The sequence below is a fragment of the Ceratotherium simum genome, chromosome 2 (assembly GCF_057802395.1).
Source record: "Ceratotherium simum simum isolate JZ-2026a chromosome 2, ASM5780239v1, whole genome shotgun sequence".
In the NCBI taxonomy this organism is placed as follows: Eukaryota; Metazoa; Chordata; class Mammalia; order Perissodactyla; family Rhinocerotidae; genus Ceratotherium; species Ceratotherium simum.
This window is the reverse complement of record NC_141901.1, coordinates 5,779,075-6,334,991: the sequence shown is the minus strand read 5'-3', so window position 1 is coordinate 6,334,991 and position 555,917 is coordinate 5,779,075. Positions and strand designations below refer to the sequence as shown.

At 39.0% G+C, this 555,917-nt stretch overlaps 7 protein-coding genes across 19 annotated transcripts; 5 read left to right on the top strand and 2 right to left on the bottom strand.

Annotated features, from left to right (window-relative positions):
- Window positions 1-21,433: 21,433 nt before the first annotated feature.
- Window positions 21,434-62,133, top strand: SELP (selectin P). Of its 2 annotated transcripts, XM_087437802.1 has the most exons (17): window positions 21,434-21,664; window positions 31,407-31,497; window positions 33,146-33,532; window positions 37,123-37,230; window positions 37,694-37,879; window positions 38,405-38,590; window positions 39,420-39,605; window positions 41,439-41,624; window positions 43,965-44,147; window positions 47,909-48,094; window positions 53,478-53,663; window positions 54,568-54,777; window positions 56,059-56,244; window positions 57,076-57,195; window positions 59,511-59,541; window positions 60,851-60,906; window positions 61,497-62,133. In XM_087437802.1, exons 1-16 carry the CDS (start codon window positions 21,662-21,664, stop codon window positions 60,903-60,905), a joined length of 2,490 nt encoding a protein of 829 aa, XP_087293928.1. In that variant the 5' UTR covers window positions 21,434-21,661; the 3' UTR covers window position 60,906; window positions 61,497-62,133. The 2 variants fall into 2 exon arrangements, with proteins under 2 accessions (XP_087293928.1, XP_087293931.1); XM_087437805.1 differs by lacking the exon at window positions 39,420-39,605.
- Window positions 62,134-64,441: 2,308 nt separating this feature from the next.
- On the top strand, window positions 64,442-137,358 carry F5 (coagulation factor V). 4 transcript variants are annotated; one of them, XM_087437798.1, is made up of 25 exons: window positions 64,442-64,665; window positions 67,713-67,804; window positions 74,961-75,083; window positions 88,108-88,320; window positions 89,511-89,654; window positions 92,364-92,585; window positions 93,878-94,043; window positions 103,137-103,314; window positions 105,409-105,508; window positions 106,906-107,117; window positions 108,237-108,387; window positions 110,284-110,496; window positions 111,697-114,280; window positions 117,095-117,269; window positions 118,375-118,611; window positions 119,494-119,704; window positions 122,199-122,378; window positions 124,258-124,374; window positions 125,239-125,310; window positions 126,263-126,366; window positions 126,805-126,960; window positions 129,886-130,030; window positions 132,027-132,178; window positions 134,915-135,097; window positions 137,060-137,358. In XM_087437798.1, the coding sequence occupies exons 1-25, from the start codon at window positions 64,508-64,510 to the stop codon at window positions 137,204-137,206; spliced, it is 6,435 nt and encodes a 2,144-aa protein (XP_087293924.1). In that variant the 5' UTR covers window positions 64,442-64,507; the 3' UTR covers window positions 137,207-137,358. The 4 variants fall into 4 exon arrangements, 3 of the variants coding, with proteins under 3 accessions (XP_087293924.1, XP_087293926.1, XP_087293927.1); XR_015553877.1 differs by lacking the exons at window positions 126,805-126,960; window positions 129,886-130,030; window positions 132,027-132,178; window positions 134,915-135,097; window positions 137,060-137,358 and adding an exon at window positions 125,969-126,114 and having other exon boundaries at window positions 126,263-126,344; XM_087437800.1 differs by lacking the exons at window positions 124,258-124,374; window positions 125,239-125,310; window positions 126,263-126,366; ... (3 more) ...; window positions 134,915-135,097; window positions 137,060-137,358 and adding an exon at window positions 123,473-124,251.
- A 30,685-nt stretch (window positions 137,359-168,043) lies between these two features.
- Window positions 168,044-189,697, top strand: SLC19A2 (solute carrier family 19 member 2). Its single transcript, XM_004425061.3, has 6 exons — window positions 168,044-168,404; window positions 175,211-175,813; window positions 183,402-183,624; window positions 184,784-184,976; window positions 185,350-185,491; window positions 187,440-189,697. Exons 1-6 carry the CDS (start codon window positions 168,207-168,209, stop codon window positions 187,566-187,568), a joined length of 1,488 nt encoding a protein of 495 aa, XP_004425118.1. The 5' UTR covers window positions 168,044-168,206; the 3' UTR covers window positions 187,569-189,697.
- Window positions 189,698-192,013: 2,316 nt separating this feature from the next.
- On the top strand, window positions 192,014-261,103 carry CCDC181 (coiled-coil domain containing 181). Of its 6 annotated transcripts, none has more exons than XM_087437743.1 (6): window positions 192,014-192,091; window positions 224,308-224,447; window positions 227,261-228,211; window positions 231,262-231,408; window positions 256,739-256,893; window positions 257,940-261,103. In XM_087437743.1, the coding sequence occupies exons 2-6, from the start codon at window positions 224,331-224,333 to the stop codon at window positions 258,100-258,102; spliced, it is 1,533 nt and encodes a 510-aa protein (XP_087293869.1). In that variant the 5' UTR covers window positions 192,014-192,091; window positions 224,308-224,330; the 3' UTR covers window positions 258,103-261,103. The 6 variants fall into 6 exon arrangements, with proteins under 6 accessions (XP_087293869.1, XP_087293849.1, XP_014638932.1 ...); XM_087437723.1 differs by lacking the exon at window positions 192,014-192,091 and adding an exon at window positions 218,883-218,986; XM_014783446.2 differs by lacking the exon at window positions 192,014-192,091 and adding an exon at window positions 218,883-219,306 and having other exon boundaries at window positions 256,742-256,893.
- A 2,750-nt stretch (window positions 261,104-263,853) lies between these two features.
- Window positions 263,854-286,779, bottom strand: BLZF1 (basic leucine zipper nuclear factor 1). 2 transcript variants are annotated; one of them, XM_087437769.1, is made up of 7 exons: window positions 286,616-286,779; window positions 285,307-285,381; window positions 280,163-280,602; window positions 278,597-278,796; window positions 276,451-276,579; window positions 274,555-274,774; window positions 263,854-264,172 (listed from the first exon to the last, which is right to left on the bottom strand). In XM_087437769.1, the coding sequence occupies exons 2-7, from the start codon at window positions 285,335-285,337 to the stop codon at window positions 263,987-263,989; spliced, it is 1,206 nt and encodes a 401-aa protein (XP_087293895.1). In that variant the 5' UTR covers window positions 285,338-285,381; window positions 286,616-286,779; the 3' UTR covers window positions 263,854-263,986. The 2 variants fall into 2 exon arrangements, with proteins under 2 accessions (XP_087293895.1, XP_004425122.1); XM_004425065.3 differs by lacking the exon at window positions 286,616-286,779 and adding an exon at window positions 286,447-286,584.
- NME7 (NME/NM23 family member 7) lies at window positions 286,588-503,062 on the top strand. Of its 3 annotated transcripts, none has more exons than XM_087437797.1 (12): window positions 286,588-286,651; window positions 334,008-334,115; window positions 334,867-335,033; window positions 346,424-346,534; window positions 351,175-351,225; window positions 353,374-353,581; window positions 362,269-362,374; window positions 391,354-391,418; window positions 393,924-393,992; window positions 401,240-401,341; window positions 459,775-459,882; window positions 502,776-503,062. In XM_087437797.1, exons 2-12 carry the CDS (start codon window positions 334,113-334,115, stop codon window positions 502,806-502,808), a joined length of 1,023 nt encoding a protein of 340 aa, XP_087293923.1. In that variant the 5' UTR covers window positions 286,588-286,651; window positions 334,008-334,112; the 3' UTR covers window positions 502,809-503,062. The 3 variants fall into 3 exon arrangements, with proteins under 3 accessions (XP_087293923.1, XP_004425125.2, XP_087293910.1); XM_004425068.3 differs by lacking the exon at window positions 286,588-286,651 and adding an exon at window positions 286,981-287,069; XM_087437784.1 differs by lacking the exon at window positions 286,588-286,651 and adding an exon at window positions 313,973-314,108.
- On the bottom strand, window positions 502,873-527,336 carry ATP1B1 (ATPase Na+/K+ transporting subunit beta 1). The gene is made up of 6 exons (XM_004425067.2): window positions 526,766-527,336; window positions 522,288-522,416; window positions 510,598-510,753; window positions 508,157-508,341; window positions 505,254-505,334; window positions 502,873-504,284 (listed from the first exon to the last, which is right to left on the bottom strand). Exons 1-6 carry the CDS (start codon window positions 526,860-526,862, stop codon window positions 504,021-504,023), a joined length of 912 nt encoding a protein of 303 aa, XP_004425124.1. The 5' UTR covers window positions 526,863-527,336; the 3' UTR covers window positions 502,873-504,020.
- Window positions 527,337-555,917: the final 28,581 nt, after the last annotated feature.

Genomic DNA, 555,917 nt, shown 5'->3' with positions numbered 1-555,917 from the left:
AAGTTGATTTTGTACCCTGCAACTTTGTTGTAGTTGTTGATTATTTCTAATAGATTTCCAATGGATTCTTTAGGGTTTTCTATATATAAGATCGTGTCACCTGCGAACAGTGAGAGTTTCACTTCTTTCTTGTCTATTTGTATTCCTTTTATTCCTTTTTCTTGCCTAGTTGCTCTGGCCAGAACCTCCAGTACTAAGTTGAATAAGAGTGGCGAGAGTGAGCACCCTTGTCTTGTCCCTGTTTTCAGAGGGATGGCTTTCAGTTTTTCCCCATTGAGTATGATGTTGGCTGTAGGTTTGTCACATATGGCCTTTATTATGTTGAGCTACTTTCCTTCGATACCCATTTTGTTGAGAGTTTTTATCATAAGCGGATGTTGTATCTTGTCAAATGCCTTCTCTGCATCTATTGAGATGATCATATGGTTTTTATTCCTTGTTCTGTTAATGTGGTATATCACATTGATTGATTTGCAGATGTTGAACCGTCCCTGTGTCCCTGGTATAAATCCCACTTGATTGTGTTGTATGATATTTTTAATGTATTGCTGTATTCGGTTTGCCAATATTTTGTTGAGGATTTTTGCATCTATGTTCATCAGAGATATTGGCCTGTAGTTTTCCTTCTTAGTACTGTCTTTGTCTGGCTTTGGTATCAGGGTGATGTTGGCCTCGTAGTATGTGTTGGGAAGTTTTCCATCTTCCTCTATTTTTTGGAATAGTTCGAGAAGGATAGGTATTAAATCTGCTTGAATGTTTGGTAAAATTCTCCAGAGAAGCCATCTGGTCCTGGACTTTTCTTTTTTGGGAGGTTTTTGACTACAGTTTCAATCTCTTTGCTTGTGATTTGTCTATTCAGGTTCTTTATTTCTTCTTGATTCAGTTTTGGGAGGTTGCATGAGTCTAAGAATTCATCTGTTTCTCCTAGATTGTCCAATTTGTTGGCATATAGTTCTTCATAGTATTCTCTTATAGTCTTTTGTATTTCTGTGGTATCCATTGTAATTTCTCTTTTTTCATTTCTAATTTTATTCATTTGAGCCTTCTCTCTTTTTTTCTTGGTGAGTCTGGCTGAGGGTTTGTCAATTTTTTTTTGTCTTCTCAAAGAACCAGCTCTTTGTTTCATTGATCCTTTCTACTTTTTTTTGTTTTGATTTCATTTATTTCTGCTCTGATTTTTATTATTTCCCTCCTTCTGCTGACTTTGGGCATTGTTTGTTCTTCTTTTTCTAATTCTGTTAGGTGTAGTTTGAAGTTGCTTATTTGGGCTTTTTCTTGTTTGTTAAGGTGGGCCTGTACTGCTATGAGTTTCCCTCTCAGGACCGCTTTTGCTGCAACCCATATGAGTTGGTACAGTGTATTTTCATTTTCATCTGTCTCCAGATGTGTTTCAATTTCTCCTTTAATTTCATCAATGATCCATTGGTCATTCAGTAGCATGTTGTTTAGTCTCCACATCTTCGTCACTTTCCCGGTTTTTTTCTTGTAGTTGATTTCTAGCTTCATGGCATTATGGTCAGAAAAGATGCTTGTTATGATTTCAATCTTCTTAAAATTATAGAGGCATGCTTTGTTTCCCAACATATGGTCTATTCTTGAGAATGTTCCATGTGTGCTTGAGATGAATATGCAATCTGCTGTGTTTGGATGGAGTGCTCTATATATATCTATTAAGTCCATCTCGTCAAATTTTTCATTTAAGTCCATTATTTCCTTATTGACTTTCTGTCTGGATGATCTAGCCATTGATGTAAGTGGGGTGTTAAGTTCCCCTACTATTATTGTGTTGTTGTTAATATCTCTTTTTAGGTTTGTTAACGGTTGTCTTATGTACTTTGCTGCTCCTGTGTTGGGTGCATATATATTTATAAGTGATATGTCTTCTTGGTGGAGTGTCCCTTTTCTCATTATATATTGCCCCTCTTTGTTTCTCATTACCTGTTTTATCTTGAAGTCAACTTTGTCTGATATAAGTATGACAACACCTGCTTTCTTTTGTTTGTCATTAGCTTGGAGTATTGTCTTCCATCCTTTTACTCTGAGCATGTGTTTGTCTTGAGAGCTGAGATGTCTTTCCTGGAGGCAGCATTCGTTTTTTAAACCATCCACAACTCTGTGTCTTTTGATTGGAGAGTTCAGTCCATTTACATTTAGGGTAATTATTGATATATGAGGGCTTATTGTTGCTGTTTTATTGCTCATTTTCCACTTCTTTTGCATTTCTTCTTTTTCTCATCCTGTGTGTTTTGGACTACCAATTCAGTTTGATCAGTTCTGTATGAAGGTTCTCTTAGTTTTCTCTTTATTTATCCTGTATGACTCTGTTCTGGTTAGTGGTTACCATTAGGTTTGTATAAAAAATCACGTGGATGTGATAGTCCATTTTTTAACGGCCTCTTATTCCCTTACACTAAGTCAATTTGACCCTTTTCCCCTTCCCCTTCTAAGTTCTTGTTGTCACAACTTATTCCATCTTGTCTTATGAGTTTGTGTTTAAAGTGATGAGGTTATATTTATTTTTGGTGTTTTCCTTGCCTTGATCTTTGATTTTATAGTTAAGTGTTTGCTAATCTATTCTGATAGAGAGCTGCTGGTTTTGTTGACCTATTTTCCTCTTTGTTCAAAACTTTGTATCCCCTTTCTCCTTTTGCCTCAGGCATGAGGACCTTCTTGAGCACTTCTTGTAGTGGGGGTCTTGTAGCAATGAACTCCCTTAGCTTTTGTTTATCAGGGATAGTTATTATTTCTCCATCATATCTGAAAGATATTCTTGCTGGATAGAGTATCCTTGGCTGAAAGTTTTTTTCTTTCAGAATTTTGAATATGTCGTTCCACTCTCTCCTAGCCTGTAAAGTTTCTGTCGAGAAGTCAGCTGAGAGCCTGGTAGGAATTCCTTTGTACATTATTTTTTTTTTTTTTTTGTCTAGCTGCCCTTAATATTGTTTCTTTGTCGTTGACTTTTGCCAGCTTTACTACTATATGGCTTGGAATGGGTCTTTTTGTGTTGATATATTTAGGAGATCTATTGATTTCATTCACTGGTATTTCTAGCTCCTTCTCCAGGTTTGGGAAGTTCTCAGCTGTTAGTTCTTTGAACAAGTTCTCTTCTCCTTTTTCCCTCTCTTTTCCCTCTGGTATACCTATAATCCTTATGTTTGATTTCCTAATTGAGTTGGATATTTCACGGAAAGTTTCTTCACTTCTTTTTAGTCTTAGTTGTTTCCTCCTCCATCTGGAGCATTTCTGCGTTGCTGTCCTCAATATTGCTGATTCTTTCCTCCATATTGTCAGCTCTGATGCTTAAGGCTTCCAGATTTGTCTTTATCTCCTCTATTGTATTTTTCATCTCTAAGATTTCTAATTGGTTTTTCTTTATAGTTTCAATCTCTTTTGCTAAGAAATTCCTGATTTCATTGAATTGTCTGTCTGTATTTTCTTGTATTTCATTGAGCTTTTTCATGATAGCTATTTTGAATTCTCTGTCATTGAGGTTATACGTTTCTGTGCTTTCAGGGTTGATTTCTGGGTGCTTGTCATTTTCCTTTTGGTCTGGAGATTTAATATATTTTTGCATAGTGCCTGTCAGTGTTGGCTTATTCTTCCTCATAGTGAAAATATCTGGTCTAAGTTTCCTCTTGCCGCCACTGGTTAGGGGTCAAGAGCTGTGTATTCTGTGCTGGCCTTGATCCGCGGGAGCTCTGGTCAGCCTGTGGCCGAGCTGGGGCACAGCTGAGCTGACGCATGGCTGAACTGAAGCACGGCTGAGCAGAGGCTGCTGGGGCTGAAGCGTGAGAACAGCTGGGACTGGAGCACAGCTAGGCCGAAGTAGCTGGGGCTTGGGTGCAGGTGGGCCAAGGAAGCCAGAGCTGAAGCACAGCTGAGCTTCAGCACAGTTGAGCAGAAGCAGCTGGAGCTGGAGCATGGGAATAGCTGGTGCTGGAGCCTGGCTGAGTGGACACAACTGGAGCTGAGTGGGGTTGGGTTGAAGCAGCTGTAGCTGAAGTGTGGATGGGTTGAAGAAGCTGGAGCTGGAGTGTGGCTGGGCCAAAGTAGCTGGCACCAAGTCAGCTGGAGCCTGAGTGCAGCCAAGCCAGAGGAGCTGGAGCTGGGGGGCAGTTGAGCCTAAGGAGCTAGGGGCAGGGTGTGATCAAGCCAATGCAGCTGTGGCCGGGGCATGGTCGAGCCGAAGGAGCTGTGGCCAGGGCACAGTCGAGCCGATGCAGTGTGGCTGGTGCACGGTCGAGCTGATGCAGCTGTGGCCGGTGCGTGGTTGAGCCAAGGCAGCTGGGGCCGTGATGCAGTTGAACCTGGGAAGCTGGGGCCATGGTGTGGTTGAGCCAGGGGCAGCTGGGGCCATGGCACGGTCTAACTGGGGCAGGCAGGGCTGTGGCGCACTTGAGCCAGGGCAGCTGGGGCTTGGTGTTGTCTGGCCTGAGCCACTAGTGCACTGCTGCCACTGGTGTGGGGCCTCCAGGGGGGCCGCCGCCTCTGGTGGGGCTGAGCGCTGGTGGTCACCACCACTGGGGCCTGGGTGTGGGCATGCCACCATCACTGTTGTCTGGGCGCCAGGGGGCTGCTGCCTCTGGGGCCGGAGCACGAGTGCACCACCACTGCTGGTGCTGGGATGTGGGCGTGCTGCCACTGATGCCAGGGCTCTGGGGAGCTGCTGCTGCTGGGAGCAGGGCTCTGGGGAGCCACTGCCTGGTGCCTGGGCACACCACCACAGCTAGTGGGGCCTGGGCACGGGCATGCCACTGCTGCTGTTGCCTGGACGCCAGGGGTTGCCGCCTCTGGGGCCGGAGTGCAGGTGCACCACCACTGCTGGTGCCGGAGTGTGGGAGCACTGCCGCCGCTGGTTCCAGGGCTCCGGGGAGCTGCCTCTGGGGGTGGGGCATGGGCACACCGCCACTGCCAGGCTGGGGCTGAGCTGCAACGCAGCTGAGCTAATGCTGCAGGGCCACTGTGCTGAAGCGCCGGGTGGGCAGGTGGGGGGTGGCGCTTACTCTAGCCTCCCTGACCCCAGAGGTTTCTCACTTCCCTCTTGCTCTCTGCTCTCCTAAAGGGCTAGCTGGTCAGAGGTACCCTCGCAACAATTCCACTCCCTCCACAGGGGCATTCCCCATGGGCTGTGAGGGGTCTTGGAGAGCGCCAGTTTTCCCACAGAGGACCACCCCTCTTCCTCCTCTGAGAGCCGCGTGGTCTCAGTCTCAGGGTCGCAGACCTCGAGGAAGGAAGGGAGCTCCTCTTCCTCCTTCCACTTCCTCTGGGGATTCTAGCACCTCAGACCTCGGGTGTACGGCTGCCCGGGTGCCTCTGATGTCCCCTGTGTTGTGTGAATAACTTATCTTGGGATATGAATGTCCTTTTTGTTGTGTCTTCCAGGGGGAGAGTTCAATGAGGGAAGCTCACTCTGCATGATGCTGACGTCACTCCCTCATTGGGTTTTAGAGAGTAGTGAACTTGGAATTTAAAAGGCTTGAGCTTAATCCCAGGTCCTGAGTTTATAGGTGTGTCTCATTTTCCATGACTTCAAAATGAGAATATCACCTGCAAAAGATCTCTGCAGCTAATATTAACCCCAAATTGCTCTCATAGACCCCAAATACCTCCAACCCTGAGAGACTCTGAGAAATGGCTACTTTGTAATTTTTATAGACTGCAAAGCACACTGTGGATATAGCCTCAGGGCTCCTTCATGTTGCATTCCACGTCAATGGTGCCCCCTTAGGTTATGCAAAGCAGTGGCTCTGGATACTATAATGTAATATTTGCACAGAAAAATAGCTACTGTTTATTGATAAACTAACACAATTTTGTCAAATCCGTATAACAACATTGCAAGAAGGAATTATCTCCATTTTATAGATGGGAAATCAGAGGCTCAGAAAAGTTCATTAAGTTGTCCCTCTGTTCCCCTAAAAAAGTCAATAGTTGAGGATGAGAAAATAAGGTTTTGAAATCTGCCTGACTCTAAAATTTGGGCTTTTCCCACTATTCTATCAATAGCAAATACCTTAGCGGGAAATGGGTATTCCTTCATCCATTCAACAGATATTTATTGAATACCATTAATAATAATAGTTAACAACTGCTGGACACACACTATATACCACGCTGAGGGATGCAATGTGGAACAAGACCAGCATCCTCCCTGCATGCATGGAACTTGGTGGAAGGAAAAACATTAGGGAAATAAGACAATAGCCAATACATTTGAGCTTAATATGTGACATTGTTCTACATATTTTATTTTATTTTATTTTTTTTGTGTGAGGAAGATCAGCCCTGAGCTAACATCCGTGCTAATCCTCCTCTTTTTGCTGAGGAAGACCAGCTCTGAGCTAACATCTATTGCCAATCCTCCTCCTTTTTTTCCCCAAAGCCCCAGTAGATAGTTGTATGTCACAGCTGTACATCCTTCTAGTTGCTGGATGTGGGACGCGGCCTCAGCATGGCCGGAGAAGCGGTGCGTCGGGTGCACGCCCGGGATCCGAACCCAGGCCGCCAGTAGCGGAGTGCGCGCACTCAACCGCCAAGCCATGGAGCCGGCCCCTACATATTTTATATACACTCATTTAATCCTCACACCAACCCTGTGAGGTAGATATGGTTTTTCTCTCTATTTTGCAGATGAAGAAGCTGAGGAACAAGAGTAGCTCATTCAGGATTATGTAGCTGGGCAGTGACAGATCTGGGATTAAAATCCAGGGAGTCTAGCTCCGGAGTCCGTGCACTCTACAGCAATAATAATGATCATGTCAATCATTATTTCATGACTGCGGGCATAAATGCTATAAAGTAAAGGCATAGTGTTAAAGCATCTAACATTGTATTTATTTTTATTCAAAGGGCGTTAATCCCTCAGTTTTTATTAAAATCTATATATGGATTTATATAGAGAAAGAAGTCTAGGAATATGTGTGTGTGTGCACACACGTATGTACTTATTTTATATCTAATTCTTAACCACTATTATCTCTGGATGGTAGGATTTTAAGCAATTATAAAAATTTATTTATGATTTTTTGTAATATCTAATTTTTAAAAAGAAGAATAATGTATTAATTTTATCACTATAAAAATGATAAAGCTATTTTCATTTTGGAAAAAATGCGTCATGCTATAAAAACTAAGTTTTGGTTAAAAGACTTATATTTTAGTGGGAGAGGAGGGGAGACGGGCGGGGAAAGCTGACATCCAAAGGGAAAAAATAATCACAGTGAATCTTTCCATGACTTACCTCTGTGGTGAAAATGCATGAAAATTGAGAACTACCTCCACTAAATTTCTCAACTAAACATTGAATAAGAGTCCTCTGGCTTCAGAAGATCTCATACTATACTCAAAGTTTTGATCCTTTAACAGTAAATCTCAAACATTTAAAATAGTTGCCTGACGAATCAAATAAGATAAACACCAGGAAAGGCTGCTCTTCATGGGAGGCGTGTTATAATGTGTAAAGGGTGAAGCCTTCCCAATCATTCGGAACTGGGTCCAAATCCTGCCTCTTCCACTTTCCAGTTAAATGACTTTGCTCCCGTTATTTAACCTCTCTGACGCTCAGTTTCCACATATGGACCTAAATTGGAGGCTACGTCAGTGCTGCAGGGTTGTATGAGAGTATAGTTCATTGTGAGATTAAACATCACATATGTAAGGTTCTGGGTTCTTTGCTCAACAAATGTAAATTTCTCTAATAAATTAAACCTTTTATTTTAATATGAATGCTCAGGTTTATACTACAAAGCCTTTCAAACCTTGTTTTTTGAGTGAAATGTGTTATAAACAACACTCAGTAGGTATTAAGAGAAAGAAGTCTAGGATGAGATATGTACATATACGTGTGTGAATGTGTGTGTGTGCATGTATGTACTTGTTTGTATATCAAATTCTTAACTACTCTTATCTCTGGGTGGTAGGATTTCAAGTGATTTATAGAAATGTTTTCTTGTTAAGGTGACTTCCGCGTGCACATCTTTGGGGAGCCCCCCGCCCCAGTCTGCTCTTGGCAGGGCTGGCTCTGAGGGTGAGGGATGAAGAAGCAGCAGCAGCTGGGACAGTCTCCAGGGACTTAGGGAACAGATCTCGAGAACAAAGAGAAGTCTGGAACTTCCATCCTATCTCATACATTTATTTATTTTCAGACCATTTTCCCCTGGCAAATTTTAAATATTTTCTACTGTCTCTGATAGGAAATAGAACCCCATTTCTCCCGCCAATACCATCTCCCTGTTTACCGAGTGTGGTTAAGTGTAGGTATCAGGTGTTATAGGCAGAGGTTGTCTTCTTAAAAGAAAAAGATGCTCTGACTCCTTAAGGGCTTGGTCAAGGAATAAACCCATGTTACTGTAATATGTGGAGTATAAACCTAATGACCCAATAAACCTAAATTCTGAAATTTTTGCTCCAATTTTCTCCCCAAATTTGCCCATTCTTAAAATGATTGATGGCCTCTTTTCTGGAAGGGTGAAACCATGATCAAAAAGCCAGAATGCTGAGGCTGAGTTTGTCTTTATTGCTAATTACCGTTTGAACTTTTTTGAAGTATAAAATACACACTAGAAAGGGTAAATGTGTGGAATGTACAGCTTGATGAATTTTCACGAACTGAACACATCTGGGTAGTCAGCACCCAGATAAGAAACAGATCCTTGCCACACCCCAGAAGCTTCCCTCGTTACCTCTTCCAGACATTAACTGCACCACCCCTCAGGGTAAGCCCGCTCCTGACTTCTAACAGCACAGAGAGGCCTCACCTCTTTTGGAACTTTATCTATAGAATCTTTCAGTATGTCCTCTTTTTCTGTCTGGTTTCTCTCACTCAGCATTTTATCTATGAGACTCACCATGTTGTATATGGATTGTTCACCATCTTTGCTTCCTAGCAACCTGTTGTATGTGTAAAAGTTTTTGATCAGATATTCGATTTCAACACATACAGTTAAAAATAGTGATGCACTGATATTAAGGCTTTCTTTTTCCAATTTCCTAACCCCCCAAAATGGAGTTTCCTAACTTTCATCAAGGAAACTTTTCACTGTAGAAAGGAAGATGTTGGATTCCCGTTAATTCTGGTTTGTTTAGATTTTTCCACAATGGGAGGTGTTAACAGGGGAAGCATAATGCCGCTGGGAAAGGCATCCACTGTTTATCATCTGTGTTTGCCGGGTCAGCGTAACTGACTTCCTGTGTAATTCCCTGGGTGGTTGAAGACAGGAAGAGACGCTATGTCTCACTGCCCTGCTGTGGTGCCCAAACCAGAGCTGGGGCCAGGCCCAGTTGTGACGGAGTTTAAACCGGTCTCTGGTGCCGCCCATTCTCCTTATCACCATCTGCCGTCTCCTACTGCTCATTAAGGAGCCTGTGATATGGCCTCTTCTTCATAGTAGGTACACACCACCTAGAAGTGATTGAACTCAGCAATTTGCGGTTGTTTCTCCATCACTTATCAACCCAGTTGGGATCTTCGAGATAGTATGAATAAAGTGATTTTCTTAGACCACGCTATGACCTTTTGTATGTAATTGTGCTTTATATATGAGATACTTGGAGATCAAGTATCCCCTAAGGAGAAGACTATGAGCTGACCAACCTAGAAAGATATAGGGAGCCCTAGTGAGAATATGAATCTTCTACAGGCCATGGAAAGCAATTTGTTGTTCCATCCTAAAGAGTGGGGTCTGCTGGTACCATCAGCATTCTTCTGGCTTAGTGAGGTCAGTCATGCTCATGGGAATGGGAGGAGCCCAAATCTGGTGCTTCCTTCTGTGTCTCCCTTGACGTGGTGTTTTCATGGTCACGCTGGGGAAACACATCTTACCTCATTCTTCAATGTTGGTCATCTCTTCCCCTTTCTCAGTTATGTAGTTCTTTTATAAAGCAGATGCTCAGCAATAACGATAATAATGTAAGGTCTACCTCTCCCAGGGATGTTGGCATTTTAACAGAGGATCCTGTGTGCCTAAATCCAAGAATTAAATGTCATTAATCCTCCTATTACCCTCATTTTATGAATGAAGCATAGAGCTCTAGTAAATTTCTCAAGGTCATACAGCTAAGTGGCAGAATTGTAATTCAATTAGAGCAAAATCTGTCTGACTCAAGAGCTAGGTTGTCAACCATGACAACATAGAGACTCTCTTTTGTATTGTGCATTTACTTTTCTGGAGTAACAATTCTGCTTTTTACTGTTCACAGCTGTTATTTTCTTTGCTCTATCACATATTTTATCGAGCTTGTTTTCTCTCATAGCTTTCCCTCATGCCACATCCCCTTTTATCTCTCTCAGCATAGCAAATAGACAGTTGTGTAAAATAGTCTTCTGATTTTTCAGATTCATGAAGTAAAACACTTTCTGGAGAAAGGCTTTTCTCAGCTCATGACTTGGCTCCTCCTTATTATGAAGCATTTCTTTTCCTTACTATTTAGTCTCCACGATTTTGACTTGTTGATGCTCATTGTCATTCACAAATCTGAATAGACAGTTTTAAGCCCTTGTGTTAAATTACTGATTGAAGCTTCCTAGGACAAGGACAAGGTAGCAGGCCATATGGAGCGGCAGCCTGGACTCCCGCCAGGTGGGCTACTAGGGTTTCATTAGCTAGGACTAGGGGTCTAGGTCTCTGGTCCCATTTCTGAGATATGGATGTGCATACATATTCCCTCCACAGTGCACACCGAGCTTAGGCATCTTCGAGGAGAAAGCCAGACTGTGCCCCACTCACTTATGGGGCAGGGTAGAGCCTTCGTGTCACTATTATTGTAGTTATTGAAAAAAAAATTATAGTAATGGCATTGGAGACAAGGAGGTTGCTGACATCTTCACTTATTCCACAGTCTTCCTAGAAATCCTGCAGCCTGAATCTCCAATTATGGAATTTTTCAGAAACTGAGACAGCCCAGGGAGGAGAGCTTCTAGAGCAGAAACATCGCTGAAATCACATCACAGCTGCTTCCAACTTTGCCTAAACACAGAGCCCGGTGGTGCTGGCATCCATGAACACCCAGCATGCACTTTACTGCTGATGCACCTCTTGACCAGGGCGGCTTTGTGCCCAGGTCATACGGACTTGTGGGTATTTCAGAAGTGTTCATGGCTCCATAGCGGCACACAGAGGAGCTTGTGTACATAGAGATATACAGGCTGAGCTTTGGCCAAATGGGGTCTTGGAAACCTGCATGGTGACATGGAAAGACTATGGGCTTTGAAGTCAGACTTCGCAGCCTCGGATTTAAGAAATGGATCTAATATTTACTGACTCTGTAGTGCTGGACAAGGCAACTCACTTGTTTAAGCTTCAATTTTATCATCTGTAAAATGTCGCTCACACAGCCTATAATCAGTGTATCATACGACTATTAACTGATTTTTAAGTCAGTTTCTCTCCCTAGACTAAGGTCCACGAGGATTAGAACTTCATGTCTTGTTCATTGCTCTATCCTATCATGCCTAGTACAGTGTCTGGAAAGGACTAGGTGCTCAATAAACATTTATTAAGTTAATAAGAAGCTCTATAATAAAAAACAAACTACTGGGATTTTTATTAGAATTGCATTAAATCTATAGATCAATTTTAGGAGTGTTTATATTTTTATGATTCATAAACATAATATACCTTTGTATTTAGGTTTTCTGTAATGTTTTCAATAAAGTTTCATAATTTTTTGCTATAAAGGCATTGCACATCTTTTGTTAGAGTCATCCCCAGGTATCTGAAATTTTTATAATATTGTGAAAACTTTTTTATAAGAATATCACATTTTCTAATTCTTTGTGTTGATGCTTAGAATTGCAACTTAACTTCATATATTGTTTCTTTATTGAGTCACGTTTTTAAGTTTTTTATTAGTACTAATAATTTATCTGTAGATTCATTGAGACAATCTGACAATCATATCCTTTGCAAGTAATTTTATTTCTCATTCTACAATTCTTACATCTATTTTTTTCTTTTATTCCTTACTGCCTTGTCTAAGACACCTAGCACAATATTGAATAGAAGTGGGACTAGTAGGATCCTCTCTTGTTACTGATCTTAAAGGGAATGTTTACACAGTCTCACCATTAAGTATAATGCTTATTATAGATTTTTCTTTACAGATACCATTTATCACACTATGGAAGTTCCCTAACATTCTAAATTTTTTAAATGAATGAATGTTGAATTTCATTGAACATTATTTTGTGTATTGAGAAGATTACATTTTTTTCTTCTTTAATCTGTTAATATGGAGAATTATATACCTGATCTTCTAATGTCAAACCAATTTTGAATTCCTGGGATAAATACCAATTAGTCGTGGTGCATTATGCAACTTCTTAGCTGTTTATAGAGGTCACACAGGGAAAATTAAATTTAGAGATGTTGAGCCACTTGCCCAAGGCCACATAGCCCAAGCACGTGTAAAAAGCAGATTATTGAAACCTTGAAGTTCTGACTGGAACAAATGGATTCAGCCTAAACGGTGTTTAGAGATTATCAGCAGACCACTTCCTTCAGAAAGAACCCTCTGCCCCTTGGGTAATGCACCTAGAACTAAACTTGCCTTGCAGCACTGCTCCCTGGAACCCCAAAATTCCATTTAGGGTCATGCAGGGTCCCCATTGCCTCTTAAGTAAATCCTTGGGGGCCTATTAAACCTCTGGGTAAGACAATTCCCTCTTATCAAGAGCCAGGATCATAGAATTATTTGAGGATCAAAAAAATCAGACTTGACTTTGTTGCTTCCAGCTAAATGACTTTATACCGTTGCTGTTTTTCCACTCCTCTCTTATATTATAATCTATTGTTTAATATCACAGTTGGAGTATAAATGTATTTGATTCAATGGCCCATTTTGATAACCAAGATATTTGGATGCCAAGTGTTGTTCCAAAGTACATTTGGGGTTGTTCACTATTCAGGCTCACATGTTCATCAGAATTCCCCTCTTCGAAATTAACGGGTTTTTAGCAGTGTGGTCTCCAGAGCACAGAGTAATAAACAACCTAATTTTCTAAAAATGAGCCAACTGACCAAACCTGCAGAAGGCAAGCAAGCAGAAGCTGAATGAGCACAGAAGCAGCAGCCACGGAGCGCGGGAGCAGTCCCCATCTGGGTCTTGGACATGCAGCTTTTCATTTATTTTTCACCTCTGTTGAGCCTGCCACCTTTCATGCCTCACTGCTAGTGACAACCCAAAGTCCCCAAGCTTGCGAAGTGGCAGGAGGTGACACTCATGGCATCTCTATGCAGCGTCCTCGTTTTCTGTGTTACTTCTCAAAACATTACGTATCGGGTAAGCGCCACAGTCATCAAAGTCATACAAATTAGAAAAATGAGATTTTTGTTGCTGTTGTCCCCCAGTTTGGCCAAGTTTCTTAAAGCTGACAAAGCTGAGTGTTGGAGCAGAAGTGGAGGAATGGGCACTCGCGTACACTGTTGTCAAGAGTTCAAGTCTATACTTCTATCTGGAGGATAATGAGTAACATCTGTCCACATTTTAAATGCACATACACTTTGCCCTAGTAAATCCACTTGTGATAATTTTCCTAGAGAAATTATAGGACAAATATAGGCAAAGATAAATATCCTAGGATGTTTTACAGTATTCTTTATGATAGCAAGAAATTATGAATAGCAAGGTTTTCATCAATATGGGGCATTTTAAATAAGTTACAGAGCACTATACAATGGAATATTTCACAGCCATTATAAAGGCTGATGTAACCTATATTTATTAATATGAAAAAAATGTCCTTGATATATGGTTTAGTTTTAAAAAATAAAATACAAAAATAAAACTTGAATCTATTTTTGTTGAAAATTTATTTGTGAACATATGAATTAAAAAATCCTCAAAGCCCATCATGTTACCAGTGGTCATCTTTGGGTGGGGTAATACAATGGGTGATTTTTACTTCTTCTTTTTGCCTTTCTGTATGGTATGGGTCTTTTAAAAGAGAATATATTACACATATTTTCATTTTAGCAAGACTATTTTCTTGTGGAAATTTGTTTTTGTTAATTACATTGACAGATAAGCTACAAAATTTTAGTTTTACAGTAATAACAAAGAGTGAAAAAACAAATGCCAGCTACAGAAAGAGAAGAACACTTATTAAGCACAGTTTAAGTACAAACAATTCACCCAAATGAAAATCTCAAATGACGCCTTTTCCCGTCTCTTCATTGTTAAAAGGAAAGCAAATCCCAAAGACATTGCTACACCTGCTGGTAAGACCCTTTTATCAGGAGCCAGGATCACAGAATTATGTGAGGATTAAAAATTTGGACTTGATTTGATTACTTCCAGCTAAGTGATTTTATACAGCTCCTACTTTTCTCATTCTTTATTTTATTATAATCTATTGTTTAATATCACAGCTGAAGTTTATATGTATTTCAATAAACTACTCATTTTGATAACATAGATACTTATAAGAAAAGAAAGCAATTTTTAAGCATGTATGTCAATTTTGAAACACAGTTCAAAATAACCTGTCCACTTGTAGGACTCACTCAGAGGTCCTCAGGCCAGTAGGAGGTGCAATTAAAGTTGTCTTTGTTCTATTCATGCCCAGGAATGTGCATTCTCTGTGTAGGAACCCATTTGGTCAAACTGCATGAGCAAACTATTCTTAGTCTCAACTTCAGAGCAGAGATACTGCTCAGAAAGGCATTTCAAAAAATACATCTCCAAATCTATCTGAAAAAATCTAGTATTTCTTCCATTCTATTATATTTTTATTCAAATGAAAAGTTGTGTAATGGGCACATGTGTGGTGGGAGAGGACATGGGTTCATGGCTTTGAATGCAAGGACTTTTTAAGGAACTATGGGCTAACAGGGGCCATGGAGAGGGTGCCGGTCTCACTAGGGCTGTGGAGAAGCAGTGATTGTGACAGGCAAGGAAAACATCCCTGCTCTGAATGGACTGCTTACCGAGAGAGAAAATATCTCCAATGCAGGGAATTTGTTGTGACTTGAATTGATTTTTAGTGAGTATACCAAGAGCCAGAGGATATAAAAACGACTAAGACCTGTTCCCTGCATTGCAGAAACTTACAGTCCACTGAGGGAGACAGGAGACCCAACCAGCAGAGACAATGGTTATGGGCGCACAGGGTACTTGGCACCCAGGTGAAAGGCCACAGCCTTGCTCTCCTCACAGGGCCTGTAGCTGCCTATACACGCCTTTACCCATGTGCCTGTCTCGTGTCAGCCATGTTGAGCTGCCCAGAAAATACAGTTCCTCTTCCACACGACAGTCCTTCAAGTACTTGAAGAGCAACTCCCACCCCATCCCCAACCCTTGGCTAAGTTTTCCTTTGAGAATGAAGTAGATGAGGTTTACCTTTTCTGACATGCATCCTACCCCTACTGTACATAAGCCAGGTTGACCAAGAAAAATGGTGGGCTCCTCTCTTGCATGCCAGCCCACCCACCCACTGTCCCTTGGCCTCCTCTCCCATTCAGAGCCCCTCTTTTGGCCTTGATGTTGTCTGTGGCCTCTGGGTTTTGGTTCTCAGATCTCCTTAAGGATTTGTGTCCGGACCTGCCCGTCTGTCTCTTTCCTCCTAGGGTCTCCCTCATTCAGTTCAGCCACTCAACTCTAAGCTTAAGCTGGCTCAACCCCTGCCCCTTAATAGGATTCAGACCCTCCCTGCCAGTACAAGGCAAGGGTCTCAAAGGAGGTCACACATTTTTGAGTCTGAATTTAGGAACCTATAGTAGGGGCAAACATTAAAGAAAAAGGAAAAATTTCAATATTTATCAGACTCTTAAGAAATTCATTACTCTTAAAATAATACTCTTTTTTTTTTAAAGGGTATATGCAATGTGTGTGTGTGTGTGTGTGTGTTGGGAGGAAGTGTAAAATGTATTTTTCCCTTCAATTCCTCTCTGCTTTATCTGAAGTTGTTCAATTTCTAAAATCTAAAAACTATTAGCATTTTAAGAAATAATAGAATTGGCAGTCTGGGAACATTCACAGCTGTATGGAAAGGTGATAGAGGCTGATCTCCCCTGGACCTGTGGGCTTGGGGCAGAAAGCACAACATGCACTTCCTATCCTGTATCCTCAATGCTTGACTAGCTTGCTCTCTCTCTGAACTCTAGGCACCCTCATTATCTGTATGAGCATGTGCTGTCTCATATAGTTATTTTTCTTTTCTTTGCATCTGGCCTATATCTCCAACTGGACTCAAATCCCCTAGAGGCAGCTTTCAATGGAGACTCAGCAAACTGAGTTTCATATCTTTGTGAAGTCCCAAGTCCTAGAACGAGGGCGTACCTATAACAGACATTCCATAAATCGCTGTTGATGGTGCTGTTACATAGACAGATGCTGGCCTGAGAGGTCTTATTGCATAAATTGCTTAATTCTCAATTAAACAAGAAGTTTAATTAACTGGAGGAGCACTTTTCTAACCAAAGGAGGTGTCTCTGAATGCTAAATTAGTATTTTAAATTCTATATCTTGTTTCCTTGCCTAGAACACTTTAGGGGAAACAGACCTAGAGAATGTGTGAGAAGAGACCCCTTGTTATGGGTCTCAGTAACAATTTGGATTATCAAATGAGCTCTACTGGATAAAATTTTTTAATGAAAAAAATGTTATGTATGTTTCTATAAGTTTGATATCTATTTGTAATTTCAGAGATGTGTCCTAAAGAAATGAATGACTGCAGAGAGCAGCCATAATTGCCATTAGAGGTAACATCCCCCGGTGTGCATCAAAAGAAAACAAATTATGTTATGCCAATATTAGCAGCTCTTTAATTTTTTATTACATTTGATGATGGGAAACAGCAGAACAAGTCAACTAGGAGAGTTTCAGGAAATTCTATAGAAACTCTGAACTACATGATCTTAGTCTAGATGATGGGATGGGGACTCAGAAATTAGCCCTTAATACTTTCCCCCTCAACCTTTTCTTTTTTCCTCTGAATTGGGGCATTTTCACGTTTGCCTCACATTTCCAGACAAAACATACGTTCCCCAGCAAACTGACCAAAACTTCCCTTTGTGATCAAGGCGATTTTAACCCAGCAGACTCAGTGACAGAAAACCTTGCCCTGAGATGTGACAACCATGTCCTGACAGGGATATGAGAAGTAGGTTGATTTAGTTTCACTCTTGATTCATCTTTAATTACCAGAGCTTTTGAGCATAAAATACCCACAGAAAACAAAGAGAACAGGGTTAGAAGGACCTCTTCTTCTCTTTCCAGAAAGCACTTTTTAATGAGTTCAATGGAAAAAACTCCAGATTTTAGCGTAGTATTGTTTCAGCTGGACTTGAATTTGAATCCCATTTTTTCCATTATCAGCTCTGTCATCTAGAGCAAGGCATTTAACCCTGCAAGCCTCAGTTTCCTTTTTAATAAAACGTGTATCATAATAATCTCTGAGTAGACAGACCAGCTATGCAGATAGAATCTACCTCATAAAGTTGTTGCAAGGATTAAATGAGAGATAGCTATTAAAATGCTTAGCATATGGTCCGGCCCAAGAATAAGTGCTCAGTAATGGTAGCTCATAATCGTAATATCTCTCCTTCACTTCCTCAGTGACTTTGAAATAGTCTACTCATGGTATTCATTTATAAATAGATCACCCACTTAATTGTGTTTCTAGTGTTCTGCTGTATGTGATAACCTTTCTGTGGTTATCATAGCTTTCTGGTAATCAAAGGGCCCTAGACACAATATGCTTTTGGAAGAGTAAAAATACTTTTAATGTGAAAAACCACTTCCTAATTCATCTGCTGAGTTTAGAGTATTTTCCGTATATGCCTGTCCAACCACTGAGCTTGCACAAAAGAATCTGACTTATTCCACCGAGCTGAGGTCATCTCCTCTGAGCACCCTTTCTGACCACCTCTCCACTGCATGATCAGACTGAGGTAGCCGTCCTCTTGTGGGGCTCGCACAAGAATGTGTGTATATACTCCCTCCTCCATATTGTTCGTAACTGTCTGTTTCTATGCCTGGCTCTCCCCTGGCCTTGAGCTCCTTCAGGCCAGGGACTGTGTTTATTCATTTCTGTGTCTCCAGAGCATAGCTTAGATGATAGCACAGAACAGGTCCTCACAAAAATGTGTAGATGAATGAATGAACTCCTGGATGGGGCTAAGTGGGCATAAATATGGTAACGTGGAGTGTGTCTTGAGAATTCGATTTCTATTTAAGGATATGTGAGTGGACAGTTTTGTGCAAGTTCATGTTTATTGTCTGATTGTCTGAGACCTTTGCCAAGATGATTTGTTTCTTTGCCTTTCCTTCCCTTTCAAAAACTGGAGAGCAAAGATAGAGAAAAGAAACACTTGAGTGGAATACCACAGACCAATTTCCACAGAATTTCAGCAGGAAGAGTGTGTGTAAGATATCACGAAACTTGTGTAAGATATTTTCTTAAAATTATACAGGGAGAGCTGACATCTTTGTCCATGACAGTGTCAGCCATCAGGGGAGGGACAGACACTTGGGAGTTTTTTTAGTTGTAACTAGAGCAGAAATATATTTTAAAATGTCAGGAAGGTTTATGATATACTATCAAATGAAAAGCATTGTATTGAATGTACCTGAATGCACAACGTGCTAACGGTTCCATTGGAGACAGTATTACGGGTGATTTTTTCCCTTCTCTGTGCTTTTCTGAATTTTCTTTTTCTTTTTTTAACAATGAACATGTATTATATTAAATGATAAGGAAAAAAAGCTATATGTTCTCTTTTTTAAATTCTGACTTGTCATCCTACAGCCTTTATGTAGAAAGTTCTCTACTCTTCTCTAAGTAGAGGGACCACCTGTGCAGCCGGCACTTCCCTGAGGAATTAACTGTCTTCTCTACGACCCCACGACAGACAGTGTACATGAAGACACAGCCCTAACATGGCCTGAAGACCCGGCGTGGTCTGGGTCCAGCCTCCTTTACCGCCCTGCAGCCACTGAGACTGTCTGAGGCTCCCAGGCTGCTCTGAGCCTTGACTGGCCTAGAATGAGCCCTCACCCAGTGTGGTCATGCTTACTCAAAATTTTTTTTTTACTGAAGTATAGTTGACATACAGTTTTATATTAGTTTCAGGTATACAACATAGTGATTCGACACTTACCTACATTACAAAATGATCACCACAGCAAGACTAGTAACTATGTCACCATACAAAGTTATTACAATATTATTGACTGTATTCCTTATTCTGTACATTACATCCTTGTGACTCATTTATTTTATAAGTGGAAGTTTGTACTCCTTATTCAAATGAAGACCTCAGCTCTAAAGTCGCTCTCCCCAGGGAACCTTCCTCAGGTCAAGTTCCCATCATACCCTTTCATTGAACCACACGTTTTTCCCCCTGCATTTATTTGTGTGACTTTTATTTAATATCTAATGCCTCCCCTACCTGCCCCCAAAAAAAGACAGCAACCATGAGCTCCGTGAGAGTTTTGCTAACACACTGCTAACACACTGCTGGGAGCCCAGAAGGGACTTAAATGTTTCTTGCGTATATAAATGCACTGCTGTACTAAGATAAATAGAATCCAGAGAGGAAGATGGGAGGGGGCACTTTCATTGTGTCTATCTAATCCCAGAGTTGTCAATCTAACTAATGAATCAACAAGTATTTGTTAAGTGTATATTTGCCTTCTGCTAGATACTCAAGGAGAAGCAAGACTAATATAAGAAAAGGTCCCTGCCTTCTAGGAATTTAGATTACAATATGAAGAGATGAGAAAACATATATGAGACAGATAAATAACACTACTAATTAAATTATATTGGAATTATATGATATTTTTAATGGCCGGATAATTAGAAACAACCTAAATTTTCTACATAGACTATATCCATATGAGCAAATGCTATTCAGCCTGAACAGCTTTTAAAGAAAGTCAAATGGTATTTTCCTCCCATTTCTATTCCTAGGAATACTTTTCTACTTCCCTCGTATTCCCTAAAATTTAGCATTATCCAACTTAAAACACATTATTAATAAGAGCCTATAGTCTACATAGCACCTTCCCTCAGACCTAAATTTCCCCGAGAAATTAAAAAAAAAAAAAGCTGAGGCAATGCCAAAAAGAGGTACTGGAGAGTGAAATAAGAACAGAAGGCAGTGGAGGTAAGTCTTATAAAAATAAAAGCTAAACTTACCGTGAAATTACAGTGTGCCAGCCATTGTTCTAAGCACTTCACATGTAAACCCTCTTAATTGTCCTAACACTTCTACGTGGTGATGCTTGGTGACTATTATCCTTACTGATTAATATAGCTGAGGGAACTAAGTCACAAGGAGGGTAGTCACTTGCCCAGGTCACACAGCTGGGAGGTGGCGGAGCCAGGCAGTCTGGCTCCAGGGCTGGGCGGGAACCACGGCATCATGCTGCCTCCCGGATCCCGATTCTCTCCTCTTTCTCTACATCCCTTGTTCCCCTCCTATCATTCTTCCGTCACCACCTCCTTCACCAGGCTTTCCTTTCTATTTCTACTCTGTAATTAATCCCTTCCTCTTGGTCCCAAATTCCTAAGGGCAAATGCAGTGCCAAGCTTCTTAAACCATCTTTACCTTTGGACTTCCTTCTAGATCTTTCCAATTTATTCTGTTTTTAATCTATCCACGAGATGCCTACTTACAAGCTGTAACAATCATGGAGTGAATGAAAAATAACACCCACCACCACACAACGAGAATTCCAAGAGGATAAACTGGAGTTGTGGTTTTCTGACTTCACACTAAACACTTGATACTTGATTTTGCTGTTTGAAATCTGAAAAGTAATAATAGTAGCTTACATTTGTCGAGTGCCAACTGTGCGCCAGATATTGTTTCAAGCACTCTCCATGTATTAACTCCTTTGATCGCACAACAACCCTGTAAGGTAAGTTGTGTTATTATCATTCTGTTTCAGTTGAAAAAACAGAGGCATAGAGAGTTCAAGTAATTTGCCTAGTGGAGAGCCATGCGTGGAGCCAAGATGGGTCTCAGGCAGTTTAATCTAAGCCCAAGTCAGTGCCACACAGCCTTTTACTCCCACACACTAACCGTCCCATCTTTATGATAGAAGGAACAGAAGTTCCTTTCTAATAAAGACTCATGTCTGTTTTATATTTCACTTCAAAATTGTTTCCAACAATCACCCCCAATTGCCAGAAAACCCTCAGTGGCTTTTTCCTTTCCTACCTAATTACTTTTTGTTACTATTTTTGCTCCTTTCCTTCAGAAGCCTGCTGGAATAGTAAATATTCACTGAGATTTCCCAATAACTGGAAAATTTACACTAGGACATTATGATTAAGACAAAGTGTGTTTTCCAAATACATGACCTTACATTGGGGTTCACATCATAATCAAAGGAAACCTGACCCCTGGAGGTGTGGGGGCTGTTCCTGCACAGCTCAGCCTCAACGTCCAGGAGTGACTCACACTTGTCCCTGCTCCAGACCATCCTCCATGGAAGAGGGCGACTCCTGCCCCCTCGGTGACTGCTGTTTCTATGCTGCCAGCATTGCTCCTGTATTATCAACGTTCTAACCGCGTGGGAAGGGCTATGGTGAATTTCTGGAAAGTGAATAGGAAGTTGCTTTTCTAAACAGCCTGACACTGACGGGAGGCAGCGAAACTATAAGAAGTCTGGGTTGGGCAGACAGCAGAAAGCCAGCGGAGTCGCAGAGGAGATGGTAAGTTCACTTCTCTTTCCTATGGGAAATGGATGAGCTGAAGTGATTTGTGGGTGAATCAGGCAGGTAAAGGTTCAGAAAGTGAGAAATAGCAACAGTTATGGAGCTTTGTGTTGAACAGCCCTTTGGAGTATACATTTCAAAACCTGCTGTCCACTTTGACCCTCCCCACATCCCTGTGAGTGGAGGTCGTTATTTCCATTTTACAGAAGAAGCCGCCGTGCCTCACAGAGGCTGGGTGCTTTACCTAAGGCTGCATTCGCTGTTGTCTGAACCCGGACTCCTGTCCTCTGGCTCCACAGTTGCTGTTTTTCCTATCAGGGCTTTTGGAGCAGATTTTGGTAAACCCTCGACCCTCTTCTTCAGGACTGCTCTGCTCTCTGAGTTGAATGCAAGGCTGAGCAAGTGCCCCGGGTCAAGGCGACAGTTGAATGGTTTCTCATCCCCCACGCTCCTGTTTCTTTCTCTGAGCCCTACGAGTTTGCTGAGACTGCTGTGCAGCAGCCACATGGTTCCCATTTCTGCCCTAAGTCTCAATCCTATTAGTGACTCAGTTTCCTCATCTGTAAAATGGAGATAATAATAGTATTTTACTTTGTAGTGTCATTGTGAGGATTAAATAAGATTACACTGAAAGGTACTTCAATCTGAGGCTGGCACATAGTAACTGATTAATAAATGCAAGCTATTCTTGTTATGAGAAAGAGAAAACTCTTGGGGTTTACTGGAGTTTGGGATCCAGGGAAGATCCAAGGAAAAAGGCATTCTTGAACTCATTAACATTATCCTAGATAAGACAAACACAGTTTTACCCCCAGCTTACCAGGAGTATCTCATACAGTTCCGGTGTCCAAAATCCTGCAGCCTGTAGCTAGAGAGGAATCAGACTGTCTCTGTTTTTGAGCCCCTTTCTATGGGATTCCAGAAGAAAGTAGCACTTACATTTGATTTATCCCACCTCTTGGGTTTACTGTGGTACACTTTTCAAACACCTGTAATGAGGATGTTCTGTGTCGGGGAGAATAGGGATGAGAGGGCGATGAAGAGAAGAGGAAGGGGTTTGAGTCTGTCGTAAGTCTGAACCCCAATGACGTAAGAATGTAGCTGACTTTTGTCTTCTCTTTTGCATATCATACTTCTGAATTGGTTAACTTAAATGAATGAGCAGTTATTCCCCTCTTCCTTCTCCTCTCTTTGGGATCCTCCTTTATTTCAGAGGTGTGTTAACATATTGGATCATAGAGTCCTTTGAGATTCTGGTGAAAGGTTCAACTCCTGTTCCCATATGAAAACACTAACATCCACATAAGCACCAAGCTTTGTGGACAACCGCAGGGGGTTCCCAGACCTCACGTGGGTCCCAGGTTAAGAACTGCCCTATTGCCTCCTATGCTTTGTGCTCAGAAGCTCCTCAATTGGCATCCTGAAATTAGACTGGAACTCCCTTGAAGTGCTAGGGACTCCAGCCCTGAAATTATTTTAAATATTCCAAAGACAAGACCCCCTCTTTTTCCCTTGAACACATTTAACTTTGGGGGTTCAGGAACCTCAAACTCTGTGTATAATTTGGCTTCAAGTTCAGAGAGTGGCTTCAATTGACCTCTAGGACCTGAGGAAAGAGGTTCAAGTTTATCTGGTGGGGTGTTTTCAATCAGGTAGCTCTCAGAGGGGGAGCTCTTGATTGGGAATTTACAGTTAAATTATGCCAATATTTGGCAAGGGGGCGAAGGAGCAGGTCTGGGTTCTCTTCCGTTTCTGCCTTTTAGCCATCTTAGGTCTGTGGCTTCTAGTTCTTACTCTTCCTTCCATTACCTGTTTTTCAAAATGCATCTAGATGATTCCCACTCTTCCCGCTCTGGAACGGGAAACGACAGCTCTTAGAATGCGCAACTTCAGAATTCTGTAAGTGGAAGCTTATTGTTAATCAAAATCCTCAAAAATCAAAATGACTTACGACACAATAGATAGCACTGAGAAAAGACCCTGGACCTAAGCCTAGAGAGTAGGCACACGCTGGTTTCACAAATGACATTCATTGCGTTGTCTTCTAGGTTTCTAACATCTCTGATCAAAAAGCAAAACAGAAATTTTATAAAGTTAAATACAAAACTAATCCTTTATATTTGTAGGAATATAGCTCTGCCATGGTCGAAAAGACTTAAAAAATTTAGGTATGCTACTTTATTTTTAGTGCTAATATTTCACTCTAAATATTGGCAATCAGTAGTCTACTTTACATATATGCTTTGATTCTTAGAGTTGCTGTCCTGGGCTCCTTCTTGCCTTTATTTCTAATTTGCTGTTTGATTAGAGATCTCTTTTTTCACTATGTTTCATTTTTTACCTTTAAGCAGGGGCTGCACCAATATCTGTAGCTATACCACCACCACCACCCAGAAACTTAAGGGAAATTGTCAGTCATAATGACTTGTAAAATCTATACTTTGCCACTAACAAGTTGTGTATTTCTGCTTCCTCAGCGACCCTCACATCTACCTCCCCCCTTTGCATTCCCATTGACCTCAGCCCAAGCCAGGCTCTCTATAACTCCCACTGGGACTATTACAGTAGCCTCCTCTTTTCACAGCTCAGTATCTTTGCTTCTAATTCATCAAACACACCATTGTTAGATGCACCTGTTCAGCATGCTTCTCTGTTCAGAACCCTGGAAATTGGATCCCTTCTGCTGACTGTCATTTCAGACCCACAAGATCTGGCCTCAACCTATCTTTTCAATTAAACTCTAGGACCTCCCAATTTTCAACATCAATCAGATTACATCACTACCTCTCTTAAAATTTCCCCTGCCCTTCTCGTTGCACTTAGAATACCTCCTCCCCTTGTTTTGGCTCCCAAAGCCAGGAGGGATCTGTCACCAGATCTTCATCCATACTCTCCTTCCCCCTGCTCACTCCATTCAGCCCACGCTGATATCTTCATGTTCTTTGGACTCTCCACACTTCACTTCCACCCTAAAGCCTTCGCATCAGCTTTTTCTTCTGTCTTTAACACTCTTCCTCCTGCTTCTTGCTGCCTGGTTTCTTCCGGTCATTCTGCTCATAGCTTAAATGTTACCTCCTTGAGAGGTCTGCCCTGACCTCCCTGTCTTACATAACCACCCAGTCACTCTATCACATCACCCTATTTTAATTCTCTACCTAGCACTCATCATTATCTTCTATTTTTCACATTTACTTGTTCCGTAGTGTTGTGTATTTACTGGTGTTGGTTTCATTGTCTGTCTCCCTCAATAGAATGTACATTCCGTGAAGATCGAAACTATATCTGTTTTTATCATTTTAATGTGAGTGCCTGGAACAGTGCCTGACACATTGTAGGCACTTAATAAATCAATAGTTATTGAAATAATAATGGGAAAGAACACAGGCAATAACAAAGGAGCACCTAACATGGTATGGGGAGGAGGGGATTGGTGATAGGGAAGGCTCCTCTGAGGAGGAGATTTTTGGACTTATAGAACTAGGCAAACAAGAAGGAAAGGGTGCCCTGGGCATAAGAAGAACATGGGGAACATGCAGTGCATTCAGGGAACTACAAGATGTTTGTTATAAATGTAGAATTGTATTTGTGTGGGGTTAATTGAGGGGTAAAGGCAAGAGACGAGACTAGACAAATAGGAAGAGGCCACATCTTGAAGGGTCTTGCATGTAGCATCTTGAAGAGATTATATGTCTTGCTCGGGGAGTAGGAACATCTGATGGACTTTAAGTAGTGAAGCAATACAATCAGATTTTTGTGTTTGGAATATCATTCAGACTGTATTATAGAGAAAGAACTGGAGATGGGTAATCTTGAGGAAAAGAGACCAATTAGAAGATGATTGCCCTGGTCCAGGAAAGCAATGATGATATCTGAACTGGTGCTGTAGCAGTAAAGTGGAAATTTGGAGAACAACCAGATGTCTATCTTGTCAGAAGGTAAAGTGAACAGGATCTGATGACAGATTGATGTGAAGGGTTTGGACAAGGGAGAGATCCTTGGTCTTTCCTCCCTGGTCCCACTTGATGGAGGACTTCAGGGTCTCCATAGGCAGGTGGCTTATGGGGCTTGGGTCAGTGATATTGTCTGTTAGTAAGAACATACATCCCTTATATGAGCCCCATTCAGTGCTAGAGCCTTTCAGAGAGTCACACCCACTCAGGAGGTTTAGATTGAAATTTGCTTTCACCTCCCACTTCTAAGAGCTGCTGCTATTCGATGCCCCTCCAGGCTTTCCTGAGACCCACCACCTATGGTAACAGTCCTTGATTCCCCCACTTCTCCTCCACTTATCCCTGTATTCCACCTGCATGGAGTGAAGACAGCGAGTCCTGCTCATTTCTTCTCTCCCATGGCATGTATGAGAGTGAGCCGTCATGCCCCTTGTTTCTCTCACACTCAAATAGAATGAGGCAAAGTGCCAACAACATGTTTTGTGCACAGCCCTCTTATGCTCTTCTACCTAATTATAACACACTTTTAAATTTGATACAATTGCTGCTGCCACCATATGTGCTTAGTTATAATTATCACATATTTTCCCAACATTCTCCTATTCCACACACTTCTATCTTACTTTTAATCATTTCCCTGTCGTTGTTCAATAATTTATTTATTCATCCACAAAGTATTTATTAAGCATTAAGCCTCCACTCTATACTATGACTGCTATTCAGACCTGATGAGTCAAAGCCCTCGCCCTTGAGAGGCCTCTGCCAGCAGCTCCCTCCAGCTGTATGCTCATATGTTTGCTTTGCATTTGGATTGCAGACCTCATGCTCAGGAGGGAAGTCAGGGATGGAGAGGCTGACTGGGGAGCATTGGATGATGACCATGAGGAGACCCCAGGAAAGCAGCAGAGTGATAAGACAAGAGGGTCATGAAAGCAAGAACCCAAGGGAATCTCTGTCTCTGCAAGTGAAGGCAGAGGTTTAGGTAAATTCAGAGGAAGACTCAGAAAAATTGCTCAATATGTCAGTGAAGAATCAAGAGAAGAACGAAGAGAAACATTTTAAGGAAAAGGAAGTAGTCAGTAGTATTTGTTACTGCAGAAATGTCAAGGAAGGTAAGGGTGGAAAGTCTTCACTGGGTTTGGCAGTTAGGATTTCGGTGATAAAGGTGACAAGAGCAGTTTTGTAGGCTGGTGGGGCAAGGGGCTGGCGAGTAAAGGGGAGGCAAGGAAGTAAAGAAAGCTGTACCACAGAGGAAGGAGAGAAATTGGGCACTCTCTAAGCGGAAGACCAAGGGTCTAGGGAAGGACATTGTTCAATTCTGCTTCTAAAGGTGCACAGCTGTGGTCTACAAAGTAAGCAGAAGGACAGAATCTCCTTTTCGTGGTACCATTCCTGTCAACTTTGTAAGCCACTTGGAGTACTGGCAGCTGTAGTCCTCCTACCGGCATCTAGTACCTCTTTCTATGCAAAGTGATGTTGAGGGAAAAATACTTGCTCCTTCCACTTTCTCTCTGCCCCCTCGTCATCCCACAATCACTTTTAGTTCTTTGGAAAAGTGAAATTAAAGGTAACCACAGTGCGAAGCAGCCTTAATGATGTCTTACTCAGGCACAGGATGTTATTCTAGTGACCCAGTCTCAGGCTCCTTCCCAGCAACTTCAGTTAGAATCAGGCTGCCAGAGAACATTCAAGATTAGCAGAGCACATGGCCACGTCTCCTAGAGAGGCATTTCCTCCTGTTTCAACACTTCACTTGCTTAGTAACACAAAGACCGAGTCCTTAACTCTTCAGTATCCCAGATCCAGCACCGTTCCTGAAGACCACAATGTAGAGCAGGAGCAGAAGTCAGAAGGCCTGCCCACCCCAAAGAAGTTTCAGAGGAAATTTATTACTCGAAGGAAGATTTTTAAGCATCAGCCATCCTTCATACCCACACACAAAACTCTTGTCAGTCGCCAGAGTCAGGGTACTGCCTTAGAGTTAACACAGAGATTTGAACTTGGGGTCCATTAAACATGGATCGACTTAGTGGGTCCGTGAACCTTCTGAAATTGTCTAAAAAATTGCAAGTGTGCATTTTTTGAAGAATTCTGACTATGGCTTTTATCAGACTTTCAAAGGAGTTCATATACCCTGTGAGAATAAGAATCACTGTTTTAACCTAACATACATTCAGGTGAGCAAGCTTGGGCAAGTCATCCAAACTCATGGAGTCTCAGGGATGGGGAGTGGTGGTGGCCCTATCTTGAGCATTCATGGTCCAAAAGACCTGCTGCAGAATGCTGGAGAAATGTTACATTGATTTGAATTAATCTTCACGGTCTCCTCCAGCTCTTAAATAGTCTATGAGAGGTGATTCTTGGTATTTGGTGATTTAAAAAAATGGAGAAGACTCTTAATTATTATGGGGCCTTGCCCCTGTATGTAAAAAACAGTGATGTGCCAAACAGAGAGAATCCAAAATATTGGTGTAGGTATTGAGAACTTGTCACACTATCATTTGATAGTGTGACCAATCCTATTCAAGTCCAGTGGTTTTTATTTCTCTCCTTTCATCAACTTTGAGGGAAGGCCCAATTAGGTTGTCAGATTAGATTGATACACAATGACTTGCATTTTCCTGTCTTAGATGTTATGCCTCCATCAGAAGCACGTACCAGTCCTCTAAAACCTTAAATGTTTAAAACCAGCTCCCTCTCTCTCTCAGTTTTGTTTACACCAAACCAAATTTAAAAGTTTAAACAAACAAGTTAAAATATGAAACGGCTCTGTTGGGATAGTGCATGGAGTTGGGCATGGGGATAGGGAATCAGGAGCCTGGCCTGGTCACCCTCCCCACACGCTTCCTGAGCTGGCCCCAAAGCCAGAGAAACCCCTAGAAATACTCTGTACAGGGAGAGAACCACTTCCTAAGGGCACAGGAAGGGCACCACTAGTTTAAAAACACTGCACTCCTCCTCCAATTTAGCTGAGAAGAAACCCAGCACAGGTTCAAAGGCAAATATGGAGGTTCCATTTGTGAAGGCTACATCACTATGCTCTTCAGCAGCAATATTTTTGCTCTTGTACCTCCAAAAAAATTCTGGAAAACTGTGTAACCTCTTGTACCTTTCTAAGTGGTGAGCTAAAATTTTTCATCCTAAGTTTTAAAGGTAATAAAAGATGGGATTTCCAGCACATTGTAAAGATTGGCATTTTATAATAAATAAATGTTACATCATTTCTTAAAGTTTATCCAATGGAATTAAGTACTGTAGTGATCTGAAGAAAACCACAAACAAGCTCCTAATAATAGAAAAATTTATATTATTCATTTTCTCTTCTTTAATACCTATTTCTATTCTACTTCCTCTATAGAATTTTAACTTAGAATACATTTTTAAGCTTAAAGTCTTTTCTTGATCACTATATCATATTTCTTCACAAAAATAAAAATATAATAAATCAGAATTTAAATGATTCAATTTTCTGAAACCATCAGTCTCTACTTGTTAAAAAATTTTTCTTTTTGATCGAGTTAGCATGACAGGAACTTTTAGTACACAATTAAATAAAATAGCATAAGCATACTACAAATTTTGATAAGTAACTTAAACTTTTATATTTAAAATGCTATTGAAGATGCATCTCTAAATGAGAAGAGGGCTTTTTCTCTATTTGTTCACATAACCATGAATGAATATTATTTATTGATACACTCAGACAAGTTCAGTATCAATCCTAGTCCTATGTTTTATTTTTAAGGATTTAAACATTGAGAAACTTTATTCACATGAACAAGTAAATGAAAATGGAAGTTTTGTTATAGCAATGTCTCTCAATCCTTTGAACTCCTTCCAAGTTATATTCCCAAAATTACATAGTGATTTATCATCAAAATCTAATCAATGGTTTAGACCAATCATCTAAATCTAATCTGACAATCTAATTGGGTCTTCCCTCAAAGTTGATGAAAGGAGAGAAATAAAAACCACTGGACTTGAATAGGATTGGTCACACTATCAAATGATAGTGTGACAAGTTCTCAATATCTACACCAATATTTTGGATTCTCTCTGTTTGGCACATCAGTGTTTTTTACATACTGGGGCAAGGCCCCATAATAATTAAGAGTCGGATTAATAAAAGGTGTGGTTTCTTTTGTAAAGTGGGAGAAAGACATGTTCTTAGGCAGATTGGCTTTAGGAAAGTGTACATGTGGAAGCTGGGAATCTGAACATAGATTTACTTATTCTCCTTGCTTGTGTACCCCTTGAGAAGTCAGCCTCATCCTGGTTTAAAGATTCCTGCTGTAGCACCTGGCGTGGTGCTTTTGGGATATTGAATAGAAATGTGGTACTAATAATAGCTGGTGAGACAATATGATCCAGAGAGAACTCAGTGTGATTACATCCCCACTAAGGGATTATCACCATACTTCCTGTGCAAATAAGCAGCACCATAAATCATAACATCGTGATACCCTCAGCGTTTGATCATACATCCTGCAGAGGCCGGTTGATTAGCGTCCTAGCTCATAAGAACACAAAATATGCCTACTTATCAAGGCCAATATTCAGAGACTCCTAATCAGGCTGTATTCAACAGTGCATGTGCATGTACACACACACACACACACACACACACACACAGACACCACCCCACCACCACCATTACCCCCCCCACACACACACCTTACATCATCCATCACTGGGACTTGGTCTGTGGCAATTCAGAATTTCTATATAGGAGGGGTTTTAGGTAGCGTTCTGGCTGAAAGAGCGATAAAGCTTCAATTGCAAAGCAAACATGCAGTTGTTATGTCGGTGGTTATGCTGGGCGGATTTGGAAGGGTACGGATGCAGCAGCTAGACTCTGTCATGTCACACATTGTGTCATCTATGACAACAAATGTAGTGTGGATTTGGAAGCTTGGAGGTTTATGAAGGCAAAAATGGAGAGTGGAAAAAGCTCTTGCTTCAAAGTCAGGCTCTGCTGCTGTCATTTTAAATATATTATTTTAGACTCTCCCACCTTCAGTATTTTTACGTGCAACATGAGGGAGTTGGATAAGACGAGCATTTCCAGAACTTATTTGTCTGAAAACATTTTAAAAATGTTAATAGATTTGATAAAATCCCAGCAGAAGGGAGATCATGAGAAATTATATTTGCTATAGATCCAAGGGGAATAAGCTTATTATATATATAAATAAATATTAAATATATATGTACACACACATGTATCTTAAACATTAAATAGTATTGTAGATATATGCCGAAATGGTCAAGCAAAAAGACAAAACATAGATCAACAATACAGATTAGAGGGCATAGCACAGCACAAATAGTTAGTTGATGCTCAGTGCAACAAAGTTTAGGTCAGACACTATCTGCATGCATCAGGGAGTTTTCATGTGACTTCCTATTATTCTCGGTATGGCATATTAGTTCTTAAAGGGAGATTATCACATAATAACAATGACAGTATTTTTCTTACATGCATATTACAAAATGTATCATAAAAGAAAAATATTAGTGGCACAAAGTAGTTAATAAATATTTGTTGAAATATTTGTTGAATGAAGAAATGAATTCTGTCCTCAGCCTTGGTACAGTGTCCAACTAGGGTAGGACTCAGAAGCAGAGCAAGTGAGACACAAGATGGGAGCAGAGGGCTTGTGCCACTCCCCTAATGGAAACAGGCAGGATTATGATTATAATTCAATATAATAACTATTAACTAGAATTTTTTTGGCCATGTTGATTGCACATGGATGCTAAAAGGAAGTTTTCTTTTCTTGTTTCAGGCCAGCTACCTAAAAGCCATCTGGAAGTGGAGATTTCAGAGAGTGGTCTTCAGAACTGCCCAACTCCTTTTCTTCAGTGTCCTGATCTCTGGTAACCTTTATGCTACCCCTTCGCCTGGCCCTGAGTAATTAGGGTGGGGTCCAGAGCCAAGTGGGAGAAGTTAAGGATGGTAGCCAGTCGTTGTGAGGCATGAGAACACTGTCCAAGCACAGATTCCTGGAAGAAAAATGCACTCAATACCATCAGATTGGTAGGAAAGTCTTCAGGAGGAACTTAGATATATCCAGGACTGGTTAATCCATTAGGCACAGGCCCACATTACTTTTAGGGACTCATAAAAATATTTTAATTTCTTTAAAAATCATTTTCTTCTAGGTCAAAGAAAATGTTTTAGTATATAATATTAATATATTCATCTTCATACTGCTGCAGTTGTAAAATATAGGTTTTAATATATTATTATGGAGGAAGGGGCTTACCAAGGCAAAATTACCTGGAGTCCATGAAAGTCATAATGCAGCCCTCATGATATCAGAATAAAGTCTTAAGGCAAACACTGCAATAGAGGCATCAGCGAGGGAGGGACAAACATAACCTACCCTCACACGGGCAGCAGGGCTGAATAGGAAGAAGACTTTATAAACAGGAAAGGAGCCATTTCCAGGCCTGATTGCTTGCAATGCAGACCTCTTCACATGGGACCTGGCCTCTTCTGGCCCGGGGGGCTCCCACTGCCTCGGATAACAATACCTTGCATCGTGGTGCCCTTTATACTTTTAAAGGGCACATTTTTCATCACAAACACTTGTAAAGAAGTGAGGAAGCCAAGATGAAGGGAGTAATTTATTGAGGAGAAACAGCTAAGAGCAGTGGAATGAGTGTAAGATTGCAAATCAGGAGATCTGATTGCTAACCTGCCTCTGCCACAAACTGCTGTGTTTCACTCAACAAGTATTTATTGAAGACCTGTTAAGTGCCAAGCTCTAAGACTGGTGTTAAGGATCCAGAGCTAACAAGACACCAGCATCAGGATTCACAGTCCAGCAGGTGTGGATCAAGTCGTATAAACAGACATTACAATCCATGGCCGTAAGGGAGGTGGAAGCAGAGACGAGGTGCAGTGAGAGCCTGGGGGAAGGAACACCCAACCTACCTGGGGAACTCATAGGAAACAGGGGGAAGAAGTTCACCAGGCATAAGATGGGAAGGCAGCCAGGACAGCCGGAAAGAGCATGTGCAAAGACAGGCAAGAGGGAGTTCTGTTTTGCTAAGAAAGTAAATTCTGGCAGGTAATGAGGCTGGGCCAGGAGGTAGGCTCTGGGTCATAAAGCATGTCATTTTCTATGTGAAAAGGTAAAACCTGTAGATACGAGGCAGCCATCAAGACATTTTATGTGTCATTTAATTTGGGCTTGGGAAAATTATCTACTATGCCTCCTGCATTGATAAAATGAGATTAGATGACCTCTAATGTCCCTTCCAACTCTGGGATCTTATGATTAATACCAAGGATTTTTAATACCAAAGATCTCAGAGGAGGATATTTTCCTATTCTGACTTCATGTGTACTTTTAAGTGAAAGATGGAAACCACTCTTTCCTTAAAACAGCTAGATTAGTCATGTTTTGGGTATTCGTCTTCTAGTCAGAAACTCATCTGACTTCACAGAAGTATACTTAGGCTCACAGCCTCCCTCTGGTTAGGAATACTAACCTGGCACTCACTCTCCTTTACTTAGAACTAATGAACCAGAGAGAAGCGGCAGCGTGGATCTATAATTACAGCAACAAAGCATACACATGGAACTCTTCCCGGGCATTCTGCCAGAAGCACTACACGGATCTAGTGGCCATCCAGAATAAAAATGAAATCGCTTACCTCAACGACGTCATACCTCCCTACAGCTCTTACTACTGGATTGGGATCCGAAAGATCGATAATAAATGGACCTGGGTGGGAACCAAAAAGCCTCTTACCGAGGAGGCCGAGAACTGGGCTGACAACGAGCCCAACAACAAGAGGAACAACCAGGACTGTGTGGAGATGTACATCAAGAGTCCGTCGGCCGCCGGCAAGTGGAATGATGAGCCCTGCTGGAAGAAAAAGCGGGCACTATGCTACACAGGTAGGGTCTTCTCTACTCTGAGGTGTGTCAGTTTAAAAAGATGCCTTCCCTGGTTCGTTAATATAATCACTGAGTCGATAACATGGAGTCACAAAGTTAGCGACATGAAAACAAAGAGTGAACTGTTAATCAATCAGCGTTATTGAGCACCTTGAAGAATATAAAATCAGGATTAGAGAAAACTGGCCTTTTGAAACTAGAAGGAAATTTTAATATCATCCAGCCCACCCTTCTCATTTTATAACTGATAAAATCGAGGCTCGGGAAGTTTTAGTCTCCTAAAATTATTGTCCAGAGCTCTTTTGTGCCACTATGTCCTAGTAGAAGACAGAGTGTAAGTTGAGTGGAAACTTAGCCCTGCCCCAAGGAGACACAGCTGTAACTAATACCTGTTGAACAGCAATATGTTCCAGGCATTGTTATTAGTTCATGTGTCGTTAGCCCATTTAGTGTTAGTTGCATTTAGTCCTCATGAGAACCTCATCAGTCAGCTCCCTCTGTTACTCTCATTTTGCTGATGAGGGAAAGGCTCAGAGCTATTAGGGATCTGCCCAAGGTTCTAAGCTGCTTAATGATGGAGCCAGTTTCAACCACTTGTTGACTCCAGAGCTGGTGCTTTTAGCCACATACGCTACCACACTGTTTGCTCTACATTCTCACGAGACAGCTTGAGAACATGACCAAGCATCACAAATGCTTTACAGATTTCCTTCAACAACAACAAATTTTCAGGTATGTTGGACTTTGGTGGGGGTTGGAGGGTGAGGAAAGGGAAGAGGTAACTGAAGGTGAGATCCTGTGAGTATGTTTGATTCTCAACTCTCCCAGTTCCAGAGAAAGCAGACGTGCATGGAAGCTCAGTCTTCCTGTGGTTCTGCACCTAGTGCCAGAGCTGACTCGATCTTTCTGATGTGGCTTCCCTCTAGAGGAGCCCCTCCTGCCCTGCGTAGCACAGGAGCACTGTGGCTAGGGAGAGTATTGACTGCCCTTGGAAGGGAGTCCTGAGTACCCTGAAGCTTCTTCTTTAAGAAATAATCTTACAGATGTCACACTCTGCTGTATATGTTCTAAATCCTTTAGATTATAAACACGTCTGCTCGGAAGCCCTCAACAATACAGAACAGAATAGAGTATTCCCTCTACTTTCTCTCTCTCCTCACCCAAGCCTCCTAGCTGAGGGAAAACATATCCATAAACACATTGTCGTGTAGTCAGACCTCATTTTATAAATAATTTATTATTAAATAAACAAATAAAATAACAACCTGTTCTTCGTAGACCAGGATGGACATTACCAGCATATTAGCTCATCCTACTGCTCTCCTGGTCAGCTCCCTACCCTTCCTGGGCAATGCCACCCTAGAACTGTCCCTATCAGATTATCTTGGCTGTCACTAGATGTTCCAATATGTCACTGCTCCCCCTGCACTCCTAACCTTCAAAATCTATGTCTGAAAAACAGTCCTCCCCAATAAAGCTTGTCAAAAATGAAAAGACAGAAAAGAGATTGAAAATTACTGGCATGAATGATGCCACTTCTCTAACCTGCAACAATGGCAGATGTCACTAATTCGTACAATTTCACCTGAACACAGTTGGCTTCCATCTCCACTAACGCAATACTCTAGGCAGCCACTCTCATTGATTGGCATTTTGCCATCCAAGATGTAAAGGGTGTAGGGAATCATTAATCCTCTGTGGGAGAGAGATGAGAAATAGACATGTATACTGCAACAAGAAATTAAGTTGGAATAATTCTCTACATGTCGGGATTTGTTAGACCTCAGAACAGGCTATCAAAAGATTTATTCATTGAATCATCATTATGTTCTTTTCTGGAGATCCAAAGGAATAGACAAGTTAGGAACCTGCCTGAAACCCTGAAATGGAGTTGAATACAGAACATTAGCTGTTTTTTCATTTCTAGAGTTCTGAGATCCTGAGGAAGCTACCATCAGAACAAAATTTGTATGCCACGAGAGCATAGAGCAGGCAGATGCTGCTACTGTAAGGTACCAGTGCAGTCAAGGTTAGGAGGCAAGGTGAATAGGATGGAAGATGAAGACCAAACCTCTATCTACCAGCTACCGCTGCCTCCTGCATCTTCTCTTTACTTGGAACCCTTCCCATTGCCTCAGGGCAGCTTCACCAAACTCACTGGCTGCCACGGAACTTCCTCCTGTAGAACCTTTTGCATGGCTTACAGAATTATAGCATCTCAGAGTTGAGAGGGAACATAGAGATCATCTAGTACAACTCTCTGTGCAACACATGGATTTCCTTTTGTAATAGATCCCAAAGTGGACCAACATGTGGCCAGGGTTTAGTACAGAGGAAACACAGCCAGAAAACAGTCTAGCCACTGACCTTGTCCCAGCTGTGAGCTCATCAATAAAAATGCCAATACTCAGTGCTTTCAAAGTATCAATTTTAATACTAACCATACTAACCCTCCACCAAGAGCGTAGTGCATACACCTGCAAAGTGTGTCTTGCAAGAGAGAAACCCTGACCCTTTTCTGCTCAGTCACCCTAGTGGCACAGACTTAGTGAAGAGGGCCTGGCAGGCCAGTCGTGCTCTGCACCATCTAAGCCTGGCACAGTTAGACCTGTGAAACATCTCCTCACAGATTGTTTGTCCTTCACCATCTGTGGGTCTAAAGCATCTCGTTTGGCTCCTCAGCCCCTCCACCATAGGGTATTGGGCATAGATTTGAAATGAACAAAAGGTGGAAGGGTTTTGGCCCTAACGTTGGGTAAGTTGGGCTCAGAGAAGCAACTTGCCTGAGATCACAAACTAGTAGGCAGCTGGGGCAGGCCCCGTGGCTTAGTGGTTGAGTGCGTGCGCTCCGCTACTGGCGGCCCAGGGTTGGGATCCCGCGCACGCACCGCCGCACCGCTTCTCCGGCCATGCTAAGGCCGCGTCCCACATACAGCAACTAGAAGGATGTGCAACTATGACATACAACTAACTACTGGGGCTTTGGGGAAAAAAAAAAAGGAGGAGGATTGGCAATAGATGTTAGCTCAGAGCCGGTCTTCCTCAGCAAAAAGAGAGGAGGATTAGCATGGATGTTAGCTCAGGGCTGATTTTCCTCACACAAAAAATAAATAAATAAATAAACAAACTAGTAGGCAGCAGAGCCAGGATTCTGATCACATATGAGTGACCCACCACGTCTGGTTCCTAACCTCCATGCTGTAACAGCTGTCAGAGGGGCTTCTGTAATAATACAGCTCTATGAATATCTTGGTTAAAAAACCACAACCTCTTTTGTACCACATAGAGTATTTTCTTTGCCTACACATGTATTGGTGGCTCCGTTTGTCCCTGTGTGCCCACACACAGCAATCCCTCCCTAGGAAACACTAAATGCAGCCTAATGTGGAAGGCGTGCAATGTTCCAGCAGACTCCTACAATGCCCTTCACGGGGAATGGGCTGGCTCTCCAGAGGACGCTGCGGTCTTCTGTTGTCTAGAAGCTCAATCTTACCCGAAAGGGGCTGAGTCTGAGGCTTGGAACAAGAATCCAGCTTTTCTTCACACCTCCTGGGAGTGCCCATGATTCTGACCCTTCTGTATCCATGCAGCCTCCTGCCAGGACATGTCGTGTAGCAAGCAAGGAGAGTGCATAGAGACCATTGGGAACTACACCTGCTCTTGCTACCCTGGATTCTATGGACCAGAATGTGAATATGGTAAGGCCCCTACTTTGTTGATGCTATTGTGTTCATTGGTCTTGTGCTAGAGGTGATGCCAGGAAGTAAATCATGTTGGAGACTCTCCAGTGAGCAAAAGCTACTCCTGGGCCCTCTCTATCATCTGTCGGTCTGCCCCACTGAAATTGTCCCTAGATACACACTCTGGGTAAAGCATTTTATTCTTAGAAAGAACATTTGCTCATAAAATCTGAAAAGGTAAAAGGGAAATGTAAAAGAAGCAAAACAAAGGCAAATTTTACTTGTCTGAAATAAAAACCAGTGAAAGAATGATTATTTCCCAAGATGGAGCCAATACAAAGGCACCAAGTAAAGATGATCAGGCTGCATTAGATGCCTAGAAAGATGGGGTTAAGAGGGTTATACAAATAGTTCCAGCTTTCATCAAATCTCACATTGTCTTTAAGCCTGCGATGAAAAAATCACTATTTTGTCCCCACAGTCAGAGAGTGTGGAGAATTTGACCTCCCTCAACATGTGCTCATGAACTGCAGCCACCCTATCGGAAACTTCTCTTTCAACTCAGAATGCAGCTTCCACTGCGCTGAAGGATACAAACTGAATGGACCCAGCAAGCTAGAATGTTTGGCTTCTGGAATGTGGACAAATAAGCCCCCACAGTGTGTAGGTATGTAGACCCTATTCTTTCTGTCCTCACTGACAACTAGAATTTCAGAGGGGAAATTAAGCTTTCTCCATCAAAAAATCATGAAAAATAATGAGGATCTACATTAGCTGAGAAATTCTGGTTATTACTGTTACCAATCAACCAGAGTAACACTAATTTTGATTTTCTTGATATTTTGTGTCTGTAGAGTGAGGTAGTCAGTTTAATTCCTGATTCTCCGGTAAAAGAATTACAAAGGGACCCCTCTCCCTTTGTTAATTGTGAAGAGAACAGAGCACAATAATGAGGACTTAGGGGTTGAGTGTTATTAATTTGATCATTTTACCTTGCTTCTTCAAAAAGTAAATGAAAACTAAGAGTACTTGATCTTTCCAAACAGCTACTGAAAGGACCAATTAACCAACCAAGTTCAGCACCTTGCCTGTCGCTTTGGGAAGGTTTAGACAGCTACTGCAGAGCCCCAAGGCTTCCAAGGTGCTGACATACCCCCAAAGACTCACGCCATTGCTCTCTGGTTGTTTTTAGCTGCGCAGTGCCCACCCCTGAAGACTCCTGAGCGAGGAAACATGACCTGTCTTCATGCTGCAGAAGCATCCCCGCACCAGTCCAGCTGCAGCTTCCATTGTGAAGAGGGGTTTGCACTGGTTGGGCCGGAGGTGGTGCAGTGCACAGCCTTGGGGGTGTGGACAGCCTCAGCCCCCGTGTGTAAAGGTGAGTTTCAGGCGTTGGGGATGTACAATGTCCACTGCACCCAGTCCTTCCTGGGAAAACAGATGAAAACTGGCCAGTTTCTCCATAAGAAGAACTGCCACCGCTTGACTCTCCTTCCATCTACCTCTCAGCTAGACGGGTGCATAGAGCTTCAGGCTCTAGAAAAACAGGAGGTTGATTTTACTACAAACAAAATTAAAAATTCCTCCCTTCCTCAAAACTCGTGGCCCTCAGCAGTTTCAGAGTAACCTCATTCATAAATTTCACACGAGTGGGGAAAGGATGGCATTTACATCAGAATGTAGACACTAGGGGGCTGACCCAGCGCCGCAGCAGTTAAGTGCACGCGTTCTGCTGCAGCGGCCCAGGGTTCGCAGGTTCGGATCCTGGGCGTGCACCGACGCACCGCTTGTCAAGCCATGCTGTGGCGGCGTCCAATGTAAAGTAGAGGAAGATGGGCATGGATCTTAGCCCAGGGCCAGTCTTCCTCAGCAAAAAGAGGAGGATTGGCATCAGATGTTAGCTCAGGACTGATCTTCCTCACAAAAAAAAAAAGAAAACAATGTAGACACTAGAAGACCTACCGAAACAGGTTTATAGAGGTAAAAGGAATGGAGGACCTTAGAAAAAGTTTGGAGAAGTCTGTGTTTTTAAGATCACCCTAAGGACTGGACTCACAGTCTGGACAAACATCGCTAGGGTCTCCTGATCCTACAGATGCCTAGCTCCACCTGCATTTCCACAGGCGGTTCCACCACTGCTCTCCAGCCGTGGGCATGGTTTTTCTCCTTCCTCAGTACCTCTCTCTGTCCTTGGTTGTTCTTTCCAGCTGTGCACTGTCAGCGCCTGGAAGCCCCCAGCAAAGGAACCATGGACTGTGTTCATCCCCTCGCTGCCTTTGCATATGGTTCCAGCTGCAAATTTGAGTGCGAACCTGGCTATCAAGTGAGAGGCTGGGACACACTTCGCTGTATTGGCCATGGCCAGTGGACGGGACCCTTGCCAGCCTGTGAGGGTAGGATTTTCCTTCAGCAGCCCCCAGTCCACCCAGGAAAGAGTCCTGGTGGGAAGTCCACGGCACAGTGGAAGGATCAAGGGCTGTTAATGTCCTCCTCTAGGCTTGACACTGGAGCAGGTTGTTTATCTTTCAGGAGGCATGATTTTCTCATCCATGGAATGAGCTAAGAATTAGAAGGTGCTACTGTGGGGATTAAGTACGTAAAAGTATAAAATTAAATAGCATGTATAAAGTATGTAGCATAGAGCTGGGCACTCAGTCAACCTTAGTTTCTGCCTATTTTTTTCCCTTCCTGCCTCACTGGTATATACAAGCTGTGGGACAATGTCCTATACTCGAGACAGAGTCAGCACAGTGGCTATTAGGATAAAGAGAGATTCCTCATTGCAGCCTTTGACAAAGAAGCAAAGGAACACTGCATTGAAAAAGAGTCTGTGATGCCATCCTAGGCAGTTACATAGGACCACAAAACTGAATTCTTTGCAATTGCTTCACATCTTCAGCTTATAAAACAGAAAAGGGGGAACAGGGTAGCAGGAAATTAAAGGTTGGATTAGTGAATTCCCAGGAGGCCTAGATTACAAGCCCAACTCTGCTACTGTCTAGATATGAGACCTGGGGGAAGTTACTTGAAATTTCTGAACCTCACTTTTCTCCTCTGTAAACTAAGAGAGAAGCACTAGGGGATCTTTGGTTCTTGTTTTTTTTTTTCTTTTTTTTTGTGAGGGAGATCAGCCCTGAGCTAACATCCGTGCTAATCCTCCTCTTTTTGCTGAGGAAGACCGGCTCTGAGCTAACATCTATTGCCAATCCTCCTTCTTTTTTGTTTTTTTCCCCCAAAGCCCCAGTAGATAGTTGTATGTCATAGTTGCACATCCTTCTAGTTGCTGTATGTGGGACGCGGCCTCAGCATGGCCGGAGAAGCGGTGCGTCGGTGCGCACCTGGGATCTGAACCCGGTCGCCAGTAGCGGAGCGCGGGCACTTAACCGCTAAGCCGCGGGGCCGGCCCGGGATCTTTGGTTCTTAAATACTCTGATTCTATAAAAACCAGAGATCTAAGGCCAGGGTTTAAGTTGGTCTCTACATTCTGAAAAACCCCAGTAATAGCCTAGAGATGAAATGCTTTGTCAAGCAAGAGCATGTGGAAACCAGTCTTTATCAGAACTGAGGTCACTCGGGACTTAATTGTGCTCAGGAACTCACCTGCACTCACTTGGCAGCCGAAGTCTGATTAGAATGACGTCCTGTGTTCCACAGCAAAGCCCACTTAGGTCACTTTACAAGCCTGCGAAATAGTGTCAACAGTAAGCTATGCTATTCCAGCTTTTTCCTTAAACATCTAGCCTGTTCTATATCCGCTCTTTCCAGATCCAATTCCACAAACAATGCGAATAGATATTTCAAGAGCACCTTTGGTGTACCATACACTGCCAGGCTCTGGGTACAACTGGGAATGACTGACCCCAGCCTCCAGGAGACTGTGGTCTAGGGGCGGAATTAAAATAGTGCATGAACATACACTTGGCGCAAGAACAGGAGCTGTGGGAGCACACTGGAGGAGTCCCTATCCCTGAGCTGGGGTGGGCAGGGAAGGCCTCTTAAGGAAAGTGAAGTCTAAGCTGAGACTTGACAGACAGGTGAGTGATCCAGGCAAAGAGGAGCATGGGAAGGGGTTCTAGGCAGTTTCCCTTTTGGAAAAGGGAGGGTTTAGGGTTCTGAACCTACTGACAATGTGGTTAGGGAAGATGTAGTATCTCTCGACAGACTCTTCTGAGAAAGAACTAAGTCCTTCCATTACCTAGTTTCAGACAATAACTTCTTCCATTTAGCCATTGAGTGTGAGCCACTGGAGAGTCCTGTCCACGGAAGCATGGATTGCTCCTCATCCTTGACAGCATTTCAGTACACCACCAGGTGTAGCTTCCATTGTGCTGAGGGTTTCATGCTGAGTGGAGCTGACATAGTTCAGTGCACTGAATTGGGACGGTGGACAGCGCCAGCCCCAGTCTGTCAAGGTACTGTGACATCGTAACATTCCTTCTGTGCCTCTCAGCTTATTAAAGCCTTCAGCATCTGCATTTAGCTCTGTCATTCATTCATTATTCAGACACTCACTAAGAACCTACTATGTGCCAGGCCCTTTGTGTTGGGCACTAGGGATGAAATGGTGAACAAAGCCAGTCTGAGGCACATGTTCATTACAGCAGATTGTAACTCAAGATGAGGGTTGCATTGATTGACATGTATGGGGTGGGGTGGGATATATTGGCATGAAGGAGATGGGGGTTGGGAGGAAGGAATGCTGCCCGAGCAACAGCATGGGCCAGTGGGAGAGTAATGGACATGACATTAAGTCTAGTTCGGTCACTTCCTGGCAACAAGCATTTGGTCTCTCTGAGGCTCGGTGTCTGCTGTAAAATCAGAGTAGTGTTATCTGCTTTACCTACCTGCCTCACCGGAGGTTGTAAATTAATATGTGTAAAAGCAATCTTAAAACTGCTATGAGCTTTACAAATGTAGGTAAAATAATGGTAATAACATTACCTTATTAATCATATGTCTGTCATCTGATTTTATAAAATGATCCTCTTTCAATAGTTCATGTTTTTAATATTTTGCTCTTATAGGGGAACTAAGGCGTGGGGAGGTCACTAGGATTATTTTTTTATAAGGGGTACCCCACACAGTAGTCATGTCCCAGAAGTGCAAAATTGGCATTTCATGTTGCCATTTACTGGGATCCCTGGGCAATCTATGTGAATCCCCTGGGTTGAAGTATACCTGATTTAAAAATTATGTGGTGGTTTGGAAGCAGAGTCTCGAAGAGAGCTTTGTACACTCATGTTCATAGCAGTATTATTCACAACAGTTAAAATGTGGTGGCAACCCAAGTGTCCATCAACAAGTGAACGGATAAGAAAAATGTGGCATATGCAGACAATGGAATATTATTCAACCTTAAATAGGAAGGAAATTCTGACGTGTGCTACAACATGGATGAACCTCAAGGACATGATGCTAAGTGAAATATGCCAGTCACAAAAAGACAAATACTATATGATTCCACTTATATGAAGTACTTAGAATAGTCAAAAAGTGGAATGGTGGTTGCCAGGGGCTGAAGGAGGAGGAATGAGTAGTTCCCATTTAGTGGGTATGGAGTTTCAGTTCCAGATGATGAAAAGTGTTCTGGAGGTGGATGGTGGTGATGGTTGCACAATAGTATGAAAGTACTTAACACCGCTGACCTGTACACTTAAAAATGGTCAAGTGGTAAATGGTAAATTTTATGCTATGTATATTTTACCACAATAAAAAAAATTAAAAACAAAAAAAGTGAGGCAGTGGAGGCATAAATGACCATGCACCATGATGGCGAAGCTTAGTGAGGGTAATGGGATGTATTGCAGACATCTGAGAAACAAAGACACAAAGAGCCCCTTGACATGCTCAAAAGGGAGGGATCTTAAGGGATCACTGGAGCTGTTCTTGTCTCCAGGCAGGTAAATGTCTAATCACCTAGAAGAAATGGTTGGATATTCTCTTAAGCATCCCGAGATGTGGTCTCAATAACTCCCTTGATAGGCCATCCTAGAGTTTTCCACTCTGACCGTCAGAGTCTGCATCTGACGCATAGCTTTAATGATATTGCTACTATCTACTACTACTGCCACTGCTGCTGCTACTACTAGTAACAGCGATAATATTTACTGAGCCCCTTAGCCTAACTCCATGAGGTGGTTACAATTATTGTTCCCATTTTAAAGATGAGAAAAGACTTACATATAGAATACATGTCTTCTATCCATATATGATCATCTATTTTATATGATTGAGATCATGGTGTATATATAACTTTTATTCTATTTTTTCACTTAACATCATACATTGAGACACTTCCCATATCTTTTCAAGGTGAAATATATAATTTTTGGTGACTTTTAATATTCCTTTCATGGATCCATCATAATTTATTTTCAGCATCTGATTAGTGGCATTTATGTTTGTTTTCAATATTCTGCCCTTACAAATAGTGTCTTGATTTTTAAAAATTGATTTTTTGATGTGCATCTCGATTACATACTTAGCATAGATTCTTGGGTCCAAAAGTATGATATTTTAAAAATTATTGATACACATTGCCAAAATGCTTAACCATGGCTTGGCATTTTCCTCACAAAATCCTTCACATGCCATTGTAATTAAGTGACACTTTTCTCATCCTCTGGGTTAAACATGCCCGATTCAGAAATCCCTGTTCTGTGCACTAGAAAGGATGAGGGGGTTGAAATCAATGAGCACGTGTGCATTACTGTTTCTTCACTGCCTTACCTCCTCACCTCCTCCCCCCTTAGCTTTGCAGTGCCAGCATCTGGCTCCAAACAAGGCCCAGGTGAACTGCTCCCACCCCTTTGGTGCCTTCAGGTACCGGTCAACATGCAGCCTGACCTGTGACGAGGGCTTCCTCCTGGTAGGAGCGAGCGAGCTGCAGTGCTTGGAGACTGGGAACTGGAGTTCTCCTCCTCCAGAATGCAGAGGTAAGAATTTTCCTTCCCAGCACCTTAGCAAGAGATTGTAAGCTGTATTTTACAAGGCTCTATTTTAGAAGTGGAAACTGTCTAGGGGCCCGAAACTTGAAATGGACTGGAAAATTAATAAACGCCTTTATCCCATAACCCAGGGATCCCGAATGCAGATGCCTCAGGGGCCTACACAGATAACACAAGTGGCAGGATATTTGGCAATAGGAGATAGGGAATGACCCCTGCCAACTCTTCCCCAGGACGTTTACCAGGACCTGAAGGCTCCTATCATGAACCAGGTGAACTGTTCTCACTTGGCTAAGGATAGTACAGGGGAAGAAGGCCAGAAGGAAAAAAAAGCTCCAGGATGGTTGTCCCAGGGCTGACCTGGCACTTTACTCCTAGGAATCATGGAAAATGTATAATGCGGGGGGAGGTGCAATCCATAGGTATATGAGTGGAATGGGAGAGGCAGAATTTACAGGTGCCTGGCTGCAAACATTCTCCAAGATCTGTGTAAGATTGAGAAATATACTTAGGATAAAGTGAAGAGTGATGAAAAGAGGAAGAAATAGATCTATAAACACCGGGTTACAGGATTCTCAGAAGAAAGAAAAGTGCATATTCACCATAAGCATGTATATCTGCATTGTACTTGATGTAAAATAAAGCTCGTGTATTCTGTTGATGTTGTTTGACATAGAACTGGGTCTAATCACCCATGTTTGGAAATTGAAGGACAGATGTATGCTTTTTATACTCCCCATTCCTTTTTCTACTCGATATATCCAATTCTTTAGTTATATTTATGGCAAATACTGCTTTTATTTTTTTTTTTTAAAGATTTTATTTATTTTATTTTTTCCCCCCAAAGCCCCAGTAGATAGTTGTATGTCATAGCTGCACATCCTTCTAGTTGCTGTATGTGGGACTCGGCCTCAGGATGGACGGAGAAGTGGTGCCTCGATGCGCACCCGGGATCCGAACCCGGGCCACCAGCATTGCAGCACGCGCACTTAACCACCAAACCACAGGGCCAGCCCAATACTGCTTTTAAAAAGCAAGATTTTCATTTATAAAAGCTACAGGGGCCAGCCCGGTGCAGTAGCGGTTAAGTTTGTGCACTCTGCTTCGGCAGCCTGGGTTCACCGGTTTGGATCCTGGGTGCGGACATACATACCGATCAACAAGCCATGCTGAGGCAGCGTCCCACATAGAGCAACTAGAGGGATGTACAACTATGACATACAACTATCTACTGAGGCTTTGGGGAGAAAAAGGGAAAAAAAGGAGGAAGATTGGCAATAGATGTTAGCTCAGGGCCAATCTTCCTCAAAAGAAAAAAAATTTTTTTCAATTAAAAAAAAAACTACGGAAAAATAAGAAAATAGAGAAACAAGCAAACAAAAATCCTCTTAAATACTCCCACTCTAAAATAGACACTGTTACCATTCTTATGTGAATTCTTCCAATATTTTCTCCATCCATTTTTCCCTTCATGCAAATAGTAATTTTATGATGCATAAACAATTTTAATAATAAAATTAAATAGATGAAATACTAGATAATTCTGCATTGTTTGCCTTTACCTTTCACTTTTTACAGACTTTCAACCTCGGAGTGAAATCAGGCAGATACATGTTTTTAATGAAGAGGAAACCACTTGTTATTCAGGTCACACACAAGTGCACACACGCGCACACACACACCCACACCACTGTTAAGTTATGTCAACAATAAATGAATGAATGAATGGAATTGGATGTCCTTCATCCCCAGGCACCAGAGAGCATGGCAAGCCACTGGAGCTGGGGTTGGGTACACTTTCTGAGCTGGGTCTAGAGAGACCAGGGTGAGACTGGTGACCTCGCCCCCCAGCTCTCAGCCTGGCTCATTGAAGCCTGGATAGATTACAGAATCCGCACAGCTTTGGGGAAGAACTGGGAGTCCCTGAGGAGGACATCACAGTGATCAGAACTCCTCCGGATGATCCTGGGCTGTGCAGGGCACAGATTACAGTTCATTGCCCCGTACTGTCCTGCCTATGGGTGTTTCACAGCAAGGAGGTTGAAGCCACTCACCACGGCTTCCTGTGATCTTCCAGTTCCCTTCTGCTTTTAGTTCTTTGTTTACTCTGACTGAACTTTCGCCTCTTGCTGCAAGGTGAGAACCAAGTGAAATACCCAGATGTGGGCTGGGCAGGAAGGTACCATGAGGCTTGCAATCCACTAGCTGTTGCAATACTTCTGAGAGAGTGTTATCAGACAATTTCCCTTCTCAGTGTCCCCCCTACCCCTGTATACCCAGCCCAGCTCTCTGAAGACAAGGCACATAAGAGCTGGAAATGGACTCCATGGCACCAAGATGCTCCCAATCTGTCCTTACAGTTCATAGTGTTCTTGATTTGCTTCCTCTCTCCTCCCCCACCACACACACACATCCACAATGAATACAGAAGGAATTTTCAGGTGGCAGAAAATACCTAGTTTATCAGATTGGGGGGAATGTAGCTAGAGAGGGGAAGGGATGAAGGGAAGGGAGGAGGAAGTATAGAAAATGCTCTCAAAACATCAAGCAGTTCAAGTCAGTCATTGAACAAAGGCCCTAGGTTCAGTCATACTGCCTCTGTCTCTGGTCTAAAGCCATACACTAGTCAATCAGGCCAAAAACTGAAGAAGAAACACCCTAAACCATGCATTCTGTTAGTCTTCAGTTTTTAATGCCAACATGTTTAATCTAGGCTTTATTGTTTCATTAATCGCAGAGAGGCATCTTGACAGTTATTAACATTTGCACACAGAGTGTTTTCACTTTTGATGCTGGTAAAAATCCTGGGAGCTAGTAATGCTATTCTCCGTATTTTAAAGGTGAAGATATTGAAGCTCAGAGAGGCTAAATGACTTGCCAAAAGTCACAGAGCATGGTTTCCAACCCAAGCAAGTCCCCTAGCACCTCTAATCTACATGTATATAGATCTCAAAGAACCAGAATCTAATTTCCCGTTTTTTGTAAGTGAATAAGCAGAGTCATTTGTGGCTGGTCACTGTAGGATGAGACTGGCGGGTAGAGCATCTGCAGGTGGCCAATTACCTTATGTGCCTACTTCGTGTCTGTGATTTTTCATATTTTTAGATTTAATTTTTATATATGATTTAATTAACTTGCTGTTTTTATATAACTAAGGATCCCTGCAAGGCAAGGATTATTATTTTTCCCATTTCGTAGATGCAGCAACTGAGGTTCAGAAAACTTATTGTCCACAGATACATTCTAGTAAGTAGCAGAGCCAGGATTTGGACCCAGATTCTTTCCCCCACTTGGTTGGGGAAAGGAGATTTGGAGGGGGAGAAAGTATTTTACTGCATTTTTCTATTTCCAATCATTTGTCATTGTTTTCTGGCAAGGTCATTGGGTCTGTCTCTGAAGAAGGTGTCAAGGCAGCAGCCGCTTCCACTCTTGTTCAGGGGCAACTGAAATGAGCTGCATCACAATCTTTCCAAACAAAGCACCAGCTCTCTTTTAAAATCACCTCTAAAGCTCTTTGTGGTGAGTGCTTCAGGATGCCAATCAACTGTACGCTGCTGCTATTTTGACTATAATGACTCTAGCTGGTGATACAGCGCCATGAAATTCAAACAATCATTTCTAAACAAATTCTGCCCTTGGGTGTTAGGAACACACACACACACACACACACACACACACACGCACGCTAATTTCAGGTTGCTGCGTGCTAAAACAATCTCCTCTCTCTTCCTCTGCCATGCCCACCATAGCCATTACCTGCACACCTCTGCCAAACCCTCAGAATGGAACAATGACCTGTGTCCAACCTCTTGGAGATTCCAGTTATAAGTCCGCATGCCAGTTCACCTGTGATGAGGGATTCTCTTTATCTGGACCAGAAAGATTGGATTGTACTCCATCTGGACACTGGACAGGTTACCCACCAACGTGTGAAGGTAGGATTCCTGGTCTGTCCTTTCTCATGGCTTCTCAGGTAACGTTACAGCACGGAGAATCACCAGGGATTCATGTAAAACTGTTCTTAAGCTACAGGAAACACACTCTCCACAAAGCATGGTAATCTAGACCAAAAGCTTTTCTCTCTCTCTCTGAATATTCTTATAATAATAACTTTAGTTAAACATTTCACAGTTTAATAAAGTGTTTTCATGTCATTATCACATTTGACGTTTACCACAATGCTGAAATAATGAGCAAAGGAAGTATCATCTCCATTTTAGAGATGAGGAAACAGAGGCTCAGAGAGGCTAGGTAACTTGTCAAAATTCACACTGTTGGTAAGTGATGAAGCTCAGCTATGACATCGGGACTTTTACTTCTTTATAAAGTATTTTTCTACTACAGTCGTCATTCACTCATTCTTACATTCACCTTCACTGAACACTACCAAGCCCCAGACCCCGAGCTTATTCAGGGATGGATGTGATTTCATCCCAGCCCCTCAAGGATCTCCTGGTCTAATATCTGTGTGCTTCTCTCCTCCTTCCACTTTTATGTGGATTATAAGCTCCTGGAGGGCAAGTATAGTGCCTCCTTCATCTTTGTATCCCTTACAGCAGCTAGACAGAGTAAACGTGGGTGTGTGGCAAATACCTGTTGAATTGAAGCTTATCATTTACTGGTTAAATTTACTCAAGCACAAGCCCTATCCATGGTGAATTAACGGATCCTCCAACACAGGGGCCAGATCTCATCTGTCTTGGATTCCCCCAAAACATCTGGCTGATGCATTACCAGCATATAATATGCTCTAAAATACAAGTTTACTGAGTTAATTAATTCATAGCTCATGTTTACTTTCAAAAGACACCATTGATCCAATTAATTGTTCAGTAATAATGAGACCAGTAATAATAGCTAATATTTATTGCTTGTGTAATAAGTACCAGCTATTTCACAGGCATTATCACATTCAATCCACACAACAATCTTTAACGTGGTTATTATTATCCCCATTTTAAAGATGAAGAAACAGGCTTTGGGAGGATAAATAGCCGGCAAAGGTCAAATAGCTAGGAAGTATGGAGCTAGGACTCAACCCCAGGTCTAGCCTGATTATAGGGCTAGTGTTTGTAACCACGAAACATACTGCCACCCAGCAATGTTTCTAAATCCCGAGTCAGTCACCTGTAAATTTACTCTTTTCCATGGCCCAGGTTGCAGCTATGACTGCTGAAGTGAACTTTAGAAATGGCAGTGCCTGGTGATCAGATGAGAGAATACGTTGACAGAAATCTGTTAGTATTATATGAAAAAAGCTAAAATCTTACTCCTTCTTGTGGAATGAGCACTGGATTAACACCCAAAGACCTGTACTGCTCTTCCCCAAAGTCATGTGCCATTTAGCAGGTCATGTCACACCCTTGGGCCTCAGTTTTCTCGATTCCAAAAGAAGAGGAGTGGACAAGATCACCTTTGAGGGCTCTTCCCTGGTCAAGAATTTTCTAGGTTAAAGGACATAAAATGCTACCATCTACTGTCAAAAAGACATACTACAAGCCACCTGAGGAATCTAGACCATTTGTGGGTGACAGCACTAGGGCTTGTGCTTCATCGCTTGTTTCGCCTCCACTCACTCATTTACCCCATCGACATTTATGATGAGCTCTGTTTTCCCATATTCTGTTTTAAGGCTAAAGAATAAAAAAATCCCTAAGAACGACCTTACTAAAGTTTTAAATCATATATGGATCCAACATTTGTTAAATCTGTAATGTCTGGAGCCCCTGTTTTCTTTCCAGCCCCCTTTTCTCCACAAGAGGAGGCATTTGCCTCCCACCCTGCGGGCCCAGCCCCACTCAGTGTCCAGAACCAACGCTGCCCGCGGACGGCAGCCTTAGCCAACCGTGGGCCTTAGCATCGTCAACCTTGCCTGAGCCTGAGCTTGAGCTCTGGTTTTTGTACCTGTGTTTCTACCTCATTCTCCAAACTTATTCTCTAGATTTAGGCAAATAGTTCCTCTTCTTTCCCATATGCCTGAGTCCGTGATTTTTAACCCTTCAGCACTGACCCCAGGACCCTGATTTTCACACGGTGTTTTACAGAGTCCTAGGTTATACCAGAGGGGACGTGGGGGTCACCACATCAGCAGGGGCCAGGCGGCAGGTGGAGCACTCAGTCTCCCACTCCAGATCAATACAAGATTTCATTTTTTGAGATATTTCCCTTTTAGTTAGAGCACCAGTCCCTGGACCTCTGGACTTGGGCTCTGCCTGTATTTCCCAGTCTCTTCCCTGCCTTTGCCCCGCAGGACCTGAAGTCCTTTCCCTGAACCCAGGGAATGCTGAATTGCTTGTATCCAATCTCTGTGTCCCCCATGTCCCTGCCTGCTGGACCACTATCCTGACACAGACTGCTGCTTTCCCAATCACTTTGTCATTGACCCTCTGGAGACCGTGTTTGCTGCTGGACCTGACTCCTAATGACTGGCTGCACCTTGGTGGGGAGGGGAGTGTCCTGGTTCCAAGTCCTAATTCTAGCTCTGCCCTCTGCCATGTCCCTGCTCATCCAGCTCCTGAAATAGAGCAAGCTGGTGCCCTCTAAGCTGTGGCCTGGCTCACATCCCTTTTTTTTTTTCAATTCCTCCAACATTTCTCTGACTCAATAGGGGGTTCCTATTCTTTATTTTTAAAGTTTGAGTTTAGAACAGCCAACTCATTTAAATTTGTTATTTATACTATATCTTTTTTTTTTTTTTTTTTTAATTTTTTGTTTATTGCAGTAACATTGGTTTATAACATTGTAAAAATTTCAGGTGTACATCATTGTACTTCTATTTCTGCATGGACTACATCATGTACTATATCTTCTTTTAAAAAACTTCTTGACAGAACTATATCCAACTCAAGTAAAAAAGAGATAATACAAAGAAACAGAGAAGAATTTACTAAATCTATTTAAAATAACATAAACCAATATGTTGTAAGTTGATGATAGAGTTCCGGTGAACCCAATAATCCATGAATTCACACATAATCGTGACTTACTTCACGGATTACAGAAAAACATCATTGAAGACCTTTATGGTAGACAGTACTGCCTTGGAAGTCCATGAAAATAGGGCATTAAGCATGTGAAAAAAGCAACACTTATCTGTCTTCTGTTCTTCTTGTAATTATTCAGTTTTTGATAAAATTTTACGGTAGGCTCATGAATATGACTACTTTTTAAAGGCAGCCACAGAGGTCATTCCTTGGTAAAAATCTCTTCCTCTACATCTGCACTAGGCCCCTCCTCTCCAACAGCTTCCTTGGTAACTCCACAAATTTAATTCAGTTCATGTGGCTGAGTGCCCACCATATGCCAGATCTGGGTTAGGCTTCCATGTACCTCATCAACGCTGCCCCTCAGACAGAAAAACATGCTTCCTTACACGATTCAAAGTCAAATCCTTAACATTATTTAGAGGCCTTTGGTTGGACAAAGTTAATTTTTGCATAAGAGGGTTCAGAGACTTTCATGGATACAAATGGCTTTATCTACAACTTTGACAGAATAAGACTGACAAAATTGAGACCAAAGCCATATCCCCCAAGTAGATTTAATACTGTAGTAATTCTCCTTGTATACTAGGGGTCACTTGAATCGATTTTTTAAAATAGTAACGCCTCTTGTTTCTTTTCAGAGCGGGTAAATACACTTGTTAGAATACATCCAAATTAAATTGTGCTCACTAACTTATTTGTTCATTTGACAAATATTTTTAGAACCCCTACTATGTGCCAGGTCCTGTTGCCTAGGATACAGTGTTGAAGAGCTGACGAGCCCCCTGCTCTCACGCAGTTGACATTATGCATTTTTGGGGGCTTAAATATGAAATCCTGGGAGATTCTGAAAAATTTATTTTAGTGAAAATGTTCACAGATTACTTAATGTCTATGACTTATACCAATAGATATATTTAATAAATGTTTGATAAATGGAAGTGATCTTCCAGACATGGATTTATTCGTTACTCAAAAATCTAAGAGTACTGAACTGAAATTTAGTATGTTACTTTGGCTATTTGAATGGATTCGGGCAATAAGGATCCACAATCCTTTGGTGAATAGCGTGTCACTGAAAAACATGTGGGCCAGTATGTAAAAGCCAATACATCACTTTTCCATGAGGCATTACATAGGACTTCAAGAGGTTTGTTTTTTTTTTAAAAAAAAAAAAAGCAAAATAGCTAAGCAAAATGGGCCTTACCTGACCAAGGCATTGCTTTCAGATAGCCTTGGATTTAAAGAAAGAATAGTCACTCAGTTTGTCAATAACCCAATATTTGCTGATAAATAGTAGTTTTATGTCAGAATTTAATGGGGAGGCAGGCGTGATGCTAAGAGAAATATGTAACTTCAATGACTTATAAAAACAATTTTTCAGAGAAATGGTTAGTAAATTAAAAATTCATTTACTCATCCGCTTGGCAAATAGTTGTTGAGCACCACCTCTTGAGATCCTGCGGTGTGAATTGTGGGACACATAGATTTATGGTTCTTGGGTTTTCAGAGCTTTCTATCCAGTAGAAAGTAGATATGTGATCTGTCTATCGCATGTGATATGACAGTGTATGAATTCAAACAAAACACTGATGTGTTCAGAAGGAAGACTTCAGGCTGCAGTGATCAGCAGTGGCTTTGGAGAGGCTGTGTTCAATTGGATCCTAGAGGATGGGTGGGATTTTAGTCAGTGAAAATAGAGAGAAATTCAGGGCAGTGTGAGCCAAGAACTAGAGGCAAAAACACATGAGATGAGTTCAGGGAATTCCCAGGCCCTTACCTAGCTTGACCAGGGAGTTTTGACCTTTCCTGTGCCGTGGAACTGTGGTATCAAGAGAACAACCTGGGGATCCAAATGGAGGAAGTAGTTTAGGGCAGAAGATGATTATTGCAGTTTTAGATGTGTTGAATTGAGGAGACAGCAGGATTTCTAAGAGGAAGGAGTTTAAGGCAGGAGGAAGGGCAGAAGTGAAATCCTGGACTGCACCCATACAGATAGGACAGTGAGAGCCATGGGAGGTGACAAGGTCTCTGAAGCAGAAGGTGTCGAGAGAAGAGAATGAAATCGTGAGTTCTTGAGCATAACTGCTCAAATCCTTGACTTCGTTTTCGTGACTTCTTCCTACACTCCTTTCTGCAAGCCCACCGTCTCTCCCCCCGCCTTCTGCAGTAATCACCTGTCACATTTGTTGTGGAACACCTGCTGCCTAGCAAAACACCTGACATAGTAGGTGTGCAATAAATATTTGTTGAATACATGAAGGAGTTAATTTGGTACAAAATAGAGCTTCTGAATAAACTTGAAGATTGTGACATTCTTGATTTGATTCTCCAGCCATCAAGTGCCCAGAATTATTTGCCCCAGAGCGGGGAAGCCTGGACTGTTCTGACACTCGTGGAGAATTCAGTGCTGGCTCCACCTGCCGTTTCTCCTGTAATGAGGGCTTTACGCTGGAGGGGTTCGACGACGTTGAATGCACAGCTTCTGGAAGGTGGACAGCACCGCCACCGACCTGCAAAAGTAAGATAGTATACGCTTGCTGAGACAGCTCTTCTGGAAATTTCTTCAACAAAAATAACAAACTCTTATACAAGCTCTCACTATGTGACAAGTACACATTATACTACTATTATTGTGAAAACGGTACTTCTCGTTATGAAATGGGTTATCTATTGGGGTCTAGGAAACACAGCCTTTGGATTAAAAAAGTTATAAGGAGTGAAAGGATTTTTTTCATAATTGTGAATAAAAGATATATTGATTCTTAAGCAGAAATCTCCTTTCATAATTTTGGCCTCTTTTTCTCAAAGAGCTTTATCAAATCGATTGAATGGTCTCCATTGCTTCACTGCCGGGAGGAGTACAAGGGGTAGAGCAACTGGTCCAACTTTTCAAATCGAGGGACAGAGGTGCAGAGAGGTCAATCATCATCCTTCTGCCACGTGGCAATTTGGCGACAAAGCCAGTGGCATCATTCACACCTCACATTTAATGCTGACTTTTGGCCAGAAAACAATCCTGTCTCCCAATAAAGCAGCAATGGACAGGCAACTGGCCTATGCATATTTCGCTTTCTACTGAATTTCTTGTATTTCTGCATCAACTCTTCTGGAGTTTTTTGTTTTGTTGTTCTTGTTTGTTTTTTTCTTAATATTGGTAACATTGACCACCCCACCCCCTCCCCCCCGCCCAGTTTCTTCTTCTGGCCAGAAGAATCATCTCTCCAAGGACGCTTTTAAATAATTTTTCTCACCTGGTTTTCCATACCTGAGATAAATAGTTTTCCTTAACTTCCTTAAGGAGCTATTGCTAAAGCCTCCCTTATCACGAAAGGAGTGGAAGGCAGTTATGCCATGTTAATCTTAACTCTGTTATGCTCTTTTTAATTGAGAGCTCTCTAAATTGAAACATTTTCTCACAACAGGTGTAGTATCAGCCTCTACTCCAGAGGTGCAATGCCCAGCCCTCATCGCTCCAGAGCAGGGAACAATGTCCTGTAGGCATCATCTGGGAACATTCGGTTTGAATACCACTTGTTACTTTGGATGCAAAGCTGGATTCACACTCATGGGAGACAGTGCTCTCGGATGCGGACCTTCAGGACAATGGACAGCAGTAGCTCCAGCGTGCAGAGGTAATGTGAAAAGGAGCAGGTGGTTCTTTTTTTTTTTTTTTTTTGGTGAGGAAGATCAGCCCTGAGCTAACATCCATACCAATCCTCCTCTCTTTGCTGAGGAAGACTGGCCCCGAGGTAACATCTGTGCCCATCTTACTCTACTTTATATGGGACGCCGCCACAGCATAGCCTGACAAGCGATGCATCAGTGCACGTCCCGGATCTGAACCCGGGCCGCCAGCAGCGGAGCGTGCACACTTAACTGCTACGCCACAGGGCCGGCCCCTAGCAGGTGGTTCTGATGCTATCTTCTAGCCAGCAGTCGAGCTAGTCATTGTACCTGCCTGTTGAAATCCCATCTAACCCAATGACAACTTCAAGGGTCAGCTCCTCCATGAAATCCACACGAATCCCAACCAGTAGTAATGTGCAACAGGCATATCACTTCTCCCCTTTCTTACGTCACAAGCTAATGCCCTGGTACTCAAAGACCTAAAGGAGGAAACATTTTAAAATGTCTAAAATGTGTTAGAACAATGAGCATGCTAAACGTGAAACCGCCTATATGAATTATGAAATACAAGCTGCAATTCTATTAATTATGTGACAGTGTAAACATTCCATATTTTCATAATTGGAACCTAAATAAAAAGATAAGCCATGTATGATACCTCTTGAAGAGCTGTCACCTTATACGTGAAGCACTATGTCTCTTTCATCTTGGTATTCCCCATGAAGCACAGCACAGTGCTTTGCAGATGTCACTATTGCTCAATAATGTTTACTTGAGTTAAATTTAATTTCCTGAGCTTTAGTTTCCTATCCACAAAGTAGAGGGAATAACTCGAAGTTCTCCAAAAAATAGTTTAAAGAGGGCGGCAGTCTCTACTTCTCTCAAACTTTCAGAGGCCAGCTATGCCTAACTCTCGTTAAGTATTTTAATAAACAAGTGGTGACATACCAGCTAATTGCCAATGGTATTAATAACAACATTTAAACAATTGTATTTTTGAGAAGCAAAATTTTGTAAATAGTATTTTTGTAGTTAAGATTGATCAATCCATTAGTGGGTATTTATTGAATGTGCCCATCCGCTCTTTGGTATCATTCTCTGAGTGCGTATTTTAGGATGTGTGATGTTGGAAGAACTAGTGTAAATGTTGGAAATGGCTCATCTCCTTTCTGATCTTTTGTAATCCACTTTTATAATCTACTAGCTAGCCAGGTTTCAAATGAAACCAAAATCTCTTTTACCTTCATTCTGTGTGTTTGTTTTTCCTGTGTTCTTTCTTCCTGTAGCTGTCAAGTGCTCCAAGCTGCACATTATTGAGCCAATAGTGATGAACTGCTCCAACCCCTGGGGAAATTTCAGCTATGGATCAACCTGCAGCTTCCATTGTCCAGAGGGTCAATTACTTAATGGCTCAGCGAGAACAGCGTGCCAAGAGAATGGCCAGTGGTCAACTACCATGCCAACCTGCCAAGGTATATTTTTCATGTGGGTGAGGAAGTCACTTGGAAAATAACAAAATCAGTGTTTCTTCTCTATATATTACTGACAGCAGTCTCGCTTTCCGTCACTGGGTTGCCCCTGCTTTCAGTAGATGTTTCACAATGAGTCAAGCAGAGTCTCCTTGGCTTATACAGAGCAGTGGGAATTAAATTCAGTGACTTGTGTAGACGATCACCACTCCTTGTTCAGAGCTCAGATTTGTGACATGAATCCTTTCATTCCTTTATAATCTGTGTGTAATACACCTTGAAATTTCAAAAAGTTTTAAACTGGAGGTTATTTCATGGCGATTCCTAATTTTTTATCTTTGTTTACCATCTACCTCCAAAAATACCATACATCTTCCTTAATTAAGTTCCATCTGTCTGTAAGGTTTCTTTCATCCCTCTCCCTTTTTCATTTTTTTCTCTAGCAGCTTGTTATAACTACTTTTTGTGGCATAACTGAATCTTTGACTGCCCCCCCCCCAAATTACCCACAGTTTATTTTATTTACCCGAACTTCCATTTCTTGTATCTACCATTTAATCGTTTAAGTCCTTTTATTGGGTCCTTACCCTGACTCCTTGGAAATTACTTTTGATATTTAAGCATTGGAATAAAATCAGGGCCTGCTTCCTCTTATGCTGCAGTGGTTTTGTGAATTCCAGATCCTCTCTCGTGCCAGGTTGTCAGCACTGCCAGGACCTTTGATGATCCTACTTGATCACACCTCTTAGAATTCTTGGGACCCTTCTGGGAGAATGAGGGTCTTCTGTGCAATACGCTTCTTATGTCTTGCGTGTGTTTGTGTTTGTTTTGCAGCAGAGCCACTGCCGATCCAGGAAGCCCTGACTTACATGGGTGGAGCTGTGGCTTCTGCAATAGGTTTGGTGATGGGTGGGACACTCCTGGTTCTGCTCAGAAGGCGTTTCAAACGAAAAGGTAAATAGGAAAAAATATTCTCCTTAGTTTCTTCTTTCATGTGATTTGAGATGGGGCAGTGAAACCACAGCTTCAGTAGTTCATCCTTGAGAACATTTGCATTAAAAGAAAACAAGGCCAAGATAAGTGATCTTGAGAACTGACTACCCATTAGAATTACCTTTATAAAAATACAGATCCTCATTTAGGGAGATCTGGACATGGGCCTGGAAATCTAAATTTTTCAAAAGCCTCCCCCCAAAATCCTGGAGAGGCCAGTTTACACATTGGCATTTGGGGGCCTCTGGTCTAGGTAACCTTAGTTTCACCAAAACTAACTGGAAAAATGTCATGCTTCCTTTCTTCACTCATTCTTTCATGCAATGGTCATTTATCGATCCATTGTGTTAGGTAGTGGGACACAGCACGATGACAGACAGGTGAAGTCAGGGCTAATACTGAAGTGTAGTAAGTGTGTTAGGACAAAAATACAACCTGAGTGTTACTAGAACAAAAAATAGAGGTGTCTCAACCAGACTGACAGGTCAGAAACGGCTCTTTTAAGCTTGGAAGAATAAGAGAGATTTTGCCAAGGAAAAAAAAATAGAAATAGAGTTCCAGCAAAAAGAATGGCGTGTGAAAAGACCTGAAAGGGTGAAACAGCTGGGAAAGTGCTATGTTGAGCAGTTCAGTGCATCTAAATCAAAAAAGGCTTGTGGAGGAAGTGGCGGATGAAGCTAGAGGCACAAGGAGCTGCTGCTTTATTAATGGCGTGGTATGCTAAGCTAAGAGATATGTACGTCCCATGGAAACTTGTGGAGCTAAAGCAGGCTTTAAGCAGGGAAATGACCAAAGTGGAAGAAGACCCTTTCATCCAAAAAGAACTCTGGTCTAGGAATAAAAGAAGGGAACCATCCTTTAAGGGTTAAAACATCCTTTTTCTATCTGCCCCAGACGCTTAGCCTGTCCGTCAGTTCAGAAACCTTGCACATCTAGCTTATAAGGCTACTGGGGCTCTTCTTCATCATTCCTCGTGGAAAGTAACTGGGGGCATCAGAGTGGTCGGGAATGTTCGAATCCAGATAACTGAACATGGCTGTTAAAAGTCCCTGACAGCATTCTCATGGAATTGAGGAGTTTCAACACCTATTCTTAACTGCTCAGGGGCAGACCTTGGGCCCTACTCTTACGCTCTCTCCTTTCACAAAGCCACCATTGCATTGAGGCTGTTTCTCTAAGGTGCCTTCATATACTCTCCTGTGAGTGGACGACTAGGACAATAGACAAAGAGTAGCGCTCGGCCTAAAGACCAGAGCTACAACCAATCCCTCCATGCAACATTTGTGCTTGCTTAACCAAACCCAGGAGGCAGAGGCAAGAGCTCCTAAGACCTGGATCCTAATCTCCATAATCGTGTGGGAATCACTAATTCCTGCATTTTCTTTTGTGTTGAGACCTTTCTAGGGTACTCTCTGAACCATGGAGAGGGACCAGCAGCCACTCATCCTCCAATATCTTTAATAATAAATAAATTCACTTGCTGGGGATGGGGAATTTTCATTTGACCAGTCCTGATATGATTTCAAACTTCCTAGGATTCTACGGTCAAATAACAGAAAAATTCCACATACTATGTCTCCCTCTCCTGCAAATTCAAAATGCACATTCATTATCACCTTGAAGGTTCAGTAATGCCCTGTAATAAATATATTTGCTCATTGTCATTTGACCTAAATTTTCTAAACTAATTTAGCCATTAGATGCTTTTTCCTTTTTATCTATCTATGGGATGACTGACAGGCCTACTACCATGTTTCAAGTTTCCACTATTAAAGTCTATTGTTTGGATTAAGACTGGAGGCCCCTGATTACATATGTTACTGGGAGGGAAAACACCCGCTGTTATGTTGGTATGGATTTTTTTTATGTGATTATCTTGCCCAGCTGATGGCTCAGGGAGTGTGACACAGGATGCAATGATAGGGGCCTTAAGAGCCAAAGAAATGGATTTTGAGAACCAATGATCTCAACAACAACAACCAAAAATAGCCAAGAGGCTGAAGTCAGACCAGAGATATGAAGAGAGGTTTTTACTGAAAGAGAAGAGGAGGAAGGCGAGAGGACTCTGGAGTTAAACATTGTCAAATGTTTAATTTAGCCTAAAACCAGTGCTACCTCTCAGGGGGAGATTGTTCCCAATGGGCCCTTTATAATGAGCTCATCTGGAAATCAGTCACCGACTTTCCCCAATAATTCCTGTCACAGAAAGGATGACTTTTCTCCTCACCTCATTTTTTCTTTTAAACTAATCATTTGTCTCTTCTTGCTTATTTCAGATGATGGGAAAAGTCCCTTGAACCCTCAAAGGTAAGATGGAAATGTTTTATGATTGAGTACACTTTTCTAGTTTGACTTTTTAATTCACAATATGTCAGAATTATTATACACAACACCCCCTTTTTGCAACAAACATTTTGCAATGCCACCTTGTCTATTGTGAGGTAAAATATACAGATAGTATATCCTAACTGCACATGTTTTAAAAATCAATAAATGCCCTAATTATAATAGAAAGGAGAAATAAAAGTGAAAATGATTTATAACAGAAATGACACGCTAAGGCTGGGGCACAACATCAGCAGAACTATGAGGTCATCAGAAGCTTCACCTTTGGGTAGAATCACTGAAGGCAACAGCCATAAAGACCAAAGGCAAGAATATGGTAGTAGCAACTCAAATGGCATCAGAGGTGGTGCCGACGCCAACGTGATTTTTTTTTTTTTGGTGAGGAAGATTAGCCCTGAGCTAACATCTATTGCCAATCTTCCTCTTTTTGCTGAGGAAGATTGGCCCTGAGCTAACATCTGTGCCAGTACTCCTCTATTTTGTATGTGGGACGCCGCCACAGCATGGCTTGATGAGCAGTATATAGGTCCACGTCCAGGATCCAAACCTTCAAACCCTGGGCCACTGAAGTGGAGTGTGCAAACTTAACCACTATGCCGCCGGGCTGGCCTCAGACCTGATTTCTTACAGTAAACGACTCTGGTAAAGAGTTGTAAAATCTGTTCTAATCTTCCCTCAATTCACACGGCAATTGCATTTTAAAAGATGCAAACAAATACTTAATATTTATATTTAAGGAGTTAAGTGCCAAGCTCAGACATTTTTCACCTGCATGGATATTGAGTAGATATTCTAAAGTTGTGGGGGATATAGGACAATTCTTTTGCATCCATGCCTGTTAGGATGTCCAGCACTGCTGGCCTCTACCCACTCAATGTCAGTAGAACTCTTGATCATTATGAAAATTTTAAAAAGTCTGTAGGGGGCAGTACTATCATTCTTTGCTAACTCACCAGATGACCAAGTATCAAGGCTGGGAACTCTGTAAGGATTTTCTCTCACCGGGAAGAAGCTGCAGCCCCTTAGGGGGCAGAGCAGGTATTCAGTACCTAAAGCATTAACAATAACGACGTGGTGTAAAATGCACTGCAAATTACCCAGAGCTGTTAAGTGGGATCTCATCTCTTTGGCATTTATTTTTCTCTCCCTTTCAAAGCAGAATTCCAGGGGTGGGATGGTAATCCATGGTCTCTGGAGAAAACTATGTGCTGGACTGTAGTCAAGGACTAAGCATCGTATGGCAGGTCATTCTTGTGTTTCTTTTTTTTAGCCACCTAGGAACATATGGAGTTTTTACAAATGCTGCATTTGACCCAAGCCCTTAAGGTAAGTTACCCATGAAGATATTTTTGAAGGAAATAGAATAGTAGAAGAAAGAGGAAGAATATAAACCTTGACTTTTCTTTATATAATTTTGAGTTAAATTTTAAGCATGTATTAAATTTCCAGACCATGAAGGAAATTGTGTTGGCAGTAGGGGACAGGTATGGCAGTGGAGTGACAATAGAACATGAATTCATATAAGGATGTCCATTTCCTCCAGGATAGACATGTTCTAATAAGACATAACATTTCAGGATGTATGACATTCCTATTAACGGCTGCTATGTGGTATTGACACTGTGGCCTTGCTTGGTAACCAGAAGTCATGACTGCTAGAAAAATTTTACAAACTTTTATGGAGCCAATCTCCTATGTGGCCTGCTGGAAAAACAAAAAAATAATCTGACATCTTCTTCCTCCCCAAAAGCTCAGTGAGTAGTTGAGTTTCCTAGGAAAAGTAGTCTAGATGGCAGAATATCTGGATTCTAGAAAGAGATTATATTGAGCCTCAGGGAATAGATATGATGAGAGCTAGCTTGCTTTCTTTCTTTAAGGAAAAAATAATAATTTTAATTTTTTTGTCTCATTTTCAGAGACTGTCCTTTTCTTGGTCACCTCAATCAACCTCCACAGGATTCTATTTTTAACTATCAGGTTTCCTGCTAGACTTGACTTTAACTGTAGTGTAATTGCTGCAGTTTTCTGTAAATACTTGTGAATAAAAGACATGGAATTTCCTTGAGATTAGCTCTGAACCAGAGCAGAAGGATTGTACCACAAGCCCAAGCTCTCCACCCACCCTTCCTGTTCCACCTCTCCCTTCCTCCAACACAAGCCTCAGGAGCCAGGATTGAACGTTCTACAGTGCTCTGTGGGCCTTGTCTGTGCTGTCACTTGAAATACCAATTAGCCAGAGACTGGAGCATCTGACTCACCAGAAGTCCAGACTGTGGAGCAATAAAAATGCCTCTGCTTTGTTGGAAGGCAGGCAGTGTCTCTGACTTGAAGAAATTCCTGTAAGAACTTCTGGGGTCTCCAGTGGTTGCTGTTTATGAAGCCTCTTAGACCTCTGCTGCAAGGCTTCCAGAGAAGCCTCTGGGTGGTACCAGAGGCTGCAGAAGATCAGGAATCAAGACAGGAAGGCACGCGTCACTGCAGACCTTCCCTATACTAGTCACTCTGCCCCTAAAGACTCAAAGACCAATATCCAAATGTGTAATTAAAAGGATTCCCCCCAAATGCCGTGTTCTTCTATTTGATATTTTGTTTAATAGGGTCTTTGTTTACCATCAACATAATGCACAATTACAGTTGTCTCAATTACAGCTCGACCCTCAGTCAGCAAATATATATCATACCACCCCCCCACACACAAGGAGAAAATCAGAGCAGAAAAACTCTTCATCACCTGAATGTTCTGTAGGGAAGCACAGATGTGTTTTGCATGTTCTTTAAATCACACATTTAATTAATAGGTTGTTGAAAGCTACACAGCAGTTATCTGGAACTGATGCAAAAATAGAGAGCCAAAAAATATAGTTGTTTTGTCTCCGTGAAATGTGAGGCAATGAACATGTCATGCAAACTGAATGACACATAAGTTAACATGCAAAATAAAATGGTAAAACAGTCTAACTAAAGGTTACAAGAATTTTGGTAGTAACCTTGGGATTTAGGGACACAGTGCTTTTAAAAAGTTTCTCTAGGGGGCTGGCCTGGTGGCATAGTGGTTGAGTTCGGCACACTCCACTTTGGCAGCGTGGGGTCCATGGGTTCGGATCCCGGGTGCAGACCTACACCACTCATCAAGCCGTGCTGTGGCAGTGACCCACACACAAAATAGAGGAAGATTGCCACAGATGTTAGCTCAGGGCCAGTCTTCCTCAAGCAAAAAAGAGGAGGATTGGCAACAGATGTTAGCTCAGGGCCAATCTTCCTCACCAAAAATAAAGAAATAAAGGAAAAGAAAAGAAAAGTTTCTCTAATATATTGTCAATAGCATCTCTGACTGCTTATTTTACGGCAGTCACTAGGCTCGACACTTTAGAACAATGGTTATCAGCCCTGTCTCCTGAGTCAGCATCTGCATTTTGTAAAAGCTCCCCAGGAAATTCTGATGGTTTTCCAGCTTTGGGAACCACTGATACTGTCGATACAGAGAAGTGTAAGGCACTGTTCCTGCTCTTGAATAGTTTATAATCTAGTTGGGGAGACAATAGACACCCACACAAAGTAATAGAGGGCAATCAAGATGAGTATATTATTTAGTGTTGTAGGAGTTCATAAAATGGAAAAGTCAATTTGAGCCCAGAATCAAGGAAACAGCTTGAACTCGGATAGCACTTTAAAGAGTGGACAGCAAAGAGGAAGAGAATGGGCATTCAAAGTTGATAGAATAATATCAGCAAAGGAGCAAAGACAGAAGATTGTGTGTAGGGGGAGTGACTATTGAGGAGCCCGACATCACTGATTCCTCATGTGAGGTGCTGGATTACAATTTATTGACTTTATCGAGACAAGTTACAAGACAGAAGCTTGGAGGTGTGCAGTTTCAGGGAACCCAGGACAAGTCACAATGATGCTTCAGACAATATAATTCTCAGATTGTCTGTAAGATCTGAAGGAAGTGTGCAACAGCCAGATCCTCCAAGAAATATAAGGGGCCCTGGAGGCAGGAAAAATATAACCATAGTAACGAACATATGCTACGTGCTTTCTATCTGCTGGGAATTTCACACTTTATGGTATTCTTCATCCTCCCAACAACCCTATCCAGGAAAACTACTATTACCATCCCCATTTTGCAGATGTCAAAACTGAGTACCAGAGAGGTCGAGTAACTTATCCAAGAGAACACAGCTAGTGAGCAGGACTGGAATCTGCTCCACTGATCCTCTCAGCCACGCTCTTTAAGCCCTTTGCTCTGCTGCTGCCTTAGCAGGCCCTTATCAAGACAGAACTGTGCGCAGGTAGACGTCAGTACAGCTGTCCAGGCCAGCAGGCCCTGTTCGTGTGCTCCTTCCCTTGCTTCCTCGCCACCTGAAAATACAATATTTCTGTGCCCAGTAACAGGGCATAATACCCTTTCCTTAGATCAGAAGGAGACTGATGAGGGTAAGAGTATTGGGTCCCATTGCACTGGGAATTGCAGAGCGTCTGGCAAGTGTGAACTTGGCGACATGCAGATCTTCCGGTGGGTGGTGAGGGGCTCCTGGCCTTCCAGCGGTGGAGGTGCGGGAGTACATGCCCTCGCCTCATGAATCCCTGGGCATTGTCCCGCCTGCTAGAGCTTCTGATCTCTGCCCTTTCTTCACCGTAGTACAACAGTCACTAATCTGGTTGCACTCCCTAATCCCTCTTGTCATTTGGGGCAGTGACCTAGCCAACCGCCAGCCTCCACCCAGGAGGTGGAGACAGCCCAAGGCTGCTGCCGCCGCCCTCAGCGCCTGCGGGAGCTGAAGGGAAGGAGGACACCGCCACCCGCAGCCTCCCGGGGCTCACTGCAGCGGGGACGGCGGACGAGCTCGCGGGCGCAACCTGCGGCGGAGGCGAGCCCTGCCCGGGTCCCGGGGTGCTGGCGGCGGGCGGGAGCAGGAGAGGAACCATGTTCCCGGGCTGCCCACGCCTCTGGGTCCTGGTGGTCCTGGGCACCAGCTGGGCAGGCTGGGGGAGCCCAGGGGCCGAAGCAGCGCGGCTAAGACAGTTCTACGTGGCTGCTCAGGGCATCAGCTGGAACTACCGCCCTGAGCCCACAATCCCGGAGTAAGGCGGGTGTGGTGTCCGGGTGGGCTTCTCTAGGGACGATAATCTATTTCCTTTAAAGAGCATTTCCTTTGCAATTCCATGGCTTTTTTTTTTTTAACTTAAGGTAAGTAAATATAATTAATAGGAGAGTATAATGAATGAAATAAAGTTGGTGGATGGTAATTTTACCTCCAGTAATACAGTTTATGGTTCTGAGGATATAGAAAATATTCGGTTTGATTGGCTGGATGTGGCTTTCAAGAGTTTGTTGTTAATACAGTTTTGTTAGCTTGATTGATTGTTAGTTTAAAAATTGATTGATTCAAAAGCTGTAGGCACTAACCCCTCATTAGGCCTTCCTGCAAATTCCTGTTTCAGATTTTTCTAGTATTTTTATGGAACTTCTAGTTACATATGATTTAATCCATTCTCTACACAGCTTCATTTTCTAAAACCAAAAATATACACCTTGTACTTTTTTATAAGCAGATTGTTTAATAACAATTGCCATAATTTTGCTGTTTGCTTATAAATGACTTTAAAACATCATCAGTCCATAAAAATGCAACGTTTTTGTTCTTTCACCTTTTTTCTGCTCCATATGACTCTTCATTTTTCTCCCATTCTGAATCACTCCCTGGGATAGCTCTCCTCTGTCTATTTTGGTTAGGGTCACTATTAAAAGGCATATGTAACTAAGCAGGGATTTAAATAATAAAACTTGATGTTTGAGTTGCAAACTATTTTTCCTAATTGAAAGATTAAAAATAAGACTTCCTGGAAATTAAACAAATGATAGGATCTACCCAGTATTTCCAGTTAGTTATATTTTTATTTGTTTTAATGGGAAACCTCTTAGCATGACTCAATTTTTTTTTTTGCTTAACATCACAGTTTAAATGATTGTGAAAGATGTGTTCCTCTTTTACAATTACAAAATCAAAACGGTCAGCCAAGAAACGATATAATATTTTAAGAGTCTTTTAGTGAATAATATTAACCCTTTAAAAAATTTCTTTGCAACTCGGTTATTTTGGAAGGCATTACATACTATCTTGGTCTTGTAATCATGAGAAATCCCTCTTTTTAAAAAAAATCATTTTAAATATTGCATTTCAACGTGACCATGTAGGTCATACTCATACCCTTAGGGAACTGCCATTCACTAAAACCCCAAAGAAAACAGCAGTCTTTCCGATAGTACTTTGTCCTGCTCGAGAGTAGAACACTAACGTGGTTGCCGTCTTCCCTGTGGCGCACTGTGCTTGTGCCTGGGAGTTTGTTTTTTCTTCTGTAGTTAATGCTGAAAATAACAAGCAGAATACTGGAGGCAGAACCACACAGGGCAAAAGACTGGTTCACATGGCAAGTCCATAGGGAGCCGTGACTGGTCATCCCATCCTCTCACTCTGTGGCTGAGTTTCCAGAATTCTGGGGAGAGTCCATCCTCTAGCATCAATTATTGAGTCAAAACTGTAAAATGATAATCCAGACCAACGGTCAATATTTTCGAGCCTCACATCACGTCATTTCTCTCTAGTACTTTCGTGTCAAAAACTTAACCTGTATATCTGGCTGTTTAAACTAAGAACTTGTTCTAAATTGTTCTACACCTAGAGCTGAATGATACTCTAAGGAAATCAACATTATAACTCCATCCTTGGCCAAAGTGTATTTTAGCACAAAGAAGAAATCTTTCCATTTCTTCATCAATATTAGCAGGACAATGCCTTTTAGAAGTAAAATATATCTATTATTCTTGCTCCAGGTCTGAGATGATGTTTCTGAAAATTTCCCTAAGGAAACTTATTCAATCACTTGTATGTATGTAGTAACAGATATTGAAAAAAGTACATATATATCTTCCCTCCAGGGTTCTAGCTTTATACGATTTTTTATTATGAATAAATCATCTTTAAACAGTCCTCATAAATGGAAAATTAATCATGCGTATTGTTTGAATTCATATTATCTTTAACTTTCTCTTCAGATTGTTTTTCAATAACAATTCAATTGTTCAATTCAAAATAGATATGCTCAGTATTTACATACAATATACACTAGTGAAACATGGCAGGTAACACACCTCTGTTAAAATCACTCCACGTAACACACTGACTTTTCTTAGTAAAGATTTTACACCATCATGCATATTCCATCTGTATTTAAAGACCCAGGATAAAGGAAGGGAGTTACTTTTCAATTGTACTAAAAAAAAAAAAAGTAAATAAAAATGGACTTCCACATTACGGACAAACTGATATATAGAATTCTAGGATTCTTGAGCTCTAAGAACTTTAAGTCATTTAATTCATTTTCAACTTCCATGTTTTAACTTCCTACTTTTCCCCACACTCTAAGCACCAATACCCCTACCAAGTGGTTGTCTACTTTCTACTTGAATGCTTCCAGTGACTGAGAACTCACTATCTTCAATAGCTAGCCATTCCAAAAATACTTCCTCATGCCTCCTTTAATTCTGCCCACAAATATTACTACAGTTCTTGTAGCCCGCATTTTTAAAAGTTAAGAGAATTACTACAATTACAGATTTTTCTACTTGCTGGGAAAACCTGATGGCTAAAAACCAACTCTTATTACAGTTTTAAAATATTACTAGCTAACATGCCTTGAATGTTTATAATGTGCCAGCTCTAAGTCCTTTGCAGGTTTCGACATTTAGTATTTGTAACAATTCTGTGTGGGAGATTCAACTCTTATTCTCATTTCACAATTGTACAAACAGGCACAAATAGATTAAGTAAACTTTTCAAAGCTATGATCTTGGGTTCTTTTTTACAATATTGATTCTGAGTCATAGGATTAAGGCAGCCTAAATTTGTGAAAGAATGGTTATCACAATAGAATATTCTTGAAGAGACCAATAATTATTTTATTAACTTCACTTGTTGTCCATATTTATAAAACCTTGACTTTCTGAAATGCAGTCAGAAATACTTTATTCCTACTACAACTCTGAGCACACGAGAGATCTCTTTTTTCTGTAATGTGAGAAGTGGGTGTCATGTATGTCTTTCAAATGAGTTTCTGTGTTTTATTTCCAGTTTGAATTCTTTTGCAAATTCCTTTAACAAAATTGTCTACAGAGAGTATGAAGCATATTTTAAGAAAGAAAAACCACAAGCTAGAACTTCAGGTAAGCCTAAAATATATTTATTAATTTTAAAGATAAATCTCTATAAATAATTTTACATTCATATGTATCTAAAATATCCATTTAGTGACATTTTATAGAAATGCATGTTTTTGTTGTTTTTAAGTAGCACAGGCTACATAATTTGCGAGGCCCCTTATTCACATTACTGAGGATTTCAAAACAGTGGCAGCAAAGCATTAAGCTGAGCAGGGGGCCCTCCTGAGCACGGGGCCCTGTGCAATTGCCTGTGTCACATGCTCAGGAAGCTGGCTGTTTTTAACCTTGGTCAAAAAGCTAAACAAAACTTTTAAGTGTTTAAATCTTTGTTCATTCATCTAACAAGCTATTCATGAGCACCTGCTATGGGCTGGGCATTGAACTGGGTGGTCTAGATGCCACAGTGGACAAAACAGACTCGTACCCTGTCTCCATGGAGCTTATGGTCTAGTTTAATGAGTGCAGCTGAGCCTTAGCAAATGATCTTCTGCTTCCGTCTGGCTCCCTAGACTCATTCAAAGGAACTGCGTATGGCCGATTCCTTTGCATCTATCTTTCCCATCTCTTCTGTTTTATTTAGTGTGATGTACACAATAGCTCTCATTTTTGAAGGAAATCTCTTCTTTTTTCCTTATCTCTTCTTTAATCCAGGAAAGTAAGTTGAATGGGCTTCTGGGATCTTACTATATTTCACAAGAATGATAGAGGCCATTAAGATAGAACTTCCTCCAGTTGGGTCCCCTGGTCAGTAATTCACTCATCCTTCCCCCCAAACCAGGTGAAGACTTGTTGTCTTTCCTAAACTCATCCTTCTACCTCTGGTTCATCCTGTTCTGTCCTGCCTCCTCTGATCTCCCTCTATCTTTAATCTTTCCTTGACAGCAGCCTTTCCTTCAGTCAAAAATCATCAACATAAAACAAAACAAAACCATGTTCAGGTTAACCCCCATCTAGAAAAAAAATCTCCCCTTTACACTGTCTGCCTTTCCCTTTTTTCTCTTTTCCATCACTACCAATTTCCTATATGAGTAGTCCATTTCGTTCTCTACTATATCATTTCCTTTCCCTACAGTCCCTCCCCAATCCACTAAAATTACTCTCAAAAGGGGCTGGCCCCGTGGTGCAGTGGTTAAGTTCACGTGCTCCACTCCAGCAGCCTGGGGTTCGCAGGTTCAGATCCCGGACATGGACCTATGCACCGCTTGTCAAGCCATGCTGTGGCAGGCGTCCCACATACAAAGTAGAAGAAGATGGGCATGGATGTTTCTCAGCAAAAAGAGGAGGATTGGCAACAGATGTTAGCTCAGGGCTAATCTTCCTCACCAAAAAAGAAAAAGGGCACCCAGGATCTCTGAGATGCCAGAGCCAATGGTTTCTTTCCAGTTCTTTCCCACTTGACATTACTAGGACATTTAATGCTCCTCCTTCTTGAAACTCTCTCTTTGCCCGGTTTCCCTCGTGCCACTAACCCTGGTGAATGGAAGTGGAATGAAAGTGAGTGAAAGATGAGTAATGGAAGCAGGAGAACTTAGAGATAACTCTTTCCTGAAACTTGGCTCCAAATGGGAGGAAAGACAGGCTAGTCCCGGAAGAGAATGAGAGGTTTAAGAATATTTCGGAGTTTTATAGAAAAGGAATACAGTGACTTAAAAATATCTAAGTGCTCAAGGGAAGACTCCACTAGAAAACGAGAGGATAAAGACATCTGAGAGAGAATAACTGATGGAGCCAGACTCAGAAAAAAACAGGAAGTGATGGATTCAAAGCTGGGGCTGGATCAGCCTGAGGTGGAAGAGACAGTACCTTCATTGGGGCTTGGGCCAGGCAACAGGGCAGTCAGGTTACTAATAAAATTAAGTTTGTAGTTGTGGGCAGGAAGTTAAAGGATCTCCTGTCCTCTGTCACAGAGTCTATTCATTTTCATAGCTCCAGCTCCAAGCTTAGTACCTGCAATAGATACTTAAGAACTACTTAATTAAATTGTAAGTGGGTCAAGCAAAAATGAGCTAGGAAACATTCATTAGACCTGGGAAAAGAGGAATTGGGCACGTAGTTAGAGCCCTACCTTTTGTGGCTTTTGCCTGGTTAATTGAATTTGAATGTCTGTGCTGCATAAGCCATTGTGCTGAGTGCCATAAGTCATGGAAAGGACCAGTGACAGGCCGGAGACTGTCTTTTAAGCAATAAGGAGGCATTGCTAGTTTTTCAAGAGTAGAGTACTATGATCAGAATCCTTTAAGATGATTAACTTTTGGAGTGATTTCCTGATTCAACCTCATTAATTAGAAGCAACTTTGATAGTGGGTTTATGTTTAAGCCCTACGAGCTTAAAACATCAGCTTTCTGTTAAACCCTGTGTATCTCATAACATGTCTGTTTTATGTTGACTCTGAGGCATGTCAGCATCTGTTTTTATGCAGCCTCTTCCTGAACTCCCAAAGCTGCTTAACCATGAACCCCTGGAGGGCCAGGGTGGTATCTTATTCATCCTTGTGTCCTTATAGTAGTTGATACCAGGAGGCAAACCTGGTGTAAAAGAGAAGCCTCCGATTTTGAATGAGAAGATCTGGGTTTGAACACTGCCCTCGACTATGTGACCCTCCCCATCGCCAGCCTAGTTCTGTGTCATTTGTACCTTTCCTCTACTTCCTGCTCCATCCATCTGGTGCGGATGATTCTAGCTGAGCCCCGAACAAGTCACGTGCCCCACTTCTGCAGCATGAGCCCAGAAGTTGCTGTAACTGCATGTGGAGGCTGGGCTGCAGGACTGGAGGTCTGAAGACGGCTGTCCAGTGAGGGTTGTGGACCTGTGGACAGGTGGAGGGGCCGGGCTCATTGTCTTGGACTTTAGAATGGCTAGTTTTGAGTCTCTGCATCCCTTCAAGGAAGATTATGAAATGTTTGTCCCTGAAGAGGTTTTAAAATAGCTGCCACAGGGGCTGCCTTGTGTTCTGTAATGCCTTATTTTCCTGAGAGCAGGGGATTGGATTAGCTGATCTCCTGCAGTCTTTTTCAACTCCAAAACTGCAGGAAATTGGGTACGTGCTGTGCTACCTTTCTGGGACCCCAAGATAGGCCACTCCCTCCCCCAATTCGGCTTTGGGCAATGAGGAGAGGGTGGGAAAGGTCGCAGGCCACCTGGCTGACGGAGGAGCTAAACAGCCGCTCCAACAACTTTCAGCCGTGTGTTTGCCTCCATGCACAAAGGTATTCGGTTTGCATTTACGAAACCATCCCTTTGCTCTGCCTTAATTCTGAAGAAGCAAAAGGGAGGCTAAAGAAACACTCCAACCATTCGTTGCAGTAAGAGGTCTTGTTAGGTTAAATAACTTAGAAGTCTTATTCTGGGCATCTGGCATTTGCAGCCATGTGATGCCAACAAACAAATCAACTGAGCTAGGCAACCATGGCAACAAAATGCAGTGCACAATGTGACAGCATAGTCAGCCCCCTACTGGGCTCATGGGCATCCGGGCAGGTGCAAGTAGCTAGCCAGTGGGGGCTTCCGTCAGGGAGCTAGGACTGAGGGCAGCAGTCAAAAGAGAGGGTTCAGCCAGTGGAGTCAGATGTGGTCAGGAGTCAAAAATGGTGTAGACACTGGTACGATTCCAGGAAAGTGGGTGTTCTGAATCGGCCCTGCAGAAGGTGGTGGTGAAAGCTTTGGTTCAGGAGTCCAGAGACCTGAGTTCTAGCCCCAGCAGTGCCACCCAATCTCTGACTGACCCGGGGCAGGCCACCCTGCCTGCCCCACTTCCCAGGCTTTGTAACCACCTCTAAAATGAGGATTGAAGTATGTGACCTCCAGGGTCCTGTGCAGAGCCAACATAAAAACAAACAAAAACCTGCAGGCACACGTCAGTATAGACTCGAGGCCTGGGAATTCAGTGAACTAGAAATAGGACACCAGTGAGTGGAAAGACAGGAGTCGGGGAAGATAGGACCTCTGTCTCAGAGATCTATATTCCCATTGCTAACAGGAAATTCATTTCCTATTGCCATGGTAACAAATTACCACAAACTTGGCAGCTTAAAACAACACACATTTATTATTTTATAGTTCTTGAAGTCACAAGTCCAAAATGAGTTTCACTGGGTTAAAATCAAGGTGTTGACAGAGCTCTGTTCCTTCTGAAGCTCTAGGGGAGAATCATTTCTGTATCTTTTTCAGTTTCTAGAAGCCACCGGCATTCATGGGCTCATGGCCCCTTCCTCCATCTTCAAAGCCAACAGAGTAGCATCCTCCACTAACTCAGAGTCTCCTACATCCCTTTAATAAGGACCCTTGTGATTACATTGGGCCCACCTGGATAATCCAGGAAACTCAATATCCTTAACCCAATCACACCTGCAGAGTCCCTTTTGTCATATAAGGTAGCATATTCATAGGTCCCAAGGCTTAGGGACATGGACCTCTCTGGGGGGCCATCATGCTGCCTACCACACCTATCAAACAAAACCCTCCCACAGTGTGCTTTATTTCAGAGAATGGTACCCTCACCCACCCAGTCCCCCAAGCCAGAACCTCACCTGCCATCCATGGCAACTTGATCTCCCTCACCTTCCACCCCATATCCAATCCATCAAGTCCTGACAATTCGATCTCCTAAATAGCTCTCTAATATGTTCTCTCCTCAGCATCTCCACTGCCATAACCTTAAACTAAGTCACCACCATCTCTCTTCTGGAGCCTTCTATCTGTCCTCTCAGCATCTACTCTGGTTTTGCCCCAAGATCATCCTCCACATATGCAGCCAGAGATTTAAAAACTAAAATCTGGTCCATGTCACACCCTTGCTAAAAACTCTTTAATGGTTTCCAGATACTCTTAGGTTAAAGGCAAAACTCTAAGAGGCCTACAAGACCCTGCATGACTGGGCCTCTGATCATGCCTTCGGCTTCACTTCCCCATGGCCGTCTGTCAGATCTCTGAATAGGCCAAGTTTTCTGGCACCTCAGGGCCTTTCCACATGCTAATCCCTATCCCTGGAATTCCCTTGCCCTTCCTTTTGCCTCTTTGCCTTTGGACTTCAGTTAAAGCATCACTTCCTCAGGGAAGCATTTCCCAATCCTGATCCCCTCCCTGCCTCCAAGATTAGACTAGATCTTTCTGTCAAATGCTCTTCTGAGTATCCCATACTTTTCTTTCATAACACAACAGTTTGTAATTAAATATTTGTGGGATCATTTGTTAAAATCTGTCTTTCTACTATTTTATAAGCAGGGAGTACATCTAATTATTATACTCATTATTGCAATTCTGACACTTAGGATAATGGGGGCACACAATTAACATTTGGTGAATGAATGAATTAATACAAGGTGGGGGGGCTCAATACAAAGAAGTGGTTAAAAGCACAGTATCTAGAGTCGGACAGATTTAAGTTTAAATCATGGCTCTGCCTCTAATTAGCTATATAATTTTGGGCAAGACATTTAAACTCTCTGAGGCTCAGTTTCCTTATGTGTAAAATGAGGATCTTAATATCTACCTTAAAGATTTGTTGGGAGGATTAACGTAAGGACTTACAGTGCTCAGATATATTGAGGGGGACAATGAGTGGAAGTCCTATGTTAATTGTGAGCAAACGAATGCCAGTGGAACTCCATGACCTCTGCAACTTCCTTCTCCTGCTCCTGTGATTCCTAGTGGGCAGAAGCCAACCCTACGAGAGCTTACGTGTGGCTTGGAAGTGAGAACAGTCAATTCCTGTCACTTGTCTGAAAAAGGGCTTTTGGTGACAGGTTCTCAAGCTTTAAAGGACACCAGAATCACTCAGGAACACGTGTTAAAAATGCAGATTCCCAAACTCCGCCTGCAGAGACTCGAATTCTTTGGAGCTGAGATGGTACTTGGAAATCTGCCTTCTAGTGGGACCCCGGGTGATTCTGATGCAGAGAATGCAAGGACTACACTTTGGGAAATTCTAGTTTGTGATTCTTCAAATGTCTGACTCAGACATCAACTCTTGCTCCTGCTCCCCAGACAGAATTAGTCCTTCCTCCTCTCTGCTCCTGTAGCACGTTGCCCATATCTCAGCAGCAGCTCCTACCATATGTCTCTCTCCAGACTAGCTTGTGAGCGCCTGAGGACAGGAACTGTGACTTCTTCATCCATGTGGCCCCAGGACCTCGCACAGTGCCTGGCCTGTAGTGAGTGAAAGCTCGCTCTTGATTTCTGCACCCTAACCAGCTGTCCTTGCTGTGTTCCCCATCGAAGTGACAGAACATTATTTACCCACATCAAGTCATCCTTGACTTCTCTCTCTCACGTGCCACGTCCAACCTGTCAGCAAATCCTCCTGGCTCTACCTTCAAAATGTCCAGAAGCCACCTTCTTCTCACCACTCCACTGCTGCACACCCTGGCCCAATATACTGTTGTCTCTTGTCTATACCACCTGGTCTCCTGCTTCCACCCTTATCACTCCAGAGACTATTCTCTACACAGCAGCTAGGAGGAAATTTTTATCTTTTTGGTTTTTTTAAGGATGAACTTTTAAAACACGTCAGACCATGTCTCTCTGTTGCGCAGAGCTCCCGTGATTTCCCATTTCACTCAGAAGAAAATCCAAAGTCCTTACCATGGCCCATAGGGCCTTAAGCGATCTGCCCTCCGCCCCCATCTGCCTCACTCTGCCCACACAGTTTTTCTTACTGTTCTTTGGATGCATCAAACTCACTCCTGCCTCAGGGACTCTGAACTTGCGTCAGGGCCAGAGAACTGTGTGATTTGCTTCCTTGCTTCATTTAGGTCTCTGAGGTCTCCCACCATGGAGAGATCTAAGTAGCCGATCACCCTCCCTCACATCACCCTGTATAATTGCAAATGCATATCTTTCTTTTCTTGACCGAAAACAGCAGTCTCTAAGGAATGACAGTGGATCAGCATGGGGTGGACACGGTCAGAACTATTTCTCCCACTCTCTTGACTTGCTTTGGGCCCAAGCCAAGCGTTTCTACCTTCCTGTCCTTATGTGACGGTGCGTGACGTAGAGTTGATGAGCTGGCAAAGCCTTCTAGATTGAAGACCAGCAGGTCAACCTCAGGACCAGGAGGAATGTCAGCAATCACTCGTGGGTTTTTCTGCATGTTTCTATTGCTTAGCAGCTCTGTCTTTGGTAATGCTGAACACAGATGTATTTTAAATCCTTGTTCCGTAGGACTTCTTGGACCTACTTTATATGCTGAAGTTGGAGACGTCATGAAAGTCCACTTTAAGAATAAGGCAGATGTGCCCTTAAGCATCCATCCTCAAGGAATTAAGTACAGTAAATCCTCAGAAGGTAAGAGGAACTTAATATCCCTCTGACAAGGGAAAATGACGACTCTTTAACACCAGTGTCAGACATTTACAACCATACTGTTAACCACATATTAGAGAACGCTCCTTTCCTGCAACTGATAATAAAAGTTTTTGCCTTTGTAAGTTTTAGAGACAAAAATTAAAAGGTTCTGGAGTCATCTAGAGCTCACTTTTTCACTACATTCTCATTCTTTAATAGTTGAATGGACATGTTACCTAATCTTCCTGAATTCTGATATGTTTATATGTAAAATGAAAACAATGACACATACATTGCAAGATGGTTTAAGGCAGGGGTCAGCAAACTCTTCTGTGAAGGGCCAGAGAGTAAATATTTTTCCCTTGTGGGCCATGATATCTCTGTTGCAACTACTCAACTCTACCTTTTAGTACAAAAGCAGCCATAGACAATATGTAAATGAATGAGCATGCGTGTGTCTCAATAAAACTTTATTTACAAAAACAGGCAGCTGGCTGGATTTGGCTCAGGAGCCATAGTTTGACATAGTGACATAGGACTAGCCTGACATAGGGCTAGCCTGGCACATAGATAGGACTTAATAAGTGGTATGTGGTGGTGGTGGTGGCAGTAGAAGTAGTATTAAGATACTGGACATAGTGAAGTGATTAAGGACGTAAGCTTTGAAGGCAGTCTTAGGTTCAAATTCCAGCTGTATCGTTTCTGGTTTTATGACCTTAGCATCTCTGAGCCTCAGTTTTCTCATCTGTAAAATGGAAATGGTTATACCTCCTCCATAAGATTGCTTGAGGATTAAATGAGATCAGTTAGGCACTGTGCTCAACATGGTTCCTGGAACCTGGTAAGCCCTCAATAAATGATGACAGCAGTGATGATGATAACGATGCAGTGATGGTGAAGATCATGAAGATGATGGTGATAAAAGTGACCACATCAGCCGCAGCATAGTAAGTACCTGTTGTTGCTATTCTTCTGATTATTTCCATTATGCTGATGTTCAGCCCACAATAAGCAGAGGCGAGTTCTGTTAGGAACTTATATAAGAAAATTGTGTCCATATTGTAATGGATGTTAGTATAACAACATTTAAAAATAACTTCAGACCTTTCACAATGTCACAAATCTTCTTTCTTCCATTTGTTGCAGCCATCATAGCTTTGAAGAGAGGAATTGAGTAAGAGAGTGGTTTACAGTGCAGCTTCTGGAACTAGACTGCCTGGTGCAAATCCTGGCCCAGACACTAAGTAGCTGTGTGACTTCTGGAAAGTTACTTAACCTCCCCGTGCCTCATCTTTCTTATCTATAAAATAAGGATAATAACCATACCTACCTCATATAAGTTTGTTGTCAAGAAATCTTAGAACAATGCCTAGCATATAATAAGCACTTGATAAATCAGAGATGACGGTAAAGGTGATTCTTCAATCAAAATGTGTTCAAATCATAATGTTATGTCAATTATATCTCAATTAAAAATTTAAAAAATGTATTCAAATAATTTATTATTTATCTGACAATTTATAGATTAGAAAGTGACCTTTGCATTTATTGTTTCCTGTGTAAATTGTTGCCAAACTCTTTCCGATTAAGGTATAAGTGACTAATAGGTCAATGAACTGCCCTCCCCAGGAGTATTTGCCTTAACACTTAATCTTTGGCTTGAGGAAAAACAATGAAGCATTAACTGTGAAATTTCAGGCATCTTAAAGAGCCAATTTGGCAAGACTCTGGGTGAGGTAGCCTGCACAGGAGTCCTTCCTATGTTTCTAAAACCACGGAGTGACATAGTGAACAACCACTTCACCTACTTAGGAGGCTTCCAGAAGACTGCATAAGGAATCCAGCCCGTAATGCAGGAGGGGAGAGCCCTCCAAATGTCACATGCAGATTGCATTTCAAATGTGGGAGGAGTGGACTTTGTCCCCCAGCTGGGCTGTTTGCACAGGGAATGAACCTTGCAACATTATCCCCCTTCCTTTACTGTTTATTTGTCCTTACACTCCCCCACAGCCAGCAATCTTTTATGAGCAATTGTTTAAAATGCTCCCATCGCTTCCATTGGTCACCTGATTATTGCTCCTGGTCCCATGAATCTGAGAAACGTAAATATAGATTGGTGGGGAAAGTCAAATTTTATCTTGGAAATGAGATGCAAATGTAGTTAAGTAGATAAACAGTGTTCTTCATGGCAAAAGGCAAGCCTTCTGCTCATTTTATTGTGCCATCTGTGTTAAAATGAAACATCTCCTTCTCCATGTCTGACACTCACCCTAGCCCATAGCCTCCCTCTTTGGTTGGTGGTATTTTTTCAGGAGTGGAGATAAACTAACTACATGCTGAGTCAGCTACATGAGAATCCACATCTCAGAGAGCTGGATGGTGGGAGGTTGAGACAATATAATAAGCTTGAGAGAGGATTCAATCCTTGCTATGTGGCTGCTTGATCAAACTAGCGAATGATCCAACCTAGAGAGCAATCCTCCTTATCTGGGAATTAATCCTTGAGCCCCACCAAGGATTTGGAGACCTACTCTCAACAGCTAGAAGGAAGAGATAGCCATGGAAAGAATGCTGGCTTTCGAGCCAGAATGACCTGGGTTTGAACCCTAAGTAAACTTGGGCAATTTCCTTTACCGTTAACCCTCAGTTTTATCTATAAAATGGGGATAGCAATTCCTCCCATCGAAGGTTATTGCAAGGATTAGTCATAATATGTGTAAACTGCTTGGCACATAGTTGGCACTCAGTAATGATAACTGTTGCTGCTGTGGTTATTCCATGGTTATTTATAGTGCAGGTATCACATTTTATTTCCAGAAGCTTAGATTGAATGAAGGCCTTGGCCTTGGATAGTGCTGATTATTTTATTTCTACTTGAATGAATAAAATTCTCCTATAGGATTTAAACACCAAAATGAACTAAACTTGTGTGGAAAAGCTCGGCTATCTAGAGCACGTAAGGAACGAGTCATTTTGAATAATTACATTTTCCAGTGTGAGGTTTACTTCTCTAAGTGTCTAAGATATTTTCTTTCAATCACTTTGGATATAAATCTTTCTAAATGCTATACTTCCCCAGACCCTTTTAAAACAAGATCAGAAGTAAAATTCTAATCCCTTTCTAAATCATCACTTCTAATCTACTGTGAGATTTTACAAATATTTGCAAATGTTAGAATTGTGTGCAGTCTAAGAATAAACGACTCTGAATGAAGGCCTACGTTATCATCTATGGTATTGCCTACAGGTAAAGACCCTGAGCTTCCTTTCATGGATTTTGTAACATCTATTTTGGTTGCCAAAAAGCTTGCTGCTTTTTAAATTCTTAGCTATGCTTTAGTTAGGAGATGGTTGGAAATCTGAGTTCTGGTCCAGGAAGATGTTGTCGTCCTCAGTGTGGAAGTCTCACGGTGGCCTTTCAGCCATAAATTGGCAGCAGCTGACAGAAATGCCAACTTGTAGCTTGGTGTTTCCAAACTACTCCCCGTTGCACCCCCTCCCCACGTGTGCCTGAGAGAAATCTCAGCCGTACATACGACAAATCGCGATTTATAAAAATCCTTACAAGAGGATTTACTTTATACATGTATTTAATAGGAACATGTTTTTAAGCCAGCAACAAAATATGTGCAACTGGACCTAGTCATTTTAAAACTTTCTATCACTAAAAGAGTTTCACTTTGAAGCTAAAATTTCAGAAACTCTGTAGCTGGCGTGCGCTGCACTGTTTAATTGTAATGCTGCACCTTTCAGCAAATTTTGTTATTCAGTCAGATTTTGGAGCTGTTTTGGTCAATTACCTTTAAAAGTTTGTTTCATAGTGAATCTCTATATTATTCTTTGATTTATATTCTCACATTTTAAGTGTGTGAGTTGCATTGTGAGTACTAGACCACAAAATTAGTTCTATAATATTCAGCTGTCTGCTGGCCAGCCAACTCTCTGAATAAAAAATAAAAAAATAAAATTTCCACCAAAGATCGTTCTTTGCATCTAAGTGTTACAAAATTCTTTATGTGAAAACTTAGTGTTCAAATTAGAATGTTCTAAAACATTCTAATGCTTGACATGTAGATGCTTACATTTTTCACTTTTCCTCTGAATATTTTGGCCTTATATAGACACTTCTTTAAGTATATGATAAATACCTGAAACAAACTGTAATGGCTAATATAATAATTCTCATAAATCTCAAAAATGTAAACTCCCATTCAAAAGAGACTTGCATGCCCTGTGCAATGGAGCCAGGATCTTTATAAGACGTCAGCATTCTAATTTGCCCATTGCCTAAATTATCACTTCCAAATGAATGTTCTGAATCTTTGAACGCACACTGAAGCATTCACTAAGTTTATTAAATGGAGAGGAAAGGAGCTCTTCAAAAACATGAGTAACAAGGGAGGGTTTCATGAACGAGCACCCTAATGGGTGACCAGAGCAGCTCTTGATGTAACTTCACTTTCCCAAAGCTTGTACGCACCATTTCACATTTGAAAAAAAAAATACTGAGAGCCTTTTGGCAAATAATTAGTAGATCATGACAAGAGTAAACAAATCACAAAGCTGACTACGGATGGAGCAGAAAGTGAACAGAATGGAATGAATATAAAATAAAGAGCTACCCTGTATGAAGAATTTATTCCAGCGAGGAGCTGAACAAGGACGTTTTGTGCTGTAGCTCAATAGTCTTTCCTGTTCATTTCTCCTCTTTCCAGTTAAGAGTTTTAACTTTTTATTTTGATTACAAAGTCAAAATCAGATTCACCAAAAATGTGTTTCATAAATGCTTCCTCTAAATGGTTGTTTATATTTCACGTTCATGTTATGTAGGTTACAAAATCAAAGGTAGAATATGCCTATTTTATTCTAGACTATAGGTAAAACAAAATACTTTGAAATCAAAAGAATAGAAGCATTGATAAAATTATCCCCAAACTATCTCATTAGTAATCCTTACTCAGTATAATTATAGAATCTACGCTCATGTACAAATCTATATTGTTTTCTATTTATTTCAAGCTGCCCATAATTCACTTTTTAGTAGTATAGTAAACTCAATTAAAATCATTCATTCAATTATTTGAAATTTATCTTATATTTAACTAACATATGAATGTGAAATTCTCAGTAATTTACTTTGGTTAACTAGATAGATACTTAAAAACTACTATGTGTTCAAATAAACCTGGATTTGAAACCCTGACCATTTAAAAATAAGTTTAATATCGTTAGAAAATCATTCACACTGCTATATCTAGCACGTGTTACAGCCTCTTAGGTGATTCTCAGATATTTATATTAGTGGGTTCTCATTCCAGATGAACAATGTGTTCTAACTGTGGCTTCTCCACTGAAGTGGCCCTAGAAGAAATCTAGAGGTGAGGGGGGCCAGCCCGGTGGTGTAGCAGTTAAGTTCACGTGCTCCCCTTCAGCGGCCCAGGGTTCGCAGGTTCAGATCTGGGGGGTGGACCTACGCACTGCTCATCAAGCCACGCTGAGGTGGCGTCCCATATAGAGCAACTAGAAGGATGTACAACTATGACATACAACTATCTCCTGGGCCTTTGGGGATAAAAAAGGAAAAAAAGAGGAAGATTGGCAACAGATGTTAGCTTAGGGCCAACCTTCCTCAAAAAAAAAAGGAGTTAAAAAAAAAAAGAAATCTAGAGGTGAAATCCGTCACAACCAGGGCACCAGCATATACCCTACTGTTAACCAGGCTGTGAGCCCCTCAAGGTCTCAGGCTGTCTTCTTTACATTTGTGCCCAGGCACCCAGCACAGAACCTGGAACATAGATGATGGTGACAATGACGATGATGATGACGACAACTGAACTAAACTGAGAGACTGAGGACTGGATTAGAAAGTAAAGACTATGCATTATTTTCCTCTTACTTTGAAATTTATTAATTCTGCTAGTGATTGTGAGCAGTTACCTAATCTTATTACCAGTTTTTACCACCTTTAGAATAGACACATCGCCACCTTCAATGTTTCTCGCATGTGTTAAGAGAACTCAAGAACACTTAAGATACATCTTATCAGAAGTAAAACATAAAGGAAAGAGGCTGTATCAATTGTAAAATGGCTGAAAAGGAAATAACCAAATTACTAATGTGTATTACCACAAGCTGCCATAGCATTGGTTAGCTGCCAGGCATTCTACATATATTTTCCAGTCCTCATAACCCAACAAAAATAATAATATTATTGCTAGAAAAATGATTATATTATCTTATGAATGAGAAAATTGAGGCTAAAAGGAAAGTTAAGAAACTCCCAAATTCACAGTTAACAAGTGGTACAACCAAGAAATTTCAATTCTGGCCCCAAAATTCATGTACTTTCTCCTACAATCTGGCAGGAGAATTTATCATTAATCATATAATCTCACAAATATTTAATTATAAATTGTAATGAATGCTGTAATATATATATGATATATAATGCTGTGAGAGATACATATATCACAATTAGAGATCAGAGAATGAGTAAGCTGACATTCATGCTGATATCTGAAGGATGAGCACACATTTATCCAAAAAAAGACAGGAAGAACTTAAAACATTATCTCTTACCCTACAAAGAATATCATGTTTTGTCCTTTTAAGAGCTTGTGAAATCAATGGAAAGAATGTCATTTCTACTATAGGATTTCCCCATGATGTTTTAACAACTGAAACAGAAGCATCATGTCCAGAAACATTATAGGACCATAGGATCATAGTTACAAAACTTCATGAGGCCACAAAGCATGAAGCATTGAACAAGGGCCAGTATGCTTAATTCAAGATAGCTCTGGTCATCAACTTGCCAGGCAAGTTCCAGTCAATAGACAAGGTTTGACCTGAGAGGGCAACTCTCCTTATCAGTCTTGTTTGTGCTTTGCTACCAAAGCTATTTTGTAACTTTCCAGAGGTAATCAATTCTTTTTTCTTTTTGATTTAGAACGGAATAATATTATTTCTCACAGGAAGTTATTTCAGCTTTTATCATTTCTCAGCTCCTTATCATTTTAATACTCAAATACTTTTTATCAACAGAGTGAAAGTGCAGCCTGTAGTAAATATTATCAATGTCAAACTATCTTTTGGGTACAACAAGAAAAGATACAACAGAGTCCAATGTTAAGATTTTCACTAACAGAAGAGTCACAAAGTCAGATGCCTACAGCAGCCAGGAGGGTAACAATGAAAAAATGAAAAAATCACCAGTAAGGACTGGTGATCAAAGAGCCAGTGTCTTTTCTGAAGGGGGCAGTGAGGACTCAGATCCAGCCAAATTCTACACAGGAATTGAGTCCAGTGTCACCAGATCTCCAGGTTTTATTTATTTATTTTTTTAAGAGAAACTAGCAGTCCAGATTCTTATATAATATCTCCATATTGTTAATGTTGGCATTAAATTATTTTTTTTTATTTTTTTTTTTTTGGTGAGGAGATCAGCCCTGTGCTAACATCTGCCAATCTTCCTCTTTTTTTTTTTTGCTGAGCAAGACTGGCCCTGGGCTAACATCCGTGCCCATCTTCCTCCACTTTATATGGGACGCCGCCACAGCATGGCTTGCCAAGCGGTGCGTTGGTGCGCACCCGGGATCTGAACTGGCGAACCCTGGGCCACCACAGTGGAGTGCGCACACTTAACCGCTTGTGCCACCAGGCCAGCCCCTTAAATTTGTTTTAATACCCTGCAATCCTGACACACCCACGAGCTAAGACTTGATGACCTTGGTTCTAGGACCTTAAATATTAGGGGTTCAATAAACCTTCTTTGAACACCTTCTCTGTGCCAGGTACTATGAAAGTCACCAGAGATACTAAGACAAATACAATCTACTACCTGCCTTTGAGTTGCTCTCAATCTGGTGACAGAAATGTGCACGATGCAAAATTATGATCTACTAGGAAAAAGTGAAACATCATCTAATCTCACACATATTTAATTATAAATTGTGATGAGTGCTGTAAAAGAAAAAATACATAGCACAATGGAGATCAAGGAAGGAGTAAGTTCACATTTTGTTCACATCTGAAAAATGAGCACATATTTGTACAAAGGAAGAAAGGGAAGAAGAACATTCTAGGCAGAGGAAATAAATAGTATCTGCAAAGACCCTGAGGTAGGATGGAACATGGCATGCCTGGGGAATTAAAAGGGGCCCAAGTGACTGATACATAGTAGACAAGGGAAAAAGTCACACATGATGAGAATGGGGAGAGAAGTAGGAGTAGATAATACACGGACTTGTGGTCCATGATAAGGATTTTGTGAAATAAGAAGCCACTGTCAGGATTGTAAGCAGGAATATGGCAAAGTAAGATCTGGGGTTTTCAGGGATCATTCTTTCTACAGGGTGGGAAATGGATTGGGAGAGTACTCTTGTGCCAGAATCCCAGAGACCAGCTAAGAGGCTAATTCTGGAGTCTATACTTACCCTAGAATGATGGCAGTAGAGATACAGAGAAGAGTGTAAACTTGGGTTATATTTTGGAGGTATTAGGTTGCTTTTGGAGTACAAAATGTGCACAGCATAGAAGTATAGAGGAATATGACACTGGCTAGGTAGACTGGGCAAACTCCTGAACGACTTCAGCTGCCATGGTAACAAACTTGGACTTTATCATGGGTAAGACAAAGCTCTTTAAGGTTTTATGGAATGAGTTAACACAGTTGGATTTGTGTTGAGCTAATAGTAACCTGATTCAGTCTCCTGTCTTCAGTCAAGACTTTATGATCCAGCCATAACTAGTCTTCTTTTCCCTGTGCCACCAGCTTAATCACCAACAATAAATTGGTGGCTTCTGAGGGTATTAAAGTCCATCTTTGTTTCCTATCTGTAAGGCAAATGAAATGACTATAATATTATTTCAAGTTTTGCTGTATTCTCTCTCATCCATACAAAGATGATGCTCTGTTCTATGGATAATATCTCAGTAAATCTAGATATTCGTACTCAACTCTTCTATCTTTTATCTTATGGCTTCCATGCTCAAAACCTCATGTGATACAGTCATGCATGTTGCTGCAATGCCTAAATGCCCCACTGCTGCTTGGTGCATGTGCCTTGTTTCCCACTCCCATCTGGAGAGCCCAAACATATCTGATGCCGGGCATCAGTGTTTGTGAGTGGAATAGATTTTCCTGATAATGGGTAATTAGACAAGGATAGCTAACATTGCTCTAACATAAAATATTTCATATAGAACTTTAGCATCTCAGACTTTGGCTTCTGGACTTGAGGGATCAGCTTTACTCCTTTGCTTAGCAACTAGGTAGGCAGAAAAAATATATGAAACAACAGTTTTTAGACATTGAACAACAGACACTGCAAGAGAATAATCCCTGAGTGAAAAATAAGAAACAAGGTGGGCCCTATGAATATACATGCTCACTGCCTGGAGAAGATTTTCCAGGGCACCACACAATGAGGGTGAACCAAAACAGAGCTCAGCTGTCTCTTTGAGTTGAGGAAACAGAGTTTAGACTTTGGGTAGGCCAAAGTAGCTGATTTGTAGGGCAGAGTCCTGGAGAGGATGGTACAGCCACAAGGAAAGAGTGCTTGAGAAGCTACAGAGGGGTCCCGTCAAGTCTTCAACTAAGTACTGATTTGCATATGCACGTGAGGAAAGTATTGAGGATAAGGAAAATACCACCAGAAAGAAACAGACAGAACAATCCCTGGACCACACACAGGGCTGGGAATAGTTTATGTTCCCACCACCAAAAGTGGAAAGACCTCCTAATAAATGGGCATTAGGTAGAATCATCAGAAGGAACAGGAGTTGGATAAAATCAGTCTAGACTATAGGCTGCTCAGGAGGTAACAAAGCTTTAAAAACAAGTCTTGAAAGTATCAAATTGACTCCAAGTATCTTAACTGTGTGCCAGCATAAAATTCAATACTAGTTCAAGAATGCAACAAAATCCAGCAACCAACATGTAAAACTCACAATGTTAATAAAAATTAGCAAGCATCCAAAGAAGCAGGAAAAGTATTACCCACAGCCAGAAAAAACTCAATCAATAGAAACAGATTTAGAAATGAAAGAGATGATAGGACTAGCAGGCAAAGACATTAACACGGCTATTATAAATATTCTCCATATGTTCCAGAAAGTAGAGAAAAGCATGAGCATGATGAAGAGATGGAAGATATAAAAACACATAAGTGGAACTTCTGTAGATGAATATGAAAGCTGAAATGGAAAGTACACTGGATGAGATTAACAGCACTTTAGACACTGTGGAATAAAATATTAGAGAACATTAATACATAGCAATAGATACTATCCAAAATAAAACATGGAGGTAAAAAAGACTGAACAAAATGAACAGAGCATCAGTGAGCTATGTGACAATATCAAGTGGTCTAACATATGTGTAATTAGAATCCTAGAATCTACAGAAAAAATACTTGAAGAAATAGTGGCTGAAAACTTTCCAAATGTGATGAAAACTATAAACCTACAGATTCAAGAGACTTGACAAAACCAAGAAGAAGAAACATGAAGAAAATCACACCAAGGCCTATGATAATCAAGTTGCTGAAAACCAGTGTTAAAGAGAAAATGTGAAAAACAGTCAGAGGAAAAAAAGACACAGAGGAACAAAAATATGAGTGATACCAGACATCATTAGAAACAGTACAAGCCAGAGGACAATCAGGGACATCTTCAAACTATTGGGGGTGAGGGCGGGGGGGTAATCTATCCACTTAGTGTTCTATACCGAGCAAAAATATCCTTTTAAAATGAAGACAAAATAAAGACTGTTTTAGACACACAAAACAGAAATAATTTCTCACTAGCAGACCAGAAAAAATATAAAGGAAGTCCTTTAGGCACAAAAAAAATTATATCAGAGGGATATTTGGATCCACAAGAAGGAATGAAAAGTTCCAGAAATGTGTAAATATAGAGAAAATTTTTCCTCATTTTTAATGTCTTGAAAAGATAATTGATTATTTAAACTTTAAAGCAAAAATAATGACAATTTATTGTGGGGTATAGAAGTAAAATGTATGACAATAATAGCACAAACGCTGGGAGGGGGGAAATGGAAATATACTATTGCAAGCTTCTTATAAGTGAAATGGTATAATATCATTAGCAAGTAGACTGCGATAAGTTAAAGTTGTATATTGTAAACTGAAGAGTGCCACTAATAAAACAAAGCAAAGCTAATAAGCCAATAGTGGAGACAAAAAGGAATCATAAAAAAATACTCAATTGGTTCAAAAGAAAGCAGGAAAGAAGAAAAAAAGACCAGATGGACAAACAGAAAACAATAGCAGGATGGTAGATTTTAAACCCAGCCATATCAATAATTACATTAAAAGTGAATGAGAAGAACACTACAACTAAGAGACACATTGTAAGATTGTCTCAAAAGCAACATGCAACTTTATGCTGAGCTCAAGAAATCCACTTTAAAGACAAAGATAGGTAAAAAGTAGAGGATGGAAAAAGATATACCATACTAATTAACACTAATCAAACACGAGGGGATATATAATGTATTATTCCACTTATATGACATTATAGGAAAGCAAAATATAATGATAGAAAGCAGATCAGTGGTTGCCTGGGCCCAGAGGTTAGGGGAAGGTATTGACTACAAATGGCCCAAGGAAACTTTTTGGAGTGGTGGAACTGTTCTGTACCTTGATTGTGATTGCAGCTATGGAACTGTACACATTTGTCAAAACTCAGCAAATATTGTACTTAAAATTGGTGGATTTTATTCTATGCAATTTATACCTCAATAAAGATGATGAAAGGAATAGAGAGAGAAGGAGGGAGGGAAGAAGGGAAAAAGGGAGCAGAGAGGGAGAAATAAAGAGGAGAAGAAAAGGAACAGGGAAAGGGAAAGAAGGAAAGAAATTAACCATTTCTGTTTTCACAAAGTACAGTCACTTCAGTAAGAATAGTTTCCACTGGCTCTTTACCCCATCATGTAAAATGTTTTAGCCCTTTTTTCTGATCCTTCTCGTATGCCCACATCTACACTCTGATGGTCTCACCTCCGACCTCAAGGAATTTATCAAGCTGTTGTACCAAAGGCAACTGCATCCCAAAGAGAAATTCTGGCATCAGCTGATGATAGTGAAACTTTCACCTTTGTCTGAGGAATGCCTCAGACAAAGGAAACTGCCCTTCCCACTTAGCTGTCTATGACACTGACCTCTCTCCTTCCTGACCTCACTTGCTCCATCACTAGCCACATCTTCCTTTTGTTGTTGAAAGCCCCATCCAACCCTCTGCACTTCTTTTAATCTTCAGTGTCTTAGTTCCCTCTCTTCAATAAGTAAGAACAATTTCTACATCCTCCTCCTCTCTCCCCAGGAGGGAAAGTTGAGTATACATAAAAGTGTTAATGGTGGGTCTCTGGATACACAAAGAACTAAAATAAGACATCTGAACTTCAGAGGGTAGACACATTTCATACTCACAAGGACAGCTAGACTGCATATAGGAACTAGACTCTAAGACTCTGGGGAAAGGGTTGGGATAATCAGATGGTCGAGATGTGATAAAGCAATAAAATAGGGCTGAGGGTAGCAGCAGTTGGAAAGAACATATGAAACACTTACAGAGCAAAACAAAACAACATATAAACAGCTCTGAGTGTACTTACATCCCATGCTAACAGGCAGGTAAATATGAGTGTCTTGTCAAGTACCACAGAGAAAATATAACCCATTCTCACATTCTGAGATGAATTACTGATGAAAGGTGATTCAATTCTCTGATTATATTTAAATAATAATTATTTAGGTACTGTGCAAAATTAACTTGCTAAATCTTAATTAACGTACTAGTAACATTTCTTATTCATTTCAGATCACCATGGACTCAAGGCCTTTATAATTACATAGACATAGAAGTGGATATATGTGAATCTTTCCAAATAACGAAGGTCCACTATATCTCTATGGATATCTTATGTTCCCCAGATTTGAAAGTGATGAAAAAGTAGCCCTCAGAAACTGTCCAGATGTTTTCACTGCTTTAACTTCTCCAGGTGCTTCCTACCCTGACCACACATTCCCTGTGGAGAGGATGGATGATGCTGTAGCTCCAGGCCGAGAATATACCTATGAATGGCATATCACTGAGGACAGTGGGCCCACCCATGATGACCCTCCATGCCTCACACATATCTATTACTCCTATGAAAATCTGATACAGGACTTCAACTCTGGGCTGATTGGACCTCTGCTTATTTGTAAGAAAGGTAAAAAGAAAAAAAACAACAAAGATGGGGGGGGGTAAGGAGTACTATAATCGAATGGGGCTTGGGAGAGTCTTGGTACCTTTTTGTAAATCAAGCAAAGGGAGAAGTGTGCAGAAACCAGAACATTGTTTGACATTGACACTTTAGGGTTTGGAATCCTCCTCTCTTTCTTCCAATCCCTCCTCTTCTCAGTCCTGGGAGCCTCTCCCAAGTAAGTCCTGTTTAAGAGTACGTTCTGTTGCCGTACCTGTATGATCTGTAACATTTACATCAAGGCCAAGTCTTTTTGAAAGTGTGCAGCAGCCTATATTCTGCTGAGAGTACTTGGAAAGAACTTTGACTAACATATCTGAGGTTTGGGTTGGCAGCTGGTCTACAAACAAGCAAAACTCCCACTTCGGGTTGTAGGTTTCAAAGACGCTCACCTGACTTTATAAGAAATTTCATTGGCTGAGCTTCTTAGGAGCAAGCTTCGATTTTCATTTTACCCCGAAATAATTCAGCTCATCTTTCATTAGAACAAACAAGCACAATGAACTGCACGGTGGGAAATAATGTGATGGACTCACCATCTGTCTATACATACATGCATACCTACATACATACATTCCTAATTCATTTATTCACTACACAAATACATGTTTTCACTGCCTGGTATATAGAAGATACTGTGATGGCACTGAAAAAAATTAAAACTTATAAAAAGCTCTTCTTTCATTTTACTATCAGCTGCATTGTTTCCTCATGTGAGAATGGATTGATCTTGACCCTCTCAACCAATTGTCTAGTGCCCCATTAGATGGGACAAGGTGGCTGTATTAAAGTTGGAGGGTGTGCTTTTACCAACCAGCTATGGCAGCTAGGTATTGGCCTGTGGACACTGGAGGAAATGTATACTTTCACTAAAGTCTTGACAGTCACCAAGTGTTTTTTCTCTGTGCCAGATCAAATTTACCTTTAAAGCCACATTCCTCTAGGCTATGAGGTGTGAGAAAACACTTAATGTGGCACCAGGATTTTAATAAGAAATCATTATTGCTTGATAAAGATGCTATTTTTTAAAATAAGAACGTTTTAAAGTTGATATTATTATGATTGGTTGCTTGCCTTAAAGTCTTTGCTATCTAGGAATAGCTAATGAGAGTCTTCTATCTGGGATGCTATTGAAAACTATGTCTTTTTTTTTACAGGCACCCTAACTGATGATGGGATGCAGAAGATGTTTGACAAGCAACACGTGCTGATGTTTGCTGTGTTTGATGAAAGCAAGAGCTGGAACAAGTCATCATCCCTAATGTACACAGTCAATGGCTATGTGAATGGGACGATGCCAGGTAACATGTGGGCTGTGCACTATCCAACAACAGTAGAGTCATTAGTACCTTTGGTTCCTTTGTTTTCCTCAAGGCACCAGGGAAGTTGACCATACTCACTATTTTTCAACTCCTAATCAGAAAGGTAACGTAATCTAGTTAAGTGCTTCTCAAGATTTTATCATCTTTTTTTCTGTCAAACCAGCAAATACAACAGACAAATTGGAGGCTACCTAAGAGAAGGAGTGTGATGCGTTAGTAGATGTAGTGCTCTGAGCAGGTTTCACCTTGGCCTGCTCTCCAGGGAGACCTCCAGGATATAAGTTCAGTCTCCTTCAGTGAGTTCTGTGGTCCCTGCTGCATGGTGACCATGCCTTCTTCCACAGAGGAAGCCCTACAGGACAGAAGTTCAAGGTCAATCCCTAGTAGGAAGAATGCAATGAAGACAGTTAGAGTGAAGATGAACAAGAGATTAGGAAAAATACCCAACAAACAAAAATACTACTAACATTTTCAAAGGTGATGGAGGAGTCATATTCAATGGCATGTAGGATGTTTTCTCTTTCTATTTGCATGTAGACTCTTGTGAAAAAGCAAAATCATAGCAAGTGTTAAGAGAAAAACAAAAAACTGACTTCCATCTAGACCATTTCTACTTCTCTCTGATAGAAGTGACTTAGAACCAAAGATACTGAGGGAAAAAATGGAAAAATGAAAATATTACTTTATTAAATATTACATAAACCATACTTCAAAACACTAACCTTCTCAGAGGCCATTCTCTATATCTGAAAATCACAAATGGCTTCAGTTGCTAAAAACAAAACTTGTCAAGAGTTGAGGTCTGGACACTGCTTTTAAATTGTGTTCTATTTCATTTGACTCCACTTTCCTGTGTGGGTTGTTACCAACACACTCAGCTGACTCTGGGTTTTGATTCACAGTTCCAAAATTTAGTTAACTGATGTCTACCTTAGGAGATCTGAGTTCAAACCTTGCTTACTTCTCTGCCTTAGGGTGGTCCTTAGCAGTTAATTGTCTCAATGTGCTTACTTACAAAAATGCATTAACCATCTATCCTGGTGCAAAGGGTGTTTAAGAATTTTTTTACATATAAAATAGCATGTCCATGGGCCGGCCCCGTGGCGTAGCGGTTAAGTGCGCACGCTCCACTGCTGACAGCCCGGGTTCGGATCCTGGGCTCGCACTGAAGCACCGCTTGTCAGGCCATGCTGTGGCGGCATCCCGTATAAAGTGGAGGAAGATAGGCATGGATGTTAGCCTAGGGCCAGTTTTCCTCAGCAAAAAGAAAAGAGGAGGATTGGCATGGATGTTAGCTCAGGGCTGATCTTCCTCACAAAAAAAAAATAGCATGTCCAGTACTATGGGCCTTAGAGGGGAGTGGTCAAAAGAGAAATTGTATCTGTGTGCTGGCAGAGTGAATCATCTCTGTAAATAGATAGAAGTCCCCAAAAGCAAACCATATGCACAAAAATAAAAATTAATAACTTGATCAGGGCATAGAGTTTATAAATTTATAGTTGAAAAAGACAGAGTAGTTGGGGTTAAGAGAGGCAGGGTAGGGAAATGTCATTAGTAGAAACTGAGAAAAGTTAATACTTGTAGAACTGCCCTATGTAACAGTAGGAATTGAATAAACAGGACAAATGCTAAGACAAATGTATTAAATGCTCAACTCAATCTGAGCATTTCTTTGGGGTGGATAAATGGTTCCATCAAAGCCTCCTACCTTCTAGCTTCTTGTTCTCAGGTTCTAGCTCCTTGTTCTCACTTGAGATACCAGGAATCTCTGCCTTGTTACAACAGTCTGCTAAAAAAGACAAGCCCCTCAGCCCCTCTGTGGGTAAGGGACGGATTCTCAGCCCCAAGATCTAGTGTCTAGTGATTATGGATCTGAAATTTAAAACCCAAGCCAAGGATAGAAGCCAGGGTTGGAATCTCCCACAGAGCAAACTGGTGTGTTCCCAGTCACTGTGGGAGCAAAGAAGGAGCAAAATTCAGCTTTTGTACTCAGTTCTCATTACTCCATCCATGAAATGCTCCCAGTGGCCCAGCGTAATGAGGACATGTCCACTGCATTTTAAGGAAAGCCTATAACTCACAAAGTAATTCATTGCCTTGTCATTAAAATAATCAACAAGTAGGTAAAGAAGCAATATAAAATCCTTAACTCATCTTCACATCTTCTTCCCTTAGGCAGAGCTTTGACCTCTATCCAGCTGAGAGGATTAGGCCCTTGAACTGAGTTGCTATTGGAGGCTCTAGCGACTCCCTCCACCTAAGTCCAGATTGGTTCTAGAGTGACCAACTGCCCAGGCTTGCCCAGGACTCTCCCAGTTCTAACATTGAAAGACCTGCATCCTGGGAAACCCCTCAGTCTGGGTAAATCAGAATGGTTTGTCACCTATTTGGTTCCCTCCTTGGCCTAATCTCTTAGCAATCCCTGTGTTTTGGAAGTAATGTCCCCCATCTCTGGGCTCTATTCTTACCTCTGTAGTACACTTATTGCAATGAGTTGTGACTGCTTGTTTGTCCGTCACTCAGATGTCTGCTTTTCTAGGGCAGGAACCACGATTGGAGTGTCTATATCCCCAGAACGTTGCACAATGCCTGATACATAGCAAGTGCGCAGTATGTATCTGCTTAGTGAATATTTTATCACAGAGTGCTGACTGCCTGTTTTGGCCCCCATCTCTCCATCTCTCTCAGATATAACAGTTTGTGCCAATGACCACATCAGCTGGCATCTGATTGGAATGAGCTCTGGGCCAGAACTCTTCTCCATTCATTTCAACGGCCAGGTCCTGGAGCAGAACCATCATAAGATCTCAGCCATCAGCCTTGTCAGTGCCACGTCCACTACTGCCAACATGACTGTGAGCCCAGAGGGAAAGTGGATCATATCGTCTCTCATCCCAAAACATTTTCAAGGCAAGAAACTCTTCCAATAGTCTTGCTTATGAATGTAGGATCCTTTCTCCCCAGGCACTAACTCCCTCCTTCTCCTTTGTCCTTTCAAGCCACCCACACTCCAGAATACATGCCTTGGTCCCTGAGAACAGAATTTAGATACTCTGCTCTTAGACTTATAACCAGTTAGTTGGGGATTGAGGAAGTGGAGTCATTGACAAAGATTTTAAAACGTGAAACAAAACCTGAAGAAGTCTCTACTTCCTCGAAAGGAGAAGGGAGGAAGAAAACAAATGCATACATATTCTTTCTTGAGGTATTTAATATGTAGCTAAGGGAAAAGACCCAGATGCTAGAACAAGATAAACATCTGCAAATTTATAGAAGCACCAAGTTACAGAAAGTGTAAAGGTTGTAACATGAAAGAATTTCTTTTATAACAAGATGAGCACAAAGCCTGGCACAAAGAGGAACCCAATGGATGTGTGTTGAATGGATCAAACATAATATTTAAACAGATGAGGAGTGGGCTTTAAAGAACATCAGTGAATTCTGGTGAGAAAAAAAATTAGCTCAGGTTGTTAAGTGGTATTATGTAAATAAAATAGCTAATTGTTCTAATATACATTGTTGCTTTAAAACTATTGGAAGGAGGTTTGTGTAAACAGAGATTAAATCATAAGTAAATGATATCACTATAGGAAATCATTTTGTTACCAAAATAATGTGTATAAAAGCAAGATACATAGGAAGAGACACTTCATGGGATCATTTCGTTATCTTTCCACACTAAGCAGTCAAAATTATATTTGAAGTAATGAAATTGTCACAATATCCCTAGAAGACAGAGTCCCAAATAATGGTAAAATAACAACAACAAAACTAACATTATTGAGGTTAAATTTTTTTGTATTAACTTATTCAATTTTTAACAATTTTGTATAGCATGTACTAATATTATCTTCATTTTACAAATAAAGAGACAGATGATAGGCAAAATGAGAAATCAAAAAGACCTAAGTCATAAGGTTTTAAGGATCTGGAAATTACGAGAGATTTTCTTTCTCTGGAAGAAACACAGGAAATCTTTCCAAGTTTTTTCCCTAACCCATCCTCTCTTTCCCTTGCTTTTTATTCTTGCCCCCTTCCCTATTGTGCTGAAAAAGCTCCAAACCAAAATGTTCAAAAGTTGCCTGAGCATTACTGTCACTGCTATTGTTTAAAGCTTCCACAATTTATTTAAAAGATATGCATTTTCATCAGCCTTAATTTCCTCTCTCAAATTCTTTCACTGTCTTGACATCCTAACTCAGCTGAGATGAAGGCTTACATAGACATTAAAAACTGCGCAAAGAAAACCCGGAATCCTAAGAAACTAACTCGCGAGCAGAGGCGGCACATGAAGAGGTGGGAATACTTCATTGCTGCAGAGGAAGTCATTTGGGACTACGCACCTATGATACCAGCGAACATGGACAAGTGAGTTTTGGGGATTCTTATCATTGTGCAAAGATTCAAGACATAGTCCAGCGGGTCCTAGATGTGTGGGGTGAAATGTCATGAGTTGACAGCTCTCTAGTGAATACATGTATTGGATTCCATTCAGGTCTTCTTATTCAAATCAATCTGGAATTACCCCAAACTCACCAAGGGAACTCCGCATTATTATAATAGTAGTAGTAGTAGTCATCGTCGTCGTAGTAGCAGCAGCAGCAGCAGCAGCAGCAGCAGCAGCAGTAGTAGTAGTAGTAGTAGTAGTAGTAGTAGTAATAGTAGTAGTAGTAGTAGTAGTCATGGCAGCTGCCACTTGAATGCTTGCTATTCCAAGCACTATGTTAAACCCTTTCTTAAAGCTTCACTTTAACTCTACAAATTAGAAACAGCTCTTCTTTATTTTGTAGATTAGGCAATGGGTCAGGGAGATTAAGAAATTTGGAAATTCAAATAGCTCTTAAACACTTGAAAAATACTCAAGCTCACTCTCAATAAGAAAAATGCAAATTAAACTTCTCTGAAATACTATTTTTCACCTATCAGACTTACAATTCCAGATGACATAATCTGTCGGCAAGGCTACGGGAAACAAACACTATCATATATTGCTGGGGGAAGAGTAAATCAGAAAAGCTGTTCTAGAGGATAATTTGGCAATATGTATCAAAATTATAAATGTGTATACCCTTTGACCCAGCAATCCCACTCTGGGAATTTACTATATAGATATATTTGTTCACAGGGGAAATGATGTATGTACAGGATATTCACTGCTGCCCTGTTAGTAGTAGCAAAAAATTGGAAACAAGACCTGGTGGGAACCCTGCGAAGGACCAGAAGGGAGGCACACCCATCTACACACCCAGTAAAAATGTCCATCAATAGGAAATTAGTTTAATAAGTTATAGTACATCCATACAATGAAATACTATGCATCTGTTTAAAAAAAAGGATGCAAACACTCTCTGCGTACTAATATAAAAAGTTCTCTAAGATATATTGTTAAATTAAAAAGTCACTGGAGCAAGATAGCAGAATAGGAGGTCCCCTACTTGTATCCCCCAAAAACAACAGTAATTTGACAGCCATCTACAAGCAAAAGTGCCTTTGTGAGAGTTTTGGGATCAAGGGAGGAACTTGCAAAATCCCAGTGGAAGCCAAGACTAAGGAAGGCTGTTTTGAGAAGGCAAGTCCTTGCTCAGTTGGTAGGTTTGCTGACTATGGTCCCAGCTGCAAACCTGGAAACAGACTCATCTACTTCTGGACTCAGCCATAGCCCCACTTGGCCTTGGTCCTGCCACCAGCACCATTTGACAAGGGACCCAGGAGGAGTCTTACCTATCCATTATCCTGGAGGCTAGCTTACAGAACTCAGTCTGACTATGGATCTTGATGCAGCCCCGTAGCCAGCTCCAGCCTCTCCCAGCCATGGTCCAGGAGTAGTCCTGCCTGCTCAAGGACTCACTGGGAGTCACACCCATCCATGCCCTGGAGGCTGGCCTGCAGTCCCAGTGCAGATCTTAAAGCAGCCCTGTAACACAGGTCCAGCTGTCCCAGCTGCAGTTCAGGAGCAATCCTGCCCACCCAGGGACCCACCCAGTGAGCTGGTGGGAACCCTCCCAAGGACCAGATGGGAGCCACACTCATATACACACCTAGTAAAAGGCCCGCCATTTGTGAACCCAACTGCAGACCTTGAAGTGAACCATTGCCCCAGTACACCAGCTCTACTGACCAAGGTCCTGGAGGCAGTCCCATCTTCCCAGGGACCAGAGAGGATCCATACCCACCTGAGCCTCTGGTAAAAGGCCTGCCAACACAGACACTGCTGGAGGCCCAGTAGCAGCCACATGACCTGGTTCCAACCTCACCTGACTGTGATCCCAGAGGCAAGCCCATCAGCCCAGAGACCTGACAGGAGAAGGTCTTTACCTACCAAAATCAGTCTCCAAAGACTGGAAGAGGGTGTTTGCTCCTTCAAATGCACAGGCACCAACACAAGGCTATATGAATCAGAGAGAATCAGGAAAAATGACACCACATCAGGAAACTAATAAAACTCCAGTAACTGATGTGAAAGAAGCAGATCTACAAATTTCCTGACAAAGAATTCAAAATAATCATCTTGGGCCGGCCCAGTGGCTTAGCGGTTAAGTGCGTGCGCTCCGATGCTGGCGGCCCGGGTTCGGATCCCGGGTGTGCGCTGACGCACCGCTTCTCCGGCCATGCTGAGGCCGCGTCCCACATACAGCAACTAGAAGGATGTGCAGCTATGACATACAACTATCTACTGGGGCTTTGGGGGGAAAACAAATAAATAAATAAATAAAATCTTTAAAAAAAAAAAAAAAAAAACACAAAATAATCATCTTAAAAAAGCTCAATGAGAACATATGCAAGAGAACACAGACAGGCAACTAAACAAAATCAGGAAAACAATACATGAACAAAATGAGAAGTTTAATAAAGAAATAAAAGCTATAAAAAAATAATCAAACAGGCGCTGGCCCTGTGGCATAGCAGTTAAGTGCGCGCACTCCGCTGTGGCGGCCCGGGGTTCAGATCCCAGGTACACACCAATGCACCGCTTGTGACGGCACCCCATATAAAGTAGAGGAATGTGGGCATGGATGTTAGCCCAGGGCCAGTCTTCCTCAGCAAAAAGAGGAGGATTGGCATGGATGTTAGCTCAGGGCTGGTCCTCCTCACAAAAAAATAAAATAAAATAATCAAACAGAAATCCTGGAGCTGAAGAATACAATGACAGAATTGAAAAATTCAATAGAGAACTTCAATTAGCAGACTCAATCATGCATAAAAAAGATTTAGCAAACTTGAAGACAAGTAATTTGAAATTATCCAGTTACTGGAACAAAAGAAAAAGAGTGAAAAAAGCTCACAGGACCTATGGGATATCATCAAAAGGACTAATATATGCATCATGAGAGTTCCAGAAGGAGAAGAAAGAGGGAAAGGGGCAGAAAGCTTATTTAAAGATAATGGCTGAAAATTTCCTAAATCTTGTGAGATATATGGACATACAAATTCATGAAGATCAAAGGACCCCAAGCAAGATCTACCCAAAGAAGATTACTCTGAGACATATTATAATCAAATTGTCAAAAGTCAAAGATAAAGAGAAAATTCTGAAAGCAGCAAGAGATAAGCAACTTGTCATCTACAAGGGAACCCTCATAAGGCTATCAGCAGATTTCACAGCAGAAACCTTTAAGGCTAGGAGAGTGTGGGATGATATATTTAAGGTGCTGAAAGAAAAGAAATACTGCCAGCCAAGAATACTATACTACACCTAGCAAAGATTCCCTTCAGAAATGGAGAGATAGAGACATACCAGACAAAGAAAAGCTGAGAGAGTTCAACATCATTAGACCTGCCGTATAAGAAATGCTAAAAGGAGTTCTTCGAGGTGAAATGAAAGGATGCTAAGCAACAACATGAAAGACTAAAATTCTCTGGTAAAGGTAAATATATAGTCAAATTCAGAATATTCTAATACTGTAATGGTGGTGCATAAATCACTTTTAACTCTAGTGTAAAATTAAAGGTGAGAGTATTAAAATCACTAAAGCTACAACACTTTATAATGAATACACAATATAAAAAGAGGTAAAGAGTGACTTCAATAACATAAAATGTGGGGGGAGGTAGTAATAGTACAGTTTTTTATGTGATTGAATTTAAGTTGTTATCAGCTTAAAATAAACTGTTAGAACTATAAGATGTTTTATGTAAGCCTCATGGTAACCACAAAGCAAAAACCTCTACCTCTAGCAGATACACACAAGATAAAGAGAAAGGAATAAAAGCATACCACACAAAAAATCAAGTCACAAAGGAAAACAGCAAGAGAGAGAGAAAGGAACAAAAGAACTACAAAAAGTCAGAAAATAATTAACAAAATGGCAGTAGTAAGTCCTTTTCTATCAGTAATTGCTCTAAATGTAAGTGGACTAAATTCTCCAATCAAAAGACACAGAGTGGCTGAATGGATTAAACAAAAACAAAATCCAACAATATGCTACCTACAAGAGACTCACTTTAGTTTTAAGGACACACATAGGTTAAAAGTGAAGGGATAAAAAGATATTCCATGCAAATGGTAACCAAAGGAAAACAGGGCTATACTTATATAAGACAAAATAGACTTTAAGTCAAACTATCACAAGAGACAAGGACACTATGTAATGATAAAGGGGTTATAACAGTTGTAAATATATATGCACCCAACCTTGGAACATCTAAATGTATGAAGCAAATATTAACAGAATTGAAGGGAGAAATAGACAACAATACAATAATAGTAGGGGACTTCAATACCCCACTTTAAACAATAGATAGATCATCTAGACCTAAAATCAATAAGGAAACAGTGGAATTGAATAACACTATAGATCAAGTGGACCTAACAGATGTATAAAAAGCATTCCATCTAACAGCAGCAGTTCCAAGTGCACATCTCTAGGATGCATCATATGTTAGGCCACTGAGAAGATTGAAATCATACCAAGTATCTTTTCTGACCACAGTGGTATGAAACTAGAAATTAATAATGGAAGGAAAATTGGAAAATTCACAAATATGTGGAAATTAAACAACAGTATCCTGAATAACCAATGGGTCAAAAAAGAAATTAAATGGGAAATCAAAAAATATCTTGAGACAAATGAAAATGGAAACACAACATACTAAAACTTATGGTATACAGAAAAACTTATGGAATACAGCAAAACAGTTGTAAGAGGTAAGTTTATAGCAATAAATGCCTACATTTAAAAAAAAAAGAAAGTCTCAAATAAACAACCCAACTTTATACCACAAGGAACTAGAAAAAAAAAAAAGAGCAAACTAAGCCCAAAGTTACCAGAAGAGGGGAATAAAGATTAGAGAAGAAATAAATGAGGCAGAGACTAGAAAGATAATAGAAAAGATCAACATAACTAAGATTTGTTTTTTTGAAAAGATAAACAAAATTGACAAACTTTTAGCTAGACTAACCGAGGAAAAAAGAGAGAGGACTAAAATAAATAAAATTATAATTTTGAACAATTATATGCCAACAAATTGCATAACCTAGAAGAAATGAATAAACTCCTACAAATGTACACGCTACCAAGACTGAATCATGAGGAAACAGAAAATCAAAACAGACCAATAACAAGTAAGAAGACTGAATCAGTGATCAAAACACTCCAAACAAAGAAAAGCCCAAGACCAGATGGCTTCTTGGGTGAATTATACCAAACATTTAAAGAAGAATTAACAGTTATCCTCAAACTCTTCCAAAATATTAGAGGAGGGAACATTTCCAAACTTATTGTACCAGGCTGGCATTACCCTCACACCAAAAACAGATGAGGACACTACAAGAAAAGAAAATTATAGGCCAATATCCCTGATGAACATAGGTGCAAAAAATCCTCCACAAAATATTAGCAAGCTGAATCTAATAGCACATTAAAATGATCATACACGATGATCAAGTGAGATTTATCCCTAGGATACATGGATGGTTCACCATGCACAAATCAATAAATGTGATACACCACATTAATATAATGAAAGATAATCATATGATCATCTCAATAGAAGCAAAAAAAGCATTTGACAGAATTCAACACCGTTTCGTGATAAAAACTCTCAACAAGTTAGGTATAGAAGGAATGTACCTCAACATAATAAAGGCCATACATGACAAACTCAAAGCTAACATCCTACTCAATGGTGAAAAGCTGAAAGCTTTTCCTCTAAGGTTAAGAACAAGACAAGGGTGTCTACTCTCACCACTTTTCTTCAACATAGTACTGGAAAGCCTAGCCAAAGCAATCAAGCAAGGAAAAGAAATAAAAGCCATCCAAATCAGGAAGGAATAAGTAAAATTGTTTCTATTTGCAGATAACGTGATTTTATGTATAGAAAACCATTAAGACTCTGCCAAAAATCTAATAGAACTAATAAAAGAATTCAGTAAGTTGCAGGATACAAAGTCAGCATACAAAAATCAGTTGCATTTATGTACACTAACAATGAACTATCCAAAACAGAAACTAACAAAGCAATGTCATTTACAATAGAATAAAAAAAGAATAAAATACTTAGGAATAAATTTAACCAAGGAGGTGAAAGATCTATACACTGAAAACTATAAGACACTAATGAGAGAAATTGAAGAAGACACAATCAAATAGAAAGATGTCCCATGTTCATGGATTAGAAGAATTAATTTTCTTAAAATGTCCATACTACCCAAAGCAATCCACAGATTCAATGCAATCCCTGTCAAAATTCCAATGGCATTTTTCACAGAAATAGAAAAAACAATCCTGAAATCCACATGGAACCACAAAAGACCCTAAATAGTCAAAGCAATGTTGGGCAAGAAGAGCAAGGCTGGAGGCATCACACTTCCTGATTTCAAACTCTGTTACAAAGCTATAGTAATCAAACAGTATAATAATGGCATAAAAACAGATACTTAGACCAACAGAACAGAATCGAGAGCCCAGAAATAAACTCATGCATATATGGTAAACTAATCTTTGACAAGGGCACTAGGAATACACAATAAGGCAAAGATAATCTCTTCAATAAATGATGTTGGGAAAACTGGATATCCACATGCAAAAGAATGAAATTGGACCCTTTGCTTATAGTATACACAAAAATGAACTCAAAATGGATTAAAGACTTATGTGTAACTAGGAGAAAAACATAAGGAAGAAGCTCTTTGACACTGGTCTTTACAATGATTTTTTTGGATATAACAGCAAAAGCACCAGCAACAAAGCAAAAATAAACAAATGGGACTACATCAAACTAAAAAGCTACTGCATTGCAAAAGAAACAATTAACTAAATGAAAAGGTGACCTATGGAATGGGAGAAAATATTTTCAAGCCGTATATCTGATGATGGATTAATATCCAAAATATATAAGGAACTCATATAACTCAATGGCAAAAAAACAAACAACCTGATTAAAAATGGGCAAATGACCTAAATTGACATTTTTCCTAAGAAGACACACAAATGGCCAACAGGTATATAAAAAAAGTGTTCAACATCACTAATCATCAGGGAAATGCAAATCATATCCATGATGAGATACCACCTCATACCTGTGAGGATGGCTACTATGAAAGACAAGAGATAAGAAGTGTTAGTGAGGGTGTGGAGAAAATGGAATTGTTGTACACTGTTGGTGGGAATGTAACTTGGCACAGCCACTATGGAAAACAGTAGGGAGGTTCCTCAAAAAATTAAACCATATGACCCAGCAATCCTACTTCTGGGTATATATCCAAAGGAAAGGAAATAAGTATCTCAAAGAGATATCTGCACTCCCATGTTCATTGCGGCATTTTTCATGATAGCCAAGACGCGGAAACAACCTGAGTGTCTGTGGATGGATGAATGGATAAAGAAAATATGGTATGTGTGTATATATATGTGTGTATCTATATATACATATATATATATATAATGGAATATTATTGAGCCTTAGAAAAGAAGGAAGTCCTGCCATTTGCAATAACATGGCTGAATCTGCAGACGTTATGCTAAATGAAATTCCGGACACAGAATGACAAATATTGCATGATCTCACTTTTATGTGGAATCTAAAAAAGTCAAAATCACAGAAGCAGAGAATATAATGGTGGTTGCCAGAGGCTGGGGGTGAGGGGAATGGAGAGATGTTGATCAAAGTGTACAAACCTTCAGTTATAAGATGAACAAGTTCTGGAGACCTAATATACAGCATGGTGACTACAGGTAATAATACTGTATTGTATACTAGAAATTTGTTAAGACAGTAGATCTTAAGTGTTCTCACCACAAAAAAAGAACTAGTAACTAGGGGAGGTGATGGAAGTGTTAATTAGCTTCATTGTGGTAATTACATATATATATATGTATAATATATGTAATATATATATACATAATATATGTTATATATATATATATATAAATCATCGTGTTGTACACCTCAAATGTTTACAATTATTTGGCAATCATACCTCAATAAACCTGGAAAAAATGTCAAGCTGTAGCACAGAGTATATAAATAGCTGCCTTTTGTTAAAGGTGGTGAGAGGATAAGAATATTTATATTTGCAAGTCATATTTGCATAAAGATGCTCTGGAATTATGCACGTGAAATTATTGCAAGTGAATATTTAGAAAATGCAGGGAGGGTTAGGAAGATGGAGTTAAGGGGATATAGCATGTGAGTGAAAGTTTTTACTGTAATCAAAATCATTTAAATGTATTAGCTCTTCGAAAAATGTAACTGAGAAAAAGATCAAAAAAGGAACTTGCTCAAAATTATATAATAACTGACAGTACTGAGATACAATTCCAGGACTCTCTGGCAACAGTCAGTGCTTTTTATTGTACAAAATAAATGCATAAAATAGATAAACTCTATCGTGGAGCTTCTGCTTTTACAAACTAAGGCAATAAAGAGGACCAAGGGAAAAATTGGTTCATGTTGCTGCTCCCAGATCATTTATCGCAGTAGCTACAGAGGATGGGTGAAGGTGGCTGATTTTCAGTTGGCACCAGGATTGGGTAGATGGTAGAAGGGACAGCCCAACAGCACAGAACTACGTCTAATCAAGATAGTAAAAGCTTCCTAAAGTGGGAAAGTGCTTTTAGAGATTGAGAAATACCTTGGAAAGCCAATAGGGATACCATAAATTAAGTGATAAGGAAGACTTAAGAAAACTTCCTAGTGTATCCTATCCTTTCATCCAGGTAGATGCTTTCCCAGACATATCTGAGGTCTACTCTAGTAACCCAAGTGACAGGAAGATCCAAGTGGCTGCTTCTAACCTCAACTATGACTTTATCAATGGTGGAGGAGACAGATCAGAGGTTTCCAGTCTTCCAACTAGAAAGAAGATGTCAGGACTTTGCAAACCACATTAAGAATTTTTTAGAAAACTGGCTTTTTAGCTAATCCAAGAGCAGAATTTCTAAGCACAAGGATTTCCCCATCCTGCTGGGGTCTCTACTTGAGAAAATGGTTTAATTTTTTTTTATTTCATTTCACTTTAAGAAAATACAAATCTCTGTACTTGGATAATTTCTCAAACCGAATAGGAAAACACTATAAGAAGGTTGTCTACAAACAGTACCAAGATGAGTCCTTCACCAAACGCCTGGAGAACTTCAATATCAAAGAAGATGGGATCTTGGGCCCTATTATCAGAGCCCAGGTCAGGGACACACTCAAAGTAAGTAACAGAAATATAGAACCATGGAATAAGTTAAATAGTGAAAGACAGATTATAAGTACTTGTTACTTGTTTATTTTAGAAAGAAAAATGAGCCCATATAATTTTTAATTCAAATGCAGCTTTTAGTTGTTAGTATTTGCACTTATTTATAGCCTACTTCATAATACAAAGGATATGGGACAGTTTATCAAGTTATAGAGGAATAAAACAAAGAGTCGATGTAATTGGGGTGAAGGATAATATGGAGACAAAGAAAATAAAGCCACAGATAAGGTAAGTATAATGAAACACATACCAGCTGCTCCTATAATGTTGTCTGCGAATTTTATCTTAAGTTTTCTAGTGACCAAAGTAAACTGGGGAATATGTCAGGACAAGATTCACAGTAGTCATAAAAGAAGCACAGTTTCCCCTGATACTGAGACCCAGGAGGAATTTCTCCCACGGATCCTTAAAAAGAGGATGCTGTGTGATGCAGTGGATGGAATCCTTGATAAAATCCCTACAACTGGTACAATAAATAAAAAACTTGCATAGTTTTTAAAAATAATGTTTCTCGGGGGCCAGCCCAGTGGCGTAGTGGTTAAGTTCATGCGCTCCGCTTCAGTGGCCCAGGTTTCGCAGGTTCGGATCCCGGGCGCAGACCTGCACACCACTTGTCAAGCCATGCTGTGGCAGGCGTCCCACATATAACGTAGGAGGATGGGCACAGATGTTAGCCCAGGGCCAACCTTCCTCAGAAAAAGAGGAGGATTGGCAACAGATGTTAGCTCAGGACGAATCTTCCTCACCAAAAAATAATAATGATAATAATAATGTTTCTCATTATTTATTTATTATTTACTATGTTCTCAATGAGAACACAGTAAACGCAGCTGAGTAAAAACAATTCTTCAATGTGATCTAGGTATGTTGTTTTCTGAGGACTGGTCTCTGATGAAGATAAATTTAGATATATATCAGGAGCACTGAGAGTTCTTCAGACAGTTTTCCTTAAATGTTATGTCACATCATCAAGCTTTTGATAAGAACTGGGCAGCAGATAATTGAAGGTTGCAATCTTTGGCAAGATTCTAGAATGCAGATAACCTACAGATTAAAGATTGTATATTGGGGCCAGCCCAGTGGCGCAAGCAGTTAAGTGCACACGCTCCGCTGTGGTGGCCCAGGGTTTGCCGGTTCGGATCCCGGGCGCGCACCAATGCACTGCTTGTCGAGCCATGCTGTGGCGGCGTCTCATATAAAGCAGAGGAAGATGGGCACGGATGTTAGCTCAGGGCCAATCTTCCTCAGTAAAAAGAGTAGGATCAGCATCAGATGTTAACTCAGCTGATCCTCCTCACAAAAAAAAAAAAAAAAGATTGTATAAATGCTTCGGCCATCAACCACAGAGAAGATAAGGTTAAAGTTCTCTTGTGAAGACTAAGGAGCCTAACTAGGACTCCAGTGTGAATAATGCTCCTCCTTTTACCTCTTCGTGGGGTGAACTAAGAAAATATCTGTAGACAATGCCAATTCTGTTCGCTTAAGAATAACAAAAGGACAGAAAGCAGCCTTTCTCTGTTCCTATTTCTCTTTCCTCATTTCTGATCCCTTTCAGGTGCTCTTAGCAAGTGTAATTACCTCATTGGAAATTCAAGATCTTGCTATTTGTGATGCCCCTCAAGAAGGTGGCTTCAAGGACAGTGGTTCTAGGAGATCTAGCAGGCTGGAGAAGGGGATCATGATCTGGAAAGGAGAAGGAGCCTATTCAAAGACAGATGTGGTCCAGGCTGAAAAGAGAGGGGAAGGAGGATGGGGACCAGATTGGAGAGAGTGATATACTGTAAGGAAAATGTCACTTCCAAGGTCACACGGCTCTTTCCATTTTCTACCGTACTGTGTGAGTGAAACTCAAATGCTTCTGTCAGGTGATGGGGAAAGGTTGCTGCTCAGATAAACAGAACTAGTTTACATACACACACACACACACACACACACACACACACACACACACACACCATCCAAGTAAATATGCAAAGCTAGCATTCTATATTAATTCTCATAACCGACCTTAAATCCTGAAATAATGAATTTGAGTTAACTTTGTAGATTGTGTTCAAAAATATGGCCAGCCACACCTACAGCATTTACCCTCATGGAGTGACCTTCTCTCCTTATGAAGATGAAGTCAACTCTTCCTCCACCTCAGGTTTGAACCTTTCACTTCTACTGAATGAAACTGTTGGCCTCTGAGAGGCTGCCATATTTTTCTGCTGTCCTCCTTGCCCAGCAGTATAACTTGTGCAGTCAGGTGGTATCCATGTAGGGGTATCCTAAAAGTCAAAACAAACCCTACTCACTTCAGGGATTTTGTTTACCCTAGTGATTACAAAATACTGTGTCCTTTGTTAGTGCCATAGCAGCCTCTAGTGGAGTAATATCTAATGGCTACATGCTGTCCAGGGTTCTATCAAGTGGATCTTAATATAAAAAGAATATTCCTGACTTATTTCACTTAGCAGAATACCCTCAATTTCCATCCATATTGTTGCAAATGGCACAATTTCATCTTTTTATGGCTGAGTAGTATTCCATTGTGTATATATACCACATCTTCTTTAATCGTTCATCCAGTCAAAAAATGGGCAGAGGATATGAACAGACATTTTTCCGAAGAAGATACACAGATGGCCAACAGGCATATGAAAAGATGTTCCACTAATTTATAGGGAAATGAAAATCAAAACTACAATGAGATATCACCTCACACCCATCAGAGTGCCTATTATTAAAAAGATGAAAAATAACAAGTGTTGGAGAGGATGTGGATAAAAAGGAACCCTCATGCATTGCTTGTGGGATTGTAATTGGTGCAGCCCCTATGGAAAACAGTATGGAGATTTATCAAAATTTTAAAAATAGAACTCCCATATGACCCAGCAATTCCACTTCTGGGTATCCAAAGAACATGAAAACACTAATTTGAAAAGATATATGCACCCCTATGTTCATTGCAGCATTATTTACAATAGCCAAGACTTGGAAGCAACCTAAGTGCCCATCAATGGATGAATGGATAAAGAAGATGTGGTATATATATACATACACAATGGAATACTATGCAGCCATAAAAAAGATGAAACTGTGCCATTTGCTACAGCCTGGATGGACCTTGAGAATATTATGTTAAGCAAAATAAGTCAGATGGAGAAAGACAATTACCATATGATCTCACTCATATGTGGAAGATAAACAAACAAACAAAGGCGTAGATACAGAGAACAGATTGGTGGTTACCAGAGGGGAAGGGGGCGAGGGGAGGATAAAAGGGGTAAATGGGCACATGTGTATGGTGATGGATGGAAACTAGACTTTGGTGGTGAACACAGTGTAGTCTATACAGAAGTCAAAATATAATGATGTACACCTGAAATTTATATAATGTTGTGAACCAATGTGACCTCAATAAAATAAATTTAAAAACAGAATATTCCTTTCCCAATATTAATTGGTTCTAATGAGAGCTCAACTATTTATTTATTTACTTATTTATTTTCATTAAATAATTTCAAAAGTGAGAACAATTTTGACTGCATTTTCTTTCAGGCAATAACATCATGGTCAGAGCAGTCAAACCAGGGGAAACCTATACTTATAAGTGGAACATCCTCGAGTCTGATGAACCCACAGAACGTGATGCCCAGTGCTTAACCAGACCATACTACAGTAATGTGGACGTTACAAGGGACATTGCCTCTGGGCTGATAGGACTACTTCTAATTTGTAAGAGCAGATCCCTGGATAAGCGAGGCATACAGGTATTTTGTCCTTGAAGTAACCTTTCAGAAATTCCAGGAATTTCTTCTGCCTAGACCACATTTCTTCTGCCAAGTACACATTAGGTGTACTTGCTAAGTAATGAGGCTTTTCCTTCTAGAGAACAGAAATGATTAAGTAGTCCTCTTTAGCACGAATGTGATGATGTTTATTCCTTTGGTTACTTTTTTGTCTTGCCTCTTTTCACCTAGACTCTCGCTGCAGAAAGTATACTGTGTGATACTGTATTTTGTTCTAGTTTCAAATTCCAGGTCTGTTGGTATTGGCTATGTGATGAGCAAGTCTCTTAGCATCTCTTAATTTCTTCCTTTTATCAAGTGGGTAATACCCCTCCTAAAAATTTTACAGGGTTGTTTTGGGGCTCGGTGAAATACCACCTGGTAAAAGTGTAAAGCTCTGTACCAATCCTTGTTATTTTTAGACTCACACTAGGGAGAGATAAGAGAGATACATTTGGAGACAAATCTAGTAAAGTTGGACCTAGACGATCATCCATCTCTAGTGAGTTATACAGAAGAATGATAACAAACACATGGATGTTCTGCCTTTATCTTCGTTGAAGAATAATAGTCTCATATTATTAACATAAAATTCCTGGACAGTTAGGCTAAGCTATAATCAAAGAAGTCTCATCCCAGGGCATGCAAAATAAATAAATATATGCCTAGAAAAATCAGAAATGGGCATTTGGAAGACCCTAATTTATTGAGCTAGGAAAAGAAACAGGTAGGGGGAGGTATAAAGCTTTCCTATTACAACCTCTTGTTTTATCCTTTGCAACTATTTGGAGCACATCCAGTCAATCATTTAGGTTGAAAGGCGTTCAACTACAGAGATAAACAAAATTATAGTTGCAATGATGAAATGGAATTTTTCTATTAGGATATTTTAGTCTCTGAATTTCTGTTCTTCTCTCTTTGCTTTTGCACATTATCTTTGGCTCTAACAAGGGCTTTGTACACAATGGGCTCTCATAAATGCCTGCATCTGTGGCTTCAGTGGCCCCAAGAGCTGTGCCCCTTTGGTTTCTGAGAAGAACTCAGAGTTGTAGGTAATCAGCTGGAACATTAATCATTGAACACAGCCCCTTTACCCTCCAGAGGGCAGCAGACATTGAGCAGCAGGCTGTGTTTGCTGTGTTTGATGAGAACAAGAGCTGGTACATAGAGGACAACATCAACAAGTTTTGTGAAAGTCCTGATAAGGTGAAACGTGATGACCCCAAGTTTTATGAATCAAACATCATGAGCAGTAAGTTGGAGTACTGTTTTTGTCCATCAGTTTTTCACTCCTGTGTTGAAGCATGAGTGTGCCTAGAGTTGGAGACATGGATGAGAATCCACTCACCTCTTATCCTCACTTCCAGTCCACTGATTTGGTGGTGAAATTACTGGGTGATATTATAGCAATCTTTTTGAGGTCAAAAGCTTATTATCCTCAGAAGTCTTATTGGTCTCCTGCTCCAAATGTGTGCTTATGCTTGTGTGTGCATGGGCACATGCTCTGGGCAGAGAGGAACAGGGTAAGGGGCAGGATGGAGAGGGAAGGGGCTACGGGCCTTGGTCAGTGGTATCTGAGTGCCAGAGCAGAAACAAGGAAAGTAATACAAAGCTGGATTGTCAAATCAAACTAAGGCAAAATGCACATGAGGGGCCAAGAGTCTTGAAAGTCAATCCATGAAGAGGTTTGAAGTGTGTAGTAAAAAGTTCAGAACAGAAGGAATTCCCTGAGCCAAGGCGTTTGCTGCAGTTTTAAAGTTCAGTGCCCAAAGACACTGCTGTGGGAAGTTGGAGAAAAATTTCACTGAGCCAGCTGGATGCAAACTTCTCCACAACGGTCAGGATCCCCACCACTGTTGCTCAGAGCCGAGAGTCACTGTGATCACCTTCTCTGATAGGTAATCACAGATATGAGGGTGATTTCTCCATGGTCTGTCCGTATAGCCTCAGATGACTGACAACTTGGGATTATCAGAACTGGCAGGTGCCATGAGAATAACTCCAAACAGGGAGTTATTCTCAGCTTTCTTTGCATAATTTTATTTTGGCAGTGAATCTGTCATAGTTCTCGCCCTGTGCTGTCCATTAGAAATTATGTATGAGCCACTAACGTAATTTAAACTTTTCTAGTAGCCATATTAAAAATTAAAGACAAGTAGGTGAAATTAATTTTAATAATGTGTTTTATGTAATATAGCCTAAATATTATCATTTCCAGATATAATCAATTTAAAAATTAATGAGATTTACTTTATTTCTTACTAAATCTTTGAAATCTGGTGTATGTTGTACATTTACAGCACATCTCAACCCAGATGACCCACATTTCAAGTGCTCAATAGCCACTTGTAGCTAGTGGCTACTGTATTACACAGTGCAGCTATAGACCCTTTAGAGAAGCCTCGCAAAGGACCTACAAACTTAAAACATATTCATCACTTATTCAGTAAACTTTTAAGTGCTCACTAATGCCAAGCATTGTCCCAGGATTAGGGCTATAGTGGTAACCCAGGCCAACATGGGCCCTGCCCTCGTAGAAATCATACCTGTGATTTCATTACCATGCTTAGTACATAAGCAGGTGAAGATATTGGCTAAAGCTGAGTCCCTTTGAAAGAAAATGAAAATGTATGAACTTGATACTTGAATAAAAACTATAGATTATATAAATATGAAGAGGGAGCAATAAAAATTGTAAAATGTGTTAAATATGCTTGATTTTTAGGGACATCACTTCTTATTCAATAACTAATGTGTCAAGAAGGTGAATTTCTTATAATCACTTTTCCTCTAGGTAGAATTATTCTAGATAATATTCTAAGTTGATCTTCAGAATATCTTTAAAAGCAGAATGTGGAGCACAAAATATTTAATATACACTTGACAAATGAATGAATAAATCAATGTGAATGAAAAGCTTTGTCTTTATCCTGACATTTCTCCCTTGGCTAACTTAGGAGAAAAAGCTCTCATTTGGGAAGTCTGAGTTTGATCTTCTAGTCACATGTCAGACCTGGTTAAGCTTATCTCAGATAATCACTGCTTTGACGCAACCAAATTAGCATTGGGACGTTTATCTTAAGTATAGTTAGACACATGCCCTTTTGTTGGCATAGGCCTGGTGTTTTAACAGATTTTGCTTTCTCAGCTATCAATGGCTATGTGCCTGAGAGCATACCCACACTAAGATTCTGCTTTGATGACACTGTCCAGTGGCACTTCTGCAGTGTGGGAACCCTGGATGACATTTTGACCATTCATTTTACTGGGCACTCATTCATCTATGGAAAGAGGCACGAGGACACCTTGGCACTCTTCCCCATGCGTGGGGAGTCTGTGACCGTCACAATGGATAATGTTGGTAAGAGCCTGAACACTTAGAGGTATCTCTGGTCTATAAAGGTCTGCTGCAGCTCTCCAGACCACCACAGCTCCTGGGTTTATCTTTCTGATCTCTTGCAGGCTTTCCTTTCAATACTTTTCATGATTTCCATTTGAGAAGTTAATTACTTAAATGGGTCCAGTCCTTTAAAGTGGCTTCCATTTATCCTTCTCTGGGCCAAGAAATAAAGATACATAGCAGAAAGATAAGGCATAACTTTGAGGAGGAAGCATGATCATTCAGCCACAAGAGAGCATTTCTTTTATCAAAATGCCCTTTTCAGTGCTTAGGACAGCCATCGTGCCTAGGGTTGGTTACCATCAGATATAGTGCCTTAGAGGCTGGCCTCAGAGTCAGCACATGTCATGGAAAGCAGGTGGGCTTTGGAGTTCATCACATCCGGGTTCGAATCCTGCTCTGCCACTCAGTATTTGTGTAACCTTGGGCAAGTTACTCCACCTCGCTGAACCTCAGTTTATTCATGTGAAAAACACAATAACAACACCTCACAGAGCTGCTTTGACCACTAATTGTAGTATGTGTCAAGTTTCTAGCACTCAGCAGACATTCAACAAGTGGTAACTATTGGAGACTTCCCAGGAAATCTTCAGTGTGCCAGAAAATCATACCATTTCAGAGAGATCTAAAATTTCCCTGGGCCCACCTGAATTATTTATTAGTTAGGAATATCTAAATGTCTCTTATTTGTGTGGGTAAACATCATCATCTTCCCCTAACTCCAATTCTCAAGCAAGATATGCAGCTATAAGATATTTATGATATTTAAAGTCCATTTGATTCATCCCTTTTTAAATATACTCTAAAATATTGACTCTCAAACTATCTGTGCTAAAAGTTTTTTTCTCCCTAATCTCCACTGACCAATATTTTGGGTCTATATTCTGTTAAATCAGATAGGTGCACTGATTGCATGCTTGGAAGTCACAGCAATGTCAAATTGCTAAAAAGTTTCCTAAACACTTTACCCTCAATTTCTCTCCTTGTGTCACTGTGGAACAGTAATCAACAGTTCACAGATCAGCGGTGGTTCACAGACCGCACTTGAGTATCCTTGATTAAAGGTTGTGGGAAATTATCTGCTACAGTGGATCTTTCTTAGGGTTTTTATATCTTTTTCTGGACTTAGAGCTCTCTGTTCTCTTTGTCTCTCTTCTGTAGGAACTTGGATGTTAACTACCATGAATTCCAATCCAAGAAGCAAAAACCTAAGGCTGAAATTCAGTGATGTTAAGTGTATCCGGGAGGATTATGAAGACTCATATGAGATATTTGAACCTCCAGCGTCTACAGCCATGACTCCACGGAAAACACACGATTTTTCAGAAAACGATGAAGAGAATGATGCTGACTATGATTACCAGAACACGCTGGCTTCATCATTAGGACTTAGGTCATTCAGAAATTCATCATTGAATCAGGGGGAAGATGAGTTCAATCTTACTGCCCTAGCTCTGGACAACAACTCTGAATTCCTTCCTCCAAGTACCAATACAACTGTTGGATCAAATTCTTCTTCCCCAAGTAACGTTAGCAGACTCATTGCCAATAACTTTGCAAAACCTCAGAAAACTCTTTCTCATTTAGAAGCCACAACAGCTGGTCCCTCCCTGGGACACATTGGCTTAGACAAGAACTCAGTTCTCAACTCTTCCACAGCAGAGCATTCCAGCCTTTATTTTGAAGACCCTATAGAGGATCCTCTACAGTTGGATGTCACAGGGATAAGCCTACTCCCACTTGATGCAGAAGGATTCAGAAGTCAAGAACATGCTAAACATAAGGGATTCAAGGCAGGAAGAGACCAAGCAGCAAAGCATAGGTTCTCCCAGATGGAATTTCCAGCACATAAAACTGGGAGACATTTAAGCCAAGGCAACTCTTCTCCTTCCAGAATGAGGCCCTGGAAGGAACTTCCCAGTGATCTGCTACTTTTGAAACAAAAGAATCCATCTAAGATTTTGAATGGGAAATGGCATTTGGTTTCTGAGAAAGGTAGTTATGAAATAATCCGAGATGCTGATGAAGACATGGCTATTAATAAGCTGCTGAACAGCGCCCAGAATGCCTCCAGGACTTGGGGAGAAAGCATCCCTCTTACAAACAAGCATGGAAAGCAGAGTGACCACCCGAAGTTTTCTGGAATTAGACGTAAATCTCTACAAGTAAGACAGGATAGAGGAAATAGTGGATTGAAGAAAAGCACTTTTCTCATTAGAACACGAAAAAAGAAAAAGGAAAAGAAGCTTGCATACAATGTTCCTCTATCTCCACGGGGCTTTCACCCTCTAAGAGGAGAGGCCAACACCACATTTTCAGATGGGAGACTTGATCATTCATTGTTACTCCATAAGTCCAATGAAACATCTCTTCCCACAGACCTCAATCAGACATTCCTTTCTGTGAATCTTGGCCTGATAGCCTCACTTCCTGACCAGGATCAGAATCCTTCAAACAACACCAGTCAGACAAGCTCCTCTCCAGATCTTCATCAGACAATGCCCCCAGAGGAACACTATGAAATGTTCTCTGTTCAAGACTCTGATCAAATGCACTCTACTACAGACCCCAGTCACAGATCTTCTCCAGAGCCCAGCCAAATGCTCGACTATGACCTAAGAAACAAGTCTTTTCCTACTGACATTGGACAAATGTTCCCTCCCTTGGAAGCTGAAGTCTGGGAGTCAACCATCTCTCCAGACATCAGTCAACCATCCCTCTCTCCAGAACTTAGTGAGACAAACCTTTCCCCAGACCTTGGTCAGGTGCCCCTTTCCCCAGACCTCAGCCAGGAGACTGTCTCTCCAGACCTCAGCCATAAGACCCTCTCTCCAGACCTCAGCCAGATGCCTCTTTCTCCAGACCTCAGCCAGGAGACTCTCTCTCCAGACCTCAGCCCGGAGACTCTCTCTCCAGACCTCAGCCAGATGCCTCTTTCTCCAAACCTCAGCCAGGAGACTCTCTCTCCAGACCTCAGCCCGGAGACTCTCTCTCCAGACCTCAGCCAGATGCCTCTTTCTCCAGACCTCAGCCAGGAGACTCTCTCTCCAGACCTCAGCCTGGAGACTCTCTCTCCAGACTTCAGCCAGACAACCCTTTCCCCAGACCTTGGTCAGATGCCGCTTTCCCCACACCTCAGCCAGGAGACTGTCTCTCCAGACCTTAGCCAGACAACCCTTCCTCCAGACCTCAACCAGACAACCCATTCCCCAGAACTCAGTCAGATGCCCCTTTCCCCAGACCTCAGCCAGCCAACTCTCTCTCCAGACATCAGTCAGACAACCCTTCCTCCTGACCTCAGGAAGACATCACCTCCTCCAGACCTTGATCAGATATCCTATACTTCTGAATCTAGTCAGTTATTGCCTCTTCCAGAATTTGATCAGATTTTTCCTTATCCAGACCTCAGTCAAATGCCATCTCTTCCACCATCTTCTACACTAAATAACACTTTTATACCGAGGGAATTTAATCCACCGGTTGTAGTAGGCCTCAGTGGAGATGATGGAGATTACATTGAGATTATTCCAAGGCAGAAGAAAGAGAGCAGTGAAGAAGACTTGGCTAAATTTGATTACGTGACCTATGATGACCCTTACCAATCTGATATTAGGACAGACATCCACTCCTCCAGAAATCCTGACAACATTGCAGCATGGTACCTCCGCAGCACCAATGGAAACAGAAAATATTATTACATTGCTGCTGAAGAACTATCCTGGGATTATTCAAAATTTGCACAAAGGTTTGGCCAGGTTTCTCCTTTTATGTTCTTATTTTTCCACTACTGCTTAAAAAAAAGGAATTACAACAGTCCAAGGAGATAATTCTGGGCTAATCATACTAAGTATAATTTAGTTCCCCTATTGCAACTTGGCCTATACTATTTCCTTTGTCAATTCCAAGAATCAGCTTCTCTACTTTAGGTAACATGTGGACAATATAAGAACCATCACTATAAGAAGTCTGTGATATTCCATAGCTAAATAAGCCCCCACCTCTCTCTTCTTCTCTCACCACATGTTCCTACCCCCTCTTCTTGCTCCAATGCAGAGCCCAGACTATCCATAGCTATCTGCTTATCAATAGGATTTCATTGAAGTTGGCTTCAAATCCAAATTTGCTATGTAGAAATCTCCTTTTGCATTTGCTTGTTTACCAAAACATTTTAAATTGTTTTCTGATCAATGTAAAGTATGTAATATCTTGGTGAAGTTTAATTCACATCCCATGAGATTACAGTAGCAGAGGCCAAGGATATAAACTAGCTTAGAAACCAAAAGTAAGTTTATACCCTCAACTGAGGCAGTCATTAGATAATGATTTATCTCAATTTAAACTTGAGTTTTAACTTGGTTTATAGAATTTGCAATGAGTGCTCATTCTCTGCTAGGCATTGTGCTAAGTGCTGAGACTATAAAAGAGAAAATAAACACACATGACTCCTGCCCTTAGGGAACTTACGTCTAGTTGGGCAGGTAGATTTGAATCAAATGCTCACATAAATAAGTGTAAAATATAACCATAATAAAGACCAAGAAGGAAGGATATATATGGTGATATGAGAATTGGGGAATCTGACTCTGAAGAAGTGGCATCTGAGCTGAGATCCGAAGATGACTAGGAGTGACCTAGGCAGGAGGTGGAGAGGGGAGAGCATTCTTGACAAAGAGAACAGCATGATCAAGGCCCTGTGGAAGGAGGAAGCCCTGAAGCTGATGGCCTGGAGCTCAGGAAGAGGGTTGGTGGTGAGAAAGTATCTGGCAGCTCTGCAGAGACCAGATGCCACTAGGCTTTGTAGGCCATGGGAAGAATTCTGGGAAACACTTTAAAAGCTTTAAGCCATTCCTAGTTTACTGGAAGATGTCAGTTCCTTTCCTGGGTCTTGTTACTTTCATCTTTCAAATGAATGAGTTATACCAAATGGCCCCCAAGATCCTCTTCAGCTATAACATTTTAGGGTTTCAGCTACTCTTCAACCATTGAGTTGAAGGAGTTGATGCAATTTTGTCTAAGTGGCCTAACTTACAACAGAGAGTTTCTAAGGGATCCATATACATTTTTTAAAAATAATATTCAATTCAATTTTGCTTAAGGGTGGAAAGTCATATTAGGCTGGACTCTATATTCTGGAATGACAATATAGAGAAAGAAGAGAGAGAGGGACAGAGAGCAAGGCTTAGTCAACTAAAAATTCTGAGGGACATAGCGTGGTGACCATGCTTAAACTGTCTAAATGTAGCCCACGGCTTTTACAAAAGCTGTTACACTAATAAATTAAAAACCAAACTGTAATTAGAGTAAGCAAACACAGTGCATGATATAACTTACAGAAATTATTTCATTAATCTGATGCCTGACATTTCCATTTCTCTGTTAGTTTAAAATACTTTGTCCTATAACTTCCTATTTAAATGTAGCACCCATTACTATATGAGAATTACTAGTTTATCTGGGGATTTCTAAGCAAGGCCCTGAGGGTGTAAGATTTAGGGCCTTTCCAGAGTGAAAAGGGATAGAACTAGTTCCTTCAAAATCTTGTATCCTATTCTAGATATGCAACCCACATTTATGGCAAAGTTGTTTTGCTCATCCTCATGTGTTCTGTGAGACTGTACGCTATGCTTAGAGTCTGGAAGGATAAGGTTAGTAGGGTAAAAAGACTGGAAGGAAGGCAGAATGGGATTCTATGTCGATGGCTCATGGTGTATAACAATTACTGTGAGATTGATGGATGAGTTTTTGGCCTGTTTCCATAGGTTTGGGAAATTTAAGAGTCAGTAAGAAAATTTGATGTGCTCTAGGCCCAGACTGAGCTGGTGAACTACATGATGAATAATGGGATTTAGCAAAAGCAAATGCTAGAAGAGTGGCTACTTTCAGAGTATAAAACACCCATCCATCCAGTGGCCTTCACAGTGGCCTTCTAAGTCAGCTGACCATTGTCACCTAATAGTCCCAAGCCCTGACACTGTCCCATTGCATGGCTTTGTCTGCTTTTGATATTAAAATCTGCTGTTAATATATGATTGTATTTGTTTATTCATTAATGCATTAAACCAATATTTATTAAGTGCCTACTATGTGCCAAATAACTTGCTAGGCACTGGAAATAAAATCATGAGCGAACTAGTCACAATCCCTGAACTCATGGGCTTTCATTCTAGTGGCAGAGTCAGATAGTAATAGATAATCTCACAAATAAATGATATATAATTTACTATATATGCTACATAAATACTATAAGAATACTATAGGAATTTATTATACATACTATAGTAACACTACAGGAATATAAACGGATGTTATAGAAAGATTAGATCTAGTCTAAAGGAGCATAGGAGGACTTACCTAAGAAATGATATGTGAGCTGGGAGTTGAAGGGTATTTACTGGTTTGTGTTTTTAGTCATTTATATTTTTATTCATTTGTTCATCAAATATTTATTAAATATCTTCTCTATACTAGATACTATATTCAGAAACAGAGATAATTTCCTAAGTTCTTTGAATGATCTTTAATTTGTTCTTTTAAACAAACACTATTATTATCATTTCAGTGAAACGGATAATGGAGACACTGATGATGTTCGAGAAGACACCATATATAAGAAAGTAGTTTTTCGAAAGTACCTTGACAGCACTTTTACCAAACGTGATCCTCAGGGGGAGTATGAAGAGCATCTTGGCATTCTTGGTCCTGTTATTAGAGCTGAAGTGGATGATGTTATCCAAGTAAGTCATCTTTTGAGCATTGCTAAGATCATCAGAGGAATTTCCACAAGCACCAGAGGGTTGTAAAGGTAAAGGTGGCAAGAGAGCTATAGGTGATTTATTTATTTTCCAAAATTAACATATAAGTACATTTCTTTTCAAAGACTGTTTGCCAAGTAGTTTGAAAATCTTCAAAAAAATGATCTCATCATTTTCTTTCTCCCTCTGCTGAGCTCCTGTTCATTCTATAAGGGCCAATTCCATTTCCCCTAGGAAACTTGCTTTAATTCCCCCAACCTCTCCTTAAACATTCAACCAAATTGCTCCTCTTGGGCATTCCCATCCAATCCCATTCACACTTTGTTTACACACTTTTCGTCTCCAGATTTTTAATTTGAATTCACATGTGCATGTCTCTCTTCACCAGTAGGTTGAAAGCTTATTGTGAGCTTGGTTCAAGAACCAAGTCTCACTCATCTTCAAATCTGCAGCACCTCTCATTATCATTTCATTTGTAGATAATGTCAATACTTTTACTTTGAGCCTGAAAACAAACATGTTTTGGTGTTTCTGGCGTAAATTACTTGGGCCCTATCTCACAGGATGGTTGTAAAAATTAGATGAAATAATATACGTTACTTTGCAATCGTAAGCGTTCAGTATATCTTAGGTCTAATTTAATAACCATCCATTTTGGGGCCGGCCACGTGGCTTAGCAGTTAAGTGCACGTGCTCGGCTACTGGCGGCCCGGGTTCGGATCCCGGGCGCACACCCACGCACAGCTTCTCCCGCCATGCTGAGGCCGCGTCCCACATACAGCAACTAGAAGGATGTGCAACTTTGACATACAACTACCTCCTGGGGCTTTGGAGGGAAAAAAAAAAAAGGAGGAGGATTGGCAATAGATGTTAGCTCAGAGCCGGTCTTCCTCAGCAAAAAGAGGAGGATTAGCATGGATGTTAGCTCAGGGCTGATCTTCCTCACAAAAAAAAATAAATAAAAAATAAAAAAATAAAAAATAAAATAAAATAAATAATAACCATCCATTTTGGCCTGTAAGGCTGACATTTTTTGGTTTGGATTTTCATTAAGCTTAAGTACATTTGTGGATCATTCTTTTTCTAGGTTCGTTTTAAAAATTTAGCATCCAGACCGTACTCTCTTCATGCCCATGGGCTTTCCTATGAAAAATCATCAGAGGGAAAGACTTATGAAGATGACTCTCCTGAATGGTTTAAGGAGGATAATGCTGTCCAACCAAACAGCAGTTACACGTATGTGTGGCATGCCACCGAGCGATCGGGGCCAGAAAGTCCTGGCTCTGCCTGTCGCGCTTGGGCCTACTACTCAGCAGTGAACCCGGTAGGTGCATCCATCGAAAGTTTTTGTCATTCACCTAACCTTATAACCTGAGTCCACCAAAGGAAAGGTCAAGATTATTTCTTGTTAAATGTCTGTCTTGCTTTCCCCGAGGAATGTGTAAGGATTGTTGTCAATGGTCTACAGCTACTATGACCAGGGACTCTCCAAGCAGATCTTCAGATGACAGTGAGAGAGAAATGTTTGTTCAGTGGAGAGGAGTGAGGATTATTTAAATGGTCGGCCCCAGTTAGATTTAGAGTGACTGCCTTTACAGAGGAAGGTGTTTATTTGCAATTTCCTTGAACGAGTATTAGCTTTCTTCTGCTCTTTTTTTATGAAAGAACTGCAAAGTCATGACTCCTTCATTTCGGGCATCATAGAGAGAGCACAGACTTAGATTTCAGTTCCTATCCTGTCATTTACTGTGTGGCCTTAGGAAAGTTATTTGATCGCGCTTGGCCTCAGTTTCCAAAGTTAAAAATGAGATAACCGTACATGGCATATAGTATACACTTGGTAATATTTGTTTAACAAATGAATTTATTTTTGCCATGTAGGGTTTTTGTCAGAATTAAATAGGATACTGTAGGCAAAATATTTAATATAGTAGTAGATGCTCAATAAATAGCATTTATTATAGTATCAACATTATTATCATCATCATTATCATTACTACCACATTGAGATAAAGGATTAATCAGAGGAAAGGAATATGAGTACCACAGAATTAGATGATAAATATCCAGGCTTATTTAACTATTCATTTATAATCTTCAAATTCAAAGCTTCTAAGAAGGTTTCCTTTTCTATATGATCAGTGATTGTCAGAAAAGCAATCCTGAGAAGAGGGAATATGTGCAGTTTGCTCTTACTGTCTTCCAGGAGAAAGATATCCATTCGGGCTTGGTAGGTCCCCTTCTGATCTGCCAAAAAGGAACACTTCATAAGGAGAGCAACATGCCTGTGGACATGAGAGAATTTGTCTTACTTTTTATGGTCTTTGATGAAAAGAAGAGCTGGTACTATGAAAAGAAGCCCAAAAGGTCTTGGCGTCTCACATCCTCAGAAGTAAAAAACTCCCATATGTTTCATGGTATTTTCCTCTGACTTTGATCTAATCTCTGAACTAAATCACACTGGGTGACAGTGAATCCTGCCTCTAGGTCTTCACAAGATTAGACATGAGATGCTTCTGAGGAACCATGAGCTATGACTAAAACCGGGTCCTTAAATATCTCAGAGTGCTGATGTGACCTGGCAGGTGCTGGAGAGCAGAGAGTCTGAAAGATAGCACACGGAGGCCACTGCAAAACAAACCCAGACAAACCAACCAGCAAAAAAGCCACTGTGCCACAGTTGGTAACATAAATTGGCAGGGAATTAGCATTATTCCTCAATTTATATGGTTAATAAATCTATTTCTTGATCTCTAAAGGAACAATTATTTATACGGAAGTGATCACCCATGTGTACTTTCTCAAATAAGAGTGACTGTAACAGTTCTAGTTCTCAGCAGTTCCCAGGTAGCATCCAAAGCACATGAGAACAAAGTGAGATAGGAAACCGGCTAGTTAGGTAATGGGAGAAGAGTGGCAAGAGAGCATTTGGGTGGAAAAGTGGGACAAGCACACCTACTCTGAAATCCATTCAGGGATTTTGTCTGTAAATTATTGACTGAATTACAAACAGTTTAAGAGAAAGGCAGAATTTAGGATTTGGTGAACAACAAAGGAATGACTTGGGGATCAGAAAAAAAATAAAGACTAATAAGCCCTGTTTTCAGAGTTTGATGAATGGAGGTGATTTCTGATCAGGAAGGACCTGTGCTTTGGGTAATGGGTCAGTCCTTCAGTTAATAGGGAAGGAGAAAGTTGCTCTCGCTTAAGGAATAAAAAAAGGCTTACTGTATACAACATCCCATTCACTGCCATCTCCACCCCAGCCAGTCGTCAAGGCTAAATAGGTCTATTCTCCCTCCTCCAGGCCATTTACACACTCAGGCTACCCTTTTTTTTTTACCTTATTTTCCTCATTAAACTACTATTCATGTAGAATATAATCTGACCTTACCTGTAAAAAAAACTTTGGGATAGAGGAAGGCAAGCAATATGATTTATGATCTGCTCTAAAACCCCACCCTCTGGATTCTTGCTTATCACACCAGGTTAAAACGATTCTATTAAGCAGTCTAGAATCGAGTCTGTTGAGAGCTGACCAATAGACTCTGAGCAGAGCTTTATTTTCTCTTCTCCCACGATCTCTAGGATTTTCAGCTCAGGGAGCTTGGTCTCAGGAGTGGGAAGCACACCCTTCTGACAACCTCTCAATCTAGCAGGCTGCAGAATCAGATAGACCTGTCTCTTGACTATCCCCTTTACCTGCTGAGCACCCTTGACACACGGCTTCCTCCTTCCTCAAAGAAAGAGTAAAATGCATCCAGTATAGTTTTAGTTTTAAATGGATTGTAGTCTAAGTCTCTGTAATTTGGTAACCCCCATGGTATAGTATTTATCAGGGTATTTGATAAGCAGACCACCTGAGTCCCCAGCCTTCAGCTCAGTGCCAGTATGCAGTATGTGCTCAGCAAATATGTGTTGAATTAGTGAGTAAATGAGTGAATTCTATCACTCAGTGCAATTTATCAAATGTTTACTGAGCCAATGCTATGTTGAGACTCTTCACTTCCACATCCTGATGTAATGGTTTAGCAATGCTGACCTAATAACACTAGAGACCTTTTCACTTTTAAGAGATCTATTGCTTACACAGAAACTAGGATGGAGGGGGTAAGGGCTCAACTCCTCTCCTGGTTGCCTGGTTCCTGAAATTCCACAGCAGTTCCTTTAACTTGAGAAGGAAAAAAGCAACTTCCCTCACTTCAGTCTCAGTTAAATGCACGGCAGCACAAAGCTTTATCCTTAAAATTTTGTATTATTTTTTAAGGTGATCAAATTTACCAGGTGCTTTAAAAACACATACACATATTTAACTGAGGGGAGAGTGGATAAAGCCTGAGAACCCTAGACATTTAAGCTGAGAAGGGGGCAGAGGAGCTATCACATGAATGAGAGAATAAATATGAATCTCTATGGTGAGTGGGGACACCAAAGAGAAAGTCAGACTTCCTAATTTTGCCTGAAACTATCTCTGAATTTAGGGAGCCTTAGGGTGACATGTGCATATCCTCTTACTTACTCTCTTTCCTCTAACCACTGGAGCGTACTTATCTGGCTCATTTTAGTCTTTATCTTTTTGTAGAAAAGGAAAATTCGTACTACAAATGTAAAGGATAAATGGGTAAAGCACAGAGCAGAAGTGTAAAGTCTGGCGGAAGAGTGACAAACTGTTTGGAAAGGGAGCTCACCCACACTTCTGCTGTAGGCTGGTGTGAGAAGCAGCTGGTGGTTCTGTTTGAGCCTCTCACTGATATTATGACATATAGGGGGAACCTTACTATGCCCGGGTGGGCCTGGGCATGCAGAGTAATAAGGAAGACAGGTGGTGAGTGGGATTCCTTGTATTTCCTTACCAGCCTCTTTCCTGGTGTACACAGATTTTTAATTGATTGCAACTCTCTGTTATTTTAGCCATTAATGGGATGATCTACAACTTGCCTGGCCTAAGAATGTACGAGCAAGAGTGGGTGAGGTTGCATCTGCTGAACATGGGCGGCTCCCGAGACATTCACGTGGTTCACTTTCATGGCCAGACCTTGCTGGAAAATGGCACTCAACAGCACCAGTTAGGGGTCTGGCCCCTTCTCCCTGGTAAAGATTTGGGCAATAAAAAGAGGTCTCTGTTAAAAAATGGCAAGAGAAGGCAATCTTAGCATCTGTAACTCTCCCTCATTCTCTCCTTGTGCATTCATTGCCTAAGGGGTCAAGCTTGGATTCTGGCATAGATCCTAGGCAAAGCCTATTCCAAAACTGCATACAGAGTACAAAGAAGTCAGCTAATGTATGCACTGTTTGCAGCACCACACAGGCTAAATGTGCGGCCCAACTTGGTTCTACAGAGATGCTATTTCTAATGCAGGTTCTTCCAAGCCATTGTGTGTCACAAAGGCCAGGTCTTCAGCAGATTACGCAATGAATCCCACAGGCCTCAGGCAGCTAAAGCTTTCTGTTGGGAGAGAAATCAGAAATTTACCAGGGTTTCGGGATTCTTGAATTCTTGAATTCTATACCTCACTCTATCACTCTGATACGTCGGTCAAGTGACTATAGGACTCTTAATCTTAAACTGACTCATGAGGCTGTTTGGAGGAAAAAAATATATTTTTTAATGATTGTAAAAGCTAAAGAATAACAAAGGCATTTAGAGCTTTTCATGTACAAAATAATAATAAGATTTAAACAAACTACAATCATCACAGAGGATTTTTATGTGCCAATGAGTTGTTTGTAGGTGTATCTGTGTGTGTCATAGGTGTGTGAGTGGAGGTGTGAGTGCCCGATGCCATTGATTCTCAAACAGTAATGGGCATCATAAAAACCTAGGAGTCTGGTTAAAATGCAGATGCTAAGGCAGAGGTTTTGCTCCCAGAGACTTTGATCTGGTAGATCTAGGGCAGGGGCCCAGGAGTCTGCATTTTCAACAAGCAGCCTACCCTCCACAAATGCTATCTGAGAAGCTAGTGAAGGCTGTCCCTTGACAGGAATTTGGGTGGGGAAGTTGCTGTTGAGTCAGGCTCAGATGTAGGCACAGACGTCCCAATGGGCCTGGTTTGGTTAAGGGTAGGGGAAAAGAGGGTTCTTGTTCATTGTAAACATGCCAGTGACTCACTAAGTTATAAAGACCCATTCCATTAAGATCAGGGACAGAAGGAATTAGGTCAAACTCACTCCTTACTTTTCACCAGGTGTTGCCAGATCAGTCGTCCTTTCCATGAGCCTGCGAGAAGCACTGAGAAGCTGGGATTGGCTGTCGCATCTAAATCTTCAAACCTAAATATCTGCATTGGAAAGTGGAAGGCTGGAGATCATTTTTAGTGTGTTTGAGGAGGATGACCATCAGCTATTAAAATTTTTTACTCATAGTATGGGAAACAGTCACAAGTTATAGTCAGCAGAATTTAAGTATTAACTGGCAGTGAGTAACATTAAATACCGGAAGAGATAATCAGAGGTTTCAGAAATCTCATTTTTTCAGTGATTTTCTGAAACAACTTATGTACATCTCTATCCAAAGATGCAAAGTTCACAGAAAATTCAAAACACGGGAGACGGATGTTTTATTTTAATTTTCTTATATAAAAAAGAAAAACTAGTAAAATGAAGAGAAAGAAAGGAAATATGTACAATATTTTTGAGGCCCAGTGATGGGTCATTCAAGGTTGCTTTGATACTTAGGACTATGAAGCTATATTGTGTATGGGTTAACTTTTAACATTATATTTAATGAAAGTTCCTTTCTAATAAGGGGTGTTGGAGATTTTTTTAAGTCCTGGGGCAATTTATTTTTAGTCATGTGTGTGTGTTGTTGTTTTGATCTGTGTGTTACACCTCTAGTCCTGATTAAATAGAAATGGATAACTCTTAAGTTCTATTCTAAAGCCTCTTATTTTAGGATTCTTTGATAGCTGTCAACCAGTATTAACTTGTTAATCTTTGGGTCTGTAATGTTGTCCTTCACTCCCTATTTTAGGTTCATTTAAAACTCTTGAAATGAAGCCGTCAAAAGCTGGCTGGTGGCTCCTAGATACAGAGGTCGGAGAAAACCAGAGAGCAGGGATGCAAACGCCATTTCTCATCGTAGACAGAGGTATCATCCAAGCGCCACATGATATTTTTAGCAGGAGAGTGCCTGCTACTAGAACATGACCAACCTTTAGACTAGAAATATTCAACTCTGAGAACTCTGACATGACTGAGGCATAGTCTGTAGCAGTTATTGCTTTCATTGTGACCCATGGTCTGATTATATTGCAAACATCAGTCATCTAAACCAAATGGTTCAACCCAAAGACATTCCTCTCAATTGGGGAACTAAAATAAAGCATCATCTTTCATGATTTCTGATCCATGGGAAAATGTATGTAAGAAATTCTCCAGACTCCTATAGTAGAGGAAAGAAAAGATACTAGGAATTCAGCAATGACTGAGATAGTCACTGAACTTGGCATTTCACTATTGTAGAAACATATTTTCCATCTGTCCGTCCATCCATCCATCCAGCCAGCCAGCATTTATTAAGTACCTGTTGAGTACCAAGCACTGTGTCAACATCCAGATAGCTCCATGGCTGGTATTCCCTTCTGTGATCATGATGTAAATAACCCTATAACTTTCAGGTCAACTTTTGAGAACATAGTCTTTATGAGGGACAGTACTCAATGTTGTAAAATGCCTTATTTTAAGATATAAGCAGATGGAAATCAGTTTAAAAACTAATTGCATTTCAAGATTTCAGTTGTTTTCCTGTATGGTGGCACTATTTTTATTAAAGCACCAGTCTTGCTAGTGCATTTACCATTTTATGATCAGACATATTTAAGTCAGTGCCACACAAGGTGGGTGCAAATATCTAATTATTGACCTACAGACATATAATCTCTAGCCATGGAGCTTTTAATTTGTTACATGTATTTTCTAAGCAATAATTATTCATTGTTCTGTTTTTTTGTAGAATGTAAGATGCCAATGGGACTAAGCACTGGTATCGTAGCTGATTCACAGATCAAGGCTTCTGAGTACATGAGTAAGTAGTAGCATCATAGCCTGTGGAAGGCACCTCCTGTAATTGCGCAGTATACAGCCTGCAAAACCACACATGACTTCCTTGTCTATTGACTGTATGCGTCATTGCTCCCCTTCAGGCTTTTCTCCACCACAACACAGTAAGCAACTCCATTTGGGGCTTATCTGGTAGAGGAAGGAGCAGTATGGCAGGAACTAAAAGCCCATTGGCACTCCCTTATCACTGCCACCCCTTCTAGTGGATGATGTTCCCAAAGAGTCTTTCCCAGGGAAGACCAAGGGCTGGGGGTGCTTGGTTTCTCTACACAGGCAGTCCAACTTCTCAGCAGAGATTGGGCAAGGAATGAATGGCTTACTCTTATGACCCTGAGTCCCTTTCCAAAATTCTCCCCATTCATCTGCATTCTGAGTTTGATCACACATGTAATATTCCAGCCAGATTCACAGGGTCTTATTGGCCAGGCATTATAGTTCCCATTACTAGGGCCCTTTACTGCGTCAACCATTCATCTATTCAAGAAACTTTGTTGATCCCCTACCATGTGTCAGGAAATCCTCCTGAATTTCCTCATTCTGCCTCAAAGCCCTTCCCAAGATCAAGAGGTCAATTACAAGGCATCATGAGGATCCCATAAATCCCTCCCATGTCTTCCTGTTAGGCTGGCACACTCAGCAGCAACCACATCAACTTAACTGAGAAAAGATAAACATGACCTATATGCAAGAAAGGGCAGGGGTGGTGGTTGACAACTCACCAAGCACAGACCTGAAGCCAAGATTTCATCATCACGGACTGACTTAGTAGGTAAGGCCTAGGTCAACTGCCTCGTCTCCTAACTGCAACAGAAGGTCCTCCAGGGATCTTGTTTTCCACTGGGACTAAACTCACTTGAGAAACTACTTGTATGTTTTTTAAATATTCAGAATAAATTTTTTTCTTCCTTTGGATTTAGGTTATTGGGAGCCCAAATTAGCAAGATTAAACAATGGTGGATCATATAATGCTTGGATCTCAGAAAAACTTTCAACGAAATTTGACTCTAAACCTTGGATCCAGGTATGTCTTATTAACCTGATATTTACTGCTACTGTAATAATAAAAATGACAGTAATTTAATAATTTCTTCTTATTGTTCTTACAATATTGTTAGGAAAATAGCAATTACTAGGTGTTAGGCACTATTCTAAGTACATACTCAAAATGAACCCTATGAGGTTACTTCTAGTAATATCTCATTTTATAGATGAAAACACTAAAGCACAGAGGGATTAACTAACTTCCCAAAGCCACACACAGCTAGTTAGTGATGGAGCTTGGATTCAAGTCCGGATATTCTGTGCTCAAATATGGATTGCCTCTAGCCATTTTATTAGTTTCCTAAGGCCTTAGGTGCTGGCTCTTTAGTTCTAAAGAAAGCTGGTTGTACAATGAATTAAGGCAGTGTGTGACTTGTTGACAAGGACTGTTCTTTTTAATGGCTTTGCTATATTGCAGGTGGACATGCAAAGGGAAGTCCTATTCACAGGGATCCAGACCCAAGGCGCCAAACAATACCTGAAGTCCTACTACACCACTGAGTTCTACGTGGCCTACAGCTCTGACCAGACAAACTGGCAGATCTTCAAAGGGAACAGCACAAGGAATGTGATGGTCTGTGTGCATGTTTCTTTGCGAGTCCCAAGACTCAGCCTAAAGTTACCATGATTATGTCTTTTTTAAAAATACCTTTCTGAGGGGCCGGCCCCGTGGCTTAGCGGTTAAGTGCACGCGCTCTGCTACTGGCGGCCCGGGTTCGGATCCCGGGCGCGCACCAATGCACTGCTTCTCCGGCCATGCTGAGGCCACGTCCCACATACAGCAACTAGAAGGATGTGCAGCTATGACATACAACTATCTACTGGGGCTTTGGGGGAAAAATAAATAAATAAAAATTTAAAAAAATAAATAAAAAAAATAAAAATACCTTTCTGGGCCAGCCCCAGTGGCGTAGTGGTTAAGTATAGCACGCTCTGCTTTGGCGGCCTGGGTTCAGTTTCCTGGAGTGGACCTACACCACTTGTAGCCATACTAGGGTGGTGACCACATCCAAAATGGAGGAAGATTGGCAATAGATGTTAGCTCAGGGCGAATCTTCCTCAGCACACACACAAAAAATACCTTTCTGGGTGTTAGAAATATGAATGGCTTTCTTAGGGTCTTATGGAGAAATGTGGTAATATGATGCCTCTGTATATTACAAATTAAAGGGATAAGCCTGACTTCTGAAACTTCAAAACCTCACAAAACTTGAAAAAAATCACTTTATCATCAAACTAAATACCTAGACTTCTCAGATTGGCAGATGGTGCACAGAAGAGAAAAATACTTAGTCTTGTGCCTTAAAGAGCACAAAGTGGCCACCAAGAGTTTTCATTTTACAGGAGCCGGCCTGGTGGCACAAGTGGTTAAGTGCGCCTGCTCTGCTGCGGCTGCCTGGGGTTTCCCGGTTCGGATCCTGGGCACGCACCAACGCACTGCTTGTCAAGTCATACTGTGGCGGTGTCCCATATAAAGTGGAGGAAGATGGGCACGGATGTTAGCCCAGGGCCAGTCTTCCTCAGCAAAAAAAAAAGAGGAGGATTGGCAGATGTTAGCACAGGGCTGATCTTCCTCACACACACACAAAAAAACCAGTTTTCATTTTACTAACTTTTCCATTTTATTTCATTCTTTATTCCACTGTATCTGAAGGGAATAGTAATGTTAATGCCAGTAACGTTCTGAGGCAGTGTGATTTCAGACATTTTTTTGCTGCCGTGCCTGAGGAGTGACATTCGCCTGCTGGATCTTCCAAGGGCTCAGCCAGGCTTATAACCAATGACCCAACTGTATCAGCCCTAACTCTTTCCCTCCTCCCCTGTCCCCCTTTCCCAAGAAAGCTATCTGAATGCAAGGAGTCAGTCGGCATTATTATACTGGAATCTGTTTCATTTTTTCTGTAAATCGTTTACTATTTTTATATTATCACATTTAGCTATTGCTAGTAATAAATTATTGGCACTAGACCTTAGAACAGATCATGAAATCTTAAATTATGGTTCTTACTAATCAGTATTGGAGAGAGAACACAGATTACAGTTAGAGTCCATAGCTTAAAGATTTTTGCATCTATATTCATGAGGGATATTGGTGTGTAGTTTTATTTTCTTGTACTGTCTTTTTCTGGTTTTGATATCAGAGTAATACTAGCTTCATAAAATAAATTGGGAAGCATGCTCTTCTATTCTATTTTCTGGAATAGATTGTCTAGAATTGGTGTTAGTTCTTTAAACATTTGGTAAAATTCACCAGTGAAACCATGTGGGCCGGGAGATTTCTTTTCTGGGAATTTTAAAATTACAAATTCAATTTCTTTAATAGTTACAGGCTATTGAAATTATCTATTTCATATTGAGTGAGTTGGGACAGTCTGGGTTTTTCAAGAAATTGATCCATTTCTTCTAAGTTTTTAAATTTATGTGTATAGGATTGTTTGTAGTATTCCCTTATCATCCTTTTGATGTCTACAGAGTCTGTAGTGATATTGCCTATTTTATTTCTGATACTGGTAATTTGCATCTCTTCTCTTCTTGCTTTATCAGTCTTGCTAGAGATTTGCCAATTTTTTTTATCTTCTCAAAGAACTGGCTCTTTGTTTCATTGCTTTTATCTATTGCTTTTCTGTTTTCAATCTTACTGATGTCTGCTCTTATCTTCTGTTTTAGCTGGCTCTTTTGACGCTATTCTGGCAGGGAAAGTGGATGGGGCACAGCCTCATTACTGCCAGGTGGAGGTTTAAATCCAGGTTTCCCACTCAGCCTCTTCCATTGACACCTGACGGGGGATTGCTCCTCTTTGCTGCTGGATGGGGATGGGATAGTCTCCACTGACACTAAAGGGAGCCTTATTAGGAACTGGAGGGGATGAAAGTCCTAGGACTCTGTTTGGCCTTCTCTGACACAACCCCAGTGAGGGTGTGGGGGTTCCTTGTTAGAGTCGCATGAGCATGGAAGTCTAGGTCTCCCCCCTTGGCCTTTGCTGCTGTGGTGCAGGAGGGGCCACAGTGTTTTCTGTGGTGTTTGGCTTGAAGTAGAGCAATTATTGTCTAGAAGTTTTCTGTCTTGCTGGGCTGCCCTTGCCTGATCCTGAGGCTAGAGAAAGCAGGCTTTTGCTAGGGCTTTTTTTGTCTGTATCCATTGGTGTTTCTTGATTGCTGGCTCCTTCACTTCCAAGTCTGGGATATATGAGGTAAAAAGAAAACCCAGGAACCCACTACCATATTGTTCCTTGGGCCCCAAGAACCCTAGCAGCCTGCCTTCTTCTCTCCACCTTTCAGAGTCTTCTTATGTTTTCAGTTGTACTTAGCAAGCAGAATAGGGCAAAGTACATCTACTCCATCTTCCTGAAGCGCAAGTAGCCCCAATTATTTTTTAAGACCAAATTGATTTGGTTAAGACCACATGAAAACATATATAATATTAAATTAGACCAAAATTTTATTATAAAATCACTTTATAAAAAATTGTTACATAACTAAGCTTTCCTCTTTTCCTCTAGTATTTTGATGGCAATTCAGATGCCTCTACAATAAAAGAGAATCAGTTTGACCCACCTATTATGGCTAGATATATTAGGATCTCTCCAACTAGATCCTATAACAGACCTGCCCTTCGATTGGAGCTGCAAGGTTGTGAGGTTAACGGTAAGGAACAAAGATACATTATTTTCTCGCTGCCACTCAGAGAATCAAGATTTGGGAGGTATGGGAGAATGGATAGGATTTTTAGTTATCTTCAATCACTTAGGCTCCTAGAAAACCTTTTGTGAAGCAGAGGTTCCATTCAGGTAAACTCTCATTGTGACCTAGACCGAGACTGGTTCTACCAGCCAGAGAGCAGGCACCATCTCTCTGAACAGTGCCTGGATGATATGGACACTACCCTGACCCTCCAAGGAAGAGCCCTATCTTAGAATGACCTCCAACAGTCCATTTTCAGTAAGAACTGAGATTCAAACTAGGTCTGACTCTTCCAGAGTCCCCCAGGTCACTCAGACTTTGATGCAATGAAAGTATATAGCAACATTACTGGTGTATATTGGTTGCTAAATGAATGTTTTTGAAATATAAATCTGCTTCCCAACTTCCTGAAACCTTGATTGTACTGTATAGTCTGTTTCACACCCTATGTAGGTACCCAAGCCTTTTCTATGTAAGCTGCTATTTTTCAGGGGATGTAATGTGACTTGTAAATCCAGGTAACCATATATGGCCATAATAGAATTCTACTATATATAACAAGGATGTTTAAGGGCCTTATCAACTATTCTCCTTTTCTGACTCTTAAAGCAGTGCTTTACAAAATTTTTCACTTCAAAGCATGAACAGAAGACAACATGTGTCTAGCAGTCTGGGGTAAAAGAATGAAGCAATTGACCCAGGGTATGGCTGTTCCAGGCCCCACCCAGCTGTTCAAGGGCTGAGGTGGGAGAGAGAGCAATATATAGGCACACCTGCAAGTTGCCACGACTTGGGGATCCTTCTCTCAGGATGGAGGGAAGAAGCCATGGTTCACAGTGGAGAAAGTAGCTGGATTTTGGAATCAGTTTCTTATCAAAGTAAATAATGCTACAGTATACTCTTGATATTCATGTGGGATATGGATATGGGCATTTTGCCAATGCCCAGATAGCAGTGGTATGTAATATCTCTCGTATAAAATGCAAATTTTGTACAGGCGGGAGCACTCCTTGAAACAACTCCAAAAATCATTGCTTTTTCCTTTCATATAGTATATGATGTAAATGGCAGTGTGTTCAGATCATAGAGGCAAGGCACCCTAAAATGTGACATTCAACTCTGTTAATCTATTTAAAACATCTATTTTCTACACAAGAAGCATTCTTTTTTTAAAATCTCCTCACTTTATTGATATTTATGTAATTAGAATTAGCAGTAGGCTTTCTTCTTTTCAAGGCTTTTTTTTTCCTAATGAAGAAAGTAAGGTAACACTTCAAGAAAATGTCTACATGATTTCCTAGCAAGAACAAGTTTCACAGAGATGGTGATGGGCAGCCAGCTGGGCTCACTCACAAGGTGTGTTTCTTACACTCCCAGATCAGCCTTGCTGCCTATGACATTCAAATTCATGCCTTGGCAAAATTCTAAAGGGTGCATAACATGGATTGAAAATAAAGGGTTGAAAATAAAATATTAAATATGACTACCAATGGTCCACTATATTTTATTCTTTGTAGTTTTTGTTAGAAGAAGAAATAGAGTATGTTTTTATATACCTATATAGTTTAGGAGTATTGTCTACCTCAAAACAAAGACCAGAGGTTGCATTACTCTGAAGGAGGGAAATGGGTTAGATATTTAGAACATGGTATTTGGTGTCAGACTGCCTGGGCTCAAATTTAGTTTTTGATTCTTCTAGCCATATTACTTTAGGCCAGTTACTTTTTCTTGCTGTGCTTTTGTTTTCTTATTTGTAAAATGGAGATAATTAGGAGTATTAAATAATACATGTGAAGCCTGAAAAAGGGGTTGGCACTGGATTGATAACTGTTCATTGTTGTGATAGCTGTTTTTGTTGTTACTTGGTAGTAATATTATTTCTTGTCTCTTCTGCAGTACAAACTGACATACGGAGAATATTGGTGGTGCGTAATTAATCACATTACTTTTCTCTTGACAGGATGCTCCACACCGCTGGGTATGGAAAATGGAAAGATACAAAACAAGCAAATCACAGCTTCCTCATTTAAAAAATCTTGGTGGGGAGATTACTGGGAACCTTTCCGTGCCCGTCTTAATGCCCAGGGCCGTGTGAATGCCTGGCAAGCCAAGGTGAAATATCCCCTATGAATGGAGTTCCCTCAGCCTCCCAGAAGAAAACAAAGGTCCTCACTACAGGGAACATGGCAGGCCTGGGAAGCAAGAGTATCACCTCCTGTTTCTGCAGATTAAGATCCTAGGTCTGAGAATCTAGGATGTCTGTTAACTTGATAGCTTTAGCTCCAATTTGGCTCAGAGAGAAGTTATTTATCATCTCTGTGGTTCTTGGTCTAGCCTTGATTTAGACCAAGATGGGCAAAGTTTTTCTGCAAAGGGCCAAATCATAAATATTTTAGGCTTTGTGGGCCATACATTCTCTGTCAGAACTACTCAACTCAGCCATTGTAGCAGGAAAGGAGCCATAAACAATATGTAAACGAATGAGCATGGCTATGTTCCAATAAAACTTTATTTACAAACACAGGCAGTGGGCCAGATTTGGCCCTTGGGCTATAGTTTCCCAACTCCTGATTGAGACAACTTCCATTAGTGATAAATGATTTAGATTTGCAACATCTTGTCTTCTTCTCCCCCCGCCACAATTTAGTAATATTTTTCATTTTCTTCCGAGTGCCATTTAAATTTTTTTGTTCCCATTTTTCGAAAACTTTATGACATTCCCTTAGACAATTGGAGGCATGGTAAAATGCTGCAAGACCAGGGTTATAAATCAGTGATCTAAGTTTAGTAAACATCTTCCAGAGAGTTATATTGCCCCTGATATTAGCCCATTGAGTAATTCAGATGACTTAGTTTTAGGGTAACTGTTAATAATTGACTCATTTTTCTTTTACTCTTCAACTGACCTGAGAAATCAGAATGGCATTAGATATCAGAATGATCCTGTCAACCAACTCAATCCAAGTTCCCTATTTTCTATCCTCCCAACTTTCTCCCTTAAGATGTCTACACTCCAATTTCTTGGACTCTCTAGAATTCCATGTCCTATTCTTAAATTAGGCCACCAGAAAGGAAAAGGGAAGTGTGGTGCAAGTGGAGTAAATAGAAGAGTTTCGACCCCTTAAGGTAGTAGTGGGAAGTGATGTCTGTGCCCCATTTCTGGCCCATCAAAGAACTACAGAATGTTAGAATGGCAAGGATTTTACATAGCATCTGGCCCAGACTTTTCCCTTTAAGTCTAAACACAAAGGAGATTAAATAATTTTAGCTTAGTCTGGTGGCAGAATCAGGAATCCCATTCTCCCATGAACAGGTCAGTGCTCCTTCCGCCATTTGAAACAACCCAAACACCTCATTTTGCAGTTTTGCAGAGGGGGGAACTGAGACCCAAGGAAGTTAAAATAATAAAAGTAATAATGTTATATTAAATTATATTTATAAAATTTATGTAATATAAATAAAATAATAAAAAGTTAAAGAGAGAAAAGATGTCATCCAATTCTTTCCCAGCTGACCATTTAGACTTGTTCATGGAATAACCCTGTCACACCACCCTCCACTTTACAGCCTTTAAACAAAATTTGCTCTGTATATAATTTGCCCTTAGTCTTCGTGATGTAATAAAGGCTCCAAAGATGAAAGGCTAATTTTAATTTTTAATGCTGTCATTTTAAATCTGGAATTTTGGGTCAAAGCTATTTGTTTCACTTAACCTTCTATTAGTATGAAATGTCTTTATAGGGTCTCTTTAGAGAGGCTGAAAATCTAAGCCAGACATATGCAGGCACTTATGTAGACTGAGTGTCTCTACCTCTTTTGTGCCTACAAAACTCCTCTAGCCATCTATATTCTGTATCACTAGTACAATCTTGATTTGAAGACACACTAAGATACCACCAGATATCACTAGAGGGTGTTAGCAAATTAACAAAAAATTATCTAATACAATAATTTTAATCCAATTAATTTGCTTTAAATATGTATATAGCATGTGACTATATGCATATATATACACATACAGACATGCACATATGAATGTCGTTGAGGAAATATATCAATATTTGTTATTTCATATAGAATTGAATTAGACTATGGGGCATGATAAATCTCCCAAAGGTGACAATTCATCTCAGATTACTTCAAAACTCAATTAGTCCTTCTGATCCTCTTTCTCCAAGTGCATATCACCAAACATCTGATTAGGCATTTTGTTAGGCCAGAAACAGGATAATTACTACACCATACTAAGCCCTAGGCATAGCTTTATTCAGTCTCTCAAGTATTACATTTATTTGAAATATCAGAAAAGAAGAAATTGGACTATTTCTCCTATTTGACCTTAGCAATGGAAAGGAAAGTGGGGCTTTTCTAAAATAAGTTAAATAGAGAGAGGATACTATCCAACTCTGTCCCAGACAATCCTTCAGCAGTGTCATCATAGTATTTAACAAACTTGCTTAAGAGAATATTTCCAGATAATTTAGCAATTTAACATTTTTCTCAAGTAAAATTCATTTATTTATTCATTCATCAATATTTGTTGAACACCACCAACTGTGTGCATGCGTTGTGGCAAGTGCCTAGAAACAAAACTAAGTCAGTCCCTGCTCTCAAAAAGTGAGGGATACAAACAAGTAAACAACTAATTATTGTACAATATGTGAAATACTCCAGTAGAAGTTTATATATGTGCTGTGACAACAAAGAAGAAGGGACAGGGAAGGCTTCTAGGAGACAGGGAATCCTAAAGGATGACAGAGAAAAGAAATCCTTGTGAGCTCTGTGCATTTCTAAAAAAGCGAAAGTTTTAACATCTGTTTTATCCATGTGTTCTTATCATTTTTATAGGCAAACAACAACCAACAGTGGTTACAAATTGATCTGCTCAAAATCAAGAAGATAACTGCGATTGTAACACAGGGTTGCAAGTCTCTGTCCTCTGAAATGTATGTGAAGAGCTACAGCATCCACTACAGTGACCAGGGAGTGGAATGGAAACCTTACAGGCAGAAATCCTCAATGGTGGACAAGGTACAGGGTGGTATCTTGGCAAAAAGAAAGCAATTTGAAAACTCGGCTATAATGAGAATAGTACCTTGCATTTGCAAATAGCTCTTTGCATTTGACAAATATGCACTGACATGCACCATCTCTTTAAGTCTTCTAAATCCTGCCTCTGCAGTTACCTGCTCTTGGACAGGGACCATGCACATTATCTTTCTGCTTTGACTGAGCCACCTGTGAAACAGAACAAAACACCAGGGGATGGTGTGAGGCTTAATTAGCTCCAATTGAGAAAGATGGTGAAGGGGTTGTCTCAGTCTTCTTGGGCTGCTGTAACAAATGACCATAAGGCCAGCCCCGCGGCTTAGCGGTTAAGTGTTCACGCTCCGCTGCTGGCGGCCCGGGTTCAGATCCTGGGCGCACACCAACACACTGCTTCTCTGGCCATGCTGAGGCCACGTCCCACGTACAGCAACTAGAAGGATGTGCAGCTATAACATACAACTATCCACTGGGGCTTTGAGGGGGAAATAAATAAATAAAATCTTTAAAAAAAAAAACAAAAAACAAATGACCATAGACTGAGTGACTTAAACAATAAACATTTCTCACAATGCTGGAGGCTGGAGTCCTAGATCAGGGTACCAGCATAGTCGAGTTCTTGGCGAGGGCCCTCTTCCTGGCTATGTCCTCGTATGGCCTTCATAGTGCATGCACACACAAAGAGCGATGCCATGTCTCCTTCTCTTTTTGTAAGTGTATTAATCTCATCATGAGGGCCCTACCCGCATGACCTAATCTAATCCTAATTACCTCCCAAAGCCCCATCTCCTAATACCATCTCACTGGGGGTTAGGGTTTCAACAAATGAATTTTGGGAGCACACAAACATGCAGTCCGTAACAAGGGTCTAGAAAACCTTCCACCATATTAGCGTTGCCTTGGATATACTTGTTATTCATGACTGATCAAATACCCCTGGCCATAAAACTTTCAGTGTCATATTATTATTAAGCAGAAAACAATTGTTATCCTTACTGATGAGACTAATTTCCTGGAAGTTGAACTACTCCATTACACTCCTAAATTCCTAGTTATGTGTTTGTAAAATGCTACCACAGAGGCAACACTAAGGAGATGAGCCTAATATTCCAGGAATGGGAATAGGAATGAAGCCAGTGGGAAGGGCAACGCAGGAGAAGGGGATGGACATTTATTGAATCCTCATCGTGGGCTCAGCGCTTATCTCAGTTAATGAATTTGAACCTCTCTCTCTTTTTAAACCCCTGGGTTGGTTGTTTCTTTGGTCTGGTTTGTTTTATTTCTCACTGTACTAGGACGTCCTCAGAGCAGGGTAGGCATCATTGTTATAAACAAATAGTGATTTAGCTTCTGCTGTGTGTAAATCTTGGGGAACTTGCTGGGGATGAAAAAAAAAAAGGCATAAAACACAGTTTAGTTGATGATATAGGGCATATACCAAAAAGGGAAAACAAAAGTGCATGGTTGCATTTTATTTTAAATGTTAGTAATAGTTAACCATTTATTGGTGTCCACTATCTGGCACTTACTAAGCACTTGTCATATGTTTACAGACTTTTTTAACCTTTACGACAACTTCCATGAGGTAAAATTTTATTGTCCTTATTTTGCCAATGAGGAAATGGAGAATCAGAGAATATAAGTAACTTGCTCAAAGTCACACAGCTACAAAGGGGCAAAGGGCAGACTCGGTTTTGCAGCTGCTCCACAGCACCATGTCAGATTGCTTTATTTTTCCCTAATGCAACTCAGATCACTGGTGAGGTAAAATCCTTAAAGAGGTCTGTCTGGAGTGTGATTCCATAACTGATTGAAGATCATCTCTGTGATAATGTTGTATGTGTTCCTTGATGCCCTCAGTTTGAACTAAAAGGATAAAAAAATTATCTGTAAGATTTTCATACCCATTATACCATCATTAAAGATTTTCTCGTATTTTGCTTTCAGATTTTTGAAGGAAACAATAATATCAAAGGACACATGAAGAACTTTTTCAAGCCACCAATCATTTCCAGGTTTATCCGAATCATTCCTAAAACATGGAATCAAAGTATTGCACTTCGCCTGGAACTCTTTGGCTGTGATATTTACTAGAATTGAACATTCAAAAAGACAGAGGGACTCTTAAAGATATCAAACCATTTAGAGTGGGGGGCAATGTATTTTGTAGCTATTTTAAATATTAATAATTTTCCACTATTTCCCTTTTTTTGTATTAGAGAATAAAATCTTATATATGAAACTTTTATGATGTAACTGCTTGCTACTATTAAGCTAGATGATTATTATTTCTGCATTAATTTAAATATAAATGGGAAAATATCAAGAACCAACAAGAAAATGGCTTATCTTTCACAATGATTAAAAATGCTATATAGGGGCCAGCCCCACGGCTTAGCGGTTAAGTGCGCGCACTCTGCTACTGGCGGCCCGGGTTTGGATCCCGGGTGTGCACCGACACACAGCTTGTCCGGCCATGCTGAGGCGGCATCCCACATACAGCAACTAAGAAGGATGTGCAGCTATGACATACAACTATCTACTGGGGCTTTGGGGAGAAAAAGGAAAAAAAAAGAGGAGGATTGGCATGGATGTTCGCTCAGGGCTGATCTTCCTCACACACACAAAAAATGCTATATAAAGTAATATTTGTGCAGTTAACATGCTTCATTATAGTTCTTTTAAATCCTATACACATTAATAAGAGATATTACTTTTTTAAGCCATTTATAGACCTGGATAGCTTTCACTCCTACATTTTTCTTTAAAAGAGATATGATTTAATAGTCTATATTAATAGTCTATATTAATATAGGTTAATAAGGAAATAAACAAGATTTTTAAATCATTCATTTTTCTTGACATGGAGAAAAAAACAATCTTACCATATGAAATGACCAATGCTTAAAATACCCTGTCTTACCTACATGACAATGGTTTTTCTGACCCTTCATGAGTAAAGATACAATTAGCACATTTTCAGTAGTCCTGTTGGACTTGTGAATCTGGCTCGGTCTCCCTTGGAACTGATTGCACATATTGATGTTCAATGTTAGGGTCATTAGACATGCAACAGAACCAAAATAACCTTCGGAGAACTGAATGGGTAACCTTGGCTTCATTCTAGCTGACACCATATGGCGCACTGATTCAAAACATAGGTTCACCTAAGGGAAGGCTAATACCTGTAAAGCAGAGCATTGGAACTCTTGGCCCAAATGCAGCTGTTCCTGCTAGAACAGGCCCCTGGCCAAACTGGCAAGCAGTTGAAGTTCTCTTTCAGCGTCCTTCTCTCTATGGCCCCAAGCTCCTCCTCTCCGTTCCTCAGCAACTTCCCCTTTCAGCACTCCGTTCCCTGGAAACTTGGCATCCAGCGATCCTATAGACATTGTGAGTATAGGGAGTCTTCTGGCATCCTTTAAGTCACATGGAATAAACAGTCATTGGTGAGGCACTCTATTTTTGTGGAAAAAACCACCCCAAAACTTAGTGTTTAAAACAACAACAAATTTATTCTCTCTGGTGTTTCTGTGGGTTGACTGGTCTCAGCTGGGCGGTTTTACTGCTGGCTTCATTTGGGGTCTCTAGTGAGGTTACAGTCAAACAAAGGCTGTAGCCAGAGGCATCAAGAGGCTCAACTGAATGTTGGGACACCTGGGCCCCTCTCCCTCTCCAAGTAGTTGCAGGTTCTCTCCTCATTACATGGCTTCCAACGTGGTCTGTCCATTTTGGTGTCTCCAAAAGGGCAGCTGGATGTCTTGTAGGGTGGTTCAGGCTCCCAAAAGCAAGTATTCAGGAGGTAGGTAGCAGAAGCTACCAGTCCTTTTAAGGCTAGGCCCAGAACTGGCACAGTCAGTTCTGCTGTGTTCTATGGGTTAACACAAGTCACAGGCCAGCCTAGATTCCATGTAGGATGAAACTACACAAGAGTGTGCATAACAGGAGGCATAATTCATTGGGAGCATCTTTAGATACTAACTACCAGAGTTACCTCTTGCACCTATGGGTGGAGTGAGCCCTGTGAATGCATACAGGAGCTTCAAACATCCACAAAACATTGGTTTCCTTTTTTTTGTTTTAAATTTTTTCAGCTTTTTTGAGGTATAACTGAAAAATAAAATGGAAATATATTTAAAATGTACAACATGATGATTTGATATAGGTATACATTGTGAAAGGATTCCCACAATCAAGTTAATTAACACATCCAGCTCCTCACAGAGTTACCTTTTTTTTGGTGAGAACGCTTAAGATCTACACTCTCAGCAAATTTCATTTATACAATATTATCAACTTAGTCACCATGCTATACTAACAATCCTCATAACTTATTCATCTTATAACTGAAAGTTTGTACCCTTTATCAACCTCTCCCCATATCCCCTACCCACCAGCCCTAGGCAACCACTATTCTACTCTGTTTCTGAGTTTGACTTTTTTTTTTTTAAGATTCCATGCATAAGTAATACCATGCAGTACTTGTCTTTTTCTGTCTAGCTTATTTCACTTAGCATAATACCCTCCAGATTCATCCATGTTGTCACAAATAGCAGGATTTCTTTCTTTTTTAATGACGAATAATAGTCCACTGTATATATAGACCACATCTTCTTTATCCATTCATCCATCCACAGACACTTAGATTGTTTCCACATCTTGGCTATTGTGAATAATGCTGCAATGAACATGGGAGTGCAGATATCTCTTCTCCCTAGTGATTTCATTTCCTTTGGATACATATCCAGAAGTAGGACTGCTGGATCATATAGTAGTTCTATTTTTAATATTTGAGGAACCTGCGTACTGTTTTCCATAGTGGCTGTGCCAGTTTACATTCCAACCAACAGTGCACAAGTGTTCTTTTTACTCCGCATCTCACCAGCATTTGTTGTCTCTTGATAATAGCCATCCTAAAAGGTATTAAGGTGCTATTTCATTATGGTTTTGATATGCATTTCCCTGATGACTAGTGATATTGAGCATCTTTTCCTATACCTAATAGCCATTTATATATCTTCTGTGGAAAAATGTCTATTCCGGTCCTTTGCCCATTTTTTAATCGGGTTATTTGGGTTTTTTTTTTTTAAGTTTATTTTATTTTATTTTATTTACTTATTTTTTTGTGAGGAAGATCAGCCCTGAGCTAATATCCATGCCAATCCTCCTCCTTTTCTCCTCCAAAGCCCCAGTAGATAGTTGTACGTCATAGCTGCACATCCTTCTAGCTGCTGTATGTGGGACGCAGCCTCAGCATGGCCAGAGAAGCAGTGCGACAGTGCGCGCCTGGGATCCGAACCCGGGCCGCCAGTAGCGGAGCGCACGCACTCAACTGCTAAGCCACGGGGCCGGCCCATGGGGGTTTTTTTGTTTTGCTATAGAGTTTTATGAATTCCTTATATATTTTTTATATGAATCCCCTGTGGAATATGTAGTTTGCAAATATTTTCTCCCACTTCATATGTTGTTGCCTTTCCATTTTGTTGATGGTTCCCTTTGCTGTACAGAAGCTTTTAGTTTGACATAGTCCCTCTTGTTTGTTTTTACTTTTGTTGCCTGAGCTTTTGGTGTCATATCCAAAAAATCATTTTCAGGACCAATGTCAAGGAGCTATCCCATATGTTTTATTCTAGGGGTTTTATGATTTCAGATTTTACACTCAAGTCTTTAACACATTTTGAGTTGAATTTTGTGTATGGTATAAGATAGAAGTTCCAATTTCATTCTTTTGCTTGTAGGTACCGACTTTTCCCAACACCATTTATTGAAGAGACTATCCTTTCTCAATTGTGTATTTTTGGTGCCTTTGTCAAAAATTAATTGACCATATATGTATGGGCTTATTTCTGAGCTCTTGATTCTGTTCCATTGGTCTATGTGTCTGTTTTTATGCCAATACCATACTATTTTGATTACTATAGCTTTATAATATAGTTGAAATCAGGAAGTGTGATGCCTCCACCTTTGCTCTTCTTGTTCAAGATTGCTTTAGCTATTCTTTTGTGGTTCCACAGGAATTTTAGTATTGCTTTTTCTATTTCTGTGAAAAATGCTGTTGAAATTTTGATAGGGATTGCATTGACTCTGTAGATCATTTTGGGTAGTATGGACATTTTAACAATATAAATTCTTGCAATCCATGACACGAAATATCTTTTCATTTAATTGTGTCTTCAATTTCTTTCATTAATGTTTTATGGTTTCCAGTGTACAGATCTTTCACTTCCTTGGATGAATTTATTCCTAAGTATTTTATTCATTCTTTTTGATTCTGTTGTACACAGGATTGTTTTCTTACTTTCTCTTTCCAATAGTTCATTGTTAGTGTATAGAAACACAACTGATTTTTGTATATTGATTTTGTATCCTGCAACTTTACTGAATTAATTTATTAGTTCCAACAGTTTTTTTGGTTTGAGTCTTCAGAATTTTCTACATATCATCTTCAAATAATGACAATTTTACTTCTTTCTTTCTGATTTGGTGCCTTTTATTTCTTTTTCTTGCCTAATTTCTCTGGCTAGAACTTCCAGTACTATATTGAATAGAAGTAGTGAAAGTGGGCATTCTTTTCTTATTCTTGATCTTAGAGAAAAGCTCTCAGCTTTTCACCATCGAGTATGATGTTACTTGTGGGCTTGTCATATATAGTCAGTATTATGTTAAGGTACGTTCCATCTATACTTACCTTGTCGAGAGTTTTTATCATGAAAGAATATTGAATTTTGTCAAATGCTTTTTCTGCATCTATTGAGATGACCATATGATTTCTTATCATTCATTTTGTTATAGTGTATTACAGTTATTGATTTGCATATGTTGAACCATCCTTGAATCCCAGAGATAAATCCCACTTGATCATGGTGTATGATCCTTTTAATGTGCTGTTGAATTTGGTTTGCTAAAATTTTGGTATTTTTGCGTCTATGTTTACCAAAGATATTGGCTTGCAATTGTCTTTTCTTGTAGTGTCCTCAACTGGCTTTGGTATGAAAGCAATGCTGGCCTTCTAAAATGAGTTTGGGAATGTTCCCTCTTTATTTTTTGGAAGAGTTTGAGAAGGATTATTGGTCTTAATTCTTCCTTAAATATTTGGTAGAATCAACCATGAAGCCATCTGGTCCTGGGCTCTTCTTTGTTGGAACGTTTTTGACTACTACTTCAATCTCTGTACTCATTCTTGATCTGTTCAGATTTTCTATTTTTTCATGATTCAGTCTTGGTAGTTGTATATTTCTAGGAATTTACCCATTTCTTCTAGGTTACCCAATTTGTTGGTGTATAATTGTTCATAGTAGTTTCTTATAATTATTAGTGTATCTACATTATCAGTTGTAAGGTCTCCTCTTCCATTCATGATTTTTATCTGAATCTTCTTTCTGTTTTTGTTTTTTTTTGTTTAGTCTAGCTAAAGGTTTGTCAATTTTGTTTATCTTTTCAAAAATTCAGCTCTTAGTTTTGTTGATCTTTTCTATTGTCTTTCTAGTCTATATTTCATTTATTTCCACTCTGATCTGTGTTATTTCTTTCCTTCTACTAACTTTGGGCTTAGTTTGTCTTCTTTTTCTAGTTCCTTGAGGTATAAAGTTAGATTGTTTGAGACCTTTCTTTTTTCTTAATGTGTTTATCACTATAAACTTCCCTCTTAAAACTGCTTTTGCTGTATCCCATAAGTTTTTTAATACGTTATGTTTCCATTTTCATTTGTCTCAAGATATTTTTTGATTTCCCATTTGATTTCTTCTTTGACTCATTGGTTGTTCAGGAGTACATTGTTTAATCTCCACATATTGTGAATTTTCCCGTTTTATTCTTGTAATTGATTTCTAGTTTCATTACATTGTGGTTGGAAAAGTTACTTGATATGATTCCAATCTTTCAAAATTTTTGAAAACTTGTTTTGTGGCCTAACATGTGATCTATCCTGGAGAATGTTCCAGGTGCACTTTAAAAGAATGTGTATTCTGCTGCTATTGGATGGAATGATCTGTTAATGTCTGTTAGTTCCATCTGATCTAATGTGTAGTTTAAGTCTGTATTTCCTTATTGACTTTCTGTCTGGATGATCTATTTATTATTGAAAGTGGGGTATTGAAGTCCTCTACTATTATTGTATTGCTGTGTATTTCTCCCTTCAGATCCATTAATAATTGCTTTATATATTTAGGTGTTCTGAGGTTGGGTACATATATATTTACAATTGTTATATCCGCTTGATGAATTGACCCATTTATCACTATATAATGATCTTTTCCTCTTTATAGTTTTTAGCTTAATGTATATTTTGTCTGATATAAGTATAGTTACCCTCCTCTCTTTTAGTTTCCATTTGCATAGAATATTTTTCATCCCTTCACTTTCAGTCTATGTGTGTCCTTAAAGCTAAAGTGAGTCTCTTGTAGGCAGCATATAGTTGGGTCTTGTTTTTATATCCATTTAGTCACTCTATGTCTTTTGATTGGAGAATTTAGTCCATTTACATTTAAAGTAATTATTGATAGGTATGAATGTATTATTGACATTTTGCTCATTGTTTTATGGCTGTTTTGTAGTTCCTTTGTTTCTTCCTCTCTTACTCTCTTCCTTTGTGAGTTGATGATTTTCTGTAGTGGTACACTTTGATTCCTTTATCTTTTGTGTATCTAGTAGAGGTTTTTATTTTGTAGTTACCAAGAGGCTTACAAAAAAATCTTATAGTTAAGTCTATTTGAAGCTGAAAACAACTTAACTTCGAATGCATACAAAAGTTCTAAACATTTACACTCCCCCCTTTTATGTTACTGATGTCACAACTTACATCTTTTTATGTTGTGTATCCATTAGCAAATTATTGTAGCTGTAGTTATTCTAAAAGCTTTTTTCTTTTAAGCTTTATACTAGAGTTATATGTGATTTGCATGCTACCATTATAATATTAGTGTATTCTGAATTTAACAACATGTGTCATGTGTCACATAACAATGTTTCAGTCAACAACAGACTGCATACATGACAGTGGTCCCATAAGATTAGTACCATATAGCACAGGTGTGGAGTAGGCTATACCATCTAGGTTTGTGTAAGTACTGTAGAAGAGGAAGAATTTTTCCCTTTACCCTTCAAGTTCTTCTGGCTGGTCTAAGAATTAAATTGACGGGGGCTGGGCCTGTGGCATAGCAGCTAAGTGCACGCACTCCACTGCTGGTGGCCCAGGTTCGGATCCTGGGCACGCACCGACTCACTGCTTGTCAGGCCATGCTGTGGCGGCGTCCCACATAAAGTGGAGGAAGATGGGCACAGATGTTAGCTCAGGGCGAGTCTTCCTCGGCAAAAAGAGGAGGATTGGCATGCATGTTAGCTCAGGGCTGATCTTCCTCAAAAATAAATAAATAAATAAATGGTTAAGATGGTAATTTAAGGGGAAAAAAAAAGAATTAAATTGACATGAGATATTAACAGGAGAGAAACAAACAGAAGTTTAATAACACGTATACATGGGAGAAACCCAGGAAAACTGAGTAACTTACCAAAATGGCTGCAGCCCTCATCTTAAATACTATCCTAAGCTGAAGACAAAAGAAGATGTTGGGGGTGGGAAGAGTCAGGGAATTCAAAGGGAAGAAAGGCAATTCACAGGTAGGTGAAAAGGAGCAATCGTTTGGAAAACAAGTGTTTGTTTGGCCACACAGAATCAGAAGAACACAGAGGACAGTTCAACAAACAGGTTTTTCTAGGTTCCTCTCTGTATACTACCTAGTTCATGTTATGTTAAGGTGAAAGCTCACTTCCTGACAGAGGTTTTTTCATTTTAATTCTTTTAGGCAATTACAGGCGAGATAACAAGAAAAACTTTCTGAATCTTTTGTTTCTTAAAAATAATCAGCCTAAAATAATCTTCATGTTAGATTATTCATGGTAAATTTTGTTCCCCTTCAATAGACTCTACTATGTTCACATGACAACAAAATCAACTAATGACCCATTTGTCAGAATGTATCCTCATCATTAAGTGATGCATGACTGTATTTACTTTTACCAGTGAGTTTTAGACTTTCGCATTTTTTCATGTTACTGATTAGCATCCTTTCATTTCAGCTTGAAGAACTCCCTTTAACATTTCTTGTAAGGCTGGTCTAGTGATGAATAACTCCTTCAGCTTTTGTTTGGGAAAATCTCTTATCTCTCTTTTAATTCTGCAGAACAACTTTACTGAACTTTACACAACAACTGTAGAGTATCTTGGCTGGCAGTGTTTTTCATTCAGCACTTTGAATATATCATCCCACCCTCTTCTGGCCTGCAATGTTTCTGCTAAAAAATTCAATGATAATCTTAGGAGGGTTCCCATGTATGTAACAAGTCACTTTTGTCTTGCTGCTTTTAAGATTCTTGCTTTGCTTTAACTTTTGACAATTTAATTATGATGTGTCTCAGTGTGGATTCTTTGGGTTCATCTTATTTAGTAGTTTTTGGGCTTTGTGGATCTGGATGTCTGTTTCTTTCCCCAGGTTTGGGAAGTTTTAAGCCATTATTTCTTTAAATAAGCTTTCTACACCTTTGTCTCTCTCTTCTCTTTCTAGGACAGCTATAATGCATATATTGGTCTGCTTGATGATATCCCAGAAGTCTCTTAAACTGCCTTCATTCTTTTTTATTTTTGTTTCTCTGATTATATGATTTCCATTGCCCTGTCAAGTTCACTGATCCTTTCTTCCACTTGATTTAGTCTGCTGTTAACCCCTCTATTGAATTTTTCAGTTCAGTTTGTATTCTTTAGGTCTCTATAATTCCTGTTTGGTACTTTTTAATATTTTCTGTCTCTTTGTTGAAATTCTCATTTTGGTCATGCATTGCTCTCCTAACCTCGGTGACCATCTTTATGACCATTATTTTAATTCTCTGTTGGGTAAATCACCTATCTCTGTTTCATGAAGGTTCGTTTCTGGATATTTATCTTGTTCTTTTGTTTGGACTATATTTCCTTGTTTCTTCCTCTTTCTTGATTCTCTGCACTGGTTTCTATGCATTAGCTAAAACAGCTAGCTCTCCCAGTCTTGACAGACTGGGCTTGTGTGGGAAATGAACCTCTTCAATCAGCCCAGCCTGAGCTCCAAGTTGCCTCTCAAACCTTTTTGATTGTCCAAGCCAAGTTCTTTGTTCTAGTGGCTTCCAGTAACTTAGGATGTGCCACGACCTGTCATTGTCCCAAAAGTGTGGGAAATGCCCATATGGCTGTTCAGGCTCCTAGAAGACGACTAATTACCTGTTCCATCAGCTCCCCAATGCTGGCTAGTTGGAAGCCTGACCTTCAGGCAGCAGCTAAGAAAGTCAGGACATTAGATATGCAGTCTAGCCCCTATCAGGGAGAAACTTAGAGGTGGGTGTTTTTGCCTACTCACTCTGTGCTGAGCCAGAGAGAATAGTCACTGGGAATACTTGTGAACCCATATAGAGCCACCTCTTTGTTTTGTGTGGTTCTGGGCAACTCATAAATGCCAAGCCCCATCAGTACCCAGAACTAGGTGATTTGGGAGCCAGTCATGTGGCAGCCTTAATATTTGAGGTGCTACATGTGTGGACAGGCTCCTTCCAGGGAGAAGCTGGAGATTTGGTTTTACTGCTGCAGCAAGCTGGAGGGAGACAGTGAGGAACATGTCCTCCAGCTGTTTCAGGCTCCCAGGAGGATCCCAGTCAGCTCCCACATGGAGGCTGATTAGAAGCCAGAACCTCCAACAGCAGCTGGGAAAGTATGCAGTCAAGTCCTTTCTAGAGGGAAACTGGGAGATGAGCATTTTTGCCTGCTTCTTCTATGCTGAGTCCAGGGGAGGGATAGCTGCAAGAAGCCCTTGCATGCCCATTTGAAAACTGCTTTTTTTGTTTAATATGGTCCTGAGGGACTCTGAATGCCAAGCCCTGTTGGCTATCAGAGCTAAATGATTTGAGCACTGGTCCCTAGAGTGTCAGGTCCAAAAGTTGGGATACATTCCCAGGGAGAAGCTGGCAACTTGTTTTTTGTTGTTGTTGTTGTTGGAGTGAGCCAGAGGGAGAATGCAGGGGAAGTGCCCACCAGCACTTTCAGACTCCCAGGAGGATCCCAGTCAGCACCCAGGTGCAGGCTGATTGGCAGCCAGACCCTCAGGGAGCAACTAGGAAAGTATGCAGTCAGTCCCTTCTAGGGAGAAACTGGCAGAGGGGAGTCTTGCCTGCTCCCTTTGCACTGAGCCCTGGAGTATAGCTTCAGGGAGCTCTCAGGTCCGGTTAACAACTGCTTCTTTGTTTGCCCTGGTCCTGTAGGACAAGTGAATGGCAAACTGCTTTGGCTCTCTGAGCTAGGTGATTTGGGGACCCCCATCCCTCGAATGGCAGCCCAAAAGTTCATGTGCTAGATGTGTGGTCCAAACCCTTTGCTCACAGGGAAAGGCTGCGAGTTTAGATGTTCCCTCCTGATGGAAAAGCACTATGCTAGGGGTGGGGTTTATGGAGTGTGTGTCTCAGCCTTTCCTACCCATTTTGATGTGGGTATGTTCTCAGTCACCGGATGTAGGAGTCACTCAATTAGTTTCTGAATTTCTCTCAGAGGGAACTGACCCATGTGTATTCAGTGAATCCACGGGAGGAGGGAAAGTCAGGAGCCTCCTAGCTCACCATCTTGGTTGATCTAAAACATCTGCTTTCTAATATCACATTCACATTATTTCCTCCCTTTAATGATTCATGTCACTGTTCCACCAAAATTTCTCTTATTTTCATTCTGTTAAGAGCAAAAGAGAGTGTCTGAATGTAAAGGAAAAATTCCTTTGGTCTCTCCAGGGCTGCCCCCATGGGTTTGTGAACTGTGCAGTCACAAAGAGCCCCATGCTCAGAGGGGCCCCCCACTCAAGAGGGCCCCACACTTAGTTTAATGCTCTGCAGTCACTCTCTTGAAATGCTTAACAGTTTTTTAACAAAGGAGTCTGACATTTGCATTTTGCAATGGGCCCCACAGATTATGACCTATTCTTGGGTCCCTCTATTGCAGAAATGGGCAGGATCTATTCTGATCTAAAAATCTACTCAGGTATAACAGAGGCAAGAAAATCATGTGGAGTTATAGGTAGGGGAAGAGATGGTAGCATGAGATCCAACTTTGTTATCCTACATATGAAAAAATAAGGCCACAAAGGTTCAACAACCTGCCTGAGGCTATTGCTTATTCGTGTCAGAGCTGAAACCAGGAAGCAGATATCAGACTCCCAGCCTCTCTTTCAGTCTGGTTTCTCTTCCATAAAATGGAAATTATAATGTTTAGGATTCATCCCCCTAGACAGGTAGACATGAATATTAATTAATAAGGACTAGTAATTGACCTGAAAAGTATTTGTTTGGGGATCAATGAGACATTTGGGTTATATTTGATACTGTGTAGAAATATTAAAATGCCTCTTATTTTGAAATAAAAAGTATTTTTATTCCTCTCTTTGATGTCATTTAGATGAAATTACTTTTGCCGTATAGTATATCCTCCACTGTCATAAAATAGTCCAATGTTTGTTATATCATAACTAGTTGCTATGGAAAGGAGTTAAATGACTCACAGTAGGATCATGACTTAGAAGAAGAAACCAACAGACAAAATCCTAAATATTATTAATCATTCTAACTGAGAGTTGGAAAAGAGGAGTTGTGAGTCACAAATATAAAAGGGTCAGAGGAAACATTAGGAAATTAGTTCTCCAGGATTTTTTCAAATTGTTAAAAGAAATTACAAACTTCATGCCACTTTTTAGAATAACTTTGAATAATCTCTATATTTTGAGTTCAGGACCATTTTGGCAAACTCAGGGAAAAAGCATTAATCGAACAGCTTAGATCCTCCAAAGAGCCATGAATATTTCAGCATCCGCTTCTCTGGATGGACCAAGAAGGAGCACATCACAGGGCAGTGGACTTTGGTTCTATAACTGGCACATGGCCTAAGGCAGTGGGCCTAACACACACTTAAAAATATCTGAGAGTTCCATGCTACCATTTTTCTTGGGTTTTTTCCCCCCTAATAGCGAGTTATTTTAGAGAAAATCCTGAATGCCTAATTCTCCCAAGTTCATATGTTCTTATAGACTAGAGATAGAGAAAGCAGTAGGACACAGGCAGATAAAAATGACTTTTTGTGGAGTGACATTTATGCCCAGTTACAAGAAAGTTTTTCATATCTAGGTGCTGTGCTGGGAGAGACGCCAGAGCTTTAAGGTTTGATATCTCTCAGTTGCATGAAATGTCCTCATCAAAGATACACATGTATTTTGCATTTGGTATATGGAAAGAAAACTTAATAATATTAACCTCCCTAGATATACCACCATCTTTATTAAAAATATATATATATTTATTAAGCTCATCTATCTACATGACAAAGCACTATAATATGCATTGTAGGGGAGAGGATATAAAGAAAATAAAAGACACTGCTCTGGCTCTTCAAACACTTACCATCTAGTTAGATAGAGAAGATAAATATAGGAAGCAAATAGAGACTATGAGTAGATTACACCCTGAGTAGTAAAAAGTCAACCAAAGGAGTAACACATGTGGATGGAGTCAGACTGTGAAAGCTTTTGGAGAAGGTGATTTGACCCAGATCTTGAAGATATTGGATGGTATTAAGGCAATGTGTGCAGAATCCCAATGAAGCAGATTGGGATAAGGGTCAATGAAAACCAGGGAAGTATAAGAGCTGTATGCTTAAATTCAGGACCCTTTAAGCTTTCCCTGACATACCCACTCATTCTCCCTACTCCGTCTGTACACAGTCTGATACTGGCTTACCCACACACCTTCTTCCATCCCCCACACCATGCCCATAAATCCAGTGTGTTTGCAAGGTCAAAAGAAATAAAACCAACAGCTACCTGGAGGACCTGACAATCTGAGGGTGGGGTAAGAGACACATACAGATACAAAACATATCCTTAATCTGCAAACTACGAATGATAGACAGTGGTGACCCAGATAAAAAGTGGGTCACCTTTGGAAATGTTATGGAAGATGCCAACATTGGTCAAGATTCTAATTTGCTCAGGGTGAGAGGATAGGGCATGCTGATCAGCAGGAAAGGCAGTGAAGTAGGGAGAAGGTGGTTAAAGTGTGTCATATGTGGGAAACTGACTAATCCAGAGAAGAGACAATCACATGGGTATATTTAGATAATGACAAGAGTTTAAAGTGCTTATATGGTTATTCTGTTTTGTTTTACCATTAGCCCACATTTCAGCCATCAAAAAATCATCTGCACTTTCATATTTTACATTTAGGGGTAGCTTCCCAATATCTTAGGAATGATGTGCAGATAATTTCATATACCCACCTGCTTTTTTTTTTGGCATGAAGTTTGGTAATGAGTTTACTCATTCTATTTATCTCAACTGCCTCCTATCGAAGTTCCTCTTTGTTGACTAAAGAGGCTTTAGGCTGGAATGTGGTAACCCTGTTTACCGATGTGACAGATAAGAATGTAAAACTTATTTTCTGAGTAGCCTTAAGGAAATAGCGATAAAGGCTATATTTCTATGTAAAGTGCTTAGAGTAGTATTTGGCATATAGTAAGCACTATCTAGGTATTTATCATTATTAATATTAACATTACTAACAACAACAACGGTAATATAAATACGATATACTATATCAACATAATAGTATTATTATAAACAATTATTATTAATTTTCACTGTGTTGAACACCATGTTTTATACCACGTATTACATTTTTTTAAGTTGTGGTAAAATATACAAAACAAAAGTGGTCGAAATGGTAAATTTTGTTAAGTGTACAGTTCAGTGGTTCACCCTGTTGTGCAACCATTGTTACTTTTTATTGCTGCTCCATTTTCTACCTGTAACTCTATGCTTTCCCAGTAGGTGGCAAGTCTGGTTCTACTCTACCTAGCCAGAGTTCTGAGGACTGTCACACCAAGGTCAAGCCTTAATTATCCAGGCTAAACAAAGAATTGAACAGCTTGCATCGACTTTCTTCAGTGGATTTAACTACCCTGATTATGTTTTCCCAGGGTTAGGGACTATTTAACATTAGTTTACATCCTGAGTCCACAAGCCTGGTATGGGATTCAGAAATTATTGTGAATTATTCAGAGACAAATTGGATAATTTAAACAGAATTAAGTAAAAGTTTACTCTACAAGAAAACTCAATTGGTTGCCAATGAAGGAGGCTTGAAACAGGGAGATGTAAATAAGTTGTGCCAGAGACTAAACTAGAAAGAATGGTCAGCATGCTAGATTATAGTATATACTGTGAAGACTGTGCTTTTCTCCAATGCACCAAATATGTCTTTAAAAATTATTGGCTGGTGGGGCCGGCCCAGTGGCATAGTGGTTAAGGTCACATGCTCTACTTCAGCAGCCCAGGGTTCTGGGGTTCGGATCCCAGATGTGGACCTACATATCGCTTCAAGCCTTGCTGTGGCAGCGACCCACATACAAAATAGAGGAAGATGGACACAGATGTTAGCTCGGGGACAATATTCCTCAAGCAAAATGAGGAAGATTGGCAACAGATGTTAGCTCAGGGCCAATCTTCCTCACACACACACACACACAAAAAAAAAAAAAAAATTGGCTGGTGATGATAGTATGGTTTGATATTTTCCAAGTATTATAAAGAATTTTCTCTGCCCTCCTAGCAGCTAACATTCTAAGTCAAAGGTTCTCATACTTCTTCAAGTGGCAAAGTAATTGGAAAACACCATGCCTTTAGCAAAAAATAAAACTCAAATGATCAAATACAACACAATTTTATGTATATATGAATGAATTAATGTATTTATTTCTCTCTCATCTTCCCCCCAAAAGATTTAAGGTTGCTTAAAAGAAAACATAAAATACTACTAGTTAAGACATGTTAGAAGTGGGAGAGAAAGCAAAAACAGAGGTAGGAACATAAACAGGAAGCAAGACAGAGGATGACATGAAAATGCATACCATAAAGCCCTTCACCTTGCTACGGGTAGCCTTGAGTTTAGTAGGACGATTTTTAACAGCAGATGCAAAAAGAAAAACCTTATCAGCTATACAATAGAGTGTCCCCCAAAAATGTTCAGAAGAAGCACTTTTCTTGATACTGAAATTACAAATAAATTTCTCCCAAAGGTCCACAAAAAAGAGGCCACCATGTAATGTGCAGAGCATCTCTAACAAGAGTAGATTTTATAAGGCTATTTGCTTTGCATCCCTCAGGAGAGGCTGATGGATTCTCAGCAAAGCACAGTTCAGTAAAAACAAGACTTCACAGGCCAGTGCTATGTGGTCCAAGTGCATGGCTCTCTGCTGGTCTGGCTTAAGCCAAAGGTAGATTTTACAGTCTCTAAAGGAAAATAGTTGTCATTCAGACAAGAGCTCATATCATAAATATTTTCTGTAAGTCATGATTTTGCTAGCCATTAGGTGGCAATGAGCTCAAGACTGTACACTATGTAAAGTATAACAACTAAATTTGTTATGTTCTTGCACCAGATTCTATTACAAGCAAATTGTAGTAGAAGCCAAATGTTTCAGAACAGTTAATGGGAGAAAAAAATATATAAATTGAGAACATTGTTTCCATTCATCTAATTTTTTCCTGTAATTTTGTAATAGAGGACCATTCCGTTTGGTAGTAAAACACCTAAATCCAGCTCACAGAATACCTACGGAAAACACATCAACAATCAAACATTTTATGTATAGACATAATCTGATTCTTATTTATAACTTATTTCATTTAGTACAGATTAATCATTTCTAATAATCACCTTTCCTGAAGATGAATACAATATGTTTGGCACCTTTCAATTCAGTTAAAGAAATATTTATTGTTAATCATTTATAGAAAAGGAAGTTTTAGGTACTGCAGAGAAGTGCCTAGCAGATGAATAGTCCTAAAGGAACTAACAGACTTATTTACAAATTTCTGGTTATTAAGGTCTGGTTTGAGTAATTACATATTAATTTTTTCTTAATAGCTAGCTTCTTAATATTTTCTGGTGTGTTGTCATATTAACGCTCAGTACAATGGATTCTAAACAAATAGTTTCACCCAGAATTTGAAATCGTTTGGACTATAGCCTAGATTTTGAAACATAAATATGTTATGAGCTCCCTGGACAAGGTATTTGCTTTAAAAGTTTCCATTATGAAGATTAAAGCTTTGCAAATAAAACCAGGTTTATATTTAACTACCTTCCTTCATTCTCCTCTCCAACACACACCCTGTTTCCCTAACACTCTACTCGCTGTACTTTTTCAAATTCACAAGATGCATGCATGTTTTTCCCCTTCTCATATCAAGAGAGCTTCTTTCAAAGCAATCATTTTTATTGCCTACTTTACCAAGACACATCTTGTCATCCTGTGATTAGCGCCCTTTACAGTACTGTCGTACTTAAACCTAATGCCACGCTTTACAAAACACCCTTTCTAATAATGTTCTGCAATTTCTTACGACAAAAATTTGTAAGGATGTGGAGGGATGTGAAATTCGACTATAGGCTTTTCCTAGAATATGTACCTGGAGTGCAAGGCTTCCAGGGGATTTCTTTTTTTTTTTAACATTTTAATTTTATTTATTTATTTTTTCCCCCAAAGCCCCAGTAGATAGTTGTATGTCATAGCTGCACATCCTTCTAGTTGCTGTATGTGGGACGCGGCCTCAGCATGGCCAGAGAAGCGGTGCGGCGGTGCGCGCCCGGGGTCCGAACGCGGGCCGCCAGCAGCGGAGCGCGCGCACTTAACCGCTAAGCCATGGCGCCGGCCCATCCAGGGGATTTCTTAAATCCTTATCCTATCCCTTTATTTTCTCTCTCTGACCTTTGATTTATCTCAGTCTTTGAACTATGAAGGACCTGTTAGTAAACATTAGTAGCTTCTCAGTTTTTCTTTTCTTCTTTCTTTTTTCATTTTCTCTTTTCCCTTTTTCCAGAGAAAATGACCTTTTTATCATGTCTCTTTCTCCTTTGTCTAACTTTCCATTGAATCAAAGTTTTACCTTACAGTCATGAGCAAATATCTCTTCAGTCAATTCATTTATTGATTGCTTTTTAAGTGCCAGGCATTGAAGAAAATAAAACAGACAAAATCCCTACTCTAATGGTGTTTACCTGCATGTTGAAAGAGCCAGACAATAAACAATAAGAAAAACGTACAGGATGTCAGACAATAAGTCCTAAGGCAAAAATAAATCAGAGGGAACAAGGTGTTTGTGGAAGGGAGAAGGTCATTATTAAATAGGATGGTCAGGGAAGGCCCTAGAGAGAAAAGTGACATTTAAGCAATGACCAGAAGAAAATGAGGAAGCAAACAACATATATGGGAGAAAAAATTAGCAGGCAGAAAGAACAGTGAGTGCAAACATCCTGCAATAAAGGCATGCAGACAGCGATCCAGGAATAGCAAGGAGAGCAATGAGGCTGAAGCCGACTGAGCAGGAGGGAGAGCAGAAGATGCGATGGATCAGAGAGTAAAGTGGGTGGGAAGAGGTAGGGAGTTGAGGTGGGGTGCAGTGTAAGTCTAGAAAGCCCTTGTACTTTTTAGCTGAATGAGGTGGGAAGTTACTCTGGAGTTTTGAAAAGAAAAGTGACATGATCTGAGTTATGCTTTAAAAGAATCTTTCTGGCTGCTGTATTGAGAATAGACTATAGGAGAGCAAGGATATTCACAGAAAGACCAATTTAGATGCAATTGTAGATATCCAAAAAGTGGATGGTAGCAATAAACATGGTAAAAGTGGTGAGATTCTGGACATATTTTAAGCCCATAGGATTTGCTGATGGATTGGCCAGTGTACAACAAACATAACAGCGGTACTCCCAAAGACTATGGGTAAAAATCCTCAAGGCCAGCTCTGTGGCATAATGGTTAAGTTCATGCGCTCCTCTTCGGGTCCTGGGGTTTGCGAGTTCGGATCCCAGGCATGGACCTACACATCGCTTATCAGGCCATGTTGCGGCAGCATCTCATCTACAGAGTAGAGGAGGATTGGCACAGATGTTAGCTCAGGCACAATCTTCCTCAAGCAAAAAGAGGAAGATTGGCAATGGGGGAAAAAATCCTCCCCAGTGAAACAGTGGCAGGGTTTTTCAAAAGCCCAGCATCGTCTAAATCATCCTTTCTTTGTGTTTGCTATCAACTGTTAACAATCACTTTGCCTTCCACTCTACCTTCACAGCCAGTTCCTGTGAGCGTGACCTGAACCTGATCTCTCAGAACAGGTCCACCTGCGGAATGTTAAACCCAACCAGCCAGAAACTCCTTGCGGATTTCATAAACTTCCACCCCACCCACTCAGATTTCCCTGAGGCCTCCAGTTCTCTCAACTCCTTCACTATCTCCTGCCTCTCGGCTCCCTTGTGGCTTCAATTCCTTCTCTAAGCAGCCTATACCCAAGGTTCATCAGCATTACTTACAAACCCTCAGAATACTCTTGTCTCTGCCCTTCTGTCCCTTATACCCATGCTCTGAGAAATCCCCAACCTTCAATTCTCTGTGCCCACAGCCAGGCTGTATCTCAGTCAGGTGGGCTTAGCTGAGCAGTCTCTATACACACCCCTTGTCAGTCACTCTCCACATAAGCTGTTTTAGACTTTCATACCCTATGGTAGAACTTGTCTCATTCCTATTTACCTTTCTCTCAGCACACACTACTCAGCCTCCTACAACACAGGAGACAAAGATAACATTAGGAAATGCTTTCAACGTCACTCCCACCTCTGCCCACTGCCTATTTATCTACATTTCCATCAACCTTCCCTCCTTCCCTGAGGGGAAAAAAAACTCCTTTCTTAGTCAAGGCCAAACCTTGCATTTCAGTTCTAGATCCCAGCAGCTGGCCCATCTCAGAGGCCTGTTTCAAAAATTCCTGAATCTCATAGTACTAGTTATACGATTGCATATATTTGTCAAAACTTATTGATCTATACACTTAAAATAGATGATTTTTATTGAATGAAAATTATACCACAGTAAAATAAAGATTTAAAAAAAAAAAACCCTGAATCTCTTCTGTCCTTTTCTCCTCTGCTCATAAATATACTCCAGCCACTGACAAAATAAACATAAGCTAAATTTGAAAATGTAATCTGCATTTGCCAACTGCACAAGCATTTAAGGAGCTCCTACTGTGTGCCAGGTCTCTCCTAAGTACTTGGAAGCTGACCCACTATGGTACTTAGAAAATAATAGATCTCAATTTTTTAGATCAATTTTGTGCCAAGCACTGTGCAAAGCATTTATCATATCTAACCTTATTCAATCCTCCCAACTACCCTAAGAAGTAGATACTATATCTACATTTTACTTGAGAAAACCGAGACTCAGAAGGGGATGGTACCTTGCCCAAGGTTACCGAAAGGTATAGTGGAGGATGGACCCTAAACCCGGCTCTGTGTGACGCATCTCACCCTAAGTTCTTCATATAATAAGCCAGGTGATGGGGTTTCAGGTAGGGTGGGAGTGGAGAGGTAAGAGATGAGAACAATCAGCTCCTCACAAGTTTCATGCAATTCTCTACCCTGCGTGAAGCCCCTGTCCTCACTGCTGGGGGCTCATCAAAGTGCTGCCAACCAAACTATCCCTTGCTAGAGTAAGGAATTGAGCACAGAGTTCTGCTGGACCACCAGCCACAGTATCTTGAATCTGTAGGCCCTCTCTTATATTTCAAAGTAGGAAGAGCTTCTGCCCTGGAATGCAGGTGGAGAGCTAGCAAAGGTGAGGTTAGAAATATCAACTGGTATCAGTTACAGACAAGAGCATAAATGAATTGCTCTCCTTAAAGGATATACACACCTTAATACAGAGATAGGCCTTTTTCACCCTATGGTTCTTAACAGACTCTAAAGTTGGTTTCATCTGAAATCAAAATAGATCTTTATATCAAAATAGAAGAACTGGGCTATGAGCATAGAATGCTTCAGCTATAGCTAAGTGTGATGTTATAATACTTGTAAAAAAGTAGTAATGAAGGTTGGAAGTATAACTCAAGAGGTCTGGGAAATGTGTACACCAACAAACACTTACTGTACAACTCTTGCACTCAAAACATCAGAGCAGACACAAGGAATACAAAGATGAAGACCACATTCAGTTTCTATCACAAAAAGCCCACAGTTAGTGGGAGAGAAAACATGCATACAACTACCAGAAATCATTTACCAGGCAGGATGTGACAAGGGCCTAGCACAGGTACATGTGACTTGAGTAGTCATGTCCCCTAATACCCCAATACCTTACCAAGAACTGAAAATATTTTCTCTGTTAGTAAGGATTCCAGCCACAAGCCCTCACCCTCGGAATAGGGAGATTAAAAGTGAATATCTTAATGGGAGTTTGGGGTTATGAGAACCTGACAGGAGGTCCCGAATTAGTATTCAGATTAAGAGTTGGGAAGAGCATTTCCTTACTAATCTCTTTTATCTGGGTAGACTTTACATAAAATGTTTGAACCCTTAATTTTCCATTGGAGAGTATTTTACAACACCTCACCAAAACACATAGAGAATACATAACTAAATGAGAGGAGAGAAAACAAGTGTGTGATTGTGTTTGTATGTGTTTATACATTGTTGAGAGGGAAGGAGGAGAGCAACACATGAGAAACATTTTCACAGATGTGGCCTGACTCTGTGGCTGTGAGAAGCTCATAAAGCACTTGATCTATTCCTTTGCCAATTATGTCGTCACAAATGAATACTACATGAGAAAAATCAACACGTTCTTATTTCAGTTCACTCAGGATTTCCTAACTTCTGACTCATTCACATGTGATTGTGAATGCTGTTATTGGAGGTTACCATAAGAGGCTACATGCTTTTATAAAACAGGACTTAAAAACATTTTTTCTAAAATTTCTATGCATTCTTTAAAAAAAATAAAGTATATCAGAAAATAAATTATTTCACCACCTAGCTTGGCTAAATAGTCAGTTCCGGCCTTGGGTGAAATCCATTCCATGTGGTCCGACGCGAGGAGATCTTCAGCTGAGTCACAGACAGGACTTTCAAGGCTGCCACCTCACAAGTGCCTGCTCCCAGTGTGCCTCTGGCAAACTCCAGAACCCCCCGGGAACTTCCAAAGGGCACACCCCAAACCCTGGGCCACTTTAATTCTAGTTCTCAGAGAAAAACCCAACAGCAGAGCTAAGACAACCACCACAATGCTGGCAGGTTTGCAGTCTCCTGATTAACCCCTTCTCAGCTACACAAATAGCTTCAATCCCACTAGAGGGACATCCTTGCCCCTCTCCTCCTCTCTTCTTCTTCCATCTTGGTGGGAACTCAGCAGCTGTAAGGTTGAGGAAGACAGTTGTGTCAACAGGAATGGGAGTACAAATGGGATTTGAGGCCTGGGTCCAGGCTCTGCCAGGTGTCAGAATCTGCTGTCATATCCTCACCATGCAAGGTCATTGGTGTTGAGAGATAATACATTCCTTTCCCAGACTCAATTTATTCCTGTCACTTAGGTACAATCTCCCAGATTAATCTATCAATAGAACTTTACAGCTGGAATGGGTTTTGGAGATCATCTAGTCCCAATTTCCATGTTAGAGGGACTTGAGATGCAAGGTGCAGCCACTTATCCAAAGTCATGCATCCTGTTTGTAGAAAAACCTGAGCTAGAACTTAGGGCTTCCAACTCTCTATCCAGTGATTTTTTTTTTTTCTACTACAATAAGTTTTAACCTTAGATTGGCTCCTAGAGTGTGTATGAAGTCCCTAAACTCATGCCATCCAGGCAGGTGATGGGTTAAAGCTTTGTTCCTAAGACCTTCAATTTCATTTTCTAATTGAATTCCACAGGTGATCAGTATTTATAACAAGACTTTCACATCAGAACTGTTACACATTAGCTTGTTTTTAAAGCTTCACATGTAATCACCATCCAAGCAGTTTTTGCAGGCCCCACAAAGGCCAAAAGGCCTTAGGAAGAGAAATTTGGTAAATAATGGTAGACTGGAAGGAGAGTGTTTTTACATTTTGCCTTGGGCAGCTATATTGAGATAAATGCCTACATGTAGTGCCAACGTAGCCTCCTGAAGACGTGATTAATAAAAGGCTCATACATTTCCACCCTAGAATCTCCAACATAGCTGTATCATTCCGCTTCGTCCACTTTCATTCATTCTACACATTTTCACTAAATTAGTGCTGGGTTCCAGGAAGGATATGAAGATGAGTAGGACATCTGTCTTTGAAGATTTTATAGACTAGTAAAGGGTAAGAGACAAAGTTACAATAAAATGTGATAGCTATAATAGAGGTATAGCTCCAATGGAACAGAGAATAGAACAAGTGACCTGAAGGTGTCATGGAAGTGTGCAGATAAATTGACATTTCATTCATTCATTCATTCAACAAATATTTGTTGAGGTCCGACTATTACCAGGCACTGTTTTAGAGCAGCAAAAAAGTCACTGCTTATATGGAACTCTCATTCTAGTGCTCATTCTAGGAAATTTGCAAGCAAATAAATATGTGATATAGCAAGTGGGGATAAGCACTAAGATGGATAAAGCAGGGTGGAGGGACAGAGTGGTGCCAGGATGAAGATATGTGCCATTTTAAGAAGGATAAGGTGGGGCCGGCCCCATGGCTTAGCGGTTAAGTGTGTGCTCCGCTACTGGCGGCCCGGGTTCGGACCCCGGGCTCACACCGATGCACTGCTTCTCCGGCCATGCTGAGGCGGCGTCCCACATACAGCAACTAGAATGATGTGCAACTATGACATGCAACTATCTACTGGGGCTTTGGGGAAAAAAAGGAGGAGGATTGGCAATAGATGTTAGTTCAGAGCTGGTCTTCCTCACAAAAAAAAAAAAAAAAAAAAAGAAGGATAAGGTGATAATTAGGCAGAAACCTGAAAGTAGTGAGGGAGGGTATCATGCAAGTATCTAGGAAGAGACTGTTTCAGGCAGAGGGAACAGCAAGTGCAAGAGTCCTGAGGTGAGACTGTGCTTGGTGCGTACGAGAAACAATGAGGGAGCCAGTGTGGCTGGCCCACAGTGGGAAGGTGGAGAGTCATAGCAGATGAGGTCAGAGATATACTGAGGTGGAGTGAGCAGATCAAGCAGAGCCTTAGAGGCCATGGTAAAAACTTAGGATTTAATTCCAAATGGAATGGGAAGCCATTGGAGGGATCTGAGCAGAAGAATGGATGATTTGATTTAGGCTTTAGGAAGATCACTCTGGCTGCTGGGCAAACAGACTATAGTAGGGGGAAGCTAGGGTCCGAAAAACAAGCTAGGGGGCTAGTGTAGTATCTCAGAGAAGAAAAGATGACAGCTTGGACTAGGGTTGTAGTCACGGAGGAAATAAGACATCTGAGCAGCATCTTGAGAAATTGGTGAGCAACCTGTAGCTGAACATAGGGAGTGTATGGGCCAGTAGTGGAGAACAAGGCTGGAGGGGTTAGCAAACGTCAGAAATAAGTTTTCACTTTGCTCAGTAAGCACCTAAAATCCTTAAACAATCAGAGGCAAGGGCAAGGGTAAAATTCAATTTTAGGAAGATTATTCTGACTGTGATATGGAGACTGGCCTGGGCTAGAGAGAGACTAGAGGCAAGAACACTGCAATCAAATAGAGGCAAGTCAGAGGATGAAGGTAGCGCTTTCATAATAACTGAATTATGGTTAACAATAGGTTTGTTTTCATAGGGTGCACTAACTTTTCACACAGGATAGAATTTTTTAAGATGGGTGAGTGATGGCAGCATTCCAATGTAGATGTCAAAGGGTGGCAGAAGACAAGCAGAGGCAGGAGGGAGGAATGCTTCCACGAAGGGTATACTGGGCAAGCCTCAGAGCACTTTCTCAAAGGGCCTTGTTGGCATGGTAATGCCTTGCCTGTATGGTACCACATTCCCAGCCCACACAGGCTGAGCAGACTGATGTGTAGGCAGCCATTTAGATGGGCTTCTCATAACTTGGCCCAGTGGTAGTGCAATGTCTTGATGACTGCATACAAAATTCTGGGTCGAGTATTTGAGACATGGGGAGGAGAATCACCATGAACTGAGCTGGCCTTTTACTGGATAGCACAGCACAGTCATTTAGTCTATACCATTGTCGGGACACAACTTGCTTCTGTTTGTGACAAAGGTCATCAATGCAGGGCATCTCAGAGGCACAGCTTAGAATAGGACTTTAATGACTAATTCACTAGCGATTCATCATATGAGTGCCCCAAGGTTGGGGACTGTCTTATCATTGTTTCCCTATGGCACCAAGTACAATGCCTTGGACTATAGGCTTTCAATAAACTGGTGTTGAGGGAATAAATGTGACTTTGAAGGACTGAGATTCCTTGTCCCTGAGTGTTCCTATCTATAAACTGAGGAAAATGTCTATTTGTACTTATGAAGTAAGAATATAAGTTCTAGTAAATACATTTGAAAGGTATTTCAATACTCTACTTTCCAAGAGAACTGCTTTGTGGTACATTATATTGAAAAGTAAAGAAATATTAACTGGAAGAGAACATAAAAGGCTGCGTGGCATGGAGGATTGGTATTGGACTCTGAGTCTGCACAACCCAAGACTATTTTGAGTTTGCTCCTAACTTTCTTGGTGATCTTCATAAATTGATTTACATTTCTTGGCCTCAGCTTCAATATTATTTCCAAAATTAACAGTCTATGATTAAGTTCTGCCGAATTCCATCATTATTTCTACTGTAGGACAAAGTTTATATTGGCCCAACAGACATGTTTCCAATTTCATCATATCACATGCCCTTTACTTCTCTGTAACTTGCGAGTCTTCCTCTGGAAAGTAATGCAATAGACAAGCTGATCTTAATTCTTCCTTTTGCTCTAAAATTCTATATGCCATACAACGGATATGAATCAATATGCTCCTTTACTGCCTGCACTATAGGTTAAAAATGTTTGACTCTCTCATGCTTTGTAGGTCACTGCTTGCTCCTGAAGCTGTCCTTGAGGTTTTGTCATGGGTCACTTAAAGGATTAAAATCAATGACCTACAGAGGGCCATTCATTCACCAAGATTCATTAAGCTCCTTCAAATTGTCAGGTACTGTGCCAGAAAAACGAGAGATTAAGACAAGTTCTCTGTTCTCAGTCCAGCAATCTCCTCAATAAGATCAGGTTAATAAATATGATCATTCTATCATTCTCTTTATATTTTTTATATTTTATTTTATATCAGTCCATTTCCATTCTTAGTTAAAGGGTTTCCTTGACTCCTAGAGTATACATGTAGTCTCCCAGATTTTTTTGGAGGATTATTACTACTTAAAGTTAAGTCATTTCTATATCTGGAATGTTTTTATATATGGTATAAGATTTTCAAAATTTAATTTCCTTCATATGGATCAACAGTTTTGCCCATAACATTTATGAAATTATCCATCCTTTCTCCATTTAATTAAACAACCTAGTTGTCATTTATTAAATTTTCATATATAGTGACCCCTATTTATGGATTCCCTAGTCTGTTTCACTTATATATTTGCCTATTTCAATATATTGCCAAATATATTTGATTCTAGAAGCTTTAAAATATGGTCTGATATCTGGTGAGGCAAGTACCCCTTTACTAGTTTTTCTTTGCAAATTCTTATTGGCTATTCTTGTACATTTATTATTTTGTATAAATTTTAAGATAGTTTTGGATTCTTAATTGGATATTGTTTGGTTTCCAATTGCAATTGCATTAAAGTTATAAATTAACTTTGGGGGAATGGACATTTTTATGATGTTGTTTTGCTATCCAAGGACATAGTATGTTCAGACCTGTTTTTTTTTTTTTTTTTTTTGGTGAGGAAGATCAGCCCTGAGCGAACATCCATGCCAATCCTCCTCTTTTTGCCAAGGAAGACTAGCCCTGAGCTAACATCCATGCCTATCTTCCGCCACTTTATGTGGAACAACGCCACAGCATGGCCTGACAAGCGGTGCCTTGGTGCGTGCCCGGGATCCGAACCCGGTCTGCCAGCAGCGGAGCGTGCACAGTTAACCACTACACCATGGGGCCGGCCCCCTGTTCAGACCTGTTTTATGTTCTTCAATAAGATCTTACTATTTGGCAAAAGATACTGTAAAAAAGTCAATGAAAAATATATTTGAAAAATAATATTTTCAATGAAGAGGATAAAGGGTTTATAAAATATAAAGTGCTCTTATAAATTGATGAGAGGGATAAACAATCAAAAGAAAGATGAGTGAGGGGCATGAATAGGTAATTTACAGAAGAGTAAGTCCAAATAGCTGATAAACATGGAAAGATGCTCAAACTCACCCATATTTTCAAATTGAAGATAAAATGAGGTATCACTTTACACTAGGGTTTCTGAACCTTGGCACTATTGGCATTCTAGGCTGGATAACTGCTGTGGGGCTGCCTTGAGTAGGATATTTAGCAGAATCCCTGGTTCTGTCCACTAGAAGCTAGTAGCACCTACCCCCAACCATGATTGACAATTATGACAATCAAAAATGTCTCCAGACTTTGCCAAATATCTCCCGGAGGACAGGGGGCTGCAAAATCATTACAGGTTGAGAACCACTGATTTCCACCTATCAGACTAGAAAACATTTAGAAGCCTGATTACACCTGTTGTTGGCAAGGATGCAGGGCAAAAAGAATACTCTCATATGTTGCTAGTAAAAACGTAAGTTATTATAGCTTTTATGGGAAACCAATGCCTATTAAAAGAAACAATGCATACACTCTTTGACCCAGTTATCCCATGCCTGGAAATAAATCTCATAAAAATGAAACAAACAATACATAGACATACATTGTGCAGGGATGTTAGCAGCATTGTTGGCAGTGACCAAAATACTAAAAACAGAGTGAATGACCATAAATAGGGAATGGTTGAATAAATTATGGTACACCCACACAAGGGAATATTAGAAAAAATTAGAGCTTAATCTTATTACATGGCATGTTTTCCATGAATTATTCCTGAGTGAGAAACACAAGGTTCAAAAGGGTGCATAATATAATTCTACTTTTGAGAAAACACACATCTCCACATGCTTTTATATATAAATAGAGAAAAATGCCCCTCAATATTCTATTTACCTCTATAGAATGGGCAAAAATATTTGCATATCATATATCTGACAAGGCTCTAGTTTCCAGGATATATAAAGAATTCTTGCAACTCAACAACAAAAACACAAACAATCCAATTAAGTGGGTAAGAGATTTGAACAGATATTTCTCCAAAGAAGATATACAAATGGCTAACAAATACAAGAAAAGATGCTCAACATCATTAATCATTAGGGAAATGCAAATCAAAACCGCAATGAGATACCACTTCACATTCCCTAGGATGGATATATTTTGTGTGTGCATGAGGAAGATTAGCCCTGAGCTAACACCTGTTGCCAATCCTCCTCTATTTTTGCTGAGGAAGATTGGCTCTGGGCTAACATCCGTGCCCATCTTCCTCTCCTTTATGTGGGACGCTTGCCACAGTGTGGCTTGAAGAGCGGTGTGTAGGTCAGCACCCGGGATCCAAACCTGCGAACCCTGGGCTGCCAGAAGCAGAGCAAACTTAACCACTACGCCACTGGGCTGGCCCCCCTTAGGATGGATATTTTAAAAGAAAAATAACACAGGTTGGCAAGGATGTTGAGAAATTGGAACCCTCATACATTGCTGGTGGGAATGTTAAATGGTGCAGGCTCTGTGGAAAACAGTTTGGCAGTTCCTCATAGTTAAACATAGAATTATAAAGTGATCTGGCAATTCCACTCTTATAGACCCCAAAGAATTGAAAACAGGTACTCAAACACTTGCACACAAATGTTCATGGCAGCATTATTCACAATAGGGAAAAAGTGGAAGCTACCCAAATGTGCATCAATTGATGAACGGATAAACAAAATTGTTATATACATAAAATGGAATATTTTTCAGCCATAAAAAGGAATGAAGTACTGACACATGCTGCAATGTTGATGAACCTTGAAAATGTTGTGCTAAATGAAAGAAGCCAGACCCAAAAGATCCCATATTGTATGATTCCATTAGTATGAAATATCCGGAATAGGTAAATCCGTAGAGACAGAAAGCACACTAGTGTTTGCCAACGGCAGGGGAGGGGGAGAATAGGGAGTGATCACTTAATGGGTACAAGTTTCCTTTTGCGGTGGTGAAATGTCTTAGAACTAGATAGAGGTGATGGTTGCACAGAACTAGATAGAGGTGATGGTTGCACAGAACTAGATAGAGGTGATGGTTGCACAACACTGTGAAGGTACTAATGCCAATGAGTTGTACACTTAAATACGGTTAATGGGTAATCTTATGTTATGTGAATATTACCTCGATTTAAAAAATATATTCTATTTACCACTGTAGTAGTTTCCTTTTGCTACATAACAAATTACCACAAACTTAGCAGTTTAAAAAATTTCAACAACAGCTTAGCTTACAGTTCTGTAGATCAGAAGTCCAGGTGGGCTTGGGTGGGTTCTCTACTTAGAGTTTCACAGGCAGAAATTAAAGTGTTGGCCAGGCTGGACTCTTACCTGGAGGCTCTGAGGAAGAATCCACTTCCAAGCTCGTTTAGGTTATTAGCAGAATTCAGTTCCTTGTGATTGTAGGACTGAAATCCCCTCTTCCTTGCTGGCTGTCTAGCCACGTCAGTCTCAACTGCTATAGGGTACCCACATCCTTGGCACACAGCCCCCTCCAATAGCAGCACATCAAATCTTTCTCATTCTTCAAATATTTCTGACTTCCTCTTCTGCTACCAGCAGGAGAAAATTTTCTGCTTTTAAAGAGCTCATGTGATTAGATTGGGCCCACTTGGATAATCTCACTTTTTCCATATACTATAACAATCACAGTTGTACTCTCTCATCAAATTCATGGGTTCCACTCCACACTCGAAGGTGCGGGGATTAGATTATACAAGGGAAAGGGTCATTGGGGGTCTTTGCCTCCATGACCTCTTAGAGAAAAATAATAAAAAACAGTTCCCACCCAATTCAAGAACAATTATTATTTGTTAATGCCCAACATTACAAAGAGGATTTGAGGTGCCTAAGTGACTTACACTAAGGAATAGTTTCAAAACCAGTAATTTACAGATCAACACAATTCAGGTCTCCAAGCCTCAGGGAAGGGACAGAAAGCTGTTCTTAATCAGTAGGCTTCTCTTTCTGAGGCCTCTTCTGGTTTTCTTTTTCTTTCTTCTCTTCTACCAAAGCACTGAATGTAAATGCAAAGCAATTGCCAAGAGGACCACTGGTGTTCACTCTGTAGTCATGATGAGAGGTGGGTACAACAGCAGGAGTTGGGGGACTAGATAATTGTATTATGTAGATTAGCAGTTCTCACTTTTTGGTCTCAGGACTCTTGTTATTGAGGATCCTAAAGAGTCTTTATTTTTGTGGGTTATACTTATTGATAGTTGCCATATTTTTGAAATTAAATCTGGAAAGTTTTTTAAACAAAAATATGCAAGCATGTTCTCTTAGCCTTTAGAGTGATGATGTCATCACATATCATGTAGTTTCTAGAGTGAAAAAGGAAATCAAGTCAGTGTTATTATGAAAGTAGTGTGACCTTGTGGAACTCTGAAAAGGTCCAAAGGACCCCTAGAGCTTCCGGGATCACACTTTGAGACCCACTGATAGATGTAAATACCAACAATTGCATTTCTTCAGAGATTAGTCAACTCACATATTTTGGTGCATTCACTTGTGCAGCCTTAGAAATAAATCTTCCTTCTTTCCCTTTACTAATATGTTGTTCCATGTGGTAGACTCATTTTTTTGGCTGACTGCAAAAGGTATCCCTTTTGCAAAAAGTGTCATTTGCAGACACAGGAGGAAAATTGAGCTAGATAGGTCGTAACACATTAAAGCAAAATAGTTCAAAAATATTTTCTGTGAGCTTCTGGCAGGATCTATTACTCTGCACATACTGCACAGGGAAAATTGCTTTAAATGCAGCTTGGTCTGCAGTGGAAGGATTGGGATAGAGTCAGGCTGTGAGTCAGGCAGAAAGAGGCTTATAAGCAGACAGAGATGAAAGAAAGCACTGGGAATTCTTGTCATGCTTTGCCCTTGAAAACTATGCCAAGACCTCTTTTTTTGTTTTTTTTTTTGTGTTTTCTTTTAATGAAGATCGATGATATTTCGTGATTGCTTTAATGACTTGGGATTTCCCACTTTCCTTTTAAACACAGGCTATATCATAGTTATGTGTTTGTTCTCTTTGTATCCCGCTTGCAAAAAGTAAAGAAATAAATCTAAAACCCTTTAATTAGGACTCCATGACGGCCCTTCTGTTACGTGACTAACTCGTTCATCCTTCTCACAATATTTGATGTACTTCAGTTCAGCCTGTTGGTAAACCGCCCCGAGCGCTTAGAGCCGGGGCTTCTAGCGTCTTTCTTTGGCAGCTTGAGTACAATTTAAAACATGAAAGCTGCTGGAGGCAAGGTTTAGCATTCCCCCGCCTCAAGGTTAAATCTTTGCCCAGCATTGGCCACTAAGTCTCTCGGGAAGGAAATCTGAAAGGACATCCAAAGGGACGGTGGTTAAGAATGAGAGGGTGACAGTGGAGCAGCACGTTCCTCTCGGTGGGGATTAGGCCCACATGGAGCACTCCGGCCAGGTCAGCGGTAGCATAGAGGATGACCGAGCCCAGTGCGAGCGTGGGCCGACAGCTCTCCGCCTGACCAGCGCACGCCGCCGCGACCAGCACAGAGCCCGGACTGGAGTCCTCCACGTCCCCCGCGCCTGAGGCCACAGACGTCAGCGGCCTGGCGTGCCGCCTCCTCCGGTTCGCATCTTGTTACCCACCGACCAATGGGAGAGAAGCCACATTCCCGGCGTCCGCTGTGATTGGCTCTTAGCCCGGAGGCGGCGGCGGAGGGTGGGCCTCAGGGCATGTCTCGTTTTCTGCCGCTCGGCGGGCGGCACGCGGGAGGCGCCGGCGCAGGGGAAGGCCGGGAGCGTGGCGGCCCGAGGCGGCGGCGAGCCCAGAACGGCCGGGCCCCACCGAAAGGAGGCGCCCGCGCAAGGGCAGCGCTTGAACCTCTCTCCAGTTGGCAGAGCAGGAAAAGGAGAAGGAAGGGGCCGGGCTGGGTCCCCGCCCCTCGCGCTCCGGATGGATGCGCCCGGCCCGGTGTCCCGGCGGGCGGCGGCGGCCACCATGCTGCTGCGCGCGGCTCGGGTCCCTCGCGAGTGCTGGTTCTTGCCCACCGCGCTGCTCTGCGCTTACGGCTTCTTCGCCAGCCTCCGGCCGTCCGAGCCCTTCCTGACCCCCTACCTGCTGGGGCCCGACAAGAACCTGACCAAGAGGGAGGTACGCCCGGCGGGCGCGGCGGAGCGGCGGGTGGGTGGGCGGGTGGCCGGGGTGTGCGGAGCGGGCGGAAAGCATGCGGCCGGGAGGGATGCGGTCGAGGAAAGGTCGAGGAGTGAGAAAGGCTCGAGCCGCGGGAGCCGTTCTGGGCAGCGATTGCCGACTCTTCCGCTGGGAAGGCGGCTCCGTGCTGGGCGCGGCGTCAATTTGTGCTCTTTTTCTGTGGTCCGTTGGGTTTATAGGGCATGTCTTCTGTGAAGGGGCGGGAGCCCCAGTGCATGTGTGTTTCAGGCGATGTGCTGGTGATGCAGTAATGTAGCTTAGCCCCGCTCTGCTCAGACTGGTCCAGCTGTTCCCGCTGGGGGGCGGGGGGGGAGATATGGTTAAAAAAGTGAAAACGGCAAATGTACTTTGGACATGGTAAAGATTTAGTAAATATTTGTTGACTGAAAATAGGGAACCAGATGTGAGTAATCCCTGCTTTCTGAAAGGATATTCCCTCCACCTGCCGCACCCTCTTCCTTCCCATACCTTACTTAGTTTATCTTTCACAGACAGAGGTGCTCAAATAAGGACAGTACAGAATAACAAAGGTCTATCATCTTGATTTGTCTTGATTTTTAACTAGGTGAGGCTGTGAACAAGGATAGGCTGCCTCCCCTTAAGCCCCTCCTCCTGGGATAAAAGCAGATACTTAGATGGTATCAGATAATTGTGATATATTGCTTAATTATAGTTTTTCTTGCATTGTGAATTGTTGCTTCACAGATGTTAGTTTTACTTCTCAACTACATTGTGAGATCTTGGAAAGCTTCTGTCCCGCTGTGATGCTCCAGTAATTGAAAGCACATAGTCCATGATCAAGATTTTCTTGCTGACTGATTTTCCCTAGTAAAGCACTTCACACGTGCATTGTGTACTTTAAAAATGTGTTTAACTCTTAAAGTGTATGGTAAGTCGCAACACTTGTTTTTTTAAGAAGAAAGACATTATATTCACTGAAAAAGGAATTAAACTCAAGGTGCTACCACAAAAACAAAATAAAGCAGATTCAACATCCCCTCTCTTGAAAACTACAAGGCATGAAAACTGAGGTCTGGTATTCCTTTCTGGAACACTACAAAGGGTGAAAGCTGAGTGGGCGCTTGTTAGCTGTTCCTTTTTTCCTATGCCTCCTTTTCCTCCCACCCTGCCTTCCTGCCCCAGTTGCTGTGAAATACTCCTCCCATTTAAACCTCCTTGTCTCACTGTGCTTAGTAGTCACCTCTTTTGAGTAGCAACTCAGTATCCCTGAATAACAGGTCAGAGCAGGATGCAATTACTCATAGTCCAGTTTGTTGTTGCATTGCTCCTCCATTTTCAAGGGCACTTAACAGGGAGTTGAAAACTGGTGTAGAATCCTGGATTGAGGGTTTCATTTGAGTTTCTCATTTTGTCTCAGGTCTAGCAAGTATCACTGTCTTTTACCCAAGTTCAGATCTTCCCTTTCTCAGTCTTATGGACCACTCCACAAAGGACTGTAACAGTTATTCATTACCTATTTGAATTTTAATATTGGTTAAAAACAATTGTAAGGTAGAAAGGGCCATCTCTTGTGAACAAAATGATTTTTCTATTTTTTTTTTTTTTTTTTTGTGAGCAAGATCGGCCTTAAGCTAACATGCATGCCAAACCTCCTCTTTTTGCTGAGGAAGACTGGCCCTGGGCTAACATCTGCACCCATCTTCCTCCACTTTATATGGGACGCTGCCACAGCATGGCCTGGCAAGCGGTGCATCGGTGCACGCCCAGGATCCGAACCCGGGCTGCCAGCAGCGGAGCATGCGCACTTAACGGCTACGCCACGGGGCCGGCCCCAAAATGATTTTACAACAAGGAAATTACTGCAGTAAATACGAGAGAATGATTCGGGAGACCCAGAACAGCCACTGAATCTGAAGTGTAGTCACTGAAGCAGAAATGATACTGCTTGTGAGCTGCTCACAATTAAAGTTTCATGTGAACTGCCGTGTGATCTGCACAGTTTGTGTATCTTGCCTGACAGAGAAATACATGGGGGAGAAACATGCTCCCAGTGTTGATATTTGATAGCTGATCTGTTTTGAGACCTATTTTGTCACATCCTGTGTCCTGGGCAGAGAGTTGCTGTGTGATGTGCCATCATGTGCCCTGTCTTATCAGAAAGCTCTCTAGGGTGAGTGAAATATGTTCAGGGAGTATGGGAATAAAGCAGAGGTGCCAGGCCCAGTAAATAGTTGCTGATTGTGTAACAAAAACATAGCACATTTCTGTTATTGCAAATTAGATGAGGAAGAGGGCAGGGTTTGAAGAGAAATCTAGCGGTCTAGAAAGGGGTGTCATTTGTCTGGGGACCTTGAAATCATGGCTGATTCTGTTGGTTGTGTACAGGATGGCTCTGTTCACCCTCTCTGGAACCCTAGATTTTTTTAATATCTAATAGCTGAGATAAGTAGAACAATTTGTTCTCCTTCCTGACTGAGGGCTTTCTCTCACCAATGGACAGTTAAATAAAAAATATTACGTGATTTTTAGGCAAAGTGAGTGTCACATCATGGTCAGTAATGTTTTTATGTTCCCCTAGAAGACTTTAAAAGGGCCAAGCTGGATCATCTTAAATAGAGCTCTTATTAACCAAGTCCAGAGACAGCGAGGGGAAAAAAGGACAGAATTTCCTCTGTCTTTCCACTCTCAAAGGATTTTTTCTTAGATTTCAGGAAGAACGTTAACCTGTTTAGGTACCACTTTATATGTTTAAACAGCTTAAAATTTGTATTCCAATAGTTGAAAGGCAAACTTCTAATAAAATAGAGCTCTTTATCTACAAAAATTTTTTTATCCTTTCATCTTTTTTAGCATGTGGCTTGATAGACATTCACTACCTTTCTTTGATTTTTTTAAAACACTCCACCTATTCTGTCTGATATTTAGAGCCTTACAGAATTTGACTCTTATCTCCTTAACATCCTTATCTCCCACTACATCCTCTTCCCCTTGCCTTCTTCCACCTGCCCAAGCCCCATCCACATTAATCTTATAGTCATAAGTCCAGCATATCCACAGTCTCTCATCTACTGGTCTGTACTTGAAGATGTGATCTCTGCTTGGAATAATCTTCCCATGTGTATTTATTGATATCTTTCTGTTAGTCTCTAACTTTCTCATCCTTCAAGGTCCATCTCAAAGGAGCAACCCTATATTTCCTATCTCTCTTATCAATAATGTGTGTGTGTATATTCCCCACTAGGTTCAGAACTCCTGGAGAACTGAGGCTTCATTTTATTTGTTTATTTATGTATGTATGTATGTAGTCTCCATACAGCTTGAAAACAGTGCTGTGCAAATAAGTGCTTATTAACTAGTTATTTAATTGAAACTTGATTCTAAAATAAACTCCAAATCTGAATTAGAGCTTAAAACTGTTTTCCCTTGACTTTTTGTATCTCAGAAGAAAGCGCAAAGAAGCTCTGATGCAAAGAATTGTGAAAGGCACCCCAGAATAAAATCAATTCCCTTTGGCCTCATGGCAGATTTTACCTGAGATAAGAAGGTGTTGTCTAGGGTATGGACAATGCGAGTCTGTAATTTGTGCGTTATTGTGTAGGAGGTTTCCCTTCAAGATTCAAAGTATCCATCAAAGAAGCATTTTCTGGTGTAACAGCTTCTCCTTGGAGGCACTGAAAGAGAAAGGATCTTCTTTTGGAGACCCAATGGCTGAGAGATGGTGCAGTCTTCATCCCTTCCTGAGTGCCTGTAAAAGCACCTCAGGGCGGGTTGAAAAAGCTGCTGCAGTCACTAGAAGTAACCCTGGACCATAGCAGATGATCAGTAAGTTTTCTGATTGAAGAAATGAGGCATTTTACTGTGGTGGATTCAGAAAATCTAGGTTCAGCTCCTCCCTCTGCCAGTTACTAGCTGTGACAACTTTGGACAATTTCCTTAACCTTTCTCTAAGGCCAAGTTGCCTTGCTTGTAAAATGGAGATGATAAAAGCAGTTACCTCTTAGGGTTGTTGTTTGTATTAAATGAGGTAATGTAGGTATGGTGATTAGCATAGTGTGGAGTACATCAGTAAAGATTTGCTGTCATAATGCTGATAATACTGTGAGAGGGACATTCATCTTGGGTTGATCTCTCTCATAGGAGAAAAGTCAGATTTCTTATTTAGAATAAGTTAAAGAGAGTCCATCTGATCTCCACTCCCACACCCCCTTTGCCTTTATTTTTGATTCTACTTGGCATTGCAAGTCTGGTGATCTTACTTTTCCTCATCTTCTTTATCTAAACTGTGGTTTTGTGTTAGGAGTAGAATTAGACTCCTAAATATAAACACTTTAAATTGATAATTAAAAGGATGAGGTTTATATAATGAAAACTTGGCAGTTAATCATTTGGGACAACTATTAGCGAAAGATTTATAACATGTCTAAGTACAGACAGTATTACTGGAGTGAAGAAATCAATTCAAGTCCCAAGGAGTGTGGTGGAAAACAAAAGAAGATGGGGTATTGCGGGAAGTGATGGGGTATTTTTAAAGGAGAGGTGTGATGGCTAACAGCTTTGTGGTGTGTTGGGGAAAATGTGAAGGTGAAGAAACGTGAAGTAAACAGAGGAGGCAGTTTCAAACTTAACAGAACTGTAGGAGAATGTCTGTGAAATTATAGGCGAGAAGGAGTGGGAGTTGTTAGTGGAACACAAGTGTGGACAGTCTGTAGGGAAGCCTCCACTCCTCCAGCTTCCATCTCAGTGTGACTGCTTTCCTCTTTGGTTTTCTGCTGAGGGGCGTCTTATGCTGTGGTTACGTTAGCCGAGTGCACTTTGTTCCTCATTTGCTAAAATTTCCACACTTTTGAATAAGAATCATTTCTACAGTTCTTAATTATTCTTTCATACATATTCAGGTGCAAGAAAATTTCCTGATCAGTTGGAGGTTGCTAAATGATTTACAAACACAAATTAGACCAAAATTAATGAAGGTGAGGCTATTAGACAAATCACTTTTGGTATTCGGCCAGTCAGAAACAGAAATCAAGTCTGGAATATATTTCAGATTATGTTTTACTTTTATAGTTGTGCTCTGCACTGGCAAAAGATTTTGCAATAATTGTTTACTTTATTGTTCCTCTAAAACCCTAAAAATATTAGCGCATTTTACACTTGGGTGAACTGAGGTACACGTGAGAGTTAAAAAGAAAGTTACCGTTGGTCTTAGATTGTCAAAGTTTAGGATTAGATTGCTCCATTGCAAAGTATTTAGCCTGTTACCAAGACTACCTTTCAGAAAGCACTTAAAAATTGGGGCTGCTGATCCAGACTTTGAAATGATCATTTAAAAAACTGACTGACTTACATCGCCCGGACCTTCTAGACAGTGAAGTAGATGTAAGAGGAGGGAAAAGTCTTGTACAGTGATTGTTGTTGGAAGAATGGGGTTGGCAGTTCAATTAATTTAGTTAATTCATATTCTCCCAAGTAGTCTGTTTCAGCTTCAGTCCTCAGTGTTCACACCTGTGAATAAAGTGGAATAAGTGATTTACATGTATTCTCTCATTTAATCCTTGCAACAAACAACCTTCTGGTGTAGGTCTTACCCCTCTTACTGATAATGGAGACTAAAGCTAAAAGGAACTAAAAAAGCTTGCCTAGGGCCGGCCCCGTGGCTTGGTGGTTAAGTGAGCGCGCTCCACTGCTGGCGACCCGGGTTCGGATCCCAGGCTCACACCGACGCGCTGCTTCTCCGGCCATGCTGAGGCCACGTCCCACATACAGCAACTAGAAGGATGTGCAGCTATGACACACAACTATCTACTGGGGCTTTGGGGGGAAAAAATAAATAAATAAAATCTTTAAAAAAAAAAAGCTTGCCTATAATCACGCAGCAAATGATGGAACTGAAATTCCAGCTGGGGTCTTTATGGCTTAAAGCTTATTTTAAAGATTATTTCTGCTATATCCCAATTTAAAAAATACATTAAAAAGAAAACAGCGAAACTTCTATTTTTTTCATATTGCAGACAAGCAAAATGAAGGACATCCAAGTTGCCTATAGTCCTACCATCCACAGACAGTTATCCTGTCAGGACTGTAGGACAGATTTACCCTCCTTACCTATTCCTGTGCCCCAAAGAAATGAAACATAAAATCAGAGAAACCTAATCAAACAGTAGGATCAAAGCTTCCTATCCTGTGGCTAGAAGTAAGAATTGACAATGCTTCCAAAACATTTATTTATTTCCAAAACATTTATTAAGCCAAGTATCTTCCAGACAGTACGCGGGCTGTTAGGTTGTGTGGGAAAATGTTGAGTCCGTCCTTAAGGAACCTGTAAGGCGATGGTTCTCAACTCTGGCTCATATTAAAATCTCCCAGGAGGTTTTTAAAGAATGCCTATGGCTGGGCATCCAAATTTTTTAAAGTTCCTTGAGAGATGTGCAACCATGGTTAAGAACCAGTTGCTATGAGGTGACTGGAGAGATTGACACATCCATAGCAGTATCAACAGAGCTTTGAATGTTGCAATACAAATACTGTCAGCTCCAGCAAAGTCTTCCCGGGTGAGGAAGGCTTTGAATGAGGCCTTGATGAATGGGGAGGATTTTAAGAAAAAGATGATGGGGTGGAAATGGCGAAGTATATTCCAAACAATTATCAGAATCGTTGTTGAGATTTTTTTGGTTAATAAGGATGAGGTATTCAAGGTGTTGGTAGGTTGTTTTATAAGAATAAATTGTTATGAATATTCTGGGTCCTTTGATATCATTAATGGATTTTTATTCTTCTTTTTCTATCAGGTCTTCAATGAAATTTATCCAGTATGGACTTACTCTTACCTGGTGCTGCTGTTTCCTGTGTTCCTTGCCACAGACTACCTCCGTTATAAACCTGTTATTCTGCTACAGGGACTCAGCCTTATTGTTACATGGTTCATGCTGCTCTATGCCCAGGGACTGCTGGCCGTTCAGTTCTTGGAATTTTTCTATGGCGTCGCCACAGCCACTGAAATTGCCTATTACTCTTATATCTACAGTGTGGTAGACCTCCGCATGTACCAGAAAGTCACAAGTTACTGTCGAAGTGCCACCTTGGTAGGCTTCACAGTAGGCTCTATCCTAGGGCAAATCCTTGTCTCAGTGGCAGTCTGGTCCCTGTTTAGCCTGAATGTCATCTCTCTTACCTGTGTTTCTGTGGCCTTTGCTGTGGCCTGGTTTCTGCCTATGCCCCAGAAGAGCCTTTTCTTCCACCATGTTCCTTCCACCTGCCAGGGAATGAATGGCATCAAGGTACAAAATGGCGGCATGGTTACCGACACCTCAGCTTCTAACCACCTTCCTGGGTGGGAGGACATTGAGTCCAAAATCCCTCTAAATATGGAAGAGCGTCCCATGGAGGAACTGGTGAGTTTAGCCTTAAATGTCTTGTGGTTGCAACTTGGGGGCTACACCAGTGGTGACAACAGATAGGAAATCCCTCCTGCTAGACCTTGTATTCATTTGGATTCAGGTTTTATTATGAGTTGGCTTACTGGTTCCTTCATTCATTGATTCAAGAGAAGGTCAGTTTATATTAGGGATGACAAATGTATTTTCCCCTGGAGTGAACGACCTCCAAGATCAACACTGGCACAACATTATATTGCTCGTGTCAGAGATGTCTTAGATTGCAGGGGCTATCTCTTCTTCATCTTTCCATTCCCAGTACTTGGTATATAAAGAAAGCACTCAGAAAATTTTGCTAAATGAATAGATGAAATGATTCTAATAATAAATGATGACTATCTACTTCCAGTTTCTGAGTTGAAGCCCAAAGTATTTAAGGATAGAAAGTTATCTTCCTCTTCTGTGCTGGAAGTGATATCTGATATTTATTTTGAAATGATACTTTGCCAAAGTGGGGTGCTAATGAATAATACAGAGGAAGAGAATCACAAGAGGAAAATTTAAGCTGATGATGGAATAAATATTAAAAGTTTGACTATGAAATTGTTTCTTAGAAGAGAGAGGTATGGCATCAAAGTAATTCATCCACACATTCTGTCTAGCCAGGAAGTTAATTGCCTTTCCCAGTTACTCACCCTTTTTTATAAAAGCTTTGTGTCTTTCTATCAGGTTGTAAGCTGTGAGGAGCAAAGCTCATTCCAACCATACTGAATTAGTCTTAGCTCTCCTGGGACATGTTTGGAAATAAGCCTAATAACATTCCAGTTTCGCAGGCAGCCTCTGTTAATCATAAAACCAAGCTCCATAAGCTTTGTGGGCTGGATGAGAGTAAAGAACCAAGGTGAATAAAGTCTTTGGCTCTCCACCTGGAGTTAACTCAGCTTGTTTCAGTGTGGCATCTAATTACTCTCTTTGCCTACCCACATACTTCACTGCTGGTTACTCATTGAAATTTAGGTTATTATCCCAAAGAGCTCATGTCACCCTTTAGAGCCTGGGTGACACTCATCATGAAACTCACTTTGGGGGCTGGCCCCATGGCTTAGCGGTTAAGTGCATGTGCTCAGCTACTGGCGGCCCGGGTTCAGATCCCAGGCGTGCACCGACACACCGCTTGTCAGGCCATGCTGAGGCCACGTCCCACATACAGCAATTAGAAGGATGTGCAACTATGACATACAACTATCTACTGGGGCTTTGGGGAGAAAAAGGGAAAAAAAGGTGGAGGATTGGCAGTAAGTGTTAGCTCAGGGCCGGTCTTCCTCAGCAAAAGAAAAAGGAGGATTGGTATGGATGTTAGCTCAGGGCTGATCTTCCTCACAACAAAAAAAAAAGAAACTCACTTTGATCGCTCTAGCACCTGTGGGCAGCTTCAGTCAATATTACCAGGGATTAATTAGGAATGAAATGCTGATTCCCTCATAGTTTGTCAGGTGATGTTGGAGAGTAAATAAAGGGTTGACGGAGGAGGGAAAGAAGTATAATCATCTGATAGATCTTGTGGAGTAGAACAAAAAGAATAAGGACCCTCCAGCCAGCCCTGACGGCCCAGCGGTTGAAGTTCTGCGTGCTCCACTTTGGTGGCCCAGGTTCAGTTCCTGGGTGCAGAACTACACCACTCGTCTGTCAGTAGCCATGTGGTGGTGGCTCACGTCCAGGAACCAGAAGAACTTACAACTATACACAACTAGGTACTGGGGCTTTGAGGATAGGGGAGGAAGAAAAAAGGAGGAAGATTGGCCACAGATGTTAGCTCAGGGCGAATCTTCCCCTGCAAAAAAAAAGAATAAGGACTCTTTTTTACCTGTTTCAAATGTATTAAAATGGCTTTAGCCAAAATTAATATGTATACAGTACATATAATACATAGATACACATATATATTAAAAATTAACATGGTTCTGAAGATTTTTATAGACCAGTGAGTTTTAAACTTTTGAACATGAATAAGAAACGTAGTAAGAACGACATTTTACACAGCAACCAGTACATTTATAGGTATGTGTATATTTATATATAACTGAAACAAAAATTTACAACACAATACTTTAATTTGACACATTCTGTTCAATTTTTTTTTTTTAATTTTTATATTATCCTCTTTTTGCTTTAGGAAGATTTGCCCTGAGCTAACATCTGTGGCCAGTCTTCCTCTATTTTGTGTGTGGGTCGCTGCCACAGCATGGCTGATGAGTTGGTGTAGGTCCACACCCGGGAACCAAACCCAGGCTGCTGAAGCAGAGCATGCCAAACTTAACCACTACGCCACCAGGCCAGCCCCTCAGTTCATTTTTTATAATGCAGATAACTGTCCACTAAATTGTTTTTATTACCTACTAATGAGTTGTAACCTGTTTAAAAAACTCTGTCCTAGACCAACTTGATATTTGTTGTTTATATATATGCAAAATGCCAGTACTTGGCTTGCTGAAAAATTATAAAATTTTAGAGTTAGAAGTACAAGGAACTTTAGATCTCATCACTCCTCTCATTTTAGAGATGAGGATTGAGATGAGAGATTAGGAATTTATGCAGAATTGCACAGACATACTAAATGTAATTTAAGAGCATATATGAGATCTACTTCGAGCTATACTTTGTTGCATAAAGTCTTTCCCTGGGGTGATGGTCAGAACCATCATGTTGGCTACAAGGTGGTAAAAATTAGGATTCAGGTCAGTTCTGTGAAATCCTTGGCGCGGCTGCTGACACCCTAGCGGGCAGGCAGTGCTGCTTGGCAGCTGTACAACGCCAAAATACTGCTGTTTTTCTTTGACAAGCTTGAAGGAAGGTCAGAATATGGATATGCAATTGGGATTGCAGTGCCATTTTAAGTTGATAAAGCCCATAGTTGAGCCATAAATCATAATTTTGGTAATTATGGTGAAGAAGAGTAGGTAGGTAGGTGAGTGGTTCTGTCTGATTTTGTGGAAAGTGTAAATGAAGGAAGAGTCACAGTGACAGCCCAGTCCACAAGGTACCTTAGCGTATTTGTGAGTTCCTTTCAGAATGAGTCTGTTGCTTTGGGGCAAAGGGTGCTGACATTGCCACCAAAGCCAGTGATTTTCTTTTCTCAACAGGGAACTGGACTCATTCTGTGCTTGGCTTGTAGCCAGACCTGCTTTATTTTAAGTTGCTCATCCATTAGAAATGATGTAAATTAAACCACTTCTTTAGCACAGGGCCTGACATGTCATTAGTACTTAATAAATAATGTCTGTTAATAGAGCTATACTTTTATTTGTAGACCGACACCTGTACTGTTAGTGAGCATACTTGGTGTGTATGTGTGTTAGAGTTCTATAAAACACTGGCAGCAGCAAAATTAATGCTTCTGCTTTGTACTTAATGTCATTTCTAGCAGCAAGGTATAGTGGATTTTGAAGAAAGAGAAGTAACTTCAAACTCCAGTTTTAATACTTACCTCATGCATGTATCTACCTCATACGGTTATTTCAAGTATTAAATGCAGCACTGTAAAGCTTTCATATGAGTATTGCTAGTAGATAATCAATACATACAATACTTTATCATTAGACATGAATAATCAAGAACAGCTTTGTACTTTTACTGTAGATAGTTATTTATTTGCGAGGCTGTAAATAATCTTTCACTTTGAGTTAGTTACTCTTGGTCTTCTAGACCTTATGAAAGGTGTCACAAGAATCTGGTACTAATTCCATCACTAATTCTTGAACTGAGTTAGGCTACTCTTAAATGTAGAGAGTGTTAAACCAGGTGATCACTAAGCTTTCCTTAGCTCTAGAATCTTGAATTTTATGAGCTTATTGATCTGAAGGCACTCTATCTCTTTTTTCTTCTGCTTCCCAGGCGTGACATGAACAACTTTGCCTTTCCTGTTCAGTTTCTCGTATATGTAGGAATACATAATTAATATCATAGAAGTGATTTAAATTGCAGTCATCAGCCCTTGACTTGAATCTTCACAGTTTAGGCATTAAACCCTAATTATCCTTCCTCCTATATTTTCCTACTGTATATAAAAGAAAATCCAAACTTCTCATCATGGCCTCTAAGACCCTATGCAGTCGGGCCCCTTGCTAACCCCTTTGACCTTACCTCTTACTACTGTGTGCCAAAAAGCACTGGCCTGAAACGCATCGAGCTTATTCCCACTTCAGAACTTTAGTCGGGAGCTTCTCTCAGTCAGGAGTGCCCTTCACTCTGGTTTTCATGGCCAGTTCCTTTGTGTCACTCAGGTCTCAGCTCAGACTTCAGCTTTTCAGAAAGCCGTTCAACACTCTTGGCAATCATTACTTCTCCATACCACAGTCACTTGCTAGCCCATTACCCTGTTTATTTTCTTCATAGTATTATTCCAACTGTAAGCTCTCTTTTATGTGTGTTTTTCTTCTCTCTCCCTTACTAAAATGTAAGTTTCTTGAGGACAGGGACGTTTCTGCTGTATTGCAGTGTCTAGAACATTGCCAAACACATAGTATAGACACTCAGTAAATACTTGTTGATTGCATAAATGAGTCATGATAAATAGAGTATAAGGGAAACCAGCATTTATTGAACACTTGCTACATACTGAATCATATTCATTTAGTTCTTCCAGTAGACTGTTGAAGTAAGCGTTAATTTCCATTTTATAGTAAAAAGCCTAAGATTTAGGAGTTTTTCTCATCTTCATGTAGGTAGATTTGCTTCTACTGCTGCTTCATTATCAGCTCAGCTCCCATTTATTTTGACCTGGGTACCAGATACTGTGCTCAGAACCTTAGATTCATTATCTGATGTAATTCTTATTGAAACTCTATGATGTTAAGTATCACCATCCCCATTTTACAGAAGAGAGATCTGAAGCTTACATTAAGTAACTTGCCCAAAGGCACACGGAAAGTGGCACAGTCAAAATTTCTAACCCAGATCTAGTTGACTTTAAAATCCACTACAGTAGAGAGTCCCATTTCTTGATGGAGAGAAATAATTTCTAAAGCTTTTTTTTTTAAACAGGATCAGAACCTTTTCTTTAAATGAAATCTGAAACTATATGCCCATTGTGATAAACAAGTAAAAATTGAGCTGAGGGATGGTGTGATTAGGCAGAACTATGAAACATTGCTTGGTTCTCATTCCAGTGAGATTACCCTAGAATTTTAGGGAGAAAATGGCCTTTATTTACTTAATTTCAATAGTCATTGTTACAATATATAGTTAATAAATATATCATCTTAAGAGGAAAAAAAATCTGATTTTATAAGAAAGATTCATACTTAGTTTTTTAATTAAACAATACAGAAAACTAGATAAAAAGAAGTCAAAATCATCTGAACTGCTACCACCCAAAGATTACCACTATTAATATTTTAGTCACCTTTCTAAAATCTCTTTTCATATATACATATGTATGTATTTATAAGTATACATTTTATGGTGAATGAAATTATAATCTACATGTAGTTCTGTAACTTTATTATTATTATTTTTTTACTCATTGTTATATAATACTCATCTTTCTATGTCTTTTCATGTCAAAATAGCCTTCAGAATCCAAAGAAATGAAACCATAATGGTGAAAGTGGCTGGTGGGAGGTTTGTGTGGGGCTGTATTCTGCCTTTCTCACCAGGCTGGCCCTGAGCCTAAAGCCAGAATTCGAGAGAGACTTATGTGAAGAACATAGTCTGCCTCTTGACCCTCCTTTTTTATCCTCATTTGTGGTCACAAAACCTTCTGCTCTGGATATCTCCAGTCAGACTCCTGCCAATGGATATGTCTGAGTTGGGATGGAGGGGAGAGGGTGTGTAGCCATATGTGGTTGTACCCTGCCCTCTTACAGCTCAGTGCCCCTGAACCTCAGATAAGTGTCATCTCCCTTGAAAAAGAGTAGCCAAAGGCAGATCTCTGTGCTGACTCTTAACAGGTTGCTAATGCCCTGTCTTCAGGCTTATGAACCAGGGTTCTGTGGGATACTGGGCCAAGGCAAGAATGACTGTTCTTGGAATAAAATGAGTGCACAGCAGGCCAGAGCAGGAGAGAGTGTCCTATAAGCCTGTTATGTTTGGAGAAAACTTGGTTGTTGCTGATTCTTAAATGTACCTCAACAGCACCTTCTACTGTGCTTTTGTTCTTGTTTCCTTTCCCTGGAATTTTGTTCTTCATTATTTCTCTGTTCAAATCTTATCTGTCTCCCAAAGTCTATCTCAAACACCAGTTCTTCCATATACATATTGTGGTCTCTTTTCCTTGAAACCACATGGACTTTATTTGTCCCCATTGGTTAAGGCTCATTCCATGTTTTTACTGTGTTTCAGGTAATGGAATATCAACAGCTGAGGAAATAATTAGCGTCTTCCTTTCATGGTGAAAAATGTTTGTTTTTTATAGCAAGAGTTAGTGTCAGGATTGTGTCCTTCAAAAGCACTTAAGAAGAGAAGCAAACTTATACTCAGGCATTTCCTTCCTAGCTGTTGGTTTGACTATAGAAAAATCTCCCTCTGCGCATAGCTGAGCTGAGAAAAGAGTGGCATTTAACTTGGTATTGCATTCACCTAATCATACCTACTAAAAGTTCTATTTAAAGAAGGAGCCAACAGCAAAAGGGAGTAATCATTTTATATCCGGAGGTTTTCCTGCCATGCAAGGCATGTGGCCTCCGACCAACGAGAGCAGGTTGACTCATGCTGCTGCCATTGGTGTTATTACTCTGTAACATGGCTCCTGTCACATGTCCCGGCTCTTACATGCGACTTCATGGTCAAGTCCCCTTGGGTCCATTTGGGCTCTCTCATTTTGCTTTTCCATGTTAGCCCCACAGAAGTAAAATTTCCTGTGTTCTGAGCAAGGCTCAGGAATTAGAGCAAACTTTGATAGATTAGACCTTTGATACACTTGGAGTCAGAGAATCTCACAGGATGTCTGGAATTTCGTATTGACTTCATGGCAGTGTTGGGATGGTGCATAGTTTAGTAATGTCTGGGTTCACTCGGTTAAAAACATAATGGCTTTATTACTTCATTTATTTCCCTTGTGTAAATATTGGGTAATATAAAAAGTATAAGGAAGAAAATTAATATCACTAGTCACCCTACTACCCAGAACTGCTGGGTAGAGAACTGCTGCTAGTATTTTGGTCTGTTTGTTTCTAAGATATCTGCCCTAACCATTACTGTTCAGTGAATCTGTCACTTATAAGGATAGGAGGTTCTCATTGACAGACTCCAACCCAGCAGTGATTTAAGAGGGTTAACAGTGATTTCATAGGGTTGTTGCTTATTCTTAATGTTACTTGCCACTGTGTGGAGAGATGTGGAATGTCATCTCCCTTTGGCTGAAGTATGCAATCTCTGACCATCTTTCTACCTTCACTTTGTAAACAATACGTCCTTTGCTGGATTGATTATGTACAGCTGTGCTAATGTTTATAGAACATTTAAAGCAAAAATTGTATGAGAATGTGTTTTTTTTCCCCAGAGGAGAAAAATGTAATTTCTAAGAAGTGTGTGTGTGCATATATATATATATTGCTTTCTGTGCCGTTGCCTTCAAGATGTTTGGGCTTTCTTCCCTTTTGCTGTGTAGGAATCCAAGCCAGACCGTCTCCTGGTGCTGAGGGTACTGTGGAATGACTTCTTGATGTGCTACTCCTCGCGCCCTCTGCTCTGCTGGTCTGTGTGGTGGGCCCTCTCCACATGTGGCTATTTTCAAGTCATTAACTACACACAAGGCCTGTGGGAGGTGGTGTTGCCTTCTCGCGATGCTGCTATCTATAATGGTGGTGTGGAGGCCGTTTCAACCTTACTGGGTAAGCAATGCAGGATCGGAGAGGCTAGTTGGGAGGGGGAGAGTCCTCTGCTAGTTGTCAACCATAATCAGATCTCTCCCCTCCCAAATTGGAATTAACCCCAAAGGATGATTTAGTTATTTTGAGATCTGATTTTATAATTTAAGAGGAAAATTTAGAAGTGCTCAAGTGGCAGAGGACTATGCCTAAAAAACTTGAAGAATTCAAGTTTTAAGTTATAAAGTTATAATTCAAGTTATAAAGAATTTATAACCTTTGGGGAAACATAATGTAATCATTTTCAAAAATTTTTTCTTATCCGAGTTTCCATTATGTCTGTATTTAGTGGGTATTTTTGCCCCTCGATGTGAAACTTTGAATAGCAATATACAATAGTATATAATAATAGCTAACAACTGTGAGTGTTACTGTGTGCTGAGTGCCATTCTAAGGGTTTTGTGTATATTAACTCAGTTCTCACAAAATTCCTGAGATAGATGTGGTTACCCCCATTTTGTAGTTAAGGAAGCTGTGGACAGATAGGTAAATAACTTGCCCAGAGTCATAGATGGCAGTTAGTAAAGTCAGGATTTGAACTCAGAAGCCTGTGTCCTTAACCATTATATTCTGTTGTCCATTTTTAATTTGTTGACCTACTCCATAAGGTTTTTGGAAGACCACATGATTTCCGTAAGCATTTATAACTGCCCTGGCATTTAGAAAGCACTCCATACATTGTAGCTATCATTATCACTGCCATCATTTTACCAAAGGGCAGAGATGCCCTTTGCCATGTGCTAAACTGCTGCTCAGTTAGGAGGAGAGATGACCCATCCTGCCTCGTGGCCAAGCTAGAAGCAGTGGTCCTTTTTGACTCTTGCCTCTGCTTCAGCCTCAGTAGCTTTTTCCTTAGCAACATCCCTGGGTCTGTGTCCTCTTTTCCATCTGATTGCCAACTGTCCTAATTCAGTCTCACAGCATCTCTCAGCGCCTCCATATTGTTCATTCCATCAAGTCCAAAATTCTCTGCCTGATTCTCCAGGCCCTCCATAATCTTGAGCTACCCTGTTTATGAATTTAAAGCTTTTAAAATGTAATAATCTAAGATGAAATTTTAATTTATTGAAATAGTATTTGTTTAGCAAAATAACTAGATTACTTTTCTCTTTTTGTTTTGTAGGTGCTGTTGCCGTGTTTGCAGTTGGTTACATAAAAATATCCTGGTCAACTTGGGGAGAAATGACGCTGTCTCTGTTTTCTCTCCTGATTGCTGCCACAGTATATATCATGGACACTGCGGGGAACATCTGGGTGTGCTACACATCCTATGTGGTCTTCAGAATCATCTACATGTTACTCATCACTATAGCAACGTATGTATTTTGATTTAAAAAAGCATTAGGAAAAGTTGTGACAGGATAAACTTTTTTGTTTCTTTACAAACACATTAAATTGTTTAGTTAAAAAGAGTCAAATGGGAGAAAGCATTGTGTTGTATGTGCATTATCAGGTTTTCTCCTGAGGAAGCATTTAGGCAAGGTTCGTTTATTTCCTCATTCACATGTTCCTGCTGTTTTCAGATGTTTGTGTGAGATTTGCATCATTTAGGAACAAAATACTTTTTGCTTTGTTGGGAAGGGAATTAACAGAAAGAAGGGGTACTCTTCACATTTAAAATTAAAATTGTAACTACCCAGGAAGTAATTCTTGTCTATTTATTCTTCTTTTGTTTATTTATTTTTTAAGTTTTCAGATTGCTGCAAACCTCAGCATGGAGCGCTATGCCCTGGTGTTTGGTGTAAACACCTTCATTGCTCTGGCACTGCAGACTCTGCTCACTCTAATTGTGGTAGATGCCAGTGGCCTTGGCTTAGAAATTACCACTCAGGTAAGATCTCTGACTTGGCACTGAAGATGTTATGACTCCATCAGGGCGGTGGAGGGGGAGCATGCTCGAAAACAGATTCCAACAGTATTGACAGACACAAAATAAAAAGTGCAGGTGGTCCTTCCTTCAGTCATCCCCGCCCTTAGTTCTTTTCTACCTGGAGGATGTTAGGACCATCATCTTTTTGATGAGGCCATAGACCATTTCTGAGTTTAACTAACCAGCCAGGTGGAGCTGAGGTAATATTGGTTCCTTCCAGGCCAGGCTCTTCTGCTTCCTCATCCCAAATCTCCCTCCATTTTTAATTCTGTTCCTGGAATGCTGTATCCCATGTTTTAGATGATCTGCTTCATCTCACAGCTAAGTCTCCTCCCTTCTTTGTTTAAAATACCCCCCGCCCAAATACCAAGGTGATGACTTGCTGTTGATGAATAGCAGTATGATTCTTAACATATAACCTATTGAGAAACACCTGCACAAACACCCAAAGACAATGTGAATACTTTTATTCATTCGGGAATTGTATAGTTGCATATGCCTTCATGCATTATGAGGCATACGCATTGTAGGTAGGGCTTGCTTTGTACTTTGAAAATGGGCAATTGAATCAAGAAGTGCCTACCCCACCCCCATCCAAGCTCAAATGATTCCTTCTCCGTTATTCCCTCCATACTTACATATTAGTTTTCTTAGAATACAAAGACCCAACATGTTAGCAGTAATTAACTTTGTTTTTACTGAAGAGATCTAAAAGAGAAATAATAATAATAGGTAACATGCATATAGTGCTTTCTATGTGGCAGGTACGTTATATAGAATTTTGCAAGGTTGTTGTCCGGGTTAGACATTGAGAAAATTAGTTTGAGAGATGTTAAGTAATGTTAAGTGTTGTTTACGGTCACACAGACAATAATAATGTGGCAGAGCTAGGCTTTAAAGCAGCATCCAACTCTAAAGCCTCCACATCTCCCACTGCATCATGCTGCCTCTAAAAGGGGCACAGTGGGGAGAGCAGAGGAGTGGGAGCTTACTAGTAATCTTTCTGCATGTTTCCCAATTACTACCAGCAATAAAAACCTCGAGAAGACCTCTCAAGGATTAGGTGCTTACATTTGGGATGGAGGGTAGGAGAGAAACTAAGTGCCTGTTATCTTGCTATAGAAATGGTGGGTTTAAACTTATGGAATAATAGAATTTTGTGGGCTGTACTGAAACTCTAATTGCCATGATTAATTAACAGGTTTCCTATGGGAAAATGTATCCAAATTTGAAAGAACCTGGCTCAAAGACTTAGAGTGACACTTGTATTGCACCCATGAGCTAGCTTATAAGTATTTAGTAAGTTTTAAGAAGAAGATGATGATGAAGATGTTGATCAACTATATAGTCACATTAAAAACTGACTTAGAGAAGATTCTCAAAAAAAATAATCCTGTGATGGTATATAGTTGACCTTCTACTGCCCTCTTCTGGGGAAGAATAGAAGTTCTTGATCTTCAGAACTTGGCCTGTTAGTCATACCCACCTATCAGCTTGAGGGCAGAGATCAAGATTCAGGTATAACTGACAGCAACAAAAATAAAAACAGTAGTATTAACAGCATTAGCATTGTGCTAATAAATATTTACACACATGATCTTGTCCCTTCCCAACAACTCTGTAAAGTAGGAAATATGTAAATGAAGTCAAAGCTCAGAGATTAAGTATCTCAATCAAGGTCACACAGCTAGTAAGGGAGGTAGTCAGGATTCAGAGTCAGGCTTCAGTACCACCACACTGCTGCCTCTTTGTATCTTCACTGCCTGGCACACAGTGTAAGCACACAATGTTTTTTGAAGTTTTATGGAGAAAATATATCTTTAATTATAGTATATGTTCGCATTTACCTAAGAAAATAGCTCATCTTCTAATTGATAATTCTGTGACTTGCTACTTTCCCCACCTTTAGTTCCTGATCTACGCTGGTTATTTTGCACTCATCGCTGTGGTTTTCCTGGCTAATGGTGCAGTCAGTATTATGAAGAAATATAGAAAGCAGGAAGATCCAGAATCAAGTTCTCAAGTAACCACTTCATAATATACTGCTGATGAGCTGCTTCTTATAGCAAGAACTCTGCACAGCAACTGTGCCTGGATGTATTTAATTTTTTTCAGATGTAGACATATATTTATGAATGTGCATTTCATGGCTTCAAAGCAGCCACTTGACTATATCTTACGTTCCTGGAGTAACATAATATGGTTCAGAGGAACCGGAAGTGAAGTTTATTTTGTGGGTAATTTATGAGAGCTAATTTAAGTCTGACGTTTTTCTGATTCAGAGATGAACTTGATTTTGAAAAACAAGTAATCATGAGCAATCAAGCAGCACATGGTGTTATATATATGAGAACAAGTGAGTTTGATGTTTCATAGGTCAGACAATTCTCTATCTGCTTAGCCAGAAGCTTGGCCTGGTGGGACCAAGGCTTCACAGGGGTCACAAGTCAGGATAGAAATATGTTGGGTTTTTTTTTGGTGAGGAAGAGTGGCCCTGAGCTAACACCTGTTGCCAATCTTCCTCTTTTTGCTTGAGGAAGATTGGCCCTGAGCTAACATCTGTGCCAGTCTTCCTCTACTTTGTATGTGGGACGCCGCCACAGCGTGGCTTGATGAGCGGTGTGTAGGTCCACACCCGGGATGCGAACCCTGGGCCACTGCAGCAGAGCACACGAACTTAACCACTACCCCACCGGGTTGGCCCAACTTAATTCTTATTTCTCTGTTACTCATGTGCATTTGTGTTTCTACAGATGAAAGTTGTTCCTATCACTGGCTATATTTGCTCTGGTTTGGTGTTCTGTCCTATAAGGAGTGTGTGTCATTTCTAATAAGTTATTTTTTAAAAATTCATTGTATGAATGTTCTCAGTTCCTATCTTGACAATTATGTGTTTGTGTAGATTTTCTTTAGAAGTACATTTTTGCATTATTCATATGCTTCCCAGAGAAGCTCATCTAGTTAGAAAATAAGGCAAGTTTTGAAGCCTACTAATAATCTAAATGAAGAGACCTAATCAGAAAACTTAAGATAGGTTTCCTTGTCTTCTATTCTTCAGTATGAAGGACTATTTATTCCATGATGAAAAGTTAGTATATGGGCTAAAGACAGAACCAGCCCATTTTGTATTTGCATTCCCTTTTATTTCCAAAATTAAATGAAAAAGTCTTTTTTTTAAATAACTTCATCCCCATGTATAGCTTTTATATTATTCGTTCTTGTTGTCCAAGATAAAAATGTCATCAGGAGTTGGATTATTCCAAAGCCTTTTTCACGAACTGAGCCTCTTTAATTATTTCACTGATTAATAATGGGACAGGAACTAGGATAGACTTGATTCCTGCATTTTGTACATTAAATCTGCCTTTGTTTCTAAGGGTGGATCATCTTGAATATTTGCTTAAAATAAGAATTGTTAGCGATTCCATTTCCAAGTTACTTGAAAAAATATTATTGTGTATACATTTAATCCTGAAATCAGCCTACCAAGTGGCTGCTAGAATATGTGAGACATGAAAACGATTTTAAAGCCAGCTTTGTTGCCTTATCTTGAAAAGAATCTAGGTAGCTGCTTTCAACTGGGTGTTAACTTTTTTAGAATGACACAGCTAAACAGTGTGAATAATAGTGTCAAGACTGCAAAATTGACATATTTCTTTGGTTTAAGCAGGAATTGTAGAAGTAAATGAATCAGGATAAGAATAGGTCATTTTCCATTCGCCTTCCTTTCAGATTAAGAGAGAGGAAAAGAACACTAGCTAAGGAAGGGAAGGGGCAGTGATGTCATAAAAGTAGCAGCCTCTAATTTTATATTTTGCCTTTTTTTTTTTTGCTACATAGGGAATTGTTCACTCAGAAACAAGTAGAAAAGTGGTGTTTGAAGTATTTTATTTAATTTTTTTAAATAAAATGGATAGTGGTACAAATTGTTCACATTACCAAAGTAATATTTCCCTGGAATTTAATTCGAAGACTGTGGCACACAACCAGAGCCTTTACTTAAGACAATAATAAGTTCACGATTTGGTATGTGGTCATATTTGTAGAATACTAAACCCAATTTACAAGTTGTATGCAGTTTTGCAAAGAAGTATGGAAATAATTTGTACTTTTTATTCAATTCTGTATAGATTATAAAATTATTTTTATTAAATATTTTACAGTATATTTTCCTTTTTTAATCAAAATTATTTTAAATTTATCTTTTGCTTCAGTAGGAGCTTTGGTTTACCTCTTTAAATCTTTTAATAATTACTCCTAGGACAAATTTCATATTAAGCCTTCCCCTCACCTGACCTTACTAATTAACCTTGTCATCCTGTTAATTCTTTCATTGCTTTGTGATCTTTTCCTTTGACTCTTTACCCTTATTTCTGTTGTTTCCCAATTTTTTCCAGCACCACATTGCTAGCAATCTAGCACCACTGTTTATTGTCCTGATCTTCATCTTGGTACCTCTCATCTCTCTTTTTAAATTGTTCACCCTTTTAAAAACCAAAAAAACCCACATTCCCTTCAATGTTAACTGAATTTTAAAAATATTTAAGGAAGTTAAATCAAATTAAGAGCAGAAGGTACCATCCTGTTTTGAAACTTCATAGCCTCTTTGTTCTAGCCCAAAATATTCTGATACCCAGGGCAGCAGCTTTTTGCCATCAGTTGAGAATCATTTGTTCATTGTATCCCAGAAATCAAATCGGTCTTTCTCATAGTATCTAAATGAGTATCTTCCCTTTAATATCCCATTCCAAAACCTGCTTCATTAAGGCATTTCATTGATTATCACCAAAGACTTAGAAATTTTTCATGCAAAACAAAATTTTTAAAGATAAAATTTTCTGTCCGTATAGTTATATCCCCTGCATCTTAATGACTTTCAGATTGTAAGCCTTCTGAGCAAGGACCATGTCTTATTTTTGACTTTTGTTGCAAAACACATCCTAGTGCCATATGAATATTGAATTATATAAATGATATGTAATGGACTCAATATAGCCACCTGTCAGTACAATAGCTCAATACCCATTATTTTTTCAAAAGTACATCAACTTAAAACATTAAGATTAAAATGCCTGTCAGTGATCTCTAGACCACTGGACACTTTATTCAAGGCATTGTGCTCAAATGATAAAAATTGGATATCTATTTCTTTTACTTATTATGGCATCCTCCTTATAATTAATACCTTACATTTGTTTAATATGTTTTAGTTTGGAAAAGGCATTTGTGAACGTCTCCTTTGATTCTGGAAAAGGATCTTGTAGGAGTACTAATTCCTCTATTTTTTTCATTGAGTAATGTTGACAGAAGGGAATTCAAAATGCTAGATTTGCCACTCAAAGCTGTGGTCTATTAGGGAAGTCTCTGTTGAGCTTCAGTTTCCTCCTCAGTAGGTAGGGATGGTGCCTCCCTCAGGGGACTGTTGTGAAGAGATGGAGGAACACGCACGGAAGCCTGTGTCGCTGGAGACACAGAGTAGGGGACTGAGAAATCCGTTCCAGTCCCCTTACTCTCCATTTACAATTAATTTATAGCTATCAATCTCAAAATTGCACTTTCAAAGGAAACTTTGTTTGAGTGTTTCAATCAAAATGAAAATGATCAGAAGCTTTTATGCCCTCCCCCCCTTATTTTTAATTTATATTTTGAAAAGCTCTTCTGGGGATACAAGGATGGAAAAGTCATGATTCCTGCTCTCAAGGACCTTAAAATGTGTGATAAGAAAAAAGTAGAAAGAATAACGTAAATGCCCAACTGCAATACAAGATGGTGTGTTAGGTACTGTAACAATTCAAAGGCTTGGGTCTCGAAGAGAAGAAGGACATTGGGAAAATAATTGAGTGGCTTCCTGAAGATGGCGGCATTTGCGTTGGCTATGCCGGATGGGTAGGATTTTAAAGAAATTCGGAAAGGGGAACTGTGTAGTGGAGAAAGGGACATAAATAAATGTATAAAGGCTGGAAAGTGTGGGGGTGCGATCAGCAAGAAATAGGAGTAGGGTGAGAGAAAGTTGAAAAGACAGTTTGGGGTTATTTCCCAATGTCTATTAATTGGAGATGGAAATGGGGAATAATGATTAAGCTTATCTTTAAGAAGTTTAATTTGGCAGCAGTGTATAGGATGAATTTTATGGGAAGATACTACCTAAAATTGCTAGTTGAATGGCCATTTCCATTGGCGAGGTGTCTGTGAGGAAGGCGTTTATGACTTACTGCAGTGGAAGAAACAGATAGGACTGACTTGAGGTTACTCAATTAACATTCTAGAATGTGTGCCCATATTTCAAAAGGTGGCTTAGAAAATGGCAGTCACCTGCTCAAGATCACACACCTGTGAAGTGGAGAAGCCTGGATGGGATTCTGATTCCCACCCTACACTGCACATTAATGGTCACTTCCGCGCCTGTACCCTTCTCAAGTCTGTAGGGATTAGACTGCAGTGGGAAGAGGGGGCGGGAGGGAGCGGACCTAGCTCAGAGCACGGCTCCAGAGGACGAACGCCAGGCAGGGCACCGGCAGCTGCAGGATGGATGTGCCCGAGGGGCTGTCCTAGGATGGCTGGGTAAGTGGCAGAGGACTGAGGAGTCTCGGGGTACAAGTTGTGGGGGTAGGGTGGGACAAAGCTGCAGAAAAGCTGAAGCTCGACTTCCCGGCCACCGCCTCCCTCAGTCCCCATGATCCGGAAGCGGGTGTGCCAGCCTGTGGAGGGCGGGGCGTGCCCGCTTCTCTTGCTCCCGCCCTGTCCCGGTGGGCGGGTGGGGGGTGCCGCGCCTGCGCATTACAGCCCGCCGCCGGCTGCGCTCCGCGGGGCGGCCGCGGTGCCCTCGCGCGCTTTCCCAGCGGGGCGGCTCTCCGTCCGGGCCCGCGCAGGAGGGGAAGTGGGACTCGGAGAAGCCCCAGCTGTGGGCCGCAGTTACCGTTTCTGAAACTCCTCCTCCGGAAACCGCGACCAACCGCAGCGTGAGGGAAACCCCCGGTGAAGGTCGGCGGCTGCTGTCTGTGACGTATGAAACGTCTTCGGTAATCAGTCCGGACGGCTACAAATCACTCTGCAATCGTTTTTACCAAATTGTCGTCTTTTAAAATAAGTGAACACAGCGGGCAACAGCCCTTTCCAGAGGACACTCTTACCCTCCAGGAAAATGACAAGACGAATCTCAGCTAAGAAAATTCAACCTCCTGCCCCAAATGCTGAAATGTTAACAAAACTATTTAATACTTAAATATTTAAAACCCTAAACTTATTCATCTGTTTGATATAGTTCCATCTTCTGCCCACACCACCACCACCCTCTTTTTTTTTCTGATATCAAACTGCATGACTTGACCATCATTCCCTGCAGGAAGCCAAAACTCCTGGAAGACCTACCTGCGATGTTCTGGGAGAGTTTATACAAGTGGACCTTGAACTCTAGATCAGTACTTACAGATGGAGCACTTGGACAGAAACAGCTACCTGGAAATTCTTGCCTGAGTCTTGTGCTTGACTGATTAAGAAGCCATAGGCCAGAGAATCTGTCTGTCCTTAGGGAAATTATCCAAGTCGGCTTAATGATCTGTTTTTATCTCCACCTCTTGTACTTAATTCCCAGTTATAGTTTTTTGATTCTTTGCTCCCCATCCTGATTTTTTATTTGCATTTTGGTCTCCATTCCTTAGGTATAAGCCATTTCATACTTACCCAAAGTGATTCCTCCATATTCACTTAAATAAAAAAATATCTAGCTCTGTCTAGTGATACCAAGGACTCCAGCATTAAGCCAGGGATTCTAGGTGGGAGCTAAAGTAGTCCCAGATGGTAAAAACCCCTGGCTTATAGTAGAAGCAATATTTTAAAAATCATCTCTAAAGAAAAGCATTCCCTTTTAAGCCCCTGCACTGATAGAGTTATGCACAGTGTGGAATAGAAAATCACAGAGAAGAGGATACGTTAATCTTCAATAAGTAGCCTCATAAGAAGTGACCTAAAATCCTACCTCATAATGTACAATAAAATGTTGCTAATTGGATTTACTTGTGGTTGGCAAATATTCTGGTCCCATGGTTATTTTAACATTGTTTCAAGGTTTTAAAAGCCTCATGTGTTCATGGTAGGAAATTTGGGAAATATAAAAAAGCATAGGGAATAATTATTACTCTTAATATTTGTCAACTCGAATCCCATATGCATGACTTTTATTCTCTCACAACCCCCAACAAACCACATAGAGCATAAGTAGTTAATAGAACACTTAGTGACAGATCACTCTCAGATCAAATAAATATATAAAATATTTACGATTATAAATTAATGTTATAAAAATTAAATGCATTATTTTAAAAATCACCAAAGATATAAATAAGCAACCATGAGTAAGAATCAGCAGAAACAACAAACAACAGGTTAAGAGTCCTAATGATTTCAGATATTGGAATTACCAGATACAGAATATGAAATGAATATGTATAAAATGTTCAACATAAAAGATGAAATTATAAAAATGAGCAAGTAACAAGAGACTAATAAAAATGAAAAGACTGACTTGATTTTCAAAGTACTTAAAGATATATTTTAGAAATTAAAAATAGAAATGTTGAAGTTAAAATTCAATGGATGATGTCTCATAAATTGCTGGTGGAAGTGTAAATTGGTACAACTCCTTTGAAGAGCATTTTGGTATTTTCCTTTGAAGTCAAAGATATGCATACTCTATGAGCCAGCAATTCCACTCTGAGGTATACACCATAGAGCTGCACTTTCAAACATGGCAACTACTAGACACTTGGGACTGCAGGCATACCTCGTTTTATTGTGCTTTGCTCTGTTGTGCTTCACGGATATTGCATTTTTTACAAATTATTACCCTCCACCAGCAAAAGAGTACAACTTGCTGAAGGCTCAGATGACAGTTAGCATTTTTTAGCAACAAAGTAGTTTCTTAATTTTTTATTTATTTGTTGTTTTGGTGAGGAAGATTGGCCCTGAGCAAACATCTGTGCCAATCCTCCTCTATTTTATTTGTGAGATGCCACCACAGCATGGTTTGACAAGTGGTGTGTAGGTCCACACCCAGGATCCGAACCCATGAACCCTGGGCCACTGAAGCAGGGTGCACAAACTTAACCACTATGCCACCAAGCCTGCCCTAGCAATAAAGTATTTTTAAATTAAGGTGTGTACATTGTTTTTTTAAGACATAATGCTATTGCACACTTTATAATAGACTACAGTATAGTGTAAACATAACTTTTTTTTTTTTTGGTGAGGAAGATTAGCCCTGAACTAACATCTGTTGCCAATCTTCCTCTTTTTGCTGAGGAAGATTGGCCCTGAGGTAACATCTGTGCCCATCTTCCTCTATTTTATATGTGGGACATTGCCACAGCATAGTTTGATGAACTGTGCATAGGTCCACACCCAGGATTCGAACCTGCGAACCCCGGGCCGCCGGAGCAGAGCATGCAAACTTAACCACTACGCCACTGGGCTGGCCTCCATAAACATGAGTTTCCAGCACTGGGAAACTGGGAAAAATTTGTGTGACTCCCTTTATTGCGATATTGACTTTATTGCAGTCTGGAACTAAACCTGGGATATATCTGAGGTATGCCTGTGTTGAGTGAGTACTAGAAATGTAACTATAGAGGATTGAAAAATTAATATACCAGAGCTACAAGTGACAATTTCAATGAATCTTATGAACATAGTTTTGAGGAAAAGAACTAAGATACAATAGAATATATTAATACAATTCCATTTGTTCAAAAGTAGACAAACTATATTGTTTAAATCTATATACATAAGTGGTAAAAGTATAAAACAAAGAAATGATTAAAAGTCTAGCAAGTATTTACTTTGAAGGAGTGGAAGAGAGGTATGATTAAGAAGGGGCACACAGCATCCTGGGGTACTTGTGTTTTATTGCTTGACTAGGAAGATGATACACGTGTGCTTGCTATATAATTCTTTGTTATACAATACATTTATGTTTTATGTTCTTTTCTATATGTTCATTAAATTTCACACTAAAAACACTTTAAGGGCCAGCCCGGTGGCTTAGCAGTTAAGTGCACGCGCTCCGCTGCTGGCGGCCCGGGTTCGGATCCCGGGCGTGCACCGACGCACCGCTTCTCCAGCCATGCTGAGGCTGCGTCCCACATACAGCAACTAGAAGGATGTGCAGCTATGACATACAACTATCTGCTGGGGCTTTGGGGGAAAAAATAAATAAATAAAATCTAAAAACACTTTAAAAACTCAATAACTAGGTTAAATAGCATATTAAATACAGCTGAAAAGAGCATCAGTGAAGTAGAAAATAAAACTGAAGAAATTACCTAGTATGCAGTAAAGAGACAAGGCCTTGACAAACATAAAAAGAGATTAGGATATATTGTAGGATATTGCCTTTCTTCCATTCTATCTATGGCTACAATATGACATAATTTTGCAGAACTAATAAAAACAAGAATCCACAGATATAAGAATCACAGTGTATCCAAAGCATAATGACTAAAAACAACGAAATCCACACCTAGACACATAGTAAAATTGCAATTAACGTAGGACAAAGTTATGTTGTAGAAGTTGTATTATAGAAGTTATGCTATAGAATCAAAGTTACAATATAGAAAATCATAAAAGCAGCCAGACAGTAAAGACAGATCATCTGTAAAAGAACACAGTTAGCTGACAGCCAGTTTCTCAAGAGCAACAGTGGAAGCCAGAAGACAGTGTAATGAACTCTTCAAATTACTGAGAGAAAATAACTGTCTACCTAGAATTGTGTACCCAGAATAATGACCTTTTAGGGACAAGAGTAAAATAAAATATTTACATATAAACAAAAATGGAAAAAGTTTACACCAACAATAGATTATCTCAGGAAAAAGGAACAAGACTCTAATAGGAAGATCTGATATACGAGAAGCTGGGATGAAGCTAGGAGAAGCTAGGAGTAAGCATTTACATAAATCTACATGAACATTAATTTTATTAATTAATAATGATAATGTATTTTGTGGTTTATATTTTAAAATAAAATAGTAGACATGGAGAGTATATAAATTGGGCTTATGAGGGATGCTTAGAAATAAAGTGTTCTAAACTACTTATGTTATTCATGAGGAATATTGAGATACAGATTAGATTAGATTTTGTTACATCAGGTATCATAGTGAAGTATAAAGAGAAGCAAAGGATAAAAGTAGAGTGTATAATTTACCAAGCAGTTGAGGGAATAAACTAGAATAAAAACAAACGTAATGGATGATTTTAGCAGCAGTAGTCATGCAACCTGGCTGTGTGAAGCTTCCCACAGTGTTGTGGCCATAGGGACCCAGACACTTGCCCTCCCCACCACAAACCACTGCCAAGAAGCTCGAACTGAAGGTCAATTTAGCTGAAGGGATAGTAAAGGAAGAGCTCTGGAGGACATTGGCAAGGTTGTCAGCTAAACCAATTCCTGCAGAAGTTGAAACCAAAACAAAAAGGGCAATAGGAAAGGATAAATCTTCTGCCCAAAAATTGCAAATGAAAAAAGGGAGCAAAAGGCAAACAGACTGAAATGGCTATCCAAGAAGCTAAAGACAAATTACCTGCAGAAATTGAAGAAAGTAAAAATGAGGAGCAATCAGCCTCTAGATAAGCAGGAGAGAGAAAAAGTCAGTCTGATTAACATCATTTATCAAATCTTAGTTGTTCCTGTATCCTTATTACAAACCAGAGAAATATTTTTATAACCTATGTTGTAAATGCAAAGTTTAAAAAATAGCTCTAAAAACGTGTTTTTAGAAGGAGGTAATACCACCTCTTCTGACTGAGTGTGTGTGTGTGTGTGTGTGTGTGTGTGTGTGTGTGTGTACAGACTTTTTTAAAAGAAGTCATGTGCTGGTTATTTTTCTGAACAACCAAAACATGTTGGGATATTGGCTTAAGAGAGGCTTTCACTGTCAAGGAGGGCAGTTTTCCTCTATTTTGAAGTGTAACTAAATGGCACTTTGGAGTTACAGTTATTCACGTAATATGCCTTAAATATTTCAAACTACTTAATATCTATCTCCATGCTGTTGCTTCTTATATAGAGAGAAAGGATTGCTCCTAACGAAAACTGCTCCCTAATCTTGGCTTTCCCTATCAGAAACGTTAATGTTCTGTTAAAGATTGGAAATTTTAGGGTATGTAGTGTGTATGATACTAAATTGTGAATTAGTGGGGCTTTAAATCTAACAGTTTATTGATATTTGATGATATTAGTGCCTAATATATTTAAAGGACAACTTGCCTCCAAATTTTAAGCTGCAAAGTCACTGGAATAACTACTTAAAAAAGAATTACAACTACACAATATTTTAGATTTATGGTACTTAAATTTAAAGATTTCTTTACAAATTATTCATAATGTCTGCATAGTAATCAAATAAAATCACAATTATGAAAGAAAAAATAAAAATATAATAATTTAAACAAAAAACATGCAAAACCATGAAATGACCCAAATGCCCATTGACAAGAGAATGAATAGAAAAATTTTGGTATAGTATAATAATATAATGTTACACAGTGGCAAAAATAAACAAATATAATTACATGCAAAACATTTACAAATTTTAGAAGATCATTATACTGTTAAGTGAGAAAAAATCAAATAGCTGGTGTGTCCATGCTGCATTATACCATTTAAAAAATAAGCTCAGGGCCGGCCCCATGGTTTATCAGTTGAGCGTGCGTGAACCACTACTGGCGGCCCGGGTTCAGATCCTAGGCGCGAACCGATGCACCACTTCTCTGGCCATGCTGAGGCCACGTCCCACATACAGCAACTAGAAGGATGTGCAACTATGACGTACAACTATCTACTGGGGCTTTGGGGGGGGGGAAAAGGAGGAGGATTGGCAATAGATGTTAGCTCGGAGCTGGTCTTCCTCAGCAAAAAGAAGAGGATTAGCATGGATGTTAGCTCAGGGCTGATCTTCCTCACAAAAAAAATAAATAAAAAAATAAATAAATAAATAAAGTCTTTATTTAAAAAAATAATAAGCTCAAAAGAAGTAAATGAAATAATGTTTTGGTTAAGAATAACATACATAAATGGTAAAAAAAAATTTAAATGAATGTAATGATATACTCAAAATTCGTGATAGTGGTTACCTTTTTTGGTAAGATAGGAAGATGGCAGAGGTAGATCACAAATACCGGTAATGTTTTTATTTTGGTAGGTGAGTTGTATTATACTTTATAATTTACATACATATTTATATATATATATATTCTTTTGTGTGTATCAAATATAATATTTCTCCAAAGAGTAAATCATTGCCAACTTCCTGTGAATTTTGATCAGTATTTCTATGATCCTTCTGCTCCCTCTCCCAGAATTTAGGCCAGTTATGGTTAAGATCCTGAAGAAAACATTTTCTCCTGAGTAGGAGAAATCTAATAGTTGCCTCCTTTTATTGTAAGCTTTCAATTTCTCCCTAATGTCTGGTTAACCCCCAAATATTAACCTCAATTAATGGAGCACGTCTGCAAAATATCTGAACAAACACAAAAATATGAAAATACTGTATCTACAATCATGCACCACATAACATTTTGGTCGACAGACCGTAATTGCAATGGTGGTCCCATAAGATTAGTACCATATAGCCTAGGTGTGTAGTAGGTTATACCATCTAGGTTTGTGTAAGTACTGTAGGAGAGGAAGAAATTTCCTCTACCCTTCTAGGTTCTTCTGGCTGGTCTAAGAATTAAATTAACATGAGACAGATTAACAGGAGAAAAACAAACAAAAGTTTAATAACATGTATACATGGGAGAAACTCAGGAAAACCGAGTAACTTGCCAAAAAGGGCTGAAGCCTTTCACCTTAAATACCATCCTCAGCTAAAGACAAAAGAAGATGTTAGGGACGAGGAGAGTCAGGGACTTCAAAGGGAAGGAAGGTAATTCACAGGTAGATGAAAAGGAGCAAGTGTTTGGAAAACAAGTGTTTGGCCACACAGAAACACAAGAACACAGAGGGGCCCAACAAACAGGCTTTTCTAAGTTCCTCCCTGTCTACCACCTAGTTCATGTGATGCTAAGATGATAACTCACTTCCTGGGACAAGGTTTTCTTTTTTTTATCTGAATTCTTTTAGGCAGTGAAGGAGGAAGTAATAAGAAAAACTTTCTGAGTCATTTGTTTCTAAAAACTAATTGGCCTAAAATAATCCTTATGTTGCAGAGACATATATTGGAGTGACAAATTTTGTTCCCCTTCAGTACACTCTACGATGTTCACACAACGAGGAAATCACCTAATGACACATTTCTCAGAATGTATCCCCCTCATTAAGTGAGGCACGACTGTATTTGTAATATTATTTTAGAGTTGGCAAATAATTTTGTGAGGAATTACCTACACTCACAGAACCTTCACTTACCTAAAGAGTAAAATGAGTGAGGGTATTTTCATTCTATGGAGCAATGGAGATAAAAAAATATCCATTTCTTCTGTGTTAACTATATTGTACTCCAATAGCGTTGAAATATAGATTTCACTTTTTCCTAATGAAAAATATTATGAAGTGAAAAAAAATACATCTAAAAGAAGGAAGTCATGCTTCTTCTAACTACTACAAAAATGGCTGTTTTATAATGAAGACATTCTGAAAATGGAGAAAGTCAGCTGTGGGTTTGAAACTGTTTCAATACTGCATCTGTTGGGTCCTAAGGAAGAAAGAGACACCAAAAGCAACAACTTGAGTAATGCTCTTGAGAATCCACAGGTGTCGTGCAGATGGAGGAGTCTGGTGTCCCTTTGAAAAAGAAGCCCACCACTGCAAGGGAGAGGTCATTTCAATATTCATTTAAGTAGGATTCATCAGCTTTGCAAATGTCTTATTCTCCTGCTCCTATGGTGGCAATTATGATTCCAGGAATGCATTTCCTCACTGATGCCCACTTGTAGGGAGGGGCATTCACTTTAGGCTCTTTTAAATGTCTACTCTTAGGGCCAGAAAAGGGGGCAAAAATGGCTGTGGAGAACAAAAGGTGAGAACTGGGCGGGGGGGGGGGGGGAATGAGGGAAAAGAGTAAAAACAAAAAGGAGAATGAGTGTAGGAGCAACATTTCTAAGAGTAGAGGCTCTGCTGCATGCTTGCAGTCATGGAGCTCCTTACTATAATATGAAGCAGAGTGAGCAACAAAAATATGGGCTCCCTGTGGAAGTGGCAGATTCTGTGTCCCTCACGTTCTTCTAGGAGAGACTGAATGACCATGTATGTGTGTATTACACTAGGAAAGGCTTGTATGAAAATCCAGCAGTTTATAAAAATTTGTTTAGTCTCTGGAATAAAACAGAAGTTTCACATTTATTACTATTTAATGTGCAAGTCATAAATTGTAGTGTTCATACAATACTATATTTTACAGAGATAAGGTTTGTCACTGAATGGTTCAAATTACTATTAACCAAATTATGACTGGTTAGTTATTTCAGAAAAGTGTAAAAAATTCTAATGGAAATATAACTTCTATCCCAATTATATTTTACTCTGTTTAATAAAGCGGTTTGGTTCTTGGATAGAGTAGGCATTGACTGAAAGGATGCATATTTTGCTGAGTCATCTTCCTTAATATCTCATAGCATTTCTTTTCTTTTTTTAAATCCTTCCATCCTTTCTCAAATTTATTTTGCTTCACATTATTACATATTTCTTCAAGAAATGAAAATTATAAATGAATCTAGACTACAGCCAAGAATAATGGCATTCGTTTATACCTTAATGACCAGAAATTTGCAACAATTTATGGCACTTCTATTTTCATACTACTGTAGACCTGGATAGGTAATTTTATTTTCTCTCACTCAAGATCTTCTGGATGTAAGTGGTAGAGAAAGAGGAAAATAATTCTCAGTTAAATGTGATTATTGTTTTTGTTATTCTTGAAAATATTGTTTTGTTTTCAGAATTAAAACAAAACATAAACCCAAATTAAATATATTCCTAATCTAACTTAACTCCTTGTTAGCCAAATTCCTGTAGTGTCTGTAGCCAGCCAAAGGTGAAGAACACTTGATGAGGGGAATTTGGATTGGAAGGAGACACTGGTTTATTGGAAATATTTTATTTTATTTATTTTTTAATTTTGTGTGTGTGCGTGTGTGTGTGTGTGTGTGAGGAAGATTAGCCCCGAGCTAACATCTGTTGTCAATCCTCCTCTTTTTTTGCTGAGGAAGATTGGCCCTGGGCTAACATCCACACCCATCCTCCTCTGCTTTATACGTGGGACACCTGCCATAGCATGGCTTGATGAGCGGTGCGTAAGTCTGCATCTGGGATCCAAACACGCAAACCCCAGGGCTGCTAAAGCGGAGCGCGTGAACTTAACCACTATGCCACTGGGCCGGCCCCAGGAAATATTTTATTTTTGGAAATTTTACAAAAACGTATTTTCACGTAAACACATTGTTAGGGGCCCTCCTAGGGCCATAAAAGGAACTTGCACAGGTGAGAAGCCCTGAAACTTAAGCTTCATTAGCTTCATGTTAAATCCTCCTCTGCTTGAACCTCTGTGTCCTTTTAGCTACTGCTCCATTTCTCCTTTTTCTTTATAGCAAAACTCCTTGGAAATAACTGTCAATACTGCTGTCTCTATTTACTCTCCTTTATTTTGTTTAGGATCCCACCATTTCACTAAAACTACTATCACAACAGTGGTTCTTGGTCCTCATTATATTTGTCACAGTGAACACATCCTTCCCTTGGCTTCTGGAACACAGCTGTCTCTGGATTCTCTCTATATACCTCACTGGTGATTCCTGAGTCTTGTTTACTGGTTCTTCCTCTTCTTCCTGGCAGCTAAATGTTGGAACACCCTGAGGCTTACTTCTCTGATCTTTTTTCCCCTCCTTATCTACATTCCCTCTCTGTGTGTCTTCATCTAGTCCCATGGCTTTATAAACCACGTATACACTGATCACTCTCAAATTTATATATGTATATATTTATACATACAGCCCTTTCTCTGCTCTGAATTCCAGACTCATATATCCAACTGCTTATTTCTATCTCTACTTGACTGCCTAATTAATTACAACGGAACCCAAAAACAAACGCCCACCCTGCTTGTCCTGGATCTCAGTGAATGGCCATTTCATTCTTCCATTTGTACAAGCTGAATAAAAGCATTAAGTCATCCTTGACTCCTGTCTCCTTTCACTCACTCCTCACCCTATGTATTAGCAAATCCTATTGACAATATTTCTCCCCATCTTTTCATGTCGTCTTTCTCTTATTGCATCAGCTTCAGCATTATGCAATTCTCTGTGAAGTCGTTCATTTATACTTGTTGCCTACAACCAGGGAATGGGGGAGAGCCTGGGACAGAACTCATTTGTTTTGCTCTGCATTTCCCTTGCTCCCTTAAAAGGAAGGGAGTGGCAACCAACACAACACCTTTTGCTCTCCTTTCCAAAAATATTTTGCTTCACTGCCACGTTAGGCCAAATAAAGGTGCAAATAAAAGTAGTCATGACTTTCAAATGTTTAGCCTATAGGATTTCTACTTCCATGCCACCTCCCAACCTCATTTATTGATAATACTACTGTGGTTCACTTATCTTTGTGCTTTAAGCTTATCATAACAACAAAATTTATACTAATTTCTACACTTAAAATTAAATTTTTCATCACATGAGGTCATTGTCAGTATTCTTGAGTCTGGTTATGGATTAGGCAGATAGAAAACAACAATTCTTTATTTTTGAACCCAGGAGTAATGGAGTTAGAGATTGGTTAATTGAAAATCTAGTTGCTTTTTAACATCTCAAGTAGATAATTGTTACATTGGTAGATATACTTGAATTCAGGACTTAGAAATTTTTGTTACTTTTTATTGAAAGCTGCACTGAATATTAACCTTCCACCTTTATAATAAATACAATAACAGTAACTCGCACCAAAACAAAACATATTTCTAATAAACCATGATTTTTATGTCTGGGATAATTTTAAAGTCACCTTTTTCCCCACAAAAACAGAAATGTACCTACACAAAGGCTCAAAATGGGTCATCTTTTTAAACAAAGCTAATAATTCACAAAAGACCATGAATACAACAGGTAACTAGTTGATACACACCTAATAGGTTTTGTTAAAATCAGTCATATAATAACACGTCTGAAGTATTCTTGAATAAAATATCGTGTGAAGAGAAGACTTTATGAACATCCAAAAAAGTGAGCCTTCTTCATAGATAATCCAAGAAATTATCATAAAGTATTCAAATTTTTCCATTATTATAATTAAGAATAATCTTTCTTAAACACACGGTTAGAAATTTACTATCAGCCACACTATGTTGTGTATTTAATGCCTTTTAAACTAATCATAGAAGACAAATACAGTACCTGTGAACTCATTAATATCTTCATAAAAATTAGAACTTGATTCTATTAAGAGGAAGATTTAGGATTTTTGATAGAGTAGTGATTGTTGGATGACACAAATACAAAACTTTGAGAACCATTCCTTCAGATTACCTAGCAATGTTGGGAACAGTAGGTGGTCAATAAACCTCTAAAGGATGGCATTTAAGGTTCTTTACAGCCTGATTTTCCAGCTTTGTTTCACTGTATCATCCTACAGTATTCCAGAACACCTGTTGTGTTGTTAACTTTCCTAGGAGCCTCAGCTTCTATGTCTTTGCACATGCTAGTCCCTGTGCCTGGAATGCTTTCACCCCCATTTCTCCCTTTGATATCCAACTTCTTCATCAAGATTAGCTCAGATGCCACTTTTTATCAGCAGCCTTCCCCAATGGTTCTACACCACCACATACACACTTAACTATGTATTATAGTTATCTGTGTGTATATAACCACTTTACGCTATTTGAGGGCAGGAACTTGTTTTGTTCATTGTTTCTCTCTTAGTACCTAGCACAATACCCTATAAATATTCATTGAATTGATTGGTTGAAGTGGAGATTTCTAAGTTTTTCTAAGGTTCATATCTTTAGTCATATGAATTCACGGAAGAAATATCTTTGGGAAATATGGTTTAGATTGTATGTATTCAGAGCTAGTGACTGAAGGAAATTCTGGCTTTATTGCTGATAAACCTGTGATCTACTTTCAGGGAGGGATGGAATATATACTAGTGAAGCTCTTAATACATGTCAACCCACCACTGCTGGGTCGATTGTCTGCTACATCCAAACATCAACAATTTGGAGAAGAGCCCTGCTCAGGTTTGACAGGTGCCACTGTGTTGTAGGAAGGGCTATGGCTCAGCTGAGACTGGCTCCAGAGGTAGGAGTTGCTGGTGTTCAATTCTCCCTTGGAAAATTCCCCATTGGATCAGAGGTAATGCTGATTTACAAACTATCTGAAGGCTGAGCTGGTGGGTGGATTAATGAAGAAAAAGAAAGGAAAAACTTAGAAACAAAGGCAATATTGGATAAGCCACAGACTGGTAAAAAGTATTTACAAATCATATATCTGATAAAGGACTTGTATCCAGAGTATATAAAGAATGCTTACAACTCAACAATAAATCAAATAACTCAATTTTAAAATGAGCCAAAGACTTGAATAGACATTTAACCAAAGAAGACATACTAATGGCTAACAAGCATATGAAAAGTGCCTAACATCCTTAGTCAATAGGAAAATGAAAATTAATACCAAATGAGATACCGCTATACACCCTCAAGAAAGTTATAAGTATTATTTTTTAATTTTTTTTAATTTATTTTATTTTTTTCCCCCAAAGCCCCAGTAGATAGTTGTATGTCGTAGTTGCACAGCCTTCTAGTTGCTGTATGTGGGACGCGGCCTCATCGTGGCCGGAGAAGCGGTGCGTCGGTGCCCGCCCGAGATCCGAACCCGGGCCGCCAGCAGTGGAGCGCGCGCACTTAACCGCTAAGCCATGGGGCCGGCCCAAGAAAGTTATAATTAAAAACGCAGAAAATACCAAGTGTTGGCAAGAATATGAATAAACTGGAATTCTCATACATTATTGGTGGGAATATAAAGTAGTACAGCCACTTTTGAAAACAGATTGGTAGTTTCTTAAAAATTACATACAACCCAATTCTACTCATAGAAATCTAACCAAGAGAAATGAAAACATGTGTTCACACAAAGACTTGTATGCAAATTTTCATAGCAACATTAATTATAGTAGTTAAAAGTGGAAACAACCCAAATGTCCATCAATGGGTGAGTGGATAAACAAAATGTGGTATAGCCATACAACGAATACTATTCTGTGATAAAAAGGAACAAGATACTGATGCATACTACACAATGGATAAACCTCAAAAACATTAGGCTAAAGATGCAAAAGACTACGTATTGTCAGAAAGTAGAATGGTGGTTGCCAGGGGCTGGGGAAAGGAGAAAATAGAGAGTTAATGTTTAACGGGTACAGAGTTTCAGTCAGGAAAGATAAAAATGTTCTGTAGATAGAGGGGGAAAGTAAACATTGTGAAGTATGCCTAGAGCATTCTCTGTAACAAATGCCTACTCTCCAGGGAAAAAACAATACCAGAGCCTTATCTTATGTGGGGAAAGGGCACTTCCTCAACTCCAGCGCCCTCTAGGCTCTCTGTCTCAACTAAATGGGATGAAAGGGGAAGTTAACAAATACTTGTGATGGTCACAGCCCAGGGATACAGGCCTACTAAAAGATTGAGATTTAATCATAAGATTATAGAATGATTCTCCTCTTCCTTATCTTACCACCACATCAATAGGGCTCCAGTATAATAACAGTGAATTATAGCTGAAGAAGGTGCAAGACACAGAGTCTTTCTGAGGAGGAGTTCTTATAGTAGCTCAAAGACCAGAGAGAGAAAAAGAAGGACACTAGATGAATTTGAACCCTATAGCACCTGCAGCTACAGAAAACATTAAACATAGCCCAACTCCTAGCCAGATTAACGTAAAATCTTACACTAAAGGCCTATTTACTTAAGTTCCTATTATCTGTTACATCATGTCCAGCTTTCAACCAAAAAAATTTACAAGTCATGCTAAAAGGCAAGAAAAATCACAGTCTGATGAGACAGAGAAAGCCTCATGACCAGATTCAGATTCACATAGGTATTGGAATTATCAGACTAGAAATTTAACTATGGTTAATAAGTTAAGGGCTCTTGTGGAAAGTATAAGACAACATGCATGAACAGATGAGTAATGTAAGCAGAGATATGGAAACTCTAAGAAAGAATCAAAAGGAAATGCTAGAAACCAAAAGCACTGTGACAGAAATGAAGAATGCCTTTGGCAGGATCATCAGTACACTTGACATGGCAGAAGAAAGAACCAGTGAGTTTGAAGATCGGTGAATGGAAATTTCCCAAAAAGAAATGAAAAGAGGAAAAAAATGAAAAAAAGAAAAACATCTAAGAACCATAGGACAATTAAAGAGGTAACATATATGTAATTGGAATACTAAAAGGAGAAGAAGGAGAGAATGGAGCACAAGAAATACTTGAAGTAATACTGGTATTACTTCCCAAATATATTACTTCCCAAATAACTTCCCAAAATTAATGACAGACAGCAAACCACAGATCCAGAAAGCTCAGAGAATACTAAGCAGGATAAATGTCAAAAAAATCTACACCTGGGCATGTCACACTGAAACTGCAGAAAACTGAAGGCAAAAAAAAAAAACTTGAAAGAAGCCAGAGTTGGGAAAAAATTTACCTATAGAGGAAGAAAGATAAGAATTACAGGAGATTCTTGTCAGAAACCATGCAAGCAAGAGGAGAGTGGAGTGAAATATTTGAAGTATTGAAAGAAAAAACCCCACCAACCTAGAATTCAATATCCAGCAAAATTATCCTTCACAAGTGAAGGATAAAGACTTTCGCAGAAAAGCAAAACCTGAGAGAATTCATTACAAGCAAGAAATGTTAAAATGTTCTGCCCTGCAAGAAACGTTAGTAGAAGTTCTTCAGGGAGAAGGAAGATGATATAGATCAGAAGCTTAGATCTACATAAAGAAAGGAAGAATGTCAGAGAAGGAATAAATGAAGGTAAAATAAAATCTTTTATTTTTCTTATTATTAATTTATTAAAAACAAAACTTTTAGATTGTTTAAAGTAATAATAGAAACAATGTATTGGATTATTATAGCATATGGATAGGTGGAATGAATGACAGTGATGTCACAAAGGTCAGGAGGAAAGAATGGGGAATAATCTGCTATAAGATACCTGCACTACATGTGAAGCAGTAAAGTTATTTGAAATTAGTTTTAGATTAGTTAAAAATGTATATTGTAAACTCTAGGGCAACCACTAAAAATTTTTTTTAAAGAAGTATAATTGCTATCCTAAGACAAGAGATATAATAGATAACATAAAATGCTCAGATAAAACCAGAGAAGGCAGAAAAAGGGGATGGGGGAGAGTAACAAAGAATATATGCAGTGAATAGAAAACAGTTACAAACATGGGAGATATTAATCCAACTACGTCAATAATTGGTTTATATGTAAATTGTCTAAATGCAACAATTAAGGGACAGAGATTGTCAGAGTGGATAGAAAACAAGACCCAACTGTATGTTGTTTATAAGAAAACCACTGTAAATATAAAGACACATGTAGATTAAAAGCAGAGAGTTGGAGAAAGATGCACCATGCTAATACTCATTAAAAGAAAGCTTAGGTAGCTATATTGATTTCAGACAAAGCAGAATTCAGAACAAAGACAATTATCAGAGGTAAAGAGGGACATTACATAATGATAAAGGGGTCAGTTTTCCAAGAAGACGTAACAATTCTTAATGTGTATGCATTTAACAACAGGGCATCACAATACATGATACAAAAACTGGGAATTGAAAGGAGAAATGGAAAAATTCACTATTATAGTTAAAGATTTCAACACCCTCTTTTAGTAATTGATAGATCAAACGGGAAGAAAATCAGTAAGGATACAGGTGACCTGAAAAGAACTATCAATGAACTTGATCTAATTGACATTTATAGAATATTCCATCCAACAATAGCAGAATACACATTTTTTTCAAACTTGTGAATAAACAATAACCAAAATAGGCCGCATTCTAGGCTATAAAACACACCTTTACAAATTTGAGAGTACACAAATCATACAAATTATATTCTCAGAATACAATGGCATTAAACTAGAAATAAATAGCAGAAAGGTAACTATAAAACCTCCAAATATTTGCAAATTAAACAACACACTTTTAAGTAACACATGTCAAAAAAGAAGTCTCAAAAGAAATTTGAAAATATTTTGAACTAAATTAAAATACAACTTATCAAAATTCATGGGATGCAGCAAAATCAATGTTTAGAGGGAAGTTTATAATATTACACACATATATTAGAAAGGAAGAAAGATCTAAAATCTATAATCTAAGCTCCCACCTTTGAAAACTAAGAAAGAAGGGCAATTTAAACCTAAAGCAAGCAGAAGAAAAGAAATAATAAAAATTAGAGCAGAAATAAGTGAAACTGATAATAGGAAATCAATAGAGAAACTCAACAAAACCTAAAACTGTTCCTTTACAGAGATAAATAAAATCAATAAACCTCTAGCCAGGCTAAGAAAAAAAAGGGGTCATTACTACCGAGCCCATGGACACTTAAGTATAATAAAGAAATAATATAAACAGCTCTATGCCCATAAATTTGATAACTTAGATGGAATGGACTAACTCCTGAAAATCGGAATAGGCCTACAACTATTAAAAAAATTGAATCACTAATCAATAACCTCCCAAAAAAGAAAGCACTAGGCTTGGATGGTTTCACTGGTGAATTTTACCAAATATTTACAGAAGAAATGATATCAGTACTCCACAACTTCTTCCAGTAAATAGAAGCAGAGGGAACATTTCATAACTCATTCTCTGAGGCTAGCATTACCCTGATACCAAAAATAAACAAAGACATTACAAGAAAGACAAACTACAGGCCAAGATCTCTTGTGACCATAGACATAAAAATCCTCAACAAAATATTAGGAAATTGAATCCAACAATGCATAAAAACAATTATACACCACAACCAAGTGAGATTTATTCCAGATATGCAAGGTGGCTCAACAACAACAAAAAATCAGTCAATGTAATCCATCACATCAATAGGCTGAAGAGGAAAAATAATGTGACCAATTGAGGCAAGAAAAGCATTTGACAAAATCTGAAAGCCATTCATGATAAAAACTCTCAGTAAACTAAGAATAGAAGGGAACTTCCTCAACTTTTACAAAAGAACATTTCCCAAAAACCTACACCTAACATCATACTTAATGGTGACAGACTGGGCACTTACTCCCTAAGATTAGGAATAAGCAAGGATGTGCAATTTTCCCTGAATAATGGGAAGAAGTCAGCAATGAAAATATCTGGAGAAGACCACTCCAGGCAGAGGAAATAGCAAAGATGGAAAAGAGCTTGACATGCTTGAGGAACATAGAAGAGGTTAAGATGGTTGTTGTATCATGAATGAGGAGGAAAGCGGCAGGACATGAGATTACAGGAGTAAGAAAGGACCCACTTATGCAGAACCTTGGAAGTAAGGTAAGGAATTTGGATTTTATTCTGATAGCACTGGAAAGTCAGAGAGGGGTATGATCTGACATATTTTTAAAAGAGTGTTGGTTGCTGACGTGAACCTCTCAGTTGTGGCCCTGTACGTTCTTGGGAGACAGTCGCTCTGCATCTGGATTCAGAAGACAAGATGAGTCCATTATCAGCTGTGCCAAATGTACTCTTGCATAACCAAGTTTTGTAATGAGCCTTAACAAAATTGCCCACCCAGAGAGGAAAGATACGTAGCCGCCACTGCTATTGGATTGTCACTATAAGGCAGGAGGCATTCAGCAGGCATAGGCGAAGAGACAAAATATGGGAGAATTCAAAGTCAATTTTTTAAAGTATGTGGTTTTGAAGTGTAGTTTTAAAAAGTTATTATTCTCAAGAAAATCTGAGCAGCCATAAGGAAACTATCTATGCCTTTGCTGTAAAAATGCTACTGAAGGCCTTGACCCTTTCATCTCTCACTACTACTACTAAAAACCCCACCTAAGAAATTGTTTTAAAAATTAATGCCAGGACAGCAGGTTTTTCCTGAGGAACACATGTGATTTCTTCTTTCTGATAAGAGCTAGATAATGTACTTTATTTCCGTTTTTACACTGGCTCCTTAAAATTTGCAGCTCAGTTACAGAAACCGAACTGGCTCAGTATTAGAATATTGGCATTCTCCTTATCTGTATCTACCACTTGTATCTAGGATGTTATTGCAAGCAGCTGCAAATCCTTTTGGGAATAAGTTGAGTATAAATTTTACCACAGGTAAATTTTATGACTAATTGTCTATTACCTTCAATAAACTAAAATGCACTTTGTCTTTTTATGGGGTGACATTAACAGTAAAGAATATAAGTGAATATAAAGGGCTATAGAGACTATTAATTTGAAGGCATTTTTATGATAACAGAGTGAACTGAAGTGCATTTCCTCATGTATATGAGTCAGTAACTCTTTGCCCTAGCACAACACAGAAGCAGAAGATGGGCTCATTCTTATTGCTAGTCATCAACACTATTTGTATACCTTAAATAGAGCCTTTGTACTTTAGCTTCCTTATTTTATTATTTTTTGCTTTTCATGTTAAATATATATGTCTAGAAGTCAAGAAATTGCAACTTCTGCTATAACACTCACTGAAAAGAGCTAGAACTCACAGGATAGCAAATGGCACTCATGTGCCACCATATGGGTAGATAGTTTCAGAGTAATTATTTATTAGGCATTGAAACACCACTTACGAACAGAGGGTTTTCCTGTCAATAATTTAAACAGTAAATTATGTTCGTTGCTTTTCTCAAAGGCTAACCTCTGATTCATTTTGTTTCCTTTCCATGATAATTTATTCCTATCCAATCCTTCTCCAGTGAAGGGCTGATTACAGGATTCCTAATTACATCCTGAGTAAGCTAGAGCCCCGAAGCAGGAGATCCCTGACACTTCTGCCTAAGGGGGCTGGGCACGCACTCAAAAGTGCTGAACACATGACACGAGTGCTGAACAAATCTGCTGAACAAGTGAAAATACCTATAGTGTAAATAATTTTTTACTTAGAGTGTTTGTTTTAAGGAATATATTGCTGGCATACAAGCTAAAAGTGGAATTGTCCTGCTGCTAAGGGTCACAAGCAAACTCAAGCCCTCCAGCCTTTAGTGTGACACACTCATAATAGTAAATTACAGGAAGAATGTCTTGATTTTTTTTGGTAGTTGCTATAATTTCATTATAACTATATCCAGATATGAGATAAATCTGGGGGCCGGCCCCGTGGCGTAGCGGTTAAGTGCTTGTGCTCCGCTGCTGGTGGCCCGGTTCCGATCCTGGGCACCCACCGAGGCACCGCTTGTCAGGCCATGCTGTGGTGGCGTCCCATATAAAGTGGAGGAAGATGGGCACGGATGTTAGCCCAGGGCCAGTCTTCCTCAACAAAAAGAGGAGGATTGGCAGATGTTAGCACAGGGCTGATCTCCTCACACACGCAAAAAAAGAGATAAATCTGATATGTGATATATATGTCTATTGATAGATGTTATTATACATCAAATCTGTATATAACTATAATAAAAGTATCAAATGTCACCTTAATAGGGCTTAACTTGACTATATTATTTGAAATTGCAACCCCACTACCGGAACCCACCCCATACTTCTGATCCTCTCTTTTTTGCTCTATGTTTTATATATCATTTATCACCTTTTGACACACAATATGGTTTACGTATGTTTATGTATTGTCTTCTCTCCCTACCAGAAGGTGAGTTCCAGGAAGGCAGTGAATTTTTGAGTCCCCAAAGAAAATATTGTCTACATTGTCAAATAGTTTTTTAATTTATAAAAGATCTAGATGTTAACATATCAATTTCAAATACACGTATGTTAAACATTACAATTCTAAAGCCGCCATGTTCTGTAAATGAGTGAGTAGTAAAGGTGGAATGTATAAATGTAAAATTCAGAAAAATACCCACTTAAATATCTCACCTCTTCTTTTTCCCTTCCTTGCAAATTATCACATTCTAATTTCTGGGCTGGGGACTCAGAGACCTGAGCTTATGAGAAGAAAGTAAGCCAAAGGACTGTGAGAGACTCTCCCACAAACTGCTCAAGCTTAGCTCACAAACTTTCTAATAGCTTTGTATTATGGCTTCCCAGCCTTTTCCCTGTTTTGTTTGTTTGTTTTGTAACTGGGTTCTAGATGGTTGAGGTAGTTGGAACTCTGACTTCCAGGGAATATAATAGTTCATTGATATATTCCAGGTATCCAGAACAGTGTCTGACACATACGTGCTCAATAATTACGTGTGGAATGATTTAAAATACTATGACTCTGCAGAATCTGAATCTGAAAGTGTATTACTCTGAGGAGTGTTATAGGAGACATGTATGCTCACGTCTTCTTAATTTTTGGCACTTACTTAATCCCCTTCTTGGTTACTTACGTTAAATAAATACTCGCTTTTCTAAGTCAAAGCGTTCCTTCAAAATGTTTATTTATTGAAAGAGAGTTGCTCAACTTTATGCTGCTCTCTTCCTCATATTGTGTACTTACTTATTTCTATATATTATATAATGAACAACAACAGAAAATTGGGGGAGTATTATCCATTTCTGGGATCATTTTTCAGAATGCACATTCAAAAATTTACAGTTTTAACTAATATTAAATTAAATAGTGGAGAGGGACAACACATGGCATTATTCACATGTACAGTGATCTTACATGTGTAAAATCCCAGTCTTTGAGGAGTCATAAATTCCTAACACATTTCTACTGCCTATAACTAAAATATAGTCATTTATTGATATTTAACATTTTCAGACTTTAAAAAGCATAAAGTCTATCTAAGTGAAAGGCCCTCGATAGCAGACAACTTCTTTATTTACCTGGCGTTACCTAAACCATCCTGTTCTTACGTTTCCTTAATTCTCCTCTCTTGCGGTCACTGACAGCCCGAGGGCACTCACATCAGAGGGGAGAGGGATGAGGACTGTATTTATTTATTTTTCCAGCTTTATTGATGTATAATTGACAAATAAAAATTGTACATATTTAGGTTGTACAATATGACTTTTTAAGGTATATAACATGATGATTTAATATATATATAAACATTCTGAAACGATTACCACAATCAAGTTAATTAACACATTCATTATCTCACATACTTTATTTTTTTTTTTTTTGGTGATAACACTTAAGATCTTCTGTCTTAGCAAATTTCAAGTACACAATACAGTGTTATTAACTACAGTCATTATGCCATACAGATCCCAAACACTTATTCATCTTATAACTGAAAGTTTGTATCCTCTGACCAACATCTCCCCATTTTCCCCACTCCCCAACCCCTGGCAAACACTGTTCTCCTTTCTTTTATGTGAATTCTACTTTAGATTCCACATATAAGTGAGACTATACAGAATTTGTCTTTCTGTGTCTGCTTTATTTCACTTAGCATATCTTTCAGATTCATCCATGTTGTCACAAATGGCAGAATTTCCATTTTTATGGCTGAGTAATATTGCATCATATATATGTACCTGTATCACATTTTCTTGATCCATTTATCCATCCGTGGACACAGGCTATTTCCATATCTTGGCTATTACAAATAATGCTGCAATGAACATGGGAGTGCAGATATCTCTTGCAGATCCTGATCTCATTTCCTTTGGATATAGTCCCAGAAGTGGGATTGCAGGATCATATGGTAGTTCTATTTTTAATTTTTTGAGGAACCTTCATACAGTTTTCCATAGTGGCTGCACCAGTTTACATTTCCACTAACAGTGCACAAAGTTTCCCTTTTCTCCACATCCTCATCAACACTTGTTATCTCTTGTCTTTTTGATAATATCTATCCTAAGAGGAGGGAGGTGATAGCTCATATGGGTTTGGTTTGCATTGATGATTAGTGATGTTGAGCCTCTTGTCATATACATATTGGCCATCTGTATGTCTTCTTTGGAACATTGTCTATTCAGGTCCTTTCCCCATTTTTTAACTGGGTTATTAAAAAAATTTGCTTTTGCTATTGAATTGTATGAGTTTCTTATATATTTTGGGGATTAACCCCTTATCAGATATGTGGTTTGCAAATATTTTCTCCCATTCCATAGGTCGCCTTTTCGTTTTGTCGATGGTCTCCTTTGCTGTGCAGCATTTTAGTCTGATGCAGTTCCACTTTTTAAATTTTGCTTTTGTTGCCTGTTTTTGGTGTTATATCCAAAAAATCATTGCCAAGACCACAGTCAAGGAGCTTATCCTTGATGTTTCCTTCTAAGAGTTTTATGGTTTCAAATCTTACATTTAAGTCTTTAATCCATTTCAAGTTAATTTTTGTATATGATGTAAATGAGGGTCCAATTTCATTCTTTTGCTAGTGGATATCTAGCTTTCCCAACACCTTTTATTGGAAAGACTATCCTTTCCCCATTGTGTATTTTTGGCTCCCTTGTCAAAGGTTAGTTGACTGTATATACATGGATTTATTTCTGGCTCTCTATTCTGTTCCATTGGTCTATGTGTCTGTTTTTATGTCATCACCATACTGATTTGATCACTATATCTTGGTAATATAGTTTGAGATCAAGAAGTGTCATGCCTTTAGCTTTATTATTTCTCAAGATTGCTTTGGCTATTAAGGGTCTTTTGTGGTTCCATATGAACTTTAGGATTGTTTTTGTATTTCTGTGAAAAATTCTATTGGAATTTTGATGGGGATTGTATTGACTCTATCGATTGCTTTGGGTAGTATGGACATTTTAGCACTATTCTTCCAATCTGTGAACATGGGAAATCTTTCCATTCATTTGTGTCTTCTTCAGTTTCTGTCATCAATGTCTTATAGTTTTCAGTAAACAGATCTTTCGCTTCCTAGGTTAACTTTATTCTTAAGTTTTTTATTCTTTTCGATGCTATTGTAAATGGGATTGTTTGAATGGCAAGTGTATGGAGAGGGAGAGGGTACGGTGAGCTGCTGAACTCTATAAAATTGCCAAATGTGTCATTAGCATTTCCCCATCATTCCTTCCTCAGTTACGTGAGTCCTGTGCTCTCATGGCCTCATGGTACCTCTGATTACTCTAATTTACCAGAATTCTGCACTTTCCAAAATGCTCCATTTTAGAAATTTATTCCTCTCTCTTTCCTGTTCATCAAAACACTAATTCCTTCAGTAACCTCTCATCTGATAAAGTATTAGGAGGAAATTATGAAATTAATTATATAAATTATATGATTAAGGTTATTTACAATAAAATTATTTATTTATTCAGTTATATAAACTCAATAAATATTTATTAAACATTTAAATGCCAGTTCTGCTAAGTACAGAATTTATGCCATGCCCCATCTTGCATGTTTTAAGCCAGCAATTCCGAATTACATAAAGATCTCGGAGTAAACTAGTTGATTCCTCCATGCCTTTGCAAATGCTATCATCTCTATGTACACTGCCCTACCTACTTTTCTTGCATAATTCTTTTCATTCTTCAAAAATCAGCTCTGATGTCAAGACTTTGCAGAAGCCTTTTTATTGTCATCCTTCTCCTAATTACTCCCTCCATTTTTGAGCTAAATCTAAGCCTTGGGTGTCACACTGTGCTCCCTTTGTTTAAGCCTATCTTCTTTTTGAGTCTGTGAGCTCTTTCATGCAGAGATTAGGAATTATTCATCCCCCAGGTGGGCCCATAAGTAAAGTACTCAACGGGAAAAACTGAACGAAATTGACAAAAATGTAATATTTCTCTGCCTTCTTAAACAGATGATAGTGAAATAAACCTTTTTTGGTAGCTCAGGTTTATCACTACAGATTGTGAATTATTGTACAATGTTGCAACTTAGTGTTTCTCTGCTTGCCTTTAGAAAAGACGATCGAAGATGTCGGTTTTGTTCTAGGTAGTCTCTGCTTTCAATTCTTTTTATTTTTTCTTCCTGCATGTCAGTCTGTCACCCCTCCAGATTTTTATGGTGTCAGTGTACCTACTTTTAACAGCCCACCTCTTCTCTTTCCCTTCCTTTCAAATGATCACATTCTAATTTCCAGGCTGGGAACTGAGAGACCTGAGTTTATGAGAATAAAGGAAAGGAAAGGACTGTGATAGACTCTCCTACCAATACCTCAAGCTTAGCTCGCAGACTTTGTAATAACTTTGTATTATTGCTTTCAAGCCTTTTACACTTGTTTTTGTTTGCCACTAGATTGATTCTAGGTGGTTGAGTAACTGGAACTCTGACTTCCATTTAAGTGGGACACGTTTCTGAATTTAACATCTATCCATTCCACTTTTAATGCTCAGTCAGTTACATAACACAAGGGCTCTATAATTGCAATGTTCAACATACATTTCTTTGAAATTGATACTTTAAAATCTAGATCTTTTATACTCAAAAACTGATAACGTAGGGGATATTTTTACTTGTAGAATTCCATACATAGTTAAAAATTTTTCTTATTTTCATTTTGGACATTTAAAGATATTCTAGAACCTTTCATCCTTTAGGAAAACTATGTAATGACAACAGGCACCATTCATTCAGCCCTTTGTATGCATCAGGCACTGTGCTGAGCACATGGATTACCTCACTAATCCTCACAATCCTAAATGCGACCATCATTATCTCTATTTATAGATATGGCAACTAGACTTAGAAATTAAATCTTCTATAGCTAGCTAAGCACAGGAGACAGAATCCACATATTAATCAATCTTAAAAACCAATTTCTAACAATATTTTCAACTTTCCAGTTATGGTTTGCTCACTATTCCATTAACAATTTTTGGTAACATTTTTATTGTTGACATATAATTCATATACCATACAATACACCGTTCAGCAGTCACCCACCCATTTTCTTCTGAAAGCACCCCCCACCCCAGCCCTAGGCAACCACTAATCTACTTTCTGTCTCCATAGATTTACCTCTTTGGGACATTCAAATAAATGGAATCAATATGTGGTTTTTGTGTCTGGCTTCTTTCACTTAACATAATGATTATGTTTTCAAGGTTCATCCATGTTGTAGTATTTATCAGTATTTCATTTCTTTTTATAGCTGTAAACTTTCCATTGTATGGATTTACCACATTTTATTTATCCATTCATCATTTGATGGATGTTTGGGTTGTTTCTACTTTTTGGCTATTATGAACAATGGCACCATATCCCATTAATATTTGCAAAAACTTAAAATATTTGGGAGGGTCAGTGGAAAAAATTTTAAACTAAGAGTTCTAAAACCTAAAGTCTACTTTAGCTTTGGTAGTAATTCCACGGTCACTAAAGATTTGACTAAAATTCCTTTGACTTTCAACGGTCAATAATTTTATATTTTTTGTCTTTTTCAAGTGTTTGGCCTAAAACCTAAGCCCTGCAGCATAAGAAACATTAGGTCGTTACAACTATAAATTCTACACCACAGCTAGGAATTGCACTCATTATTGCAATTCATTTTAACCTTACATATTGTTTATTTTTTTAAACTTAGTCTACTCTACAATTTGAAGAATACTTAAAAATTCAATTTTACATTGTCCCTCCTTGGAGAAAAGGTGCTCTCCATCACATCAAATGCTAGAAATTCTAATAATAAACAAAAAAATAATCTGAATTTATGGATTATAATGACGAAAATTTTTCATTTCTCCCCTTTATTTCTGGCGGGGAACAGACAGTTTCTAAATTCTTATTACTTCTCACCGCAATGTAAAATTCATCTTGCTTCTTTGTACGTTAAGACGACGTTTAAAGATGATTTGGGAAAATTCTAGTTGACCCTTCTGACATGCTTGAAAACTGGAGTAAACATCCTATTTCTTTTGACCACGCTCTTGGATAAATAAAGTTTTGGTTCTGATGCAGGATAAACAAAACAAAACCTCGGGTCAAAAATCTGGTAGCAATTTGCTTAGCTACTAGTGAAAACTGAAACTACTTTTTGACGTTAACGGCGAAGAAAATAACATACAGAAATATACTTCTAAAAGTTGTTCTAATTCCAAAGCTGGCGAGAGACAGCTACACGTAGAAAATCCACAACCACGAGGGTGACCCTTCGCCAGTTCCTACCAACGCCTGCGAAACTCGCGGGCGACGCGTGGGTTTCTCGGTTGTCTCCTCTGGAACCGCAGGCCGACACACCCTTCCTAGGCACCAGCAAGAGCGCCTGGAGCGGGAGAGTCAGGCCGTCGTCTGCGTCTGCGCGGACCCACCGCGCCCTCGTAGTAAGAGAGGCCCGGATGCAGGACGTGGAGACGCGCCGTTGCCATGGCAGCCGGGGCCTGGCAGCCGTGAGAGCGGCTGCTGGGGTCTCCCTCGCCTCATTGGCAGAACTTAGAAAGAGGAAGAGAGGTGAACTCCCCGGCCAGCTGTGTGACCCCAGCCGCTGCGTCTTACACAGGCAGGAGGGGATACACAGGGAGAGACGGGAAGGATGATGCGGAGATATTTATGGTGGGAAAGAGGGTAAAAGGGTGAAAGTCTGGGACAGCTGAGAGGAAAGGAGTAGAGAAGCGAGGGAGGAGCCTTCCTGTTGGCGCCTCGTCCTTCCGAGCCTGGGGTCCACCAAGCCTGGCAACTTCTTGCTTCGCGTTGTGTGGGGGAAACTCCTCTGAGGGTAGCTTAGTCTCTCATTTTTGTCATATTCCTTCCCCTCTCTGACTTCTCATTCCTGGGAGAAAAAGTCACTCTTGAAATGTTGGCTTTCATGAAGAGGCTAAGGTATTCATTTAATTGGTGGTACCTTGGGACCCGGGGTACAAATTAAAATTATCACCTAATGTTTATTATTATTGTATTAAATATTTTGTTTATTAAAAATATTTATTAATTAAATAATTAGATACTATTTATCGTCATGCTTTGTGATAGATTATGAATTTTTTTTTAAAAATTTACTCATGGGATCAGTCTTGTTAAAATGCAGGAGGAAGAATGGGCCAGGTCTCATGATGTATTATGGGTTAGCTTTTGCTTAAGTACTTATCTTATATTAAAAGACTTTCTTTTCGCCATTCTTTCAATTCTCTTAGATTTTAAACAAGCATATATTTAAAAGGCTATGAGATAAGTGGAGTCAATGAAGTAGATTAAACTATTTTTGAGTGTTCTGAATCCTGAAAGAAAGTTATCAAAATTGTGTATACATATGGTCTTAGCTTAGACTCACATAAAAGATCTGCAGTCATGTACCCACACGGGATTTAGCAGACACCCAGGAGGAAGGAATTAATTTCTTTATTATTTTTTTTTTTAAAGATAACTTTTTGTGTGTGTGTGTGAGGAAGATCAGCCCTGAGCTAACATCCGTGCTAATCCTCCTCTTTTTGCTGAGGAAGACTGGCTCTGAGCTAACATCTATTGCCAATCCTCCTCCTTTTTTTTTCCCAAAGCCCCAGTAGATAGTTGGATGTCGTAGTTGCACATCCTTCTAATTGCTATATGTGGGACTCGGCCTCACCGTGACCCGAGAAGCGGTGCGTTGGTGCGTGCCCGGGATGCGAACCCGGGCTGCCAGTAGCGGAGCGTGAGCACTTAACCGCTAAGCCACGGGGCTGGCCCAGGAATTAATTTCTGTCTCTTATTACAGTTCCTTATTAAGAGGGTGGTTCTGGTGTAAGCCACTTACATAGATTTTTACTGGTGATAAACATTGAAAGTTAAATGAATGAAACTAACAAGGAATAAGTGTTAGGTGATTCAGTTTGTGTAAGATGTAATTTTGTTCCAGCATGTTGACTGTGTACCATATGGCCAGTACCCTGGCGATGAAGATTAAAAGAAGTGAGAGGGATTGACTATCCTGTGACGAATTTGAAAAAGGCTTAAGGGATTTGGTAACAAGAGTTTGTGATTTATGTTCTTTCTTTACTTCCGGACCAGCCTTGAGTTTTTTGAAAATATAGGAAAAGAATGGCCCTTCAAATTTGATGCAACTTCATTTACTTCTCAGTCACTTCAATTATGGCTTTTTTTCTTTTTATTTATGGCATAATAGTATGATTTAATAATACCTAATATGTTTAATTTGTAATCCCTTTATTTTTATTTAATATGCTAATTCTGTGTTTTAGTTCTAAATTTGAGTTTTCACATGGGTAGGATTCTTTGTAAATAATAAAGTGTATCTACTAAAGTCTCCAGGCAGCCATTTATTTACAAGTTCAGAACTAGGTTTATTGTAAAATTAAGGGAAAGCCCTGAAGAGTTCCATAGGAATCTTATTCTAACAATTAGTTATGTAACTTAAACATCTTAAAATAATAAATACCCAGATCCCTGGTCTGAAAAGAAAGCTCAGTATCCTAAGGTATTTATGACTGTGAAAAATAGTATTATTTATACAAGTATTTTGGGTCACAATGAGTTCTGGTTTATTCTACATCATTCATGGTACCCTTACTTTTAATTGGTAGGTAGACATAGCAGCTTACCTAATTTAACCTGTCTTGCAGCTAGGCAGTGGTAAATAAACTCACGCTGAAATAATGGTTTGGTTTCTCTAGGTCACCTCAAAATATTGCTCTCAACCTCTGCTTTACAAATTATTGAAGTCTTACTTTGAGTCCTTTAAGAAAGTCCATTTTGTATTCTTAGGTTAAAAGAAATAAATATCTAAAAGGAATTATAGTCCAACTAATACATTAGGAATAGTTATAATTATGTCATATTATAAATATGACTAATTATTATAATTAATTATAAATATGACATATTATGTCATATTATAAATATGACTAATTAGGTTGAATAATTAACATTCAGTGTACCTAAAACTAACTTTGTCTCGAGAGGGAAAGGGAACCAATATCAAGAACTATCCAGAGAAAAGATTATATTTAAAAGAAACAGACTTCAGAATTTTTTTTGGTGAGGAAGATTAGCCTTGAGCTAACATCTGTTGCCAGTCCTGTTTTTGCTGAGGAAGATTGGCCCTGAGCTAACATCTGTGCCCATTTTCCTCTATTTTATATGTGGGATGCCGCCACAGCATGACTTGATAAGTGGTGAGTAGGTCCGCGCTGGGATCCGAACCTGTGAACCCTGGGCCGCTGAAGCAGAGTGTGTGAACTTAACCACTACGCCACCAGGCTGGCCCCTTCAGGATTGTTTTAAGTCTTGAATTTAATTATTCAGACACTGATCATTTATTTTAGATTAAGCTTTATCATGGTACTATGCATTTGCTTTTAAATTCTCTTGCTCTTCATGAGTTGGCAGTTATTTGCTAATTTGCATCTTGTAGAAAAGGTTAAAAAAAACCTTAAGGGTCCTCTCACCAACCATTTTTCTAAAGCTTCACTCTCCTTTGCCATTGACAGGAAACACAACACTCACTTCACTTCAAGACAAGTTTGAAAATGTGAATTCTGTCTTACATTGCCGAAATTTGTTCCTGAGTTTCCAGCCCTTGATACTAGTTTTACTACTTGAAATTTTACAAGTCCAACCCTCCTTCACATGGCAGCCATTTAAATTTTATAAAGCAGTTGTCATGACTCCTGGATTTTCTCTTTAGGCTAACATTCCCAGGGTTTTCAAGTATTCCTCAGAATCTGGTTTGAAGGCATTTTACTCTCATGGCCTACCTGCTTCCCTTCTTCTCTTTTGTCCCCCTTTCTCCTGGTTTGCTAGCCTCTGAATGTGTTCCAGCTTGTTTTTCATTCCTTAAACTGTAGCACAGGAAACTGGATAGAGTGCTTCATAGGTTATAAATGTCTCACCGATAGTCTCAGCCTACATTGTCTATATCTGACCCGTAGTCTCAGCCTTGAAGCTCATTTGCATTTTGGGTGTCCTTATCATTCTTTTAACTCATTTTGAACCTGCTGTTCACTAAAACCTATTAAAATGTTTTTCACACATAGCCCTGAAAAGCCATGTCTCTTTGCTTAGCTAGTGCTTGTGCAGCCAGTGGAAAGATGTTCTGCCTCGTGCTTTCACTGTCGTTTGATGGTGAACAGTGGCAAGGAAAAAATGTAAATCTCGCTTTAGTAAAATTGGTGCCAGATTAGGTAGTCTGGTCAAAGGTTTGGGGAGAGTAAGGTGAAGCCAATGGCCAAAACAAAGTTTGTGGGTAATTTATTAATTCAGGCATAATAGCTCTCATTTTATGTCTTTAAAAATGTGCGTAGGTCTCACGTGTTCTTGACATCTGTACTTTCTGCTTCCAAAAAGGGCTTTATGCACCTTATTCTTGGTATAGGAGCACCAGAAGGCAGGTGTAGAAAGAGGGTCCCAGGTGCTTGGGGCCCTGAAGATCAGATTTCTACAGTTCTTTTGAAACTGTACCTGAAATTCTATGTCCATTTAGGGAGCATTGCTCTTTTTGTTTTTGTTTTTGTTTAAGTCAATAGTGGAAAATGTTCAGATTATTACTATATATTTCTACCTTTGGCTATTTCATGGCAATAAGATCTACATAAACAATTTTCCCTCAACCCTTTTCTTTTTGAAAACATAATATGATATCAAACTGACCCCTTCTCACTCCTTCCAGACCTTTCTTCAGGAACACATTTATGTTCAGGCCACACTGGACTTCCATGTTGTTTGTTCATTCTCATTCTGTTCTCTTTGTCTGGAGTAACTGATAAACTTGGATGCCCAATATTCAAAACCCATCTCAGCTTTCCTGGATTATTTCCCATTTTAGACTGAGTTAATTGCTTTTTTTATTCTTGCTTCCACAGTCCTTTGTGTATACCTTTATTCCATTTATCTACATTTCCTATTTATATTTTTTATCTACATTTTTAATTTGTGCGTTTTGTTTATATTTGTCTTCTATACCAGACTACAAGCACCTCAAGGGCATAGGTCTATTTTATAGTCTTTGTAGGAATAGATATAGGAATATTGTAGGTGTTGAAAATGTTTGTCAAAATTGTAACATATATATATATGGGATACTCACACACATATACAGACACATTATGGGTAAGGATTTATATGCTTCTTTTGTTTGAAAATTATGCACAAAAAATTAGCAGGGCTGGTAACTGACCTCAATTTATAGATAACTTTAGCTTAGTTCTCTTAAAAATGACTGAATTTATACACCATTTTCACAAACATTTATTAACTTTCATCTGACAGCCCTACTTATTGCCACTGCTTTCTAGATAGTTTTAGGCATCACAGTTTCTTTTTTTAATGAAAAGTAATGTTTTATTTAGAGTTGACAACAGTTTGACCTCAGTGGAAATCAGCATTTACCATAAATGAGAATCAGTTATTACTTAGTTAAAAAGCTCCCAGATCGCAAATTATAGTTATGCCGTATAAATTACTAGAAGTATTGAGAAACTGAGGATGGGAACTGATATAATTGTTTTCATTTGACCATAAGAACATGTGAATGAGACTAAAAAGCTAAGTCATCTGCTCTGACCTTGTCAGGGAGTTTTAATGATTGGCAGGGGGATGTGGAAAATCCTTCTTTAAGCCTCAGATAGTCTTCTTATCCACCTTTTTTAGTCTCCTTGCAAATTAGCATTTCAGGATTTGAGAGAAGGTGGGATGGTTATTAGGAGTGTTACACCTAGAAAATGTCTGGCCATCGTAAGTCTCTCTTTTGGGGTATACAGATATATATTTACTCTAAATAGTCCATTCTTTGTGTTTTTGTGTGTTAATTAGCTTACCTTCAACATTAATCTCCATACTCCACACTACCTCTAGACTGGACATAACATATACCTATCTCTTTTAATCTTATAGAATTATTCTTTAACTAATGGAAAATGGAAGAAAATAAAGATACTGATTCAAAAGAAAGTGGAGAATATGAAGAAGACTTTGAAAAGGACCTGGAGTGGTTAATTAATGAGAAAGAAAAAAATGGTGCCAGCATAATGGAGGTATATATAAATTGCCAACAGCATTCATAATAATTATGTTAAAATGCTTTGTAATTCTTGAAGAGTTTTGCAGTATATATATATATATATTTTTGTGTGTGTGTGAGGAAGATCATTCCTGTGCCAACATCTGCCAATCCTCCTCTTTTTTTGCTGAGGAAGACTGGCCCTGGGCCAACATCCATGCCCATCGTCCTCCACTTTATACAGGACGCCACTACAGCATGGCTTGCCAAGTGGTGCGTTGGTGCGTGCCCAGGATCCGAACCGGCGAACCCCGGGCTGCCGCAGTGGAGCACGTGCACTTAACCGCTTGCGCCACTGGGCCGGCCTCAAGTTGTGCATATATTATCTCATCTAAACCTCACAAAATTCCTTTAATTTACGTAGAACAAGTATCATTATCCCCATCTTGGAGATGAAAAAGTTGAGGCACGGAGAGTTTAAGTGTTGTATCCTGAAGCATAGGGCTAATTAGTGAGAGAATAGGGATTAAGTTAGTGCTTCATAAAGCTAAAATTATAATTTATGTAATATAAGTAAATAATATAATTTACTGCATCAAAAGTAAAAACAAATACAGTTAATTTCTACTTTATATGCACGTGGGTAAAATCACAGGGTTATACTTTTAATATAAATGAAAAATAAAGCAAGCCCTCAAAAAACATGGTCTTTCAGCTAATATTTGAAACCGTAAGAGTGAATTAACTCTGCAGGGGAATGAATACAGAGAAAAAAGTAAAGGGTCAAAGACTGAGCCGTAGGAATACTTGTGGGAAAAAGTGGATCCATTAAACATGATCATATACCACTTATCATACATGTAGAGGGGAAATCCAGGAAAATGAAACAGTTCCTAGATCATGGAAGGTTCCTTTTTTCTCTCTTTATGTATATATAATGTGTATGTGTATCTATATATAATGTATATGTGTGTGTGTGTGCATATATATGTATAATATAGATATAATTAGTGTCAATAAGTAGGGAAGTGATGAAGAAAAGACTAAGACTGGGATAAGAACAGGTGACTTTAGAGGAACAATGATCAGAGTAGTTAGAGCAGAAGCAAGATTTAAGAAGCTTAAGGACAAGAATATGAGGAAGTGAAGGCAGCAGGTTTTACGTCACAAACTTCTCTTAGTTCCATCTTGCTCTCTTATGCAATGGAGAAGACAAATGGCACAGATGATATTTGAAAAAGGCAACAGAGTCAAAAGTGAATATTTTTCTAAGATGGCTTTTAAATGGGAGATTTATGCATCTTTAATAGAAAAATAATCAGATGAGTAGAGGTAGAGATACCCAGAGTGGTAAGTTTCAACCTAGTCTCATGACTGGAAGGGTGTGATATCTAAAGCACAGGGTGATAGAATCAGAGGAGTGATGATGATGATTCATTGTTCCATTTCTGTAGTCATTCAACAAATATTAATGATCGCTTACTGTGTGTCAGAGGCTGTTCTAGGTATTGGGGATGCAGCAATGGTCAAAACAAAGTGCTCTCATGAATCTTACTCATTCCAGTGGGTGATTACAATCCCTTCTTCCTTTGAGGCTGGTAGAAAAAATGGATGAGAGAGCTGGAGACAGGGATGAGGGTCAGGGGAAGATTTCATTGTGAGAAGTGGTAGTTTTTATTGTAGTGGGGTTTAAAAAGAAAAGAAGTGAAAGCTGAAGGAGAATTTGGAAACAGATACTGTAGGAATACATTAGAGAATCAAATAAGGCTAAAAAGAACAAGTACAATGGAGATATCTTAGTTTAACCTTAGTTATTTGGTCGTCATTTTAATGGGTCAGGTTTATTTGCTTATTGGACATCTAGCCATGTTGTACAGGTTAGGAAGAGGAGGCTGTCAGAAAAGATGACCTGTGAACAAGTAAAACAGGAAGAGAATTTTAAGGAGTTGAAGAGAGCAGTAAGTAGTAGCTCCCATAAAAGTATTTTAGGAGGAAGGGAATTGTCTGAGAAAGAGAAAAAAATGACATATTATAGGGGTAAAGTGTTTGGTGGGTGAGGATATACTTTTGTGAGAGAGATGCTAGGTAAGAAGCTTTTAGTTAGAAATAGCAGATGTGGAGCAGGGTTTTGTCATGTGATAATACTGGTTTATGTAGACTTAAATTTTTTTAAAAAAAATATAAGACCAAGTTATATGATGGTGTTTAGCATAGATTATTGGAGGATAGTTGAGGAAGGAAAATCTAATCTAGAGGTAAAAATTGACCTGAAATTTAGATATAGGTCCTGCAGAAAATAGCAGCAATGATAATCTGAAAAGATTATAAGAAGCTCAAAATAATTAGGACTTGACCAAAGGCAATTACCTTGTAATGGTCCTGGGGAGAAAGGTTCTTTTTTGAAGAATACAAATATTACAAGGAGAGAACATTTTCAGGCATATTATTCTGAAAATGTAAAGGAAGGAAAATTTTGTAGAGGGAGGAATATTAAAATAATATTGTGTTATTTGTAGTTACCTTTTCATGCATTAGCATACAAAATTTAAAATATCAATATTTTAGCTTGATATTTAGAGAAAAGCTAAATCAATAGCACTTAGCAACATCCAATTCAAATTTAGAGTTATATTTTTCCCGAAGTGCTGTTGTCACATGTCACCCTTGGGGTGCTCATAAATGTGATTTAGAAGATTATGAGTGAAGTATGAGCAAGAAGCCTGTAAATTTTCCCACTCATAAAATAAATTATATGAATATGAAAATCCATTTTGGATTGTCTACATATAAATGGACAAAGAATCTCAATTTTTAATGAAAAAGAGAACTTCCTGTCTTTTTTTTTAGATGGCTTGTGGGAATGAAGAGAATATTAACCAAGAATTAAAAGAGAATGAAACAGAAATAGAACACACCAAACAGCTTTCTGATCCTGACAAATCTTTGAAGGATGAGGTTTCATCAAGAAGAAATGACTTCATTTCTGTACCAAGTATTCAACCTTTGGATCCCATATCAGATTCAGATAGTGAAAACTCTTTCCAGGAATCCAAACTGGAAAGCCAGAAAGACCTGGAAGAGGAAGAGGATGAGGAAGTAAGGAGATATATTATGGAGAAAATTATACAAGCCAACAAACTTCTACAGAATCAAGAACCTGTGAATGATAAAAGGGAGCGAAAACTTAAGTTCAAGGACAAATTAGTTGATCTGGAAGTTCCTCCACTGGATGACACTGATACTTACAAAAATCATTTTGAAAATGAAAGAAATGTATCTGGAAAACTGTCACAGTTATGTATTTCCAATGAATTTGGACAAGAAAATGTGCTCCTGTCACTGACTGATGGAAGTTGTGAAGAAAACAAGGATGGGAAGATACTAGTAGAGAGAGATGGAAAGTTTGAGCTTCTGAATTTACAAGACATTGAGAGTCAGGGGTTTTTGCCTCCCATTAATAATGCTAATAATACAGAAAAGGAGCCTCAGCAGTTATCACCCAGATCTTCCAACTCATCTGTCAGTGGTGTCAAGAAAGAAGAGCCTATAACAAGGATTCATGCTATGGCTCACTCATCAACAGAAGAGACCGTGGCTTATATCCCTCAACCACCTCCCAACCCCAAGACTCGTCCAAGCTCTGCGGCCAACTCAGATCGAAGTAAGGGGAATGGAAAATCTAATCACAAGACACAGTCTGCAAATATATCTCCAGTGACCTCAACATATTGTCTTTCCCCTCGACAGAAAGAACTGCAAAAACGGCTGGAACAAAAGAGAGAAAAGCTAAAAAGAGAGGTGAGAGCACAAGTGGGCATTATACAGAAAGTAGAATACGGTTTCATGGTTTATAAAAATGCAGTCAGAATTGAAATGGTTCTTCAAAGTATTGGATGTACTTGCTTGTTTGTTTTGTTTTTCTATTGTTAGATTAAGTGGTTAAGTGTTAGGAATGTGATTTATGGAAGAGACATCATGATTACTTTGGTTCTTGGTTGTAAGGCTCACAAAACATAGTAATGACCTGTGTTAGAGCTAGAGTAGATCTCATGATGACTTCATCTGACCATTTCATTTTAAAGGTGAGGCTCAGAGAGGTTAAGTGGCTGCTGAATGTAATCTTGATATGAGAGAGATGAAAATTAGATGTCAGATGGAAAAAGGAAGGCACAAATTTGTTGGGGTTTAGGAGGCATCAGGCAGACTTGGATTATAATTCTCTGATGTGTGTTTCATATATCTTCCATGCCTACAATTCCTTGATTTCAGGGATTTTAGTTTTTAGATAAGAATAGAGCCTAATAACCTTAATGAAATGTCTCAAAAATGCCATATGGAATCCCAAATTGTTTTTGGGTTTTTTTTTCCCTCTTAAAAAAAGTAAAAGTATTTTATAATTGAAAATTCCAGATACTAAAACTAGTAGTGAGTTTTCTCTCAATTACTTAAATCAGTGCCTCAAGTCTCTGTTTACTGGATACCTAATGGTATTAAGCTGAACCATACAAATGTCTACCTGTAAATACCAAACCTCAGCAGAATCACAAGTTGATAGAATTTTACAGTTAGAAGAAACCTTAAAGGTCATTTTACATATAAGAAAACCATAGTCTAGAAAGTTTAGATAACTTTACCAAAGTCACTCAACTTGTTTATAGCAAACTTGAAGTCAAAAATCCCAGTTTTCTTGGCATCCATTGAGAAACGGTGTATTTTCTGTTTATGTAGGAAATTAAAATTTCTGGCATTTAAATCAGGAACTTACATTAGCAGAAAAAGGTGAAAAACAGAGTTGGCAAGAACGTGTAACCTGTAGAACACTCTGGCAGGAATCTGAAAGGGTGCATATTTAATAAAGTTTTGCCTTCTTGACCACTAAAATCTGAAGTCAGACTCAGTTTACTTGGTTCAAGTATATAACAGTACTTAAAAGCATCTGTTAACTCAGAACTTTATGACAATACAAAAGAATTTATTGAGAATGACTGAACTATATAATGTTTGCTGTACACATGTGTACATGTACATATATGTTTGTGTGTATATTTCTATAAAAGTTATATAGGAGATTTTATATAATTTCAGTGTCTTTTCACTAATCAACTAATGGTAATCCTTAACTTGTGTGACTGGTAGATAGTTCCATTTTCATTCTGATGCTCTTTTCTGGGTGTCACATACTCTTGTTGTGGAATACGCTTTTCTCATGTCAGGATCCTCATAACTAAATTTCCTTTTGCTTATGTAGTTGCTCATGGTCTTTAAGGCATGGTCTTGAAGTGCTATGGCTTTTTTATATTTTTTAGTTAGTTTCAGGGGAAGGCTTTCCTTTTTTATGCCTGAGCAAATATTTGCTGGGTTGAGCTGCTATACTCTCTTGCTCTTTTCTAAGTGCCTCATTTCACTGTTCTCTTCGGCAAATGCGTTATCTGTGCTTTGGCTGATATCTTCTGTGTAATATATCTAAATAATAATCCCTCTGGAAAGATAATCATCTTACCTTACTGTCTGTATTCATGCAAGGCATCCCAAGTCCTTTTTGTAAAAAGGAACTTATAAATAAATGTAAAATTTAATCTTTAATAAATTCACATTTTATATAATGTAAGCTCCTTTAGGGCTTAGAAGATAGTACACAGGTATTTTAAAAGATATTTTATGTTGTTAATTAGATAGAATTTTTCCTTTCCTTCCTATGTTTTGTTCAGTCAAAAGGAATTAGAAGGGCTTGTTGTATTATCAAAATGTAAGGAAAGAACTCTGAATTCCATTATTTGAAGAAAATTGAAGCTTGGATTGTATAATTCAGCTCATTTAAATGATAAAATTTTAGTATTGGAAGAGACTTAAGAGCTTGTTAAACCACTCCATTTTATAGATGAGACTACTCAGTTAGATGGTTTGCCCAAATTGACATAGTATGATGGCAGTATGATTGTTACTTAGATCTCCTAACTTTTAGCTTGGTGCTGTTTCCACTATGATATGCTGCTTTGCTACCAATAACTATTTTAGAGCTCTACAAACCTGGTTTAAGCACATCCCTTCACGTTTAAGTCACTCTATTTTATAACATTAGCTGACTAATTTGGATTAAGAAATTCGTTTTGTACTTACAGTTGACTGTCTAAATATTGTTCTGATAGCAAAATGTTACTTTATGAATATACACTAGTTGAAAATATTTTTAAGCATTATAATAAAAAAAATTTGAACACACGTAAAGGTACAATTAACCCCTATGTTCCCAACACCCTGATTCAAAAGTCATTGAGATTTTGGCATATCTGCTTATCTCCTCCTTTTTTGGCTGAAGTATTTTTAAAGCAAGTCTTAGCGCCTCATTGCTCACTTGTACACTTCAATATACATCTCTAAATAATTATATCATTTTCTTTTGTAACCACAATGCCATTTATCACAATCAACAAATTTAGCAATAATGTAAAAATATTTAAGACATTTTTAGTGCTTCTATAGACACCATATAGTGCTTTTAGAGTGTGGTGTTTTTTTTTTCTTTTGCATAGCTGCAATTTGAGGGGTTTAATACCAAAAGTAAACTAGGAAGTGAAGGAGAGAGCCAAGGAATTCCTGAACAGTATGTATTATTATACATCAATGTAGTTGTAAACTTATCTCTATAGTTTAATTTATCTGAAAAATCTTTGTTTTTTCCCTAAGCATATTAGAGGCCCTATTTTTTCTAAGGAAGCCCAATTTTCAGATGGAAAGTTTTAGGGGCAGGGAATCCTAATTTTAAATCTCAAAAATATATCTCTCTACTCTGACAACTCATGCAATTTTATGGATCTTTCATTAATGCCTTTTGATATTCTTTCTACCAGGAAGAACAACGGAAAATAGAAGAAGAGAAAGAAAAGAAAAAAGAGAATGACATGGTATTTAAAGTATGGCTGCAAAAGAAAAGAGAGCAGGTCCTAGAAATGAGGAGAATTCAGCGAGCAAAGCAAATTGAGGACATGAATAGTAGAGTAAGTAAAACTTCTCTGTGAAAAGTAATTTCACACAGATGTGAAAGGTGAATTTATTTACAGAAGGGAGTCTGAATAGCAGACTGAGCACCTACGGAAGAAGTAGAAGAAGGGGTCCAAGAACTACCCTTGCAAGAGATGCAACATGCAGATGACTTTACAATTAAATTCTAAGAAGCCCTGTAAAAATAAAATGGTTCCTATTTTATTCAAACTTTTATATCACAGAAAATGGAAAACTACCAATTTTTTCAAGATAGTATAACTTTGATATTCGGATAGGACAAAGATAGCACATGCACACAAAAACCCTACAGACTGGTCTCACTTAAGAGTAGACATATAGAAATCTTACGTAAAAGCTAACAAATTATTCAATTTTTAAAAATTCAAAACATACAGAAAACCCAAGAGAAAGTAAAAAATATCCACATCTCTACTATTTTTTAAAATTTATAAAGTAGAAATTGAAAATTCAGTCCTAAGCTCTTCCAGGCTCATCTCTCAACGATAATCACTTTTCACAGTGTGGTGCAAATCCTTCGAGGTCTTATTTATATTTACATATTTACAAGCCAAAAATTTATTATGCAGTTTGCTTTTTTTTCACTTTCTTCATCATGTACATATTTCTAGGTTATTATATTTAGACCTCTCTTTTCAAATAGCTTCATGGTATTCTACTGTTCAGAGGTAACTTAATTATTAAACCATTACTCATTTGTGGATATTTAGATTGGTTCCAATATTGTTTTATTAATTAACAGTGCTGTAGTGAACATATTCTGTAGAGCATCGATATTCTGTAGGAGAGTTTCTTAAGAGTAGACTTTATGATTTGTTGCATGTGCAGAGTGAAGTTTTTGGTTAAATATGCAAAATTAACCTCCCAGAAGGTGGAATCAATTTAAAATCCCTCTAATGGGGTGTAAGAGTGAATGTTTACTACACCCTGGGTAACATTGTATGTGGTTTGTCTTCTTAATTTTTCTTCAAGTTAATATGTTACGTGAGCGTATATGAGCATGTGTGTATTCTGTGAATTTCCTGTTTATAGTCTTATCTTTTTTTTCAGTTTTATTTTTCTTATTGTATTGATTTTAGAGATTTTAATCTTTTGTCTATTATATCTGTTGTAAATATGTTTTCCTAGACTGACAATATATTTTTTTACATTGTTTATTATGCCATTTGTAGAAGTTTTTAGCTTTTAAAATCTTGAGGTGGTCAGAACTTTTTCAGGCAAGACACAAAAACCGGAAACTAAAAGAGAAAATATTGAGAAATTGGACTGCAACTATATAGTAAAATAATAGTAAACTATAACGAAGTAGGGTTTATTTTAGGAAGGAAATTATGGATCAATAATAACAAATCTATTAATATAATTCATCACATCAGTAGATAGATAAAAAGAGAATATACAGTTATCTTGAAAGATATAGAAAAGGTTTTTATTAATATTTACTATAATTTATTTTTAAAGATTCCTAATAAAATATGAATTACACTATACATACTATCTTACAAAATACTATAGGCATACCCATTAAAGTCAGAAACAGGTAAAGCTACGCTCTATATTAAATAACTTCATTCTAGGAGTTCTAGCCAATTTATTAAGAGAAAAGGAAACAAGGTATAAGTATTAGCAAAGTGGCCTTTTACATTATAAATATACAAAAATTTATAGTCTTCTTATATCCCAGCAAAAACCTCATAAAAGAATATAAAAAGAGTAGGAATATAGGAATATATAAAACACTTTGAGCTAAACAGGAATGTTTAACACCTGTATGGAGAGTGCAATACAGCTTTGCAAGGGACCAAAAAGATGACTTTAGTAAATGAAAACAAATATAATATTCCTGGATGAATGGGCCAAATATTATAAATATATGAGTTCTATGGTAAATGAAAACAAATATGATACTCCTGCATGGATGGACTAAATATTATAAAGATTTGGGTTCTTCCAAATTTATCTTTATATTTAATGTAATTTCCATTAAAAGCTGATTAGGACTTTTAAAATTGTTGTCATAATTGTTAGTGTTACTATTAATATTTATATTATTAAAGCAAAACTTTTGCATTTTCCAATTGAAAAAAACGGGCAAAGGATATATATATAGTTAGTTCACATATGAATAAATACAGATGCTGTAGTATATGAAAAAATATGCAAATTTGGTAGAATCATAGAAATGCCAATTAAAAATTTTTCATGTATTTAATAAGTATTTTTTAACTGCTTACTATATGACAGATGCTGTTCCATGCTCTCAGGAATATAGTCCTGAGCAAAACAGGTTTAGTCTCTGCTTTATAGAGTTGGTCTAGTAGGGATTGAAAAATTAAAAATATATTCATAAAATAAATTTATAATTAGAAATAGTGATGAATGCCATGAAAAAGAAAAAGGAGCTATGAGAGATCCTAATGAGGAAAATAAATGTATATTGGTAGTTCAGGAAAGATTTTCCGAGTTAGTGAAAGTAGAAGTAGAAATGAGATAGGACAAGAATGGGAAGAATTTGTTTCAGGCCAAGAGAACACGTGAGAATGCCCTGACACAGGAAATAACTTGGTGAATGTGAGAAGATCTGGAAATTGAGCAGGAATCATATCATGTGGCACGTTGGAGTCTATAATGATTTTGTGTGTAATCCTGTTCTGGGAAGCCATTGAAATGATTTAAACAGAGAAATGTTACATTAAATATGCATTTCCACAACGTGACTCTGACTGCTATGCTGTGAATGGATTGGAGGGGGCAAGAGCAGATACAAGGAGTGGTTAGAAAGCAGGTATAGTTGTCTAGATGAGAAACGATGGTGACTTGGGCTAGAATTTATAACAGGAGAGAGAGAGAGATGTGAGAAATTTGAGATATGTTTTGGAGTATTAATTGAAGGAACTTCATAATTAATTAGATATGTGTGTGAGGGAGAAGGAGATGTAAAGAGAATACACCAGGTTTCTCTTCTGAGCAATCTGGTGGATGATGGTGCCACTCACAGGAGCAGTAGAGAAGTTACTGATTGGGGGAAGTGATCATTTCAGTTTTTAATTTGTTGAGTTTGAGGTACCTACAAAACATCCCCGTGAAGATGTTCAGGATTGACTGGAGAAATGTATCTAGTTTCAGTGTTCAGGAGAAAGGGTGAGACTGGAAGTATGAAGGAGAAGATTCGTGATTTCAAAGATGGAGTAGTTGTGGGGATGTGGATGTGGCTATGTTCAGTGGAGAAAGTCATAGAAGATGAGAAAATCAAAAATCTGTGAGGCTGGATGTTGAATGGTTCATCCATGTAGTTATAAATATTACTTAGGATTAGGATGGAGAGGAACGCCAAGCCAGGAGCAACCAGAGGTTGTTAGATTAATAGAGCCAAAAGGTGTAAATATCAAAGGAGTGTGGCTTTCCTTAGAAGAGTAGAGGAATATAGTTCTAAAGAAGTATGAAGGAGTAGAGAGTATATCAGCTTCTTCATATGACCTGTGGGGTACTTGAAGTATGGCAGAAAATGCAGCTTCTGTTTGAGAGAAGAAAGCTGTGTCTTGGGAGAGAATCAGGATTTGGCTAAGAGGGGAGGTTTAAGGCCAGGGCCTTTTCAGTGGCTTGGGAGTATGGGGGATGTTTGGGAATTTTTATATCATTGAATGGGAATTACAGAGAACAAGCTAGAAAGGCTTTTGGGGGAGGGAGGGAATTCAGGATTGGGTAGGGGAGAGGCACAGCATGTTGCTGTAGAGTTCAAGAGTGTAGAAGACAAGAGGAGCTTATGCTTTAATCAGTGACCAAGGAAATCACGGCTGTGATTGCACTGCTGATAGTTCCCAGGGGATGATGGATCTTCAGGCCTCATGGCATTCAGCCTAAGGTAATATTTTTATTGAGTGTTTGTAAAAATAAATGTACACTTTAATGTTCTATTGTGTTCTGTTTGGAGATAATAAACAGAAACTTTGAATTGTATTCTCTAAAAATATGAGCCATGTTGAAAAAAATTTATTTCAAAAAATTTGTATGTTAGAAGACATCATGGTTATGTATTTCCCTTTGGAATTTTTACTTTTTGCTATATTTCAAGTCTGTCTCAAAAATTAATATTAATGAGAAATTAAATCATAAACAAATAGTATTTTGTGAACCCTTGTGAACTTTTGTTTCTACTGAAGCTGAGCTGTAGTATAATTTGGCAATGATTAATTTGGCTTATTAACGTGTTGTGATCATAAGTGTATTTTGCTGGTTATTTCTGTGGAACATTGTGTATAATGTGAGTCATAGTGTCAGAAAATATTTGCAGAATATATAGATTGTGGAATCACCTATTTTACATTGAATTAAAAAAAGCTTTTAGTGATGGAATTTTTATTGCCATTTTAGGAGAAATAGCTAAAAATGTCTTTTCATCCTTGTTATGACCTTTGCTTCTCTTGGTCAGTGATATATATAAATGACATGTGTGTGCTATATGTATATACACACATGTGCAAACATATGTATGCGTGTGGTCAGTCTATCTAAGTGAACTCTCCACGGACACTTGCATGCATTGTGTATTGTGCATTTGGATATAACGTTGTATTGATGTCAGTGTGACCAAGTTGGTTCATAGTGTTGTTTAAATCCTCTATATCCTTACTGTTTTTCCCCTATTTGTTTTATGAATTACTGAGAAAGTTGTGTTAAACCTTCCAACTATCTGTGCACTTGTCTATGTCCCTTTTACAGTGTTGTGTATATATGATTTACGTTTATGATTTTATGTCTTCCTGATGAATAGCATTTTCACATTATGAAATGTCCCTCTTATCTTGAAGTCTACTTTGTCTGATGTTAACGCAGCCACACCAGCTTTCATATGCTTGACATTTGCATGTTATGTCTTGTTTCATATTTTACTTTCAATTTATCTGGGTCTTTATATTTAAAGAGTTACTTGTGCAAACAGCATATGTTTGGATCTTCCAATCTAGAAACCTACTCCTCGTTGGAGTTCATTTAAGTGTAATTGTTGATATTTTACCATGAAGGTTTTCAGTTTACCATCTTGATATTTGTTTTGTATTTGTTCCATTTCGTTGTAGCTCCATTATTCATCTTTTTCTACCTTCTTATGGATTATTAATGAAGTATTTAAAAAATATTCCATTTTATTTTCTTACTGGCTTTTAGATGCCTCTTTGAGTTGTTTTTTAAATCATTGCTCTAGGGGTTATAATATGTATCTCCTTAATGTGTCAGAAATATATTGTTTTTGATGGATTTTCTTTTTATTGGATATGGAATTTGGGGCTGACTGTTTTTTTTCTTTCAGCATTTTAAAGATGGTATTCAATGGTTTCCTGACATCCATTGTTTCTAATTAGGAATCAGCCATAATTCTTATCATTGTTCCCTTGTATGTAATGTTCTTTTTTCTATGACTGTGTTAAACTTTTTCTGGGTTTGGATTTCAGCAGTTTATTATATGTGTGATTTTCTTTGAATTTGCCTAGCTTGGCTCTGCTGAGATTCTTGGATCTGCTGAGATTCTTGGATCTGTAGGTTTATGTTTTGTACCAAATTTGGGAAATTTTTTGCCACTAGTTTTAAAAATATTTTTTCTGCCCCATCTTCTTTCTCTTTTTTATTCTGGAAATCCAATTTCACATATGTTAGAACATTTGCTACTTACTATATATGTTACTAAGTTCTATTTATTATTTTTTTTTCTTTGTTCAGTTTGTGTAATTTCTATTGATCTGTCTTCAGGCATTGACACATTCTTCTGTAGTGTCCAGTCTACTATTAAGCCCATTCAGGGAATTTAGGTTGTTTTTTATCTGTTTGTTTATCTTTTAAGTTTCCATGTTTTCTTTTGTGATCTGAGTTTTGTTTTTCTTTAGCTTTATTGAGGTATAATTAACAAATAAAATTGTAAGATATTTGAAGTGTACAACATGATTTGATACACATACATTGTGAAAGGATTTCACCCATTAAGTTAATTAACATGTCCATCACCTCACATATTTAACCTCCCCCCCCTTTTTTTTGGTGAAAAGATTTAAGTTCTACTCTCTTAGCACATTTCAATTATAAAATGCAGTGTTATCAACTACAGTCATCAAGTTATACATTAGATCCTCAGACATTTTTCATCTTATAACTGAAAGTTTGTACCCTTTTACCAGCCTCTCCCTGTTTCTCCACCCCCTAGTTCCTGGTAACTACCACTCTACTTTCTATTTCTATGAGATTAACTTTTTTTTTTTTTTTTTAATATTCTACATATAAGTGATGCCATGTGGTATTTGTCTTTCTCTGTCTGTCTGGCTTATTTCACTTAGAATAATGCCCTGCAGGTTTATCCATGTTATTGCAAATGATAGAATTTCCTTCTTTTTTAAGGCTGAATAATATTCCATTGTATATATTTATATACACCACATTTTCTTGATCCGTTCATCTGTTGACAGACAGTTAGGTCATTCCATACCTTGCCTATTGCAAATAATGCTGCAATGAACACGGTAGTGCAGATATCTCTTTGAGATAATGGTTTTGTTTCCTTTGGGTATCTACCCAGCAATGGGATTGCTGGATCATTTAATAATTCTATTTTTAATTTCTCAAGGAACCTCCACACTGTTTTCTATAATGGCTGTCCCAGTTTACATTCCCACCAACAGTGCACAAGGGTTCCCTTTTCTCTACATCCTCTCCAGTGTTTGTTTTCTCTTGTCTTTTTGCTAACAGCATCCTAACATGTATGGGATAATATCCCATGGTAGTTTTGATTTGAATTTCCCTGATGTTTAGTGATATTGAGCATTTTTTCATGTACCTGTTGGCCATTTGTATTTCTTCTTTGGAAAAATGTCTATTTAGGTCCTTTGTCCATTTTTTAATTGGATTACTTGGTTTTCTTTGCTGTTGAGTTATATGAGTTCCTTGTATATTTTGGGTATTAACCCCTTATTGGATATGTGATTTGCAAATATTTTTTTCACATTCCTTAGGTTGCCTTTTCATTGAAGGTTTCCTGTGCTGAGCAGAAGCTTTTTAGTGTGATTTAGTCCCACTTGTTTATTTTTACTTACGTTGCCTTCGTTTTGGCTGTCAAATCCAAAAAATCATTTCTAAGAACAATGTCAAGGAGTTTATCCTTGATGTTTCCTACTAGGAGTTATACTGTTTCAGGTCTCCCTCTCAAGTCTTTAATCCATTTTGAGTTGATTTTTGGGTATGGTGTAAGATATAGGTCCAGTTTCATTCTTTTGCATGTGGCAATCCAGTTTTCCCCACTCCGTTTATTGAAGAGACTATCCTTTCCCCATTGTGTATTTTTGGTTCCTTTGTTGAAAATTAGTTGACCATATATGCATGGGTTTATTTCTGGGCACTCTATTCTGTCCCATAAATCTATGTGTCTGTTTTATGCCAATACCATACTGTTTTGATTACTAAGCTTTATAAATTATAGTTTAAAACCAGGAAGTGTGGTGCCTCCAGCTTTGTTCTTCTTCTTTTTTTTTAAAGTTATTGGTTTTCTTTCTTTCTTTTTTTTTTTTGTGAGGGAGATCAGCCCTGAGCTAACATCCGTGCTAATCCTCCTCTTTTTTTGCTGAGGAAGACTGGCTCTGAGCTAACATCTATTGCCAATCCTCCTCCTTTTTTTCCCCAAAGCCCCCCAGTAGATAGTTGTACGTCATAGTTGTACATCCTTCTAGTTGCTGTATGTGGGACATGGCCTCAGCATGGCCGGAGAAGCAGTGCGTTGGTGTGCGCCCGGGATCCGAACCCAGGCCACCAGTAGCAGAGCGTGCGCACTTAACCGCTAAGCCACCAGGCCGGCCCGCTTTTTTCTTCTTTCTCAAGATTACATTGGCTATTTGGGATCTTTTGTGGTTCCATACGAATTTTAGGATTGTTTTTTCTATTTCTGTGAAAAATGCCACTGGAAATTCTATAGGGATTGTAACGAATCTGTAGATTGCTTTGGGTAGTATGGACATTTTAACAATATTAATTCTTCCAATCCATGAGCATGGAATATCTTCCCATTTATTTATCTTTTTCGATTTCTTTCATCAATGTCTTATAATTTTCAGTGTATAGATCTTTCACCTTCTTGGTTAGATTTATTCCTAAGTACATAATTTATTATTTTTGATGCTATTGTAAAAGGGATTATTTTATTTAATTCTCTTTTTGATAGTTCATTGTTAGCGTATAGAAACACGATTGATTTTTGTATATTGATTTTGTATCCTGCAACTTTACTGAATTTGTTTATTAGTTCTAACAGTTTTTTGGGTGGAGTCTTTAGGGTTTCTATATATAATAACATGTTATCTGCAAATTTACAAAAAAACAATTTTACTTCTTCCTTTCTGATTTGGATGCCTTTTATTTCTTTTTCTTGCATAATTGCTCTGGCTAGGACTTCCAATACTGTGTTGAATAAAAGTGGTGCGAGTGGGCATTCTTATCTTGTTTCTGATCTTAGAGGAAAAGCTTTCAGCTTTCACTATTGAGTATGTTAGCTGTGGATTTGTCATATATGGCCTTTTTTATGTTGTGATACGTTCCTTCTGTACCCAGCTTCTTGAGAGTTTTTATCATGAAAAGATAATAAATTTTGTCAAATCCTTTTTCTGCATCTGTTGAGATGATACTGTGGGTTTTATCCTTCATTTTATTAATGTGGTGTATCACATTGATTTATTTGTGGATGTTGAACCATCAATGCATCCCTGGAATAAGTCCCACTTGAGCATAGTGTATGATCCTTTAATGTACTGCTGAATTAGGTTTTCTAATATTTTGTTGAGTATTTTTGCATTTGTATTCATCAAGGGTATTGGCATGTAATTTTCATTTCTTGCAGTGTCCTTATCTAGCTTTGGTACAACAGTAATGCTGGCCTTGTAAAATGAGTTTGGTAGTGTTCCCTTCTCTTTTATTTTTTGGAAGAGTTTGAGAAGGATTGGTATTAATTCTTCATATTTGATAGGATTTATCAGTGAAGCCGTCTGGTCCTGAACTTTTGTTTGTTGGGAAGTTTTTGATTATTGACTCAATCTCCTTACTAGTAATCAATCTGTTCACATTTTCTATTTTTTCCTCATTCAGTCTTGATAGGTTATATGTTTGTAGGAATTTGTCCATTTCTTCTAGGTTGTCCAATTTGTTGGTGTATAATTGTTCATAGTAGTCTCTTATGATCCTTTGTATTTCTGTGATGTCAGTTTTAATGTTTCCTCTTTAGTTTATAATTTTATTAATTTGAGTCCTCTCTTTTTTTTGGTAAGTCTAGCTAAAAGTTTGTCTATTTTGTTTATCTTTTCAAAAAAACATCTCTTAGTTTCGTTGATCGTTTCTATTGTCTTTTTAGTCTCTATTAATTTCTACTCTGATCTTTGTTATTTCCTTCTTTTTCTAGTTCCTTGAGGTGTAACGTTAGGTTGATTTTTGAGATCTTACTTTTTGTCTTAATGTAGGCATTTATCACTATGCACTTCCCTCTTAGAACTGATTTTCCTACATCCCATAAGTTTTCGTATGTTGTGTTTCTATTTTCATTTGTTTCAAGATATTTTTTGACTTCCCATTTGATTTCTTTTTTGACACATTGGTTGTTCAGGTGCCTGTTGTTTAATCTCCACATATTTGTGAATTTTCCATTTTTCTTCTTGCAGTTGACTTCTAGTTTCATACCATTGTGGTTGACAAGAATGCCTGATATGATTTCAGTTCTTCTTACATTTGTTAAGACTTGTTTTGTGGCCTAACATATGATCTGTCCTGGAGAATGTTCCATGTGTGCTTGAGAAGAATGTGTAATTTGCTGCTGTTGGATGGAATGTTCTGTAAATGTCTGTTAGATCCATCTGATTTAATGTGTAATTTAAGTCCATTGTTTCGGTATTGATTTTCTGTCTGATACATTGTTGAAAGTGGGGTACTGAAGTCCCCTTCTATTATTGTATTGCTGTGTATTTCTCCTTTTAGATCTGTTAATAGTTGTGTTATATATTTAGGTATTCCAATATTGGTGCATAAATATTTACAATTGTTATATTCTCTTGATGAATTGATCCCTTTATCGTTATGTAATAATCTTATTTATCTCTTGTTACAGAGAGAAATTTTTGTTCGTGGCTTAAAGTTTAGGTTGTATGATATAAATATAGCTACCCCAGCTCTGTTTTGGTTTCTATTTGCATGGAATATCTTTTTCCATCTCTTTATTTTCAGTCTATGGGTGTCCTTAGAGCTGAAGTTAGTCTCTTTTAGGCAGCATATAGTTGTGTTTTGTTTTTATATCCATTCAGCTGTTCTATGTCTTTTGATTGAAGAATTTAGTCTCCAAATTTAGTAAATTTGATTGGAGATTTACATTAAAGTAGTTATTGATAGGTATAGACTTACTATTGCCATTTTGTTAAATGTTTTCTGGTTGTTTTGTAATTACTTTGTTCATTTGTTCTGCTCTTACTCTCTTCTTTTGTGATTTGATGATTTTCCTTAGTGGTATGCTTCATTCTTGCTCTTTATCTTTTGTGTATCTGCTATAAGTGTTTGCTTTGTGGCTACCATGAGGCTTACATAAAACATCTTGTATTTATAATAGTCTATTGTACTTATAGTCATTTTTAATACTTTTGTGTTTTAATCTTCATACTAGAGCTATAAGTGACTTACCCACTACTATTACAACATTAGAATGTTCTGATATTAACTATATATTTACTTTTACCAGTGAGTTCTGATATTAACTATATATTTACTTTTACCAGTGAGTTTTATGCTTTCATGTTTTTCTGTTACTAATAGCATCCTTTACTTTCAACTTGAAGAATTCCCTTTAACATTTCTTGTAAGGCCAGTCTAGTGGTGATGAACTCCTTCAGCTTTTGTCTGTCTTTTTTTTTTTTTTTTTTTTGGTGCGGAATACTAGCCCTGAGCTAACATTCGATGCCAATCCTCCTCTCTTTGCTGAGGAAGATTGGCCCTGGGCTAACATCCCTGCCCATCTTCCTCTACTTTATATGGGATGCTGCCACAGCATGCCTTGATGAGTGGTGCATCAGTACGCGCCCGGGATCCGAACCTGCGAACCCTGGGCCACTGAAGCGGAGTGTGCACGCTTAACCACTGCCCCACCAGGCCGGCCCTCAGCTTTTGTTTGTCTTTACCTTTCCTTCAATTCTGCAGGACATCTTTGCTGGGTAGAGTATTCTTCATTGTCGGTTTTTTTTTCTTTCAGCACCTTCCCTTCTGGCCTGCAAGGTGTCTTCTGAAAAATCTGCACAGAGTTTTATGGAGGTTTTCTTGTATGTAACAAGTGACTTTTCTCTTGGTGCTTTTAAGAATCTCTCTTTGTGTTTGACATTTGATGATTTAATTATAGTGTGTCTCAGCGTAGGTCTCTTTAGATTCATCTTATGTGGAACTCTCTGGGCTTCCTGGATCTGAATGTCTGTTTTATTCCCTAGGTTAGGGAAGTGTTCAACTATTATTTCTTTTTATAAGCTTTCTTCCCCATTCTCTTTCTCTTCTCCTTTTGGGACCCCTATAATGTGTATATGCATTTTGGTGTCCCATAAGTCCCTTAAACTGTCTTCACTCTTTTTCATTATTTTTTCTTTTTGCTTCTCTGATTGGATGAATTCCACTGCCCTGTCCTTGAGTTTGCTGATCCTTTCTTCTGATGGATCTAGTTTGCTGTTGAACCCCTCTCTTGAATTTTTTCAATTCATTTATTGTATTCTTCAGCTCTGTCATTTCTCTTTGGCACTTTTAAAACATTTTCTATCTCTTTGTTGAAGTTCTCATGTTGTTCCTGCGTTGCTTACTTGACCTGGTGAGCATCTTTATAACTGTTATTTTGAACTTTCTATTAGATAAATCACTTATCTCTGTTTCACTAAGATCTGTTTCTGGAGATTTATCTTGTTCTTTTGTTTGGAACATATTCCTTAGTGTCTTCATTTTCCTTGACTTTGTTTTGGTTTCTGTACATTAGATAAAATAGCCACCTCTCCCAGTCTTGACAGAGTAGTCTCATGTAGGAGATCAAGCTCGTCAATCAGCCTGTCCTGATGTCCTAGTTGTTACTCAAACCTTTGGAATTTTCCAAGCTGCTTTCTTTGTTCTTAGTGGCTCTCAGTAGTTGAGGGTGTGCCAAGATACATCAGTTTTCCAAAAGGGAAGATTGCATTCAGCACCTAAATGCAGGCTAATTGGAAGCCAGACTCTCTGGCAGTAGCTGGGAAAGTATCTGGTTAAGCCCCTTCCATTGAGAAACTGGGAGATGGGCATTTTTGTGTGTAGCCTCTGTGCTGGGCCCAAGTGTATAGCCACAGGGAGGTGCTCCTGCGCCTGTTAAAAACTGCTTGTTTGATTGCTACTGTCCTCTGGGATTCATGAATGGAAGCCCCAGTGGATATCAGAGCCAGGCAATCCAGGGAGCTGTGCTTTGGGCCGCAACTGCAAAAGTTGGGGTACAGACGTTTGTACAATTTCCTTCCAAGGAGATACTGGCTACTTAGAACAGGCTACAAGGAGATGGCAGGGGAGGTGTCCGCCACCTTCCTTGGCCCGTGGGGAGGATCATAGCCAGCCTCTAGATGTATTCTAATTAGAAGTCTGACCTTCAGGCAGCAGCGTTTAAAGTATGCAGATGGACCCCTTTCAGGTAAAGATTGGGAGATGGGGCTTTTTTGCCTGCTCCCTCTGCACTGAGTCCTGGGGTGACAGCCGGTTAAGAACTTCTTTGTTTGTTACAGTCCAGTGGGACTTGTGAATGGAAGCCCCTTTGGCTTTCATAGCCAGGTGATCTAGTGACCTGTCTCTCAGGTGGCAGCACAAAAGGTGGGATGCAGGTGTGTGTACAAGCTCCCTCCAGGGAAATACTGGTGACCTTCAGTAGGTTACAGGGAGATGGCAGTTGAGGTGTCTGTTGGTTTCCCCATTCTCCGGGGAGGATTGCAGCCAGCCCCTAGATATGTGCCAAATGAGAACTCTGACCCTCAAGTGGCAGCTTTCAAAGTGTGCAGATGGACCCATTGCAGGGAAAGACTGGGAGATGAGTCATTTTGCCGGCTCCCTCTGTAGTGAGCCCTGGGGTGATAGCTGCAGCAAGTGCTTGTGTGCCCATTAACAACTGCTCCTTTGCTCTAGTCTTGTGGAACTCATGGATGCAGCTCTCATAGGCTTTCAGAGCTAGAGGATTTGGGGGCCTCTCCCTTGTGTGGGAGTCTTCAAAGTTGGGGTGCTAGATGTAGGGTCCAAACCCTTCACTCCTCAGGGAGACGCTGGGAGTTGGGAGTTGTTTCCCAATTGCATGGCACTGTGCTAGGCATGGGGTTTATGGTGAGAGTGTCTCAGCCTTTCCTACCTATTTTGATGTGGGTATTTTGTCATTCACTTGGGGTGTAAGAGTTGCTCAGCTAGTTTCTGGATTTCTTTCAGAGGTGATTTTTCCATGTGTGGCTTACCTTCAGTGTGTCCATGGGAGAAGCGGGGTTCAGGAGTCTCCTATTTGGCATATTGATCAACCTCCTGTTAAGTTTCCATTACTTTCCTGAGATTCTCTATCTATGCATTCATTATATCATATTTTCCTTTAATTTCTTGAAAATATTAGGCCTGTTTAAAGTCCATGTATGTAAATTCCAATAGCTGTGTCATCTCAGGATCTGTTTCTATTGACTGCCTTTTTCTCTAGATTATGGGTCACATTTTCCTGTTTCTCTGTATGTCTAGTGATTTTTTATTGTGTAATAGACTTTGAATCTTTAGTTGTGGTGAGTCTGGATTACATTGTTTTCCTTTAAAAGGTATCAAGGGGCCGGCCCTGTGGCTTAGCGGTTAAGTGCGCGCGCTCTGCTGCTGGCGGCCCGGGTTCGGATCCCGGGTGCGCAGGACACACCGCTTCTCCGGCCATGCTGAGGCCGCGTCCCACACACAGCAACTAGAAGGATGTGCAACTATGACATACAACTATCTACTGGGGCTTTGGGAGGAAAAAAAATAAAAATTATTAAAAAAAAAATAAATAAAAAAATAAAAGGTATCAAGCTTGTTCTGGTAGGCAGTAAAATTAGCATTGGATCCTCTCAATCCTGTTAGACATGGTTTTATGCTTTATTGTGATGGGCCTATTTTGGTTTTGTCCTTAGTCCTAGGTCATGGTCCTCACTGTAAGATATGACGCTTACTCCTGAAGCATAGCCCCTCTGGGGTTATATGTGTATGACCAAGGTACTCAGTGAAATATCTCCTCTCTTGTTGGGCTTGAATTCCAATGTCTCCTAGAACTGTGCAACCTGCGATATCTTCATTACTCGCAGGAGCCATTCTCTGCTAGATCCTCCAGAGCTTTACTCTGTGCATGTGCAGCCCAGTCCTTGCCAAGGCCCAAGGGAAACCCCCACACAGACTTCTGGGTTCTCTTTCTGCATGGCTCTTTTCTTTCCAGTACACTGCCCTGCAAATCCAATTGTCCCAGCAACCCCAGACTGCTATCTCTTTTCATCAGCTCTGGGAGACTTTTAACTGCTCTATGCTAAGGCTCCACTTTCCTACTCCATGGTCAGGAAAATGCCGCTAAGTTGAGAGCCAGGGCAAACCTGGGGCTTATATAATGTATTTTTCTTTCAGCAAATCACAGCTGTTACATATATTTTTTCTATTTTATAGTTGATTAGAGCACGAGGGTAAGTCTGATACCAATTACTCCATCAGGGCTAGATGCTGAAGTCTTTTATTTATTTATTTATTAATTATTGAATCAGAGAGTTTAATCCATTAGTAATTATTTAAATTTATTTTCTTTATTGAGGTCATAATAGTTTATAACATTGTGAAATTTCAGTTGTACATTATTATTTGTCAGTCACCATGTAAATGTGCCCTTTCACCCCTTGTGCCCAACCCCCTTCCCTTCTGATAACCACTAAACTGTTCTCTTTGTCCGTGTGTTAGTTTATCTTCCACATATGAGTGAAATCATATGGTGTTTGTCTTTCTCTGTCTGGCTTATTTCGCTTAACGTAATACCTCAAGGTCCATCCACGTTGTTGCGAATGGGACAATTTTGCCTTTTTTATGGCTGAGTAGTATTCCATTGTGTGTGTGTGTGTGTGTAACACACACACACACATATATATATATATATATACACCACATCCTCTTTATCCAATTATCAGTCAATGGGCACTTGGAGTGCTTCCACTTCTTGGCTATAGTGAATAATGCTACAATGAACATAGGGGTTCAGAAGTCTCTTTGAATTATTGATTTTAAGTTCTTTGGATAAATATGCAGTAGTGGGATAGCTGGGTCTTATGGTATTTCTATTTTTAATTTTTTTGAGAAATCTCCATACTGTTTTCCATAGTGGCTGCACCAGTTTGCATTCCCACCAGCAGTGTATGAGAGTTCCCTTTTCTCCACATCCTTTCCAACATTTGTTATTTTTTGTCTTGGTTATTATAGCCATTCTAATGAGTGTAAGGTAATATCGTAGTGTAGTTTTGATTTGCATTTCTCTGATGATTAGTGATGTTGAACATCTTTTCATGTGCCTTTTGGCTATCTGTATATCTTCTTTGGAAAAATGTCTGTTCCTATCCTCTGCCCATTTTTTGATGGGGTTGTTTATTTTTTTGTTGTTCAGTTTTGTGAGTTCTTTATATGTTTTGGAGATCAACTCCTTGTTGGATATATGATTTGCAAATATTTTTTCCCAGTTGGTGGGTTGTCTTTTTGTTTTATCCCTGGTTTCCTTTGCCTTGCAGAAGCTCTTTAGTTTGATGAAATCCCACTTGTTTATTTTTTCTTGTTTCCCTTGTCTGAATAGACATGGTATTCAAAAAGATCTTTCTAAGACTGATGTCAAAGAGTGTACTGCCTATATTTTCTTCTAGGAGTTTTATCATTTCAGGTCTTACCTTCAAGTCTTTGATCCATTTTGAGTTAATTTTGTTTATAATGGTCTACTTTTATTCTTTTGCATGTGGCTGTCCAGTTTTCCCAGCACCATTTATTGAAGAGACTTTCCTTTCTCCATTGTATGTTCTTAGTTCCTTTGTCAAAGAGCTGTCCGTAGATATGTGGTTTTATTTCTGGACTTTCAGTTCTGTTCCATTGATCTGTGTGTCTGTTTTTGTACCAGTACCATGGTGTTTTGATTACTATAGCTTTGTAGTATTTTTTGAAGTGAGGAATTGTGATGCCTCCAGCTTTGTTCTTTTTTCTCAACATTGCTTTAGCTATTCCGGGTCTTTTGTTGCCCCATGTGAATTTTAGTATTCTTTTTTCTATTTCCGTGAAGAATGTCATTGGGATTCTGATTGGGATTGCGTTGAATCTATAGATTGCTTTAGGTAGTATGGACATTTTAACTATGTTTATTCTTCTAATCCATGTGCATAGAATATCTTTCCATTTCTTTATTTCATCATCGATTTCTTCCAACAGTGTCTTATAGTTTTCATTGTATAGGTCTTTCACCTCCTTTGTTAAATTAAATTTATTCCTAGATATTTTATTCTTTTTGTTGCGATTGTAAATGGGATTCTTTTCTTGAGTTCTCTTTCTGTTAGTTTATTATTAGAGTATAAAAATGCAACTGAGTTTTGTATGTTGATTTTGTACCATGCAAGTTTATTGTAGTTGTTGATTATTTCTAATAGTTTTCCAATGGTTTCTTTAGGGTTTTCTATATATAAAATCATGTTGTCTGCAAACAGTGAGAGTTTCACTTCTTCATTGCCTATTTGGACTCCTTTTATTTCTTTTTCTTGTCTAATTGCTCTGGCCAAAACCTCCAGTACTATGTTGAATAAGAGTGGTGAGCGTGGGCACCTTTGTCTTGTCCCTGTTTTCAGAGGGGTGGCTTTCAGTTTTTCCCTGTTGGGTGTGATGTTGGCTGTGGGTTTGTCATATATGGCCTTTATTATGTTGAGGTGCTTTCCTTCTATACCCATTTTATTGAGAGTTTTTGTCATAAATGGATGTTGGATCTTATCAAATGCTTTCTCAGCATCTATTGAGATGATCTTGTGGTTTCTATTCCTCATTTTATTAATGTGGTGTATCACATTGATTGATTTGCAGACGTTGAACCATCCCTGTGTCCCTGGTATAAATCCTATTCGATCATGGGATATGATCTTTTTAATGTATTAGTGTATTTGGTTTGCCAGTACTTTGTTGAGGATTTTCGCATCTATGTTCATCAGTGATATTGACCTGTAATTTTCTTTCTTTGTGTTGTCCTTGGCTTTGGTATCAGGGTGATCTTGGCCTCACAGAATGTGTTAGAAAGTGTTCTGCCTTCCTCAACTTTCTGGAATAGTTTGAGAAGGAGAGGTATTAAATCTTCCTTGAACGTTTGGTAGTGTTCTCCAGAGAAGCCATCTGGTCCTGGACTTTTCTTTTTTGGGAGGTTTTTGATTTTCCTGTTTCAATCTCTTTACTTGTGATTGGTCTATTCAGATTCTCTATTTCTCCTTGGTTCAGTTTTGGGATGTTTTATGAGTCAAAGAATGTAGCTATCTCTTCTAGATTGTCCAATTTGTTGGCGTATAGTTTTTCATAGTATTCTCTTATAATCCTTTGCATTTTTGTGGTGTCGTAATTTCTCCTCTTTCATTTCTAATTTTATTTATTTGACCCATCTTTCTTTTTTTCTTTGTGCGTCTGGCTAGGGATTTGTCAATGTTTTTTATCTTCTTAAAGAATCAGCTCTTTGTTTCATTGATTCTTTCTACTGTTTTTGTTTGTTTGTTTCAATTTCATTTATTTCTGCTCTAATTTTTATTATTTCCCTCCTTCTGCCAACTTTGGGCTTTGTTCTTCTTTTTCTAATTCTGTTAGGTGTAGTTTAAGATTGCTTATTTGAGAATTTTCTTGTTTGTTAAGGTGGGCCTGTGTTGCTATGAATTTCTCTCTTAGGACTCCTTTTGCTGCATCCCATATGCATTGGTATGGTATATTTTTTAAAATTTTTTTTTTTAACTTATTTATTTTTCCCCTAAAGCCCCAAGCGATAGTTGTAAGTCATAGTTGCACATTCTTCCAGTTGCTGTATGTGGGACGCGGCCTCAGCATGGCCGGAGAAGCAGTGCGTCTGTGTGCGCCCGGGATCCGAACCCGGGCAACCTGCATCGCAGCGCACGCACTTAACCGCTAAGCCACGGGGCCGGCCCTGGTATGGTATATTTTTATTCTCATTTGTCTCCAGATATTTTTTGATTTCTCCTTTGGTTTGTTCAATGATCCATTGGTTGTTCAGTAGCATGTTGTTTAGTCTCCACATATTTGTCGCTTTCCCAGCGTTTTTCTTGTAGCTGATTTCTAGTTTCCTAGCATTATGATCAGAAAAGGTGCTTGATATGATTTCAATCTTCTTGAATTTATTGAGGCTTGCCTTGTTTCCCAACATATGGTCTATCCTTGAGAATGTTCCATGCACACTTGAGAAGAATGTATATTCTGCTGTTTTGGGGTGGAGTGTTCTATATATATCTATTAAGTCCATCTGGTGTGGTTTTTCATTTAAATCCACTATTTGTTGACTTTCTGTCTTGATGATCTATCCATTGATGTAAGTGGGGTGTTAAGATCCCCTACTATTATTGTGTTTTGTTTTTTTTTTAATAATTTTATTTATTTATTTTTTTTCACCCAAAGCCCCAGTAGATAGTTGTATGTCATAGCTGCACATCCTTCTAGTTGCTGTAGGTGGGATGCGGCCTCAGCATGGCCGGAGAAGCGGTGCGTCGGTGCACGCCTTGGATCCAAACCCGGGCCACCAGCAGTGGAGCGTGCACACTTAACCGCTAAGCCACGGGGCCGGCCCTGTGTTGTTGTTAATATATCCTTTTAGGTTTGTTAATAGTTGCTTTATGTACTTTGGTGCTCCTGTGTTGGGTGCATATATATTTATAAGTGTTATGTCTTCTTGGTGGAGTGTCCCTTTTGTCATTATATATTGCCTGTCTTTGTCTCTCATTACCTGTTTTGTCTTGACGTCTACTTTGTCTGATGTAAGTATGGCAATACCTGCTTTCTTTTGTTTGCCATTATCTTGGAATATTGTCTTCCATCCCTTCACTCTGAGCCTGTGTTTGTCTTTAGAGCTGTGTTTCCTGGAGGCAGCATATTGTTAGGTCCTGTTTTTTAATCCATCTTGCCACTCTGTGTCTTTTGACTGGAGAATTCAATCCATTTGCATTTAGAGTGATTATTGATATATGAGGGCTTAATGCTGCCATTTTAGCACTCGTTTTCTGGTTCTTCTGCATTTCTCTTGTTTCTTGTCTTGTGTATTTCAGACTACCAATTCAGTTTGATAGTTCCCTATGATGGTTTCCTTAGTTTGTCTTTATTTTTCATTTGTATCTCTGTTCTGATTATTTGTTTAGTGGTTACCATGAGGTTTGTATAAAAAATATCATAGATGAGATAGTCCATTTTCTGATAGCGTCTTATTTCCTTAGACTAAGCCGATTCCATCCCTGTTCTCTTCTCTTTCTAAGTTATTTAAACAACTTATTCCATCTTGTGTTGTGAGTTTGTCATTAAAATGATGAGATTTTATTTATTTTGGATGTTTTCCTTCCCTTTATCTTTAATGTTATAATTAAGTGTTTGCTAACCTGTTCTGATAGAGAGCTGCAATTTTCTGATTTTGTTTACATATTTATCTCCTTGCTCAAGGCTTTGTAACCCCTTGCTTTTTCTTTCTTTTTTTTTTTTTCAGGTATGAGGGCCTTCTTGATCATTTCTTATAAAGGGGGTCTTGTGGTGATGAACTCCCTTAGCTTTTGTTTGTTGGGGAAAGTTTTTATTTCACTATCATATCTGAAGGATATTTTCGCTGGATAGAGTATTCTTGGCTGAAAGTTTTTGTCTTTCAGAATTTTGAATATATCATTCCACTCTCTCCTAGCCTGTAAGGTTTCTGCTGAGAAATCCGCTGAAAGCCTGATAGGGGTTTCTTTACAAGTTAGTGTCTTCTGTCCTGCTGCCCTTAATATTTTTTCTTTGTCGTTGACTTTTGCCAGCTTTCCTACTGTATGCCATGGAGAAGGTCTTTTTACATTGATATAATTGGGGATTCTAGTAGCTTCTTTTACTTATATTTCCATCTCCTTCTCCAGCTTTGGGAAGTTCTCAACTATTATTTCTTTGAACAAGCTTTCTGCTCCATTCTCCTCTTCTCCCTCTGGAATATCTATAATCCTTATGTTGCGTTTCCTAATTGAGTCAGATATTTCTTGCAGAATTTCTTCATTTCTTTTCTAGTCTTAGATTTCTCTCTTCCTCCATCTGAAGCATTTCTATATTTCTGTCCTCCAGACTGCTGATTCTGTCCTCCATAATATCAACTCTGTTATTCAGGTAGTCCAGATTTTTCTTTATCTCATCCATTGTGTTTTTCATCTCCTACATTTCTGATTGGTTTTTCTTTATAGTTTCAATCTCTTTTGTGAAGAAGTTCCTGATTTCATTGAACTATCTGTATTTTCTTGTAACTCATTGAGTTTTTTTTATGATAGCTATTTTGAATTCTCTGTCATTTAGATTATAAATTTCTCTGCCTTCAGGATTGATTTCTAGGCGCTTGTCATTTTTTTTCTGGCCTGGAATATTTTATATTTTTTCAAACTGGTGGCATGGATTTGTGCCTCTGCATAGTGATAGTATCTGGTCGTACATTCCACCCGCTGCCACTGGGTAGGGGGTCAGGAGTTGTGTATTCTGAGCCTGCTGTGACCCCAGCTTGCTTGCTCGCAGCTGCTGCTTTTCTATCGTACACATGGATGCTCTGGCCAGTGGGCTATGCTGGAGCACCGGGTGGGAGGAAGAGCACTTTCTTTCACCTGTGCAATCCCAGGGGCTTATCACTCTGTCCTCCCTATCTGCTCTCCTGGGTTGCTCGCTTGATGAAGACACCCCTGCAATAGCTTAGTCACCTCTGTGTGGAGCTTTCCCATGGGCTGTGAGGGAACTTGGAAGGCAAAGTTGTTCCCTCAGAGAGCTGCCCCTCCCCCCTCTCCTCTCAGAGCCGTGCCTGGTCCCAGGCCCCGAGTCGCTGCCATTCGGGGAGGGAGAGGAGATCCCCTTACATCTTTCCACTTCCTCTGGGGGGTCCAGCACCTCCACCTTCAGAGGTATGGCTGCCTGGATCTCTGAGACATCTTTTGTGTTGTGTGAATATCCTCTGTTGGTATATGAATGTCCTTTTCATTGTATCTTAGAGAGGAGAGTCTAAAGGAAGAGCTCACTCTGCCATGATGCTGACGTCACTCCATTAGTAATTTTGTTGTTGTTGTTGTTGAGGAAGATTCGCCCTGAGCTAACATCCGTGCCAGTCTTCCTCTATTTTGTTTATGGGTTGCCACCACAACATGGCCACCAACGAGTGGTGTCAGTTCATGCCCAGGAACTGAGCTCAGGCTGCTGAAGCAGAGCACGCTGAACTTTACCACTAGACCATGGGTCTGGCCCCCATTAATAATCATTTTTATAGTTTATATTTGATCTTTATCATTCTTTCTGTTTTTTATATTTCCTTAGAATTTCTTTCTATTTTGGTTCCCCCTACTGTAGATAGTTATTTGCTATTACCTGATGCAGTGATTTCACTGATAGCCTTTTAAATTCTGCTTCAATTTACCTTAAATTTTAAAGACATATATTCTTAAATCTTTATTAAATTAAATGTAATAGGAATAGAGATTCTGATCCTCCTTTGAGGAAGATAAGGGGCTTGGGATTTTTGTGCCCTTTCACCCCCTGTTTTTGTTAATCTAAGGTCATCATGCTCATCGTATTTAATTAAAACTTCAAAAAATAATATAACCCTCCAAGCAACATTTAAAAAATATTCAGTATATTTTTGAATGGATAATCCAAATATATAGGTCGAAGTCAAAAGGAACAAAGAATTTTTTCTCCCACCCAATTTCTCAGCTTATAAATTCTCCTTTTCCTGTAACAACCAGTGTTACCAGTTTTTTGTGCTTCTTCCCAAGAATATTTTCTAAGTATATATAAACATATATGTATATAGAACCATACTCTATAGATTGATCTGCTCCTCCTTGATGTTTCACTGAATATACCTTAGTGATCATTCCATATTGGTATGGAGATGGAGCTTTTAAATAATTACTTAGTGTTCTATTGCATGGATAGATCGTAATTTATTTGATCTTTCCATTATTGATTACCATTGAAATGTTTCTAATCTTTTGGTATTACAAACAATGTTGTAGTAATTATCCTTGTATATATGTTAATTTGCAAATATAAGAGTTTAAATAGAGGATACAATTGAGGAGGTAGAATTGCTCAGTATTCTCTTTTAAAAATTTGACAAATATTGCCAAATTGCTTCCCATAGATGTACCACTTTATACTCTCATCAAAGTATATGAGAGTGCCTGCACCCCATACAATCTCAATAAGAAATGTGCTTTCAAGAGTTTTCATCTTAATCAATTTGATAGGTAGGAAATGTTTGATTGTAGTCCGTGAGATTGAACATCTATGAGCTGTTTGAATTTTCTTTTCATATAAAAATCCTCTGTCAACTTTTCTGTCAGGAATATTGGTGCTTTCTTTTTGATATATGGGAACTTTTTTTTTTTTTTTGTGAGGAAGATCAGCCCTGAGCTAACATCCGTGCTAATCCTCCTCTTTTTTTGCTGAGGAAGACCGGCTCTGAGCTAACATCTATTGCCAATCCTCCTCCTTTTTTCCCCCCAAAGCCCCAGTAGATAGTTGTATGTCGTAGCTGCACATCCTTCTAGTTGCTGTATGTGGGACGCGGCCTCAGCATGGCCGGAGAAGTGGTGTGTCGGTGCACGCCCAGGATCCGAACCCGGGCCGCCAGTAGCGGAGCGCGCACACTTAACCGCTAAGCCATGGGGCCGGCCCTATGGGAACTCTTTATGCATTATGAAAACTAGTTTTTTGAGAGATTCACTGCAAATTTTTTTCCTTTTGTTTTTTATAAAACCATGAAAAGAAATCCTGAAAAAATTAAAAAACAATCATTTAAAGCAAGACATAAAAACCTACATTCAATCTATGCGCAAATTCTGTCAGTTCTATCTTCAAAGTATATCCAGATCCACCACCCTAATCCAAACCTCTGTCATCTCTTGCCTGGACTGTTGCAAAAGCCTAATAACTGGTCTCCCTTCTTCCATCTTGCCTCCCCCATCCCAGTCTTTTTTCTATATAGCAGTCAGAGTGATCTTTCTAAAATGTAAATAGATTGTGTCACTTATGCTCAGAAACCTCCAATGGCTTCTCACGTCAAAATAAAATCCACAGTTCCTACTATAGCCTACAAGGTTGTACATTATCTGATCCCTGTTACTTCTATGACTTCATCTCCTACCACTCTCCAGCCACTTTGCTACAGCTTCACTTTGACTTCTCTGCTATTTATTGAACATGCCATTCACAACTCCTTCTCAGATCCTTTGCTCTTACTGTTATTACTGCTTGAAATACTCTTTCTCCTGATATCCCATAACTTTCTCCCTCACTTTCTATCTAAATGCCACCCCTTGTCCTCATCTCACCCTTTATTTATGCTCTCTCTTAACTGTACTTTTCTTTTGAATCTGACATATCAATCATCTATTTTCATCTCCTCATCTGGAAGAACACTGCCCAATACAACTTTCTGTGATGATGGAAATGTTCTAAATCTGCATTGTCGAATAAAGTAACCATGCTAGCCACAATGTGGTTATTAAGAACTTGAAATATAGCTAATGTGATTAAGGTACTGAATTTTAAATTTTATTTAAGTAGCCACACATGAATACCAGCTACTGTATTGTACAGTGCAAGCATAGAATATATGAGAGAGGGAACCTTGTTTTTATTCACTGATGCAATCCAGTACCTATGTACCTGTAGATACTCTATGTAGTAGATACTCTATAAATATCTGTTGAATGAATAAATGAACAGAGATACCCATCAATCCTGTTCATCCCTGAATCCTTGACTCTTTTGATCTATAATTCCAGATTGAACACTTTTTAGTCATCTCAACCATTCCGGGTGTTCAGCAATGATCCTTTAGGTCCATGGGTCTTCTTTACACAGTTCAGCATTGTACATCAAAGATCCTAAGTTACATAAACTTTATAAATTAGACTAGAGCATACTTGGCAATGTGGTTACAGATAAAGGAAAATGCAAGACATAGGAGAGGTCTCCTCTATCACAGAGCTCATACAGTCACATGTCACTTAACAACTGGGATATGTTCTAAGAAATGTGTCATCAGGTGATTTTGTCATTGTGCATACATCATAGAGTGTATTTATACAAACCTGGATGGTATAGCCTACTACACACGTAGGCTTAAATGGTACTAATCTCATGGGACCACTGTCATATATTTGGTCCGTCATTGACTGAAAAGTCATTAAGTGATGCATGACTGTATTTGGAGAAAGTATTAAATGAGTGCATCCTTTCCTTTTGTGTGCTAGCCAGGCATCCATATAATGAGTTATACTTTTCCCAAGGCTAAAGAGCCCCAAATCTGTCCCTTTTCTCTCTTTATTCTCCCAAATAAGAGCTCTTTCAACTTTTGAAAATTCCCTGAAGATAGTATCCATCATGAAATTTAAGGAACCCACAATAAGCTACTCCCACTAGCTTTTTCTTATGAGAAAATTCTTATGACTGGAAATCCTTATGGCCATCCTCCATAATAATAATTATAGTTTTGGAGATGTGCTGGGCAGTTAGATGCTCTAAAAACTTAAAAACAAAGGTAGAATTTAAAAGAAAAGATGAACAACATAAGTGTTAGATCATTGGTCTACAAACTGTATTCCATGGCGCTCTTTCAGGAATTGCTACAAAGACCTCAACTCCACTCCTACTGCCTATCTCCAACCTTTCCTCAACCCTGTTTTACATATTTATGCCATTGTGCCAAATTATTTTCTTTGTCAAAGGGCACGACTTGGAATAGTTTGCAAATCACTGTGTTTACACCTTCTTCATTTATTGATTATCTCAGTAGGACTTTTGAAAGAAGCCAGATGGTAATGAGTTCAATGTTGAATTTTCTGACAGAAGGGTAATCAGTGTTGCTGATTCAAAGGTGATATATTTGGTTTGGATACTAGGAGTGCAGGTAATGAGGTTGGTATTATTATGAAAAATTGATGAGTGGGACATGTATTCTTGGAGGGTCCTATAGGCAGGGCCTTAAAAACTAGTTTTGGTTTATTTAAATTAAGCAAAGCTTATTTTTATAATTAGCAGGAAAACAGAGATCCACAACAAGCTTTTCGATTATGGCTTAAAAAAAAGCATGAAGAGCAGCTGAAAGAAAGAAAGACTGAAGAACTGCGAAAGCAAGAGGAATGCTTATACTTCCTTAAAGGAACAGAAGGCCGTGAAAGGGCCTTTAAACTGTAAGTCAAAGGCAGGACATTTTTTTCCCTTCCTAAAGGTCATTTTAGGATGTTAAATAATCAATAAAGTTTGAAAAGAAACACCAAAATATTTTATCTCTTACATTACATACCTATTCAATTTTAAATCCACACTTTAAAAAATGTGTGAGAAAATTCTTTAACTCCATACTTTGAATATTTTTACCATTCTTTCTTGAAGATATTTCTCAATACTAAAATTGCTTCTTATGGCACCAATGTGATAGCCTTTGATAGCCTACCATTTATTTATTTGTTTGTTAGTTGATTTGTTCATTTCTTAGAGAAATGGGCCAAAGATTGGTTACAGCTTCTCCTACATAGTCCTCAGAAAAATTGAATAGAGAGTTGCATTTACCAAGAAATATTTTTCTGTAAAGAAAGGCAGTCAGGCTGAGGAGGAAGATATGTATAGACTATTGATGTTATTTTATTTAAGCAAGTTTTGTAGACTTAAATTTGTTAGAATGTGGACTTTTCCTTCACCCTTTTTGAAGTTTTTTATGCTTAGGCTTATTTTTCCATTTTAAGGAAGAACTATTTTATGCACTGAAAAGCAAGAGCTCTATAATTTCCCTACCAAGTAGAGGAAGGCAACATTTCTGCATGCTGGTATTTTTAACCTGGTTAAGTAATGTTTTAGAATACAGCTAGCTGCAAAAAATAAGTTATTTGGAATCTTCAAATACTTATTTGCTTAGAAAACCACATTTTAAAAAAAGGATAGGACCTATATCACATATAAAATATTGTATTTATTACTAAAAAACAATTATGTTGGCAGTTTCATTCTAAGTCAAACTTAATTTCAAACACTTGATACCAAATGTAACCATGCTTTCTTGTGTAAGCCTGGGGTATAAGCCTGAAATTTTTCAGTTAATACCTTAATAATTTGTGTTGTGACTACAGCATTTTGGTGTAAAGAAACTAAACTTCCTTTAATTGTCTATAGTAATAACTTTATAGTATGAAGAGCATATTTGGTTGATACTCACCAGATCTGATCATGTCTCTTTCTACAGCTGGCTGAGAAGGAAACGGATAGAAAAACTAGCAGAGCAACAAGCTGCCAAAGAAAGAGCTAGACAGCTCCGACTAGAAGCAAAGCATTCTAAACACTTACAGTACCACCTATATAATATGCCAGAAGCCAAATCTTTTCGTTTTACTGATCCTTACAACTGACAGTATCTATTAAATACTTCATTTGGAAGCTGCTATCCTCCGAGTTTTGCATATCATTTCTTATGGCCTGTGTGCTTTGGTCATACTCTGAATTATGGAAATGGTACATATCTTTTGGTGATGTTGACAGTGAATTTATCTTTTATTTTTTAACACTAGAACAAAATAAATTTCTTCTCTCGCAGTGTTGTAATGTGTTATACCATCTCTTAGTCCATGCAATAAATTGCACAACAAATGAACTCTACATTCCTTTACTTCCAAATTATTTTAACATTTCTAGCTGGAAAGAACACAAGAAAGGGACAGAGCTTCATTCTTAGTTCCTATTATCATTAAAAAAATTGCAATAGAACATTCCATAAGGTGGGAGTGACCTCTTAAACAAGTCTGGTTCAAGGCCTTATACAATGTCCTGTTTATGTCAGTTTTGAATTTGAATAGCTGTGGCAAGCTAGGCAATAGGGTAGGCCTACTTCCACATGTTTTTTTTAAAAAGCAAAGATAATAACAATTATGCATAATACTACTTTAGATATGTTACAAAATCAGCCAGCACTTCTTGAGAGTTTATAATGTGTCTGGTATTGTGGTTGTAAATGCTTCACATAAATAATTCGATATAATGCTTATAACAACTCTATTAGTCTTGTTTTGCAGATGAGGAAACTAAAGTACAGAGGTGAATAGCTTGCTCACAGACTCTGATCTGTATGATTGCAAAATCCTTGCTCTTAGTTATATTATAAAGCTTACATACCTTGGTAGACATTTATGAAATATTTAAGACTATACAGGAATCCGATGTGTGGAGGAACAGTACCCTTGATATGTGTAGAAGCATTTAAGGGGTGGAGGACAAAGGTAAACATACAAGTGTGATGTAGAGTGGAGAATCACTATAGGAGTTCTATTAAAGCTTCAGAAGACAAGGTTCTTATCAACTGGGTATTTGCACCTCAATTACTTGACCATAATTAGAAAACACAGAGAACTATTCAATCCTGTCTCTGCTTCTTACAGCACTTTGAGCACATACCAAGCAATTTAACATTTCATTATAACTAGTCTTGTGTCATTTAAAGTTATCCTAAGGATAAGAACCAATTTGAAGTTTAAATATTCCACATTAAAAAAAAAGTTTGGAATTTTGATAGAGATTGCAGTGAATCTGTAGATTGTATTGGGTAGTATTGCCATCTTAGTAATACTGTCTTCCAATCCATAAACACAGAATGTCTTTTCATTTAGTGCAGCAAGGTTTTGTAGTTTTCAGTGTACAAGTCTTTCACCTCCTTGGTTAAATTTATTCATAGATATTTTATTCTTTTGGATTCTATTGCAAAAGGACATGTTTTCTTAATTTCCTTTTTGGGTTGTGTACTCAAAACACAAATACAAATGATTTTTGTGTATTAATGTTGTACCCTGCAACTTTGCTGAATTTATTAGCACTAGATTTTTTGGTGAATTTTTTGGAATTTTCTATATATAGGATAATATCTTCTGCAAACAGAGATAGTTTTACTTCTTCCTTTCCAAATTGGATGCCTTTTATTTCTTTCTCTTGACTGATTACTCTGGCTAAACCTTCCAGTATGCTGTGTAAGAGTAGTGGTGAAAGTAGGCATCCTCACTTTGTTCTTGATCTTAGGAGGAAAGCTTTTAGTCCTTCACCATTGAGGGGGATGCTAGCTGTGGGTTTTCTATAAATGCCCTTTACAAAGTTGAAGTTCTACTTTTATTCCTCTATTCTACTTATTCCTATTCTTCTGTTTTTCTGAGTGTTTTTATCATGAAAGGGTGTTGGATTTTATCAAATCTTCTTTCTGCATCTAGTGAAATGATCATGTGGTTTTTCTCCTTTGTTCTATTAATGTGATATATTATATTGTTCATTTTCTTATGTTGCACCACCCTTGCACTCCTGAGATAAATACAGTTTGGTCACGGTGTGTAACCCTTTTACTGTGCCATTGCATTTGATTTGCTAGTATTTTGTTGAGAATTTTTCATTTACATTTCATGAGATAATGGTCTGTAGTACTCTTTTCTTGTGGTGTCTTTGTGTGGCTTTGCTATCAGGGTAATACTGGCCTCATAGAATGAGTCAGGAAGTGTTCCCTGTTCCCCTCATTTATTTATTTATTTGAGAGTTTATAATGTGTCAGGTACACATTATGTTGTGTATCAGATGTTGTGTACCAAATGTTTCTTTCTTTCTTCTTTTCTTTCTTTCTTCCCTCTCTCTCAGCTAACATTTGTTGCCAATCTTCCTCTTTTTTGCTGAGGAAGATTGGCCCTGGGTGAACATCCATGCCCATCTTCCTCTACTTTATATGGGATGCCTGCAACAGCGTGGCTTGATGAGCAGTGCATAGGTCCACACCCAGGATCTGAACCCGTGAACCCTGGGCCACTGGAGTGGAGCGCATGATCTTAACCGCTAAGCCACCAGGCTGGCCCCTCTTTTATTTTTTTTTGGAAGAGATTGAGAATGATTGGTATTAATTCTTCTCTTAATAGTTGGTAGAATTCACCAGTGAAACTATTCAGTCCTGGACTTTTGTTGGGAGTTTTTTTTAATAGACTTCATTTTTTAGGGCAGTTTTAGGTTCACAGCAAAATTGAGCAAAAAGCAGAGTTCCCATATAACCCCTGCTGCCCCACGTCCTCAAAACCTCCTCCACTATCAATCAACATCCCTCACCACAGTGATACATTTGTTACAGTCAATGAACCTACATTGACACATCATTATTACCCAACATCTGTCGCTTACATTGGGATTCACTCTTGGTCTTGGGAGGTTTTTGATTACTGATTTAATCTCTACTTGTTATAGGCCTGTTCATATTTTCTATTTCTTCTTGAGTCACTTTTGATAATTTATGTTTCTGGAATTTATCCATTTCATGTAGGTTACTTAATTTGTTGATGTACAATTGTTCCTTTTTTATTTATATGAGGTTGGTAATAAAGTCCCCACTTTCACTTCTGATTTTAGTTATTTACATCTACTTTTTTTCTTTGTCTGGCTACAGGTTTGTCAATTTTGTGAATCTTTTCAAAGAACCAACTTTTGGTTTTCTTGAAACTCTTGTTTTTTATTCTCTCTTTTGTGTAACTCCACTCTAATTTCAATTTCCTTCTTTATGCAGCTTTGGGTTTAGTTTGCTCTTTTTTTCCTAGTCCATAAGGTGTAATGGTAGGTTCTTGATTTGAGATTTTTTATTTTTAGCTGGTATCTGTATTATTATTATTATTGATACTCTTAAACCAATTGTAGAAGTGTGCCGCTAGTTTCTGGTTACAAGAGTGTATGTACAATTTTTTTTTAAGTTGTGATAAAATATATATAACATAAAATTGACCATTGTTTAAATGTACAATTCAGTGGCATTAAGTACATTCATACTGTTGTACAACCATCACCACTTTCCATCACCAGAATTTTTCATCATCCCAAACTGAAACACTTTACCTATTAAAAACTCCCCATTCTGCCTTCCCTTAACTCCTGGTAACCACTATTCTACTTTCTGTCTCCAGGAATTTGATGATTTCAAGTACTTCATATAAGTGGAATCATAAACTATTTGTCTTTTTCTTTCTGATATTTCATTTAGTGTAATATTTTAAAGGTTCATCTATGCTGTAGCATGTATCAGATTTTCATTCTTTTTTTTTTTATAATTTTATTTATTTTTTCCCCCAAAGCCCCAGTAGATAGTTGTATGTCATAGTTGCACATCCTTCTAGTTGCTGTATGTGAGACACGGGCTCAGCATGGCCAGAGAAGCAGTGCGTCAGTGCGCGCCCAGGATCCGAACCTGGGCCGCCAGCAGTGGAGCGCGCGCACTTAACCGCTAAGCCACGGGCCCAGCCCCAGATTTTCATTCTTTTTAAGGCTGTATAATATTCCATTGCATGTATATACCACATTTTGCTTAACCGTTCATCCATCAAAGGATGCCTGTTTTACTTCAGCCTTTTGGCTATTGTGAATAATGCTGCTATGAACATTGGTATACAAATATCTGAGTCCTTGCTTTCAGTTCTTTTGAATATCCACCTAGAAGTGGAATTGCTGGGTCATATGGTAAATTGTATGTTTAATTTCTTAAGGAACTGTCATACTGCCTTTAATAGTGGCTGCAACATTTCATATTCCCACCAGCAATGCATAAGGGTTCCAATTTCTCCACATCATTGCCAACACTTGTTATTTTGCTTTTTTGATAATAGCCATCCTAATGGGTATGAAGTGATCTCAATTTGCATTTCCCTAATGCTTAGTGATGTTGAGCATCTTTTGATGTGGTTTTTGGACATTTGTATATCTTTTTGGAGGAATATCTATTCATGTCCTTTGCTCATTTTGAAATTGGATTGTTTGTTTCTTGGTTGTTGATTTGTAGTTCTTATTTATTCTGGACACTAGACTCTTATTAGATATAGGATTTGCAAATTTTCTCCCATTCTGTGGGTTACCTTTTCACTCTGTTGATAGTGTCCTTTGCTGTACAGAAGTTTTTAATTTCGATGAAGTTCAGTTTATCTGTTTTTCTTGTTGTTATTGTTGCCTGTGCTTCTGGTGTTGTATCCAAGAAATCATGGCCAAATCCAATGTCATGAAGATTTTCGTCTATGTTTTCTTCTAAACGTTTTATACTAAATAAACCTCAAGGAAAGGCTGAAGAATCAATTGTAAATAGTATAAGCTAGATGAAGACTTGAACTGAAGCATATCATTCTCAGGGAAAAAAATCAATATTCAAAATGAAGAAGGTAGAGAAATTTGCCACTTGAAAGTATAAATATAACTCAGATGAACCAGATTAAAAATATCGTTAAGTTGAAAATAAAATAAATATATTGTTATTTGACCAGATTTGTCTTTTGAAGATTTCTCTACTGATAGGCACTTCTGCAACTAATTAGTGTAATTTGGTATAAACCGTTTGTGGACATTTTTAAAGGCCTATAAAAAAGTGTTTTATGATGGTCCATTATAAATAAACAATATATATTACATAATATAAATTAATTGATGGATTGCATTTTTGAGTTTGCACGTTCTAGAAATATCCTACTTTTTTCGCCATATTTTAGAAATAGATTGGATATTCCTGTTGTGTTGCATTTGCCAAAATGAGCTCAATAATTAGAATCTGTTTCTTTTATATGTCACGTTGCATCTATTCAAAATATGGAATCCCCTGCACAAAACCAACATGAGAACATGTTTTGCTGAAGCACTTGTTAATGTGGCTGTAAAATATTTTTAATTGTCCTGACACATTTTTAAAAGATGATTCCCTTCACCCATAGTATTTCCATAAGCCTCTTTTGTGGCCCCAAAATCATTTACTTTAGAGTAGGAGTCAGAAAAGTTTTTCTGGAAAGGGCCAGATAGTAAATATTTTAGGCTTTTGCAGACCCTATTCTGCAAAATCTATTCAACCCTGTTGTACACCGACAATAGTAAATGAATGGGTATGGCTGCAAATGACCCAGGGCCATAGTCTGCCAAGCCTTGCTTTAGAATACCAAAATTAAATCTGCTCATATAAAATATATAGCAAGATAAATAATAACTTAGGGCCTAAAAGAAAGGTATACAATCTTTTAGAGTCCTATAGGAAGAGCATCATGTAATATCTGGAAAGCATTCTCTATTTTCATTCTTTTCTCACTCACTCTGAGATATTTATTAAGAAAGGGTAATCTGGACTCCAGTACATGAAACATCTTTGGGGATATATATTATTTAAAAAGAAAGTGATATTACTTGTAGCATTATAAGAACCCCAGCTCCCAAATGATAATGACTCTTGGGTCATACGCAAGTGCCTGCAGCATGCCTCCAGCACACTGAATGTTAAAGGACAATGAGTTCTCCCTGGCAGTGATTGCAGCAACTGAAAGTTATATTTTCATATCTAGTATATGGATGAAATCGTCCAATATTCTTCTTTGTAGCAAGTAAGGTGGTTGGTGAAGACTCAGCAAATGGATTATCAGGTGAGCTTTCTGTACAGGTAACTGGGTCCAAAATGCGTAGAACCTAAGGAAAATAAGAAGTAATGTCAGAAGTATGCAGTAGGGACTGAAAAAGCCCTTTACTGATGTATAACTACCTATAAAGTTCCATTTAATTAATATGTAACTACCATAAAAAATAACATCTGAATGATGAATTTGACCAATTAGAACTTATCCTTTTTCTCAAAAAGCTCTAAATTTAATAGTGATGTCTAGTTATTAGATTACCTCATTTACCTATTTTTTAAGAATGATGAAATTAAAGTTCTTTTATGTATACTGATGAAAAAAGCATGAAAACATAGAAGAAAATAAGGTTATATCAATTCTTCCTGAAGTGATGTCATTTTTTATCCTTAACGAACAAATACCCACTACCTTCCTTTTTCAATCTTTCATTCAACTGCTTACAATGAAGAATCTGCCTTCATTTTGTGGACCCAGCACAATCGAGACGAGTGGCATAATATCTGACTTTGCCTGCTACTAAAACATTGGGGAATACCCCCAGAAAAGCTGGTCCACAAAAAAATTAAAACCGGCTCTTAAAGGGCCCACGCGCAAACTCACCCATTTCAGAAAGCAACCTAAAATCACCAGAAAGAAAGGTGCACAATGCTGTGGTGAAAAGAGACTCACCTAATAGGCCCTGAATGCATCTCGGTGAGGGGTGAGACCTCTCCAGGGACTGGGACGTTGGCGGCGGCCATTGTTGTGGCTTGGTGTGGGCGTGCTGACACAGACGCCATTGGAGTTCTCCCTGGGGCCTGCTAGCCCAGGGTCTGACCCACCCGCTACAGGACCGATTTAATCCAGCTCAGCCAGGGCAGGCAGCCCACCCTAGAGACTGGCCCCACCCAACAACAAGCCCTCAGGCAACTTGTGGGCCTGCATAGATTGGTGACTGGATTCTCTGCTGCCTGGCAACTGAGCCGACTTCAGTGGGGCAAGATGTGCACAAGGAGTGGGTGGAGAGTGTGGGGCGGTGGTGGAGTGTGTGGGGCTCCCGCCGTGGAGAGACTGGGTCCACTTCGGGTGGCTGGGGCGCGCACACGGGGCAGGACTGTGTTGACTGTGTATGTGGACCTGTGGGCGGCAGGGCTTGTCAGCTGCAGAAGACTTGTGCTTCTCAAAGACCCACATAGGGAGTTTGCCCCACCTTCCAAAGCCTGAAACAATTGGGTGCTCCTGTGCCTGAGGCCAGCCCCACACAGCTGCAATCCTCAGAGAGCTGACAAGAGACCTAAAGGCTGGAGGCTTATAGCAGTTGTAAGGCCCTGAACCTAACAACCTGCCACACTGGAAGCCTACTCACTTAAAAGAAATACTGCAACACAAATATGGTATTAGAACTTGCAGCCAACTGTGCTGGGGCTCCCCACACCTGATAAAGAGACTGAAGGGCCCACAACAACTACAAGCAGCTGAGCATTACAACAGCTGGCCAGGAGCATAACTCGGCCTCCCTGGGCGCCTACAGGGTGAGCAAACAGGCCACAACAGGAGGACACACGTAGCCCACATAGGGGTCACCCCTGGAACATTGAGAACTGAGGGAAGCACACTGCAGGCCTCCTAAGGCGTCACTTACATAAGGTCACCTATCCAAGAGCAGGAGACGTAGCTGACCTACCTAATACGTAGACACAAGCACAGGGAAAGAGGCAAAATGAGAAGGCAAAAGAATACATTCCAAGTAAGGGAACAGGACAAAAATCCAGAAAAGGAACTAAGTGAAACAGAAATGAGCAACCTACCCAACAGAGAGTTCAAACTAAGAGTGTTAAGGATGTTCACTGATCTGGGGAGAAGAATAGATGAACTCAGTGAGAATGTCAACAAAGAAATGGAAGATATAAAAAAGAATCAATCAGAAATGAAGAATACAATACTGGAAATGAAAAATTCACTAGAGGGACTCAAAAGCAGAGTAGAGGATACAGAAGAACGGATCTGCAAGCTGGACGAAAGACTAAAAGAAATTACCCAAGCTGAACAGGTAAAAGAGAAAAGAATTAAAAAGAGTGAGGACAGTCTAAGGGACCTCTGGGACCATATCAAGCGCACTAACATCCGTGTTATAGGTGTCCCGGAAGGAGAAGAGCGAGACGAAGGGGCAGAGAATCTATTTCAAGAAATAATAGATGAAAACTTCCCTCACCTAAGGAAGGAAACAGACATCCAGGTACAGGAAGCACAGAGAGCCCCAAACAAGATAAACCCAAAGAGGCCCACACCAAGACACATAATCAAAATGTTCAGAATTAAAGATAAAGAGAGAATACTAAAAGCCGCAAGAGAAAGTCAAGTTACATACAAAGGAAACCCCATAAGGCTATCAGCTGACTTCTCAGCAGAAACCTTACAGGCTAGAAGAGAGTGGCACGATATATTTAAAGTGCTAAAAGGAAAAAACTTACAGCCAAGAATACTCTACCCAGCAAGGTTATCATTCAAAATGGAAGGAGAGATCAAAAATTTCCCAGACAAGCAAAAATTAAAGGAGTTTGTCACCAAGAAACCAGTTCTACAAGAAATGTTAAAGGGACTGATTTAAGGGAAAAAGAGAAGACCACAAATAGGAAAAATTATCTATTTCCATGATAATAACGTAATGGATACAAAAGCACAAAAAAGAGGTTAGATATGATATCAAAAGCGCAAAAGGAGGGAGGAGGGGAATTAAAGAGTAGAGCTTTCAGACAGAGGTCAAACTAAAGAGACCATCAATTCTGTATAGAAGAAGAAAGGAACAGAGAAGAACTACTAAAACACCGAGAAAAAAAAAAAGTTAAAAAATGGCAGTAAGTACATACTTATCAATAGCTACTTTAAACGTCAATGGACTAAATGCTCCAATTAAAAGGCATCGGGTGGCTGACTGGATAAAAAAACAAGACCCATATATATGCTGCATACAAGAGACACACTTCAGACCTAAAGACACTCACAAACTGAAAGTGAAGGGATGGAAAAAGATACTCCACGCAAATGGCAATGAAAAGAAAGCTGGGGTAGCAGTACTCATATCAGACAAAATAGACTTTAAAACAAAAACTGTAAAAAGAGACAAAGAAGGGCATTACATAATGATCAAGGCAACAGTCCAACAAGAGCATACAGGATATAACACTTGTAAATATCTATGCACCCAATATAGGTGCACCTAAATATATAAAGCAATTATTAACAGACATAAAAACAGAAATAGACAGTAACACAATAACAGTAGGGGACTTGAACACTCCACTTACACCAACGGATAGATCATCCAAACAGAAAATCATTAAGGAAACATTGGCCTTAAATGATACACCAGAACAGATGGACCTAGTAGATATATACAGAGCATTCCATCCAAAAACCGAAGAATACACGTTCTTTTCAAATGCACGTGGAACATTCTCCAGGATTGATCACATATTAGGCCACAAAACAAGTCTCCATAAATTTAATAAGATTGAAATAATACCAAGTATCTTTTCTGACCACAACAGTATGAAACTAGAAATCAACTATAGCAAGAAAATCAGAAAAGCCACAAATACGTGGAGATTAAACAAAATGCTACTGAACAATGACTGGGTCAACGAAGAAATCAAAGAAGAAATCAAAAAATACCTGGAGACAAACGAAAATGAAAATACGACCCATGCCAGAATTTATGGGGTACAGCAAAAATTCCTTCTAAGAGGGAAGTGTGTAGCAATACAGGCCTATCTCAATAAACAAGAAAAATCTCAAATAAACAATCTAACAATGCACCTAAAGGAAGTGGAAAAAGAAGAACAAACAAAGCCCCAAATCAGTAGAAGAAGGGAAATCATAAAAATCAGAGCAGAAATAAATGAAATAGAGACCAAAAAAACCACAGAAAAAATTAATAAAACCAAGAGCTGGTTCTTTGAAAAGATCAACAAAATTGACAAACCTTTAGCTAGACTCACCAAGAAAAAAAGAGAGAAGGCACAAATGAGTAAAATCAGAAATGAAAGAGGAGAAATTACAACAGACACCTCAGAAATACAAAAGATTATAAGAGAATACTGTGAAAAGCTATATGCCAACCAATTCGACAATCTGGAAGAAATGGATAAGTTCTTAGAATCATACAACCTTCCAAAACTGGATCAAGAAGAAGTAGAGAATTTGAATAGACCAGTTACCAGTAAGGAGATCGAAACAGGAATCAAAAACCTCCCCAAAAATAAAAGTCCAGGACCAGACGGCTTCTCTGGTGAATTCTACCAAACATTCAAAGAAGACTTAATACCTATCCTTCTCAAACTCTTCCAAAAAATTGATGAGGCGGGGAAGCTCCCTAACTCATTCTACGAAGCCAACATTACCCTGATACCAAAACCAGACAAGGACAACACAAAAAATGAAAACTACAGGCCAATATCACTGACGAACATCGATGCAAAAATCCTCAACAAAATACTAGCAAATCGCATACAACAATACATTAAAAAGATTATACACCATGATGAAGTGGGATTTATTCCAGGTATGCAGGGATGGTTTAACATTCGCAAATCAATCAACGTGATACACCACATTAATAAAATGAAGAATAAAAATCACACGATCATCTCAATAGATGCAGAGAAAGCATTTGACAAGATACAGCATCCATTTATGATAAAAACTCTGAATAAAATGGGTATAGAAGGAAAGTACCTCAACATAATAAAGACCATATATGAGAAACCCACAGCTAATATCATCCTCAATGGTGAAAAACTGAAAGCTATCCCTCTAAGAACAGGAACCAGACAAGGATGCCCACTGTCACCACTCCTATTTAACATAGTACTGTACGTCCTAGCCAGAGCAATCAGGCAAGAGAAAGAAATAAAAGGGACCCATATTGGAAAGGAAGAAGTGAAACTCTCACTATTTGCAGATGACATGATTTTATATATAGAAAACCCTAAAGAATCCAGCAGAAAACTTTTAGAAGTAATAAACGAATATGGTAAAGTTGCAGGATACAAAATCAACATACAAAAATCAGTTGCATTTCTATACACTAACAATGAAGTAGCAGAAAGAGAAATTAAGAATACCATCCCATTTACAACTGCAACAAAAAGAATAAAATACCTAGGAATAAACTTAACCAAAGAGGTGAAAGATCTGTACACGGAAAACTATAAAACATTGCTGAAAGAAATTGAAGAAGACACAAAGAAATGGAAAGATATTCCGTGCTCTTGGATTGGAAGAATTAACATAGTTAAGATGTCCATACTTCCTAAAGCAATCTATAGATTCAATGCAATCCCTGTCAAAGTTCCAACAACATTTTTTATAGAAATAGAACAAAGAATCCTAAAATTTATATCGAACAAAAAAAGACCCCGAATAGCTAAAGGAATCCTTAGAAAAAAGAACAAAGCTGGAGGTATCACACTCCCTGATTTCAAAATATACTACAAAGCTATAGTAACCAAAACAGCATGGTCCTGGCACAAAAACAGACACACAGATCAATGGCATAGAATCGAAAGCCCAGAAATAAACCCACACATCTACAGACAGCTAATCTTTGACAAAGGAGCCAAGAATATACAATGGAGAAAAGAAAGTCTCTTCAACAAATGGTGTTGGGAAAACTGGATAGCCACATGCAAAAAAATGAAAGTAGACCCTTACCTTACAACATACACAAAAATTAACTCCAAATGGATTAAAGACTTGAATGTAAGACCTGAAACTATGAAACTTCTAGAAGAAAACATAGGCAGTACGCTCTTCGACATCGGTCTTAGCAACATATTTTCAAGCACCATGTCTGACCGGGCAAGAGAAACAATAGAAAAAATAAACAAATGGGACTACATCAAACTAAAAAGCTTCTGCACAGCAAAGGAAACCATCAACAAAACGAAAAGACAACCTAACAATTGGGAGAAGATATTTGCAAACCATATATCTGATAAGGGCTTAATCTCCAAAATATATAAAGAACTCATGCATCTCAACAACAAAAACTAACAACCCAATTAAAAAATGGGCAAAAGACCTGAACAGACATTTCTCCAAAGAAGATATACAGATGGCCAACAGACACATGAAAAGATGTTCAAAATCACTAACTATCAGGGAAATGCAAATCAAAACTACAATGAGATATCACCTCACGCCCGTCAGAATGGCTATAATTAACAAGACAGGAAACAACATGTGTTGGAGAGGATGTGGAGAGAAGGGAACTCTCATACACTGCTGGTGGGAGTGCAAACTGGTGCAGCCACTATGGAAAACAGTATGGAGGTTCCTCAAAAAATCAAGGATAGAACTACCATATGATCCAGCTATTCCACTGCTGGGTATTTATCCAAAGAACCTGAAAACACCAATGCATAAAGATACATGCACCCCTGTGTTCACTGCAGCATTATTCACAATAGCCAAGACTTGGAAGCAACCTAAGTGCCCATCAAGGGACGAATGGATAAAGAAGATGTGGTATATATACACAATGGAGTACTACTCAGCCATAAGAAACGATGAAATCCAGCCATTTGTGACAACATGGATGGACATTTCGGGTATTATGCAAAGCGAAATAAGTCAGAGGGAGAAGGTCAAATACCGTATGATTTCCTTCATTAAGTAGTAGATAATAACAACAATAAACAAACACATAGAGACAGAGATTGGATTGGTGGTTACCAGAGGGGAAGGGGGGAGAGAGAACGAAAGGGATAATTCACCACATGTGTGTGGTGATGGGTTGTAATTAGTAAATTAGTATTTGGGTGGTGAACATGATGTAATCTATGCAGAAATAGAAGTATAATGCTGGACACTTGAAATTTATACAATGCTATAAACCAATGTTACTGCAATAAATAAAAAATTAAAAAAAAAAAAGATTCTGCCTTCATTCTTCTATTGAAATCCTATTTCAAAGTTTTTGATCACTTACTCATAAATTCAATGGTTTTTCATTTCTCTTTTTCTAATTTATATGCGATATTTTATGCTAATAATCATGTTCTTTTTTTTTCTTTTCTGTGAGGAAGATCAGCCCTGAGCTAACATCCGATGCCAATCCTTCTCTTTTTGCTGAGGAAGATTGGCCCTGGGCTAACTCTGTGCCCATCTTCCTCCACTTTACATGGCACACTGCCACAGCATGGCTTGACGAGCAGTGCGTCAGAGTATGCCTGGGATCCGAACCTGCGAACCCCGGGCCGCCGAAGCGGAGCGTGCGCACTTAACCACTGCGCCACTGGGCTGGCCCCCTAACAATCATGTTCTTATTTCTTGGGTTTCATGGACACCATGCTTTCCCAATTCTTCTGCTCTGACTTTTCCTATTCTATTTCCTTTACTGAGAACCACAACAGGAGGAACTCTTGGGTTGAAAAAAATTCTCCAATCAAGGGCAAGGATACCATGTCTGGCTTATTGCTCCTGTTTTCTCATGTTCACGTTCTCCCATCTATCATCATATGATGAGGATGGGCTATAGTGCAAAGACTGCAACTGGAAAGGAACTGTGAAAAGCAGTGGTTACATAGACCAAGGGAAGAGAGTATTTCAAGAAAGAAGTAGCAGTCCCTTATACCAAATGCTACTGGCAGCAACTGAGTAGTCAGCGACACAATTTCCCAGCAAAGAGAATAGAAAAGGAGACTAGAAAGGATAAAGATGATGAGTTTAGTCTTAGGTACTAAGTCATTCAGTAAATAGCTGAGCACCTACTATGTGCAAAGGATTATTCAGACCTTGAGGAAACATAAGACATAGTCCCTGCCCTTAAAGCGCTTACAGTTTGGGAGAGAGATGGAGAATCAAACAATTACAATTTAACGTGTTAAAGAGCTATAATAATAGACAGATGTACAAAATGCACTGGAAGCCTGGAGGAAGGAACACCTAAGTTTGCCAGTGAGATTCAGGGAGGGCTGATTCTTAAAGGTAGAAAGGTGCTAGAAGGGCAGTCTAGGCAGAAAGAAAAGTATGTGTAGAGGCATGAGATACAATGGCATACCTATGGAATCAAAAGTGGTTAACACTACTGGAATGTGAGGTGTGGGGGTTCCACCTGGAACCCTTGAGGAGGAAAGATGGAATAAAGATCATGAATGAGGGAGACTGGTAGCTATCTGAACAGAAATACCAAGATGATTGGATTGACTTTTGTTTTTTTGGATTAGCATTTTGAAATAATGGCAGTAGAGGATGACCTGGAGGCAAGTAAGAAGCAAGGCAGGGATATTGGTGAGGAGGCTATTATAATAGTCGAGGCTGGAGGTCAGGGGTTTGAACTTGGGAGAGGGGATAAATTAGAAGGAACTGATAGGACCTGTAAAACCAACAGGATTAGGGGGATGAAGGAAATAGTTACCATTTATTTAAAAATTACTATATACTGGAATCTGCTATGAGCCTTATATACGTTATTTTATGGAATCCTCAAAACACCCCAATTTGGTAGGTATAGTTCACTAAGATAGGGAGTACAGGAGATGCAGGTTATATTTCTTCTTTTTTGGGGGAGAGAGGAGAATACAAATGCAAAAGCAAAAAAGAGGTTGCTCTATTTTTAGCTTTCTGTGGGAAAAGCATAAGGATATGTCTAGCTGGATATGTCTCTTTAGCTGGACATGTCTCTTGAACTCAGAAAAAATGTCTCAGTTGAAGAAGTCATAAGCATAAAACTATGGGACTGGATAGTCCCTAGAGACTATTGAAAGTCTGTTACGTGAGGAAAGGCTCAAGAGTAGGCACAGGAAGAGGATGTCCCCCTACCCCAAATACTGAGAAAGAATGGTCACAGAAATAGCAAAGAGCTCAGAGAGTATGGTGTTTCAGAAGCTAGGGGAGTTTGCAAAGAATAGGGAACAGATTCCTATGGAAACATCGACATTCAAAGGAGGCAAAAAGGTTATGAAGAGGAATTCAGAGAGGTAGCATGGGGGCCAAGAAAAACTAATGTTACAGAAATCAAGGGAATTTCAAGGAAGGAGTGCTTGGTAAGTGAAATACGACAATAAAGTATTGAGACATTCATGACCTTTATAAGAGTCCTTTTTGAGAACTGCAGAACTGGAAGTCTACTGGTTATCGATAAGTGATGGCAGGAATTGAGGAATGCATGGTATGTAAGTAGAAACCAGTATGGACAACTTGTTCAAGATTCTTGGTTGTAAAGGGAAGGTGATAAGGCCATAAGTAGAGAACTTAGGATAGAGGGAAGACTATTCTCTTTTAGATGGAAGACACTCAGCATGTTCTTAAGCCAAAAAAGAGAGAGCCAATAGAGAGAAGGGATAACTGTTGGGGGGAGGCCTGCTGAACCTGGAAGGGAGCTGTGCTTTGGAGAAGAGGAAGGACACCTTTCCAGTGACAGAAATGTATGTAAGGCTGGTTGCCATACAGGTAGGCTCCTAGATATCAAGTGGGACCTTGAGGGAGTTTTCTACCTCTGTCCTCTTTTTCTTCTGTGAATTAGGAACCAAAGTCATCTGCGGAATGTGAGGTAACAGTTTGATGGGTATAGAAATAAAGAACGCGAGCAGTTGAACTGATACAGGACTAGGGTTTTCAGGGTACCCGAGAGAAGGATAAGGGAGAAAGGCACTTAAGAATGGAGTCTAGGCAAGCTATGGCAGGAAAAGAAGCCAGGAGAGTGAGCTGATGAGATGAAGAAAAAAACGTAGAGATCAAGGGAATAAAAATGATGATGTGATCAAGAAACAGAGGTAATCAGAATGAAAGAATCAAAGCTGGAAAGAAAAGAAGTTGAGATCACAGATCATGGAGAGAGGTGTTGCGTTGAAGATTTTAAAAATGGAACAGTTCTGATTAATGACAAGGCCTCAGATGGAAACACAGGAGTCAGATATTGAAGAGTAATGGAGGTGAACTTGGTGGTGGTCACAGAACTGTGAGACCACAGCATTTGACAGGTCATCTGTATGAACCATGAATTCACACAGGACTGTAGGTACCAGATCTACACTATTAGATTCTGTAGTATTTGGCACATTCATATCTATATGTGGGAATTAACAAATAATTTCTTGGATCAGAAGTAATCCATTATCTACTCATGATTATTAAATTAAAAATTCTACACAGTGGTTTTCATATCAAAATGAACTCAAGAAAAGGATTATCAAGGATTCAGTAGCTAAAAAATAGGCCCTCTTTAAAAACAATTAATTTTTTCTCCTTAAGAATAGAGTAATAATGTTTGAGAAAATAAAGCTCAGAGGAGGAAATAATTTTCTCCAAGACCACAAGGTCATTAGTATGAGAATAAGGTTTAGATCCCATATTTCCTAACTCCAAATGCCAAGCACTTTCCATTATAACATGCCACCCTTCAGGAGGACAGACTTGGAAGTTCCCACAGATCATAAAAGAGAAATAACTCACTGTTTCAGCCATTTTTTCTGCTGGAGTGCTGCAGAATTCAACTGTTGATGGAATCTTTTTTTGAACGTTAGTGCCAACATTTCCCAGAAGATGAGAATTTACTGCTTTTGCCAACTTGTGATTTGTTAATGCTAGTTCTGCTGTGCTGTGTGCTTGTGTACTAGGGTAGTAAGTTTGCTCTCTTCCCCACCGCAAGGAGACTAAGAGCTCCTCCAATAATCTGCATAGAACACACAGGAACACTGAACATTAATAAGAGGATAAAATGTAAAAATCAAGCATACTAAATAAATGAGAAACATAATTCTGAAATCATATAGTATCTTTCAGAGTTCAATAAATCAGGAAGTCTGGTAAAATAAGTTAGACTACAGAAAGCACTTATCAATTTATTAGGTTGTTATCTGGAAATCATTAACAAACAGTACTTGTTTTAGTTCTCATATTTTAGTATCAGTAAAATATATGGGTATACTCATTTGGTAGTATAGAACTACTGATTTGATTTGTGCATCTACTGAGATATTCATATGGTATTTCTTTCTTGGTGAGTTATATTAACTGATTTTTGAATGATAAACCAACCTACAATTCTTGGGATAAAACCTATTTGGTCATGTCGTATAAACCTTTTATATATTGTTGGATCTGATTTACTAAAATTCTGTTAAGGACTTCTGCATCTATGTTCATGAGAGATATTGGTCTGTAATTTTCTTGTAATGTCTCTATCAGGTTGTGGTATCAAGATAATGCTGGCTTCATAAAATTGAGTTGGAAATTGTTCCTTTCTCCCCTACTTTCTTCTAGAGTTTGTGTAAATTTGTTTTTTTTCCTTTTTAGACGTTTGCTAGTATTCACTAGTGAATCCATCTGTGCCTGGAGTTTCCTTTACTGGAAGGTTTTTAGCTACAAATTCAATTGCTTTAATAGCTTAGGACTCTTCTGGTTATCTGTCCTTGAGTACTCTCTGGTAGTTTGTGTCTTTTAAGGAGTCAGTCCATTTCATTTAAGTTGTTGAATTTATTGGCATGGAGTTGTTCCTAACATCCCCTTGTTATCTCTTTTATATCTATAGAATCTGTGGTGTACCCCAGCCCCCGCTTCTCAATCCTCATGCTGGTAATATACATCTTTTTTTTCCTGATCATACTGCCTAGAGGGTTCTTAAATCTATCTTTTCAAAGAACTAGCATTTGGCTTTCTATTTATTTCTGCTCATATGCTTACTATTTTCTTCCTTCCTGCTTAATTGCACTTTGCGTTTCTTAAGGAAGAAGCTTAGATTACCGACGAGACTTTCTTCTTTTCTAAAATAAGCAATGAAAGCTATAAATTTCCCTCTACATGCTGCTTTAGTTGCCTACCACAAAATCTGATATTTTGATATATTGTGTTTTCATTCTTCTAATTTCCCCTATGATTTCCATTTTGACCTTTATTGATTTGATTTGTAATAAATCAGTTATATAAAAGTATGAAACACTTTTAAGGAAGACCATCAATTTTGATAGTTCTGGAACATATGGACATGAAAGTAAGCTCTAATACTGTGGAATAGTCCCCAGAAAGATCTCCTTCCAAAGGAAAGACAGGCAGTTTTTGGCTTCTACCAAAAATTATACAAAAACTGCTACAACTATAACCAAAAACTACTTTTAAATCCAGAGATTTCTTCTATTATAGATATAACGAATTCTCACCCCAATTAAGAACATAGAAGCATGTCTTCCATATTTTTAGTCTTCCTCCTTCCCTTGGGCATCTATTTTGAAAAGCTACTACCCAAAGTATATGCTCAATAAGTTAATAAATGTAGAAACACTAAAAAACTATCATGGTAACAAAAATTGCAGGAGAAAGTAGAAGAGTTCAGGATGTAAACAAGTGCCATACTTCTGGGTAGCTATCATTTCCTGACGAAATTGTTCCCGTTCACTCAGGAGATCTCGTATAGCACTCTGTGCATCACGGTTTTGACGCTGCAAAACTGCTCTGGAGTTTGTTAACTCATCTGCCATGACCCTGGAAAAGATTAAAGTCTTACATATAAATTCTCTGACAATAACACAGTGTGAAGACGTTAATTTACTACCTTTGTGACTGTTATTTTCAAAAGCTTATGAAGAAGATTTAACATAATCAAATTACTTCTCAGTTTTTAAATCTTCACTAAAAAGCATTTAAAATATTTATGAGCTTAGAACTCACTAAAGGGATTCAATTAAAATATTCATTTACAAAATGACAAAGGAAACAGTTATTTAACTTTCCTATACAGTGACTTTTGCAATGTACCTCAATCTTACTCCAGATTGATCACATTTTGAAAAAAAATAACATTAAATGTTTTTAAATACAGAAAATTTTAGAGGAAACAAAAATGAGTTATTTGCCTACCATTCAATTACCTCTTTGCCTTTAGAAAAATATTAAAATAATATAGAAAGGCTTGTATAAAAGGAAAACTAAGTCTTTCCTTCTGTCCAGAATCCCCATCCTTCTTATATATGTAATCAGTAAAGTTTCTTATACATTTTTCCAGAATAAAATAATTTGTGTATATACAAAATAAAAGTACGTGTTAAAAATAAATATATTCATTTTATTTTAAAAAAGGGATTATTTAATACAAACTTTCTGTATTTTGCTTTTTTCACCTAATAATTTATCTTGGTGATTTTTTATATTAGTACATATAGAGCTAACTCATTCCCCTTTTTACAAAAAACAGCTTCGTGTTTTCTTCTGATTGGATGTACCAAAGTTTATCTAACTGGTTCCCTATTGATGGAACTGAAGCAAAATTTTAAGCAGGTTTATTCAGCTGAAAATCTTAAAACTAAAATTAAAGTTTCAGACCATACGTTGCACTGAATTCCTTAAAATAAAACAATTTTGACACTGAAAAATTAAATCAACTGAAATATCAATAAAGTTGACTATAATTTTTATTCCCCTTAGAATGTTACTATCAGCATTGATGAGGATATTAAAAAGAGTTACATATTGCAATAATCTGTATAATATATGCATGATTTGCCTCTTAAGCTGTTCAATGAGAATTAACTTAATGAACTTTCATTCTAAGTCAATAATTATACATTAAGTTCATTTTTCCAAATAGCATCTTATACTAGCATAATTAGAAAACAAATTAAGGACTTTAAGAGAGTAATCAATTAGTAGAAAGTATCATAGATGTTAAGACATGAAGAAACACTTTCTTAAAAATTTATTCGTCACAATCAGTGGTTCTTAAGGTACAGCCTGTAAATTTTTGGTGTTTTGTGAGAAATCTCCAAATGATTGAATTTAAATCAACAGTTATTAAATATATTATGTGAGAAGCACTTGGCTAAGCACTGGAAAAACACAGATGGATAACACCCAGACCCTGTTCTCCAGTAACTCAAAGTTGGAAGGAGAAGGGGAAAAATAGACAAGAATCACAATATATAGCAGAGTTTCCCAACTATCAGTGTGTCCCCGGGCCTGAACTAGGGCCCTGGGGTTTTTACCTCTGTTGGAGAGTAGCCTCATCCAGTATGCCATGCAAATGTCATCATTTTCTATTTGTGCATGGAGAGAAAAGGGGTGGAAAGCTCTATTATATAGTTAAAAGAGCTATGATAACAGAACATGAAGGACAATATATTATGTTAATAGAGTGGCAATGATATTCGAGTTCTCCAGATAGAAAATGGGGAAAAATAATTTAGTTTGTTTTTTTGTGATTTCAATATTTATTAGATGTCTGAATTTACAATTTTATTTTGGTCTTAAACATTGTAGCAGGAGTGATTTCTACTACAGAGTAGTAACATAGAATTCTGGAATGAAGGAGATCCTTATGATATCACTTCTCCATTTAGGAAGACTGTGTGACCATCCAGAGAAGGGAGAGTCCACATCTTAAATAATATATGAAGTGCTTTAACAAAGTGAGTTAGAAATTTTCACACTACTATCTACTTTCTTGGGTCAAAAATCTGATACAGCAAAAATTAGAAAATGAAATACTATTTAAAATAGAATATACCTGCTTGCAAGGAATTTACTTCGCCATACATCACACTGTATTGACATACGTTCTAACTGTTCAGAAAGTTGAGCTGTGTTTCGACCTAGGGCTTCATTTTCTAAAATAAGCTGATTTTTCTCACGAGCTAGACGTTCAAAGTGATACTGAAGATCATCTCCAACAGAAGCCACCAGCAACTTCTTTAACTCACGATTGACCTAGAAGAGCACATCACCAATACAACAAGCTTGAAGTAATGTCACTGACTTTAATGTAACAAAATAAATGAAAGAGAAACTGTTTTTGTGTAATTTGGACCTCCCTTACTTAAAGTGTATATTAAAAAGAGATATTAAATACTTAAGTTTCATAATATATACAAACCACATAGCCCACATATTATAACCACGTAGCCCATGTGGTCATAAACTGAGCCTCTAATAATAAGAGTACAAATCATTATCATAAAAATTTCAAACTGCTTTCAGTCAACACTTAAAGGCAAAAAATTAGAAAACTAAACCAGTAAATTCTGCTAAAAAACATGACAGAGAATGTTTTATGTGGTTTTTTAATCTTATTCAACATTTAAAAATTAATTTCCTTGTGCCCTAGGATTTTTACTATTAAGAATTTAAGCAAAGGAAGCAATTCAGGGAATCTCTAAGCATATTCTTTACATTGTTATTGAAAACGCAAAAAATTAAAACATAAATGTCCAATCATAGGTATTGGTATATGGTGTAGCCATTAAAGAACACTGTTACTATTAATAATGCTATTGTAATAAAATATTCTGTGACATGGGAAAACATTAATAACTAAAAAAAAGTGGGTTAGACAAAAATGAACTCAGTATGTATAATTATGCAATTATATCTGGATGGTATGATTATAGGTGGTACTATTTTCATTGTTTTCCTGTATTTTCTAAAATGTGTACAAATATGTACGACGTTTCTAATTAGAAATTAGTTATTTAAAAATATATTTGGATATGAACCACTAATCCTGGTGTCACTTACAAAGACTAACATCTAGCAAAAAGATGTAGAGTCTAACAGAGAAACCAAGCGGAGGGGAAGGCAATGGTTACTAAAATGTAAAGGTCAAAGAAACAGTCAAGCATGGCAGTTTGTTTTCCATTTACAATGAAGATACCAATATTTATACGACCATTCTCCTTATTCCAAATATCATGCATACATAGGCAAAAATACTTGGAATTTATGGATCCTTAAAACAGGGATTGCTAACAAGTCAGTTTCAAAGCCTGACTTGGTCAATGTTTGGTCTGGAAGTTTATAACTGTAACCTTCTTTACAACTTATAGGTGGTCTTGTCCAAAGCACCTCACACTTCCATCTTCAACCTGGTTTAGAGTATAAGTTCCCAACATCAACTAGTTCCACTAAAGGCCTTGAGAGAGAATGTGAAATTTAAGAGGAAGCATTTTAGAGAAATGACAAGCTATAATGAATGACAACTTTTTTCACAAGAGGAAACATAATTTTCTAACATGCAGGCTTAAAAGGTCCAGATGTAAAGAACAGTACTCACTAAAGCTATTAAGGCTGTTCTTACCTCTGTCTGTACTCGGAGCTGGTTTGAAAGACCTTCTTTGTCCTGTAGTAACCTCCTTTCAGAGTTCTTGAGCTTTTCCAAAATATTCTTTACCTCCGATAGTTCCTTCCGAGGTTCAACAACTCCCTCTGACTGACCAAGGAATTCTCCTTTATGATGTCCCAGAGACTTAACCTTTGCATTTTTCTTGGGGATATCATGAGTTACAGCAGCCTTGGGAACTAATATTCTTACAGCTTCGACTTCCACTGCTTTTTCAGGGAGAATCTTCCCTAGTTGAAGAACTCCTGGGCTCTCTGATGTAACTGCTTTCTTTCGGGGACTCGGAAGGATGTGATGCTTTATGGGTTGCACCCCAGCAGTAACTTCAACAGATTTAGGTGGCTCCTCAGTTTCCATTCCATCTCCTGCTCCTCGGATTGGGGTTGAAGTAAGGGTGACTAAAAAAGGGAAAACAAAACATAAAGTACTTACTGAAAAGACATCCCAGGAATATGCTTTACCCTACATTCAGAATTACTGGCACTAAAAAGAAGGGAAAAAATTCAGAGTAAAAAGTAATTTTCAAGGGATAATTCGGCACATGTGTGTGGTGATGGGTTGTAATTAGTATTTGGGTGGTGAACATGATGTGATCTATGCAGAAATAGAAGTATAATGATGTACACCTGAAATTTATCCAATGTTATAAACCAATGTTAGTGCAATAAACAAAAAATTTTTAAAAAAAAAGTAATTTTCAAAACAATTATGTGTCAAAAAGAAGTAATGTGGAATCATGAATTAACTACAGCTTAATTAAAGAACAACAAAAAGACGAACTAGAGCTATACCATTCAGGCCCACTGAAGCCGAAGAAATAAGAAGCAGGTGTGACACTCTGCCGTGGTTAAATAGGATTTCTAGGCAAGTCATAACGTTTTTGAATTGGAATTTTAGGTAATGGAGATTTGAGAACAAATCACAAAGTGGTTAATGCTAAATTTAAAAGGCAAAGAAACATTGAGTATTTAATAGAAATCTCTTTTCAAACAAAATACATCATAAAATTCCAATCAAGAAATTCAACCAACTTGGTCAACCTAAATTAACTCTTAACTTTATTTAAACTGTTGTACTTACTCAAGCATTTATGAGTAACAAAGTTGTACTATGTATCCCATGGTAACTCCCTCCCCGTAACAACTATGCCTCTACCTAATGTGCACAGACAGGCAGTCGGAGTCAAGGCTATGCATTTTCTCACCCAGTAACTTGCCCTTCATAATTCTATTTTCCTTGTGACACACATAGGAACCTTTATTACATATGCACGAGGCACAATCCAGGACACATTCATAAGCAATTACCTTCCCTCAAGTGGGAAGACGATATATGGTACCGGCTCCATAATTATGAGTAATATTTAAGTACATCAAAACATCAACCCCTGGTCTCCACTCTTTGAAGGGAACCAGCAAAACAATTCTTAATTATTCATCAATATTACTTGCTCCTGTGATCACTTATCAACAAATTAAAACATATCTAAGGTTTATGGCCTTCCACAAGGATTCTTATTGCCTTCCCCAAGGACTGGTGACACGTAGGGAAAGAACAAATAATATTCTATAATAAGCGTTGGCAAACTTTTTCTATAAAAGGCCAGATAGTAAATATTTTAGACTTTGTGAACCATGAGGCAAAACTGAGAATACTATATAGGTACTTATAGAAGAAGAGAAAAAACAAAATTTTAAAGATGAAATTCAAACTATAATAATTGAGTAAAGATTTCTGTAGTATAGGTCTAATATTGAGAAGAACAGAATTCTTTTTATTTGGGATGACACTTGGCTTAAGTGGCACTCAAAGTTAGTGTTTCCTATTAGATTGCAAATATTCTGAGGAGGCCTGAGGGCCATAATTTGCCAACCCCTGCTCTAGAATATTGAGGCAAAAAGAATATGATTTTATAGTCTGTCATTAAACATTTGTCCTTTTTTCATAAGACTATAATCTATGAAGACAGATACTCTAAGTTAGCAGGATGGTGTAGTAGAAAGAACACCAGACTCTGAGTCAAAATAACTTAAGTCCCTCCTGCCACACATTATGTGACCTTGGGCAAATTACTTAACCTTACCCTGCTCTCAGCCCTCAGCGCTTTCAGAACAATGCAAATACCAGAGTGTTTTAAAATCATTTGTTTCTCTCACAGACTAGATTGTTGGGAGCTCCACAGGGCAGGGGCTGCCTCCTAATCTCTGTATCATCAGCTTAATGAAATGGTGCTTGGCACAGAAAAGATGAGCAAGTGCTTACTGAAGTTCATCAATGTTAACGCACGACCTAGAAGATTCCATTTTAACATCTAATAACTAACTCATTTAAAAACTGCTTAATTTTTTTCCTCTACACTAAATCATTAATTCCTAACTCAGGTATAGTCTGACAAACTTTTCAGAACATATGCAGATTCAGCTATAAAAGAGTTAAATTAGGGATTGTCACTCGGTAATTTTAAATCAATATTCTTTTAAATGTCACCAATATCACCTAATAGAGTTTAGTTAGTTACTATTAAATTAGAAAACTATGTTATAGATAGTGGGTGTAAGAGTTAGCCCCACATTTATTGACATGGAATCCAAACAATCTTTTTGCCACAGGCTCCATGAATAAAAAGTTCTCTGATCAAATACGTGTGGACAATGCTGCATACTATATCTCTTTGGGGCTTCACAGTGTACATCAGTGTTTTAAAGGCTCTGAGAGGTCCTGTAGTATCATCTCTCCTTTAATCCAGCATTTCCCAAATTTATCTGCCCGTGGAATCCTTTTTCACCTAATGCCTATTATTCCACAGAACTAGTGTTAGACTATTTTATGGAATTATAAATATTTAAATGTCTCAGACTTTCCTATTTGGTCTACTTTCACTAAACTGTCTGACTTTAATACCTTTAATTTTAATTTTAATCTTGCTCCCAACAAAAGTTTTGAATTCAAATTCTAATTTTCTAATTGTTCCTATTTATTGCATGTTTCCCTTTCAAAAACAGCAAGGAGGCATCCCTCTTATGATGACAGTATTGCTCAAACGTCCACCGAGAGGAAGTTCTGTCAGTATAAACCAACCCTGCTTCTCTTCTGAGGCAGTTACAGGAAGTGCAGGCAACTGACAAATGTCATCTCTGATAAGTGCACCTTTTCTCTTTAGTTCCATTTAATTGTTCCTATTTCCCATTAATCCTCAGTTTTTTACTTTCATTACAGTCTCTGGTTTGCTTATTCTAATACCATAAAAGCCTTCTGATGACTCTGAAATGCTGTTGCACATAGCTGAATTAAATTCAATTAAATATTTATTGGCATGAGCTTCTCTTCCTTGCTTCCTAAACATATTTAAACTCCCTTTAAAGAGTTTTCTGTTGAAGTCTGCTTGCTGCAAAGCTGGCTTCTAGAAAATAGTTTCCCATCTCTCACTGACAGCCCCAACCTCTAGAACTCACTGCACCGAAGAATAACCTGAATCAGGAGGAGTTCACTTTGGGACATGCTCAGACTGTTACCAATGTCTAAGTGAAGATGGGCAGCAGTAGGCTATAAGGTCTGAATCACAAGGGAAGAGATCTGAACTATAGATAGATTATCTATAAGAATAATTAGTGAAGCCCTGAGAGTTGAAGAGAAAGAGGGCTGAAAAACATTAATATTTAAAAGATAAACCAGAAGAAGCATGAAAAAGAAACAGAAAATACAGCTAGGGCAGGGGTGTCCAATAGAAGTTTCTGCAATGATGGAAATGTTCTACATCTGCAGTTTCTCATACACTAGCCACCATCCACAGGTGGCGATTGAGCACTTGAAATGTGGCTAGTGTGACAGAGGAACTGAATTTTTTTTTTTTTTTTTTGGTGAGGAAGATTCGCTCTAAGTTAACATCTGTGCCAATCTTCCTCTATTTTGTATGTGGGTTGCCACCACAACATGGCTTGACAAATGGTGTAGGTCTGTGCCTGAGATCTGAACCCACAAACCTGGGCCACTGAAGTGGAGTGTGCCAGACTTAACCACTACGCCATGGGGCTGGCCTCCATGAATTTTTAATTTTTAAAAATATTAATTTAAACTAAAAGACCCCCATGTGGCTATTGCATTGGACAGTGAAGGGCTACAGAATAGGCTGAAAATAAGAGTGATATCATAGAAGTCAAGGAAAGAAAGTATTTCAAAAGGTGGGAATGGTCTATAGTATAAAATGTTATAGAGAGGACAAGCAAGGCAGCACTAAAAAGTAACTATTGAAGTTAGCAAGTGTTGTCAGTTGAATTGTGTCCCCCCAGATATTCATATGTTGAAGTCCTAATTCTCCACACCTCAGAATGTAACCTTATTTGGAAACAGGGTCATTGCAGATGTAATCAGTTAAGATGAGATCATACTGGAGAAGGGTGGGCCTCTACTCCAATATGACTGATGTCCTTATAAAAAGGGGAAATTTGGACACAGAGAAACACACACAGGCAGAGCGCCATGTGAACATAAAGGCAGAGATCAGGATGATGCATCCACAAGCCAAGGAATTACCAAAAACTGCCAGCAAACCACCAGAAACTAGGAGAGAGGTCTGGAACAGATCCTTCCCTAGTGCCTTCAGAGAGAGCATGGCCCTGCTAACACCTTGATCTCAGACTTCTAGCCTCCAGAACTGTGAGACAATAAATTTCTGTTGTTTAAGCCATCCAGTTTGTGGTACTTTGTTACAGCAGCCCTAGCAAACCAGTGCAAGAAGAAAGAGGTCTTTTATACCAGCTAGTTGTTTGTCCATCTACTTAAATCTTTAAGAATGTATATTCTTGTTTATTTAAATCTTAATCTTCTAGTGGCCAGGGACCATAGCTGTAAAACTTTGCTTTTAAATTAAATGTTTAACAGTAGTAGTCATCTAATAAATACTACTGATCCTCTTAATACTTAATTGTATATCTTAAGTACTAAAATGCAAACACTGCATTACAAAACAAACATGAAGAGATCTGAAACACAAATAATTCCCAAGGACTCTGTGAAATTTAGTTACCTGGCTCAACCATTCCTTCATCCTACTGTCATAAATTTCATGTTTCAAAAACAATTGTCATCAAAAGAAGAACACTTACCTTTGGTTTCTAAACTTTCAAGAGTAGTCATCTTTTAACCAATGAAAACGCACCTCAAGACTTCTACTGAAAAACCTAAAAATGTATAAAGTGAAAGAATTAAAACAATACCATATAAACACATTCACTAAGTCCCTGTAATTTAAATATTATGATATTCTACTTGCTTCTGCATTTCATACACGTGCATTTGGAAAGGGAGCGTCTCTCATATCCCTTTTTCACAAGTGACATGGTTACGGCTACCAAATGCCTCCAAAAAATTAGGGATAGTTTACTTTCAAATTTCTGTTTCACTGTCCTCACCAGTAGACTCTAATAGATCAGATGTGCATCTGAATTTTAGTTCAGAAACAGCACTTAAGTTACTGTAGGGGCTTTTGTATTATTGATATGACAACAGGAATTTTAAAGTAATTAAAGCAATAACTTTCTCAGGAGACATTATTGACACTAATTTGTTCACTACATATATCATAGAGTAGCTTCTGTTTAGATGTTTAAAAAGCGACAAAAATATTCATGATAACAATTTGGTAATAAAATTAAAATGGCATAGCATACGCTTTTAGAAATGTATGCATGGCCTTACAGTATAGACTAAGATTCACTGGAGAACATGAGAAGGAAGGTGCTACTAATGCAATGACATTAATATGACGAACTGTACAGTAGATGACAACTGGTTTCACCACAAAAATGATCAATGAGTACTCGCTATAACTCGGCACAGGGGCCTGCCATGACTACCTTCCTCAATAACGACAAACCCTCCTTCTATTGCTCTGCCAACAGGTCTCCAAAGACCCTTGGAAAGAGCAATAAGCCCTGAAACCGCGCTCGGAAGACGCGCCGCGAAACGTACAAGCACGGCGAGTGTCTGCGGGCAATACCAAGTGAAGGGGGGGAGGTGGGGTGGAATGGGTACAGGTGTGGAAGCGGCAGGTGTGGAAGCGACAAGCCTGTCAACCTCTGCCGTCCCGGGAAGTCGAATCCGAGTTCCGTCCCTGTCTGAACAAATCTCGGAACAACAGGCAGTCTTTCCCTATATCCAAATGGACTGAACACCAAACTCCACCCCAGACTTCCGTCACTTCCCAACATCCGCTCTTAGTTACACAAGCCCGTTCCTGGACTTACCTCTAAGATTCTTACTCTCCCTATTTCAGGACGGGCTTCACTTCACAGCTTCTTCGGTCGGTGTCACTGGGTTAACTTCCCCGCACGCTCTTCCATTCAGAAGCCGACCCGCCCAGGCCTTCCTGACACCAAGCTTCTCGCTCACTACTAATCACTTCCGATTACTCACCGTTTCGTTTCCGGAATATTTTTCCAAAAGGAAAAGGTAAACACATTCTGTGGTGCATTTAAACTCAAGTAACACAGGACACAAAGTGTAAGGCTTCAGTAAGTAAAAATTGGATAGATGCCTATTTAAAAATAAAATATAGAATATTTGGATCCTAGCTGCATATTGGCTTGAACTTCCGGGTTACCTGTCAACCAAACGGAAGCGATGATGTAGGAAAGGGGTAGGCGGTGTTCCGTCGCCCCGGGCGACGGCGTGAAGGGGCGTGTCTGTCGACTGGATGGGCGGAGCTACGATGACTCCCAGCCACTAGGGACGAAGGGGCGGGGCAGTGGGGGGCACGCAGGGTCCGGCAGTAGGCGGGGCTCTGTTGCCAGAGTAACCGGGCGTTGGTGTTGGTGGCGGTGTCTTCCTGTCTCCAAGATACCTGTCTCCTCGTGATCCTGAGACTATGGTGAGTGCAGGCGAGGCCAGAAGCAGGGCTGTGGGGTCTGGTTACGCAGCGTCCCAGGTCCTGGGGCGAATGGGCACTCAGAGGCGTCCTCGTCCTTTCCACCTTCGCCCCGTTATCTCATTCTCCCTTTCCTGGGATGTCCCCCAATTTCCTCGCTCTCCCTATTTCTGGCAGCACCCTGAATTCTACTTTGATACTGCTAAGCCTCTAGAGTAATGTAAGAGAAAGTTTATGGGTATGATTCTGAGTCTAATAGCCTGAGGGTGAGACATTTTTTGGAACAAACATTTTAAATGTTTGCATTTTTCATCATTGCATGTTTCAAGCTCTCAGCTTCACCTTAACGCGCTTCATTTAAGTGCGTGGTGGTGTGTGTGTGAATCTCCCTGGATCTTGTGGTCTTTGCTCTCCTGAGTGGCAGAGCACTGTCCCACACCCCGTCTAAGGGCCATTTAGTAATAGCTATGTTTTGCATCAGCTCTCTTCTAGCCAGTCGATTACCTTCTAGGTCCGTGCTTTTTAATAGGAATGCCCCTCAAGATCACTTGGAGAGCTTCTGGAAAATTCACTTGCTTGTGCTTCACCCCCCAAAATTCTGAATAAATAGGAATGGGACTCGGTATTTCATTTTTAACAAGGCTGTAGGTGATTTTCATTCACTCACATGTTTGAGAACACAGCAGTTCTAGTTCATTCACTTAGTTACCAAATCTTTTAAAGTGAACATTTGAAAAGGGCTCTGCAGGAAAGGGACAAGGGTCCGTTATGAATAACGGACTGGGGGATAGAAAGATGACTGTTGTCAAATGGATATAGCTATGAATTTAGCAACAGAGCGCCAGCCACCACCCCTTCTTTCTCCATTACTACTCAGCAATCCTTTTTGTTCTCCGTCTGCCCTTGTCCCTTTCCTGCAGAGCCCTTTTCAAATGTTCACTTTACAAAGTCCTGTCCCTTCCCCCCTCTTTCCTCCCTTCTAAGCAGATGACAGAGGCTAACAGTTGATTTCTTCAACCTCATGCTCCCAACCTACACATTGATCAATATTTTCCCCATCATTTAGTCTTGTGTTTCTAGTTTGGAGAAAGAGGTGTTGAAGGGTAATGCGTGCATCTTTGCTCTAGATCTCATTGTCTCCCATCCATTACAAGACTTTCTGCTTCTGGTTATCTTTTTTCTTTCCTGTGTTTTTAGCCTCTTCCTCTCCATTTCCTTCTCCTCGGTGTTCAAGTCATATATCTTAAGAAAATGAAATAAAACAAAATGCGTCTCTCATTCTGTGTTTGTCCAGTGTTGTCCAATCCTCCCATCTATCTGTAACCTGCCTTAAAGCATAGTATTTTCACTTGCTTCAGTTTCTGCTCCTTCACTTTCATCCTCAATACTCTGTTGTCTGACTTCCCCTCAAATGGCTTCAGTGAAGTTGCTCTTGCTTAAGTTTCTAATGGTCTTTTAAGTGCCAAATCCGGTAATTTCTTCTCAAAATTTATGTTATTTAGCCTCTCTTCACAACTGAAATTCATGGGCATTCATTCCCACTTTTTTCCCACATTTCACTTTTTTTGCCCGCTTTTTAAATAAAATTCTCTGGGACTCACTCCTTAATTATTTTCACTTCTTAGTTGATACATTTTCCTTGAGTGATTTCATCCACACATGTGAGTTCTACTAATGCCTAAGCTTTCACTCCTACATTTCAATTTTCATCTCATAACTGCTAAGGCCTAGCCTAATTGCTTCCTGGACGTCCCTACCTGGTTACCACAAAGGCTTCTCAAATTCAACATGACCAAAACTGAACTTGCTCTCTTTCCACCTTGTTTCTCTTACTTCACCAAGTGAATTAATGGTACCACGCTAGTATAAACTGTCATATTAACACCTAAACCAGACACCAGAGTTATCCTACGTTCCTTCCTCTCCTATGTCTCCCATATTCACGTGGTCTCTAGATCCTGTTTTAGTTTAGGATCTCCTCATTTCATGCCTGGACTACTGTAATAGTGTCTTTAACAGCCTGGTCTGGCAATTCTCCAATCCATTATTTTCTCTGCCCCAAGAAGGAATTTTCTAAAACCCAAATCTGTTGATGTTACTCATCTCTTTAAAACTGTAGAATCCCCATTCCCTACAGTATAAAATTCAGAGTATCTAGAACGGCGTACAAGGCCCTCCATGATCTAGCACTTACATGCCTCTTGCATGCCTAGCTTCTTGCATGCCTCTCCCTTTCCTAGACGCTCATTTTAGCCCATTGCCTTTTAGCTTCTTGCCTTTCATTGAACATTCCAAGCAACTTCAAACTGGCATTAAACCTGTTCCCTCCGCTTTGCACGTGCTGTTCCTTCTACATGGAATACCCTTACTTCCTCGTTTCCTTGCCAAATTCCTGTCGATCCTTCCAGACCCAGGTTAGGTGTCTCTTCTTCTGTGTGTGATGCCTTACTTTTCAAAGAGAGTTGACTCTTCATTCTTTTTTGTCACAACTTTACATGGTGCACATCTCTCTTATTGTACTTACCACATTCAGTTGAGATTATTTGTTTATAAATTTTTTACTCTTACTAAACTGAACTGTTAGAGGAATTGATCTTTATTTTGTTCACTGCTATTGCTTAGACCATATTAGGCACTCATATAATTGCTGAATAAATAAAAAAAAAAGAAAGAATGTAGTGAGCGCTCTGAGAGTGTACAGTGTACTTGGGGGATATCGGAGGATGAAGTCCTCCCTTTTTAGAGTCAGAAAAGCCATCATGAAGCAAATGGAATAGAATTTCAATAGCTAGACTTCAATGACCAGTGCATGGCATTGGGAGATGGAAAGTGACATTTGTGGAATGCTGTTTTTTTGTGCCTATCTTACGTTTTGCTACTTACAAGATGGGTTCAGACAGAGCATTCTTTAATGAATGTGAGTGAGAGTCTGTCTGAATGCCCTGTACTGCAATGATCTCAAGGTGTTATATGAAAATGTTGCTAATAAACTAGAAGAAAGAATGTGACAGCGGTGAACTCCTCCCCCCACCCTCTGCCCTGGCTGGAGTTGTATGTGGTGGCTCTTTCAACTTGGCTGGTCAGGGAAGTCCCCTCTGAGGAAGTGGCTTTTGAATTGAGATCTGAATGATAAAGTATAATGATCTGGGGAAGTGTACCAGGCAGCACTAACAACAAGATGGAAGGCCCTGAAGCAGCAAAGAGTTTGGCATATTTCAGGAACTGACCTTAGGTTTAATGTAAAAAAGAATAGAAATTAGGTGGTGGAGTGGTGTGGGGGCAGCGACAGTGGGGGAAGTATGGTGGAGAATAGCATGAGATCTGGTTAGAGAGGTAGGCAGAGGCCAGACCACATGTGTGTACTACAGTAGTGTTGCTCAGACCATAGGCTGCAACCCATTACTCGGTCATGAAATCAGTTTGGGGCATGTAACCAGCATTAAAAAAGAAGATGACATAAAATGGACACCATATTCATTGCATGTTGTAAGGGTAACTTTCATGAATCTTGTGTTTTAAATTATATGTGTGTTGTATATACTGGGTTATGATGTAAAATATATTTCTTACTGTAAGTCACAATCCACAAAGTTCAAGATATATTATACTTTGAACAATATCTACTTTAAAAGGCAAAATACTTGATCTAAAGACATGCAGATTTCTTATTCCTCCTTGACCTAGTGATAACCTTATTGTGTGGCTGGAAATGCTCTGAATTTAATGAAAGCCTAAAATTGACTAGAATAGAATTTTCAAATTTCTTTGTGCATCCAGATCTCTCTTCTATGTCAGTTACTGTCAATCCTTTATGAGAAAGAGCAGGCCTTTAGAAAAGAGAGAGAAAAATGGATGTCCTTTCTCTGTGTTCAGTCTAGCCACTGATGTATGTATTGTATCAAAGGCTCATGGTTTGTCTCGAAGTAGCCCAGGATGGAGCTTGTTACTCTGCTGGTGTGGCTTCCTGACCTGCAATTAAATGATCTGGTCAGCTTCTGTCTGCATCTGGTTTGTTACAGTTGTAGCTTCTAGCACCAGAGTTAGGTTCTGGCTACAAAGTCTAGAATCACCTTTATCTTGTGAAGCAGAGAGAGGCAAATGTAGTTTGGTATGTCTCACATATATATTGTTTAAGATAAAGAGTATACTAAAGTCATCAATTTATTTACTTTTATGCACAAAGGGAGCAGAGAAGATAATTCCATGACTCTTTTGACTAATAAAGAGATATGAATGTTATAGATCTAAAATAGAGCATTGACTTACTGTTAACCAAGATGAACTGCTAGTATAACTGAGATATTTAAAGATTATCAACTACGTTCCACAAGAATTAGACTAAACAAATGTGTCCATGTTGTTTTAAAAGAGCCTTCAAGGGCAGTTTCATGATTACTAAATAAAGAACAGGATTTTATGCTGTGAAATGTTTTTCAGTTTCTAACTTTCCAAAGTTTCTTCTAATAGGTTTACTGTTTTTGTCTTTGGCGCACGCTTCTTATCCATCCAGAATTCCTTTTGTTACGTGAACGCTAACTTGGAGGGACTGCAGTTCTAAAGCCCCAGGCTGGATTTCATTTACTGCAACTGAATCAAAGTAGAGAGCCTAATTAGAAAGCCTGAACTTAGAAAATATTTTCCCTGTATGTTTTATTATGAACGCAGTCTAGAGCCTGTTATATTCTTCTTTAGCAGGAATCAGTAGTATTTACAAACTGAATGGCAACTGGTTAATAAAATTTTCCTCATATGTAGCTCTTTGTCTTTTCCCTGTCCTTTTCCTGCCTTTTATCCTTCATGCTTTCTTTTTTTCCCCAGCTTTACTGAGATAAAATTGATGTATGACATTGTTAAGTTTAAGATGTATGTGTTGATTTGATACACGTATATATTGCAAAATGATTACCACTGTAGCATTAGCTAAGACCTCCATCACGTCACATAATTACCATTTCTTTTTTGTGGCGAGAACATTTAGGACCTACTCTCTTAGAACAGATTGGTGGTTGCCAGAGGCGAGGGGTGGGCAAAATGGGTGAAGGGGGTCAAAAGATGTTAACGTCCAAGTCCTGGGGATATAATATATAACATGGTGACTATAGTTAATAATACTGTATTGCATATTTGAAAGTCATTAAGTGAGTAGATTTTAACAGTTGTCATTACAAGAAAAAGAATTTTGTTGCTATATATGGTGACAGATGTTAACTAGACTTATTGTGGTGATCATTTTGCAATATATACAAATCTGGAATCATGTCGTACATCTGAAACTAATATAATCTTATATGTCAATTATATCTCAAAAAAAAAATCCCAAAACAAAACAATAAATCATCTTGGTGGGATCCAGGATTTTGAAAAAAAAATTACTGTAAGTTTGTTATAAAATGCTCCTAAGGACCCTTTTGCTATTTTTATGGCCTTAAAACAGTGTGAATGATAAATGTCCTTGTTCACCAGGGCTAGGAACATAGGACCAGGCAGGACCAGGTTGGAGAGAGCTCAAGCCTGTGACAGTGACACAATGTTTGTAAGGGGAGAAACTGAGAGACAACCGAAATGTCTGTCAATGGGCAGATGGCTAAGTAAGCCATGGTGTGTCCATGCTGAGAATATTATGTAGCATTAGAAGAGACTGTTGTAGATTTATATGTACTGACTTAGATAAAACTTTTTTTAAGTGATTTTAGTTGCAGAATATTTCTAGTTTACAATTTATGTAAAAAAAATAATAGCAAAACTCAAACCCACATGATAGTACCCTATATTTTCTATGGATATATTATGCAGATATGTAGACAAGCTGGTAACAGTGGTCACCTCTGTGTTTGGGGGACTGATCAAAGGGAATTTGAGCCTGAATTGCAGTGGTTTCATTTTTTTTATCAAGGGAAGTGTATTCACATATTACTTGTGTAACAAAAAATTAATTTTAAAAATATTGCCACTGCTGTGTCTTACTGTTTACATTGATTCAGGGGCTGGCCATGAATAAATGAAATGTGATAAGAGAATGCTATTAAATATGTAAATACCCTTTTGGGAAAAAAAATCTACTCTCAGCAACTTTTGAGTATATAATATATTGTTAACTATAGTCACCATGCTGTACATTAGATCCCCAGAACTTATTCATTTTGTGACTGGAAGTTTGTATCCTTTGACCAGCATCTCCCCATTCCTCACCCCCAGCCCCTGGTAACCACCATTCTAGTTTCTGTTTCTACAAGTTTGGCTTTTTTAGATTCTACATGTAAGTGATATCATACAGTATTTGTGTTTCTCTGTCTGACGTATTTCACTTATCATAATGCCCTCAAGGTCTATCCGTATTGTCACACATGGCAGGATTTCCTTCTTTTGCATGGCTGAGTAATATTCCAGTGTGTGTCTGTATCACATCTTCTTCATCTATTCATCTGTTGGTGGTTGTTTCTATATCTTGGCTTTTGTGAATAATGCTGCAAAAAACATGAGGGTGCATATATCTCTTTGATATCCTGTTTTCATTTCTTTTGGATAGAAACCCAGAAGTGGTATTTTTAATTTTTTTGAAGAATCTCCATATTGATTTCCATAACGACTGTACCAATTTACATTCCTGCCACCAGTGTACAAAAGTTATCTTTTCTCCATATCCTTGCCAACACTTGTTAATTTCTTCTCTTTTTCTCCTTTAATATCATCAGTGATCCATTGGTTGTTCAGTAGCATGTTGTTTAATCTCCACATTTTTGTCACTTGCCCAGTTTTTCTTCGTGGTTGATTTCCGGTTTCATAGCATTATGGTCTGAAAAGATGCTTTTTATGATTTTAGTCTTCTTAAATTTATTGAGGCTTGCTTTGTTTCCCAACCTATGGTCTATCCTTGAGAATGTTCCATGCGCTCTTGAGAAGAATGTGTAGTCAGCTGTTTTTGCATAGAGTGCTCTGTATATGTCTACTAGGTCCATCTCGTCCAGTTTTTTCATTTAAGTCCACTGTTTCTTTATTGACTTTTTGTCTGGATGATCTATCCATTGATGTAAGTGGGGTATTAAGATCTCCTACTATTATTGTGTTGTTGTTAATGTCTCCTTTTAGGTTTGTTAATAGTTGCTTTATGTACTTTGGTGCTCCTATGTTGGGTGCATATATATTTATAATTCAGATGTCTTCTTGGTGGAGTGTCCCTTTTATCATTATGTATTTCCCTTCTTTGTCTCTCTTAACCTGTTTTATCTTGAAGTCTACTTTGTCTGATATGAGTATGGCAACAGCTGCTTTCTTTTGTTTGCCATTAGCTTGGAGTATTGTCTTCCATCCTTTCACTGTGAGCTTGTGTTTGTCTTTAGAGCTGAGATGTGTTTCCTGGCGGCAGCATATTCTTGGGTCTTGCTTTTTAATCCATCCTGCCACTCTGTATCTTTTGATTGGAGATTTCAATCCATTTACATTTAGGGTAATTATTGATATATGAGGGCTTAATGTTGCTGTTTTGTCACTTATTTTCCGGTTCTTGTGCATTTCCTTTGTTTCTTGTCCCATTTGTTTCGGATTGCCAATTGACTTTGGTTGTTCTGTCTTATGACTCTTCTAGTTTTCTCTTTGTTTATCATATGTGATTTTGTTTTGATTATCTGTTTAGTGGTTACCTCGAGGTTTATATAAAAAATCTTGTGTATAAAATAGTCCATTATCTGATGGCCTCTTATTTCCTTATACTAAGTCAATTCAATCACTTTCCTCTTCCCCTTCTAAGTCGTTCTTGTTATACTTTATTCTGTCTTGTGTTGTCGGTGTGTGTTTATAGTGATGAGGTTATATTTATTTTTGGTGAATTCCTTCCTTTGATCTTTGATTTTGGTATTAAAGTGGTTGCTAACCTATTCCAGTAAAGATCTACTATTTTTCTGATTTTGTCTACCTATTTTTCTCCTTGCTCCAAGCTTTGTATTCCCTTTCTCTTCTTTTTTTCAGGCCTGAGGGCCTTCTTGAGTGTTTCTTGTAGTGGGGGTCTTGTGGCTGTGAACTCCCTTGGCTTTTGTTTATCTGGGAAAGTTACTATTTCTCCATCATATTTGAAGGATATTTTTGCTGGATAGAGTATTCTTGGCTGAAAGTTTTTGTCTTTCATTGTTTTGAATATATCATTCCAGTCTCTCCTAGCCTGTAAAGTTTCTGTTGAGAAATCCACTGAGAGCCTGATGGGAGTTCCTATGTACGTTATTTTTTGTTTTTGTCTAGCTGCCCTTAATATTGTTTCTTTGTCATTGACTTTAGCCAGACTTACCACTATATGTTGTGGAGTGGGCCTTTGCCTGTTGACATATTTAGGCGACCTATTGGCCTCACTTACTGGTATTTCCTGCTTCTTCCCCAGATTTGGGAAGTTCTCAGCTATTATTTCCTTGAATAGGCTCTCTGTTCCTCTTTCTCTCTCTTCTCCCTCAGGAATACCTATAATTCTTATGTTACATTTCCTAATAGAGTCAGATATTTCTCAGAGACTTTCTTCATTTCCTTTTAGTCTTAGTTCTCTCTCCTCTTCCATCTGGAGCATATCTGTATGCTCTATTATCCTCTATTATGCTAATTCTTTCCTCCATATTGTCAGCTCTGTTCTTTAAAGATTCCAGATTCTCCTTTATCTCCTCCATTGTGTTCTTCATCTCCATCAATACTGATTGGTTTTTCTTTATGATTCCAATCTCTTTTGTGAAGAAACCCCTAATCTCATTGAATTGTTTGTGTTATCTTGTATTTTGTTGAGTTTTTTTATGATAGCTATTTTGCAATCTCTGTCGTTTAGGTTATGGATTTCTGTGTCTTCAGGGTTGGTTTCTGGGTGCTTGTCATTTTCCTTCTGGTCTGGTGATTTCATGTACCTTTGCATTGTGGTTTGCAAAAACAAATTTGCTTTGTTTTTCCTCATCCTGGAAATATCTGGTTGTAATTTCCACCCGCCGCCACGGCGTGGGGATTAAGGGCTGTATAATCTGAGCCCCCTGCGCTCTGCCCCAGCTGCTTGCTGCGATTGGCTGGTCTCTTGGTCTGGTCTGGTCAGCTGAGCTGCAGTGTCTGGCATTCGGAGGGGGGGGCTCTATCTTTTGCCCGCTGGGTCCCTGGTGTGGGGGGCTTCTTGCTCGCCCCTTGTTATCCGCTCTCCTGGGGTGCTCAGATGTTGATGGTACCCCTGTAGCAGTTCTGAGTCCTCTGTGTGGGAGGTTTGCACTGGCTGAGAGAGCCCAAGGGCTATGATTTCCCCACAGAGCGCCGCCCCTCCCCCCTCTCTGGAAGCCATGCCGACCGGGATCGCTGATCTGATGGGGAGGCAGAGGAGTTCTCCTTACGTCTCTCCACTTCCTGTGGGGGCCCCAGCACGTTCCACTCTCAGATGTGTGGCAGTGTGGTTCTTTCCGATCTTCCTTTTTGCTGTGTAGGAGTCCGTTGTTGGTCTGTGACTGTTCCTTCTGTTGTATCTTATCGCAGGACAAGTTTACAAGAAAGCTCACTCCACCATGACGCTGACATCACTCAATTTCTTCTCTTTTTGATAATAGCCATTCTAACAGGTGTGAGGTGATATCTCATTGTGGTTCTGATTTGCATTTCCCTGATGATTAGTGATGTTGAGCACCTTTTCATGTGCTTGTTGCCCACTTGTATATCTTCTTTGGAAAAATATCTATGTATTCAGTTCCTCTGCCCATTTGTTAATCAGATTGTTTGTTTTTTGTTATTGAGTTGTATAGTTCTTTATATATTTTGGATATTAACCCCTTATCAGATACATGGTTGCAATTATTTTCTTCCATTCCATTGGTTGCCTTTTTATTTTGTTGGTTGTTTCCTTAGTTGTGCAGATGCTTGTTAGTTTGATGTAGTCCCACTTGTTTATTTTTTCTTTCATGGCTTGTGCTTTTGATGTCAGATCGAAAAAATTGTTGCCGAGACCAATGTTAAGCAGCTTTTCTCCTCTGTTTTCTTCTAGGAGTTTTACAGTTTCAGGTCTTATCTTTAAGTCTTTAATCCATTTCAAGTTAATTTTTGTGAGTGGTGTAAGATAGGGGTCCAGTTTCCTCCCGCATCCATTCTTTCTTATTCACCAGTTACTCATCCATTCAAACAAGTATTTATTGAGTGCTTTCTGTATGCTGGGCACTGGCTACACATTGAGTAATAAGATAGCACACAGTGTCCCTGCTCTTCCTCAGTCCCCATTGGGTAGAGCCAAATTATCTTAATTGGCATTTGAGACCTTCTCTCGCCATGGCTCACTTTGCTTACCCCGTGGACCTTATGGAGAAAAGCAGATATTAGAAACTAAATTACAAGGGTAAGTTGGGTTACAAAAGAAAAATTACAAGGTGAGGTGGAGATGTATAATATAATAGAGTGGTCTGACCTTGCCTGGGGTGGTCAGGGAAAGCCTCCTTGATGATGTAGCTTTTTAATTCCTTTTTCTCTTAGTTGGGGAGACACACAATAGATGTAAGCAAATAAATGAAAGGTCACCTCACATGATGCCAAGTATTATGAGGGAAATTTAAGTAATGTGATAGTGGCTGGTCCCAAGAGCAGGTAGCCTTAGGTGGGACAATCAGGGAAGGTCCTCATGGGAAGGTGACTTTTAAGCTGAGCTCTCAATAACAAGCAGCTGGCCAGTTGGAGATCTAGAGGAAGAGCATTCTAGGCAGAGGCAACAGCAAGTGTGGAGGCTAGTTAGAGGACCTGGAGGAAGCCAATATGTCTGGGGCCTGGGGAACGAGAGGAGGATGGGAGGAGAAGGGATGGGAGAGGCAAGTGGGAGCCAGGGACTACTGAGGCTTATGAAACTTGGGAAGCATTTTGGGTTTCATTCTAAATGCAATGAGATAAGGCATCTCATACATTTTTTTTTTATTCCATCAAAATATTTTATTTTCCTTGGATCTGCTTTGTTTAAACTTCAGCCGTATTAGTTTGGTCTTTCAGTGCCTATTTTCATTCTATCAGTAATATTTATGATCTTATAAACTTTGGAAAATATTTTTCTGTTCTGCTCTTGTCTTTGAAGATCCGACCCTGCTAATTTCTCCGTTTGTAGTTGCCTTTTCATAGTTCACTTGCCCTTCTCTGGACCTTTTGTTTCCATCATATCTTCTCTAAGGTATGGCAGGCAGAGCTGCACTTTCCAGGTGGGTGTGCATAGTAGTTTCTAAATGGATATTATGTGTCCTGCTGTGATTCCACCTGGTACCTTTCGTGATGGTGCTGTGGCATCAGACCGAAGAACCTTGTTCTCCTGCAATATCTCCAGCACTTCCTGTGAATCTTATATTCACTTTCCTGTTTAAACTACTTCATTTCCAAAAACTGTTGATATTTTAGGACTTTTTATTACTTAGATGTGAGAAATTATAGCTATTAAAATGTACTTCTCAATTCAAGTTTGTTTTCTGATACTGGGCACTTTCTCTAATTAAGTTGCTATTGTTATCTCTCCTGGCTCTTCTTATGTGCTATGCCTTCTTCATATTGCTTTCTTTTTAAAAATGTATTTCCATATGCATACATAATCGTCTAGGGTTCTCTGATACCTGTAAATTTAAATTTCATGCTCTGTTTTCCATTGTTTTGATACTAGTTAAAGATATATATGCTGTATGCATTTTATATATTATATATAATATATAATACATGTATATAATCCATATATATAATATATATAAAACATATATAGCATATATATTTAACTTGTATATATATATCAAATATTTAACTTATTCTGTGTAGAAATATAGTCATTTTTGGAGATTTGAAAATACAGAAGTAAAAAAATATAATTAAATTTGTCTGTAATATCACTGACTATATACAATCGCTATTAATATTTTAGTATAATATCCTAGTCACACATACATGCATATATACATATACATATACATACATGTATATATCTTTTAAAATGTGACCCTATTGTATACATTCTTTACAAATCCTTTTTTTTTCATTTATTATATCTTATACATTTTTCCAGGTCAGTTTTAAGAACTACATTTTATTCTTTTATTTACTTTGATTTAACCAATCCATTTATTAATTTAGCCTTTTAATACCATAAGTAACATATTTTTGCAGAAACATTTTTATGCACATCTGTAGCTATTGCCTTAGAATAAATTAGAAATGGAATAACTGGGTGAGAGGGCGTGCTTATTTTTAAGGCTTTTTGATATGCATTGCCAGATTACCTTCAGAAAAGTTTTGCCAGTTTGTACTGTGCTAGCAGTGTGCCAGGGCGCCTGTGTCTCCTAGCGCTAACCTGGATTTCTATACATTTCATACATACATCTAACAGTGGATTTGAACTTCTGATAAAAATTTCACCTTCCTTATCCAGTATGTTGAGAGAGAAAGATTATAAATTACTATATGTTCTGTAGATGAAAAGCATTGTTAATACTTAATCTAAGATATGTCTCTGTAATTATTGTTTCATGTCTTTCATAGATTGTTAAAATTCAAAATTTATTGCCTGTATATACTGAAGAAGATAGAGGTAACCTGTCCTAAACTATTATTCACAGACAGATTTTTGAGTCCTCTCTTGTCTTCCTGTTTTGAGGAGCCAGCCTATTGTAGTACAAACTGGTGTAGAGCTGGTGTAGAGCTAGAAATCTAAATTTTCAATCCTTGTTGCAGTCTTGGCTTCAGCACTTATTTACTGTGTGACATGTAATCTTTCCAGGCAATTGTTTTCTCACCCATAAAATCAGAATTATAATTTCTGTTCAGAATACCTTAAAGCATTTTTGTGAGGATCAAATGAGATAATGTATCTGAAAGTAATTTATAAACTGTAATATACTGTACATATATGAAATGTATTATTTTCATATTACCAGAATGCTGCCTAAGGAGAAGATAGTTGGGGAAAATGGAAGGAGATTAAAATCTAAAACAAGTTTCAGCAATAAATATTTGAGGTTATTGGTATTACTGTCCAATTTTGAGGATATTTAAAATTTTACTTTTAGATATTAAATTTCTTCTTCCTCAGTGTCTATTATAGTTCCTTTTCCTGATGGAAACAATAAAAGGTCAGAGAAAAGGGAGGGAAGGATGGGAGGTGGCAGGAATAGTTCCTGAGACCATTTTCAGTAACTCTTATATACTTTTGGGGAGGGGACAGCTAAGCATGTCTGATATGGATTTAGCAAGTATTAGATCTGCAATCCATGAATTTCTAGTCAGCTTACATGGATTAGCTGGGAACATTTACTTTTATTACTGGTAGTCTTGAAACTTTATTATTCAGTAATTTGGTTGTGAAAGTACAATGGCCCCATTCAGGCCTAATCTGTTTCTTGCTACATAGGCTCAGAAATATGGCTTTGGAAAAATGGAAAATCCTTCCATCTAGTGGGAAGTACAGGTCTATCATTTATGTTACATCATCTTGCTCTTTAAGTAGTTTATTGAATTTTACTGTATGCACCCAAGTCTCTGAAAGGTGAATATTTTTGTATCTTAGGTATCTGAATATTCTTCATAATTAAACCATTTAAAATTTTATATCCAAAGGGAGAATGTCTCCTATAATAATATGATCACTTTTTTCTCAGCATTTCCATTTAAAATCTAGTAATGGCCTTAAGATTTTATCTTGTCTGCCAATACACGCATAGGTGGAGGCATGTGTCGCTAGAATATTTTTAGAACCAAAATTGAAATAAGAAACATTTACATGGAAATGGGGCAGAGCCTTTTGAACTCATCCTTCTGCCCTATTATTGGGTTCTTGCTACATGCCATATATCTGAGATACAAAGATGAATAAGACTAGATCTCTTTCTTAAGGAGCTCACAATCTTAGGGGTAGAGAGAAAGGAAAGGAAGAGAGAAACGTGATACACTGTAACACTGTAATAATAACTAGAGAAATTCAATTTCCTCATTTGTAAAATGAGCATGATAGTACTAGCTCCCTCATAGGGATATTGTTATCATTGAATGAGATAAAATGCTTAACCTAATGCTTATACGTTGTAAGCACCTAATAAATGTTAGCTGCCATTACTGCTGCTACTGCTGTTGTTATTGATAAGTGTAAGACAGAGACCTACTGAATACAGGAAGGGAGTGTTAGTTAAAAACAAATAGATTCGTTAACTTTACAGCTTTTCCTGTGTTATTTTTCATTCACTAAGTTTCAGATTTTCTTTAACTTGTGAATATGTATAAATCCAAAATTAAACTTCTACATACTAATGTTGACACTGATTCCTTGAATTTATCAGAAGGCATTTGGAAACAGAGTAGGAAACTATGTTACAGCTTCATTGTTCAAGGTGCAGCCTAGTGCCCTGTACAGTTAGGTGCTTAACAAATGCTTTTTGTTCCTTTCTTTTAAACCTTTTTGCTTATTGAGTCAGATGTCCCTTTGGGTGAGTTGTGAGTGGGCACAAGACATACACATTTGGTCACTACTGGGAAGTACTTACATGAGGTTATTAATAAAATTCTGAAGCAAATTCTTTTTGGTTTAACCTTTTTTTTTTTGGTGAGGAAGATTGGCCCTGACACATTGGCCCTAACACTTGCTGCCAATCTTCCTTTTTTTACTTGAGGAAGAGTGGCCCTGGGCTAACATCGGTGCCCATCTTGCTCTATTTTTGTACGTGGGACGCTGCCACAGCTTGATGAGTGGTGTAGGTCTGCACCCAGGATCCGAACCCAGGAACCCCGGTGCCACAGAAGCAGAGTGCAGGAGATGAACCACCATGCCACCAGGCTGGCCCCTGGTTTAACCTTTTGAGATACATTTTTAAGTGTTTACACCTTCTTTTTTTCCATATTTACGTGCACTTCAGCCACACTTGCTATTCCATTTGCCTGAAATTGTCCTCACTTCTTCTGGTGCTCAAATGACACTTCAGCCGAGAGGACTTCCTGTTTACTCTCTCTAAAGTAGCACTTCCGCTTACTCTCGTACCCCTTACCCTTCTTCACCACCTTCTTTTTTCGTCTTAGCACCTGACAAAAGCATGGCACAGCTGCAATTTTAATAATGATAGTGCCTAACATTTATATAACATTTTCCATTTTTTAAGGCATTTAAGATTCTTAGCTAATTCCCAGTGTTCTTTAGAGATAAGTATTGAATTTATGGAGAAGGGATATGAATATCAGTAGAGAGCAGAGATGTGCAAACATTCAAGGAAGGAGAATAATGATCTGAAAAGAAGAGAAGTTAACTTTCCACTGAATTTCCCTGCTGGTCACTTGGTAGAGACCAGGAGTAGAGAACTATTTTTGATCAAGGGCTTTTCACCACCAGAGAAAATGTAGAAGTCAAAGTCAAAAACAGTAGACTTCTATTCTGAGAGAGAAATCTAGATTCATTCATTCATTCATTCAACAGTTATTTTCAAGTTTCTCTTATGTGCCAGGCAGTGTTCTAGGCACCTAGGATAGAATAATGAATGATGAAGTCCTGCCATTATGGAGCTAAAATTTCTGGGGTAGGGAGTCACACAATAAACAAATAAACGTAATGTTAGGTATTGATAAGTGTTATGAAAAATTAGCCAGCCCTGGTGGTCTAGTGGTTAAGATTCAGTGCTCTCACCACCACAACCGGGGTTTGTTTCCAGTTGGGGAACCACACCACCCGTCTGTCGGCTGTCATACTGCATGCTGCATGCAGTGGCGGCTGCGTGGTGCTGTGATGCTGAAAGCTATGCCACCGGTATTTCAAATACCAGCAGGGTCACCCATGGTGGACAGGTTCCAGCGGAGCCTCCAGAGTAAGACAGACTAGGAAGAAGGACCTGACCACCCACTTCCAATTTTCCAAAAAAAATTGGCCATGGAAACCTTGTCAATAGCAGCAGAGCACTGTCTGATACAGTGCTGGAAGAGGAGAGGATGGTGCAAAAAGACCTGGCAGGGTTCCGCTCTGCTCTCCACGGGGTCGCTATGAGTCAGAATCGACTTCATGGCACTGAAAATAAATGAAAAAATTAACAGATTATGGGAAGAGTGAGTGAAGTAGAAGGAGGATGGTGTTTAGTTGGAGGGTCAGGGAAGCCTCAACAGCTTGCTGACACTTGAGCAGAGACCTGAATGATGTGATGCTATAGAGAGCCCTGGTAATCCCAGCAGTAGAGCAGTCCAGGCAGAGGGACCAGCAAGTGCAAAGATTCTGAGGTGGGAGTCTGCTTGGCCTGTATTTCTGAAACTGAGGCTGTGATCCATTGGTAGATTGTGAACTCTAAATTGTAAATAGCAACTAGCCTTTTAAAAACAGTATAAAATATTAGTATATTGCACATACTGAAGATAAAAATTGTTTCATGGAACTTTTTTTCAGTTATGAGGTGTGTTTGTGTGTGTGTGCACGCGCATGCGTATGTGTGTGTGTGTGTGTGTGTGTATCTATTGATTCTAAAGGAGATTATAGTTCTTAGATTCTGGTGAAAAAGAAGAAAATGTTTGTGAGCCACTAATCTAGCCTTATCCCCCAATTTTATAGATGAGGAAACTGAGTTGGGATGTACTCAAAGGCGTGTCTTCTCCCTGGGTGTGGTGTTCCTGCTCCTCTGGGCTCCCGTCTAGACGGGGTATGCATGTCTGTAGGTAGGTGTGACTGACTCCACACTGAATTAGTTCTAATTTCTAAACGGAGGGAAGGAATTAAAAACTTTATTTAGTCAATACCATATCAACAAGTACCCACTTCAGTTCTGTTTTATGATCCTCTTTTACACCATTTGTCTTATTTTCCTTTACTTTCTCTATTTTCTTAAATGTCCTTTTATTTTCTAGGAAAGAAAGCTAGACAAAGTAAAGAGAGAGAGAGGGAGAGAAAGAAATCCAGGACAGAGAGAGAGAGAAAGACAGAGAGGGACAGACATCCCAAATCCAGGAGGGAAAAGAGATAGACATCCGAGGCCAAGAGAAGAAGAAGTAGGACATCTCTGCCCCGCCTCCCCTTCCTGCTGTCTCCACGAGCCCCTCTGCCCCTTCCCCAAGGCCCTGGTCTCCTGGGAAGGCAGTGCTGGTGGAGAAGGGGGTCCATCCACTTTCAAAGTCATGCATTGGGAATTCACCTCTATAGCCTGCCTTTTGGCTCTCAGAGTGAAGATTCAGTAAGGTGCTGAGGAGAGTGGGCTCCTGGAGAGCAGGGTTTATCCTGTGCTCCTGTGCACTTCCAGGCCTAGCAGGTGGAGTGGAGGCCCTCAGTAACGCTTTGCTTGAAAGACTCTCCTTATTAATACGTTGAGCTGTCAAGAGACTGTTCCTGTGCGTTACAGCTAAATTCTTACTTCTACAAGCAATAAATCTGTAATGTTAAAGACAGGATTAGGTTCAACAGAGACTTAATTTTGGAGAATTTGCAAGGGTAAATTAATGAAATTTCATGAAATTAATCCAAGGGTTAAAAAAAAAGATTCTTTTACACGCACACACACATACAAACCCCCGATTAAACCTTTTTTTTTAATGTCACAAGGAAGATATTCTTGAAATAGTTTTTCAAGAAACAGGATTTAAAAAATCATTGTTTTTAATTGCTTAAAACCTTGTTTTGGGGGCCGGCCCGGTGGCGCAAGCGGTTAAGTGCGCGCGCTCTGCGGCCCGGGGTTCGCCGGTTCGGATCTCGGGTGCGCACCGACGCACTGCTTGGCAAGCCATGCTGTGGCAGCGTCCCATATAAAGTGGAGGAAGATGGGCACGTATGTTAGCCCAGGGCCAGTCTTCCTCAGCAAAAAAAGAGGAGGATTGGCAGATGTTAGCACAGGGCTGATCTTCCTCACAAAAACACACACACACACAAAAAGCTTGTTTTGTAATTTATTAGGTGTTACAAAGCAAGTGAAGAGAATTCGCTGAATAGCATTCATTTTCCATAAGAGTGGCTGTTTGAACCTGATAATTTCTTCAGTGGCTAAAAAAACAAACTTTAAACTTACTTGGGGCTGTTGAGAGAAGGATCCAGAAAGAACTCTTGATTAGGACCTTTTTTATGCAAAGGATTAGAGAGAAATGAAAGTGTTGACCTGGCACCTGGTGCCTTTTCATTAAAACATTTCTTAAAGCCCTGGTGACTGGAGAGGATATATTAAAAACCAAAAGAAACTTATTAACTTATAAATCAGAGTGGGAAACCTGTTTTTCTTAATAGTTAATATCTATAATTTATTGAGTGCCTACCGTGCATTAAGTTCTTTTCATATAAGGAAACAGTTTCAGGTTTAAAAAACCCCAAAGTTATAGTGCTAGTAAGGGGCAGGGCCTGGATTTGAACCTGTTTATCCTGGAAGCCTGTGCTCTTTCTAACCTACCACAATTGGGACCACGATGTTTAAAATTTTTTAGGCATAACTTTCTTCTGCATTTTTGTAGTTGTGGAGAGAAGTGAAGACTTTTAACTTCCTTTTTGAAAACTCAATTTCTAGACCATATGAATGATACAAATTTTTTTCAAAAAGTCATAATTCATATTTTGATACTCAATTAGGTCCTCTGAAAAATGATTATGATTTAATGTAAAATGGCTATGTGGCCTAGATATGTTGAAATCCACATTGAACATTAGGTGGCACTCTTCCATCACTGGAAACATTCTTTCAGGAAAAGATATCCTTTATGGAGTTTATTAGTTGTTTATTAATTTTTATCATATTGATGTGCCATATGAACACATTCATCTAGAAAGCACAGAGTACACTGTACCACAGATTATTTCTCATAAAGTCAAAGACACACACTTTTCCCTTTCATAAATTAGAAAACTGAAGCCTAAATGATGAAAAGAATAGCGTCCTTTGGGATTCAACTTGAAAATGTTTTTTTAGAATCTGTTTCTCCACCAAAATATCCTTTATCTTAGTTTTAAAAAACTGCTAAAACAGTAAACTACTACATTAAAACAACCTGTGAGGGAGGCCGGCCCGGTGGCGTAGCGGTTAAGTTCGCGAGTTCTGCTCTGGCAGCCTGGGGTTCACCCGTTCGGATCCTGGGCACGGACCTACTCACTGCTCATCAGGCCATGCTGAGGCTGCATCCCATATAGAAGAGCTACAACCCTACAACTATGATACACAACTATGTACTGGGGCTTTGGGGAGAAAAAACAAAAAAGAGGAAGATTGGCAAAAGATGTTAGTGCAGGGCCAATCTTCCTCAAACAAAACAAAACAAAACAAAACAAAACAAAACCTGTGAATCACATAATATAATATAGTCAGAAGCAGTCCAAAGGGTAGAAAAGATTCTCCTTTGTAGCTGCTCAGATCGACTGTCTGATGATGAGTACTTCTAACCCTTGCTGATAGAGTCAAGGCTTTCACCACTTTTATGGAGGCACACTCAATGCTCACAGCCACTTGAATCTGCATCACTTGGCCATGCACATAGTATTTTCTGCAATGACTGATACTCAAAAGTACTTGGACTCATTCCTTTTCTCATGAAGATAATGCTGACAGAGTCCGTAGCCAACTATAGTTAATGCTGAATAGTAATAATATGCAGTGCATGCAAATCTACATGTGTATTTAGCATCTGCAGCATTTGGTATTTGAAATAGAGGAAAAATGGAACCAGTTTGGTTTGCATAGAGCTACCCTCCTGTATCTCTGCAACCAGAATCACTACATCCTGCTGTGCACGTTTGCACTACATAGCCTAGAGTGAATTGGAGGTATGCTTATTTGTTACATATTTTTCTAATAGATATCAGTAAAAAGTTCTGAGGAATGCATAACTTTTTGTGATGTGGACAGAAGTAATAGGTTGGCTAAAGAACAGGCTTCTCAGATTTCGACTCCATGACACTGGCACTCAGTGCCATTGGCACTTTTCCTGGAGGGAAAATAGAAGAGAGGGAGCACAGGAGAGAGGAGGTGATATAAAAATAATATTCCAGGATGCATCTAAATTGCTAAAAGGTTAGGGTCAGGGTGAGTTTAGGAGCCTCCACAATGAAGGCAGGATGGCCTCTCATTATATCTGCCCTCTAACAGCGCTTTCAGGTCATATGGGCTTTTTTCTTTCTTGAATTCACAAAGCTCTGTTTGCCCCTCAAAGTTTTATACTTTTTGTTTCCCTGGAATATTTTTCCTCCCAGATTTCTGCGTGAATGGCTTCTCCTCATTCTGGTTTTACTTCATATGACATCTCCTCCTAGAGGGCTTTCCTGTCCATTCTAGTTGAAGGAGAACTCCTAGCTCTCGGTCCTTAATCATTAACACATTTACTTATGTATTCCATACTTATTCATGTACTTGTGTACATGGCCAGGGTCAATCTCATAGAGAAGGTGATAGCTGATCAAAGACTTGAGAGTAAGAAAGGATGAGTCATGCAGATGTTGGAGGAAAAGTGTTCCAGGAAGTAGGACAGTCAATGGAAAGGCTCGTAGGTGGGAAGATGTCTTGTGTTCAGGGAACAGGGTGCTAGGGCAAAGTAAGCAAGAGGGACAGTTGTGGGAGATGAGATCAGACAGATAAGTGGAGGCCAGATCTTGCAGGTCTTTGTAGGCCATTGGAAGTGGGTTGTCTTTACTCTGATAGAAATAGGAAGTCTGAGTCTGCAGGTTTTAAGCAAAGGAGTGAGGTGGTTCAACTTACATTTTTACAGGATCCCTCTGGCTGCTTTTTTGAGAATAGATGTGGGAGAGGTCAAGAATGGAAGTAGAGGAAAACTAGACAGCAACATGCAAAAGAATGAAACTGGATCACCATACACAAAAATTAACTCAAAATGAATTAAAAACTTGAATGTAAGACCTAAAACTATAAAACTCCTAGATGAAAGCAAAGGCAATAAGCTTCTTGATATTAGTCTTGGTGATGATTTTTTGGATTTGACAGCCAAAGCAAAGGCAATGAAAGCAAAAATAAACAAGTGGTACTACCTCAAACTGAAAATCTTCTGCACAGCAAAAGAAACCATCAACAAAATGAAAAGCCAGCCTACTGAATGAGAGAAGATATTTGCAAATCACATATCTGATAAGGGGTTAACATTCAAAATATATGAAGAACTCAGACAACTCACTGGCAAAAAACCAACCTGATTAAAAAATGGGCAGAGGATCTGAATAGACATTGACATTTTTCCAAAGAAGACATACAGATGGCCTACAGGTACACGAAAAGATGCTCAACATCACTAATCTTCAGGGAAATGCAAATCAAAATCACCATGAGATATCACCTTATATCTGTTAGAATGGCTACTATCAAAAAGACAAGAAATAACAAGTGTTGGCGAGGATGTGGAGAAATGAGAACCCTTGTACACTCTTGATAGGATTGTAAGTTGGTGCAGCCACTATGGAAAACAGTATGGAGAGTCCTCAAAAAATTAAAAATAGAACTATCATATGATCTAGCAATTCCACTTCTGGGTATTTATCCAAAGAACAAAAACATTAACTCGAAAAGATATATGCACCTCCATGTTCATTGCAGCATTATTTGCGATAGCCAAGACTTGGAAGCAACCTAAGTGCCCATCAATGAAGGAATGGATAAAGAAAATGTGCCCATAAAAAAGAATGTAGTCTTGCCATTTGCGACAACATGGATGGACGTTGAGGGCATTATGCTAAGTGAAATAAGTCAGACAGAGAAAGACAAATACTGTATGATCTAACTTATATGTGGAATCTAAAACAAAACAAAACAAAAATCAAGCTCATAGATACAGAGAACAGATTGATGGTTGCCAGAGGCAGGGGATGGGTGGGGGTGGGCAAAATGGGTGAAGAGAGTCAAAAGGTACAAACTTCCAGTTATAAAATAAATAAGTCATGGAGATGTAATATACAGTATGGTGACTATAGTTAATAATAAATATTGCATATCTGAAGGTTGCTAAGAGAGTAAATCTTAAAATTTCTCATCACAAGAAAAAAAAATTGTAACTATGTATGGCGACGGATGTTAACTAGACTTATTATGGTGATCATTTCTCAGTATATACAAATATTGAATCATTATGTTGTACACCTGAAACTGATATAAAATGTTGTATGTCAGTTATACCTCAATTAAAAAAAAAGAATGGAGGTAGAGAGACCAGTTATAAGGTATAATCGAGGTGAGAGAGTATGGTTGCTTGGAATACTGTGGTTGCAATGGAGGTAGTGAAGTGATTAGAGTGTATGTATTTTGCAGGTAGAGCTAACAGGATTTCCTGATGGATTGGATCTGAGGTCTGAGAGAAAGAATGAGTCAAGGACAGAGTTAAAAGCTGATCCTTGGATTATGGCCTGGGCAATTGTGAGAGTGGATTTGCTATAAACAGAGATGTGGAAGATATGTGAAGGAGCAAGTTTGGTAAGGGGGCTGGGAGTAGGAGTTCAGTTTGGAGCCTGTTGAATTAGAGATGTTTGATTGATATCTAAGGTAAGAAGTAGTTGGATATATGACCCTGAAATTTAGAGGAAGAGGTCTAGCCTGAGAGCTGTCAGTATGTAGAATGTATTTGAAGCCATAAGATCAGACAAGGTCATTGAGAGAATGAATGTAGACAGAGATGAGAGGTCTAAAGACCAAGTCCTAGGGTACTTTAACATTAAGAAACCAAGGAGCAATGCGTGAACTGGAAAAGAAGAGAGATTACAAATCAGAAACTTAAGTTTCTACCTTAAAAAACTAGAAAAAGGGAAAAATAAGAAGAAATTAAACCTAAAATAAGAAGGATGGAAATGAAGATTAGAGTGGAAACCAGCAAAACAGAAAACCGAGAAATAATAGAGAAAATCAGTGAAAACAAAAATTTGCTCTTTGAATTGATTAACATAGATAACATTCTAATTAGATTGACTAAGAAAAGATCAAAGATACAAATTACCAAAATCAGGAATGAAGAGGTGCCATCTTTATTGACCCTACAGAAGTTAAAAGGATTATAAGGGAATGCTATGAATAACTTTATGCCATCAAATTGGACAATTTAGGTGAAATGAGTGAAGTCCTTGAAAGACACAAATTACTGAGCCATACTTAAGAAGATAGAGAAAATCTGAATAGACCTATACCAAGCAAAGCAATTGAATTAGTAATTAAAAATCTTTCTACAAAGAAAATCTTAGACTCAGATGACTTCTCTGGTGAGTTCTAGCAAACACTTAAAGAATAAATAGTCCCAATCTTTCACAAACTCTTCTGGAAAATAGAGGAGGGAATACTTCCTAACTCATTCAGTGAAGCCAGTATTACCCTTATACCAAAGTCAGAGGAAGATATCACAGAAAAGAAAACTACCAATATCCCTTATGAATACAGATGCACACATTCTTAACAAAATTTCAGCAAAGTGACTCCAGCAACATACAAAAAGGATTATACAACATTACCCAGTGAGACTTATACCAAGTATGCAAAGTTGGTTTAATATCTGAAAATAAATATAATACATCATATTAATAAAATAAAGGACAAAATCTACATGATCATCAGTAGACACAAAAATATTTTACAAAATCCAGTAACATTCATCATACAAATTCTCAACAAACTAGGAACAGAAGGGAACTTCTTTAACCTGACTAAGGGAATTCACAAAAAACCTAGTTAACATTCTTAACAGTGAAAATGTTAATGCTTTCTTCCTAAGATCAGGTACAAAGCAATGATGTCTGCTCGCACCAGTTTTATACAACATTATAATGGACGTTCTAGCCATTGCAGTCAGGCAATAAAAAAAGAGATAAAATGCGTCTGGATTGGATAGGAAGAAGTAAAGCTGTCTTTATTCACAGATGATATGACCCTATATGTAGAAAATTTAAAGGAATCTACAACAAAAAAACTATAACTAGTATGTTCAGCACGTTGCAAAATATATGATTAATATACAAAAATCAATTGTTATTTCTATATATTACAATGAACAACCTGAAAAGGAAATTAAAGATATCAATTCCATTTATAATAACATCAAAAGAATAAATACTTAGGAATATTTTTAGCAGAAGTGCAAGATGCACACTGAAAACTATAAAACATTGCTGAGTAAAATTGAAGATCTAAGTAAGTGGAGACATTCCATGTTTATGGATCTGAAGAGTCAGGTGGCAATTTTCTTTAAATTTGTAAATTCAATGCAATCCTTATCAAAATTTCAGCTGATGTTTTTGCAGAAATTGACAAGCTCATCCTAAAATTGATATGGAAATATGAAGGACCCAGAATAGCCAAGACAATTTTGAAAAAAAAGAACAAAACTGGAGGACTTAACACTTCCTGGTTTCACACTTACCATAAAGATACAGTAATCAAGACAGTGTAGTAGTGGCTTAGGGCTAAGCATATAGATTAATGGAACAGAATTGAGGGTCCAGCAATAAACCTTTATGGTAAGTTGATTTTCAAGAAAAATGCCAATGCTATTCAATGAGGAAAGAGTAGTCTTTTCAACAAATGGTGCCGGGACAATTGGATAGCCACATACAAAAAGATAAATTTAGACCCTAAAATGAAAAGTAACTCAAAATGGATTATAGACCTAAATGTAAGTGCTAAAACTATAAAGGTCTTAGAAAAAATATAGGAATAAATCTTTGTGACTTTGGGTTAGGCAAAACCTTCTAAGATATGACAACAAAAGCACAAGTGATTAAAGTTTACCCCCCCAACCCGGTGCCCCACAATGAAAATGGTCTGGAACTGGCCACATGAGGCAGGAAGCAACTCTATTTCAAAGTGTCATTTTGGGTCCTAGCAGGACATAGACGGTATACTCAATTGGGATAACTGAAAAGTTACTAAAGGGACTAATACAAAGGTGTGGGCAGAGTTAAGAGAAACTAACAAGGGATGGTTCATTGTGGGGAAAGGGACTCATACAAAGTAGCAGCAGCAGGAGCCTTTACTACCTCTAGGCCTGTCAGGGCAAAGGGAGAGAGCTCCCGGAGAGTAGCTGTAATGGAAGGGCCGACTGACAGGAGCTATGGTCTTTGGTAGAGGGGAGCAACTAACCAATGCAATCTGGCAGGGAGGAAGGTGGGAGAATAAATATCTTGACTTGACTCTTCTTCCGTTGTTCTTCAGCCATTGCTTCCCACTGGCCTTACCCATGTGAGAGTCCAAAGGCAAGGGAGTCCTCTGATGAAGTTCATGACGGTTGGCTGGCCAAACTCAGAGCAGGTTGAAGAAGAGCAGAGTGAAGGTCTGGAGGGACAAGTGGAAAATGGCTAGCACAGCCACTTCGAGGCTCAGTGGCACAGTGGCTGTGGGATAAACAAAGGCGTAACAAGATTCGGCCTGGTATGCTCGTGCTCTTGACAACAGCTATTTGGATCGAAAAACTTAAAGATCCATTTATATTGTAATTTCCTGTGTTATCAGATGATTTCTAGCCCAATAATAGAGTCAGTTTTCTAATTGAATATTAAGTGAATCATGTATGCTTGCTTAAATATTCTCTTGCTACTATAATTAGACCCAGTATTTCTTTTTTGGTTCAGATCTATTTCTCTTTTTGGAGTATTGTGGTTAATTGTTGACGAGGTCCCTGGTGAATAACCTGGAATTACTGAATACTTGATCAAGTATATTTTTTTTAAAGTGCTAGTCAGAGAAGCCATACTTACCCAAAAAAGTAAGAAAAGATGTCCTCTTTCAAAATCTTTCTGGAACTAGAAATAAACAGACATACAAACAGATGAGTGTTGGGTTTTGTTTTGAATCTTGAAGAGTGGGTTTTTGCCATTTTATCAAGATCTAGTGCTGAACACATTTATTTACTCCTTTCTATCTTTATTTTGGTAATATTTATTTGACTTTTTTTAAGGTCTCAGAACTAGGAAAGTCACTCTGGAATTTCACGAGAAGTAAATGATGTAGTTTCCATTTTCCGGAAGCTCATAATTTGGTTAGCGAGAGAACTTGTATTGCACAAACCTGCTGATGACAACCCAGTGTTCTACTGTGGGAACATCAATCTGGCCATCAAGAAACAAGGTCTTTGCTAAGCTCTGCTACTTAACAAGTCACAAAACTCTTGCCAAGTCACTTAACTTATTTGAGCTTCTGTTTCCTCATCAGTAATGTTTCTTTGATCTCTGAAATTCTGTGGAAATCAAATTCCAAATACAGAAATATCAGTTGGCTAGGGTTAGTCTGGGAAGACTTCACAATAATTGTGTTTTCTTTAAGATATCGAAGCAAAGTTCAGCCTTGTTTTTCTAAGAGAAGGTTTCCCCTGATAGACATTGTGTAGCATTGTTGTTTTATATAGCAACATGTAGACTTAGGTTTACAGTAGTGATCTGCAGAATTGTGAGAGGAAGAATTTTCAAAGATCTATATGGCCCATGCTGAGAAAGTTTTAAAAAGCCTTTCTTCCATGTTACTGGATGTGTGCCATTTAAAATGATTCTATCTTGTTTGATCAGTTTCCTGATATACACTTATCCTATGGAAATGGCATTTTTCACTCTTTAACAAAGTTGAGCAGGAATTAAGTTGAAAGTGCACTTCTAAGTATCTCACTTGGGGAAACACCTGAGTTTGTGTTCTGTTTACCCCTGCATTGACTTTTTTCTGTTGAAGACAAACAATAATGCATTCGACTTCTAAGATATTGTCTCAAATGACTTTTTTTAAAGAAAAAATCTTGGAAATATGTGGAATCCTCATGTTGAACATCGTATTTTTCACAAAGGGAGAAGACATTTGGCCTTAAACTAATTTTTTTTTTAAAGATAAAAGTGATTGCAACAGTTTTACTTAGTTCTTAAAGAATTTAAGTGGAATAGGATAATTGGCTAAATTTAATAATTCGCCTACATTTTCCTCTTAATGTAATATGTTTGTCTGACTTTGTTAATGAGAAATGCTTAGCTAGAACTCCACAGGAAGACCCTTTTCATTTGAGCTTATCTTCTGTTTGTCTTTCAAGGTGGATTTATGAGGGAGCAATAGACTCTGAGAACAATCTGAACAGGCTCAAAACTGGTTCTGGCCACACGAAAGTAAAGTCAATATTTGACACAGTCCAATGGAGGAAAATACCTGGTCTTTCAAAGAAGGCTTGGAGGAATACTATTTGGTAAAGGTTTTACGAAGCAAGTGATTGCTTCAAGTCTAGCCTGTGGTAATGTGAAAATATAAACCTTTTGGTGGTGTCTTTTCGTTTCTGTTTTACTTATTACCATGGCATCTAAGTCAAGTAGGAATTGCTATGTTTATTTGCCTCCTGTGTCGGGTAGTAAATCTTTAATGATCCACTATGTTCTCAGAATGTTCAAGGCAAAGTGAAGTTTGTTCTTTGGAAACCACTTTTCACTCACCTGCACTGGAAGCAGCTGGCTTGAGGTGGCGTGTTCTCACATACTGTTGATTTTTATTATAATGTCATGCAGGGTGGATGTAGGTACATGGAGACTTAAATTAAACTTTAGAAACCTGTTGAACTGTGAACTTTATCATCTATATAATTTACTCCAGAATGTCTATGAAGTCACACAGAAGCAGATAATTGGCTTAAAATAGATTAAGACCAGTTACTGACTCTTAATGCAAGGTCTGAAGTGCAAATCAAATTTCTAGTTAGTTCAAGACTGTTCTCCATGAGGTATTGTATAAATCTGTTTCAGTATGATTTAAGCAAGGGAGCACTTGTGTATGAATAAAAATGTTTTGTTGCCTATTATGAAGTAATTTTTCCTGAAATATAGCATTATAGAGTGCAATACCCATTTCTCAGTGCATTGTTAGGATTACAAGTCTGACAACGATGGCCTGATTTTTATTGTTGTTGTGTTGCTTTTTAAGATCTGATTTGTTTTAATAGGCAATTAACTTGAAAGGGTTTAGTTGTGGGTTCTGGAGACCTAGCAAACGGAGAGCAGGTATAGGCTGCTTGATCCTGTTTCCCTCAGAGCCCCTTTTCACCGCTCCAAGAAGAGTGGTTAAGAGCGCGGGGTCTGGAATCAAGCTGCCTGGGTTCACCTGTTTATAAGCTGTGTAATCTTGGGCATGTTTCTTAACTTACCTGAGCCTCAGTTTTATCTTCTGTAAAATGGAGATAATAATATGTCTCTCTCATAATGTTGTTTAGATAAAATACCTGTGTTTAGAACTAGGGACTCAGCATATAGCAAGTGCCTAATAGAAAGTGCTAGCTCTTGACTATCACTGTTATTGTTCTTGTAATATTGACTTTTAATGATTCGTTTACATATTTGGGTTTTACATTACTGACCTCCTTAAAGTCAGGGATTGTTTCTTAGAATTCATAGAATGTACTGCAGAGCTTGGCACGAGATAAGCAATTGATAAATATTTTTGGAAGGAATAAGTGAGTTCATGAATGGAATATCTGATCATCTGTGGTCTGTTTTTTTTCCCAATTTTTTTTTGTTGTGGTAAAATACGCATAACATAAAATTTATCATCTTAACCATTTTTAAGGGTACAATTCAGTGGTATTAAACGCATTCATAATATTGTGCAACCATACCACCATCCATCTCCATAACTCTTTTCATCTTGTAACATTGAAACTCTATAACCAATAAACATTAACTTCCCATTTCCCTCTCCCCCAGCCCCTGGCAACCACCATTCTGTTTTCTATCTTTATGATTTTGACTACTCTAAGTACCTCATATAAGTGGAATCATATAGTATTTGTCTTTTTGTGACTGGCTTATGTTACTTAGCATAATGTCCTCAAGGTTCATCTATGTTGTGGCAAATGTCAGAATTTCCTTCCTTTTTAAGGCTGAATAGTATTCCATTGTATGTATATACCACAATTTGTTTGTCCATTCATGCATTAATGGACACTCAGATTGCTTCCATGTTTTAGCTATTGTGAATAATGTTGCTTTGAATATGGGTATATAAATGTCTCTTTGAGACCCTGCTTTTAATTATTTTGGGTATATATGTGGTCTATTTTTGAAGAAAAAAATGTAAAACTGTTTAATATTGAATTCTTGTAGAAAGCAGAGCTAGACAGGAGGCAGAATATATAACTCAATCTCTAAGCTGCTTTGATCATACATTCCTATTAGAAAAAAGAAGAGAATATCCCTCCCTCCCTCATAAATGAGTGCTTAGTTATAATTTATATACTACTGTATTAATATATTACATACATGGTAAATAACACACAATGATAGAAACTTTAATAAGTTAAGATAAAAAAATAGAAATAGAAATTTCCCATCCCCCAGTGGGATCTTAGAGACTATTTGGTATAGAAATGTAGACACTATTGGTATTGAACAAGGTATTTTTATCAGACTTGGATTTAAGTCCTGGTTCTGGCACTTAATAAATGTGATTACTAAATTCCTCTGTGCCCCAGTTTCCTGTTCTGGAAAACAGGCATAATCATAAAAACTCTGTAGGCTTGTTGTAAAGATTAAGTCCAATAACATATGCAAATAACTTACTATGGTGCTTGGTACATAATAAGGACTCAGTAAACGTTAGCTGCTGTAATAATAATACTGATAATAAATTAGACTTATGTTGTTGCTATTATGATTACGATGATGATAATGTTTTTTGGAAGATATTTTTCCTTTGGGAATTTTTCATGAAATTGCTATCTTTTATCTATTCTAATACTTTTTTTTTTTTGATTCCTAAATCATCAGTTCTGTTCTCTTCCTCAAATTCTAGTCCCATAGCTCCAAATGGTTACTATAATAATTAGAAGTTCTGGCTTCACTTCAGAATCTACAGGCCTAATGTAATCTCATCATTTTTACCTTGAAAAGATCCTCCATTCTCCCATTCACTTTGGCTTGAAACTTGAAAAGCATCTTTAATCAATCCCTATCACTTATTCCCATATCTCTCCCCTTTCTGTTACTGACAACTTACTACTTACCTAAAAATTTCTCTTGGATCCATCATTTCCTCTTCATTCTTATTGTCACCCCTTTAGGCCTGAGTTAAAACATTTTGTTGGTCTCCCTGATTTAGACTCTTTGTACTCTCATCCATCCATCCATACATCCAACCATTATATTGGAAAACATTTATTGAGCACCTACTTTTGCCAGATACTTTTCTAGATACCGGCAGTGCGGCCCCTCCCTCAAGAGCCCACATCCCTATTAAGATGAATATTATTTAAATATTAGCATCATGATCATATGTCTTTACTCAGAATGTTCACTGGCTCAATGATTCACTATTTTCATTTTGTTTTTAAAATTTAAACATATCACTTACCAAACTTCCTATATCCTTTTGCAAGCTCGATCCTCCAAGGCTTCTTTTTTTTTTGCTAGGAAAGATTTGCCCTGAGCTATTGGCATCTGTTGCCAATGTTTCTCCTTTTTTTAATGTGAGCTGCCGCCACAGCATGGCTACTGACAGACAAGTGGTATGGTTCCATGCCCGGGAACCGAACCCCAGGCCGCCGAAGTGGAGCAGGCCAAACTTTAACCACTAGGCCGTCATGGCTGGCCCTCTCCCCAGGTTTCTAGTAAGACCCATGCCTATTCCCAGTTCTGCACTCTTGTGGCTTTTGCTGTGATGACCATATGGACTGCTTTTTAAACACCTTCAAAAACCTATAGTTTTATGACACACAGCCAATCCATGAATTACGTTTATATTGTATTTTTGCTGCTGTTTGTGTGTATTGGTCTTTATTTGTCAATTTACGATGATTGCAAAGCACCTGAGGATCAGGATCATTTCTGACCTCTGTAAATACCCAGGACCTGGGGCCGAGTTTAGAAGGGTGCTTATTCTATCCCTCTATCAATTGAGTCTGCACAGAGCCTGCTGAAGATCATCCCATGTGAAAGGAGCCCACACTGTCAGCGTAGTTTATAGGCCTCTTGTTATATTATTAAAAATAGAAAATCTGATGTTGAACTTTTAGTAATAATCTGACAGGAGGGGTAAGGTGTAATGCCCTGTGGCATATCTCTTTCCCCTCCGCCACCACTGGTGTTTGTAGGGCTTGAGGGTGGGCACCTCAGTTGCCGCCTGAAAGAGGTGAGCCTGGTAGGAGCTTAGAAAGTGCTATTTTGTTTGTTCATTGAATAATTAAACTTATGCCTGTTTGAATGCAAAAAAAATATATACAATTTGGCTGAAGTACATTAAAAATAACTTAAATTTAAATTTAAATGTAAATATGTTAGTGACAAGCAATGGGTAATCACCTAAATTAGTAGATATGTAAGGTACAGTTTTTAAGAAGTGGAAGTAAAGTAGTAAGATACAGAAATACATAAGCAATGAAATTTTTTGTAATCTTGCAACAAGAGATAAAATAGGCATATAAAAAACCTGCTCAGATGTGTTGTGCGAGGTGTAGTGTAAACAGTTTCAATAGGGATTGGTTCTTATATGAGTCTAAATGTCAAGTATTGACCAGGTATTGACTGAGTGCCAACTTGTAGAACTGGGATAGGCACTTAAGGGGGTATAAAGATGAATGATGCCCTGAATCTTGTCCTCAGGAACTTACATTATAGTAGAAAGATAAGATATATATATAAACAACTATAAATATACTTCCAAAGGCTCAGATAAAGTACAAGGGGTTTTCAGTGTACTGAAAAATGTCTTTCATCTGTGAGGCTCATGGAGAATTTATTGAGTGGGTGGAATTTGAATTGTCAACAAGAAGATATGTGAAGATTTTGAAGGAACTGAGAGAGGGCATTCAAAGGTTTAGAAGAATGCCATAAATAACAAGATATATGGTACATATCATTGATTCAGGTCTGCAGAGTATTTGAGGGTTTATTTCAGCAGCATTCAGTGTTGAAATGTGATCCTTTTTTGGTTTGTTCCTGGAAAAACTAAATAGGCCAGTTATTTACTTACCATTATTGTAGAGACTCTCTGCACTCATCTTTACTTATCAGCCAGAAGGAGCTGCCCAGTTCTTCCTAGGATTTGATGATGGGTAAGAACTAGTTCCCTGACTTTTCCCCCCTCAACTAACAGTTTGTGCCTGGCCATTGACCCATCCTGGCATAGGCAGTGGCTAGGTGCCTCAAAAGGAAGAGGAAATTCCGACTCTGTAGTTTAGTGGCGGGGAGTATAGCTAGTTGGAAGGCCCACCATTTTCCTGAGTGGATGGGCTTTTATTTTGGCAAATCTGTGTGAGAGAGATTTTCTTCTCTTTTTTTATAGCTTTTGCTCAATTAACAGAGGATTTAATTAAAGACATTTTAGTTTGTGTCAAACTTGAATACTTTGAAATTTGAAAGAGTAGAAAAGAGGATGAAGGCAGAAGGACTAGAATAAGATGAAATGTGTAAACAGCTTTGCATTGCTTAGATCTTAAACATTTCCTTGCATTAAGTAATAAACCAAAGTACAATAATGGAGGTTGTTTATTTGCTGTCCAGTCATGAGGAGAACTGGTATTTTAAAACGTCAGCCAAAATTTCCTAGTTCCTTACAGTCCACTAAATTATTATTTTTTTAGATTTTAAATTACTATATGAGAATGTTTTGTTAAACTTGTATTGATTTGTAGAAGACAGTTGAACTGTGAGATGCCATAGAAAGCGAGGGAAGCTGCAAAGGTTCACTCTCAATTCTTGGGCAAGTGTGAAAAGGTAGTGAGAAATATGCGAACAAAGCTTGATTTTTTTTTTTTAAATTCACCAAGTACTTCATTGCTTCTTGGAAGAGATAAAAACTTCCAAGTGGCATTGAGTTATGATCTCATAAATTCAAATAATATGTGCAAATAAATATTCAAATAATATACTTTTGAAACTTGATATTTAGCTATTAAACTAGTTCTGTAGAGTGTTCTTGCTGCCTAGAACATAATTGCTTAATCCCAGTCAGGTGCTGTCTTGGCACTTTCATTGGACTCCGTTTTGGGTAAGAGATTTCAGAGACAGTGCTGCTTTTGGCTTCATCTTCCTATGAGAATTTTAAGCAGCAGGACTCTTTGTTCCACACAGCCCTGACCCAATAGCACCACAGGCTGTTTCCTCACAGCCTTATATGTTGATTTGAGAAGCTCACGTGCTCATCTGCTCATTGAACTACAGAGTCATAGTGTCCTCCTGCTTTTGAGCTACTGTTCTCTCTATACAGGGATAGATCAGTAGCCAAGGTGAATTAAATATCCCTCAGAAATGATTTCCTCCTCTTTGAATATACAATTGTTTCCCTTTGTAGTCTGATTTTAATTCAGCACATTTACTTTAGTGAGTGATATGTTGCTTGGTTCCAATAGGGAAAAACTTTTTTTTTTTTTTAGGGTCGTGGGCCTGAGAGTAAAGGAGAGGATGTGGAGGGAGGGGGTGGCATACAGTGTTTTTCAAAGATTTTTGACCTGTTGTAGGTCATGGAATCAGTTTAGTGGGTCTCCATCAGTGTGTTAAAAAAAAAAAGGTAGAATAGAAAATATCATAGTACAGAGCACATAGGAAGGATAAATATTGCTGTGTGAAATTTTTCATGTATGTGTGTATTGGGTCATGATGTAAAGTTATTATTGTGAGTAATAGTCAAAAGTGTGAAAGCCACCATTATAATGGATTTTTAAACATATGGGAAAGAAATGATATAATAATAAGTGTTCCTAAATTATATGTACTTTATTATTTTTTTTCTGTATATACTTTTCTGATTTTTAAAAATAATAACTATGAGTTCTATAAATTAGATTTCAGGCTCCTTCAACAGTCTTATTCATTTGACTTTGTAAACATTTTGTACTCCTAGCCTCTGTGCCCAATAGACTATTTTGTACTTTGATGATTCTCAATTAGTATTTATCTCTTAACAATGACTCTTTGCAGTTCTATAATTGTAAAATATGTAAGCAGCAGCCATTTAAAAATTTCATCTTTCATAATTTCAGAAACCAGAAGTACAGTACTGTATTTCAGACATATAATAGATCATTGGTACATAATGTCATTAAGTTTCAAAAAAAAGTACATTTCTTTGAAAAACTGAAGTCACTTGGGATAGTCTTCTCCTTGGTTACTGTTTTGGGGTGGAAGAATCCAAAGTATGGTTCTTTAGGATGCATTCCTGAATAACTATTAGTTCTATACCATAGAACTCTATAACCAGCAAAAATACCCTTCAAAATAATGGAGACGAACATCTGCTGTGTCTTTGAGCCCACACCGCCACATCATATTACTGTTGCCACTGCCTTTTTTCTCTTGTACGTATGCCTTTCTATTCCATGAACTGATTTTCATACCCTAGAAATCTTGTATTGACTCTGAATGACTCCTTGTCCTTGATCCCTTACAACACATCGTAAATGCGACTGCCAGAAACATGTAACAAGGGCTTCAGTAACCTTATCAGAGGCCTTCTATAACTCTGGAATGATTTCTGTTTTTTCTAGGGTCGAGGCTAATTGATTTTCCATTGTTAGTGATCTCCTCTGATCTCTTCTTATTGCCGTCTGCTGTTGTGCGCAGATATACCTTGCACACAGGTGAATGTTTCACTGTCCCCCAGCTCTGCTGCTCTTTTGGCTGCTCCAGAACTCTTGATTTTGATATGTTTCCTGATTCGGTGCTTTTGGCGTCTGGAAATGAGCACTGATTTTTGGCGTCAGACAAACCTTTGTTTGAATCCCAACTCTGGCCCTGACTAGCTGTTTGATTTGTGTACTCTCCGAACAATTAACCTTAACCTCTCTGAATCTCTGTTTCCCCACTGGTGAAATGGGGGGAGTACCTCCATTACAGGTTTGTGGTGAGAATCCACTGAGAGTGTATTAAATACGCCTGACATACTGTTGGCTTATCTCCCTTTCCCTCCCTGCCTGCTTAATTCAATATTTAGTTCTAACTGTTGTCAGAGGTAAATAAGATTTGTAAAGGTTAATTAAAATAGGAGCAGTTTTAGGAAGACTGAAAGAGTCATAAGTACAAAAAAGCAAATGTAAACAGTGGATCCCACTGATTCATGCAAGCTAATGATAGTTGGTACCCTAAAAAAAACCCCAAATAGTAACGGCACTGCCTGCCTGCCTGCCTGCCTTTTCTTCTGTCTTTCTTTTTAAGCATTTTAAGTGTGTAGTCCTTAAAGGTGATGATATATGTGTCAGTGTGTGCTGAGTTGATACCTTATCTTAACTTTCCTATACTCTCTTGAGGCCTTGCCTGAATATAAGGTCCCTGGAAAAATATGGGACTTTTACTTGTTAAGGAGCTCCATTACATCGAAGCAATTTATTATCAAAACTCCTCTTTAGAAGCCTTGTGATTTATTTGTAAAAAGCAATAAAGGTAATTTTATTCTATTATCATGTATTATTCAGAAATATCTTAACATGCACACAAATGCACAAACACAAATTCATCCTTTACCCCAAATGCTTATGAATTGGGGGGATACTTTTTCATCCATATTAATATTTTGTTTTGTTTCTTCTGAATTTATAATTGATGTGGGGTTAGATAATGAATATGATTTTCAATTTTTCCTGCTTTACCCCCATGCTTATTACTATTAAGAATAAAAAATTACTTGAAAAGATGCCTTAAGTAGACATTTTACTTCACTGTTGAGCCATTAAATGGAGATTTAGATAATTTATTTGGAAAAAACTTTCTGTGCTTTATTTATGATACTAGAGAAGCCTTGGACATACGTGCTTTCTCATCTGTAATATTTCTCTTTTAAATAAAATATAGAACATTTCTGCTTTGCTGTGTAGAATTGGAGGCAGGTTCTTCAGATTTTTCTCCAATTTCATAAATATTCACATAGCTCCTCAGATTCCTGCTTAGTCCTGGAAACCTGGCCACATAATTAATTTTGCATCTTAGACTAGTTAAATAGTAAGATATGATACCAGCTCTTTTGAACATATAGATTGCTAATAAGTATAATGTCTTATATGACTTTAAATATTATATTAACTATAGAATGTAAATCCTTTGTTATTATTTTCCATAACATCTTTGGTTTCTCTGCCAAGCCAAGACACAGCATTTAATTTTTCACATTTACAATTTGCCACAGTAATTTCATTACATTAATGTAATTTATGATTTTTTTCAGTGGTGCCTTTCCCTTGAGAAGTATGAACTAGAATACTAATGATTAATGTGTAACAGATGGTTTTATAAAATTTACAAAGAAAATTGTTACTCAGTTTTTTATTGGTAAAAACAGACCCAAAACTTTGAGCTTCCTAAAAGGCAAGAATTTGAACTCTAACTCTTAATTTATTACATGTCCTTTACAAAAAATTACTTATTGTAGAAATAACTATATATGTTTAATAGCTTTTCTTTTCATAATTAATTTTAGTCACATTTTTATTTTTTCTGTCCATCACAGATTCTTTGTTCCTTCATGCCGATGTTTTCTGCAAAGACCTTTAAAAAAACTATTAGGATTTGCTGCAGCTAAGGCTGAAGCATCACAAATCAAGAAAGGCTTTTCCTGTATTTCAGAAAAAGATCAGTGAGGAAGATGAGTGTGTGCAGTGTAGCTTCACCAGTGTGAAGTCACTGGTGGCCCTACAAGCCACCATCACTGCTATAGGAGACTTAGGCAACAGAAATCCGAAGTGCTTTATGTACACTAAGTCATCTAATCCCCGCAACTACCCTATGAGGAAAGTACTACTACTATTCCCATTTTACAGATGTGGAAACTAAGGCTTAGAGAGGTTAAGTATCTTGTCCAAGGTCATATACCCCAGGTGTGTTTGACTCTAGAGCCGATACTCATAGCCATTCTGAAGTATTCCCCATCTGACCCCAAAAGAAAACCTTTTATAGTTTCCTGGATCTTCTCTTCAAGCAACACAGTTCAGGGCCATGTCACTTGCCATGGGCTGCTAGCAAATGATAGCAGCAATAGCAGCAGCAGCAGACTCAGTTTGACACATGCATTGCACTCAGTAATACTGGTAATGCCAGGTCCAATCAGTATTTGTTGATTGATTGTTATAGTGTCGTTGGGAATGGAATGGCTCTTCCTGATCAGTAATATTGAAGTGTAAGCGGCCAAGGTCTGATTATATTTGGTGGCACAAGCTTAATAAACCTACTTTCAAACTAAAAGATTGTGTCTTTTTAAACACATGTACGTGGAAAAGATTGTTAGTTTCACAAGATCCCTGTAAGGCTGTGCCTTCATTTAAGCAGTGGCCAGGAAAGGTGTAGTATGATTCGATTCTCCAAAGGGCTGATAGCCTTTCAAATATCATTTCACCTGGAATTCTTACATTGGTTGAAATTTTCTTAAAATCACCTACCTTATCTTACAAATTATGTGAATTTTACATTCTACTCAATAATATATATGTTTGTTATAATGTAAAACTGTTTACATTACTTACCATTAAGACTGATGCTCCAGGAAGATGCGCGCTCTCTCTCCACATATATATGTATATATATGTGTGTGTATATATATATATCATACACACACACACAATACCTCAAATGAATGAATAGACAGAGAACTTACACCCTTCACAAAAATTAGCTCTAAATGGATCACAGACCTAAACGTAAAATGCAGAACTATAAAACTCTCCAAGCACAGAGAAGCACAGTGGTTAACTTCATCTAGGGTTGGGTCTTCGCCAAATGGTGCAATGAAAAGAATTGTTAAGAGCGTGATTGAAATCAATTCCTTGATAAATCAAGGAATCTAAGATGGATAAGGAAGGAAGTGAAGGAAAGAGAGGCTGATAAATTGGGAATGTGTGAAAGGACCATTGCACTGGAAAGCCTGATGATGTAAAAGAGGGAGAAGCTGAACAAACTAGCTGCAAGGACCAGAGGATATGGGCAGTGAACAGATGCTTGGATCACTGGGTTTGGTGGCAGAACACTTTCAGGTGATGACAAGAGCCAAGATGGGGCTAACTCCTCTGTATGAATCCTGCCCTTTCTCCCAGCATTATCTGCAAGTTCAGTCATTATCATGTTTATAATCAATATACATATGGTTTTTAAATTTCACCTGTTTTACGTAAGGTTTCTATTGGTTGTCACTTATTTGTTTGAAAAAAGAATTGAAAGAAGGGAAAATGGTTTCAAAATGAATGGAAGCAACTTACCTACGTAATCAGCATGTGCTTGGTATAATGACTATTTAAAAAAAATGACTGCACTGGGAAATGACTCATACCAGAATGTCATTTGAATAGACAGCAATTTTCATATGCTGCATTTTAAAATGACATTTTCCTTTTTTAGAAGGTGTAACAAAATATGTTTGGAAAAATAATCTGAGGTTTTTCTACATTTAAAAATGCATACCATCAAAGGGAAATTAAACATAAAAATTAAGTGCCTACAGCACATTCTGATGAATAGTTATGTAAACAGGGTAGAATGGATTTTGAGTAAGACGAGAGAAAAAGTAAATGACTTATCTTAACAGTCGATTGTAACATAGTAGAAGAACAATGAATTCGGAGCCAGGAGATCAAATAAGTGAGAGTAACACAATATGATAGTTTCCTTTTGTTTTTTTCCCCAAATGTATTTGTGTGATTGATTGGCTACCCTCCCTGCTAGATTATAAAGTCCATGAAGGCAAGAGCAATGTTTATTTCTAATCGCCATTGTCATATCCTGACGTAGCTTGAGTACCTAACATACCACTAGAACATGGTAAGTGCTCAATTTGTTGAATAAATGAATTGATGGATGGGAATCAGATAATGTATAAAGGTCTGATGGCCTTGCCTTATCCTTTTCAGCATGCATATAGTGAGGCCTATACTGAAACAATGGTAAGTTTATATAAATAGGTTGAAACAAGTCACTTTGACAGTTGTAACCATTTTATTAATTCAGAGAATACTGAAATATACTGTTCAAACTGCAGACATGAGATTGAACACTATTATGCATGCCTTCAAGTGAATGCTAATTTGCAGAACCCTGTGTTGATTTCTCATAAAATCTAAGCTCTAATTTTAAATATTACAAGAATTGGAGATGTTGGAGATGCTCTGAGATTAGAGAGTGATCATTTCACTCTGAAATTCTGATCTCAATTTTGCTGATTTGCTTCTGATCTTTAGTCATGATGATTTATTGACAATGTCACTCTTTCGTTTACTGTTGAACATTACCCAATGCCTTTTGGTTCTAACAGACCTTTTCTATTTTCTACACTGTGTATCAGACCCTTTCCCAAATGTGATCACATTGATTTTTACAACAGTTCGTAATAGGTATGATTTTTCTCCTTCTTCAGATGAGAGGACTGAGCATACAGAAGTTAGGAGCTAGTTAGTTGTAGATTGTTTAATTCCACGACCATGCTGCAAACACATCACATGTCTTTATTTTGGCTAATGTTTACATTAACTGGAAGTCAAACCCAAGTTTTAATACAACATATAGAAACTCACATACGCCACTGTGCTTTATATTAAGAGACCTGTATAAAACTGATAGCCTTTTCTTTTAAAAATCTGAATGATTTTCCTTTTTCTTAGTCTCAAAACCATGGTTTTAGATTTGCTTTTAGTGGATTTACCTCTTTCTGTGTAATGCAAAAGAATATTCTCCTCTCTGCTTTTGTGTTGGGGATTTGTCCTCTGTTATTTTCTCTGTATTCCACTGCTGCTTAAGAATGCATTTTGTGAGCCGGCCCCGTGGCTTAGCGGTTAAGTGCGCGCGCTCTGCTACTGGCGGCCTGGGTTCGGATCCCGGGCGCGCACCGATGCACTGCTTGTCTGGCCGTGCTGAGGCAGCGTCCCACATGCAGCAACTGGAAGGATGTGCAGCTATGACATACAACTATCTACTGGGGCTTTGGGGATAAAAAGGAGGAGGATTGGCAATAGATGTTAGCTCAGAGCTGGTCTTCCTCAGCAAAAAGAGGAGGATTAGCATGGATGTTAGCTCAGGGCTGATCTTCCTCACACACACACAAAAAAAAGAATTAAAAAAAAAAAGAATGCATTTTGCTTCAAAGCATCCCTCCCCCCACCCCAAACTATCTTTCTAACTATCTGTTTTATAAGGGGAGAGGGGTAAATTTTATATAAAATAGACAACACTATATATCTAATTGTCTGGTCTCCAAAAGTTCTACCATCTAAAATATTTTAAAATGAATATAATGTTTTTCTTTATAAGGAAATTTATATTTATTATATAAAATTTAGAAAATACAGAGAAGTAGAAGAAAAATGATTCTTAAACTTTGGGTATAAATTTTCCCATTCTTTTTGTATCGTATACTTGATACATGATTGCTTACACTGATTTTTAAAGGGCTCTTTTTATGATTTTATAAACAAATAGTAAATCTGGAGAACAAAAACAAAAACCACATAAAGATGAAGATGAACTACAGAATGTTGCCACTCAAATTTAACTGTTTACATTTTGGTATATTTCCTTAACATTCATCTTACACTCTCTTTTTGTTTGTTTTTTTGTTTTGTTTCTTCTTTGTCTCCACATTCTGATTTTATAGTGTTGTTAACGGGAGAGCTCCAAAGTTCTAATGATATATGAGAAAGGGTCTACTGACAAGTAATATCTTTGTTGGATGTTTAATTAGTCCTTATGTAATTAAAAGAAAAAAAACTGGCTTCTGTTTTTCAATATAATTTGAAATTAAACTATACAGAAAACTATAAATTAGAAAACAAACCCCTCTTGATACTAAACCAAAAAAGTAATAGAAGCACCAAACAGGGCCAAGTAGTTCAGAAAGGTGTAAATTGGAAAGTACCCTCCCCAGTCTCCCCTCCCCCTGCACACACAGGGCACTGCCCAGTGGCAACTACTTTTGACATATTCTTGAGTGTCCTTCCAGCAAACTATTCCCTACCTATACTAGGATTTAAAATTGAAGATTAAAGAGTTAGGTCATCATCACTCAAGTTCGTTCACAGTGAAAATGAGTGCTCATTGTGTTACTCTATGGTGATCTTTTGCAGCAGGAACAGAACCCCTTTTTGTTTAGGATTAATAATACTTGATTATAGTTTCCCCACTCTGCATCAGGTTTAGCTATTGTTACATAACCACTGGGTGTTGTTTCTTACTGTTTACCGTTTGGCAGAATCACTGCGCTTTTTGCTGCCTAACCTCTATACTTCTGTCTCTCACACTGCCCCCCACCCCGCCCCCACAGCTCGTGAAAGCTTCTGTTCCATTTTGTTGGCCCTCTTAGCTTTCTGACTATAGTGTGTATAGGGGAGGAAAAAGTTTTCCTCGAACCTCTTAGAGTTTCTGGCTGCGTCTGAAATGTAAACTGACAAAGATTAACAGGAGAAAAGCATACACGTTTATTTAGTGTAAGTTTTACGTGATATGGGAACCTTCCTAAGGAAGTGAGGACTTGAGGAAAGAGTTAGAACTCAGCATTTTTATGCTAGGTTTGATGAAGGCTGGACAGTCCTGGAGGACTATGAGGGTTAAAGGGTGTGAGCTGAGTGCGGTAAACTGGGGAAGCTTAGCAAGGCCCCGGTGGTTGGGGTTTTTCTCAGTGTCCCTTTGTCTTTGGAGATAGGATGCTTCTTTCTTCTGGGTATGGGGAGGGCACCTCTCACATGAGGGTTTTATGACCTGTTTCAGGGAAGAAGGGTTGGGTAAAGATCAAAGTGACCTTCCTGCTTCTGCCCTTTTCTCAAACTCCTTCAGCTTAAAATATTCACTATAGTACATTAATGATTATTTACAAAATTGCAACAAAATGTGCTTGAATGTGAGGGATCCACTGTTTTATTATATATAAATTATATTTAAAATGTTCAGAAGAAGAAAAATGATTTGGCTTTTTAAGAAAAAGTGTCTTTTTTTGCTACAGTGTAATATTTAAACGTTCTGCATGATGGTATTTCTGACAGAAACTGAAATCTTCATTGTCCCTGTGGTCATCCAGGCAGTCACATTCTCATCAGAAGATCTGTGGCAAAAAACTGGAGGTGTCCCTATATGCTACTAAAGTGTTAGTTTTTCCCTCTTGAATTGGCCCTGAAAGTCTGATACTATGGAAAGATCTGAGTCATTGCAAGTGTAGTTTCCGGTTTTGGCTCGGTCATTAATGAGCTCTGTGACTTTATGTGAGTCATTTATATTTGCTGGGCTTCAGTTTCTTGCTCCATAAAACAAAGGGGTCGAACAAAATGATATTCAGCTTTGATATCATTTAACAAAAGAGGAAGCAAGTTCTTTGCTAGATTTGGCTCAACTTAGCTGAACGGTAAAATTTTTAATATTTCATAGGTGACTCTAGTCTAGATGTGTGGATGTGGGTATGTTCACGTGTGTGTATGCATGTGCATGCGTGTAGTCATGCAGCTAGTTGACATGCCAGCCTGAATGGGACGTTCAGAGGTACCCTTGTTTTGTGCCAAGTCCAGATGTACCGCTGTTATATTTCTAGACATCTTTTGACTCTAGGAAGTAACCAAAGTTTCTACTGCAAAGGTAAATCAGAAAGTTAAGTTTAAATCAAGTTTGAATACAGTTTGTACTTGGCATAATAAACTTTTTTCCATAGAGGAAACAGTACTTCCTTGCTTGAGAGTTAGTTTCCTCATCTGTAAATAGACATTCCATTATTATTATTATGTATTTTGTAACAATCTCATTGAGGTAAATCACAGTTATAGATGAAGGAATGGGCTAATTTTTCGAGAGAATATGAAAGATTTTTTCCTTTGTAAGTAGATGCTGTTGTGAAACTCTAGGTCAGAACTCCCAGAGGTCAGTCCCATGAGCTTAGGCATTTTTGAAATCTTGTGGACATAGTCATTGTTTCTTTTTCTGTATGATGGTTATTTGTCAGAGATTTATTTCACTGGTGTACAGTGTTGCAAACTCTCCCTTCAACATCTCATTAGGTTGTTTGGTTTCTGATGGAATTTTAAAAGATAACACAACTCTATTCTTTGCCCAATAAAGTGTAACCTCTGGTATCTATTTACTTTTTTTTCTTTTACAATAAAAAAGTAATTGTTTTTATTGTTTTTCCTTAGAGGTCATGAGTACATTCGAATAACTAATGTTCACAGTGAAAATGGTTTCAAAGCAGCAACTTATGGGCAACACGGTCTATAATTTCTATAATTTCCTAGATAACATTGGCTTTATAAAATTTTTTTGATATCTTAAACTGATGGTATCTTAGATGGACACACTTCACTGACTCTTGATTCCTAAGATTCTGGAATTGAGATATAACTGAAAAGAGATATTTTGTTAAATATGTTTGATGTCACAGGGAGTGACATGATTTCCTCATTCTATGTCATAATAATCCAGTTCCCTTCTCCTACAGGATTGTTAAAACTTACAAAACATGACCCCGTCTTGAATTATTTTAACTTTACATGGAGGAGTAGCTAAATAACTCAGTTCATCATTGGATTATGCTCGTTGAATGATTACCTTCTTAATACTGACTTTTGCATCATTTTCCACAGGCAGTGCTATTTAATGGGACAGAGCATGGGCTTTCAAAAATCTGAAGGACCAAAGTTTGAGTTCTGACTTATCCATTTCTTTGCTGTATAACTTTGAACCAGTGTTAAAATTTTCTGAGCTTTAATATCCTTGTGCATGAAATAGGGATAGTACCTACATTGTCTGTTGTGAGAACAAAATGAGATAATGTATGTAATGAAGCTGCTACTTCGTAGGTACTCTAAAAATTATTATTGTTGTTATTGTCATGATTAATGGTTATCATTAATTTCTTAAAGTTTGAATGTCACTGATTATTATTAGACTTTATGAGAAATATTTTCTTGTTGTCTGAGAAGAAAAAGTCATTCAAATAGAACAGACGGTGATAAATTGAACAGAACATCTCCAATTTGTTTGTCAGTTTTTTGAGAGATTCTTGTTCACTGATGTTCATTGGAATTTGAGAACAGATTTAGCAACTGATGTAGGAGATACTTGCTTTGCTTTACATAATTTGAAGAACATTGTCTGCCCCTCACACCCTTTATAGTCTTATTGACTTGCATTCAAATTCACTTATTTTATACCCCATAAGACATTACTGTTATTTTGTTTACTCATTATTTGTTTAGATTTACCCACGTTTACATATCCATTGTTTTTCAGTCCTTTCTTCGATTTCTTGAATCATCTAGTATCATTTTCCTTTGGAATTCTGTTTAGAATTTCATTTAATGCAGGTACACTGGCAATAAATTTTATCTTTTTGCTTGTCTGGAAATATCTTTATTTCACCGTCATCTTTTGAAGGGTATTTGTGCTAGTTATAGAGTGCCATGTTGGCAGTTATTTTTTTCTTCTTGAATTTCTGCTTGATTTAAAAAAAATAGATTCTGGTTCTCCGGTGAAATTCTTCATCTCAATGTATGTTTTTTTATACCTGTCATTGTTATTTTGAAGCCTTTGTCAGATAGTAACCAGGCTATTCATGGATCTCTTTCTATTGCCTGGTTGTTCTCTTTCTCGTCTTTTTTGGTATATCTGGCAGTTTATCTCTGAATGCTTAACATTGTGTATGAAAAGTTGTAGAGTTTCTGGAGATGCAGGGAGCTAGAATGGGGGAGATGTCACCTCAGTATGATCAAGAACTAAGTGTTGAGTGAACACAAAACTTGTTTTAAACTTTGCAAGGATCAGTTTACCTCTAGATTACCCATGATCCTAGAGTGTAATGCTGTAGGAGTCACAACAGGAAGGTCAGCCAGTCTTCTCTTCTGTGGGTTTGAATTCTTATTTCTCTCCCCCCCCACTGTGAGAGTACTGAAAGCTCTACTGAGCAAGCACAGGTTTGAGCTCACTTCTCTCTGACTTCCTTCTCTCCAGGATCTTTGCCCCTCAGGTCTAGGCTGCTTTGGCAGGCTCAAATGCCAGTTTTTGTCTCCCTGTCCTGGTGAGATTATCAAAAGCCCTGCTTGCTTCTCTGCCTCTTGGCAGCCTCCCTCTGCCAGGCTCTGGGCTTCTCAGTCCCTTGTCCAGCTTCACTTAGACTCAGCACATGTCCTCAGGGAAAGGCAGCACAAACAATGTTGGGCTCACCTCAGTGAACTTCCTGTCTTTCCGGATCTTGGATTGTCAAATCCTGGCTGCCTTAGAGGCTCGCCAAGGTCTTCAAACAGATTTTTTTTCATATTCCACTTTTCTAGTTGTTCTTGGAAAGTAGCATTGGTTTGCTATAAACTTCTCTGTCAGCCAGAAACAGTAGGTCTCGGTTGATTTTCTTTGTATTAAACTGCTTTCTGGATAGCGTACTGTGCAAAATCGTCCTACCTGCCTTGGCATTATGGTCTATGGCAGGTCGTGTGGTTAGGCTACCTGGATAAATGGAAGTGCCAGGCTGCAGTGGTTTTTCATTTGCCTCATCATTCTGCCCTTTTACAACTTCAGTTAGATGTGCCATCATTTCTTCCATTTTATAATTGTATTTATTTTAGTGAGGGCAATAGTTCAATAGTCTGAGTGAATGAATATTTTAACATAGTAAAAAATTTTGTAAGCTACTAATATTTAAATTTTATATTAATAAAGTATAATACTAGAATGCACAGTGAAACCTAAATTTTAAAAAGCTGTATTTGTAAGAATCAATATGAAAAAAAATGTATGAAGAAAGGCTTTTACAATTGTCATAGTATGTCTCCTATTTTACCTTTATTTTCTCTTGACTAATGAACATTGTTCAAATGTGTCTGTTTGGATGATTGTGGGAAAAATAAAATAATGCCTTAAGAACTATCTACATTATAGTTTATGAAGATAATCATAAATAGAACTAGACATACTTCTACTATTAGAATTTATAAGTAAATTATTAGCATAAAAGGAACCCATCCATATACCCTAACCAGAGAATCAGATGCTAAATCCAGAGCTAGCAACAAACTCCTAGATTCCTTTCTTCCTTATATCCTCATTTATTTATTGTAATGAAGGACCTTTGGGGGCTAAGGTATTTTTAATAACATATATGATGGGAAATCCTGCTTAATAGTCAAGGAAAGAGGGCCAATCTTTGACTTATTTTTTCTTTTTATCCTCTGTGGTAGCCATAGAAATGCACCTCACAGACCTCCCACTAGAGGGAGCTTAAATGACCAAGGGCCGCACCTACCATGCTCTGAAATCCGCTGTTACTTGTGCGCTTGGAGCATGCTTCCCGGGGGCTGCTTGCAGCGGTGACTGGGAGGCCAGGGGTACGAAAGCAGGCTGATCCCTGGAAGTCGGGGAACTCCTCTCAGGGCTAACTGGCTTGAGCACTCCGTGCTGGTCTTGTGAACCTTCCTTAGGCTGTACAGCAATCCCGGAGGATTCCACCTGGCGTTCCTTCCCTCTCTCCTTCACTTGGGGTCAGATTTGTATTGTGGTCTGTCCTCAGCTTTCCCTGGCTCCCTCCCCATTTTCTCAGAGGAATTTCCCTTATAGAATTTCTCTTACAGGAACAAAATTCTTGCACGTGTAATCCTGTCTTGGCATCTTGCCTGCTTCTAGGAGGACCTAGACTAACACATTCTTCTACCATTGCTATAAGAAGATATGTCATGTGAAACTACTAAGGAGAGAAAGGATGTTTACTATAATTTAAATGACAACAGTATTCTAATATTGCTGGATTCTTAAATTTAGGACAGTGAAAACTTCATAATTAAGAGCTAGCCTCTCAGAAATTTTTTCTCATACCATTTTATTGATCATCTGTATATATGTAAAATTGTTTCCAGAAGGACTGAATTATTACAGTAGTCAGATCAGGAGCTCGTGTTCTCAATCACTGTTAATATACTCAGAATAATTAGATAGCTGCGAAGCATTAAGCAGTTCATAAGTCATCTTTGAGATATTCTAAGGATATTCAATAAGAAATGAGAAGGAAATATTTCTGTGTGTTGATAACTGATATATTGTTGAAAAGCAGAATTATTCAATATAATAAATAAGGAGTAACGTTTGTTGCAAACATTTGGTAATTCTTGCTTTCAATTTGTATGATTTATACAAGAGTGCTTATATTTTATATGTTAGTGTTAAAATTCTTCTATTTTTCTTTGCAGAATCATAGTGAAAGATTCGTTTTCATTGCAGAGTGGTATGATCCAAATGCTTCACTTTTTCGACGTTATGAGCTTTTATTTTACCCAGGGGATGGATCTGTTGAAATGGTAAATGAGCCTTTCTTTGCTTAAAAGTTGGTGAAGGGAGTGAAGGTGGGATAGGGAGAGGAATAGGATTACCTTTTTATATGGTTGCTTCTAAAAATACACATATATATATTTCTAGTGGAATTTTTTTTGATATTATAATTCTAATACAAGAAGATAACTTTGTGCCTTTATTTTTAATGTCAAAAATAGGACTGTTTTTTGGTTAGAAAACTGAAGTGGGATGATATATGTTTTTGATTAAGCAATAGTCAGTAAGTGGTTATAGATAAAGATTATCATGGTCATAAATACATCGCCGTGATTGAAAACTGTTACCTCTACAAAAAGTGAAACTGAAGAAGATCGAGCTGAGACCCTGCTAATTCTTTGTGTCCCTTCATTGGCAACCCCTGTTACAGGAGGGTCTGTTTGATGTTGGGATTTGGTGTAGGCAAAAAAGCAGAAATTTGGAATTTCTCTGGGATTTCATAGGCATTAATTTGCTGAAATGATTTGGCAATAAATATATCTTTCTGGTCAGTGTTTTTTAAAGTATTAAATTTGTAATAAAAAGTTTCTATGTTACTACTGGATTAGACTAGGAAATACAGAAGTTATAAAAGAAATTATGATTTTTTTTTACCAAAAACAAAACAGAATGTAACCTATGTTTAATAAAGCAGAATTAACAACTATTCTAGTTTATAATAAGATGAACATTCCCTATTGATAATTATTTGTTTTATTGTATTGTTGTTTTTGGTTCCAGCATGATGTAAAGAATCATCGCACCTTTTTAAAGCGGACCAAATATGATGACCTTCACTTGGAAGATTTATTTATAGGCAACAAAGTGAATATCTTTTCTCGACAACTGGTGCTAATTGACTATGGAGATCAATATACGGCTCGCCAATTGGGCAGTAGGAAAGAAAAGTAAGAAAACAATTATATATAATATTTTTTTCCTTGTTAAAACATTCTGTATGTCATGGTTTGTTTTTGGTGTTAGTGCCATTGAGTCGATTCCAACTCCTAGCAAGCCTGTGTACAGCGGAGTGGAACCCTGCCTGGTCTTTTTGTGCCATCCTTTCACCTTCTGGGGCTGTATTGGACAATGCTCGCTACTATTCACAAGGTTTCCATGGCCAATTTTTTCGGAAGTGGGTGGCTAGGTCCTTCTTGGTACCAAATTCTAATTTCTTGTTTCTGTCTTGTGTTTTTACAGTGTAGATATCTTTCAGTGATCCCATTCAGTGTTAGGACATTTTTAGAATTTTGTGGAGCAGATTCTGTGATTTGCCCTTCACTCTGATAACAAAGTGATGGCCATAGTCTTAGGCAGTCATTGTTTTCTGGGGGAAAAAATACAGACTTTTAATACAGCCTCATCATTCTTTGCAACATGAATCTAATGGGAACTGAGAGTATTTGAATGTAACACATCTTGGTGTATAGGTTAAACAGCTTATGGGGGAAAAGTAGTGAGTGCCTTAAGCTCGATGAAAGCTTAGAGGACAGTCGAGTTATTGCTGGTGGAAGAGTAGGGAGGGCTCTGTGAAGCTGTTGGAGCTGGGTCATGAAGGATGCATTGAACGTTTACCCAGGTAGATCAAGTGCGGGGGGTGCTGGTCAGAGGAATGAGTATACGTGAAGGTTCAAAGGCGGGAAGTTGGGGATCATGTGCTGGGAAGAGCCATCGTCCTGCTGGATAAAAAAACTTTTAAATTTAATTAGTAAAATAGCCTGAATTAAGATGGAAGCAATAGGTCAGAAGGGGGAGGAATGTGAAGATTAATAGAAGTAGAGTCATAGCAGTAATGATAAGCACTCAGTGACTGTCAGCTATTATTATATCAGACATGGTGTTAAAATGATTTGTATATGTCATTAAAGTCCCACAACAACCTAATAAAAAAGGTACTATCATGATTAGTTCCCCTTTGCAGATGGGGAAGTTGAGGCTTAGAGATGTTAGGTAACTTGCTGGAGGTCAAGAGTAGAGGCAAGATTAAAGCCCAAAGTCGGTCTGACTCAAGAATGGGAGGATTTAATCATAGGAGAATGGATTGGACCTGGAAATGGTTGTCCTCCTTCTGTCTCAGGGCATTTGTATGTCCCCTGTGGCACGTAGCACATCTTCTCACCCGTTACAGGCACTTTATCTGGGTTAGCTGAATGAATCAATGAATAACAATTTAAAATTTATCTACTCTTTTTGAAAAATTTCCTCCCTGTTTCCAAACGGTGACCTTTGATCTAGTTGACAAAGATGTTTTTGTCTAGATTGTTTGTAACAAATGTTGTCTATTCTTGAGCTTTATTCGCAGACATAATATGTCTGATAAATACTGACTGACCAATTGAAGAAAAAATATATAAAAAAATTGTGATACAGAGAAACTTATCTGTCTTGTTCACAACTCTTCCTTAAAGACCATGATAGTGATGCCTCAAACAGTACCTTGTTCATAGGGAATGTTCCACAACATTTGTTGAATGAATGAGTTTATATCATTGAAAACAATTGTTATGTCTGGAGAAAGAGTTTCCGGCTGGCTGGCCTCCCTGACTTCTTCCCTCCCTCCCGTTGCAGAGGCTCTTCCTGTGAAGTGAGAAAGCGCAGCATGGTGCCCTCCACCTGTCTCTCTTTAATCTTCTCTCTTTATTGTTTGTCAAAACTACATTTGTCATTCTGGCTTTTCCTCAGTTTTAAGAAGAGAGACAGAACAAGTTGGAGACACAGCTGAAAATCAGGTTATACCGAAAACAAGGACTTTTTAACAATGTTTTTTTTTCCGAATGTCAGTTTTCAGTATTACTAAAATATTTTAATTTTCAATATCTTCATTTGTGAGTTTGTAAGTTTCTGAGACTAGAATGACTATATTTGAATTAGGGTTTTAATTCTTTTGTCGTCTTTCTTGGCTCTAGTTTCTGTGGCTTATATTTTGTTTTGTCTCGGGAGCTTCTTTGCATTTGTGGAGTGGTTGTTGCAGTAATTAAAAATAGGTATCACCAGTGGAAGTAAAGGCTATCTATATAAAAAGCTCCAAAAACCAATTAGGTAGGAAAAAAAGTCTGCCAAACTATTTTTTGAGGTCTGGCACTGAAATAACTAGCTGATTACCTAACATCTGAATCACCCCCGTAGTAATATTCTTTCTGTGACTTCTTTACGAGCCATTTGTAATTCTCCAGGTGGTTTGATGCTCAGTATGGATGTTAGTACACTGGTGGTGATGGATCACTGGGGTGGTGAGTGCTTCATAAAAAAGGAAGACTAAAGATTCCCAGAGTAACTCTGGAGTGGGGAAAAAGTTTAGGATATTAGGTAAATAGAAATCTCTCGTTGTTACAAGATCTAATGGTAAAAGTCTGTGGGACTAAAGAAATACCAACCATAATTCCTTTCTTTGCAAGTAATAAATATAGCTTTAATTTTTATGAGCATGTGCTTGATCACTGAGAAAGGCACTTTTCATATGCATCTCAGTTCAAGACTACTTCAAGTTTTCATTTAAATTAGCAAAAGTAAATGAAGTAGGGAGATGTGGTGAATAATATGACCCAATCAAAATAAAATAATAGCTATAACAATTATAATTTATATATATATTAACTCTGATTTGTCTAAAGTGAATGTTGTTCATTCCATTTTATAGAACAGTTAAGTAACTTGGCCACAGTCAAACAGCTAGAAAGTAAAGGGAAACTGGTAAACCTTGTTGTGTTTGACTCTAAAACTCATTTCTTTCTATTAAATCTCTCATTAGTATGTTGGTAAATAATATTTAATAAATAAATATTGTTTATATTAATAAATAATAAATACTGTTGAATGGGACTGATTTCAAAATAGTAGGAACAGAAGAATATGAAGACAGATTTTAAGTGTTTGGGGTTTATAAATATAATTAATAAAAATATATGCAGTATTATATTTTTACCGACTTAAATTGTTTCACCATTTTCTCGTCTGATTCTTTCCTAACTGCATGTGGGTTAGTAAATCCAGCAACCATTTGGGTGATTTAAATACACTTCTTCAGAATTCAAGAGTTTTTAAAAAGTATTGTTTCATTTAAATGACAAAAAAAAGGGGGCATATGGAGAAATACATGTATGCCTATCACGGTCCCATAGAAATAGCTTCTTTGTAATAATTGTAACTTAGCCTAGTTCTCAGTTCTGTATGGTGTCAAGGAAAATGTATGAACTAATTACATCCCTATTCATCAAACTAAACTCCTTTCTTTACACCAGAAAGAAGTAGTGAGAGGGATGCATAGTGAGAGAGGGAGGAGTAGTGAGAGGGAGGAGGAAAGTTGATCTCCATGTGCCCATCAGCTAATTTTGAGGCAATTACCAGATACGTGAATGTAATTCAATTTAGCTCACAAACTAGCCTCATCTTTCCAATTCCCTTTGACTGTAGAAATCTGACATTTGATTCACATTTCTATCTCTCTTTCTCTTTTTTAATATCACTTATTGGGCCGGCCCCGTGGCTTAGCGGTTGGGTGCGCGTGCTCCGCTGCTGGCGGCCCGGCTTCAGATCCTGGGCGCGCACCGACGCACCGCTTCTCCAGCCATGCTGGGGCCGCGTCCCACATACAGCAACTAGAAGGATGTGCACCTATGACATACAACTATCTACTGGGGCTTTGGGGGGAAAATAAATAAATAAATAAAATCTTTTAAAAAATAAAATAAAATCACTTATTGAGGTATGATTGACATGCAAAAATCTGTAGATATTTAATGCATACAGTGAGTTTGGAGATAAGTATACACATGTGAATCTATCACCACAATCAAGGATATAAACTTATCACCTCCAAAAGTTTCCTCCCACCCCCTTATTATTACTTTTTATATTGATTTTTCTTTCGTGGTAAGAGAAATTAAGACCTACTCTCTTAGCTAATTTTTAATCTATAATCTCTTTCAAAAGCTCCTCAAATCAAATGGGTAAATGTTATTAGTTGTCAGTGAGTCAGAGCATTTGATTTTAATTTTAGATAATAATGAACTGATGCTTTATGGTTCTACTGTTTAGATGTAAAGACATAGTACAAGTTTCTGGTCATCTCTTGTGCTCAGTCTCCATTCTCCCCTCCAAATTATTAACTGATGGAGCTCTGACACAGAAGCCAGATGAAGATCAAAATAAAGTATGGGTTTCATTTAGGCTGTTTGGTATAAGCTACATTTGAGAATGGTTGAGGATTTCTTCCTATTCCTACTTCTCCCACCCCATCCCCTGCCCTCCCTCCTTCCCCAGTCTGGACCTTGGGGCCTGCCTGAGGGAGAGATGGATCTGGAGAGCACATTTGCCCACAGTTCTCCTCCTGCCGCACAGCCCGTCGAGGTAGGAGAAGGAGACCAGAGAGAGGTAGGATTCTATGCAGGTGCTGGACTCTGACTCAGCTGTGCTAACCAGGTGGAAGCAGGAGAAAAACTACAGACTGTGCCCTGCTTGAGGGCCTGCAGGTCTGAGAGAAGAGGCAGGGCTACACGCAACCAGAAACGCTTAAGTGCGGCCAGATGTGCAAGAGCAAATGAAGGGGGTGGAGAGATGGCGCTCTCTCCTGGGAATGGAGTAGACCTCACTTTACTCATGAGGAGCCAGGGTGCACATATTCCCATTGTTCTCGGAGTTTTATTTCTTTAAGCCAGTTGGCTTAACAATTTCCAGCAGACCAAGGCAGCTTGTTGGGGAGGAGACTAGCAGAATATTAGTTCAATTCTGCTCTCACCTTTGGGAAACTACTTCCTCAGGACCAGTTACTGTTACTTTACATATCCACCCAGGACCAGTGGTGAGCAGTTGAGTTTGGCTGCTAAAAGGCACTGAAATACATTAGAGTAAGATGTTAGTTCAATTACCAAGGCCTTGCTAAAAATTACCCCCCTAATCTTTTTCTCATCTTTACTTATCTATGGTCTCATTGTCCAGGATAGTTTACTATTGATGATATGATAATCCTAACAACAGCATAACTGCACCCCAAATAATACCATGAAAAATGCCTTCCCATTATTAAATCCCAGGGAGAAATGAAGATTTCTTCCTCTATAAAATAAAATAAAATTCTGATTTCTCAATTAGAGGGCTCTTGATTAGTTAACAGATTAGAGTTGGGTTTCCTTTTCAGCTCCAGCCTTAGCCATCTTTCCATAGAGTGGGTTTGATTGATAATGTATTTGGGTTAATTAATGTCTTTTTACCATCTTTCTTTCAGCCTTGTTATGTTTTAGGTGTGTCTCTTGTAAACAGCATACAAGTTTCCCTTGCTGTCTAAAAGTAGAGCATTCCCATGAAACCTTTCGTAAGCCAAAATGGCATAAAGTGAAGAAGCAATTACCATTCATCTATATGGGAAAATTTTTGAACATTCCCAGACCTAAAAAATCACCTACCAAATAATACATAAACCTAAAATAACACTAACATATAGTAAAAGCAGGAACGATATGATAAGTACACAGCCTATACAAAGTAGAGATAACGTCCGTACAGTGTAGTTTCACTCACCAGAACCGGGAAGACAGCGAGCACACGGGAAGGCTGAGAGGCGGTGGTGGTGGTGATCGTGTGTTAGGCTGAGCCGTCGGAGGTTGCGGTGGTGGGAGGTGCAGGACACTGGGGTGTAGGAGAGAGAACAAGAGGGTCATCTATTAACATCTCATCGCCGTCTGAATCTGTCAGGGCAGGCAGGTCACTAACGTCCACACCTTCTACGTCTGTCTGCCTCCACGTCGAAGGTCGAGTTTCCTCGTCTGCTGTGGCTGCTGTGGAAGGCTTGAAACAGGGCAGCGTGCTTGACCGCTTAGCCTCTGTGATGGCTGGCTGCAAAACAAATGCCCAACCGCGCTATTTTTGCTTTTAACCTTTTTTCGTAAAAGCAAAAATCCTCTTAGGATTTCTTTCTGTGAGCGAAAACAGGTGCTAATGTAGGTTTTTTGTAAAAGTGAAATGGTGTAAAGCGAACTTTCGGATACTGGGGGAAACCTGTATAGCTCTTTTTTTTTTTTCTTTTTTAAATTTAACCTGAAAACCTTTAGATTTTCATTGGTAAGATTAATAAATGTACATTTACATGTTGTGTTATTGGTATTTTTGTACATATTTTTACTATTTTACTGCTTTCTTGCTTTTCTATTTTTTCTTTCTCCTTGACTTTTTTTTTTTTTTTTTTTTTGGTTAGTTGAGGTGTTTTTTCTCAGTTCAGTTTTTTTTTCCCCACTCTGTAGTTTTCTATTGAAGCCATAAACAAATTACCACAAACTCAGTTGCTTAAACAATACAAATTTGTTATCTTATAGTTCTGTAGATCAGAAGTCCAACACAAGTCTCATCAGGCTAAGATCAAGGTTTTGGTAAGGCTGCTTTCCTTTCTGGGGGCGCTAGGGAAGAATCCATTTCCTTGCTTTTTCCAGCTTCTTGAGGCTGCCCACATTCCTTGGCCGTGCCCTCCTTCTGTCTGTAAAGCTAGCTATGGCAGGCTGAGCCCTTCTCACTCAGACATCTCTCTGGTTGTCTGCAGCCAGGAAAGGTTCTCTGATTGTGAGGACTTATGTGATTAGATTGGGCCCACGGTAATGATCCAGAACAGTCTCCCCATCTCAAAGCCTGTAATCTTAATCAAATCTGCCACGTCCCTTTGCCACGTAAGGTAGCATACTCACACGTTCCAGAGATGAGGACGTGGACATCTTTGGGCAGCCATTGACCTGCCTACTATTTTCTCTATTGGTTTGGAGTTTATATGATTCTACATAGAGAATTTTACTTGGATTTACCTGCACATTTGTTCATCAATTCTTCCTGCATATCTAACTGTCCTTTTGGAATCATTTTTCTTCTTGAATTTATCCTTCATTTCTTGGTAGTAAACTATCTCAGTTTTTCTTTTTTTTTAAATCTGTGTTTTTTGTTTTGCTTTCCTTCTTTAATGATGCATTTGCTAGGTACACAGTTCAAGATGGGTAGTTACCGTGAAGTTTTCTTTATTCCTCTTTTCTTTATTACTGGTTTGAGAATTATATATTCTATCAATTTTCAATATTTTTAATATATGCAGTTAAGGATATAAATTTCCCTCTAAATACTGCTTATAACCACATACCATTTTTTAATGAAATTTTGTAATTTTTATTTAGTTTGAAATATTTTCTAATTTTCATGTGTTGTCTTCTTTGATCCGTTAGTTATTTAGAAGTATGTCCACCGGTCAAGAAGACTTGCAGTTTGTCCTCATTTAAAAATGTTTTTATTTCACTTACATTCTTGATACTACCCTCTTACCTGTGTTGTATCTTTTTGTTTCTCTGTGCTTCATTCTGAATCTGTTCGAAATTCTTTCTTTAATTGTGTCTAGTCTTCTATCAAACCATTTGTCTAGTTCTTATTTTTATTACTGTATTTTTATCACTAGATATTCTAATAGATTCTTTTTCAAATCTATTTATTCGTTATAGCTTATAGTTTTCTGTTGCCTGATGATAGTTTGTAGATTGTCTTTTAGTCCCTTAACCATAGTTTGCATGGTTATTTTACACTGTATCTGGTAATTCCTGTATCTGAGGTATTTGTGGGTCTTTCTCTGTTCTTTGCTGTTTCTTCTGGTTCTCTCTCATATTGGTCTTTTTTCCCTTGTGTGTATGTCTGTGTATATGTAGTTATCTTTGTATGATGATGATTGTCGTGTGTGTGTATGTGTTTGGGTGCATATATGTGTGTGATAGATGTGTGTTGTGAATTTATATGTGAATTATTTGAGGTACAATATGAAGTTACTTTCCTTCTAGGGAGGAATCGTGTTTGCTTCAGACTGTTTCCTGGAGGCATCAGCAATCTGGATGACTCTTAAGTTCAAAATTGGAAGTTCTCAGATCACCTAGGTGATGTAAACTTGTGCTGCCAGACCACGCAAGGCCTGGCATATGGTTCATCCATATGGTGTAGCCTTGATCCCAAAGAGAATCCTCTATTAAGTTTTGATCCCCTCTTCCAGTGACATAGTACAAATTAAAGTTCAGATTTGCCAGACAGGCAATGCTGTCAAGGCAAATACAACTTTCATTCTCATTTTTCTGGGCCCTCATTTTTCTTTCACTTTTGTACTAATAATTATTTAGTGTCTAGTCAATTTATCTTTGCTTTTAAAAATTATTTTATCCACCTTTTTTTTTTCCAGAAAGACTGGCCCTATGCTAACAGCTGTTGCCAATCTTCCTGTTTTTTTTTCTTTTTTCTCCCCAAAGCCCCAGTACATTGTTGTGTATCATAGTTGTAGAGTTGTAGCTCTTCTGTATGGGGCGCCACCTCAGCATGGGTTTATGAGCAGTGAGTAGGTCCGTGCCCAGAGGCGGAACATGCAAACTTAACCACTGCACCACCGGGCCGGAGCCTTATCCACTGTTTTTAGTTTTCAGTGGAAGGATTGCTCTGAATAATTTTGCCATTCTTGCCAATTGAAAGCTCTGGCTCAGTGCCGTTTCTTCCACAGGTGCCTCATATAAGACTATTTTCCTTTATTCATGGGGCAAGTACACACTTTACACTTGCAAAGAAAACATAAACCATAAATTTGGCCTTGGGTTGATGTTTTAGAGTGGGTTTTTATAAGCCTAAGGCAAATATGAATACCTTTTGAAATATTTACGTAAATTAATATGGATTAAAGTTTATGAATGCATTCCTTTAGATGGACAGCACTTGGAGTCCATAGCACTGTACTATCAAGGATATTTATTACACTGCAATTGATTAGTCATCTTTATCATGTACATACTTGCTGCAGTGTTTGCTCAGAGCCTGATGGTGTATAAAGACACATTTTTTGCATGGCTCTGTGAAAGTTGTTATTTTCCAGAAATCTGTAACCTGTCTGAATTTTGTGAAGGCTGGCCAAACTTTTTTCATTCTCCACTGCTAAGTTATAATGTGAAAGAAAGATTTTTGTATTTTTTTTGTTTTCTTTTGAGAGCTTCTCATGCTGCGTTCTACAGTGCATGCCTCAGTGCAGGTGAGAGGATTACTCTGTGGTACATGGTTACAGTGGTGGCCCCCAATGAATCCCACCTGGTATCCACATCCTTGTCTAGTCCCCTCTCACACTGACTCTGGACTTGCCCCTGTGACTTGCATTGGCCAAAAGGACATCAGCAAACATGCCTCAAGGGGATGGTTGATAAGTGCAGGTACATTGGACCCTGTGTGGCTGCACATGAAGAAGCCTGGTCTAGCCTCCTCAAGGATGAAACACCACAAGGAAGGGGAAGCCTAGCAGTGCCAGCTGAGCCCAGCCCCCAGCTGACCCTCCAGCCAAATGCAGCTGCGTGAATGATCCCAGGTGGAACCACCGCCTAGCCAACCTACAGAATCTTGAGAATTGTTTGTTTTTAGCCACTACAGCTTGGAGGGGTTTGTTATGCAGCACCACATAACAAGGGTGCTGTGACCCTTTTTCCCTTTGTGTGCCATCTTCACTTTTAAATAACACGTATGATTGATACCTCTCTTATTTTCCATCCAAAATACATTTAATTATTATCTGTTGAACAATTAAGCAGTGAGGACATGACAGAGGAATTTATTCTGAGTAATTAATCGTAGCAATCAACCCTTTGTCTCCTGTAGGCATGTAAAGAGCAAATGTAATTGCATTTTAAAGTAAGTTCTGTCAATTTTGTATGTTTCACGTTGCTGCTTGTTCACAGAAATTGATGACTGCTGATGTGTTTTATATTTTCTTTAAGAGCTATGGTTCGTGAAAATTCTTCCAGACTTTAGCATAAACAATTTATGGGTTAGTTTGGCTTATAATGTTTAAATAATGTGGGCTAAAAAGCGACGAGTCTTAATTGTATCTTCAATGAAACCATATGATATAAAATACACTAAGTGACTCATTTGCTTCAAAATAAAGAAAAAGATAGTCTGTTATGGCTTGTAATAAACAGACTAAGATGAACAATTTTTGTTATTTACAAGTTTTAAAAACCAGCCATAAGTTATACCCAATTGTAAGTAAGGATATTTGAATTATATCTTCAACTTAGTTTGTCTCATTGGTGAAAAAAGCCAGCTCGGAAAAGGCCAACCATTCTCCTTTTATGGATTCCTTGAATTAATGCCCATATGTCAGAACAATTGAAAATAAAGCAGGGAAAGTGGCAGCAATTCTTTATCATAATTTTGCGTGTCGTATAAATTGAATTATTCCAACTCATTTGATTTTTATCTTGCATTTGCAGATATTACCCTTGAAGGACTTTGTGATTATGCTCCCTTTGCTTAATTTTAATAGTGATATAATTTGTGGTGTAGAAGGAGCACAGACTCAGGAGTTTTGTGAGCTGGGTGTTTTGTCCTGAAGATGCCACTGACTGGCTGTGTGACCTTTGGCAGGTTACCTCTCTGGGCCTGGTTTCCTCTTCAGTAAAATGAGGACACTCAGGTGATCTCCATCTCCAAAAATCTGTTAATTCTGTGGCTTCAGAGGGGAGAGAGTGCATTGCTCTGAGGTGTCCTCTTAGAGGAAAGTGTGATTCTAAAAGTTAGCGTGGGGCCGGCCCCGTGGCTTAGTGGTTAAGTGCGTGCGCTCTGCTGCTGGCGGCCCGGGTTCGGATCCTGGGCGCGCACTGACACACTGCTTCTCCGGCCACGCTGAGGCCGTGTCCCACATACAGCAACTAGAAGAATGTACAGCTATGACATACAACTATGTACTGGGGATTTGGGGGGAAAAAATAAATAAATAAAATCTTTAAAAGTTAGCGTGGTGTTCACTCTCCATGTACGTTGTCAGGTGAGAAGATATTGGTTCTTTGTGCATCACTCGTGCAATAATAAAGTGTTAACAGAAGAATTTATAAGTATTTCCAAATCATTGCTGAACTGACCGCATAGCATACGTGTGTTAAAGTCCAAGAGGCCAAAAATCAAGCTCATAATAAATTTAATGCAACTTTTTAGAAATTTGTCATCTTTTATAAAATGTATTCTAAGAAATAGAAATTTTAAAGACCTGTGTTTTCTAATTTTGGCGTATTAAAAATGACAATTTTAACTTTTTTCCCCCTAAGTTTTTATTATTATTATTTTTAGATTGGGTATCTAATCTTGATTTCCTTGGGAACAAATAGTAAACTTACTTTGTATAAGTTTTTAAGAGACCTCTAATACACTTCTCTTTATAATTCATCTTGACATTGGATGATCTAGGAGGATAAGGAAACTACGGCAGCTTGAGAATTATAAGTAAAAACTGCTAACTATTTTTATTTTCATGCTTATTTTTATTTCTTTACAGAACATTAGCCCTGATTAAACCAGATGCAATATCAAAAGCTGGAGAAATAATTGAAATAATAAACAAAGCTGGATTTACTATAACCAAACTCAAAATGATGATGCTTTCAAGGTAATTTGTTGATCATTTTAAGTTATGTAATGTCTGGTTCTTTTTTTAAAAAAAATTCATCTTTTATCTTTCATATCATTGTTTAAAATAAAAAACCTCCCACTGAATGGCAAAGAATAGAATAGTATTAGAACGAGAAAATATGAGACAACAGGTAATCAGATGCATAAATAATGATTGAACTCCAAACAAATAGGAGTTATCAGATTCTACATGCCTCATTAACTATTTGTCTTCCATAACCTCATCTGCTTTTATAACACCAATGCTTGGTAATTGTAATCTCGTCTTAATGTACAAGTTTAACACACTGTATAAAAATCATAGAGGAGGAAATGAGTATTTATTTCTATTTGACAAGGGAATGTTACTGTTGAGATTTCCAAAAGTGATGAATTTGGAAATGTTTATATTTAGCTCCTTCCAATATATATAATTGGTAACTATACCTATTTACTGCTCTGAAAAGCAACCCATTCTATCTGACCAGATATTTTCCGGGTTATGTAGTGAGAATAAGACTCCCTCATAGGTAGGGCATTGAAGCAGCAGTCAGGCAGCGCTGGCTCCTGTGGTGTTCTTATGTCACTCCACTGGTTCTTTTGCCTGTTTTTGGTCACATGTCTCCTCACTGCTGTTCCGCGATGTCTGTTCCATGGGACAGTGGCTTTTTTGTCTCTGTGAGAACAGGGACAATAGATAGCAGTAGATATTCGTTGCAGCTTTGATAAGTCTGATCCCTAGCAACCTTAACAAAACACCCTCACTTTTACCCCAACAATGACATGTTTAATTTGAATTTTTCCTCAACATAAGATCTCCCAGTTTACATATTTTCTAGAAAGGCAGGAGGCTTGTATTTCAGAGCACAGGGTGTAGAGCCACATTGCTGTAACTGTGCCACTTACTAGGTGTGTGACTGAAAAATTTACCTCTGTGCTTCAGTTTCTTCATCTGCAAAATGGAGGTTATGACGGCATCTGTCTCATAAAGTTGTTGTGAGGGTTACATGAGTTTAATGTATGTAAAGTGCTTTGAAAAACCCTGGCACAAAGCAAATGTATGTAAATGTTAGCTATTATTATTATTAGCAGTAGTACTAATGATATCATTATTATTTAGTGGAAACCAAAGTTGTGACCCTCTTTCAGTAGCTAAATTTGTCGTATTTCTGTATGTATCAAGAATGCTTGCTGTTATAGCATGCAGTGGGACTAAATTCTGGAGAGAAGACTTTGAATAGTTTTAGTGAGATTAAAAACTTTTTATATCTGTACACATCCAGTGCTTGATAATTTGACATCAAACTTCCCATGATGAAGATGCCCCAGAAAACTTAACTGCTTCTTTAATTGTTCATAGCACTTCATACGTCTCTATGAATATTACTGTTGACTCTTGGATTTTACCCAACTTAAAAGCTGATAAGTTAGTCTGTTACTCTTTCATGGATGCTGCAGAAGATGTGAGACTTCTGGGTCAGAGACAAATGACTTGATTCTGGTACAGCAAGCAGCGTGAGCATCATGTTTGTGTTAGTTCCTCTTGCCTCCATGTCCTGTGGGAAAAATATGTTATGGGCCCAGGTGGATGTTGTATACACAGTTGATTGCATCACAGCTGAGGAGCATTGAACTTGGGCTACCCACTGCTTCATCAGCAAGCAGTAAACAAGCCTGCTCTTTGTACTGAGGAGAGACATGACCTCATGCATCAAAGTTGCTCACTGTAAACATAACTCTGGGAAATGGTTAGAATAAAGAGCAGCTGGGGCCTTGCATTCTTGGCATATCCAGTAAGGCATGTTAGAAGTGCCAGAGACCCGTGGAGGAGTATCTCCCAATACTTATATCTTTCCTAAACTTATCTGCTCAAACGTCAGTTCCTCCATCATGGCAGTATCTGAAAGGCAGCAGCTGAGTTCCATCTGACTTTGTACTTCTAGCTCTTGGATCAGTGCCTGATTCAAGGTCGGCACTAAGTAAATATTTCATGAAAGAATTAATAGATAGATCTTTGTGAGAGAATGGTGAGTTTCTTTATAAAAACACAACAAGATGTAACAAAACAACAACAAAAAAACTTCTCTAGGTGGTGATGCACTTGTTAATGTCTCTGTCTAAACCTTTTAGGGGAGGAATTAGATAAGAATGATGGGAAAAAATTCACAAACTCTCATCTTGGTTTCAATAGATTTTGAATGGAGATAACTATGGGGTCAGTGACATGGTAGAGCAAAACAATGAAACACTTTCAGTATTAAGATTTTTCTTTTCATTGATATTAAGGATTATGATTGTTTTTTCTTTTTTAGTGGTTCAGTTGTGCTGAAAAGTTGAGAATTGATCATTTTAGTTCTCTTGCTGCTAACTCTTCTAAAATACTCCCCACATGAGTTTTTCAGGCATTCAGTTTCACCTCATTTTAGGCTGCATACAATATGTCCATTTCGTTTTTGTGAATTTTTCTCCTTCTAGAATTTTTTTTTTTTTGCAGTTCGTAATAGAAAGGGCATAAGCAATCAGAGATTTGCAACCAGAGAGATTTGGGCTCAAATCCCCGTGTCCTTCTTCCCTTACTAGCACTTTGACCTGGACAAGTTATGTAATCCTGCCGAACTTCATTATTTTCATATGTAAAAGGAAGGTGATCATACCTATTTCAATATATTGTTGCGAGTAATAAATAAAATAATTTAATGTTGCCATATGATAGGCTCTAGAAAGATGTTTTCTTCCCCTCCCATTTCTTTTTTTTTTTTGAGGAAGATTGGCCCTACGGTAACACCTATTGCCAATATTCCTCTTTTTTTTTTTCTTTTTTCTCCCCAAAGCCCCAGTACATAGTTGTGTAGCATAGTTGTAGAGCTGTAGCTCTTCTATATGGGACGCTGCCTCAGCATGGTTTGATGAGCGGTGAGTAGGTCTGTGCCCAGGATCTGAACTGGCAAACCCCGGGCTGCCGAAGCAGAACTTGTGAACTTAACCGCTACGCCACCGGGCCGGCCCCATCCCTCCCATTTCTTGAAATGAATTTTATGTTCTATACTTGCATAGCATACTTTCAGAATCTCTTCATAGCCAAAGAGAATATTTCAGTACATTTGATTTGATTAAGAGTATGCTCTGATATAGCTTATTATGTGAATTCATTTTGAAATAGGCCTATAAGATCTTAATGCATGGCATAATAAATTAATTGTCATATCTGAAAGGTTAATCCTTTGCTAGAGGACACTTTAACTGCTTTGCTATTTTAAAAAGTAGTTGATCTTGGCATATGTTTGTCACATACTGCAAACTCACTTTAAAGCCTTTAAGAAAACTGTATGAGTTTAAGAGGGACACCTGATTTGGTTTAAAAAAAGAGTTTTGAGACTTTTCAGCTAATCAGTTTAAAGTCCATTATCCTTTCATTTTCTCTGTAGATATTCTTTTATAAGAATATAAATTTAAAAAGTCAATCCCTATTTCCCTTAATAAATTATGAATTCTGAATATCTCCATACTATCCCCATTTTGTGGTGATGCCACTTAAAGCATTAGTTTTTTTTTTTTGCTGAGAAAGATGCGCCCTGAGCTACATCTGTTGCCAATCTTCCTCTTTTTGCTTGATTTTGCTTGATTTTTGCTCTATTTTGTATGTAGGTCACCACCACGGCATGGCCACCAACTAGTGGTATAGGTCTGTGCCCGGGAACTAAATCCGGGCCACTGAAGCGGAGTGCACCAAACTTTGGGGCCAGCCCCAAAAGCATTAGTTTTTAATAACCAATAAGAATGCATTGTTATGTATAATTTGTCAAGCAGTTTTTAAAAACATAAGTATATCATGTTTGTGTTAGTTCCCCTTGCCTCCATGAAAGAAAGAAAACTATAAGTATGAAAATTCTAGCTAGGGGGCTGGCCTCCTGGCTTAAGTTAAGTGCGTGTGCTCCGCTACTGGTGGCCCGGGTTGGGATCTGGGGGCGCACCGACGCACTGCTTGTCTGGCCATGCTGAGGCGGCATCCCACATACAGCAACTAGCAGGATGTGCAACGATGACATGCAACTATCTACTGGGGCTTTGGGGAGAAAATGGGAAAAAAAAGGAGGGGGATTGGCAATAGATGTTAGCTCAGGGCTGGTCTTCCTCAGCAAAAAGAGGAGGATTGGCGTGGATTGTTAGCTCAGGGCTGATCTTCCTCACAAAAAAAAAAAAAAAATTTTAGCCTAACCCCTCAAGTTTAAAGCCTGTAGAAGAAAGTGACAAATTTTGAATTTGAAGATGGCTTTGCATTTTTTGATGTAACTTATTTGAATTCTAAATAGAACAAATAATTCTTATTGGTCAAATGTTAAACTTTGTTTCCAGAATGTTAAAGATGCTGGTGAAAAGGAAGATATTAGATATGGACATGAGTAGAAAAGTAAATATTGCCTCCTATATTCATTTTAATTTGACATCTTAACATAGATATCCATACTAGCAAAAAATTTGAAAGGAGGGGTATTTGAGCAGAATATTTGGTGAAAAATTATTAATCAGTTCACATACAGATCAAATAAATAGATTTCATTTTCATTTTATTTTATTAATGTAAGCTAAAATAATATTCTTACATAATTCTTAACTATTGTCCTTTTGATTATTTTATAGGAAAGAAGCAACAGATTTTCATATAGACCATCAGTCAAGGCCGTTTTTAAAGTAGGTGCTGAATTTGGAGCTGGTGGTGTATAATGGAGGCTCTCCCAGAAAACTAAATACTTTTACAATTCAAAAATTTGTTACATGAGAATAATCTGTCAAAAGGACCCTAGCAACACCTTGGAACTGTAGAGAACTTTTTTTTAAGAATTGCTTCTTCTGTCCTTTTATTAGATAAGAATTCTTATTTCATCATTAAGTATCTTAAACTTTAATCAGAAGCGAATAGGATGATTTGTTTAAATTATAAGGAGCATAGCTCTTTTTTAGATTTCAGTAGATTAAAATAGAGTGATAATTATATTTTATGTTGAATATTTATTTTTGTTGTGCTTTTAAACTCTTATTTTGGTATTCTTGTGTACATAAAACAATGTTCATAGAACTCTTATATTTTAACTAAATAGTTTGATATACATTTTGTTCCTTGAAATATAGCAATTAATATATGTTAGAAAATGAATCTATTTTCTAAATATTTGGGATGTATTTAAATTTAAGTGAATATTATGCAGCTCATATTACTATTGACAAGGGAGTGCTTACATTTCTCATAAAGAAGGATATTATCCAAGCTACTACAATAGACATTCCATTTGGTATCCTGCAGAGAATAGTGGTTTTTTATAAAAATGTTATATGAGAAAATTATTATGTTTTAGATTATTTTAAATCACGTGTTATAAAATATTCCAAAGCCTTTTTAGAATAGGTATATATAATTTTCTTGGAAATTATTCTTGGTTCTAGTTTTTGTATATGTTTGTAGCATTATATTACAGCTCCTAGTTTAGTGTCTTATATGTAATTACTGGTGTGCAGTAAATTTTATTAAATGGATGAGTTAACTAGTTTTCTGTTATTGAGAAAGACCCAACAAAAGACGTAGCTGCAGTGATTGGGAATAGAGTCACGAAGCAGTGTCCTTTATGATCAGGTACACCATTCTGTGCATCATTACATACCACACTCATGTTATAGCCCCATTCTACTACGTGCTATGAGAATTTCATACTAACAGGACATTAGATTATAAGTTTCTTGAGGAAAGGATCTTGTTTTATAGCATATTCTGATTTGTAGTAGGTAATCATTAAATGCTTATTAAATGGATAAACATGGGTGTTCCCTTGATTTGGGTTCCTTAAATCTAATTTTTTTTTTTTTTTTGGCAGCTAAGGCCTAGCAGAATATGTATGAGGAGGTCATTTGGGCCTTTTAGGATAGAGGATATGAATACTTCCTTGTACTTGCTATTTCTTAGAAAAATTCTTCAAAATGAAGTGATTTAAAAAGGAAGTACTGAAGGAGGTTCGCTCATATAACACAGTTCATGAGGGAAGGACGTGTGTAAAACAATCAAGAGTTAATAGACACAAAAGGGCTTATCATACCATGCTCCTTTCCCCAGGAGCGGCCTGTCCTCTCTCTTAGTTTGAATGAGAGAGAAACTTGGGCTTACTTTAAAAAAGTATTTTGGTCCTGCTTGACACAGTAGGAGGAATGGTGTCACTTATTTCACAGTTAGACTTGTCATTGCTGCCTTACACACGTATAGAAGTGGAAAAATAAAATGAGGTATTATTTTTATGCCTTTGGGTACTGTGACTCAGTACCCTGTTGATTTCTTTTTTCTTTATCACTAATTCAACTCAATGCTTATTGACTGCAAGTTCATTTTCATTCTTGGAATTCTAAGAGTTCTACACAAAAAGAATAAATTCTTACTGCAAATATTTTACAAGATATCACTCTCATCACTTTCTATATTATGAAATATTATTGTCTACAGTGGTAAACCACGTGAAAACAAAAAGGAAGATTCTTCTGTACCTTTCAAGCAATAGGAAAAGCTTAGATCAACAATATGTATTGACTTAAAATGAAATAATCCAATGAAACTGATTATTCTGCTTACAGTAATTTATTTGACAACATTAGTGATTTGTAGTGACTCGGGCTCCTGCACGACACTCAAGTTTATGAAAATTTTGTCTTGCCCATGTAAAACTCACTATATCCAATAGTTCTGAGATCATAATATTTATGTGTGTTGAAATACTCAAGTTGTAATATATCCTTGTTGTTAAGAGAGATACCTAGGTTGACAGAAAAATGAAGCAAATTAATCTTTTACCTGTTTCATAGTGAGCTGATCCAGTTTATTACAAGTGGTCCTATTATTGCCATGGAGATTTTAAGAGATGATGCTATATGTGAATGGAAAAGACTACTTGGACCTGCAAACTCTGGGGTGGCGCACACAGATGCTCCTGGAAGCATCAGAGCTCTCTTTGGAACAGACGGCATAAGAAACGCAGCTCATGGCCCTGATTCTTTCGCTTGTGCTGCCAGAGTAAGGTGTTTTAAAAATATTTTAATTCTGTTTCTGTTTTGTTAAATGTCTTACGTCAAAGTAAAGCATTTCTGTTGCTGCTGACTTAGGGTGGATTTATCCAGTTGAACTAGTGGTAGGGAAAACCTTTGACCTTTTGCCTAGGATCAAACAGTGTTTCAGTGATATGTCTCCTTTGTGAACGGGGAGGCTGGTCATGATCAAGATACGTTTTCTCCAATTAAAACGCTTGTTGTATCACTTCTTGTTCCACAGACTTAAATTACTGAGGTTCATCAATGTTTGAATTATTGAATTCATGTAAGAATACCAGTTTATGGATAGTAAATGTTAAAGAAGGCATCATTTGATAATTCTTTCTTTGACTCATACCTAACACTCTATTTTCAAACTTAACATCCTTTTCTTTTCCAACATACAACTGGTGTTTATGGGAAGGTTTCCCTACAATTTCTCCTTATTTTAAATCCATATAAATAAAGTGTTATACTAGGTTTATACTGGTGTTGAATTAACGAAGTGCAAGTTTATTCTTTGCATCATGAGAAGTTTCTCAGCTAATTTAAGATGGTTTTTAGTCCGGTCATGTTTCAGGGAAATAATGTTAAACAGTTTTATAACAATTGATTGTTTTTTCTTTTTCTTACAACTCTATCAACAAATCCTTTCAACACTCCTTTAAAATTAGACCCTGGATCTTATCATTGTGGTCTAAAGCACTGTTGCATTTTGTCTGGACTACTGCAAAAGCCTCCTAATTCTTCCTTCCTCTTCTCCTCTTACTCTCAATTTATGAAAATTTTACCTTGCCCAAGTAAAACTAACTATGCCCAGAGTTATCTTTTTAAAACGAATCAGATTAACAATTCAAGTATTGAAAACTCTTCAGTGAATTTTTGTCTCCTGTAGAAATCTAAAGTTTTTATTGTGGCCTCCAAAATTCTACTTAATCTGGCCCCTATCTGTCTCTCCAACATTATCTCTGACCAATCTCTTCCTTATTCACTGAGTCCCAGGTACACTGACCATCTTGCTATTCCTTGAATAGCGTGTTCTGCCAGGCGTATTCAATTAAGAGCAAAGAGAGCAGTGTGGTTGGTTGGGATTTGGGGAAGGCGGGGCTGATGAGATCACAAAAGTGATCAGGGGAGATGACATATGGTCTTGTTAGACCACGGTAGTACTTTGGCTTTTTCTCTGAGGAAGATGGAGAGCTATTGCAAGGTTTTCAGTAAAAGACTGACATGTTTGACTTGTCATTTTAAAAGATCACTCTGGGGGCTGGCCTGGTGGTGCAAGCCGTTAAGTGCGCTTGCTCCGCTGCGGCGGCCCAGGGTTCGCAGGTTGGGATCCCGGGCACGCACTGACGCACTGCTTGTCAAGCCATGCTGTGGCGGTGTCCCATATTAAAGTGGAGGAAGATGGGCATGGATGCTAACCCAGGGCTAGTCTTCCTCAGCAAAAAGAGGAGGATTGGCAGATGTTAGCTCAGGGCCGATCTTCCTCACAAAAAAAAAAAATCACTCTGGCTACTGCACTGAGACTAGACTGTAGAGGGCAGGAGTAACAACAGGGAGTCCAGTTAAGAGGCTGTTGCAATAATCCGGAGAGATGATGGCTTGGTGGTAGCAATGAAAGGAATAGAGAGATATATTTTAAAATATATTTTAAACATATTTTAAAATATATTTTAGTGGTCAAAGGTCAAATGATCAAGATTTCCTTCCAGACTGAATGTAAAGTATGAGAAAAAGAAAGCTATAAAGATTACTCCAAAGTTCTTGGCCTGCCCAACTGAAAGGATAGAATTTCCATAAACTGTAATGAGGAAGGCTATGGCTAAAGTCAGTATGGATGGAAAATCAGAGGTTACGTTTTGGACATTGCAAACTTAACATGCATGTTAATTATCCAAGTAGAGATATTGAGCAAGAAATTGAGTATGTGAGTTTGGAGTTGGGGAGAGAAGGCATAAATATGGGGGTCATTGGCACATAGATGGTATTTAAAGCCATGAGACTGGTTGAGATTACCAAGGAGGGAGTGTAGCTAGAGAAGGAAAGAGAACAAAGGTGGAGCCTTTGTATGCTGGAGGCCAAGGGAAGAAAATATTCTAAAGGAGAAGAATGATCAGTGTTGTCAAATGAGGCAGACGTATGAAGTAAGAAGGGGACTAAGAATTGACCGTTCGAGTTTGCAGTGCAGAGATCACTGCTGAACTTGGTAAGATCAATGTCAATGGAGAGTTGGAGGCAAAGCCCTGCGTGGAGTGGATTTAAAAGAAAATTGGAGGATGGAATTGGAGACAGTGAATATAGACAACTCTTTTAGGGGATTTTGTTGCAAAGATGAGCAAAGACATGAAGTGGTAACTGTGAGGAAAAGCAAGGTCAATTTTTTTAAGGTGAGAAGAATTACAGATGTGAAAAATTGATGATGTGTGAAAAAGAGGGAGACTTACTGGAGCAATGTCATTGATTTGGTGGGAGGGAATGGAAATCAGAGCTCAGACTGACTGCACATTGTTACATGGGCAGTCATCTATGGCAAATGGGAGGACAGAGGATGTGGGCGTAGATGCTGATTCTCTTCTTATTGCCTCAGTTTTCTCAATAGGAAAGTAGGAAGCAACGTCAGCTAAAAGTGAGGATGGGGGAAAGGTATTGGTTGGTTTGAAGAGAGAGAAGATGTGAAATAGTCATCTAAAAGACTAGGAAAAGAAACAGATTAGGGAAAAATAGTATGATTGCTGTGCTGAATTAATAGCCCACCTGATGTTCATGGTCATGAATTATGAGTGTGGTTGTTCTCCAGCCATGTTCGCCTGCATAGGTAAAGATGCAGGGCGGGTAGAGAGTTGGCTTTAACCATGGCTGTGGTTTTGTGAAGCAAATATGATAGAAGGGTCGAGATAATCAAAGGTATAGACAAGAGAGTGATTATAGCCTTTGACCTTTAATCATAGTAGGAGATGTTTACTGTAAATGTAGTATTATTTTCTATAGTTAAATTACCAGATTTTTAAGGTATTATAAAAATGATAGGCATAAATAATTAATGAAGGAAATAATTGAAGGCTGAACTGATGTTGAGCCATGTTCATTTACATTTTCCTCCTGTTTACCCCCATTACCCTCTTACCCCATCTATTTCTTTGTAGTTTATTTCCACCAGTTCGTTTAATAAATTTGAGCACAAAGGTGCTTGTCAGATTTTAGATAACTGAGGCTCTCTATGTGTTTATACATTCGATGATTTCACCAGTGAGTTCCGTGAGGGCCTGGATTTTTATGTTTTGTTTTGGTCATTAGAACCTGCCTGGCACATATTAGATGCTTATAAATATTTCTGTTGGATGAATGAGTTGTCCTGATACTGGCCATTAAGGTCCCTAGCTATATCCCATTAGTAAACAATGTAATTTTAAAATGTTTGTATTAAAAACTTTGATATAATATAAGTAAAATGGAAAGAAATGGAAAAATGTCAGCATATCATTTTGGTGTTTTTCTCAAGATGCTTTACCTTACAAATATTCTTTGCCTTTTATGAAATACCAAGAATCTTGACTCTGAGTCTAACTATACCATATCTTTATTAGATAGTAATATAGGTTGTGCATTTATTTCAGCAATACTATTGATGCTGAAAATAAGTGGATTGAGAAATGCAAGGCAAGTTTTATACTTTAACATGATAAAGCTAGACTTGTCTTAGGTACATATGCTTGTGTGTTTCTATGCACTCACATACACAATGCATGTGCTAAGCTTGGTAGAAAAATTCCTATCTGCAAATACAGTTTGCAGAATGATTTTTTTTTCCTCTTTTTGTAGTGGAGAAGCTTCTGCAAAGTTATCTCCCATAATCCTTTCTCCTAAAGAAGTGTCTTAAACATATTTGTTTTTATTTTGTGCACTTAAGTTTTTCAGCTCTTTCTGACATTTGTCCCTGAAATACCCATCATGTGTATGAACTCTTTAGGATATACATATTCTTGACTCTTGTCTGGGGAAGAGTGAATATTGTGGACATCATGTTAGCTGCCTAGCTATCAAGGAGAGGAACATACAGCATACACGAGGAAGCGAGGACCGTACATGTTAACAAACATTGAAAAACATCACCCACGCAGCCCCAAATAGACTCTCCTTGACCTGCAATTCTTATTAGTTACTGTCTGAACTTTACTTTCTGGGAAAGTTGCATATCTTTATTCTTCCTTGCTAGGCAACTTAGGGATATATAAAAGGCTAAGGTAATAGCAGGGACCCTTGGAAGGAGAGGAGCTTTATGCAAAATATTTAAGCAGCTCAAATCACAAAAGAATATGAAAATTTGTTGTGTGACTTTACATTTGTTGTGTGAAGTCTCTGAATTAGTTGCCGTGACAATGACCTAGTAAAAATGCTCTGGCAAGTGTTAGCTTGGATTAATAGGTGGGAAAGACATGACAACCTGCACAGGGAGAAAGAGAGAGCAAAGGCATAAAATATAATCATTTTCACCCAGGAAGATATATTTAAGTAAGGCCTTTTATCTTCCTTGCCTTAAATACATATTTATTCAGCACATGTAAATGAGTACTTGGAAAGCTGGCATTTTTATTTTTAAAAATTGAGCAAGAGAAGAAACTAGAGAAATGTTGAGACAAAAATAATTGGTCACACTAGAGGTAGAACAATTCAGCATTGCCTTTTACTTTTGCAAGACAGATGATAGAAAAAGTTCAGGGGTTTGGAGCCAGTATGACCTGGATTTGAACCCTGGCTTTGCCACTTGGTAACTTGTAAGGGCTTGTTACTCGAACTTTCTGAGCGTCAGTTTTCTCATTTGTACAATGTGGATAGATATATTTTACTTAACACATGCGGAATTTGTGTTTCTGGGTTTCAGTTATTTCAGAATGTTTATTGAGAAGCTACTAGTGAATGAAACAAAGTCCTGGCTCACATGGAGCTTACGTCTCTTCTGATGGGGGGGATGTCAGATAATAAATAAGTAGACATATAACATGTCAGGTGGTTAAGTGCTCTGAGGAAAATAAAGCAAGGGAAGGGGATAGAAAAAGACCAGGGTGAGGAAGGACTGTGTGTTGAGTAGGAGTGTGGAATGCTATTAAAGACAGCCATGTTCTGCATAACGATGTTTTGGTCAACCACAGACCACATACATGACAGTGGTCCCATAAGATGAGTACCGTATAGCCTAGGTGTGTAGTAGGCTATACCATCTAGGTTTGTGTAAGTACACTCTGTGATGTTTGCACAACAACAAAATCACCTAACGACGCATTTCTCAGAACACATCCCCATTATTAAGCGACACATGACTGATAGAATATTCAGGAAGCCCTTACAATCTCTGGTTTGAGCAGAGGTCAGAAGGAAGTGAGGGAGAAAATTATGCAAATATCTTGGGTAAGAGTGTTCCAGGAAGAAAGGGAATAATACATGCAAAGATTCTGAGGTGGGAACATATTTGCTATGTTCAAGGAATAGTGAGTCGGTGAGGCCAGTGGTGCCAGGGCAGAGACGTGTTTCGTGGAAATAGGAGGTTAGGTCAGGAGTTTCTTGGCTTGTGGCTGCGTCTTTCCAATCTCTGCCTCTTTCTTCACATGGCCATCTCTGTGTGTCTGTGTCTTCTCCTTTTCTGTTGGTCTCAAATCTCCTTCTGGCTTTCGCTTACAAGGACACTTATATTGGATTTAGGGCCTATATGGATAGATAACTTAGAATTGTCTCATTTTAAGATCCTTAAGCCAGCCCTGGTGGTCTAGTGGTTAAGATTCAGTGCTCTCACCATCACTGCCTGAGTTCGTTTCCTGGTCAGGAAACCACACCACCCGTCTATTGGTTGTCATACTGTGGCGGCTGCATGTTGCTGTGATGCTGAAAGCCATGTCACTGGTATTTCAAATATCGGCAGGGTCACCCATGGTGGCAGGTTTCAGCAGAGGTTCCAGACTAAAACAGACTAGGAAGAAGGCCACCCACTCAAAAAAATTGGAAGAGCAGTGGAGCATTAGCTGAGATAGCACTGGAAGGGGAGAGAATGGTGCAAAAAGACCAGGCAGGGTTCCGCTGTGCTTCACACAGGGTCTCTAGGAGTTGGAACCACTCCACGGCACTAACAACAACAACAAAATAGCCAGGGGCCAGATCACATAAGGCCTTGTAGGACATCTAGGACTTTGAAATTCATTCCGAATGAGATGGGAAGCCACTGGAGGGTTCTGTGCTGAGGAGCCAGATGATCTGGTTTTATAAGTTTCTGACTGCTGTCTTAAGAATAGACCAGACAGGGTGGGGGTAGGTGTGTTGTGGGAAGTTGGAATGAGAGATCAGTGAAGAGGTTAGTGCAGTCATCAAAGGGAGAGTTGGTGGTGGCATGGACCAGGGTGACAGATGTGGAGGTGGTTGGATTCTGGATATATATTGCAGGACTTCCTGGTAGATTAGATGGGTGGATAAGAAAATGAGAGGAATTAGGGATCACTAAGTTTTTTTTTGGCCTGTGCAATTGGAAAGATGGAGAAAACAGGGTGGGAGTGATTTGTGGGAGACACTGGAAATCAGGAGTTCTGTTTTGGACATTTTAAATATGAAATGTCTATAAGTGGTAGTGGCATAGATATATGGCTGTGGAGTTTAGGGAGGAGGTTGAGCTGGAGGTAAAAATGTGGGAGCTATCAGAATACAGATGGCATTTCAAGCCATGGGACTTGAGGAGCTTGCCAAGATAGTGACCATAGTTAGAAGACTGGGTGGAGCCCTGGAGCTCTCCAACACTTAGGGATCAGCTAGATAGGAGAAAACCATCAAAGGAGACTGAGAAGGAGCAATCAGTGAGGTAGGAAGAAAGCCAAGTGATGAAAGTATTCCAGGATGTAGGAGTGATCAATTGTGTCAGATACTGTTTGGTCAAGTAAGGTGAGGTCTGAGAATTAATCGGGGGACTTGGCAATGTGAAGGTGATTAGGGATTTTGATGAACATTTCATTTGGTGGAATGAAAGCCTAATTGGTTGAGTTTAAGAGAGAATGGAAGAAAGGAAGTAAAGACAGAGAATCAAGACATCTCTTTTGAGACACTTTATTGTGAAGGAAGCAGAGAGATGGGAACTCTAGAAGGGGGCGTTCCCTTCCCAGTTTTCAACCCTCTGCCATGTCCTCGTGTCACTCAGGTTTACTTCATTCAATCATTGACTGCCTGCCAGGACTCTATTTGAGTCTGCGCCTGTACCATACAGGTTCTCTGAGAATATGTAATGAAAGCATCTGGTACAGGACTAGAAGTTGTAGTTGCTATTGTTTTTGATCAAGAAGAATAATAAACAAAGGCAACAATATGATAGAAACGTACTTGATGTCTAAGGAATAGAACATTTTAATTTTATTCTACAGTGTCTTAAGACTAGAATTGCTCAGGTGTGTACACTACTGTTTAAACAATTCTTCACCTTCCCTAGTTGTTTTTTAAAATATACATCAATGTGGTACATTAACATGTCCTATGATCTTTCAATTTTTGAATTCAATGAAAATGAGTACTTTGAGCCATTTGTTTTAGGTGCTAAAGGACCTACAAACCTATGCAAGTTAGTTCCTTTCTTCAAATTTATAATTCATAGAGGGCAATTACCCACATAATCACAACTTTGGAGGAGTGCAGGGTGCTGATTGGGGGTGTCAGAAAAGGCCGCGTCTGGAGGAGGTGGGGTTTGAACTGGCCTTTTACACGTTGGTGGGGCTCTTTGACAGAGGGCTTTATAGGGAGTAGAGAAATAATAGTAGTAAAAGCTTAGAGGCAGGAAAGCATCTGTCTAATTAAAATAACTGGTTAGTGTGAGCATCTTTCTGGCTAGTTCAGATTGCTGGGTTGTCATTTTAATGAACCATGTGCAAAGCATTGACACCCTGAATCTGGTTGTAAAATAAGGTTCGTGTGATTTGATTTTATACTGGAACCATAATAAGTTCATTATTTTTAACTAATTGTAGTTCTGATGCTTGAATACTAATCTCTTCCTATAAAGATTTCCTAGTTTTTAATTTAATTTTACATATTTTAAAGAAAAGTTTAAAATTAGACCTGTGTCTCATGAACTAATGCTTTAGGGAAAATAAGAACTTTATATTGATTACTTCCAATATTTAAAATATGTTCAGACATTATCAATTTTAATACTAGGACAGAATGATACATACTCTTATTGCTTTGATTAATACTTCTCATATATTCATTTTTTTTTTTTTTGTGAGGAAGATCAGCCCTGAGCTAACATCTGTGCCAATCCTCCTCTTTTTGCTGAGGAAGACTGGCCCTGGGCTAACATCTGTGCCTATCTTCCTCTACTTTATGTGGGATGCCGCCACAGCATGGCATGACAAGCAGTGCCTCAGTGCGCGCCTGGGATCCGAACCCCGGGCCGCCAGCAGCAGAGCACACGCACTTAACCGCTACGCCATGGGGCCGGCCCCCTTCTTCTTATATATTCTTTTGATTAGAAGACTTGAAACGGTTCAGTTAATTAGTCTTTGTAAAAATCATTTTTAGAAAATGTGAAGCAAAGAATTTATGTTATGAAATGTTAAAAGAATTGTATAGTTCTTCCTCTCTTACATAAATATCCTGGGAGTTTAAGATGATAGATTACATATGTGAAAGTCATTTCTCTGTCTTTAGGAAATGGAATTATTTTTTCCTTCGAGTGGAGTCTGTGGGCCAGCAAATACTGCTAAATTTACCAATTGTACCTGTTGCATTATTAAGCCCCATGCTATCAGTGAAGGTAAGTGCTACACTATATCCAGTATATTTTGTTAATAGGAGCTTATTTAGTTAATGTTTATTTTCTTGACATATTTTATGTATAAAACTAAAGTATAATTTTAATATTTCCATTTTTTCTTTGAAGACACGAATAAAAGTGACAAAACATGAGGGAAAAAATCTGTCTAAATCTATAATTATCTTTATCTTTGTATCTGTGCAATTTTTTTTTTTTGTGAGGAAGATTGGCCCTGAGCTAACATCCATTGCCAATATTCCTCTTTTTGATGAGAAAGATCAGCCCTGAGCTAACATCTGTGCCCATCTTCCTCTATTTTGTATGTGGGATGCTGCCACAGCATTGCTTGATGAGTGGTGTGTAGGTCTGTAGGTGGGATCCAAATCTGCAAACCCTGGGCCCCCAAAGCGGAGCACATGAGCTTAACCACTACACCACCTGTCCAGCCCCTGTATCTGTGCATTTTTAAGAGGTATTCTTTGGATTGCTGATCATGATCGTGCTCATCTTGTTACAGGTCTTGATTCCTTGACTTTTAATCTGCCTCCTTTCCTCCCAACCACATAACTGCGATTCACTTAATTTGCTTAAATAGCACTCCTAATGTACAATTTAAAACAATGTGTCTCATATCTGCAATATGCCCTTTCTGAGAAAGTTCGAGAAACTTCCTTCAGTTCTCGGTATCTGAAACCAAGTTTGACTGACGTGTATATATACACACATGCATAAGATAGGTAGATGGATGGATAGATAGATGTGTATATATGGATGTATGCTGAGAGTTTGCAAGTTTCTTTATTTTTCTTCATCTTTTTATTTTAGTCTGTTGTGTGTATTTCTGTTAGCTGTCCCAAATACTTTTGAAAATGAGGTGGGGTATAATTTAAAAGATCACCCTTAAAAAACTAGAATACACTAATAAACATAATTGAATGAATTTTTACTTTTATTTTTTCTAAGTATTAAAATAATTCAGGTATACAGTAGAAAATTTGGAAAATAAAAAAACAAAAAAGAAACATAAAATTTCCTGTTTAGTTATTCTGAGTTAGTCATTGTTAATATTTTGATGTTTTCTCCAAATCCTTTTCTTCTGCATATGTATATGTATGTGTGTAACTGACACACATGAATGTAATTTAACATGGTTGAGATGTAGGTCTGTAGGCTGTTGTTTTAATTTTTGGAAGCATTTTTGGATGCTGTTAATTCTTCAGGAATATTTTAATAGTTGTACACTCTGCAATCATATAATATTTGGATACTTAGATTGTTTCCAGGTTTTTGATGTTAAAAATAATGTTTTGAAGAATCTTTGTAGATTAATATTTGGCAATATCTCTAATCGTTTCCTCTGGCTAGTTTCCTAGAAGTAGAATTATTGGTTGAAAGGATATGAACCTTAAAGATTTTGTTGCATAATTAATACTTCTTCAATTATTTAGGAAGCACTTTAATATCCTATAGATACTTAGGACCATAATTACAAAGAACTAACACGATTGATGGGTAACAGACATTATGGAGAGCTTACCACTAAGTGCTAGGTAGTAGACTGAGTACCTTATATGTTATCTCCTTAATCTTCACAGTAATTGTGCAAGTAGGTGGATATATCATTCTTTTCCAGATAGGCGAGCTGAGGCTATATAAGAATAAGTTATTTCCCCCTGTTTAGAGTAGGGAATCTAGGATGCAAACCCTGGTCTCTTTTAACCTCCATGTTCTTTTCTCTACACGTATTGCTCCACATCAATAACAACAAAAACGACACATGGTTAGTAACACTTCCACAGGAAGTAATAGTAATATTTGAAATGGCTGGTGTTGACAAACTATGAAAAAAAATTGAGATTTTGTGTTGCACTCATTTTGCTTACCTAGGGATAGATGGAGATATATATATACATATCTGCATGCACACACACACACAATATATATACACACATTTTAATGTGATGAGACAAGTTCTTCTGGTCTAAAGGCCTCAAACTTTATAAAAAGCTTGGTATCTGAATACATTCAATTTGATTTTTGTCTGATTTAAGTTTTTATAAGGAAAATGTGATGCATAGAAAGAGACAGAAATAAAATAAAATAGAATTAAAATAAATACTAGTTATATACTTTAATAATTCCATAGATAAATATTACTTAAATCTAATAAAAATGATTATATAAATGAAAGGTGATGTCAGAATGACTAATTATGTATTTATACAGATTTAAATCATTTTTAGTCAACTATTCTTTAAAGATTAACTGTATTTCATATATTCATATTTGATATATAACATCAGAGGCATGTGAGTTAAAGAAATTTTTGTAAAATCTGATCAGATGGCAGAATACTTTAAACTTTGACATTTTAAGGCATTTTTTTCTTTTATTTTCTTTCTAAACCTCGATTTTAGGGATACTTTAAGACCATTTTGAAATATGTAATTAACCCAATTCTTCTTAAACTGTGCTACAATGAAATATAGTTCGAAGTCTCATATTGAATGTATTGTTAGATTCACTCAGCCCGTTTTCAATTGCTGGTTTGTGTTTATCTTTTTCTATAATGATCCCATTTTGTGGTATATTTAATTTCACCTGTGGTCTAGTTATAGGTATGAGAGAAGAAGAAATTTTTTAAAAAAGGCATTGCTGGTAAGAGAGTAGCAGAAATGGAATAGGGTCGTTCCCTTCTGTTGACTGCCGACTCCCCAGAGAAGGCTAGAATAGCCTGTTGATCAAGCAAAACTAAGTTTATTGCTACTACAGTAAGGAGAGCACACCTGAGGGAGTTGTAGTAGACTTTACAAGGGAAAGGTTGCAGGCAGATGCTGCAGAGTTTTGGGTATGACCCTGAGAGATTTAAGATGGGTCTATCAATGCAGTGATCTGAATGAAACTGGGCAAAGTTCATGATATAGTAGTTTAGGATGAGTGGAAGCAGCAAGGCAAGGATCTTAACCAAGTCTTTTAAGTACACGGTTATTTGATAAGTGAGTTGTTTGCCCAGTTGAGGAAATATTGTGAAAAGGGGACTGTTAGAGTAGTCTATTGTTGGGGTAAATGGACTTTTGGGAAGTTCCTGAAGCAAACAATGAAGTTATTTACTGATTTACAGACTTATCTTTGTGGGTAAGAATTTCTTGGCACAAATAATAAAGTCATGTGGATGTTGGTAGCCTTAGTTCTTAGTCCTATAGTTAATCTATATGGATATGATGGCTCACTTCTCACTTCTAAGAGTGCTAGAAAAAAAGGGCTTACTTTGTCGAGTAGGAGGTGGGAAAAAATAATAAGGCATACTTGAGACATCTGTGGTCTTTTTATATATCTACATTGAAATATGTTTTGTCATTTAGGGGCTCAGGTTAAAAGGGAAGAAAAAAGGTGAATATTCTTGTGTCTTTTTTCTTTTTTAATTTCAGAATGATGCAATATATTTGTTTTGACGTCCTCCGTATTATTTATATGTAGTTAGTTTAATTCCATCAATAAAATGAATTATTTTTACTCTGAAATCAGGCTGCATAAGTTTGAATTCTGGGTCTGCTACTTACTAGCCATGGAATATTGGATAAGTTACATAACCTGTTTGTACCTTGTTTCCTCATCTGTAAAATGAGAGTAATAGTATACCTTCTGCACTGGGTAACTGTAAGGATTAAATGCATTAAATGTAATGATTAAGTGACTAAATGATGAATTACATCATTAAATGTGAGGACTAATGTCCCAGGCACAGGGCCCAGCACTTAGTTAAGTGCCATCTCAGTGTTAGATGTTATCGCTGTCATGATTACTACCCTGTTAATACTACTGCTACCACTGTGACTACTATCGTTATCTTTTAATTTTTAAGCAAAGTTGAATGATTCCTCAGTAACAAGCAATAGTTTAAAATGCTAATAAAATCCAACATCCACATCCATTATCCACAGAAAAAAAGAAAATCGCCATGATTGTTTAAGGAACAAAGTACTTTCATTATTTTCCTCAGGTAAAGTCTGGGTCTAATGTGAGTCCATGAAGTAGGAGCATCGCTTACATCTGCTGGATTCCGCAGCTCTCAGCAGTTACCTGTTCTGATTGTCTATTACGGTTGGCATTGGGCAGGAGGTGACAGCTAAATCTGGGAGCACTGTTTTTGCACTTGTAGTGGCCAAAAAATTTAGCATTTTGAAGGATCAGAACCCTAAAGTTTTGTTGGAAATTTTTCTCTCTTATAATAGATTTATGCATTAAACAATTTTACTACATTGTTCGTAACATTATCCTTTCTGAAATTTAGTTTCTTCCTCAGTAAAATGAGTCAAGATGATTTGAAAGTTTCCTCTCGGCCTTTACTCCAGATTTTCTATTATTCTGTGAAAATTCTTAGAAAAGAAAATTGTATTCTGTATCTCAGTGTTGTGTTTTGGCTGTAAAAATTAATTCTATTTTCATGGAGGCTGTTTCAAAGCAATTTTAGATTTTATTTTTGAAAAGACATATAGAGACAGTTTTGGAGTTGTCTGTTTACATTTAATTAATTAGGAAGCAAATGATTTATTAGAATATTGGCCAATTTGTAAATTTAATGCCAGAATTGTTTCTGATATGCTAATTAAAACAGGCCTGGTATGAGCAAGATCTTATTTTTCAAGTTTCTCATTTTTAAAAATTGAGTTGTTGAGTGGTCCTGGTGTAGTGGTTAAGTTCACATGCTCCACTTCGGTGGCCTGCGGTTCCTGGGTTCAGATCCCAGATGCGGACCTACACACCACTCATCAAGCCATGCTGTGGCAGTGTGCCACAGACAAAATAGAGGAAGACTGGCACAGATATTAGCTCGAGGACAATCTTCCTCAAGCAAAAAGAGGAAGATTGGCAACAGATGTTAGCTCAGGGCCAATCTTCCTCACACACACACAAAAAATTGCGTTATTATTACTCACAGCCTCTTTCAGAGTTTTAATTTCCATCCTGAATGGTAGTTTTGATGCTAGGTAGGTCAGGTGCCCTAGAAGACTCATTCTACCCTGTGAAACCCCCCTCAATTTGGGCTGATTGAATTGATTAAGTTCCTAGCTTTTTGGTATTAGATTTCCTTCAAGTAATTCAGCTTCTGGGATACTGCGGAAGAGTAAAATTTTTTGGTGTAAAGAGATTGGATTTAAACATCGTAAATCTAACTCTGTTTCACTAAAAATTCTTGGATTGGGCCCAGTTTTGCTTAGAAAGTCACAGTTTTGGAGTTTATAATTGTTTTATCTCCTGAGAGAGTGATCCCCACTTAAAGGTAATTTATAACATATGCACCAAGTACATTGAACTACATGTTAGACCCTGACTTTGAATGCATAGAGCTTAGCGCACATTTTTGAAACAAAATTATAGGCAGTGAAAATATCTAATGAGTTTGTAAGTTGTGGGAACTTTAAATGAAATTGCTGATTTATTGATTTATAAGGAATCTCAAGAGTTCTGCTGTCCCTACAAAAGAATCCTAACCCTCAAGAAGGATTACATTACATACACAAGTAGATGTGTATGTGGCTATTAAAAAATTTCATTTAGAAATTGTGATGTTGTTTGCAAATATGTTCCAACATCTAATAACCTTTAGAGAAAAATGAGAATTCCTAGGATTATCAATTGTAACGACTGATAGCAGAGGGGAAGAAGGTCTCCTCAAATCTTGTTAATGAAACTGTTAGAAAGGACTTTCTGTATGTATAGAACAACAAAAACAGTTTTATTACTAATTGCATTTCATATTTATGGAGTGATAAGTACTTTACATGAATTATTTAATTCTCAAAACTATGAGGGAAGGTATTTTTTGAAACCCATGTCACCGAGGAGGAAACCTGGACAGCGAGATGTTAAATAACGTGCCCAAAGTCATACAGCTCTTCAGCAGTGGGGTTGGGATCTGTGCGAAGTTTGTCTTCATTCTATCCCATTATACCATTCTGCCCCTACGTGGATTATCACTTAGACCCTATAAATCCCTATCTTCAAGTTTGATTATTAACCCCATTTTACAGGTGTGGAATCTAAGAATCAGAAGGGATAGGTAATGTCCTGAAATCCAGAACTCTTTGATTCCACAGCTGGGACTATCTGCGCTAGTCCATGAATACTGAGGTCGATGGATTGCTTGTGGAAAGGCATTCCTGGTAGAGGGTTTTATAATAATTGGTATGAGGGGTGATTTTGATACCTAACATCTTCCCTGGGTGAAAAATACTAACAATATAAGATAGGACTTAGAGAAATGACTGCTGTTCTGGCCCAGATGATGGCAGTTGATAGATGAATAATGAACAAGTTCTTGAGAATTAGAAATTTAGGATCTGGCCCGGTGGCACAGCCATTAAGTTCACGCGCTCCGCTGTGGTGGCCCGGGGTTTGCAGGTTCGGATCCTGGGCGCAGACCGTTGCACCGCTTGTCAAGCCATGCTGTGGAGGCTTCTCGTATAAAGTAGAGGAAGATGGGCACCGATGTTAGCCCAGGGCCAATCTTCCTCAGCAAAAAGAGGAGGATTGGCATCGGATGTTAGCTCAGGGATGATCTTCCTCACAAAAAAAAAAAAAAAAAAAAAATTACAAATTTAGAACACCTTCTTAAAACTTGCCAGTTAAATGGGAATAATCCTTTTCATATTTTTAAAGATGTTTAATTTGATTAAAACAGTTGTTTGTTTTCTTCTATTTTTATATTTCAAGAATCTGTTTTTCCTGGGTATAATTCATTTACACTGTTTCATGTTCCTCTCTCCCTTGTTCCTGCCCTCTACCATCACCATCTGCCTTTCAGTTCCATAAACACCCCTTGTTCCTTCTCTTCTCAGGGCCTTTTTCTATGCCCTTGCCTTCCATCTGCCTGGAAGGAACATCCCCCGCTCCTCCTCCTACCCGCTAGTGTCATTTCCTCAGGGAAACCTAACTTAATCCCGGCCCCACCCCGAGATGCTAGGGTCCTGAGGAACATGTTCTCTTGTCACTCTCTGCTTTTCCTACATAGCATTTAGTACAGTTTGCTATTATATATTATGTAATTAATATACATAGCTACAATATATAATATATTAGTTTTTGACTAATGATCATTATCCTTGTCCTCCGCCAGATCATAAACTCTGACTGCAGGGATAGTGTTTGTCTCATTGTCATACTTTTCTAAATATTTTGTACTCCTCATTGTAATCTTTTTTCAGCCCACATGTTATTGTGGAGTCTCTTTTGGTGTCTGAACATGGTCAGAGAATGTGGTCTGTATGATAATTGGTTCTTTGAAATTTGTTGATCTCTTTTCTTACTTAGTGCATGGTTAATTTGAAAACAAATTTCCAATGTGTGCTTGAAAAGAAGGGTATTTGTTGTGTTATTCTCTCTTTATACATAAAAAACTATTGACTCAAATCTGTTGTTCAAATCTATAGCCTTACTACCTTTTTTTTTGTCTGCTTGGTTTATCAGCTTCTGAAAAAAGCTTTGTTCAATTCTTCCATGTTAAAATTACCTATTAGGAATTTGTCGGTTTCTCCTTTCTGTTTTTGCTTTGTATATCCTGAGGCTTCATTGTTCTATGTGATTATTATATCTTTTTGCTCATTGTGTAGTGTCTTACTTTATCCCCATTAATTGTTTTTTGTTGTTTACTTTAAAGGGAAGCATATGATTTTCCAAAATTTTTTTTGCCTTTTGCTCTAATATGTATCTTAAGTCACTATGGCTGAATTTTGTTTTGTTTCTATTTTTAAAATTCTTATTTTTTCAATCCAATTTAATAGTCTTATCTTAAAATAGTTGAAATTAACCTATTGCCGTTTATTGTGATTATTGATCTATTTGGATTCCTTTCTCTATCTTGCTTAAAGTTTTTTCATTCTCTCCCTCCACCCCCGCCGCCTTTCCAGCCTTCTGTTGGATGGATAAAGTTTTCTTTATTGCCTTCTTTCTCCTTTGTTTGTCTGCTGGTTTGAAAGCCCTAGCTCACGGGACATCGAACTACAGCCCTTGCACCAAATTGGGCCAGTTGCTGTTTTTGTAAATAAAGTTTTATTGAGACACAGCCATGTTCATTCATTTGTGTATTGTTTATGGCTACTTTTATGCTACAATAGCAGGGTTGAGTAGCTGTGACAGATACAGTATGACCTACAAAGACTAAAATATTAACTATCTGACCCTTTACAGAAAAAGTTTACTGACCTCTGCCATAGAGGGTGTATTTTTCATTGATTCTGCCTAAATTTTAGCATGTGTACTTAACTCTAAATTTTACTAATAAAATTTAAACTTGTTCACTCTCTCCAGATTTATCCTAAGAAAAAGACTTTAGAATGCTTTAGCCACTGAAATCATCTCCTCCCATCTTCCAAGTAATTGGTATAAGAATGTTAATTCTCCTATTTTTTAACTTTTATTTTTTAGTCAACTTTATTGATATATAATTTACATAACATAAAATGCACACATTCTAAGTGTACAGTTCTGGCACTATATCACAGTGTCTCAAACTTGGAGTCAAGAAGTCCTTCTTAACTTATAAACATGGTTCTGTCTGATGTCTCCTTCTTAGAGACGGTTAGAGGCTGAGTAGATAGTTTTGACTGTTGGAATGTGTTGCTTTGTGAAAGCAGGATGATTGAATAGATTGATTCCAGGCTTAATTGTGTCTGTTTATAATTATAGGTCCTCTATCAATGACACAGCAATGAAGTCACTGTGTCTTTTATCTTTAGAAGTCAGGGCTTGCTCTTCACACTTGACTGGAATAAAGAAACATCTGTTGCCAGGCAGCCAAAGCACTAACACCTAGCAACTGTGCTGTGTGCATCAGGAACCTTAGGCTCTCTTCAGAGCCTAGTGATGTGTAGTACAAGCAAAAGATCTATACTCATCTGTCATTTATTAAAAAATGCTAAAGGGACATGCCAGCTGTAATTGCTTTTTGAGTGGGTTAATAAATGGTACTCTGCTTTTCTACATATTCACACATCTTTCTTACTCCAGAAAGCCTGTGGTTCAAACTTGTTTTGGCGATTAGTTCATTTGTAACATCTGCTACTTCTCTGTGTTGTCATCTGGTAGCTTGTGTGTATGCAAAGTGGGGAGTGGGTTACTCCTTCCTGTTATTTCTTCAGAGCTATTTTCATGGTGGTTATTATAGAATAGCTTAGTTATCAAAGGGATGGTTTTCAGTCTCTTTAGGATAATCTTAAGGATTTGAATTTAAGTAAATCGGAGAAAGCTCAGATGTCTCTGGTGTGCTTGAAGTCCATCTTGGAATATTTGGTACAGGTTTATGCCACAGACTCTCTCCTCTGCTTTTCTTATAGTTTAGAGTATCCTGGATTTGAGGGCAGGCAAACTTTAAGTGAAATCTTATTTAAGCATTAGGTTGTGTCAGAAGGTGAAATTTCCAGTATGATTTTTACAGTGTCGGGCTTTGTATTAATGATAGTTTTCATTTAATTTGATCGCTATTAGTTAATGTGATTTAAAACACATGACTTGAATTCTTCACAAGTGTGGTGTGAGAATAAATTAGGTAATAGATATAAAGCCAATTTGAGTTCTTCAGGAAAAGTCATCACTGTGAGAAAAACATCTTAAATTGATATATAATTAAATAAAGTTGAATATTTTCTTAGGAACTGTGCTCTTTAGGCACCAGAATGCTCCATTTAAGGAATAGACACCAAAGAGATACAGAGGTGGGTAATGCCAAGTTTTAGCCAGGAATTTGTCTTAATAGCTTTTATTAGGATTTTTCTTGTATTAATAGAAGTAATACACATTATAGAAAATTTAGAAATACAGAAAGATGTTTATTTTAAAAACCACTCCTACCATTCAGAGATTCTGTTTACAATGTGGCATGTTCTCTGTCAAACAGAGCCAAACACAACAGCATGGATATATTTCACAGTCATGAAGTTGAGCACAATAAGCAAGATGTAAAAGAATATATGCCATGTGATTCTATGTATATAAAGTTCAAACATAGGCGAAAGTCAACTGTGTCTTTCAAGAATGTAGATACAGGGAGTAAAGAATAAAGAAGTGCATGGAAAAGGTTATTTCAAAGTCAGGTAGTCGTTGAGGGCAGAAAGGGCGCTGATTGGGGAGGCACATGCAGGGGGCCTCTGGGATGCTGGCAGTGTTCTGTGGTTTTTTTTTTTTTCGACCTGAGTGGGGATTATCACAGATGTTCACTTTAAAATTATTTATTAAACTGAGCATATCTGTTATATATTTTACCATAAAATATATACTTTTTATATTTTACAATAAATGTGTAGAAATTGGGGAAGGCATAGAATAGATGGTATAGTATGCTTTCATTTCTTTAAAAACAAAAAGGCCATGTCTGTATATTTGTGCAGATGCTGAATATTTCTAGAGGAATATATAAGAAACTACCAACAGTGATTGCCTCTGAGAAGAAGGACTGAGATTAGAATGGGAGGGAGACTTACTTTCACTATATACCCTTTTATTTCCATTTTACGTGTTTTCCAATGAAGAATGGTCTTAAAAAGTTGTGCCAAAGACTACTTAAAAATTAAATGATAGAAGGTAGGGGAAATTAAGACAAAAAATTCAAAATTTAAGAATTTAACACTTTTATGACTTCCTTGTTAAGATTATGTAGGCTTGGAGTAGTGGGATTAAGGAAGAATACGACTGAAAATTAAAATCATAGGCTTTTCAGACCACATTACCCCTTTTCATGGCCAGGAGAGTGGTTACTGTGATGTTCTGTTGTCCTCAGAGATTTTGCTCACAGTCGTGGTTCTCAGATTTTAGTGTCCATCCAGATCACCTGAAGGGCTTGTTAAAATGTGGATTCCTGGGTTGTACCTCCAGAGTGTCTGATTCAGTACATCTGCATTTCTAACAAGTTCCCAGGTCATGTTAATACTGCTTATGCAGGGACCACATTTTGAGAACCACTAGACAGCAAAGCTGCCACCTACATAAGTACTATGCTGGGGGATAGAACAAAAATGGAGGCCCATACCCAGTGTGTATAGTATGTGCTTCCAACAGAAAAGGAGCAAGAATTATATAATTTATGGCCCATGGTTTGGCATTCCATCTATTTTTAAGCCTATCTATGAATGGCAATATAGGTCTTGCCAGCTGGAGAAATCAGATCGCGCCATTTAAAATCAACAGAAGAAACAATGTTCTTAAAATAAGGTCCCTAAATTTGTGGATCTCCTTAACTGTGACTTTGGATAGCTGAAATAAATAAAAATCAATGTACCTATTTTAAAAAATTGTGCAAAAGACTAGCTTTGAGAACCTTTTTCTTTATGTCTTTTAAAAAGGAGAAAACAACAGAACTAATTTTAAGAAAGGGAAAAGATTTATTTACTTTCTTTTGTTCATGTTAGAATTAGTAGAAACATGGTATTCAATTACTTTTTCAATCTTTTCCATTGTGTTTTCCTATAAAACTAACAGATTTCCATTGATGAGTTATAACGTGTATAGCAGTTGTATAATTATATTCATGAAAATATCCTAGAAACAAGAAGTCGGCTTCTAATGGGACTTGGGCTTACGCTACCCTCTGCACGAGAGACTGGCTTCTTTTAAGATTAGGAGGGGTCTCCCTCTACCCCGAAGCTGGCAGTACCCTGTGGTGTAGAAACTTAGCATTGCTTTGTGATCATGTGATTGTTTTCTGTAGTAACTTGGCACTGACTTTGGACTTCTGATGACCTATTTGCCTGATATTACATAATTTTCCGTTTCTGGCCTGTCTACCCAGTACCCTACTTTATTTTAGTTTTTCTTGGACTGCCCTTATTTTAAAACTATAATCAGGGCTGGCCCAGTGGCGCAGTGGTTAAGTGCACGCGCTCCGCTTTGGTGGCCTGAGGGTTCGCAGGTTGGGATCCCGGGCGCGCACTGACGCACAGTTTGTCAAGCCGTGCTGTGGCGGCGTCTGGTATAAAGTGGAGGAAGATGGGCGTGGATGTTAGCCCAGGACCAATCTTCCTTGGCAAAAAGAGGAGGACTGGTAGGGATGTTAGCTCAGGGTTGATCTTCCTCACACACAAACCCTATAATCGTATTTCAACCATGCTAGCTGTTTTTGGCTTCTTTTGCTGTGCTGAGCCTATCCTTGTCTTCCCAGTAGGGAGGGGTTCTTGACTGCTTTTTCCTGGAGATCTTAGGTCCTGTGGGTCTTCTTGGTTGTTCCTAGGTTGGTGTGGAGCCTGCCTTTACTATTTTCCACTCACTTAATTACATTATGATGAATTTTAATATTCTGAGTTACCTACCATATTATGGGTACATCTATAAAGCTATGTTGGTTACTCTTTTTATTGCCTTGTAAGGAGTTTACTGATTATGGTTGTTAGGACATTGGTAAGGAAAAACATGTATTTTAGATCTGGGTGTGTGGTATAAGTGGAGAATCAGAAATGCTATTGGATGAATTAGGTCTATCTTTTATAAGCCTACTTGCTACTTGAATAGATTTTATGATCAGCTAATGGATTAATTTGAGATCTTTTAAGACCTAAGTAAGTGCCTTATTAGTTCTCAATTTAACAATTCTGCTGAATCCAAACTCTCGTCTGCAATTGATTTAATGTGATGCTACAATATTTTTGCTTATTAGAAGGCAGAATATTGTAACAGGCTTTTGCAGCCAAACTGATCTGTGGGTTATCTTTTCATCTGATTAAAAATTACTGGAAGATTATCAGTGAAGTGGCATTGCCTAGTAACATATTGTTGTCTAGGAGACAGAAAGCTTTTCCACCTGGTTTTTATGCCTAAGGTTATTTGTTATGCATGTTTGCTAGGATTAGTATTAAATTCCTTCTGTTGAATAGTAATGCTTGTGATTTCTTTTGTATTTTGGCATTGAAAATTAATCTAAACTTATAATCTCTAGCTTTGATTTGGTTTTACACTAATCACATTTTAAAGACACGCTATCCCTATTTTTTAGTTAAAATATCTTTCAATTTTATTTCACTAGAATTAAATTTAAAAAAAAATCAAATTTCTCCAATTTGATTTAAATTAATTACTAATATTAAACATATCATCTATTTATCTATCAGTTTTCTTCGTTCATGCATTCTTGGCTGTATCAGGATTAAAACTTTTCTTTCATAGGTTCTTACCCCCCAAAAACGCAAGATTTCTTTGTTGACATTTTCCCATCTTTCAGTTTCATTTCTCACCATCTATCCGGGTTGTAGTGAACTGTCTGGTACAACAGCCTGGCTGCTTCTCTAAAGTTTAGTTTTGTAAGTTGTTTTGCTCACCCAAATGTCCTTTTCATGGGCTCTCATTTCTATGAGTAGGCTTTTGTTTTCATCTATTTATACCTTACTATTGCAAGGAATAAGTATAACATTCGTGGTAAAGGTGTTTTTCAAGTTTTTCCACAGTATAAGGGAGGGAGGGGTTCCTTGGCTGCAAGGTTGCTTTCAGCTGTACAGGTTACTGTATAGATATTGTGAAATCGGTGGAAAATATCAACACTTCAGGAAAGACCTTAACATCAGAATTAGTTATTTCCACAGGAAATACTTTTGATGTAGAGACTTGTGGCAAAATTGAAACTACTGGATTATTAACTATGAAAACCAATTTTATCATAACTTTGAAGAATATTATCCATCTACCTTGTTAACAATTAACTTTTCTCTTTGTGATTTTCTATCTAGAAAAGTTTTCTAGAGCTACTAATAAATAATAAAATGATCATTCTTTCCTCTCTTTTTTTCCCTTCAAATTTGATAAGCATCAAAATGGTAAGAAGGAAGGAAACCTTACACTCTGAATAATCAATAAATTGGGTGATCTGAACAATTCAAAATTTACTACATAAGCATTCTATGTTCTTCTTTGTTAACTATTTTATAGTTTATATTCCAAAGATCAAAAAAGACAAGTCACACATATATAAATAATGCATATTCTTGCATATTGTAGGGGAGGCAAACTTTTAGCTTTACCATCTGAGTTTTTTTTGGCTGGGCCTGAGAATTAGATTGACATAAGACAGATCAACAGCAGAAAAGCACTAAAATACATATAATACAAGTTTTACATGACACAGGAGCCTTCATAAGGAATGAAAACCCAAAGAAATGGAGAAAACCTACTTGTTTTTATATTAGGTTGAACAGAGAGAGGCGATTGTGCCAATTGTAGAAAAGTGACTAAACTATGTGGGGAGGCTAAAGGAAGGTGAGAATTATTTTAACAAGGTCTGTCTGTATAGAATTCTCTCTGTCTCAGCTTCTGGTCCCTGATGATAAGAATGTTGCTTTCCTTCTGGTAAAGGGAAGACATCTTGCATATGGGAATTTCATCTCTTGTTTTTAAGGAAAAGAAGGAAGGTCAGAGTGTTTTTCTTGTATTTGCTATTTTTCAAGTGCCTTTAACTCAAAATAGTCAATATTCCAGAGCAACATATTTTGGGGTAGCATGTTCTGAACTCCTTCAATATACATGAATTGTTTGATTGAATGATATATATAAGCCAGTTACATATTTTTGACTATTTTTTTTCTTTTTTCTTTTTTTTTTTTTGTGAGGAGGACTAGCCCTGAGCTAACATCCTATGCCAATCTTCCCCTTTTTCTTGAGGAAGATTGGCCCTGGGCTAACATCCATGCCCATCTTCCTCTACTTTTTATATGGGACGCCGCCACAACATGGCTTAACAAGCGGTGAGTCGGTGCGTGCCCGGCATCAGAACCTGCGAACCCTGGGCCACCAAAGCGGAGCAGAGCGCACGCACTTAACCGCTTGTGCCACCGGGCCGGCCCCATATTTTTACTATTTTATTATTATATAACATAATCTCAGATTCTGGGGGCAAGCAGAACTGGGTTTAAAATTTAGTTTTATCACTTACTAGCTATTGGGGCATGTTTTAACCCTTGAGAATAGATGATAAAGATCTATGAAATGAAGTTTATAATTGTACCTCCCTCATAGGGCTGTTGTGAAGATTACATGAAATAATATGACAAGCACATACAATACATATCAGAGAGAAGACTAGCTGTTCCCCCCAAATTTCTGTTATCCTTCCACAGTGTAGACTTGCTTCTGATAAGTGACTGCCCTATCAGAGACTATATTTCCTAACTTCCCTTATATGGCCATGTCACTAGGGGTTTGTTGAAAAGGCTCTCTCTCCACTGAATTGCTTTTGTACCTTTGTCAAAAACCAGTTGGGCATATTTATGTGCATCCATTTCTGGGTTTTCTATTCTGTTCCATTGATCTATATGTCTGTCACTCTGCCACCACTACAGAGTCTTGATTACCGTAGCTATATAATAAGTCAGGAGACTGGGTAGATTGATTCCTCCTACTTTTTTAAAAAAATTGTTTTAGCTGCTCTAGTTCCTTGACTTTTCCGTATAATTTTAGAATAATCTTGTTTATATCTCCCAGCAAACATCTTGCTGGGATTTTTATAGGAATTGCATTAAACCTATTTATCAATTTGAGGAGAATTGGCATCTTTACTATGTTAAATGTTCCAAATCATGGACACTATATGACTCTCCATTTATTTAGGTCTTCCATCAAGCATTTTGTAGTTTTCATACATAAGTCCTGTGCATGTTTTGTTAGATTTACACTTAGTAATTTTTTTTCTTTTTGAGTGATTATAAATGGTATTATAGTTTAATTTTAGTGCCCATGTACTTTTTGCTAATATATAGATATACAATTGATTTTTATATGTCTATCTTGTATCCTGCAACCTTGCCAAAATCAATTATTAGTTCTAGAATATTTTTTGTAGTGTTTTTGGGTTTTCTATATAGACAATCATGTCATATGCAAATAGAGTCAGTTATGTTTCTTACTTTCTGATCTCTATGCCTTTTCTTTTCTTGCCTTATTGCACTGGCTTGAACTTCCAGCACCATATTAAATAAGAACAGTGGGAATGAACATTCTTGCCTTTCACCATTAGGCATAATGTTAGCTGTAGATTTTTTTGTAGATGCTCTTTATGAAGTACAGGAAGTTCCCCTCTATTCCTATTTTTTTTCCTGAGAGTTTTGATCATGAATGGGTGTTGAATTTTTTTGAATGTGTTTCCTGCATCAATTGACATGATCATGTGATTTTCCTTCCTTAGCCTTTTAATATAGCAGATTACATTGATTGATTTTTTGGAACAATGAACCAGGCTTGCATCCCTGAAATAAACCTCACTTGGTCACAGTATATACTTCTTTTTATTTATTGCTGAATTCTATTTTCCAATATTTTGTTAAGGATTTTTGCATTTATATTCATAAGGATTATCGATGTATAGTTTTATTTTTTTGTACTCTTTGTCTGGTTTTGGTATTCTGGTAATACTAGTTTCATAAAATGAATTGGAATTATCATATTTATATGTTTATATTGCACTTTCTTTTTTACCTAACATTGTATTTTGAATTTTTTTCTGCACAATTAAATGATCTTTGAAAACATAGTTTTAAAATATGAATAATAGTCACTTGTAGGATTGTACTCCTCTTTAACTTTTTCCTATTTTATTATTTAGAATTTTTATTTTTAATAATTTTGTGGTTAGCATTTTCCTATATAAATCTTTGCAAACGTCTTATTTATCCTTAGAATAATTTCAGGAAATGGAATTCTTATATCAAATGACAAGAACATTTTAAAGTTTCTGATAAAGCCCAATTTATCCTCCAGAAAGAGGGTAGCAATTCAATACCTCCACAGTTGTGTGTGTATGATAATATCTGCTTCATTATAGTCTAACTTGTAAATATTATTGTTTGTTGATTTGGGATGATTTATTCTGATTAGTTACTCTGGATATTCATTCTTGTGCCAGTCAACACTGTCCCAATCATTCTTTAGGAGAGTATTTGTAAATTTCCAAGATTTTGAATTTTGTTTTGTTAACTTTTATGGAAATTTTATCATTTTATTATATTTTGGTCAAATAAATAGTTTCTATTTATTATAGTTATGTTGATGGTATGTTTAGAATATGCTTAATTTTTGTAAAAATCTGCTACATTTTTATTAATATTTTTATTGAGTCTCAGAGCTTGAGAATGGTATTTTTTATTTCTCCTTTACTTCTAGTATTCTTTTTCTTTATAAATAGGTCACATATTCTATGCATATAAGTTTGCAATATTCTAGTTTCATCTTTTTTATCCTAAGATATGTTTTTCCCCTGATTTTCATTTTGTCCATTGTTAATATTGCTACCCCTTTGGCTATTTTGGTTTTGCTTGCTATGTCATTGTCCTTTAAATTTTCCTGTTTAATTCATTTTCCTTTCTATGTCATGTAAGTAGAACATAGTTAGGCTTTAGCATTTCCCCCAAAATGGAGACTGTCTTTAAATGGGGGTTTATAAGCCGATTGATCCTACATTTGCCATCTTGTTTTGTGATTTTGATTTATTTTAAAAATTGACTTAATATATAAAGTGTTATCTTGCCATTTTTCCCTTTGTAGGGATTTTTATAGGCAAACTTTCTGTCTCAAATTCTGCTTAAAGTTTTAAATACTCTTTATGAACCTATAGAAATTGTTTCACTGACACATGCACCCATCCACTAATACTAGACTCTAGCTCTCTACAAAGTTCACCTCAAACGTTTCCAGGAGTTCCCAGTGGGAGAGACAGTTAGGCCTTGCTTTGTCAAGTGCCATGTAAGGACCCCCTTTTTTCCACTTGCATGTGTTTGCCAGGCACTGCTAGCTTAGACAACAGTGGCTTTCCTTTGAGAACCAGTGGGTCTGCCAGGCCCTGTTGTGCTTGTAGCTGAGCATTGCCATGATCCTGGTGATCTGCTTCTCATCACTCGTTGCAGCCATCTCATTAGATGTGACCTGGGCTAGCATCAGCCCCCTGGAGAGGCTTTGGCAACACAATGTTCTTTTGTGAAATGAGAGAGAGAAAATGATTGCATTTTAATAGTACTGCTAAAAATTAAATTCATGCTAATTCTATAAGCAAAGCTATGCATTCAGCTGAATTCATCCTAACTCACTTAGCAGTATTATTGGCTCTGGTTCTACTCTACTACTGCTAACATTACCTAAAAGTGCTATGGTGTGCCATTGGCTGTTCTACGAATTTTACGTATACAGACACATTTAATCTCATAGCAACCCTGTGAGGTAGGTTTTACCCCCTTTTACAAATGAGGAAGCTGAGGCCATAGAGAGGTTGAGTTGAGATGGGCCAAGGAGAAGTCTCTTCAAACTAGATAATTTACCAGCAGTTACTTCTGTGGCCTGGAGAGCAAATTGATATACTCAGCCCCTGGCCAAATGTCTCATGTGTAGTAATTGTTGATAATCTTCCTCTCTCTATGCCGCACTGTGGGAGGTTTTACCCCTCCTCGGCAGCAGCTGTAAGGAGTGAGAGAACAACTCATTTTCAACTCTAGGCTGTGAGCAATTTAATCCCACTTCAATTTATAAGGGCTGCCTCTCAATCTAGGTACCCTTTCTTGCAGGGATGATGATAGGTAACAGAGCCAAATCAAGGCACATCTGCTAACACTGATTTATTAACCCTGACCAGTTACCAGGTCAGAGGGAGAAACAGTGGATTCTCAAAAATACTTACCTCTAGGGGCTGGCCTGGTGGCGTAGAGGTCAAGTTCGCGCATTCCGCTTCAGCAGCCCAGGATTGCCCAGTTCGGATCCTGGGCGCGGACCTGCTCGCTGCTCATCAAGCCAGGCTGAGGTGGCGTCCCACGTAGCAGAACTAGAAGGACCTACAACTAGGTTATACAATTATGTACTGGGGCTTTGGGGAGAAAAAAGAAAAAAGAGGAATATTGGCAACAGATGTTAGTTAGCTCAGGGCCAATCTTCCTCAAAAAAAAAAAATACGTACCTCTACTTCAATTTATGTATTAATTCAAAACAAAAAAAATCTGATCTTTATTTGATTTCACTTGAGAGTCAAGCTGGATTTTCACAGTAACTCTTGGGAGAAGCTTGTCCTAATCCCCAACACTCTCATAATGTTGCCACTTCCGTACCTCAATGAGTCTTGGACATTATATTAGCACCTCATTATACCTGTACCTCATTATATCTACTTGGTGACCTAGGATACCTTACCATGCACCTGTGCATCCATCCTGGATCATATAAGCCTAATGCCAGTTTGTTGTCTTCCAAGTGGTGCAGACCATGTTATGTTATGTGATTTAAATCATGTGAAAACCTTACTGTTCCTTTTTTTTTATGTTATTGATACCAGTTGGTGTTAAACTGCCTGTTTTATTCAATTACCTTGCAGTTTTGTTTCCCTTATATGGTGCAAGCCTGTTTTTATTTAAATGGTTAAGGCTGCTATTTCTAAAAATATTGTTTGAACTTAATGTACCTGAGTATTTTATTGTCGGTTACTTCTCTTACACTCTCCGACCGTAATCATTTTATAAACTTTATAGACAGAGGGATCTTCTTCTAATCCCACTTTTTGATCATTTGGCATGCATAGGATTTTTGTTGCTGTCTCTGATTTTTCTTCTATCAGAATCAGCACACATCAGAATACTGTAGCTTTCAAAATTACTATTTCTTCTTTTTCTACCCTTCCTACTATAAGCGTTCTTTCCCAGGCTGCAGTACATTGCGTCCTGTAAGAGTTTATATGCCTTTTAAAATGGCTTAATTTATGCAACTGATAGAAACCCAACTTGAATTCCCTAATACTATCTCATTTAATCATACTACTGGAAGAAGGGCTGGAGCTGGACTTAGGGAGGACTCTGAGCAGGGACTCAGTCAATATCTCTGTTCTCTTTGGCTTTCATATTTGCTTCTCTTGACTGTCAGCTCTATGCTCTTAGATAAGCTTTTCCCAGCACCTTGGCGGGGGTGGGGGGGTGGTGTTGCCAGCAATGCAGGGCTCATATACTTATAAACACCGTGGAAAGAATGCTTTTTTCCCTGGTTCTAGCTAAAAAAATTCCCAGGGAAGGACTCTGATTGGCTGATGCCAATTATAGGCCCATTCCTAGGGGAATGGCTTCGGAAGCAGAGTGCTAAGACTGACTCTGTTTAGGTGTGGCACCCACTTGACCACTGGCTGAGGCCGTGATTATAGAGTCGCGTAGGAAGACGGCAGCTCCCTTTTCAATCAAATGGCTAGTGGGATCAGTTTTCCCGAAAGAGGATGGGGCGCTCCTGATCCCAGGAGAAGCAAGAGTTTTATAAAGGCAAAGCAATAGATGTCTGATATTGTTGATTAGATACAGAGTGGCCACTTATAAAGAGGCTTTTGAACAGTCCAAGAAAAGTATAAGATATAATAGTCATAATCCAATATAATCGTAATCCAATATAATAATCATAATGCAAGACATGAACTGAGGCACTGGGAGTAGAGATGGAGAGGTGATTTGACATTCAAACATTTCAGAGGTAGTATTCATGGAGTTATAAGCAAACCATTATAAAAACAAATCAGCTATGCAAACATCGGCCGAATAAAACAAGCAGTCTGCTTTGTTTGACCCTGTTCAACTTGTTTTCTGCGTGGCATACAATTTTACTTTTTTTTTTTTTGTTACTTCATTTACATAGTTATTGTCATTTGTTTAGTCACCCGAACATTTTCTATCTGGAACAAAGTAAAGAACATATGATTATTGACAGTTTATTGTTTCAAACTGTTAAACACATAACAGGTTTCTTAAATGCCTTCTATGCTGCCTCCACACATAGCCAACTGAATATAAAAAAAGCAATATCCTTGACTTGTGTCTGACTGCTCTTGGCAGAATGGCACTATTACTTGGACTATAACTTTTTTATTGGTTTCTCTGTGAATAGAATTATTCTGTTCAAAAGGTACATTCCACAGGGCGTAGTTAAATGCAATTATGGATTTACAATAGATAAAGATTGTAGATTTCTCCTCATATTGGTTAGTGCATAGAACTTAATACTGCTTTCATATTTAGATCAGGATTCTTATGTAATCATGTAAAAGAATTTTCTTTATTATAATAAGACCCTTTTAGATATCTTTGAGATCAAATCTATTCTCATAATAATACTAAGAGTTTATGTGCCTTTTAAAATGTTTTGACATTTGCACTGATGGTGCAAAAGCAATGGTGGGTAGAACTGCTGGTGCCTTATCACAGATCAAGACAGTGACAGCAAACTGCACTAGTACTTAGTGTATTTTTAACCATCATGGGCTTGCAGGAAAAAAAAGCCCCTTTCATCTAAGACTGTCCTTAATGAAGCAGTAAAAATTACTAATTTTATTAATTTTTGACCCTCAAGTATAGGTCTTTTTTAATATTCTATGTGAAGAAATGGGAAGTATACATAAAGCACTTTTTCTCCGTATTGAAATATGATGCTGTCTTTAGGAAAAGCATTTGTACAATTGCTTGAATGGTGAGCTCAACTAGATGCCTTTTTCGTGGAATGCCATTTTACTTGGAAGAAGGACTGACAGATAAACTATGTTTGTTCAGACTTGGGTATTTGGCAGGAATTTTTAAAAAATTAAGTAAGCCTGTCATTTCAAAGAAATGACAGCTGACAATAGTTGCTGCCAAAGATAAAAATCCAAAAGAAGACAAAATTACAAGTGAAAATTAGAATTAGGATCTTAGAAAAATGTATTCAGTACCTTGAGCTTGACAGCTTCCCAATACTTAAAGACTCTTTTCTGATGAAATTGGTGATGATATTAACAAATGTGATTTTTTGGACGTGGTGTAATGAAGTGAGTCAGCATTTGGAACATCTGCATAACTCAGTGAACTGATATTTTCCAATGATCAATGTGTGATGTTACAAAATCACACATTGTAAAAGATTCATTCAAAGTACAAGATAGACCATTGGATTTTATTGTTAACGGTAAAAAAAAGTTCATTGGTAAGAAGTGGGAAATTATATGTTGCACTGTGCTTTTCAGAAACTACCATTTGTTAACTAAAGAGGAATATATACAATTATGTTAAAAGCTATTAAAATACTCCACTATTTTCAACTAAATATACTTTAACTAAAATGACACATAGCAACAGATTGACAGTTGAAGCAGATGTGAGAATACAGCTGCTTTCCATTAAGTTAGACATTAAAGAGATTTTTAAAAATGTAAAACAATGCCACTCTTCTCACTAATTTTTTTTAAATATAGTAGTTTTTCTCACAAAAATGGTATTTATGTTAACATGTAAAGAATTTTTGTTATATTTAAATTAATAAATATTTTTAAATTTACTTTGTAACATTGATGGATATAACCTATATAAATAAAAGATTTTTAGAGTTTTCAATAATTTCTAAGAGCTAAAGGGTCCAAGAGACTAAAAAGTTTTGAGAACTTTGGGCCTGTAGGATAAAATCCAAACCTCTGTATATGGTCCAAAACTTCTTCTGGCAAATGGCTTCTGCCATCTCGCCTACGTTCTCTCTTGTTTCATTTCCCCTCCACCAAAAGAACCATGCTATTTTACATCTCTGTACTTTTGCTCAATGCTCTTTTTTGCTGTGAACATTCATTTTCCTCCAGCTCTATGTCAAAAGTACTGTCTCCAGTGCCTCTTGAGATATTTATCTCTGGTAATACTCTTTATCATAAATTCTACTTTATCTGAAATTAATATAACCACTCCAGTTTTCTTATACTGATTGTTTGCATAGTATATCTTTTTCCATCCATTTATTTTCAACTTACCTGTGTCTTTAAATTTAAAATTGGTTTCCTGTAGATAGCATATAGTTGGATCCTGTTTTATTACTTCATATAAAATCTCTGCCTTTAAATGGTAATTTTTAGTTCACTAACATTTAATGTAGTTATTAATATGATTGGTTTTAGGTTTACTATTTGTTTTCTAGTCTCCTCCCTCCTTTTGATCCTTATCCTTTTCTTCCTTCTATTGGATTAATTGAATATTTCTAAGAATCCCATTTTAATTTATTCATTGGCCTTTTAGTTATATATCTTTTCTTTATTTTCTTTTTTAGTGGTTACTCAAGGACTGTGGTTCTCAAACTTTTTAGTGTGTAACAGAATCACATGGAGGGCCTGTTAAACCAATGATTTTTGGTCTCTACCCACTGAGTTTCTGATTCAGTGAGTCTAGTGTTGGTCCTCAGAATTTGCATTTCTGACAAGTTCCCAGGTGATCTTGATGCTGCTTGTTTGGGGACTGTTCTTTGATAATCACTGTTCTAAGGGTTAAAACATACATCCTTGATTTTCACGATCTTCTTAGAGTTAATATTGTACCACTTCACATAAAATGTGGAAATCATTCAATCATATAGGTCCATTTACTCCCTCTACCCAGGTTTATGTTTCTGATATATGTTACATGTACATATGTTTTAAATTTACAAAAGAATGTTAAAATTTTTACTTTAATTGGGTGTATGTATTTTTGTGAGGAAGATCAGCCCTGAGCTAACATCCGTGCTAATCCTCCTCTTTTTGCTGAGGGAGACCAGCTCTGAGCTAACATCTATTGCCAATCCTCCTCCTTTTTTTCCCCCCAAAACCCCAGCAGATAGTTGTATGTCATAGTTGCACATCCTTCTAGTTGCTGTATGTGGGATGTGGCCTCCGCATGGCCGGAGAAGCGGTGCGTCCGTGCGCACCCGGGATCCGAACCCGGGCCGCCAGTAGCGGAGCGTGCGCACTTAACCACTAAGCCACAGGGCCCGCCCTAGATGTATGTATTTTAAAGAAATTAAGAGGAAAAAATAGTCTTTTGTATTTACCCACATATTACCTTTAACTATGCTTGTCATTTCTTCCTGAAGATCTTAATTCCATCTTGTTTCATTTCCCTTCAGCTTAAATAACTTCCTTTAACATTTCTTGAAGTATGAATTTGCTAACAACAAATTCCTTTAATTTTCTTTTATATCAAAATGTTTTTATTTTACTGTCATTCCTGAAAGATTTTGTGCTGGACATAGAGTTTCAAGTTGATGGTTTGTTTTTATTTTTCTTTTAGCACATTAAAAATGTTCAGCTGTCCACTGGCCTCCATTTTTCTTATGAAAAATTAGCAGTCATTGAAATTGTCATTCCTTATATACAATGTATCATTTTTGATTTTTGGCTGCTGAATTATATAAACAGCCTAGTTTTCTTTAAAAAAAAAATCCTGCTTGAAATTTGTTGACCTATTGAATCTAAATTTATGCCTTTTTCCTAATTTAGAAAAATTCAGCCATTTTATCTCTAAATATATCTGTCTTATTTCTGTCCAATTACATGTATGTTAGACTTTTTGGTATTGTTTTGCTCTGATACTGTTCATTGTTTTTTGAATATTTTATCTTCTTTCTTCAAATTGGATAATTTCTGTTGATTTCTCTTCACATTCACTGACTCTACTCATATGTCTGTTCTACTGTTAAGTCTCTACTGTGAATTTTGTAGTTCAGATGTTGTATTTTTCAGTTTTATTTCCATTTGATAATTTTTTAGTTTTTATTTCTTTTTTGAGATTTCCTATATTTTCATTTATTTTGAGCATATTTTTCTTTTATTTATGAAGCAGTTATAAAAGTAACTTTAAAATTTTTGTTTCTTAATTCTAATATCTGGGTCATCCAGGTTGGTTTTCATTGATTCCCTTTTGTCTTGGGAATAGGTCATGTTTTTCTGTTTCCTCATATATCAAATAATTTTGGTTAGTATCCTGAGCATTGTGAATGATATATTGTAGAAATTTTCTGGATTTTGTCATCTTCTTCAAAGATATATTGACATTTTAAATGCAAGCAGGATTTAGCAGTAAACTTGCTAAATTGATCAGGCAATCTCGGTCTCTACTTTGGTAGGTGGTAACTCAAAGCTCAGTTCAGTTCTTTTAACCTTAGCTGGCCTTCTTGGAGTCTGCTCCATACATGAATGCTTCACTTTTCCCAAGATTTGAGCAAAGTTTATATGCAGAATTCAGGCTTCCTTCTCTGGCTTTTCTTTTGTCTGGGGTTATCTATCTACTCACTTTCCAGTGTCTGTGGTTGCCCAAACCCTGTCTTCTAGTTCTTTAAGCTTGCTAATCATGTGGCTCTTCAATCAGAGTTTCCATGCAGACTGTGGCTTTCCCCCAGGCTAAACACTGCAAAAACAGGGAACCCACTCAGTGTCTCCAGGCAGTTGTATTTTTATGTTTTTTCTGGAGTTTGTAGTTATCCGTGAAAAGGTTGTTCCAAAAGGAGCTCCTCAGCCATAGCAGAAGCAGAACTCGCCTCTTTTTTTTTTCTTTGCTGCTTATATTTAAAAAGGCTACCTCTTGGGGCTGGCCTGGTGGCAGAGTGGTTAAGTTCATATACTCTGCTTTGGCGGCCCAGGGTTCATAGGTTCAATTCCCAGGCGCAGACCGATGCACCGCTCATCAAGCCATGCTGTGGCGGCATCCCACATACAAAAAAGAGAGGAAGATGGGCACAGATGTTAGCTCAGATCAATCTTCCTCAGCAAAAAGAGGAAGATTGGCAACAGATGTTAGCTCAGGGCCAGTCTTCCTCACCAAAAAAGGCTACCTCTATCATGAGAGGAAAATTGTCAGCTATGTGTTTTTCTAATCAATTGCCTTAATTTTTTTACGTTTACTTTAGATTAATTTTGGATTACTGTTTTTATATGACATGAAGTAAGTATGAAGTTTTTTTCTCAAATCATTAAGCCAACATTTTTTAATAATTTTTTCCCCTCTCTAACTTGAATTACCCCTTTACAGTTTGCCAGTGTTTTCAAATTGTGCTCTGAAGAGCTTTAGAGTTCCTTAGACTTACATCAAGCAGAGCTATGATTGTATGTTTCTTTGGTTATTTCTTTTATTAATTTTGTAATTTAGTGAACAGTATCTGTTAAACATTGACTACGTGCCGGACACTATGCCAGGCACTGGAGGTACGAGTACTAAGATGAATATGGTCCTTGCCTCAGGGAGTTATATAGTCTGCAGAGTTTTACATACCAGGTTTCCACATACGCATTCCTTTTCCTTATTAAAACTTGTGGAAAGACAGTGAGATTTGGAGACCCAATAATGTTGTGATTTTAGACAAGTTATTTATCCTCACCAAACCTTGATGTCTCTTCATCTTTGTAATGGGATAGTAGTTCTCCTTTGAGAGTATTGCTTTAAGGATTAAATGAAATAATTTCCTATGAAAGAGCTCAGCACCCAATAATTGTTAATTTACTTTTTTCCTTCCTAACTAGTGGCTATATTTTTCCTATTGATAGAAGATTTGGAATTTTGGTTAACATTCCCATATCCAATGTCATCTGAATCTTTGGTACAGATTTCCAGTAGATCCTCTAATTTCTCTTTCCTAACACACTGTGGATGTATTCTCACGTGTCTTGAATATCACCAGACCATCTTGCTTAAGCTGAGGTCTTATCTCAGTTCCCAGGATACTTGATCTCCTTTAGTTCTTGACTATCTCTATATTCTAAGAATTTCCCCCTCCATTTGATATTTTGATACTACTGGAATACTTTTCTTCTTTGTTCTCTTGCACATCTCCTTTTACGTATCTGTCTTTATTCATTTTCATTCTTCAATCCCCAAACTTTAGATATTTTCTCAAAACTCATTCCTCCCAGCTCTTTTTTGCTTTTGCCCTTCTTTTTGTCAAACAAGCAGTCATCTGTTCTCATCATTTCAGCTCTAACCTCTTTGTACCCCTCATTATATCTCTCTACCTATCTATCTATTGGAATGCAATCCCATATCACTAATTTTGTATAGTGAGTTTATTCATTCATTCCTTGATGATTTTTTTCAACCATTGACTATGCTGTCTCCTCAAATGTAAATCAGTGTTCTGTTCTGAAATTCTTTTTCTTTTTTTTTTTTTTTTTAATTTTAACCTCTCTGGTATATCTTCAAGTTTTTATTGATGTTAATATCCTGTACTTAACAACCCAGGAAGAAAAAGGGTTTTTTTTTTTACATCGTTATACTTCTATTTCTGCATAGATTACATCATGTTCACCACCCAAATACTAATTACAACCCATCACCACACACATGTGCCGAATTATCCCTTTCGCCCTCCTCCCTCCCCCCTTCCCCTCTGGTAACCACCAATCCAATCTCTGTCTCTATGTGTTTGTTTATTGTTGTTATTATCTACTACTTAATGAAGGAAATCATATGGTATTTGACCTTCTCCCTCTGACTTATTTCACTTTGCATTATGCCCTCAGTGTCCATCCATGTTGTCACAAATGGCTGGATTTCATCGTTTCTGAAATTCTTTTTCTATGTCCAAAATAATTCAATGTCTTTTTCCTTAATTAATTTGGTTTCATTACTTGTTGTCTTCTTAAAGGTGCTATATCATTCTTCCAGTCAATAGACACAAAAGTTTTATTCCTTCATCTTCACTCTCTGTGTCCTGTCTAGTCCTGTTACTTCTTCTTGGGAAATGTCTTATATTCGTTACTTCTTTCTTTCTCTGCTGCCGCCATGCAAGTCCGGTCATCAGGCTAGATGATTTCAAAAGCTCTTGCTGTTCTTTCTATTCCTTATTCCTTTCTTCAGACCATCTTGCCCGTCATTATTACATTAGTAACCTTACTAAAAAACTACTTTGTCCTGTACTCTCCTGCTAATCATTTTCAGTGACCTTCCATTTCTTTTGGCAGTGTTTCCTTTTGGAGTAAAAATATTCTGATGGACACCCAGTGTTGACTTAAATTATTTTAATTCTAATGCAACTTAAATATGTCCAAATATAAAACTAAATATAAACTTTTGCACATACAACTGTATAACTAAAACAATTTACAAATTCATTATCAATGAAACTATAAAATGGATAAAATTTAAGTTAACAACATTAACGTGACAAAGGATGTTTGCCAAAACTAAATTACCAAGCTGGACATGAATGTGGTACAGACTGCTCTGAGTTCAGCATGGGCCTGCTCTACTCTTCAAACTTCTGAGAAACCTTTGTTTCTGGAGCATGCTGTATCATCTGGCCTTGACTTGGTACAAATGTATCATTTGAGAAATAGATCTGTCCTTGTGGGGTTTTTTATCCCTCAGCCTGCTACAATTAAAATAGTACTACTTCGCTGCAGTAAGATAGTAAATAAAAATGCGCATTCAGGCACTGATAACTACTTGGTGACTTAGGGTTACTAGGTGAGCATCCAGATGGTCCAGAATATGGGGTGTGTATGTGTGTGTGTTTATGTGAGACTGAGAGAGAATTTTAGTTGACTAGAAAAAAAAAAGTTTAGCAGATTTTTATAGAAAACTAATGGAATCTCAAAATCAGTCCTAAACCCCCAGAGTCTACAGACCCCATTGTAAAAATCACTGATCTGTGGGAAAAAGACCCAATTCATCATGTTGACATCCAAGGCCTTCATCAATTTGGATTAAATCTCTTTTGTTTTTCAGCTTTTTTTTCTTGTGTTGTGCGAACATGCTCATATTTTCCCGGATTTGTGCCTTCCCTTCTTTTATCCCTCTGTCCCTATATAATCCTATGTATCCATAGCCTCAAGACCAGTTCATGCTCTCATTTTCCCTTGAAACTTCTGTCCACTGCTTCAGCTTTAATTTGATAGTTCTCCTTCTTTGAACTCTTCATTTGAACTCCTTCTGTATCTGGTACTTTGGCATTTCATTTTTTTGTAATATTAATTTTAATTGTTTTATTTTTATGTTCTCTATATCACTAGACTTCAAGGGCCTTAAAGGCAAAATTGTACCTGAAAAGTTTTTGCAAAATCTTCAGGATCATTATTGATATTCCTGCAGCACTTATTAAGTGAATACATGTAATGGTCAGTATTAGGGATTTAGTTTCCCTTGCAGAAATATGTGGTTTCTTCATATAGAGTGTAAGCAAAGCACTTTGATGTAGAAAATTTGCATTTCTAAGAAACTAAGAATTTTGTATTTTTGCACCCATTTGTTCTGTATTTTCAGGACTGCTGGGAAAGATCCTGATGTCTATCCGAGATGCAGGTTTTGAAATCTCAGCTATGCAAATGGTAGGTAGCAATGAGTCATAACTTATTGAGGAATTCTGGGTTTTTTTGAAGTATATTTTAAAATGTTTTACATTGAATTTTCTGTGTGCACTCTTGAACTCAACACATTAAAAATAAAAAGATATATTTACTGAACTTGATAACCTTATAATCAAAAAATGTTTTTGAAATGATGTGACCCATATAATCTTTCACTGAGAGAACCGATATTGAAATGGTGCACCTAATTTAAGCTTATAAGGTAGGTTTATACAATTCCTGGAACTTTAGTTGTGAAATAAATACAGACTGAAACAATGTGTTCAGTTCTTAACAAAAAACAGAGTTGAATTGAGTAGATATAATGAGTTTTCTGTTGTCTGGATTGGTGACTAAGAAGAGAATGAAGGGAGAGCATCAGTTCAGATGTTTTCCCTGACCAGGGCCTTGGCTGGTTTGTGGACTTTCCCTCGGGACCTTCTTTGGAGTTCGCACGTTTGGGCCTGTGTGTTGGCGGTCCGCCACTGGATCTCCAGAGCCCGCAGTCATTCACAGTTGCCCTGCGGACACGTTTCCAGGAGACCTTTCAGTGAAGAAACAGCACCCTTTTCTGTAGAGCTCACACTTTTGTGCTGTACTTGCCAGTGCATTTGAGAAGAATGGGGTAAAATTATTTAGGAATCAGATAAATAATTTGGGTTTTATGATGTTTGAAGGCCAGCAAGTTTATGCTATTATGATAGTGAAATATCGATTTTGGAGCTGAGAATTTTCTTACCAACATAATTTATGTGCTCTTTTTCTGAAAAGGAACTGCTTTTGATTTTTCTGAAGTCTTAGGATCATTCAAAATCAGAGGTCAGGGCACTAATTGGGGTTCTGCCTATTTTGTGTCCCTCATTGGTGGGAATGCCCATAAGCCAAAAAAGGTCAGAAATATGAACTAGTTTGCAAGTCATCAGACACAACATGGAGATTGATCAAGAAGTTGATATTTGAAGAATCTTACCTAAGACTATAAAGAAATTGTTAGCCAAAACGTTCTCAAGGTGTTAGCTTGGTGATGTAGTCACAGGATTGTAGGAACTAAGCCCACTTAAGTAATATTCACTGTGGAAATTTTAGATTTAAACATTTAAACATCTAACTCGAGGCCCACAACCTAGTGATTGGCCATAATAGATGCTTAGTGAAAATAAGAATAATAAAAAAAGAATTAATTGAACTCTGGGGGAGGCGTGGTGGTTTAGTAGCAATCACAGTCATTGATTTTTGGTGTCAGAAAGCTCTATTTCTGAATCATGGGTCAGCTGCTTTCTAGGTATGTGACCTTCGCCAAATTTTAAGCATTCTTGTCTTTAGTTTTCTCAGCTAGGGAATGAGAACAGTATTATTTGCCTCGATGGATTATTTTGTGGATTAAATGAAATAACCCTACACAATGCCTTGTAGAATTTCCGGGGCAAATTACTAAGTACTTAATAAATTATATCTTCTGTTATTATTTTGTTGTATTAATAAGTTGTATTATAATAATTAAATAATACAATTTACAAGATAAAACTGAAATCAAACAAAATTCCCTCTCTGTAATAGTTATGTTGCCTATGAAAATAAATCTTCCTAGTTGGAATTATTATCTGAGTAGGCAGAAATTTCTTAGTGATCTTCAATCCTGGCAACAGTAAAGAAGCAAAGTAGGAGGGAAAATAAAATTGGAAATTCTGAGGCTATTTAGAGAAAAATTAAAGTTTTGGTTCTTGAGACCCTAGAACTTAATGAAATTTTATTTCTAACTAAATTTGAATCCAGCCTGGATAAGAACGAGTCTTTGTAGGCTTATCGTGTAAGCATACTCTTACAATTCTTTTTGAAGAGCAGTAGGAATTCCAGATGACTTGTATAAGTGCTTTATTATGAACCAGACTAACTAGGGATTTTTCTGAATGCTTGGGAGGAAAAAGGTATTATTTTCAGCCCCCTTTATGAACCTGAAGTACAAGTCTAAAGTACTTTTCTTCAGTAATATTTCTTTCTTGTGCCACTAGTCTACCAATAAACAATAGTACATTGTACATCAGTCTTTTTTGCATTGAGAATGAGGTTTTATTCAGAGAGAGGTATAGTGTAGTGGTTAGGAGGCTGATCAATGGGATCAGACTGCTTGAGATGGAATGCCATTTGTGAAGGTTACATAACCCCTCTGAGTCTCAGCCTCATCTGCAGATCGGGGCTATTAACACTACTGATACTACTTACGTCGTAGGGTTGTTGTGAGGATTAAACGAGATGATGCATGTGCAGAACAATGCTTGATACATTAAATACTCAATAAATGTTATACATTTTTATTATTGATGAGCTGATCTTTAATAACATTTTTTCTTCAAAGAGTGTTTAATTTATGTAAGGTTTACATTTTAAGGTAAAGAAAATATATCCAAGAGATCATAAATGTTGAGTGCTAAGTGTGGCTCATTTTATTTTCTTTTGTTGGTTGGCTTATTTTTTTTTTCTTTAATATAGTTCAACATGGATCGAGTTAATGTTGAAGAGTTTTATGAAGTTTATAAGGGAGTAGTGTCTGAGTATAACGTAAGTATCGAAGTAAAAGTAAAGCCTTGGTACTGAAAACAATTTGTGATCTCAAATCTTGTAGATGTCAGTACAATTTATAATCATGAAAATATTAAAGTATTCGTGATTCTGCCAGTTGCCAGCTGATTATAGCCAGTTATTGAGGCATTCCTATCCCTGAGAGCCACTGGATCAGTTTTAAAAATATGATATTGTTTCATTTATGAAACAAAAATATACAGGAATGCAAAAAAAAAACCCCAACTTGCTGGGATATTGACCATGCTGACATTATCTATGAGGTTTATAATATTCTCAGGGTGGAAGACTGTCCAAAATGCTTTAGAAAGTTAAATGCAAATCATTCTTAACATTATAGTATAACTCCATAGCAGTACTTCATATCTACTTTAATGACACAAATGCAGATAGAATCATCTGAAAATGTGACAGAGACTGAAGAAATAAGAAGACTTAAAGGGAGTTGTTCAGAGGGCAATGAAATGTGTTCTTGAAAACAAATGACTATATTCAAATAAGCCAAATCTTATTCCCTAAAATAATACATAGTAGATATTTAATCAAAGTTAGTTTCTTTCTCCTCTTTATCAGATTATCTTAGATACGTTTGTGCTGGTGGCCTGCCTCATCACCCATGTTGTTATATAGAGTTTAGGCTTTTCTTTTTGCATAAAGTTCAGTATTCCTGACAGTGAGGCTAGAGTCCTCTCTCGTCACTTTTGTATTCCCTTTCCTTTCAACCTGCCTTAAAAAGGAACAATGCATTGGTCCAAGAAGTAGCCTGAGCCCTTGTCTTATTTAGCTCTACGTAGTAAAGACCAATAATGGAATACTATATGTTGCATTCGGCGTGCTGGTAGTGTTCCACCCTTCTTTAGAGGAACCAGAGTGTTTTTCTTTTTTGTTATAACTTATCAAACTTTAATCTTATCTGCTTCTTCATTTTAGAATTATGCCTTTTCTTAAATGGAAGAGATTTTAAAATGTGTTCTTAACATCATTTATTCAAGCAGTGACAACGGTTTTCCATTTCTTAAATCTTTCTTTTATACATTTTCTTTCTTATATTTGTTCTATTTGACTTTGAAAAAATCTAGTTAAAAGCAACTGCCTTCATTAATTCATATTATATTATAGTTTTATTATATAAGATAGAGAAGTTCATGGAGACATATACCATAGCAGCCTTGATGTTTGATCATATTCTCATACAATTTGGTCACAAATAGTAGTTGAGGGCGCTAGAGTTTTATGTACATATCTGAGGTGGGCCATATTGCCCTTTGGAAAACAACTTTTTTCAAAAAGCCTCATCTCTGATTTTTAATGTCTCCTATGTTGTGCTTTAGAAGTACCATACATACAATTTCTTTTTATGTATTATACACTTACTCTTAGGATTTTTTGATCTTGGGATTCTGGATGTAAAGATAAAAATCATTGGATAGATGTGTCATTTCCCATAAGAAATCTAATTTGAATGACAGTAGCAAAATCATATGTTAATATCTGGCCAGCCTGGAATAATTGGTGTTGATGAGTTTTCTTCTGTCTAATCTTCTCAGTAAGATATTCTATATAATTACCATTTAAGTTTGTGATATTAGTAAAAGAGCCTACTAAGGATAAAGAACCTATTGGCTGTTTGGGAAGAAAAAAACTACCTTATTTCAGAGTAATTATTAGTCTTGCGAGTAATTTTTAGCAATGCTTATGACTTTTTATTCAGCTTAAAATGACTTATTCAGCTTAAAATAAATATTTCAAATTATTATTGGTTTGTAGCAGTATGTTAATGGAAGAATGCACTGCATATATGAACCAGAACATATCAATATTCAGGTATCTTTATGAGATGTTACTGTATTTATATGATATAAAATTTTATTTAAACTAAGAAAAGCTGTTTCCTTGAAAATTTTCCCCAAAGGGAAATAAGAATTTTTTATCCCAGTAATATTTTATTGTAGTAAATAATATAATTATGAATGGTATATAATCTCTGGTGCTTTTAAAGTTCTTTTCCCATTTATAAGTCTATTTCGTTCAAAGGAAGTTGTGTAATGGTCTGTATTCATACACTACAAATGCATATGATTGTGATATCCTTCGTGGGGTAATTTGGGATACCAAGAATCAGATAGCAAATCCTGAGTCTCACTTGCTATTATGATTGTTGTATTTCCTGTTGGGCCTCTTATTTCTCATGACAGTTAATATCCAGGACTCAAGTTTAAGTTCAAGGAAGAGGTAAATTTTTAAATGCACTAGATGTCTCAATTTTAGGAGGTTTGTCTAATTATAAAGTAGGCCCTGTGAGAGTAATCTTAAGAGGCAGTATGGTCTAAAAGGACAAAAACAGATGATCTGATTCTTACTCTGACTTTTGGTACAACACTTTACCCTCCTTGTCTTTAGATTTGTGTTTCTAAAATAAGTGATAAGGTGTGTAAGATTATATTAGTGATTCTGTCCATTTTATTATTGTGAATTTAAAGATGTGTTGGTGTAAGGTTGTGAAATGATCCTCTTAAATGTAGAGTTTAGAGTGTGAAGTAGTGCGGCATCACTGACATTGTCGTACAGGTGTTGTTTTGTAACTTGACTCTGGTTCTTGGTTCTCCCGCATTACTTGCTTCAGACTGTAGACTTTTCATTTTTTGGCTTGTGGAGTCAGATGCTAGGTTTAAATCCTAAATCCACCAGTTGTGTGACCATAGACAAGTTATTTACCTTCTTTAAGCCTTAGTTTACCCATCTGTAAAACAGAAATAATGCTTGTACTTACTTTATGAGATTGTTGTTACTTACTTAGTGAGATGGTAATCTCACTAAGTAAGTAATAACATTATTTCCATTTTTTAGAATAGAATGCTACATAGTGGTATGCAGCATTTCATTTTCTTTAAATGAAATAAATAATGTAAAGCAGTCTCACATATTGAGAGCACTCAGTAAATATCAGCTATTGTTATTATTACTATTGTTATTGTTATATCTGACATAACTCTTTGTAGTAGATTCTGTGTTGATCATTTACGCTTGTGTTTGCTGCCCCAGCATTTGCAATCATAAAAAGGTACTAGTTTCTGTCTCACAGTGTTCTCACGATCCAGTTATTTACTGCACATATATTGAGTATCTAGTAGGTGCCAGACAATGTGTTGGATACGGGGATGCAGAGATGAACAACAAAAATCACACTGCCTGCATGCATGGAGCTTGTGTTCTGGTGAGGAGAGACATCAAATCAAATGATCCCGGACGGCTACCTGAGGACAGTAGTCAAGGGCTGTGAAGGAAACAAACAGATTCTTTTTTGTTTTGATAATTTTTTACTTCAGTAAAAATCTAGGTGACTTGAGAATTCTGTTGAGTCGATTTTTAAGGAATAAGTTAAGCTTTTGATGGAACCTTTTTTTCAACGTGTTTTTTTCTTTTCATTTTGTGCAGTCCTTTATGTTTGTATTTTTCATGATATTTGTTATTAACACTGAAAGAGGGAGGGAAAGAGAGACAAATGAAGGAAAGGCAGACGAAATTCACCTCTCTCTTTTTGGATGACGTGTTCAGGCTTCTCCTGCCCTCCTGAGAGCCTGGCTCTTGACATCTATGTGTAAGCAGGACTTCAATATCACGAGACAGAAGATCAGACTCAGCATCATTATCCATAAAATCGATTACATACGACCTTTGTGAAATAGCAAAGTGACTTCAAGGGAATACATTTAGAGATTCTAATGAGTAGGGTTCTGTGTACCATATTAATTATGAAGTCCTTTCTCTCCTCTTTTAACTTCTGGAATTTCTAGTGGATATGATGACTGAGTTTGGATTAATATTTAAATATTGTTCTGTAATATGTTACCTTATTTTACTTTGACATTGTATATCATAAACCCTCCAAAGTCATTAAAATGGCCCTACGTGATCTGGCCTCATCTCTTACTGCTTTCTGTTAGTCTCACTCAGCTCCTGATATCCTGGCTGCTTTACTGATCTTCATAGACCCCAACTGTACTTCTGCCTCAAAGTCTTTACATTTATTTTCAATTCTGCCTGAAGTTTTCTTCCCCATTCAAGGGGAAGAAAAGAACATTCATTGAGTTTTCCAGACACTATGAGGGGAACTTTTCTTTGACCATGTTTTTCATTATACTACCTCACATATAGAGTTAAGAACCTTAAAATAGTTTCTACTTGGAGCAGCCCCATGACCTAGTCGTTAAGTTCGGCATGCTCTGCTTCAGCGGCCCAGGTTCGGTTCCTGGGCGCAGACCTCCACCACTCATCAGCAGCCATGCTGTGGTGGTGACCCACATACAAGATAGAGAAACATTGGCACAGATGTTAGCGCAGGGGGACTCTTCCTCAGCAAAAAAAAAAAAAAAATTTCCACTTCCTCTCCTATTCTATATGCTGTTGTTGTCATACATTTTGCTTCTATCATGCTATAAACCCTACAATACAGTTTTAATATTTTTACTGTAAATAATTATCTTTCACAGCAACTGAAAAAGAAAAAATGTATTTTAGATTTACCCACATATTTACCGTTCTTTTGGGTAGATCCATATTTTTGTCTGGTATTATTTTCCTTCTGTCTGAAAAATTTCCTTTAAAATTTCCTATGGTATTGGGCTGCTGTGTGGTGAATTCTCTCACGTTTTGTTTGTCTGGAAAAGTCTTTATTTTTCTGTCATTTTTGAAAAATGTCTTCTCACCTTGATACAGAATTCTAGATTGACAGGTTTTTGTTGTTGTTTTCATCTTTATCTTTGTTCTACTGTGCTTTTTTTTTTTCTTGCATTTTCAAGAGATTTTTGTTGTTGTTGTTTCTACTATTTATCACTGGGTTTTGTTTGTTTTTTAGCCAATTTGATTATAATGTGTCCTACTATACTTTTCTTTATGTTTATTCTCCTCGGATTTTGTTAGATCTGTAGGCTCATGGGTTTCATCAAATTTGAAAACTTTTTAGCAATTAATTCTTGAACTATTTTTCTGTTCACCACCCTTTTGTTCTTCTGGAACTCCAACTACGCATATATTAGACAGCTTGACGTTGCCCCACAGGTCAGTTTTTTCTCACCTTTCTTCTTTCTTCTTTGTCTCCATGCTTGAATAGTTTCTTCTGCATGTCTTAAAATTCATTGGTCTTTTGCAGTATCTTATCCTGTTCATCCCAACCAGTGTACTTTTCAGTTCAGATGTAATTTTCATCTCTAGAAGTTCCATTTGGGTCTGTGTGTGTGTGTGTGTGTGTGTGTGTGTGTGTGTGAGGGAGACCAGCCCTGAGCTAACATCCAATGCCAATCCTCCTCCTTTTGCTGAGGAGGATTGGCCCTGGGCTAGCATCCATGCCCATCTTCCTCTACTTTTTATGGGACACTGCCACAGCATGGCTTGACAAGCAGTGCATTGGTCTGCGCCTGGGATCCGAACCTGTGAACCCCAGGCTGCCAAAGCGGAGCTCACGAACTTACCCACTACGCCACCGGACTGGCCCCATTTGGGTCTTTTTAATATCTTTTGATTTTCTCTGCATTGTGCCCATGTTTCCTTCTATAATTATTTATAGAAGGAAGTAATAATTTTATAAATAATTATTTTAACTGTAAATAATAATTTTTATAAATATTATTAAATATAATGAAAATATTTCATAAATAACTTTATAAATCATAAATTATTATATTTATATAATAATTTTATTATGTAATTAAATACAATTATATAAATAATATTTATAAATATTAAAGTTATAGATAACCTAAATTATGTTTTTAATTCATAAATATAATATGTTTAAATAAATAACTTATAAATAACTATAAATAATAATTGATTTTATAAATATTTTATATATATTATTAAGATGTATTATAAATAATTGATCTCTCTACATCATGTTTTTTATAGAAGGAAATAATAATTCTATAATTATTTATAGAAGGAAATAAACAGCTATTTATAATAGCTGTTTTAACATTCTTGTGTAACTATATTGTTTCTGTCATTGCTGGGTCCATATCTGTTTATTGAATTTTCTTCTTGTGATGGTTCATATTTCCCTACTTCTTTGCATGCCTGGTGATTTTATTGGATGCTGGATATTGTGCAGTTTACAGTGTTACATGGTATACTGTATTCCTTTGAAGAGTGTTAGACTGTTCTGACACTCAGTTAAGTAACTTGGGAGCAGTTTGACCCTTTCGAGACTTGCTTTTATAGGATGGGTACAAAGCATCCCATATCTAAGGCTAGTTTAGGCCAACTACTACGGTGCAGTCCCGTCTGCGGACTCCTCCTGATGCCCTGTGTATCATACGAGGGCTTTCCACTCTGGTCGGTAGAAGCACAAACTCTTCTCAGCCTTGTGCTCTCTCCGTGAATTGTTTCATCTACTACTTTCTGGTAGTTCTTTCCTCAGCCTTGGGTAGTTTCCTCTACACATACACAGACTCTTCACCAAAGATTCAAGTGAACTTCTCTGCAGATCCCTGTAGCTTACTCTCTCATAGTTCCCCTGCCCCCTCTAGTATTCTGTCCTACAAATTCTAGCTACGCTGGCTTCCCTGAATCCCAGCCTTTGTCTCTTTTACTCAGTGAGAGTTTTGGGCTCTGTTGTGTTTCCTCTACTGTCCACTGTCTGGAAATTGCCCCTGGGCAGTGAGATGGGGCAATCAACGGCTTACCTCATCTGTTTCCCTTCTCTCAGGGATCATGGTACCGTGCTACCTGTCATCCATGGTCTGAAAACTGTTGTTTCATATATATTGTCTAGTTTCTAGACGTTTAATGTAAGAGAATAAATCTGGTCCCTGTTATTCTTTATTGCTGGGACTCATTATGATTTTGGGGAGAAACGTCTTCGAATTTATATCTTTAGAAATGTCCATTTGACAGTACTGTGTTCAAGAGGGGAGAGCCCTTTGAAAGGAAGACGTAGTAGAAGATCATTTCAAATAATGAAAGTGTCAAGTAGTAAAGCATTACATTAAAATGGAGGTAGTGGTAGGAGTGGAGATGAGAGAACATACCTGAAATATATTTTGGTAGGAAAAATAGACAAAATTTGGGCACTGCTTGGTGTGTGGATTACAGGTGGGGAAGAAGTCAAAGATAAGTTTAATGTTTTGATGTTAGTGGAATAGTGGTGCAATTAAAAGAGGAGGAGTAAAAGATTATAAAATTCTATTGATTTTTTTTTTTCTTTTTACATTATATATTACGTGTCATAGGAGATGGTGACAGAAATGTATTCTGGCCCTTGTGTAGCAATGGAGATTCAACAAAATAATCCTACAAAGACATTTCGAGAATTCTGTGGACCTGCTGATCCTGTAAGTAATTGTTTAAAATATTAATCGTTTGTTTTATCATTAACTACCTTATAGATTTGATAGTGTTAGTTTGTTCTTTAAAAGAAATAATACAAAAGTGAATATGATAGACAAAAATTTTTCAAAATAGCATTTTACATAATTTCCTTTTTATGTAATATTCCAAGAAAAAGTGAGTTTTTTATTAGCCTAGTGACAGTATAGAGTCGGCAGAAACATTTACTATGGCATTTTCTTTTATTGTTTCTTCTTGCTAAATTGTCTGGTTAGGTAAATTTATCAAGCTCTTTGTTAGCAATTACCTAAGGTATTAATTGTCCTTTGACATAGGCCGTAAATAAAGCTCTCAGTGTGAGGAATATTGGCATGGTGGCCTCATACCAGATACGTAAGTGAATGTGAGCAGTGGGACTTAAGTGAAATTTGATATTCTCTAGTATCCCTTTCAGTTTGCTGTGGGTTTTCTTCACGTGGACATGTGGTAGTGAGGGGGCAGAGAGGAGGATGGGGTTGAAAGCAGTGCTTTGGAATACATATGAGAAAACTCAATGCAAATGTTATTAGCGGGGTAGGATTATGGGAAGTATTACTGATTTTAAACACTAACTATAATTTAATTTATTCTCTTTCCTTTATTTCACTATCACTTGTAAATAGTTTATCGAACTATTATAGCCAGTCCAATTTAGACAGTGTTTATTGAGTTCCCTTAGATGTAAGATAATAAGTTAACAGCACCTATTAAGAGATCAGCTTGTATGAGAGTGCTGCTAGAGTAAGCCCTGTACGGGAGAAAAATACACCTGTTCTCAATGCTCAAAAAGCGCGCATATAAAGATACACCCATAAAGATCTTTTAGAACATTTACAGAGCAACATACAAATAAGGACTAAAATATTGTTAGTTCAGGTAAAATACAAATGTTGAAAGGTTGTTTAGTAAAAGGAGCAATTAATACGACCTGAAGGTAATTGAGTAAACGTTGTTAGAGGAAGAGAGATGTACACAGGGATTTTAAAGACGAATCAAGGCACAGAGAGAATAAGAAAGCTCTAAGATATGTACAAAGGCAACAATGAGGGAATTGCAAATTTGCTGTGGTATACAGCAGGAATATTTGCTTGGCTTCAATGGGAAATGCATACCTGGAAGCACAAGGAAATGTATTTTCTTAGATAGAGGAAATAAGGTGGAGAATGCTGGTAGAGATGAGTGTGGGATGCATAGCTTTAAAAGCCAGGCTAAAAATTGTGGATTCTGTATAATTAGAATCCCTTATAGTCCGGAAATAGAAATTCTTGGCGTGTAGCTTAATTTGGAGTATACTGAATTATTCCTTTGATGCAAGAAGAGCAAACTGAATGGGAAGAGATTAGAGGCAGGGGCTCTAGAGACAGACAGGAGCAGACCTGAAGACATCAGTAGAGAAAGAGTTGGCAGGACCTACTTTATATCTTTTCAGGGAGAAATAAGAATGGAAATAAGTACTATGTGTGTTGTGAAAGAGTGATTGTTAAAATGTGATTCTGCTATAAAGGACATTAGGAGAAAGTGGTGATGATGTTGAATGTTTAGTTAATATTCTTCAATATTTACTCAATCATAAGAAATTAGCAAGGGATACTTTTTGGCTAGATGAATAAGCAGATCTCAGTGTTGGCCGTTTTTATATCTGATTTCTGTGTGATGGCCAGGAAGGATTTTTGTTCATTCGTTTTTTAAGTGAGTGATCAACCGATGAACAAACAAGGGTAAATTAAAGAGATAAAAACTAGAACTAAAGAGGAATGTGATGAGTTTGTTCATTCTTTCATTCAATATTTCTTGAACCTGTGCTAGTATTTGCGAATATAAAGATAGAATCTTGAAAGAGCTTACAGTCTCTGAGTGGACAAATTATGTAAGTGGCTAATTTCCATGTTCTGTGGCAATTGCATTATTAGATGTTTGCACTGCAGACTATGCGAGCCCCAGATTATAGCACTTAGCTGAGCCTGGGGGTGGGTGGTGGGGTCAGGGGAGACTTGGGGAAGAACCTGATGTCTGAGCTGAGCTGTGAAGAATGAGTAGAACTTAGCTAAGTGAGGAGGGTGGGAAATGATACAATTAAGTTATGGATGCATAAAACAGCATCACTTTGGGGCTGCAGCTAGCTCTTTACTGTTACTGTGGCTAAAGTATAGGGCTGTGAATGACAGAAGATGAGGTCATTGGGGAGGAGTTGGGGAGTGAGCAGGTGAGTAATCATAGAAGGAAGAGTCCTGACAATAAAAATTTGCTGTTTCTCTTCTTTCTAGATACTTATTCAATGAACATTTACAGAATGAATAGTATGTGCAGGCTCAGTGCTTGGTCCCATGGCTGGGCTATAATACAGATGACTAGAACAAGGTATCTTTCCTTAAGGAGCCCATAATCTTCTGAGAGCTTAGTTTGGAAACTCTTTCAAGGTCCTAAGTCTTGCTTCATTCATCATAGCTGGAATTACTAGATTGTTTTCATTTTAGTTGTTGATGAGTCTCTTATCGCATTATAAAAAGTTGTGCTCCAGGGACTTTAAAATTTGGTACTAACTTAACATATAAAATGTTAACAGTCGTTGTCTTTGGGTGGTAGGATTATGATAATGTTAAGTTCTACTTTTCTATATTTTACAAATTTTCTTTAGAGTACTTGTATTACTTTTATAATAAGAAAAATACTTTTTATTTTACTATAAAACCTGAAAGTGAATTAACTTTTAAATAAGGAGTTGGGACTGATTCTCCTCTTGATTTTCGGGTCCTGAATTATAGACCATTTCTAAGTGCAGGTACAGGGTTTCAAGCAGTACCATGTGCCTTTGTTGGGTATTTTCAAATCAGAAGAAATTTCATTAGTGGTTATAGTCAAAGTATGCTTTTGGGACTATAAAATGGCTCTTTCAGTTTGAGCTCAGACTCCGTTTGCTTCGCTTTATTCTTCTTCCCCTCCCTTTCTTTCTCCCTTTTCTCCCACCCCATCAACAAATAGGTATTCAATGCTTTCTCCATGCCCGTCACTGTGCTAGGTGCCACTAGGTTTATACTAATGATCGAACAAATGCAGTCCTTGTCTTTGAGGAACTTATGGTCTTAGCTCAGGGAGGTAGAATTGATAGTTAAATAGCAATCTTACTTTAAACTGCCAGGTGTGCCAATCTATTCATGTATTGTATTACGTTAAAGTAATTTAGAAATTTGTTTCTTCACTTCATAGTCATTCCCATATCTAAACAGAGACCCTGGGTTACTATACATGTAGATATAATTAGTGTGCTTGGAAGAATGCCAGGTACATAATGGTCATGCCATTAATATTTGGTGAATTAATGAATAGACTGGCTATATTTTTGTGCATACCTAACATCTGGTACTAACTCATTGTTTAAATGTATTTTATCTACCAAAATGGGTCCTTTTTTTCTTTATTCTTTTCTAAGATATAGAAGTATTTTTCAAGTTGATTCAGAAGGAGGCTCAGCCTAACAGTAATCATCAGACCACTTTGTAACCTATGTGTTGCAGATTGACATCACTTCATCATTGATGTCTATGCTGCTAGAAGATTCTTCCTGTCTCTGGTCTTGTAAGCTGGAAGGAAACACTCATTGTGTATGAACAGAATTTCTTTCTAGTCTCTCTGGAAGTGGTCTCCAAAGAGGAGTGTTGCACAGGACAATTCATTTGGGTTTGGCGCGGGGGGGTAATTAGACTTTCCATTTTTATGTATTTATTATGTAAAAAGTAAGAAAGAAATTAAATTTTAATAAAATTTAATGTATAGATTGATGAGTACATCTATTAAAAATATATACGTATTTTGATGTATTACATATTTTACTGATAAGGGTGCTTGACAAATGTTGGCTACTGCATAGAGTGGAATAATTATCACAATAGGTTTCTTTACAATTAGAGAAGCATTCATTCACTACGCCATCATCTGCAGAAAATACATCCATTTGGGCAGAAAACCTGTCCCAGATTTGCCTCTGTAAGAAGTTTTGATTGCACCCGCTGAAGAATTTCACTGTTGAGTCGCTTGGCACTTTTCCTGCTGAGCTATTAGGAAACTGAAAGAGTTACCAAAGAAGTGGTAAATTGTCTGGAAAAATTGTGCAGAATATATTTGTTCTTGGACTGATGGGTGTGACAAGCCAAATAACCTAACATAGGTATGCCTTATTTTGTGGAAAATGTGTCTGTAAAATATTTTATGTAAAGGATCTTATTTAAGGGAATCTGATTTTCTTTTTGTCAGGCAAATATCCACCGTCATCTGCTCTCAGACTTTGCAAACCTTTACCCCATCTCCAGATTGAGTTGTCGACTATTTTCATACACAAAAAGTGGCACTTCATATTTTAATGAAGTTTTCCATTCATTTGATTGTCGGAGTGGTGTTTTACCTGTTATCTTGTAGCCTTTACTGACTTCAGGATTAAAGTAGAAGTATTGTGATATTTTGAAATGAAATTCTTTTTTCATGAATGTGCAGGAAGGTGTTGTAAACTTGGAAGAGAAATGCTTGGGGGCTGATATCTGTTGCTTCTGTCATCTATTGAATTCCTGGCCACATTCTTTCATTCACTGAAGACTTGGAAACCCTGATCATAGTCTTTCTCTTCATCCCAATTCTTACTGTCAACTTGGGCAAAATAATATCCATATGAAAGATTCACCCAACACTTGGCCTCAGAGCTCAACAGACTCCTTCTGTCAATTATCTTTAGTGATTCTATTTCTCAGTTTTCTTCCATAGCCATACTCTTTTCTTTGTTGATATGCAGATTAGAGACACCACTGCAAACTTAATCCCTGATAGAGTAATGTCTGTCATAGCTTTCTGGTCCCCTGGGTCTCTTGATCCTCCTCACAGTGCGTCTTTAACTTAACTGAAACCTCTAGGCTTTGGACCCTTCCGTTTTCTGACACTCCTCCCACTTTCTGACTTCCTTTTCTAGTCAACCTAAACGCCATTGTTCATCTCTTTGATCCCCTTCTCATAGCATTCTCAATGTCTTTGCTCTCTGTCCTTTGGCCACTCCCTGAAAACTCCAACCTTAGATCAATTCAGCCATCTGCGTACCTCTTTCTTATACGTGGACTGAAAGGTTCTACGAGATGAACTTATTCTGTTGTATAGATTCACGTTGATGCAAGTTATGATCTCCAAACAAAGCTAGGCCAATTGCTGCCCCCTAGAAACCTTTGTCATTCCTCTATTCTTCTCTTTCTATTAATTCTCATGATAGCTATTTTAAACCTTCAGTATTTTCCTCAGCCCTTTTACAATTCACTGTTCTCTCCACAAAAAGATAGCATTATCTTCTTTCATAGAGAAAAGTAGAGTTATTAAGCATGACCTCCTAAATTTCCACCTTCACGCCATTTATTTATTTCTGTACTCATGATCATCTCCTTGTTCTAGTCCCAAAGAAGTATATTTTTCTTCTCTTTTATTTTTTATTTTATTTATTTATTTTTCCCCCAAAGCCCCAGTAGATAGTTGTATGTCATAGCTGCACATCCTTCTAGTTGCTGTATGTGGGACGCGGCCTCAGCATGGCCGGAGAAGCAATGCGTCGGTGCGTGCCTGGGATCTGAACCTGGGCCGCCAGCAGCGGAGCATGCACACCTAACTGCTAAGCCACAGGGCCGGCCCTTTTCTTCTCTTTTAAAACTCTCTACCTTATCTTTGTACTTCCCGTCCTATCTTTCCTTCATGGTTTGCTCCATTTTTCTGGACTTGTATTTTTTAAATAATGTTTTTTTCTTGTGGTTATAAAAGTAATACATGGTCATTATAGAAAAATTAGAAATGAAATAAAGTTCAATAAAGAAAATGTGGCCCATAATCCGATCACCAAGAGTTACCAATTTTATAAATGAAATTGAGATCAAAGTGTGTATACTGCTTTGTAGCGCATGATAAACTATATAATATGTAAAATAATTTTTTAGCAAATTCCCTCTAATTTATAGTTATGTGTCCAATTTTTCATAATTATAAGTAAATTATACTGAACATTCTTTTTTTTCCAGCTTTATTGAGATATAATTGACACATAATATTATGTGTATTTAAAGAATATAACATGTTGATTTGATACACTCATTTATTGCAAAAGGATTGCCACAGTAGGGTTAGTTAACACCTCCATCAAGTCACATAGTTACTGCTTCCTTTTTGTTTTTTGGTGAGGAAGATTAGCCCTGAGCTAACATCTGTTGCCAATCCTCCTCTTTTTGCTGAGGAAGATTGGCCCTGTGCTAACATCCATGCCTATCCTCCTCTACTTTATGTGGGACGCCTGCCACAGCATGGCTTGATAAGCGGTGCATGGGTCCGAACCTGCAAACTCCAGGCCACCAAACTGGAGCGCGTGAACTTAACCACTATGCCACCAGGCCAGCCCCCTACCTCTTTCTTTTTGTGGTGAGAACATTAAGGTCTACTCTCTTATATTTCTGGTATGTAATACAGAATATTGTTAACTATAGTCAGCATGCTGTACATTAGATCTCCAGAACTTATTCATTTTCTAACTGAAAGTTTGTATCCTTTGACCAACATCTCCCCCTTTCCCCCATCCCCCAGTCCTGGCAACCACCATTCTACTCTCTTTTTCTCTGAGTTTGGCTTTTTTAGATTCCACATGTAAGTGATATCATACAGTATTTGTGTTTCTCTGTCTGACTTTATTTATCATAATGCCCTCAAGGTCCTTCCATGTTGTCACAAATGGCAGGATTTTCTTCTTTCTCATAGCTAAATAATATATTTCCATATATATATATGCCACATCTTCTTTATCCACTCATCTGTAGATAGACACTTAGGTTATTTCTATATCTTGGCTGTTGTGAATAAGGGTGCAATGAACGTGGGAGTGCAGATATCTCTTCAAGATCCTGATTTCATTTCCTTTGGATATATTCCCAGCAAGGAGTTTACTGGATCATATGGTAGTGCTATTTTTAATTTCTTGAGGAATCTCTATACTGTTTTCCATAGTGGCTGTAACAATTTACATTCCCACCAACAGTTCACGAGGGTTCCCTTTCTCCACATCCTTGCCAACACTTGTTATGTCTTGTCTTTTTGATGATAGCCATTGTAACAGCTGTGAGGTGCTATCTCATTGTGGTTTTGATTTGCATTTCCCTGATAATTGGTGATGTTGAGCACCTTTCCATGTACCTGTTGGTCATCTGTATGTCTTCTTTGGAAAAATGTCTGTTTAGGCCTCTGCCTATTTTTTAATCAGATTGTTGTGTTTTTTTATGTGATTGAGTTGTGTCAGTTTCTTATAAATTTTGGATATTAACTCCTTATCAGATGTATGGTTTGTAGACATTTTCTCTCATTTCGTAGGTTGTTTTCATTTTGTTGATTTGTTGTTGTTGTTGTTGTGCAGAAGCTTTTTGGTTTAATGTACTCCCATTTCTTTCTTTATGCTTTTGTTGCTTATGCATATCCAAGAAACATTGCCAAAACCAATGTCAAGGAACTTTTTTCCTATGTTTTCTTCTAGGAGTTCTATGGTATCAGGTCTTATGTTTAAATCTTGATTCCATTTTGAATTAATATTTGTGAGTGATATAAGATAGCAGTCCAGTTTCATTCTTCTGTATGTGATTATTCTGTTTTCTCAGCACCATTTGTTGAATAGACTATCCTTTCCCATCAAGTGTTCTTGGCTTCTTTGTCAAATATTAGTCAATCACGTATGCGAGGGTTTATTTCTGGGCTCTAGATTCTTTCCATTGGTCTATATGTCCATTTTTGCGTCAGTACAATGCTGTTTTGGTTACTATGGCTTTGCAGTCGAGTTTAAAATCAAGAAGTGTGATGACTCCGACTTTTTTTTTTTTCCCTCAGGATATATGATTTGTAGATATTTTGTGGTTCTATACAAATTTTAGGATTGTTTTTCTATTTCTGTGAAAAATGCCATTGGAATTTTGATAGGCATTGCATTTAATCTATAGATGGCTTTGGGTAGTATGGACGTTTTAGCAATATTCATTATTCTGATCCATGAACATGGGATATCTTTTGTTTGTGTGTTCTTCATTTTTTTCATCAAAACCTTATAGTTCTCGGGCTGGTCCGGTGGCACAGTGGTTAAGTGCACATGCTCCACTGCGGCGGTCGGGGGTTCACAGGCCCAATTCCCGGGCGCGCACTGACACACCGCTTGTCAAGCCATGCTGTGGTGTCATTCCATATAAATTAGAGGAAGATGGGCACAGATGTTAGCCCAGGGCCAATCTTCCTCAGCAAAAAAGAGGAGGATTGGCATCGGATGTTAGCTTAGGGCTGATCTTCCTCACACACACAAAAAAACTTTATAGTTGTTGATGTACAGATCTTTCACCCCCTTGCTAAATTTATTCTTAAGTATTTTAGTGTTTTGAATGCTATTGTGAATAGGATTGTTTTCTTTATTTCTTCTTCAGATATATTGTTGTTACTGTATAGAAACACAACTGATTTCTGTATATTGATTTTTTATCTTGTAACTTTGCCATAAATTCATAATGATTAGTTCTAGTAGTTTTTTGGTGGAATCTTTAGGATTTTCTATATATAAGATCATATCATCTTCAAACAAAGACAATTTTACTTCTTTCTTTCTGATTTGGATGCCTTTTATTTCTTTTTCTCACCTGATTTCTCTGGCTAGGACATCCATTACTATGTTGAATATGTCTGGTGAGTGTGGGCATCCTCATCTTGTTCCTTATGTAAGAATAAAAGCTTTCAGCCTTTCACCATTGAGTATGACGTTAGCTGTGGGCATGCCATACATGACCTTTATTATGTTGAGGTACATTCCTTTTATACCCAATTTGTTAAGAATTTTTATTGTGAAAGGATGTTGTATTTTGTTAAATACTTTTTCTCCCCCTATTAAGATGATCATATGATTTTTTTTCTCTCATTCTATTAATGTAATGTATCACATTTATTGATTGGTGTATGTTGAACCATCTTTGCATCCCAGGTATAAATATCACATGATCATGGTGTGTGATTCTTTTAATGTGCTATTGAATTTGGTTTGCTAATATTTTGTTGAAAAATTTTGTCTCTGTATTCATCAGGAATATTGACCTGTAGTTTTCTTGTCTTGTAGTGTCATTATCTGACTTTGGTATCAGGATAATAATGGCTGGCCTCATAAAATAAGTTTGGAAGTGTTTCCTTTTCTTCAATTTTTTGGAAAAGTTTGAGAAGGATTGGAATTAATTCTGCTTTAAACGATTGGTAGATTTCACCAGGGAAACTATCTGGTCCTGGGCTTTTCTTTTTGGGAGATTTTTGATTACTGATTCAATCTCCTTATTATTGGTCTGTTCAGATTTTCTATTTCTTCATGATTCTGTCTTGGTAGGCTTTATATTTCTAGGAATTTATCCATTTCTTCTAGGTTGTCTAGTTTGTTGGCATATGATTGTTTACAATAGTCTTGTATGATACTTTGTATTTCTGTGGTATTAGTTGTAATGTCTCCTCTTTCGTTTCTGATTTTATTTATTGAGTCTTCTCTCTTTTTTTCTTAGTAGCCTAGCTAAAGGTTTGTCAATTCTGTTTTTGTTTCAAAAAACCAGCTTTTAGTTTCATTGATCTTTTCTATTGTTTTTGTGGTCTCTATTTCATTTATTTCCGCTCTGGTCTTTGTTTTTTTTTTTTCCTTCTGCTAACTTGGGGCTTAGTTTGTTCTTTTTCCTCCCTAGTTCCTTGAGGTGTAAAGTTAGGTTGTTTATTTGAGATCTTTCTTGTTTCTTAATGTAGGCACTTGTCACTATGAACTTCCCTCTTAGATCTGCTTTTGCTGCATCCCGTAAGTTTTGATATGTGTTTCCATATACATTTGTTTCAAGATATTTTTTGATTTTCCTTTTGATTTCTTCTTTGACTCATTGGTTGTTCAGGAGTGTGTTGCTTAATTTCCAATTATTTACAGATTTTTCAGGTTTCTTCTTGTTATTGATTTCTAGTGTCATATCATTGTGGTCAGAAAAGATACTTAGTATGGTTTTAACTTTCTTAAATTTGCTAAGGCTTGTTTTGTGACCTATCATGTGATCTATCCTAGAGAATGTTCTATGTGTGCTTGAGAAGTATGTCTATTCTGCTGCTGTTGGAAGGGATGTATATGTCTCTTAGGTTCATTTGGTCTAAAGTGTAGTTCAACTCCAGCATTTCATTATTGACTTACTCTCTGGATGATCTGTTCATTATTGAATGTGGGATATTGAAGTCCCCTACTATTACTATATTGTTGTCTGTTTCTCCCTTCAGATTTGTTGGTATTTGCTTAATATATTTAGGTGTTCTGATGTTAGCTGCATATAAATTTCATTTATTATACCCCCTTTATCATTATGTAATGACTTTCTTTGTCTTTTGTTACAGTTTTTGGCTTAAAGTCTATGTTGTCTGTATAAATGTTGCTCTCTCTGTTCTCTTTTGGTTTCCAGTTCAGTGCAATATCATTTCCATCCCTTCACTCTGAACCAATGTGTGTCCTTAAAGCTAAAGTGAGTCTCTTGTTGGCGGCATATAGTTCAGTACTGTTTTTATATCCATCCAGCAGCTCTATGCCTTTTGATTGGAGAATTAAATCCATTTACATTTAGAGTAATTATTGATAGGTAAGGACTTAGTCATGTCATCTTATTAATTGTTTTCTGGCTATATAATAGTTCATGTTTTCCTTTCAACCTCTTTTGCTGCCGTCCTTTGTGTGTTGATTATCTTCCACAGTAGTATGCTTTGATTCCCTTCTCTTTGTGTTTTGTGAATCTACTGGATTCACAATTTACCTCTTTATTTATTTATTTATTTCTGATGAGGAAGATTGGCCCTGAGCTAACATCTGTGCCAATCTTCCTCTATTTTGTATGTGGCACGCCTTCACAGCATGGCTTAATGAGCAGTGTGTAGGTTTGCGCCCAGGATCTGAACCCCTGAACCTGAGACTGCTGAAGTGGAGTGTGCAAACTTAACCACTATGCCACCGAGCCGGCCCCTTACCTCTTTTTGTATTGCAAATTTGTTAAAAATTATTGTAGCTATAGTTATTTTTAATACTCTTGTCCATTAACCTTTATACTTGAGTTAAGTGGTTAACGCATCACCATATTACAGTATTAGAGCATTCTGAATCTGACTATATATTTTACCAGCGTGTTGTATATTTTCATTTTTTTTTTTTCATATTACTACTCAGCATCCTTTCATTTCAGCCTGAAGAAGTCTTTTCAGCATTTCTTGTAAGGCAGGACTAGGGGTGATGAACTCCCTCAGCTTTTGTTTGTCTGGGGAAGTCTTTATCTCTCTCTCCTTCATTTCAGAAGGACAGCTTTGCTGGACAGTGTATTTTTGGTTGGCAGTTTTTTCTTTCAGCACTTTGAATATATCATCCCACTCTCTCCTGGCCTGTAAGATTTCTGTTGAGAAATCCATTGATAGCTTTATGGGAGTTCCCTAGGTAAGTTACTACAAGCTTTTTACTATGCTTCTTTTAAGTTTCTCTCTTTGTCTTGATTTTTGACAATTTTATTATTATGTGTCCTGGATACACCTTGAGTTTGTTTGGTGACTTATGAGCTTCATGAACTTGGATATCCAAATCACTCCTTGGATTTGGGAAGTTTTCAGCCATTCTTTCTTTATATAAGCTTACTATCCCCATCTCCCTCTCTTCTCTTTCTGGGACTCCAATAATTTGCAAATTATTTCTTTTAATGGTTTGCCATAAATCACATAGGCTTTCTTCACTCTTTTCATTTTTTTTTCTTTGTTCTCCTCTAACTGGATAATTTCCTAGTTCCTGTGTTTTAACTCACAGATTCTTTCTTCTATTTGATCCATTCTAATATTGATGCTCTCTAGTGCATTTTTTATTTCATTCATTGTATTCTTCAGCTCCAGAATTTCTGTTTGGTTCTTTTTTTGTGATTTCTTTCTCTTTGTTAAAGTTATCATTTTGTGTGTGTACTATTTTCCTGATTTTGTTGAATTGTCTTTCTGTGTTTTCTTGTAGCTTCATTGAGCTTCATTAAAACAGATATTTTGGATTCCTTATAAGTAAATAGCAGATCTTCATGTCTTTGGGATAGGTTACTGAAAGATTATTGTCATCTTTTGGTTGTGTCATGTTTCATTGATCTTTCGTGTTCCTTGAAGTTTTGTGTTGGTGACTGCATTTGAAGTAGCAGTCACCTCCTTCCTTCTTTACTAAGTGCCTTCAGGAGAGAAATATGTTTTGTCAGCCCTGCTAGGGATTCTAGGCTTTCTTAGAACTTGTAGGGATGCGTCTGCTGCACACTTCTTACTCCCTCTTTGGCAGAATTCTTAAAGTCGTATGCCTTGTCTTGATCTTGCAGCACACCAGGCCAGGTGCTGACAGCCTCTCCCTTTTGCTTTCCCGAAGGTGCCCTTAAAGCTCAAGTTTGTGGTCTCTTCCTGGCTCACAGATTCTTACTGGCCTTTTGCATATGCTCACTAGCTGTCTGCCAAAACTTTCTCACTGTTGGTGTTGCGAGTGCACACAGGGAGCTGGCCACAGGGTGGGGGTGTGTGTGGGTGAGACACGCGGAGTGCTGGTGGTGCCCATGAGCTAGTGGGTGGAATCTGCAGGTGAGACATCTTCAACAGCTCATGAATGAGCTTCTTGATGGAGTCTATGACACACTTTTTGGGATTCATGTCCTTTTAATGCTCTCCAGTAGTCCTATCTGCTGCTTTTCCAGCTGTTTCCACCCTCCAGTCATGCAGCTCACAGTTCAGTACTGTGAATGGAGTGAGAGAGAAATAGGCTTCTTTGGCATCATCCTGCACAGCTGGGGAAGCCAGATGCTCACTCACACACGTTTACTTTCCCCTCTTGGGAGAAATCACAAGCTGAGAATCTCTCTATTAGCCCTGAGGTATGCCACTTTGGGGGAGGGGTGATACAGGTAAAATGAAACTGTTCATCTTACCCTCTTCAATGCATCCAACTCTTATCGTTTTGCTCCAACAAAACTTATCGTTTTGTCCAACAGCTAGGACTTCTCCGCTGGAGACGTAGACTTCCACAAAGGTGCTCTTGTCCATAGGTGATTGCCTAAGATAGTTTTTTCCAGGAGCTCTGGACCATGGCCAAGAGGGACTGGAGCTTGTGCAGGGGCCACTGCAGGGTCCACAGCTGGGACCCAGGGCTGTGTGCCTATTACCCGATTCCTGCAAGGATGGGTGAGGCTCCTCCTGAGTCCCTTAGCATATAGGGTCTCCTGCATCTCACAGCTCTCACAAAAGCAATTTTTCCATGGTTGGATGACAAATTGTTGTTGTTGAGGAAGGGATGTAATGAAGGAGGTCTTATTCAGCGATGTTGCTGACTTCACTCCCCTCTGAACATTCTTGCGTACACTTTTTTTTTTGTATCTTGAGTGTTTCCTTAGAAGAGAGTCACAGAAATGGAATTTCTGAAACAAGTGTATAGATATTTTAAGACTTAGTATATATTATTAAACTATTTTCCAGAAAGTTTGTTACAATTTACATTCCTACCAGCAATGTATAAGAGTAAATAGTTATGAAGATTGAGGATAATTAAGCTAAAATATTTCTAATAGGTGAAATTGTGTTCATTGTTTTAATGTAAATTATTTAAAGAGTGAACTTACTTCATATTGATTGACTATTTATATGTCTTGTCTTGTAAATTATCTTATAATGTCCTTTGATCAATTCTCTACTGTTTTTCATCATTTTTATGTGCTCTTTATATATTAGAGTTATATTTCAAATATTTTCCTAGTTTAATTTTTAATTTACTTTGTGTAGAGAAGATTTTAATTTATAGTGAAATCTGTCAAATTTTTAATTTATGGTTGCTGCTATAAAAACTTTGATGATACCTCCTCATTGGAGAAGTATATTTTCTCCTAATAGTTTTGTGGTTTCCCTTTTTATATTTAATTATTTAATACATTTGAATTTTTTGTTGTTGCTTATGGTCCAAGATGAAGATCTGATTCCCTCACTCCCTCAAGTTTCACCAATTGTCGTAGCATCATTTATTGAATGCTTTTTTGTTTTCCTACTGATTTGTGATGCCTTATTTCTAAGTTATTTGTTAAGTTACGTTAATTGGTATATCAATTCTTATGCCAATACACATAATTTTGTTTAATGTGTAGTTTTATCTTAAGTTTTTTACGGTTTGACTATTAGTGCCTTATTGTAGTTTTCTTTTTATTTATTCTGCTTAGTATTAACTGAGATTCTTGTACATTTAGATTGCTCATTTTGATCAAATTGGAAATTTTCAGCTAATATTTATTCAAATATTTAGCCTTCCTATTCTCTCCTCTCTTTCTGCAACTCCAACTGTATATGTGGCCATTTGATACAAGTCATTGAAGCTCTGTACATTTTTTTAAAGTCTTATTTTCTTTGTGCTTTAGTTTGGGTGATTTCTGTTTACTTATCATCAAATTTATGGATTCTTTCTTGTCTTTCATTTAGTTTTTAATTTCAGATATAGTAATTTTTAGTTTTAAGATTTGCATTTGGTTCATTTTTACAGTTAACATAACTTTCCTTAAATTCCTTATCATTCCACACACTATATCCATCTTTTCCTATGGCTTCCTTAAACATGTTTGTCTTAAATATTTTCAAGTCCTTCACTGCTAATTCTAGCATATGGTTTGTCTCTGAGTCTGTGGACCCGTGACCGATTTTTCCTCTTGACTATGGATCGCATACTTCTTTGGAAATCTAGTAATTTGGAGATTATATACTGGCACATTATAAAGGTATGTTGTACAAACTCTGGGTTCTCTTATCTTGTTAGGAAGAGTGTTGGGTTTAGTTCCAGCAGACAGTTAAATTACTGGTTTTAGTCTTTTTCAGAGTGGGACTGTTTTGTCATTTCCCTTAGTCCTGAGGTGATTTTCTAATTCTCAGCCTGGTATTTTTTTCCTTAGACATGGCCCTTTGAGATTTCAATTGAAAACCCAACCCAGGATGTTTACCTAGCCTTCTACCTTGACAGATTCAAACTCCACATTCTTCCCTGCAGTGAATAGCTGCTGAAACTCGGCTTAGCTCTTTCAGCCTTCTGACTGTTGTTTTTCCCTTTGCTTCTTTGGAATCTTGCCCCACACATGCACAGTTCAGGGATCAGTCAAGGATTTGAGGGGAGTTTATCCATAGATTTTTTTTTTTTGGCTCCTTCCTCCTAGGATTTTGCCCCATTCAATTTTCAGCTGCTCTGGCTGTCCCAAACCCCATCTTCTTATTCCTCAGGCCAATAATACTGAGATTTTTCTGCTTGAGCTTTATCACACTGACGAGGAAGTAACCTCATGGGAAAAGCTATATATATATGTATACATATAATGAATTTATTTACATAAAAATGAATTTCAGTGTGGTTTCTTTCTTTCAAGGATTGAATCCTTTGATTCCTTGGTCCTCTCCAATTTTTACATATATTATCCAGAGTTTGGGGACAGGGGAGTTTTTAATTATCTGTATATTTGTCCAATACAAGCAAATCCTACATGACTGGAAGCCAGAATTCCCTCCATTAACTTCTGTGACAATCCTTCTTTCCTTCTTCTCCTCCTATCTCTCTGACACATCTATCTTGGTCCCCTTGGCTAGACTCTTTAACTATCTGTCCTTTAAATGAGAGTTTTCTGAAGGACCTCATCCTTTTGTCTCTTCAAAGTCTATAAGCTCTCCCTGGGTAATACCATTAATATAACAGTACATTATCTACCAATTAATATCCAAAATCCATGACTCCAGCCCAGACCTTTCTCCTGTGCTCCATGTGCTTCTAAACTCCATGTTTCCTACACATTGCTCCCTCCTCTCACACGTTCTTCTATCTTTATGAATGCCACTAATATCATCCTACCTGAGAGAATCATATGAAACTCTCTTCTGTTCTTTATCCCAAGTCCCAAGTCCTGTAACATACACCTCTTTTATATTTAAGTATCTGTCTCTTTATCTTCATCCCCAGTGCTACTTAGTTTATTGCTTAACCTCACTATTTCTATTATCTCTTAAATTTTCTCCAGTTTACAGTGTCTTACCCTTCCTGTGCACCTTCAATATTCCTGATGCAGCACTCTTTCTAAAATGTAGAGAATTAATGCTTCTCAGCTTAGAGCCCTATAGTGGCTCCCTATTGCTTACAGTTAAAGTTCATCTTTCATGGGAAGGCGTGTAAAGTCCTCCATGATGCAGCCCTTACTACTTCTAACCTCATTTCTTGCTGCAATTTGTAGTCTCTGCTCTGTCCTCCACATTTGCATTCTATTCTCCACTAATATCAAACCATTTATTCTTCCTCAATAAACCAGTGTCTTTCTTCACTCCTGCTCTGCACCTCTGTTTATATGTTCTTCTCTAATTGGCATAGACATCTCCTCAACTCTCAAGACTTTGCCCATGCATTTGGGAATTATTTCCTGGCTACTCCACCATCAGACAGAATTGACCACTTCCTCCTTTGTGCTCTCACCTTGCCCCCATATATGCTATTTTCATATCACCTGTTAAACTTTACTTACATATTTACCGTCTGTCTACTCCTTAAAAGTTGCCCTTAAGATCATATTTTATTCATCTTGGTATTTCTAGCACCTAGCAGAGTACCTGTAATGTGGAAAGCACGTGACAAATTGTAGGGAATAAAATGAATGGATGAATATATTTGGACATTATTGGAATAATTGGTGAAACCTCAATGGCATCTAAGTATGATGATTATATTGTGGTTATAAAAGGAAATATACACTAAAATATTTGGGAGTAATGGAGCATCATTTGCAACTTGCTTTCAAATGGTTTATAGCAAAAAAATTCTCTGTACTTTGCACTTTTCTCTAAGTTTATGATTGTTTCAAAATAAAACTTAAAAATAAAATGTGGGGTCCTTAAAACTTTAAAATAAGTAAACAAGAAAATATTATTGTCTCTGAAGTCAAAGCTAGCTTTCCTGAAAAGTGTGAAAGAAGTAGATTATATTCCTTGTCTCCTTGCTCCCCACTCCACCACGGCAAGAAATCCTAGGCTTCCTCTGCTTTCTTAACAGAGCAAAGTCTCTAATCTGATCTGGTAAACTCAGTCACATTGAGATGCAAATTACTACTCAGAATTAATTTATTATCATGTCCTAGAGTTTTTCCTTTTCTTTTTTTCTTTTTAAACAGAATGCATTATTTTTGTCTTAAAAGAAAAACAATTCCAATTTTGGAGTTTTCGGCCCCAGGAAGGAGAGAAATTGAATGGACTTCTTAGTTACCCTTCAATCATTCATTCATTCATAAATATCTGAGTGCCTACTGTGTGCCAGGCACAATTCTCGGTACTGAGGATACACCAGTGAACAAAACAAGTGTGTGTGTGTGTGTGTGTGAGAGAGAGAGAGAGAGAGAGACAGAGAGGGAGAGAGAGGCAGAGAGGCAGAAGAGAATCTCCTCACAGAGCACTGAGCTTACGTTCTACTTGGAGAGAGACAATAAACAAAGAAAAAAATAGAATGCGTAGTATTTCATAGGGAGAAAAATGACGGAAGGAAATGGGACTGGACTTAGGGGTCCTAATAGATAGGATTCTATTTTACATTGGAGGAATGAAGAAGATGGGAGATAATGTCAGATAGCTGAGGGCTGGGGCAGATCTTGTAGATCCTTGTAATGGCTTTCAGACCAAAAGTTTTTGAAGAGTTTGAGCAGAGTAGTGACATGATTAGACTTTTAAAAGGATTGTTCTGACTGCTGTGTTAAGAATAGTCTAAAGGGAGACAAGGGTAGAAGTTGTAATCCAGGCCCAAAATCGTGGTCTCTTGGACCAGAGTGGTAGCAGCGCATGCTGAGAAGTAGCCAAGTGTTGTTTACCAGGTTGCTTACCTTTTGCTTCTCTGTGTGTCTAGAGGATGAGTAGGTGAAGATTAAAATCGGTGAAATCCTAGAGAAGGGATATGGAGGAATCTTTAGAATCAGACAAAGAAATTTCCATCAGATATGATAAAGCCTATCTTAGAGAGAGGTACAGGATACTAAGGAAGTGCATAGAAAGAATACCCAACCCAGTCAGTGTTGTGTAGAGAAGAGCTGGGATGGAGGCCCAGGGAATAGGCTATTCAGGAAAGACTTCCTTGAGGAAATGATGCCTGGAGCTATAATTTAAAGACTGACTAAAATTTAGCTAGGCCAAAAAGGAAATTTCCAGAGAAATGAAGAGATCCTGTTTATCACAGTAGGATGAGAGACCGTGGTTTGAACTGGCTTCTAATAGGAGATCAAAGCCCCTGCCATTTGCTTTCACTATTACTTCCCTTAGGAAAATCTGGATCTTGAGCAAGAAACTTCACTCTTATAGGAAGAGGAGTTGTGCTCAAGATCCAGAGCACTTATCTTAAGGAAGGAGTTGCTTTCCAAGGTGATCTGTCTCACACAATCTGTAATCTTGGTCTCTTGCCTTTTTTCCTCTCCTTCCATTGGTGTTAGTGATAAGGACTGGGGCCACTCACTTCTAATGAAAGGCCCAGCTGTACTCTCTGCAGAGGGTTTCCCTCCTTTCCTAGGGTGACTGCCTGTCTCTGAGAAGCCCTGAGGCAGGCTGCTCTGGCATGGGGTATAATATAAATCCAAACTACCACAACAACAACTAAAAATTAAAATAAAAAAAAAAAGTACCTTAATAGCCAATATTAGTATTTCTTTTCAGACGGGAAGTGGTTTGTATGGAGAAATATCTGCATAAATCTTTTAGGGCATGGAGGTAAGTAGGTGAGGCTCTAGGGGAATAAGTGGGACTGTGATAAACTAAAAGTCTAGCTAAACTGTTCAGTGTACAAAATGAGTAGTAATTCGGGAGTAGGAACTGAAGGGAAGAGAGAACTTAAGCCACCAACAGAGGCTGGAGCCTGGGAAAAGAGACCAAGTCCAGAGGCTGGGTGAGGGAAGGGATTTGCAGAACAAAATTTCTAAAATTTGAATCTAAGATGTCTGTGTTTCTGTAGTGTAAATATTCTTTGTCTTCCCAAAGCATCAGGAAATCCTAGTATGCCTTGAAGCTTTGGGTGGTGGTGGTGCGTGTAGAAAAGGAGAGTGTAAACCTGCAGCACGTTTCCCCTGTGTGTGCCCGGAGGAGGCAGCTCATGTTGAACAGCAGCATGGAGCCTCTGCTTGGCAGGTGAGGAAGTGCAACCAGCTCAAAGACGCGACACCGTGGAATTGAGTCACATGCACATGGCAGTCTTTTGTTTTCCTAAGTCTATCAAAGAGGAGAAGGCCAGAGGGCAAATACTTTTTACTTTCTTTGGCTTATTTTCTTATGATATGACTTTTCATCCCTCTGATGTGGTAAGTTCTAAGACTGAGGGAATGAGATGGAAGAGGGGGATAGAATGAATGGGTAGAATAGGCCTTACAGTTTGGATGATTTTAGGCAAGCATTGTCCAATAGAAATATAATGCAAGCTACATATATAATTTAAAATTTTCTAGTAGCCACATTAAAATAACTAAAGAGAAATAAGTGATATTAATTTTAATTATATATTTTATTTAACCCAGTATATCCAAAATGTAATAAGGATATAATCAATATAAAAATTATTGATGGACTATTTTACGTTCTTGTTCTTTTTTACAAAATCTTTGAAATCTGGCATTCATTTTACACTTAGGACACATCTCAATTTGAACTGGCCACATATCAAGTGCTTAATAGCCACATGTGGCTAGTGGCTACCATATTGGATAGTGCAGATCTAGGCCATTCCAGCAGACCCTGCTTAGGGATATCGAGCCTTCCTCCATAGTCTAGCAGAGATTATTGGAGTACTACACTGGAATTTGTGGTCAAAACAAACAATAAAGTATTATGTTGCTTAGTTTTAATTCTCTTGTGAATATTTGTCTCAGGTACTTTAGAGAGAATTAGCCAAAGTCTTGGGTAGGAGTTAGAGTCTTAGATCCTTTGCCCACAGTACGGTTAATATTTCTTACCCTGAGTTCCAACTGCCTGTCCCACTGGAGCATGCAGATGGGTAGGCAAGGGCCAGATTAGAAAAGGCTTTATAAATTATGCTAAAGAGTTGGGATTACGCCAAAGGCTGTGGGGATGGGGCGGAGTTAGTGAGTTTTCAGCAGAGCAATTATGAGATCATATTTACATTTTAGAAAGGTTAAAATTATGGTAGTGTGGATGACCCATTATGGGGAAGCTTGATTAGAAGCAAAGAGAAGGTCCTATAAAAATGTAGATAAGCGGTGATGAAGGGCTAAACTAAAGTAGTGACAGTGTAGATGGAGAAGAGAGGACAAGTTAAAAAGATGTTAAGGAAGAATACAGAATCCGTAGAGCTTGGTGATCAATTGAGTGTGGTATAAGACGTGTCAAGGATAACTCTCAGATTTTTTTTATCTTAGGCAATTTGGATAACAGTAAGTAGTGCCATTAGTGGAACTAGAATATACAGGAGGAGAAATCAATTTAAGAGGAAAATATTGAATTGCATTTTGGGACATATTGACTTTGGAGTGGAGAGAGTAGAATTTGAAAAGTATGCAATTTAGCATATTTGGAAGTCCTGATGAAAATGGGAAGGGTAATTTCAGTGGAATAGTGAGGACAGAAGTCAGGCTGTAAATGTGTTGAGGAATGAATGAAAGATTTTGTGAAAGCATAGTATATTCAATTCATTGATACAACAAATATTAATTATTATTTAAGATGCATTGGAATGTTCCTTGGGAATACATTCATGCATACACTCATGAATTCTCTCAAGCAGTTTCTGTGGTGGTTTGGGAGCGAGAGAGAAGCAACAAATAAACCAGCCATTTACAAAGTATGATGGGGCTAAGATGGTTACCCTATGGCCCTGTGAGAGCACACAGCAGGGTCGCTGACCCTAAGTTAGGACCGCTCTTTCAGTGAGCTGCTGGTGAAGGGGCAGAGAGTGTGACTGGAGTGGTAGACATAAGACTGAGTCATTTTAACATGGTTTTCTTCTGTAAAAAGGTTACTTGGGGTCCATCTTAGGTCACGTAGAATACATGTAGAAAACTTTTCCCTCGTCTAGCTGAGTCAAAGGCTGAATGGAGGAAAATTATTTCAACCTATGTTTGTGGTGCTATCAGGTTTCTTCTTGCTTGCAAGTTAGAGGAGTTATGTGAGACTGCCAAAGGGCCACAGTTAGTAAAGGGCTGCAGTAAAGGAAGGGGCCTCCTCTTAGCGCTGAAGACAGTTGTCTTGGATTTGCACTGTGGGAGCTACTTCTGTCTATAAATGTGTTGTCCAATACAGTAGCTACTAACTAGCCACATGTGGCTGTTTGAATTAATTATAATTAAATAAAATTAAAAATTTAATTCCTCAGTCACACTACTACATTTCAGGTGCTTAATATCCAGCCTGAAGGTCTTGTAAGTTACTTTTGATTGTTCCTCCATTTCTTTCCTTGCTGACTCACCTAAGTAAATGAAAAGATTCACAGAATAAAATTCCTTCTTGGGAACAGGAATATTATATGTACTCGCAGGTTCCCTCAATTACTACACATTACACTACTACATTTTTTTTCCTCATACTGTTTATCAGTCCAGTCCTTTTGTAAGAAGATCTGAAATCTATCAGTTTTACTGTATTTAAAATCTTTAAGTCAGCAAGCCATTTAAACAGATGTGACATTATAAAGGGGACAGGTGGTGATAGATAATATCCAGTGTTTATTAAGCATTTGTATTTGCCAAGCACTGTGCTAAAAGCTATTATAACATTTGATGCTCCCAGCAATCCTGTGAGATCATCATCATTTATTCCAGTGTACAGATGAGAAAACTGAGGTCCTGAGAGGTTGATGTCACACATAAAGTGACAGACTTGAACTCACAGATTTGAACTCTAATTCCAAAATCTACGACATTAAGTAGGAGGTTCATCTTAGGAAAGGACCCATAGACATAATATCTCTGGCTCAGCGATGGCAAGAAACTTTATGGTATTGCTGTCCCCTTCTTCACCAGGCTCAGAGAACACTTTAGAAAAGGAGTCGCCAATCTTTTTAAAGGGACTAATGATGGAGAACAATATTTTTCTAGGGCATCTGCCCAGTTTAATTCTATTCCCACATATAAACTCCCTCTTCAAACCACTTGCCTTTAGCATATTTTCCTAAATTTCACCTTGAAGAGCACTTTCTTACCAAAATCCTCTATGCTTGGTTTGTCTCGCAGCTTTCAAAACCTAATGAGGACTAAGGTTCTCTTATCTCATAATTCACTTTTGAAATTCTTGGAAGATAAATAGGACTACTTGGACCGATCTTAAAGAGATATGCTTGTGCATACTAGAAAGTAGCTTACTGCTGTGGACATCCATGAACTCGTACTACCAATCAAAATGTGTTACAAAGGCAATGAATGTATAGCGTTGGGTAATCTGGAGAGTCTGTGAACCGGAGATTAGTTAACAGAGTTTCCACTGTGTATGTGTATATATTTTCTTTCAAGAAGATTTTGCCATTTTTATGAGACAACTCTATTGGCAAACAACTGAAATGATTTTAACTTAGACCTCTGTCTGACCAGGATGGGTCTCTTTTGGGCTAAACAGTCATCTCAATTTCTTTGGACAATCAACTAGCTAAAGACCAGGGAAATTTCTTAAGTACTCATTCTTTTCCTTCCTTTAACATTTGATGTATTTACAATGTTATAAACCAATGTTAGGGCAATAAACAAAAAATTAAAAAAAAAAATTTGACATATTTAAAGATTGATTGGTTTTAATTCTGTACTTGAGGAAGACAAAAAAGAAAAAAAAACAAAAACAATGGGGAATAATTCACAGAAAAGATATCTATTTCAGGTAACATGTGCTTAGCCTTGTTAATCAGGGAAATACATAATAAAACAGAATGATATAATTTTCTTAAACCAGTCAGATTGGCAAAACTTAAAAAGGTGGATAAAATCCAGTGTGGGCAATCATATGGTGGAAATGGCACTCTAGGTCGTAGTACTGTGAGTGAGATTTTTTTCATTCTTATACAGTTGATTCTTATTCAGAGTAGTTATGTTCTGTAAAGTCACTGTGAACACTGAATTAGTGAATACTGAAATATTGTTCATAGGGGAAATATAGGGTTAGGTTTCTGTGAGCCTCTGGACACAACATTTTTGTCAAGTGATCAACACATAACTTTGTTTTATGTGGGGTTCTGTTTAAAGACACCTTATTTAATATATATTGTTGATTCAGTAACATTGAATTCATAGCCAACAGCACTTGTAACTCATGCCTGAATGATGCTTATATTACATATGTATTTTCTCCGTGAGATACCTCACAGTCTTGTGCTTAGGAACACTAGACAGCACTTCAACACTATGCTTGGGGGCCATTTTAAACGGTGAAATCACCAACAAAAAGCACAAAAATGCAAAAAATGTGGCACTAAATAGACTGCAAATAGGGCACTTGCTTATAGTTTGAGAGCTAAAACAAGAAGACAGAGTGTCGCTTTGTTCAACCTTGGCTGGGAACCTTCGTGACAGGTGATTCGAATTTTTGCTGCTCTGTGCATGTCCACAAATGACGATGAAAGTGCTACAAGTGTTGATATTGGGGTTGCAAATAAATTTTAATGAGTAAGTGAATTTGCAAATGTGGAATCCAAGAATAATGAAGATTGACTGTATTTTCTACATTTTTTAAGTAATAAGCTTAAATGACTTTTATAAAAGAAAAATAAATTAAAAAAATAATTAGCAATGCCTGCTTAATAAAATATCCTGGCTAAAGAAAATAATTTTTCTAAAGAGTAGAAGGCTATAAAGGGTTTAATACAATTAGCTTGAAAAAGTTCAAAATACATACTAGAAAATTCTACATTTCAGAATAACTATTTTTCTTGGATTTCTTTTGCTTTGGTGTTAAATAACACTCAGCCCAAAAAGTTGTCAAAGATAATAATTCTCTCTGTGATTATAAAAAGATGAAGCAATGTGACCTAATAAAAGAGTAATAAAAGAGCAGTTGACATTAAACTACTGAATAAAACAATATTTTATAACATTTTTCCATGACAATTAAAACAAAGTTTTATTCAAATATAAGATTACTGGTTCAACAGCAATATTTTTCTGAAAAGGCAGGAGATGTAATTTAAATTTACAAGTAAGATGTCTGGAATTCTACATATCCTTTTCTGGTAATGTGTAAATTTTTCAACTAAATTAACTTTAATGAAAAGAAATTTTTTTGTGGTTGTTCCAGCCATTAAGTATCAGAACTGGGAGTCAAACCTTTATATTGTTGCTCCCAAGTTCTTCCTGTAACCATTACATTATACTGTCTTATTACAGTGTCTATGAGGCCCTGTCACAATATTACCAAATGTTACCAATTTGTATAAAACATGTGCAAATCAAATGACTTTTGAAAATTAGATACAGAAGTACTTTCTTTTCTGTAAAGTTTTAAAACTAGAGATTGCGTAATCTTTTTCTGAGTGATGTAGCTATAAGCTGACCCAAAAGCCACAAAATAAATGACAGTGTTTGCCTCATATTACATATGTCATAATCGCTTATATTGTGGATAGATGGTCAAAACCCAAGAAAACATTAAAAAATTCGATTAAAGACAAAAAGTGAAATGGTGTAAAGTTCTTTAACTTCTAGGTATGACATATTGAATATATAGAAACAAAATCATGTTTTCTGCTATAAAACCATTTACACACCATTTTTATACATATGTGATGAATAGTGTTTATGCTTAATTATTTTCAAAAGTTTTTTTATATATCTAGATTTTTCTTAAATATTTCTGCATCATATAGTCCATAAAATATGGTAATTAAGTCCTCCCATGCAATTTTCTAAGGCATTATACTGTGATAAACTGTGGCATTAAAAAAAGAAAAGAAAGGAAAAACATGAGATATATTCTTTGATCTCAAAGAACTTGTGATCTAGACAAGGGATAGTGAATGGGCCAGGGTAGGAATAAGAGATAGTCCTGTGATCTGGAGTGGGTCTAGAAGCCTCACTTAAGCTTGGCCTGGAGACAAAGGGACAGCCCTAAGAGGCAAGGGGAGCTAAGCAGAAGCAGTAGGGGAGAATGACTGGGCCAGCTCAGCTGATGAGAATTGTTCAGTGTCGGATTCTCCAGGGGTATCACACTGCCCTCTGATCGTGGAACCTCTTCCCCCATGCCCCTCTTTCTTTTTTCCTCATTTTATTTGTGATTATAACATAGCTGGGTAAGTCTGTCATTCTGTAGTAACATACATTTCTTGTTTTGGCACATTATACTTAGAGTGTACTCTTTTATTCTGACAGAAAATATATATATTATGATATTAACAATGATATTTTTTAGAGGGATTAATATCCAAAATATATAAAGAACTCATACAACTCAATAGCAAAGAAACAAACAATCCAATTAAAAAATGGGCAGAGGATCTGAATAGACCTTTTTCCAAAGAAGATATACAGATGGCCAACAGGTACATGAAAAGGTACTCAACATCACTAATCATCGGGGAAATGTAAGTCAAAACTACAATGAGATATCATCTCACACCTGTTGGAATGACTGTTCTCAAAAAGACAAGAAACAACAAGTTTTGGCAAGGTTGTAGAGAAAGGGGAGCACTGTTGGTGGGAATGTATACTGGTACAGCCACTATGGGAAAGAATATGGAGGTTCCTCAAAAAATTAAAAATAGAACTACCATATAATCCAGTATTTCCACTTCTGGGTATTTATCCAAAGGAAAATAAGATACTAACTCAAAAAGGTATCTGCACTCCCATTTTCATTGCAGCATTACTTACAATAGCCAAGATATGGAAACAACCAAAGTGTCCATTGGTGGATGAATGGATAAAGAAGATGTCATATTTATATATACACACAATGGAATATTATCCAGCTATAAAAAAGAAGGAAATCCTGACATTTGCAATAACATGGATGGACCTTGAGGGCATTAATGCTGAGTAAAATAAGTCAGACAGAGAAAGACAAATACCCTATGATCTTACTTATATGGGGAATCTAAAAAAAAAAACTGAGCTCATAGATACAGAGAACAGATTGATGCTTGCCAGAGGTGGGGGTCGGGGGGTGGGTGAAATGGGTGAAGGGCGTCAAAAGGCACAAACTTCCAGTTATAAAATAAATAAGACCTAGGGATATAATGTACAGCATGGTGGCTAGAGTTAATAATACTGTATTGTATAGTCACGTGTCGATTAACAACGGGGATATGTTCTGAGAAATGCATCATTAGGCGAATGCATCATTAGGCGATTTTGGCATTGTGTGAACATCACAGAATGTACTTACACAAACCTAGATGGTATAGCCTACTACACACCTAGGCTATATGGTACTAATCTTACGGGACCACCATTGTATATGCTGTCTGTCATTGACCGAAACATCATTATGAGGCGCATGACTGTATATGTGAAAGTCGCTTAAAGAGTAGATCTTAAAAGTTCTCATCACAAGAAAAAAATTGTAACTATTTGTGGTGATGGATGTTAACTAGACTTATTGTGGTGATCATTTCACAATATATACATATATCGAATCATTATGTGTGCACCTAAAACTAATATAATGTTGTATATCAATTATATCTCAATAAAAAAAAGAAAGGAGAGGCCAGCCCAGTGGTGTAGTGGTTGAGTTCGGTGCACTCTGCTTCAGCGGCCTGGGTTCGCCAGTTCGGATCCCGGGTGCGGACCTGCGCCACTCAAAAAAAAGCCATGCTGTGGTGGCAACCCACATACAAAATAGAGGAGGATTGGCCCAGATGTTAGCTCAGGGCCACTTTTCCTCAAACAAAATGAGGAAGAATGGCAACAGGTGTTAGCTGAGGACCAATCTTCCTCACCAAAAAAAAAAAAAAAGGAAATGAGATACAACTGGTTTTAGACAAATATGAAATTATCACTGTAAAAGACTAAAATTATCTTCTCTCTGGAAGGAGAAAGATGAGATGTAGAAAACATATTTTATTCTTTCTCTCTCTCTAACAAACACACACACACGAAAGAATTATTATAGTGAGTGTAAACAATAACTTGGGTTTTTGAGAATTTTATCAGGCCATAAAATTAAAAAGCTAGTACCTATTAACCCTCCAAAAGAATAAGCAAAATGATTTTTTTTTTAGAGGATCTGAAACTACCACTGAAAGAATATCGAAACAACAAAGTTAGAACATATTTTCTTCAAATGAATACCTATGTACCAGTCCCCAGGGGAAATAAAGCTTCTGATTTAGAATCATTTTGTCACATTGGTGTTTACTATCACCCCACTTAGGAACCAAGCATTGGGACACTCTCTAGGTTGGGCCATATTTCTAGAATGAAGGCTTTGGTCTCAAGCCAATGGGAACAATAATTGGAACTGTATCAACAACACATATACATACATACATATATATATATGTATTGTTGATATAGTTATTAGTTATATATAATTTTATGTATATATGTGTATATAGTTCTATGTATATATGTGTGTATGTGTGTGTGTGTGTGTGTGTGTGTGTGTATGTGTATGTCTATGTATGCATAGGCATATCTTCTGGTGTCATGGAGACTATAGAAAAGTCTCCTTTGTAAATAAAACTTCCGGAGATTCACTATGGTATAGACCTAGGCTATACTAGAAGTAAATTTTACTTTAAGAGACTTTTGCCCTTTTACTTCCATTTTTGTTGGATTGGGATTTACTGTGTTTCATTCAACAAAAATTATTGAATACACTGTTTGTGTGGGGTATTCAGCAGTGAGATGATAGACATTAGCTCTGTCCACGTGGAATTGATAGTCTAATGAGGAATATGGTCATTATACAAATGATTGTATGAAAACTATGTATTACAGCTATGGTAAGTGCTGTAACAGAGTGTGATCATTGTGCAAGACCTTAGAACAGGAGGCTCTAGCTTAGTTGAAGTGGGACGTTCCTGAAAGATTCTCATTTATTCTAAAATCTGAAGGATATCGAACAGCCGTGTGTGGAGGCGCTAAATCTGGGGAGAACCTAGCACAGCCCAGAAATTCAGAGAAGTCCAGTTTGGCTCTACGTTAGAGTGCAAAGAGGATGGCAGCCTACAATGTGACTGAAGAGAGAGTTGAGGCCAGATTATGAAGGCCACGTTAACTAGCTCCTGTTTATTCAAGTGCAATGGGAAGTTCTATGGAAAAGTTTAAATAGGGGATTGATGTGATTAAATTTGCATTTTAAAAGATCACTATGACTACTATGTGGAAAATTGGTTAGAGCAAAGTATTTATTCTGGCTACAGATAATGAGACCCCGAGCTTATAACCATCATTGGATGGTGACAGTGGAAGGTTTTGAAATATATTGTGGAAGGACAGCTTGTGAAACAGTGATTTGGCTGTGGGTATGAGCAGCTAGGTAGTTTATGTGCTATAGATAAACAAATTTGTGACAGAAGGGACTGTTGCATTTTGGAAGAGATACAGAAACAGTGATTAAAACACCAAAGCCCATTTAATTGTTTTCATTGTTGAAATGTTCTTCCCGAGTTACTGATTTAAATTTTGGGTATGTGTAAATAGGTTTTACTCTTAAAAGTAGATGATAGAAATAGAAAAAAAGCATTCAATCTGGAGTTTAAACTGTTACTTAGGCACCTATCAGCCTTTAGTAAAGGAAGCCCTTGGTCTTTGATGGAAAAGTTCTCGAGTGTGTCTGTTTTGTTTGTTCTTAAAGAAAGTGGTTTGGCGATAGTGGGCTCTTATTCAGCTCCTTCGGTGTTAATTTTAATTTTGAAGATTTTTTTGAACTCAAGGTTTGTAAAAACAAAAATTCTATGTATCACCCTGCTGTAACCAGCAGATGTTGCTTTCTTGTTATTTCTGCTTTGGGGATTCAGAAGTGGGTGGAATTAGTTGATTAGGATCCAAAAACAGATGGACTATGAAAAAGCATTCTTTAAAACCTTACAGGATTGAAGTCCAGCTGATTTTTTTTTCTAAATCTGTAACTCTACAGATAGCTTTTTACTCCTTTATTATCTCCTGTAAATGTGTTCCAAGCCATTAAAGTAACATTTAGAAACTGTTTGGGCTAATTCCCAGGTTTGGCCTTTAAGCCTTCCTATTAATTACCGTAAAATGCTGCTAGCAATTGTCACACTTAGTGAGAGTCATATTTAATCTTGCACAGAATGCAAATGAAATGCTGATTGAATCATTAATGACACTCTCTCTAGTTTCAAAGCTACAGAAATGACTAGAATAGAAATGTGCCCTCCTTTTCTTCAGATAAGATTTCGCTATTGTTTTAGTTTAAATGTAACATTGTATGTAGACTTCCACTGAAAAGTTTACTGATAACAACCGTGTTTCCTTTGTTGTCCTTTCCCACTGTTAACCTCACTTCATCAGGCTTATGAAGATTCCTTATATGTTGCAAAGTTAATATGCACAGTAATCTTGGCTCAAAGCGTTTCTTTTCATCTCTCTGATTTGATTTGTTCATTCATTCAATCAACCCACCAGCCAATCCACCAACCACCAACCAACCAACCAATCAAACAAACAACGTTTACAAACCTTCTAGGTGCCTAGTATTCTTGGGCATTGGCAATGAAAAGATGAACACATTTTCCCTGAGCCGGAGGAACTTATGTCCTAGTGGAAGGAAATCATTGTGTAATCAGTAATTGTAATAAAAGTCTTATAATTGCCATGATGGATGTGTGTATCCAATGGAAAAAAAGTTTATGATCAAATAAGACTGAGAAATACTGGGTTATATGAAGTTAAGCAAATTTCTGTACTGCAGGACTCTAGAACATTTAGAGTGCTAAGGTGCATTGTGAATCTCCAAAAGGGGCATCTGATATGAAGTGGTTTCCAACTTTGTTGCCAAAAGTTAGAGATGACAATCAGGATAAGAAGAAATTTCAAACCATAATTCTTGGCTAAGCTGCCTACGAGGACCAAAAGAACATAAAGAACTTTGAAACATGGCTTTTACTTTATAGGGAAGAAGAAAGATAAACAGGGCTACATAAATCTAAATTTCCAGTTTATCTTCTTTATTTCCAGCTTTCTCAACCCAGCACTCTCCCTTCCCCCTGCCAGGGGTCTTGGCACTGACTTGGAGGCCTCTGTGCTTTCAGTTTCTCATCAATGTTAGAAAGTAGCCATTTGTCCTGTTATTGAAACTTATCCATCCTGATAGTCTAACAATCACAAATACTTGCATTTTTAAGCCTATTATCTAATTTTAGAGTGAAAAGGATTATCTACAGTTAAAGGAATTTGGAAAAATAGTTTTGTTTTCTCCTTCCCCCCTTGTGGTGCTGAGGGAACAGAGGGAAACTTAGTTTTGATTTTCTCCTTCCCTATTGAGCGTGTAGCCTGAGACTAACTGATCCTAGAGCAGGGATTCTTATCCTGGTGTCAATAGACCCCTAACGTTTTTGGGAATAGAATTCAGGAGTCTGTGAACTTGGATGAGAAAAAAAATGGTGTACTTACTTTCACTAATCTTTGACTGAAGATTAGAATTCCTATGAATATAAGCAACAAACCAGGGTAGTAGCTATACCTTGACTTTGCAACCAATGGAACTCACAAACATTTTCATATCACATCACAATTGTTGTAGATATCTTAAATATCATTTACAGTCATTGCTACTTTAAAAGTATAGGAGCTATTAGATCAGCTGCTAGATCTTAATAAAGATGCATATTATATTATTACATCACAACTTTAAAAAATATTTTGATAATTGTATTTCAATATAGTTTCCTTTGTAATCCTGTGTCTTTCATGCATTTAAAACATTGCTCTGAGAGAGGTTCTTAGACTTCCTCAGACTGCCCAAAGAGGTCCTAAGCACAAGACAAAATTAAGAACTCTTGTTCTAGGCGAAGATACACAGGGTTGAATAAGGATCCTTGGAGGCAGAAGACTAAGCAGCAGCCCAAGGCGGCTTCTTCCATTTCCCTCCTTTGCCCAGCATTGACCCTCCCCACCCTCGCTGCTCCAAGCCTCTGAGAACTTGTGCGATTTGTAGCGCGTTCTTGTTGCTCATTCTCTTAACACCTGCCCCAAATTCTATATAGATATTTGGATGAATTCATTCATTCATTCATTCAACAAATATTTAGAGGACTTACTATATACTAAGTACTTTTCTAGATTCTGGAGATACAGCCGTGAACAGAATAAGCAATAAACCTTGCCCTCATGGAAGTCACATTCCAGAGGAGGGAAAGAGACCATGAACAGAATACATAAGTAAAATGGATAGTAGACCTAATGATGGTAAGTGCTTTTGGGGGAAAATAAAGCAGGGAAGGGAAGTAGGGTTTTCCAGGAAGGGGAAGGACTTGCAGTTTTTAAAGAGCATCAACAGGGAAGGCTGTGCTGAAAGATATTCATGTTGGATACAGACTTGAAGGAGGTGAGAGTGAGAGTCATTTAGCAATGCAGGCTGAGGGAACAGCAGTGCCAGAGTTGCAGCATGCCTGGTGTATTGGAAGAAGCCAGGAGCCCGGTATGGCTGGAGCAGAGTGACCACAGGGAGAACAGGAGGTGAGATCAAGTTGGTAAGGGGTGGGAAGGAAGACCATGTGGAGCACTGTATGCCACTGAAAGGACTTTGGCTTTTACTCTGAGTGAGATGGAGGCCATTGAAGAGTTTGAGCAGAGGACTGACATGATCTGATGTGTTTTCAGTCTCGCTCTAGCTTCTATGTGGAGAATAGATGAAACAATGCCAGAGCAGAAAAAAGAAAAATCTTTATTGAGATTTTTGTCACTTCTTGACTATTTCATACAATAACCTCCTAACTAGTCTCCTTGCCTTCAGAATTACCTCCCTCCAATTCAATATCCACGCTGTTGCCTGAGTAATTTTTTGAAAATGTAAATCTGATCATGTTATGCCCCTGCTTAAAACCATTCTTTTGGGCCGGCCCCGTGGCGCAGTGGTTACATTCTGCGTGCTCTGCTTTGGCAGCTCGAGTTCATGGGTTCGGATCCCGGGTGTGGACCTACCAGTCATCAGCCATGCTGAGGCAGCGACCCATGTACAAAATAGAGGAAGATTGGCACAGGTGTTGGCTCAGGCGAATCTTCCTCAAGCGAAAAAAACCAAAACTGTTCTTTTGTTTCCAGTGTTTACTGAGTGGTTAAAGCTCCTCAGCGAGACGGATAAGGCCCTGCTTCATCTTGCCCCTTTCTCCCTGTGTAGCAGCACCTACTGCATCTGTGTTTTAAAATGTAGGTTTTATTGTTATTAGGGTATGGTGAGGCCCACAGATCAGCAGATGATTGCTATTGAAAGGTAGTTTTCAATAGGAAGGGACATGCCATGCCACACAGGGCCACATGGGAAAGCACCAGGGTCAGTCAGGAAGCAGAAGGAGTGGAGGGTGGAGGAGGCGTGGGCTGGAGCCTTTATTGTGGTTTCTATGGGAAGGACAGGTGAGACGATAAGCAGGCTTAGGATTGGCTAGTTTTATTTTTTACTAATTTTTTTGTGTGTGTGTGTGAGGAAGATTAGCCCTGAGCTAACATCTGTTGCCAGTCCTCTTTTTGCTGAGGAAGATTGGCGCTGAGCTAAGATCTGTGCCCATCTTCCTCTATTTTATATGTGGGATGCTGCCACAGCATGACTTGATGAGCGGTGCATATGTCGGCGCCTGGGATCTGAACCCACAAACCCAGGGCCACTGAAGCGGAGCACACCAATTTAACCACTACCCCACTGGGCCAGCCCCTGGATTGGCTAGTTTTAACAATGTCAGGGGGCTCTAGGGTGTAGGGAGCTGTTCTAAGTTTTCTGGCACCTGGCCCTGGGGTGGTGTGAGGGCAGGGGAATATTGGCCTGGAGTATAAATGCCTGATAGAGGAGGTAAGGGTGTGTGTGTGGTCTCTGGATTGGTTGGTCCGCCAGGGTCAGTATGGCCCCAGATGTCGGAAGATCAGAATAAAAAGACATGCTTAATACCGTCTCCCACTCTCACAGGCTGTCCTCCAAGCAGTTCTAAATGATGTGCAGTTTCTGACCACTCCATGCTAAATTCCCTCACCCTCTTCCTGGAGAAGAATAATTTCTCTCAATTTAATGATTTTCTTGGTGAAGCCTTCCTTGACCTTTCCAACAGACTTGTAACTCCCTGACATGTTTATTCAGTGTTGCTTATCACATTATATTGTAATTATTAGTTTACACATATTGCTTAGCCTCTCCCCCATCAGACTGCAAGCCCCTTGAGGACTGGGACTGTCGTATTCCTCTTCTACTTTCTGAGTCTGTAGCCTGGCACAGTGCTTGGCTTGTAGTTGACGTGGGGTATATTTGTTGACTGAAATGAAAAATGACTAAATGAATAAGTGAATGAATGAATGAGTTCTATATCAGTCATAACTGTGGGAAAGTCATCATTATTGAGATTTATTTTGTAAGAATTAGGCAAAAGTCCCTAAATCCTCAGTTTTATGACTTCCATGAAGTTGTCATCAGACTAAATGATTTTTGCTCTGCTTTCCAACTATAAAATTCTGATTTTTTGGTGAACTTTTGGTGAATTATACCTTTTCCTTTTACATTTATATGGCTTGGGGGTATAATTTACAGTTTTAAAAATTGCAACTCTGGGAAATGTGGCACATGATTTTTATTTGTGTATACAATATAATCCAAGAAGTGTATCAAGGTGGGTAAGACCTTGGGTTCTCTATCTGAATTCAAATTCCGCCTACACCTCCAGTAGCTTTGCTCTTGGTCCAGTAGGTAACCTCTCAAAACCTTAATTTCTTCATCTGTGAAATGTAGATAATAATGATATCTACCTCATGGGATTATTATTATAGAGAATAAGTGAGATTATTCATGTAAACTCCCTAGCATGTAGTGAATGCTTAATAGATACAAGCTAGCATTGTCCTTGTCATTGGTGTAGTAGAGGTTGTTATGATTATCACTATTTAACGATATTCTGCGCTCTTACAGTATGATACTGGCCAAGGTTTAAAGGGTATGGTGTTGTTATTTTTGAGAAATAAAGAACAGAAGTAATACGCATTTAGCTTTAAGTATTCGGCTTTAACCATTTTTAAGTATATTATTATTCTTTGTCACATTTTACCTAATCAAAACAAAGTCAATGAAAGAACATCTTTTTTGTTTTATAATTACCTACATAGACTATCTGGTAAATTAATTCTTTCAGAGAGGTTAAAAAAAGGTGGGGGGATAGGAAGAAAATCTTTGTGTGAGGTTTGTAAAAGCTAAGTTATATACATTTGATTTTGATTTTTTTTTTTTTTTGGTGAGGAGGATTAGCCCTGAGCTAACATCTGTTGCCAATCCTCCTCTTTTTGCTGAGGAAGATTGGCCCTGGGCTAACATCTGTGCCCATCTTCCTCTACTTTATATGTGGGACGCCTGCCACAGCACGGCTTGATAAGCAGTGCATAAGTCTGTGCCCATGATTGGAAGCCACGAACCCTGGGCTGCCAAAGTGGAGCATGCAAACTTAACCATTATGCCACTGGGCCTGCCCCTACATTTGATTTTTTTAACAGCACTATTGAGATATAATTCACATACCAATACAATTCACCCACTTTAAAATGTTCAGTTCAATGGTTTTTTGTATATTCATACATATGTGCAACCATTACCACAGTCTATTAAGACATTTAGAACATCACCTCAAAGATAAACCCCATACTCTTTGCTATTACCTTCCAACCACTCAGCCCTAGGCACCTACCAATCTGCTCTCTCTCTCTCCATTTTGTTCTGGACATTTCATATGAATGGAAACATATAACATGTGGTCTTTTGTGACTGGCTTCTTTCCTGTAGCATAATGTGTTCAAGGTTCATCCATGTTGTACCGTGTATTCAGTACTTCCTTCTTATGGCCAAATAATATTCCATTGTATGGACATGTCATATTTTGTTTATCCATTTGTCAGCTGATGGACATTTGGGTTGTTTCCATGTTTTGGCTATTATGAATAACGTTGCTACAAACATTATGTACAAGTTTTTGTGAGGATGTATGTTTTCAGTTCTCTTGGGTATATGCCTAGGAGTAGTATTGCTGACTCATATAGTAACTCTATGTTTAATCATTTGAAGATCTGCCAGACAGTTTTTCAAAAGCGGCTGCACCATTGTACATTACCACTAGCAGTGTATGAGGGTTCCAATTTCTCCACAACCTCACCAACACTTGTTATTATCAGACTTTTTGATGTTAGCCATCCAGGTGGTTTTGATTTACATTTCTCTGTTGACTAATGATATCAAGCATCTTTCCTTGTGCTTATTGGCAATTTGTATATCTTCCTTGGAGAAATTATCTATTCAGTTCTTTTGTCTATTTTTTAATTGGGTCATTTGTCATTTTATTATTAAGTTGTAGGAGTTCCTTATATATTCTAGATGAAAGTCCCTTATCAGATATATGATTTGAAAATATTTTCTCCCATTCTGTACATTGTCTTTTCACTTTCTTGATGGTGTCCTTTGAAGCACAAAAATTTTTAATTTTGACAAAGTCCAATTTATTTATTTTTTTCTTTGGTTGCTTGTGCTTTTGCTGTTGTATTTAAGGATCCTTTGCCAAAGCCAAGGCCATACCCCTATGTTGTCTTCTAAAAATTTTGTAGTTTTAGTTTTTACTTTTAGATCTTTATTTTTAGTTAATTTTTGTATTTCGTGTGAGGTAAGGATCAAACTTCATTCTTTTGCGTGTGGCTATCCAGTTGTCCTAGCATGATTTGTTGAAAAGACTGTTATTTCCCCATTGGATGGTTTTGGCACCCTTGTTGGAAATCAGTTGACAGTAGATGTATGGGTTTATTTCTGGGCTCCCAGTTCTATTCCATTGATCTATGTGTCTATCCTTGTGCCAGATATGCATTTGATTTTGAGGTACTTTATTATTTTTGTCTTTTTTTGTTTTTTTAAAGAATGTTGACATCCAAGAAGATATATAAGTTTTTTTTTTTCCTTTTTAACAGTATTTGAGTAGTGTACAATTTTGTAGTCATGATGATGGAGCTAACCAGACATGAGAAATAATGATTCATCCAGAATTATATACTTAAATTTGAATATGAATACAAATTCTGGGTATTACATAAACCTGGAGTTTTTCTAAATATTAATCATAGTTTTTATTTTGAGAAGTAATATATTTTTCCAAACTTCTTTTTCAATTTATAAAGCAATTAAATAGACAGCACCTCACTTGGCCCTAACAATATATTGGTGAGAGATAGGTACTGTTATTGACTGATGTTACTGTCTTTCCCATTTTACCTGTTAGGAGACTGCAGCATGGAAATATGCAGCGACCTGTCCAGGGTCACTCACTCAGTTTAAGCCAAGTCTGCACAGATCTCCTGACCCCTTTCTGGACTGTGACCACTCCACCAGGCTGCTTCTGTACTATCAGATTAGGAACCAGCATTTTGCTATATCAAAGGCTCTTATAAGCAAGAGACCTGTATCCTGAGACCTTCAATCTCCAGTTCTTGCGCCACTCTAGCAAACAACTTGCTGCATACAAATGTGCTCAGTCGCCAGTAGAAGCTGACAAAGCCACATGTTATCTCCGAGGCTGAGCAGCTTGTTAGGGCATGCTCACCCGCTGAGTGATTTGCTGCCATTCACCAGCCTCTGCAACATTAGGACTCACTGCATGTCACACTTAGAATCCTTACGTAGTTGAAACCACAAATGTTAAATCTCTGAATCCCAGGGCATTTATTAGTTGTGAAAGTATCCTAATGATTTTCCAAACGGTGATTCCTTTCTAAAAACAATTCTTAGTTACTGCTTTCATTTTGTTTTAGTCAGCCAGGCACCAAGTACTTTTTATGTGTCAGGCAATGCTAGGCCAGGGGATGCTGCAATGAAAAAAAAAAGGCAAAAATCTCTGCCCTCACAGAGTTTTTGTTTTAATGGGAGGACAGACAATGAACAAATAAGTAAAATAAGGCAACAGGGAGATGGGGAGTGCTTTGAGAAGGATGGCGCCTGAAGACTGCTAGTGAACATGGCCTTAACGACTACTGCAGCTACTACGAGGTCAGGAGAAGTGGTTGTGCTTTATTATTATTTGTGTGTGTGTGAGGAAGATGGGCCCTGAGCTAACATCTGCCAATCCTCCTCTTTTTTTTTGCTGAGGAAGACTGGCCCTGGGCTAACATCCATGCCCATCTTCCTCCACTTTATATGGGACGCCGCCACAGCATGGCTTCACAAGCGGTGTGTCGGTGCACACCCGGGATCCGAGCCGGCGAACCCCGGGCCGCCGCAGCGGAGCGCGCACACTTAACCGCTTGCGCCACCTGGCCGCCCCCCGAAGTGGTTGTGCTTTAAACGAAGACTGTTCTCCGACTAGCAAAAGAGACGTTAAGGATAACATGAAAAGTGGAATATAGTTAGAGTATTTCACGGCAAGATGCTGACAGCAAATTTAGCTTATTTAAGCCTTTGGATAACAACAACAATAACAAAACGCCATTTATGTATCATGCACAATTTGCTTGCAGAAATCCAAATTGGTACTTAGTTACGTCAGTTATGTGTTAGTAGCTCTCCTGCGTGAATGTCTTCTCTGAAAGAGGCCTCACCTGCCCCTCCCCCGCCATTTACGGTTGCCACACCCTGACATTCTCAGCGGCTTGTCCTACCTTAGTTTGTTTTACCTTTTTCTGTAGCCATAATTAGCTTCTAAACGTACTGTATCATTTATCTACTGCACACTTTTATTTTTTGTTTTCTCTCACTATCATGTAAACTCCAGGAGGGAAAGGAGTTTTTATTTTTTCCCTGATTCTGTTTCCAGAGAGTGTCTGGTACATAGTAGGTACTCGATATTTACTTTTTGAAAGAATGAATGTTAATACAGGGAAAAATATTAATTAAATTTCCATTTTGTATTGTTTAAACACACATCTCATGTACTATGTATTGTGGCTGCTATATCCAGTCATTGACCCAGAAGCCTTATGCTTATTCACTCTAACCCTCGAGTCCCTTTAAGGTAGATTTTCTGGTGCCCATTTTATAGATGAAGGGTGAAATCGAGGCTCAGAGAGGCTTATTAAAACTTTTCTTAAGTATCTTTTATTTTTTTTCCAAAAGACATACTCCTATTAAAAATTGAAGCCAGGATTTGAACTGTTTCGCCTTGTTCCATATTGAATTTTTTTATATTTCAAAATTTCAGTAATGTCATTTCTCTAAATTATAATTGCATATAATGCAAGAAACGTATTTTGAATGCCTGCAAAGCACCTAAGAATATAATTCTCCGGCTGGATCAGTCTCAGGTCTCTTCAGTATGGTTTATGTCTGTGATAAGAGTACCAACAAATATTTTGAAGATGAGAGTGGTGTCATTCTAGACACCAATCTCAAAAGATTAGTTATATGACATTCCAGTTCATTTCAGTAACCCATCATGAAACTGTCACCCATGGAATTTTAACTTCTTTGAAGACGCTTGCCTATGTATCTTTTTGGATTTGGCACTTTTCCTGACTCGCCTCTTAGTATTTCAAATTTTGTTTTCTCTGCAGGGTTTTTGGCTTTGCTTGCTCCTCTGGCCTTAGCATCTTCTATTATGGCTAAGTACTGTGTCCTCCTCTCTACTTCCTCCCCCAGCTCCTTGTCCCTTTATTGCATAGGTGCCACTTTGGTCCCCACAGGGATTGGGAAATTTTGATAACTATCTTCTTTCTTCCATAATGAACCTTTTCTTTTTAGTTCTGTTTTGTGGGTGTGTGTGTGCGCGTGTGTGTGTATGTAATTTTGGCATTTAACTGGTTTTCATTTCCCCATTCCTTATGTCAGCATCCTTTGCCTCACCATTTTCCAGTACATTTATATGAAGGAGTCTCACAAAAAGTTTTCCCTTTCAGTCCCTTGTTTCCCTCTCATTTATTTTCCTTTTTATTTTAAAAAGTATTCCTCCCTAGTGATTCTTTTACCTCTCTTTGACTGCATTAACTGTTTTCTACCAAATGATACTGTTTCCTTTAAGATCTCTTAGCTTCACATTTACCTCTTGTTTTTCCCTTTCCGTTTTCTTTTTATCCGTATAGGAGATCATTTGTTCGGAATATCTTCAAAAATAACCATATTCCAATCAGACATGTCCCATCACAGTCAGAAGGAGGGGCTAGAGTGTCCCCAAAGCAGTGCACACTGGGGATGGGGCCCGCCACCAGCTGGAGCGCTAGCGTTTTAAAATCCCAAGAGGCCACAGCAGCGTGTGCGGGGCCTTATCGCCCTGATGCACATGTGCTGCTTGTCAGTTTCAAATGTCAGCCCCTGGTGGTATTGCTTAAAGACAGTAGGCTTTGTGTTGAGATGGAAGGAAAATATTTTTAAATCTACTTGAGACCCTGGGAGATTACCATTTTGAGATACGAAAGCACCTGCCACCTTACTAGTCTATCAATAGGTGAAAGCTACTAACACCAGTGCCAGGTTTGAGGCCAGGATCAGTTACAGTTGGCGTGAATAGCACTGAGGCATGGTGTTCTCAGGACGTTGTTAGTAAGGCATTTTATTTATATCTCAGTGAGACAGTCCTACCACTTGCAAGGCCAAAGAGAGGGACTTTGGGGGCCCTTAAATGTAACCACATAGACAGCTGCCACCTTTTCACCTTTGTATATTGGTTTTTGATTGGTGATACTAGATATAAAACAATAATCATTGCTCTTCTATAGTAAGTATAGGCATGATCTTTTTCAAAGCACTTTAAAATATAATGAAAATATTAAATCATAGTGCATTTAATTTAGGAATTGTTGTTAGTGCTGTCAAGTCAGTTCTGATTCCCAGTGACTCTATGTACAGCAGAGCGGAACCCTGACCGATCTTTTTGCACCATCCTCTCACCTTCCAGCACTATATCAGACTGTGCTCCGCTGCTATTCACAGGGTTTTAATGGCCAATTTTTTCAGAAGTGGGTGGCCAAGTCCTTCTTCCTAGTCTGGAAGCTCTGCTGAAACCTGTCCACCATGGGTGACCCTGCTGGTATTTGAAATACCCATGGCATAGCTTTCAGCATCACAGCAGCACGCAGCCGCCACAGTGTGACAGCCGACAGATGGGTGGTGTGGTAGTGGTCAGAGCGCCAAATCTTAACCAGTAGACCACCAGGGCTTTTGACTATTCGTATTATAGAAGAATTCTGTACTTTCCAATAGAATTTCTCTCAGTAGTACTTCAAAAAGAGGTTTTCTTACATTTTAAGTGAAACTTCAATTTAATGCGTTTAGTGTAAAATGTAAAATACGTATATATGGGTAAAACAGCCTGCTCTGCTCACAGAAGGTTGTACATTTCAGAATAAACCATTGTCATCTCAAGATTCCTCACTGGGGCCGGCCCCGTGGCTTAGCGGTTAAGTGTGTGCGCTCCACTACTGGCGGCCTGGGTTTGGATCCAGGGCGCTCACCGACGCACCACTTCTCTGGCCATGCTGAGGCCGTGTCCCACATACAGCAACTAGAAGGATGTGCAACTGTGACATACAGCTATCTACTGGGGCTTTGGGGGAAAAAAAAAGGAGGAGGATTGGCAATAGATGTTAGCTCAGAGCCGGTCTTCCTCAGCAAAAAGAGGAGGATTAGCATGGATGTTAGCTCAGGGCTGATCTTCCTCACAAAAAAAAAAAAAAAAGATTCCTCATTCCATCATCTTCTGAAGCTTTGCTGCCTAATCAGTATGCTATTTTCAAGTTACTGTAACTAAGTTGTTCGGACTAGTTTCTCTCCTGAGTCTACTCATTCCTCAGGGCTCTAGGTATGTCAGATTTACAAAACTGCCAGAGAGCAAACTTATGCAAAGAAGAGTTGAGTATACATACTTGCCTTTTTCCTTCTTTTCCAAGTACTGTTTTTCCTTTAAGACACCACTAACTGCCCTAGCCTTGAGTCCCTTTTGCCTTCCTTTAAACTCCTGTACCATTGATTGTCTACACTTCTCATCTAGTAGTTGGCATATGTTCCTTGTGTAATTTATCTTTTATTAATGTTCCTCACCTCCTGGTCTAGATACTAATTAGAGGACCTGTGTTGTACCTTTTTGGTATCCCCAGTACCATAAAAATGCTCTAATGCAGTACTTTAACTTTCTTCTTGAGTTGTGGATTGTATTTCAGTCAGCATAGGCTGGGGCCTGAAATTCTGTGTTTATGACATTCTCAGGTGATGTGACGCAGCTGGCCCACAGACCACGTTTCAAGTGCCAAGTCTCTGGTGGATTTTCAGCAAATGTCTGTTGATGATGCTCTTTGTGTCAAAAAAGGACAAAAGATTTAAATGTTGTTAAATGCTTCATTTGTCTGTAGTAGGAAAACAGCACTAAGAAGTGAACATAGATTTAAGTCAATGTCTGTGAATAATTGAAGGTGTGGGATGTCTTCCTTTTTTTTTTTTTTTTCTCCCTGATTTCTCTATCTCATCAATGGGAATGGACTTTACCTTATCCATTTCAATAGATACCAGACTGGATGAGATTATATGTGAATAACTTCTACTTCTGGCTTCACCAGATTTAGCCTTGAAAGCAAAAGCTTTTATAATACATTTTCAATCATTTGAGTTCTACAGTCTTTTTCTAACTTTTGCTCTCATTTGGGACATCTAGCTTTGAGGAACAGTTTTCGCAGTAAACTCAAATTCTTTGGGTATCACATTTCAGAGTCTAGAATTATGCATGTACTTACTGTAAACCCTGTAAAATCTTTTCTTCCCTTTTTCAGTGGGACTCAAAAGTAAGCCATTAAGAATTATAACCGAGCAATGAACCTGAGTCCCCAGGCTTTCATGGCAACCAGTAAACTCGTGCCCCTTATTGCCGAGCGTGTTCTTGACCCCCCTTGTTGCCCCAAATAGAGAATGCAGTAAAGGTAATCCTAGGAGATTATATACCTCACACTTTGATTGCCAATATTAAAGTGTCCAAATAGAACTCATTTTTCTGGTTGTTTCAGTAGAAACAGCTCATTTGCTCCCTTTTTGTGACATGTAAGTGCCAAGTGTTATTTGGTGTGGGTCTACCTGGCCTACACTTTGTTTATAATGCCTCTCTCCCCAGGCCCCAAATCTACTTCAGTTCACTTCCTCACAAGTGAAATCAGGCAACCTAAAATTGAAGATATCTCTGTTCTTGAGTGGCGAAATGAAACATTTTCTAATGTAATTTTTCTTGTTTTCTTTTCAATTACTGAAGTAGTTCATGTTCATACCTTCACTCTTCAAAAAAGCAACCATAAATAAGGAAAATTATGGAAAAGAACCAAGACAAAAAAAAATTTAAAAACCACTATTGTTTCTCTACTTCCCAGAAATAAACACTGTTAACATTTTGGCCTCAAACCAAAACATCTTTCTTATGCATATTATAAAAATAAAATTAAGATCACACAATATTTACTATTTTGTAGCATCCTTATTTAATTAAAAAATATGTTGTGGTCTTTTCTAATGTCATTAAATATACATGGTTATTAAGAGCTGCATAGTATTCCAGCATATGCATCAGTTAACCACTCCCCTACTGTTGATTTTTAAAAATTTTTATTAACAAGGGCATTGCAGAGACCAGACTTGTATATAAATGTTTGCACAAGTTTTTTATTATTACCTTAGAATAAATTCCTACAGATGAAATTGCTAGGTCAGAAGACAAGTCGTGTTTATTATTTATAATTTGTTTTGTCCTTTTTAAAACGACAGTAGGAGGGCCAGCCCCGTGGCTTAGCAGTTAGGTGCGTGTGCTCTGCTGCTGGCGGCCCGGGTTCGGATCCCCGGCGCACACCAACACACCGCTTCTCCAGCCATGCTGGGGCCGCGTCCCACATACAGCAACTAGAGGGATGTGCAGCTATGACATACAACTATCTACTGGGGCTTTGGGGGGGGGAAATAAATAAATAAATAAATAAAATAAATAAATAAATAAAATTATTAAAAAAAATAATAAAATAAAATAAAACGACAGTAGGAGGTTTAATAGACTTTCACTTAAATGATTACGTGGTTTCCTTTGTAAAATATTTTCTCTGAATAGCAAGACTTATGTTGGTTCCTGAAGTGCCTTAATATACAAGAGTTGCATAATATTTGGAACACTAATTAATCTGAGGAGATAGTTAACAGTGGGCATTACAGGAAGCAGCATTTATCAGCTTGACTTACCAGCATACACTGCATAGTTCTGTTATGGTCTTGTAACATTTGAGATATTGGGTTGTACAAACAATACATAAAGCAACTCACACATGAATTTTAACTGATAAAAAATGGCTATTTGCCAAAGCAATAATTTGTCTTTTAAGTCTTTTTTCCTCTTATGCAGAGAATTTTATTTGGTAAACACTATACTCTGAGTAAAGATAACCAAAAAGATAAGAAAAGGAAAGCTAGTTAACTGTTTCTATTATTCTATGAAGTACATGGACTAACAAATCTTGGCAGTCTGTTAATTTGTTGTATTTAAAAAGTAGCTTTTTATCGTGTTGTAAAAGCAGAATCAAGTGTATAAATGATTACATGTTGAAACATGGCTGAATTACATGAGCCCATGTACCACAGCACTTACTTAAATATAGGACTCCTGGTGATACAGCTTATTACATGATTAAGCAAATGGTCATATAAATATTTTATGAGTTTAAATAGTTTTTATAAAAGAAAATAAACTTTTCACAAAGTGAGACATATAGCACATGAAATGGCAATTTTGTGATTTTTAAACATTTGTTGTCTAAGAATGCTTGCAACAAAAAGTGGCTGCAGTTACACGTCACTATAATAGATAAAATATCTGTTTGTATATATAATTGTATTATGTTACTCCATATATGTCTAAAAAAATTTACAACATTGCTATTAATATATTCATTTATTTTAAATTTTCTTTTTTCAGTAAAATTTTAAAGCAGTTTATAAAAATGTATGCAATATAATGTTAAATTGAAGTGAGTGAGGAAATCAGGGAGGCCAGGGGATAGGCGGGGAAGATCATTGTTTGGGGATATGTGTTTGAGGTGCTGCAGGAGGCCAGGGTTGGGGTGGCCAGCATTCATTCCAATTACTATCAAATGACAGTTTTGAAATCACTTTTTTTGTGGCTTCCTAAAATTTGCAACTATACAGACTAGTTGAAGTTCAAAGTTATCATTTGTTAAAAAAAAAAGATTGCTTTATTCCAACAGTATAAAAGAAATCGAATTTCTGTAATGCATTCTGAACGTGGCTTTGGCATGGAGAAGCAGAGATCAGAGTCTAGAAGAGAAAGACTGAGGAAATGGAATGTTTTTTTTAACAATGTAAATTTTATGTTTCAAGATGATACAATTCTATTAGGAAGAGAAAATGAATTTCAGGGGAGGATAAAGTTACCTTTTAGAATACAACACCTGAAGAAAAGTTCTTCTTTTTAAAAAAGTTGTTATAGTTAAAGACTACAGATGAGAAAAAAAATCTTTTTACAATCAAGACTTGGGGAAGGAAAATAAGATACTCCCAAAGGCAACAACTTTAATCTGAATTATCTAGGCAATGGGATACTCTGATTTATTAAACATTCTCATTAATAGAATAATTCAGTATATTCTATACACAAAAGATTGCTTTTAAAAAAATGTATAACCAAGAAAATACACTTGACTTTGCAACTATGGTTTATTCTTTCCTTTATAAATGAGGATCTTCCCTCAAAATCATATATAAGAATGTGACATAAGTCACATTAGCATAATAGAGGAGTATATATTTTAAAAGTAGGTAATAGAGAAGTTCAACAAGTTAAATGAAAGATCGTTTACTATAATGTGACCTCTAGTGTCTAGAGTGAATTGGTCTTTTCTACACTATGGATATTCACTAGAAGACTCAGTAGTTCTTCAGGGAATTTAGGTATGTCTTAATATTCCAACTGAAAAAGTCATTTATGAGCATGTACTTATAAATCTAATGCTACTCTGGTGGATTGCTGCCGTCTCATTTCATTTTCACATGGTGTTTTATATCTGTGATGAAATAGTAATATTATCCTCAATGAAGGTCACAGAGCAAGTCACTTTCAGAGCTATGGGATTAGTGCTTAGAGTTCTTGATTCCATTCTCAGACAGGTGTGCCCTAGTTTGAGAAAATCTGATATACAAAACCACCAACTCACAAAATAGATAAATTAAGTGGTGATTACTTGCATTTCAAAAGGATTTGTTTGGAGTTCCTTAAAATAGGCACATGTGAAGAGTGTGATATAGCCAAAGGGACCTGGACTCTGGGTAACCAAGAGGCCTACTTTCTCTACCCTATCATTAACTAGCTTAATAAAGTGTATAATTTGGGCATGTTAGTCATTTCATTCGTTTGTTCACTCTTGCACTAAATCATGTCTACTGTTACTCAGTGAATCTTTGATGAGTATTCTCTGTGCGTTGGATGTACAGAGGTCATAGTCCTTGTCCTTAAGGAGTTTACATATTACAAGAGTGGGACAGATGTGTAAACAAATAAATGGAATAAATTTTTGATGGTAGAGGCAGCTGGCCTATTAGGAGACCACTATTTAGGGTAGAAACAAGATGAGAGGATGAACTGTGGCAGTAGGGGTAGACTAGACTTGGAAAATAAGGAAAGGATGCTATGTTAAAGAAACAGAATCCATGTGACTTGATGACAGATTGGATATGGGGCCCAAGGGGGAGAGAGAGGAGTCTTAGGGTGACTCCCAAGCGTTTGGCCTAGGTAGCTTGATTGAATGGTGGTGCTGTTCCTGAAGAGAAGGAATTTAGGAGGAGCAGGAGTTGGGGGGCGAAGATAATGAGATTAGTTTTGGACATGTTAAGTATGAGTCCTGTAGGATAAGCAAGTGAAGTTGGTTAAGCAATTGTATATTCCAGTTTGGAACTCCAGAAAGAGGGCTGGGCTGAATTTAGAAATTAAAGAGTCATCTGAAGAGACGTGATTTAGTAATGAACGAGATTGCCCAGGGAGAGCCAGAAGATAAAAAGAGAGCAAAGAGGGAACCCTGGGCAGGAGGAAGGTGTAAATCAAGGAGCCTGAGGAGAAACTGTCGGGAGGAGAACCTGGACTGTGGTGTCGTGTGGGCTGAGAAAAGTGAGAGCTTGTGGAATAGGGGAATGGTCCATAGAGCTAAATGCTGAAGAGAAGTCACAAATGGAGAGAATCTGTGGCCACTTAGAAGATCATTGGTGTCCTTTGCCAAAGCAGTTTAGGTAGAGTTGTGGGGCAGAAGCTTAAAGAGTAAATGGAAGTGGAGATTATTAAGGCTACTAAAAATGGAAGGGAAGAGATGGGGTGGTAAAGTTGTTTATTTTTTAATGATGGGAGAGACATGAGCATTTTTATAGGATGTAGGAAAGGAGCTGTTGGAAAGAGAAAGGTTGAAAATACAGGAGAAAGGGAATTATAGTGGAGCAAATTTCCTGCCCTAGAGTGGCCAAGAGATGGGAGAGTTAACTTTTTTTAAAAATGATTTTATTGAGGTCATATTGGCTTATAACATTGTGTAAATTTCAGGTGTACATTATATTATATGTCAGTTTCTGTATAGACTGCATCGTATTCGCCACCAATAGTCTAGTTTTTATCTGTCACCGTACGTACATGCCCCTTTACACCTTTCGCCCTCCCCTCACCGTCTTCCCCTCTGGAAACCACTAATCTGTTCTCCTTATCTATGTGTTTATCTTCCACATATGAGTGAAATCATTCGGTGTTTGAAACACTTCTTCCTTTGATGCTGAATGGAAGGAGAGGAGGTGAGGATACAAATATATATAACTGTGGGTATAGGAATTTTAAGGAGATGACTCTTGATAGTCTCAATTTTTTCTGTGAAGCAGGAAACAAAGCTGTCTGCTGAGAGAAAAGATGTGGCTAAGGATGGGGTGTGAGGATAATGGTGAACATTTGCAGTGCCAAGTGTGGAGGATAAGTGGGCAACAGGCATGATAGATAGATAGATAGGATTATAGCCTAGGATGGTGGTGTGAGAAGCATGATTAGATTAACTGACCTCAGGCTATTGTACTATATAGACCAAGCTCTCCTTTAGTGTCAGAGAGGTTAATACTGCGGATAGCAGTTTTGGCTCAGCTTTTAAGTAGGATGTTGCTGAGAAGTTAGCTGTGGGTCAAGGAAGAGAGCTGCTAGTCTCTAGATCTCTATTGTCCAATATGGTGGCCACTAGACACATGTAGCCCTCGAGCACTTGAAACATGGCTGGTTGAAATTGAGATGTGTTGTACCTGTAATATATACTCAAGACTTTGAAGATTTAGTATGAAATAAGAATATAGAATAGCTCATTAATGATTTTTATATTAACTGCCCGTTGAAATTATAGTATCTTGGATATATAGGGCTTTTTTGTTGTTAGTGCCATCGAGTGAATTCTGACTCCTAGTGACCCTGTGTACAGCAGAGCGGAACTCTGCTCAGTCTTTTTGCACCATCCTCTCACTCTCTGGCGCTATATCAGACAATGCTCAACTGCTATTCATAAGGTTGTCATGGCCAATTTTTTTTAGAAGTGGGTGGCCAGGTCCTTCTTTCTAGTCTTAGTCACTACACCACCAGGGCTGGCTATATATAGGATTAAATAAGTTATATTATTAAAATTAATTTCACTTTTTTTTTACTTTTTAATGTAACTCACATTATATTTCCATTGGACAGTGCTGCCATTGGTAATGATGGGAGATTATTAGATGGTTTCAGAAATGCTAACCTCAGACTGGAATTGTAGCTGCTCACAGTGACTTTTAAGGGAATTGTAGAGGGCCTGGGGCAGTGTAGGAAATTAACCTTTTGAAGAGAGTTTGTGGTAAATGGTTGGATCTTTGGATACACTCTTTCTTCAGTGCTGAATAAGAAGTCTAAGACTGTCCATAGAACCAGATTATCTATATCTATAAAAGGAGAAAACTGTCTCCTTTGTCAACACAATAGGGGGTTGTGAGATTCTTATGAAATAGTGCATGCTTTTAAAAATGGAAGTACTATGTGAGTGCCTCAATGTTAGCTATAATTTTGAGTCTATTTATAATATTATAAAGATGATGATTATATTTACTGTTGAGTGCCTCCAATTTGGCCAGACACTATTAGACATTTTATGGGCATTATCTCATTTAATTCAGCCTAGTGTACTGAACCTAGGCCTTTAAGACATCAAGATCTTTTCACTAACTGCTGAGATTTATGATGATACTATAGGATAAATAAACTTATATTAGGGCCAGCCCCATGGCTGAGTGGTTAAGTGCGCGCGCTCTGCTGCTGGTGGCCCTGGTTCGGATCCCGGGCGCGCACCGACGCACCACTTCTCTGGCCGTGCTGATGCCGCATCCCACATACAGCAACTAGAAGGATGTGCAGCTATGACATACAACTATCTACTGGGGTTTTTGGGGAAATAAATAAATAAAATTTAAATAAATATAACAAAAAAACCAACAACCCAATTAAAAAATGGGCAAAAGACCTGAACAGACATTTCTCCAAAGAAGTTATACAGATGGCCAACAGACACATGAAAAGATGTTCAAAATCACTAACTAACAGGGAAATGCAAATCAAAACTACAATGAGATATCACCTCACGCCTGTCAGAATCGCTATAATTAACAAGACAGGAAACAACATGTGTTGGAGAGGATGTGGAGAGAAGGGAACTCTCATACACTGCTGGTGGGAGTGCAAACTGGTGCAGCCACTATGGAAAACAGTATGAAGATTCCTCAAAAAATCAAGGATAGAACTACCATATGATCCAGCTATTCCACTGTTGGGTATTTATCCAAAGAACTTGAAAACGCCAATTTGTAAAGGTACATGCACCCCTGTGTTCATTGCAGCGTTATTCACAATAGCCAAGACTTGGAAGCAACCTAAGTGCCCATCAAGGGACAAATGGATAAAGAAGCTGTGGTATACATACACAATGGAATACTACTCAGCCATAAGAAACAATGAAATCCAGCCATTTGTGACAACATGGATGGACATTGAGGGTATAATGCAAAGTGAAATAAGTCTGAGGGAGAAGGTCAAATACCATATGATTTCCTTCCTTAAGTAGTAGATAACAACAATAAACAAACACATAGGGACTGAGGTTGGATTGGTGGTTACCAGAGGGGAAGGGGGAGGGAGGAGGGTGAAAGGGATAATTCGGTACATGTGTGTGGTGATGGGTTGTAATTAGTATTTTGGTGGTGAACATGATGTAATCTATGCAGAAATAGAATTACAATGATGTACACCTGATGTACACCTGAAATGTTTACAATGTCATAAACCAATGTTACTGCAATAAACAAAAAATTAAAAAAATAAATAAAAAAATAAACCAGCTAAAAAAAAATTTAAATAAATAAATAAACATATTAAATTTTATAAAACTCTGTCCTACTTTATAAATTGAAGTGTACCTGTGCTAGGATGAGTTTGTTAGACCACCGCTATTTCTGATGTACTTTTATAACGTTGCTGCTATATAAGAGATTAAAGCAAGAAGACTGATTGGTTATAGGTGACTTTTGAGGGAGCAGTTTCAAGAGAGTGATGAAGGTGAAAGCCAGATGGCCAAAAGGTACTTACTAAGTAGGAGCAGAGAATATTGATTTCTGTAAAGATGAGGAAGAGAGAGAGAACCTCAGAGTATCACTGAAGGTTCAAAGCAGGAAACAAAAACCAGCCCAGGGGGTTTTTTTGAAAAAGGGATTTAATACAGGGGAGGAGGTGTTTACAGACTCGTTGGGAGGGCTGTAGTACCTGAAGTCGGAAGTTGCCACTGGAACTACTGATTTCAAGGGCACCTCACCAGCCTGCGTGTAGAAGCCAGAAGTTGCTGCTGCTGCCTGCACTGCTGCCACCACTGCTGACGCTCATACCCAGGACTCTGGTGACTTGGGCACTGAGTCTGGCTGACACAACTGCCTCCAAACACTCGTGTCTCCCACCTTGTCTGCCAGTAGCAACATCAGCAGGAAGATGGCCTCTGCATGGTTCTGCCTTCCAAATGTCGTTGGTGGGACCTAATTGACATCAAGAACTCTAGCCAAAAGGATGTTAGGGGAATGTAGTTTTTAGATTTCTTACCTCCGTCTAGAAAGAGGATAGGATGAAAGGTTGAAAGAGCCACTTTGTAGAATCTACCACGCCTGGTTTATGTTGGTTATTCTAAACCATTTGTAAGGAACATGAACTTCTTGAGAAGAAGGAGAAGGAGAAGTTCTGAGCCAGAATATTTAAAGGGAATAGCATGTGTTTTCACCCTTGAGGTAGGAAAGAGCTTGGTGGCTTTGAAAAACTGGAAGAGGTTGGTGTGACTGGATCTCTCAGGTGAGGGTGGAGGGGTGAGCAGGAATCAGATCATGTAGGACTTTATAGATCATGTTAAGAATTCTGATTTTCTCTTAAGGAGAGCATCAGAGGATCTTAGGTAGGGAAATGATATGATTCAACTTATGCTTTATTAACCTCACTCTGACTGCTCTGTGCAGAATTATGCATCAGGAGTGGTAGAATCTAGGAGACTAGATAGAACAGTAAGAGTGAAAGCTAGGAAACCAACAGTCTATGCAAGAGAATGTGGTGGCAGAGTGGAGACAGAAGTAGCAGACTGATGTGGTCTGTATTTCAGCATTTGTGTTGACAGGACTGGGCAATGAAGCAGGTGTTAGAGGTGCCAGGAACAGGTCCCAGCTAGTTTATTATTTTATTCCTTTAGGGAAGGTTCCAAGTATTAAGCTGTAAGTTTCTTTAGGAGAGTAGAGGAAGATTGTGTAGCAGTCCTTTATTTTATCAGGATGTGGTAGACGGTGCAGAGCACTTCTTTTGGGGAAAGAGATTAAGAACGCCTTTCGAGTTTCTCAGTGTTAATATGACCATACTTCAAAGGTTAAATCTCTTATAATAGAGTATTTGGAAATAAAAAGGAAAGAAATAGGAAAATATGTACCAAAAAGTAATGTCATTTTCCTCCATACTAATGTTTATGTTGTCAGACTTGACTTATGTAAATAAGTCCTTGTGGTTTTTGTTAAAATATAAAGTAGTTTACATAAAAGTGAGCGAAGAGGTTTTCCCAACTTAGTGTTAAGTTAGACTCAACTATTTAAAAACAGGAGAACCAGGGGAATCATCATTTTACATTTTAAAATAACACCTGTGTCAAAGATGACTTTATTTCAACCAGTGCCTATGTTGGCTAAAGTAGGAGACAGCTCAGTAAGAGGCAGTGATTACTCTGGCATGCGGTCTATTGAAACCTAGTGGAAAAGACAGGATTGAATTGTCAAAGTGTTTCACCTGAAATCATTACATTTAATTATGACCCTCTTCAAGTTATATAAATTTACATTACAGCTAATTCCTGTTTAATGAAAAGTGAGATGTGAAGCCTGTCAAAGTTCACAAGCCAGATGTTTTAATGATCCTTGGTATATGAACAATTTGTGTGGTGTCTACAGCTAATAAGATAAGTGTATTTACTGTGAATTCTCTGCTGGCTCATTCAATGAGACTAATACATAAGTAGTTAAGTTTAATTTTGCAGTTACTTTTTATGAATCCTATGCATAGGTTCTAGAAGTATCCTTAGACTTGCAGAAAGTAAACTTTGGATCTGGTCTTTGGGTTCTTTTCCTGCTTCCAGTTCCTTTTAGTGTTTCATTATCTTGTTTTAGTTATGAATTAGTCTGATATTGCTTATCTCCTAGGAATTAACTAAATGCACCTGTGTTAGTTAATACAACGTTGACGCAAATGAGAAAATCCATTTTAGGGTCAGCTTTGGTGAGATATTTTTGAAGTATCAGAGGAGTCAAAGAGAGGACTTAGTATGTACTTTTTAATACCACAAGACTCATTTTTGAAAAATCTGAGTATTGGCTAGAAACATGAGTATTTGCTGTTTTAATCATGGTGGTCACTTCATTTGCCTTTGATATTAAGTTCTATTCCCTTGTTGCCTGTGAAATGAGGGCAGTGATGATGACATGATTTTCTGTTTTGTTTCACAGCTGTTTTAGGGTTGCCAGGACTGGAGCTATGCTAGTTCCTCTTTTAGTACTTAGCCACTTATCTATATCACTGCTGACATGATTATCCTTTAGTTTAGGGAAGACTTTTTTCCTTTTACTTAGAATTTTCCCAAAATTAGACTAATGAGCAGGTGTGATTATCTACCATGTACCACTCATTATATGAGTGTATTCAATGTGTGATCTCAAAGTTGTCTTTCTTATAAGTTCTATAATCAGTAAATTTCACAAATCTCTTCCCAATTTAATTCATCTCCTAAGTGGCAGGTCATTTTCATTCTAGCATATTTCTCCTGTATTGTGGAGAACTGAAAGAGAATGGCTTTCTATGGAAGCAGTTTGTTTTCTTTGTCCAGACATGTTATCTGTCTGATAGATCTATTATTCAGTGAACAATAATGTACTTTATAATGCACACAGCAATAGAATAATTTCATAAACTTTCTCTTCTTTGTTTTCAGTGTTTTGCCAATCACCATTCTACTTAGTACATTTTTTCCATGTCTTAGATTTAAAGGTCATTCTGTAAGCCAGAATTCTTCCTCCTACTACAGGATTACCTGAGTAGAATTTTTAGCACTTATCATGAGCTGTAAAATAACAAAGCATTTGACTTCATGGGGCTGAGCGGGCAAGGTTGTAGTTGGGGGTGAATATGCCAGGGTTTTGGTAGAGTTTGAAAGACTGTTCACCCTCTAAGTGCAAATAAATATTGTGCTTTACAGAGTCTGTTTTCTAAGCATAATGCATCACTTATAAATACTAGTAACTTTAAAAACATTATTTATTATTAAATAATTATTATTAAATGAAAATTGCATATTGGCAGTTTGTGTTGCTTTTATGTATCTGCTCCTCATTTCTGCTTCATGTAGGGAGGGGACTGTGCATGGTGGGGTAGTTTTCACTGTAGAGTACAGGAGTGAGAGGAGCAGGAATCTATTAGGAACAATTAGGAAAAATCTGCCAGGAAATGGACAGGGAAGAGGATCTGTAGAGGATTCTTCTGGGCTTTTGCTTTTAGTATTTCAGTATTTTTTACTTTTATAGCATATGTTGTATTTTACAGTAATCAAAACTAAAATCAATGTATCAATACATTTTCCAAAAAAAAGATCCAATATGAAAGCCTAAATTTCAATAGCAGCTATGAAGAAAATACTTCTTGTTCTATATCTTCATGCTTCATCATTACCATTTACCTAAAGAAAATATATTATACCAGTAAAAATACTTCATATTTTCTGAGGTTTGTTTATTTATAGAGTATTATATAATTTAAATGCCTTATTACTTGGTTATGTAAACTTTTACCTTTATTCTAAAATTATAATTGACATTCTTGAGAGATATTATATATTAAAAGATACTTGAATATTTTGTTGGATTATCTTTGACAGATATCAGAATATACCCTGTTTTTTGAACTCTTTAGGAATTGTCTCATTTTACTTTCCTTTTAATTCTAAGGTTATATGAATAAAATTAACGGCCATTACCTATTGAATGTTTACCATAGGCCAGACGCTGTTCTAAATATTTTCATTTGTATTTAATCCTTTAATTCTCACAGCAACACTATAAATTAATTACACAATAATTACACAACACAATTACACTATAAATAAATTATACAAATTACACCATTTGTATTTTACAAGTGAGAAGATTAACTCAGGCCCAGAGAGGTTAAGTACATGGCATGGTCACACAACTAGTAAGAGGCAGAGGCAAAATTCAAGTCCAGAGAGCCTTCCTCCACAACAGTTGCTCTTCATTACTATTCCATCCTGGCTCCCTGAATAGAAATGTTGTCATTTTATGTCAGTCAACAAATAGTTACCAAATGTTTACAGTGTGTTCATAAAGAAGACATAGACTATCAAAGAAGTTTTATATTGTTCAGAGTAGAGAGTCTAATGAATAAAAGTAATAAATATGAAATAAAATATAAAGCCATCCTTATTTTCTAGTTTATCAAAATGTTTTCTTTTTTTTTTTTTGTGAGGAAGATCAGCCCTGAGCTAACATCTGCCAATCCTCCTCTTTTTGCTGAGGAAGACTGGCCCTGGGCTAACATCCATGCCCCTCTTCCTCTACTTTATATGGGACGCCATGCTTGCCAAGCGGTGCATCGGTGCACGCCCGGGATCCGAACCAGTGAACCCCAGGCCGCCGCAGTGGAGCGTGCGCACTTAAGCGCTTGCGCCACGGGGCTGGTCCCTCAAGTTGTTTTTCTTAAAGTTAATACATTTACAACTGATGTTTGATGGAAACCTTGAAAATAAGACTTAAGTAATTAAATAAATGCATACTTCTAAAACATGCTTAAGTGATGGAATCACAGATGTGAATGCTGCTCAGCACCCTTGTACCATAAGTTACACCCGTCATAATTCTTGGTGATTTCCATATCCATAGAGGTAATCCATTTGATGCCTTGGCCTCTCAATCTGTTGTCCTCCTTTCTTCCAGCGTTCTTGCCCTCCACCTGACCTCAGCCACGGTTAAGCCTTAAAACTAGCTATTATAAATCACTGTGACTCCCTTTCCTCCCATCCCCAGTAATTTCAGTTTCGAGTATCCTATCTCTTGACTTCCTAGCTCATTTCCTCTAACACACTGATTTTAATAATCATCCCATCTCACTAAGAGCTCTAACCCGTTGATCTACCGTTTCATTGTCTCTCATCCCTCCAACCCTTAGGTCCTCACTTACTTGTTTATTCCATTTAAATTTTTTTGTCCATCATTATTATCATTCCCTTGCATACACTGTCAACTCCCTTACCCCTCTCTTTTTTTGGTTGTATTCTCTTGGTAAAATCCCCAACACTCATTAAATTCAACTCTCTACCTAATCTTTGCCGGCACCCCTGCAGCTGAACATGGCTAGAGAAGAACACACAGATATCCTGAACGCTCTGCCTTTACAGTCATGATCTCTAACCTCAAGAGGGCCCTTAGTGCTGCCCAGCAATCATACTATATTTTTCTAGTCCATTCACTTTCCTGCTCTCTTAAAATGTCTCTCATATCTTCTTTTCTCTCCTCAGGTCCCAAAAACCTGCCCGCCATCCTTCCTCTCAGCTGATGATAATCTTGGTGCCTTTTTCACTACAAAATAGAATCAGTCGAAAGAGAACTTCTGGAGGGAACTTTAGAAATGTTCTTTATCTCGTTTAGGATGATGATTGCATGAGTGTATACATTTGACAAAGTTCATGGGGCAGTACACTTAAAACCAATGCATGTTATGGTACGTGGATTATATCTCAATAAAAATTTACAATAGAGAAATTACTTCCATATGTTCCCACCGCTACATATACCCACCTACCTGCCACTGGGCCCAGATACTGTCTTGATGCTTAGGAGGAATGCTCCATGCTCTTAGATAAGGCCAACTCCTCTACTTATACACTGGATTCCATCACTCTAGCAATTTTCTCTTTCTCCTCCCTGGTTCATCAGTTTTTCCCTTTATTGGATCATTCCCATCAGCATGTAAACGTACCATTATTTCTCCCACTTTAAAAACAACATCCCCTTCCCCCCAAAAAACACCTCTTTGATCCCACTTCCCTCTCCAGTTACTGCTCCATTTGTCTCCTCTTTGCAACACAGTTCCGCAAAATAGTTGCCTGTGTTCGCTTTTTCCAGTTCTTCCACTCCCATTCTTTCTTGAAACCACAATAATCAGTCTTTTGCCCCTCCCTACTCCTCTGAAACTGCTCTCGTCAAGGATATCAGTGACTCCATATTGATAAATTTAGTGGTTATTTCTCCGTCTTTACCCTACATGATATATCAGCAACATTTGACACTACTGATAACTCTCTGTCCTTGGCACTTTTCTTCACTGTCTTCCAGGAAAGGACTCTCCTGGATTTCTTCTTACCTAGTTGGCCATTCCTTCTCAGTATCCTTTGCTCACCTCTCATCATCTCCTTGACTTTTTAATGATATGGTGCCCCTGAGCTTCCTCTCCTTTGTTTATACTCAATGCATTCATGATCTCATCCAACAGATAAGTTTAAATACCATGTATACCAAACATTTACTATTAACTCCAAAATGGTTATTTGCAGTGTGGAGGACTCTTCTGCACATTAGACTCACAGCCAGCCGTGTATTTGGCATCTTCACTTGGATGTCTAATAGGCAACTCAAAATGAATGCGTTCAAAACCAAAATCTGGGGGACTTGCCCTACCAAATGAAGACCTATTATAAAGTCATAATAATTAAGACAGTATAGTGTAGATGTAAGAATAGACAAAAAGTCCAATGAAACCAAGAAGCAAACCAAGAAACACACCCATACGTACATGGAAACCTTATATGAAACAGAGCTATCATTGGAGATTGGTGGAGAAGGTGGGAAACTATTCAATAAATAGTACTAGGACAATTAAATATCCATATGGGAAAAGTGAAAATGAATATCTACCCTCACATCATAGCCAAAAGTCAATAATTCTAGGTGGATCAAGAACTTAATGTGGAAGGCAAACTTTAAAGATTTTAGAAGGCAATAGAGAAGAGTATTGTTATGATCTTGGAGTAGGGAATAATTCCTTAAGAAACAAAAAGCACAAGTCATAAATGAAAAGTTCAATAAACTTAATTTCATTAAAATTTAATATTTCTGTTCATCAAAAAACATACTAAAGAAAACCCCAAGACACACTACATACTGGGAAAAGATATTTACATCGTATATAACTGACATTAGAATTCAGAATATATCAAGAATAACAATCATAAAGAAAAAGAATAACCCAATAGAAAAATGGAGAAAATACAAAAATAGGCATTTTATGGAAGAGGAGATATATGAAAAGACATTCAGCTTCTTTAGTAATCAGGGAAATGTGAACTGAGAACACGAGATGCCATTTCACACCCACCAGAATGGCAAAATTAAAAAGTCAGCCAATATCAAATGTTTGATGTGGATAGTGGGAATTCTTGTGCACTGATGGTTGAGGGAAAATTGTTACAACCACTGCAGAAAATGGTGTGGCATTACTTAGTAAAATTGAATATATATGTGCCCTAAGATTCCAGAAAAACTTTTGTACATGTGCGCCGTACCATGTACAAGAGTGCTTGTAGCAGAATTGTTTGTGATTGTGTGTGTGTGCAAGCCTGTGTGTGTGTGAGAGAGAGAGAGAAAGAGATTAGTTGAATGTCCATCAACAGGAAAATGGCTAATATGCTCTATTATATGTTGGAATCGATGTAGTAAATAATATGTTCTATCATACATTGGAATCCATGTAGTAATAAAAACAAATAAATTACAGCTATACACATTAACATAGACAAATCTGAAAAATAGCGTTTTGAAAACTAAACAAAATAAGGGGATCTTTAAGTAAACTTTAGATTAATAGTTACTTCTGGGTGGAGATACGAATGGGATGGAATGAGAATGGGGTAAAGAGGACTTCAAAGTTATTATAATATTAATTCAGCTTAATAGTGGGTACACGGGTATTTGTTTCATTATTTGTAAAATATTTGTATATATTAAATACTCTTCTTGTATGTATGATGTATTTCAAAAATAAAATAGGATTTTTGAAAAATTTTAACTTAAAATAAAAGAAAGACTATTACATAGGTCATTGATACTCCCACATCTTTAATTTTTTTAACCTCTTATTTCTTTTGCCCACAATTTTATGAATTATTTATAATCATTTTTTCCTAAATGTGAGCTAGTACACATTAGCTAGTACACATTGTATTAGCTAGTAAGCTAATACAACTGTAACATTTAAAAAAACTTTTAAAATCAATGCCATCAAACTAGTTCATTTTAAATCAAGTTGTTAGGATCTCTCTTTTCTTCATAACATACAAGTCTTTCACAATAATGAACTAGATTCATATTTTATGTGATTCCCATAATCTGTTGATAAAAAGAAAGGTGAGTGTTATTGCCCTCCAGCATAGATTACAGTGGACTTCACGTTGGGCCACAGAAAAATCCTTAAGAGTGAACTGAAAATTTTCAGTGCTCAAAGTTTTCGTACATTCATGCTATTTTCAGGAAAAATCAGCACCATCAATGTATACGTATATTTCATAAACAAATAATTCAAGTGTTTCATATAGCTGGTGTTTTTCTTATTAACACTTTGTGACTCACTTTAATCTTTATGTGAATGTGTATTTAATAGGAAATTGCCCGGCATTTACGCCCTGGAACCCTCAGAGCAATCTTTGGTAAAACTAAGATCCAAAATGCTGTTCACTGTACTGATCTGCCAGAGGATGGCCTCTTAGAGGTAAGATAATGATGGGTAAACATCCTATTTATATTTCAAGCTCATAAATAATCTCAGCAGTTCTGGTGTGTAAGAAACTTTTTCGGTATTCTTGGCTTACACTGTTACTTGGCCATCTGATAACTTCAGACTGCAACTGTACACGACTGTGTATAACTAGATGTGTATAACACAACTGTGTATTAACTGGATGGTCTTCAAAGAATTAAGATAGTTTTCTGATTGGCATATGTTATGGTTTAAAAATAATTTAAAAAGTAAAAAACTACAGCATCAATTCAATAATGTGAGATTTGTTTTAAAATGAGGTAAAAATACCATTATCCTAAGTTGTTAGTCCTGAAAATGTGTCAATGAAATGAAGTCTGGTACACAATGTGATAGCATTGAAAGTAATAGCTACCATTTATTGCCTCATTTCTAGGCCAAAGCAAAGAAACTTGAAGAAAAAGATTGATTTTTTTTTCGTATAGTTTAAAAATTTTTATGTATCAAAAGGAACAAATGAAATTAAAAGACAGATGATAAATTTTAGGGATTATAGTATAATTGACAAAAAATGATTGATATCCATAATTCATATTTATTTTAGTATTATTTATGTTTTATATCAAGTCTATGTCTTTTATTTCTACCTTTGAAGTCATATATAGAAAAGCCTTTCCCAGACATTTTGTTTTTATTTTCTTATGGATTGAAATGTTCAATCCACCTGGAATTTATTTGACATATGGCATGAGGTATGGATTTAGTTGGCTGTCACAACTTTGTTTATTAAATCCTTCCATTCTTTCATTGTTATTTCTCATTTATTGAGTACTTATATACACCTGTGCCTGTTTCTGAACTTTCAATTTTATTCCATTGGTCTGTCCCAGCAAAATACTGTTTTTATTATTGTAGTTTATTTATACTTTTAAAAAATTTTCTTGGTTATTCTCTTAAATTGATTCCTCCACATGAACTGTACATGAGTTTACCAAGTTCTTTACCCCACCCCCACAGGATGCAATGGGACCTTGACTAATGTTACAATGTGTTTACAAAGAAATGGGGGGGGTGATGTATCTATAATAGGAGTCTCTCCTACTGCATTTGTGGTATGTCTCTCCTTTTATGTAAGCAGTGGAGTCTTCTTTAATATGAGTCTCTGACATAGCCCATGAAATTTATTCCCATCAGTTTTTGTTTTTGTTGCTTTAGAGAATGACTCCATTAAAATTTTTTGCTATAATCCAAGTTGTTAATCTGCTAAAATCTTATCTAAACTGTGCACTTTGGTATGAAATTTTGACATACTTGTGAAATATAAGAAACTTCATTTTTTAATTACCCAAAGGATTAAATGTTTATTTTAAATTTTCACCTAGTTTATGAATATTCCCTTCACCTTCTGATGGCTTAGGACCTATAGAATACGTTTGAATACAGACTGTTGTTTAGTGAAACTGAAATATTATTAACCATGAAATTTATACCCATTAAGAAGTGTTATCCAAAGTATGCCTGTGATTTTGCTCATACAATATGAAATAAATTACTATTGCCTGCAGTTTACAAAGCCATTTACTAAATGGTTAAAATCTTTCTAACCTAATTGCACAGAAGATTTAATTGCAAATTAATGACTGTGTGGTTTAGAGAATTCATCAAAACACAGAAGTTGGAGCTCCTACAGCCTCCCCTCATGTGGCCAGTGACTCATAGTTGAGGTCACCTTGGATCAGTCACTTTTTCTTTCCATGCCTCACTTTTCTTATCAATAAAATGGAATGAGGAATGCTGATATAACCAACGGATGTTCTCTTAGTTAGGGATTAACTGTTTGCAGAGTGTTACTTGACTTTAAGTTACATGGCTTTCTAGGAGACAATAATCATAGTAATTGTTTTTGAGAATGATGAAAATATGGATCTTTCCTCTGCTTTTCTTTTCCAAATGTTCTATAACTTGGTTATATCACTTTCGTGGTTACAAAATAAAAACTTAAGAAGTATATAAAATATTTCATTGTATGTACAAATAGTTGATCAAAACAAATCTGCATTTCGATATATAATTAGTTCTGCATTAATTCTTATTCTGGTACACTCTGGAAAAAAAACTAGTTAATCAGGAGTTTACCAGGAATAAACATAGGTGTAGGGTGAGTAAGATGACTGGACAGGCCTGGATTTCTTGGCTGTGGTTAGTGCAGGCCTCTGTACACACTGACACTCATATTTATCTTTAGTTTTGGTTTCTATCTGGAAAGAAGAGTTGTGATTTTTACTAGTACATTGTCAAAGAGGGAACAACTCGTACAAAGACAAGAGTGAAGAGCTTTCTCTGAGAGATCTAAAAATAGTTTAGTAAGGTTGGGGCTTTGACCTTGAGGTGAAAAAATGACAAGAGATAAGGCTGAAAAAGTCAGCAAGGGTCTTGTAAAGTCATATTAAGACATCTGAACTTTATCCAGAGGGCAATAGGAATCCAAATAAATGTTTTACGCAGGGGAGTAGCACAGTCATGTCTGTGTTATAGGGATCATGCTGGCTGCAGTATGGAGAACAATCAAAGAGGGGTGGCAGGGGGTCAGCCTGAGGGAGAGAGACAGGTAGAAGGCTGTTAAGGTAATTCAGAGGAAGATTCTGGTAGCCTGAATGACTATGGCAGTAGGGATAGCCAGAAGCAGTGAGCTTCAGAAGACATTTAGGGAGGTAGAACTGACAGCCTCAGAGAGTAATTGGATGTGAAGGGTAACCCACGGCAATGAGACAAGATTAACTCCCATCCCCAAGTGAAGATGGTGGTACAGAGACTGCCATCTTTATCTGTGATACCAAAATTTCTCAAAACCAAAGTTTCTTCATAAATTTGATGGCAAAGCCTCACCTGATCTTATATTTGACTATGTATGATTTTTATATAGCCCACTTAGTGTGACTATTCACACTACTGCAGAAATATTAACGTATTAGATTATGGGGAACTTCCCAGACTCCTTGCATAATATATAGTATGTATGTGTATATATATACACACATGTATGTGTGTGTATGTATATTCAGTGACTTCTATATTATATATAGTATGTATACCATATTACTATTCTACTTTCAAAACATCTGTCACCAGGAGTTTTAAATAAAGGATAATGGAGAAGGTTTGAAACAGCCTTGGAGAAAGAGCTGATTACAGAATATAGATTTATACGTGATATTTAGGGTTCCATTGATTTGGGAGACTTACACGTATCACGACTTTATTGTTTTTGTGATGAACAGTTGGATTGACCCAGGGGCAAGATTTTTACAGGTAAGTGCATTGAAGAAAGATCATTGAGGATGTTAGCAAGAGTGGTTGAAGTTATAAATAAGGAAAGATGTGATGGCAGGAGGTGCTAGAATGAAGGGAGAAGGTAGAAAGGGACTGCATGCCTGTCTGAGGCTTACGGACAGGGGTCCTGGAATAACAGAGGGAGGGAGCTGTGGTCAGAGTAGATTCGTTTAAATTGAAAATTTCAGAGGTAGAGCTTTTCCTGGTGGTGCTAAGGTTCCGGGTGTGGCCATGAAAGAGGCAGCCAGTGTGGAGTGGAGGTCAGCATCAGTCACCAGAGTTGTGGAGGCTTTAGTGTTTACTGAAATTGAAGTCACCTACTAGGATCGTGGCCAGGAGGCAGAATGGAGAGGAAAATAGAGATCCAAAGTCTGAAGTTTTCACCAAAAGAGAGACATGACCTTGAGAAGTGACAGCAACAGGGAGGAGAAGAGAGGATCTGGCTAGTTGGCATAGCCTCAGAGTTCAGGACTCATCCGTCGGGGGAGGAAGGAGAACGCTACTTTTACCATCATAGGCAGAGATGCTTCACCCGAAGGCCCCAAGGAAGTGAGGCCCGTGAAGATGTCCAGGTTTCATTTAAGGCTGGGAGGCTTAGTGAGCGAGTTCAGGTTTCAAGGGAGTGTACTTTGGTAGTGGGGTTCCAGAGGGAGCAAGAACAGTGAGAGATTGGAGGAGGGAAGAGGAATCCCAGAGCCATGTAAGAGTAACAGGATGGGGGAAAATAGATGATTAGAATGGCCTCCATCTTGGTAGATGGGGGTGTTTCAAGTTAATAATTGTTTTTCTGGTCACTAGTAATAGAGACCATCAAAATAATGTCTTTAAAAGCCAATACTTTTATTTTTCTGCCCCATAATTAGAGGTCTGAGAGTAGGCAGCCTGGCCCTGGTATGGCAGCCTCAGAATATTATCACGAACCCAGGCTCCATCTTCTTGTTCTTCTCAGCCATTCTTAGCATGTGCTTTTGCCTTGTGGTCCCTGGGTGGTTGGTGGAACTATAGTTATCACTTCTGGGTTCCAGGCATGAAGAAGGGGAAGAGCAAGAGGCAAAAGGTGAAGGGTGCCAGTCAGTCAGCACCCTCCTCCCCACCTGCTTTAAGGACCTTTTCCAGAAGCCCCACCCAACAACTTCTGCTTATGATTTATTTGTTGGAATTTAGTCCCATGTCCACCGCCTTCTTCAAAAGAGCTGGTAAATGTAGTTCTGGAAGTTGAGAACATTGCTACCTCCAACAAAATCAAGTTTCTATTAGAAGGAAGAAAGTGAGAATGAGCACTGGGGAGATGGAGAGCAGTCTCTGCCAGAAGTGGTCACAACGAGGATAACAGGGGTATTTAGCTAGGGACCAGGTTTCCGGTAGAATTGGCCCCTCCTATTCCCCAGTATTCTGGTTCTCAACTGTCCTCTCCTGATCAGCAGCATCAGCATCACCGGAGAACTTGGTGGAAATGAAATTCTCTGGCCCCACCCTAGACCTGCTGACTCAGAAACTCTGGAGGTCAGACCCAGGAATCTAGCCCTCCAGGTGATTCCAGTGCCCCTAAAGTTTGAGAACCCCTGCCTTGGTGCAGTGGTTCCCAGCCAATAGCATGCATCAAAATCACCTATGGAGTTTTTTAAATTACATAAGTCTGGAGCTCTATCATAGAAGGTTCTGGTTAAGTAGGTCTGGGATGAGCTTCCTATCTTTTTTTTTTTTTTTTTGATGAGGAAGATTGGCCCTGAGCTAACATCTGTGCCAGTCTTCCTCTATTTTGTACATGGCATGCCACTACAGTATGGCTTGATGAGTGGCATGTAGGTCCATGCCTGGGATCCGAACCCACGATGCCTGGGGCACCGAAGTAGAGCACTATACCATGGGGTAGGCCCTGGGGTGAACTTCCTGTATTTTTTTTTTTATGTTGCAGTTGATTCTGCTATAGCTAATAATTAAACTAGCATTTGGAAGCCACTGCCCTTTGGACTTTTTGGAAAAAGTTGGCCATGGTTCTACTTTTGAGGAAAACTTAGACCCTGTCAGCAGGAGAGCAAAGGGATTATTTTGCTTTCAAGACTCACTCAGAATTGGAAATAGCAGCAGCCTCTGAAATTTGAAGAGATCTATGGCCTCTCTCAATGGATTCAGTTGCAGCCTGCAGGGTTATTACGCTTCTAGGGGAGTCCCAGTCTCTGAAGCGGGGAGTCTTTGGCCTCTCCAGAAGGAGCCAGTCGTGACCTGGTTGACTACCTGGATTTCTTGGGGGAAATCTCAGTGTTAAGGCTGCTATATGCCTTCCCAGGGAGTGACTAGAGGCCTGGGGCGTGTTTGTGTGTCTGTCTCCATGTCTCCACACGCGTGCTCACGTGCACACATCAGTGCATTCTGAGGTTGACAAGGATAGAGGCCCTGGGTCTCTCACAGCTGAAAACAGTTCTCAGGTCTTCACATCTGCACTCGCCATTTCATGTGGGCATGTGACCCACAGCTGTGCAAGAGAGCAAGCCATGTCTTTCTCTCCTGCTAGTTGTGTAAGTGCCTTGAGGGCCTGGACCTCTCTCAGACTTTTGTATCTCCACTCCTGCCTAGCATCCCACAGGCTTTTAGTCAATGTCTGCTGAGTAAGTGCCTGGGGGAACGTATCATGAATGGGGAATGTGCATCTCTATCCCCCTTCTGTTTTCATATGGCTGAAATGTCACACCCTGATGAGGGTGCCACACTTTCAAGTGCCACATCCCACTACTCCCTTCACTTACCAGTTGTCAGAAAAGTCTACTGCTGCCAGCATCTTCTTTCATTGCTGAGTATGTATGCAGGTAAACCCTGAACTATGTGCATGTGGAAGGCTGATGGTTTGCATAGATTTTTCTTCCTCTCAAACATAATATTTCAAAAGTCTCTACATTAACCTTAAAAATATCCTGAAAATGTAAGAAGCATTAGGCTATCAAATTGTGATTCTTTATGATTCAGTTATTATTTCAGAACTGGTTATTTTCTCAGATAAAAGAATCTTGGACTAAGAAGCAATTTCTTGTTCCCTCCTGTATCCTGTCATGTGTGGAGCTAATGTTTCTTGCTAGATTACATCAATTACTTCTACCCCAGAGAGTCCTCACACTACCTCAGTAATAAATGGATCTCTCATGTTTCCCTCATTTAGTATAGGTAGGAGTTTAACCTTTTATTCAAGGCAATAATCGATCTCTATAAAATGCTAGAGTAATTTATCCCAAAGAGTCATAATCCTGTTTACTTCATGGAAATTTCTATAGACATTAGTACTATAATGTCTATGCACTCATATAATGACTGAAATCACATTCCATAAAGGGAATTAACAAGTCCATAGGTCTTTCAGTTTCTCAAGTGCAGCTCCAGCTCTAACCTTCTTTAGATTGGCTCTCTTGACTTAAGGACTGTATTTAATATGATTTATCCCACTTCATATAGGCACTTATAAAATCATTCATTGTAGACATTAGGAAATAAATCTAAATTAATTTCTTTGGGAGAGATTAGTTAATTAATAACTATGGAAAATCCATATAAAATAAATAGATGCAGAATCATTGGACTAAAAATGACCTTAAAAGGGCATTTAAGAATCTCCAAGCACTTTGTCTCAGTAGTTTTTCATCTTCCCTACCTATTCCCTTGCAGTGGTTCTCAGATCTTAGCAGCAGGAGAATCCTGTGGGGGCTTTTTAAATACACAGATTGCTGGGCCCCACTCCAGAGTTTCTGATTCAGTAGATCTAATTTGTATTTCTAACGAGTTCCCAGTTAACACTGATGCCATTGGTCCAGAGCACCACACTTGGAGAACCACTGCCCTAGGCCAAAAGCCACTGCACACTCAGACTATAAGGTTGAGTTGTTCTTTTGGCTAATTGTTCTCTTATTTGGGATTTCATAGACCAGGGACATTTCTGAAAACAAACCAAGCAATGAACAATAGTAACAAAACCCACATTGGGGATTGACAATCAACTTTTTAAAATTTACCAAATGAGGATATAAAAAAAATTGTTTCCCGTCACCACCATCATTTTGTTTTGAAAGGGCATTTAATTGCCAGCGTCACTTAATCATAGAATAATGGACTGTCTCTTCAATTGGATAAGTTCAGCTTTACCCAAAGTTCACTTTATTGCTATGGTGTGCCAAGGGCACGATGGTGGAAGAAGTCTCTTACAGATACAGGCAAAACAGGGTTGCATTTTCTGTAGATAATTTTAAAACAATAATATAGTCCACTAAAAGTTTGTCTGTTTTTTATTTTCGCCACGCACAGACAGTTCCAAACAGTGTCAGTGAGAATATATTGCCACCTCCCCATGGTGGACCACTCCTACCAGCCCTTGGTTCACCTCGTATTGCCTTGATTTTCCCCATTTTGCCGGAGAGCAGTGAAATGTCATTCTGGATGAACATCACCCGTGGAATGATGGACAGGAGCCACTGCGCTGAGTTATGTGTGATGGTGGAGGCTTTGGATTCTTAATTTTGCTGAAACTTGATTTTGTGGAATCATATATCATGTTTCTTAAGTCAAAGAGGAATATAAATTTTTTGAGATTTCTATAGTCCTGAGAGTAATGATTTTATCCATATTAAAGAAAATTGTATACATTTAAAAAAAAACATTCGAAAAATAAAGAACAAAAATCCTTTCTAATTGTTTGGAATGGTAGAGTTGTCTTCTAACACACCACCTAGGTTCAAATATAATACCATAGGTATGAATGTAAACAAAAACTCTTTATTTAACTATGACCAATTGACAAATAAAGGTAGAATGTTCTAATTCAATGTAGAAAACAAGAGATTTTTTTTAATAATATTGAGTTGCTCAACATAAAACAAATAATTAAAAATTAATTTTCTCTTCTTAATCTATGACTAATTTTTAAGTTAACTGAAACACATGTGTATGTATTTTATTTCAATTTCATTCATTCATTGATGAGAATGTGCAGTCGTTTCACTGGGTGTTGTTTTGAGGATACAAGTACTATAGAGTCCCAGCCTTTAAGGAATTGAAAGTTTAGCTGGGAAACAAGATAAACACATATATGAAGTTAAATTGTAATATAAAATTAAATGCCAGCATAAGAGAATGTTGCCATACATTGAGCGAGTGATCAAGTGTCAGAAAGAGACAGTAAGTGTGATGAGAGTTTAATGGCGAGCAGTATGACTGTGGCTGAAGGGATCAGGGACATTTCATTAATGAAATGGCACTTGAGATGGGCCTGGAATAACAAGGTAGATTTTTATGTGCAGAGAGGAAGAGGAAATGGCAGGCTAGTTTTGGGAGAACACTGAGTTACCCAAATCTAGTTACAGTGGAAGGTTCCTTTAGTAGCATATGGGAGATAAATTTGGAAATGTAAATCTGAGCTAGATTATAGAGGCTTCTTTCTGATGACAATAATGAACATTAGGATAATGGTGATGAAAATAGTAGCTGCAGGGGCCGGCCCCATGGCTTAGCGGTTAAGTGCGCGCTCAGCTGCTGGCGGCCTGGGTTCGGATCCCGGGCGCGTACCGTCGCACTGCTTCTCCGGCCATGCTGAGGCCGCGTCCCACATACAGCAATTAGAAGGATGTGCGCTATGACGCACAACTATCTACTGGGGCTTTGGGGGAAAAAATAAATAAATAAAATAAAAAAAAAATAGTAACTGCAATTTACTGAGCAATATGTACCAGGCACTGTGCTAAATGGTTTACTTGCATTACCTAAAAACCCTGTGGGTAGCTGTGATTATCCCCACGTTACACGTAAAGAAGGTGAGGCTCCCACAGGTGAAATGGCTGGGCCAGCATCATCCCACAATTAAGTGGCACAGCGCTGAAATTTAAACCTAAGTCTGTCTGAAGTCCAGAACCCTCCCGGTATCTAGCAAACTAGGTCAGGGATGACAAAAGGTTTCAAGTGCCAACTCTTGATTTATTGATAAGATTCCAAGACTAGTAGTCAACTAACCAGAAGAAAATACCCCTGGTGGAATACTGATGTCTGCCATAAAGGAGGGGTGGGAGTTTGTTGGTATATATGACACACAGTGGCTACTTGGGCACTAGAGAACTGGAAGTCATCAAAAGTTTTAGAATAGAGCAATGATCTAATAAAGTAGAGTTTTCAAAACTTGAAACAGGCAGCCGAGTTTGAGTGAACAGATAATAGGAGTAATGGAAGCACATGTGCTAATCATCCAGTGAAAAGTCTTAAGGACCTAGTGGCCTAAAACATTTAGAAATACTCTTCTACTTCAAGTAATCCATTTTACCGTGAAAGGTACAATTCTTTGAATGATCATCTCTTCCACTAACCTCTATGCTCAATGAGAACAGTGACTTTGCAGTTTTTGTTCTTTGCTTAATTCCCCAGTGTCTAGGCACGCGATACATTTTTGTCAACTAAATCTAGTGATATTAAAGATAGTGATAATAATAGTAATAACGATAGGCACTTATTTTGTGCCAGGCTCTGGGCTAAGTGTTTTCAGCTCAGTGAGTGCATCTGGAACAGACCGTCTGGGTTTGAATTCCAGCTCTGCCACTTACTAGCTGTTTAAGCAAGTTACTTAAACTCTTGTGCCTCAATTCCTTCATCTTTAAGATGAGGATAATAACAGCACTTATCTTAGAGGGTAGTTGCAAGAAATAAATTGGTTGATGGATGTAAATCAATAAGAATAGGACGTGTTCAATAAATGTTATTGGTTATTATTATTATATTTATCATTATTATCATAATCTTTACCATTACTTCATTTGACCGTTGGAAAAATCAATATATCAGAGCCAAAGGGAAGTCTATAACTTCCATGATGTGCCCAGTATGTGTCAGGCCTATTAGGCTCTTTCACAAACAATATCCCAGTTAAATTAAAACTCTAAGTATAATTTCAATGTCAGAATACTTAATTCTATTTTCACCATATACAAAGCACATACAGACCTGGTTTCAGATAATGTGTTTTTAAATATAAGTAAAAGAAGGCTTCCTTGTTTTAGCATAGCCCTTTACAGATGATCATCAGATTCTATTCCCTTGCAGGAGATCCACAGGTCAGTGCCGGGGCTATCCTCAGTGCTGTCACAGCTAAGCTTGGTCCCTTGTTTTCTCACTTTCCAACCTCTTGTCTCATTGTATAAACGTGATTGTCTATCACCTGGCAGTGAAATGAAACTCACGGATGATTCCTTTTTTAGCTGAGGCTTAAGAGGCAGAAGCTGGATGAGCTCTTCGAAAGGGAGTGAGAATCCGTGTTTTATCTAGACAAGCAAACTTCCCTTTGCCTACTGTTTACTAAAAACAAAATCACAACTGTCTTCCATCCCCATTGAGTAATGCTTGTCTCTATTTTGTAGCCCTTCACCATGATGATCTTCAGTAATGCTGACATATTAATTTAAATGAGTATGGTCAATTCTGGATCATTTCTCATAATGGAGAAATGAAGGGATTAGCAAGGGCACTTGAAATTCAGAGAGATGCCAGCAACCATTTGTCCATTAATTGCAACCTGTTCAGCAAGTGACATTTTACTTTTTTGGTAATAAGTATCCAAGTGAAGTGATTTGCTCTTTTGGCCTTAAATTTGTTTTTCTTAGCCATCTTCTTATAGAGCACAAAAATATTTGTTGTGGGCTTAAAATAAATATTTTATAATTAAATGAAGGTGATTAAGAATCAGGAAGGGACCCAACGTCACAAACTAGAAAAAAGTTAAAAGACTGACTTTTTCCCAGGACTATATAATCTAGATTTGATAGGATTGTGTAACCAAATATTGTCCTCTAGCAACAGACAAAAATGTGTTAACTAAAAGAGTAACCTCTCTGAGTTAAATATTATTTAAAACAAATAAATAAATATGCTTGATAGTGCTCTTATTTCCAATAATCCTAGAGTTGAAAGAACTTCCAGAATAGCATTGGTGTAGTGTCTGTTGTGCATACAGGCATCCTATAAAAGAAAAAAGGTACCAACCCCAGCACATGTGAGGGTACATGGCTTTGATCTGGATATCAAGTAAGGGAGACAAAGTGCCCTTTTTAACCTGAGATGTCTGTGTCTCTTCACCTAGCACATCTGATACTGCATTCCCATCACTACCTGCCAAGGCTGTCCAGTCCCTTCATTTCCCTGATTCTGAAAGAGGAGTGGGGAGGAAGTTGTAGCCATCCACTCATTGTCCTTTGCTCTCTGTAGTTTGACTCTGAACTCTTGTCTTTGGTGTGCATACTGCTTCATTTTTTAGCCAGTGACTAAGCATGATCTGAGTAAATAAGTAACTCTCAGGTGACTAATTAAAAGTCCTTAGAGAGGACTTGGAAAGGAGCCTAAAACATTGCTGGCCTAATCAAATCCATCCTCTTTCTCATTCATAAACTATTACTGCTACTCCCACTTTGGTTTGGGAGTAGAAGTTGCTACACCCACTACTGTTCTTTCTCCAGTAGACAGTTACGGACATTTCTGTTTTAACAAGAGAGAAAACAAGAATAGTCTAATAGAAGGAAAATGTTAGGCCCAATGTTTTCAAGAACAAATGTATTGAGAAGGTTTTACAGGTCAAGTAAAGCTTTTACAGAAATTCAAAAGGACTGTAGTCTTCAAATGTCAAATACCTGTACTATCACACAGATACTAATGTTGTGTAAGGCATTTTCTGGGAGATAATGGTGGTAACAGGAGCTATTTCCTATTCTCCTTTAACCTGCACATTCCTTTAGCCAAGAAGGTAGCAACTAGACTACATCTTGCAAGTATCTTATCCACAGCAAAGTTGCACGTTCTTTTCTTGATGCAAGTATAGATGAAATCCGATCTACTGTAGGAATTATTTTTAAATCTTGTGTTGAACATATGTTTACTTCATGTAGTTAGGAACTTGATATAGTCATATTTGTGGCTAAGTTTAAAAGAGAGCTATGATGTAAAATTGATTTGTGTTAATTCCTTCATGTCATCTGCTTATTAATTTTGTATTTTTATGCATGTGTATGATGGCAATATTAACTAGCTTTATTAATTTTGTGTTTTTATGCATGTTTATGGTGGCAATATTAACCAGCTTTAGGGGTTACTTACTGTGTGCCGAGCATTGTTCTAAGTGTGTTACATACATTAACGTATGTAAACACTCAATGAAATAAATGTTATTACCCTATTTACAGATGAGTAACTGAGGCACAGAAGGGTTAAGCAACTTTTCCAAAGTCATACAGCTAGAACACAGCAGAAGGTAGATTGAACCCAGGCGGTCTAGGTCCAGAATTTATACTTTCTAACTTCCCTGCCTTTATATTATAATCTTAAATATAACAAGTATTATTTCTCCAGAGTTTGTGATAGAGTGGTGAGTGAGGGCACAAAAATTAAGCTTTGGGGAAAAGACTACAGAATATTGAGCCAGAATATTTGGCCTCTCTCAAAAATAATTAGGGGGCCGGCCTGGTGGCATAGTGGTTAAGTTTGCGTGCTCTGCTTCAGCAGCCCGGGTTTTGCAGATTTGAACCCTGGGCGCAGACTGACGCACTGCTCATCAAGCCATGCTGTGGCGGCGACCCATGTACAAAATAGAGGAAGATAGGTGTGGATGTTAGCTCAGGGCCAATCTTTCTCAGCAAAAAAAGAGGAGGATTGGCAACATATGTTAGCTCAGGGCCAATCTTCCTCACCAAAAAAGAAATAAAATAATTAGGATGATTGGATATTTACTTATATTTTGTCTTTATTAACTTATATTTTTATTCATGACCTTGTACCCCTCAGTATTAGATGAAAAATATGAAAGTATTTATTCCTCAAAAATCTCTCAAACAGCAGCCTACTACATTGTCAGCAGCAGTGGGCCATTAACCTCTCGAGGGGAATAAGGGAATGTTGGGGGCCCCTGGGATCCCAAAAGATTCTTCTGATTTTAGTGTGTAAATTGCTTACCTTAGTAGGGACACAGTCAACAGTTGTTGAATGACTAAGTGCGTAATTCTCATCTCCCATTTTGGTAATGTGTCATATGCCTAACAAATCACACATAACTTTCTCCTCGTGGTTCCCAGTCTTCTTATACATATTCTGTTAAAGCATTTGGCATACTGTAAAATAGTTATCTGTTTCTAAGTTGTTCTTCCTTCAATGTGAGCTCCTTGAGGGCAGGAACCATGTCTTACCTTTATATCCCAAGAATCTAGCATCTGGTTATCAATAACCTGATTGACTATTGACAAAAGTTTGTGGAAGGAAAGGAATGAGTGAGGCAGGCAGGCAGATATAAAGCTCGTATCCCTGTGTATCTGTTTTACATTTAGCAAGAGGTCATTGGGTTTAATCATGGAGACTTTGATATAAATAAATAAAAATATATATGCAGATGGTATTTCTTGGATTGGATACTGCTCCTATGACTTAGGCCCTGGGAAGAGGCCACTGGGAATCAAACAGTGTGTGTGTTATATTCTATCCCCTAGGTACACCACCCAATTTTGTTGCATAATTATGTCATCCTCCAAAGGGCTTTGGCTGTACTCGTAGTGAGTTCATCTGTAATTATTGATAAACACATTTATTTTTGCTGAATTTATACAAAATACCTATGTAGGTGGCCCCAAATCATTGCAGTGTCGAAATTTCTCTGTCATAGTGTAGATATGGGCTAGGAAGTCTGCCTTGGAAAATTATGGCTGATTCTTTGAAAAGCTACAGATTTGTTTGTTACTTGTGACAAAGTGCAGCATCAGGGTTTTTTCCCCCAATAATATTAAATACTGTCTCTCTCCACTTCTTACTTCCCTCTTCTCCCAGTCTTGACCATACTCTTGTATTTCACATTTTAGCCATATCACTCATAAAGATCTTCCTCAACTTACAGTGGGGTTGTGTCTGACAAACCCATCGTAAATGGAAAATATCCTAAGTTGAAAATGCACTTCATACACCTAACCTACCGAACATCATAGCTTTGCCTCGCCTACCTTAAGCATGCGCAGAACACTTACAATAGCATACAGTTGGGCAAAAGCATCTAACACGAAGTCTGTTTTACAATAAAGTGTTGGATAGCTCATGTAATTTATTGAGCACTGTGCTGACAGTGACAAACAGCATGGCTGTGTGGGTACAGATGGTGGTAAGTGTACCGGTTGTTTATGCTCGTGATCTCAGGGCTGACTGGGAGTTATGGCTGCTGCCGCTGCTCAGCATCACGAGAGAGGATCATACCACATATTGCAAGCCTGGGAAAAGATCGAAATTCAAAGTTAGAAGTACGGTTTCTACTGAATGTGTATTGCCTTCACACCATCGTAAAATCAAAAAATCCTAAGTCAAACCATCCGTTGGGGACCATTAGTATTACGCACTGTGTGCCTACAACAGTGCTGGGTATGGTTTCTGTTTTTAAAGGTTTTAAATACTCTATTTTCCTACATAATTGAATTATTCTGTTTTTAAATTCAGATCAACATATATGACAGCTTCCATCTTTGTTGTAAGCACACTCTCGTTTGGCGGTTTTTCATCTGTTTTACTGCCCCTGTCATTTTATATACAGAACATTGTATGTATTCTCTCAGAACACAGTTTATTCCATCTCATTTCCATAGTGGTTTGAGTGGGAGTGGGGGCTGGGATGGGGCTGGGAAAGGCAATCACCATTTCAACTCTCAGCGGGGGCGGGGGGAGGTTAAAACTGTTCTTCCATGGAAGCTTCTGGTAATGCTTTTGTCTCCTGCCTCACCCCATTCTCACCCCACCCCGACTGTGCTGCTGTGACTGACCTTATGACAGCAATGAATCTGGCATAAGAGAGGAGTTCCAGAGTCAGTAAAACAGAAATGTGTGAAGTAGCCATCTCATTGAATCCTTCCCAATAACATTTTAAGAGTCCATTATGCTTATAATCTGTTGTGTAATGAATGGCAGTCCATCTCATGATAAATACTGGTCCCCTTTGGCATCAACCTTAGAATTACGAATAGCTTAATCTGCTGGGTAAATGAATAACAACTGCAGGTTTAAAGTGACAAAAATAGTTTCTTTGCTTGGAATATCATTGTACATAACTCTCTGTGCAAAGTTCTCCTCATTGCTTGTTACACATTAACTTTTTGGTTATAGTACAATCACCATCTGAGAACTAAAATCTGCTGCTTACTATTCATGGGGGAATGAGAATTGTAAAACATTGTACAGCAGTAGCACCCAGCATGATACTGAACCTTTCCATAAGGTTATCATATTGGTACATTTTCTGAGTGTTGCCTTCAAACTATTTTAATAAAGACTTCGTTGTTCTGTTGGTTGCATGATGATTTTCTGTGATAGACACCCATATCAGTGATATCGATGTCATATCTTATATGTGTCTTCTGTGTTAATAGCCTTTATTGACATTTATACATTCCAGATATTCCGTTTATTTACTGTTATTCCAGTTTGTCTTCTCATTTAAAGGATATTATCTGTGGATTTTCTTAGCTTTTATACCATGGTTAGTTTTGGTCCTTCAGCAGTTCAGGTTAACACACTTTTATTGAAGGCCTACTTGTGCCATTCACTGTTCCAAACACCAGGGGTGACTAAGATGCTGTCCCGACACTCAAAGAATTTAATGTTGTCTAGGAAAGATTGTCATCTAAACAGGTAGTTTTGACACCAGTAAGTAAATGCAGGGAGGCTGACCCTCACTGTGTGTCATGGGAGCCCCTACAAGTTACCCATTTCCCAGCATGGGAGTCAGGTGAGGTTCGTGGGAGATATGAGCCCTGCTCCAAGTGTTGAAAGGGAAAAAAAGATGGGAATGGCAATCCCAGAAGAGGAAATGATGTATATGCTGGAAAACTACATGGAGTTTGATATATTAAAGTATAAAACAATTTTGGAGAATGGCAGATGAGCTTGGAAAGGTAGCTACGGGTCAATCACATGATTGTTTAATGCCACATTTAGGAACTTGAAATTTATTCGTGGGGTTAGTCCATTGACTAACTACCTGAGATTGTTTGCAAAATGTTGTGAATATATTCATTTTCTTGGAAAAAGTATCTAAAGCTTTTATTAGATCTCAAAGTGTTCTGCGATCCAAAAATTGTTAAGAATATTTGCACTGAAAGGTTTTAAGTGAATGACCATACTGTTCATTAATTAGAACAAAGTAAAACATTACTATATCTATATTTTATGTCATAAGAAATTCGATGTACAGGTCTATGTCAGTTCAAAGATTAAAGTTGCCAGGAATACTCCTATATATAGCAAAACAAGAGCATAAATTCATTCATTGAACAAATGCTTAATTGAACCATCTTCTTGAAACATTTGTCTTGGCATCGTGGAAAATTTCCCAGCCTTCTCTAACAAGAGTCTCAGATCTTGGTAATGGTTATTCATAAATGGCTTGTGGAGGAGGCAGCAGTGATCAAAAGAGACACTGTCCCTGTTCAGAGCTTAGAGTCTAATGAGGAAGAGAGACATTAATCAGATAATCACAAAAGAAATGAGCAAGTTCAAACTGTCGTCAGTGCTGTTTAGTAACAGATAGGGTGAGATGTAAAGGGGAACCTGACATACAGGGGGATTAGGGGAAGTTTTCTTGAGGAAGTGACATTTGAACTGAGACCTGAAGAAATTATTTAAGTGTCAACTGGGAAAGAAGGTAAAAGTGACCCCAGACTCTGAAGGCCTGATGCAGGAAAGTGCTTGGTGTGTTTTAGGAAAGGAGAAGAGGAATGTGAGGTGCAGAGAGGAGGACAGCATGAGATGACCCTGGAGAAACAGAAGTTGGGCCAGCAGGGCCTAGTGGGCTATTTTAATATGATTGAGAATATGGCTCTTTATCCTAAGAACAACGAGAGGCAATTGATGGGGAGAAGGGGCACTAACATGATCAGGTCTGTATTTTTTAAGAGATCTCCCTGTGTGCTGTGTAGAAAATGAACTGAAGGGGGACAAATTGGGAAAAAGTTACCAAATAATATATCGTGTCGCAGCTGAAAATACATTGATACCATATACTTTCCTTTATGGGTGGTTGTGAGTTTGTTTTAGTTTCTCCATGTGGAAGCTGACGGCGCTGAGCTTGTGGTTCTCTAAGCTCAGACTTCCTCACAAATGAGCTGAGAAAGTGACCCTCTGAGACCTAGGGCAGTTCCTCCAACCCTGGATTGCTGCGTGTTGAGGCCTCAGTGTGCCCCACAGGAATTAGCAGTTTTTGTGTATGCCATGAGGTGACAAAGATTGAGAAGTCTTGCCCTAAACCCCTTTTCTGCCCTAACATTTCATGATTCTAGGTTTTGTGGAAATCAAATTCTAATCTAACCCTCGCCCTTTTTTTTTTTTTTTTTTTTTTTTTTTACCCATAAGGAGAATGTGGCCCAAGAAAGGAAAGTGTCTTGCCTAAGATTGCACGGCTCAGTGTATAGAATATTAGTCTCCTAACCAGTAATGCTGGGTTTTTCTAATATGCCACACTGTAATATCCTTTGTAATCAGATAATTGGTTATTATAATTATCAGGATTGCAGATGCTCCCTTTCTTTCCTTTAGTTACTAACAGAAGTACGTTTTATTCTGTTTCGATGACTGGTAAAATGTATTGCTCTAAGATATCGGACATCTTTTTACTAAAACTTGAAGCTTGAAGACTTCTGAGAAGTGACTTCCCAGATGCATAAGACTTCTTATTTTATTCTGAATAAGCTGAAAATATCACAAGACCAGCATTTCTATTTGTAAATCAGTCCAAAGTCCGTAAGCATTTAGGAGTGATGAGTAGAAAGAGAAATTAGCTGAGCTGTTAATAACTTATACTTGATTTGAACTTGAGTTCAAAGGTAAATCAAAACTTAAAGTTGAATTTGAATCTTGCTATGCCAAATGGGCTTTGCTTAGCCTTCGTTAAAGACTAAAGGAGGAGCAGGCCCAGGAGAGCAGTGATTCTGGGCATAGGCTCTGGAGCCAGATGATTTGAGTTCAAATCCCTAATTTCTCTGCCTATGAACTTTGTCACTTAGGAAAAATTTCCTTTCTCAGATTAATTCTTCCTGCTTGCAGAATAGAACTAATGACATTTCACAGTAAGTATTAAATGCGACAATATATATAAAGAACTATATCATCTGAGTTCAGTGTAGAAAACAGAAACCAGTCTAGGTGTTTTAAGAAGAAAGGGATTTAATACAGGGAAAATCAGTGGAAGGGAGCGGATGACACAAGGCCATTGATTTCCCCCACATTACTGTAATTGTCATCCAGAGGTCAGGCAGCTGCTCTTGATGCCACCTTGGTCACAACTGCTGACATAACTGCCTCTCACAGCCATGAACCTGATGACAAGACACTGGAAGGCTGAATCCAACTACTACTGCAAACACATCCCTCTGACTTGCTTGCCAGCATTCACAGCAATAAGAAGATGGCCTTTGTCTTGCCTCTCTCTTGCAGATTTCACATGAATGCATCTAATTGGTGGAGCCTAATTTGTAACAAGAGCCTTAGTTGCAAGGCTAATTTTAGAAATGTAGTTTGTAGTTTTCCAGGTACCAAATAGAAAGTGGATGAAATGGAAGGTGAGAGACCCAATCTAAATATCTTCCACAAAGAAATAGCCCAGGGTGTGGCATACAGTAAATGATAGTTATTGTTGGTTTTACTGCTGTTGGTATATTAGTAGTAGAAGTACAGGTATCACTTAATGTCAACACATAATTTACTACGTAAACTTTTATTAACCATAAGAGTTTGATTTGCGTCTATGCTTAGGGGATGTACTTAGGGAATGCAATTAAATATAAATATCTGTCTTGTGAACCCATTATTTATAAAATCCCATCAAGATGGTAGTAAATAATGAAGGAAATTTCTGTGTATTGTCTAATTCAGGTAACACAATAATTGAATTAAAATAATAGGACTCAATTCAGTTCACTGTTTTGTGATGGGATATGCCTTGTAGCATTCAAGTGTAAATGGCTAGTTGATTTATTGGGTGTCTAGACACAGGCTAAATCTTCTTTCCTAGAATAAATTGTAAATGTTACAATCATTTTTAAAATTATTATTTTCTAAATGCTAATGAAAAAGTAATTGTATCAGTAGTGCTGTGCTCTCACCACCATTAATTTTTCTCCTCTGTTATTCATTTATTTTCCCTACTCATTTCCTTCTATTCTGAAATGCCTTTGGCACCCAGAATCCCTAATAACATCTGTGGTTTTTTTTCCGTCACCATTTTGGGATGAAAACAAAACCACAAAATAGTAGGTCAATTACAAAGTTCCTTGGTTTTTCTGACGACAGGACACTTGTTTTCCAAATGCCCCTTTTTACCCAGGGATTCTTAGATTGTACTCTTTTGCTTAAGGATAGGAAGATCTAATCAGAAGTGACTTATAAGAATACATGCCAGCAGTTTTGCAACTAATTGAACATACCTAGAAGAGTAGTTAGTTTAGGCATTTAACTTGTCTTTTGAAGGTCAAGCAAAGGGTGATGTAATGCCCCTTTCTCCTACATTTAGTTGGTGGCATAAATTTCTCTCAAACTATTTTTATTTTATTCTGCTTTATGTTTTCCAACCAATCACATTTAGAAAGAAGGATGCGTATCTTCAGAGTCAGTATGAGAAACTGAAATTTAAATGTTTAGAGTCAATAAGATTGATAAAATCTTCTGTTCACTTATTTATTCAAGAAATATTTCTTGGATACCTACTTAACTACATTTAAAATCCAGAAAACTTTCTACATTGTATTATTTCTTTGCATCACATTTTATTTAAGGACTTTAAAAGTAAATCCTTTGCTAAAAGCTTTAGATATATCAGTAGGGAATGACTATATAAGATACAATTCCTGACCTCATGGAGCTAACATTCTAAGATGATGAAACAATTACACAGAAAATGACAATTGGCAAAATAGTATATAAAGTGATCAATGTAGTATTATATAACTTTATAGATCAAGTGGTTACTAATGAGTTAATGATCTAACATTATGAACATTATGCTATTTTTTTGTTGGTGGTGGTGGTGGTGGAGTTTAACAGACTTTATTTTTTTAGAGCAGTTTTAGATTCACAGCAAAATTTAATGGAAGGTACAGAGATTTTCCATATACCCCTCCCCTCATACACACAGAGACTCCCCATTATCAACATCCCCCACCAGGCTGGTACATTTGTTAAAATTGATAAACCTACATTGACACATCATTATCATCCAAAGTCTGTAGTTTACATTAGAGTTCACTTATGATGTAGTGCATTCTATGGGTTTGGACAAATATATAATGACATGTAACCACCATTATGGTGTCATACAGAGTAGTTTCCCTGCCCTAAAAATCCTCTGTGCTCTATCTGTTCATCCCTCCTTTTCCCCAACCCCTGATCTTTTTACTGTCGCCATAATTTTCCCTTTTTCAGAATGTCATATATTTGGAATCATACAATATGGAGCCTTTTCAGATTGGCTTCTTTCACTTAGTAATAAGCATTTTAGGTTACTCCATGTCTTTTCATGGCTTGATGGATCATTTAGTTTTAGTAGTGAATAACATTCCATTGTCTGAATGTACCACAGTTTATCCATTCACCTACTGAAGGATATCTTGGTTTCTTCCAAGTTTTGGCAGCTATGAATAAAACTGCTGCAAACATCTGTGTGCAGGCTTTTGTGTGGACATAAATTTTCAGCTTCTTTGGGTAAATACCAAGGACTGTGATTGCTGGATCATATGGTAAGAGTATGTTTAGTTTGGTAAGAAACTGTCAAACTGTCTTCCAAAGTGGCTGTACCATTTTGCATTCCCTCCAGCAGTGACTGAGTATTTGTTTGCTCCACATCCCCACCAGCATTTGGTGTTGTCAGTGTTCTGGCTTTTGATCCTTCTAATAGGGTGTAGTGGTATTTCATTGTTTTAATTTGCATTTCCCTAATGACATATGATGTGGAGCATTTTTTCATATGCTTATTTTCCATCTGTATATCTTCTTTGGTGAGGCGACTGTTAATGTCTTTGGCCCATTTTTTAATTAGGTTGTTTGTTTTCTTACTGTTGAGTTTTAAAAGTTCTTTGTTTATTTTGGATAGCAGTCCTTTGTCAGGTGTGTCTTTTACACGTATTTTCTCCCAGTCTGTGGCTTGTCTTCTATTTCTCTTGACAATGTCATCGAAGAGAAGAATATTTTGATTTTAATCAAGTCCAGCTTATCAGTTATTTCTTTCATGGATCGTGCCTTTGGTGTTGTATCTAAAAAGTTATTGCTATACCCAAGGTCATCTAGGTTTTCTCATATGTTATATTCTAGGAGTTTTATAGTTTTGTGTTTTATATTTAGATCTGTGATCCATTTTGAGTTAATTTTTGTGAAGGGTATAAGGTCTGTGTCTAGAATAATTTTTTTTGCATATGGATGTCCAGTTGTTCCAACACCATTTGTTAAAAAGACTATCTTTTCTCCATTGTGTGGCCTTTGCTCGTTTGTCAAAGAACAGTTGATTGTGTTTATGTAGGCCTATTTCTGGGCTTATATTTTGTTTCATTTATCTATTTGTCATTTCTTTCGTCAACACCACACTGTCTTGATTACTGTAGCTTTGTAGTAGGTCTCGAAGTCAGGTAGTGTCAGTCCTCCAACTTTGTTCTTCTCCTTCAATATTGTGTTGGCTATTCTGGGTCTTTTGCCTCTCCAATAAACTTGAGAATCAACTTGTTAATACCTACAAAATATGGTATGGAGCATCTTTTCATAGACTTATATGCCATCTTCTTTCGTGATATACACCATCTGTTGAAAAGATTAACTGCTTCATTGTATTTCCTTTTCTCCTTTGTCAGAGATAAGTTGACTATATTTATGTGGGTCTATTTCTGGGCTCTCTACTCTGTTCCATTGGTCTGTCTGTTCTTTCATCAGTAACACACTGTTTTGATTACTGTAGCTTTATAGTTGGTATATGTTTTCAGTATGTCCTTCTTTCAAGGAATTAGTTTTCCTTTGACTTCTTTCATCAGAGTTTTGTAGATTTCCTCATATAGACCTTTAAAATACTTTGTTAGATTTACACATATTTCATTTTTTGGACGTAGTATATATAGTATTGTGTTTTTAGTTTCAAATTCAACTTGTTCATTGCTGGTATAGGAAAGTTATTGACTTTTATAGATTAACTTTATAACCTGCAACCTTGCTATAATCACTTATTAGCTCCAAAAGTTTTTTGGTCATTTCTTTTGGTTTTTCTACATAGAGGATCATGTCATCTGCGAACAAAAACAGTTTTATTTTTCTTTCCCAATCTGCGTACCTTTTATTTCCTTTGTCTTATTGCATTATCTAGGTTGAAAAGCAGTGGTGAGAGAGGGTATCCTTTTTCCTGATCTTAGAGGGGAAGCTTTGAGCTTCGTGATCACCATTATCTATGGTATTAGCTATGGGTGTTTTTATAGATATTCTTTATTAAGTTGAGGACGTTTCCCTCTATTCCTAGTTTTTTGAGAGTTTTTATCATGAACGTGTGTGGGATTTTTATCAAATGTTTTTTCTGTGTCTATCGATATAAGCACGTGGTTTTTCTTTTTTAGCCTGTTGATGTAATAGATTTCATTAATTGATTTTCAAGTGTTGAGCCAGCCTTACATACCTGGGATAGACCTCACTTGATCGTGGTATATAATTCTTTTTGTATATATTGTTGGATTCTATTTGCTAATATTTTGTTGAGGATGTTTGCATCTGTGTTCATGAGAGATATTGTTGTGTAGTTTTCTTTTCTTGTATTGTCTGTCTGGTTTTGGTGTTAGAGTAATGCTGGCCTCATAGAATGAGTTGGGAAGTATTGCCTCTGCTTCTGTTTTCTGAAAGAGATTGTAGAGAATTGGTATAATTTCTTAAATGTTTGGTAGAATTCACCAGTATTTGGTAGGATTCGTTCTGTTGTTATTACCAACAAATGCACGTTGAGCTCCCTATATTTATTAGAGATCCAAAGATAAGAGACAAGTGCATATACGACACAATATTTTATGATACTAGTTATATCATCTTCTTATTTCTTAAAGTATATTCCCATAATATATATTCCAAAATATATATAAGTGGAGATCAGGAGAGAGAAGTAGTTTTGAGGGGCCATAACATTTCGGAAAAGTCTTAAATAGAGGTGAGACTTCGCTAGACATTAAAAGAAGGTAAGAAAAGGTGAGCCTTCTACAAATAGGGATTATTTTGAATAAACATGTGGAAGAAAAAATGCACATGTTCAAAGAAACATGAATACACATCTTGGCTGGAGTGAAAGGGTCCGTGTAGTGGGGAACAGGAATGGAAGATAAGTTTAAGTAAGAAAGTGAGTGCCAGAAGATAGAGAATCTTTAATTTAGGGGTTTGGAGTTTAGAATTTCACAAACAGAATAATTTATTTCATGTAGAATACCTCAGTGCAGCTTTATAAAATCTGTCTCAAAATCTTTTTAGGTGGCTAGGTTTCTCTGTTCAGTGCCACGATAAGTACAACTCTGGCCTCTCTAGATGGCAAAAGATTATGAAAAATTTGGAACTGTTGTGGAAGGAACATTCCTCATCCAGTATCTCATTTATCAAAAAAAGTGCTGTCTGGTTGCTGACAACTGTAGGAAGTACAGTAGAAATCATGACAGGAAAAGTAAAATTTTCCACAGAATGGATTTATATGACATTTTCCTGATAGTAAGTCAAGCTCTCTGTAACCTGGCCGCTTTCAGCAGAACTGCTTTTATTTCAATAACTTCATCTTTGTTGTGAGTTAACCTGAGAAGCCCCACCAAGAATCCTGTGAGTCGATTGCCTGACTAATGAAGCATGATCTACTGATTAGGAATTAAGTGAAAACAAAGATTTTCTTTGTGAGTCAAACTTCTGTACACATCGCATCTGAGTGATAAGTTCCTGGAATGTCTCAGTACTAAAACCCTGGTAATATTTAATGGCACAGTAGTGGGAACCAGGTAATGGATTATAGAAATTAGTTAGATTACTTAATGGCTCTACCACAAAATATCACTGGGCATTGATACCAGCATTATAATTTCAGGTCAACAATATTGTAAATTAAACCTAAGGTTAAGAAACTTTCATTCTTAGCCCATGCCTTTCCAGTGTCATCCAAACAAGGATACAATTTTTAAAAGAAAGATATAAATAATAGATTTATAAACTAAAGGGAATGAAGCAAAGAATATTTTTTCTATTCAAAGTGACATAAAAGGATTTTCACTTGTCCTTTGAGAACGATAGTAAATCAAATGGTAAGCATTTTACAGCTAGAGATTTTATGACTAATTTACATTCTGCTGAGATGAATACATATTAGTTTTCCTCATTCAAGCACATGATATTTTAGCCATGCAGTTACTGTCATGCTGGCCTCTGGGACATTTTTTTTTCCCTAACATATTCAAAGATTAGATTCAGGTTGCCTCAACTTAAAAATGTTGCTTCACATTTAAATCAATAAATCTAGACAAAAACAATTCGAGAATAACCTGCACAAGTAGAGATCGTATTTTCTATTTATTATTTTGAGTATTAATTTCCAAATTAGAAGCATGGTAGAGTTCTACTGTGTCTCTGAAGAGCTCAAAAAATTCCCTCCACTACTTACTAAACCCACAAATAAGAGAAACATTAGAATAGTTAAAATTATAAAATAACAAGGATTAGTAGCTCTTCTCCCAGTACTTTATGAATGTAACAGCCATCAGGGCTAATTTGAAGGAGTGCATATTTGATCTCAGCTTCAGAGTCCTTAAACCTTTGGTTCATATTTAGCACTAAATTTTAAACCAGAGAGTAAGTTTCTGTACGACCTGAAAAACTTCAGTTTTGAAGGGAAGTAAAAGAGGTTACATTAAAATCTTAGAATTTTATGGCTTGGTTTTTTTAAATTAAAGAGCTTCATTCTTCTACTCTCCCATAATTTAAATTAAAGTTTCAATACACTGTCCCTTGTTCACTAAAAGAGGTTATTTTAGAATTCCCAGGGTCAAAGATTTAGTAAGGTCTTGCCTTGACGCCCAGATCATTTGTTCATGGGAATAAACTCTACTTTTTAATATAATCACTGTGGCTGCCGTATTAATCTGCTTTTTGTTGACTTTTCATACTTGGGGTATCCATTCAGTATCCCATTAATCTTGTCTACTCTGTTTCTTGTGTGTGTCAACAACATAGGGGACACATTGAGAGGATGCAAAGTGGTAAATATAACTTTTTAAAAAATGTTACCAACATGGATAATTAAAATAAATTGTGCTTTTGACCCAATAATATAAATAAGTAAAGCATTTATCCAGAGTATTTTAGTCACTCTGACTCACTGTGGAATCTGGCCATTTATGAATTACTGTTACCAACATTTGACACTTTTGTTGGAAAATTTTCCATGATGCGAAGACAAACGATTCAAGAAGGTGGTATTTAGTTTTACCTACAATTGACATTTTTATCCCTAACTCATTCTGATGCAATATTTGTACTTCGTGTTAAATGTAGCTCTAATATCTTCTTTACTCAGTGGAATTGGCACTCTCACATGAATTAAAAGTGCCAAATTCTGAATAGCTCTTAATGAATGTTGACATCGCAGATGTCATTTACAAGAGTGAAAGAAGAGGCTCAAAATAGCAAAGCATTCCCCCCCCCTTTTTTTGTGTGTGAGGAAGATTGGCCCTGTGCTAACATCCGTGCCCATCTTCCTCTACTTTATATGTGGGACACCTGCCACAGCATGGCTTGATAAGCAGTGCGTAGGTCCGTGCCTGGGATCCGAACCTGTGAACTCCGGGCCACTGAAGTGGAGCACGTAAACTTAACCACTACATCACCAGGCCGGCCCCAGCATGTTCCCTTTTTACTTGTATTATAAGATGTCTTAAAACTTTCAGAAGAAAGGGAGTCCCAAGTGACAGAGTTTTATCTCTTTCTGCATTTGGTGTAGAAGTGTTATTTATTTATTTTGATGTTATTTTATGTCCTTATACCTACCAGGCTCAGTATTGGACTTGGGCAGATCCCAAATGACCATCACAAGCCGAGCTCCCCAAGTGCTGAGGCCTGTTTCCTTCCTGTCTTTTCTTGCCGCGCTCTCCTTCTTCTACTAAGTGATCAGTACAATATTTTCTTTCTACTCCCTCTGCAACCTACAATTTATTAGCTTGTCTCATTTACCTTAATCTTTTTCAGAGTAACTATATTAGTTTGCTAGGGCTGCCATGAGAAAGTACCCCACACACGGGGTGGCTTAAACAACAGAAATTTATTTCTCCACAGTTCTGGAGGCTGGGAGTCCAAGATTAAGGTGTCGGCATGCTTGGTTTCTTCTGAGGCCTCTCTCCTTGGCTTGTAGATGGCCATCTTCTCCTTCTGTTTTCACTTTGTGTGTGTGTGTGTGTGTGTGTTCCTTCTGATCTCCTTTTTTTGTAAGGGACACCAGTCATATTGTATTAGGATCTGCCATAACAACCCCAATTTAACTTAATCACCTGTTTAAGGATCCTCTCCAAATATCGTTACATTCTGAGGTGTTTGGGGTATATATGAATTTAGGGGGAACACAGTTCAGCTCAAAAGAGAAGTCCAAGATGGGCATCATAATACTTGTTGGTTAGAGGCAGGATTCAGTTCTTCACATCCTATTGACCTCCTTGGAAGGCCCTGAGGAACTGCTCATTACCTTGTGGTGATAGAGGAGCTCTGTAGTCCACCATCAGAGGCATGCCCCAAGGCTTATGCCTTCAATTCAGCCAAGTTCTTGTCATGAAACCTCTGAAGGGCAATGAAATAAGATTTATTGAATACCTATTATGTACCAAACACTGTGCTAGGCATTTTACATACATTTATCTAATTGAATCCTTAAAACAGTCCTGAAAGGTAGGAACTGCCAGTATTCTCATTTGGGAGCTGAGGAAACTGAGGTTTGGAGATATTAAATGATTTGCCCAGAATCCCATAGCAAGTAGACAGAAATGCTGGGATTCAAACCCAGGTCTACATCCAACTCCAACATCGATGATTTATCCACAGCTCCTATTTGCTTCTCTCTGTAGAAAATAAATGTGTTGATTGATCACTTGTTACAGGTAATCCCCAAATTACCCCAGTCTGCAATCTAGTTTTTCACTTTGTATTCCTCTTGGCTAAGTCAAGAGCGGGTCAGTAAGCTTTTTTCAGAAAAATATACATATTTTTTCTTTTTAACCAACTCCAGGTGTAACTCTATGTGGTTAGAATATTCACACAATGATTCCCAGAAAAGAAACATTAATATTAATGTATTCTTTTTAATCATTTCAAAGTGTTTTGATTACCTATTGCTGCATAATAATCTACCTTAAAACCTAGTGGCTTAAAAAAATAATCATTTTATCTCTCACAATTCTGTGGTTCATTGGGCTCAGTTATTTGTTCCATGTGATGCTGGCTGGGGCCGCAGTCACCTGGGGGTTCAACTGGGCTAGACTATTCAAGCTAGCTCATTTACATGTCTGACATTTGTGCAGAGGAGAACTACAAGATGGCTTTGTTGGGACAGCTCTCCCATGTAGGAGCTCTCTGCCTCTCCATGTAGGCTCAGAGCTTCTCCTTCTCCACGTGGAGGTCTCTCCAGCAGAGAGACTCCTTACATGGCAGCTCAGGACTGCCAAAAGCAGAAGCTGCCAGGTCTTCTTAAGGGTCAGGTCAAGAACTGGCACAGTGGCCCTTCCATCACATTCTCTTGGTTAAAGTGAGTCCTAGGCCAGCCCATATTCAGTGCAGGGGGAATACCCAAGGCCATAGATAGTGGATGATGTGACTCATAAAGGCCATCCTTAGAGACTAGCTACCACACAAAGTTTGCTAAGGAAGAGAAGTGGGGGAACAAAAAGACATTAGCTGCGTATTAAATATTGAGTGGTTCATTAGTACAGAACTAAATGGAGAAAAAGTTTTGAAGCACTTGAGTGCTTTTTCCAAAAAACAAGGGGTGTTTTTCAGATAATAATATTTAAGTAATATCAGTGAAAGGAACTTATACAAATGCATCATACATATTTAATCTTTGTAGGAAACAAGGTCCCCCGGAGACAAACAAGACCTTTTCCTTACATCACTGCTGTGGTGAGAACCCGAAGCCTTTTGTATCAATTAAGAAGCGTAGTAAGGCATCAATTTCACTAGTACCAGACTCTTAAGTCCCTGCTCTCTCTGAGCTACAATTGATCTGGCTTTGTGCCATGACCAAAGCTGGAGGGGGTTTTGGCTCCTTCTCTGAGTCAGACAAATCTCTTGAAAGAAGAAAAGAAGGAAGGAAAGAAAGAAGGGAGGGAGGGAGTGAGGAAGGAAGGGAGCCACATGAAAAAACAAAACAAAAAACCTTGCATAATTCATCAGTAACAAAGTGAATTTGTATTCCGTTTGGGTTCAATGGGTATAATCTCTAACATTTGTTAAGTACCAAGAACTGTTAAATGATATAAATGTACATTATATCACTTACTCAAGTATGATCAATAATCCTTACCCTAAAAAATTAGCTTTTGTGGGTTTTTAAATTATTTTTTGTGTGTGAGGAAGATTAGCCCTGAGCTAACATCCAATGCCAATCCTCCCCTTTTTTTTTTTTAAGGAGGATTGGCCCTGGGCTAACATCCGTGCCCATCCTTCTCCACTTCATATGGGACGCCACCACAGCATGGCTTGACAAGCAGTGTGTCAGTCCACGCCTGGGGTCCGAACCTGCGAACCCTGGGCCGCTGAAGCAGAGCGCATGCACTTAACCGCTGTGCCACCGGGCCGGCCCCCCTTAAATTATTTTTAATTATATTTTTTGGTAAGAAGTATGAAGGCATCCCACAAAGCAGATAAAACTTGTGACAAACTATCTTCTCCTGTATATGATTAGTATGATTTTGCTTTTTATTAATATATTCATAGGAAATGTTGTATGTTGCCAGCTAGAGACATGTGTGCTATTTAGACATAGCATGATTTAGATGAGGGGTTGGCAAACCATGACCCACTAGCCAAATCTGGCCCACTGCCTGGTTTTGTAAATAAAGTTTTATCAGAACACAGCCACACCTGTTCATTTACATAATATCTGTGGCTGCTCTCTAGCTACATCAGCAGAGTTGAGTAGTTGCAACAGAAATTGTATGGCCCACAATGCCTAAAATATTTACTACTCTGTCCCTTAACAGAAAAAATTTAGTAACTCCTGATTTAGATGATTAGTCTGGCCATTTATTAGTTTTTTAAGTTCCACAAGAGTTTTTCTTTTTTTATTTATTTTTTATTTTTATTTTATTTTATTTTTTTGTGTGAGGAAGATCAGCCCTGAGCTAACATCTGTGCTAATCCTCCTCTTTTTGCTGAGGAAGACTGGCTCTGAGCTAACATCTATTGCCAATCCTCTTCCTTTTTTTCCCCCAAAGCCCCAGTAGATAGTTGTATGTCGTAGTTGCACATCCTTCTAGTTGCTGTATGTGGGACGCGGCCTCAGCACGGCCGGAGAAGCGATGTGTTGGTGCGCGCCCGGAATCCGAACCCGGGCCGCCAGTAGCGGAGCGTGGGCACCTAACCACTAAGCCACGGGGCCGGCGCAAGAGTTTTTCTTTGTTAGTTGATTGGTAGCTTAAAGTGAAGATTCTAAAGTCACAAAGTGCAAAAGTGGGGATGGGAGGAAGAGGGTCCAGGAAGAGCATTATGGGCAGAAGGAATTGCATGTCTAGAGAACCAGAAATAGAATAAGTGGTCATGGTAGAATTGGTAGCAGTGGTTATGATAGAATTTGGAGCAGTAGACTAGGTCCAGGTTGTGATGGGTTGTGTTTTGTTTTCTAAGTGAGGAGCAAGGTAAGCAAACTCTAGTGGCAGTGTAGAGGCTGGATTGCGGGAAGATCAGAAGTAGAATGGTTATAAGACTGGTGCATCCCATCTCTAGCTGAATTTGTCATAAGCATCTCTAGTTTTACGTGTCCGAAATGGATCTCTGTGAACTGGAAATGTTAAACATCAGCATCTTCTGCTATTATTCATCTTTAGGAAATGGCAAGTGCGTAAAAAAGAGAAAGCAATATAATTAAAGGGATTGTACAAAATTCTCTCTGGTCTCTTTCAGTTCTTAATTTCTGTGATTCTGATTTTTCAAATTATTTACTCAATTTTCAGTTGACCTAACCATAATAGTCAGTATCCAAAAATTTCCCTCAAATTTACTGTTGTGTTACGATTGATTCAAAGAGCAGTTGTGATCAGAAAGTTCATTCCATGCTTACAAAGGGCCTCTGAAAAATCCCCTTAGGAAATATCATAGGCAGTTTTCAGAGTTTTTTTTTTTTTTTTCAAAATCAACCCAAGTGTATCCTGCAAAAGGTAGATCATTTCCATCTGTGTTAAGGGAGTCGTAGGTCCCAGGCGGTGGACATGGTGCCTGCACTTGAAGACAACACCGCTGAGGCTGGCACTAATTAGCTCCTTTGGTAATGATTTCATCTAAAAGGGTAAAGATTAAGTAAATCAATGAAGATCTCATCCCAGACTCTTACAGGGTGAGGATGAGGTCCGGCTAAAATGCTTAGACTGATGAAGTGCAAGGGAGTTGACAGATGCAGGACAGGTGGTTCTGAATCCTCACATAGGGAAGATTTTCTTTCTGGGGCTGTTTGATCTGACTTCACTGTTTGTAAACATTAATTCTGGATGTTTTAGGAATCTTTATTGGAGATGCCTAAATTGGATGTATGTGTTTCACATAAAGGAGAATAACGATGGAGAACAGCACACGTGACCCAGAACCTCACCTGAGCTACTGCTGTTTTACTTCACTTGGCAGGTGGTAGAAAACACAACACATACAGGTGAAATTAGGTTGCCAGGACTCAGATCCTGACTCTGCTTACCAGCTAACTATAGGACCTAACCTGTCATATGGAGATAATCATCATGGATAGTGAATATCGTGAGTATTAAATGAGATAATGAATGCAAAGCGTTTAGAACAGTACTGTTGTTGTCACCATTATTGTTGTGGTTCTTCCTGTTATTCATATCCATTAAGAATTTGGCTGCTAGGAGCAGAAATGCCAAAAATAGAACAAATTAGAGGTTTTCTTATCACGAAACAAGAAGTGAGGATGTAGGCCGTGACATACTTTGGTTCGGCAGCTGGAGAATTCAGGCCTGAGATCTCTGCATTAGTAATCTTGGCCTTTCCCTTGTAATTCCCTCTTAGTTCCAAGGTGGCTACTCCTCGCTAGCATCCTGTGCTGAATCCAGGCAGAAAGAACTGAAGGGCAAAGAGCAAAAGGATACTGCCAGCTGAGTGTGCTTGCTTTTAAGGAGCTTTTCTCTAAGCCCTACCCAACCACTTTTGCTTACATGACATTGGTCAGAAGTTAGTCACAGTGCTCCCCTCCCCCTCCTGAAATAGAGGCTATGCACTTTGTTACCCCCAAGAAAATCAAAACTCTATAAAGGAGAAAGGGAGAATGAGTATTGGGTGGGCACTGGCAATCTCTACCACATTGTTTTCAGCGTTGTTGTTCTTGCTGTCATTACTGTTATCTTGAAACACCGTCTTCTTTCTCTGCTGTAAAGTTCCCCAAGACAGCATCCATAAAAAGAGCATATCTCCCTGTTTTAAAACACTTTTTGAATCTGTCAACATTTCTTGAAAATAGCACCAGAGGAGTATGCCAATAGTACTGTCACCTATATTTTAGTTGCTTGGGTTCTGTTTTAGCCTTTGACATTACTGTTCTGTTCTATGTAGTTTAAGATAATAAGAAACATTAATTAAAATAAATTATCTAAACGTTTGATGAGGCCAAGGCAGAAATATACCATTCAAAGTAAGGCTAGAAACTAAGAACCAAGCTACTCTAAATGAAATCTTTAAACTGATGAGGCTTTAAATAATTCATTGTTTTATGCTATTCCAGAAACTTAAAGAACTTTTGGAGTATTTATGGGCTAGTGATATTCTTATTTGAAAATAAATTAATTCGTGATAGAAAAAGTATTTGTCTGAAGCATTTCTCTGTCATACTTGTTTCTTTCTGGAAGCCTTATTCTCTTTCCTTTTTTAATAGGGAGATAGCCACTCATTTCTTACCCTCCTGAAATCCTCTCCAGTTCTTTATTGTACTAAATTGTTCATTGCAAACCAGCCATGGTCTTTGCTGGCCTAGGGACAGAGTCCTTTCCATTCTGTTCATGAATGTAAGTGTTTGTTATTCTTGTATCAGCATGATTGGCAGAAGGCAGTGATGGAGATTGTGCAAGAAGCCTCTTTTTAATCTGTAGCCAACTTGGAGAAAGAGGGGGGTGATAGAGTGTGAAAAGGAAGAGAAAGAGAGAGCACATGATGCAGACATTCAGTTATCAAGTATTTATGGTTTATTGTGTGTGAAGAATTCTAGAGTACAGGAGGAAGTAAAAGAGACATCCCTTGCCTTGAAGGGTAAAATCCTTGCCCTGAAGGTGTAAAAGAAAGCACATGTCAAGTGTCAAGTCCTTCCTCTGCTTGTGGGCATCGGGAACAGAAGAGTGACTGGAGCCAAAAGCATCTGGTTTTAGTGGGCTGTGTTGTCAGGCTTTATGAAAGCCAAGCCGAGAAGGTTTGATGTAATACAGTGGGACATGGAGCCAATGGACGTTTTGAGCTGGGGAACAGTTAGTGTTCAGGGAAGCTGTGTAAGGTTCAGAGGCTGCTTTGGGCAATGACAGTGGTGGTGGATGGAGCACAGGACGGGGATGGGAGCCTCCCTGTCCTCTTAGCTTTAGCTGGCGACTCATCTCTTTCTCCTTCTGCAGCTGTCTCCCAGGCCACTATCTACCCACTAGGAGCACTGGCCGCCTCAGCTCAGGGCCATTGTCTCAATTCACCTTACCAGGAACTGTGCCACAGACTCTTTAAATACATAAGAAGAAGCTTGAGGGGCTGGCCCCGTGGCTTAGTGGTTAAGTGCGCGCACTCTGCTGCTGGTGGCCCGGGTTGGGATCCCAGGCGTGCACCGACGCACCGCTTCTCCGGCCATGCTGAGGCCGCATCCCACATACAGCAACTAGAAGGATGTGCAGCTATGACATACAACTATCTACTGGGGCTTTGGGGAGAAAGGGGGAAAAAAGGGAGGAGGATTGGTAATAGATGTCAGCTCAGGGCTGGTCTTCCTCACAAAAAAAAAAAAAAAAAGCAGCAGCAGCTTGAAATTTCACTTAACTATCTTTAGCCCAGGATAACTTGTTTTGCTAGTAACAGTGAAGAATGTTTTATAGAAAAATGTGGCAATTGCCTTTAATAACATTATTGTCCAAGATTAAGAATATTCCTTCAACATCTTCAGCTTGCCCCTCAAAAGATATTATCAACATATGATTCTAACCATTTCAACTCTTTAAATCTTTGGATGTAAGGAAGTCTTTTTTTCCTTAAATCTTAAATTACCTCAGCATTTGCTCTCTCAATTTCTTTCTGGATTTAAGTGAAAAAGTCCATCCCAATTGTTCCTCTCATTATCTAATGAATTCTGATTATATATTCAGTCAGCTTTTATCTTATCTGAGAGTTTTTTTTTTTTACTTTTCTAATATGGCTTTATAAAAGTAATGTCCTATCTTTTAAATAATTATAGTTGCTGTTTTCCATTTGATTATTTTCATCTTGGAGGTTTTCTAACTGAAGTGTGTGTGAAGTATAGCGACAAGAACTTCCCAAGAAACAAATACCCTGTGGTTTTTTTTAAAAATGGTACTATAATTCCTTGGGTTTAATTTCCAGTATCCTTTATGAGGTCAGTCTGCAGCGAGGTCCTCCCAGACAGCAGTTGTCCCTTAGGCCCAAGTGTTTAGGGCACCATTGGGACACACTACCAGAGCCATTTCCTAAGTCGCTGTTTATTGTTTATCAAACTCATTCTGTGAGCCTGCTTTTGTTTCTTTCTTCTGAATACCTAAGATGACCCTGTTGAAGTTCACTATCTCCTTTTTTGCCCACATTCCCCATTTCATTGTGTGAGGCCTTACCCATCTCCCTGGCAGATTACTCATGTTGAGGTCCTCCAGTACTAGCAAAAGCCAAGTTCTGGATACTAGCAAAAGCCAGGTTAACTGGAGATTTCCTTCTTTCCTTCAGATCACTTTGGCAGATCAGGTGGGCTTGGTTCCAGCCCTGATTTCTGGGGTACCTACTTTCGCTAACTCTATCTATGGCAGTGGTTTGCAACGCCAGGGACCATCAGAAGTATCTCTGGAGCTATTTGAAAATGGGGATGTCTAGGACCTTCCCAAGACCTAATGAATCAGACTTTCCATGGATGGAGTCCAAGCATCTTTTTGTTGTTTTTTAAAGCCCCAGAGAGTGATTCTGATGTACAGCCAGATTGAAAATAAGTAATCTCAAGAATTGATAATTATATTTACATTTTCTTTTCATATTTGAAGGCATTTTTTTAAATTTTAGGAACAGAATATGTTCCCTATCAAAAACCTTTCCTCTGTAGGGAGTTAGCAAAAGTAAATTCCTAACATGGAATGTCCAGTTCACCTGAGTTTTCTCCCCTGCTTGCCTGATATTCCCAGATGACCCCTTAGCTTCACTGTCACTGACTTGTGGCAGAGCCCATCTGAGCTGCTTTATGAAAATTTATGATTTGTACAATGTTCTGCAACTTTATAAGTCCACCCATAAACTTGCATACTCACCCCAATGAAGTAGGTTCTATTATCCTCAATTTTTAGATTAGGAAACAGGCTGAGAGTTTACATGACTTGCCTAATAGCACTAGGAAATAGTGGCTAGCATCAGGCTCAGATCTTCCAAGTCCAAATTCAGTAGTCTTTCACTATACTGTGCTATTCTTTCTACTGATTAACATTTTTATCATTTATTTTGAAATAATTTCAGACTTACAGAAAAATTGCAAAAAGAGTACAAAGAATTTCCACAAACCCTTTACCCGCATTCTCCAAATGTTAGTCTTACCATATTACTTAATCATCTTCTCTCTTCTCTCTCTCTTTGTGTACGTGTATTAATTTAATTATTTATAAAATATATATATATATATTTGACAGTAAATTAAAGACATGGTTTCCTTTTATCTCTCAATACTTCAGTGTATATTTCCTAAAACACAGATACTCTCTTCTATTGCCACGGAACAATGATTAGAAATCAGGAAATTAATACAGTACTACTATCTATGTACAGACATTTAAATCTCACCAGTTTTACCCACAAATGTCTTTTGTAGCAAAAGAAAAAAATATTTCTAGTCTCGGATCCATCCAAGGATCACATGCTGCATTTGGTTCTCGTGTCTCTTTACTGTCTTTGTCTTCAGAGGCCCTCAGTTGCCTTTGTCAGCCACGACCTGATTAATTATGTAGACTCCCCTCTGCTGGGCAGGAATTGGCCCAGCAGTTGTGGCTCTCAGATCATGATGGACTTGCTCAGAAACCCATGGCTTCACTGACATACAGCAGGACGGGCCACAGCATTGTGAAAAAATTGGAGAACCAATAATCATGATATTTATTATGTAGTATTTACTATATGCTGGGCACTGTTTTAAATGCTTCCATATAGTAACTCATTTAATATTCATAACAACCCTAGGTTGTAGGTATTATTGTATTATAGATGTGGAATCTGAGAAACAGAGAAGTTAAGTGACTTACTCAGGGTCATCCAGGCAGGAAATGGCAGGGCCAGGAGTCAAAGCCCAGCAGCCAGGCTCCCTCCCTAGTGTGCGGCTTAGCCAGCACAGGCAGAGCCGGAGGCACTAAGCAGAATTATGTGTCCTCAGGCAAGTTATTAGCTCTAAAAACCTCATCTCGTCAACTGAAAAATAGGACTAATCATATCTACTTCATAAAGTTAGTTGTAAGGAGTACACAAGATAATCTATTAAAGCATTTAATATGTAGCAAGGACTCTATTTTTTAAGAGTAAGTAAAATTTTAAATGTAAATATTGAAAAACTATCTGTGACCCACACTGAGATATGGTAACTCTCAGATAGTGCTTTTGTAATCATTGGGGTTGGGGAGGAGACGGGAACAGGAGCAACAAACATCTATTCATACTTTTAGATTTTTTGGAAGGCTAGCTACAATCAAACCACCTTCAGGGCAGAAAAGGCCAGATAATGATGAGACACGAGACACAATTTTAGAATGAACTTCTAGAAAGGACTCCTGCATCTTTAGTTATATTAGAAAAAAAGGTATATATTTCTCATAAAGAGAAAGGTTAGCACCACTCTATTCTGGGTTGAGGAGTAATTACCTTCCAGCTTTAAAAAGAGAGTTGTTCTCATATGTCGATAGCAGTAGGAAAATCAAGAGGTCTTTAAAAGAGAACTCTGAGGACATTGGATTTATAGAATTACTGAAATTTACTGAAATATACAGTTATTTTAATATGAAGTTTTCATTTTCTCTTAAAACATTTCAAACGTGGCCTCTGAACCTATGGAGAAGATAAAACATATATGAAGAAGATATTCTTATGACTAAGTTAGTTCGACTTTATTTTTTTGTAGGTTATAAATGGATTTGAGGGGGCACATCTGCAGCCCAAGAACTTTCTGGGCTCCATAGCTGCAATAGTAGACAGGGAGAGATTTTTTGTCTTCCTTCTATCAAGGCTTGAATGTTTCCTCTGAGCCCTTCCACCTGGAGAACCCTCGACTTCCTTTAGCTACCACCTCTTTCCTCACGACTGCTGCTTCTGAGTTCCTTACTTTGGGAGCTGAAAATAAGTGGTGACTTGGAGAGGGAGGACAAAGAGGGAGAGGAACGCAGCTAAAGTTCAGAAAGGATTCAGGCTCACATGTGCCCGGCCTGCTGGTGGCCTCTCCACCCGTCCCCACAGCACAGGTCTTCTTCTCATCCCGCCCCAGGGCTTCGGTGTGCGGTCTCGAGCCTCTGTTCTTCTCCTGGTAGGTCTGCCAGCTCTCATCTTCCATAGCCTGCCTCACCCTGCAACTTCCTCGACCCACCAACTCGCACTATAGACCTGTTCATTGCTGATTTTCAAAGCAGCCTTTTCAACCACATTTTCCACTCAGCCAATAGGAAAATAATGCAAAAGTAGCCCTAGCCTAGAGGCCTATGGCTATAAGCAGAACTGGTGCAGAACGGAAATGTGGGGCCCCTTGTTCAAAAATTATTAAGAATTTCAAGAGGGAGACACGGAACATGAAAGCCGGCATGGGGCTCTTCCAAGCATGTGGCCTTGTGCAACAGCACAGGTTGCACGCCCATAAAGCCATCCCTGGCTGTAAGGGGCCCAGTAAGTTGAAAGTTGTTTCTCTACTGAATAGGCTGATATATTTCAAAGTCAGTATTATTGGAACACTAACAAAATTGTACCTCAATCAAATTCAGATTGACTAGATTTCATCTGAAAGTCTATGGCACAGGTATACATATTCTAATTTGGTACTGGAACTCAGTGACAGTGGGATAGATAAATTCTATAAATGTTCCAGCACATCTATACTCTTATTTAAAAGGAAAAAAAATAACTCCATAGGTATTTTTGATGTTCAACCAACATTAAGAACCGCTGGAAACTAGAAGGATGTGCAACTATGACATACAACTATCTACTGGGGCTTTGCGGGAAAAAAGAAAAGGAGGAGGATTGGCAATAGATGTTAGCTCAGAGCCGGTCTTCCTCAGCAAAAGGAGGAGGATTAGCATGGATGTTAGCTCAGGGCTGATCTTCCTCACAAAATAAGTAAATAAATAAATAAAACTGTTAAAAAAAAAAAAATAGAACTGCTGGAAAATAGATGCCTGCGCTCCACCTCCCAAGTGTCTGGTTCGGTCGTCTGTGGTGGAGCCGGCGCATCGGGAGCGGTGAGCTCCACCAGAGACTCTGGTGCAAAGCCAGGCTTCATAAAATGCAGAGAGGTCTCATGGTAGCTCCATACACGAGAAGTTCCATTGAAGGACTAGAATCACTAGCATCGAGACCCATTTTTGCTATGCACTGTACTCAGAGCAAACATAAGAGGTTGTCTGGGAGCTTCCCTTGAGTCTATGCTTGAAGCAGTTATTAAAAATTTACATTTATTTGAATCCCATTGTTACATAATTTGCAGTAATTTAGATACAGTCATCAGCAAATGCAGAGTCTACTCCAGGGGAGAGGGCAGAGCCAATGTGGCTTAGAGTTGGAAGATACAGTTAAAGATCCAGTCCTGCCAACTTAGCAACTTCCCCAACTTATTATATAGGGAAGTCAGGGGACTTCTGAGCCTCAGGATCCTGGTCTGTGTTGAGATGAGGGGACCAACTTCACAGAGCTGTTGTGAAGGAGATGAGATTTAGATATGAAATTAGACTGTATACTAGTAAATAAATATAGTAAATAAATGTAGTAAATGAAGTAGTAAATAAGTGTAAGCTCTTGTTTTTATTTTAATCTAACAGTGATAAAGAACAAACCTTCAAGCTAGTAGAGTATCATTACCTATCATATTAGCATAGCAATTGTATATTCAGCTAAAATTTGCTGTTCCCTCGTCTATGTCAAATCAACTCATCCTCAAAATTCAAGTTAAATGTTAACCGCTTTATGAAATACTTTGTGTCCCCACTGGCAGTTAATTATTTCCACTTATGCCTTAGCACACTGTAGTGATTTTATTTGATTACATGGGTTGTCTTCCTTCCAGGCTGTGAGATTTCTGAGGACCAGGTCTCACTCAACATTGAATTGTCATGGATGAGATGTGTTCAGTATGTTAGTTAAATGAACGATTGGCAGAAGAAGGAGGGAAAGGAATCAAGTGTAGGCGAGAATGGTTTAGACCATTTAAGATATTTAGCAGTGTGAAGGCAGAAATTACAGAACAGGGACCCCGAACTCCTCTCCCCCAGTTCACAGTCAGTGCTGGGCACATAGTAAGTGGCTCAGGAGAAATTTGTGAATGAAAGAAAAGAAAGGCCAGCTCTAGGCAAAGGTTTCTGTAGGCACGGACTTCTCTAATGCCATATTTCATTTTCTGTAGTACAACCCGCAGTGTTTGTTAGCCGTACCCTATTCCCTTCCCACCCAGAGGCTCCAGTGCAGAATCATCAGGCCCTCCCCGAGGCCTGAGCCTCACCCACTGGTCATTTTAGAACCCCTGGTCCTTATCGAAAGGAATGGGTCCTACCCTCCATTCCTCCAGGACTGTCCCATGCTTCTCCATTACTTGCCAGTTTAATAACCATAAATCCCTATAACAAGTTATGGGCACTAAAGGGCAACCTTTCACAGGAATGAAATATTTGATCCCTAAAGCACTTAAACCAAAGGACTGATCCAGTAATGACCTTATCAGGCATCATGGCTGGCTGAATAGGTGGGTTTCAAATCACCCTGTGCTACCTCCTATCTGGCCATATAAGGCCAACATGAGAGGAAGACATGCATTTCCTTGGAAAAGGTAGCCCTTTACAGACTGCTTGTAAGAGTCTTGATTTTATGAAAACCCAGTTTTTGAAAGGCTTTGTGATGAAGCAAGCTGGAGATAGTACGTCACAGTTTTATTACAGTATGGGCCTTTTCTTAAGGTATGGGATTCATTTGTGGCTAAATAAAATAGTGGGATTCTGTAGTCAGAGTCAGTACCTTAATGAGATCCTTAATGTCTCAAAACAGACCAATGCTGACAATCTCGGGGAGAAAAATACAGAATTAAAACATGAACTGAGGTATCTGCATTGGTCCAAGCCTCTTTGACACTGGGTAGGATATGGGTGCTAATTGCAACCATCACTTGGGAGAACAACAGGCTCATCTCTCTATTTCCTGGTCATCTTTCCCACTGCAGAGCCTAGAGGATGGCAGATAACATGTCTGGTTGATGCTGGCCCCCTCCTAAAGAATAAAAGAGAGTCCCATTTTCTCTGTTGAATTTGAAACCGCGATCACTTTACTCGCTTGATTAAAATTGTTCTTGAAAGCTCCTTGGAGAGTTTCCCTCTGTATTCATAAGGTCCTTCGTCCTGGATTTTCAGCCTTACTTAGTTCTCCTCTATGGGCCAAATATACACTGATATGAAGTGTTACTAATCCTTTAAGAAGCTGGGAATTTGAGCTATCATTAGACTTGGAAAGATCTGAAAACTAGGTTTTCGTCTCTGATCACTGATAATGTTTTTAATTTGGATTTGGAGCAGTTCCCTCTGGTAATAAGTATAGCTTGAGTAGATAGGGCATGCTATTGTTCTAAAGAGAGAGAGTTCAAATTAGATTTGCCCAAACCTGTACAAAACCGAAAACTTTGGCTTCTGTTAATGCTGTGCCTTTCGGGCAAAGGTTCAGAAAGTCTAGTTGGCCATTTTTCACTTTCATGATTTTTACCATACCTGAAATTTTATTTACTATTTTTCTTTAAATCCACTCACTGTTATAGTTGAATAAATTTATTTTACTGCCACAAATGTAAAACTAGTATTACTTGTCCTTCATTGAAGGTAATAAATACAATGAAAACAAGTTATTAAATTCTAGCTAGATAATATCGCTTGCCACAGGTTCTGAGCCTGTGGCCTGTCTCCCTGTATTTGAAAGGGAGATTAATGTGGCTGAAGACATACTAGCGCCACACTGAAACTTTCCTTCAGGGAAAATATCATGGATGGAAAAAAATTGAAAAAAGAATCCTTTTTCCTCTATTCAGTAACTCTTCTAATGCTTTTGATTCCAAGTGGTACTCAGCCCACCTTTGAGAAACCCTGCCTTTGAAAAACTCATTCCCTTTATATTCTGTGTGAGGAATTAAGTATTTGATTGACTGGACTTGTGTGAAGACTGCCTTCAAGGATGTGATAAGAACACCTCAAAAGAGGTAGATGGTACTGTCTCTACACCCAAGAATGTGTCATCTGACAAGGGATGGAGTAAACTGAGAGTAGAAGAGAAAGACACAATAAATGTGTAGAAGCAAAAGTTCCAGAAACACGCATGTACTTAATACTAGAATGTGAGCTGCAGGGGAAAGAAGACGGATTGTGTGTTCCGTTCACTTGAGGATCTTTCCCTAGCTGTTGGAAGAGTGCTTGGCACAGAGCAGGCAGTGAACAAGTCTCTATTGAGCCAAAGAATACACCCCCATCCCCCGTCTCCTAGTGGTGGTATACCCTGGAGATGACGTGTGGGGACTGGGCTGGTGCAGTCTGGAGAGGTTATGAGGAAGCAAGATCTGGACAGAATCTTGAAGGAATTGCTAGGCAGAGAGCACACACACATACACGTGCGTGCGCACACACACACACACTGGCTCCGCACAGAAGGTACAAGGTACATAGGAAAGCAGTGGGTTACATTTGAATGACCAAGGTTGTAACCTTAGAACAGCTTCAAAAATGCCAACTATCCTCCAATTTGAATAAATGCTCCCCTTTCCCCAGATCTAAAGCCATTCCCCTTCTTCTTCATAAACATCCCACAGTTCAGACTCAGATACACCCTGCAAAGTGAGTTGATGTTTCAGCAAGACAAACCCTCTTGTTATAGGAATGACGCCTTCTATTTCTGTTAAGCGTGTGGGTTACTTTGTGAGAAAGCCAGCTTTAGGTGGGTATGTTGTTAGTTTCTTGATTTGGCTGTTTCCTCGGTTGCTAAGGAGGGCCCCTAAAAGCTGCAGCTCCGCAGTTGTGCCATTTTCCAGTTCCCTTTGCTGTTTTTTGTTCAATGGAGTCATTGTTCCTCTGGTATTAATTTGCCATCCTACGATCTGCTGCTCTCGAGATAGCAAAGTCTCAGGTAATGTTTTTAAAGAATAAACAAGAGAAGCAGATCAGCAGGGTTATGAGTGTGGGATAAATATAAGGCAGGAATTGAAGCTGTTACTGCTGTTTCTGAATTAGCTGTGCTGTCACAGAGATGGCCCTGGGCCTCTGGGTCTCTCTCCGAAGGAGGAGAGCAGCACTACCAAGGATGCATTTCAGCCTCACACCAAAGGCATTCCTCAGGACCGGTCTGAAGGCAGGAAGCCTTCCCAGACTTTGTGAAAGGTTTCCATTTTCAGAAGAAGGATGCCAATGATGTCACTTTGGGTATTTCCCATGTTGGTTAAGTGATACTAAATCTTCAGCTCAGTTGTACCTGGAGAATGTTTTTCAGAAAGCTCATTTTTGTCTTCTTTCCTACTAAGGCTAACTAACTTTTAAATATGGCTAAATAAGGACTTCTTAAGCCAAACCAGGAAGCAAAAAGCAAGGTATGAACCTTCCTAATTTACTGAACCTCAAACCAACCTCAGTTTTTTAAACTGAGCTACTAACAAACAACTTTGACTTTTTTTAAACAGCCATACATAGTGAAGCAGTACTGCGAAATATTTCTAAACTTGAACTTTAAACTAAAACTTCATTTATTGAGTCTCTGCCTCTGATTAACCGGTCTCCTTGGGAAGGACCATCTTTGGTGTTCCAGTCAGTGTCCTGAGTCCTGACCCAGCTCTCGGCCTCAGGGTAGGTGGAAAAGGCCAAACTTCCATATGAACTAATGAAATCACGTGGTTTGTCTTTCAGGTTCAGTATTTCTTCAAGATCTTGGATAATTAGCAGTACAGAAAGTACAGAAGTCCCAGATTGGGGCATTTAGACAAGAGTGAATCACGCACATGAGGAATGTGTTCATTCTTTTATTGTCCATTGTTTTAACCTGACTGAATACAAGATCAACAAGAGCACTGTACTCCTGGCAATTATTACATGTTAGAACATGGATTTTGCACTGTAGACAACATTTAACACCAGTCTATGGGGTACTGCATTGCTTTTTATAAAGTCCAAAATAAAGATTTATTTTCAAACAAGTGACTTTGGTTTATTTCATACATTACACTTTTTCTTGCAGAAAAAAATAAAATTGTACAACTGCATAAATATAAAATTCTTCCACCATGAAAATGGTTAAAACATTCATAAAGACACAGCACCAGCATGTGATGCCTCCAGAGAAAGGAAAAAAGGAAAAGAAAATGTACATTGCAAATTAATTAGCCCTATCACCAGCCAAAGTGACGGGCGATCCAGATCCCATACACAGCTCAGAACATACTAGAGGACAAGGGAAGAGATGAAAGACAGCATTCAGTATCAAGCACAACACAACCCATCACCTTTGTGTGTTTTCTGTAGTGTCACTTAAAATTTAAAGGGCAGTTCCCCCATGACAGCCCACCCACCCCGAACCCCAGGAAAAAAAAAGAAAGACCTAACACCACAGGAAAAGACTATGGAGTGTGTTAAAAATGCTCATTGATGGGCCATTATCTTTGAAAGAGCCAAACCAAAGGAAAAAAAAAAGTACCATGCCAGTTTTATTCCCATTGAATATTTACACCTTGGACAGCAAACCTTGCTCACATAAAAGTAGAAAACAGATACGATAAAACATGGCTTGAAAAATGACCAGTGTGTGCACCTCTAGTACTGTATACTAAATAAAATACACAAGGCAGCAATACTTAGGGGCCAGAAACACTGCTTACTACAAGTCAGTCATGGAATCATAATTTACAGTAAAAATGGGCACATCCCAAGGCTCAATTTTTATTTTTCTTTTGTCATTTACAGTAGAATAAATATTTTGTTGCTATTGCTACACTTTAAATTTACATTCTAACCTATTAAATGCAGAAAGCTAGTGTAAAGCATATAGATTAAGTGTAGGTCCCATACGTATGACAGTTTGTTCAAGACTAGTAGGTTTTTGTTTTTGTATCTTTTTTAACTTTTTAAATGGCTAGTGGGGAAGATTTGTGCTTGTGATCAGCTCTTAACTTCAATTTTTACATCAAAGCGTCCCTGAAAACGGTCTTTGTCACTGTACCCAATGTTTTCACCGTACGCCTTACACTCAATGCGGATTTCAGTGTCCATGGTGAGGTTGGTGAACTGTACGGCCAGCAGGGGCTGCAGGTACTTGGGCTGCAGGAGCTTGCCGTAGTAGGGGTAGTACTGCAGAGGGAACCCAGGGTAGCCGCCCAATCCAAAATACTCCACGTTTCCAATCTTTTCCTTATCTTCATCGCGCTAAAAACCAGAGGGAAATGAGACTTTAATGGCTCGCGTACAATCAGACTCTTGATCCCACAGCGGAGTCTGCAAACTCCTGCTGGAGGGAAACCAGTCATGCTCTGACATGGCTGGCTCCAAAGCTACCCTCAGGGGTAGGTGAACATTAACCATGGGAGGACATGGGTACAGTATGTGACACAAGAGGAAACAACACACACTCAGTCCAATCCATAGCGGCCGTGAGAAACGGTCCTAAAAGGAGGCTACTGTCCTTGCACAAAAGGCCAACCAAGCATTTCTCCCCACCAACACCACTTCTAGAAACACGACCAACACTGAAAGTCAGAAATCACTGGTGTTGGCCCAGCGGATGACAGTTCCAGTGAGATTATCTCCAAAGGTTTAACTATTTGCCTCTCATTTTCCTGTGTCCATTTCCTTGCTTGGTACCACCATAAAACAGGACTGTTTGCAGAGTCCCTTTCTTTCTTCTGCCCTCTCTCTTGAAACAATCCTTCAGGTACCTGTTTTTAGATCTAAAGGGAACACATGCTGATAGTTACCTTAATCTTTCAATATCTTTTAAAGAAAAGCCAGAAACACAAATTTTTTTACGTGATATTGTCAATTAAAAAAAAAACTGTTGGCCTCCAATGTTTAACACACCATGTGGGCCAGAGAAGCACTGGTGTGGGCTAGTTTACCTCTCAGTTCTAGAACCCAATATTCCAACTGATGAAATTCAGATATTTCAGTTCCATGTTCCAATGGGGAAACGGACATATGGTTTTATTCTTGTTATATCTTTCTGTTCTTTTAACAAATTTTACCCAGTATAGCTACAACTCAATTACTGAAACTAATTCCTAGAAGCAATGTTTCTTGTTTCCCATATGAAAGTTTTACCTCTAACTTAAAATAATCCCACTCATTCTCCCTCTTCTCCACCGCCTCCCCCCCGAGTAACTCTAAATGTCTCCTTACCTTGCCAGTGCACTGAACAGGCAGGACATATGGATTATACTTCATCACTGGGTAAGTATCCAATGACTCATTCTTGGGAGGCTAAGAATAAAACCCACATTGGTCAATAATTTGTAAATAATTTTTTAAATTTCTGAAAAATAAAACTAATCTGTAGCCCCAACAAGTACACGTTGGTCACAATAAGTCAACTACAATAACAAAACACTTGGGGATAGCAGAATGAATGATTCCTCTAACCAATCTACGCAAGACCATGTTGTGGTTTTAAAAATAAGTGCCCAGGTTTTGTGACCACTACAATTAGCTGTGATGCAGCCCAGTACTAAATGGAATTTCTAATGGTAACCCATTATAAGCTTTACCCCAGGACACTGAAAAATAAGAGCCAACCTAGAAATAATGCTCCTCGTTTGCTAAGATTATAATAATTAGATGGAAAAGTTGGTTGACATTTGTCTTTATAAAACTTAGGCTTTTCTCCTGAGCCATGAATAAATAATGCCATCCCTCCCTTTCCTTCAAGCATGCCTTCTTCAAATAGGCTTGCTCTCTTTTTTTGTGAATCTCCATTGGAGGCACTGCCATTTAAGGAGTGTTTCCAACTCTGTTAGGAAAGTCAAATATGTAAAACAGGTAAAGGTGGCACTGCCCTAAACGAAGGGGTCTTATGAAGGGGTAAATCAACTGAGGGACCCAGAGTACCCTGAAAAATTCCTGCTGTAGTGAAACATCCAGAGCCTGCCTTCCTACATTCCTGGCTCAAATCTACCTCAGAAAGAAGTGTGATGAACATGTTTCCCTGGAAGACAGCCACTTGCTTACTCATATCAGGAGAGCACGTGAGTCTTCACATGAGATGTGACACACAGTCTAATCAAAGTCAGATAAAATGGACAATTCTCTATGTCAGTAAGGAACTAGTGTTTTTTTGGTACTACTCTTTATTTTGGAATATAAGAAAATGATCATCTAGATTTGACTCTCTTGGAACTTTCTGCTAGCAACCGATTTATCTTTAAAAATATGAGAGAAAATGCTTATTGATAGAGAAGTTGCCAGAATCTATCCTCAGAGAGTGAGGAAACAGGCACGTCAAGTGAGATGCTGGGGTATGGTACTGCGATCAGACACAAATAATTCCAGCAACAAAACAGCTGGGGATTTGGGGTGGGGTGATGAATTAGGAAGTGGCAATGGATAACCAAGTGGAGATCAAAGAAAAAACCACTGAAAAGAAAGCGTAGCTGAATTCATCACTTAACAGATTATCCATCCCTACAGATGTGGGAAGAGATGTGACTCACAATAGACTAGACGGACTGCCTCTGTGGGGTACAGATATCCCTCGATCGCTATGCAGAGGAATTATCAAAAGTGAGGGATTCAGAGAACAAAGATTAGGATTAGTCTTCCTTTGGACACACCACACCAATCCCTTTCATTGCTAAATAGCTGATTTATCCTGGTGAAGCATTCCCTGGCAATATGAATATCAACTGTAAGTGTGATATAATGGTTCTCACCATTTTTCTTCCATTATATCCTACTCTTAAGTGAAAAGAAGATTAAAATTCTGTTGAGAGGTACATTAATTTCTGTAGGAGATCCATCAAGCCAGCCAGCCAGGCAACCATTTTTGCCTCTGGTGGCAGTAAAGAAGTTCTGATGCATCCTTCAGTTAAGTTAATAAAACTTTTCATCTCTATATCGATTTTCTTTTGAAAATATTGTTCATGGGTAACAAGCATTGTGGAAACAAATTAATAGCATACAATAGAAAATTAATGAACAAAAGAGCCAGATTCCAGAAATGAAGTGAGTTTGTTCATACACCAGTATACTGCAGTCAATTCCTATCAGAATTGAAAACTACACTCATAATGGCAATGCCTACATGGGCGACTGGGGAACCTGCTGGAAGAAGCCATGCTTAAGGGAAAGGACTGCTTTATTTATTCATGACCCAAAGGAGAGAAGGAAATAACCAGTTTTATAAAGGCAGAGATAATACCAATACATTTTTCCTTCTTTTAAAGAATTACTATCATCTCACCAAATGGTGAGCCTTGGCAATTTGCAATTTTTCAGTGATCTCAAGCAAGGTTTACCCATTATAAGTTGCAATAATATCAAAAGCCAACAGCATGGTATTCCAAGTTCAATCTAGATGGTATTCAACTTCTAATTTTGCAATGAAATCTTCATTCAGCAAAAAAAAATTGTTTTTTCAGATTATCAGACAATGTTTTAAATACTCTGGCTCCGATTAGATTGGTGGTTACCAGAGGGGAAGGGGGAAGGGAGGAGGGCAAAAGGGGATGATTAGGCACATCTGTGTGGCGACAGATTGTAATTAGCCTTTGGGTGGTTAACATGATGTAACCTATGCAGAAATCGGAATGATGATGTACACCTGAAATTTATATAATGTTATAAACCAATGTTACTGCAATAAAAAAATAATAAAATAATAAAAATAAATAATAAAAAAAAATACTTGGCTCCAAGAGTACTAAAACCAGAGTATGACTATACATACATGCAGGTAGTTTTTAAATTTAGAAGTATCTTTTTCTATTTTTACTTGGGAAGAGTTTATACAATAGAAACTATTATCTGGATACTGAGCAGAAGTATTGAGAACAGCACCACAGGACTTAGTTCAGAATTTGGCTTTGCCACTCAGAATTTCTCTAACTTTAGAAAATGAGATTAATGACCTAAATATAAGAATTTCAAGGTGGGCACAGAAGTTTTCAATGTTACTCTACTGATTGGGCTTCAAAATCGTCACTGAGTATACTTTAGAACTTCCTTTTATTCTCTTCTCATAGCAATTAAGTACTTCATCCAAAATGTGAATGGCTCATCTAAATTCTATGATTTAAAACATTACTTGCCTTAGGTTTGAAGCCCAGAACTCGGTTGAGCTTTATAATGACACATGGTTTGCCCTCTTTGTAGCCATAAGTTTCATCATTTATTCCAGAGCAATTTCCCAACCACTCAAGCTTGAACCTGCAGACTTTTCGCTCTCCTCGTTCATTGTTAAAGTCTCCTCGTTCTTTGAGTTCGCTGGGCACACCTGGAAATGCAAACACCATTTTCACATTGTACCAACAACTCCCTTAGCACCCCTGAGAGAGGAAAGGGAGCTCTCTTCCTTGTCACAATTCCCTATGCTAAGACAGTGTTGTTCTGCATTCAACGCATTGTCTGAATTAAGCAATGATTTCCAGCAAGCCATCTCTTGTCTCTTCACTGATGTTGAAAAGGTATTTTACCAAAAGCAACAGCTGATATATGACCCCACACCAAGGCTTCATAGTATTTGATGATCAGCACACGATGTTTGGTCTCTGGCAACATTTCCCTTCCTTTAAATAATGGATGACTCAGCTCTTCAGAAGACTGAAAGGAAAGTGGATCACTCTTCATGAGTAGCATCATATACGAGGGTCAACATCAGCTTAGCTCAATAACAGGGACATTATAATTAGACCACAAATTAAAAGGATTGTCAATAATTTTCAGAATTCCAAGTTTTTTGATCAGAATTTCCTGTAGCCATGCCCCTAATTAGCATGTTAAACAGGCAAGAGTTGTTTTTTTCCTTTTCAACCACTATTCAAGGTTTTTCTTAAAAAAAAAATTTTTTTTGATGGGCCGGCCCCGTGGCGTAGCGGTTAAGCGCGCTCCGCTGCTGGCGGCCCGGGTTCAGATCCCGGGCGCGCACCAACGCACCGCTTGTCAGGCCATGCTGTGGCGGAGTCCCATATAAAGTGGAGGAAGTTGGGCACGGATGTTAGCCCAGGGCCAGTCTTCCTCAGCAAAAAGAGAGGAGGATTGGCAGATGTTAGCTCAGGGCTGGTCTTCCTCACAAAAAAAAAAATTTTGAGATTTTGCCTTTTCAAGCTGTGAATTCTTATAAGCATTTGTCCACCGGAGAAATTTTATCGTAGTATTTTTGATTCATATCATAAAGCCAGAAAAAGAATGAATATAGAATTCAAAGTTAATACAAAGCACCCTGTAGGAAATTGATGCAAATACAATAATTTATATAAATTTTTAAGTTCACAAATTAACTATATTCCCTTCAAATGGTAAAGTACCTCAATTCAGTCCATCTCCTATGAAGTAATTCACCCTAATGATCTATCATATGGGCCTTTTAATTACTGCAAAGTAAGATGAAAACCTCATTTAAGTTCTAATGAGAAACATTCAGTGAAAATGTTTCTTTTAAATTACTAAATCTTTTCAAAATGACTTAAAATGGCAATTCACCCCATACTGCAGCCAAGCAACAGTCTGCCATTTACAGAACTGGAGTTGCAAGTGCTTGAATTGAATCAGAAGGACTGATATCACCTAGTAACTCAGAGAGGAATCCTGTTTGGGTGGGTAGACAACATAGCTGGGAAATTCACGCTGCAGGCAGCAAGAAGGAGGATGTGTATTCATTTCAATGGCTTAATGAACTAAGGGCCATTCTTTACCATTCGTTAGTCATTTCCTTATCTAAATGCTCAGCTGCCTAAGACATATTTCATTACCTATCTCAATCAGGGTCTTTATTTTTTATTTTTATTTTTTTTGTGAGGAGGATCAGCCCTGAGCTAACATCCGTCACCAATCCTCCTCTTTTTGCTGAGGAAGACTGGCCCTGAGCTAACATCCATGCCCATCTTCCTGTACTTTATATGGGACGCTGCCACAGCATGGCTTGACAAGCGGTGCATCGGTGTGCGCCTGGGATCCGAACCTGCCAGCCCTCAAGCCGCCGAAGTGCAGTGCGCGCGCTTAACCACTGCGCCACCAGGCCAGCCCCCCAACCAGGGTCTTTAAATGTACCCTGACCATGAATCCTCCTTCATCAGTATCAGTGCAGTTACAGCTAATCACACCAAAGGGTCATTCGGGTGAGAGGAGCCCTGTGCTCTCTTCTGCAGAGAGAACTGGGAGCAGGGGCCAGGGGGAGGCAGAAACCCGGAAATATAAGCAATTGTACTTCTCAAAACCAATGGCTGTAACAGAACCAAAACCGTAATTGTGGTCTCTAAGTCTGAGCAGTAAAAAGCAGAGGTATCTGGGAGTGTTTTAAAGGAAGACACCTTTCAAATGCAGGTGACAGTAATACTTGAGGCTGCATTGTTTCTTCCACTGCACCCAAGCCTAAACCATCAAGTCTTACTGTTTTTTAAAAGAAGTGTCCTCTCAATATGGCCAGAGTTCAATCTTGTAATTATTTCAGGAGTTTCTTTCAATCATTAAATGACAAATAGAAACAAGACATAAGAAGTAACCAACCACAAACATCCAAAACGAGTCTACTTACTGCCACATTCTTCAAAAATCATGTCATCCTTCTGGGCAGAATCTTTGTACTTCTCCAGGAACCTGACTATGTTCAGCACATATGCCTCATAGCTCTTGGGATCATTAGGACGAAAGGAAATTTCAGTCTTTTGGATCTGAGGGATCTGTGTTAATCCTGGACCAGGAAAAGAGTTAGAAAAACAGAGAGAATATCATTAGTGAGAAGGCAGTCAACCAAGAGAATGCAAAAGCAGACTCTCCATGTACAAAACATACTGTGCTAATCCTACCTGGCTAAAAAGAATGGGTTAAATTCTGACTTATGAAATCACTTCTCTGGCATTTAGATCTAAATGATATCATATATCATTTAATTTCCCCAGCAATATTTCATGATAGGCATTATCTCCATTTTATGAATGAAAACACTTCTTGCACAGAAAGGCTAAGTACCTGGCCCAAGGTCACAGAGAAAGTGGTAGAACCAGAATTCCAACACAAGTATGCTGGACTCCAAAGCCTGTTATCTTTCCAGAACTCCCACGTGCCCGCATTCAAAAAAGTGCATTGCCAGCTAGCATTTTGTGCAGGTGGCTTTCCTTCCCTAACTGCTTGTAAGCCTTTGAGCACAGAGGTCTTCTTTTACACCCCTTTTTGTCAATTAATTTATGACCATTACAAACTCTGCGAGACTCAAGACTACTCGACAGTGATAGTCCTCTGGATCTTTTAACCTAAACTGGAGGAACATGGGATTCCCGTGCAGTTCCCACTCCTACTTTCCATTCCAAAAGTAAGGGGTTATTTTGTGCAAGTCAAGTGCCAGCCACGATAAAATTCACAGTATCTGTACCTTGGACTTCCACTCTGTAAACAACTTTTTAGAATCTTTAATTTCCAAAGCCTCTGCCATCACAAGACTTCCGATAGATATTTGAACAATACTGCACAGCACTATCGAGGGGCAACGGGTGGAGAATCAATCACACTGCATTCTATTCTAGGATTGCCGGGTAAATACAGGATGCCCAGTTAAATATGAATTTCAGATCAATCACAAATAGTTTTTATTTGAAACATACTTATATAAAAAATTATTTGTGGTTTACCTGAAGTTCAAATTTAACTGGGCATCCTGTATTTTTATTTGTTAAATCTGGCAACCCTATTCTAATCCCACTCCTGGCCCTGCCCTCTGTGTTGGGCACCCAGGCAGCTCATCACCACAGCCCTTCAGAGCACTTACCGCACTCTCACCTGGGGCTTGTTAAACAGGCAGCCTCACAGGCTCTGCTCCAGACCTGCCCCAGCCTGATCTTTAAGGATGGGACTCAAGAATCTCCGTTTGACTGCTTGAAAAGATCTTTAGGCACTCTCGGTTTGAGAACCACTGCTTTAGGGAATGAGAGTGGCAACGGAGACGCAGATATGAAGACAATGACGTCACTAAAGCAGAAGGGATGACTAGAAGACAGTTAACTCGAGGCAGCACCACTGGTGAGGCTTCAGAACAGGTGTCAGTAGGGGCTGGGCTAAAGGGATGTTATTTTTTCTAGTGATTGAGGATGGCTTTGAGCTTCCAAAGCGGTTAAATGCTGAGGGGGGCCCAGCCTAGGGGGCTGAATGGGCAAGTTCTTCCCTTCCTGCAGTTCCCCAGAGGAATGGGAAAGATGGAGATGAAGACAAGAATGTGAGGGTCTGGAGCCAGGCAGTGGGTTGTGCAAGACAAACTACTTTAGGGGTGACGTTAAGGATCATCTCAAAAAGGATGATGTAGAACCTGAGGAATTCAGGGGCAAAGCTGTCAAGACTGAAGGAAATGAGTGCAAGACGAGGAGCAGAATTTGCTCAGAGAAAAATCTTCAGTTAAAAATAAACAAAGGTTACTACAGTTAAAATTTTTTTAAATGCTCATAAACTATAGAAAATTGTTTGTATGACTAAAGCAATTTAAATATACCCTGAACAGGGCCAGCCCAGTGGCACAGCAGTTAAATGCGCGCGCTCCGCTGCGGAGGCCCAGGGATCCCCGGTTCGGATCCCGGGCGCGCACCGACGCACCGCTTGTCAGGCCATGCTGTGGCGGCGTCCCATGTAAAGTAAGGGAAGATGGGCATGGATGTTAGCCCAGGGCCAGTCTTCCTCAGCAAAAAGAGGAAGATTGGCACTGGATGTTAGCTCAGGGCAGGTCTTCCTCACACACACACACACACACACACAAATATATACATATATATAAATATACTCTGAACAATCTTTTCCTACATTAGTAAGTCAGAAAATTGACATTATGATCATTTCCAGAGCAAAGAGGCAATATAATACGAATGGATAAATACCTGCAAACATAAAGTAAAATAAACAAAGGTGAGCAGAAGCTTCCACTGGGATTTCATGCTTGAGGCAGTATGGTAAATAGGGCTCCCCACTAAATGGGGAAGGCCAGCGAGGGAGGGTCATTAGGAACGAGGTAGGAGTCGTCAACACGGCATTTAGGTGAAGGTGACTTGCCTGGACCTGAGGGAAGTGCAGAGGCAGGCCCAGAGCCAGAGGCTTAACAGAATTCAGGAGGATGAGGTGTTTTTCTAGAATAATCCTGGAGTCAGGAGAGAATGGAGCCTTGAGGGACATTCACCAGAGAAGGACCACTGGGAGAGCAGTGCACAGGCAGCCAGACAACTCAGAGGCAAATGCCTTTGAATCTGTCAGGCAGGAGGTCTGCGGGAACCCATTTCAGGTATTTTGTGTGATGGGGGTGGGGGTAGGGGACTGAAATGGACTAAGAGAAGATCTGTGTTCCTGGGGTTAAGCACGGTTTCCAGACTTGGGAAAGAGAAGGCAGGAGAGAGGTGGACTGACAGAAGGGTGAAGATGAGGTCAACTGTCAGAAGCCAGGGAGCATTCTCTCCTAACCTTCAGGAAGGGAGGAAGGTGGGGAAGAACCGGCGGCTGACCCAAGGGACACCAGCATGATGCGTAACAATGATGCCAGGCATGGTGCATCAGCAGAGCGGGTGACTCAGCAGAAACCAAAATCCTAACAAAACAACAATGAGCCTGGTGTGAGATGTGGAGAGTCTCACCCAACGAGCTAAAAAGAGGCGAGTGAACCGAGAAGGTGGTGTGGAGAAGAAACATGGTAGACCTAAACTGCAAGGGGAGTGCCACGCACATCAATGGCCCCTGTGGCGTGGCTTCAGCTCTCCTCCCTGGCAGTCAGCCTCTCACTTTCTGGCTGCTTCCGCATTCTCTCTTCCAGTGGCTGCTCAGGGTTCCATCTCCTTGAGTTTGTGTGAGAACAGTGATGTACTGCTCGGATTCTCCCCGAGAAAAGGAGAGCAAGAAGAGGTGGGATTATGCAGAGTGCTTTTCATTCCCCCCTGATGCCAAGTCCAGGATCCCCACTATTAAAAGAGACCCCCAAGCATCAGCTCCTCTCATCAGTGCTCTGGGCTCTTTCCTAACAAAAGAGCTATGGTCAAACCTGAGTTCATGCTTATGCAGAGACTTACACAGCCTTTTTTTTTATTAGCAAGCACCTCTGCTGTTAATCATCTAAGATCTGATTTATGGAAATAGTAGATATTATTATTACATGCACAATGGTACCACTGGCCCAGAAAGGAGTTATACACAATTGGTCTCGCGTCTCTCCAGACAGAGTAAAGAAGAAACAATGAAAACCAAGTAATGGAATCACACCAATCCCCACCTGAGAGCCCGAATCCATCAGTGAGCCTGGCTCACGATCTAAGCCCAGTCAAGCCTGGATGTTAGCATGTGAGAGAAATGCAGATGGAAGATGCTTGAAGAAGCTTGACTGTGTTCTGTACAGAGAGGCATCAAAAACTGGTGAAAGCGAGAATGCAAGAGGGGAAATGGACAGTTACGCACTGGGTCTTACACAATCCTGGGACTTGCCAGCTGGATTAGACCTTGGGCCAAAGTCTCTGCCTGTCTTTTCATTTTAAGTGATACAGAACGTTGGTAGAGGAGGAAGCCCAGGATGACAGATCAGCCCAGGAAGTTCAGCCACACCTAACTCTCTTCTGTAGGCTAACGTTTCCCTCTGGAGCCTCTGAAGGGTCTTGAAGGTGTAACTATCATAAGCCTCAGAGACCATTCTTTTAAGAAAGCCAATACCTGACCCGAATGTTTCCAGAAAAGAAGCAAAATAGTTTGGGTTTAAGTCATACAGTCAGCTCGCCTCTCTAAATCCTCACCTATGGAGCACATACAGACACACGTAAAGACCCAGGAGGCCGCCGCACAGTCAACTGCGCCCACTGCCTCCTTGGTGCGCTCTTCTGCTCTCCGTCCTCACACTTCTGGAAGGTCTCTCGCTCTATTGCCCATGGCCTCTGCCTCCTCTCCTCTCTTCTCTCTGTCCAGAACCTGCTGGCCTGAGAAGTTCTCTTCCTGGAAGCCACCAGAGACCAACCCCTGGCCTGTCTTGTTCTGGATAATCTTAATTAGGAGAGTTCTCCGATGAGATCTGCTCCAAACCATTAGGAAAATTCCTCTTCTCAAAAGTAATTTCTCTAAAGCAATTAGATACTTACAAGAGGCAGATGAAGGACCCTTGACCTGATATCTAAATCCTTTAAATCATTTACTTTACATTATCAGTACTAATGGAAAGGAGACAGAGAGAGGAATGGGACTGGATTTGGCAACTTCCTTATTATTTTGAGTCCACACACAGATTCCTCAACGAGGATGACACTCTCCCAGGCTACACACACCCCACCTTGCTGACTGGCGTTTCCACACTAGACTGGGTACTTTCAGCTCGTCCCTCTCCACACTGTCCACTCCTTAAAATTGTTACTTATCCCTTTGCACGAGGATGAGCTCTGTTGGTGGTGGTAACTCCCAGAGGCCAAAGATAGCAGAACACCCAATCACCGGCTTGTGGTTTCAGATTATATTCCAGGAAACAGATCTAACCTTTTGCCTCTCCAGTCTTCTGACCTTGAATTGACATGAATCATGCTGGGCTCTATACAGCTTTGCCCTGATATGACCATTTGGCTTAAATTACATATTGATTCTTATTTAATAAAGCACCTAAAAGGACTGAAGTAATAATCTGGATATCTGATTTTAAATTATTTGATTTTTAATGAGTACGTCAACTTTACATAAGATTTGGAGTCAAAAAAAAAAAAAAACCCTTTGGCTTCGCACTTGCTTTATAGAGTTACATTTGCCTCTTTTTGGTCCCTCACCTCTTGAGAATCAAATAAGGAAAACACTCAATCTTTGGCTTTAGTAGGTGTTCATAGCAGGAGGGGGAACCAGCAAGTAAAAGAGGAAGGGAAAGGAGAGAGAAAAGAAAGAGGCTCTTCATTAAGAAAGAAGTACTTTGTTTCCCATTAGGTTTATAATGTAGTAAGTTTATAATTTCTCAATCTACTTGTGAGTTTGAAGTATTTAAACTAGAATGCAGCCGTTTTAACCCTGTAACCGTTACTCAGCTGAATCCCAAAGCACAGACGCTTGTACCTGTCATTTAATACATCCTATAAATCACTAGACCAAATACACATCATCTTCCATAGATACCTCCAGGAGGGCACCCATATGACTAACAAGAGCACAGGAGGCAGAGAGACACCCACCAATGTAGCTGTGCATACAACACCTACACATCATGTGTCTCCTGTGTATTCCAAGTTGAGAAGTAATTTCCAATTAAAAAAGAAATTGGGGGTATGATTTTATACACAGTCATACATATCTGTGTACACACATATACATAAACGTATACATATATATACATATACACAAACACACACACACACTTTCCCCCTCAAGTGCCACTAAGATATTTATGGGTTTTGTTTTTGTTTTTAATTTTTATTTGACCTCTGCAGCACTAGTATCAATTTACCTAACAAAATACAGAGAGGGCACAGGCAAAAAGGTGCCTCTGTGCTTTCCGGCAACTAGTTACCTTTGCCCCACCTTGTGCCTCAGGCTCAGCTTTTGACTGTGACCTGGGATCAGTGGAGTCAATGCCCCTGCCTCCAGGCAGGGTCACAGCCACACTCTCCCCACACCCAGAACCTGCTCCCTCTGAAACGTCCTTGAAAGATGAGTTGCTGGACCCCCTCTACAGCCTCTTCACATTCAACAAGCTTTGGTGTATGGAAATCTTTCCTTCTGTCTGAGCTGAATGCCACAGACTCTGGTTGAAGGCCCTTCTCAGCTTACGGAATTACCCTTTATCGTCAGACTTTTTCCTGTAGTTGTATACTCATTTTCAGAGGAGCAGAGAATTATTTAGTTCAGAGGATCTATCTTAAAAAGTGCATATAATTTCATAAAGACATATCTTTGATATTTTGTATAGCTTGTAATTGTTCATGTTCCCAATAAAATAAAAGGTACCACTGTTATAATGAGAAAATATAAACAGCCAAATCCTAGTATTTTACGTTAATTATGCTTTTTTCTCCAAGGCCAAACTGAAGAACAAGCACATATAGTATATTTGACTTGTCTAGATACAAAACATAACATTTGCTAAGTGACCAAAGCCTGAAATAAGATACCATATTATACATGATATTTGATGAAGTCTATTCATGCATGTATGTGGGAAAAGACGTACTATTCTGGTTTGAAGCCACTACATAATACATCCCTGTTCCCCTTCATCTCCCCAGCTTCTCTTTAGTCTTGTCAGCGTCAGATGGGCCCTCAGGTCATGAGACTACTGGGATGAGAGCACTGAACAACCACAGACATCAACCAGTCCACCCCCATCCTATTTTACAATCTAGAAATGGAGCCATGAGGCTGATGCTGTTTCCATGACCACCTTCTACAGCAGAGCACCCCCCTTGGGTAAGCAAAGCAGGAAAGCCCTAAATGAAGCTTCACAGGTTCAGCATTTCTTACCCCACCATTCATCCCTCCAGGGAATTTGTTATCTTGTCCTATTTATCAGAGGGCTCTGCTCTGCTTACTCATCTAAAATAAGCTACAGAGGAGGACCCATTTTTCTATGCCTCCAAGAAAGTTAGTCATTAGGCTTCCTATATACCCAAGAGCTGACGACTTAGTTGTTATCTTTGTCTTCATGGGGAGATGAGTTGTTGAAGCCCAACAGTGAGGCTGGGGCACACTGAGTGGTAAGAACTTGGAGTCTGCCGCCCTAAACCCTTTACCAAACCAAGTCTGGGCAGTAGCTTCTGGAAATCCTAACTGCCACCAGTGCTAGCTCGTCCACAGCCTCAAACTCTGGGGGAGGCTGCAGGGTCCATCTGAGGGTGGGAGGAGAGGAGGATCAGAAACATGAGAGGCAGCTGGGCTGGAGAGCACTGTGTATATCATGTCGGCTCCCAGATCACAGATCAATCGAGTCTCACTGGAAATAGCAGAAAAACACCGAACTGGCATTTGAAATAATTGCTCCCAAGTACAAGGAAGCCAAATGTTTCCAATTCTCCCTTTGAAATTTAAGTGAAAGACAGTAATAGGAGTGTGATGAAGTTTGAAAAAAAAGAAGCAGTTCTGAAATCCACGTAATGACTCCTCAAGAATTTTGCTTAATCACGCTGAGATTTGAATTACAACGCCTTGTACCCTAATGGATTTTAAGACAAGATATATCCCTCGCACAATCAAGATGAAATCAAGATGGCTGGTGGTGCCAGTGTCGTCTGCTGGTCCTTACCCACATTATCGTCCCTCCTTGATTCTGGTTCCCATCTCACCAACTATACGACCCTTTTAAAATGAATTCTTCCAGCACCGAGCTATCTTTACTTCAAAGCAAAACCAAAAGCCGCCCACAGCCTTAGGAGGAAGAACAGGAGTAGTACACATTCATACCTGCTCATCAGGAAGCAGGGCAGTTGGGACTGGCCCCTGGACCCACAGGTTGACACCCAGTGACCTTCATTTCATTCCACTGCTGCTAAGTGAGCGTGGGGCGGGGGAGGGGCAGGCGGGTGGCAGAGACTTTTCCATTACAGCACAGGGCCAGCAGCAAGGAGCACAGGGTCAAATCGGGGACAGGGCTGGGGAGCGTGCGTGTGAGTGGAGTGTGCGTGCGTGTGTCTGCAGCCCTCTCCAGCACGGCAGACAGCAGTGTCTCTCTCCAGATCCAACAGCATTAACGGGAGAAGAGAGGCCTCTGACCACCGCTGACGACCTTCCTGAGGGGCTCTCCCCTGGAGACAAGTGTGGCCGGGGCTAACCCAACAAGGGTGGGTATTTTAAAGGGAGAGATTACAGAACAAATACAATGTCATTTAAATTTACTTAAAAATTTTTTGAATGTGTTTCCTAATCCAACTTCTCCCACTTTTCAAGAAAAACTAAGATCCTATTAATTTCATGAAGATGTAAGTGTACGAAGCAGCCCTGCTCTACCACCTAAAGCTCACAGTGCGGGAATACTCAATTCAGTCCCCCAGGAAGTAACTGCTTCCAGTGTGGCGGGACTGCAAAAATGGAGGTGGCTGGGGGAGCTGCCCTGTGTTTCACGCCACTATAAAGTACCATTCACTTTACACATATTTATCATTTAATCCTCACAGGGTATTATTCCCATTTTACAGATGAGAAAATGGAGGCCTAGTGAGGTTAAGTAGTGCGTGGACTGGTGGGGATTGTGTTAAACTCTGCAATCCTTGCTTTTCCTTCTCAGCTCAGCTGTACCGTGAATCTACCTGTAACAGCTTAGGATGATCTCAGGGGCTGCTTTCATATTTTGGTTAGGCAATGTGAAATTGCCAATAAGCAATCATTTTTGACCCACAAAAATAGCAATTTAATATGTTTCAACCTAATATCTCAGCTGAGGCTCTAGCCCTGCAGCTTCCAGGCCAAGTAGGCAGATCGGTTCCAATACCCCAGAGCAACAGGACTTTGTAAGGAATATCATACACCTCGAAGGCCACCACTGCTCAGGCCAAGACACTGGACATCATCCATTTTTCCTTAAATTTCACTTCCATTTTGTAATTTAGTCCTTTCTCTCAGACTTTCACGTTTTGCCTATCAGCTTATCCAATATTATAGACACAGAGGCCCAAAGGGACTGCACAATTCCCACTGCTTAATTTGGTCACATTCACCATTATTTAGAAGAGATCTAATTACAAGGTATTCCAGCGTGCAAAGGGCAGTCAGAACCCAGTCAGGCTGGCTTTGTATTCATGCCTCAAATCAGTTAATAATAGCATTAATAAGTCTTTAAATCTTTAAATGACATACCAAGTCTTTTGCACTCACTAGGTTCATTTGACTTAAATATACGATCTTCCCTCTTTAACTTTCATGAAAATAGAGGCTTAGGATATTAAGTTGAAGCCCCCAAATTGCCAGGGCGTTCTTCCACGCATTTATTCAGTCTGCAGCCTGAAGGAGTAGTTATTGCCTATCAAAAACACAAATTCTTAAGATCTGCTCTGAAAGATGCCAAGAGGAGAGACCACTTAGAGTCCCCCAGAGCACTCAGAGACAGTCCACGGGCTGCACTTCTTGGCAGCAAGTACTCTGCCGACCAGGCCTCCTTGCTCGAAGACCACTCTCATTTTCAAATGAATGTCATGTCCCCTGGAAAGGCGAGGATAAAGGGGAGCTTGGCATAGACTCTCCTGGCAAGGTAATGGGTAAGGAGAGGAGGAAAAGGAGAGACGGAGAAATGACAAAGAACCCAGGTGACAGGACAGGGATGGAGGACTGAGGAAGCACTTTTCCTGTGACTTAGACCAAAGGATAGGAATGCATATTTCCAAGATGAGCCACCGGCATTCCTCTGGAGAAGCCACAGTTTGTCGGGTCAGTCCAACTGCTGCAGGGGCACTAAATATAGGTGCTAAGAATGTGTCTTTTAGGAAGGGGCTGGAAGGAACGGGAGGGGAGGCAGAGAGAGAGGGTGTCAGAAGGACTGAGCACCTCGGCCAGATTTCCAGGCAAGGTCATTTGCAAGTCTCTACTTAAAAGGTCTGGCACTTGGGCTATTTCTTTGTGAAAGTGAAATTTCCCTTTCTGCAAAGAACATGAAGAAAATGTTTAATTTTATTAAAGGCTGACTCTCCAATGTCAAGGACCATTTTTTAAATCTAAGAAATTAAAGAAAATGCTTGCCTTTTTGGTCACCTTTGACTTCAAATATAAAGATTATTATAAAATAGCATCATGATTGAAGAATAGCTTTTAAATGGAAAAACAACAAAATAAAAGGTCTACACAAATTTAAATTACGACTACTAATGCTACCGTACAAAACTCCAACAGATGAGGACATGAAAAGACACCCCATGCTTTACTGCACAAAAGCCAGCATACAGCACGTTTATTTAAGACCCTACGTTTCTCTGAGCTTCAACCTTTCCATAGACCCATCTCTTTCAGGAAATAGTTGCTGGCAACTGTGGATTATTAAGCAAGTTTAAGTCATTTTATATACTTACATGTTTTCTTTTTCCACTTCCAACATCCCCTAGATCTAAATTTATCTGGAAATGTTTAGGGTTTTTCTTACAGTAGAGGACTATTTGACTTGGGACTAAAAGACAGTGTTTGCCATCTTCATATTCTGAAGATTTTCTTCCAACAGACTTTCCCACACCCAAGAAGGAGGTGGCCTGGACAAGTCTGCGACAGGCAGTCACACTTAATCAAGGCTGCTCAGTGCCACAAAGACAGCCTCAAGACTGTCACCTAGACACAGCTGTTACTGAACTGTTGCCCAGGGAAAGTGGAGGCGCGACCGTCATTGCCACCCCCAGCGGCAGCCTCAAGGTCACTTATGAAGTGAGAACCCGGAAGTTATGCCACATTTCCTCTCTCTCGGTCCTCCCGACAACGACTTTTAGAAGAGCCAGACAGCACAATCACAAACGGTACAATCAGGTCTGTGGCTGCTCGGCTGTCTCGTCCTCTGTCAGTGCCAGGCGCCACGGCAGCAGGCCCTCCCGGGCTCAGTGACGGGTGTGGACACGCACAGCTGCACGGTGCGGGTCACTCAACACTGACCTCCGAATCACAGCAGGGCACCCACGGGGCATGTTCCTGTGATAACCTCTTCGTTAACCCACCTTTTCAGAGCTAAAAGAGACAGTTAATTAAATGCAAAGTGGGTCCAGAAAGGCAGTAAATACAACTCCGATTAAACAAACAGGTGTAAATATTGAGAAGTGAAGAGACAGTGCCTTTGTTCAAGGTCAAACTGCAGGCCAGCAGCGGCGGGAGAATGGACGCCTGCAGGTACGGCTCCTCCCTGTGAGGAGTGGGCCATTTCAAAGCTCCTCACCATCCCTCAAAATAAGTTAACCTTTCAGAACAGGAGCCAAAGTAGTTTTTTAAAGGATTTATCGGAGTCATAGTCCCCTCAAGAAAGTGAAAAACGTGTGTGAGAGCTGGAAAGGCCCTGTAATGGTCCCACTGCCCAGCCCCTGGGGCGTGAGGGATGAGGAGACAGAGGCCATCATCGGAAGCCACAGAGTGGAGGCGGCAGGCTGACGGAGGACAGGGCTCTTCCCCCCACCCCCACCCCCACCCCCGCAGAGCAGCGAACTAAGGTATCTGCAATGCTGGTAGGAGATCTGGCTGCAACAGAGAGAAGTTCCTGTTTTTCCTTTACAGGCTTGATTACAGACAATTTTCATAAGAAATTTTTCTCAATTGAAAAAGTGAGACCCATTTCACCTCTGGAAGAACTGAAGTTATTCACGTTCATTTTACCTGGTGGGGCCACTCGGTCCTGATATGTGGGCTTAAATTCACTGATGGTGAGCAGCATCACTTGGATGGTTCCGATGAAGATGCCAGCCAGGCAGCCATAAAATATTACGTAGAACAAAAGGATCTTAACTGCAAGGAGAACAAACAGAACACAGGCTGTGAGGCCGGCACATGCTCGGAATGCAGGTCTAATCTTCCCAGAGATGAATGGACTTCCCTCCTGGCTTCCCCTCCAACCGGTGTCTTCAGAGCTTCCTTCTCCAACACCAATCAAGAGGGCAAGCCTCACTCCCAGACAGCGGGGTAAAAATGAGGGGATGGGCAGCCCCCCATTACAGTGTGTGTGTTAGGGGGTGGTTAAGGGTAGGAGGAATGTTCAGCTAGAACTAAGATTCTTTATAGAAAATAATTTTATTCTCTAAATAAAAAAAAAAAATTGTCAGGAAGATCACCAATAAAATCCAGGGCTGTGTCTGTACGCTTATGCAATGCATTTCCAATATGACAATATACTCCCCTAGAGATGGAAGTTTTCTTTGCTTGCTTATCCCTTGACATTTCGGTACCACAATCCAGGCTCTGCTGCCTCTCCCAACCCTCACATGCCTGTGAGTTTTCATGCTGTGAGGAGCAATGAATGCCGAGAAACTGTGTGAAGCTCTTCAGCTCTTTACCATCACCCTGCCGTGGATCTGTACCACTGACTAAGCACACGTCTTTCCCTTCAGAGGCACCAAACAAGAAAAGAAAAAAAGGAAATGCTATAGTAAAAATGGCGAGCACATTTTTATTTCATCTTCTGACTGGACCCAGAATAACGACTGACTCAATGGGCTGCATTTTCTTTTCCCACAGTTAACAGAATAAGAGGACGGAGGCTGAGTGAGCTGGAAAAGGAAAAAAAAAACCGAAAACCAGAAAATGCTGCAGCTCATAGACTGGAATGAGGCTATCAGTTACTGGTTTACAAGGATTATCTCCCCGATTAGCCGCATAGTAACAGGCTGTGCTAGGCATCGCCCGGCAGCCCTGCACCAGCCCAACAACCCAGCGGGAATGCACAAGGGGGACGGACAGTGCACCCGGAGGTTATCAGTCTGACACATGACTGCACAGAGGGGCCTTAGGTGGCTTCTAACGGCGTCCAGAGCTCATGCACTAAAGGCTAGGGTCCTTGGGAAAAAGCTACAGAACAAAAGTATTATTGAAAAGAAGTGTCTGTGTGTATGGTGGGGGAAGTGGGGCGGGAGGGGGACACAGGTGTGGGAATTAGCCAGGCTGCCCTCTCCTTACATTTAAAAGCCCAGCTTTCCTATCTGCAAAGAAATAGTTCAGAGAAATCATGCTCTAGAGTTGTTAAAACAAGCAAAACACATAAAACCACACCAAAATGATTAATCATAATTGTTTTTTCTCCTCTATCCAAAAAAAAAAAAACAAGGGAAAAGGCAAAGATAAGGAAAAATGAAAAGATTGTATAATCCGGCACTCCAGCCGCCCAGCTCTCCCACTGCCTCCCGGCAGGACAAGAGTTAACTGCCGCATTCCGTATCCAGGCAGCAGCAGGCTAATGCAGGCTGTGACGTCAGGAGATCTGGAAAATTTTTCCAGTGAATGCTCCTCAGAGGTGCGAGAGTTGGTGTAACAGGGTCAGGAAGAGAACTGCTGTAGCCTCTTTTTATTGCCCTGCCTGTCTTGGTGTTCTTAGCTTGACCACATTTGGCTCTTCCAACAACCAGAGCATTTTCATACTCACTCCTTTGACTCCAGACACCTCATTCTAACAACATAAGAAGGTACGTAATTGAGACTACAATTTAAATACAAATTTAGTAATGGAAAAACAAGTCATTTTGCAAGCATATTGATGAAATTTAAAAAGATACAGCCTATCTATTCTGCCTGACACTGTAGCCTATGAGAAGTAAGGAATTTTTCTCTTTTGCACTGAGATATTACTTAGCAAAATCTCCCCAGTTGCTGTCGTGAGGTCACGTGGTCAGAGCGGAGCAAGCAGGTCTGGTGGGGCCTGTGCAGTGGGCTCACTGACACACAGGCCACCAGGGGCTCCTCAGAAAGAAAAGCTGACAGACTGTACCACCTGGGCAGGGCTACCCAGAGGATAAGCTTTAGAGGCATTTTCTTCCTTTTAAGCAATTTTTCTTCCTTTTAAAAAATACAAGTAATATAGAGGTTTTCCAGTTACAGGAAAAAAAAATGAGTACCCTTCAAAGAGTCATAGGCAGAAGGAAAAAATGGCATCTGGGCCAGCAGTAAACATAAAAACCTACCAGCTCCTGTATTAACTTAATAAAAAGGTGGAGAGCACTAGGTGACCTGCGTGCTGCGATTTCTCCAGCAGGTGCCAGGCGAGGCTCCTGCGTCCATCTTGGTGAAAATCTACCTATAAGCAAAACTGAGCCAAGGGCAACCTGCCCTCGTCCCAAGGGCACCCGTGTTGGGCCCAGGGCTGGGAAGGTGGCATTTTCTCCACAGAAGACAGCAACAGCTGCCACTTTCTCTGCCGAAGAGGCTCTGTCATTTCTTACATTGCCAGAAAGGAGCAGACATATTAGCACAGAACAAAAACTGGATTTTTAGCCCAGTACCTGCACCTTGGAAAATGGAAAGAAACGATGAGAAAAGCACACGAGTCCTGGGATCTGCATTCATAAATCAGTGTATTCGCACCTTGCTGGATGTGGTATCAAGACCGATATTAACACTAATATACACACACATGCTCTCTCATATGGAAGTGCTGCCCCATTAAATGTCGGCTTAAAGAACAAGTCGTTCCATACTGCCTTACCCTCTAAAGCAAATATTATTCTGGAATTGGAATGAGGAAAGAAATATATTTTATGAGAGGAGAAAACACTAGAGGGCAAATTTCACAATATGCCTGGAGTCCGTCAGTGCAGCCCCTGGCCCACGATGAGGCTGGGGTCCGACCACCAGGAATCTGGGAGGGGGGGGGCCCATTCCACAGTGCACCCTCCAGGCCTCATTCAAGTTACCAGGAGTTGCTAGGAGATGGCCCTGGCTGGGAGCTGTTCACTCTACACACACCCTGAGTTCTCCAGGTTTTCCCTTCCACAATAAGAAAACAGAGAGCTATCTTTATGCTTGAGAAACGATGGCAATAATTCCACTGAAGAGCATAGTCTCCCCTAAATAAAATAAAATATAAAATACAAGCTAAAAGCCATCATTTTAAAGATCTACATTTAACGTGGCTCATGGATACCCATGCTTCCTAGTAACACCTTGGAATGAGGTTTCACCTTGACTAACCTTGAAGTGTGATGCATTATTAACCCTTTGCTTTTCAATCAATAAAGACCCACTATAGGCTGCATGTTTGCTCTTCACACAAATCATATATTCCAGCTTCTTCCATTTCAAAATGTCAGCCAAGCACTATTTCCCTGACTCATCCTCCTGCCGATGCCCAGAGATCCTCCCAGTCAGGAACACCGAAGCAGCCCCTATCCAGGGCTCCCTTTGGTGGCTGCAGTGGTGTTGCTAGTGGTGTCGACGGTGATGAGAAGGATATTAGAGAAGGAGGAGGGGGCAGTGATGCAGGAGAGGGGAGTTCCCTCCCTCTCTCCCTTCCGCAGTCACGACTCTTATAGATTTGCCTACAACTCTGCCCTTCAAAATGACCTTTTTCAAAAAAACATGTCACCCTTCCAGTGTAGGGAGGTGGAAAACAACTAAGGTATCTAATTTTCAATGGCGGGCAAAATGTGCATCTAACCAAGCAAGAGGCTACCCAAAATCTTAAAAGATGAGCTGCTTCAGCCTTTGTGCCCTTTATTCCTCAGCCTAACCCTTCACCATAATCAACCTAAGCCACTGATTCTGCATGTGTGTAGACAGTGAAAACAACCAGACTTTGCCATGTTTCGGAGCCTTCTGGGCCATTTCTGGGCTGTGATGACTCCAGGGCAGGTCACCGGGGTAAACTCTGGGCATCGCTATGAAATGCTGCAGTGTGGACGGATTCCCCATCCCCCGCCTTTTGAGGTATATATTTAGACTAGAAAAAAGGTGCTATAACACGCAACCTCTCCTGCATTAGATTTGATTACCCTCATGAGGCTCACAGCCTCAAAAGAAAAAAAATTTTTTTAAGGACTTGGGACATGACTATAGAGTCACCCAGAGCTTGACCATTCCCAGGATGGAAGGGCTCAAGCGATGCTAGGATAGACTGCAAATTACCAAGACAAACCCCCTACAATATACATAACCCTCTGCCTGGGGTGCTCCCGCCCCCAGCCCGCGCCCATCCTGGGGACTCCGCATTCTGCACAGGATGACAAGCCCAGCCTGGCGCGATCCGAGCAGAGGCCACCACCCGGTCCCCCTCCACCCTCGCCAGAGCGGCGCGGTCCGCAGAGCCTGCGCAGGAGATGCGCCGCCCGGGAAAGACAAGGCGCTGGGGGCGAGAGCTCGGACCCCGTACTTACACCAACTGCCACCGGTCCTGCCCAAAAACTCCTTCTTCTCCGAGTTCCAGATGAATTTCTTCCAGCTGCCCTCCTCCTTGGCTTTTCCGCGGGCCATGGTGGCGGGTCAGCAGCTGCCGCGCGTGCTGACGGTGAGTGACTGCGGCGTGCGCCCTCGCGTCCTCCCCGGCTGCCGGTCGGCGTCCCGGCCTGGCTCTCCGCAGGCGCACCCGCCGCCGCCGCTGCGGTTCTCAGAGTGCCAGACGCGCGGCGGAGCAGCAGAGGCAGGAGCAGGACGAGGGGGAGGCGGCGGCGGGGGCGGAGGGAGGAGGGAGGGACCGCGCAGGCTGGGCGGCTCCGAGCCCCGCACCTATTGGTGGGCGCGCGGCCGCTCGCGGTCTGTCTTTAGTCCGCCACGCGCTCCTCTAGCCCTTGGGGGCTCGGGGGCTCTGCGAACCCGAAGCTGTCACTCCTGCTGCCACTGGGGACGCGTACTTGGCGCCTGCCTCCTGTGACCTCTGCAGAGGCAGGCAGGGGGCAAGAGAAAGTCAGAGGGAAGGACGGACCAACTGACCGCGCGCCCAGCACGCGAGCGCACACCACGAGCCGAGAAATTGGCTGAGCGCGCGAGCCCTACCTTTACTATATACCGCGCCGTGGCGGCCCGGGGCCACGCCCACTAGCGGCACGGCTGGCCAATCGCCGGCGCGGAGGGGCGGGGCCTAGGGCCCGAAGGGGCGGGCGCGGGGCCGGCACAAAGGATCCGCCGCGGCGACGGGGGCGGGCTGGAGATCGGGGACGCGGAGAGGGGCGGGGGGAGCGGCGAGGAGAGCACGGGCAGCGCGGCGCGGCCCCCTTCTAGCTCCGGCTGGGCGCGAAGCCGCCCCTTCCGTGGTGGGGGCCTCGCACCTGCGTCGCCCCGCACCCCGCAGACGCCCGGGGACCCGGGTCCGGCTGTCCTGATCCAGTCCCTCCCGCCAGCCTGCCCTCGCCCGCGCGCTCCCGGCCTCCCTCCGCTGCAGGTCCACCCCTTCGAGGCCCTGGCGGAGTGGGGGAAGGTCACTCCGGGACGCCAGAGAGTCGGGGACTCTCTGCCCCGCTCCGCCCCGCCTCTCCGCTCCTGCACCTGCCGCCCCCTTCGTGCTCCCCGCCACTGCGGTTGCAGTTCCGGCCCGTCCCTCTCCTTCCAGGCCAGCCCAGCCGGCAGCCACGGCTCCCAACTGCCCGGCTGTGTTCTCTGTGGGCGGCTTGAACCACCTCAAGCAGGACAATTGCCAGACCTACCCAGGGCGGCAACCTGGAACTGGGGCTGAAGGGGTAGTGGGTGTAGGAGGCCGGCCAGCCCCCAGTGAGTCGTCCCGTCTGAAAACAGTGGCACGGCATAGGCGGCTCACACCAGTCTAGACCCCGGGTGACAATGTCTGCATGTGACCCAGCCACCAAGGACTCTCCTCCTCGGAGTTGATGGCTGGTATTCTCGCTGAAGGCTTTTATGCCCCCTTGAGGGTACCGACCACTTTGTTCTGCTGTAAATCCGCGGGGCCAAAAGGGAGTCGGGAGACCCGGCACAAATGGCAAGCCGTTGGAGGGCGGTCCTGGGCATGCCGTCCCCCTTCCCATCCCTTATACCCTGTTGCTGAAAAGCCAAACTCCTTAATTTCATCTCCCTCCGCTGAACTCCTGAGCAGTTTACACATCCCTCTCTGGGCGGTGACACAGCAGGAGTCCGCAGGGGCGCCTTTGCCGTCACTGCAGAGAAGCCCCATCCCCAGAGGGAAACATCGCCCATCCTGGAAAAGGCGATTCCTCAGCCCCATATCCAGGAATTACCTAATACGGGGTTGCTTGTCCGGGCCACCTTTCTGTCTCCAAGGTCAACCTTGCAGGTCTAAAGACAAGCTTGAACTGATAGAGAATGAGCTCTTTCCCACTAATCGTTCTCAAGGCCCACCTGCAAGACCTGGGCAAACCTGAAAATTCCTGAAATTCAGGCCAGAAGCAGCCACTTATCCACCTAGCCCCAGAGGGGCCGCAGCAGGCAGGGCTCTGTCAAGGGCAGCCGCAAGAACAGTGTGTTGAGAAAGGAAGCCACCCCCTGCTTTGCCCCTGCAGTGTTTATGTTGGAAAAGCCCCAAGTTGGTGGTAGAAGTTCAGGAAGAGGCTGCACCTGCAGATATGATGCCCCTGGTCCCCTCCCAGCAGAAGTTACCTCATGGAGGAGTTTCCAGCAGGACAGGTCGCTGGGAAGGTCATGTGTTTATTGAGTGCCCACTACGTGCAAGAGGGAGGAAAGCCTGTGGGCAGAGTCAGCAAAAAAGGATGAGTGGGGGGACAGGTCACTGTGGGATGGGAGGAGGGGTGGAGGAAGGGGTGGTGCCCCCTCCGTTTCCATCCCCCACCCTTGATTTCCTTCTCTTTCTTGCTCTTTCTCTTTTCCAGTAGAAGCATATGGTACAACAAAGTATGTGGGAAAAGGCTCACAGTGACAGATTTTGTGTAGAGCCCCCATTTTTTCTTAAAAAAGAAGTGTCCTACCTTAGCTCTCTGGGGCTGTGGCAGATGCCCAGTAGACTGATCCTGTGTCTGGCAAGGATGAGCTTTCTCTTTTGTCCTCGACCTCCTATCTTTCTCTGCAGATACTCCCCCCTCAAATTTTAGCTCCCCAGCTTTGCTCATTCTTCCCCTCTGCATGCAAACTCTCCCCGGGTTCTGACAAGTCCTGAGGGTCATGCCTTCGCAGCCAGTGCAGCATCGCATTTTAAACCAGCCTCCCCAGGCTTCCTAGGAACCTCTGAGTTTCCACCCAAACCTGGTATTGCCACTGGAGAACATGATCTCAGCCCGCAGGGAACCAGACTCCAACTCCACCTGCCAGCCACTCTAGACTTCTAGAGTTGCTTCACCCATCTAACCACGTCACCACGGGCAACCTGGTGAAGAGTGAGACAGACCTGCGTTCACACTCCCAGCTTCAGTGCTTGGAGCTCTGTGACCTTGGGCAAGTCACTTGTTCTCTCAGGGCCAGTTCCCTCGTTGTAAAATTAGAGTGATACATTATTGCAAGGATTAAATGGGAGATGTGGGAAAGTGTTAAGCCCAGGGTCTGGTGCATGGCAAGAGCTATTAAGTAGCTAGCTTAATTATAATTAGCTATTTCCATTTGACCTTGTCTAACCTTGGGCTGTTGCTATGACTTTGCCACCTGCCCACTCTGATACCCACCCCCCCCCACCAGGATTCCAAGTTCCCTTAGAAGGTCACCCTGACTAATTCCCCACCCTCTATGTCACCTTTCCCCTGGCTTCTTACTGTGCTTCCTGCTGTGACCTCCTCTAACTCAAGTAATGAATAACTTGAGCACACCATGTCCCTTTGGGCTGTGCTGGGCTGGGCTTTTGTTCTGAGGCCCCTTCTGCGAAGGGTGCTGCAGCAGGTTGAAAGCGGAAAGTGTGTGGTTCTGCAGAGGGAGGGGTGCGTCTGGCAGGGGGAGGTGTGGCTGGGCGTGGGGGCGGGGGGGGGAGGTGTGGCCCATGGGAACTAAGAAAGCTGTTCTGGACATGCCTGTGGAGGTCCAATGTGTCTCTGCAGAAAGAAGGAGGGCGGAATTCTTAATCTCTTCCTATGCAGGCTAGGGAAGAGGCATGGTTCTGGAGCACTGTGATTGGTTCTGCCCAAGGTTGGTGCTGTGTGTGGGGGTGGATAGAGGGGAAGCAGAGAGCAGAGGGAAGTTAGGGACCTCTGTCCAAGTGAGGATGACAGGTTCTAACTCAGGAAACAACCAGATGTAGTTTTGTGATTGAAGCAGAATCTACCCTGGAGCTGAGACAGGGGCCCAAAGGTGAAAGCAGGACAGGGCAGTGCTGTCTGTAGCTGGATGGCCAGTCAGAAGCTGGGCTGGGAGAAGAGGCAGGACAAATCAACCCCTGCTGGTCGGCTACTTCTGCTCAAGATCAGAGAAGCTAAAATGGAGGTTCATCTGCCTGCAAAAGGGAGGGTGCCACTGGGCAGGCTGCATGAGGGAGACCCAGATCTGAAAAACAGAACCCCCACCCCTGTGAACCCCTCAGCCAAACACAATGCATTCTGCTCTGCAAAGGGCTCAGGAGGGCTGAGCTGCCAATCCCACGTTCACACACGTGCTCACGCACAGCGGGGTTCTGTTTGGCCAGCCCTAGAGTATTTTAAGTACAGAGTGGAGGGGGTGAGGGTGTGTGTTGCATGGTGACTCATCTTGGCAGCAGAAACTGTGTGCAGTGTTGAGGAAAATGGTTCAATGGCAGGCTCTGTTTGCAGTAGAAAGCAGCCAAGATGCGCAGCTCTGCAATGGAGGGCGAAGAGGGCTGGGAGAGAAGAGCACTGGGAAATGCTGCTGGACCCATCACAGTGGGGGGACGGGGGTGGATTCCTGTGTGACACCTAACACAGGCCTGAGTGCCCTAATCATCCATCACAGCAGCCTATGCTCCACAGGGCGTCATTCTGTGCTTCACGATGGACCCTGCAGGTTGATAGAAAAACAAATCATGGAATGATTTGCTCTGGAATGGTTCTGGTTTCTTAAAGAAGCCAGAGACCCTGAATGGGGAAAACTAGAAATAGCTCTTCATTACTTTCATTTAAAGTCATTCTGGGGCCAGCCCCGTGACTTAGCGGTTAAGTGTGCGCCCTCCCCTACTGGCTGCCTGGGTTCAGATCCCGGGCACGCACCGACACACGGCTTCTCCGGCCATGCTGAGGCCGCGTCCCACATACAGCAACTAGAAGGATGTGCAACTATGACATACAACTATCACTGGGGCTTGGGGCAGGGGGTGGGGAAAGGAGGAGGATTGGCAATAGATGTTAGCTCAGAGCCGGTCTTCCTCAGCAAAAAGAGGAGGATTAGCATGGATGTTAGCTCAGGGCTGATTTTCCTCACAAAAACAAAAAAAAACAAAAAAAAATTTCTAAAATCAATCTGACACTTGTCTGTTTCACTGGGTCTGGAATTGGATTCTTGTCCTGGATGAGGATATAGTATGAGAATACTAAAGAAGGACCTTTTTTAGCAAGGCTCACTTGGTAAGGTGGACTATTCCTGCCATCAGTGAAAGTGACAGGTTACCTGCTCGCTACCTTGGTCTTCAGGCCCTGATGGCAGACTTCCATAAGTTGCTTTCTGCTATGCTGTTTCCTAACTTGTAAGTCAGGAAACCGGTGAGTCCAGAAGGCATCCGTGGTATAGTGAGATATGCTGGGATTTCTCTCCAGCTCCCCGTGTTCTTTGCCAGTTTGTTATTAGGTGTGTGAATGGTGGAGGTGACCAAAGTAGAGGGCAGAGGACATACAGAGAATGATTTTTGTTTTGTTTGCTCTGGCTGGACCACAGGGGTGCGTGGTCTCTGCAAGTATTCACAATGTGGTGGGTGGTAGGACTGAAGGCCAGTGGGGGCCTGGTGCTAACCTACTGTTAGAGCTTTCAGAACCAGTTTACCTGCTCCTTTATACTTCCCCAATAGGGAGTAAGAGGTTGAATTTGCTTTCTTCTTGGAAAAGTGTCTGCACCAACCAGTGCATCCTCTAGGTTCTAGAAAGTAACATTCTTTTCCAGAATTTTCTATCTGCTTAAAAGGTGACAAGCGGACACCCTCTGAGAGGCTAAGCGGGGAGGTCCCACTACATCATCCTGCATGAGACATCATGCCTACTGTCAGAGAGGCACGGTCTTATTGGCCTCAGGGACAGATGTAGATGAAATGCAGATGTTGGGCATTTTATGATCCCTTCTTGCTGGACTGCTTGAAGTCTTCCAGAGATGAGAAGGAATGTTTATTTCATGGTCTGCTTAATTTTCAACTTCTTTCTGCAGCCTTAGTGGAGGGCCTGGGGGTAATGGGCAGTCATTGTGGATAAACTCATTGTGCTGATGATAATGTCAGAGGTCCTCTAGTCCAAACTCCCACCTCCTGGGACAAGGTCTAGTTGAACATCTCTGGGGGTTGTATACTCCCTACCTTGCAGCAGAACCTTCCGTTGTTGAGAAACTGAGCTAAAACCCAGCTCCTTGTAAGTTCTGTCCAATCCTGGTTGTCTGTCACCTTTGGAGGAAGATGATACAAGTCTGGGGTATCTTCCATGTGTACCCTTGGCATACATTGTAAACATCTCTCCAGTCTCCCTAATTTTTACCTTTCAAAGTAAAAAATTCCCAGTTTCCTCAGTCGTTGTATGAGGTGGTTTCTAACCCCCATCGTAGCGACTACCTTCCTCTGCACATTTTCCCATTTGTTGACATCCTTTTCTAAGCAAGTATCCTGGTTCTGAGAAGTGCAGAGTCCAGCGGAGCTAATTTTTGTGTGTGATCTGGACACTATCATTTTTATCAATCACTATTCTCCCAACATTATGCCTTCGTGGTTTTCTTGAGCCAAGGCCTCTTTAACACTGAAGCCAGATAAATGTTTTGGAAAAAACTTTTGCAATTGCAAAAACCAGAGACACCCCTTGCCCCTGAAATCCAGCTCAAGGAGAATGGATACACGTGGAGCGATCCGGGCAGGGGACACCAGTCGCTGGGCTCCAGTGTGAAGTGCTGCAAACACTGGCCCAGAAGGGACTGTGCTGGGGGTGGCGCTGGGCCGGGGTCTGGAGATCTTCATCTGGCATCTGCCCGTTGAAGTGGCTCATCGGCACTCCGTGCTGCTGCTTCCTTCTCACCACCCCCGACTTCCTCGGCGGCCCCCAGTGCCCAACTTTGGCCTCCATGCAGGTCAGCTGGTTAAGGCTTTGATGGTCCTGCGTTTCGCGTGGTCTCGCAGCTGCAGTTCCCATCGCTAACTGGCAAAGTCTTACGTTGCTTTTAGTCTCGATCCAGGTGAGAGAGTCGGGTTGGCACAGATCCCATTTTCACAGGCTGTAGATTGTTGGGAAAGCTCAGCGTTGACCGTCTTGTCCTAAGTTCCTCCCTCTGATGTGGCCAGGATCAGAGTTAAAATGGCTGCCTGGCTGTTGGCTGGCACAAGACAGACACACGCACTCAGACAGGTGGGCAAACACATGGAACAAAGCACCTTACACACCCTGAAAATTTATCAGTTTTCCTTCTTTCTGAGGTACTGTACTTTCCACATCATTCTAGAATATTGCATTTTAATGTGGTTAGTTTGTAGGGATCAAACCAAAGGGAAGAAATGAAAAAAAAAACTGTTTTGCATTTGTTTTACTTTGGGGAGGAGCTGGGAGGCAGGAAAACGCAAAAAAAACAAAATGCATAAACTGTATTACAACTTAATTTATACTCATCTCTATACCAAGGCATGAGAAGGATTTTATGCTCTCAAGGAGCAAATCCTTGAGGCAAACTGGCTGTTTGTAGTGTCTGTATCCTAGCTAGCTAACAGCATACTTCTTGCATTAATAAACGATAACATTGAGTCTTTCATGCCCACCATCTACATGGCACTGCTCCTGATGCTCCCACTGGAGGGCAGGCCCCCTCGGCTAAAATTTATGAAATGCATCCTCAGTCCCGGACATGGCCTGACACTACCCACCAGGGCAGTCGACCTCCTGGTTCTAAAAGTCATTTCTGTGCCTTTCCTCACAGCGACACCCCCAAGGATGCTGGCCACGTAAGTGAGTAGAATGATGAGGAGACCAGGACCACTGAGCCCCAGCTGCCCCAAGAGCTCTCGCCCTGTTTCTGCCTTCTGTCATCGTATTGGAAGTGATACTGGTGAATAATCACTGCATTTATCAAACACTATAAGTCAGACATTATGCCAGGTATTTAATAGGGATTATGTTTTTTTCAGTTTTTTATTTCATATTACCTTTTACCAAATTAATGAGGTAGGTCTTTGTCATGGTTAATTTTAGGTGTTAACTGGGTTAAGGGATGCCCAGAGGGCTGGTAAAACATTGTTCTGGGTGTGTCTGTGAGGGTGTCTCTGGAAGAGGTTAGCATTTAAATTGGTGGACTGAATAAAGAGGGTAGCCCTCACCAATGTGGGTGGGCATCATCCACCACACTGAGGGCCTCAAGAAGAACAAAAAGCAGGGAAAGGGTGAATTTGCTCTCTCAGCTTGAGCTGAGATATCCCTCTTCTCCTGCCCTCAGACATTGGTGCTCCTGGTTCTCAGGCTGTCAGACTCAGATTGGGCCTTACACCATCGGCTGCCTGATTCTCAGGTCTTTGGACTCAGACTGAATTACACCACTGGCTTTCCTGGTTCTACAGCTACAGATGGCAGATCATGGAACTTCTCAGCCTCCATAACGGTGTGAGACAATGCTTATAATAAATCTCTTATATACATCTATATATATCCTATTGGTTCTGTTTCTCTGAAGAACCCTGACTAACACAGTCCTATTATTATTTTCGTTTTACAAGTGAAGGAATTAAGTCTCACATGGATTAAATCCCAAAGGCTAGCAAGAAGGAAGGCCACATTCGGACCCAAGCAGCCTGGCTCCAGAGCCCAGGCTTAGAACCACTAGGCCTAACTGCCCCTTCAAAAGGGAGACGTATACACATAGAGAGCTCAAGCATCGTTCATGGCACCAAAGGAGCCGTCATGTAAAGGCTCTTTGTTTGTAATGTTAAAAGCTCTCCGACATAATGTAAGTCTTCATTGGGTCACAATTTAAAGAATCCTATCTTGGATTGATGTACTTGTCCATCAATCATTCATTGATTGCCTACTGTGTATATAGTATTGCCTTAGAAACTGAGGGAATCACAAAAGGCAGAGAAGATACTGTCTGAACTTTTAGCAGCGACAGTTGAGTGGATGAGGCAAGATACTCAGGAATGAGTGAACAACAACGCAAGGTAGTAAATGATTATGTTCCACAATGGATACCACAGACAAGAGTACAATGGGAATTTAGAGAAGAGAGATAACCCTCGTGGAGGAGGTGGGCCCTGAACAGGATTTTGATAGCACCAAGAGAAGGAGCAGAGAGGAAGGAACATTCGTTGACTCATTCGTTGAATATTGATGAACCTCACTGCATACTGGGTCACTTTGCTGGTCACTGGAGAGTCGATATGGTCAAGCAGCTTATTCTCACATGTAGGGACAGCCTAATATTTGCCAAGGGTGCCAGGAGAGCACAAAGGAGCAGGACCTAACCCCTTCTGGGAGTTGGGAGGGCCTCTGACAGATGGTGATATCTGGACAAGGAAGAGTTAGAGGAAGTGAGGGGAAGGGCATGGCAGGTAGAGGGGAAGCTCATGCAAAGGCACAGAAATGTGGGCTATGTTTAATCAAGGAACATTGAGGGAACACCTTTGATGGGGATAAGATTTTTTTTAATAGCGAAAGATAAAACTTAAAGGTGAACAGTCTAAGCTGCCTCTAAAGAAAGAACTAAAGTGAAGCAGATTAGGGTTCATCACAAAACTATGACTTCATTCCAAACACTCCCACATTCATAAGGGGTAGGAAGGAGGAGACACTCAGTTCCTCTAGCACATAGAATCAGGTCTGCCCCTAACTGCTTCTCCACCGCCACACTCCCTTGTGAACTGGCCCAGGCTCTATGCTGCAGCAGCCAACGGGACAATCAAACTTAATGGCAAAGCACTATGGCCTTAAAAGAGAGCGTCTTTCCTCCCTTTTCCTCTCCCAGGTTTCTGTATAATGTTTGCTTAAGGAAATTTGGACGTGCTCAGAAAATGGGCTTTATTTTACCTACAGGACAAGTTTTCAAATGAAATCAGAATTAGACCGAAGAAAACCAGGCAAGTCTCATAGGATGTTTGATGCCTTCTGAGACTCTCATTTTCTTAGCTTTCATATGAATCTGATGTGAAAGGGAAGTACTGTTACCTGAAGGTGATTATTCTTACCACCAGAACACAGGGCTGAGGGAGGAGGTGTCCCTTTCTCTAACAAGGATGGAGAAGAAGATGTTTCTGTCCCCCACTCCAATTTGAAACTGAGCTCTTTTTCCCTGCACACCAATCTTTTACCTATCGTTTTGGTCTGTGATCTTCCCAGCACTATAGTTTAACTGCACGTTGATTATATCTTTTTGGAATTTGCCTGGGACCCTAACCTTCGTGTACATTATTGACCTAAGGAAAAATACGTTTCCAATTCCAAATAAGCAGTATATAGACTTTTACAGCACAACCTGTTGGTAAGATGAAAACTCTTCATCCTAATAACTTCCTTTGACTGGCAGAGTGGACACAGGGGTTGGGTGAAGCTGAGCATTCTAGGTCTTAAAAACTATCAGATTTGTAAGAGAACTTAGAGGCTATTTTTCAGATGAAGAAGTGAAAGCCCAGTGAGGGAAAATGGCTTGTGTGCTAGTGGCAGGGCCGGCTTCAGACAGAGGCTTTGCGCCCCCTGTCCATGTTCATTCCGCATCTGATGATTCAGCTGGGGTTGACCTGAAGAAGCAGCCACACATGAAGATGGAGAATATTGTTGCCTAATTTGAGGGACCCTAAGAAGAAATTTCACTGTGATCCTCCATTAAGAAAGAAAAAAGGGAAAGAAAGAAAAAAGGGAAAGAAAGAAAAATCCTCATGATCGTTTTATCAGTTAGAGTTAGGTTTGGCTGTAAAAGAAACCCAAAATAACAATGGTTTTGATAACATAGGATTTGCTTGCTTCTCACTTACAAGTCCAGAGAAAGGTGGTCCAGGGTTGATGACTTTGTTCCATTATGTCCTCAGACAGCTAGGCCCCTTCAACCTCAACCTTTTACCATCCTTCCTATGTGGAGTGGCCATTGCTCTCATGGCCCGAGATGGTGCCTAGGACGGCAGTCATCACAGCCAGGCTGGAAGAAAGAACAAAGAAGAGGAAAGGCAGAAGTGCCAACTGCCTTTATAGAAACATCTGTCCTAGAAACTGTCTGCTCCCATCTCATTGGTCAGAACTTGGCCTCAGGGCAACACTTGACTGTAAGGAAAGCTGAGAAATATACTCTTTATTTTGAGCACCATGTGCCCAGCTAAAAATTAGAGTATCTATCCCTGTCTCTGCCACAGGGAGGGAAATTTGACATATATTGATTTGTTCTTTTGAGTTAGTATTGTCCAGGTCTTTTTCAAAATACAAATCCTGGGAGGGGTACTATTATCTAACATTTGATTGTCCAATGAGAACGTCAAATCTCTTTCTTTCGTGGTAAGAAAGACAAGTCATCATAAGAGTAAACCATTAGAAGAGTCCAGGACACTGGAGTCAAAGGAGGTGGCTCTGGAAGGAGCAGAGAAGCAGAGCTGGAAAAGATCTCAAAAGGTGTGCAGAAAACACATGCAGATGGCTGCCATGGGCATAATAGTGACTCTGCCCTGTTGGCAAAGGCTGGTTCTGCTCATATCCTGCCCACCACCTCTCTACTTCCTGTGGCAACAGTGGATTCAATGTCTGCCAGCCTCTCTGGGGGTTTGTGGGATTTAGACAGCTATTGTCTAATCTTAGTGCAGGCTATGGTGGCATAGGGTGTGCGATTTACCCAGACCCAGCACGCCAGCTGCCCTGCTAAGACAATGGGTCTTAGAGCACTCACATTTAGTTGTAAATTAAGAGCTACTTTTAGCAAATCAATAATTCTTCAATTTCATCAGCCTTCCAGAAGGATGGAACATTAGAATTTGGAAGGTTAATTGGAGTTGGCCAACATTGGACTACACATTATTAAGTCCACTGGTTAACTTCTGGCATTTCCTCCGACTCTCCAAGCTCCCTTTGGCCACAGGCTTTCACACATGCTACTCCCTCTGTGTCTAGAATGTTCATCTCTCCCCTCTTGGCTAGATAATATCTACTGAGCCTTGAGGGGAAGATTTCCCTGACATCTGGGACTAGGGAAAATGTCTCAGCCACGGGTTTTCATGGCACTCTCTAGCTCTTCTTTGTGCCATCTGTCACAGATGTAGTTCCGCATTCATGTGTGTGATTATTGCTTAGAACTTAATTTCATGAGAGCAGGCTTTGTCCTTCATGGCATCTCCTGTGCCTTAGCACAGTGAGGGCCTCGTAGCATATACTCAATAAATGTAGCTGAGTGTGTGAAGTGCACCCGCCACATATTTCTCTTTAATCCTATTATAATTTCGCAGAATTCCTCAATATGCTGACGATGAATCCTCTGCATCAGATTTACCTGGTTAACTCCTTTAAACTGCAAATTGTTGGGCTTTATCCCCATCCTACTGAATCATTATCTGGACATGGCCCAGGAATCTGTATGTGAACAAGCTTCCCAGGTAACTGTTAAGCACCATAATGTGTGAGATGCCCCGCTGAAGGGTGTGTGAGAAGTTGGGAAGATGGCACACCCCCAGTGCTATTAAGACCGCCATGTTGGGCACAGGAATGCGCCTCTAGGATAAGACTGTTGTATTCAAGAACTATCTCAGTATGCTTAAATTTGGAGAAGAAATCTATAAGACAACTTTGCTCTTTGAGGTTTGAAAACACCCCTAGAAGATTTGGAGAAGCTGTTTATTGAGCTTAGGTAGTCAAGGTTGTGTGGAAATAAAACAATGTGTGTTCATGGCAGCACCTTTGCACAGAGAGCTTTTAAGAAGTAAACAAAGATTTGATTGTTACCTGTAACTTGTTACCTCCCCCAACCCCCCATCCCCAGGTGAAGTGCTAACACAGCATTCTTGCTGGGCCTTCTGAATGAAGAACCGAGTCCTCCATGGAGCCCTGGGTCTGATTTCAAGCCTCCAAACATAATGTTCACTATCCAAGACATCCAAACCTACGAGCTGATAAACTTTAACCCTTGATTTCTTAACACAAACAATTGAAGTATACTAGGCCCTGAAGTTGCCAATGCACAGCCACACTCGGTGAGGCCTAAACACGGAATTCAGCAAAGGGCGGGAGAGCCCTGAAAAGCAGGAGACTTACCCAGCGTTCTTGTCTTTCTTGCTGCCCACCCAGCTGCTCTTTTCACTTCACTCCGAAGATTTCCTCTTGCTCTGTTAAGATTCTCTTCTCCTCTCTCCCTACTTGAGGGTAGGTTCCTATCTTTTTTAAGGATCATAGATTCTTCACCTTCCAAGGAGTTTTTCCCTTTCTCCCATTGCCCCAGGACCCACCTCCTCTTTTTAATGTTTCCCTAAGATCTTGGACAATGACTGTCATTTCTCTTTAAAAAATAAATCATCATATTGTCTCACCAAATACTCGATCCTGTATATTAATAGCTCCATTAAAAAAAAAAAAAACAGCACAAATGGATGTATGAATTGGGATTAGGAAAAAAGATAAAAAGTTCAAACCATAAAACATAAGACAAAAATTACTGTCCCAAAGAGGACCTCAAATGTAGTAGTTGGAGGACAGCTAAGAAGAAGTCGCTGTACTTACATTCTAAGCTCCGTGAGAACAGGGACAAAGTGCACCTCCAATTCTCCACAGTTCCTAGCACAGCACCTGGCACACTAAGGTTTCAAGAAATATTTAGTGAATAAATGATTGAAGGAAGGAAGGATCTCCAACTTTAACCAGGGACCTGCTAGTTTTAATGTAATGGTGTTCAAAGTAAACTTCTTCTGAACCCAAAAAAGTTTGTTGTGACTCAGCAGTGACTTACCTGGCCAGATGATCTAGACAGTGGGTTGTGGTCAGGAGTTAGGACAACTGTCGCCTCCTTGCAGTCCACTCCTCCCATCCCAGTCCTTAGGATCTTACACGTGAAGGTCCCCAGTCCTTCAGAGATCTTTCCAGGTCGTGGTACTGAAATAGAAATCCTTTGCTGACAAAATATAGGGTATTTCTGCCGAAAGTCCCTTTGTAGTGTTAGCCAAATATGGAAAGTACATGGGTTTTGGAGACACAGCCATCTGATGCTGTGTTACTTAACTTTCTCATCTTGAAAACGGGAATAATGATACCTATATTTTGTTGTCTTTGTGGGAGTTTGAAATAATTAATGGAAAGGACTTAGGACATAATAGAAATTCAATAAATGATAGCTTTTCCTGCTTGAATTTAAGCTCCATCCGGGCTGGTGTTTTTGTCTGCTTTATCACTGCTGACTCCCAGTGCCTGACACAGAATAAGCACTTACTAATATTTGTTAAATAAATGATGCATGTGTTTACTTACCAAGTCACAGACCGGAAATGCATCCTTGCATTTTGAATATGCTAAAATAGTATGGTGTTTAGTGTCTCTATTAGCATCTGGCTTTAAGACTGTGTGTAAGCCAGCAACAGTTGTGTGTTTACTCCACGACATGTGGGACAGTAGGTAGATGATATACATCAGTGGATCTCACAGTGTGATCTCCAGACCAGCAGCAGCAGCAGCAGCAGCATCTGGGAGCCTGTTAGAAATGTAAATTCTCAGGCCCCACCCAGACCTACTGAATCAGAAACTCTGAGGGTGGGGGCCAGTAATCTGTTTTAACAAGTCTTTCAGTTGATTTTGTTGCATGCTGAAGGTTGAGAACCAGAACCACTGGCATGTATAAAACTCTTCTGTGCTGTGATTAGAAAGGCTCTGGGCATTTGATGCCTGAGAATCGATGACTTGCACCTAGAAAACATAATCCATCAGAGATTTTAGAATATGATGTTTACAGAATTAACGTCCTCCAGGTAGAGGACTTTCAGGAACCTAACTTGAGTGACAGATTGTGAGTTCAAATGCTTATTCAGCTAACTGGCTCACTGCATGATCTGTGAATGTGTGCTACAGGTAGTACTGTCTAAACGGCTCTGTTTCTACTGTGGAGCCTATCGTGGACTGAATATTTGGGTCCCCCCCAAATTCATATGTTGAAGCCCCTAACCCCCAATATGATGTTATTAAGAGGTGGTGCCTTTGGGAGGTAATTTGGTTTAGATGAGGTCATGAGGGTGGATCCCCCATGATGGGATCAGTATCCTTATTAGAAGGAGACACCAGAGCTCTCTCAGCCATGTGAAGATTCAGCAAGACTGTCTGCAAGCCTCACCAATTACCCAACCTTACTGGCATCCTGATCTTGGACTTCCAGTTTCTAGAACTGTGAGAAGATAAATGTCTGTTGTTTAAGCCACCCAGTCTATGGTATTTTATTACAACAGCCCGAGCTGATTAAGACAGTGCCCCTTCCACCGAGCTATGGCAGAGTGGACCAGGGCAGCATTGACTCAAGGGAAACTCCATCTGTGGGCTACCCCTCAATTCTTCTATCAGTTAAGATGCAAGCCAAGCCACTGTAACAGAGACCCAAAAATAAAGTGGCTCAAAGAAAAAAGCAGTTACTTCTTTCTTTCACATCAGCCTGGAGATGAAAGGTCCAGGCTGGCAAGGTGATTCTGCTGCGTGAAATTATCTAGGGAGACTTGTTCTTCCATCTTGCTACTCTGCCTCCTCTACAGTGTTGTCCTTCTGTGCATGACAAAGGCGGAGTCAATGCCTCATATGCATTTCATCTTACTGCAAGAAGAAATCCAGGACAAGTGGCTTTGACTTTAATAAGATGATGCCAAATTTATACATCTCACTTCCATTTATACCCCATTACTCACAGAGTCATACCCAGCTGCAAGGCAGGCTGGGAACTGTAGTGCACAACTGGTAGCCAGGTGCCCACATAAAACACAGAAAGTTCTATTACTAAGAAGAAGGGAAGAATGAGCCCTGGGAGACAGTTGGCAACCTCTTCCAGAGTACTGAACAGCTTCTTAGTTTCTCTTCTCATGGGGCCCAGCTGTACCACGCAGCCCTTCCTTGGATTCCTGTGAGATTTCTGTGTCTTTAGATTAAAACTCTCTTTTCTTGAATTAGCTTGAGTGGGGAACTATTCTTTGTTACCAAATGCTCCACATAGAACAGTGTACCTTAAATCCCTCAGATCTTAGTGAACGTTGAAATAAACATAATGTGACAGTGAGTGGTGGGCTCAGAGCAAGCACTAATCACAAACAGGAGGTGAGAAAGGTTGGGCAGTTCTGCCCAGGGCGATAGCCGTAAGGTGAGATGAGATGAGAACTTCTCCCCCGCGACAGTTCTGAGCTGTCCTGAACACTCTCTGTGGCCTCCATTGAGAGCCCTAAGCCCAGGCAAAACCATGAGGTGTGGTAAGCTGTCTTTGGCTGCTTTCTTTCTTTGTGCATATTTTCCTGGTGGGATCCTTGTGGAATCAGAACTCCCACATCCTATGGCCATCCCCTCAAAGTTCTGTGTTCTGTGGTATGCATATGCACTAGGGACTCCTTGGGGTTCAGTGTCTTGTCATTAAATGTAAATCTCTAGTAATGGGGGAATTTTAGGCCCATTTGGGTATTAGTCGTGGTTTATTAGGGGTTTTTGTCACCCTGCAAATAACATCCAAGCAGGGTCCTTCTGGCTTGTTGTAGTAATATCTCTCTGTCCTCATTTCAAGATAATAGTCTGGTGAGAGAAATAACATCTTTTTTCTTCCTTTTGTTTTAATCTCTCACTTGGAATGGCTGGTGGGTCTACCAACTAACAACTTAGAAATGCTTAGATCAGTTCAGGGCTTCTATTTCCTGGAAGAATAGGTAGAACTCTTGGGTCTCTCCTCTCCCAACCTCGTTTCCCTCTTCTCCTCCTTTTAAAGTTGGCTGTTTGACCCAGTTGTTCAAAGGCCTGGGTCAAAGAAAGTGCCAGGATTGCACAGTGGTGTGTCCACTGAGGGGTTATAATAAACTGAGAGGCATCAGAAGAAACCCTCTATGGGATTTTGCACATTCAAAGGTGAAATGAAGTCAATATTTAGACTTAATCAGATCAACACCTGTCTTTTGTCTCATCTATTGTGGGTTTCTTGGCTCTATCTCTGGGTAGTTTGCCCCTCTCCAGGCTGTGTTTTTCAGTGAAATTATGGGACCGTTACAGTCCCATGACATTCTGTTCATGGTAGGCCTTACAGAAGGAGTGGAAGAAGGAGGGGTAGGGAGTGGGTTCAACATGAGAAGAATGGCCGTTATGTGCCAGGCACTGCTAGATGCTTTTATCCTCAAGTAACCTGGAGAAGAATTAACATTTTAACTTATGAGAAAATTGAGGCTTCAAAGGATTAAGTAATTTGCGCAGATCACTAGTAACTCATAAGTGGTGGAGCCGGAATCTGAGCAAGATTTGCCTGGGATTTATTTATTTATTTATTTATTTATTTATTGTTTTTGTTTTTTGTTTTTTTGTTTTTGAGGAAGATCAGCCCTGAGCTAACATTCATGCTAATCCTCCTCTTTTTGCTGAGGAAGACTGCCCCTGGGCTAACATCTATTGCCAATCCTCCTCCTTTTTTTATTCCCCCCAAAGCCCCGGTAGATAGTTGTATGTCATAGCTGCACATCCTTCTAGTTGCTGTATGTGGGATGCCACCTCAGCGTGGCCGGACAAGGGGTGCGTCGGTGCGCGCCCGGGATCCGAACCCGGGCCGCCAGCAGCGGAGTGTGCGCACTTAACCACTAAGCCACGGGGCCGGCCCTAGATTTGTCTGGTATTTAAATCCTGCGCTCAAAATTGGCTTCAATGCATTTATGCAAAGAGTCTTCCGTTAATAGTTAGACCTTGGCAACAAGGAAAGGAGTATGGCTCATTTTAATCACATTCTTTATTAGTGGACGGAGGGTGCAGGTGGAATGGGGACCACTGAGAATGAATTCCTAATTTGTCAAGAGAGGGCTATGTTCTGCCACAACCTTGTTATTTGACTCCAGGAGAATCCATTGTCTTCTCTGTCACTTAGTTTTACTACTAGATTAAAAAAAAAAAAAGGCAATGCTCCAGTGTTTGAAGGGCTCAGTAAAAATCTAAGTGAAAGACCGTGTAAAAATCCTAGCAGGTATGAATACATGTATATGAATATAAATGTTAAACTTTAAACGTTCCATTTAAAAGCATTCTATTCAGGGCAACTTCAGTTTGTTTTGCTATTGCCCTAGGCTTGTTTCTTAAAGGTGGGCCGCATGTCTTCCTCAAGGAATCCTAAATTGTTAGAACTGAGAGGGACTTTAGTTCTAGTCTAGTCTAGGCTAACTATCTAACTAATCTAACTTAATTTTTTGGCTGAAGATAATCTCTTTTTTCTGTTTCCCTTACATGGCCTAGAGCCTTGACTTGCATTCAGTAGGGGCTTATTAAATAGCAATTAAATAAATAGCGAATGTCCTTTAAATGGTTTGTAATTTGACCTCACCCCTGTACCACTGTGAACATGGATACAGGAGCAATTGGAACCTGTGAACACATTTTATACAATCATTAATCACTTCCATGAGAGTTTAGTTGTTTTTATGAACTTCTCCCTCCTGAAATGACCTTTACCACAGCTTAGGTTTAGCTTAGAATATCAATTCAGTGTATTCAAGCATTTTGTAGAAAACATTCCAGTGCCCCCTCTGATTGTATCAGACCTACGGTGACAACAAAAACAGCATCTGAATAACACCGTGAAACTGTCGCTCTACTTATTTCATCAGGATGGTCTTCTCTCCCAAGGCTGAGAACTCATGTCAAGTTCACCTTCGCCTCCAGCTCTAGGCCTGGCTTTGTGGATGCGCAACCTACGCAGTGCACAGGGCTTAATGCTCTGCTGTCACCCTCTTGAAATTCTTAATAATTTTTTAACAAGTGGTCCCACATTTTCATGTTGCATTGGACCCTGCAAATTATGTAGCTGGTCCTGCCTGGCTCCCTGTATGTGCTGAAGCATTTTCTCTCTCCGCTTAAGTCCCCACCCCCCTTCTCAAAGGCAGGGCTATCACATGCCCCATCTTGGTGGGATTTGAAACGTCTTCCAGGCCTTTAGAATAAACTAGTAAGAGCATTATTCAAAATAAACTGCTTTCTTCAAGCATATTGCCAACCTAATGGAATGGAATGAACATGTGTTAATTATTGACTGGTGTGAGCCACTGAGCTCTGGGTTTATCTACTTATTTCGTTTAACCATCACCTCAAACCTGTAAGGTAAGTGCTATTATTCTGATTTTACTAAGAGGAGTATTGAGGCTCGGGGAAGTTGGTAAGTGGCAGGGCTCGTGCATTGAATTCTGGTTTGTCTGACCCCAAAGCCTGTTTCCATTTTCCTACGTATGCTCATCTGAGGCCTGGAAAACTTGCCCTTGAGGTCATACACTGCCTGAAAGGACCAATGACTTTCCCCACCATTTTCCCACACTCACCTTTTGCACAGGACCTTTCACAGTTGTTTGGTTGACAACTAGGATACGTTACTGTAGACTCTCCCATATCAGGCTTTCAGTTATGGAGCAACATTCCCAGGACCACCCATGAAACTAGAAATGAAGTTTGCCCTCACTGATGGGGCTGGAGGTGGAGAAAGCAGCCAAGCAGTGGCAAGAACTGGTGTGCTCTGGGATCTTGAGTCCAAACCAACATTTAATGGCATGTGTCTTACTCAGCAACACTTTCAGCTGTGTAAGAAAAAATGGCAGCCACTTGCTTGTTTTTTTTCACAAACCTCTGTCCAGCATCTGCTATGTGCCAGGCACTGTATTAGGCTCTGCAGAGACTATAATGAAAAAGACATAGCCCCTGCTTTCTAGAAGGTCACTGACTGGCTGAAAGGTACAGACACTTAATCTACTTTACCCCAACATTTTGCCAGCCTTAGTTCTGAAACTGAGGAGTCAGGACTCAGAGCAAATTTAGGAAATAGGAGGAATATTATTTCTGAAGCTTGTTGGAATTCTACCTTGCCCGAACTTTGTTAGAGATTAGGTTCCTTGGTTGGGTGGCACACCTATACCTGTCATAATTTGCATCATTGGATTAATAGCTGACTCTGGCCAATCTTGTACCATCCCCTCTCTTAGCAAACAGAAACACAATTTTTGAAAATTGACATGAAGAATAGTTAAGTAGCAAACAAGTTCTGCCCTGTGTGCCCACCTGCTGCCTGGCTGCAATGCTTTGTGAAACTGTTGGTTGTTTAACAGCCTCAAGAAACTAGCAGGGCGAGAAGGCCAGAATTATGCTCAGCAAATGCAGGAATGAAGCACAGTTCTCTGTGAGTGTTTCCATGGTAACAGTGATAACAGCTTATATTTATAGACCCTCTATCTCCAAGGAGCTCAAAGCACTTTATAGACACATTATCTTCTTCTCTAGGGGAGAGAGAGAGAGAGAGAGAGAGAGAGAGAAAGAGAAAGAGAATGAGAGAGAAAAGAAGAAAAAGAAGAAGAAGGAGGAGGAGGAGGAGGAGAGGGAGGGAGGGAGATGAAGGGAGAGAAAGAGGGATGGCGAGCATGAGCAGGAGAGGAGGGAGGAAGGACAGAAGGACATGATGTGCTATTATGCACATTTCATGGATGGCATAGAGTTGAGAAATCAGTGACCCAAAGTACATGGTAAGCCAGTGACAGATGGTAGACTGGATGGACCTAGTGGCTCACATAACTTCTGGAACCCTTGCTGCTGGCCTTGGGCAGATGTAAGGGCTGAGCTGCCATCTCCCAGTCATCTAGCTCTGTTCAGTGTCACCTGGTGATCAGATAACTCCAGGAATGTCAAAGGCAGTTTGGTTCAACTATTGTTGATGTGAAACACAAGGACAATTTTTCCGTGGAGAGTTTGGGATAGTGTCCAAAGTCCTCATAGCCAGATAGCCACCAGACAATCCCAGACCGTATTCCCAGGAGGGAGAGGCTACGATGTCCTGATAACCTCAGACAAAAAGGACTGCACACACACACAGAGGGTCTGCACACACTGATGGAAACGGTTCGTTAAGTGGAGCCCATTTCATAGTGTCCCCAGGACCTTTGAAGGGAACGTTTCTCACGTACTTCCCTCTGAGACACATGTCTTCTCCATTAGATGTGTGATGTGGCTTAGAGTTATTTGAAGACTGTAGCCTATGAAATTGAAAACGAGTTTTGTGAATCCCAGATCTACCATTCCCTGTGTAAAATATTTTGTATGAGTAAAGCCAACATCCTCTGGGGGAGGCCTGAACTCTGGGGTGGGTTCGAATGGCTCTCAGACTCCCTCATCCTGGAGCCCTCTCTGTCCTCATTTTCTTCAGTAAGAGTTTACCAACCCTGGTCCCCACTTCTCACCCTCATAGACCCTCTGTTTACCCCCTGCCTCCGCCACTTCACTTCCTGTATGGCCTTTGGAAAATGGGATCTATTTTCTCTTTTAAAAAGAGCCATTATCTTCGGAGCATTCAGCTAACCCAGCCAGCAGTCCCCAGGGCAACCCTGAGAGACAAGGTCCATCCCCCTGCAGGTCTTCAGGGGTCTTTATGAACAAATTGTGCCAGTTGCTGCAGCCCAGGATCTCAGGCTTAAGCAAAAGATGAGCCTCTTACTGCCTTCAGCCTGTTTGGGCTTCAGGGGCCCTTGGGCTAAGGGGTTGGTAGTTTGGTAATTTGGATTATTGAGACCCAGGAAAATTTAAACGTTTCATTTACAAATAGGCTTCTGATGCCCGCAGCAGAAAGAATTTAAATGACAAACACTCTGAAGAAGAAAGGAATGGTTTGCTACGGGCCTTCTGGCTCCCAGCACAGTATTAGGCACTTGACCGTATCCGTCAGCGCCCTGAGGCTCACCTGTCCGGGAGACTGGGTGGGATCCTCCTCTTACCACTCAGGATGGGCTTCATCACACTAAATTTCTTTTTGTTCCCCAAAGAAACCGAGCTGCCTCTTACCCATGGCCTTGGGCTCCATAAGGAAGGAATCCTGTTTTGTCTGCTACTGTCTCTCCAGCCCCTAGTTTTGTGCTTGGTACTACTCAGCATTTGTAAATGAATGAGCCTCCTGTGGCTCTCCCCTCCCTCCCTCCATCCTCACACCTTTTTCTCAGTTTACCTATTCCTTATCCTTAGGGACCCTCTTCCACACCCCCAAATACGGTCCTTTCTGCTTGTTCCTAGAGAGTATTTATCTTTACCCATCACAGCACTTATCACAAACTACGGCATTTACTTAAGTCCATATGAGTTTCTGGATGTCATTGAAGGGGGCTTTTGTATGTAAAAAACACTATTCAAAAGTTTACTTTTTGGTTTAAAAATTAATATTCCACTTATTGAAGTTAAAATGAGAAAAACATAGGTTATTTTAGTTCAGCTTATAGATGTAATTATTTTATTTTTTAGTCTAGTGGAGTTTAGCAATCACTTCTAAAGAGCCTATGAATACAGTTAATTACCTTCAAATGTTTTAAGCTGTGATTATAAATTTTATATATACATACATATATACATATGTATATATTTGGATTAACAAACAAAGCTTTCTGGAGTACTTCAATATTTATATACATAAGCCCTTAATTTTATAAATATAGAGTCCTAAAGTTCTCTTATATGTTCCAATAAACTTTATAAGAATTCAACTTCAAACCATAAAACTTCACATCAATTACTCAATTGTATTTTAAATTGGCATTACAAGGTTATCACTCTAATTGACCCAATTCTCTTAAAAATTACAAATACAAAAACAGCAAATATACACAGTTTTCTTCTTAGTACGAAATTATCAATACTATGGTTTGGCTCTCTCAAATCTTTCCATACTTAATTCTCAATCTTCCTAGTGTTAAGAAACACACACCCTACCTAAAGGAAGACTCTTGCCATCCCAGTTACTTAGGAGCAGAGTTTTGGCCAGGACACGGGCTTGTAGGTGACCATGATGGGATTTAGTTAATGGTATAAAGTTGTAGTCTTTCACACCAAAGAGGCTGGTCTCCTAGGTGCCTTGCCATTTCATCTAATTTTGTGTTCACTCAAGGAAGTCTGTTGCTCCCATTCTTACTGATCACTTGACTGGATTTTGCATTTTCTTGGTGCTTTAAGATTTGTAAATCTATTTACAAGTAACCCTAACTTAAACTTCATGGAATTCTAAGATTTATAAACATTATCTTCTCGCTAATTTTAAATACATTTGATATTGATGGAGTTTTCCATTCTTTCATATTTTCAATATCGTACCACCCTTAGGGCTATTTAATTTGATTTCTGTTGAATTTTGTTTGACTTGTTACGACTCTTGAGGTCATTCTGCCTGCTGCTCCTTGCCTCTTCCATTAGACTGTGAGCTTCCTGAGGATAGGACAAGCTGTTTTGCTCAGAGTTTTAAGCTCAGAAGCCAGCACATAGCTTGGCACAGAACACACACTATTGTCACTTGGTCCTACAGTTGAAGACCAACAATAGCACATCTACAGTTGAACAAATTGGGTTTATTGCTCGTTGCAACAAGAGAGAATGTGCACCATGGGCAACCATCAGGCATTTCAGTAAGGTGTTAGAAAGGACTTAGGAAAGGATTTGGGCTTGCTTGTGTGAGGTGATTTTGAGTAGGGCTTAAAGAAGCAGGGCTTTGCTCTGAATTGGATGCCGCCAGGAAGCAGAGGTAATTCTGCGATTGGTGAAGCCGACCAGAGTGAGGTTAAAGATGATCAGTGAAGCAATAGCAGTCATTCATGTTAGTCAGGATAGGGGACATTGAGCCATTTTGGGGATTTGGACAATGTTCATGTTTCTGTCTCTTCAGATGTGATCACAAGGTGCTCTTGTTTTGGTCTTGCCCCCCTGCTCTTGTGTGAAATTGTTTCTGTTTGACAGGAGGACATTGAGACCCAGCCATGAGTGCTGGGCCAGTTCAGAGCAACACCAAGGTTTAGCAGTAGACCCGGGCTGGCTCCAGTGTGGACTTGAGGAAGCTCTAGTGGGCCCGGAGTCATGCTCCCACTGCACCTCCTTCAGATGTGCTGGGCCTCAGGGAGTAGCCTATACAGGGTCTCAGTCCCTGATACTCTTTCCGCCTCTCCCCCAGCCGTCTCTGTCCCAACATGCGCCTTTCAGTGTAGCAACACCCTACCCCCTGGAGTCTGGGGAGCAGACAGGGGTGCCCAGTGGCTAAAGACTGGCTGCCTAGGGAGCATTTGCCCTTCCTTGTGCGGGCTCAGTCTGACAAGCTCTTCTTATCTCCCTCCAGCCCATTTTTTCCACCCCTGGTTGCTGGAATCAGCAAAGCTGGCGCAGACCAGGCTCTCAGCCCCCTGCTGTTTACTTGCCAAAAGTATTTCTGCAAATGGAATTCAATTTGGAAAATGTTTTACAAATAGAGTATCCTGGGAGAATATTTTAATTTCCCTGATCAAAGTATGATGTGCTAGTCTTCTGGATAACAGCTCCCAGTGCTTTGGAAGCAGACATCCTAACTGATTAATCCCAGCCCTTGATTTCATCCCAGTCCCTTAATTTGGATGCCTTTAAAACTAGAAAGACCCCAAACATAAGAACACTTGGAGTGTACAGAAATACTTAAGATCCTGACTCAGGAAACTTGTTAATTAATTGCCCAAGGCCTTTGACCAGGGGGAAGAAGAAAAGTCCAGAGCCAGATCGTTTCTATCATTTGCTGTCTGGCATGTCCATCCCACTATTCCACTCTCATTAGCCATGCAGAGTCACTTTGAAAAATGTAACTTCTGAAGACCTACTCAAATATTTAGAAGGCAAGAAGGGACAGATATATATATCTTCTGTCTTGTATAACTATGTTGTGATTGTGTTAGTAATAACAATGACCTTCCTTTGGAAATGCTTATTACACCTACAGAATAAAGAAGGCTTTGATTACTCTTTGGTTTTTAGTTAAATTGCAGGGTACCTTCAACCAATTCAACCAATCAACCAACAAACCCCTTTCCTTAGAAGGACTGTTGAAATGAACAAGTAAATTGCCAGGAGAGGTGGAAAAATAGGTGAGATTTATTGGTAGATTTATTGTTGGTGGACATTGGCCTTTTTATAGACTTGTTTTAACTTTTATGTGACTATGTCAAGGGCAAAGTACAGAATCCAAATGTGCAATAGGATCCTGATATAATGGAACATTCACTGTTCTGAGAGTCAAGAGACCTGAATTCTAGTATCACCTTAATTGTTAAATGTTGGCCTTAAGCAAAACCTGAAAATAAAAATATCTGGGTCTCTGTTTTTGTAAAATGGGAGGAATTATACTAGCGGATTTAGTAGGTTCCTTACAACTTAAATATTGTAGCTTTTGTAGGTCCAAATGCATTCAGTCAGCCATTTAATATAGGAAGCTCACAATATAATTAGTGGATGCTGCCACCAGGTGAGGGTGATGCTTTGTCTATAGGTCTTGTGCTCCAAATGGTAGGCTTATATCATACCTGTGTTATATCTGAAACATATGTTACACTCCCACCTTTCACCTCCATTAAAATAAATATTTGTTTAAACATTAAACTTAGCCATTAGCACATACTTGCTGGCCAGAGTCATGATCTGCTCATGATCTGATTTTATCTATTGCCTATATGTGCTTTTCAGCCTAGGATCCTGATAAATAATAACATAGTGCATATCTGTGCCATTAAGATAGCCAAGTAAAAACTTATCCAACCAGAAGAGAGTCATTTCCCCATTTCCCCCAAGGATGGAGGTGTTTGCAAGAAGATCCTAGATATTAACAGCTTAATTAGATGTTTACTAGAAATGTAAACATTATAGCAAGATTTTTTGGTAAGGAAATTTTAGATAGTTTTCTAAGTGACATCTTTTACTATAAAGACCTGACTAGAAAGTGACGTTTGAACAATATCCTATCTGAAAATATTTATTTATTTTTTATTATCGTGCACTAAATGTTAAACAAAATAAAAATACAGGTTCACAAGGTTTTTCAATAGTATAAAGGGTTTCAGGAGAGAAGACCCTTACCATAAGTTTGGTTTGAGGATCCAAAACTTAAATCTTATGACCTTCAATAGGAAGATCATAACCACAACATATGGCAGTTGGAGACCAAGAAGGATGTTAGGGAACATTCAGAGGACAGAATGTCTGGCATTAAAACCTCCATTAGCACCAGCCTGCCTTAGGCACGCAGGACTACTGTATTGACTTTGGCAATGTGTCTACCTTGTCATGCCAATAAAGGTAACCGAAGTTGAAAATTGATTAGTAACACAACCTAGTTCTCTCTGTCTCTCCTTTCGCTTGGGTTGCGATTTGGTTTAGCTGAATGTGGCAGAACCCTCTCTTCTTTCACCCACGCTCTTCCTCCTCTCTGGGTCAGGACCTGGGCAGCCCCAGCCCCTTGGAGAGGCAGACAGCCTGAGAAAATCACTTTCATTCACAGGCACTTGGTGTCTGTTTAAGGAAAATTCAACTTCTGTTTACTCTACAAAGGGTATTCAATAGTGTTCTGTCTGCAGACATATGTGTGCCTGGTTAATCCAGTTAGGCAGAAAAAAATGAATGATTCTAGCTAAATAGTAGCAGCAACAGGGGAAACCTTTTGGCACCTGCTTGGGCAGCTCATGGGACATCCTTCTGACCTTGCACAGCATGGACATCACAGGAGAGTTGTGCCCAAGGGAACCGTGGATGGAGGGAGGTCGGAGGGGCAAGAATGCCTGCGAGGACTGCACCTGAAGGGGGCAGGGAGAGTGTGAGCTACTTAGAAACTATAGGCTGTTTGATCTGGAGGAGCTCTTAACTGTTTTTTAGTAGGATCTCCTCATGTTATAGGCAAAGAGGCACAGTCTCTGAAAGGGTCGGTGTCTGCCCAAGGACACATGGCTAGTAAAGTGACAAAGCCGACTCTGAGACCCAGGCTTCCCGACTCCTAGTCCAGTAGTCTTCTCATCACACTACACTGTCTGCCTTACTTACTGGAGCCTCTGGCACTTTCAAGAGACAAGGGATTCTGATCGTAGCCTCACTACTGATTTTTCGCATGACCTCGGGCAAGTTGTCCTCCCTAATCTTCAGTTTCCCTCTCTCTTCAGATGGAAAGAGCGCAGACCAAGGTGACCCACTTCTGGAGCTCAAGCTCTTTGGAGAAAGGTGCGCTCTGGATGTCATTATTTCACGTGCTTCTAGGAAGGGGTGTTCTGAATGGTCAATTTTGCCAATGTGTGCCTGCTCTCTTTGTTTTTCTCTGGGACAGGAAGATTGCCTTGTTTCCTGCTCAGAGTCTGTTGAAGGTAGAGTTAGCTGACTGCTTATGTATACAAGTTTCAGTTATCCTAGAAATCAGCCAAATTCTCCAAGCATGTGAATTCTTCCCTTTTAGACTGTCCCCAGAATGGTTGAGAATCGGGAAAGTGAAAACACAACACAGACCCTGGGGCTTTCTTAAAGTGGTTGTGCTTAGGAATTTGACCAGAATATTACAAAAGAATAATGATTTGGGTGTTTTCTGCTTTAAGCAATACTGGAAGTTGAAATGATATGAACTTCCAAAACAGAAACGTGAGGCAATAGTTATTCACGTTATCAAAAGATTCTCTACTTTTCTTGCAGATTTTTCTTCCATTAACATAATGGAAAATGCAGGCCAATTTATACACATCTATTGCGTAAAGTAGCGTGCACCAAATTTTCAGAACTCATTCAGAACCCCATATTTACACATATGTACCACAGATCTTACAATCTCTGTCTTCTCCCATTATTAACTCATTTTAAAGATTTTGAAAATTAAAAAATAACGTATATATCTTTTGTAAAAGGCATGTATAATTATTATGAAAAAGTAGAAAGTTACCCCCATAATCCTACCATACAGAGATAGCTACCCTTGTCACTTTGCTGTATATCCCTTCAGAACTCTCTATTTAATACTACTATTACATAATACTAAAAGTACTGCATAATAAAACTAATTGTGCTATTTTATGCATATTTTCTCCAACCTGCTTTTTTCTATTAATATATTGTGAACAGCTTTCCATGTTGGTAAATATTAATTTGCAATATTATTATAACAGCTACAGTTTGTGCACACATTCATACTCATTTATTTCACTAATGTGCTATGGTAGACATTAAGTTGCTTCCAATTTTTATGCATTACAAATGACACTTCAATTTAATGTACATCTTTAAAACTAAACCTTTGTGCATGTCCTCAATTATTTTCCTATTGTAAATTTCTAACGGGGAATTGCTTGGCCAGAAGGCTCTTGATATACATCATCAAACTGCTCTGAAAAGAGTTGTACCCAGTGATTATCTTATCCCAATAGCCATGTGCATTATCTTTTTTTTTAAGACATTATTTTTTAGAGCAGCTTTAGGTTCACAGCAAAATTAAGAGGAAGATACAGATATTTCCCATATCCCCTCTGCCCCCACACATGCATAGACTCCCCCGTTACCAACATCCCCCACCAGAGTGGTACATTTGTTACAATTGATGAATTTACATTGACACATCATAATCATCCAAGGTCCGTAGTTTATATTAGGGTTCACTCTTGGTGTTGTACATTCTATAGGTTGGGACAAATGTATAATGACATGTATCCATCATTACAGTATTGCACAGAGAGTTTTGACTGATCTAAAAATCCTCTGTGCGATGTCTATTCATCCCTCCTTTGCCCCCACCCCTCCATATCCTGGCAACCACTGATATTTTTACTGTCTCCATAATTTTGGCTTGTCTAGAATGTCACTTAATTGAAATCACACAGTATGGAGCCTTTTCAGATTGGCTTCTTTCACTTAGTAGTATGCATTTAAGGTTCCTCCATGTCTTTTCATGGCTTGATATTCATTTCTTTTTAGCACTGAATAATAGTCCATTGTCTGGATGTACCACAGTTTATTTGTTCATTCACCTACTGAAGGGCATCTTGGTTTCTTCCAAGTTTTGGTGATTATGAATAACGCTGCTGTAAAATCTGTGTGCAAGGTTTTGTGTGGACCTAAGTTTTCAATTCCTTTGTAAATATCGAGGAGCTCAGTTGGTAGATCACATGGTAAGAGTATGTTTAGTTTTGTAAGAAACTGTCAAACTGTCTTCCAAAGTGGCTGTCCCATTTTGCATTCCCACCAGCAATGTATGAGAGTTCCTGCTGCTCCACGTGCTCCAATTGCTCCAACACCTGCATTTGGTGTTGTCTGTGTTCTGGATTTGGTCATTCGAATAGATGTTTAGTGATATCTTATTGTTGTTTTAATTTGTATTTCCCTGATGACATATGATGTGGAGTATCTTTCCATATGCTTATTTGCCATTTGTATATCTTCTTTGGTGAGGTATCTGTTAAGGTCTTTGGCCATTTTTTAATTGGGTTGTTTGTTTTCTTATTGTTGAGTTTTAAGAGTTCCTTGTATATTTTCGATAACAGTCCTTTGTCAGATGTGTCTTTTACAAATATTTTTTCCAAAAAATATTTTTATGATGTATAAATCACACATACTGTGT

Coding starts and splice junctions, on each gene's coding strand:
- SLC19A2 (XM_004425061.3), top strand. CDS start 168,207: ATGGATGCGCCCGGCCCGGTGTCCCGGCGGGCGGCGGCGGCCACCATG. Junction 184,977..185,349: donor TTACTCATCACTATAGCAAC/GTATGTATTTTG, acceptor TTATTTTTTAAG/TTTTCAGATTGCTGCAAACC. Junction 185,492..187,439: donor GCTTAGAAATTACCACTCAG/GTAAGATCTCTG, acceptor CCCCACCTTTAG/TTCCTGATCTACGCTGGTTA.
- NME7 (XM_087437784.1), top strand. CDS start 314,058: ATGGAGGAAAATACCTGGTCTTTCAAAGAAGGCTTGGAGGAATACTAT. Junction 346,535..351,174: donor AAAATGATGATGCTTTCAAG/GTAATTTGTTGA, acceptor ATTATTTTATAG/GAAAGAAGCAACAGATTTTC. Junction 391,419..393,923: donor AAATCTCAGCTATGCAAATG/GTAGGTAGCAAT, acceptor TCTTTAATATAG/TTCAACATGGATCGAGTTAA.
- F5 (XM_087437798.1), top strand. CDS start 64,508: ATGTTCCCGGGCTGCCCACGCCTCTGGGTCCTGGTGGTCCTGGGCACC. Junction 64,666..67,712: donor CCTGAGCCCACAATCCCGGA/GTAAGGCGGGTG, acceptor TTTTATTTCCAG/TTTGAATTCTTTTGCAAATT. Junction 118,612..119,493: donor ACTACTCAGCAGTGAACCCG/GTAGGTGCATCC, acceptor ACTGTCTTCCAG/GAGAAAGATATCCATTCGGG.
- SELP (XM_087437802.1), top strand. Junction 33,533..37,122: donor GCGGGCACTATGCTACACAG/GTAGGGTCTTCT, acceptor GTATCCATGCAG/CCTCCTGCCAGGACATGTCG. Junction 59,542..60,850: donor AGTCCCTTGAACCCTCAAAG/GTAAGATGGAAA, acceptor TCTTTTTTTTAG/CCACCTAGGAACATATGGAG.
- ATP1B1 (XM_004425067.2), bottom strand. CDS start 526,862: ATGGCCCGCGGAAAAGCCAAGGAGGAGGGCAGCTGGAAGAAATTCATC. Junction 522,417..526,765: donor CAGGACCGGTGGCAGTTGGT/GTAAGTACGGGG, acceptor TTCTCCTTGCAG/TTAAGATCCTTTTGTTCTAC. Junction 510,754..522,287: donor GGACCGAGTGGCCCCACCAG/GTAAAATGAACG, acceptor TTCCTGGTCCAG/GATTAACACAGATCCCTCAG.
- BLZF1 (XM_087437769.1), bottom strand. CDS start 285,337: ATGACTACTCTTGAAAGTTTAGAAACCAAAG. Junction 278,797..280,162: donor AGCTCCGAGTACAGACAGAG/GTAAGAACAGCC, acceptor GTGCTCTTCTAG/GTCAATCGTGAGTTAAAGAA. Junction 274,775..276,450: donor GAAATGATAGCTACCCAGAA/GTATGGCACTTG, acceptor TGTTCTATGCAG/ATTATTGGAGGAGCTCTTAG.
- CCDC181 (XM_087437743.1), top strand. CDS start 224,331: ATGGAAGAAAATAAAGATACTGATTCAAAAGAAAGTGGAGAATATGAA. Junction 224,448..227,260: donor ATGGTGCCAGCATAATGGAG/GTATATATAAAT, acceptor CTTTTTTTTTAG/ATGGCTTGTGGGAATGAAGA. Junction 228,212..231,261: donor GAGAAAAGCTAAAAAGAGAG/GTGAGAGCACAA, acceptor TCTTTCTACCAG/GAAGAACAACGGAAAATAGA.